The sequence below is a fragment of the Toxotes jaculatrix genome, chromosome 1, assembly GCF_017976425.1.
Source record: "Toxotes jaculatrix isolate fToxJac2 chromosome 1, fToxJac2.pri, whole genome shotgun sequence".
In the NCBI taxonomy this organism is placed as follows: Eukaryota; Metazoa; Chordata; class Actinopteri; family Toxotidae; genus Toxotes; species Toxotes jaculatrix.
The window spans coordinates 4,369,224-4,838,679 of record NC_054394.1 but is presented as its reverse complement, the minus strand read 5'-3'; the positions used below and the strand labels follow the sequence as shown (position 1 = coordinate 4,838,679).

Below are 469,456 nucleotides of genomic sequence, written 5' to 3'. Positions count from 1 at the left end.
CATTTATACCGAAAACTATAGAAAACAAATATATGGAATGGGGCAGGAAATTCAGTAATCCACTATCGGAAAGTGAAATTGTGAACAGCTGATTAGAGGTATGTGCTTTGCATTACTGGCTCTAATATTGGAAGTGGGGATAAATGCCTGTCTCATTACTTGTTGTTTTAGACGTTCCACCACTGAATTAAACCCTTCATGTAATCAACACCAAACACACGCCTTCTGAAAGTATTCAAAACACTGCTGGTAAGCAATGTAGCTGTCCAAACCACGGGCAGATACGCTCATTCAGTGGATTTTTACTTAAAAGTAAATAAGACAAAAGAACTTAGTCCTGATTTAGTTCAGATTTCCTGGTTCCCCAAAGAAGAGCTCATCCTTTCCCTCCTGTAGCATCAAATGACCTACATCTTTCTCTTTTTTCTGTCTCTTCTGTGTTTTTTCTTTGTCTTTCAAGCATTTTGCCTTTTCTGTTTATTAATCTCTTTCCCATTTCCCTCTGCGATTCCCTGTGTTTTTGTTTTCTACCAGTTTTCTCTGTCTGTCTCCACAGTCCTTATTTTGTTTCTCTTTTTTCCATTCCTCTCTTCTATACTCTTTGATCAGATGCCTTGTTGCTATGCTGTATCCAGACAGTATGATGTATCTGGGCCAAGCAGCAGACAACACTGCTCCACTATGTGCGTGAGACTATGAAGAGATTTAGTGCTGTTGGTACCTTTTTTTACTTTGAGAAATTTGATGTAAAAATGCTCCTATCTGCTCTCAGGGAGTTCATTTAGAGGAGTTTTGGTGATCTGGTTGAGTAGATGGTTCAGTTTGCATTTTTACTCCTTATGAATTGCAACACAGTGTCTGGAAAGATGACAGAAACATACTCTTTCAGGAGTCTTGGGTCCTTATCACTTAATTTTAAAATGTATTATTTTCATCAAAACAGACAAAATGAAGCAGCAAATGCTTTTGAATATACTGACACTAAGCAAAACACACTGTCAGGATACAATGAGACATGCACATACAGAAGAAGTATGGATGTCACTGATGGAATGAATGTGGCGTTTTCACAGGACCAGTTAAAAAATGATCACCTGTGAAGAAGAGAAGACAACAGTGGAGGATGCAAACATGTTGTCAAGCACAGATTTTACGGTTTGGGTGATTCATTTTCACACTGTTTCATGAAAACCTAATGTAACAAACTCTCCCATTGTTTCTGGCACTGCACAAATAGAAAGGCACAAACATACAGAAGAACCTTTTCAGGGCAGACGATTTGACTCATAACAGAAAAAGCACAGGTATAACTAATAACATCAATAATAGCTCATTCCATGTAGGTACTACTTCAGTGAGACAATATGCACAATACAAGGCACAGAGCTGGCAAAACTATATGGACAGTTGTTATTTATGACTTTAATTGCACTGGTGCATTTTCCCACTATGACAGGTCAAAGTGTGTGCATTAAACAGGCCTGTGAAGATGTGCTTTCTGTGGGCTGTAAACACTGTGTCTGAGGTGAAATTAGTGTTTTATGTTTTATAAATTAATACAGTGATGTAGTGTATGTCCAATATGTGATAAAAAGCAAAAGGTCTGCATCACACTTTATTGTAGATCTGGACGTACAATAACAGTAAATCATAAAACCTTCCTTTTTGTCTTTGGCACAGAATAAATTCTAAACACATGCACGTCTGCTTTATTTCTTATTGTGAAATTAATACAAATGTATGCACTTCATTGGTTATTCAACAAACTGAATAGGTTAATATTATAAGAATATGGCATTATTACCAAGTACAGGGAGGTCTGTGCTCTGTGTGTGTGTGCATATTCGTGTGATCGATATAAAAAGAGTGGCAGTGGTCGTGTGTATGTATAGCAGATATGTGGGTGGGGGAGCAGGTTGCCTGACAAATCCTACCCTAATAACCTCCCCTGGGATGGTGCAAGTATCTATGTATCTATAACAGTGTGTGTGTGTGTGTGTGTGTGTGTGTGTGTGTACTGCATGTGCAGTATTCTGAATGTATGAATATTGTGTAAACATGTGCTACTAGGACTGTGCATAGTTGGTGCTTGACTGTGTGTATGTGTCCCTTTGTTGGTGTTTAAGTGTCTTATGAATGTGAGAGCATATGCTGTATCAGAGATGCAATGCAACATGCCTCTTCAATAATTTACCATAAATGAAAGTGAAAAATTAATGAGAGCAGATCCTCTCCTCTGTTTGTCCTCCTCCGCTCCCCCTCTCCTGTCCTGATGTAAACGTCTCCTCTTCCTCCCCTCTCCTGCTCAGTTAGCTCCGACATCAGCTTCGCCATCAACATGAACATTTGAGTTTGATGTATGGGTAATGATTATATCAAGGTTTCAGCTGATACATTTTGCAGAGGTGTTTTCTGATTTCCGTTACACCTTTGTAAAAGTTTTGACTTGCTTTCAGGTTGCAATGAAATATTTTCAACCCTCAGACAATGTTTCAGATCAGGTCTCTGTGTTGTGTTGTTGATGTTGTCCCCCTCGGGTTCTCTGCCTTCTCCTAACATCTTAGCTCTACATCATCAGTCAGTAAATAAAAACCTCACCGCTGGAACTATATTCATCATTATAGTATTCATCATTATATTATACTATAATCAAGACAAAAAAGTATCAGTTCAGTTGGACCAAGAATAACAGGACCACGATGTCATGGAAAATTCTCAATAAAACTCAATAAATAAATAAATGTGAAATGATTTTGGTGATATTTTTCTTATTAGACAAAAATTATTATATAATCATAGTTATTTTTACAAAATAAACACTGGTCACATTTTGTACTACATGTTATGAAAATGTGTGTTTTTAAGGATGTACGGTTTACAAGCTGGAGGTAACGTGTGTGAGACCATGTTGACAGGATGTAATGAAACAAAAACACAGACCATCTCATGGGGCCTGTAGAAAGTAGCCCATATGGGCATCATGATGAGTCACTTCACAATGATTTCTCTAGAGGAATGCCAACACAGAGGACCTTTACTTACAGCTCACAGTGTTTTTTTTTTGTCATATAACCACAGATGATCTGCTTTTTAAATTTAGAGGACCGATACTGCACAGTGAGCTTGGATTGTGTTGGATTTCAGAAAGGAAGACCAGAGGCATGTTTGACAAATTAAGATAAATTTCATGAATTTGTCCAAGCTTTTTTTGTTTGTTTGTTTGTTTGTTTGTTTGTTTGTTTGTTTGTTTGTTTGTTTGTTTGTTTGTTTGTTTGTTTGTTTGTTTGTTCTCCTTTGAATAATTAAGGTACTGCACCAAAATGTTTTCTGCCCTCAGGATGATGTCTTATGTCCTTTTAGCACAACCAATCCTACATGTGCCTGAAGGAAATGTGTCTCAAGTGGCACAATAAAATGCATTTACAGTGTACTGTCCTGTCTTTTACTGTGAAGGGAAAGGTCAGAAGTTTAAAGAAGACCACATGAAGCCTTTGCCCTTGTCCCACGACTGACCTGGAAGTAGTGCTGAGTTCATTTCCTGGTTTGTGAATTAATAAAGAGCTCTGCAACCCCGTGAGAAACAAGCCTCAGTCGTTGATGTTGCCTTTAATGTCACGAATTTCTGCACAGCTGGTCCTTGTGTCTATGAGGCATTTTCATAAGGAGAATCAGACCAGCACAATAACTGAACCCGCACACTCCTTTTATTTGCCTGGAGCCTCAATGGAAATAAGTACACAAAACAATATACAGTACACTGTGGCAAAAGTCAATCAAATTAAACTGTGAGATATTTTCTTTTCCTCCTCCCGTCATCAGTTGTGGCACTGTCAGCTAGGACGGAGTGCAACCACAACACTGCAATCCTGAAAACTTACGTCCATCAACAATAAGTCAACATCACTGATTACAAACTCTCATCCATGACACTTTTTGTGCTTGCTTCACAAGTGTGTCCAATAAGCCAACCACTAGACAGTTGTTGTGAGGCTGCTACAGCCTCACCAGCAAACATTAAAAAACAATGACGTGCTGGTTATATGAGGAGGTGTAACAACAGACCCTTACAGTTTGCACATATAATCAGAAATCCAACATGTCCAACCCATAAATGTTCTTCTAAGTCAAAGCCCTGTCAGTGGGCCACAGTAAGAATGCCAGCAGAAGAAGTAAACCATGTTGTGAGGTGTGGAATAAGCAGAATCAGTTCTGTAGTGGTGGTCTGACATGTGAAAACCTGTGGTGGGAAGGTGGGAAACTTGAGCACCTTGAAGAGGTCATATGCCTATAGAAACAAAGACCACCTCATTAGGTCTGTGTAGGCCAAGAGTGGGGTTACTCCTGCTTGTAGCAGAGCCAAAATGAGACCCAAAGCTTCTTTCTCTACAGTTACTGTGGTAACTGTTGAACTTGTTTAGAAAAGATGACTGTTCTCACCACTCACTGGTCATCCCTGCTCTGACATCGCTGGTATCTATCTGGAGCTCGAACGCCTTATTGGGACATGGAGAGGAGCAGAGATTGTACATAGAGAAAAGATTGCTGACATTCAGAAGACCAAACAAAATTTTCCTTGGCCTTCAGCAGCTCAGTTAAAGGGAAGTCACCAATGGAAAATTTATGCAGAAACTCTTGCAGAAACAAAATAAACCCGAAAGTGCTGGGTTTTCCTTTTTTTTTTGTTGTAATCTGTAGATACTCAGCAACTGTTGAAATGCCTGCCTTGATGGGAGCCACATGGAGGTTGCGCAGCATACAGCCAAGGTATGCCACCGTTGCCAGGCTCGTATTTGGCTAAGCTGGTGGTGAACTGAACTTTAACCAAGCACTCAAACAGTGTTGGGTGTAACTGTAAATGGTCAAGATGCATAAACAGAGCAGCCATTTCAGCCTGGCACAACCCTGTCATGTTAATTACTGTAAACCTACACAACAGCTGTGCACGTAATGCCAATGTATACTATTTTGTTCACTCACATTTGTATATGACAAAAAAAAAGGTCAAACACAAGAGAGAAGTTGCACTCACACAAAGGTTAAACTAGTCTCTAAAAATCAGACTTCAGTCAGTCAGCCAGTGTGCATAGCCTCCTCTGATAGAAGTAGTAACAGAGCATTTATTTTTTGATGCTAATTTTGGATTTCAGTATAGTTTTTCCCATATGGCAACCGCAAACATTTTTGGAAGAGTCAAATCTAAAGATACTTACTTTAAAAGCACATGTATGTTGGCTGTCACGGCTGTAATCTATTTATATCCAAGTCAGATTTAAAGAATTCTCCACATTCTGTGAACTCACTTTCAACAGTTACAATCATTGAGTTTCAAAAGTTCAAACAGCTGGCAAGAACATGCAGATGTGCCACTGAGCCTGACCACACTAGTGTGTGCACATGTGTATGTCTGCATCAGAGATACTATATGCACACTAATGGCATTACTTTAATTGATAGACTGGTGACCTGTCCAGGGTGTACCCCTCCTTTTGCCCATTGTTAGCTGGGATTAGCTCTAGCCCCCCTTCTCAAACGATATCCCCATTAGATATGGCTGATGGATGGAAAATATCAAAGTTGTTCCTCCAAATCCTCTCGCTGTTAAAGTGTGAAAACATGATCATCTTCAAATGTTCATATACATGTGTACAAGCATGATGCAGATCATGCCTCTCTATGCCAGCATGCGTGTGTTCTGAGGCTGTTGTGTTTGTGTGTGTTTCTGTTAGCATATTGTGTGTCTGTTTCTATGTGCATCTGTGTGTGTGATTCTGCCTGTTGTGACGTATGTGTGTGTGTGTTTAGTCTGTGAGATGCGTCAGTAACTGGGGCAGAACTGATTGTTGCTGATGGCTGTAGGCAAGCGCAGACCTACATTCTGCTCTGCCATACAGAGGAAGAGGAGGAGGAGGAGGAGGAGGAGAAGGAGGGGCACAGGGTGCAGGAGGGTAATAAAAATTGGGGTTTCTCCTGTACTCCTCTCCCTGCTTCATCCCCCCTTTTCTCTGGCACCCCCCCTCCCAAACACACACACATACTCCTTTTCCTGATCTGTCCAGTCTTTGTTCCCTACTCTCTCTTCCCTCCCTACATTTCTTTATTTCATCTGCTGTGACACTTGACAGGCACAGAGACTTACTCAGCACAGAGAGGAAGTGACTCTGGAAACGAAAGAGAGAAAATCGTGACTAAATAAGAAAAGAAGAGAGCAGAGAGCTTAAAAGATGAGTAGAGAGCATATAAATGTAGAGGTAAAGAAACAACACATCACACTAGTCTCAGTGAAGACTATAGATTGTTTTCCAATATCTCAGGATTATAGAACAGACGTGTAGCGTTTCTCCAAGTTCAGATTCATAAACATGACATGCACAGAGACAGGTGCACACTGACGTAAAGTAAATCATAATACTGTACATTATTTTGACAGCTTTCAGTATTTTTCTACTGGCACTGAGTAGACTGCATATGACTTTATTTGTTGGTGTGTGTGGGTGAAGACTGATGTATTTCCTCCAACCCTGTTGTCAGACAAGATCACTGGTTTTGGACAAAAACCTTCAATGTCCAATGCCAGTATTTTTTATTTTGTTTTAGATTCTGGATGCATACAGTACCTGCACATGGTGAGTATGGTATGGTTAAGGTAAGTAAACAGAATCATCTGCTTCTTCTCACTTGCCAGAAGGAAGAGTTGAATCAACATCTCTCTCAAACAATGATCAAGAACAGCACAGATTCTGAGACTGCACTGCAGTCTTGTTACTGTGTCTACCTTTTATCTCCCATCTCACATTATTTGCTTTTACCATTTGTGAAACTAAAGTTGAAACTATTCAGTAATTAGTCAAAGACGCACAAAATATCAAATCTACAACTATGGGGGATTAAATGTGGTTTTCACAGTCTTATCTTCTGTGCCCATATCTAAAATCTGCTTCCTGTAATTATGTATTGCTGACAAATGCTGCAGTATCAAGGGTCGCTGTGGCTTTTAGTTCCTTTTTGGCCAAAACAAAACAGAAAGTTCTTCTTCACTCTCGTTGAAAGAAATTCCAGCAAATCATGAGTCACTTTCTTAAAAGAACAACTCACCAGATGACACGAACCTATGTTCACGTGTTGCAGGACACGGTGTGGTGTGTTGCACTGCTCACATCTGCTTTCAGTAGGCAACATTAGTTGCTCAAGTTCTGATGCTTCCTCTCAGAAGAAATGCCTTGTCATCTCATTTTATGGTCAGCTGACATCTGATCCCTGACCCCACCCAGGGACCCTGGTCTGAGCAGATTCTGTGTTGCATACATATGTATGTGTGTGTGTGTTTGTGTGTTTGTGCACCAGCAGAGTCCACCACAACACAGAGCTGGAACAAGCCAAAGGAGACTGTTCAGTTACTGATTTTTGTAATGCTCTGATGGTTCCCTTGCATCAGTAATGTTTGTAATAACTGAAAACATGCTAAATGCAGTATGCATCAGTTATGTACTGTGTGTGAAATTACACTCCCAAAAACAGCAGTGGTTAATAATTTAGTGCAAAAAAGTAAGAGTTTCACAACTAGCTGCCTGAAAATTTTAAACATACATTCATGTCTTAATATATATTAATCTAATATAAGAAAATATAAGACAAATGAGTTTGATTTGGGGACTGAGGCCTTTGAAGCAACTTTTTAAAATTTCCACACTTTTCTAAATTATGTGAGGCAGCTGCAGTCGATGATTCAAAATGGCAGCAGGAGGTAGGCTGAAGATTTCTCTGTGCTGGATGTGACTCAGCCTCCTTTATTAGACATTCATCTCTTGACACAGAAACATGTTCATTTTAAACATCACTGCCTCATACAGGCTCAGCCGTGTCATACTGTATGTGATTCACTGCAGCATGTGAATCATCTTATTACGCTAACTCTTTTTAGGACATGTAAAAATATGATTTTAAGACCCTCTGACTAATCCTCTGAGAAATGTTACCACAAGCATTTCAACCACAATAAATACTAAGAAATAAATTTTCCTCATTTTAGTGTTTACACATCACTGTTGTGCCTGTGGTTCGGTCATCCAGTGTGATTATCAGCAGGTGCATTTAGGTTCCAGCTTCTTTGCTTAGTTAAAAAAAGGTGAAGACAGCAGCAGATGATGTTTTGATGCCAAATGATGAAAACATAGAACAGAGACGATTGTACTGTATGAACTGACAACAGATGTGAGGGTGCAGTTGAAGCTGCATGATGGAGAATCAATAACTCAGTGAAGGAGGTGGGATCATTTCGATTCATGAATCATTTTCTGACTCACTCATTGTACAATGGTATAGATTAAATTGGTGGTTTTTGTTGGATGTGATGAGCCTTTGACAGCCTTTGACTCAGGGGTCAGCAAAAAAATAACTGATTTGGTGAGTGAGATGAGTGTTGTGAAATATAATCACATACATTATCAGGGATCCTATGGATTCTTAAAGGAATGAATGAGCATTCATATCTAGGATGGAAGTAATACAGTTCAGTTGTTATGTAACTTGTTTCAGATGTGCGACTACAAACATGACATTTTGGTGGACACCACTGCATGTGGCCACTTGCTTTAAATACTGTTGGATATGTTATTATGATAACTTGATCAACTGATTTGTGCAGGTGGCTCATGTCTCAGCTTCAGCTATCAACAGGTTTGCATCACATTATAAAAAGTAAGTTTACAGTTCTGCAGCTGCCCTTGTGTGTTAGCAAGTTACATAACTTACTAACACACAATATGTACATTGTGTTTATTGTGCCTGGAGAAATTAAAAGTCCTCTGTAAAAAATAATATGAATGCTTTGAGATGTACACACATTCTGTCTATACAAACCTTGAACTGGTACAACAAATATATCTTTTAACTTCTTTACTGTCTGCAGATGTGATGGTATCAATAAACATCTTACCTAAGGGATGTGTGTGACTGAGGGTTATCTGTAAAGTCGTCTGTTTTATTTTGAAGTGTTCCTCTGTGTTATGACAGTGATAGTACATATTGGTTAAAAACTGTTAATACCTTCTGTTGTGCCATCAAGTCAAATCCTTTCAGATGTGCTGTTCAGTCTAAAGCTCCTTTTAAGACAGTGGGATCAGTTCCAGGTGGTGGTATCCATGCGTGGACATCAGCTTGTTCTGTTGCACAAACTAATGTCCATGCATTTGATCTCATATCCAAAATGCCAAACACCTATTTAACTGTTTGTAGTTCAAGTATTTTGTTGTCTGTTCTGAGAAAAGTATAATTAATGGACACATACACTCTATAAGTGTATGTAGATTGAAACCATGTTTGAATGTAATGTAAACAGCACGATTTTAATGCTATCATTACAAATATGAAAGCGTGGGCTTCTGTGCTCTTGTGTAGCTAACAGTAGGAATTGGATCTGCTAATGTTACTTTTTTTAATGCCAATATTAGTGAGGGGGACTTCAGTGCTTTTAATCTGTGCTCCCCTGTCAGTGACCCATTCACAGTTTTTTTTTACTAAAGCAGCAGCAGATTAGGTGTAGTCTGGATTTGCAGGACTTCTCACTGAATTCCACCTGTCATTTTAGCTCGCTGGAGCTGATGTTTTATCACTGTGTGCTGTGTGGTAGAAACGTTTTCTGTCGTCAGAAAATTGGGTTATTTCTACGCAGTGAAAATATGCACATGCATATCCTATCAGAACAGTCTGGCAATTAGTTTTCTGACCTCCTGCTGTTTGTGAAATGGTCAGATAGTGGATTCCCGTGGAAAGGCGTGATTATCGACTCCTAATTTTTGCAGATCCAAGACCCCGTTCCCATGTCCCACTTTCAAAAAGAAATTAAAATTTGTACAGTAGATGCATAAATTGTGCTGAAGAGGACATTCCTATTATGAATGGTGCACACTGGTCACAGATGTCTGAACATAAATTGTACTGTGACAGTTTGGACACTTACCTATGACAAAACAAAATGGACAGTTAGTGGTAGTTTTTAGGTCCAATACCAAGTGAACAGGTGAGAAATCTTAATCAGGGTTTTCATTTGTATGAGGGCAAAAAAGAAAAACAAAACACAAGACTGTCTGGCTCTCTGGTAGCTGTGTTGAGAAAACCCTTAAATAGAAACCAGCTCCACGGTTAGGAATGCAGTAAAACCTTGTCAAATTGATTTAACCTGGCTGGAATCTGTCACTTTACCATACACAGCTGTTAATACACCTACACTGTTTTCATGACTCTTTGAAGTATGTTTACTTTCTACACTGATCTGATCATTTTCAGGAAAGGCCTCGTGGGAGATAATGAGAACCAAAGGAGGATTTTGTTGCGCTTGAACATGTGCTCCTCACTTTTCACTGCCACGTCCAAGTGAACCGGCAGACTTTACTGGGCAGGCAGAGGGAGTGTGAAAGAACACACAACAACATTTAGGTAAGGACGAGAAATGCACTGGATATGTGATATATATTACATACATTCCTTTGGTCAAGGTCACCATCAAGGACCATTGTAGCCACATAAATGCACAAACATGTATACATACAGAGCACACATATGGCATTCATAAGGACACACACCGGGGACACTCACATTGGTATGGTATGGTATGACATCTCTCTCAGGATGCTGAAAATGTGGTATGAGCTTAGAGCTAAGTGTGTGCGTGTACATGAGCTTGTCCCTATATACACAACACAGTATGTCACATGCTCATTGTCACGTGCTCTCTGAAGTCCTACACATTTCTTCTAGACCAAGGTTCATTCTGAGGGACCTCGGATAAAAAGGTTTAAAAAAAATAAAAATTCTGTGGCTTTTTGTCAAACCTTGTACTGTGTCATTAAAACATTTTTTTAGTAATATAAAAAAAATCTGTTATTTAAGTTGGAATTGTGGTTATGACTTCTGTGGTTCTTGAAGCTCTGCATAAAGGTAGTTCCAATAAAAATGTAATATCAAGCCACCACGATCTGAAATCATCATGAGGTTATCATGTGACAATAACATCTCAGCGCCTGAAAGCGATACAAGAAAAAAAAAATCCATCTACCACTCTCTGTTGCTGTCTATTTTCCAAGCACTTCTCTCTTACACGATCCATCTGTGGTCACAAGAATATCCTGGGCACTGTGACCTTTGACCTTCTAAACATCATTCTCGTTGCTTATCATATCAAGTTACCTGAATACTCTTTAACTACAGTACATTTTGAATACAGGCACTTGCTCTTTTTACTCCAGGTTTATGAAATATACACTGTGTATTTCCAATTCTTCACTGTTATCTTAGTTTTATATTAGAATACAACAAAATTTTGAATATTGTTTCATATAAACTTTAATGTTTAACTCTTTAACACTGAGACAGATCCACATTAGTCAACAAACCCTGACTGAAAGGATTTCTGTCCATGCAGGAACTGTCTCACAAAACATTGTTGTAGTTAGTCGTGGTTGTACACACAAAATCAAATAATAGTCTGCGTTACACATATTGTGATATTAACAGTAGTTTTTGTGAAGCCTATGACCATCTTAATAAATTTACTCAGGGTCACTCACTAGATGACTCATCTTCGTTGAAACTATTTTGACACTGATGCATTACTGTGTGTGTGTGTGTGTTTAGTTGAAACTTAATGCTCTCCAGCACTAGTCAGCGTTTCTGGTATTGCAACACCTGTTAGGCTGTAAACAAAAGTCACATCTAATACAATAAACAATGAACATATAGTCAACTGCACTAAAAGAAAGAGACAGATATGATTGTCATGCAACACATTTATAAAACATGCACCACATACTTTAAAATATGTACTTGCCATGAAATGCAAGGCGTTCACATTCTACTTGTTTTTAAGTCTGGTACATCACAAGTTTAGTAACAGAGCAGTTTAACATCAGACTGTTGTAGATGAGGCAGTAGGACTGTGAAAAGAAGGTCACATACTGTGACAAACTGCAGATCACTGTGTCACACCAACATGTATATGTGCATCAAAAATAAAACTTAAATACTCTGAAGACACTATTTGCCCATATTTAATAGACATGAACTGATCTCAGAGAAATATGTCCTCCTGTGGCTGAGGATAGACTGGGCCAGTTAACACACATGTAAGTTAGGAGCTTTTCATTTTCAGGAGTTAATTAATAAAACCAGCTCCGTATAGAATTAGCTCTGTGATGTTCTGCAGAGATAAATTTCTCCTCAGTTGCATCCCAGCTTACATATAGATCATACAGATGAATCTTCCCGGACTCATTGTCCATATAGATGTGTCTCATATGAAATCAATACCGTGATATTTTTAAGAAGGATCAATAGCACATCAAATAACAGTGCTTACAGGTCACTGAAGGGTTATGAAAGTAATATTTTTAAATAAGTGATTAATCAGGATCATCAGGACACATTCCTTCGCTCTTGCATTCACGCCTCTGGTAGCTAAATCTATTTGACATTTACCCCCTGCTGATTTTCGTCTGGTGGTCTACGGTGTGCGCGTGTGTCTCCGCGTGCGTGTGGCCATGTGACAAGCCGTCCAGAAATGTCCAGCCTCCTTTTTTTTCCACTCCCTTGCAGTTGCATGGATCGTATTACTGGCTGCTCTCCTCGCACCGCTGAGCCCACCGCCTCTGCACCAATCACAGCCTGCCTTTACCTACGCGCACATGCATGCACGAACGCACAGACCCTGACATACACACACACGCGCGCATACACGCACACACTGTGATCCATCGCTCCGATTCTCCGCAGCTTTCACATGCGTCCCCACCGACTCCGCGTAGCGCTTGCTGCGCCAAGGTGAGCATGGTCGTTCCGATACCTTCTGAACGTCTCACCGCCTGACTGACCCAGAGTCAGGGAGAGAGAGAGAGAAAGCAAGAGAGAGAGAGAGGGAGAGAGACCATCTTTCCCCTCTCACAACCCATCTTCCCTTCGCTTGGAAGAGACCGCAGCGCAAGCCGTTTGTTTCGGCATCATTCTTTTTTCTCACCCCCTCCTCCTCCTCCTGTTCTCCCTGCATCCCCCCGTTGCTGCCTGGTCTCCCGGTTTGAAGGAGAAACCGGAGAGCCCGGTCGTGATTTTGTGGAAATACATTTTTGCATTTTTTTCCCTGCTGGGTGTTGGTAGCGCGCAGTTGGTGCGCGCTTCTGCAAATTCCGGTGAATGGTGGATTTGGCAAACATGGAGACCGTGGAGAAGGAATGCGGGGCCCTCGGGGGTCTATTCCAGGCGATTGTCAACGACATGAAGGTAAATACAAGTCCTCTTTTTTTAATGTTTCAGCCAGTTCCGTGATCATGGTTAATAAACACATGTGCCCCCTCCCGGAGAACAATCATACAGACTAATCATAACGGAGCTGGTGTCTAGGTCTCAAGCACACGTTTAATAAAATGTGTGGGCACAGAATAAGCTGATGCTGATTGTGGTTGTATTTAACATTAAGATGGAGTGATGGCACCGTTTTACTGACAGTGATGCAGCGGCACGATGGGTTGTTGGTGCGAACCCCCACCTCCTTCATCCTCAGAATATTGGCTGCGCATGTAAACGTACATGCACCAAAACAGGACCAGCTCACTCACAAAACACTCAGGTTGCTGTTTTCTCTTAGGTTTATCAACGCAACTGATACATTTTGCGATGTTGCGTACATAATTTGGGTTGTGTGGGAGACGTAATAGCCTGTATTAGAGCGCTAGGGCACATATTAAAGCCCGGTGTAAGTGGTTGGTGCCTAAATAAGCCAGGAACTCCATTCATCTCGATGTTTCTATGGGGCCAACTAAGATTTTAGAGAGGCCTCTAAAGATCGAATCAGATTAGTGGACCCATCCGTCGGTTAGGCGATAGTAACGTTGGCACATTCCGGTACATAGCCTATACGTGTGGACCTGGGTGGATAATAGCTCGAGATGCTTCATCATCATCTCCATCGTCTTAGTTTGTTCCCAAGCTGAAGTCTGCCGCTGTGTGAGAGGAGACAAGCCTGCAGACACGACTGCTGCACATTCAGCTTCGCTGTATGCTTCTCGCCTTTTTCCGTGGTTACTGTGCGTCTCCATGAGAGTGCAGCGTCATTGATTTTCTGTCAGGCTGATCTGGCAGGAAAACATGAAGGCGTGAGAACCCGCGCAGCCGTCAGAAACCCAACCTCCCCGCATCTTTGCCTTTCTGCCTGCCTGTCTGTCTGTTCCCCCTACCCGCCTGTCTGTCTGCCTGCCCGTATGATCGGTCTGTCTGTCTGTGATTCTGCAGCTTGGCTCCAGCATGGCACTAACAGCGGCTACTGCCAGGCTGCATAGTGGTTCAGTACCCACCCATGCTAAATGCACCGTAGGCACCCCCGCTGCTGTAAGATGCTTTGGATGAAAGCGTCCATCAAATGGTTGATGATACAATCTCTGCCTGTATGTCTGCCTGTCAGACGCCCATGGAGCCCTGACTGCTTGTCTATCATCCCATGTCACCCCTCTTTCTTTGTCTCCCCAGTTTCAAATACTGTTGTTTGTGCATCCCCATATCATTAATGTGGATACTGCTGCAACACGAGAAGCAATATCTGAATGTCTGTAAAAAAAAAGGATTAAAAAAAAAAAATCATTTAATTTATTATTTTTTTCTTTTGCCATTTGTGTGACCCCAACAGTAGAGGTCTCAGTCAGTGCCACACTCCTATTGTGTAATAAGCAGAAATGATTGGCTGTTTGATTCTGATTCTGTTGTTACATGTGGGACCATGTGGGAGCGGGAGAAAGGGACACGGGGTGTCCAGTATGATCCTGGATACTAATTCAGCACATGATGATAAACAGAACAAAGACTATTTCCAATAGTGAATATAATGGAGAATATAGAAATATATTATAAATTGACTGATTTAATAGAGTATAATACAGCATTTCACATTACAAAAAATACCTAAAAGGGAATTAACACTGACTGGAGCATTGTGGGCCATTTAAAGGAACAGTCCAGGGATTTACTGTGCTGCCTTCATAATGTTGAGGGACTCATTATGGCAGATTGTTTTAAAAGAATGGTAAAGGTTGAAGCAGCAGATGCAGAAACATCTTAGTGTGGGTAAAGCTCTAAAACCACTAGATCCTACATTTCCCATAATTCATGAGAGCCCACGGTCCATTCATTTGCATTTGGTAAACATGGAGGAGATTCCTCAGAGAGCTGTATAATGGGATGCACCCACCATGCAGATCATAAATCAAGGCAGTTTCAAGGGTTTAGTGCTAATGGAAAATCACTATTCTGCCAAACACAACCATTTTGAGATGATAACAGACTTGTTGAAAATGCTCATCCCTCTGAAAACCATTCGGGCTGGTTGCATAGCAACATCAGCACCTATGACACAGCATCTGAACTGCTCCTCAGCAGAGTTCAGGATGTGGTGATAAAGTACACAGAGGTGATGCAGTACTGCGAGGTGTCAGGATCAAATCAGCTAGTTTTTCTAAATGCGTTACAGTGTTTTTTTTTCTTTGGGTACAGTTGATTACATCTGAGTTGCTTCTTGTCAAATGACCCCATAACCTGCATCAGTGGTCTGTTCTTAGCAGTAGCAGGGTTTTTGACAGGTACAATTAGACACAGTTGTATTGGCCCCCTGGGCTACAGAGTAACATGGTGTCCAATTGTAGTTTAAAGGAGCTGTGGTTTCAGCTCACTCTTTGACTTTCCCACAGCTGGCTGTAAGCACTGCCTTGGCTAGGCCTCCTCGAAAGAGTTCTGTTGATTTTAATACACTTCACAAGCAAAAACATCAGGAACAATATGAGCGAAGCCTCCAGAGTGAGGTCACACTTTGTTATAAACATTTGTAGTCTTTATCTCTGTCATACTTCTCCTGTCCTCTTGGTTACCGATGGTCACACACAAACTCACACAGTACAGAATAAAACTGAGTAATCAGTGATCAGAGAATACCACTTTAAAGACTTCTCCCTGCCTGCCCCTCTCTTACACCGTCTCTCTTTTCATCTATTATTCATTCGGCTTCTAATGGTTCTCCTGTTTATGTTATCCAGCTCACTCTGAAATATATGGGTCACTACAACCTGGCCCAAAAAACACCATTGCTACAGTCTCGAATGGATGAATTCCCGAATCCCCAAGGAGGTGATGAATGAATGTCAGTGAGTGGATGAGAATCATTGAGTCATCAGCCCTGAAACTCACTTCGACTCAACAGGAAATAATGTGGCTTTAATCAGTGTTTATAGCTCACCAAAGAAGAAGCCATTTGCCAGAAGAAACAAATGGATTAATAGTTTTTCTCTGCTGGCTCTTAGAAGCGGGCTGGTTATGAAAGCTTGGTTAATAAGTGGATGCAAGAATTTTACTTGCACTTCCGGTTGGTCACAGTTAGTTTGAAACTAAAACAAGTCCACTCATCTCGTGAATGGAAAGTTAAGAACATTGTTGTGGAACCCCCTCGAAACACAACATGGTACATCTGAAGAAGCTTAACAGTTATCTTTATCTTAGCTACTAATGTCATAGTGCCACTCTAAAGTGCCATTACAACTGTTTTTTTTTTTTTTTTTTTACAAAATCTGAAAACCTAAACTTTCAGACACCTTCTTCTAGACAGTTGTCTTTACAAGTTTCAGTAGGAATTATCAATACACTCTAAAATCAAGACTGCTTTTACCCTGTACATGGGATGCAGGATCAGCTAGTGCAAAAAGCATTTGTAAGTAAACGATTGTAGAAGTTTTGGCTTTAGTTCCCTTAGTTTGTGGGCAGCTTCTGTAATCATAATGTCATCTGGCCATCCTATATTTTCCTCTATTATACACATTCAGCTTTGCTGGTAGCTGCTTGGTGCTATAAGGTGTCATAGATGCTCATGAGTTCACAACAATAGCCAAGTTAAATGCTGTTGTGTGCCAACGGCAGCTGATCGGCTCCACACTGTTTAGAAAGCACTTTTTCTTCCTCTTTCCCTATCACCTTCCTCTTCCTCATCCTGCTCCTCCTTAGGTCCTCCCTTCCTCTTTCTTTCCTCAGCAGATCCTCTGCCCAAGGCAACCAGTCACTCCTTGTGTGTCTGCTCTGTGTGTCATCAGTGTGTGGATGATATATGCAAGCTGGCAATGGTCTCTTTTGTGTTGCCTAGGCCTGATAATCTTAAATTAATAATAGTGCACAGCAGGGGCTGCAAAGAAGCTGATGATAACAAAAAATCAGTCACAGAGAAATTGGTCTTGCGGTTTGGTGCTCATCTCCACTGTTTCACACTGTGTTTGAAAGTGAGGAAGTTTGGCATCTGAAATATAATTATAAAAGTGTTACACGTGTTCATATGGTACATTGTGTTTGTGTGCGTCTGTGTGTGTGTGTGTGTGTGTGGCATTATGTAGTTGTCTGCCAATGTGCAGCCCTGGAGGCAATGTCTCGCAACTCCCTAGTGAAGTGCGCACACACACCAGCACACACACATACAGGTCACAGAGGGGTAATATGATGAGACGCAGAGGTCATGTTCACGGTCAGCTGGCTACGGACCAGTGGATACTGGTAATATTTTGTTGACAGCAGCAGGAGGATGGAATAAAGAAGAATATGGTTCCCTGCTTCCTTAAGGAATAGGAGAGAAATCATTTGAAAGGCCTTTGCTGTAGGTAGACCATTTACATTTGATTTATGCTTAGACCTAATTCACTGTGTGAAATATCAATAGGTGCTTTGAAAAAACCTGTGGTTAGTACATGTCGTCAAAGCAGGAAATAGATTCACATAAAATATACAATGTCTCAAGTGTTAAAATATAAACTCCAGCATCACTGTTATCTTTCATGTTTTCATTTCCCTTTAATACATTTTTGCAACAAAACACAAATAGAAGTGGATTAGAAAAGAACTGGTGCATTTGTTTGACACGGAGCTCATGAGCACTTTCTTTTTTAAGAATGATTTATTTACATTTGCTTTTTGGACCCTCTCTGATGTGAGAATTTGCTGCATTTGCTCATAGATGTCACAGTAAGTTAGAATACTAATAAAATATACATGTATGCACATTTATACATGGCAAGATAGCGATTTACCGTTTATAATTGTATTTAAATGCAAAGACATAAGACATCAACCAGGCCAAAATATCAGCTGACATTAGCTGATTGCAGATGTATTTGGATCAGTGTATTTGTGGTACAGAAATGTGTGAACAGTGTCACCATTACATAGTTTGTCCAGCAAAGAACAACAATGCCCTGCTCAAAACACATGTGTTATATTACACATATTGATCTATATATTTATATGTATTAGTAGTTACACTGAGCTGAGCTGCCACTGCATTAAACAGTTTTTAGAAAACACGTATACAAGCTTGTGCACAATGCCTCTACCATAGAAAATGTGCCTATGCTTCCATATATACAGCATATATTTTCCTGCATACATTTGCTGTATTTTATTGTATTATTGGGGAAACTTGTGTGCATTTGATATTTTATACACTGATTGATTAATCAGTGAATAATTGACTGACTAGTTAACCATGAAAATAACCATCATTAGCTGCTATCGTTATTTCAGACATTTTCAGAACACTGTCTGCGTTTTCAGAAAAGCTCTTGGCTTTCAGGAAACAGACAGAGAGGGTTCCACACTTTTATGTTGTTATGAATGCTTTTCACTGATTGATTCATAGCAGGCCATAAAACTATGGAATATAAGCATTTTAATAATCCCATGAGCAAACATTAGACATAAATTGAGGCCTTGTTTTTCTTTGAAGTAGTAGTTTTTTCTTCAGTCATGCAGAGATGCCTCCTCAGAGAGAGATCTAGTACTGGCCAGCTTGAATTCTCTGGCCATGAACATGTTCCACACCACAGTGTGTGGGACCTACCAAATAATACACAACCTCACATATACATGTGAGCTGGTGTTCCCATATATTTCCACTGTGACTGTGATAAAAGAGAAGATGTCTATTGAAAAAAAAACAAAAACAAAAAAAAAACCACACACACACACACACACACACACACACACACACACACACACACACACACACACACACACACACACACACACACACCACAAACCCATGGACATGGATGTGTACGTGGTTCTGTATATATGACAGAACCCCTGTATCTTTAAAGCCAAATATTGTATTTTGACACATGTACAGTCAGCATTTTGGTGCAAAGTGCAAATAGTTCTGCAGACACAGAAAGTATAATCTACAGTTCAGGTGCTGCCTCTGTCAGAGCACACCTGTGATTGAGCAGATTTACCTGCTCTCCCTTGTAGATCCTCTCAAACCCTGTCAGCCAGGATAGCAGTGTCATTGCATTAGTGCTACAACTAATATTATTTTTATTATAATTATAATTGAAATTTCATTATTATTTTTGACTTGATTAACTTAGTTAACTTAATTTGGCCATAACTAACCATTTCTCCTCTGCATGGTAATGCCATTTCAGGATCTCTCTTGTTTTCCTTGTTGCTGCAAAACACCTCCACCATGTTATCACCATGCAGAATCACCAGATGCTGAGTAGCACCTGTTTTACTACAGTCCCTGGTATTCAGGCCATAAAGGTCACATTTGGTTTCATTTGAGAAAATGTTTTGCCTCATCCTCTCAGATTCCTGACAAACTCCAGGTTTGGTTGTCATTGGTTGACTCTGGAGTTTGCATTTGTTGTTTGACTGTTGGAAAGATGAACTCATTTACAATGATGTTTAATTTACAAAACAACATGAGACTCAATACACACTGTATAATACAGTGAAAGCCTTTTATTTATGAACTGATTTCAATAATGTTGAATTGCTGAACAGGGAGTTGAGGTAGTTCAGTGGACACTGGTCTGAGGCTTGTCTGCCACCTCATTAAAATAGTAAACTGGAAAAACAACAAAATGAGCAAACCAGGAGAACTGGAAGTAAACTGGTTAGTATCCTCACAGAGACTGTCCTTTGTTGTCCATCCCTTTAAAAGCCTGTGACAATGTCCTATGACTCTGGGCCATGCTGCAGAACTGAAGATGCTCTGTAGAAGCGTATCATTAGTCCAATCTGTGGTGTGTTTGTGTCTGTGTGGTCCAGAGGACTTCCCACCGCAGCGCTGTTGTTAAAAACAGAGGCCAGGATGCGTGTCAGTAGCAACAGGGAGGAAAAAGACAGGGACAGCTCTCTGAGTGCTGTATGTCCATGAAGGCTTGATTCCATCTAACAAAATGACTGATGGCAGAAACTTGGCGATGAAGTGACTTCTTAAATGGCAAGTTCGCAAGATTCTGTGGCTGGTCAGCTAACCAATAACTTGATATCTACCCAATAAAATACAACAACTAGCCACTCTGGCAAAGTGGGGTTATATAAACAGGGTGGTGCATTACAGCTTATATGATAGCTTTCTCTATGATAGTGTTTTAAACCAAAATGGAATACTGCAAAAACTCGGCATGAATTTACTTCACCCTCCCTTTGCGAATACAGTTATTGCGGCAACATAATTTGAACTAAATTATTTTCAGTCAGTGTCATTTTCAGTACTAATTTCACTCATTTCACTACTAATAATGCTGGGCTTATATTCCTTAAAACATCCTTATCTTGAATTTCTTTGGCATATTAACGTCACAGAGGAAGAAATGAGTTAAGGGCAGGTTGTGATGATGATTTTGACCTTGAAACTTTTTCGTTCCAAAAACAGCCATATAAAAACATTACCTTCAGTTCATCAGATAAAGGTGCTAACGTGCCAACAGAATCAGAGGACACGTAAAGGAGCATCTCCCTCGTTAGAGCTTGTTAGCTCTGAGGTCGTTAGGGCCCTGGGGCTTGTTAGGGCCAGTAGAGATGAATGGAGGGGACTGGTCGTGGAGGCTGCTGGGAGCCCGCCAAGACAGCCTCTCTCACTGAACCCTTTGTCAGGCCTGTCAAAGCCTTCTCATCACACTCAGCTGTTCACTGTAAAACACACTGATCATTATGAACAGGCCAGAGACAGAGAATAACAATGAATGTGGCAAATCAATATTCTCTTGTTCATTTCAAAAAGAAACTACTGAAAGAAAAGTAAGTTCTCTTCATGCTCTAAATAGCACATGTTCATTTTAGAAAGATGTGTTTGTGTTGGATTTAACTCTGTATGTGATTGTGTGTGTGGGCTTGCACGATTGTGGTGTCAGACTTTATATTGAGCCCAAGCTCATTTATTAGTTTATGAAAATTACTGCTCGTTTCCTCATTCATAATAGAAGCTGCAGGATTTAGTAGACTGGTACAGCTGCAGAGAAATTTAGAGTAGAAAAATTTCAATGCAGCGTCTGCCCTCAACCACAAAGAAACTTCCTCCTGTCTGTCAGTCCGACAGCCTCTGCATCCAACTGCATGCTGCAGTGCTGTGGAGGCCCGCTTTCCTTCTTGTCATGTGTTTAAATAGCTTTACATTAGAACATGTTGTAATGCATTGCACGGTGGCCAAGGACAGAAAATGATCACATTATGGTGTTGTTATGCAACACTAAGTTCATCTTACACCATGTTCTACAGTTGTTACTCATTCAGGAGACATGAAGCAACAGTAGCATTCATTCAAAGTTGCGGACATGTTCGTATAATATACATAAGCCAAATATTCACACTCCTTTTAGCTCCGTTTTGATCTCCACCTAGCAGCTAAATGTTGATTAGGGGAGGTGAGACAACCAAAACACAAGTTGCAGACTGTGAAACCAAAACAATGAGCTGAAAGGTGCTAAAATGCTGCATAGAAGTGAGGGGAACAACTGAGTAAGTTTGAGTCACATTGCACACAGTCATTTGATCCATTAGTAATATATTAAAAAGTGCAGGTTTAAGGTCAACAGCAACCTTAATAAAGCCACAGCTAGTATTAAATTAGGCTCAGATAATGCTGCAGTTAACATTTGTTAATAACTAAGTATTTATCTTAAACCACATCTGCTCGCAGTCTTGGGTTTTTAGGACACATCTCATTAGTCTAATCTGTTTGGGTTTCATCAGGATCAGCCTCTGCACAGATATCTCTCTAAGTGCTGAGGGTCATAGTAACAGTTGCTGTCACTTACACTAAGTGGTCTGACGGTCACACCTCCAGCGGGCATTTCATACGATTGGAGCAGTGCAGATAGTAATAACTTTCAGCCCAGCAAATGAGAGGAGGAGAGGAAAGAAGCTAAATGGCATCTTCATAGCTATAAGAGCCTGGATGATTGATGGCTGCTTGTGAATATACCATCCAATGAAAGATAATGTAGATGGCCCCACCTTGGTCTTGTCTTTTATCAGTGTGCTGTCTTTCCTGTGTGTAAATCTCTCTATGCATTTTGTGGTTCATGCCTGATTGTTTATGTTATGTGTGTAACACTGATTTGGCCTGAAAGCTATGCAGAACTGAAAGGGGAACACATCAGAATCAGTTCACTTGTTATGGTTAGCACTACTCTGAGAAAATAAACCTAAGGATGCCATCATGGTCATCTCAGGTTGGACATGGACAGGTTAGACCTCAACATTTTAATAGAAAGTCTGTGTTACAAACAGGAGACATGAAGACATTACGGGAAATGCACAATCCAGTGTTTTTGGAGTTTGCTACATACGAGGGAGCAAAATGAGATTATCACAGCCTCTGTTGCTTTGACTTTGACCACTACTTTTTTCAAGTCCCAAATTTGGAAGTGGAAGTGCAATGTTAAATTGCTGGAGTATTCTTTCACAGATTAGTTTGGATAGGTCAGACTCCAGGAACTTTAGCACATTGTGTTGTTGTTACATGACTTTCAAATGACTGTTTGTCATTATTTTATGTTGACTGTGTTAGTGGAGAGAAAATCATCCTGCCATTTAGACAGTTATGGATCCTTACAGCTGTTTGAAACTAATTCTAGTGTCTGTCTTTCCTCCTCATCTCTCCTCTTTCATTCCTGCTGAGAGCAGAATGTGATGCCGCAGCTGACTGTGTGTACATTCATGGCTGCCCCAGTTTGGCACATTACATGAGATTCAAGAGCATTTTTTAACTTTTTTTTTTGGGCAGTACAGATAGATGGGAAGGAGAGCAGGGGAATGACATGCAGCAAATAGTCCAGATGGCCAACAGTCGCACCACCCTAACCATTCAGCTATCAGGTCACCCCCCCTTAGGAGTATTGTCTTAACCAATACATGATTCAGACACCCGACTGTGCAGATGTTTCACTGATAGGGTGTCTATGATATGAATCTCTGGCCTTGCAGTGCCGAGACACAACAACACACAGATGGTTTCCTCTTTCCCCTCATCACAGTGTTTAGATTGGAATTAGCTGCTGCACTTCATCAATTATGCAGCAAGGCAGCCTCTGTCTTCTCATCTGCATGCTAATCCCTCATCCTTTGAAACAAAGTGCCAGCCTATGTGCCGGGAGAGGAGATTTACTCAGCATGGCGGAGGAAATCATGACTCCACTTATCTTCCTACTGCCTGATGCTTTTTTAAACAAGAGAAATACAGGTGTACTCAACAGTTTTAAAGCTGATATCAAATAAGTTTAAGGTACAATTTCTCCCTTGTTAGTCCACCTGCTGTTTGGCAAGTCCTTAAGTGAAACCATGAAATGTAATGACAATTACAAAAATGATAAATATGAGCTTTAAAAAAAAATACCGCCGCTATTGCTTCAGTTTAGGAGAGTAACAGTACTTTTGCAAGGTTAGGGAAAGACTGTGGTCATAGTCAGAAAAACTAGGTTTGACTGTTTCCCCACAGACCATCTTTGTTAAAAACATAACAAATTAATAAACATTTATGAAAAAACAAAACAAAGGACAAAACAACTTAACAGGGAAAAAAACAGAGATGTTTTTCAAACAGAAAATGCCAAATATTAAAGAGTGGCTATGGCCAGCTTTATGAGCTACAGTATAGTGGTCATGAGAGAAGGTGCTTCAATCTTGTTGTTTCACCAAAACAATTTCTCACAAAGTCACATGCTTTCTATGCCCACCATCCAACCAAACCTCCTCCAGAAGAGGTTTTATTAAAGCTATAATTTTATGCTACTTGTGCACTCTCCTCTAAATAATCACTGCGACACACAGTGATGTCAGACAGGCATGTCCTGAGCTGAATCGGACAAATCCTGACTCATCTCATTTTGTTATGAATGTAGTTACTAGATGACAGTTTTACCAATCACCTCACTCAGTAAGCCTTTGCTGTGTGATGCAGGGTCACTGCTCATTTTACCTTATTAATATTATATTTCATAAAAGTTGAATAAGTTCCTCTGATATGAGCAGAGGCTCTCCTTATTTGAGCTATGGCAGGACGCCTCCTGCAGAAATCCTCAGGAAACCCTGACATGTCAGAAAAAATGTAATGATATTGTAAAGAAAATATGATAAAGACTTTTCAAATGAATTAAATTAAAAGACCAGCTAATGCTCTCATAGCAAGTCTCTTTCAACAGAGTATCATAACAAACATCTGAATGCATTTTGATGAGTTTTGTCAACAGAAAGGCTGAAGGCTGAGGAATGACTGAGGGCATTTTGCTCATGATCCAGATGATAAAACTGTGAGACTAAAACAGCCATTTTATTCTAGATTATAAGGAGATATTTGCAGAGTCAAGAAGTAAATTTGATTTTAAAGTGACAGGAATGATGCTTTATGCATGACAGCAAATTAGCATGGTCCGATTGCCCTCTGTGTAGTAATTATTTAGACAAGACTAAACTGGAAAAGATCAGATTTAGGGTTATCAGGATGTTCTTTACAGGCCCAGCTGAACTTATCCATCTCCGAACACATGTCCACATTCAATCCTTTTCAGTACTTTAAAGCAGGACATTAATGTCTACCTTTGTAAGTGAATGTGAATCACTGCAACAGTCCAGCTGACTGCAGAGCAGACAAAAGAAACCCACCATTCTTTCTGGGACAAGAGAAGACAGATGTTATGTAGCATTTTCCTCTATAGGTTATACATCCATCCTCAACATTGATAAAAATGAGTTTTATCGTCTTTTTGAAAACTCCCATCCAGTCGATTATGCATATGAAGCACTGTGAAATTAGCCTCTTTTGTTTGGTTCTTGCATTGCTCTTTTAATGTGTGAATTGGCTCGATTATACAACAAAAAATCAGGATAATCCTTACATCCCTCTATGCCTGCCTCCACCCGTTCTCTCTCTCCCTCTGTCGCTCTTGCTGGATTTCCTCTGTTTTTCTGTCTTGCTGTGGGGGAAACAAAGGGAACAAAAGAGCGAGAGGAGACAGTAAGCTTCTCATCCACTGTAGTGAGTGGTGGAGTGGAGCTCTCAATAGAGTGCTGGGCAGACTGGGTGGACTGGTGGTGCTGTGAGAACTAGGCCAGAGGACTGTTGACTGAACCCCAGAGTCCAGAGTCAGGACCAGATGAAATGGAGGATTACTGGGAGAACGAATGTAAAGGGAAAAGGGGAAAGAAAATAGTCAATATATTGCAGGGCATTCCAGGGATGAGGGATTATTATCAGAGAACAGAGGAATATACAAGGGTCCCTGTACAATGTTGGATTTAAAATTGGGATCAAGTGGAGGGTAAAACCCAGTTTACCTACTTTCTATTTTTATACACACATAAAAAGAATCAATCTGAACCTGACTGATGCAACGTGCATCAGAAACTGCACCTGGATTACTCAGTCACAACTCTGTCAGATCAGAAAACACAAGAGTCATACATGTAATGATTGTAGATAAGTCTCCACCAATGTCATAATCATCATGTTTACATGTTTTCCTCTTATTAACAGTAAAGCAGGTGATCGTTGTCAATACATCCCTGGTGACAGTGCAAACAGAAACTGCTGTCTGTCACATTTTTCACTAAGTAGCTAGGTTTCTGTCTACGACAATTCATTCTTAATCCTTGCTGCTAAGCTCTGATTGGTCCACTGTCTCTCCAGCTGACTCGGCTAACTCAATCACCACCACTAACCAAACCTTTTTTTGGTTTAACACCATTAATTCATTATTAAGTCTTGGAATGTCCCACTGAGGATGGTACCTGTAGTATATCCAGGGAACAATGACACTAAAACTATCCATTCATTTGCACATGTAAGCAAAATATGGTTCTCTTTACCATCAGTTTTCCAATGAAGGTAACACACCAAAGAAAAGAAACAAAAAGAAAGTTACAATATGCGGCACTCCCTGCTGAGAGATGTAGTCATTATGCCATGAGTCTGTTAACAATGGAAGTGAAAACCAAGGCTAAACAGTTAATCAGCTCATAAACCTTTTCATTTAATACTACTAAGGGTGGAGAGGAGCAGGGAGAAAGAAAAGGAGTATAAGGAGGGTAAAAGAAGAGTCAATCAAAAAAGCCCTTCACAGACTGTAACTGGAAGGGGGGAGAATTGAGGAGAGAGGAGGAGTATTTAACAGTTTCTGGGGTTAGGACTAAAGTTACAGCCAGCCCAAAAGTGACAATGCTGCCAGCGCCTCCAGCATCTTGTGGGTGGATCCATCATCCTGTCAGCCCAAAAGCAGTTTGCTGACGTCCCCTATGGTGGCTGAAGTGTTAGAGTCACGAGTAAAATAGAAGCCATATGTAGCAGTTTGACTTTATTTATTTTAGAAACAGTCCAGATCTCAGGTGTGGTTGGTTATCAGTCTGTGGTTTTCAGACCAATTTTGGTCTAATTTGATTTGCCTGTTATGCCACTTAAAAGCAATTTGCCATTCTACATAGAAATTGAAATGGAGGTGGCAGCTCTACAGTTTTCTACACTCAGTGTGGCTTTATCCTGACGGAGGCAGCTATAAAGGAAAGAGGAAGGAAGGGAGGGTATGAAGGAGGAAGGAAAGGAGAAGTATCAAGGTATAAAATATAAAGCTGAAAATCCCCCTCATTTTAACCCACAAACAATTCAAAAACACTGTGATGGAATAATTGAGCCTTGCCACGACAGAATCTGATGTGTTTATAGCCTGAGATCAACCATAGTCTTTAAAATCATTTGGAAAAGCATGGAGGGAAGGAAGCTAAGATATATTTTTAGTTTTGATATGTTTACACTGGGATGAACTGAGTAGCATCCGTGTGTGAATATCTGTTCATGTATGTGAGCGTGCATGTGTGTGTGCGTGTGTGTATGTGTATAGGAGGTAATCATGCATGCTCTGCTGAGTTTTTCTGTGACACAGGAAGTGGTGATGTAATAGTATACAATCCAAAAGCTTTTTCACACAGTCACTGTCTCCTGCTCTGTGTGTCTCACACGCTGATGTATTTGCCCCTCGGCCATCGTGATGTTTTCAAGTCCTGCAATCATATGAGAGCAGTGGTTATGGTCGTGGTCTTTGAGATCTCTGGTTGAGACAAACACACTCGCAGACATGTTTGTGGAGCATGGAGCTCGCAGACTGAGACTGATTTCAGAAGAATTCAAACAGCAGATCTTTGACTTTGGATAAACATCCTCTCTTTTTCTAAAATAATTCAGTTTCCTCCATTTCCACCACAGATGTCTTTAAAGGATCATCTCATCAAGGCGATTTTTTAGAACTACAGCTACCAGCCACAAGTTTTACAGCAGTTTGTGTAACATGTCACCGTAACTGTTACTTCCCTATCACTGATATCCACACATACTCTCTTCTAATATTCTCCCCCTATCAGTCTAGCTGTAATCTCTCCAAGGGAACATGTCGGCAGTCCACCTCTCCCTGTGCGGTCTGTTAACTTGCCACTTGACTGGCCAATGAAGGACGACAGTGCGTGATAACCATGGTAATCTAGCTCCCTGGCAAAAAAAGTCTGAGTGTTGAAAAACATTCAAAAATATCACAAAGAAATTTCAAATTGAATACATGAATTTTAAATAGTATAACTGAACACAAAAAAATGAATACAATAACCCTGTTTAACGTGAACTGAGGCAAAGATGCCTCTATGCAACTTAAAAATGTGCGGAGGCTTCATGAAAAGTGAGAAACTGGAGGAAATGTCGGACAGAAGAAGAAGAGTCTCTGTCAAATCTGACTAGAACTCAAAAACAGACAAAGGCACACTCCCACACATGGTCGGTGTGTACATTGCTAGCTAGCATCCACCTCTGTCTGTATACAGCGGGTACATTCATTGGCTGTTTGGGTTGAATAAACAGACTGCACAAATGGTGACAAACCAAGGTGAAAATTTCCTTCACTTTCTGCACAAACACACACATTTAGGCCTGTGGGAAATGGTCTTTGCTAATGACTGCTAAAAATAGAAATATTAAATAAACATTGCTTTGACTTTTTCCATTGCCCTTATCTGTCATGACAAAAGGACTGAGCCAACATAGTGTAGAGCAAGGTTATGTTGTACTGCTGTTTTTATTTTTGTTTGCTTTTTTTTTTTTCTTTTTTAGTATGCATTGTTTCTGGTTTTGTTTTTCTGGAACAGAAACAGAAACTTCTGTTTTCACTTCAGCTCTCTATAGTGCACAGCTGATGTGGCCAGACAATATTTTACTAACATTTGACCTCTAAGTTAAAAAAAAAGTGTCAGGTAGTCGTCTGTGTCACAGCTAAATACGGTGCCCCATAGCAAAATACTAACACGGTGTGTTTAGGGGAAGACCTGCATGTTGAGAACAGGAAGAAATCACACACACACACACACTCAATCATCACTTGGTCACTTGCCACCAGGGTTTTTTACTGGATTGAAATGCCTGAAATATGCTAATGAGGTGGCGCACTGCTCATGTGTGTATGTTTGAGTGTGTGTGTGCAAGGAGGAGGGCGTCACTTCACGTTATCTCCCATCCACACTACTTAAGCTCCACGGGGCACTTCAAACAGCCTGGAAGGGGAGGGCTCAGGGTGTGTGTGTGTGTGTGTGTGTGTGTGTGTGTGTGTGTAGGATGGAGGATGGTGGAGGGGTTAGCTTTTGGTACCAAAGGGAAATAGAACTGTGATTTCAGACCAAATTAAGCCACATCAAACAGGCCAGATCAAAGCGTATACAGTCCTTACTGTCTGTGCCAGTCTGACATCACGACAGGATGCCCCACCCCCCAGCACACACACACACACACACACACACACACACACACAGTCCACACACTTCCTACTGTCCTCCTTCACCTTCATTTTTTTCACTATTTCCTGTTTTTCTTTCAGAATTCTTTTTTTTTTTCAGATTTTCTCTGCATCTCTATTCTTGGGAGAATATATGTAGACCCCCAAACACACACACACACACACACACACACACACACACACACACACACACACACACACACACACACACACACACACACAATTTTCAAGCATTTAACAGGGTTATAGGTTAACCTGGATCAAGTATAATGTAATATGTGCTGAGGCTGGGGATGTGTGATAGAGCAGTCATCCAGTCTAAGGGAGGTGTGGGAGGATGGGGGAGCAGCATCCATTAGAGACACAGCTTTAGCTTTGAATTGTGTTAGCGATCCTGGCTGTTCTTTGATGCTGTCTGATGCCAGTAGCTGTCAAGTGTTCTGTATATGAATGTGTATGTGTTTGGTAGATGGATTAGATGGCTGCATAGGGAGGAGAGGAGGGGAGGCTGCTGCTTTTGGTGGAGAGACCGGGACAGGGGTGTGTGTGTGTGTGTGTGTGTGTGTGTGTGTGTGTTTGTGTGTCTGCTTTTGTGAAAAGACACCAGGGAATCTTGTTGATGAGAAACGTTGAAAAGGGTAGACAGATAAATTATATACCTCCAGAGGTACAGGAGCAGAACAAAGTGTTTTGCAAACAATGAGGGGGTTTTGTTATCTAAATTACTAATTATTATTATTATTGAGAAATTAATTCATCTTCTATACCGCTTGATCCGTCAGGGTCGTGGGGAGCAGGAGCCTATCCCAGCTGACTACTGGTGAGAGGCGGGGTACACCCTGGACTGGTCGCCAGTCAATCTCAGGGCCAACACACAAAGACAGACAACCACTCACGCACACACTCACAGAAATTTAAACATTTTGACTTAAAAAATTACTTAAAAGTTTAATGGATTTCCAAAATAGTTAAAAATACTAATTCAGAAACACAGCAGTGCCCACATGACCCATATTTTAGCTTGGTGATGGAGGGAAAGTTAAAGAATGAGGCAAAGTAATGTGAGCTTGAAAACTTGTGAACAGCCGACGTACAGGCATTAAAGTTGTGTAACATGAATCTGCTTAAAGCAGCTACCTCAGAACTTTGACAAAATGGGATTCAAAGCAGTGCCATTCAGCTGGCTGACAAATAACATTATCGGTCCCTCTCCTTACAGCCACTGTACAGTGCGGAGCGAGGCTTGGACGTACTAGAAACGTTGTTTATTAATGTATAATAAATGTCGATATTAACATGTCTTGTTGTCTGTGTGTTGCCAGTGCTCCTATCCTGTGTGGGAGGACTTCAGCGCCAAGGCCACCAAGCTGCATTCCCAGCTCCGGTAAGTTCCTTTGAGAGCAATATTAAGCTTAACAATAAATACATAAATAGTCTGTGTCAAAATGTCAAATGTCAAAATTCTGGGATATATGCCTTCTTTAGATTTTTTTTAAAATTTATTTATAACAAGCTACAACTAAATTTGAAAAATTGAATTTCTAATTAAATATTAAAGGTAAATTCTGCGCTTATTGTGATTTTTCCTGTAGCTGTGGGTGGGGTGTAATCTCCTATGATAACGGTAACCTCCTCCTGATATGGGTGTTATCCAGAGATGGATAACACCCATATCAGCTGGATGTAGCAACATACTAACACATCATAGCTGCTTCTTTCTAATTCACTGACCAAATCAACAGTGAAATCAACAATACCAGTGCTACATTACCAGTGCAACTAACCACAGGCTGAAGCAGATGCTCATTAAATAAAGCTTAATCACAATACCATTTTATCTAAAGTAATTAGCATTTTTTTTTCTTCTAGAACCACCGTTCTGGCTGCTGTGGCCTTCCTGGATGCCTTTCAGAAGGTGGCTGACATGGCTACCAACACCAGAGGTAGGATAACAGCTGTGTGTGTGTGTGCGTGTGTGTGTGTGTGTGGATCGGTGAGCGTGTTAAATAAAGTTTGCAGCTCACAAAACTATTAGCTGTTTGCACTGATACATGTCCCCTTTGCCAACACTGTGTTGTGTTTTGCTCTTCTGAAGCTCCCTGCACATGGGGCCACTATTAGGAATCTTATTACGTTGTTGAGATATTATCAACCAGCCTGCTAAATTCTCCTCTGACTGATGAAAGTGCTTCCAGCAGTGCAAAAGTACATTTTGTCCCAAACTTCAAAGCAGTTGCACTGCACTGTTTATACAGACAGAAAAAAATGACAGAAGTATTGCGGAAAGGTTGATAAAAGCTATTTCTGTAGCAGGATATATTTTCACCTTGTGGGTCTGTGTCTCCACAAATTTTGTGTAATGTTAGTATTGTTAGCATGATTCTCACTGTAATTTAAGCATACGTGGTAAAACAGTGCTGAGACAGTGCAAAGACAACTATCACGAACAAACATACCTTAAACAGTATTTTGACTGGTTTCCAGTGAATTGTTCAGTTTCAAAATACTGAAAATGTCCATAGTTATGCTTTCCTTTCAGCCACTTGCTGCACACACATCCTGGGTTGTTTCTGAATGGGAAAGCCATCTTTTGCAAAGCCAGTTGAGACTGTTTTGATATTTTGAATGCAAAACTCAGCATGGTGTTTTTCCTGAGCTGCATTTGTCCAAAAGAACTCACTGAACTTTATTAAATTATGTTCAATGGATTGTATTCATATATATATTTTTTGTATTTTTTGGCCTGACACTCTTGACACACTTGATATTCTGTGTGTAGGCTTAAAGCTTGGCTCTAGTTTTGATAGAGCGTGGGCCGAGAGCTGGGAAGGTCAGACAAACACTCGCCGCCCACTGAAGGCCATCTGAATACTATGGTACCGCTGAGGGAAACTAGGAAGACGACTGAGGGTGTTGCAACTTATTAGGTGCAGCTGCCAGACACAGTATGTGATGGTAATGCGTGTGTGGCCCCAGGTGGGCTCCTATGGAGGAGGATGGAGGAAGAGACTCATGTTGCTTTTACAAGCCAAACAGGAAATCACCAAGCTCTGTCAGCTCTCATGCCGCCACCACTGCCACACACACACAGACAGGCAGAAATATAACACACACTGTTGGCACGAAGATGCAGACTTTGCATCAGAGGCTCTTTGTACTTTCTATACTGATGAGTCATTCCTGTTGGAGTCCATTTGTCAGATTGCTGTACAATTGCTGCTCTTTCACAGTGTGTGATGTTCTCTAATAGATTTGTTAAATGGATGGAGGCAGGAGACGACACCAATAATGATGTTCTCTGTCTTCCTTCCATTCGCTATATCAATGTGACACTTATTACAGTGTGTGTGTGTATGTGTGTGAATCAAACCCAAAGGGTACTGATGAGCCTGTGCTCTGCTCTTGTACCAACATTCCCATCTATGAGCCTTTATAGGCTGTGTTTCTATTCTGCCGTCCAAATTTTATGTGAACTCAAACACTGCAAAATACGTGTTGGAAATGAAAACACTGGCTCCCTGATCACTGTACAGTATATGGAATATATATAAGGCACTGTATAAACACTAATGATAATGATATTGAATCAGCTTGAATACAGTATGTCAAATCTATGTGTTGTTACATATTTCACAAACTAATTCCCACTCAAATATATGGCATGATTGATTTTTTTTTTGTTTTGTTTTTTGTTTGTAAAGAAAGGAAGTTACCCCTCAGGTTCTTTAGCCATGGTAGTGGCAGTGATGTTCCCCTCAGGAGAAACTGTAATGACTTTAATGATCTTAACTGTTAATCTACCACCATCATCAGGTCCAATTTTATTTGTTCAGTACTTCTCATGCTGTCATTGAGAGCCTGTTAGGTTTGTGCTCAGTATTTATCTCATTGTTTTAACATTTTTCCCAGGGGTCAGATGAGGATATGGACCAGAAGAATGAAATAATACATAAGATGTATAATAAGAGGAGTTAGGAGACACAGTGATAATGTCTTATGTTACAATAATTCCTTAATTCTTTTCTGTAGGATTATGTAAATTTTCATATTTCTGTTTGCTAACATGGTAACACACACATATTGAATGAAGCTGTTTACTGCATCATACACTGTGTGAGGTGACCAATGGGAAATAGTCCCATAAAAGAGGGACCAGTGGTTTTCTGTTGCTTGAATCTTGGCCAGGCCTTTTTTTTTCTGCGGGGTCCCTAATGTTTAAATATTTTCTTTTCAAACTGAGAAAATTATAGAAGGTATCTCAGAGGGTGAGAGAAACAGTTTTTCTTGTGTTTGCGATGGTGTGTGTGCATGTGTGTGAGTGAGAGGGAGACAGAAAGAAAGACAGAGAGACAGAGAGGGAGACAGAGAGGAAGAGATTTAGCAAGTAGGTGAAATCCAGCAGGAGGAAATGTGCAAGTGTTTGTGAATTCCCTGGTGAGGGGTGAATTTGAGTGCACTTTCAGACATGCTTTCCACTCCCCTCTCATAGCCCAAACTTTCAATTTCCCTAGGGCGAACTGACTGTGTATGCGTGTGTGTGTGTGTGTGTGAGAGAGAGAGAGAGAGAGAGAGAGAGAGAGAGAGAGAGAGAGAGAATACCACAGTGAAATGAAAGCACATAAACAAACACGCAACATGCCTGCTTCCCTGAAACGTGTGTGTGTGTGTGTGTTGCCCATGTTTAATAACCATTTGGCACTGTTTAGCAAATCCTCTTCATCCTTGCTTCATTATTGGTGAGGAGACACACACAGGCACACACAACATGCCCATATTCACACACTCATGCATACAGGATTATTTGAGGAGATGGGTTCTTCCAGCCTTTCAAAATATAGTTGTACAAATATTCTAAGCTTCATTTTAGGCTCTTTAAACTGAAATGTTTCTTGTCATGTTTGTTTTGGCTGGAAACTGATTTTAAAAAAATCAGCTAGAAAGCTGGAAACTGCATGAAAGAAAATGGATCCAAATTCAGCTGCTGTTACATCAGTAGTTTTAAGCAGCTGTGGTTTATTGGCCTCTACTGGCTATTCTGATGGAGAGTTAGACCACAGACTCTGTTTAGTCTCTCTGTTCAGATGATCTTATTTATATCAATTTGAAACAGGCCCGTTCACAACGAAAACAGAGACATTTTAGTTTTGGGTTACGTTTATTTGACCATTGGAGAACACAGCAGTCAGAGTGAGATCCTTTAGTTTTGGTGCCTTTTATTAATTTGCTAATCAACCCTAGCATTTTGTGTGATGGACAACATGATCCACCTGTGATGCAACCAGAGTCCAGGAACCACAGACTACTGCACACTGGTTGAAAACACCTTTAGACATTTTTTTAGATCAGGCCTGCATATCTCAAAGATACTGAAAAAAAAAATCAGTTTTTATTTTGAAGGAAAAATTTATAAAATGCTTAATTTGTGCCCCACTAGCCATCCATTGTAGATTAAATCTGCCTCTCTCTGTGTCACCACCCTCTTCCTTCTCAGTCATGTAACAGTGCCTTTGCCCAGATCACAATGATATCCAGCATATCTTTCCCAGTGGGGGCCACATGTCATTTGCTCAAGTGGTGAAAGTATTAATTTGTGAAAACAGATTTGAAAACAGTTGTAATCACTATAATAATCTTTTGGGTTATTTTGTGTATTATGCCTCTGGTTTGAACAGTCAGCAAGAAATATAACAAGCTGCTACCCAGAAAAATAAGCTACTTAATCAAAAAATAAGCTACGGATTTCAGCTTTAAATAGATAAAGTGAAAATCCTCTTCAGCTTCACAGACACCTGTTTGTAAAATTAAAATTAAGAAAATGTGATTAGAAAAATGTGCTTCATGACTCTTTCTGTTTTTACTGTTTTGCTCTTCAACTCCTGTGTCTCTGTTCCTACACTGAAGATGATGATGATGATGATGATAATGAAGATGATGATGATGATGTCTTTATCTAGTCACTCCCTCTCCCTCTCTCATTTCATCTCTGCACGCTCTCTGCAGTAGCAGCAGTGAAACCTGGGTCAATCCCAGGACTCTCACTATGCACACTTGGCACAGGGCTCGGCAATAAAGGGCCACTGTGCATGTGTTTATGTGTGTGTGTGTGTGTGTGTGTGGGCAATGATGATCTGATGGTACAGAATGTGGGGTAGTTTTATTGCCAGACTGCCAGCCTCATAATGAATATCATAAATCCTATTAACACACACACACACATAAGCATGCATGCACACAGGCATATAGACACAGCTGAATCCCCCCTCCATTCTTTAGACTTGTAAAGTAATAAAATGATAAAATTAAGATGTGTCCATGTTAATTCTTTGTGGATATGATAGATTTATCCAGTTTTCATTTCATGAAAACATCATTTTTGGGATGTAAAGCATGATTTTTGTTTGTAGAGACTACTCCATCACTTTACAGTTTTCTGGCTGATGATTCCATGTCTGTTTTTGTGCTTGTTTTCGTACTAAACAAGAAGAAACGGGGCTAAGGTTTATCTTAACTACACATGGTGAAAAGAAGCTGGAAAACCCATTCCCAACATGTTTATCTTCTTCTGTGAAGCCAAAGGAAAGGAGCTAGGGGGCAGGAAGCAATGAATGTTTATGGGAAATGTGGTCTTGATTTTGAGAAGCACTACCACTAATAATACCACTGGTGTGACATATAGGCTGCCAACGATCCTGACCGTGGTCTCATGAGTTTACAGTCATTTTACCAAGGTAGGAATTTTAATTTGACAACAGTTCGTCAGTGTTTAAAACTGCTGCACACAGCACATTTTAAAAATTGACAAAAAGAAGAAGAGCACATTGATTTGCTGTAAATAGAGAAACTCAGATCTGAAGCACAGTGGCGCTGTGTGGAGAAACGATAGTTAATGGTAGTGAAATATACGGACCCACAGTTGAGGACTGTTCCAGACCTCTGAGGAATGGAGTGATGACTGTCTGAAAAGACAGAGAGGTCCATGCTTGAGAGAACACTGAGTGTAGCAAGCAACAAAGACAGAGAATGGACAGAGGACTGTTGTGAGGAATTGTGAGGAAGTCGTCAAAGACAGGCCTGTGCTGTCGCTGTGGATACGAGCATCAGCTAAGTCAGTAAACTTACTGACAAAACATACCCCCACAGGCCTCTCAGATTAACTCAAGAATCCCTTCATTGTTTTTCAGCTAGATGTTTTTAAACTGTTAACGATATAAAGTGAATATTGTTACAATACATTTTTCATACTATTGAAATGTCATTGTTTGGGTCACGTTTGCATTGTGTTCCTCATTGTGAAATACTCTAGATGTTTCAGCTACGTATCCCCTGAGGTGTGGCACAAGATTCCTGACTGTGTATGTGTTTGTGTTGTTGTGTGTGTTCACTCGGTGTAATAAAAACGTATTCAACACTCCCTCATTAAGTAACTGGCTGCCCGGCCGGCCACTCCATGCTGGTTGCACTGATGACTCCCTAGGTGGGAGGAAGAGAGGTAACACTTAGATGTGAGGCCACTTAAGCTAATACAACTACACACACTCAAACACATACATATTACACACACACGCAACTCAGCAAGAGTGGTTTCCCTTATTCAGCTAGCAGCATGGCACCCCCCTGCAAAGACCACCTGTTAGTTAATAGCACTGCTCACACAAACAGACCACTCCCCCCAACACACACACAAACTTACCCCTACCCCTACACATGCAATTCTGACATGCATGCATATTAGCTCACAGGCATGTGTGTGTAAACATGTAGGCACTGTATAGAGCGTGCCAAGTAATTGTTACCACACTCACGCACATACACACATGCATGGTCCAGCCTGTTGAACTGACACGCAATAGAAACAATGGGCAGTGGGACTCAATCGAACGATATCTCTAAGTTTATAGTTGTGTGTGCGTGTGATACATGCGTGCCTTCCCCTCTTCTCGCTCTGATTCTCGCTTCAGCCAATCACAGACGAGTGGGATCACATTTACGAGCGTGGTTGCCAGGCAACAGGCAGAGAGAGTGAGTGTGTGAGAAAGAGAGGGAAGTGGTGGCAGAGAAAAAATAGCCATGTTGTTGCCAAGAGGAGAGGAGAAATCTGAGCAAGATGGCTTAATTGCATTTCACAGATAGCATGCCATTCACGGTCAGCTGAAGATACGTTTGATCTGATTCAGTTCATCATGCAAACAAAGCTGCTGACCTGGGGTTTTGTACCATGCATAACTGGGTTAGGATTAGTCAGCTACTGACCTTACCTGTACCCTACTGTGGTAACTTAATACATATGCATGACTTATAATCAAAATGTATTATTTTTTCTTTGTCTTTTTCCAATGGGTCAGTCATACAGTCAGATGGGTTGTAAACAAGCCAGTGAGTCACATTTCTTCAGTAATGGTTAATGTAGCTGTGTCCTCAGACAGTCCATTTTGTGCATTAGTGGTTCTTATTGGAAAATAATAAATATTTTAAATCTGGTTTGACTTTATAAAATGTGGTGTGTTGATGTCATTGCATTTAGCTCAGTAATGAGTCAAGTCATTAGAGAATTTATGAATGTTTGAGTTTGGTGCAGAACTGTTTACAACTCCATTTTTTCTTTCCTTCTTTCTTTCTTTCCCAACCTCTCTTTTCCCTCTGTAAGTAGGCCATGGCTGAGAGGCCTGTTGTTGTGGAGAGCTACAAAAACAACATTATTGTCTTTAATTAAGCCTCAAATGCAGTGTGCATCCATTTCCCTCCCTCTAGCGCCCAATCCCCTTTCTCTTCCTCTCTTCCTCCTCCATGGAGCTTTTCTTTCACTCATCCAGCTCTTCAGTGCTTCCTCTACCCTCATCACTCAGCCCAAATGTCATTCCCTGCTCTCTTTTTCCACTCTGCTCCCTCTTACTTCCCAACACGTTTCTCCCATCAAATCCTGCCTCCCATCATTCCCATTCTTCCTCTGCCCTCCTCCTTCCCTCCATCTTTCTCTCTGTCTCTGGCAGCTCTCTAAGGACATTTCCTGATGCCACAGTGCAGCATTGTCCCAGAGGTCAACAACACAAGACATGCTCTGTCACACACACACGCACACACACACTCCCATATACACACACACACACAGTCTACTCACTCACTGAGCATGGGAAGCGGAGCTCAGTGAGTCTAGCTGCTCCAAGGCCAAGTCTTGTTTAATGAGACGAGAGGCTGAAGTGAGGAGTGGTATGCATGCAAGAGGGAGTGTGTGTGTGTGTGTGTGTGTGTGTGTGTGTGTGTGTGTGTGAGTGTGTGTGTGTGTGCATGTTTTGGAGGGTAGTCCGTGATATATTTCCTAAATGTTCTCTTCACTGCAGGATAGACTTTTTAAAAATGAAGATTTAGTGTTTTCAGTAAGTTTTCATTAAGTTTCTTTTAGGTTTTAGTAAAATGTAGCAACTCTCCCTGAATTAGTCAAAACACTGAAGCAACATTTCCAGCACTTGGGGAGAACTGGGTACACTGGTGTGTGCGCATGTGTGTGCTTGGAGTTAGTGAGAGTTAGGTGTTAATCCGCAGCATTAACAGCCATCAGCCAGGCGTGATAACTGTTGTGGCTGCTGCTGGCTCAGCTGTACACACACACACACACCCTTGTACTGCTGTCCTGCTGAGGACCCTCCATTGACTACATCTGACTACATTATGCTGTAATGATCAGAACTACATGCCTAATCTCAGCCCTTTCTCTAACCTTAAAGGGATTCTCCACCTTAAATTACTCAGTAAGCTTGAACAGTGGTTGGCTGTATTTGGTTGGGTATTACTTCAGATACTGGTGAAAGGATGGAATATGTTTCAGATATATATACATTTTCATAAAGTTGAGTAACAGATTCATGTTTGAAAGTTTATCACATTTTGTTGCAGCAACAATTTTATCTTTAACTGTGCCAATTTCCAGTTAAACAGTAGAAATACAGTGTTCATACTACAAAGTAATCTATCAGGAATGTAGACTTACTCGTATTAAGCCCCTCACAGGATGACATTGCCTTTTGGCTAAAGTTGGCTGAGGTTCAACTTTAAAAAACATGAAATCCTCACATGAAAATCTGTAAGCAGCCATGAGTCTTTAACTAATGTGTTTGTCGTGACAGTACAACAGTGACTCTGTGCTCCTCAAAGCCCTGAAGCCATGGAAGTAGCATCTTTACCCATATTTAGCCATATTTTGCAACCTATTCCTTCCTGCTTTCATAATCTTTGTTATGTATGCGCCGCTTCCATTCGTCCCTCATGTTGCACATGCTGTGTATTAGCGCACAGGTAGGTGTGTGGATGCTTCATCCTCATCCATTCATTTTTTTTTCTCTACCCTTCATTCCTGTCTCCCTGCTCTGTGGCTCTCCCAATGGGTGCGTTGCCATGGCAACAGTGGCACACACACACACATGCCAGTGTATTATGTTTTTGGGGGTTTCTCTGTCTAACCTTTTAATCCTCCACACACCTTTTTATTTTACATTACACTTGTAAAACTTCTCAACTCAAGGTCATCTTGTGAGATCTGAATGCTCCTAAGGTACACACTATTTGTTGTGGTATGTCAACAGCTCTCTTGAACAGTGTGTGATGGAGGCATTGTTAGAGAGAGACTCACTGAGAGAGAGAGACATTAGCAGTAACAACAGACCAGTGTTTCCCACAGATACCTGACCTCCTGCCAGCCAGTCTGCTCAAAACTAAAGTGTTCTCAGAGACATGCTGTCACCTTCTGACCGTGTGTGCGTGAGTGTATGAGAGAGAGACAGAGAGAGAGAGAAAGAAATGGCTTATTTGAGGTTTCCCTTGCTTTGCTGTATGTGCGTTTGCGTGTAAACACATACACACATAAACACTGTTCTCCTATTCTGCTAATTATTCTCTAGTCTTGTTCTCTATGAAGCTGTATCTGTTGGGGTCAGGAGTGCGCAGAGAGCCTGAGGAGCATACATGATGCCCAGACTACATTACCCACAATGCTATATTTAGACCACTGCAGTGTGTGACTCAGCACAGCCAAGCCTAACTCGGGTCTGACAGCACAGCTTATGTTGCTAAAAGATGCGTCCGGCTAAATGCATATTTTATTCCTATGTTTTTTTCAGAAAGTCTGGGTCATGAAGGCAGCATCATAACAAACATAATTCCTAGAAAACTAAAGGATGTTAAGTCAAATCACACATTTGTGTGACTTCACAATCTGTACAACTCGGTTAGGAGAAATAAACTCAGATATGATAGATTGTATCCCCAGAACACAAAAATGCATTCACTATCACATTAAAGATAACAAAATATTAGTGTATGATGGTTGTTGTAATCATTGATTTCTTTTCAGATTTGCAGGCATGTATTAGTCTGATACTAAAAAGGTATTATAGTTACAATAAGGGTTAATTTCCATTCATAAATGTGTGTGTGTGTAATCCTTTGTATGTGATCCTGACACACCCAGATGCACAAACCACCTCTCTTGCCCTTAAGCAGCTCATATGATGCATCCATGCAGATGGCACACTGCATGTTACAGTGGATACCATCTGTAGAGTACATGCTTACTATTGTGCATCTTAACATGTGAATGCTATCAAGATTGTGTGAGAATACGTGTTCGCATTTTACATGCACGTATGCAGCATATGTGAAGCTATGTTTCAGCAGGCGTGCAGGAGGATTTTCACGTTGCAGTGTGTAATTGGTGATATTCAGGACATGATCATGTATGTTAGTCATGTTTTCAGGCCTTTGTATGTGCTCTACATGCAAACCAATGTGTAAGGAAGCTTTGAAGAGCTGTCACCCCAAGGGTGAATCTTCATCGTTCCCTCGTCGCTGTCAAACAAACACAAATCCATTAATGGTATGGTCTGAAAAGCCTCAGTTTTGGCTATTATCAGCCTTACTACAATTTCCTTGTCTAACACACTGATTCCCCACAACCTTCCTACTGGACTGCCTGACCTCTCATCTCCCTGTGGAAGGGGATTTCTTGTTTTGCTCTGGAAAAATTGCCTGACAAGAACACATGATAGCAGGTCAAAATCATAAACTTGAAAGGTCAAAAATTCTGTGCTGGGGACGGATATTACATCATGTTTGTGATCCACCAAAAGGATGTTTGCATCACTGGGAGCAACTTGTTTTACAGCTCTGGCTGCTGGCTCTAGCTAGGTATTTACCATACAGATGAGGGGTGGTATCAATCTCCTTATATAAGCCTCTGTTCTATGTTTCCCAAAATGCAAAACTATTCCTTTAATGAGAGTTTCTCAAAAAGGGAGTTCATCTACATCAAAATAGTACGAGTTTCCTTCTTTCAAGACCATTTTTGGAAATTTTCTATGGTAAAACTGTTCAGTGAACAAACTGGATTATCTCACCCTACTGGCAAATGTTTTCTGTTATTTTAAGAAGAAAAAAAAAACAACAAAAAACAAGACTCTTGACAAGATTGCATGACTCATGTGGCAGATATTTCGGCAGTGTATGGATAAGAATATTTGACATTTTCCTCCAGTGTGTGTGGAGTCCTCCAGTGTTAACCCTCTGCTCTTTGCACATGAATGTTTGATCGTTATTGAACGGTTGCGAATGCAAAGAGCAAATTGCCCAGCAGCCACAGTATTATCCAGTTAACTATCAACACATGTTACTGTAGAATGCAAACACACCAACACAGTGACAAAAATACGTTACGGAGATAAGCTTTCACTTGAACCTAGTACAGAGTGGCTTTCTAGGTATTTGCCAGAGAAGTGAGAGCTCTTTAAGATCATGTGTCACGGAGCCTCGAGAGGTTAGGAAGTGCAGACGGCTCAGAAAACCAGCCACTCAACAGCCAGCACTGAGAGAAGCATCGTCGCCCACACTGGCATCAAACAACAGCTTTGTTTAAACAGGAGTGTTTACTGTTCAGAATTCTTACCAGATTATGCATTTTAACGTCCAGGTGTAGAATTTCAGACTGTGCTCTGATATTAAAAATGATAAAAGGATGTATTGTGCTCAAACTGAAATTGAAACTTCAACATTTATATTGATGAGAGGAAAGATGGCAGATCAATATCAGGCTGCTAAGGTGCACAAATGTATTTTCCATTGATTTTGCTTTTCATTGATTCTTGTTCACTGTCAGATTTCCGGATTAAAGGGAGTATAAAACAATAATTAATGCATGATGATGCTGTGATATTGTTTTTCCATGATGGAGGACGGGACATTTTTTTTGCATTAGTGAGCTCATCAACCCTGGAGCTAGTAGGGCTTCAGTTTCTGAAACTGTAAAAAACAACCTCACAGGTCGTCTGTGCAGCTTAGTTATATAAATGTAACTGTGGGTCTAGGCATCTTAGACCCACAGGTACGTTTTATTGTCAGGTGACCTCGAGCCACCCTAGAAATTACGACAAGAACAAAGGAGGAAGTTAGGTGGAGGTGACGTAGTCTTAAGAGCGACAAGTTGACATCAGGAGGATGAATCGATCAACAAAACACAGGCTGTTCTCACAGGAGACTTCTTCGTTTCCCTCGTTTTGACCATGACCGTTCCTTAACCACGTTTATTACTGTAACCATGATGGCGAAGGTCCTCTAACCTTAGGGACACACTTATTCAACCTAAACCACAATCTTTTCCTAAACCTAACCAAGTAGTTTTTGTTACTAAACCTATACAGGATATGACCACTACTATGACTATGTAGGCCTGGTACATCTTCTGCTGGTACACTCCTCCTCATGTTCTGTCACTGAAAGGCCAAACTTCCTCAGTCTTTTGTTCACACTGGGATTTGTGCTCATGGTTAGTGGCTATAACAGGTCAGATCAGGTCAGAAATGTTGATGTTGAACTCACACAGCGTATCTAAAAATTTCTTTCAGCTTTTGTCTTATGAAACACATTTCTCTCCTTGCTGGTAAACAGAAACAGGGAGGCAGATTCAGGGGAAGGCCTTTTAAGTCCCTGTGAACTCTACTTCTTTTCATGCATGTTTTTCCTTCTCTTTTTACGTTTATCCCCACTTTTTCTGTGTAATGGCTGTACAAGCTGGCCTGGCTGGTTTCACTTTATGTGTTGGTATTTTTAGCAACAGAAACTGTCCTTTGCCAACAACCCCACCCCCCCCCCCCCCACTATTTTGAGTAAATATGCCCTGTCTGGAGGCCTGTAGTTCAGCCCTGCCTTGGTCTCCGGGGAGAGAGTGTGTGTGTGTCTGTGTTTGAGTTTGTATATTTGTGTGTGTATGTGTTAGTGAGTATGTGTGTTAGAGAGATTTAAAGCCTCTGTAATCAAAGCCAGAGAATGCGCATGCTTTCCCAGGCCCAGCTGACTCCACTCTAAACCATTACACCCTCACACTCACTGTTCTACTGTATCCTGCATTTTAATGGGTCCAAGGCGCTAAGCTTAGGGGTACGTATTTGTCCAGCAGTGGACTTCCTCTATGATGCTCTTTGATGTCAGGGTTGTTTGCCAACTGGTCTCTGTGATCCTGGAGCATTGATCTTGCCTTGCAGGTAGTGCTGTATTTACATTAGATTTTCTAGGATTTGTGATTTCCCCATCAAGGCATCAAGATATCAAGTCATTACAAATAAAAGAAACCTTTCTGTAATCATATAGGCCATTTTGTCAGCCTTTAAAATGTCATTGCAGGGATATCCTCAGGATTTTTATTTGTGGCTGACATTGAGGTGGCCGTTGGTATTTGTGATTTCAAAAAAAAGTGCAGTAGCTCACACAGGATGTACGTTAAGCTGTGTGTGAGAAGCAAGAGAATTACTGTGTAACAGTATAAAGCAAACTCCCATTGTGTGTTGTTTTTTTTATGGCTTCTGCACTTTCAAGTCAGTGCTTTGAGCTGTCAAGTTCTTTGGATGCTTATTCCCATATGATAAGAAAGTAACACATCTCTCCCTTAGACAGGAAGATGTGTGTATTATAGAGAGAAAGAGAGGAAAGGAGGGAGCGAGACAAAGACAGAAAACCTAGACATAGAGCGGGCAGAGTTTAACATGCCCTTATTCGTAGGACAACAACACACATCAGGTGTCTCCAATTACATCTGAGCTGAGGCTTCTGGCTCTGACCTTTGAACTCTCTCCATCCAACAGCAAGTTCCCTCTTCACTGTGGTTACTTATCTTAAATGACCATGTAGGTTGCTTGTCACTGGCTACAACCCATAGGAACGTACGAGAAGCAGGTGTGCTGAACCTGCATTGTCATGGTAACAGTAATAAACATACAGTTACGGTTGTGGAGCCGTAATGGATAAACTGTCACATGGGAAAGGAACAGCGGTTTCCTGTGTGATGGTCTTGTGTTTTTGTCCATCCATCCTCCCCATTGTCCTTTTAACGTGGACTATGTGCACTGTTTTTACAGGAGGACAGTCTGCTTGGGTGCTCTCACAGTCTAAATGTTCAGTACTGGGATGAATTTACCATTTCTGATGATGTGATTGCTAACACTGAACCCTCAGAGACCATCAGGCTCAATCAGGTGCGATTACAGGTCCTTTCCTGCTGGATGCTATAAACTGCTAAAAGCATGTTCCAATGTGTCCTTTATCTCTGGCAGTCTTATCCCGTTATTATCAGTAAGACATGCACCATCACTGGTATCAAGTGTGAAAGGCCATTATCAGCTGATGATGTGAGCAGTGTCAAATATAATACAAGATATCATTTTTCTTCAAATCAAAATCAAAACAGGTAAAAGCTACAGTATTAGAATTTTAAGAAGCACCTAATTACAGATTACATGAAGAAAAAGCCTGAAGTGCTAATTACCATAAAGGGTAATTTGAGTACTCTGGCATTAATAGTACCTAATCAGGGCTGAATAAGCTATAATCACTATACAGTTTACATTAGCTCTGTTTAAGCTGCTGTTCACAGACTGGCTAGACATTTTGGCTCAGCTCATCCAAAACAAATGAACAAATGTATGAAAGCTTTTAGCCAAGGCAGGTTCCTTACTCTCAGATATCCCATTATGCTGTGATATAGTCAAACACATCTTTTACGTTACACAGACATTTTAATATTTAGAGTTTAGTTGCATTTCATTGATGAATGTAACTGGATTTGTTGTAAAAAAAAGAGTAGTGTAAAAGAAGAAGTCAGACACCTTCAGTTCTGGTCTGTGTAGTGGGTTGCATGCTATATACAGAAAAGAGTTATGTGAGAAATGTGAATGTCCAACTCACATGGTCTGTCTCTTCTTCTCCATGACCAAAATCAATTAAATATGTGAAATCAGCAAGAAAATCATGTACATTTTTTACCTGTTTTGCACAACTTGATTATTTCACCCCCACAAATAAAAATAGACTGGACAGATAAAGAGCTTCTTGTCCCTCTTTTTATGGCCACACCACTTGAGAGCAAAGATTTATGAATGCTGTGACTGGGGCACAGAACTGACTGGCCGGGGAAATCGGACTGGACCAGAACATCGATTGTTCAGGTTCATCACGGCAGACACTTATCTGGGTCACACTCTCCAGCGTGATGGGTCGCTGAGGACGGAGGCTGATTGTTTTGTCCCTCTGGGAAAATTAGACAGGGAAGGGGAAATACAGGAACACTTGTAACACCGAGAACAGGAAGAAAGGTGAACGAAATATGTGAATTAAAAAGAAAAAAAAAAAGAAATAGCCATCAACTCCAGGAAAACAGTTAATGTGCTATAAATTTTTTAGCCTTGAGAGCATGTGTCAGTTCAGCTGTCATTGTTGGCCTTATCCTCCTGTCACCATGGCAACAGTGGCTGGGGTGGAGAGATGTGTTTTGACAGGAAGTGACCTCGCCATGGCCTTCTGACTGATGTTATGGGTCCAGGGAGGGGGTCAGAGGTCAAAGCTGGCATGTTGTGGTGTGCGAGTGTGCGTGTGTGTGTGTGTGTGTGAATTTCTGTTGACACAAAGAATTTCTGACTGACAGAACAACTTGTAGCTCCAGCCCTGCTGAAGCTTTAAATATTTTAGCTGGGTCCCGTGTTGTTGAATTGTTCTTGTTAGTTTCTGATCAGCAGAGGTCACTTAGATCCTTTAAATGGTGCATTTAAAATATGCATCGGATTCCAGAGGTCAGCTGCAAACACTTTGCCCTCCGATGTGATCGGACAAACGAGTTTGCGTACCATGGCATTAATACTCGTGAAGACCTTCACTCGTCCTGCCTCTGATCTCAGCAGAAGGCAGACAGGTAAACATTCTCAGCATGAGCTCATTTAAAATTAATACAGTGGCTGTAAAAACACACAAGTCCACAGTTACAGTCTTGTGATGTGAAGCTGTGATATGTTGCAACAGGACCCAGGTTAGGTATGTGAACTGGATATGACTCTAAGATGTTCCTTTTCTGAATTCTGATTGGCTGAGAGACATTCAAAACTGCTTACATTACCTTATATTTCATCTCGTTATTCACTCATTACCAAATATCAACACTCACAATATTACTTACTCACCACATTGTTAAGCTACATTATTGATTAGTAAACCTAATGAGCCTTTACACTGTTACCACTAGTTTTCTCTTCTCCTCAATAAAAATCCTTCCAAACCACGGCCTCTCGTGGCTTATTGCTTAAGTATAATGTATCATGCTATAATGCATTCCTTCAGCATGTGGTATTGGAGGTTTGCTGCACAGGATTTACCCTGGAATACATTTCAGTGTCTGTACTGTAGATGCTGTTGTATCAGAGACTGATGGCTTGTTTTGGTCAGGGTGACTGGCTGCCTGGTTGTCTGGGAAGCTCCTATCCCTGACTTGGTTTTACAGTGAGAGGAGAATCTAGGCCTCATGAATAATTCTGCTTTTTCTGGCACTGCTACGACTGCAGTCTCTCTGCCTCCTCTGCCTGTCTCCCCCTCTTTAATCTGTCTCCTCATCACCTCCTTCTCTGCCCCCTCTTTGTCTCTCCCTGCCCATCTTTCTTTTGGCCTAACTCTCTCTCTCTGTCCACTTATTGTTGCTGTGTCACCGCAGAGATGCTGGTGTCAGGGGAACAGATGGGTGGTTGCTGCAGACGTCTGTAACCTTGGAAACCGCAGCCTCACCTGCTCTGCTGTTAACCCTCCTTCTTTGTTATGCCACCCGAGACATAAAACTCCTGTCATGCCTGACTCCTCCTCTTCCTCCTTATATCACTGGCTACATCTTTTTCCTCTCCTTCCCCTTTCTAATACTTTCTCCCTCGTTCCATTCTGATTTTTCTCTTCATCATCGACAGCACAGATGTGTGACAAATTAAAGGAAAAACCACCATAATGCTATAAAGACTGCAGGACAGCTTCAGTGCTCCGTGTCACAGATGTTGCATTTCTGTGGGAGATCATATATTAAGAACATAATGAGGGAACATGTTCTTCCCAAACATGTTCCCTCATTATGTTCTTCATATATGATCTGAATCTTTTTCATACACATTAAGTTCAGTTCAGTTACCATCTGCTAATGGATGGAGGCTCCTAGTTGGTTTACAACCACCAACCACCAACAACACCTAACTGGATTAAATTTACAAAGGAAAACTGACCTTTCTTTCCCCTTCTGATAACTTCATTTCACATGAATTATTTAATGAAAAGGGCGGCCGTGGCTCAGGAGATAGAGCAGGCTGTCCACTAATTGGAAGGTGGATCCCCGGCTCCTCCAGTCTGCATGTTCGAAGTGTCCTTGGGCAAGATACTGAATCCCATCAGTGCCACCAGGATGTGATTGTATGTGTGAATGGGTGAATATGACATGTAGTGTAATGCACTCTCAGTGCAGTCCATTAACCACTGACCATCAGTTCAAGGAAGACTATAGGTATCTCCCACCAAATACAACCTTTATCTCTAGTTTCATTATTCACAGAGGTTATAGAGTGTATGTGGAAAATCTCTGCATAAAGGAAGATGTGCCATAAATGTTGACTTACTAGCCGAGGACATAATACCATATACCTGTTAATCAGTGAGGTTGCATCTTCCGTGTTTAAACAGTGCAATTACAGTCTTGTGTACAGAACTTACAGCTAACACACCAGATGCTGTCTTAGTTAATGAGAGCAACTGACAGGTGTTTGGTTTAGAAGTGGATTATATCTGTGACCAAAATTTGAAGGAGTCATTAAAAGCAGTGCTGTAGTTTGTTGTCTGGTAGAGTAAAACACAGAATGAGACACTGCTAGAAAAATGACTGTTTCATTTTGGTTTTATTGGTTGACCGAGCAAATTCACTGTTTAATTTGAGAGTTTCCTGGAGCCCACCAGAAGATTGCACCGAAATAGGGAATGCATTCCTAGATTTGCCAAACATACAGGCTTCTAGGAGACAAAGTGAATATTCACAGACTGGTGCAGGTATAAAGCTCCACAACTATTTCTATATATCCAAACTGCAACAGTAAGTAGGATTTGTATGAAATATAATGGTTGGTTGGATTATATTCAGTTCACTACATTTGCTACTGCAGCAGAGTTGCCAGGATGTGGTTGAGGTGGATGTCGAGTGCACAGAAAGCACGACTTCCAGAGACAGGAGTTTTCATCCGGAGTCCTTGTCTGTGGTTAGGTTTAGGCACCAAGGCGATTTGGTAAAGTTTCGGGTGGTTTTGGCTAAAAGTAAATAAACATGTTGTGTCTGAAGTTACTGTGAACTGATCTCTCCTTAACCTTAACCAAGTGCTGTGGTGAATAAGTGGAATAATGCTGAGGTCAGTACAAGTGGATATTTTACTGCAAGATATTTTGGTGGAAAACAAATATGTTGTCTGTGAACATTTTAGTGATACATTTAGTATCAACGTATTTGCAACTTGCCAGATACATAAATTAACAACATATACTCATAATGTTGATAGAAAACACCATCTGGTTGTAATTATGTTTCATACAAAATACATTTGCTGTTGCAGTTTAGTTGTATAGAAACATATTTTTAGGAGACAGAGTTGTGTGACAAAGGACAGCTCCAAACAGTCGACTGTGTTGCTTGTCAAGAAGAATCAAGATGTGTTTGTGTTTTTACACATCAATAGCCCTCTTCTGCTTTCAGGTGAAATTCAGTTTGAGTAATGTACACACATGCATGCGTGTGTGTGTGTGTCTGTTTGTGTCCATCTAACTGTGAGCTATCTTAGCTAACCTAGAAAACATGACAGTCTGCTACTTTTTGACTATTGAGTTTTTACCCATCACCTGATGTGACATAAAAAAAAGTACACATGCTACAAACATACACAAACACTAACAGAAAAACATACATACATATGATTGGTGCATTTAGCCAAGTCATAACAGGTTGTATGTTTGGTTGCATTGCACAGCATATAAGGAGACAAAGGCTGATGAATCCTTCTGCAAGACTATAGATGATAGTTGCCATGGAGATGTACTGGTGGGAAGGCCAAAGATACCCCAGGCAAAGAGAGAGAGAGAGAGAGAGAGAAGAGAGAGAGAGAGAGAGAGAGAGAGAGAGAGAGAGATGCTATCATCAGAGAGCAGACTGTTTAAAAAGACTCAATAATATTCTCTTGGAGAGCAACAGTATGTGAAAGCACATATATGTGTATCTGTTTATAAGTGTAACTGTACTCACAAAGTATCTGTAAACACTGACATCATGTTGTGTGGCTGGTGGTATCTGAGCAGCCCTGCCTCTGTGCTGAAGGGACAGAGTATTTGAAGAAATGCCCCAAAACATTTCAATTTGTTGAACGACTGTGGGACTGTGTGTGTCTCTCTGCATAACAGTGCCACTGTATATGTACTTTGATAAAACAGTGACAGGCTTGATCATTTAGTTATGTAATTGTTTCCAGGAGAGTGTGCCTTTATGTGTGTAGGTGTGTGTGTGTGTGTGTGTGTATGCATTAGTTTATCTGTTTCTGTTCCCACTCTCTCTGCTGTAAGCCCTCTTCCGGTTTTCACAGTGAGGTTTCTGTGTGTGTGTGTGTTAGTGTGGTATTCCCTCTCTGTCAATCAGTCTCTCTCTCTCTCTCTCTCTCTCTCTCTCTCTCTCTCTCTCTCTCTCTCTCTCTCTCTCTCTCTGTCGTGCAGTTCAGTTCAGACATTCGTTTCCGTAGCAGCAGACAATTTGATCTTAGCAACAAACATTCTGATTCTCACCTTAGCAACAGGCCAAGATCTGTGCTGTCATGGAAACCGTAACAAACCTGACAGTTAAGTCAGTTGCTAGGTGATGAGGACTTCGCCATCCACTGGGCAGACTGACGCTTTGCCTGGTCTGAGACTAAACATCAAATTATATAAAATCATAAATTACACTACATCTGTGAAACTACAAGGCTAGAATTGAGGGCCTTGTCTGGGTGGGTCTCTCTCACAAACACACAGTGTCCATACACACATGTATTTTCACAGGGAGCTTTGCAACCTGGAAGCACATCAAAAACAAGAGTGAGACAGAGAGGAAGGAAAAGAAGTGAAGTCATATTCCCAAGAAGGGAGTCCCTCCTTCTTTCTGCAGGGCAGACAGACAGACAGACAGACAGAGAGGGCTGTGGAGGGTAGTGGGCTTATCTCCAAATGTTTGTACACTTTATAAAGTGAATAGAGAAGTTACTTGTTTGGCTGCCTTTGTCTTTGCTTTTTGTGGAAGACTAAAGAAACTACACTGTAAATAAAACACATAACGTCTACGCTGTTGATACTGCTCTTTTACTGGGATATGATCTAGAACTTAAGAAACTGACCGAGAAATATAAAACACCAGCCTCGAATCCTCTTCTCCTCAACTCCTCTATACTCCACTATGTTCACAGCTAATTGCTAACTTTGGCTGTCTGTTGTTGGTGCTGGGCGGTTAGTGTAAAGTGGGTTTATCAGAAGCTGCCTGCTGCGTCTGGAAACTTTACTCAGACTCATGACAGTAAACCAAAAAAGTAAAGTTTCCACCAAAATCAAAGTAATGAGACACAGAAATACCCCCCAGATCAGAGGGAGCCACAGACTTGATGATAATTCTCTGTGGCTTCATCATAATGTGCTGCCAATTGTTGTAATGCTTATGCTTATGTAAAGCAAACCATTTTTTTATGATGATAACACAGCAAATTGTCTTAGTATTATAGTGCATTGGAAATACTTGTCAAATCATTATTGTGACAACAAGGACCTACAGTTCACCACAACTAACCCTCACTCACATAACTACTGAATGAAGATTAAAAATTCAGTTCTACTTGTTTTTATGCATTTAGAAAGAAACACGTCAGACTAAGCGTGGTTCGAACCATTGTTAGGCCTCTCTGAGTTCAAATAATGTGCAAAATCATGTTGATTTGCATTGGAAGCAAAATAACAGTGTTGCGCACACACACACACACACACACACACATATTCACAGTAGCTGTATTCCAGATGTCAGCGGTGTGTGTTCAGTGCCACCCGTAATCTTGTTGATCTCCTATGGAGTCTGAGATGGCTGGTAATAACAGACAAACAGGAAGAGGACCATCATAAATGTAGAGATCAAACACACACAGACACACACACACACAGACACTTGGCTGTAACTCCAGTCCCATGGTCCTGTATCCAGCAGTGAGCTCATTAAAATGTGCAAGGCAACCCCTCATGTCTTCATGCACTCTGATCACTCCTCCATCTCTTCTCCTCTCTCATTTCTAATCCAATCCACCTTCTCCTTCCATACAAAATATCACACACTCGCTCTTCATCACTTATATGATTTTATGTCACTCTCTGCCCACATCAGCTTCAATACCCACTCATTGATTTGGGATTAGATCACACTGTCCACACACACTTTAACACACTAATTCAACAACTGATCGGCATGCATGGTGTATACTTGAAGTATGTGAGCGTGCATGCGTATGTGTGTGTGTGTGTATGAATGTGTGTGTTTGGGGGAGGGTGGCTCTACTTTAATGAATGGTTGCCGGGTAGAACAGGAGGCGTGAGGGAGGAATTTGTTAATTATGAATGGAACACTTCTCTCTGGATGTGAACAGCACACAGTGTAAGTATGTGTGCGTGGTTTGGCCGTTGTGAGTGTATGGGTATGTGGCAGGATATGTGAGCATGTGCCTTATGGTTGTTTTAATCCTTTGACTGCTGGTTTGAATCTGCAGGCAGGCTGGTGAGGAAATTAAATGAGTAATGCTAATTATTGTCGAGGTGCTCACGAGCAAGGCATTCTAGGCTGATCAGAACAGGTCAGCATAGGGCCAGAGAACCAGAACCAGAGGAAATCCCACACTAGAGTTGAGTTTCATGCCATCTAATGTAGGAATCAAAGTCATTTTAACCAATACACTGCACATGAACTCTCTGTAAGTCTAAACTACATAACAATTAAAGTATGGTTCACTTCAGTTACTGTTTTAATGAGAAATAAAAAAGCAAGTCTAGTTCTGTCCTCAGATGACTTAAACATAGAAACATAAACAATTAATTATAAATTCAAAAGCTCTTTTGTTCTTTTAAAAACACGATTTGTAGCCTACATTGTTTATGCACAGTGGGGTCCAAAAATCTACCCAGTGTCCCAAGGAATTGCAGTGCTCAGTGCCTGTGCAGGGAATGTTGTGCCCTATTTGTAACAAGGGGGGGAATAAGGGTGTGAAGGTCAGGGTAGTGGATTGGTCTGTACCATGTCTGACTTCATACAGGAAACTGGAATAGTTGCCTGTTTATAAACTAAAACCTGATCGCTCCCAAACCTTAACCAAACATTTTAGTTGACTAACCATACCCTAACTTTAACCAAAGCTTATTTGTCATAACCACTGTCTTTCCCTAACCTTGACCACACCACAGTTGACAAACACTGAGATAGTAGAAAGTGTTTTAAATAGTTGGCATTAAGCATAAAAAAATGTTGACACAGAACTTAGTCAGGAGTTTTGCAGAGTTGCAATAGGAGAGCATTTACTATGATGCAGAGTTTACCATGAATTTAGGCTATTTCCTGTTATCATGCCAGAATAAAGACCTGTGCCCATTCACACAAAGTTCACTGAAGGTCATTCTCTTCCCTGTGAGGCTGTAAGTCAAGAAGTGCTTTGAGCTAAATTTTACATGCTCACAGTGACAGTCCTAAGATGCTGATTTATAGCAGGAGACATTTACCACGTTCCCCATCTTAGCTTAGCAAGTTTGATGTGATGATAGCTCTAGAAGAAGTGTGGTGAGCGAGAGGTCACACAAACAGTCCTGGTGGGACCAAAAATGTCTGCATCAGACTTTAAGGCAATTCATCTAAAAGTTGTCAAGATATTTTATTCCTAACCAGAAATGTTTATCTTATAGTGGTGCTTGAGGAATAGTTGGGGGAACGCCAGTCAGATATATCCTCTGACCATCGGACATTACCATCACTAGCACGTAGCTAGCATGGATACAAATCTTCTGTGGGCCAGTTTTATGTGGTGAAATTAGAGTTCTATCCCAAAATGGGAAAGTACATGAGACAATTTGGGGAAAAAAAGAATTAATTTACAATTTCAAATCCTGAATATTGTCAGATAAATAAAGTGTGTATAAAGAATGTTGGCCATTTGAAAGTTACATCCTATTTATTCTGAAATTGTGGATTGAATAATTTTGGGAGAGGTTGTCACTCACCCCCCTTTTTATTTTAGTTGTAACAGAATTTTTCATTTATAGATGAAAATATTCATCTGGTGCATAACATTTTGGAATAACGCCCTTCCTCTCTCTATACTCCCTGCATTTTACTGTGTAAGCCCGTGTAAGCCCTTATGATAAATAGTGTCTCTTGAGGAAATCCCATTTGGCTCCTGTTTAATCGGAATTTTCCAGTGTGTACATTTCAGTGGCAGCAGTGATTATGGTATTCTCGGAGCACTGTATATAAGCCTTACATCTGCTGGAAAGTAAGTACATAGTATGAAAATGAAGCTACAGTATAATTTTTTGTGGCGTTCCACCTGTACAGTTGCAGCAGTTCTGAGCACCTTGTTTGGAAGTTAGCGCTGTCTGCCATCACTTAAAGTGACTTTAACTCTGGGGTCAGCTTTTTCCACATGGATCTACTCTGCCTTAAAATAGACTGGTGTTTACAGTTGCAGGTTAGCTGCTCATGAAGCCGGGTTCCTTAGTGGTCGGCTCTCCCACAAACACACCCTCACGAGATACTACTTTATTTGGACGAAGCTGGGAGTGTGTGTAGTATCTTCGAGAGGCAGATCAGTGTCTTGTGTAAATATTGGCTGAATGTGAAAGGATACAAAAGCTCTGTAGCTGTTCATGTGTTGGAAGGATACAATGCTTTTAATAGCATTTACTTTACATAGCACACTAATAGCTGAAGTGTAAACACTGATCACAGCTTTTGTGTGGTTTCTGTGGAACAAAAAGGGCCTTTTGTGGTAAATGTGAATGTGTGTTTCATCATATGAACCTGCCTGTTTTGTGTTTCTAGGGGCAACCAGGGATATTGGTTCAGCTCTGACCAGGATGTGCATGAGGCATCGCAGCATCGAGGCCAAACTTCGCCAGTTCACCAAGTAAGATACTTGTCCTTCATTGCTCTTTCTTCCTTCATTTATTTTCTTCTCATTGTTTGTGTCCTTCATCTGCTTCCTTTCCTTCCTCTGCCCAGTTTACGACATAGCCCATTAGGATTTTTCACGAGTCCTAAAATGGTAGTCCTCATGTGTGCTTCCATCTGAAGCTTGACCTTGTTTTGAGGGTTATGATGGGACAAATGTTTGGTGAGGCTTTCTTGTCAGCTGGAGCATTGCTCTGTCTCTACATGTCTAAATGACTGTAAATGAATACAACCATTGGCACGCAACGCAGACCACTCTGGAAACCTCACCAAGAGTCTGTTTTCAACCATTGTTTGCCTTTTCCCTCATTCTCCATACTCTCTAATGAATTTTCCACTGCAAAAGCCATTACACCGATGGTGATGATAATGATGATCTATGGCCATGGTAATGGCAGGGGTCCCTTTGAAGATGGAGCCAATCTAAAAGCTATCATGTGTCTCTTCCAATGTATGTGTATTTGTATGAATGAAAGCGTGGATAGGGGGGGGGGCAATTTTCCAGATACTAAAATTATAAAGTGGAACAGCACGTGAATGGAATTTATAAAATGATCTTGTTCCTGAAAATATTGTAGCTTCTCACTTTCACTGGGGCTTGGTGGTTGGAATATGGGGTTCGTGACTGTTGGCGCTAAGTCTCTTGTTGAGACATCACACCATGGAAATATAGGCCATGGGACTGATTTCCTATGAAACATTAATTTATGCATCTTCCTCCTAATTCTCTCTCTTCTACAGTGCTTTGATGGAGAGTCTGATCACACCTCTCCAGGACAAGATTGAGGACTGGAAGAAGACAGCCAACCAGCTAGATAAGGATCATGCAAAAGGTACACACACATCAGGGGTCAAGGTTCAGGTGCACTTTGATTAAATGTGAAGGCTCATCAGACCCCTGTGTGGTCAGTATGTTTCCCCACTTTTTATCTGAACTGTCTCCTGGAGTAGGACACAGTCTAATATGAAGTCCAATGCTGATCTGACTCTAATCAGTATGGATCAGTGTTTTTTTCCACCAAGCAGTGTAAAATTTGTATCAGTGAGCTCTTGGTTTCAAAGCTTTTGGAAGCATTTAAATCAATATTGGAGGGATTGGAGGGATTTGCATTCCTTTAACCAAAGCATGTCTGTTCGTCCCATTTCCAGAGTACAAGAGGTCACGCCACGAGATCAAGAAGAAGTCATCTGACACCATGAAGCTACAGAAGAAGGCTCGTAAAGGTAACAGTCAACAGCTTAACAGTTCAGCTCAGGCTCCTCTCTCATTTGACAGAATAGTTAGAAGGTCACACTAAAGGTCAAATTATGTTTTACAAGGTCACTCAGGCTTCTCAGGATCAAATGTGTTTTTGATCCTGAGTTATGAATACCTCTGGATACATTTTTAAGACAGTTATCTTTATGATCTCATCATTGTTGCTAGTAGAGCTAGCGCATGGTAAATTAGCACCAACAAACAAACAAACTTGGCCAACAGTAGATCAAATGCTGATTCATAGTTTGTATCTGATTGATAAAAGCCTTACAAAACAGACTCAGAATACAGCGATTTCAAATGCCAACACACACAGAAAGAAATTTGATTCATTCGCTGAGGTCAAGGACCGCAGACTTTACACAGTCTAGGTAAAAAGAATTGTAGGTTTATATTTCCATCTAGTGGTGCTCGACAGTATTGCAGGTCTTTTCTCATTCGTCATGGAACGCTTCACTCAGTGATGCAGCAACCAATAAATAGCATGGTGCTTTCTTGCTGGAACAGCTTCTACTCAGTTGCCAGGCAGATGAATACATAAATGTAAGATGTCTGTAAATTTCAATATTCTTATCTTCCTAACACACCCTGTCATTTGTTAAATACAACTCTATCACTGTAACTCTGAATACGTTGTTATTGTTTTATCTGAAACCATAGTAATAAATGAAATACATTTACATAAATTTAATGAACTAATTCAACTATAAAACATTATTAATAATAAAATAATGTTCAATAAGACAACATTTGGTAAAACTGACAGTGAAACTATGCAGAGTCCTTTGCTGTTATGCTTGCAAGTGTCTGGTAAGCCCTGTGAGTGCTGATGCTTGGTGGTATTATTATTTCTGGATTTAGTTTTTGGTTGCAGCAGTGTTATTTTGGCTCTAACCTGTGGCACTGTGGCTGTCTTGTGATGGCTTCCTTGTACTAACCTTAACAATGAGTTCTGCTATTTCTGTTCTCTCTCTCCCCCCTTTCTCTCTCTGCCCCCCCTTTTTCTTTCTCTCTTATTTTGCATCCTTTCTGCTGTCTCCCCTTCTCACTGCTACCCTCTCTCTGTCTCTCCCTCCCTGTGGTATTTGTCCCCCTGTAATAGAGATCCAGGGTAAGTATCAGCCTGTTGCCTACAGCTCAACTGCATCACCTCCTTTCTTACTCACATTCCCAACTTTGTCCTGCAGATTACCATAAAGACATGTATGTAGTGGAGGCTAAAACCCATCTGAAGTCACTCTATTCAGATTGGTCATTACTATATTTTTGTTACAATGGTTCCTTATGATCATGGGGACGTTTTCTGTATATTAGAGAATTGTTCATCTGTATGGAGTAGTCTTTAAACTTGACTTCAGGGCAACAGAGAAAGTCTTGTAATCAGGGCTGGATTAACCCACCAGGGCCCCCCACATATGAGCTGAGGGCTCCATATTCTCCCCACATTCTGTCCATGCATTGCAGTATTTAGTAATTAATTATTCAAGTCAAAAATTGAAAATTAACATGGACAAAAAATGACCTTGTGTTAGCACTTTCTTTGATAATGGAGGGTTGGGATGATGAGCTTTGCCTGCAGAACTGTGGGAAACTATGTTCAGTGCACAGACATGTTGCAGTCACCACATGACACAATGATTTTCTGACTAATATGTGTTTGGTAAGTTCAAGTCATTGTGTAATTACAATAGCCTATGCATAGCACAGTACAGAAAGGGAACATAAACCTGAAATAGGTTATGTCAAAAGTCAAATTAAGGGCAAAAAACCCCCAAAAATATAATGTACTTAGTATTAAGTTTACAGACATTGTTATATTGATTTGTAGCTGTGTTACTAAAGCAAGTGGTCCTGCCTGTTATGTTATGTAGAAATGTTCCACAATTATTATAATCTCACATTTGACATTAATATAATTTGCTTTTGTGGTTTGTACAATATTTACAAAATCATTTGCAATTATTTATATTATCACACACTAACTGCCGCATGTGGTTCCTGGGGATTTCAGGCCTCCTGGAGGTCTGGGGCCTAAGGGCACCTGCACACTGTCTACTGGGTAAACCAGCCTTGTTTTCAATAGACTGATCGAGCCACGTGACAGCTCCATTTATTGTACCGAACATTTCTGAAAACATGTTTTTTTTTTTCTTTTGGTCTCATGATCGTGTGATAGGTATAAAATTATTATGGTACTTATATTTTCCTCAATTAGAAGAAAATATAAACCAGCTGCCATGAGTTAAAACAAAAAAAAAAAAAAGAAAAAAAAAGAAAAAGAAAACTACACTTCTTAAAGAAGCTTCACTTCACGTTTTGCCTCCTGGTGACAGATTAGAATTCAGCTTCTATAGTTTTATAGTTTAAGACGTTGGAGTAGTTTGCAGTCTCACCCCTATAGTGCATGAAGCAATTTCTTCTTCCTTGACTCCTGCATGACTCCTGCAGTTACTATTAGTTGTGTAGTCACACTGCAGGCTTTCCCTCTGCTCTCATGCGACCCCTCCTCTCTTGTTCTCTCTTTCATTCTGTCTCTGGTACTGCAGATGTCTCTGCTGACGTTTTTGCATGCTGTAACACTACAAAGAGTTATTTCATGCCTTATTACCATTCCCTGCATTTTGTGTTTTTTTCTGTTCACAGCATATAAGATAAAGATTTTCTACACCATGTATGCACCTATGTCTTAGCTTTTGCCATCAAGCCACTGCTGTGCAATTACAGCAAGTAGCAAAATTTTAAGACAGAAAGACATAATCTGTGTTTTGGCTCTGTAGTCATTAGGTTGGGTGTCAGAGAGGGAAACTGTACACCCTGACACACTGAGGTTGATTTTTTATGCATATATTTAGTCCAAGTATTAGCTGAAAGAAGGAAAGAAAACAGAAAAACAACAGTCTTTAACTCGATTGGGGGTCTCCCGAAAAAGTGGGAACTGTGACAATTGTGACAGCTCGCACAAAGGACACATGCTGCTGTGTATATGCAAGTATCTTCAAGGCTGAACTGTCTTGCAGTTGAATTTGACTGCAAAAAACAAACACACACACACACACACACACACATAGTTTAAATTTAGTCATCACACCACTTCATTATTTAAAGCTGCCATAATCAATAATTTTGCATCAAATGACTGCGTGAAGTGAAAGGGACAAGACCACATACCATTATGACCAATTCTGCAGTTTCCCCACCCTGCAGCTGTTTCAGCTCAACCTAACTGCTTTCACTGATGCCGTTTGGAGTTCCTCGGGAGTCCCTCTGGAGTTGTTGGAGACCAAAACAGAGCTAAAAGGAGAGAAAATATTGGACTTCTATTTGTCAGGTGGACAGGCCTCCAAATGAATGCTACATTGCAAAAATGCCCCATTAAATTTACATGAAAACATTTTAGATAGGAGCTTTCTTTTGCTTGAAACAAGCAAATTTAGCTGCATAGGAGGCTTTACATACCACACAGCCCAGCAATCTTGACACAACCTGGGTTCAGGGAAGCCGAGAATCGAATTGCCAACCCAGCGACCACTGGCCAACCTGCTCTTCAACCTGACCCACAGCCCCCCCAGACTAGATTTCTAGAAGTTTCTACATTTCATGTGAATTGCCTACAAATTGAGAAACATAATCAAAGCTGTTCAGTGTCTGAGGACAAAGGAGAGAAATTGCCAATATTAGATACTGTAGCATATTACTGACAAGTCAGCATCGTACGGTATGTTATCAGGCTGGCTGCTGTCTGCCTAAAATAATTACACCTAATAACATAACATGATACACTTTCAGTATAGATTTCACATAAGAATTAAAACAAGTGCAGAGCCAAAACATCAAACAAGGTACTGCTGCCTACTTGATCTCATTCAGTTTGAGTTTCACAATGTATGCTAGTTGTTTGATGGAGCAGTGCATTATGGGAAGCAGAGGCTGGTAAGGAGATATCCCATCAATCCCATATCATGTTAATCCTTCTGTTTTTTCTACCATGGTAAATACCGAGACACATTATATCTCCCTTCCACTTCTACTATCTTACACTATCTGCACCTCCATCTTTCTTCTCATCCACCTTCTCTGCTGAAAACCCCACTTCTTTCATTCATATCTGTCTACCATCATCTTCTCCCTGATCTGCCTGTCTCACTATCTTCTATCTCATATTTTTTTTTTCCCCTCTCACCACCACTCTACCCTCCCCACCCCAGGGCGAGGGGACTTGCAGCCTCAGCTGGACAGTGCCATGCAGGATGTCACCGACATGTGCCTGTTGATGGAGGAGACAGAGAAGCAGGCAGTACGCCGTGCCCTGGTGGAGGAGAGGGGTCGCTTCTGTACCTTCATTGGCTTCCTTCAGCCAGTCGTGGTGAGGAGATCGATGAGGAGGGCGTGGGGGAGGGGGGGATGTTGATCTTCACTGTAACTCCTCATGTGTAGTTTGTATGTCATACTAGAAACATCAGTCCAGTCCATTGGAGTCACAAATGTTGTTTTTGATCACACACAGTAGTGCCACTGTTCTCCTTTCTGATTCCTCTGACATAACATAAAAAAACACAATAGCATGTCATCCTGTAGCTCTCACAGCACACAAAGAGAAACACACTGTGGATGTACAAAAATATTTAAAGCTCCACAAGGAAAGTACTGTAGTTCAGCAGTCCATATTCACTGTGTGCCATGTTTGAAGTGTGCTTGAAGTGTCTCTTTTTTTTTTTTTTTTAAGAATGGAGAGATTGCCATGCTGGGAGAGATCACCCACCTCCAGGCCATCATTGATGACCTCACTGTGCTGACGACCGATCCTCACAAACTGCCCCCCGCCAGTGAGCAGGTGAAACGCACACATGCCAGCAACACGCAGAACGCACATAAAGAAATAAATAATAACCAAAGTCTTTAACTCGCTCCGTTTATTTCTCTCTCAGGTGATTAAGGATCTGAAGGGGTCAGACTACAGCTGGTCCTATCAGACCCCTCCTTCATCTCCAAGCAGCTCTGGCTCACGCAAGAGCAGCATGTGCAGGTACTCACACACACACAAATACACATGTACACACAGACATAACCAAAATCTCACGCCTGTGCTGCAGGGTTCTTTGCAGTGATGTGTAGACTGAGTATCAGAAAGAGGAGCCTTCCCTGATGTTTGTGTTGCACTGTGACTGTCAGTCCTTCTGTCTGTGTCAGTCCATCATTACTGTTTGTCCAGTCATCTTCAGTTTAGTGGAATCTCCAAAGAAATGAGCCACAGCCTTCAGACAGAGAAACAGCAGCTAAATAAATACTGAACACAAATAAAAATACACACAAGGTATAAATATCAGCTTCAGACGAGTCGTGTTATCCACATGCTCTGCTTCGTGTACCTGTAAATGTAAATAATACATGCATAAAATCTGAATCTTTGAATGTCAAAATGAATGCTTCAAGAGGAAAACTGTAAAGTAAAAATGGTTTCTATGGTTCTCTGTCTGAATAAAGAAAAAAATCACTCGGTGCATGTCAGTATATGCACGTATTATCAGTAGTAGTAGCAGTTTCCATCGAGGAGAAACTCTAAAGCATGCAAGTTCACAGCCAGTGTTCAGTGTGTGTTTGTGTGTGTGAGTGCCCTGGACCCTCATAAGCTTACACACTCTCTGTCTACCCCCAACCCCACACCCCTTCTCCCCCACCTTTCCCTCACCCCAACCACATTCTCTGCACTTGTCTCTCTTTTTTTTTTTTTTTTGTATCTTGTTTGTGTGCACTCGTGATTTGCCCTCTTTCTCTCCTGCGGGGTGTTTGGTTTACCTGCTTTCCTTTCATTTTTGGGGTCTCTGCTTTTAACTGTGACTGCTGTGTCACTAACCTGATCAACCAACAACTTGTGAACTGTTCCCGAACTCCAATCCATCACGTAAACCAATCACAAAACCCTCCGATCATCAATTTATCATAACCAACCTCTCATATATGCTTCAACTTCCTCTTCCTAAATCAAACCATCGCTTTGACACGTTCCTGTAATCATGCTCTCTCTCTCTAAATACTGTCCTTACTCCACGTTGGCAACCATCACCTTCATCTTACCCTCACACTCCTTGCCCCTTCAAAAATCCACCCTTCCCTTGCTCCCTTGCACCCCCACCCCCTTCAGCAGCGTCAACAGCGCCCACAGTAGTGCCTCCCGTTCGTCAGGAGGAGGCGGTAGTGGTGGTATTGGCGGTGGTGGTGGAGGTTCCCAACCACACTCACCCACCTCCTCCTCCTCCTCCTCCTCCTATCGATACCGCAGCAGCCTGCCACACCAGCCTCCGCCACCAGGGGGCATTGCGGCACACCGCCTCAGCAGCGTCTCCTCCCATGATTCGGGCTTCGTGTCCCAGGATGCTAATATCTACTCCAAGCCCCCTTCACCCATGCCCTCGGACATCACTAGCCAGGTACAAATGCCTGAAGTACACACACATACAGTATTTATACACAAGTTCAAAGTAAGTGGGGGATTGGGACTTAAAATCACACACACACACACACACACACACACACACACACAATGCAAACATGAACATATTGATTCTTTATCCATATGGCCAAACAGTAAACACATTTTTTTGCTCCCCACGTTTCTGCTGCAGAAATCATCCAGCTCAGCATCATCAGAGGCCTCAGAAACATGCCAGTCAGTCAGTGAATGCAGCTCCCCTACCACTGTAAGTACACTTATTCATACTGTACAGTATGGAGTCCTCAACTGTTTAACACAAAAGCCAAAAGCCAAATTAGTGTGTGGCCCAAACAGAAGAGAATGGGTACATGATGATTTCATATTGGAGGCTATTATATTATATTTTATTTAAATCAGCAAAGATGGCAGCTGAATCACTTGTGATGAGGCAATCATCTGTGTTGCAGCCACACTTTGTGACCTACTGGTTACTGCCAATTTAGCTGTTTTTTTCCTCCATCCATCAACTTCCATAAGTCTGAACTGTTCTACATTTGCTGTAGTCAGGGGATACTGCCATCTGTTCTACAGCAGGTTTGTTCATCTACCCAAAACTGCTCTCTTAGTGGTTTCAGAAATCAATTAAAACAGCTTAACTTATAAGCATTACAATTTATTACTGAATGTGTTTTTTAAATACAGTTTTTTCTGGTGGCAGAAACAAAAGTTCGTGTGTGGTAAAGGTGAACTTTGTTAAAAAAACTGTGATGATTGTGGGGGCATAAAATCACTACAGAGCAGAATTATACAATGCTGTTCACAGGGATGAGTTAGGTTCACCAAAGCTGAAGAAGTTTAGTTTTAAAAGTCTAATGGAATATTGAAAACAGTAGGATCAAACTTTCAGGAGCACAGATAGTCGTAGCTAGCTGAGGGCTAAATGGGCTTTCCAGCAGAGAATGCATTTTAGTGGCAACATCAAATTAAATACCTTCAACTTATTTTACAGGAGAACAATAAGGAAAAATTCCCCTCAGGCATCACGTGTTGGTTGAATTAATGTATCTCCATGGTTTCCAAATCAAAAATATCAAAGGGTCTATGTTTAGGAGCCTCATGGTGCAAAGTGGTATCATCCTACGCATACAGGGAAAATTTCCCATCACCTGCTCCTGTTTTGTATTTTAGTGGCACTTTACACCGGTAGAAGAGGTGCAAAATCACAGATTACTTTTATTTATGTTGGAGAGCTCTTTGCTTTTCATTACACATTCTTCGACCAGCATGCACATCCATGTGCAGAAAAAAAAGAAAAATCAAAGTAAATATTCATGTCTGATTTTAAGCAGCTTGCATATATGACTACCTTTCCTTTCAGCTGATTAACACTCTTTACAGCCTTCTGACGGCAGTAAGTGCCTGATCCATCTCTAATTTGCGTGACGCTCACTGTCACGATGGATTGTGTGCACCCGCATTCACTGGTTAGCTTGATTAACACTGTTGCCAAACAATCATGCTGATTTACTGATTATATCTGTGTATTTTTACTTAAATTATCAGGAAGTTAGAGACAATAGACACACACTCAGCCACTCTTTTTTACATCTCTAAAACCTCTGTCATCTCTGTGCCCACGTGAAGCAACACCATGCTCACAGTACCACAGCTGCATCTCCCTGTGACAAATGTAGGGCTACCGCTGTAAAGCAAAAAGCACTGAGACGATAAAGTATAATTTCACTTTCTTGTGGCCAGTCCATTTGTTTTGGAATGTGGAATGGGCTCATGGCTGCACCTTGTGGCTGATGGGGAAATAAACACTCACCATAACTGCAGCTCTCGTCGGGTCTGTACTCCAGCCTCAGGGAGCAGTAAAGAGCCCATTACTAGGTTATCAAAAAAAAGCGAGTGTCTGTTGTAGGTGTGTGTGTGTACAGATGTGTTGCTTTTATTCTCTTGTGCTTGGCTTAGTGGTCTCCCACCACAGCTGGCTGCCTCTTTTCTCTCTCTCAGTCCACATCCGTGTCCTTTTCTTTCTCTGATGACATGACTATGTCTCTTGTCCCGCAGTTTGGCTCGTCCTTCGCTACCTTCCGCCCCGCTCTCTCTCACTCTGGCTCCACCAGGCCTCTCTCTGTCATTCTTCCTGTTCCTGCGTCCCCACCCTATACCCGCCCCCCCGGATCCAGCTCCTCCTCTCCCACATCAAAGGTTCCTATCTGGAAGGTTTGTTCTCCATTCGCTTCCATTCCTTCAGTTGCACCTTTTCTTCCGTTCCTGTTTGACACATTTCAGTTACAGTTTATTTTCTCTGCATCTTCATCAGCTGATTAACTCATTCATAACCACATTGCTTTGCCTCCTTAAAATATTCATACCCATCTGCTGTGTGTGCATGCGTTTTTTTTTTTTTTTGGCCTCCCCTGTCTCACTCACTGGTTTGGCAATCTTCCGACTAGAGACTGACTAATACTAAGCAGGATGTGGAGAGCAACTCAACAACTTAAACATATTCAAATACTCAAAAAGGTCCCTGCCCACATACACCCAGACGCACACACTCGTCCTAGCACCCAGACACAATCCACCCAGAAAGGCTCCCTCTCTCTGCACTCAGATGAAGGGCTTCAAACTGCTGGATAGTGGACAAGTCTCGCATGCTAATCCTACCTGCTACTTCCTGTTTATTAATTCCACACACCTCTTCAGGACTGGTCCAAAGCAGGTCAGTATGAGCAGCCGGTGGCTGCAGCAGCAGTCCAGAGGAGAAAGGAACCCCTCGATAGGCTGAGGGAGAGCGAGGCATCGCCGGGCTCCCAGGGGTACGCCGGGCCATCGCACCCCGATGATGGGCAGAGACCCAGGATGACCCCAGCTACTATTGCTGCCAAGGTAATGTTTGATGAAGCACACAAGCAGGTTGAAGACATAAGTACAGTAAAATAAATCAAGGAAATAGCTTATGGACATGGAGGGATATTTACAATATTGTGAGAGCATGTGGACAACAATGCAGAAATATATGTACAGCTTATAATATAATAAGCCATGAAATTATTGCGTTCAATAGACTACAACAGCAATACATCTTCCAGGTGCCGATTAATACCAAGTTAATACTACTAATAAGTGTTGTCTGTGATACTCACTGGTTTCCTTGGAAGGGAAAAGAAGCATCTTTGTATGAGGAAAAAAATAATCCCTCATCCGTGGGTCAGGTATGATGTACAAAATGCAGTTCCAGGCACTCAAGTGGAAAGTAACAGATAAAAAAAGGCTTTTGTAAGCATGTGCTAGTACATTATAAGAACACTCTAACACAGGATGTATTGGCCAAATCATTAAAAGCACTTGTTAACTGATGGAGAGGCTGGTCAAAGCACTGAGTTAATCTTGGACTGAAATGTGTATCAGAAACATTTTTCAGGGGGAAAAATAAGTCATACAAAAGAAGTGTTTGTATGAATTTATAGACAGTCATAAACAAGCACCAGCAGAGGTTTTCAGTCGATATGAAGTCGACTTGTTGGTATTTTATTACTGTGGCTGGTGTAATACTTTGATTTTTTGATTTTCTTTTTTTCTTTTAATATTATTTGGGGCAGTGAATTATTAGCACATTCACGGCTGCTGATACACTCATGCAGCATCTGATGTTATGGGAACATATCCCACATGTAAATAACAAAAGGATGGAAATAATTCTCCCAAGTCTGAATTGAGTTATTGAACAACCTGCTCTACTGTTTGTCCTCAGCATGGAGAGGAGGTTTCACCAGCAGCCAGTGACCTGGCCATGGTGCTGACCAGAGGACTGAGTATGGAGCAGCAGAAAAGCAGCAGAGACTCCCTGCAGTACTCCAGTGGATACAGCACAGAGACCACAACCCCATCCTGCTCTGAGGACACAATCCCGTCACAAGGTGAAACTCTAATCTGCTGTACTTTACAGCAGCTTTCAATCTTGTTCAGCCTAGGGAGCCCACATTTATTAGATCTCTCCTGGCCACATTCATCATCTTATTTTTTGTAAAATCTCTGAAAAGCCAACCAGTGATGGGGTGGTATTAATGGATTTTTTCAAACTGACACATTGATATTTACAAGCTCGGCAGAATTCCTTAGAATCCCTGTCCTCAGAGTGCAGTGTAACCAAAATCAAACAAAGTCAATTATCCTTCTAATCATCCAAGCAGCAGGTATAGTATATGACAGGTCCCATAATCTGATAGTTTCCTCGACAGCAGCTAGGAAATGACAATATGAAGATGAAACTGAAATTAAATGTGTTGCTGCATAAAAGTGCTGGCTGCTGCCGACTTCTTTTAGCCTAGTAGCCTACCTAAATAATGTGGCTATCCCTGTGTTCATCCAACACTGTGATCACAGCACTTTGTTTTTCCTCTTTTCCTTTTATGATGGTAAATCTCTTCTCACTCCCTTATCTAAAAAGTCCATCATCATCTCCTTTTCTACCTTCTCTTTCCCCCCACGCATCAGGCTCAGATTATGACTGCTACTCAGTGAACGGTGATGCTGAAGGTCCAGATGGACAGACAGACTTCGACAAGTCCTCCACCATTCCTCGCCACTCTAACATCGCACAGAACTACCGGCGCATGATCCAAACCAAGAGGCCAGCCAGTACAGCCGGGCTACCCAGTGGTGTTCTTGGTCCCGGGGTTCATGGGATACCAGGACAACCTGGTGGAGCTGGTGGAGGTGGTTCAGGGACTCCGGGCACTGCCACCATCCGGCGAACCCCATCTACCAAACCAGGCGTGAGGCGCACACTGTCCAATGCGGGTCCCATCCCCATCCGACCACCCATTGTGCCTGTAAAGACACCCACTGTTCCTGGAGACTCACATTCACCTGGGGCAGGTGGTGGTGGGTATGCAGGTGGAGGGCATCCAGGTGGTGTGCCTGTGCGTGTAGGCAGTGAGGAGTGCGTGTTCTTCACCGGAATGGAGGACACACAGGGTGCGCTCGATTATGTGAAGGCGTCACCCAAGCGCCTCAGCCTGCCTAACACCGCCTGGGGATCAGGGGCGGCATTAGAGGTCTACGCCCAGCAGCATGGGGGCCTTGCAATGGGAACAGGTTCAGGGGCCGGATCAGAGGAGGATCAGATGATCGCGGCCAATAGGCACAGCCTAGTGGAGAAGATCGGCGAGTTGGTAGCCAGTGCACACGCCCTTGGTGAAGGGCAGTTTCCATTCCCCGCCCTCCCCGATGACCCGGCCCCGCCACCGACTGGGCCCACCGACACTCAGACAGGGACAGAGGACGCAGAAGGGTCGGGTGATATGTTGACCACTATCAGGAGAGGAGTCCGCCTTCGCAAGACCGTCTCCAATGACCGCTCAGCGCCGCGCATCTTGTGATGGGAGGAGAAGCAAGAAGAAGGTGATACTTGTCAGCCAGTAGGGAGTCAGGTGTTGGTGTGGTGCAACCCAACCACCTAGTACATACACAAAAACTTAACCATGTAGGGAAAGCTATAATATAAAAGATGAATGAAAACAAAAACATACACAAAAAATAAGTTTAAAGACACCATTAGAGTAAATGATATACAATATTATGATAATAATAACATTAATAATGTTAATCCATGCTGACAATTAAAAGTTAAATACTGAATATTGACAGGCTCCTAGCAGGCCACTATAACTAGTGTGTGTTGGACGCATGTTTGTCTTCTCTACACCCTCACCCAGGGACGGAAAGACTTGCAGGAAAAACAGATAAGATTTTAAAAAAAGAGGCCAAGAAAGAGCGAAAGACTGGGTTCTGTTCTGTTTGCCAACTTACACTTTTCCCCATCCTCTTCTCCAACTAACCCGACCATCTAATCTGAGATGAAAGACTGATGACTGAAGGAGGGGGCCAGTGAAGGCGAGAGAGTGAAGGGGGTCAGAGTGCCATGTGACCAGTTGGACATGAACCTAGGCTGTCTCAGCAACAACACACTGTACTTATTAGCCCACTGAACTGAAGCTTTGGTATTAGCACGGGGAGCTAACAAGCCAGAGGGCTCCTCTGGTTCATCCTAATGTAAAAGAGTCTTTAAAAAAATACTGTTGGCATTGAACCGTGCTAGTGCCCCCTTCCCCTCTCTCTCTCTCTCTCTCTGTGTAGTGTGTGCGTACGTTCATGTGTATGCGTGTGTGCAAATGTGAAATATGAGCGTGTGTGCACATGTGATTGGCTGCGTGTGTGTGTGTATGCGTGAGGGGGGTGGGTAGAGCTCTGCTGCAGGACAGCTGGTTACCCAATGAGGGCAGGGCTTTTCTCCTGTGTGTTGTGCGTGTACTTTCTTGTTTATATCGTGACGTCATTTACCTTGTTGCCACTGTACGAGAGATGTAAGTTACGACAAGTAATCCAGGCGTATAGATATATTCATATATATTTTCTAGAACCAGAGAGAAAATGTTAAATCAGAAATGGAGCAATAAATGTGTTTTATTTTCTTGTTTCGAAAAAGAGGATTGATGGAGTGTTGTGGATTCTCCTTTGTCACATTCAGGCAATCATCAGGAATGCTAAATTACACGTCGACTGTGAATTCATGCCTAGCCAGCTTTGGCGTTTCTCTCTCTCTGTCCCTGTCTCTTTTGAGGGGAGGAAATCGATTACAAAAATGCTGAAAAAAAGGAAAACTGTAAGCACTTTTAAGCTGGTAGGGTATGTACAATAGCCACTAGGTGTTGCTGTAGTCATGCTGTCTGATAGGGAGAGTGAAAGTGAGAGAGAAGTTGCCAATAAGACTGTGTCCTGAGGAAATTATTTTATTTGTAGAAGAAGACGAAGACAGGAAGGGAACAAGAGGAAGTGATAAAGACTTGTGGAATTGGAGTGATTGGTCAAATGAGAGATGGGATAAGAAAGTAGAGCAAAATACCTACCTAAAAATGGATTTGAGGTTAGGGCTCTTCAGTGTTGTACAAGCCACGGCCTGCTGTGGTCTGCGAATGGTTCTGAAGGTTTTTATGATGTGGTTGCACTGGTATCTGAAGGATTGAACACACAATGCAAAAAATACACTGCTCAGATAGGCCAGACTGCTTTTGGAAGTAGGCTTTAAAGTCCTGGTTCACCCTGTAAACAAACAAATTTTCTCATTAGCCATGCAAACGGTCCAGGTTTTATTTGTCCAGGTTAAGATATCTGTCTCTGACATTTCTGAACCGAGAGACATAACAATGGTGGCAAACATTATTTTGTTTGTGGTACTCACAGCACTGAAAAACAACACTAAACAGTTTCAAGAGCTACTTGTCTCCCTACTCTATATTAGAAAGCAAGTGTATGCGCATGTTAAAGTGTAAATACAACCTGGCTTATCTGCAAATATGGTCTTACCAATAAAAATGGTATGTTTTTGCATTGTGGAAAAGCAAAGTGAAGCCTTGAACATAGCTGAATAACAGTCTTTTGCCCCAGATTGGCTTAGTTAAAACCTTCCCCCTTCACAAAATGAACTACAGCAATCTTATGTCATTTAAAAGGATACTATACAAAACAAAAGGTTGTGCAGAGCACTATAGTTGCAATAATATTGCTATAGGAGGCAAAAAATGATGAAACGCAATGAAGAGAACACAAATACAGTTGGTTGCTAACAGTGCTGAACAGTAACAAATTACTTTGGAAAATGTAGGGATTACAGATTTTAAAATTCAGAAATTTCGTTACAGTTTACTAATCAGCAATTTGGGAATCAGAATGTTTGCTGTCTCGCAGAGAGTTTGATGGAGCATTGACATCAACGTCCTCTCTGACTGCAGCTGGACACGTTAGCTTGGCACAGGGGCAGGAGGTTTGGGGTGGCGGTGAGCCCCTGAGAGAGATAAATGCACCTTCTGGTAACTCCAGAGTTGTCTTAACGTTTTTATATGTTGTGTTTTCTTTGCTGCCAGTTAACAACTGGTAGTTTTGCCTTTGATCAAGCCATCAGTTGAGGATAGGACTTCTCTGGCCAGTCACTGGGGCTAAGCTAACGTTAGCCGCTGAGAGTACAGAATACAGGAAATGTGAGGAGTGGCTGTGGAAGCTTTGAAGCTGTTGAAAGACCTGTGATGAAGTCGGACTTAGTACTGGAAGTAAAGTAACAAGTAACCAACTACTGTTGCTGCCATGTAATGTTTAACACAAAACATTTTTCATGTACTTTGACCAATACTGGTTACTAAAGAGTGAGGTCACCTGAAACGTAAGCACATTTATACCAGCATTATTCAGTCACAGAAAATAAATGTACTTCCAGTAATTAAGTTCCTTTATTGATTGTTGTGTGAGCACATCACTGCTGTCTAAACTACTCCAGTACAGTTCAGCTCAGTTCGGTGCACATAACACAGTTCAGCTCAGGACGCGGCTGCATGAAAGGATTATTCATGGACATTAATAACAGGTGAAGCCTGATAATGTGTTCTGATGACGAAGAAGCTGAGTGGTTTAAATTAGACTTTTCAGGCTGACAGAGAGAGGACCAGATGTGTGGAATGAGCATTTCACTGCCTGTTCATACAGTATGTACTGTATGTGCTGTACTTGTAATCGAGAATCAGGCGCACAGATTTGGTATAAAGGTTTGTTAGAAAATATTACATTCAGTTTTTTGTTTTTTGTTTTTTTTTCCATTCTGAAGTACTGTTTGAATATTTAGTCTGACTTTTAATTAATGTAAAAAGAAGAAAAAACTCCAGTTGTAACACAAACTACTACGCTGTGTAACATGTGGATGCAGGATGTGTGGGCTGAGAGTGAGTGTGTCTTTGTTTGCCTGTTGAACTGTAGGCTAGTGAACTCTTCATCAACACCTCTGTACGCGCTTCTAGCAGTGACCTGAACATAGCCAGTGACATCAGCTCTTACATGCTCTTTTTGTCGACTTGTTTATTTTTTGCTGAATAGAGCACTGTTTTAGACACACTTGTGGCTGTTTAATAAGAAAATTAGGATGATTTAATTTAAAGAGACAGAGAGGAGAATGTTTGCAATTATTAAACATAGTCACCCTCGGCGAGCACTTTTTTTTTTTTTTGTTGAACTCTGAAACTGCTTCAGCAAGGGGATGTTTTTTTTTTTTTGTCTGGGGGAAACTACTGTATGTGTGTTGTCACATGCGGATGCTGTGTGATGTATTAGGTGAATCTGACTGGGTGAGAGGGTGGAAGGGGAGAGCAGCGGGCTTGGACTTCATCCCCCCCCCCCAAAAAAAAATTAAATGTTTTGGGTGGTTCAGTGAGAAAATGTTCATCTGAAGTGTTTGTATAAGACCGCCTGTCGAGGTCACACTGTACATGAATATAAGTACGTATGCTGAATGTACTACAAGCTGGAGGGTGATATCAAACTGTACATGTGTGACTTGTTTGAAATGTTGCAATGTCCGAATTTTGTTCTTGTACAACTGAATGAAGTTTCCTGTCTGAACATCAGGAAAGCAATACAGGGGTAGTGTGCATGTACGTACATTCACAATGATGTTCCTGTGTGGGTATGTTAAAGGAAAATACCACTGTTCTGTCCACTCTAGGATACCTGTGTTCCCCATCTAAAAGCTATTCCATATTGCATAGCTCTAACGGTATGATTTGAGGTTGGAGTTTTGAGACTATACATCCAAGGACACTGCTAGAGTCGATTCCACTAGTCTGAATGTGTATGTGCTGTATGTTTATTAATTCAGCGAACTGAAACTGAACTCACTGCCAGTTATCTACCATAAGTTATTGCTTGAATAAAGGGTTTATAGTGCCCTGCAGGGCAGACACGCTGCTTAATTCCAAATGATGGATAAAAACTCAGGACAAGACAAGGATTCTATAAATATAGGGTTTTTCGAATTGATTGAGAGGTCAAGACAGTCAGATCTAACTGCACACACACTGTCATGCAACGGGACGACTGGCTATAGGATGAGTGTGAGATGAGAGTAAGATACAACACTGCTATTTTCCTTTAAATTGCCCAATTAACAGCACAAATTTTATCTAACTAAACAATAATGTCTTTTTTTTTAACATGCTGAATTAACTGTGTACTGAACTAACTGTCTGAACAAGCTGAAATAACTACTCTGCTACAGATGTGTCAATATGCCCATTTCTATGAGTGTACATGTATGTGGGTAGAAGTAGGCCTACCGGCACATGGGCGAAGCAGGTGATACAATAAAAACAGGACACTCTGGAGGAACATACATTGACACAATGACATGCGTGCAGGCATGCGTGGGTACACATAAACACACACACACACACACACACATACACACACAATAAGATAGACACAGAACACAATCCATTCTTCCCCAACTGAGAAAACTACACAGTCCTAACAGCAGCATGTCTAAACAGAACAAGCTATGTCAACAGGAACATTTTAACTCATTTGAACTTTCAGTGACATTACCACATTTTAATTTCTTTAGCTATTAGCTGTCTTGTTGCACAGCAAGGCCAGTGTGTGAGCTTGACAACATCTAGATAAATACAAACATGGAACATGGTGCAGGTAGTATACGTTTTACATACTTGATTAGAAGTTGAAACAATGACTTCACAAAATACTGTCTCTCTCTTCATATATCTTGTCCCACAGTGCTGTTGAGTATTGAGTTTGTACATATGACTGAAATCAGCTCACACAGACTGTCAAATGTTAAAGGAATTGTTTGACATTTTGGGAGACACTCCGCTTTCTTGCTGAGAATTAGATGAAAAGAATGATACCAGCAGAAGCTACAGCCGGTATGTTAGCTTAGCATGAAAACTGGAAGCACACGCTTACCCAAACATAAATAATCCACCAGTGTCTCTGAAGTTTGCTAATTAGCATTCTATATCTTGTTTGTTTTCTGCACAAAACCTGAGGTGTCAAACCACCAACTTGTGCTTTTACAGTGGGTTGATGTTCTGGACTAGTTCTTGGCCAGGAACAGTGACTTCCTGGACACCCTGTTGTGTGGCATCCTCACCATGATTAGGAAGAAACAAAACAATCCAATATGTTGAAATATTCCTTTAAAGGACCAGTGTCTAGGATTTAGTGGCATCTAGCAGTGAGGTTGAACATTGCAACGAATTGAATACCACTCCCCTCACCCCTCTCTTTCCCAGCCTGTAGGAGAACCTATGGTGGCCTTCAGGTCATGTAAAAAAGCAAAAGGCCGTCTGAAGAGCCAGTGTTGTCCGTTCTGGGCTACTGTAGAAACATGCCGGTGCAAGATGGCAGGCTCCATGGAAGGGGACCTGCTCCTTATGTAGATATGATATAATCCAAAACACACCAGTTCTTAGTTTCAGGTGATAATACACTGATGAATAAATGAATATTATTTTCCATTTCTGCCAGTAGAGCCCCTAAATCCTACACACTGGTCCTTTAACATTTAATGAAAACTGTGATTAGTCTTTTGAGATGTTGGAACCACGGTTGGATTGAGGCATAATAACTCCACAGCAACATTGTCTAAAAAGCCTGAAGGTGTCTGAAAACTGCCAATTAACTAAGTATGGAATTTACACTTCCACGCTCACGTCTTTGACCAACCAGAATGGAAAATGGAGAAAGCAAAAGAGAACTGAATTTACAAATCTCTCTGATCCCAGACTTTTTTCTTTTTTTTTTTTTACATCTGCGTTTTACACCTCTTTATTATCTTCCTCTTTCTTTTCTTACAAGGCCCCTCAACCTCCATCCACTGATCGGTATACCCAGGGATGCTATTTAGCTGACAAGTTAGAAAACAACGCTTGTCAAGATGAGAATCCCAGTGGCTGCACTCTGCCTCTCTGTGCCTCACAGCCCATCAAAGCTAATGAAAAATAATTCTGATGAAGTCTTTATTTTCACCACAGTCTACAGTGAATACAAGCTCAGCTCTGCTCCTCTCTCTCTCTGTCTACCCTCAACTCTCCACCCTCCCCTCTCTCTCCGTGTGTGTGTCTCTATATTGTATGTCAGCATGCATGTATGCAGCGCTTCACATGTGGGTGTGTGTGGTAATGGCTAACGGGTGGTATCATTATGGGTCTAGAGTGTGCTGTTCAAAGAAGGGCTGGAAGCGTTAGCAAGGGCAAACTTCTCCCTTCTGAACCAGTAACACACGCAGGTTTCAAAGCAAACAGCTGGATGTCAGATGCTCCATCTCAGTGCTAGATTACATTTTAATTAATCTTGATCAAGCTCTTTAAGACATCTTTTTGGCTTAATCTCAAAAACGGCTCATATTACTTTGATGGTTTCTTGGTGAGCTTCTGTCAAAGAAACCTACAAGATACAAGTGCGAGCAGTAGTTCGACATACAGTGGGCCATGTTACCCACACGGCCATCACATAAAATCCGCTGGTAAACAGTGTAGCCATTTTCCTGCTTTTGAGGTTGTGCTCTTTGTGCAAAATTTTGGCACCAGTGTTAATCTGTAAATCTGTATCACGCATTTGTGGAATAAAGGTGAATTAGTCTCCGTGCACCAGCCAACTTAAAAGCTCAACATACATACAGGATCTGAAAAGATGAGATCTGGAGCACATTGTAAGAATAAGGGTTTGATAAGGTCCTGCAACTAACATTTGGACAGAGAGCATTTCTTCATCAGAGTCTCTGATGAAGATCACATCCTCCCAGATCCATATCTTCCATAACCTCCTTTGCAAGCCAGTAAAAACTCAGTATCAGTAATCAGCTATTCTCCAACTACTGTTTGAGACATTCTGAGATAAAGGAAGATCTTACTTACAGCGATCGACAGCTTCCCAGATGTGACACCATGGAACTAGAGGTAGGGTAAAACAGAAGCAATCAAAAAAACAATCTGCCTGTTGATGACTGTAAAACATTCAGCCATGGCCAGCTCACTCAGTAATCTTGTTGACTGTCCGCACTTTCGGTTTCCGTGGTTACTCAGATTTATAGGAAAATGGCAGACTTCCACTGTGAGCATTTGCTCACAGCATGAACGCGCCATTAGAAATCTATGTGGAAATTTTGTGGACAACAGCCTTGTTTGTGTTGTGGAATGACTCGTCCCACAAACTCTGGTTCCCTTCAAATATGTATAAACTGGAAATTTACTGTATGTACTATATAGAGAAAAAATAAGCTCACCCATTCGAAATAATGGAAGTAATAAGAAAAGAAGACAGAAACTGTGCTTACCATTGGAGGACAGGTTGTGCTGTATTTATGATCAGTCCAAAACAAGTATTGTGAATTTGCTATATGTGCAACCCACTCCTTTAGCCATCTGCCCAGGTTATATTGAATGTGTACTTCGTGTGTGTCCGTGAGTCTGTGTACGTATGTGTGTGTTGCACAAGGACATGTGGTTAAGACCCCTACTGTTCCTCCCTCCCACCTCCTACACACAATCTGTCAGTCCTTCCTGCTGTCTAATACTGAAGAAATCCACTACACATTCACACACACACAATTACACACACTCATCTGAAGTAAACGTGACTAAGGTAGATTCTCGGAGGCTACATGAGGGTCCACTGAAGTTCTCCGGGGGATCGTGATGAAACACATTGCAACTTCCTGTCATACAGCCATGCAGAACAGAGTGGCCAAAGTGGCCTCCTGGTGCCACTGCCACTGTAACTAAACTGAATGTCTTATTGTCAGTACTCCAGTTCTCGGTGGTGTCTCTCGCTCGCTCGTTCTCTTTCTCTTCTTCTTCCACTACAGCCTCCATCTGCACTCTGCAATGAAATCTCTCCACAACTCACCATTCAGGCATTGCTATAATTTCTATGGGGCTATTTCGTTCAAAGGATAACATTGTGACAGAGTCGACATCTGCTTTATCTTTCTGTACAAACCCATCTTTTTCTGCTCTCTTCCCCCCCCGAGTAGCCCTGCAGGCGCTGTGGTCTTGTCTTTCTCTCTTTTTTCTGTCCCCTCTTCGGCTCTTCTTCTTTAATTTATTGTGAATTAATTTCTAAGGTTGTTTTGCCTCTGTCGCTGATGATAAGGTTTTCTTTTCTGTCTTCCTTTTTGTAAAATTCTCCCTTTTTTTTGTTAACTTTAGTCACTGCTAATGTAACAAAACGCACTGTGATGATTCCAGTATTAATAAAAGTTGTACTTAAACTGTGCGCTGCTGCTGTGTACAGCGTGCCTTATTATGCAAGACAGAAACAAGGTCCTGAAGATCCTGAACTAACCTGCACAGCTCACTAGCTACGGAACACTGAGAGAATATGGGTCAGTGACTTGAGAACTAATAACAATGTGACACTGATACTTTCACTGTGGAGGTTCTGTGTGATAAAATTGGTGAGGAAGAGATTACATATAAGAAGATAGCAGTAATTTCAATTTAAATCAGACACTGTAAATTTAAAAAGACACACTGTTAAAGCAGTACATAAAAATTCAGCTAACTATGACTCAGGGATGATGACGGTTACTAAAATCCCTTTGGGCAATAGTGTAAATGCAAAACAAGGAACATTTAAAAGATAACCAAAAACGTATTCACTGCTTTTTTTTGTTTTTTGTTTTTTTTAAAGAGAGAGAGTGATGGAAAAGCCCTGTTCAGGTATTTTTTGGACGTAACCTACTATACAGAAACTGATCAGGCTGCCAAGAAACTAAACCAGGTCCTGTTCACAGCTTAGTGGACATTAAAGTTTTCCCGAGTGTGTGGTCTCTGCTTCAAGTCATTTGTCTTTTTTTCCATGTCACTGCCCATGACAAAGAGCTGAAGCTGGAAATTAGGGAAGTGAAGAGGAATGGGATGTGTTCTACTGTGTGCTGGTAGGGGGCGCCCAAGACCTTTTAAATTCCCATGAAGATGCCAGTCTGAGGCACGTGGAGCAGTGATGATACATATACAGATAAACCATTTTCATGCTTGCTGATATGTCAGACTCTAGAGCTGTACAGGAAAGAGTCAGGCAGATGAGAGATGTTCAGTTTCCAACAAAAGCTGCTCTTGCAGGCCTTCACCTCCTGAGAATCAGCGAATACTCTACTGGTTAACTGAACCAAGACTCAAGGACAGACTTCTTTTACTTAACACTTACTCCCACGTTACCAGCATGGAACCACACAACGAAATTTTAATTAAAAATAAGTGGGCCACAATTAATCTGAGGGAGGCACGCTTCATTCAAACTTGCAGCAGCCTGAGACTGTAAGCCTGATGTACTGTCTCGTGTGTGTGCGTGTGTGTGTGGCTGAAACAGTAGAGCAGTGAGTGTGTATCTGCTGCTCTGTCCTCCACATGTTGGGACTGTAATTAAAAGTTTTAAATGGTGTTGTTCATTGTTGGCTCCACTAACAGTGAGCTGCTGTTTGACGTATTGAAAAGACTCATTTATTGTTGTGGTTCATTAACAGAAAAGCAACACACACATACACACACACACACACACACACACACACACACACACACACACACACACACACACACACACACACACACACACACACACACACACACACACACACACACACACACACACACACACACACTGGGGGATAGATTAGATTAGATTTAGATTAGATTAGATCAGGTTCAACTTCATTGTCATTGTGCGAAGAACAGGTACAAAGCCAATGAAATACAGCAAAGTAATATGGTTTTTAACAATGCTGAAATGTCAACAGCACATTTTTTACTTTCTGTCTATTTTCAAATATGTATCCAAATAAACTAAAGTGGCCTATGAAGTTCACTAAGGGTCAAACTGAACCTTTCTCAACCTTAAAACCTCAATACTTTCATCAGTACAAGCATGAGAAAGAAACAACTGGCCAATGTGCAAAAAAAGGCCTCCAAGTAAAGACAGATGAACCTGTGATAACAGTTTGGTGATAATGACACATGCAAAGCAGTTTTTCCTTCTTTAGGTCTTTAGTTAGTAGCAGGTATGAGGCCCTAAAAACAGTACTTCACTGTCTGTCTGTAGGATAGCTGTCTGCTAGAAATCAGCTAGCTCAAGGCTGTAGTACAGACCTTGCACATGTAGTACTAGAGAAAGGACAGTCAGAGCCTCTGTTGGAAGAGGTCATAGCCATAACAACCAGCCTGTGTCTCTGTGTCTCATGGTCAGTTAGTTATACAAGGTCTCTCTAAGTGGGATAGGGGTAACTGGGACAACGTGAGTTGGGTAAAATGTGGATTAGTGTTTGAGAATTGGGACCCAGTAAAGAATAACTTTATTTGGACAGGTGGTAATGTAGTTACAGGTTTAACGTGGTCACCAGGGAGGACAGTTTCAGAGCTGGGTGGCATTACACTGTGCAAACTTGTGTTGCTCATCTTTCTTCTCCTCAACACATCAAGCATCAATAAAAGCTTCTGCTTTCAGTCTTCTGAAGTCTCCTGACACCTGTTCCAGCAGCTCATAAGATTTCCATCAAAAACAACCCAACACCAGCAGAGGGAAAAACGTTTACCTAAGGGCTCCAGCAGGGTGAGCGTATAGCCTTTGAGCTGTATTTTAGAACAGCCCACTTTCTTCCCCTGTTATTACAGACAGGATGTGAGGAAAGTGGGGGTTGTAATCCTCAATGCTAAATACTCACAGCATTTTTATTTGACTGTGTTTTTGTAGTGTGAAGAAATGAGTTTTATGATGGCCTGACTGAAGTGGCAAACCTTATCCATACTAGATCATGACATAGGAGCTCATTAGATAATAAAAAGATAAAATAACTCCATCTGATTCCTTTAAAAAAATATGCTAAGACATTTAAGGATTCATGCTTAAAAAAAGTCCTCAAAAAAACACATTCATGCCTTTATCTCCAGAAAGTGAGGCAGCCTCTCAGGTCTTTGCAGAAAGCCTGTTCGACAGCTGCAGCTCCTGAAGAAAACTTCTGCTGGAGTTCTAACAAAGCCCATGAAAGCTGAACACAACCCTCCAGTCGTGCTTTCAGTGTGTCACTGAGCTGTTTTTAAAATAGTGCTGCTCGTTTACCTGCTGGTTTAGGGCACAAATACAACTCGTGGTTTCTTTTACTATGTGAATCCTGTTGGTCATCAGAGGCTGGTCCTGTTACTGCTCAGATGAAACATGGTGAATAAGTGTTTACACACGTTTGTAACAAACTTACATGTGTCATTATCTGACCGATGCTTCTTTTATATCTAGGCTGAAAGGTTTTGTGTTTACAGCTACATTTTCTTAAACATTTAGCTTTTGAGCTCATTATTTATTTGTTCCTTCTTTTCTGCGTTCATACATTTACATTATTTTCTTGTTTTGATTTAGCACTTTGACAGGCAGCTTCTGTGAGATGTGTATGTACTGTAAATAAACTTGCATCGCCTTCTGCCATTTTGTCACACACCTCATTGTTGTGGAGATGGTAAGTACAGTGCAGTAGGACTGTGTGATGTCCATTTTGTCTCCTTGAAGATCAAAGAAGGTTTAAAAGCATCCCTTTATCTGACACAACACACAATGACAGCGAGGATGAAACAAGAGAAAAGGACTCTTTGCCTGGTTATGAATAATGCTAGAGAGGTCTCTGGATTTCAAAATATACATGCAACATGTGAAGCCTGGTAACATCAGGGAACATGATTACTGTCGTACCCATGATTACTGTTCCCCACTTCCTTAGTTCTGGTGAGCAATAAGAGTTGCTGTGTATAAATTCATGCAGTAATGCACAGGGATAAATGTGTCCTGTGTCCATGAGCAAAAAAAAGAAAAAAAAATTACACGTATCAAATATTTGATTTGATTTTGACAAAGATCTGAGGGAAATGTGGCTGGTACAAATTTATGAACAGGGTCAAACTTAAACAATTTTACCTACTATTTACCTAACTGTCTGCTAAGCCAGCAAATTGCTCAAAGTGGACTTGTCTCACTGAGGCAACATGTCCCACCACCACAGTGCCCCTGTACTGTTCTAGCACAGGGACAATTTTGGCTTGGCCATCTTGCTGTTAAAACAAACATAATCAAAACTGGAATGAGAACTTAAAGATGTCCTGCACAAAATGGTAAAAATCTTTCATGTTATAGTGGGTGGACACAATCAAAGGTACATCTGTAATCCACTACAGCATATGTACAATAAATATACTGCTGTTAGGTGGATTTTTTTTCTACTCTAAAATTACACAATTTAGAATGATATATCAAAACCAAAAACTAAGGCTTCAAGAATGAGCTTAATCAACACAGTCCCACTATAAGAATTATCTAATGACTAATAACCAATGGTGGAAGAGATAGTCATGTATTTAAAAGTAAATAAAAGTAGCAGTACTAAACTATATGTAAATGTTGTGCATTCAGAATGTTACATAAGTAAAATGACCAAAGTGTTGTGTATAAAACCCTGCAAAGTATAGGTGGATGCAGTAGAGGGAAAAGCACAGGTACATGTAGAGTAGTATAAAATTAAAATACTCAGATATAGTAATTAAAATTGTATTGAATGCAGTACTTGAATAAAGGCATTTAGTTAACTTCCACCGCTGCTAACTGTGATTACAGTATTAAATAATATCAGGTCAAGTAATTAATTACAGGCTCTACACATTCATGTAGGTGTCTTCAGTTAACCTGCTGATTAGAGCTCCAGGCAGGTGGAAGCTGGGTGGGGCTGTGCTGGAAACATGAGAAGACATTGAATTGAAAAAGATATGTGTGGGTGGACTATGGGTGCACAGGAGCTTTAACAGATTAAGTGAATAAACAACAATTTGGGATAAACATCAGACCATTTTCCTGACTCTTTAAGATTTCTGCTTGTAAAGTTTGTGCTTTTTTACTTTTACTAATGTCTGTCTTTTCACTCTTAATGGTCTTACTCCCTTATTGTAATTGTTTTCTTTTAAGTGCTCTGTAACACTGGTTTTAATATGTGCTGTATTCATTCATTTTGATGAAATACTCTCTGAGCTAGCTTTTTTCAACCAGAATACAAAAGTCCAAGGATAAAATCTAAGTTGTCCCCATTGAAGAAGTCATATCAGCAATCTGTAAAAACAGCTAACTCTTTGACATCAAAGTAATACACAAGTCGTGATAATGGATAAGTGCCCCTTTTTAGAACAACAGCAACAACTCACCCACTATGTTGGACTGAAAAAAAAAACAAAAAACTGAAAGTGTCTTCTGCTGAATGTGAGGTGAGAAGCTGGATTTCATCATGAGGGGTGTTACCACTGCAAAGCAGAAGCAGTCGGTGACATAACAGACATAACAAATCAATAACAAGTTGAGGAAAACAAAATTTAGCATTTACAGGTAGCCATATCTCTTGGAGCATGTTCGATACCGACTTTATGTCACATTTGGCAGGTGAAGGGACGGTCTATCTATCAGTACACATCTGTGCCAGCTGTTTATCAGAACGTGATACAGATTTCAGTCACACTCCTTCTGGTGAGAATGTCAGAGTAAATTTTTTCAGTTTTTCGAACAACTTCACGAAAACCCCTCAAACGTGCAGGCGGTAGAGAAGATAGATAGAGAAGACCATCAAGTTAACGTTAATACGGTGTTACCACAGATTTGGATGGTGTGGTACCGATGGTGGATTTAATGGAGACACAATCAAAAAAATCGTCCTTATCCACCAGCAAATATATGTGGCTGCTCATGGGACATGCAACATATGCAACATACATATAAGAGCTAAAGGATCTTACCAGTCCATAATCTTTACACTCCACACAAACACACTGAACACCAGTTAGTGGCATTTCATTAGCACTGCTCATTGCTTATATCCTGTTTCTACTCATATCAATTTCATATCTGGAGACCCTCCATAACTGACTGTGAGATCATGCAGCTGCATATATCAACTGCACAATCTAGAGATATGGGTATGAATCTGGCTTCTAGAAAGTATGATAAATTTTTTATGGATATCTTCTGTTTATCCAATACCATCTTGGCACTGTCTCTGACACTTTCTTTCTTTCTTTCTTCCTTCTTACTTCCGTCCTTTGTTCTTGCTTCCCTTTCTTTCTTTCTTTCTTTCTGTCTGCCTTGCCGTCTGTCTCATTAAGTAGCTTGCAAATTTATTGTGAGCTACCGTGATGCATATCAACCACCGTCCTCTTAAAACAACAATTCAAGACCTCCTATAAAAAAAAAAAAGGTTTTGACTTCAAAAATGGACACAGCATGAGGACAAACTGATAACAGATGCAGAAAGAAGGAGTGAGGCGGAGGAGGGAAAGATAAAGGAAGAAAAGAGTGATAGTTTTGCTTGTGATGAAATGAAATTCCAATCATGGAGCAACAAGGCCACAGAGTGACATGTTTTGATTATCACACTGATAGGCGGCCTGCTGTGAGACCTCACAATGAATCAGGCAGACCTCATGTTTAAATGTATATATTACTGAAAATAGAGGGAGGGCGTGGGGGAAAGAGAAAGGGAAGAATAAGTGGAGAGAATAACAAAGCAAGGTTGCTGGAGATGAAAAGGATGTCTGGAGTTTGGGTGTCTGAGAGGAAGACAGAAAAATGTCAGTCTTCTCTGCATTTTGTGGCTCTCATCATATCCTAACATGGCTGTCAGGCTTCAGGGAGAATGGTGGCTCCTTCTTCTGAAGCTGCTGAAAGCCAAATCAGAAATCACAGAATACCTCAGCTCACAGCAAAAAAAAAAAAAAAAAGAAAACCATCAAGAGCATCTTGTCTGCATACCGAGTGGCCTCGAGGAGGATTGGGGATGGGAGTGGAGGAAGAAAGAGGAGAAGCTTGATGGAGGAAAGAAAGCCTGTCGCAGTAAATGACGTGCTGTATGCTCTCACAGCATGTCCACAACAGAGTGAATGACAAAGAAAAAACAGTGCAGCGAGAAAGTACATCTGTGAAAAGTGACACTTAGATGAGAGAGATGACAGCAAACACACAAATATACAAAAGTTTTAACAGAAAAATAAACTGTCAAGTGTTCACTGATACACTAGGACTTGAATGTTTGGGGACTTTGACAGAATCTTTCAAAATATGAGTCCCATGTTGAGTGGCCCTGGTAGGACATCTCAGGGTCAGCCTGCCAGCTCCACTTTCATCAGCCTCAGATGCACTTTGTCAGACTTTGTTCAGCTTCCATGAGAAGCGTTCTTGTCTTCTCCAGGTCTGGTTTAATCTCGTAATAAACCAGGGTTTGTTACAACTCAATTACAACTCTGACCGTCTATCTGTTATAATAACAGCCAAAGTCATCGCTGAGGTCTTGGAAGAGTGCAGAGACAGAACAAGAAATAGGTCAGATGGTTCAATAAACCTGAGGAGGCAGAGGATCAGAACAAAATGCCAATTCTTAAGCCACATTTTTAAATCCTCTTTATTTGGAGGAAAAAAAAACAAAGGTGAGAGCAGTCATCAATAATTTCTCATTGCACAGAAACTGTGACTGCAAAGACAGTGTGTGCAATAATTTCACTGTTCATCTTTGTTTTCTCTTCCAGATAAGTTTGACTAGCTTTGGGGGTTAGTTTACAACCTATTTGATCTTCTGACTTGCACCATCAGACGTATTTTTAGCAATGTCATTGTAAGATGACATGTAGGATTCAAACTGCCTTCACATGCACAAATGCAGTGATGTAATCCAGTGTTATTGTTTGTAATTGCATCTCAGTGTTTACTGTTCACTCTCCCACCACAACTGTATTAAATCACTACTCATGCAAAGCCAACATTTTGCTAGTCCACATTAAAAACATTCAGCGGGCGAAACAACCCAAGGCTGGCTTTATTGTGAAGCTGTCACAGGAAACAGAATCTCAGACGTTAGGGCTGGCAGTGACTGTTCATTAAAAATATGTCTTGAAAACAAGACAATAAATTTTGGCATTTTTTGACAGCAGACCAGTTTTAATATTGCAGGGCGTAATGGAGCTAGAAGCAGCAGCCACAGTGAGCTGTTAGATGAAGAGCTGCAGGTGACGCTGCACACCTCTAACTCCCCATGACTGCATGAAAGTCAGAAAGAGTCGTTCATGGCATGATGGGAGAAAAAAAGCTAATTACTGATTGACATCTTTAATAAAAATGAGTTTGTTTGGCTGCACTGTAAACAGATACACCAATTGCTTTTATGTTGTACTTCTGACAAAGCAGCTGCGTAAGGTGTGCTTGCCGTCACGCCTAAGAATTGGAAGGACTCCAATGCATGAATCAGAGACAGTGATAAAAAGTTCACCTTTACTTAGGCTTGGCAGAAAAAAACAGGCAAGGATAAACAAGAGGCGAAGTGTGGAAGCGGGCAGAGGTCGGCAACAGGGAGGCAAGAGGACAGGGCAAAAAAAGGAGCAGGCAAAAAAGTCCAAAAGTCCAAAAACAAGCAGGAGGTCAAAACAGGCAGGAAAGAACAGGTAAATGAGGCTGGAAATCAAAGGCTGAGGTGGCACAATAGACAAGCTGGCAGAGTGTAGGTGGAAATGGACCCGTACACATACTAAGAAGGAAATGGGGATTGAGGAAGATGTGAGCAGGTGGGCAGGGAGGAGTTGGGGTTTGGGGCTGAGGTTGCTGCAGGGCAGGTGTCAGGGTCTGAAATGAAAAGAGAGTGAGTGATTCTTGGCAAAGACAGGAAGAGACCAAATGAATTACTGAAAGAACTGTGACATTAAACTGCACCTGTTACCAGCAGTAACCACAGGTGTCACCTCATCAACCAAGACTGAATTCTTACTCAAACACTTCAATGTTACCACTAATATCACCATGTTAGCATTAGCACTAGCAGTGATGTGACTGACGAGGTATAGCTTAAACTGAACTTTGTATGTGACTAGTTAAAATATCCTAAAATCAAGCCAGACAATAATCCTGGGAAAGAAGGCAACTAATCTGGAGCCAGACGTCTTTAAATTTTCATGACAAATCAGATTGCTATTAACTAATCAACAAACCCGGGCTAAGCGATTCACATTAGATCACTGGTTTGTACATGGGCTCCAGGCAAAATGGAATGAAGCTGGTCATGTTTTATTTGCTATATGTGCTGTATATGACGGGCACTTCAAGGTAATTGGGCAGTCTGAGTATAACAACACACAGAGGGAGGGAGAAATTGTGGTTCAGTGGAGACCCGGTGCTCATTCTTGCCCCGGGGCCACAGACGGATTATACCGGCCATGCCTAAAATCACCATCAAACTCAACGTTTTCCTGAGTGGTAGTTTGTTCTTGTTGTAAAACCCTGGTGTCAGAAGGTGTTGTGTTTAGAATGACTGTAATACCCAACCTTCGTGCAGTTCAAGTGGAAGTCAGGTTGTCTGTCTTGACCCTCACATTTACAACATTTACAGTTTTGGACAAAAACCCAGCAGCAGCAGGACTGTCCCCTGATTTTCCATACCACCCTCAGTCTGGCTGAGATACATTTGGCTTGGCCACCTTTCAGTCCCCATGTTTGTGGCACCTGACATATTTTATCATTACTTTGCACTCATTTATATTTAAAAAACAGTAGATACGTTTGAATGGAATAAAATGTTCTGATTATATAACCCCACATAACCAAAATCAGTTGCAGAGTTGCAGAGTGGTAGATTTAAGCTTAAAGTAAAAAAAAAAATTGTACCATGTAACTGATTTAACTTGATTACTTTCTGGCCGTGTTCTCTCTGCTCATGCCCTCCATCTTGATAAGTAAATGCGTGATGATGCACGTTTGTTCCATGCGTGACGCCTTCGTCACTTTTGTGCATGTCACACAGCTGTTCTGTTTGAATGCATGTAAATATTATTCATTTAAGCCAATCACGACAGAGATGGTTTCCCTGTACAGTTATACTGTATGTGGGCTCATCAGTGTTTTGATTGCATGTGTCTGAGAGTTGGTGGTTTCTGAAATCAAACTGGTCCTCTGGTTAATAGGACAAACTAATGAAGATAAACTGTCCTAGATCAAACCGAGCCAAGGATGTGACAGAATCATGATTTAGTCTATATTGTCATCTACTCAAGTGATTCACTTCTGCCTCCACCCCCTCCTTACTCATTCTAGTTTTCCAGTGATCATATGTTCTCTTTTCCCCCCAAATATTGTGTCCTCCTCCCCCTCCTCCACCTTGGTTCTTTATTAATATGTTTTCGTGATGGCGCTTTCTAGCTCTGTCTGTCCCAGGCTGTTTGGGAATGATGTGTGTCTCTTGTCTGTTGATAAGGGGTCTGGTGTTGGTGGATTCAGTTAGCCAGAAGCCCAAAGCAGCACGCCCGCTAATTAAAGACAGCTAATGAAGGACGGCGTTAGCATATCAATAAAGTCTCCCGCTCTCTCTCTGCCTGACTGCTGAGCTGTCCATTATGCTGTGTCCATGGCCAACCATGCAGAGCCAGGCTGCTCAGAAGAGGAAAAGGACGACACACACCAATGGCAGCCATACAGGTTGTTGTCAGAGTTCACCACACTGATCAAAAGATTAATGTGTTCCATAACTATGTATTAAATACTCTCTACAATCTCTAAAACAGTTGAACAGCTTACTGTGAAATCCTGTTAGTGGGAGGTGACATGGTGTATGACATGACCTGACCTAATCTCTCTCTCTTACATATCGTTGCTTCGTGCCATGAGCAGGATTTAAATATACCCTGAATATCTTGTCTGAGATTATTGCCATTTCTCATGGTTATGGTAATCACAGATTTAGGTCTTGTGTTTGATTTGGATACTTAATCTCTGCTGTATAGTGTCATTATGTGTCATAAAGCTTAGTAAGGTAACTAGAAAACAGGGAAAGAAATTTGCATTTGTCGTCTTGACCCCATTAACACTTAGTATTAACGTGTGATCTTTTTCTGGTGATGTGATCTGGATAGCGACACCTTCGTGATTCAGCCCGCATTTGGATCTAATCTTAAAATACAAATTAGGTAGGTCAGCTGGCAGATCTGTCAACAAATGTGATACCTCTCATCTAAGGTGATGCCGGATATTGTCAGGTGACCACTATGACATGTGAGCTGAAGGTCACGTGACAGAGAGAGATGTTTCTTAGGCTACTTTTCAGTAGCCTCTCGAACAAGCTAACAATCCTGCTACTCTTTTCAACTAGGAGGTATAGAGATTATTTGACAGGTATTTGAGATGCACTTTTCACACACAAGAAAATCACAATATGGACTAGTTTGTTTATCATGACCATAACTCATGGCTATGCTGGCAAAGCTGTTATGCTGAAATTACACTTAAATGTTGCAGTGGATGCCCAAGAGTCCCGTAACACGATCTGCCGAACAGACTTATTTTTCTTTTCCTGAAGGAGCAGTGATGACTAGTTTTTGGACTGGCAGGTTGATGGAGCAGGAAGGATTTGAATTACATGACCTTCCTTCCAACATGTTGAGTGGAAGGAACAAAGAGCACAACAGTATCAACAGGGTATAAATTGACAGCCCTATCTGTGGTTAAGTTTAGGCAACAGAAGCACTTCGGATAGGAAAAGATGGTGGTTTTGGTTAAATGTAAATCAACGCATGGTGTCTGAAGTCACTGGGAACTTTACTTTTGTATTAAACCAGACCACAATAGTACCCTAACCTTGCTGTGTTTTACGTTGTAGTCACTACATGTGGATATTGTGCTGCAAGATCATATTTGCCACTTGCCAAATATGTAAAGTAACAACATATCCTCCCCATGGTCATACAAAATTTAATGATAACGGTAACATTTCCTATAAAATGTGTCTGCTTACAGTTTAGTTGTACATAAATGTTGTTTTGAGGAGAAAGGATTGCATAACTGAGCACTTAAATACAGGCATATAGGGGTCTAGAGTGATTAATTATTAGTATTATCCATAGAGGATAAATTTCAGAAACCAGGAACATGTTATAGTCGGATAACAATAAAGAGGAAGCCTTAGTTTGTCTGTAGTGCTTCCTTGCATTGTTGCTTGAAACAGAATAATGCAAGAGCTTGCATCACAGAGTGAGTATACAGTCAATCTCTGATGCAAGGGTTTTCACAGTGCTATTTCACAAAGCCATGGAGAGCCGTCGACTCACTATGTGATCCACTTCTCTTTCACAGCTGACACTCTGGGGACTGAAACTTTGAACCTGCATTGTACTGAGCTGGTTGAGCCTCGGCCCACTGCGAATTGTGTATCTGATCTGATGTAAGTCTATTCACAGACATCTGTAGTCGCACACAGAGACTTTTTCTCCTTAGGAACGTCTGACTTGTGCTCACTTGAGTTACTGTACAACCACGTGTGTTTCACAGACACATATTAAACAAATCAAGCCTTGTTTAGTCAGATAGCAGAGAGGGTTAGCCTGGTTACAACACTGTAAAGTGACTGCAGTAGGATAAAGTGAGTTGAAGTTATATTCCTCATGAGACCGCTCTGATACTTTGTCCCAAGTCCCCAGCATGCATTGGTGCCCAAGGCAATCTGTTGATAATTCAGTGGAGGTTAAGCACAGAGCTGGACTGCTGTGGATTAGCTCAAAGCCAAAGAAAAGATGAACATACTCATTTTTTTTAGGCTCTTCACACACAGTTGGTGGTGGTATGAAGAACAGAAGGCAATAAAGTAGAAGAGTAAAACATACAGCTCTAAGATTTAACTCAAACAAAATGTAACTTTGTCAAGTTTGAGGGGATTTATGGGTAGAGTCCCTCAAGCCTGATGGATCATAGATGCCAAGTGGTCTGATTGCCCCGGTCAGGACAGATATATTCCGTGAGAGTGGCACTTTTTTTTTTTCCTTTTTCATTGGTCCCCCTTTCTTAAGCCCAAAGAGGCTAATGGCTGCCAGGACAGTGAACTACAAAGGCTGACCTGAAGTCCCGCGGAGAGGACGAATGGTTTATTAATCTTTTAGTTGTATGATTCTTGGCGTAAAGCAAGAAGGGTAAGAAAAAAAAAGGAAGAAAAAAACTTATGATAAAACACTGAATTAATTAGCCACTTTGATTGTGTGTTCTCCAACTCCTATTCTCTGCGGGCATAATTAAGATGTGTTTATTTGGACACAGTTTGCTCTTCAAGGAGGTAACACAGCTAATTGGTATTATGCTCAAGTCATGCGTACATTGCAATTATATCAACTAGCTACTGCTGCAGAAGCCACTGTGTAGAGCTGGCATCTCCAATTACCGATTTAAAAGATAAAAATTAGGACATGTTTAATGGATTTGTAAATGCAATAACATTTAAAGGGGGGAAATTGTGAGGAATGAAAGTTGGAGCACAGTCTCTTGGGGAGAGGGAGGGGGTGGAAAATTCAATTGGCTCATTCACCCACAATGTATTCCCCCAATCAGTTCCACTCATTCTTTCAATGAAGAATCTTGGGTGGGTGGGATTAGAAACTGGTTCACTTTCTACCTGATGATGTTGCATAATTACATCCTTCATTAGCAGATTAAGCCCAAAACACCACAAGCACAGGGTGTTTGTTTTTGTTTTTTTTTTTCTCTCAGACGTTCTGCCCTTCGTAGCCACATTGTGATTATTGATGCCCAGGAGCCCAGGATTATTGATGCCCACAAACTTTGTACATATCACAGTCCCTTTTTAAAACTTCATCTTGCTCTCCTTCATGCCCGTCTGACAGATGCTTGCCTGGCTGGTAGTATCATTGAATTTATTATCTGTTCCATCATCATTGCGGTTGTGTTGCAGGATGCAATTAAACTTTTCTTGCTCTCTCGCTCTTTGAGCTTGAGTACCTGATTTGTACTTTTTCTCCATTTTACTGCCTAGCTAGATAAAAATTTAAAAAAATAACAAAACAACAACAGAAACACGAGTTAACTTTGCAGTTACACTGTAACTTCATCACTCAGTCTTGCGGTATTAAACTGACCAATGGTGTAACTTCATCCCTCAGTCAGTCTGTCAGGGACAGACAGACATCCACTGTTGGGATCCAGCCCCCCTACTGAGCCTGGGCCCTAGGGCCGTCACACCCTCTGCCCCCACAGTCACACCGCTTGTGTTCCTGGGGTTTACTATCCACAAATGAGCATCATCTGTACTGAGTTGACTTTTCCCAGTGACAACAGCCTTGACCATACATTCGCCACACACACACACACACACACACACACACACACACACACACACACACACGCACACGCACACGCACACACAGGTCTTGTCTCCTCCAGCTACAGCTGTAATTGACACATATAATACAGTCACAGATTCAGTACAGCAACAAATGAGCAACTAATTAGAGCACAAACCCCACAGAAATATCTGCTTAAGAAATCATTTGTCACAACGCAAAATACTTCTCGTCATTTGCTGTTTGGCTTGAAAACAATTTTTTTTTTTTTAATCTTTTGTTACTGAAATGTGTTTTGACTGATCCTTTATCGCTGGATGCACCATCTTCATTCTCAGAGCAGTTAAAAATATAATTAGGTGGAGAGAGGGAATATGAAGTAGAGGTTCTCAGGCACAGGGAGATTTTGTTTCAAAACTGATTACCGGCTGTGCGATTTGATTTTTGAAAGCCAGAAAAACCTCAGGACTTGCCTGCGTAATGATTGAGCCTTTGGTATTTCTAAACAATACTTTCAGCAACTCTCCAAAGATTTTATTATGTTTAAAAAAAATAAAAAATACAGTGAATCACAGAGTTAAGACACGCTTTAGTAATGATCTGTTTGATATATCTGTGAGAGGGATGTGAGAGGTATAATTTGCTGAATAGATGTATTTTCACTTGATGTTCATAGACTATGGATAATTTAGTCTTCTGAGACAATATTAAAAGAAGTAACATGCTGATTTATTATGAGAACAGAAAAAACCCCCACTTCTCTAGAGTTTAGCCTGTAATGTATTGACACAAATCACAAGGCTTCTTCTTGAAGAAGGGATTTTCTGTTTGCTTGATCTTTGCTTTCAAAAGAGTCTATGCCTGATTTAAACTCATTTCTCTCCAAGCGATGCTCTGCGATGTGGTTTTCAGAAAGCAAAAAAAAAAAAAGATAGAACGTATGAAATGACTGGTTTCAAATGATTAAAATATATTTCTAAACTAATTGCGAATGCATCAATAAATGTGCTGTAATTAGCCCATAAAGGTCACTTGAATCAACAGTGAAGTCTGAAGATGCATCTCTGTGCTCTGTGTTATACACAAGGTTGGTGGATCGTAGCACAACAGTGAAAGTTGTTCTTTCACTTTAAAAATGGATCCAGTCATCCTCTTGAGACTGTTTTAATATTTAATGCAAATTTAATATCACAGAGTTTTTTTTTTCTTACTTTTATACGGTTTCAAAAAAGTGCAGATTGAAGAACTTGATCACATTTTAAACGAAACAACTCGATATAATAACATCTGGATAGCGACAGCAACTGTTTAAAGCTTGGAATGGCCCAGTTTTAACAACACAGCTCTTCTGTTCTCTTACACATCTTCCGCTTCATCTCTCCACAGCCTTTGTCTCGCCGTATGTCCTCAATTCTTGGGTTGACCCTACTTCCACCCTCCCCACCGACTGCTTTTTTGCAAACGAACAGATATCACTCCCATCGATCTGTCTTCGTGATAACGACCAGACGATACTGCAATGTTTATTACCATGGTAATGAGGAGCCGCACTTAGAGAAGAAGAGAAGATAGGGAAGAATTTCATTAATCGTCACCATGGCAACTTATCTATTAGCTGTTAGAAGAGTTAGAAACAGTTGTAAATAATGTTTTTTTTAGCACATTCATTTCAAAAACATAAAGGAATCGGACGCGGGGAAGGCTCGCATTATGATTTATTCAGTGGATATTTTAAAATGCCTTTCTTTTTTTTCCACTTATTTTTTATTCTTTGAATGACAGTATGAGATTAATTGTACTTAACTGGGATAGCAGAGTGAACTAGTGTGTGTGCAGAGGCAGTAATGTGGTTGAAGTCTGAAGACTTCCAAGTGAAGGACAGTAAAGATCAGCATCAGCTTCTATGCCTGGCCTACTCAGCTCCCTAAGAAAAGAGCTTTGCGGCCCCATTGTATGTATCATTCCTTGCACATAATGCTCTTACTCCTCTTTACAGATCTGCTGTATCTCTTCCTTTGGTCCTGGTTCAACTCTTTCTTGTTCTAACCCCATCCTTTCTCAAACACTTTACTTTGTCTCCTTTCCTCTGATCCCACCTCTCCTCCCACTTTCTGTTAATCTCCTCTCTTCTTTTCTCTACCTTTTTTTTTCATCTGCTGACATTCCCTCTCTTTCTTTTTTCTTTTACCTCACTCTTCCACTCTTTCTCTTCCTCTCCCCATCATTGTGAATCCCTGCCATGCCACATATACACTCCTACTTTTTGCTGATCTTTTTAATCTTCTTAACCCATTTGCATATTCACGCTGTAATTTTCCTCCCAGGTTGCATTTAAATAATACAAATCCAGTCTATATTTGTCAGCTGTGAGACGATCCTATATTTATGATTATAATTGAACATATTCCAGCCGTTAGAAGATAATGCCAAGGGGGGCGTAAGAACAAGGAGTCACATCTGGAGGCCCACTTTTCTCAACCTCATTTATTCTCCTCTGAAACCGGAGCATCACAGTGAGAGCCAGAGTTCGCGCCTCACTGCTCAGACCCCATTCATGTCTGTTCTTTCATTTTGTTGTTTTGTTTTTTTTTTTTTTTTAGGGTTGTTCCTTTGAATAAGTTCACATTTCCATCACCAACAGGAGTATGTCTTCCTTTCTTCCACATTGTGTGTGTGTGTGCATATGTGACACTCTTCACCTGCACAAGGTTCACTAATTTGTTTTCAAGGATGCCTCAGCACAGCAGCAGCCTCTTTCTCCCTGTTTCCCTTCCTTCCCCCTGTAAGTGGGTCAGATTCGCAAACTAATGAACCCCTTTTTAATTCTTCATCTGCAGTTATGAATGGCAATATTCATCACTGTGATTAATCAATCAAATGAGAACCCCTTCTCTGATCACATTAGCGATATCAAAAGCGAGGATGGAAAAATTAAATGTTTTCACACCTCATGCATATATGTGTGTGTACTCTCTCTCTCTCCCTCTTTGTGTATGTGTGTTTGTGAAATCTGAGAGGAGGTGGAGAAAGCATAACCCTCAGAAATTGTGATCTGATATGTATCCTTTGAAGCTGTGTTCTTGTAGTAACTGTGGATAATTGATCCATGCCTTTGATTCCAGCTCCGTGTCTCTCTACGGGTGAAAACGTCATTTCACGAGATGTACGTGAAATCCATGAGCTGAAGTGAGAGGACCTATTAGAAGCTTTGAAGCTGACATCATGATTGCCCTCACAAAGAGCTTTTTGAGATCATGAAGCCTCGGGCATTCTGAGTCATTGGCCTCCTAAAATTTGCGGGCATACGCTCACACGATGTGACACACACAAGCACGCAGACACTTTGAGGGATGAGGGTGAATGACATTAACCCAGGTTTGACAGCAGAACAACAGGAGGTGCCGCTCTGGTGTGTGCGAGATGAAGTGAACCAGGAAGTCCATTTTCAGGGGTTGTAAAACACACAGACACTTCATGATGCGTGATCAACATCCCTAAAATTTGTCACATGGCTAGGTGTTCTTCTCCATTTGTGGGGAAAGCTTTATTCACAAAACTGTTAACAAGACTAAAAAGAAGACTTCCACACGGCAGAGCCTCAAGTCTGCTGTCACACACCAGCAGATTAACACATAACAGGTTCAGCTGTGTCAGCAGTCGCATTAAAGGAAAAAGAATATATCAATAGCAACATGTCATCAGAGGAGAGCTATACTGTGACTGAGATAAAGATGAAATGGCTAAACACGAAGTTAGATGCTGTATATTATGTGTGAATGCATCAAGAAAGCTGATAAGTTGATCCAACAACAAAAAAAAGATAAAGGTCATACAGATGTAAAAGAAACATCCATAAGAACGTCTCTGAATGACCACTGACCCCTGTCCAAACCTGAGGACACTAATCCCAATCCACATGAGACAGGCTCGGCTATTTGGCAAAAAGGATACTGGTGACAGACGGATACAAGATGGCACACCCAGGGTAGGTGTGACTCTGCAGCAAAGGCATTAAAGAGGAATTAAGCTCCTAACAAGTGTACCACAGTCCGACAAACATTTTGGTTTAAGGTGTGTATGCGTGCGTTTGTTTCACAACATCTCGTGGAGGAAAGGGACTATGTCACATACACACACAAAACAGACAAATAAGAAGGCACACACACATTTTCCGTCTCTCCGAGACAAATACTCATACATGTTCACATGCACACACACACACACTAACAAACACTAACACAAATACATTCTGGCTCAATACACACACCTACAATGCACATCGATGCCGTGGGCAGAGTGGAGTAGCCCCTTGACACTGATCTATAGTCAGCGATTCATTACTCCCACTAATGAGTGAGGTGAGATGGCATCTCTCAGAGCAACTACCTGCCACACCACCGCAATGCTGCAGCAAATTACATCCAATACAGCTCTCACAGACACACACACTCCCCTTCTATCACCTTCCACATTGTTTCTTCACTTCATTCCCAGTCTTATGTCCCTTCTTTCTCCCTCCGAGGGTACACGTGCCACCTGTGTTTCAGACCATGCAAGATGTTGCTGCACTAGCTACTGATCAATATCGAGGATGCAGTTATAGGGCAGTTAAGCTGGCAATCGTCTTCAGAGAAGGTGACTGGTGAACTGCCACATCTTCATCTGCTCGTAATCACTCACTGGGGAAATCAACAGATGAAGACACACAGATGGAGAAAAAGAGCACACACTTGTTTATTGTATCTTTAAGGGTTAAGCGGTCACACACACACATATACAGGTTAGGACACTACTTAATAGTCACACTGGCCTCTTTTAGCTCCGCTAAGCGTTACAGCACAGAAAAGGACCAGCCGTAAATCGAACTGCAGAGTCTTCATTAGAGATGAAAGCTAGTGTGTTTGTGCACATGTTCGAAGTAAGGGATTCAAATTCAAATAAGACATTTATAATTAAAAAACTATGTGTGTTTATGTTTGTTGCTGGCTCAGGATCTAAATATGCTAAATTCATTAATTCAGGCTGTCATGCTTCTGATTACATGCTACACCCCCATGTAAGACAATTGGATGATACACACCAACCACTGGCAGTAAATGGAGATTGCACAGCAGGAGCATTGCACGTGTACTAACCGTGCATAGGTAATTATGTGTAAACTAGGATTTGGCAGGAGGAAACTGGCAGCCATGTTAACGACCTGTGGGTTCAGCTTCGAAAAAAAAGAAGCAATGTATGTACCACTGACGCAACATCATCATCATTGTCAAAATGGCGACCACTGAGCTCCTCCTTCATCCTGAGGAAAAGGTTATGGTCTGAGGGGCCAAATAAGGTCAAATCAGGCCAACGACCTCCTTAGGTGTTAAGCCCTTGAGACTGAGATAGCTGATGACTGCAAGTAGACCGATCGTGTCCATTTTCTCAGACCCTGCTGACTGAACTTTCTGCATAATCACTCAAAGGGGTTGAACTGCACATGCGTGTAACGAGAGTTGGGTAACTCATCTCCTTCTACTTGATAAGCTATGAACTTATCAATCACCCCTTGCAACTGACTGCAGAAAGTTACTGTGGAAAGGAAAAAAAAGATACTCAAATGTGAAATATTGATGCGCAGGGCGACTGGGGACATTTTCAAATGGAAAAACTGAACAAAAAGTATGTTTGCATCACTCCACAACATAATCCACAGATGTGTGTGTAAATTGTTGTATTTTCTTCTTTCTTTATCCAGTCTTTACTCTCTCATTACTGTACCAGAGAAAAACAACTTGTTATTGTGTAACTTGTTTGACATACTGTTGCTGGATCTCTTGTCAAACTGCACATTCTCGATAGACATTTCTATTGCAAGAAAGTAACAGCCTGTAACCTTGAAACTTTAGTATATGTTCTCTCAGTTGCTCTTACAATATATCGATGTAAATGAAACCAACTATCGCAAAGGTAATTGGGTTTCAGATCTCTGAATTGCTGCCCATATCTCTGATTCTTTCGGCAGTTCAAATAGATTTGATATTGGACAACTGAGCCAATCACAGATTTGTTGGTGGAATAAAGAATACGATTCACCCTTATTAGTCCCACAATGGGGAAACTGCATCTGTCACAGCAACAAAGAGACAGATTCACCCAGAATACACACAAAAAAAATCCAAAATATAGACTCAAGATAAGATTTACCTGAAAAAAATAAATAGTATACACAAATGACAATATACCCAGTGTGAGCAGTATATATAATACTGAACCACTGTACACAGTATGAGCACAGTATAGAAGGAGCTGCTCAGTGCAGCTCCTTCGTGTGTGGACATCGTTTTCCTGAGCAAGACAGAAATGGCATCGGATGTGCATGAGACTGACACAGCTGCACAGGTTGTTGTAACTCGACATTCAGAAACGATAAACAGAAAATCTTGAATTAAAAAGCTTGTATGTTGACTGAAAATGAGGGGATGGGACGGATACATCAGCCCCTGCTGATTTGTTACAGGAAATGGTTACAGAAAACAGATAATGTGGATATGAAATGGAAATTCTGCCTAATTAGTTGACAAAGAATCAATCTAAAACGCTTGAAGAGATTAAAATACCAAGAACAGCAACAATTAATAAAGATGGTGGCACAACAAAGACCGCCGGCAAAACAGAGAGCGTGTCTGATCAGTTTTATATTTGATAAATTCTTCTATCATTGAAGAGCAAGACAGTCAAGAGCACATTTTCCCTGGTCTGTGTGAGAGCTCAACAGTAGTTTGCGATTCCTCATTTAATGAAGCACCCTCAGGTTTTGTCTTTTAATGACACTACGTCGAGAAGCCTCGTGTTTCTGGGTTCATAGCCTTAGAACAGATGTTCAAATTTACCAAACTGATTGAACTTAGATCACAAGAATAAAGGAGGAGGATCTGGATTTTTGCTTAAAGGTCTTGATGAGCTAAAGGGAGGGTAATTTCTTGAACAGGCATTTTTTTTCTTTCCCATGAGATAAAAAGACAGCTGAGAAAATGGACTGCGTCATTTACTGAAATTAGAGGTGTTTTGAGATTTACTAGGGACTAAAACACACTGTTCTAATTGACTAATTAAATTCTTCAGTGAATCCAAATGCACTTGAATGATCCCATACAGCAGCTCTCCTCTCCACGCTGAGGTGGAACGGCCAGCTACACAACATTTTTCCTTGAATGTCTTTCTTCCTTTAAGCGCACATGAATGAACATGATAAGAACATGAAGTTAACTGTTAACCATCATGCAGGTGGTTTACTCGACACTTATGGTTGGTTTACATGTTAGCATGGAACTGAGGTACACCATTTTGTTCTTAACTGGTTCTCATTCATTAGTGCACAGGGCACTGATGCTATATTTATGTCTGGCCACATGTTCAGTGTGTGACACGAATCTTTACCAATACTTCACTCTTTCACTACTGATTTCATTACATTAGATATACCAAAGCTAATACTTGCTGAACACAGTCATAGAGTAACAGCTGACTGTGGTATAACTATGGGTAATGCAGATTTCTGAGCCAAGTTTGAAAAGAGGACGAACATTACCAGCTAAAAGTAGAGCTTCTTTGAAGATCTGCTATCACACGTCGGAATCATTATGACTGTTCTATTGATTAACCACGGTTCAGATAAATAAAAGTTAAGGTTAACAGCTCAAACTCCTCATTCTTTGTCTCTGATGTATGAAGCTGTGAGTAAGAATGGGTCTGTTTCTTAAGGGAAAGAAGTTTAAAAATAAGTTTATCTTAATAATGTTCCATATTTACCTTTATGTGCAGATGTACCTGCAAAATATCAGTGATATTTCAGTCACCAAGGCTTTAGACTATAGCCTTCAAATCAAAATAAACTTCACAAAGTAATTCATACGCCTGTGATAGGAATTTACAAATTGCTACTTAGTGGAGGGGAAAAAATCCTACAATGAGAAAAACTGGCAAAGGATTTAAAAACTTTTTTTTTATTAGATTCTCTCACCTTTGTTTTGCATCTCTACCTTATCACATCACATGAGGCTGGCTCTAGAAAATGCTGTGTACTCCACTGTGAAGTATGTGTGTGAGGTGTGTATGTTCTCACATCTGTTTTATAAATACCAGTGCGTAGGTGGGAAATAGCATATGCATGATTTCTGTACATAAGTGGTGATTTAGCCTTCTTAGCCTAAGTTGTAGCACATTTAGTGAGTTGAGTTTCTTTTTGGTTTAGTTTTTATTTCATGTACAATTGGAAAATTTTAGTGCTGATGATGATAAGTGAGTGACGGGTGACTAGTTTTTATTAGAACCACCCATCTGATCAGGTTTTTATTCTGATACATAGAGGAGGTGTATGAGTGTGTGTATGATCATGTGTATGATAGTGGGTCTATATACAGATACAGATACAGATGTTGTGATTGAATGAACCAGCATCAGTCAAATGCATATCAGTGAAATGTTAGAAATGAAGTCGACACCTAGCTTGATAAGTTCCAATGAAATCCTGTTGGCAAAATATAGTTTTTGGTAGTCTTACAGAATCGCTTGGACAATAAACTATAAAACAAAGTTCAGGTGATAGGGTGGAAAGGCTGTTTTAATGTAATAATAAAAACCAAAAACAGAGAGAAAAGAAATGTAGACGCATAAGAGGAGATGAGAGACTGACTGTTCCTGTTCCTTAATAAATCATGTCAGAACAAAACAAGAGAAAAGAAATCTAAAAATAAATACTTTAGACACTCCAACTACCACAAAGGTTCAGATACACAATGCGTGACCTTACTCCTGCTCACACACACACCCACAAACACAGAAACTAGACAAACTGAAACACAGACAAAGCTGGCATTTAAATGAAGTCAGGCCCTGTCTGTTAACATTGTGTCTTGTCTTCTGAAATCCAAAAGACAAAAACATTCAGAAATCTTGCAGGTAAATAAATTTATGGTTTAAAGAACTTATGCCCAGCTACTAGTAATGCACAGACTTCAGGATTTGCAGTCACTTCCTTAGACTGAAAAGGTAAGAGTTGTTTTCCGACGTCTCCCATGGTCATGTGCCACCCTCTGCATCACTTGACAGTTCCTGAGTCTGCCCTGAGTTGTCTCAACCTCAGCTGCATCTGCATCTCCCTGATTTCTTCCCAACTGCTGCAGAGTGTTACAGGCAGCGTCTTTGGCCGCCCTCTGTCAGTTTTACAAGATGTCTCATTCGAACCCGTGACTCTGACAGCCTGAAGTTCCGATTTACAGTGCAAGCAAATTTTTCGGACTGACTGCCTCTGTTCTCTTAGCTCAGCCAGGTTCCTGCCTAGTTGGAGCTCCATTTGGACTAGATTCTCTTAGAATTTCTCCTAGAATCGCCTGGATTTCTCTGGGGCGAGTTGGATTATTTTAACATTTGCATGCCCGTCCAGTGATCTCTTTTGGAGCACACATAAACACGCTATTTTTTGCACATTTTTTTGTACTTGAATTCCATGCACACTTCTTGTTTTTCTGCACTTTATCCTTTTTTTTCCCTGTTTTTCTTGTGAGCTGCCTAACAAGTAAATTTCCCCGCTGTGGGATCAATAAAGGGTTACCTTATCTTATCATACATGTGATACCTTCACCTTATTAATACAGTCTAAATGACCTACCTACTGTTTTTCTCAAATGATCTTACCAGTAATGATTTAATAATATTGATGATAGCATAGCAACACATTACATAAATACTAACCATGAAAAATTTCAATAATACTAAAATGAATAAAAATGAATGTCACAAAGTTTTGATTTTGACCACAGCCATGTTAGAGACAACAGTTCTGCCATAAATCATCTATGACAAAAAACTGTGTGACCATGTATGTCCATGCTGTGTTTACAGGCTGTTTCAGCTGCACCCAAGTGGACAAAAAAATAATTTTATGCATGTTTGAATATATTCCCCTTACAACTGTAATACAAAACTCATCTCAAAGTGGTTTCAGTCCACCTTTAGTCACCTGCACTGTTCCTGTGTAGCCTACACCTCTAATATTCACCAGTATTCATCAGTCTCCAGAGAGCACTCTCCGGTTGCCTGCAGTCTTTCCCTGCAATCTGCCTGCTCCTTTAGGTTTGTTCTCTGTCTGCTCTCCCCTGCTGCCTGCCGACCTCCTCTTGTTGAGCTCCAGCCCCTCCACTCCTCTTCATTAAAGCCTCTTTAACCTTACCATCTGTCTCAGTCTCATTGTATCTGTATTTGTGTCCTGTTCCTACATAAAAAAAAACCCCTCTTGCCTGGACTGTATCCACAATTCAGTCATACAGGGAGAGATACAAAAGGCAAAGAGAAATTTCTTCACAGGCAGCAGCCTTAAGAGACCAGCATACATTGCAGAAACAGGGAGGCAACACAAACCTTTGCTCTAAGATAGAACTGAAGGCAACTCCAGGCACGATGGTAAATGTCAAAAATCAATAACCCTTCAACAATCTCCTTCCTTTAACTCAGGGGGGAAGCTGCTTGTTTCTGTCAAAGTTTTCTGTATGATAGTTGATTGTACGTTCCTCATCAAACCTGATGCCAAAATATGTATCATTTATGTATTGTGACAGAATTAATTAAGCATCAATCAAAAAAATAATAATTTTCCACTTGTCAATTAGAAATTATGTTTTTATTACTAATCTGAAACATAATGCTGTATATTTGTTATCAGCATAATAAGGGAACATTTCTTTAAAACCTTAACTGACAATTTGTTGTCCCCATAATATCCGCTATTACTGTAGCAACTAATCACTATCGATGACTTTTTCATGGGTATATTTAGGCACTCAAAGCACTTGGCTAAGGCTTCAGGAAGACTGGTTTTGGAAAACCATTAAACAGGTCAACACTGACTTCAATCACAGGATAGGACTCTTTCCTTCTTTTCCTCTTTCCTTTATAAATATTTAACCAAAACAACAATCCTTTCCTTTTAACCTTTTCTTAACCTTGATCACAGTCTCTTAGAAGCCTACGCATAACTGCACGGCAGGACTCTGGACACTAATCCTAGTCTCTAGTGTCAACGTCCTACACATTGTATGTCTACCATCCATCCACACCATCTCCCTTCCACATCTGTGTTGCCTAACAAATGTGGGAGGTTGTTAGGCAACATCCATGACTGGAAAAAAGAAAAGACTGGCAAAGTATAAAATAGTATCATCTGCATAAAGACTTATTTGACTTTAATGCAGAATTGACACAGGTGAATAATTGGTGAGTTAGTGCAGAAGTGTATTATTTATGTTCTATATAATGGGCAGAGTGTTAATACTAACCAGAAACAAGTCCACTTCTCTCAAACTCTAAGCTGCCTCTGTGTCTGTGCATCTACCTCTTTCGCCAGCTTCATGATATCTATGTGTCAGTTCTACTCAAATTCTTTGTGAGCAGATTTGTGCAGCATGATAATGTTTTGTGGTTCAGACTAATTGGTCCAATTATGGGCCAAACTGACTCCCAGAAGGCCAAAGCCTCAACTACCAATACCATCTGCTTATGGAACACTCTCTCAGTTTGGATTAGCTTGTGAAAAACTGCCTGGGGGGAGACATACATACACATACACATGGACACACAAGGCAGATACGTTCATCTTCAAACATTCGACAGTGTGTTCATTAGTGTACTGAGTTTTAATTTCTTCTATCCTTGAAACAAGTGAGAAAACAAGTAAATCAGTCAGTGGCCTGAGACAACATCCCTTGTGTTGAATACAAATTAACTTGCATGAAGAATTTCACTGACCTGATGCCCTTGTTTGGACAAACTGTGACTCTACTCAAGAAAAATCTCCAGACAAATATAAGAAATCAACCGTCTAGCTCCTGAAAGTCCTGCAACATACTTTCCAATGGCTGATAGCACTTCAACAGGCCTTCTCCTCTAAAGACATTTAACACGTCACAGTTGGAAATCAACAGGTGTAAATACTAAAATTAACAATGGCTGAATTCAGTTTCAAGGCCCTGGTAATGTGCATGCTGGCTCATTGTCACACTGTCATGGCTTACTGGCTTACTTATTCATGGCACTTGAACAGAACAGAAGTGACCGAAATGACTTCTGTGTAGGCAAGTCATAAAGCTGACTGTAGTAGAGTTTCACCTTCACTTAAATAAGAATTTAATAAATTAACAGATAATCTGCTTATATTAAAATTTGCCTTGAACTTTTATGAAGTGTTTAAATGTCGACTTGCTCCAGTGTTATTACAATCAGTCAGTTATTGTCAGTTATCCTTAATCATTTAGCAGAATATTCAGAGTAAACACATGAATCATTACAACAGGCATTTCTACAGTTCGCACACAAATGAAAAATCCACTCCAAGTCTCAGTAGCATGGCCATAGAAATGTTATCTATTATCCTGCACATGCATTTAAACTCTTTGTCACATACACACTGATTTATTCATAACTTCTTAGCATCTTGCTATGTTGTCACAAATGCAGTCTCCTGTTTGTTCATGGATGCCCTTAAATATGAGAGAATACAATACCCAAGACATAGTGCAATAACTGTTTTAATATCTTCTATTGTGTCAAAGCCGCTAGACTTTATGAGCTCTGTTCCCGTATGGCATTTTTTGGACAAGCTCAGTTTAAGAAGCCCACAAACATAAATTATGAAGCCCATTTTAAGGTAAGACCTCTCTGGGATTTTACAGTGGAAGCTGCTTTGAGCTGTGTCCTTGTAAGAGGCAGACATATAATGTGTTGAAGAGTAATAGGTACAGTGGCTTCAGAAAGTATTCAGAATTGTGGAATAGATTTAATTTGAAAAGGATAAAATTGTTAGTTTTACCTATCAATCCACATTCAGTAACACATAATGAAGAGGTAAAAACATGTTTTTAGATTTTTTTATGACTTATTAAAATGAAAAAAACTGAAATATTTCATTTACAAAACTATTCAGACCTTTTGCTGTGGCACTTCGAATTGTGGTTGACTGCATCCTGTTGGCTTAAATTTTCCTTGAGCTGTGTCTAGAACTTCTTTGGGGTCCACCTGTGGCAAACTGAACTTATTGGACATAGTTTAGAGAGGGACACACCTGTGTATATAAGGTCCCATAATTCACACTGTAGGCTCTATTTTCATGCCTGTGCACAGTGCAAAACACACTGGTGTTAAAGACTTAACTGGTATTTTCCTGCAGGTACTGAGGTTGGAGGTTAGACTGTGCCGGTTTGGTATCTTGGTGACTTGCTAAGTGCCCTGGTGGGATGAGAGGTGCACAAAAAGGTGATCACTGCTGCATGTTGGAGCCGAAAATTAGTTTGTGGCAGTCAGCCACAGGTGAACTGCTCTGTGCACTTTGATTCTATAGTATTTTGGTCACTTTTTTTGGTGAAATTACACCCATATAAACCATGTAACACCTATATGCTGCTGTCTCTTTACAGCATTAGGTACTGGTTCAATCTGCAGTCTTTAACAGAAGTGATACTGTCAAGCCACAGGACAGCCAGCACCAGACTGTTGCAAAATAACCATAGAAACCTCAGAGCTTATGTGAACATTAAACTTGTCATTATGTTTAATTATTCTACAGTTTCTACTGCAGATCCACAGACGTGTTGGACACTGGCACACTGAAACCCGTTCAGACAGTCATATCGTACATCACTTCAAACTTCTCTGCTAATAAATCCCTCAGGATTGTCTGTTCCCTCCACCTCCCCCAGTGTCTCCAACCAAAACACCAGGTAACCGGGGCAACGGTTAATCAAAGGCAATCTATCTTTTTAACAGGTCTTGCCAAAGTAACACCCGGAGCTATGCATTTCTACTTACAATACAGATAGACATTGCTGAGATCACCAACATTATGTGACAGAAACTGTGCAGGTGTTACAGAAGTGGCACACCCTGGTGCACAGGGCGGGGCATTTTACTGTGTTCCGCACCAATGGGCTCACAACAGCGCCCTGAATGTCAGGACGAAAACCAAGCCATGACATCCAAGAAACTCTAAGTTAGACCTCAGTGATAAAACTGCGGCAAAGCATAGACCAGAGCAAGAGTATAGTGGCCCCACTAATTGTTAAGCAGAAGTAGTTTGGAACCACCAGTACTCTTCCTAGAGTTGGCCATCCAGCCAAACTGAATTAGGATCAGGGAGGTGACCAAGAACCCAAAAGTCACTCTAACACAGCTTCAGAAAACCTTGGCAGATGGAAGAACCTGCCGGAAGGGCAACCATCTCAGCATCACTCCTTCATTTAGGTCTTTGAGGTAGTGTGGCTAGATAATAGTCATATGACAGCCCACATGGAGTTTGCCAAACAGCATTTAAATAACTCTGAAAGCATGAAGAAAAAGATTCTCTGGTCTGATGAGACAAAAACTGAACTCTTTGGGCAGAACTCCAGACACTATGCCTGAACAACACCAGACACTGCTCATCACCTGGCTGACACCATTCCTATGGTGAAGCATGCTGGTGGCAGCATCCTGTTATGGGGGTGCTTCTCAGCAGCAGGGACTGAGACTGAGAATTGAGGGAAAGAATGAATGGACCCTAACAGAGAGGGGTCCTTGACAACCTTCTCGAGTGTGGACATGACCTGAGACTGAGATGATGGTTCACCTTTCAGCACGACAATGACCCAAAGCATACAGCCAAGACAATGCTGACAGTTGAGTGCCTCAGCCAAAGCCCAGACTTAAACCCCACAGAACATCTGTTGAGAGACCTGGAGATGGCAGTTCACAGATGCTTTCCATCCAATCTGATAGGAAGCATCAGATTGGATTCTTCCTGAGACAATCTGTCAGGAAGAATGGAATAAACTGCCCAAATCCAGGTGTGCCGAGGTAGTAGAGTCTTATCTTCAACACAACACAACACAACACAATAGAGTGGGCAAAAACTGAAAGGGTCTGAATACTATAATAATAGACCCTGTACTTTAGAATTACATCAAGAGTTTTACAAGCACTAGTCTGGGGGTGGGGAAAAAAACAGACATCCTTAATCCTGCATGAACTGACATCTGGACCTCAACCACAAAAACTTCTCCAGTTCAAGTAGTGTTCAAAATCATGTGATCTGATTTTTGCTGCAGAGTTTGTACTGGTGTCAAAATGTGTTTTGTTGTGATTGCAAACATGGCATGTGTTTGTTTCCAGACTGCAACGGGTAAGAACATAATCTACATATTTATAACTCTGTTTGATATCATTAATTTTATCTTTGATATATGCATTGGTGTGTGTGTGTGTGTTTCTGATTGATGTGCATTATGCTTCATCTCAGCATAAACTGCGAGCGAAGATTAAAGGAAAATGGGGATTCAGCAGAACGAGCTTAGAGTTGGTTCACACGTAAGCAAGATAAGTGAAAACAAAAATACACACACACACACACACACACACACACACACACACAGTGACTGAATCTTTTTCACATTTGTTTCATCTGGCTGATCTGTTGATTTGTGTTTATTTAAAAATCAGACACTGCAGATGTCGGATAACCCTTGGCTTCTCTCCCTCTCTGTTTCTCCAATTTAAATGAGCTTCATCAGCATGAAATATTTCAGCATCTGTTTGCAAAACAACATGATGACAATCTTGAAGAATAATAAATCATTGAGCGAAACGCCGTCATAAAATTACAATCAATTAATCAACACGCAATTTATTGTTATTTGTTCCTGTCTCCGGTCAAGAAAAGAAGTTATTTATCTTTCTATTCTTTTTCTTCCTCATTCTCGCTCCCGCTCTGTCAGCTGTCATCTTACTGAAGTCTGCATGCAGCAGTGTCCCTCATATGTGATCATAGAATGAAATCCGGACTCTGGGGTAGCCGTATGAGGCTTATCTAGACAGAAACACAAGCACAAATTGCAATTTTAAATGAGAATCCTAAAACAGGGTGCTCTTTTTGAAGGGGGTATGATGTATTAACACTTTTAGCCAGCAGCCAGCATGTTTAACCCATGCAGCCTTTATCACTCTTTATTGTGAATATGTGGCCTATAATCTCAGTTGTCCTCAGGCCATAACTGATGATGGCTTTGATCAGTGTGCGTTTCATAAGAGATTTCCAGGCATTTGAAAAATGTATTGCTGTAATGTATATTTTATTTTTGCATGGAATTGGCAAAATTTAAACTTTTTTTCAAATATCGACAGAAAACCTGTTGTTCACAGCACTGAAATGCAGTTTCCAGTATTTAAAACAAGAACAGCTTTGGAAATTCACTGTGCTGCTGTCACACATTAGTTCCTGCCAGTCAATATTCCAGCAAAGAAAAGAGCTACAGCTATGGACACAATATCAGCACCAACCCCAGAGCTGACAACAGGTTGTGGAAGGTGTGGTTCATAATATTCATGATAGTGAATTGTCAGATGGTTGGATTCAAATCAAATCAAAGAATGCAGGCTGAACAAAAGCCTTTTTTTTCCTTAGAAATACTAAAATCCAAAAGCTGAGCTTGTCAGTGGTGTTCTGGGGCATGTTCCCTCCCCAAAAACACCACATATTTGTATTTTAAGACAGGTAACAATAGCTTTAAAACCATGTCAGTGGGCAGTAGCATGAATTATCTGTCAAGCAGAAATGCATGAGAATCTGGTCAAATGTTGCAATGAAAGATCCACTCTACAATCTAAAATTCAGATGATGCTAAAATGATCACGAAACATCTGAAAACAATGTTGACAATGTTTAATTAAATTAAATGTTTAATTAATTTAATCTCTCCCTCTGTGTTCACTGCCTGTTCTGTCCTCTGTGACTCCTCACTTGTCTCTCCTACCAAAGTGTATCCTGCTGAAAGAGTCCTCAGTCATCAGGGAATACCGTTTCCATGAAAGGGTGCACATGGTCTGCAACAATGCTTAGGTAGGTGGTACGTGTCAAAGTAACATCCACAGGACCCAAGGTTTCCCAGCAGAACACTGCCCAAAGCGTCACACTGCCTCCGCCAGCTTGCCTTCTTCCCATAGTGCATCCTGGTGCCATGTGTTCCTCAGGTAAGCGACACACACGCACCCGGCCATCCACGTGATGTAAAAGAAAATGTGATTCATCAGACCTGGCCACCTTCTTCCATTGCTCCATGGTCGAATTCTGATGCTCACATGCCCATTGTTGGCACTTGCCAGGGGTCAGCATGGGCACCCTGACGGGTCTGCGGCTATGCAGCCCCATACGCAACCAGCATTAACTTCTTCAGCAATATAAGCAACAGTAGCTCGTCTGTTGGATCGGACCACACAGGCCAGCCTTCGCTACCCATGTGCATCAGTGAGCCTTGGCTGCCCATGACGCCGGTTCACCACTGTTCCTTCCTTGGACCACTTTTGATACATACTGACCACTGCAGCCCGGGAACACCCCACAAGAGCTGCAGTTTTGGAGATGCTCTGTCCCAGTTGTCTAGCCACCACAATTTGGCCCTTGTCTAACTCACCCAAATCCTTACACTTGCCCATTTTTCCTGCTTCTAACATCAACTCTGAGGACAAAATGTTCATCTGCTGCTAAATATATCCCACCCACTACCAGGTGCCATGATGAAGAGATAATCAGTGTTATTCACTTCACCTGTCAGTGGTCATAATGTTATGCCTGATCGGTTCACAATTATGACACTATACTTATGTCTGGTTTGTGTTGTTAAATTGAGTCTATAGGTTCCACTGTAAATACCAAAGTACACATACCTCTGTGGTAATTAGTCCTCCACTGTTTGAATGTGATCAGGTCAGTCAGTTTTTGTTTGTGTTGAACAGCACAGGCACATATTACTAATCATATACTGGGCACAGTGGGCAGTACCTGCTCTTCCTCTCTCATCTGTCTCATCCTGTCCTCTCTCCTCTCTGCCCAAAGCTGAGCTTTGATTGATCATTTTCATCTGTGTGAGTGAAGAATGTAAACACAGGTCAGCTGATATTTATATGCAAATGTTACCTGTTTCCACCAAGATAAAACATATAGAGGTACCCCATTTCATCAGTCTGACACTGGATGGATGAAATTAATGTTAACTAGCTCAAGTGAAACTAACCAGCTGGCATCATGATGGACGGCCGCTGCTTAACACAGAGTGACCACACAGGAGCTGTCAGTCAGATGATGTTTGGGGATTAATGGTACTGAATTACAAGCAGTTTGCTAGTAAAATTCTCGAGTTAGCTGTATCATGCTTCTGCTGTATCATGTTGAGTAAGAACAAGATCATTCACTCCACCAACTCACACACACGCAATGATGCCGGTGACCAGATGAGAGACTGGGCTATCATGGTGTTGTAAAATATCTTTGCAGAACCAAAGTAGTTTTTTTTTCAGGCAATTACTGCTCAATACAGAGGTCCGGACCTCAGTGATCTCAGCGGTGGGTTCGGCAATGCTTGGATGTTTTATGTGCAGAGAAGTGTGCTACTTGTTAAAAAGAAAGCAGGGGTACACCTTGCAGAAGACTCAGATGCTGGAAGGCTCTAATAAAAAAGAAAAAAAAAAAAAAAACCTAAAGCAAGTCTTGCTAAAAAACAGTAACTACTGCAGATGTATAAAAAGGTCTCAGACACACGGCAGTTTTTAAAATGCAGTACAGAGGCATTGCCGTCACAACATCAGTCACTCGGATTTGTGCAGGTATAAATACAGGTTAATTAAGTGCTTTGTGGAATTTCCTTGTAAAGAAACAAATGTTGGAAATGAACGATTTAATCTTTTCTACACTTTTATTTCTTTGTTTGTTCTATTTTTATGAATTTGATATGTATCAAGTCTCCACTGCAATGTGCTGCCTCCAGGAAACATACGCTGAAGTCCAGTACATGTAAAAGCTTTTGACAACACTGACAAAAGCTTTTGTCTTCTCATGCTCTGCTCCACAAGCCGCTGTCAACAGGGAAAAAAAAAAAAAAAAAAAATTAAAAAAAAGACTAACCATTTAATTAACCGGTCACTTAATCAATCAATCAATCAATAAGTCAATCAAACACTTTTGGTGTTTTTGCTCCAAAAATGTCAGTGAGCACTAAGCTCAAAAAAGCAATTTCAAAAAGTCAGTTGAGAAACTCAAATATTAGATAGAGTCATTTCTCCCATTCTGTCAGACATTTGCACAAAACAATCCTCACGATCATTCTTTGCTTGCATCACGTGATGTGGTGCGAATACAGTTTCAGTTCACTGGCCTAATTTTCTCCAAGGAGATGAAAATGTTTTTGTTTTCTATCTTGTGTTATCATCATCTCTTAAGCAAACGTGACGTCTTAATTCACCGGATAGTGCAGCATTATCCCATGCTGTTGTATTCTGGTAACATATGCTTCAAAGATCTCCATCTGTTAATTAATTGTACAGAGCTGAATGTAGACAGGAGCTCTGTCTGCAGGTTCAGTAACTACAGAAGAGGTGAAAACAGAGAATGAAGAGACAGTGGCTACACAGAATTGCCTCATTAGTGGTGCATTGCTTTGCATGCACACTAGGCACCTCTATAGCAAAGCTATAGAGGTACCTAGTGTGCAATGCAAAGCATGCACACTATTGTTCTTGCGGTTCATCTTCTTCTTACTTCTTCTTCCGTATCAATTTTCGGTTCGTAACTCGTCCCACACCGTTGAGCGCACATCGACAAATGATACATCAAAACGTGCGGCTCGATCGGACTCGGTGTGCTTGTATTTTGTTCTCCAGAATATTCACGTTTCGCAAAGTTATTCGCAAAAAACTGCGAAAAATTTCCCATAGAGAATGAATGGGAAATTTTCAAAAAAGTCGCAAATTCTCACCCTTTTTCAAACATCTACTGCTCTGGCATACTTTCACCTAGAAACACCATTCAAACTGTAAAATGTAGACACAAGTCTTGTGTATTCGGGGTGTATTCAACTTTTTCATTAGTTATGTAGTTTTTGAACTGTGAGCCCTAATTGATCAGCAGTGAATTTGGAAAAAATCAGGCTTTACAATGAGTGTGTATTGCGGAATGTTCCAGGCTAGAGTGGGAGGTTAGAGTGGAGAGGCTTTAAAAAAACTCTCTGAAATTTTTTCTTTACACGACGGCTACGGCCACAAATTTTACTCTAGAGCAGTGAAATTCTCCAAAGTTGTAGCCACACTTGTCCTCTCTCTCACAATGTGTTCATTTTTTCTGTAGGATTTACGGTTTTTCTTTGGCGTGCCTTTTAGCGACAAGAGGAGCTCTCAACTGCTCCATTGACTCCAATGTTAATCGAGCAGAGGATTTTTGGAGAAAAGCAGAAAATCCCCTTTTTTGAAACTTGCTGTAAAATCCACATTTTAGACAGTAGGACCATAAAAAATAGATTCAGGTCTTCCTTAAAGTCTTGTCTCTCTGACGGTGCCGTTTGTTTAGCGATACCATGTTTTGTTTTCCCATGGATAGCAGTTGTTCGGCAGGCCCGATTCGGCCGAAAATGAGCTCGTCAGAGCACCTGTGAGCTGCCTCAGCGGCGGGAAAGCTCATCCCCATGGCAACCGTGACTGCAAGAGCTGTGGCTCTCTCTCTCCCTGTAACAACTCTATGTCTCTCTGTCTTTGTAATTAAAACTACAGCAGAACTATAGGGGTCAAAAGGGGGCTGTGCGTAGCACAGCCCCCTTTTGACACAGACACACACATAGACAGACTGATACACACACAATAGTCAATACTGGGTTGTGCGAAGCACAACCCAGTATTGACACAGACCCACTCAGGCACACATAGACAGACTGACACACACAAAGTCAATATTGTGCGGTGCACCAGCACCGCACAATATTGACAGAGGCTCACAAACACACACACAAAAGTCAATACTGGGTTGTGCAAAGCACAACCCAGTATTGACACAGACCCACTCAGGCACACACAGACACAAACAAACACAGACACACACATAGACAGACTGACACACACAAAGTCAATATTGTGCGGTGCGACAGCACCGCACAATATTGACAGAGGCACACAGGACAGAGGCACTCAAACACAGACACACGCACAGACTCATACACACACACACACACACACACACACACACACACACACACACACACACACACACACACACAATAGTCAATACTGGGTTGTGCGAAGCACAACCCAGTATTGACACAGACCCTCTCAGGCACACACAGACACTGACACACAAACACACACACACACACACACACAGACACACACAGGACAGAGGCACAGACCCAGAGAGTATTGACACAGACCCACTCAGGCACACACAGACACAGACACACACACACGCACACACACATTCAGACACACACACACACAATAGTGTCAATACTGGGTTTTGCGAAGCACACAACATTACTAGCAGTGCAATGCACCACTCTCGCGATTTCCCAAAGGGAAATTGTCTAGTTTACATATAAAACCTGTAAAACCTAAACCTGAGTTGAAGCTGTATAGCTGTATTATATTACACTTTTAATATGGAAATGATCATGATATAATGAAATCATATTCTGGGTATCTGGCTATTTTAGAAAGCAGTTTACCATTTACATTTGAAAATGCTGGTGTAGTTTACCAGTTTGCTCTACACAAAATGCCCCCAGTGAACCGCTCTCCTTCACACAGTTGCTCATTTTATTGTTTCCATAAGGAAAAAACCAACCATAAATCCTACGTTATACTTTAAATAATCCCTGGAAGAACATAAAACAATATGAATGAAAAAGTACTATGCCTTGTCAAACTACAATATTTATGTTTTGTCGGCTTAAACATCTCAAGTGGTTCTGATGGACTCCAAAATCTCACGCAGGGGTCAGTCTAGGCACTGTTTAGGAGCCAAGCCCACTTCCCAAAGAAGTCCTGTTCCTATTGGTTTACTATTATTTCACCATTAACAAGTACTGCCATACCCCTCGAGTTGTTAGCACTACTATGCTACCTCGTGCCAATTGATTTGGTTTGATTTGACATAAAACACTGCAAATACATTACACACATTTTGTTTATTTTTTTTATATAAAGTTGATTTGCTGGTGAGATAAGTAACCCATCTAGGGTTTATATTAAAACCTCACCACAAAGTAAAGATTTAAAACATAAAAAAAGGACGGAAAAAACGTAAAACTATAAATTAGAAATCAAGCAAACACATAAAAAGAAACACAAAAACAACATAATATATGCAGCGGAAGGAATGCAGTTATTTAAACGAATCAATAATCCATTAGTCTACCCTATTTCCCATTTGGATGCTTATTAATGCCTCTAATTTTTCTTTGAGAAACACTTAGTGAGGATGAGATGTCTACCAGGTGTAGGTTGGCGTTCCACATTCTTACACCTCTAGATTTAATTGAATACTGACTCCTGTTGGTATGACAGAGAGGAAGATGTGCATGGTTCCATTTTCTCATTGGGTAATAAAGTAAAATGTATAAGTAAAACTACATGTATAAAATAGGTATGCAGGTGGTTCCCTGAATTTTGAATCTATCAACTAGGATGTCATGTTTGTCACATTGTAGTGGTGCAGTAGGAATAAATACCTTCCCCAGCAATCACTGGGTAAGGTAATAATGAAAACACAGTAGCTTATCATTATCAGAGAAATCAGTGTGTGTTAAAGAAGTGTCTTCTCCTAGAAATTTGTCAGTGTCTGACAGAGAGCCACAGCACTGAGGCAGGTATGCCCCTCGTTCTGGGTTTAACTTGGATACAACGGTTCCTGTCTTTTATTCCCTTTCTTGAGCGGCACAGATTAGCATTACTGAAAAGTAGCTGAGAAAGTCTTGGAGAAGGGAGCGGACCAGGACCAAAGAAGATGAAAAACTTCCACCTTTCAAAAGATCTAAACAATCTACTTTGTTTTATTCAGCACAGAAGGCAAAGACAAAGGATGATCCATAAGGTTATCACATGTGCCGCGCACAAGCAAAATTTACACCAATGCTGTTACTCTGAGAGTGAGGCCTCGCTGATGAACGGTTGGAAAGTACCATTCCAAGCGTAACAGCCAGCAGTGTGTATTGTCAGCAAACTTCGACAGTACATCACACTCATTTAAACAACAGCTCCCAAATGGCCTTTCAGCCTGTGAATTAAAGCAGTCATTTTTCTTGTCTTCCTTTCCTTTTCTCTCCTCGCATGTTTTCTTGGAAAGGGAGCTCAGGCAGAATGCACTCTGGATCTGTGATCTCTCTCCTAACACTCTCCTCCCAGACTGAAACTATATCAGCTCACGCTATTGACTGGTTTTCTTGGAGTCAGTTCAGTTCAGTTATTGGTTTAGCTGTGAGCAGTATATTTGACCACTGTGTAAAATACCCCACAACCACAACGTGCCTGGCACAGTGCTTCCAGAACAGACTTATATCATAATCTGCTAACAGATCCAAGCAGCTGTACAACAACAATACATAACTGAACATAACTGAACACTGGGTATAACATTAAACTTAAAAAAAGACCTTTACCAAAAAAAAAAGTAATCTGCCAACTCAACCACAGCAGTCCAAGCTGAGATCTGTTATTTTTTTTTAATTTACTAAATTATTTCTTTTAATGTTTTTCCATAAAATAAAAGAGACTAATAAGATGTTTGCATATAGGTTTGTCTGCAAAGGGAACTGGGTTAGGGTTACATAAATACTGGAGATGATAAAAGCATCTAAATCAAATGCAGAACAATTATTAACGGTAACAGACGCTTAAAGTTGTGTAACTTCCTCTTCATGAGACACTGGCTACAACACTCAGGTGTGGTGATTGCTGCTCTTTCATGTGAAGTCCTTCCAAACAGGAACGTGGCCAGATGTGTATGCCAGCGCGAACAAAAGGTGGAAGGGAGCCATCTGTCACTGAGATATTAGTTTTCCTAGGAGCCACAGTGAAATGTAACATTTGGGCTCTACTTATAACTTAGAAATGTAATTGCTCCATTATTGATAATGCACTCTGCTTGAACCCCGTAGGTTTTAGGTCCAGGACAACTATCCCACTTGTTCCTTCTGACATCAACCCTTAAGGATTATAAAGCAAACTTATTTTCATGCAGCCAGTGGTGGTACGCACTAATGCAAAGTGATGGATGGAAGCATCTGAGGTTAATTGGTAATCTCATTTACTCTTAATGGCTTGTATCTGCTTTGGACGGCCTGGTACCTGTGTACTGCAACTAACTAATATTACATCTGACTTTTTAAAAATGTTCTCACACTCATCTTGTGTTAGTGTGAAGCATCAAATTAAAGTAGCTCAAAACTTAATCATTAACCTGCAGAGCACAAAAGCGAACTGCGTGCAAGCTTTCACCATTGTGACTTGGAACGCTCACGTTTTATCAGTAATAAACACCTTCCTATGTATGTACCTGATAATGAAGTTAATGGCAAGCAGGCAGTACACATCCCTCCCTCAGGCATACAGTACTCGCACCAGAGGCAATTAATTACTGAGCCTTTACCACAACTATTAAGAATTGTCTAATGAAAGTGGGATTCAGATGTATACCTGCTGAGTTGTGTGCGTATGTGTGTGCGAGCCTGTCTTATCTTAATGCAAGTAGACTGCTGGTCTGATGGGAGGATCTGTAAGAACAAAGAGATTAATGAATAATGCAGGAATTGTGCACACAAACACACACAGACACTGAAACACACACATGCAAGCTCGGCAATAAAAAGTACTCTTACAAAAAAAAACAAAAAAAAAAAAAACATCAGGGGTCCCCAGTGTGTGTTTGAGCAAATGCATGACAGTATGTGTGTGTGAGACAGAGAGAGCGAGAGAGTTTATGTGAAGGGTCCATGTCCATGTTTTCTCCAAAGGTGGGCAGAAGGTAGAAGCAGAGAGGAGTCTCTCCGCTGAATATTAATGACAGTCCTACGGTGCAGAGCGATGTGCCTCTGTGTCTGTGAATTTGTCAAATATCAGTGTGAAATCACAACAGCAGACTGGCCTCATCGCGACAGGCTTCAAACTGTGGGACTGTGAAGAACTGGAATTTTCTGTTGTTTGCTTTGGATTTATTTCCTACAGTGTAGGGATCCATTTTTAGGCTTACGCTCCACAATTCTGCATCGTGCCCAAGTCTCAAATGGCATTCATTCTATTTGTCCTATAAATGATGGCTCCTGAGATTCAACAGCGACTCAAACAGGAGGAGGGGAGGGAAGAAACACAGTAACTCCATGGTGCCTTGAGACTTTATTTGTTTGTTTGTTTATATTGTTTTACTGTATTTGCAAATGTGCGCATATAATAATTGTGACATGCAGACAAAAGCACTGAATGAATGTGTCCATTAGAACACACAGGTAACAGAACTAAGATTAAACACATTCCTTTCACTCTTCTCCTGCCTGTAACAGTTTTTTTTAGCACAGAACAATAACACAGATAGTATGAATGAGTAGATATTATTTATTTCCTCCTGATACAATACATCCGACAGGAGCATGTAAGATCGTGACACTGAAACTGTGCACAAACAACATGTCTACAAACAGTGATAAATTAGATGTGATCACAGTTTTAGTGATATGCTGACTGTGAGATGGGGAAGTGTCAGTAAATCTGATGCTCCAAGGCATGGCACTCTGGAGGACCATACAGACAGATGAGAGAAGAGGCACGGAGTATAGAAAGAGGGCACAAAATGAGAGAAAGAAGATTGAAGTGGCACAAAAGAGCAAGAACACACTGAACTTCAAGGCCTGAAGGCTGTACATAGAGTCTGTTATAATATTTAGTGCCAAGCTAATGATCATTGTACGATATATAAAAGAAGCAAGTATAGATAAGAAGAGCAGGAGATAGAGGTGGATTACCTAAAAATGTAAATACTTCCAGCAGTTACTATGCTATAGGTAAGATTTATTTCTTTTAGTATTAAAGTATAAAAAAGTATAGAAAGCTTCATACAAGGTGTCTTAAAATTGAATGCATGAGTCAGCAAGAGTCCGGATGAAAACAGGATAGTTCCTGTGTTTTTAAAAGGGTACATTTCCATAAATTACAGTGCCTTACAAGGACATGGTAGATTGGTATTATTTTGAAGATAACCACTGTTAACAAGAAGTACAAATCTGAAGTACTTTGTATGCACATACTACAAAAAACAGGCAACTTCAGACAGACAATTTCACAGATATGCCACTGACTGAATGTAAATCATAGAGTAGTACCAGACTTTAAACCTATTAAGGTAATCAGTGTACATGTCTGTCACAGTCTTATTCAGTAACAGGATTACTTCGTCTGCATGCCTCATCATCTGGTTCAGGTTTTCTTACTGTGTGTCCCAGGTGACATAACTCACCATCTGCTCAGCCCCACACCTCTTAGTTACTACTGCTGCTTCACCTGTGAAGTCTTCCATTCCCCGCATGGCGCTTAAGCAATTTACACTGTACATGGTGACACGTTAAACAACTGAAATTCTCATTAAAATTAAAATTAAATTTAGACAGCGGGTCCTGATCATTTCAAGTCAGTAACCATTAGTTACTTAGTTCTAAAGAAACAACAAGACTGAACAAGAGATAGTGAACAGCTACAAATGAAGCAATCACGTGGTTTGTGGTGGTTTTGTGTCTCGTTTTGGTCACCTTGCATTTTGTTTTTGGTTGGTTGTTAGGAATGCACATTCACAGGTCATTCACATTTCTACTGGGGTGATGAGCACTCAGCTGAATGTGCTGCTGCTCTCGCCCACTGACTGAACACAGTCAGTCCAGAGAGTCAAAGCCACAGAGGCTCTGGCCCAGGGACCCTCTGACCTCTCAGGCTCCTGCGCCTGTACTCAGCAGGCCTGCTCTGTAATCCATCCATGCATATTACCAATATAGAAAACATCATAGTCAGCCATGTTACACTTGGCTGGCTGAGGATAGTTTTTCAACAAAAGTAAACCAACTTTTAATAGTTCATCATGCAGACTGACATGTTCCTGTAAAACCAGAGTCCACTAGTGCACAGTTAAATGCGCAGGAGCAGCTTGAGTTGCAGTTAACTCAAAGTGAACGTACACACCAGCATGTTTCAAACCAGAAATGCCACCTATTTTCAACTTTACAGAGAAGGCTGACAAAGAAAGTCTTTGGCAGTGCCCAGCTTCACATCTAACAGCTGCTTAGTACAATCATAATCTTCTAACGCTGGCCGCTGAGCAGCTCCACTGGAGCGGTCAGGGGAGTTCAGCAGTTTGCTTACAGAGGTAGTTCTTGTGAAAGTTTAAGTGTGAGTGTTCCTGACTGCTTCCCCTGTCATGCCTGTGAGTTTTGTATAAATCTCTCCAGAGAAATAAAACTGTTGCAATCATTCTGAAATGTTGCAGTAACTGGGCAGGTGTGGCACAAATTATTGACTAAATTCCAAAGTAACTTCTACCTATAAGACCAAGTGGAAGACACACAAAGGCCATACTACATCCCATGACCCTATCAATCACTTCCTTTTCTTGCCCTTGTGTCTGAGCCTGACCGATCCTTCCAGAAATCTGGACATGAATGCTGGCATCATTGTCAGGATGTCTGGACTCAGTGCCGGTCTCCAGTGCCACCATGTTAACATGCCAACACGAGTCCGCTATCATTCAAAGAGCAGCCACATCGCGACGTTGCTCTGAAGAGCCGCTGATACTAAAACACATTTGTCTTCCAGTGAACACATCCATCCACATGAGAATATAATGTCAGCACATAGTGTATTTCTTGGTCAACATTTTAAGTGTTATCTGTCCTACAAAAAACATCTTCCCCTCTGTCTTTCTGATGTACTTGGTCCTCAGAAGAAGGAAGAAAGAAAACCTCATCTTTTATATTCATTACATCACCACTGTTATATAATAAAGCAGAATCACTGAAGGAAAGAACAAAGGAAACAATGAATGAAAGTACAAACATGAATGAAAGTACAAACATGTCCCTCTTAATAATCTCCACAAAAACAATAGATGTCATTTTCTTTGTGTAATTTCTCCCCTCTGCCACTCTGTCTTTCTTCCGCCCTCGTTCTGTCTCTCTCTCTCTGTCTGTCATTAAAAGACAGGTGTCAGCCTCTCAGTTTTTGTCTGTATGTGCAACAGGCTCATGAATATTGGTTTTATTTTCTCTCGATTTGTTTGTTTGGCCCTCATATCTTGGACAGCTGCAGATGCTCTTTGGACCGATTATCAATCTGAGAAATGGGCCTCGCACTGATCCCTTTTCAAATACTCTTGAAATGAGCCTCCTGCTTGGCTTTCCATACATTAGACTGCCTCATTATTTCAACTGATCCTCGCTCTGTATTCTCCACTTGCACATGGACGGCAATAAAAGAGAACGACTGGAGAAAGAAAAAGGCTTGGACTAACACAGAATGCATTGGCAGCAAGTCTTTGATTTTGTTCATCACAAGTATTTTTTTCGAGATCCTTTTTGATTTCAAGTAAACTGATTTCCCCCCCCCCCCCCCCCCCCATTCTTCCATTATTTACCTGTCTATGTCCAGAACAACTCACTATATAATCAAATTGCTGTAGGATAATGAATAATGTGTTTGACTGAGGCATCAAAGTCCAAGAGACACAGAGAAAGACTCAAAGCCGTCAGCATGGCTTTGCATCATTTTATTAGGAAAGGCACCATTTATTTGTTTTCAGTCCAATATCAGTTGGCCTATTTAAACTACTAAAGATCAAACTAGTCTCAGCAACAGCCATTACTAAACATGCCTTCAGTGCCTTAACAATGTTTACGTTAGGCATAACACAAGGGAACATCATGTGACTTGACCAGTCATATATTGTACATGCTAATGCATATTTCTGGTAGATGACTTAAACTTGGATTATGCTTTTTCAAAGGCATATATTGATAAACCTATATAGAAAAGGTCACAGGTCACAGAGATGACACTCCTTAGAGGCAGCAAGTTCCGGGGCATCAAGGGATAGAATGGTTAGAAAACTTTTTGATCACAGGTGAACACAGGTTATCAACAAATGCACAGAAAGTAAGTTCTCTGGCCATGTCTTTGATATATCTGAGTCTTCTAGCCCCGGCCCATGATGCCCTGGAACTTGCTGCCTTTATCCCATTGAGCATTGATTAAGCTAAATTATTTATTTCTCTCTCCCTCCCTCACACACATACACACACAGCAATAAATGTGAAAAATATATTCTTTTAAAGGTATACTGCTACTGCTTAGCACAGATGAGGATTTCTCAGAGGTTCCCTGTAGACCTACAGACAAACCCTTAGTCTTAATGTATTGCTAGGTGCAATGCATTAAGACTTTTAAAGAGCTGTATCATGAATCCTTTTCCAAAAATGGTCTGATAATGAATTTTTCTAAGCCTCTCACAGTGTTACCTTTGGCCCTTTAATACAGAAAAACAGCAGACGAAAAGCCGAGGCAGCCAATGCAATATGAGGATTTTTATTGTAATAGCAAAGGACAAGCTTAAGAAGCACATTTTTCAGTTCTAAGTCTTCATCTGGCACCCTGGTATTATCTCCCATTGAGTTTCTGTGACTTTAGAGCTGACAAAATCTTTCCCTCTGCAGCTGCTTCAAGTTCAAACCAGGACTGGAAACCCGTAGCGCTGAATCCTGACTTTGATGCATTAACCAACAGCACTACATGGGGAGTATGGTACCAGCAGATGTTGTAACACATGATGGAACAATAATGGCAGCGGAAAGGGGATTTAGACTTGAGAGAGAACAGCACTGTCTGAGGAAAGGAGCATGATCTCCTCTTTTATGGCAGTTTGGTGTAACATAACTTTGCACTGTGGGACTAGCAAATGCAGATAAACCAAAGTCTGAGCAAGAGGGGATCTAAAGGTTGATCCTGATTCCAACAGTAAATAGGTAACACTTCATGATTTTTTATAGCCATGAAAAAAATCAGTTTTAACGACTTGGGGATGCACCGATCTGATACGCTGGATTGGTTTCCAGGCGTCGATATGGACTTTATTAAGTGGATTGGGTTATCGGTCATGACACGACTAAGCCTCATTAAATACAGTTGCTTGTCGATGCCAATATAAAGTTCAAGCACTGATTATATTCAGTCAGTCACAGCAGTTTCATAAAAATGATTCCAATGAGTTCCACGCACTGCGGGACCTGTCTGGCTAAATCCAACCACATTCATTCAGGTGTACAGAGAGACCAGCCTCTTCCTCATATGCTATATTCTGGGCATTATTTATTTGTCTAATAATCTAACTGTAAAACCATTTTGCTATAAATGGTGACTTCAAACTTCAAACCCATTTTACATTTGTTTTCTGACTTCATTAGTAAGATATATCAAGAATCAATAACGCAATCAACTTTGCTGGTCTTTGAACCAACAGTGATGAATTTCTGCTGCAGACAGCACTTCCATTAGGCCATTCATATTGTATGTTGTCCAACACATACATACAGGCCATTTTTATCTACAGTGATTTTAGAATTATTTGCTTAACACTTCTGACACCACACAGATTTCACCAAGTCCTCACCTGTAACCTGGTACATAATGTATTTGCATAACCATAAAGTTATCTGTATGTTTCTTAATGTCCCATGTCATATAGTTACCACATTTCTGCAGCCTTTTTGACAGCAACACTAACTCCTGAAACACGAGATGTAAAACTGCAACATCATTTACATGATACAAATACACATCACCAAACAAAAGCCCAAGTGTTTGCAGGTTTGCAGTGTTTTAGGTATTCTACAAAACTCTGCATTGTATTACTATGTACAATATATGTAAATGCTGATCCAGATGCTGTTAAAAACTTAATATTTTCCATTGTTAAAATAACAAATTTAGAGGATTGTGTAACCTTGACAGAATGTGTAGTCACTGAGTAGTTTCAAGATTATTTATTTATCTCATCATAAAAAGAAAAAAGGAAAAACAAAAGAAAACCTAAATTTGTCATACTGTAATTCACTTGTTTATTTCTCACTCTGAGGGTATTAAAATATTTTATGCTCAAAAATACCCTGTAAACTGTCATTTTTTTGAAATAAATAATAGATTAAACATATTCAGTGGAAAAATACCCAAATAATAACCTGTTTTAAAATCATATTCTTCGTCTGTGAAAACTTTCTAATGAAGGTGCTACAGTTTGCCAGGGTTTGAAGGTTGTGCCCTTGGGCCAAAGTGTGACTGAACAGAACTCAGGAGCAGAAACAGAGGGAGCCACAAAGAGATATAGGAGAGGTAAGAGAGAGAAAGAGGCAGAGGCAAAAAAAAACAGACGCAGAAAAAGACTGCAGCCAAAGTAATGAGCATTAGAAAAGCAGAGCAAAGATGAAAAGACTATCTTCCATGTTTAATTCATATAGTTTGTTTTTAGCCTGTCGGCTCACATTAACCGCTGTGCACACACATACACATCAGCATTCATAAGCGAGCTTGCACGAGATATTTATTCTTAATACAAAACAAAAATGGCCAGTTGAATGGCACTTTACAGGACAAAGTGTTCAAATCCTGGTTGGACGTTACTGACAACTGACTGAGGGGAGACTTTCCACATTTCCAGTGTATTTCATTTAAACTCCAGAGTCATTTTATCTTGTCAAAAGGGTAAAACTAAGATACAGAAGAAAAATAATAAACAGCACAGCGGGTCTTGAGTAAGAGCTATGGATGCCTCTTACCCATATGTCAGTACTGTTAACAACTTGCACAAATATCCTTTATGGTCACAAGAATCTTTCAACCACAGAAGAAAATGAAAAAAACAAAACAAAAACAAAACAAAAACAAATACCAGTGATTATCTTATCTTTTCTTATTATGCACGGATTATCTACTCTCTCCTAAAGTTTATTTACTCAAGTAAAACACTGTATCATCACGCAGTTATTACAAGGAATGCATTATTATGTGATGGGACTTTTTCACAACCGATATTTTAACGTGAAAAGCTCCTGTTAATAATAACGATGGATCTGTTTTTTGTTTTGTTTTTTCAAATCTACCCTGTATTGTTTACACTTGTATTTCTCCCCTTGACATCTAAAATGGGATTCTATGGAAAAGCTCTATTATCTTTCAATCCCTGACCAGTCTTGTTCCCCTAAATTAAGATCATAATCCTGTAGTATGACCTCTGTCCAGCTGACATGCAGAAATGTACAATAACAGCTGAAATTTCAAAAACAAACATGTAATCAAAATGTTCATAGCACATTCAAATCTTCCAAATTTGGCTGAAGAGCAGGGGTAGGATGGACTCTCGAGCAGGTTGTGTTCCCATTCACAGTGTTTCTATTCTCAGGTTTTCTCTTTGCTGCTCTACACTTATGCAGAGTGAAAATACACGCCAGGTCACTCCTTAAAAAAAAAACACGAATCCCATTCAGATGCTTTACACAAAACAAAATAAAATTTGGAGGTGTCATGATTATAAAGAGTCATTCAAAAGATGTGGGCCCAAGCACAGGCAGCACAAAGTGGTTTCCCTGAATTATGTACATTCAGTACAGCATGAGAAACCTCTTCAGTTCCTGGTGAATGTGGAAGTAGGACTGACCCATCATGCACTGGGACAACAAAGAAGCACATAGATACACTTCATTTGCTCAACTCAACTAAACTAGAGCAGTGTTTTTGGAGTGAGAGAGAACATCAGCACTTCAAAAAGTTTGCACACCTTGGCAGCATGTGCACACAGGCACAGTTTGCGCCTGTGGCATCGGTGCACCTGTCACACACAATACAGTACCTATGTGCCTGTGAGTGCACGTGTGTGTGTTGGAGCTGGAATCAGGGAGTATGCAGCGGTGTGTTTTCCTCTATAATGTGCATATAACAGCATCGGGGTTTGATAGTACTATTTTTAAAAGATTTGTCTGACACTATATTCCAACAAAAAATATGTTATTATTTGCTACTGCTGGTACAAGTGATGTTTTAAGTTTTAGTCGACAAATTCATCCAGATAACCAAGGACACGTGTTTCTTCACACAGATGTCAGAATAGTAATTCCAATTTTGATTGATTTGTTCATTTCTAGCTCTTTAATCATCCAACCAGCCATTTTCTGTGCAGCTTATCTGACTCAGAGTCATGGGGGACTGTAGGTAGAGTACAGTATGGACAGGTTTTCAGTCTACCACTGAGCTAACACATATACAAACATATAGTATATAGACAGACTGCCATTCACACTCACTTCCAAACTTACAGGTAACGTACACTCAATGCAGTCCAGTTCAGTTTAACCTACATATCAATGAACTGTGGGAGGAAACCCTGAGTACCCCGTGGGCATCCAGGAAAATATCCAATCTGTAGCTTACTGGAACCACAGAAAAATCTCAGTAAACCACAGCAGGACTCAAACATAGGGCCACCACCTCACTTTCTCTGTCACACGTGAAGAAACCAGCAACAGATATGGTCAACAGTCAGTGGTTAGGCCTTTCAGTCATTTAAAAACATATGCTACACTGCCAAAAGCACACTGACACCCAAAAAATTGTACCAATACGTTACTGTTGAATGTTCCATAGCCATATATCTGCTGCCATAACAGCCTCTGCTCTTGTGGGAAGGCTTTTCACCAAATTTTGGAACCTGACTGCAGGGTTTTGCTCTGATTCATCCATAAGAGCACCAGTGAGGTCAGACAGTGATGTTGGGTGATAAGACCTGGTTCAGGGTCAGTGTTCCGGTTCATGCAAAAGGTGCTGGAATGGGACTGAAATAAAAGGCTTTGTGCAGGACGGTCACTTCTTCCAAACCAAACTGGCACCACCATTTCAAACCAACAACTGTCTAAAACATCAGTGTGTGCTGCAGCATTAAATTTCCATTAAAGGAACTGAGAGGTCGAGCCAAAACCCATGTGATGTCCAGGTTTTCATATCCACTGCAGCTCATTCCAACCTGAACCAAGTCACTCAACAAAATGAAGTCATGCACGCAAGCCAACTTTCTCAAACTAAAACTATGATCAATCCTCTATGATCATTATTGGTGCCAAAACTCCATGCACAACTTCTGCCTCCCCATCAGCAGCTCCACTCTGTCTCTCTTCCCACACATCCACAAACTTGGAGTGATCTTTCACTAAAACCTCTCATCACTAAAAAAAAACTTTTTTTTTTTTTCCCACTTGAAAAACCTTGCTGTCCCTCTCCTTTGCTGCAGCTGAGATGCTCATCCTTGCATTCAGACTACTGCAACAGCATTCTACATGGTGCAGTACATCCTCTGAAGACCTTTACATACTCCACTACATCCAGAAATGTGCTGCTTGCTTACTCCTGCTCCTCTGACCACATCACTCCCGTCCTAAAGAACCTCCACTTTACCTCACGACAGAGTCAATTAAAAGTCCTTCTCTTCACTTGCACTGCCTCCATAACCAGCAACTTCCTGGCTCCAGTTTGCTGTGGTCAGATACAGTCCAAGCAGGAGGCAAACTAAGGAAGGCACATTTGCATCAAGCCAGATCTGACCTGAATGAATAATATCACTTTGCTGAACTAATCAAAGATATCTTTCTGTAGTCGATCACTTACTGGCCTAAATGTTGCTCTGCTTTCTTTAAATAATCTTATTGGCACATATTGATGAAAATCCAAAACACATCAGCAAACTTAGAGATAATGACCAGATTAAAGCCTGTTGGACACGTCTAAATAGTTTTGAATTGAATTTTCTAGATTTTCTTTTTTTTTTTTTTTCCTTGTCAAAACTGACAAGCACATGCTCACAGACACTGCTGGTTAATCAGAACATTTTTAGGACCCATTTCATATCCAATTTCTCAGGAAAAGCCTTTTTGCAGTCAACGAGTTCCACAATTGTTATTTCAGTCCCAATCAATATTCTGACAAGCATTCTGACATCCAGGCACACAGCAATGCTTCTCCAAGGATTCTACACACATTCCTCCTTAAATTAGTCAAAACTACGCATCTTTTGAAACATTATGCTTTCTTCTTTTGATTGGGAGCCAACTCTGCAAAATTTGGCAGCTGCTGCGCTTCGTAAACCGAGGCGCAAACTCAATTTGGCAGCTGAAAGTGCGAGCGTCTCTCTGAGTGAAAACATTAGGTCTTCTGGTAGATGGCGTTTGAATGACAAGTGAAGGGAGGGTGGTCGTCTGCTGATAGAGTCTGTTATTATGTCTCCTCCCTTTTTTTTTTTTTTTTTTTACCTTGCCTTTCACATCTTAAGCCTATATGTGTGCCTTGCACACTGCCTCAGGAGAGCACAGCACTCAGTGGGCGTCTGAGGGAGGATGTGTAGATGAGGCATGGGTGTTTGTGTTTTTGTGCGTGTTTCTGTGCTTTTCTGTATATTATTGGGCTTGAGAGGAATGCTGTGAGGATGGGGGAAAATGTGGATGTGTGCATGTTGGTGGTGGTGGTGGAGGGCGGGTAAGGGGGGGGGGTCTAGTTGCCTCAGCAGCCTCTTGCTGAGCATCTTAGCTTGATAAACAGAGAGATTGGAAGAAGGTAGCAAATGCCTCCAGGAGAGAAATGCAGTGGAATCAAAGCTCTCTCTTACTGTTTTTTTTTCTGTCTCACACGCACACATTCACAAATGCAAACGCAAAACATACACACAGAGGGAGATACACACACATACACAAAAACGCAGTCTCACGCACACCCACATGCACACATGGGTTCTTTATCTATGAGTGCCACCTGGCTGGTGAAGGTTTAGTATAACCTGGAAGACGGCCAAACTGGATGATCTGTAGGGCAGAGAGAGACATAGACAGAGAGAAAGGGAATGACATAGAGGCCAGACAGAGATAGAAAGAGAAACGACAGAGACAACAATGTTTTGATATTCTTTAACAAACCCCAGGCAAAGGGAAAAAAAAAAGAAAAAATGATAAGAAAGGCCAAGCAAGGGAAAGAAGAGAGATGAAGGAGTTTAGAGGAAGAGTGCTCAGAAGAGAGCAAGGTGAGAGGCAGAAAGATCAATGACCCAATGAAGAGAAAGGGTCAAAGATGAAAGAGAGATGCGAAGAAAAAAGTGAGACAGAAAGAGAGAGCAGAGTGAGTGTGGCAAGGATGTGAGCGGCAAAGATAAAAAGACTGGCTGCAGGAAGGAAACGACAGAACGATGCTCTCTGGAGATGAGGAGAATACATAGTGAGAGATAAAGTGTGTGTAGTATAGCAGCTGTCGCTTAAGGAATCAAGGGGTCTGACAACATGGGACCTGGGGATTGAATGATTGGGCGATCTGACCGTTTAGGATGAAATACCTGGGGGAATTTCTTTGCATTCTTCACAAAATGATTGCTGCTGTCAGCGCACTGTGTCAGGGACATATTTTATGGAAAACGTAGACATTGTTTTCACCAGAGCCACTGAGACTGGCCTGTAAAAACAGATCGTTTGTGAGGAAAATTTAGCGTTTAATTAGTTGGTGGCTTAATTAAACACTTATTTCACAAAAAGCAATAAAAAAATTAGCTTCATGGTTGTTAATTGTGAGCTTTTTGGCTAATGAAAATGCCAATCCATTAATTTTCTCATTTGCTTCAAGGGGGGAAGCTGGAGCCTATCAGGTGCCATCAAGTGTGTGGTAAAAGGCTGGGAAGAACAGCATCAGTCCCTCACATGACCCCCCCCACACACACACATATGTACATTATGGATGAAATGACTCATTCAGCCCCATTATTACCAAGAGCACTAATACAAGCTGCCAACAGTTGCAGAAAAGCACTACTGCGTGATGAAGAAAGGCTTATTGCTGTTTTTGCAGCTGCAGAGTAGTTTGCTTTCCCCTTGTCTGCTCTATTGGCTGGGTAAACCCCTCCTCCGCTCACAGTGCAATCACTCTCACTGAAACTGCCGCCTTTTCTTTCTTTCCCTTTTTCCATCTCCATCAAACGCAAACCCTCCACATGCCACTTTACCCTGCCTCTCTTCAGCCCTCGCTCTTTCTCACTTCATACCTGTCAGTCTTCCGTTCTCCCTCCTCTGCTCACTCATTCCCTCTCTGTCTCTGTTCATATTTAGCTTTCCCTGTTCGCTCTTTGTCCGTTTTATATTACAATTCAAAGAAGCTGGTATTGGCAAGAGCTAGTTATTGCCAAGGTGGGAAACATCAAATCTAAACAGATTCAGCTGGTAACCATGATAAGGTGACAGAAGTGAATGCGTTTCAGTAATAGCGTATCAATCAGACCACTGAGAAAATAATAGATAAAGTCATACCATTGGTCAGCCACCAGAGTGTCAGAGTCTCCCAACTGGCCATTGCACTTTCAAAATGCACTGCCATGAACAGTTTCTTTTACGTCACTGGAGAGGGGGGTGTTTACGTCTTCATCTTCGTTGAAAGATTTCCTTACTTTTCAGATCCTTTTAGTGACCTTTGATAAAAAAAATTGTAATTTTTTGGACAAACTAGCTTCTTTTCACGGAACAGAGTCAACAGTATTGCCCCACAAGCACAAGGTCAGGCTCTTTATGAGTCATTCAGCTGACCACACGGCAGCTGACAAGGATTTGAATAACCTTCTCTCTGACAGTCATTTTACAAGTAACAGCACAGCTGCTGTCCTTATCTTAGGTGTATGGTGATTTTGTCAGACTACGTACAAATAATCCCAATACCCAACGATGAACACACCAAGGTGTGATCACACAGCGTTAGCGATGTTTGTTTTCCCTCGCAAATGATCTTTGAACAAATTCAGACAGTTTCCTCTCCGGATGGTTACCTGTTGAATTAAATTTAATTAGATACAGCAGATATGATCTGTCCCTGGCTACATTTCTCATTTCAACCCTCAAAAGCAGCTGACAGAGCTGCCTGAAAATGACAAGTCTGCTCCCAGAATGTTTTGTGCATTACTTTGTGTAACAAAAAACAAACAAAAACAAAAAAAGAGCAAAAACAAATAAAAATAAATAAATAGGAGATTTGTTAGCAAATCCAAATATTTTGCCAACTGGGAACTGGATCCAAAATGGAACCAGCTAATGTATTGTATTGCAGCAGCTAATCATCATATGACCGTATGAGAAACAATGGGTATTGTATTTCTGAGAGTGTGATAACCTTTTGTGTTAACCTTTAGAAATATCACAATCCACTTACAAACTGCATGACAAAGAAACTGTGCCATTTACTGAGTCTTTCATGTCAACAGATGTACTTCCACACTATTTAAACAGCAAGTCCTTTATTGACTGTTTTATGTGAAATTTACATTTGGTCACAAATTGTTGTACTGATTGAAATTTCTTCAAACTCACCACATCACGATTTGTTTTAGGGCGAACACATAAATTTCACAGCTCCATTGTGTGTGTGTGTGTGAGAGACTGAAAGGAAGATATGGACCAGTGAAAGGAACATGTTTGCCCATAGCAAGACAGGATGGCTGGGGGGATTAAGGTGGGGATAAACTATTAATTAACCAGCCAGAGAAAGCTCAGTGAAAATTAGGCAGATAGGGGTTGTAATCAGTCTGTGTTTGTGTGTGTGTGTGAGTAAACAGGAGAGAGTAATTACATGACAATATTTCCTTTTGACATGGAGATTTGATATGGGCCCACTGAGAGGAAAAACAATCAACTCCGGACAAACGATGAAATGGTAATGACTGCAATGCACTCCCACACCAGCACACACAAAGGACATAGGTAGAATTTTAGATTTGCACAGAATGTGTCAGCTGATGTGTGGGTTAAATGTGCAAACGACCCCAAAACCTCCTGCCATCTACACCATGCACATCACAAAGACTCAAAACTCTCTGGACACTCTCTGGATTTTTTTTTTCCATAGTTTGAAATTTTCCCAACAACAGTCATGTACATGTGAAATGAAACTCTGCAGACGAGTGAATCTGTAAACACACATATGATTGAACAGTTAGCTCTCTGGGACTCCCTGGACTGGCAGTCAGAGGAGGCCTGGCAGGCAACAGGCAAAGCAAAATGAAAAGGGGTCATAGCTGCATGCCTGGGCGAAGTCTGCAACAGAAGAGGAATCACAGCTGATGTGGGAGAAATTTTCTGAAAAGTCAGTGAATCCATCAATTTGACTTGCAACAACAAAACACTGATGAACTCACAATGTGCACACAATGAAAGACAGGCTGTGGTGGAGGACTAAACCTGTGAACATGAGTACTTCACCAAGGTTTTGTAAAAATGTCTCACAGGCACAAAAAAGGACTAACAACAAACTCCAAATGAACAATGATCAAAGGGACGGAAGTTCACAGTGGAATATAGTGGGTAGCACGCAGTTTTTTCGGTGACATCAGGTCGGGAACCCGAAATGGAATTAGTCAGTGACACCATTATTTCTGTAAACTCAGAGCAAAACATTTGACATGGCTATGTTGTTTTAAATGCAATGAAAAACAAAGTTATTGAGGACACCGGTAGACTTGACCAGGGTCTACCCTGCTTCTCACCCAGTGTCAGCTGGGAATGGATCCAGCCCCCCTGCCACCCTCAATTAGTACAGCTAATAGATGGATGGATGGAGCGCTCCTTGGTGAAATACATATAATACCACAATATATGAAAAGCAAAAAGAAATTAAGTCCTGTCTCTACTATAAGTCAGTCCCAGATGTTCTCTGTAGTTGTGGTATCTAAATCGTGCAAACCATTGTTGCTCATGTCACAAAAAGTCTTGACATAACTTTTACCATATGACATGTCAGCTTTTTTTTTTCTTTTTTAAGCAAATCTTCCATCACAATAAAGATTCTGTCACTGCTATGGGCTTTGGTCACTGAACGGGAACAAGATGGGGAGGAAAGTCAAATTTCCTTTACAAATAACAGCGTGTGAGGGACAGCCCAACAAGACTCAACAGTCTGTGACTTTATAAAACTTCAGAGACGTTCAAAGATATAAAATAAATGCACAAAGGAAACTTCTGAGATCATACAGCTGGAAGAGCTTTCTGTTTTATTTATCTTCATGCTGTGAGTTCTCTCCTTAAGAGAGTTGTTGTTTGTTGGATTGCTGTGGATTGTGGTCACGCAGCAGAAAGAGATGAATCCTCCAGTAACAACGGAGATATCGCAAGCATCACAGGCTTGCTTAAAGAGATGATCTGTTACCATGATTGATGCACTCAAGATTCAACGCGCCTGAGCATATAAAATTAGTAACTGCTCTTTGGATATGCATATTGCAAATGTGCCATTGCTACTACTTGAGAGGAATACAGATGAGATAATTTGATCAAAGAACTATTCTTTTTGGGTGTTTCTACATTCACTACGTGGTGAAACATTCCAAACTTTGATATGTGACTAATTACAAATTAATTCTGTACTCGCCGGAGGAGTTGTTGAGCATCAAATTAGCTTTGTATTTGATAGCAGTCATGTAAATAAAATTACATATAAAATTCCACTCACATGGACAGTGTTTAGAGTGGCGATCATGTCTTGAGGAGGACAATACACATCGCAACACTTTAAACTAAAGTTTTAATTGAAAATAAGGATCTATTACAAGTATTATAAAAATAAAGAGATGTAGAGACCACATGAGTCAGGACTTCTTCAAAAACTAGCCCACAGACCACCTGTTGAGATCAAACCATCGGTGTTGTCAGGTTCTCATGTGTAAGGCTACATGTCTAAGAATGGCTGTATGCTTTATAAATTACCTCAATGAGTAGGAGAAGTACAAGTAAGTTGTAATTTTACTTAATATATCAATATTGCAGTGACTGAGTCACCTTGAGAAATCTCTTCCAATCCTCCTCAGGTGGAAAACATGGATCACCGAGCACAACAGGTTTAACATCTCTGAGCTCAATCAGATTAATTTCACAGTTGGGATTCAACAGATTTATGTAACATTTAATATGTGAGGTTTCAAGTAATTATCTGTCAAATATTCATCAATCTGACAATTTAACCTGTGAGAAAGAACACTTGTACACCTCTGGGTGTTTTGCATTTTTCCTTGGCCTATTCACTGTGCCCCTAAAGGGCCCTTCATTAAACGCTGCACACATAAACAACATGTTAGCAGGGGAAAGTTTGACTGTCAACACTAAAGCTAGTCTTTGTTTTGCCTTCAGGAAACAGAATATCAGAACATACTGGTGCATCCTAGTTGGCCTTACCAAAAATCTGGCACCCATCAAAGTATTTACTGTGGTGTGTAACATTTGATTTGATGGAATGCCTCAGACTCTGACTTTTTAATTCCCACATGTCCTGGAAGAGTTTATTCCTCATTTATTAAGACAACTTGTGCAGCTTAAGTAAACAGTAGTTTAAAAATCCAAATACCTGAGGAAAGAAACATTATCCAACACAACACAGTAGTGCTCTCAAAACAACAGGCACACTGTGAGGCTGGGAATTTAAAATCTGAAAGTAAATGTTTTCAGAATTAATGTGGGATGGCTCTTCTTGGTCCAAAACCCAACTTCAGTTTTTAGTTCATTATGCTCCTTTAATTCAGTGTGACTTGGCAAGATATGCTTTCTTTTAATCTTCTGATTTATGGAGAAAAAAAAATCAGATTGAACATTTGCTCATTTCTTTTTTGATTATTTTCTGATTATATTCTTGTGCTGCCTGTTGTGCCTGTGAACCAGTAACACAGCAGTCATGGGTTACTCAAATACATACTTCCACTGGCCATTAAAAGCAGTGAGCAATTATGCAGATTTTGGTTTCATAAATCAATAGGAGAGGTTCATTTTGCTCTTTGTTCCCTCCATTGCTTCTCCTCGGATTACATATTAATTGGGTCAAAAATGCTGCAAGTCTCCAATGGAGTTATCAGTATCACACACCTTTAATAAATAGCAAACTGAGCAATTATCATTAGTAGAATTCAGTTCATACAGCTGAGCTGGATGTCTCAAGCCAGGCACATAACTGTACCCAACTGAATAAGTAAAGCTAGACCTTCAGTTAGGTCCAGTTTACATAACTAGTGAACTGCCCGTTCAACATGTGCATCTCCATAGGGGCTGATTTCTTGGCATGTGTTAATCCAGCTTGCAGCTTTTTGAGAGCAACATCCAAACAACTTCACAATTGACTGCAGATCCAGAGCAACACACCTGCCATGACGTTGTGTCCCCTAAATCTACCCTGAAATCTTGTGTTTAAATGACTTGGTTTGTGAGTGAAAAGCACAGTAAATACAGAGTTAGACAATGAAAGCCTGGATCTGTATTGTCCACAGCTGACCCTGGGGGGATCTGTGCATTGTCACACAAATAGAGGTAATAGCATAGAAAGAGCTAAAACCCTGGCATGTGCGCGCTGTAAACTGTCTAGGTGCTGCACTGCCCTCGCAGTGTAGTTCCACCATGGTGAAGCACCATTGCCATTATCGATGACACCAATCACGTAGACGCGTCGCCCCAGCTCTAACCGACTGTTTAATGTTTCTCTCTTTATGTTTCTCGAGAACCAGTCATTCAAAACCTTCACAGTCAGCACTGCACTTCCTTGGATCCTCAACAACACACACACAAGCTTTGAAGTTGATCAGATGAGCAGCTGTCGAGAAATTCGAAGGACAAAGATTCCTCCATGTATAGTTAGATAATTAAGTAAAGGATGTGTGGCCCTCTCACACCATTTGTACTCTATTTCCCTTGTCAGACTCTTGGCCCTGCCCTGCTTTAGCACCAAATTTGTCATATCACAAGGATGTTCTGTTGATCCTCCAAATTAAGTAAATGACAGATCACAGCGGGATACAAATCAGTTGTTAGCTCTCCTGCTGTGAGTGGAGGTAGCTCAGCCTAAAGACAAAATTGTGCCATTGTTTGAATTTGTATCAGCACACATTCTCAGAGCATATATAGCTTGCTTGAACACAATTTGAGATGGAAAGAATCCCTTAAACGTACAGTGCATTCAAGTAAGGGTGTGTTATACACCCTTTGAATGTAGTTGCCTCTCCACCATGATGAAATGACAGTTTTCTAGTTTGGAGTACAGTTTTGGAGGATCATTATGTCCTGTCTGAACTTATATGCATATAATTATTTTATTAGACTCAACGGCCCACAACTACACAACTATAGGGCCCTATGATTTCCGCGATCACCGAATCGGCCTACCAAAACGGAATCCACTCTTTAACGTGGAACAATGCGGAACCCGACACAACTTGACAAATTATGTCAATTGGTTGAGAGATGAGCTTCATCAGCATGAAACCTCTCTACATTTGATTGGATGGATGCACCACTGGTCTTTTCTTTTGATTTTGATGCATCTGCTGGAAACAGGGAAAGTGAACAGTGGTACAGACATTAATAGAAATTCTTGATTAAGGCATGAAAAAAAGCCTTGGCTGCTGTTATCTATCATCATTCTATAATTTAAGGTCAGTGGCTGGATAAAATAGCATAAAAATGGTGTTTTGTTAATTGTGCTTGGCTCCAGTCGAATGCCCCAAGCGTAGGAAAACAACAATACGCATGCACAAAGATTCTGGCAATGAAAACAGCACAGAACTGATGCCAAATGGGGCTGACTGCCTGTTGCCCCACTGCAGTTTGACTGGCTGTTTGTCAAGTACTGTTGTCAAAAAAGGCAAAAGAGTGTCCACACATACAAACAGAATGTATGCCATAAAAATATAGAAACTATCGTTTTAGGAAATGTATATGCTGTAACAGTGCGGTATTGGCTAAATGAAAGCAGTGCCCAGAACCTGTCCATCCTGTAAGAGACAGCTAATAAGATGGACATAGGCATTTTAAACTGCCTCTTATTACTCTGATGAACACATGCTTTATATTCTGTGCTTTATTAAAAGCTCTTCTAATTACTTTGCGCTCAACATCTCATCCTTTCAGTTTCAATATTGCTGTTATTTGCTCATAGTTGGCAGAAGTTCAAGACCCTTAGTATCCACCAATCGCAAGACATTATTATAAACCAAACCACCGGTTAGTCTGTCAAAGAAGGAGCTTTTGTTGCTTCCCCTGTGTTATTCAGGGGAGATGGTACCTCGGCAAGTACAGGCTTTTGGGATCTCAACCAACCTTCAGAGAGGAAACATGAAAGCAGCAGTAGCTGTGTAGAATATCCATTCCCAAGGACTGGGTTGTGACCCACAGGTGGGTTGCAAGAAATTTTATTTGCAGATTTTCTTTCATAATTCATATATATATTTTTAAGATTCATATCTTGTGACTTAAGGCAGATATGAAAGGAGTTTGGAGGTCAAGGTCTTTATGACCATATTTATGTTTTGCATGGTAACGCAATATCATGAGAACTGTTTGAGGGATGGCTTTCAAACTTTTCAAACAGGGTCGCTGTGATCGTACATTTAATTTTATGCAGGCGAATGTGATATCTGAAGAATACTTTGAAGGCTGTTCTTTTAAAGTTTACACAAATGTTCACTGTTACTCAAAGATGATGTGAGTAGATTTTGATTTTGAAAAGAAGCAAAAAACTCACAGAGTTGGAAGCCAACCAAACTAAAAAGACATTTGAAACATTTTACTGCGATTTGGCCAATAGCCCAATGGATTCTATTCAAAGCAAAGATGTACAGGAGACTGATTCATCTGCTGAGGTTCTTCATAGTATGTCACATTAAATGACAAAGCCCAGCTAGCCTCCTATATGGTTTCTTACTGTGTGGCCATGGAGAAACAGCTTCACACTCCTGCAGACAAATGAATGCTGCCTTCCTAGACATGGTTAGAACAGTTCTTGATGTAAGGTGAGCAGAAAAATTTAAATACATCACTGAGTTACAACACAGTTTTCTGAAGAATTAATGATCTGTCAAAGAAGCTTAAAGAGCAGCTTATTGCAAGAGTAATGGCAGGAGAAGGTTTCTCAGTCCCACATAGTGAAAGCACAGATGTCTCAGATAAATAAAAATACGTGTGGGGAAAATGAAATACTTATGTGTGCTTGACTATTCTTACTGGAATGACAAGTTAGCAAATTTATTTGTATTGAACACCTACGTAGTTACAAAGTGCAGGCTGAACTGGGGAATTTGTAGAGAAGAAGTGATGGGACCGCGAATATGACAGACAGAAACAGCGCAGTTGTGAAACGAATCATGGAGGCAGCTCTAAAGGATATTGTGTGGAATCAGTTTCATTCATCAACAGGCACCGGCATGCAAAGGAATACCTCTTGATCTAGACAAAGCACTGAAAGAAGTTATCCGCACTGTGAACATTATTAAAGGCAGCGCACTCAACACTCAGGTTTTTGATCAGCTGCGCACTGACATGGGGGCGGAACATACGCACTTACTGTTGCAAACAGAAGCGCACTGGCTCTCCAAAGGCAGAATTCTAACCAGAGTTTATGAACTGAGAAATGAAATTCATGCTTTCCTCGGGAAGAAGTCTCCCACCATTTGTTCGATGATGACTTCTCATATTGTTGTATCTGGCAGATAGCTTTTCATGTCTTAACGAGCTGAATTTGAAATTACAAGGACAGCCCAACAATCTTCCGAAATTGAAAAAAATTTGAAAGCCCAGGGTCATTTGTGGAGCTGAGGCTAACTCCTGCTGAAGAAACAGAGCTGTTACAGCTAAGCAGTGATCACACACTAAAAAGAAGACATGGATGCATGGCATTACCTTCATTCTGGATAAGCATCTCATCTGGATATCCTGTTCTAAGACAGACATTTTGCTACTTTCTCCTCCCTGTTCCTAAGGCCATCCGCCTGTAGACTCCTGCTCCGCCATTCTCCAGGCGGGTTGTTTATCTGAGGTTTCCTCTGTCGTCAGTCACCAGCCACCAGGCCATCCTCCTCAATGAATTCCTCTTCTGTATCTCCCCCAGACCCCTGCCAACAACCCTGCACAGATTGAACTTCTTCAGTTGCTTTGGAGGGACATCTGGGAGCTGTCCCTCATGGGGGAATACTGTTGATACCTGTCACTCTACTGTCTACCACGTCTTCAGACTTTCCTCTTGCTTCCAGATCCACCTGCTCACCTGTTTCCATTCCCAGTCACCAGTACTTCCCTGCCTACCTACACACCTGTTTTCATTTGTCATTTCCCCCTTGTATTTACAGTATACCAGTCCCTTTTCCCCAGTCAGTGGCCAGATCATTTGTTCATGCCTCCGAGTTTCCCTTTATGCTATACATGCTGTGGACCCTTGTTCCTGTTACCTTGTCTTCTACCTGTATTTAGTTACTTGTTGTCTTTTACCTGCCACCTGCCTGCCTTCCTGCAACCCTGGTCTTCATCAGTTATTCTATCAAAGTAACTGTATCAGCCTGCCTCTGTGTCTGCACGTGGGTCCTCCCTGCCTGTGCCATGACACATAGTGTATGGTTATTACACCCAATTATCAAACTATGACCTTCTCCAGAAGATCTTTGGTGGTCATATAACATCATGCTACGGGCACCTTTTCTACTGAGCCAGGGACATTACTCATCTGAAAAGAGACAGTCTTGGCTGTTAACTGTAAAAGTACCTATATTTTTTATTATGTTTTATCTGGTAAGCAACTTCTTGCTGACATTTAATTATGACTGTCCACACCGAAGTAATTATATTGGCATGCAGAGAAGAAAACAAAGAATCCTGTTGACTGATACAGAATTTTGTTGTTGAAATATCTGTTTATGCCAGGTATGTATGGCATGTCAACCAACCAATATAATTCTGACATTAATTACTATATTGCAGTAGGTCTGCCTGATGAGGTGGTAACAGTATTCATCACAAAGCAGAGCCAGTACACAGAAAAAAAACTCTCTTTTTTCAACATTCCACTACAGATTCAATTTGCTGACAAACCATAAACACCTATTGTTATTTTTCTTTTTGAATGACAACCTATTCTCCTCCTGTCAAGATATCGGGCAGTGGTAAGGGACACACACTCCCATACAAATGCACATGTGCACAGGCATAAACACACAAACACAAATGCACACAGTTTCTCAGGTAAAGGTTATGGACTTGAAGAATGTTCTCATTAGTTCTCTGTACAACACTATCAGTATATTGCCTCAATCGTAGAAACTGCAATGTGTGTGTGTGTGTGTGTGTGTGTGTGTGTGTGTGTGTGTACATGCATATGTGGGTATAATGAGCTGATATAGTGCGCTCGAAGTGTGAAGTTGTGTGCTGAAAGCCAAGGTGGTAACTAACACTCTGACAACACTCTCCATCACCTTAAACCCCCTGGTGTTGAGAGCACCAGATAGAGCACAATTATGTTTATTAGCTTCTCTAACTGTCACTCATACCCTCATAATAGCATGTCGTGCCTGACTTAATGCCAAAATACACTCACATAAAGGCTGAGCAAAATTTAATGGCAAAATACAAACCATCCGGTCTGAAATGCACTGAAATAAACATTTGACAAACGAATCATTCTGCATTAATTTTGTGAACAAAATTAAATGAATATATTGAAAGTCTGATGTTATTGTCCCAGCAGTAGAGATCAGGTTGCAAAAATGTTGTGTAGGCGCTTTTCAAGGTACAACTACAACACAAGATGTTTTGACTTAATTATACTTACTTTATGCAGCTTTTAAATAAAATTAGAGATAAGCATTGAAAAGAGTTCAAGATATTTTGGTTCTCCTTTGAATTTAAGTCCTCAGCAGGCATACCCAGGAACATTAAGCTTTAAAAGGTACCTTTTTGTATCCAATTTGACTCTAAATAGTACAATGACTGTTATGAAACTCTGTGCTTGTTTTCCATGATGTGAAATACATGTAGAGAGACTCGCCTACACATAGGAAAATTGCCCTTCTCCTTTTGTTTTGGAAAAAAACTGCAAAGCATGTGAGAGCAAATTCTAGTGGATTTAATACATTCTGCACCTTAGGCCAAGATTACACCAAGCAGCGGTGAAATAGGAAGTGACAAATAGTGCCTGTACTGAAGAGCAGCCTATTGTGTATCAGCTGTATGTTGTGGGGGTGTTTGTGTTGGTTCTTTCTGTATATGTGTATATGATATATGAAATGATGATATGTGTGTGTTGTGCATGTGTTATGCCATATCACTCTGTGTCATCTCTGTGCGTACACATATGCAGAAAAAGAGAAACCGGTGGGAACAAGATAAATACAGCAAGTAAAATAGATAAAGGGAAATAAATGGTTCTGACATTATTTTCATCAAGCCTTCTAATTCTTCTCAGTAGAAGCAGTTTATAAAAATCCTAGGGCACTGCTCACACAGAAAAGCTAGTCAAAGGGAAGATACTGCTGTGGCTTTGTTGCTGAGACTAGGAGATGGAGCAGCAAAGAGACACATCTTGTCATGGAGTAGAAGGGAGGCTGTGCAGCTTTGGTAGCTGGGACGCCACTGCAATCATTCGTCAACTGTTGCAGTTCGCTGATCTGGGCTGTCGTGGCTCAATACACTTCCGGATAGCACATAGCATGAAAAAAAAAACAAAAACAAAAAAACAAAAAACAAAAATCACACCAGCTGTGGTGTTGCATCTGCCAGGCCAACAAGCACAACCAAAGCACATTTCTTGGTGAAGCAGAGGAACGGCAGAGCTGAGGACTGACAGGAGGGCAGTTCCAGGACACTGCTGAAACAGCTGTAAATTGAGTTGTACTATTGAAAACCCTGTAAAAGCCCAGTGGCCTAAACCATCAAGCTCTGCCCTGAGAAAGTACATGTTAATTGTTTTGCTAAAAGCTAAGAATACATGATCAGTAGGGAAGACAGCTGTGATGACCCCACTGTGTTTACAGACTTTCTATCACAATGCATGGCTGTCAGTTTTTGTTGTGTTTTTTTCTTCTGTTGCAGCACTGCTGTGTAAATGGCAGCATTAACCTGTGAAGTGGGAATTTGTACTATCTGCCTCGAAAGACCTCTCCCCCCAAAGCTGTCTCTATGTGTAACTGTGGCCTCTTGGATAAAATGAGGCCCTGGACCATCTAACAGTGGAGAGTAGAGAGCTTAAAATGTTCAGTGGTTCTTCTGAATATTACCTGACATTGATGGATTGTTGCTCTCAGTTAAAACAAAACCAAATTCTGAAATGGCTTAAATAATAGCAAATGCTATACTGTGACAATGGATCTTTACACCTCACACTTTCAATTATACTATCCTTACTTGGCAGACAGTTGAAAATATAAACTAATCAAATGCTATAGTAGAAAAATCCTGAAACTTTGTTTTGGTTGTCCTGACAATCATTGGCCACAGTTAGGTTTAGTTTTTCATCACATCAATATATGAATCTGATGTTGCCCTTTCATTAAAATGTGGATACAGTAGATTCTCCAGTACCTCCTCTGTCACTGCTTTCTGATACAGCCCATCTGATCTGGTGTCCATGTTGTCAGGACAACATTATTTGTGAGTGACATCCAAAATGCTTATGACCCTTTAAAAAGTACTCATTTAAATACTAAAGTTATTATGTATTTCATCATGATACTTCAATATGAAAATACTTGCATAAATCAATAAGCTTACATCATCCAATTATATGGAAATACAACAAATCACAATTACAATTTCTTATATGACGTCTGCACTATTAAAATCTGTAAATGGTTCGTATAGATTATGTGAGTATCTTTAAAAATGTATAGAATGGTTAAGCATGATGCACCATCATTTTAAAAACAGATTTCAGCACCAAGATTATCCCACAAATGACAAAAAGTAACTTGACAAGACTGTTACCTGAGTGTTTTTATTTTTCACCGTTTGTGACTCGGTGTGTCAATGACCTGCAATTTAATTAGGCTGCTCTGCAACACTGGGAAAATAGTGCACACTGGTTTTATCCACCAGACTGAGGCAGCCACACAAGTTGTTAAAGCACTGCAGAAGAACTATTTTGTGGGGTTTTAATTTATTTTCTTTCTTTCTTTTAATTTACACAATGAAACCATGAAATCATCAAGTGTAGAGCACATCTTTATCCATGAACTATCACCATCAACAGGAAAACAGATACTCTGATGCATCTCAACAGTCTTAACCCAAAATGTGTGCTTGTATAGCACCACAACAGGGTTTTTATAGACTTAGCATGCCTGCTACATTAGCATCCACCTCACTGGTGGCATTAACAATAAGTCTGTACCTTATTTGCACATGCTGAGTACACTGCCGCAGAGGGGCTAATACAATAAAAACAAGAACATTCTCATGAATGAAACAACACTACAAATGGTAATCAGGAGGTCTACAAGTACTGTACACTCACACACTGAATTAGATGCTCATTATTTAAACAGTGAACTCAACCCATCCAGAAGTAGAAGGCCCAGTTACTAACTGTCTAACGAGTCCAACACTAGTTTGCAAATCTCACAATCAGGTCCCCATTGTACAACATCCAAACTTACTTGTTAAAAGCAGGCATATAACAGCCTCAAAAGTCCATTATCAGACAAGCCACAACTGCTGGTTTGGGTTGGGTGTGCAGCAAACTGCAAAAGTTCATCGGTCAAAGATCAATGCAGAGCCAGCCTTTAATTTAAAGGGGAGAGAAAACTTGAGGGGTCAGTGTATGGGATGGCCTTTAAACAAACCTGAATATTGAATGTTCTTCTTGCAACTCTGTTACACAATCAACAAGTCAACATATGTACAGTTTTCACAGACCCTGCTTCCTGCATCTGTAAGCGAGGATGAAATTTAAAAGATATGCTGGTTCATGTCAATCTAAACCAGAAACAGTAAATAACCTCTTATTATGGAGTCACTTGTTTCCATGCAGAAAACAAAATATAAAGATGTGGCCGCATGCACAGTGCAAACCAGCCGATTCATGTCTTGATGGAACAAGAGTCCCTGATTAAAGATTTGACATGACATTTGTGCTATGTGGTTGAAATGACTGCATGGTCATTTGGACCCACACAAGGAAAACATGAAGAGTGTGAATTGTTGGATTAGAGAGCAGCAGGGCAGTGCTTTCATTAATAATCAAGACAACACATGGCTACAGCTCCACGTTCAGATTATGTGTCACTACAGTTAAGTAAAATCAATACCATCAAGTGTCCACCTTGAAAGGGCTTGACTTCACACGGAGACTAGAAGCACAGCTCTTACTTTAATGATATGCTGATTGAATGACACCCCCGGCAGCAGCACCTGCACGACCCCAGACAACAGGTTGAAAGCTGAGTTATATCACACGCAGAAAGGATTATGAAATTCACATGAACCCAAAATTAAATATGAGAGTATTAAGCTGATCCACTTTTCTGTGACCACATCAGAATCTGCTTTCTGAGCTCCTGAATCCTGAGCTCCTGAGACCTAATTTACACCTCATATTAACATATAATCTGTACCTAGAAATGTTATCCGAACAAAGACATCTGTTCACAGGCTTCTGCATTTACACCCAGTATTAGTAAGAGCGCTTGTTATCTCAATTCTGTGATCACACCTCAATAAAAGGTTAACAAGCAGCATTTCCAAAGCTCACTGATGAATATATATATATATATATATGAACAACGATACGTCATTTTTGTACTTTTTATATAATTTAAACAAATTGCATGAGATGTTATAGCAAAGAAAATGGCCAAATTATACAAACTGCCTTCACTCCTCACTGGGATGTGATCAAAATTAAAGTCATTCCCAGGAGTTGTGTGTCTCATCAATAGTTATGTGGGAAAGATGTCAAAAAACAACAACCCAACAACAAGCCAGTAACACCCGCAGCCTTTAACATTTCAAAAGAAACATTCCAGCTACCACTTTATGAGTGACCATACTCACTCACAGGTTGTCCGAGTTTGAAGTTTCAGCTGTGTGTATCATTAATCTGAGGGAACGGACATGATTCTTGGTGTTGCAAGACACCAAGAGTCCCATTCATGTAACCATAACCTGAACTGTCTTTTTAGGTTTCAGTTCTGTTTTTGTGGCCGTGTACTGGGTGCACTGCACTGCCAAAATGGCCAAAACACAGATGACCTACACAGCAGTATTGTGGTTGAACACAACCCGTCTGCTGACACGCTGCTTGGACACAGCGTTAGTCACTCTGACCTCAGTCCTAACAAGCTGACCGCTTAGGGACTCCTCAGAGTGCTACGTCTAACCTCCTGATGATGTCAATAATAGAGATCAATCTTTTTTCAGTCTGGGTAATGGCTCATCCTGAGTTGACAGCTTGTTTTAGAAAACCAGAGAAACACCCGACAGTCGCTCTCACATCCGAGCTTTTGTTTCTGCGACGACCAGAGCTGCAGCAGGGCGATTCGTCTCTTCTCAGTCCTTAATGCCAGAGGCCTTCTTCAGCTCCTTCACCCTCCCCGGGATCAATCTCTAGGTTGGTTAACACCTTGAAAAGCACAAGCAAGGAACCACATCAGCCTGAACTAGCAACTTATTCAGCTCACCCTGACGGTAATAACTGACACTTCCTGTTTAATCTTTACCAACAAGTAATATACAGTTTTTTGACATAAGAAACTGTTTAGGCATTCTTGGTGAATGCTATGAAAAAATGTAATTCTTTGGGCTGCCATGTAGTGAAAGTATTTTTTCTAAAAAAACACGGAAAGATAATTTAAGACGATAATTTACTATCAATCCACAATCTGGATATTTAGCTTGACACACTGTCAGTCTAAAATAAATAATGAGAACTGGGTGAAAATGAGAAGGAGACAACCGAGAAAAGCAAATCAGTAAACATACGGAAATGTAGTGTCATAATGTCTTTAAACTGCTATTCAGTATACTGTTTTTTCTGTTTTTTTGTGGAGCCAAAATTGAAAGTTGTACAACAGGAAAAAAATAGTAATAATCAAAAATACACACCCTTCACATGTGAGACCTCCCTACAAGCTCACTGAAGGTTTTCCACCCCACTTCGTATGGCTCCGACTTTCAACACCTTAAATATGCCTTTCCTTCACCTCCTGTCTTGACTTAACATGACAAACAGACTTTGGGAGGGAGTGATAATCTGTTCATCTCTTTGCTGGGGCAAAAAGGAGGGAAAGGCAGACAGACAGATTGATCTCCACAAAGCTGATGAGATGCTCTCTAGTTTTTGACTGAGGCAACAAAACCTGCAGTGTAGGAGCTGAGAATGGATCCAAATGAGGCATTTTAATAAGAGAGACAGAGGCATGGAAGAGTAAGAGAGAGAGGGTGAGGAAAGAAAGGAAAGATAAATGATAGTAAAGGAGACAGAGAGAGATAGATTGAGGGAAGGCAGAATAAATGGGAAGGTAGAATAGATAGAGATGGATGGAGGGGACGAAGGGGTGCAAAGGGTGAGAAAGATAGATTGATAAAGGTAAAGGGAGAGAGAAAATCGATCTTGTGGCAAGACTGTGCCCACCGGAGGTTAAAGCTCCTGAAATACCACCAGTTTTCTGTGCTTACAGGAAGAGGTATTTCTGTGGTCGGAAAAGGGTTGGAGCAATATGGGTTTCTGAAGGTCAGCAGCTTTGTTCTGAATTTTACTGTAGTCACTTAAGATTTAGGGATCTTCATGTAAAAATGAAAATGTCACTAGTTTCGGTTGCTCGTGGTGTCTGTTTAACATATTTTCTGGCGTATTCACATGCAAGTCAGATGGTGACTGTTCTGTAAATCCCCTACAGCTGTGAATGTTAATGAACATCTGTCTTTAATGTCTAACCTTTCTCTCTGTGGTAGACAGGACTAAATAATAAACATCCAATCAATCTAACTTTATCACAGAAAGACTTTAAAACTATTACTGAGAAATTCACCTGTGTATGTTAAAGTATATACAGACCCTAACTCACCTCAGTCATTTCTCCGCCATGTACCACTAAAAGACCCCGCATACCTGTGCTACAAGGCACAGATGGAAATATATTGAGCCCGACCAAACATAAAGATGTGGCTCAGGAATTCACCAGAATAATTGTGCTGCCTGGGTGATGTCTAATCAGCCAAAATAACTGAAAAAAGTAGGAATTATATAGACAACCACTATCTGGGGTCCACAGGTGGGAAGCACCAACTAACTGTGCCTGGAGAGAGATTACAAGGCAAGAAAGGGTGTCTTGTTTGGCTAACATGGGCCCTTGTTTCACTCACTCTCACACTTCATTCCTTCATTTTTCTGAGCTTCTCCCAGCAGAGCTCTGCTTCTCTCTCTCTCTCTCTCTCTCTCTCTCTCTCTCTCTCTCTCTCTCTCTCTCTCTCTAGTAGTACATATATACATATATTAAAATGCGGTGTGGACATCCATGAATATTTACTGTTCAAGTTCAAAAAACATTTCACAATGACTGAGATGCATAAGGCAGAACACTCCTTAAGATAGGTGTTTATAAATTTGTATACTTCTGCCTTTGAGAATACAGTCATTAAGCCTTGAGTACCCACAGAGCGATATGAATCAGGCTACCAGTGGTATCTGGTAGCTGAGGAAGTGACGGGTTTTTAGGGTTTTTAGTATCTGTTATATTTGGAAGTAGTACTGGCCTCCATGAATGAACAGACCAAAAAAAAAAAAAAAAAAAAAAAATCTGTAATAGGAAAAGACAGTTATAATAAATGTAAGTTCATGAAAGCCATGCAAAGAAAATTAGTTTTTTCGACATTAAAAAGGGAAAATAATCATCAGTTTCTTTCAGCAGGAGATGTTTAAAGGAGCTGTATTTCATAACAGCATGTCCTGTAATTAGACTGAATAACCTGATTACACCAGATAGCCGGATGGGGCATCTGTATGCGTTTATCTGTGCATATGTGCCTGATTTGACTTAAAGCGTGTGCGCGTATGTGCATGTGTCTACATTCCTGTGTCTGAGGAGTTGTCACGTTTTAATGTAAAGCAAAGTAAAGTATGCTCTAAACTGGGTTGCAGACTGCAGACGGGGGTTAAAGTGTGTGTTTGTGTGTGTGTCAGATCACGGAGCAGAGACTCGAGGCAGAGCGTAGCGTGACAAGCCTCATTAAGAGGGAATCTCTCCACTGTTCTGGCTGTCGACATCACCACCGCCAGACTTCTCTAATTACGCTCTCTAAGTGCCGTTTCGTGCAAGCAATCAGCCCACTGCTCTTTGCATATGCAAATATGACAGACCTGATCATTAGCTTTTATATCTCACACACTCTAATTGTTATTGTAAAAACTGCCGCATGGAGCCAAGGGCAAACACACTCAGTCCTCTCACTGTCTTTCCCCCTCTCTCCCTCTCTCTCTCTCTCCCTCGATCTATCACAGACTGTCAACTCTCATTCCACTACATGTTTTATGAGGTTTTGTCGCTCTAAACAGAGTCATGCAGTTGAATGTCACGGTAGTATAATTAGCTAACAAATGCCTCTGCCTGACATTGTTTCTTCAGAGAGAAGGGGAGAAAAATAATAGAGGAGCACTTCCTGGCGAGGGCTAATTGGCCAAATGGAGTCACTTAGGCAGAACAACGGTCCCATCACAGCAATGACGATGATGATGATGGTCCCAGAGAAACAACTTGGGAGGCAACTGACCCAAATATAGCTCCCCCAGATTAACGGTAATGCTTTGTGATCTTCAGGGGAAAAGTTGAAATACAGTGAAAAGACAGAAATGCAAGATATTTCAAGGACTTTGCTGTGACTGCCCTTGAGAGAACGTTAAGATTTGCATTTGATAAGCAGAGCATCTTCCTGACGTGCTTAAAAAACCAAACCAGAGGCCCAGATGACCCCAAATTACCATTAGCTATATTTAATGAGAAGCAATTCATCAGTGGTTTGTTATGGATAACTGAACAACTTCTTGCACATTGTAGGAGCACTTTAGAAATTCACTTTTTATATTGATATTCTGATTTTTTCCAGCATGTTTCTAACTGATCTGTCTGTACTTTTCATCATGATGTTACAGGCTCAGGGTGAAGCCCTGAGTTCAGACTGGTGGTGACGTATCTAATCAGGTGTCGACAGTCATTGTTTTACCTCAACATGCATCTGCTGTGAACAGGGCTGTTACACTGCACTAAATAACATATAGTACTATGAAATAACAGTTCAGTGGGTCAAACTTATACCTGAAAGTGAAGTAAAATTAAAGTGCATTGCTCTTACACAGTCACACACTACATCAGTGCTTAAAGCACAATGAATTAATGCATAAACAAAACATTTCACAGTAACTCCTTCTCTATCTGCACTTATCATGTCTCTGTTTCGATCAGTGGGCATGGTGCATACGCCACAGGTCACTGGTGGGTTTTTTCAACATAATAACGAAACACAGGTGGGCTGGGGACACATTCTGAGGTTTTCAAAAGCATCCTGTTGATGCTGCATCTTGTCTTGTCCTCTGGAGGTGGCATCTCACTAACCGCTGTGATTTTTATTGGATCTACTTTAAGTCCTTTGTCTGTAACAACGACTAAACTTGAATTTAAATTAGCACTTATTGAATATTACAGGAACCACCTTCAACTGAAGGGATATAAACAAACCACATTTCTCAGTCTTACAATCACAGTTGTCTTAATAATATAATATCATATTCAGATAAATGAGGATTTATTCATAACTAAATGTCTCTGAACTGATCACTTAGTTTGCTGATAGTGAAAGGAAGCATATGGTTCAAAATTACCAGAGAAGGGTGGAACGCCAATCCACTTCTGTAGGACTTAAAAATAAGAATTCAAAGCACTATCCAGAATCAACTCTTATCATAGACAGCAGATGGGAAGTTTTGCCTACTTCTGCAGCATTGTCTCAGAGCTGCACCCCTTTCAATTGTACCTGAAGTGGTTCAGAGTGGACTTCACCTGCAGCTTTCCCAGCCAAGAAATGTGAGTTACAAACTGACGCTTGTTTCAGCTTAAGATAAAAACAGGTACAGCTTAGCAAAGAGATGCAGGAATACCAGTCGAGAAGAGGTGAAATGAGACTGAAGAAGAGGTCTGTTGAGCACTTAAAAGTGCAGCACCCACCCAGGTAGCTAGTAGTCTCCTAAGGGGCTCAATGATATTGAGGTCAGGAGACTGTGACGGCCACTGCAGAATCTTCACTGTTTTCTGCTGTAACTATTGAAGGGTCGACTTGGATCATTGTCACATTGGGAAATCCAAGTGCATGCCATGCACAGCTTCTGGGCTGATAATGCAAATTGTTCTCCAACATTTTCCAGTGCATGATTCTAACCATCAATTCTGACCACATTCCCTGTGCCGCTGTGGCTCACACATCCCCAAAACATCAGATTCACCTCCATGCTTCACAGTGCACCACAGGATGGAGCACTTTTTGCCACAGGCCTTTCTGACTCCTCTCCAAACATAGCATTTATGGTTTTAACCAGTAATTTTTTATCTAATCACTCCAACTGTATATAGCAAATGCGAAATAAATGATTGGTGCCTCTATTTAGCTAGTTAGTTAGCATGTGTATAGCATGTGCAGCAGTTTATTACTCACAACCTGCCTGGGCTGTCAGGTGGACAAGCTGGGCGAAAGAGGGGGGCTCAATACCAAGCAGCTGGGGCAGCAACAACCAGAGGTGAAGTTGGCTGGATCTTCTGTGCTCCACATAAAAGCTCCAATGAATGTCTCCTGGTCCTATGCTTTAGCAAGGGCACACACAGTTCGTTTTAGCTTTAAATTAGTCTACACCACATGTTAACAAAACACAGCATACTCAGCTACAACATTGCAACAGGTGCTAACATTGCTAGCGGGCTAATTCGCTAACTGCGATTAGCATGTGCACACGTTTTTTGTTTTGTTTTCTTTACCTTCGGAAAGCCTTAGACAGTCAGAGTTTACCCGGTGGTAAACTCTGCATCCACCAAGAGAAGGAGCCTAATTGTCCTGCAGGTTTCATCATGTTCACAGGTGCAACGGCTCAGCATCTGCCATCTCTCCACACTCACTTACATCCCGCCCCAACACCGTTTTGATTGGGCTGACCGCTCAGTAACATCCAATACCAATTAACTAATGTCAAGACACACATCTGACGCTGTTTTGGGTTATGTTAGGTTAGGTTGTAAAGTGAGCACGCGACTTACTGCGTCCAACCAAACTACTTTGGTTAACTACAGTTAACTTTATTTTTTTCTTTATTATTTATTCAGCTACTGTTTTAACCTTATAAATTTACTATGAATTGTATTTAAACACTGTAAATGAACTAACTATTGAGTAGTAGTATTTTTTAACAGCTATTTGTTAACAGCGCTTTGCCGTATTTTTGCTCTACCACTCACTTATTCTTGCCTGTAAATGTAATTTGTAGACACAAGACAATCTTGAAGGACAAAAGAAAAAAAGGGGGGAAAGAAAAGAACAGAAAAAAGGCCAAAAGTAAAAGTTAAGAGTAGAGCAAAAAAAAAAAGGATGAGTTAAAATGCAAAGAGGGCGAAGGAATAAAGAGCAGTCAGCTCTTTTCTTATCAACCTGCAGGTCTAGCCATGTATTGTGGGTGGAGAACCGGCCTTTCACACCCAAATTGCAACTCGCCTCCAATCAGCATCAACTCCTCTGAGAAGGGATTGATTGGGAGCGTTCTTTACTCAAGGGACATGAATTTAATTCAGATTTTTAAGCACAAAAACCACACACTTCAGATCATCCATATGTTCAGTCAGCATGAACTTTTTGTAATGCAAATACAGTTGTATTACATGCAGTGAATGTGCTGTCACTGTCTGAACCTGTTTCAGCTGATTGGATTCGTCTGCTTGCTTTTCCCAGTTTTGCAGATCAGCGTTTCTTCTTGAAGTGGTTGTGCTTCTTGCACTTGTGACATTGTTCAAAAGCTGTGGATTGTTCATGTTTGGCTGGATGGGTGGGTGCCCCCAGAGTTCTTGGAGTTTGAAATCATTGTCCATCGATTTTCTGACTTCATCATGTATTACAGTTTACCCTTGAATTTACTATCTGGGTTGCATATCTCTCTCTCTCTCTCTCTCTCTCTCTCTCTCTTTTTTTTTTATTTTTTTTTATTCAGGCATTCAGGCTCCTCCTCCAATATAACCACAGCTGAATAAGTGAATGATTTCGCTCTCAATAGCCTCAGTGAGATTCAGGAGTATGTCGGCCTTAGTTTTGGCAGGTTTATCGCTGTGTGCGTCAGCAATGAATATTTCATAGTCACATTCAAACTTACGGCAGTTCTCTGCCACATTTCCATCAAAGACAAGAGGGTCTAGGCATTGGAATCCGTCCGCCATTTTTCCTGTACAAGTTTGACAGAGCGGTAACATTTTTTACCGCCCCTGCCGGCTCTGACAAGCTGTCAGAGAAGCCTGCTCATGCCGAGAGATATCTGGCTTCTGACACCATGTTGTTTCATTGACTGGGAGTCATGATGAACATTCGACTTCATGTTTATTCACATGAATGTTAGAAGTCAACCAGGACAAAGTGTTGAGATGATGACAACAACAATGTACTGTATATTCCCAGATCATGTTTTTACAAATGTCTGAAGACTCATGCTGGGTATTGTAACACTCTATGACCAAACAGTACAGCTGGCTACACTAAGTAAACAAGCCTTCTTCTTCTGTTGATTAAATCCCTACAGGACACGTGTGTGTTACATCTGTTGCCTCTAATTTGAAAAGTGCTTTGCCAAATGCCATTTCTCATAATGGTGGTTACTTTGGTGAAATCATGTGCAACCAATGGCAGGCTGCTGCTGATTCTGTACTGGTTGGATGGAACGTTTGGTTAGACCTACATCCCACAGTATACAGTATGCAGTGCAAACCATCAGGTGAGAGATGGTGACATCCTGGGGATGTATTATACATAGATAATCCAGTGAAAAATGTTGAAAAAAGCAGAAATTTACACTCTTCATCTCTGAATGTCCACAGGACGGCTCCTATCTTCATTCACAAATACCAATTTACCATGTGCATCACTGCCTCCCTGACAATGTGTTTGGCAAAAGTCTATTTTCAATTTTAAAGTCATTTTTAATTGCAACATGATCTGATTAAGCAGAGTAGTCGCTGTAATTGGTTTGGTCACTTTTGATGGTGGTGAGTCATAAACAAATTAAGTTTGTGTAAAAAACTAATTCCACAACTAAATGAATAGTTACATAAACAAGACTATTATGAGGATTTATCAGTGAAAGCAATCTTATAAACATCTTAAATAAACTGCTTTTGGTAACACTGGTATTCTATTGATTGAAAAAAAAAAACTAAAATGTAATGAATGCAACACAATCTTTTAGGAGGCAAAAGGTGGTGGTGGGGGGCTCTCTGATGGACTCAAAACTTTTTTGTGTGTTGCACCCTTAAAAAGAACCAAGAACTTCAGACCAAGATCAGTGAAACAAGTCCTGGAGATGTTAAGCTTCAATCTTTACAAACTCCACACTGTTACTTGATTACTAAACAGTGAGTGAAGAATCCAAATCATGGCTGTCCAGTTAAAATGAAAGCTGTTTGCTTTACTGACTTACCACACATAAACTAATAAAAGCAGAGAATCATTTAGAAATGTTCTTCCCCTGTAGCAGTTTTGGGGAAAGATAAAAACTGACTACTGCTGTGTGGTCACCTTAACATTCACCCCTTGCTCAAAAACCACTCCTAAGAGCAATCATGCTTAGCAAACCTATCTCAGGCAAATAAAATGTAAAATAAGATGAACCTGTTAACCAACCCAACTCTACCTTTGCTACATCGAAGACCTGCTCCTCGAAACAAGATTCTTCTTTTCATGCAGAAGGTCAAGCTGCCTGACCACCTCCCAAGCTTGTAGGCTTGAAACAACATCATTCACAACATCATTCACACGGTGCTTCAATTCTGTGTTAGAATGTAGAGCTAGACTTATGTTAGAATCATAGTGAATAGTGATTAATAAGAATCAGTAGTATTTTAACAGTGATTACTTATCATTAGTATAGAGGGTTTTTTTTCTTTTCAATAACTAGTAAAAATTATTTACATCAAATCAGAAAATGTATTGGTGTAATGCTTAGGGGGACAGTCACAGTGAGTATGGAGTGTTACACATACTATGAGAGAGAGTGTCAATTCTGATGCCTCCTTTATCCGGTCTTCTGGAGTATAAATCACTATAATTTAAAGGAGGAGCATCTTATTACGGGGCTGTGGAACTTAAGGAAAGCATTAAGTAAAGTTGATGAGATAAAATTGTTGAACAGTTTCTAATATTAATCAATTTAACCATAATAATATTCTTCCTCTTTACGTGCCAAGTTCAGTTTACTTGTTACAGAGAGAATTATTCATCCTGTCAAAACAGTTGTTTGATGTCTTCTCTGCTTCTGAGGGAAACTTTCTCAAGTCTTAAAAAAAGAGAGAGACAGGGTGTCAGGGTTCCACAGTTCCATCTGTAGTTAGGTTTAGGCAACAAAAACACAGCAGGTACAAGGTAGGGAGAGATTGTGGTTTTGGGTAAATGTTAAATGTGTATGAAGTTACTGTAGACTCCTTCTGTATTAAACCAGACCACAATCTTGACCACAAGTGCCGTGAATGCCTAAACATAACCATAAATCTGTTAAATAATACTGTTGTCACTGCAAGCAGACACTGCACTGCAAGATCAGATATTGTGGCAGAAAATAAATACACTGTCTGAAAACATTTTACTGATACACTCAGTATCAGTATGTTTGTGACTTGCCACAGGTTAATTAACAACATGTCCTCATTCTGTTAATCCAGCCTCAGTTATGTTTCTTTCTGAACATAAACGTTAAGTTGCAACTAGGACACAAGATTAGGCAGGGAGAAAGACAGACACTACATGAGTTGTATTTTGGGAAATGTAGGATCCAGTGTTTCAGGGTCCTGACACATACCTGACTCTCAAAGCCATGATACCACATTGCTACAGGTTGGTTTAACACTCATGGGTTGCTCTGAATGCTCAGAATTTCCCATGACATGTACTAAATGAAAAAAATATTAACATTGTGCACTGCTTTTAATTAACAAGGCATAATACAGACAGGGCAGACAGAAAGGGAAAAAATATTAAATAACATAGATACTGTAGACAGAGACACAACAGGGAGAGGGGTGTGGGGAGACACTTGATCCAGCTGTAATAGGGTTCAATTCACCAGCCTAACTATGCCTCTCCCTAATACCCTCGCTGGCTGATCCTCGTAGTGCAGCTTAAGGAAATTATTCGCCGGCCCAGTACCCTTGATATATGGGTTCCTTTTACCAGGGAATCCATACAATATTACTCCTCTGCCTCACATGGTGTCAGAGAGGCAAGAGTGAGATATTGGGAAACTTACTGGGGAGGTACTCAATGCAGCATAAGCAGCAGCACAGATTCACTAAGGATCAGTGGTAGCCTTGTGCACTTAAATATTGAACAGAGGGAAAATGAATCTATTCACTTTCATGCATTATTAAAAGGAAGTAAAAACAGAATTGTATCCACTGAGTTTCTGTTCTATTCTCTGAAGTGAAAGGACAGTGAGCTTGGAATTATGAGTCTCCATTAGTAGTCTGAGCAGTTTGGAGAGCTCTGAGTTTCCATATCCTGCCCAGTGAAACTGACAGAAGGCACAGTTCATTTTTATAGCTTGTCCAGGCTGATGCTCTAAAGGCCCTCTTAGTTTCCATCAGGTGACTGCTTTGTTTTGTTTCATTCATTTTACATGTCTTTAATATCTAAAAACACAACTGACTCATGAGAGAAATGGCCAGAGGTGTGGGACTCAAGTAACATTAACTCCGGTCAGACTCGAGTTACACATTTGACGACTTGAGACTTGCTTTGATAAAAGACCCAACTTAGTATTCATGACTTGAGACTTGTCTTAGACTTGAGACAGATAACTTGGACTTGACTTTTAATTTTTTTTTTTTTTTTCGGGGGGGGGGGGGGGGGGGGGTTGGGGGTAATATTTTCTTTTTTTTTTTTAAATATTGGGTGATTTCTAATGCAAGGACTACATAAATGAGTATTACAGCAATTTGAAACATGAATTTGAGACAGAAAGAGAGAACAGGAGGGAAGAGAACAACAACAACAATAATAGTAATAATAATAATAATAATAATAATAATAATAATAATGGCCAGTAGGTGGTTTACATTCACAGGTCCAGACTCTGCAGCTCTGGAGGCAGAAATAACTGCGGAGAGTGAAAGGAAGGGGGAGGAGAGAGACGAGAGAGCACAAAAGTACAGGAGAGAGAAGATGCAGATTTAGTAACAAGCATTAATGGGATATGAATAAGTATAAATGGAGAGGGAGAGGAGGAGAGAGGAGCTTGGTCATGGGAAGAGCAAGAAAGCAGAACAGTGAGAGTGGTGAAGCCACTGCTAACTGCTAAACCACTACAAGGAAGACAGAGCTGTGAGTGCTTGAGCAGAACCAGTGTAAGTATAAATGTACAGTGGGTAATTAGCTGCTGTAGCAGAGAATATAGCAAAATTAACTTGGTTGAGATGGAGTAGAAAAACTAAACAAACAAACAAAACACTGCTACTAACACAGAAATGCTGGCCACATCATGGCAACGATATAACACATTGTGGCTATTTGTTTTGCATGCTGCCATCTGACATTGTATATTAACACATTTTGTTTTCATATCTAAAAAATTGTGTGCATTTTAAAACGGCCAGTTCACAGAAATTAAACTTCAATGTGTGAAACTGCAAATTCTATATGGGATTTTCTTACTTAGGCTTCAGACTGTTATGGCGTTCATCTTTTTAACAGACTTCCTGATTGAGTCCTAGCTATACTGTCTTCAGCATTAATATTAATTTAATTTGATACTCATTGGTCTAAACTAGATTTCTAATGATTAACTATGCAATAAAGGTCATAATCTTCAGTTTACTGTGTACAGATTTTGATCTTAACCAGCCTCCAATCTCTCAATTCATTGAATAGAGGACTCTGCCGCTATACAACTGCAACCACCCCCAGAAAAAATCCATTACAAATTCAGTACTGTCAGACCTCATTATAAATTGCAACATGTCATTGTCTATCATTGAACATCAAAGCTTTCATCACTTTTTGTCAATAGTGGACAGCAAATTAAGCTGAAAAATGATGTGTCAGTGACTATAGACACATGGTATGACCACAGGATTAGAAGCCGTCTTGGAGTAACAGCACACTGGATCAACATCAAAGATGACAGTCTGAATAGTCTGAACCACTTCAAAGGTTCCCATACTGGGGATTTTTGGAAGAGTTTGAGCAAATATGGGAAGAGGACCAGATCAAGAGAAACTTTGGCCACGACATCTGTGACAATGCCACAAACATGAAAAAACATGTTGACTACGTGTTTTCCATGACAGGAAGATGAAGATGACCTTGATGATTCTGACATTTGGGACGTCCTGACATGGAAGAACAGGAGGAGGGAGAAGGACTTTGTACAGCGTGGAGTCCCTGCCTGTGCTACCACACACTGTAATTCCACACACTGTAATTCCACACTGAAGCAAGTGAAAGCAGTGCTCACCTGAAACCACCTGAAACTGTCTACAGCTGGTGAAGATGGTGGACACAAAGAGACAGTATTCACAGCTAGAAAGTGGAATCAGATTAAGGAACTGGTTGATGTCCTTTGCAGAGGCCAGAGGCCTAAAAGAAGGAGAAAAACTTAGAAATATATATATAACATAGAAAATCAAAAAGAGAAAGTGCACCGCTTGGGTAGCATGTGGTTGACGATGTTTTGACCACCAAAAACTTCAAGGAAGCTGTGTCTGTGATGATAACAAGCATGTTTTTGGTAGTAATCCAATTCAATTCAATTTGTCAGACCATGGAACAGGCTGTTTAAGATAATAAATGATAACACAGTTTCTTATGACGGCTGTTTTAGGTTGCGTTTATCAGACTCGAGTCTCAAGACTACCCCAACCAATTTTTTAAAAATTTATTTTGTTTTTATTTTTATCCACTTATTTTAATTTTATATTCTATTCAGTTGGATTTGATTTTGATGCAGTACTTTTTAAAAGTAGGAGAGCAATGGCACAGTGTCATATGACAAGCACGTTAAGCAGATGCATTTCTGTGCTAAGGAGAAATGATGTGACCCTCCTGAAGGGGAGCCGGGGCAGAAGACTTAACATGGTGATGCAATTTTTTTTGTGTTGTACTTCTGTTTTCAGAAGAGGCCTTTGGGGTTATAGGGATACATTATAATCCTCTCTCCATTGCTGTTCTTTCAGGAGGCTAGTTATTGATTGCCATAAAATGTCATTAAATCTTATAAGGTGTAAGGAGGCTGCAAAAGTTTTTCTTAACATTGAAAATGTTGCTCAACTTTTCAAGACCACGGCCTTTTAACTGATCTAAATGTGGAAACTGGGGTAGATCATCAGAATTTTTTATGGCTAGACCTGTGACTTGCTTGACCTGAGCAATGACTTGACAGGTCTTCCTTGCAACAGGAACTGGCTTGAGACTTGAAGGCTAAGACTTGAGACTTGCATGTGACTGGCACATGGCTTTGCTATTAACTAGCTATTAATGGTAAAAACATGGCAAGAAGATCAGCTCTCCTAGCTAACACCTGCACCAATCAGATCTCTGTCTCGCTCTCTCTCTCTCTCTCTCTCTCTCTCTCTCTCTATATATATATATATATATATATATATTACTCATAAATTCTTTGCTTTTCTCACAAAATTTCTCTAACATACAGCAGGCTAATGTACAGCAACATATTAGATGCAGCACTTGCAGGCACATCCAACCAACATCTGAAGGCAAACTGGTTCATTGCTGTTCTGAACAGCCACGCTTGAAGGTTGAAGGTGGGGTTGAAAGCCTGCTATCACAGAGAGGGGAGACATACAGTGATCATTTAAATGTGAATACAGGTGCAGACTTGTGGACATTCTTTCCTCAGAGCTTTTCATAGTGATGCACTCAGCTACAGTGACAGAAGCAGTGGTGTGACAAATGAAAAAAAAAAAAAGTTGAAAGAGAAATTCAAATCCTTTCAATCATCCCAGCTCTGTACATCCAGCCGATTACTGCCTATGATTGTCTGATGGCTGATTTCAGAAAGTTAGATAAATTGTGTCTGTAATACTAACAACCACTTCTGTCTGAATAGTGAATTTTCTCTGGGTGAACACACATCCAGCCCAACCTGAGGAAATGACAGGACATATTTAGGTAAAACAGCTGGCTGATGATCAGGGAGAATGATGATTGGAGCCTGTATGTCTCTATGGCACCCTGCTGGCTTTCACTAGTTGAAGGAATTAGTGATTCATACATTGTGGAGTGTGCAGAGCTCTAGGAGGTATCATATGTTTGCACCCTCATTTTTGCCAGGACAGGCAACCAGAGGTCCAGCTCTGATCTTAAAGTCTCCCTGCAGAAACAGTTGTTCTTGTTTTGGGACGCTGTCAAAATCAATCTTGTCCCTAATGAGACAAACTTGACCATCTGCAGTGAGGAATCAGACGGGATAACAGTCACTTTGTTTAACTGATGCCAGGCTCCACAGATGACATCAGGGTATTCAGCTGAAAAGCCAGCACCATGCTCTCTGACATCCTCTGTAGTCTTACCCACAGAAAATCTTAAATACTCTCTCCCAGCTTTACATTTATTGTTGCCATTTTAGGAATTAATGAGGTCAGACATGCTGTAATGATCTGTGCATTAAAACAGCACAGCTTTGAAACATTCTGGTGGCCTGAGATACCTCATAAAATCTACATCCCTCATTTGTCTCCAGCCAGAGTCCTTACTTGCATGCCATTCCCCCCCTCCCTCTTTATGTCTCCTGCCTTTCTCTATTGTGCTGCCTGATTAAATAAATAAATAAATAAATAAAATTACACACCCGTTAAAATAGAAGCTTGATGTGTTGTGTCCTGTTGACACTTGTTGCCTGCTGTAAGGTAAGGTAGTGTATTTGTTATCTGACACCCCATGCATCCGGTGAGACAAGCGGATGTGGCAAGCCAGCCCTTTGGGACCGAACAGGCTGAGGTGGAGTGACATCCAGGGACGTGACCCCTGATTCTCTTCACAACTGGAGCAGTGACACAACCTCTACACTGCTGCTTCCTGTGTTGTGTCAGTTCTGTGAAATGGAGCTGGAGTGTCTTGTTCAGTGTGCAGACGTTAGGCTGATGCAAAAGTACAGTTGTTACTCAGGTGATTTTTTGTTTCCACATCACTGGTAGATGACAAAAAGAAGACTCGAGCCATTAGACTTTTGCATCAGTGACCTACCAAAAGATGCTGGAATGATTCTGAAGGTAATTAATTATTAATTAATTATTAATTAATCAAGTCTGTCCTGTCAAAAGACGTGACCACGAGGAAACAGATCAGATCTTCTTCTTTTTATACAATATCAGCTTGTTACTTCACTTGCATTTAGATTCCTGAATTATGAATTAAAAAATACTAAGTTGTTAACAAAATGGAGTAACATGATAAAGATCTCACATGAAAACCACATGTAACTAAGCCTCGTGTGCACAAATGAGGAGGACTTGAATCTGAAACTGGTATGTGTTTGTTTGGTTAGTAGACTTACAGCTTCAGGCAAATATTCCCGTGTGTCTCTATCCTCTATCTGACACACGCTAATATACACAAGCACACACACTGACATTATACTCAGCCAATTTACAGCCCAGTGGATCTCCAGATTGTGTTTGCAGCAAAGTCCAATTGGCACCTTTCCAAAGCGATGTTGAGCATATTCCCTGTCTCTGTTTTCTTTATCGTCCTATCAAGATATTTCCCCTGATGGCTAGCCTGTTGCAGGTGGGAGCGAGAGAAATTTTATGTCTGGATAATGAACTCACACCTTCCTTCTTTTTCTCTGCCAAGCACCCTATAAACCCCGGCAATGCTCTATGTGTTCTCCTTTTCCTCTGTGTATGTGTGTGTGTGTGTGCATCTTCAACAGGCTCAAAGCTGATGCTTCATTTGTGAAAAAAAAAAAATGATTTGGGGGGGTCAGCAGTGTTCCACAGCTGATAATCCACTGATTGAAATTTGGTTGCACAATGAGAAAGACAGTGTGAGAGGAGGACAAAGACAGATAGAAAGAGAATTAAGACTGGGCAGGTTGTTAAAATGAGTGGGCAGAATAATCAATGGCAGTTAGGGGAGTGTATTGTGTCAATCAACAACAGCTTGTTCTTGTTCTGTGGGGACAAACCCCAGACATGAAAACTGCTTGGTAGAGCCAGAGCCAGATTGACGTTCCACTTTATTGAGATTTAGTGGGTCTGCATGGATTTGAATGATCCTCAGCGCAGTCTGTCAGTTGTCATGATAATGAATGGAAGATGACAGGTTCAGTGCCAACCATTCTCACTTTGCCGCTCACTGTCGTAGCCGGCCAAACTTTCTGACAAGGGCAGCCAAGGGATCTAAATATGACAATATTGGTGGGCCAGCATCAAGATTAGAAGGAAAAAAAGAGTGATGGCTTCTGAGTAAATATGATGTTACAGTGCATCTGGATGTACTATTGAACAACTTAAAATGTTATCTCAAATTTGTTGCTGTGATATGAAGGAACATAATTCAATGAGATTAAACATTATCAGGGTTAGGTTACTAATTACTTGTTATCAATTTAATAAGTAATTACTGCACTTATCACTCATCAACTAAAGTAATTAGTTACATTACTTTCCATTACACAGCCGGGGTTCTGGTCTCCACTGACAATAGTGATTCCTAATGTGCTAATGTTTGAAAGTCGTCTCAGAACACATGCAAATAATGCATGCAGTTGCCCATGTTTTTGCAGAAGGTAACTGCCTCATCCCATTTACAGCCTCTACACCAAGGTGACACATCTTGAACCAAACTCTAAGTACAGCACTGAGTGCCAGCTGTCCCATATACTGTTATGACAGAAAACAAGCTGTCCCCCAAAATGTCAAAATAACAGATCTTTTCTGGGAAACATATGCATTAATAACACAGACAAAATATAACTAGAGATAACTATGAATGAAAATTGACTACATAAAAATGATACTCAAGAAAGTAAGAAATCTAATTTGGTCCAGTCAGTGACTGATATATGATGCAGTCTAACTGATTACAAAAATATCACATGTGATATAATGATTACCTATGATAAATTGAATTTGAACTGAATCTGTCATTGTAATGTATTACCAAAAAGATATAATCATAATTCTGATTATCTTGGGAGTTCTAGCATCACACACTTTGCAAATGACACATATTCATCCTGACAGTTTATTGTAATTAACAAATACTGTCTGTTTATCCAAACACTGTGATCGTCATTGTTCAGAATCTATAATTAATTAACTACTATAAAAAAGCACATCAGTGAGCTACACCATTGCAGTGAGTGATATGCTCCTTCATTACGATGAACAAACTGTATTTATTTTGACTCAGTCCCTCATACACATACACTGACCTGTTGACCAGAAACTCACTAAAGCAACAAGTGTTAATTAATGTGCCACTGAAAGTAGTCCCCAAACAAACTATTTACACCTGTATATAGTAATGTTTGCTAAAAACCACAGTGTCCAGCTGTTTAAAGAAATCACCAAACCTTTTCAAAAGATGAAATTATACATTTGTGACCCATTTTTAAAGTTTCATGAGGTCAGGAGAAATATACTTGGGGCTAAGTGCCAAAGAAAGTCAGAAAGTATTGAGAGACAGACTAACACATTGTTGTCTTTTCAGGGGATTTGTTGACAGTGAGAAAAATATTGAGGAAGACCAGCCTTGTCCTCTGAAAATAGCAGCACATTTGGTAAACCTGTTTATAATCAATAAAACCGAACCTAAATGATTGTGTAGAGCAACAAATAAAATTCTTGGAGATTTCAGGATCGGACAATTTATGAACTTTATGAAGGCTTTCATAAAGTGCTCTTATTTGTGACACATAATTACACCAGGTAGACTAGAGTTAGATAAACTTAAACCCACTGACAGATGTAGACACTGAGACATGATCTTAGTATCATCCAGAGAGCACTGGGAGAGGATGGCCCTCACTCCCACATCTGAAGCATAACCTCAGCCACAAACTGCTGAGAGGAATCATGACGGATCAGGATGGGCTCAGACAAGAAGGGATTTTTTACACTATGAATTACAGTGTTATCATCTGACTCTGACAAGGCGGTGGCAAAATCCACTGTGATGCGTGACCATGGCCAGTGGGATACAGGCAAGGGGTGTAGGAGGCAGTGTGTGGTTGAGGGTGATGCTTCGGATGTCAGAGTGGGGTCCATCCTCTCCAAAAGCTCTCTGGATAGTGGTAAGCTGCACCCCTGTACCTATTTTTTCCACTGTCTCTCACCCCTGCAGAGCAGAATTAATATGTCGGAAGATGTTGATCTTGAAGATGTCACTGGAGGGGTAGCAACATTACTTAAATGGTGCTGAGCCGTCATTTCTCCTTTTATTTTGCATTACTTCAGCTTCTGAGGACCACCTGAAGCATTAAAGGGTCAAAGTAAGATCTGTAAGATCTGCTATGAGCCCTGATGAACCACCTACAAAAATTTGCAGAGCCAAGGAAGCTCTGGAGCCGCTTCCAACGCATGGGCAATTTCTCTCTGCTCGGACTTTTTCAGGATCCATCCAGACTTTACCTTCACCAAGGTTGGTAGCCTGGGAAGGAGACAGAGTGAGCAACGAACTGGCACTTTTCTGTCTTAACAAACAGCCGGTTTTCCAGGAGGCGTTGGAGGACTTGGCTGACATGCTGCTTGTGTTCCTAAGGGGTACTGGAAAAGATGAGAATGCCATCTAATTAGGCAAATATAAAGTGGCTGAGCATGTCACAAAGCACATCATTAATCAGGGCTTGAAGTATGGCAGGGGCGTTGGTGAGTCAAAAAGGCATGACGAGATACTCAAAATGGCCCTGGGGAGTGTTAAAACCAGAACCTAATGGGGAGGATGGTGGCCATATGATACCTGCCACCAGGGATTCACAGATCTTTCTCTTTACGGTCACTCTCAGGTTGGGAGATGTTCTACAGCTGACTGGTGAGGAAGGTCGCACCTGGCTTGAACTCAGTGGCGCAATCATAGGGGGAACAAGGTGGTAAGGATAGGGTACTCTCCCCACTAGACACCTGCCCTAAATCGTGGTGAGCATATGGAACCGCTGATAAACTTGGCTTCTCAGTAAAACTGGGTGTAACTGAGCTAGCTGTTGGAGAAGAGGACTGAGGACAATGTAACAAGCACCGAGAGCTCTACTGGGCAATGGCTCAGTGCAGGAGTCTAACCCAGACACTCTAGGGCACTGGCTTCACTAGCCTCAGTAAGTGGTTCAATCAGTATACATAAGAGGTTGACAAGTGCTCCATCTATAAAGTTCTCATCTGCTCCTGAGCCTATGAGGGCTGTGACTTCAGTACTCTGGGATTGTCATGACAGCTTGGCCACTGAGTGGAGCTTTCTAAGGGAGGACTAGATGTATGGTTCGTCTGTATGCTCCTTGTTAGTGATGCAACTATGACTTGGCTCATATATGCCTTACTTCTGGAGTTAATTGGGTCATACCTATCTGAATAGGGTCCGGTTAGGTTGGTAGGTTGGCACTGGCACCCCAACTACCCCCTGAGAGGTTGCCAACTTCTCTGGGAAGATGTGGTGCAACATGCCACAGAGTAACCTGGCCATATATTTTAATAGCTAACTTGACAGCTTCTTCTACAGACCCTTGCTCCTCTCTGACAGCTGCCTCCTGACCAATCTCTCTGTTAAGCCCATTCTGGGATACTGTGATGTGTTTGTTATCATTCCAGTCAGACTCTACTGCCAAACTCTGAAATCTGCCTACATAGTCACGAACATGAAAAAGTCCAGTTTAATAGCATGTGTGGAGCAGTGTTATTTGTCATTTGATTTCAGTGCTTGTATCTTCAAATGTCCATTGGCTTGCTGACTGGAATATATGACTTTTCCAGAGACGTGATCAACTGAAAAGACGTCTGTAATACTGACAGGCTGCAATATGAATGAGCAAACAGTTATGAGGAGTGCTTTATACATGTTGAGTTTTATTTTAAATCCAACAAAGACGCACACATACACACAAAGAGATGAGAGGAAGAGATGATTCAGTCTGGTGCTCACTGGGCCATTGTCAGTGCCACAGTGGGGAATATTACTCCACAGTCAAGCTTAACAGCTGACCAAATCTATCTCTGTCGCTCTGTTTTTCTCCCTCTGCTTGTTGTGGCTTTGAAAATTTGTTTATGCCAATGAACTTCATATGACAGATATGATATTACATATAAATATCAGCCATTATTTTTGTCCATTAATATATTCTAAGTTTTGAATTTTACAGGGGACAAATTAATGCAATATTTCTTTTTGCAAATGCAAAAGAACAATGAAATAAAATACAACAGAAGAGATAAAGGTACAGAATAAAGCTCTTGCACAAATTTATTATGCAGATAGGATCTTAGAAAGATCCAAGGTACATCAAATCCAGAATCATATTCATGAAGAGTCAATTGCCCCCCATTATAAGGAAATAATGAAATCATTTTTTCCAGTCAGCTGTGGTAAATTAAAGAGCCAATGAGACGCCCAAATCAAACAACCTGATCAACATTATTTCTATTATATATTATCGTCTGTTTTAGTAAAATAATTGTAGTGGAGGAAGAATACTTATTCCACCACTTGCAGTGATGGAATAAGTATTCATCATTTACTTAATTATAAGTACTGTTGTCGGTAGGAGGTGGAGCTAATTTTAACTGCTTTATACACTGTTGAGTGGTTCAATCAATGGTAAAGCTGCATATAAAGTGATTTTATGTTCTGTATGTAAAATATGTACAATGTTGTGGTTAAGAACAATACTTGAGTAAATGTACTTAGTTACGTTCCTCCACTGAAGACTGATAATTTATTCATCAATACACCAAAAAGGCTAGACATAATGTTTTTATTGAGTGCTATATCACAACAAATCCATTAATGTCCAATCTCCCTTGACAGTAAAACAAAACAAGGATTTTTAATTGTTTTCTTAATGGTGTAATTAAATAAGTGAAGTTCAATTCTTACTCATAAAAACTAATATTGTCAAGTATTTTTAAACAAGGCAAAAAAAAAAAAAGAAAAAAAGAAATCTGCCTGTGGACTGAGATAATTGGTAATTAGTAGTGATATGATTTCAACATTGTCAGAAAGAGAATTTGTCTGAACAGGTAACACTGCCTTCAACAAGTAAAATCATTACTGCTCACTGACTCCATGTGTTTCAAGTTCAGCCAAGGCCACAATCTGCATTGTACAACATCTATTCTCATTTTCTGTAAGCTGTTTTATGCAGGCGCATTGGATGGATGAAGTCTTAATATATGGTATAATTATGAAATTTAACTTAAGGTAGAGGCTCAGTCTTCAGTGGTACATGTTCGGATAGCCTATCTGTGATGTCCTAATTAAAATGTACCCCTTGACATCAAATTTGTTTTTATTCACTTCTGAAACACTGCAGAGGGAACTCACCTTCGCAACCTGATTTTAAATGTTATGCTAAACACTGATGGAAATTCACTCCCACGCAAACCGAAATATGACTGAATATATGAATCCAGTTTTGACATAAAGCCTGAAACTTGTGTTATCCAAGGACTGCTGATTTTAAACTTTTTAAACTGCACAGGTTGCAGTGTTTTAGTGAGTAGGAGTTCAAACAGCACAAAAGCACAAAAAGCACACAGAAGATTGGTGCTGTGGATGAGATAATGACCGTGCAGCATGTCTAAGATCCACAAACAGTCTCTGATTTATTAACAGGGATCCACATGGAAAGATTTTGGCTCTTGTTGATTTGGTATTCAATTCTACACATGGAGAGGAGATATGAAACTGAAAGCTGATTTATGAAAGCAAATATCTCTTATATTAAATTCCAGACTGTTCATTTTGCTCGGAATCTGCAACTTTCACAGACCCCTGGAGACCACAAACTCCATAACAAAACATACTGGGTGATGAACACGTTCAAATAGGGCACTTCTCTGTGACATAAAGACAGCTTTGGAGAGTGTCTGAGTCCTTGCCTGGAGCTGTAAGCCTTTATTTTCTCTTTCCACCCCCTGGAGGCGTTTTAAAGTGATCGATTTTTACATTATTTTAATCCAATGGACTGACGTATTATTGGAAAGAGGAGTGATGGATCTGGACGTGCAAGAATGGACATTGATCACTGGGAGAGGGGAGGTCGAGTTGTTTCCCTGAGGACCCGACACACACACACAAACAAGACGCACATATACAGGCTATGCGCGCTGTTGGCTGTGTCTGTGTGGGTGTTTATGCGCGCGCACGAGTTGATTCGAGTCGCTGCTGCTTTGCTGAGAAGTTCATTTCCGATGAGAGAGTCCGTTACCGCTGCATCACTCTGCAGATGCATTGCGCTGGGTGTTTTGGCAATGCGTGCGTAAAAGAAGAGGGGTGGGGGGGTCACTGTGATACCCTCATGATGACCCACCTCTCATCAGTACATCTGAGTTGCAAATATTATTGATTTCCTCATAATAAGAAGCGATCCATCTGAAAGGGTAGCCGGTGTAGGGCTGCACAGTTTGCAGCAACTCATGGATTAAGTGTGAGATCGGAAACAACGCACGCAAAAGAGAGCGAGGAGGGAACGGAGGTAAGCGCGCACTCGAGCTGTAAGAAGCATTTTTTTCCCTGGGACGCGCACAGACAGACAGCGCTGCTGGTGAGACAGCAGATAGAGGAGGGCAGGAGAGGAGGAGGACACGCAATACAAACAACACAGACAAAGTTATCCTGCGTCGAGTTGAAGTATGGTGCCAACAAATGTCTGCGTTCCAATTTAATGGAAGTTTTTGGATCACAAAGGGAAAAGAGGAGAAACATCCCCAAGGAACGAGTGTACCCATGGATATCGGTGTAGCACGAGCGCTTTAGTGCAGAGGAGTCAGTGAGATATCCAGTCATGATTTGGGTCGCGTTTTTACCCTTGTTGGTTTCGTGCGCACTCGGGAACAGGACCATGGAGCAGGTGCCGTTCTTTCACGGGCATGTATTTGAGAACTCGTCTCCGGGTTCCCGGGTCAATGGGCTCAGCGTCCCGATGAAACGGCTCAACTCGCAGAGACTGTGCGGTGCTGAGGGATCCGGCTCAGCGGCAGCGCACTTTAAACTCCTCGGGGACGGGAGCGAGAATTTCCGTGTCTTTGCGCACCACAAACGGGGGCATATTTTACTTAAGACCTCTGGGATACTGGACCGGGAGGAGAGGGCTGAATACGCACTGGGTCTGGGTTTGTGTTGCGGGCAATGCGCCGGACTCTCCCGGGAGGAGGAAGATGAGTCTCCGGTAGTAGCTGAGGTGGCGTCCATCAAAGTGGACGTCCTGGACACCAACGACCACCAGCCCACCTTCCCGGGTGCTGATGTTAAACTGAGCCTGGATGATGCCACTGCGCTCCGCACGGCGATCTACACGGTCACCGCGCGGGACGACGACAGCGGCAAGAACGCGGAGCTCATCTACTTCGCCCTGCCCAAAAACGGGAGTTTCTACGCGGTGCCCAAAACTGGCGACATCCTCCTGGTGGACTCCATCCTCGGTCTGGATGAACCGATTAAGTTTAAAGTGTTTGCACGGGACCGCGGGTGGCCACCTCGCACGAGTCAGAGCATAGCCGTGGAGATCAAACCAAGGCAATGGCCCATGACGCCCTCGCTGAATCCCCCACCGGGGAAACGGAAACCTAAATCGCAAATCAAAGTACCAGCGCGAAGGTCCAGGTCAGTACTGGAATCAGACAGCCCCGTTTTCATCAACGTGTCAGAGGATGCAGGGATCGGTTCAGTGGTGATGAACCTGAACCCGGTGAGGTTTCAGTCGGCCACGTTTGAGCTGGTAGAGCCCGACGTGGAGAGCTCACCGGTCAGCGTGAGCCGGGACGGCGGGGATATAGTCATATCACGGAGACTGGACCGGGAGACCGAGCCTCTGGTGGAGATCACCGTCAAAGTTCAGGATAAAAGAGGTGAGCGAAAGAGCGAGCACGCATGTGTGCGGCTGAGCGACGCGGTGTGTTGGTGTGTGACAGTGTGTGTGAAAGACGGAGAGAGAGAGGGAGCGAGAGCCAGACAGCACTGAACAGGATGGTTTGCGCGCGCATTTCTTGCTCTGTCTTGTTAAATATATAAAAATGATTTGTCGTAAATTTTACGAATGGCACGCTTTCTTCTGTTATCGTGATATATTTGTATGCTATTTGATTGAATGTCTGACATTGTATTGTGTGCGTAAAAATGTCAGGTTTCATGTTGCTGCAGAGCACATTTTCTTACCCAGAACTTTTTTTTTTCCTCTTTTGGCCCCTGGACCCTGGTTCGGAACCTTATGTACTAAAGGGTCGGCTTTGAGGAGTGAGCAAACCCACATGAATAAGTGAAAACCCCAGATTCTCTTGCTGTGCCAACTGCTGTGCTGAGTGCTAACCGCTGAGATACATTTTGCTACCTCAGTTTATAAGATCAGCATTCCCAGGCGCTCTCATTTCCACGCACTAACCAGGTCCAGTCCAGCTTAGACTGACACCAGAAAGAAAAAAAAAATCCAGGCTTGTCCAGGGGAGTCTTGCTGTAAGCAGTGTCAGAGTTTCCAGTGTTTACAAAAGAGGTTAAACTGAGTGACATTCATCAGTGCTGATGATGATTCATGCGTTTGGATGAATTAGGACAACGTGAATGTATCTGTTGCTGCTGCCAGGAACAGCAGATGCTGGGATGTCAGGGGAGAAGTGTGACGCATAACGGCCACTGTACCAACAGGTTAATTATCACCTGCGGATAAAGCAGATAGGGAGCAGAGAAACAGAGGGGGGAGTTAGCATGCGGCCACATTCACATTAACAAAGGCATATGTGAGGGAATGAAACACTGCTAATTTACTGTGACACAGAGCACTGGAGACTAGAATATAGAGTCCAAAAACAATGTGTTCTCTAGAAAAAAAAGTCAAATGTTGAGTTTGCACTTGGATCTATCTATCTATCTATCTATCTATGTTTCTTTCTTTCTTTCTTTCTTACTTTCTTTCTTACTTTCTTTCTTTCTTTCTTTCTTTCTTGGCTGGAAGGAAGCAGTTCTGCAGCTTGTTCCATTAAGACCAGTTAACAGCATTTGACTGGGGGAGTGACCCAATCAATGTGACCTATTGGTCTCAGTAATGTGAACTATCCTGATGCAGAAAAGAAGCTGAGCCCGCTCTTGGCACACAGTGCTAATTTTCACTCCCAGTAACTGCAGGCAGAGTTGGCTTTTTGTCACATTAATTTCCCTTTTCAACACATTAAAATTGATGGAAAAACTATATGTTTTCAGTGCTAAATGTGACACTTTATCTTGCTGTTGCAGTATTGGGGCATCCTCAGAGAGTTCCCTTTCAGAGCATCAGAGGACATAGCTTATGTTCAGCTGCTGTTTTATTTTAAGGAGGCACTCTGTTGGATTTTTTTTTAAATTCAAGCAAGTATAACAATGTAGATGAAATGTGTTAACAGACGTTTTTTCCCTTCAGTCTGTCAAAAGTTAAACTAGCGTCATAATTTCTGACTGACTGTGTTGTTCTATTTTTTTTCATAAATTAACAGGAATCAAACACACAGGAGACTCTAAAATTCTTGTGAAGAATGAATTGTCACTATATCGGCGGAGGAGAAACAAAACAAACAGGGTTTTATTGGCAAATTTAAAAGATGTAATTACTATGTATGAGAGGCAGTGACAGGAGTGTCATTTGCATCTTTATGAAATGAAAGTTTAGTGCATACAAAGTGCATTTTAATGTTTAATCCAAGCTAAATCCAACAAGATACAATGATGAGTTATATATTAAGTGTAAAATGGCTTACTGTGTTTGAAGATTAGAAACACATTGCATATTTTTGCTTATGTGGCCAAATCCCTTTCAGACCAGTGCTGTTTTGGGTGATTGGATCTTCAGTGTGCCTGGGGTGCATCTTTATCTGAATTTAGATGTGTTTTGCTCTAACAGGATGCATGTTAATACAAAGTTGAAAGAGGAGGATCAGCGTAAATGTTTCCTAAATGGATGGGTTTTAAAAAAGCCTAAACTTTTATGTGTTTGGTAGGAGGGGAAGAAGGGGGGCAGTGGGTTGAAATACATTTCCATGACCTAACTGTTTACTGCGTCATGCTGAAAGACGGCAAGTTTTCATTTCCGGGCTTAGTGGCGAACGGTGGGGGGCGAGCCCGGCTCAGCGATATGTCTCAAGCGTGAGGAACGCAGCATCCGCTCAGTTGTCGGTGGCTTGGTTGTCGGTGGCTCAGCTGAAGTCTTTTAATCCATTTGGAGTGGAGAGTCCTGCTGGAGCCTCGACCTCCCTCCATCTGCTCGCATTATCCCTGTAATCCCATCTCATTCTCTCTGTCTGTCCCTCTGTCTCGCTTTTTCTCGCTCTCTCTCTCTCTCTTTTGCTCTTCTTTTTGCTCTCACTCCAGGGATTTAGTTTGAGTGGAGGCACAGTTTAACACAACGAGCGAGAGGGAGCTTCTGACATGATTCTTCGAAGCACCGTAATGTGAGTCTGTGTGTGAGGTTGGAAGCGCTATGTATCAGGATCTAAGATCACTTCTTCTTGTCTGCGTTTGTGGCCCACTCCACAAGTGCTGCTGAGCTTCAGCAGTGATGGAGCTTAGTGTGTGATCCTACTTGCATTATACACATTGTGGAGAAATAGATCAGTTCAGGGCCAGATTGTGGGGACTCGCCAACCACAATGTAAACCATGAAACCATGTTTTTTAGGGAACTGTTTTTTGGGGAAGGTTAGGGTTGAGGAATAGTTAAGATGGAAATATAAATCACCAGGCAGTAAATAAAAGTCAGTGGTATGTCCTCATACAGTCAGTGACAAAGGCAGTCTTGCCTGTGTGCACAAGTAAATCTATCTTTACTGATTTTTCCAGGGTTTCTTTTTAATGCACAGCTGCTCTTCATTTCAAACAGAATAGTTCTACTCCTGGCATTTTTATTTTCCTGAAATAAACCTGTGTGTATTTGTGTACATCTAGCCTCTGTAATCCAAATCCTTCATTTTACAAGTCATTCAATAAAGTGCCAACACCTAAAAGAGCACCAAGTGAGTGTGCCATTAATTTTCTCCAAAAGTTCTCCCTTCCCCTTTAAAACAGCCGGTATGCCACTGTTCTTTGACTGCAGTGACTCCTGTTGGGATAATGATTAATGAAATGATTCGTTTGGTTAATTAGTGAAATGATTAATTTGGTTAGTCACACAAAAGGCCTTTGTCCATCTTCAGAGCTTCTTCCCCTTTTGAAAAAGCCACAACACGTCTTCTCCTTTTTTCTTATTCTCTTCTCCTGTCTCTGTTAAGGTATAACCACCTTATATACTTTACTACTACCATATTCTATACTTCAGCTGTAATTTCGAGCTGGCTGTTGTCATTTTAGCTTTTCTTCTATGGTGAATACAGTCCTCTTGTCACGTGTTCTGGCAGTGAATATGGCATGCTTTATGACAGGAGACTCATTTATTCATAACATTTAACAAATGAGTTTATTTTAAACAAATGAACCATTTCTATCTTGATCTACAATAATATATTTAAAAAATATAAATATTAAGATGAGTGGAGCAGAGAGTGATGCATACTCTATTTGACTCCTGTTACATGTTTGACTAGAGCTGGGTATCAAACCTCAAGGTTGTTATTTATTTATTTATTTATTTGGGTGCTGAGTTAAATGTGACACAAACAAAAAGACAAAACGACATCAAAAACTGTAAAGTTGGATTCAAATGTCTGATAAGATCCTTAGTCTAGTTTACTTCTCAGACGAAGAACATCTTCTTGTATTTAGAATAATAATGATAACATTTGAGGAGTTTGAATTCTTCTGTTAAAAACCAAAAACAGTTTCGAAAGCAAATATTTTTATATTTCATAAAGAAACATATGGAAAGACTCAGGTGTGAATTTAGCACTAGCGTTGAATAATTTCAAACAATACCCAGATGTTTGACTTTCTCATTTACAGTTGTGTGGTAGGTGGAACTTATTGCTTTAACATGTGAGAGTCAGTGCCAGCCAATCACATGGACAGTCAGCCAGGAGCTGGGGTGTTGATTCTCAGTGGGATCAGCAGTATGAGCAAAGCTTCCACATCACAGAGAGTCATGTGTTTCAGTTAATATAAAAAAATGTTGTTTGTGAGCGATTCAACTAATTACACTTGTTTCCAGTGTCATTTCATTGTTTCCATCATTTTAATACATGAAAGCCTGAGAATGTAAACCCAGAAATTTATCAGTTTGTTCCAAATTGCTGCACTGTGTACACACACACACAGCCATTTGACATTTCTCAGCTTCAGTCAAAGTGGTGGTTTATGGATGTGTATCTAAAATTAGAACATAATCATCAGGATTTAGCTGCCTGAGCTTCAACATTATTTGTTTTCTGCAATTTAGCTGTGTGATTTTCTCCATAAAAAATATTACAGAGATGAAAACTGAATACCAGGAAATTTGCCCGAACTTTGTTCAAAAGAATCCAATTTCTAAGAACTGAGAAGTGGCTCTGTTTCTTAAGTTTTTCAGAGGTGTTTTTCTGTGAATTCTGACTGTAGCTGTGTGAATGTGCATGTATGTGCATGTGTGTGTGCAAGAACATGTGTACATGTGAGTTCTGGTGTGTATGGGAGTTTGATTAATGAAGAGAAACTGCAGGCTTTAGTCAAGATACCTGTTTGTTGGGGCAAACTGGTGCCTTACCTGGTTAGGCACGTACCAAGGCTGAGTCCTTATTGCAGGGGCCCCAGGTTCGAATCGGTCCCGTGGAATTTGGAATTCCCTCGTCTCCTGTCTCTCCTCTCCATTCCTGTCTCTCTCCACTGGCTGACAAAAAAAGGCAAAAAGGCAAAAAAAAAAAAAAAAAAGAAGAAAACTAACTATCGATCTTACATCCCACACAGATCTCTGCCACGACAAAACCAACCACACACAAACTTATGAACAAAAAGTCGTAAACACAATGGCCAAAATGCAATTCACATGCAATGCTTTTACAGCCAGTTATTTGACATTTCAAATACACACACACATACTGTAAATTCACCCAAAAGTTCAACTCCATTCCATATCCAGACAGATGGCAGTGAGGGAAGCCTGCTGCATATGTTACTCATCTTTTGTGTATCTAGATGAAATGATGTCTGCATCCATTTGTTCTTTGAAAGAGCATAAATAGCACTTATTTGGTCTTATATGCACACACGTGTGTGCATGCACAATTTGTGCACGCATGGTTAGCTGCATTAACCCACACAAATCCAATTCAAAGACACTTGAATGTTTTTTTTTTTTTTGTTTGTTTTTATCTTATTTTCTGTATGAGAAAATAAATAAATAAATATTCATCATCCAGAGTGACTGTAGTTTCATCAAGGAGTTTCACCCAGGCTACACTGTGACCGTCCTGTAAAAAAACGAGCCCGTAGGTCGTCTGTGGAGTCAGATGACAGTTTTCTGTTTGAAACTGATAGCCATTGTTGTTTCATTTATGCATTACTGTTCAGCCATGTTTATTATTGTTACCATGACAACAAACGTCCGGTACACTCTGCGTTTAGTATTGCAACCACGACGACTAAGGTCTGATACGCCTGTAGCCATAGGGGCAATATTTCATGATGCTCCTATGGGTTGTACGTGATGTTAAAGAAAAAAGCAGGAGGACTTGTTGGCTAAACTGCATTAATTTGTTGCCCACTAATTCTTGTTTTTGTTTCTTCTTTCATTGTTTCTGTCTTTTTATGTAAATGGTTCATTAAAAAACATGGAAATTTAAAACTCTGTGCACTGCCATCGTTGCATTTAGCTTCCAGAGGCATTTCCGATTGCTCTTTTCATTTGCTGCAGAGAAACACACAGTCAATTTGAGTTTCCTTAGCTCGCATTCAGATGGGTGACTCCAAGTCTTTCACCAATGGCTTGCCAACTGCAGTTTGTAGAAATCCCAATTCTCGGCTTCAAATACTGTCAAATGTGTGGTGGAATGGCTGGCTTTTGCTGGCACAGTCCTCTGGTTGAATGGCTGATAGAGAATTACTGTTTGATCTGCTGTGAGCACAGAGAGAAATGAAAAACACTGTTCCTCTTACTTTGGTACTAGTAAATGAGATAAACAACGCCTCAGCGGCTTGGTGGTAGAGCAGTTTGAGTCTGTTAGGATGAAGTGGTAGTTAAAAGTGTTAGAAAACAAAATACATGTTGGATTTTCAGCTTTGAGATGATTTTCTGAAGAAAATGAACGTGAGCAGAATTTGCAGTTGGAGTTGAAGACGAGGGGAAAGAAGTTGAAGTGGCAGTTAAAACAGGTTTATTCAAAGTAACTGAAGTGGTAACTCTTGAAGAAGAGTAGAGTTTTATTTTAAGTGTATGTGCTGAATGACGAAATGTCAGTTTGGGTCAGGGCTCTGAATGAAGTTTCAGCTAACTGCGATTCAGGTGTAATATAATATTTTAAATGCATTTGCTAGTCATACCAAAGTAACTGGTAGCCGTATTACACACCATGACATTGTTTGTGGTATTACTTCTCATACAGAAAGTCATTTACTGTCCTCTCTCTCCCTGTGCCTGGCTTTAAAGATGATAAACACGATGGAAGGGATTTTTTAAAATAGACTTTTCACTCCTTCCACCATCTGTCATTGCCAGAAACTCTGAAAGCTTTAGCATCATTTGTTCTGGAAGAACAGTGCTGTCTTCCTGTTTTGTGACACAGACCAGTTCGGCAGATTTGCGTCCAAATCCAAATGCACTGCGGAGGCCAGGAGAAGCTGCCAACATTCACTGAGTTTGGCCTGTTTGTTAAAGGCAGCTGTAGTCAAGTTAATGTGGTGATGATAATCTGTAATATTTGGCAATGACCACAATAATGAGAACCATAAAAACAAAGATATACATGTAGCATTTCATGATGAGATGATGCAGTTTCAGTGCTGACCTGAACCTTTACAAGCTTTTCATTGTTTAATGTCAGATGTGAGCAACAAGGCAAGTCTGTAGGTATTTCAATTTCTCACCTTTCAGAGATCACCTCTTAAAATTGCTGCTTTTATTTTTAAGGTTTTTCATCTGCACAGGGACAATAGAAACCCTTTAAAAAACAGTCACCTAATAGCCAAAGACTGTGCACTTAACACAATGATAGATTTTTAATGTGTCCAATTGCACTTCTACACTCTACAGCTTTTTAATAATTGTTAGCATATTTCTTTTCTTTAATTGAACGTGTATAAACTCTACTTCTGTAGTGTTAAGATGAACACAGCTATGCCAAGTAAAACTGCTGGCCATTTCTAAATTAGAGTATCTCAGCTGCAAGTAGCACTAAACCTTAGCTAAAGTTTAGGTTGAAGTTTGAGTATTAACATGACGAGCAATGATTAATGCTCTGAAGAACATTTTTGCCAGTCCATTGTGCAAATGTAGAGATGCTTCAATGAATGAAGTGAAAAGTTTGACCTGCTGGTGCAACTGGAGGAAAAGTCAGGGGATCATCTAAGTCAGCAGGATATACAGGATAGTACAGAGAGTAAGCATGTTTATACAGGTTTTGTGGAAATCCACCCAGTGTTCATATATTTCAGTCTGTCCGTCACATTGCTAAGAGCTGGTGGAACATACAACATATTATCGTGAATGTGGAACTGAACCCATGTCATGAGATCTTAATGACAATGTAACATGTCCTCTGAAAGTTCACGGTATTACTTTCCTACACTATGAACGGATACCTCTCACAATTTATGCACAGAACACGTATCCATTTTAAGATATGTTCATTTTGCAGAACAATTTAACAAACCAGTCAATAAAAACATATGAATACAACAGATGAACAGGTTAGTCAGCTGGCTCAACTACAGAGCAATGCCTTAATGATCAAGGACAGCACCTGGCTGGTAAAGGAATACAATGTGATGTCCATAACTGAAGCCCTGGAGGCTGCTGCTTACAGTATTGGCAGCCACAAAATCTGCCTACCAGCACTTCTAAAGATCATTAATTAACACATTATGTCTTGTATCAAACGCAGTGTCACTGTTACATCATAACTTTAATTTTATTACAGTTAGTTTTATTATATTCTTACAATCCATATGAACTTTTGAGCCATTGTCTCGTTCTCCAAGGGATGAGCTGCAGTGCATTAACAAACCAAGAGCTAAACCACCAAAATCTGAGCCTCAGCAGAGATGAGAAAGGTGTGAGAAAGACTCATCACATAACACCAGTGCTCTGTGCTTATCAGACATGAAAGCAGATGACTGTAGGCTCCCAGAACAGTAGCAGACATCCATCAGCAGGTCACAAACACCAAGAGCTGGACCGCAGCAGAGCCTTACAATATTCACACCTGCTGCTTAAAGAAAATAACAGCACTGCAAAAACACCTTTCAGCAGAGCAGATGAATCTATCTATCTATCTATCTATCTATCTATCTATCTATCTATCTGTGTATCTGTCTAGTGACAGACAATTATGTAAATTATTCATATTAAGGGCTTGATTACTAATTAATTCCCATGAGAGGACAGACAAAGCTAGATAGAAATACCCAGTGTTAATGTGTTAGTCCATCTGAATTGTTGCATCTTCCCAAAAAAAAAAAAAAATCATTATGAATAATTCATTGTGGTTGGCAGCATCAATTTGTGCCAAGATCAATTTCAATTTCTGAGCAATAAATTTGATTTTTAGCATGGCATCTTACCTTTCTAATGGCATTTCAACTGTTTTACAATTTTAACTTTGCTCCTTTTATGCCCGCCTTGTGCCTTTGAGTTACGGTCCATCATTTATGCGTTTTAACACCAGTATCATCAGCCGTGTTGCCGTGCAATTATCAGCATATTTCAGCATTAGTGCGTAGTTCAGACCGCAGTATTTGATCCACAGTGACCTTCATCTTATTACGTAATGTCACTGTTATAAATGTAAAGCAGTAAGTCAGATGGCAAGCGTGTTGTGCCTACAGTTGTTAACACCAAATCCATATTATCACATGGCGCCACAAACTTTTTAAGTCTCATTTGTTCTTTTAAATTTTCCTCCTGCTGCTGTCCATCCCATCATTTGTCAAACTAATTTTTGTCTTTGTCTTAGTATCAATTTAAAGTTTGAAGCATTAATTAAAGAACATCTCCAGTTCGTAGTAGCTTAATAGGTGAAGCGGGACTATTTTATGATTACAGTGTTTGCGCTCGTTACATGTTCTACCCACTGAGCCAAAAACACAGAAGTACAGAAAACAGCAGGTTGGTGTAGTGAAATGCAGCTTATAGCTAATAAAAGCAATTGTAAAATGGACATTGGGTAAGAACCAATCTAGGCAGGCTTTATTCCTTTGTTTACAGTCTGAGTGCCTATATAATACTTCAGTGATTTGAGAAACTGGAAGATTATTTTCAATATATCACAACCTGTCAAGGTTTATGGATTAATGAATGCTTATACCTACAGTGGGGAATGAAATTCAGAGGTGACTGGGGGCAGTGCTGCTTGGAAGTGAACTAGTTTTTGTTTTTCACAGGGAATGTCTTCATCAGACTGAACATAAAGCGCCTGGTCAGAGTATCTCAGCTGCTCTGCTCTAAAATGTGATGTGAATCTGCGTAACTTGAAATTAACAATGGAACTTTTTTCTTTCTTTCTTTCTTTCTTTTTTTTTTTTTTAAATAGAAACAAACTTTGATAGTTTGATTTGTATCAGGCTTTCTATTGTTAACTGAAAGATAAAACCTTGGTTTGGGAATTACTGACTCAGAAAACAACAATCAAAAGGAAATTAAACAAGAGAAAATGTCCCCAGTAATTACGGCACATTTTGTTATCAAGGTATCTGGTTGCCATAATTGTGATAACAGATTGTTTTCGTTTTTCCATGTTTTACAAGCATAGGGTTAGCGGTTCAATTCCCTGTGAATAACCAGTATTTGCCAGCACTGCCAATGATGACAAGGAAAGAAAAGAAATCAATGGGGAATGAAAACTAACAAATTCAACAGTTGGAAACACAGACAATAACAGATAAGGCGATCATTATCTTAATCATTTTGATCAAAACTGTAGAAATGTATATGTTGATTAAATAATATTTATTAAAGCCTTGAGCTGAGGGACAAGTGGCACAAGGAAACTATCTTGTACCATTTGGCACCATCTGCCATTGTTTCAAAAATAGTATGAGGACAGTTTTATCCTCAACTGGTTAATGAAACCTTGCCAAAAAAGCGTGCTCTCCAGTTAAGCTTACAAAAAGACTGCTTTCAGTGATCAGATATTTCCTGCAATAAAGTGGAATGATGCAGAACACTTGATAAAACTGTTGAAATAATGTGTTTGGTTGGTGCACAAAGGTTTGGTTGCACTACTCACAGCAAATTCTCAAAAGAACCTGACTTTACTAAGAAACACACAACAACAGTCTTAGTGCATCATTGCTTTTTACTGTCACTTTCTGGATCACATATTCTCATTCCACTGCAAGCAAATGGTTCAGAGGTTGCTTTGCAAACACTTTGAGTCTGACCTCTTTCACAATGAAGTCTTGGTCTGTGTCCTGGATTCTTATTTGTCCAAACAAATTCAGCTAAGGAGAAAATGGCTTGAACCAATTGGGCATGAAAATGCCCCAGGAGACATTGGCAGCTGCATTACCTGGATGGACTTGTTTTTTTTTTTAAACATGAGTAGGGAATTTAAAGACTTCCCAAAGACCATGTGCTAAACAATATTAATCAGAAAGAGTTTGGTAGTATGTCCAAGATCCCATAGCTGTCAGACTTATTAATGCAATGGAAACCAAATCATTAAAAGAAATTTGAAGTTAATATATCGATAACTTCTTTTCCTCCATGCCTCCTATTCCTCAGTGAGGGTCCTGTGCCTTGCTAAAGTCATGTTGCCTCTGTAGCTTCTCCCTAATTGAAGTGTGCATTTCTGTAGTATGGAGAGAGTTGCCTATTTATTTGTGTGTGGGTAGGGGCCACAGGGTAGCTTCCTCATGTCTAGCCTTTCTGCAGGCTTTTGGTGCAGCGGGATCAATTAATGTCGTGTGTGTGGTGTGTGTTTTTCTGTGTGTTGTTGCAAGTGTGTGGGAGGGTCAGTGCACATGTGTTTGGATCAAACGAGTATGTGTGTGTGTAACCAGCACCTCCTCTAATATGCTGAGCACAAAGGAGAGCTCCTTTTTACTCTTCTTCCTCCTTGTTACTTCTCTATATCTGTTTTTTTTCTGTTTATCTCAAACACACACAGTCACTTCCACTTGTTTTTTCTTCGTTTCTTTCCCCTTGATGCGAAACATGATTTAAGTGTTTTCTTTCCATCTTGTATCAGTGTGTGTGTGCACGTGTCATGGCTACATACACACTTCCTATCGTGTACTGCAAGAAAATCAAATAGCAAGCACTCACACTGTCTGATTTGTTTTCCACATCTCATCAACCAAATCTCCTTTCTTTTTCCCCCTCTTTTTCTCCTTATTTTCCCTTTCTTTTCTTCTCTCCCTGTTGTTTCATGCACCCTCTTCCATCCCTTACTGCTATCTCTCCTGTCATGCACGCTGGCTGTTTTTTTTTTTATCACATTCCCATTTTTCTCTTCTTGATCCTTTCTCCTCTTCACTCTTCCCACCCCATTACATTTTTTTTGCACAGTTGTTGATATATGCCTGCTTTATTCACCTTTTTTCTTCACTTATTCTTTCAGCATCACTTTTTTTTTCAGGGGAGACTCATTTCTTTCTCTCTCTCTCCAGCTCATGCTATCAATGTGAGGGATTGTGCAATCCTGCAGCGTGTTAAAGACATGTGGAGACTGTCAAACAGATCAATAGACAGTGTCTGAATGTCTTCCAACCCCCTTCCACACACCATAGCTCAACACACACACAAACACAATAGTACATGTTTAAACTCATGTGTAGATGAGCAAATGCAGACAAGTTTATGTGCATCACATGTAGAAGTTCAAATACACATATTTACACAAAAGCTCAAACAAACATGGAATGTGAAACAACACATTTGTAAAATAGCAATGAATACACAGTGATACATATACATATATATATTTTAATTTAAATGTCAGTATAAAAAATGCACTAACACACACACACACAAACACACACACACACACACACACACACACACTAAAGGCATTTGTATGGATCACCCAGACAGGGGCAGTGATTGGTGTGCTTTACTGTGACTGATTTCCTGTCTCAACCAGAGGAAGTCAGTTCATCTGATTAAAGACTGACAAGCTGAGAATTAAAGATTGGAAGCCACTCTCTCTGTCACTCTTGCTCACTCACTCACTCACACACACACACACACACACACACACACACACACACACACACATACATACATACAGCACAATAAGGTCTTACAAGTGCCTGATCTCTTATCTATCTACTTCAGTAGTGACCACTGCAGAAAGTGGAGCTACCATCATGTACCATGTTGTTTGTCAGATCATCTGTCAGCTTGAAGCAGCGCCAGCACAGAGGGTAGAGTGCAGCAGCAAATCAGTTAAATTGGACCTCTGTAACGGCTGCATCTGCAAGAGCGCTCACAGAGATTTGCATTTTATAAATTTATCTGACATTCTTTTCCAGTGTGGTTTTCAGGGAGCTTCTGCTGCTACAGCAGTAACAGCACAAGCAAGCAATAGAAAAGATGCAAAGGTCAGAGCTGTACAGGTCTCACAGCATTACAGATGACAGTGAGTGTGCACGCAGACACAAAGTGTGAGGAAAGGAAAAAGAAAAGAGGCTCAGGGAGCAAGGGAAGTGTAAGATACTCTTTGTAGTTACAGTGAGCATGCAGATCATTTAATTCACATATAATGATCCACGTGTTTACATTCCTTCCCTACATTGTACCAGCAATGGGATTTTTACAGTAAATCAATATGAAGGGAGAGCAGGTGCACGATGAATAGAAGAAGAGTGGAGAGTTCGGGGTGGAAGTTCTGAATCAACAAACATCCATCTCTTTTCAGGTCCTATACCACTCTGTGCTCTACTTCCAGCATGGCGAGTCTCTGCTCAGATGAAGTGGCTTGTTTGTTTAGTACTCACAGGTTTTATTTTTCTTCTCAGCACCTGTTTTGGTATCTTTGATGACTTGCTGTGAACTCGACTATACCTAGGATGGGAGGATAGTAACAGGAAAGGGTGTATCCTGCAGTTGAGCAGCTCAGTGCAATGTGAAAAGCATTGAAGGACTTGAGCATGTGTCACATACAGGTTCGGTGCAATTTGAAATCAATGAAAATGTACCAGAAAAGCTGCGTGACAGCTGTCTCTCACCTCACTGATCAGAAACCTGGGGCAGGAAACGAAACATTGGCATGAAATAAGGTGGATCATTGGCTTTTCAGTCGTTATTTGGTTCATATATTATTACAAAGCATTTAAAGGACTGGTGCTTGCATCACACTTAGGTTCATTATCTATCTGATGCCATTAAAAATGCCTCAAGTGGTTAGTTTTTGTTGTTTTTTTTTTTTTCATTGTAGTGAAATAAAAATGTCACCGTGGTGTATTTCCCATCCAGAAGAGAAGTGATTGTGAGGATGTCAGCTCTGAAACTCAGCAGCTAATCTGTGCCCGTGTTCCTCTACCAGTCCTGTGTGGCTCTTCGTTTAAAATCACTCAACTGTTTCATAAACTAGACCAAAAGGAAAATCATCCGTGGAGTATTTTCTCCATCACAAAACTGGCACAGTGCCACAGCAAAAAATAAGAAGAAAGAGGTGAAAAGAGAAGTAAATGACACAGCCAGCTATCCATATTAAATACCCAGCTCACCATCCCAGGAATTACAGGAATATTACATACCTCACAATTTACATCTAATGCCAAAGGGAGAAGCGTGTTCTTTATGTAGCCGGGCAGAAAGCAGGGGAGTAGAGGTTGGGGTAGTGGCTGCGTAGCATGATTCACTTTAATGCATTTGTGTCCTTCAACAGATCATTAATTACCTTCACCTTTTAATAAACCATGATACACAGATAATGTAAAGAGTGAGAGTTTTCGCAGGGTGGGCACTCAGTGTAATCTGGGTTTTGCAGAATTGCACTGTTTTGTATGGTTGAAATAATAATTATAACTACCAACAATAACTCGTCATCATTTGTTCTTGACTGTTTATGGCAACATATGATCAAAAAAAAGACAGCATGTCGTATTCTCTATTTACAATTAATCAGACTTAAAGGTCAGTTCACTTATGTTCATTTGTGGGTAAAAAGGCTTGCAATGGGTTTACATGGCAACATGGTCCTTAACCAGGCATACTTTATATAAACAACTCAAAAACACTTGCGGTTCAGTGTCACTTGTACACTCCCACTCTGAGAATTTTTTATATTACAGCTTCAGTTGAGGCGCTGCAGGCTGGTCTACAGCTCAGTGCTATAGCTTTAGGGTCTCATGAAAGGTTATAACAAGGCTTTTATCATTTAGGAGATACTGGGATTTCATGACAGACAATATAACATGTGGCAAATCTGGTTAGTCAGTTGTCTAAAAGTTTACAACAGCTGAAGACGGCTGGTGGCTGCCAGTTGCAACAGGCCCCGGTACAGAGCTTTTTATGGGTCCCCAGTCCACCTGGGATACATGTACTCCGACGCTTTAGACCACAGAAATCTTGCATTTCACAAAGCTAATGTCTTAAGATATGCTAGGAGAACATGAACCAACCACCTGGGTAACTTTTTCAAATGTGCTGTATTTATTTTTTTATTTTCTATTTTGATTTATTTTCAAACTATTCAGAAATGTATTACAGTTGTATAACAGGTCCTAAAAAGAACACATGACTAACACAATATCAAATACTCACCCTCATCAGATTTGAGAGAGGGTTGTGAGATATTTGGATCTTGCTGCTTCTTGGACAAAGGCAACGTTTGTTATCTTGGATTCCTGTAATTACACCTCCATCAGACGTACCTGGTATCTGTACAGTTATCTGTACCAAACATAATTTCAAACCCTTTACCTTTAGAGAAAGAACAGTACAACACAGCAGTGAGACCTCCAGCAGCCATAGGAATCATGATTCTTGTCCGTTGGAAGCAAAAAAGGAAATGGTGTGACACTGTCATAGAGCCAGACCTTGGCCTGGTTTGATGATTCAACAGGTTTTGTAAATCACAGCCACAACTGTTCTTGACCTTAACAAAGCAGTAAGCTTAACAGAAACTACAACATAGTCCTGTAAAATCAGAGAATTTTTCCCCAAACCAAACCAAGGTGTTTATATGCCTAGACCTTTTCAAACCTTAAGCATAGTTGTGTCAGATCAGAAAATATGAAATAGTAAGTGAACAGATCTGTGCTCGTTCACTGTCAGAGTCCACCCAATCCTCCTCCCTCTGCAGACTTTGTGTCCCTGCAACAACCCCACATTATTTCCTTTTTTGCTGCAGATGGAAAATGATCAATGTACTTAACCTCAGCTCAAAAGATTTTGTCAAAATGCAAAGATCTCTAGAATAGATTAAAACCAAACAAGTTCTCAAAAAGGCATATAAGATTATCAGCAACCCCATGCATGTTCTCTGTGACTTTCTTTTAGATAGCCTGCATGTAAAACAAAGGGGAGGATGCTTAGTTTTAATCCAGAGGCCATTAGATATGTGAACAGGCATAGCACATGAAATGGTCAGTTTGCCTCGTGTATAGATTGAAAAATGCACTTTTATTGGTATCCATGAAGCCACAACTATTTCCGCGTCTCAATATTTGATACTGGAAAGATAAATCTGGTGGGAGTAGGCTACTCCTTTAACATGGAGATGAGTCTTTAACATGAAAGAGGGGAAACATGGTGAAAAATGCCAGAGCCCCCTGTGCAGCTGCGCTGCCAGCTCAGGGATACAACTCAGGCATACAACATCACAAACACGGATATATTCAAACAGATTTAAGGAACACTTGTCATCCTACATTGCATAGTCAGGATAATCTAATTGCAGACACAAAATACGCCTGAAGGTGTCGTAGAAGAAGCAGTCCCACTTTAGCACATAAACAGATCATTGTATGTGTATTTACAAGAGCCAGTGGTGTGTTTGTGAATGTGTGTGTGTGCGTGTGTGCATGTGCGCGTAAGAACGATAACAAGAGCCCATGCCGTGAGCAGTAATCTGCTAACACAGTGGATTGAGTTGGCTCTGCAGGATTAGCAGTGGTGTGTAACACAACACACTCTTAATTACTGCTATATAGTCATGTTCAATGTAGAGAAAGAGACAGAGAGACACAGAGAGAGAGAGAGAGAGAGAGAGAAGGGGCATGGTTTTAATTGCTGTAATACATTTATATACAGGCAAAGGAAAATTGAAAAGATGAAAGCGGAATAGAGTGTTTTATTGTCTGTGTGTGGATATTAACTCAGTGTAGGAACAGAATATCACCCATGAAGCTGCCTGGATTTGCACCCAGGACCCTGAGCCGTAACTAACCTCGCACACTTATCCACACACATGCAGTCATGCGTGAAGACACACACAAACATATGTCACCAAACTATCTGCCAGCCGGCCAGTTGCTCTCCACAGCAGCCGCACTGCAATGAGACTGTTCTGTCATTGTCATCACCATTTTGCTATCAGTGTCTCAGTGTGTGTGTCAGAAGCACAGAGAGAGAGAGGCTGCCAGTTGGGGTAGATCGATATCACTGACTGAGAGATCACAGCAATGCTTAGTGCCCATCAATGACTTCTTTTGTGTGTTTGCATTTGTGTGTGTGTGTGTGCGTGTGTGTGAGAAGGAAGAAATGGGTGGAGGATGGATGGTTTAATGAAAGAAGGAAACAGATGAGTTGGTGAATCCTATTTTCTGCTCCAGCTTTCCTCATCTCTCTCTCTCTCTCTCTCTCTCTTTCTCTCTCTCTTCCTTGTTCTCTGTTAGTGTCTGATCCAGCTCATGATGATGCAGTTACAAGATTGGATAACAGAATATGACAGAGACAGAATAGTGACGGAGAGATTTTTCAACTTAATTCAATTATTCATCTTGTCTTTTTCTTGGTCTCTGTTCTCTTCTGTTTTTCTTCCTTTTCCTCCTCATCATTTCTAACTTTTGGTTGTTTTCATAATTTAGTTATCAGCTGTCTTTTCATTTTGGATTTCTGTTCGAGTTGAATGAATTTAACAAAATGTATCAGCTCGCCATTATTTTTTGGATTGAAAATCAGATATCTGTTGTTTTGTTGTTGTTTGGAACATCTAATATGAGACCCATTCTTGACTGAACAAAGTAACTTGACTGACTGTGCAGAAAAAAGTGATATGTTGTATTTCAACAAGAACAAGAGTCTACAGCCCTGCTCACAGTTCTGTTAGGCTGTGCTAAGGCACATACCAGTGGTAGCTGTACTTGACCTACTGTGTCACGATGACAATAAAATGACCTGTAGGAACCTTCATCATCACTGTAACAGTAATGAACACGTAGCTAAGGCTGCTTTAGGAAAAGATTTTGGTTTGGGATAAAATAAGTACTTTCTTAAGGTCAGACGACATTTGCTATAATGGTTTCCATAATAAACATCCAGTTAAGGTTGTGGTTGTGTGGAAGTTATCCTATTCCTTACCAAAAATCCTGTGTTTTGGCGACCCATCTATCTACTCCAAGCAGATCATAAACCAAGGTGCTAGTAGTGTTAGATGAAATATCAGAGGATCATCAGTTTATTCAAATTTCAAGGCAAAATGAACACAACATTTTGTACCAGTGCATCACGGAAATGTAGACTGGATATGTGAAACCTGTTTGTGGTGCTTGCTAAAAGGTCAAATTATAATTGAATTCATCAGGATTCATTCTCTAGAGATGGTGAATGAAAATTTTAAGACAATCCATCCAATGGATAGCCTGCCAACCTCATGGTGGTGCTAGAGGAAAAGTCAGGGAGCCACCAAGGTCATTTGGATACATCCTCTGGGAATCATGAATGTGTGTTTAAAATCTTATGGCATTATATCCACAAGATCCAGATATATTTCCATCTGAACCAAAGTGGTGGACCATTTCAAGCTACACTCACATTGCTAGAGTCATGTTGTTAGCTTGGCTTAAAAAATAAAAATACAATTACCATGGCAAGTCAAAGCCCTGAGGCCGAGTAACCCTGCTTTACACTTTCAGATGTTGTATGTTGTATAACACATCTCGGAGTTGCCATTTCACCTCAACCTTTCTCATCTTTTGCTTAGTCAGTGACACTAAGAGCCAGAGATCAAGTGTTTGTCTTCTCCAGCTCAAGTCAAGAGACTGAAATGCTAACGATTTCAGTCTCATGGTTGCATTACATTCTGGGTTAAAGGCTGCTGTTGGTGAAGAAAGTGCTTTCTCTTGCATTTATACATTAAACTTTTCCGTGCATGCTTGTTGAACACTAGGCTGAACTCTTGTAAATATTACAGCTGATGTGTTGATGCACTTGAAACAAGACACAAACAGTTAAAAACCTTTACAGAGTAAGAAATTAAAGTAGTTGCTTTATATTTATATATTATATATATTTTTTAAGTTGGCTGTACTAGTAATTTCAAATAAATTATATAAGCACTTTCGGCACGAAAATTCTGAGTATTTGTTACTTTTTTGTATTTCCTTAGTAATTCTAACTAAACCCATGTTTAATTTACTTAAATTCATTATGTAATTCAGATATTGTGGTTACATAATTTGTTATTGTGCTTTAAATTAAATTGTTTTATTCTACATTATGTAAAATATGTTAATTCAATTCACAATTTTATTTAAAACAATCAAAATGCATATGTAGATGTGGGGGTGGCCGAGAAACCTGGTATACAACAATGAGTTGTGGCAGTCTGGAGCAATTCCCAATTCTATTTTATTTGAAAATAAAATTGAGTCTTTTTCAAAAACTCCACAGTAAAAAATGCACATTGGGCCAATTAGAAAGATAAAAGTAAGTAAAAAAGAGGGGGAAAAAAATTCTCAAGAGCACTTCTCAAGAAGAATCAAAATAATTAGTTTTATGCTACTGTCACAGAGAGACCCCGTGCACTAAAGTAAGGCACATGTGCTACACATGTGCCTTACATGTGCTCTTTCTCTGGTAGATTTTATCAGAATGTTGATCCTGGTGTGAAGTGCTGGTGGTGATGTGTGTGGTATGAACATTTGGAGGAAGGGGTGAAGGAGAGAAGTCACACTGTGATCGTGTATTTGATTTATTGAATTTAAATTTTGTTGACCTGTCTCCTTTGTTGCACTTCTTCCTCTGTCAGACCAGGAACAGCCAAACCTGAGCTGGAGCGGTCCATTTGGTTAAATAGGGGTATTCACAGGGGAAGAAACCAAGTGTGGTAGAGTGGGAGGGGTGTTTTGTCTTTTGTGGTGAAATTACCTGTATAAGTATCCTGTTTAAAAAGAAATATGTGTTTTTAAAGTAAGTTTAACTGAACTTCTATTTGATAATATGTTATTTAGTATTGGGATTATTGTAAGTGTGCTGGAAGAGATAATTGATATTGATTTCTTGGTGCAGTCCACCAGTATAAAAGTGAGGAGGCTGTGGTGGCCGAAGCCTAAAGGGGAGAAGCACAGCTCCTGAACACAGCTCCAGATTATAGCTCCTGCCATGGGCCCAAACTTTAAGGGTATAACCAGAAAGGCAGTTTAGAGCGAATTCTTTTCTTCTGTATTATTTTGATTCTTCTTGAGAAGTGCTCTTGAGAATTTCCCCCCCCTTTTTACTTACTTTTATCTTTCTAATTGGCCCAATGTGCATTTTTTACTGTGGAGTTTTTGAAAAAGACTCAATTTTATTTTCAAATAAAATAGAATTGGGAATTGCTCCAGACTGCCACAGCTCACTGTTGTATACAGGGTTTCTTGGCCACCCCCACATCTCCATATGCATTTTGGTTGTTTTAAATAAAATTGTGAATTGAATCAAAATATTTTACATATGTAGAATAAAACAATTTAATTTAAAGCATAATAACAAATTAGCTAACCACAATATATGAATTATGAATTTAAGTAAATTAAACATGGGCTTAGTTAGAATTACTAAGGAAATCAGAGTAACAAATACTCAGAATTTTTGTGCTGAAACTACTTACATATTTATTTGAAATTACTCAAAAATATTAAGTACAGCCAACTTAAAAAATATGTCTAGATTTAGATGAATGTATTGTGTGCAACCACTTTCAACATTAAAATTGAGTAAATTCAACGAGACATTTTTTCAGTGTGGCTTCAGTCCAGTAATCATCCACATCAGTCAGACCCTGAGCTTTCTCTCTCTGTTTTACTGTCTGCTCAGTTGAGTCTCTTCCTCATTTCCTTTCTTCCTCGTACCAATTTGCGTCGTCAGACTATATCCTCTCATCATCGATCTACTGTCCATCTCCTTGCCAGTGTTTGGAAGACCTGGGTTGCCTCACTCTCTTGCTCTGTCTCAGTTTTTCCATTTCTCCCCTTGATTTCTCTTTTGCCTTTAGTCCATTTCATCTCAAATTACTCTCAATCAAATCCATCTCAAATCTGAAATGAATGACTGTGAGAGGAACATTGCTAAATCACTGAAATCAAGTGCAATGCTAATAACGTCAATGAATGGCTACTATGTAGCAAAACACTCTTCAAATTTTTCTCCTTCTAGCTTGTCTCTATCTGTCTCTCCCCCAGCCCTGATTAGGTTGTTTCCCATCCTCTGTGCAGAGTGTAGCGCTCTGTGGCTAATTGGCAAGTTCAATCAGAGAGACAAATGAAGAGAGCAGACACTGACCTTTCAGAGGTAGTCACTGCTGTCTTGTCTTTTCACTTCTCTCCTTCTTCCCTTCTTTTCCTCTTATTTTCTGCTACATTTCCCTTCTGTTCTTTTCATCTTTTGGCTTTGCTTCTTTTCTCTTACAACTTCTCTCTCTCTTCTAACTTTCCCTTCATCTCTCACCCCTTTCTTGTCTTCTGCACTCCTTTCTCTTCTCTTCTCTCTGTAGGGAAATGAGTGAAAAGTCATTGAAATTTATTTTGAAGACATATTCTTCAGCTTGTCAGAAGAAAATTAGTGTATGCACTGTACATGCTTTCTCTCTCTCTCACACACACACATACACACACACACACACACACACCCCTGTCGCTGTGTGTGCTCATACAGTATGTGTCTATTTTCACTGCCACCCACAGCTAATAGCCCACCCCTCCCAACACCCAGCTATTCAAGGAGGGAGGAAAGCAATGGTCCAGAGCAGAACAATGGATGTTTCTATGGTGTGGTGGAATCGTTTATCTGTTTGAGGCCTGAGCATGTCCCACTTGCTTTCCGTCCGACCCACCGACCGTGACTGATGGTGCAGCCACGCCACGTTGGGGTCTACATTACAGTGTGACCTCTCTGTGTCAAGTGCACTCGCTAATGGCCGCTGTACTATCATTCATCACCGCAACAACCGAAGAGATGTGAATGAGCTGGCAGAGGCATGAACATATTTATACATGCCTCCAAATGCTCAGGTGCTCCACATGAGAAATATTTATTTATTTAATAAAGACATTGAAAACATTCAGAGGTCTGGAATCAGGCTTCACTCAGAGAGATTGCCACCCTGGCTGCATAAAGAAGCTCCAAATAAAACTTAATCCATGGAAAAGATTGTTGGTGTAAAAATGTTGTACAGGTCATCGATGTTGTTTTAATAATGCAGTTTCATCTTTGTTCATTCTCCAGTGGTGGATATGATCATACTATCACTGTCACTTCTTTGCCTTTCACACAGACAGATAAATCTGTGCTTCTCTCATGCTGCGTCTACCTCTATTGATGCCATTGTAAGCTCTTCGCTTTGACCTTGAGTTGACCCCTGAGGTGCTTAGTGAGTATCTTGTTTGCAAGTAGCATAAAGAGAAGTTTCACTTGTAGCAGCCCCAGTGCAGCTCTTTTTCAGGGTTTAGAAAAAAAAAAAACAGTCCTTGATCCAGCCTTCAAGACACAGCAAGTTCAGATACTTAATGGCCTCGTATGAGGGGATAAATCCGTAGTGCTCTATGTGTGAGTGAGAGAGAGAGAGAGAGTGTGTGTGTGTGTGTAGGTGTGTGTGCGTGTGCGTCTGATGAGTTCAAAGCCTTTTGTCGCAGAGGGATGAAGAGTCAGTGCGGTCAGGCAACATCAAACCGTTTGTCCTGAAGATTGCCTTGTTAAACAGCACTTGTCTACCTGTCAAAATCCCTCCAGACCTTTTATCTGTCTTTTCCAATAAGATCAGCCACTAGTAGAACAGTATTTTAAGAGAACAGTCACCTCAGAACATCAAAGCATCATGCTCTTTTTTCGAAGGGGGTGGTGGTGGTGGTGCGCCACATTGCTTAAGAGTCCCAGAAGTCATCGGTCGCGTTGTATTTTTTTCTTTTCTTTTTTCTTTTTGTGGTGTTTGAAGTGCGTTCAGTTGATCCCACAGCATTTTGCATCTATTGTCTGATTGTACTGAGTCTCTTGCTGCGATTTGACACTGGTCTTTTTCTCACTGTTTGCTTTCCCTTTACTATGAGACATCTTATGTGAAGAGCAATCAGAGGAGACAAACTCAGCTGTGGATCTCACTGAAGCCCAGCTATTCAAAGCACATCACTTTCTCCGGCCCTGTTTTCTTTTTTTGTTCTAATGCATTTTGCTTTTACACTTTCTTCCTCCAACCAGTCACATCGGTTGCATTTACATATCCCCTCATGTGCTGAACAGCTCTCTGAAGTGTAGGTGGAGTGTGTGTATTATGTACGTGAATGTGTGATATCCTATTCCTTTAAATACATTCCTAAAGCAATTGCTGAGCTTCTGTAGAAAAATGAGCTTAACACAATGTGATAATCAAGAGAAAGGAAAGATAAAATGGTAACAAAGCACTCACTTTATTACAGGCATTGACTTGTTGGTCTCTTGCTGCAATATAATCTGTGTGTGTGTGTACTTTACTGTTTAAGTTCTTTTTTCAACACAACCTTGTCATTACCTCCATCTTCCATTTTCTTAATTTGGGGTCATCATTTGTTTCAGCACACTCTTCTTATAATAAGGGGGGTTGTGTTCTATCTGAGAGTACAAGTCTTTGACAGAGACATACAATCTTAAGACATTTAGGCTTTTTTATTTTCATGAGTTAATAAGCATTTTTGCATGTAGAGATTTCATGTTTCTGTCCTTCTAATGATGATGAGTCATTTTCCAGTCCAATCAAACAGAAAAAAGCCACAGAGGGAGAGAAGGTATATTTAGAGGCAGAGAAATATGAATTACTGGATCCCACCCATCTACATGTTGTTGTGAAAATACCTCAGACAGCAAGCGACATCTGAACACTCATTACTCTTCACAATACATGTGCCAACAAGAACAAATTGATTCTCAGCTTCCCTCTACATAGGAAGCACACCAGTTTGCACTTCGTGTGGAGCACAGCATGTTATTCAGCTTCCATTATGGTACAGTACAGAGTGTAAATGGTAAAAATACCCTTATTCTACACGCCAGCTGAAATCAAATTTTTTTTGTGCCAACATCTGTCCATGGCCAAAGCAGCTGCCACCTTTTGATCATTCTGCCAAAATTCTGATTTGCTTTCCTCTGCTATACAGCAATGTGACCATTAACCTTGTCTCTCTGCCATCGGCTGCCAACAACATTACCTCTCTTAATTGCTGAAGGCTCAGGACAAAATTACATTTATACGATGAGTTCCTGAAGCCCTTACAATTTCCCCAATTTACATGTTGTTTGCTCTGTGGGATACAGATCAAACCTATGCAGCTTTTTGCTTCCTTTCTTGTGTTTGTTTACCTGTTGGATTATTAGTTGATTTTCTATGGCTTATTTGTGTCTCTAAACACAGCTGCTGGTGGCTGAGTGTGTATCTGAATAGTTTAAAATGCAAGTGTTTGATGAAAAACTGTGTTTCTGTGTTCGTGGAAATCTTTTAACAAGTACTCTTGATTGCAAATATTGTTTGTAACTGGCCTTGCAGCACATCACAACACATTAAAAACAAAACTCCCACAAATCTGTCTTATGAAGTGACACTTTGGTTAGGTTTAGGCACACGCTGTTTGGCTGCTGTTAGGAAAGGTTCATGGTTTGGGTTAAAAACTATGACACACAGGTCAAGACATAGGCAGACTCAGGTACAGACAAGGACAAACTAACAAGGACACAGGAAAACAAGACTTAAATACATGATGTAATGGGCAACAGGTGACACCAATTAGGCAGACAATCACAAATTGCGGGGAAACTAGACAAAGAGAGGAAGTAGAACAAGACAAGATACACAAGGGCTATGACTTCAAAATAAAACAGGAACTACTAACAAAACTTAACAAACTAAACAAGAGTTCAAAAAGGTGCAAATGTCCACCAAAGAGTTCAAAACAAAACAAAAGGGTTCAGAAAACAGTCCCCTTAGGGGCTATTCATGACAGTTTTGTGTTTCTTTGTTGATCTCCTCTCTGAACCGTCTCTCACCTGAGTCAGCTGAGGACATCTGTAAGCAAGATAATGGATTGGAAAAGATAATGGATTGGAAAATGTAGTTTTGACAGAAAAACATCAAACTTTTTGAAGTAGGACGTAATGCGTCTTTTGTACCATCTTATGAACACTATCTACATTGGAAATTGAAGAAAGCTTGAAATTATCAAAACTATCAATATTAACTAGTTCTAAGAAAAGAAAAAAAAAGTTTTTAAATGATGTGGTGAAAGGAGATTGCATTCCAGCTCAGGGGACAGGCTTATGATTCCAACTTCATCAAGGCTAGCCTTTCACCTCGGGGAGAAAGAACAAGACAAAAAGAATCGAATCCTCATGAGTGGGAAAAATAAAACAACTTCTTTTGGGTCTAGTGAAAGACATTCCCCCTTGGGCTGCTGCTGGTTAAAATAAGGTATTTATCATACAAGGAAAACCTTGATAGGTATGAATAGATTCAGAGGTTCCAAAGATGGTAAACATAAAGATTTAAAAGTTTTCTTGTGACAGAATGAAAACAGTGTTGAAAAGGATTCACACACTGGACCTCAGTTAAATCAGGCCTTTCAGACTGCAGGGTGCTAAAGAGCAGACTAACAAAACAACACAAGAACAAGACGAGACATTGTTGACCTATGCAGTAATGTAAAGTCAATCTTTGAGAGAGAAATTTATCAGTTCCACAATCACTGACATTCATAACACCATAAGTATTACTAAAGTATGTAGTATACTAAATAGTATTTCACATGGTGGAGTACTTAAGACAGGTTGTGATGTCGGGCTGAGATGCACTATGCGCTATAAAGCTGAGAAAAAAATTACTTTCTTTCAACACCTTGCTCAGCATCAGGCAACATCATAAGTGAAGTGAAGGGTGAAAAGAGTAAGGAGTGGTAATATTCCCTTATTAAAACAACATGAACAACAGAAACCCCCTGGGGTGTCAAGGTGCTGCGTGTACTTTATTCACATCACAATTTGCAAGTCATTACCCTGTGCCACTCCTGCGTTTCCTGTCTCTCTGCCATACAGAAAAGGCAACAGATGTCTTGCAAACGCCAAGGATCATAGTTTTATAACATGCTTTGTAACAGCAGCTCTAACACCAGAAAAGAGAGAAAGTTTTTCTCTCCTGATACTGATACATCAACCCAGGGTTGAGACTGCTAGTCTAGACTAGTGGTTTAAAATCAGTGTCTCCCTTTACACAGATGTAAAATCTACAGATCAGACTGCATGAAAAATTGTATTTCTTTTTTTTTTTTTTATGTTTTTTTGTGAGGTACCATGTGGACAAAGACTGCTATGCTGTTAAATACTAAGTCAGGAGCCTGCTGTGACTTAACAAGTGTAAGATAAAGTGAAAACAGTGGATTTTATTTTAACTGTACTTACTTTGTCTGATTCTGTGCATCCCTTAAAAAATGTGTGTACTATACATGATCAGCCAATCCAGATCAGCCCAATCAAATTTAAAATGGCCCTGTGTAAAGGCTGTTCTTACTGCATCCTTTAGCTACCAGTCATCAGCATCTACAGTAGTTGTGTGTTTGTGGTATTGTGGCTATAAAACATAAAACCAAACCAATTAAGTCCTGAATGTACCAGTCACAGTGAAGCATGTAGCAAAAGACAGACAGCAGCATGCTCCCTTTGTCTCAGGGACTGTCCTGAGACAGAGACAGAGACCACCCTACCCTGGTTCCAGTGCAAAAGACCATGGATGGAACTCCAAACTATGATCCTACTGTTCTTTGGTATATTGAGAATTTGTATAAACCACTCACCTTCTCAGCTGATTGGAAAGCAGCAATGCAACCAAATGGACCATATTAGAGGAATTATACTAGTTGGTTTGAACAGCTCATAGCTCCTAAAGTCTAAAGCACCAGTGAGGAGTAACAGAGCAACCCACCACACACAGCAGTCTCCCTCCCTGTGGGAAAGTTCTTGAGAAGACTTCTCCAAACCCGACATGATAAGAGGAGAAACTGATTTCTGCACATGGTATGGAAGTTGTTTTTCTCACATAGTTACTGCAAAGACAGAATTGGTAGGAAGAACAGTGGATAAGCCAATTGTCCCATGGCACTTTAAACAATTGTAGCACCACTCTGCAGGCACATGGGTGTGGTCCTTGTGGACCATAACAGGAGATCATCTTACATTGACCGGCCTGTCTCTCAAGCGGGTAGTCCAGGCTGGATGTTGCATCATGTGGCAATATCTGCAAGTCTGGATTGATATAGGGTGACACAGACCACAGAATGGGCAAGCTGTTCCAAGGATCAAGGATCAGATTCTTTATTAATCCACAGCCCACAAGCTACTGAGGAACGGTTAGCAGGTGATGCTTATGACATCTGCACCAACTACAAAGATGGAATGCCACTGAGGTCCTACACTCTGCATCGAAAGAGGTGGGCGGACAAAACGAGTCATGTACAGCTTTCCCAAGGCCCAATTCTTGCATGCCAACTCAAGTAACCTCCAAAGGCGTCAGCGGCTCAACTTGTTCACCTCTGAGGGTGTGTCATGAAGGTCTAAGGGAGCCTCGTCGACCCAAGCTTAATCGATACCCTTGGACATCATCAGGAGGTCACAATGAGAGGCCAATAGCTGACAAGACTGGACCATGTCCTTTGATCTCACAGATGGGATTCAGTAAAAAGACACGAACCACAAACATGTCACCAAATATTCATAATGTATCAAACCTTTATTATGTTTTACCCAAGGACAGACAGTCCAATGTGATTCATTAAACAAATGACAGCATGTTCACAAACACACACACACACACACAGTCAGTAAAGGAACAAAGCCTGTTTAGTGACGATGATAATGACTTAGCCAGTTCATTATGACACTAATAAAGGTTTTTCTTTTTTAATTACTGCATCATGCTGATGGCTCTATGACATTTAAAAAGCCTCTAATTATTCTGCACAATGGAGGCACCATTAGAGGGGATACACCAAAAGTGATTTGAGCATTTTAACATGGCCTTGTGGTGCCACTCACAGTTTGGCTTGCAGTGACAGATAACAGACAATGATGTCCAAGAGGAAATTTTCCAAAACTCTATCACACAAAAAGCATCTCATCTATAAAGTTATATGATATGTCTCCAAAAGTAAGTTTTAGTTTGAATCAACCAGGTTCAAATTAAGATAAATCTCTCCTCCCCACTGAGGTGACAATAATCCTTTATAAGCCAAGATAATTATGATGACATCTTCAGGGTTATTTTCTCAAACTCGATAAAGCTCCTCTAAAACCACGGGAGACATTACATGCAAGCTGAGTAATACCCCTTATTAGCTTGATGTGTAAAATCAAGTGTTCCTCCTTTAGGAGCATTGAGTGTCTCCTACCAAATAAATGTCTAGTTTAAAATAGTTTCAGAGTATTATGTTCAACCATACAGATGTGGTGTGAGGAATACATGAACAAATTTGAAACTGTCCTCTCAAGAAAAAATGAGAGAATCTATAATCAAGAACAGGTAATGGATTTGCAAACTTAAGTTTTATATAGAAAAGAAAACTTTTTGGTGTAGGATGTAATGTGTCTTTTTTACCCCATAAATATTATCTGCATTAGAAATTGAAGAAAGCTTCAAACTATCAAAATTGTTCAAATTGACTTTGAAAAATGGTTTAAGAAAAAAAAAAGTTTTTAAACGTTATGGTGAAAGGAGATTGCATTCCAGCTCAGGGGATAGGCTTATGATTCCAACCTCATCAAGATCGAGTGAGAGAAAGAACAAGATAGAAAGGATCGAATCTTCTTATGAGAGGGAAAAATTAAACAACTTTTGGGTCTAGTGATAGACATTCCCTTGGGCTGCTGATGGTTAAAATAAGCTATTTATCACACAAGGAAAACCTTGATAGGTATGAATAGCTTCAGAGGTTCCAGAGATGGTAAACTTAAAGATTTAAAAGTTTCCTTGTGACAGAATGAGAACAGTGTTGAAAAGGATTCACACACTGGACCTCAGTTAAATGACTGAAATCTCTATCAGTGACGTCTTAAATAATACTGTATGACACAACAATCCATCTATAAAAATATTTTGTTTCTGAACCATCAAAGCTCATACCTACAGTAACCTGGTATTTCTTTTGAAAATATACTCTATGTTCACACATTGCTGTAATATGAAAGGACAGACCAATGACTGGATATTGCACTTTCACTAAATTGTAGGACTCAAAAGAAACAGATTAAAAAATAAATTAATTAATTAAAAAGATGGACTAATATGTGGTCCAGTTATGAAACTTGAAACAGGGTTGAACTTGGTTGTGACTGGCCTCTGAGCCTGGTCCCAGAACATGCAGCTCTGATGTGAATGATAGCCAGGCAGGCAGTCAGTTTGACAAAAAAAGAAAACACTCATATCAGTTTGTACAAGTCTATAAATGAGTCTTTGTGCAACTTCATGAGGGATAGGAACTCCTGGTGATATTATGTCCCTGTTTTTCTTTGCAGTAGCTGGCAAGCCTGGTAGAGCACTGCAGACTAGTTTTCCTCAGTGATGTGTGTTTGGGGCTTAGGACCAGCGCTCCTCTCAGTACATTATTTGTCTCTGTTTAAAAGTGCTGTTTCATCTCCATTAACAACCTGTCTATAACAGGATGGAAAGAGTGCATTTTCAGGTCATCAATGCTGTCTAAGTGTGGTCTTTCTAGCAGGGCCTCCAAAACAAAACCCTCCAGACATCGAGCTCTTTGGGTCTGTTTTCTCTCACATAGTGAAGTCTTTAGCAGTTCCTTTGTCTCCATCCTCCGGCTTTTATTGGTTCTGGTCAATGACAACTAGCATTGTGTCTACACCTTTATGAGATCTATTAACATCACCTGTATTAGCCCTATTAGGTTTACTATCAATCTTTCAGATTGGATGAATGGCAACCCAGTTTTGAAATCAAGTGGTGCCAATGTAGTTGGCTAGTAAGCATAGCTATTCACAAATGGGAATAGCAAGAAGCTTGCACTCCCCAAGCTGGTTTGAGTGTTTACAGATTATCTAGCCAACTTTTCTGACACCAGCGATGCATTCATACATACAAATGTCATGCCTTTCATCAGGTTCAGTCAGGCACAGCTGTGTGTGAATGAGCATTTCTGAGTTTATGCATGCTAGAGAAGTGAGGGATCGTAGTTCGCATGCTGACAACATGTGTGTCATCTATGTTAATGTGAGTCTGATATGATGGCCAGCTCTAAGTACAAGTGTGCTTTAAATGAAAATTTAGTGAGGACAGTTGCATGAACCCCATTCATGTATGTTCACATACTTGCATAGTGCAGCTGTAATTCCAGCTTGGCTGCATTGATGTGACTACTTAGTAAACTGCATTGTCTGCATAAAATGATGAATGTCCTACGTGCTAGAACTGTCAGTGAAACTGTGAAAAAACCGTCAACCTCTTTAAACAAAATCAGTAACAATTTGTATCCCCATGGACAGAGCCTTGAAAAAAGATGAGATGTCCTACTATAAGCTGAAAGTCATCTTCCCTTGTTGAATTCGTCTTTCATTACATCCTTGAATCATAATTTCTCTTTAATTCCTTTGCTTGCCCCTGTTTGCTGATCTACCTCTCTCTCTCATGGGTAATTATATCTGTTGGTATCTGCCAACAGAGAAATCAGTTAAAAGACTGAGGGTAAGACTCTTGAGAATGACACAAAGGTTTGTAGTTTCTCGGCAGTAAACTGGTGGAGTTGAAAAACAATGTTGCTCCAGGTGCGTTAACACGGGTCTTAATTGAATCTTCTGTTTTGCCCACACTGCCACGTTGGATGTTGATCCTCATGCAGCTGTGTTATTATTACATCTTTTTTTAAATTATACTTTAATTAAGCATTGCACCATACAATACATACAGTATATTATGGGAATATATACATTAAGCAGCTTGCTGAATATTATTATTATTATTATTCATCTGCTATTATAGTCGCAACAGAGAAATACAAAATCAATGTCCGGCAAAAACCAAAAGCTGATTTTACATTTGAAGTCCAATCACATTAGCATTTATAATTGTGAAATTAGCTGTGCCTCACAATCTAATTTTGTACTTATCAACCAAGGTAAAACTGCTCAAGCTGCTGACTTGCACCCCACACAGACCAGTGCAGCGACACAGGTTAAACCCACACTGGGTCTCTATCTGTAAGGGTTGATTCACATCAGTCGACCCTCTTTTATTAACCGCTTCTCGACCAGAGCTGGACATGGGTCAGATGCTGCCCAGCTCTGGTAAACTGGTGCTATTTTTAGTGTTTCCCTCAGATTTCTGCTGGTTATCTCAGGTAAATGTGAATTGTTATTGTATAAATCTCTCAACAAAGTTTTGTTAAAATGTAATGAGGTTTATGATGTTAGAAACTGACGTTGCTTCCAAAGGAACCATTCATTTCTAAATTAGCACTACGTTTTTAGTCTCATACCATTTCACATACTCTGTAAATGCTAACACTGCCAAACTACAGGGTAGTGAAACCGGAAACCCTAGTATGATTGGAAGTGCTATGGAGTAAGAAGTGCTCTGCTTTTACAGCAGCCTCAAAAAGACACAAGTATGCAAAATGCGATTGTACATGAATGTGCACCATGCGTGGTTTCTCTACTAAAAAAGACAAGTCAGTCTGTGAGTTATGGAGCTAGATTATCTGTTTGCTGTGTGTGTGTGTGTGTGTGGATCAGTGGTTGTGTGATGGATCAGTCTCGTTAAACTTTGATTGTACGCCTGCCTGGCGGGGACATGATCAGAGTGCAGATGTCCAACTTGTTATTATTGTGCGTGATGGTGTGCAGGTTTCTGTGTTTGTGCGTCTGTAAGAAATATAACCCTGATGTCAAATGTTGACAGGATAACAGATGTGCGAATAGCACTCACACACATATGCACATGCACTTCAAAGGATCTCTGGAAATGAATGAATCATTCTACGTTTGTGTAGCACTGACTTGGAAAAACACTGCTCGTTTATTAATAGGATAGAATAAATTAATTTAGAAATTTGGATGTTTGAGGAAGTGATGAACACAGAAAGGTAACCAAAGTCATGTGGTCTGCCCTCAGTGTGATGTGACAGAAAAAAAAATATGATGTTCTCCTACCTTTAAGACCTTTTAAGACTTTATTATGATTTCATTCACATCTCCACCTGGAGGTTGATTGCATTCACCACCTGATGTCACTGAGTGAATTATTTTCTTTGTTTTATTTTATTGTCTACTTTGAACTGGATTTTACTATTCTCTCTCTATTTTTAAATATTATTTTTAATATTTAATAACATCAATCATCAAAATGTTTGTGATGAATCATTATTCGTGTGTACCCACTGATGCCTTTGTAAGATTTTGTCTTATTTCTAACTTAAACAAGATACAACACTTTAATGAGTGTGGTCAATCATCCCAAATCAAGTTTTCAAAAAAGAAAAAGTAAATTTGAGAGAAATCATTGAACACTTTACGGTCAGGCACATAAACAAAAAGAAAGGTGGTGAAAGATTCAACTTAATGTAAAGCTCCATCTGCATCAGAGGCTGTTGTTGTGTCATGGTGAACAAGAGGAGACAGCCACACAGCTTAACAAAACTATATGGCTACTGTTATCTTTATGCTGAATCACTATGCAGAGAATCTAAATTTACAGTACAGTACATTATTTCACTCACAGAACACAAATTATTGTTTTATAAAGAATAGATGGAAGCTCTTCATTGTTTGTGAGCCCTGCACGTACAGGCACACAACACCGAGCATTTCACGGTCCCCATGGGGACCCACCATTGACATAATGCATTCCCTAGCCCCAACCCTTACCCTAACTCTAACCTAAACCTGGTTCAGACCCGAGCCCTAAACCCAAGTCTTAACCCTCAAAGTGTATTCTATCTGTGGGGACCTCAATTTTTATCCCTACAGTGACTCGAGTCCACATGGGCTGGTTTGAATTCAGGTTTAAGTCCCCACCAGGCTATATAAACAAGCCAACACACACACACACATTTGTAGTACACTATGAAAGACAGTTCCATCTACAGTTTCTTCCAACTCATTCCAACTTTGTAACAAGCAACCAGTTAGCTTGTCTTCTACTGTGCCACAAATACAATTACGCCAGCCACTGGCAACCACCCCACCTCCACCATCACCACACACACACACACACACACGCACTCACACACACACACACACACACAGATGAATCTGTTGGAAAAGGTGTCCTGGACACAGTGGAAGGAGCTCACCACAAGGTGAATGATTACAGTAAATTTGCACATGTGATTTTGACATTTCTCATATACAAGTGGAAATTTTGGCCCAATGATATGTTCATACAAAAGGTGAGGAGGTGACCAAAAAGCTTAGGGTTCATTCTCTTGGCAGTGTGCATATCCTCATAACACTCTTCTTTTCAAGGATCCTTCTCCTCTTGGTTTCAAGGTGTCGTTAACCCAAGCTCTAAAATTTTTGGCAAAACACAAAGCCCGAAGCACAGCTTGATGCTGGAAAAGTCCTCTGAAAGGCTTATGACATTATAAGAGACACCACACATCATGTACATATGACTACTTTGAGCTAATGCCATCTAGAATTCCTTGTAGATTGTCTGCATTCAAAACAAATAGAAGGAAGTTTAGTTTTGTTCCAGAAGCCTTTACACTTGTGAAGAGAATTGGTCACTTTTCCTTGGTAACCAGCTATCGAGTGGACGCTGATATAGGGCCTTGTGTATTTGAACTCTGTATATTTCAGCTCTTTGTAATGTTTGTATTTTTGGATTGTTCTTATGTGTATATTTGAGTTGTCTATGCGTGCTTTGTTTGAGGACTCACTGTCTTCAATTGCTCTTTGAGGGACAAATAAAGTATCTTAAACTGAATTTTAAATGAAATACAGTCATTTATGTTTTTCAGATAAGTTGTCATGAATCACTGTTTTGGTTAAGGTTTTAATTTCACCAGAAAGGAACGGGATGCTGGGAAGAAGTGTCAGGAGCTTACCGCCATTATTAGGAATCATTCTTTGGAGACTTACTAGTATATCTGAACCACATTTCATTGTAGTTGTCAAGCATTGTATCTTGCAGTGGACCAAGTGTTGGATGGAGATACTAATAAACAGAATAAAGAGACAGAGTGACTACCCAGGGAACCAGAGATTTATTTTAGATTCTACGTTTTGTTCAAGTGTTTGCAGTGGTGTGGATGCAGATAATGATCAGAAAAAAATAATCTGTAATCCTGCTTTTGATATAACAAAAAAAAAAAAAAAAAAAAAACTTGGGGTATAGCAGTAAATAAAGCAGGAATAACAACTCACAATTACTGAGGCAGTTTGGTATATCTGATTAAACCTCTTGAGGAAATTATCATGTTTACCACATGATAATTATCAAGTGGCTGTTTTGATGGTTATGTAAATCAGTTTATTAAAAACTGATTAACAAAACTGATTAAACAAGTAGACCAGAGCTTACATCCTTTAATCATGCCCTTGATGAACTCTGGAGAATCATGTAATAGGAACTCCATTTTGTGTCCGTGTCCAACCCACAGGTTTGGAGGACAGAGATGATGAAACTCACTTCAGTGCACTCATATTATTTTAGTGAGAAAACTGTGGCATTTGAAGAGCCATTTAAAAATCAATTGAAAAACAATTTGCATAAAAAATACTTTTTTTTTTCCACATTAAAACAAGGTGAAGCAGGTTAAAGGCCATATTGAGCCATGGTCCACCCATACAGGTGTTTAGACCTCTTCTCAGGACTGTGTGGGTGTGTGCAGTTGGGGTTCTTCACTCCTCATCAGTCTTATTGGATCATGTAGTTTGGTGACATCACTTTATTTCTTCATAGCTCTGAGGATGGAGGATTGGAAACAAGCCCTGATGCTTTATCTTCATGAATTTAAGTGGAATTTTTTTTGTATTTAGACTTTGTGGGGGGGGGGGGGGGGGGTCAGCAATTTTTGGGATTACAATCCAATTTGTTCTTGTCCACAAGCTGATGGGAAGTCTCTGTAGCAGAGCTAAGAACAATGATTGCTCGAGAGGATAAAATGATATATTGTCTCAAGCTCCTGCTGATAGTGTTCTGGAAACACCCTCTCTGTCTACCATTAAGTCCACTTTCCAGGGATTTAGAGGGAGACAACAGATGATTTCCCCTTTTCAATCTTGTGATAAATGCTATTCAGTCATTTTACTGCATTGTATTAATACTTAAGAGTCATAATAAATAACACAAGACAATATGCGTAGTCTCTGAGCGTTATTCTGTGGGACAGAGAATAACCTAATCTTTGTGTATGTGTGTGTGATTATATGATTGTGTTTTGAAACAACCATATAATGGTTGTTTAATTTTTGTTTCCAGCTGACCTTTCACCCACTGCCTTCATCTTCACCCCACCCTTCTCATTATCACAGTCATCTTTGCCGCTGTCACCATTAATGCAACAAGTGCAATCATTGTTATCATCCTTATTGTCATTACAACAACCAGCTAAATTGCCATCAGCGTCATCATCATCATCATACTTGCTATTGTCATAATAATAATCTTCATCATTATTCTAGTCAACGCTGTGATCACTATCAGCACCAGCAGCGGCATCATCATTCATCATGATTACAGCTGCAGTCATCCTCATCCTCATCATCCTCACTCATCCTGCTTCATCTCTGCCATTTGTTTTGTCACCTCCATCTTCTTCACTTTTTCCCTCCTTCCTCCCATCCTGCTTTCATCCCAAGCTCACAAATCCCTTTATTAAATCAAATCCCTGGACTCCTGGAAGCTGCAATACAACCAAGGAGCGGCTAAACCCCCAAAGATCGCATAAGCTCTGTCCATCCCCGTTCACTGCCTGCCTGATTGTTTGTTTGTAAGCGCGTGTGTGTTAGCTGCACGCAATCCATCTGAATTTCCCATGGCACCTACATACTACTTAGCCAGAGGGACATGTTGTGTGCGTTTATGCTTGTGCGAGGAGAGGTTATAAGTAAGGGCCTATAACAGATTAAGGTTGCACAGTGCAATGGTTAGAGAAATGAGAGATACACAGTCCTGCAACACTAAGATGCCAAATGCCTAGCAGCCATTCTGTGTCGTGTGTGTACGTGAGAGTGTATCCTGACACAAGTGTGTAAACATAATGGTTTTAAGGTGCTCCATTTCACGTTTTGCCCCCATTCCTTTTTTACCCATTCATCCGCACTTTTTTTATGTATGCCTCTTTCCTGTGTGTTTTTAACTCTCTGTCTCTGATTTTTATCCCTTGGCTCTTCTTTCTTCCCCTCCGCCTTCTTTTCTTTTCCTTCCTTCCTTTGCTTTTTGTTTCTATTTCTTCCTTCATTTTCTTTTGATCTTTTATTTTCCCTTCAGCTTTCTGGCCCCGGGGTAGTGGCGAGGGTGTTTTATTACTCTGCCTCAGACACTAGTACGTTCACACGACACACACATGCATACACTGTCCTGAGGCCCGAAGGCTGGTTGTCTTTGATTGAGACTAATGGTGAAATTACACAGGCTGCTGTTCTAAACAATAGTCTTCACTCACACTTATCTGGGTCGATGGTACGAAAATGGGAAGCTGGCTGGGGGTGTTGGGATCAGCGGTCGGCGGTGTCAACAGTTGCTGGAGGATAACGCAAGGGAGGGGGATGGGGATGCTGAACATGGTCCCTCCAAATGTGGAGCATCTCAAAAATTAGGTCCTTTCTTCATCTGACATACAGTTTTATATTGTTATATTCACATTAAAGCATTGCAGGGTTAAAATGTAGCACACACACACACATATAGGTGTGTGTGTATGTGTATCTATCTATCTATCTATCTATCTGTCTATCTATCTATAGATATAGATATAGATATATATCTAATGTCCAAATAATTTTGGAATGGAAAGTCTAAGTAAGTGCATGTACATAAATTAATATTTAAAGCCATTGAAAGCTTGACTTTATCTTTAAGTATTAAATATTTATGACTGAAAGGCAACTATCAAAGTAAAAAAAAAAATGAAAAACTAAAACATGTTTATTATAGTATATTATATTATTATTACAAAGTATACTATTATTATTATGGTATTACCACTTTTTCCATCCATGAGTCCCACCCACTTCAAACCGGTGAGAAGAGCACAGACAAAATCACAGCTACAAACATATCTCATGTGAAATAACCAAAAGTGTTGCAGCTTTATAAGAAAAGATTGTCTCGGGCTACAGGTTTAACCTAAAGCCGTTTCATGGGCTGCCTCATAGATGTGTTATTGAAAAGCTGGACCCCTACCCCAACTAATTTCAGCTCCTCACACAGGGATTTTCTGACTGTTCCCAGTAAGTCCTGGTTCAGTCAGGAACCCCAAGATCTGGCTCTCCCTGCTCCTGGATCTAAAACAACTTGCAGTATAAGTAATATCTTTTAAAAACAAACAAAATCCTGACTGTCTTCACAAAAAATAAAAAAACTATGCCAGAACAGAAACCTATGTGATTTTCTAGTCTGTTTTAAAACAATAATCAGGTACCTATGTTTTTGTGTTCTATAATCTTCCTGTTCACATTGAGATCCTGCTTCCACTGTCAAAAAGATGGTCTACAGTCGTAGTTCTGTGCAAAAATGCTTACTTAAGTTTATGTGAAGCTAGTCTGAGGCTTCTGTCTGAGTGAAATTAAGTGGTATCATCCAAAGTACAAAGCAGCCTCTTGCCTCTTATTATTATTATTATTATTATTATTATTATTATTATTATTATCATCATTATTACTGTAGACAAAGGAGAGAACAAAGATTAAGATGGTGAAAGAGAAATTAGATAATTTGTACCCAGCTCATTGCCTCCATACACCTGTGTGTGTGTGTGTGTGAGTTAGAGTGCAGCAGCAGGGGATGTGATGTGTTCCATAGATGCACTCAGACATTTTTAGTTTCCTGCAAAGGCTCTCTCTCATTCCTTGTTTTGCTGTCATGATTTCACAGTGTTGACTGCCTGTTTACTTGCTGTTTACTTACTGGCGGTGGAAAGACACACACACATAGAAGCATGGTGTTTTGTGTTTTTACTGCGTGCCTTTCTCTGAGAGGGAGAAGTGCAGATATGGAAGTGTGTGTTTGTGCAGTGGGTGGGCAATAGACAGATGAAAAAGAGAGGTGACAGAGAGAGAGAGAGAGGGAGAGAGGGAGAAGTGTCAGGGTAGAGGAAGCCTCATAGAGTGTGAAGAAGGCAAGAACAATGATGTGGTTTGTGGCTATGTTTATCTGCCTTATGTGTATGTGTGTGTGTGTGTGCTGGGGAGGCTGTTTTTTTATTCCCAACTAGAAATGGCAGTAAGTGTTGTTCTGCCCACTTGCCTGACAGTCTGCCTTCTTATTATGACTTTCATTGTCTCCGTTTGTCTCCCGTCTCCCGTTTGACTGCTTGCCTGACATTTTGAAGTCGTCGTCACTTGTGATAAAACAACCCTAAAATTAACAACACATTCTTCTTATTCAGTCCAAACTAGATTCAGCTTTATTGTCACTGCACAGATTTAACACATCACAAAATTGGTTGCTGTTTGAAATGTCTAAATAACTATCTAATACACTTATGTTTGCCTGAACAGAACCATTATGTGGTTTAAACAGGTACCTGTGTGAACACTGGAACAGTTTTTGCCTTTTAGAGATCCCTTCCTAACCTGCTTCCATTGTAAGAAAGACAGTCTACAGTCATAGTTCTTTGCAAAAATGCTTTCTTAAGTTTATTTGAAGCTAGTCTGAGGCTTCTGTCTGAGTGGAATAAAGTGGTATCATCCAAAGTACAAAGCAGCCTCTTGCCTCTTATAATTATCATCATTATTACTGTAGACAGAGGAGAGAACAGAGATTAAGCTGGTGAAAGAGAAAGACAGAAATGAGATCATCTGAAACCATCAGACTTTAACATTTAACCAGAAAGTGCAAACAGCTGCAAAGTGTATAAGATCAAGATTATTATGAAGATCAGTATTAGTGAAGTATTAGTAAATGTGCAAAATTAAAAATAAGAGACTAATGGAGTACTGTGCAGCAAACTTAGCCATGCAGTAAATGCATTGTGGACAGAATGAATAGATAATATGTACATTAGAGTGAATGTATCATGTAAACAATAATGTGTTAACAATATGTGTTATGTATTCATGGAATAAATGCCATTAGATACACTCATGAAAGCCGACATGTACAGTTAAATACAGTTAATTCAACATTAAATATGTACATTTCATATCCAAAATTTTACAGTAGAACAACTGACTCACCAAATTCACATTTTAGAATACGAACATTCACTCTAATGCATTAGCCAAACAAGTTCAATTATCCACCTAAGTTGGTAACACTTTATTTTATAGTTCTACTGTTGCACTATCAGTGTTAAATTGACTGGATGTCCATACTGTCAGGACAATCACTATGTTAATAAAGGTCTCAAATACTATTATGGTAAAATATATGGCACTACATTGTATTACTGTTTAATCTTTAATCAAATAACAGTTTATGCAGGGAACAAAACAACAAAAACAACAAAAGTTTTCTAAAACTACTAATGCTACAGAGAACCACTGAAAAAAGGTTCCTTGTAGGACCAAAAAAGGTACATCTAAACTTAACAAAACTAAAATAATAACAATGACACAATAAGCAGTAAGAAATGTTGTAAAATGAACAAATTTTAAAAAGGTGAATATGTGCTCCATACCAGGAGATTTTATTTTCCACTCTGTGAAATTTTCTTTGGTCGTGAACACTTTTCAGATTTTACCAGGACTAAAACTTTACATTTTACCAGTAACTTGTGTAACTTGTTTCAGTGAAATGGTGTGTCAGATTTATTCTGTCGCTAAATCCTGCCACTGTGGAGGGCTAATATCTCACCGCACGGCATCTCTGTAATGTCTCTGAATTTATCGCACAACATTTTTTTAGACTGCGTTGCCAAGATCCAGTGAAGTGTGTCAGTGGAAAGGGAGTGTGTGTTCTGCCAATTGTGTGCGCACAGGACATTAAACCCAACCCACTGTTCAAACGCTTGTAAGGGGAAGAGATGAAGCAACAGTTCCAGCATTAGCGAGTCCATCTTCCATCAGATAGATGACGGACTATCAGAGAGTCCATCAGCCATCTGACACCAGATATCTGTTTGTACAAACAGAGTGAATCTATAGCATTTCAGTTTGTGCAGATAGGATGCTCTTATGTGTTTCTGGCTGGTGTAGTGATTTCGACTTGTATGATGCTTGTATCATTACATGAAATCTTGCTTTAGTGCAGCTTTACTGTCAGTATGTTTAACCAGGTCTTTATTCTCAGTGTCCAGGGCTGACAGGGCTGCACTATTGGCACAATTGAATTGAAAATATATTAAAGTGCCTCCGGTGTCTCGCACTGCACTGAGCTCAACAGCGATACGCTGCTCATCTCCCTGGGTAGACTGGATAGTGGACTCTGTTGTGTGTTTGCGTGTATGTGCATGCACATCCTTATGTCTTTGTTTAAAGTCTATGTTTGTGTGTGTGTGTGTGTGTGTGTGTCTTCATCCCCAGAGCTTAAAGTGCCTGTAAACCATCTTCCATCTCAGTGGAATTGTAATGGGCTGTCAGTGGCTCAGTATCCCATGAGGTTTTGTTATTCATAGTGTGTGTGTCTCTTTTTTTTCTCTTTTTTTGGTGAGACTGACAGAGAAAGAGAAAGCAAGAGAGGGAGAGGGTGTAATGGCTTTCTGTAGTAAAGTACATTGGCCACTGTGCAGAATGATCTTAATTGACAGTGATGGTCATTTCCTTAGGGACTGAGAGCAAGGGACTCAGTGTACATGTGTGTGAGTGTGTATGTACTATGTGCTGATTTGTATCTGTTTGCACTGTGCACCGCCTGTATCACTGAAAGTTATGATAGTGCATAATGTTTATGTCACACTGAGTATATCCTTAATTTCAGGAGGAGTATTTACGGTTTGTGAGCACTAGTGACATCTACAATCCTTGTATTTTTGTAAAATACTTGGACAATAACTGATAAAAGGTTTGATAGTGTATATACACTCTACATATATAACACGTTTAACCTTGTTAAGTCTTTTTTTTGGGGGGGGGGGGGGGGTTTCTTCCCTCATTCCGTTTGTCCAGCTGAAGTGCCATCAAGCCTAAGGATGACTGATCTACCCACACAAATACATTTTTAGATTCATTTACCAAGTTCATTTATTAAAACTTTGAAGTTATTAAATGATAGTTTATACATAACAAAAATCCAAGTAATCAGTGAAATCTGTGGGCTAACAGCCTTGTACTCAGTAGAATGAATGAACATTTACTTCAAGTATGTTTTACAAAGGTTTTATTGAAGCCAAAGAATGCCTCTGCTCTGTGTAATTTCATAGGGGTTAGAGGTTAAAACCTAGAATGTGAATTCATTGTCATGAGATCATTGTAACCAAGAAATGACTCTTATTTACAATAGCAGTAACAAACTCATAACAGCCCTTTACCCTGTTTCAGGAAAGTGGGGCACAACCAGCCTGAATGAGCACATGAGAGAATTGCTGTAGCATCATGAAAAGAGGTTTACAGCCAGGAATGATTTCTCATTTCACTCCAATGAAGCACGTCTATTGATACATTTAGAACACTGACAGCAACATAAACAGTAGTCTTATTAAGACAGTGGGTAGAATGTTCTGTTGGGAACCAAATTTTTACTGGTCCGGTCCTTAGAAATACACAAGTAAAAAAAGAAAAAAAAAAAAAAACACACACATACACCGACACACAAACACAAACCAAGCAGCTTACCTGCTTTACTGGATTGCAAAGCTGCTGGATTAGTTATCTGCACCCTAAAGCAAGCTGAAGAGAGAAAATGAAAGGTAAGAGAGTGAGAAGGGAGAAAGAAAGAGAGAGAGAACGAGCTGTAGTTAGAGGGAGATGAGTGAGACTAGATTACAAACCACAGGAGGTGAAATGCTGTTTTCACACGAGTTCTTTCTTTCACCATTAATTCGGTGGAGGTGAAATCAATGCTGGTGTTTGCTGTCACTTGTGTAGGACTTAGTCTTCTTCTAGAGTTGATGGCTTACTCGTACGTGTCCCAGGACAAAATGAAAGACAGGGTGCTCTGATAGTTTGATGAAGAGAACCTCAAAAGGCCCCGGGTTTGAAACCCCGGCACTAGGGCTCAATTCATAAATGCATCAGGCTAAGAATATCATGCACATCTTGACCAGTGAAAAGTACAAAGAAATAAATCAATACCTCTGCGTGGGCCAGACCTTTTGGATCCAGACAAGGACAACCACTGGGAGACAAAATAATTTCAAGAAAATCTTTTTTTTTTTAAATGCTTCTCTGTCCCAAACTGACCCTGTATTATCTATCTGTTGGCAGATTTACATCTGCCAATCTCTGTTACCATCCTCCCCTCCTCTCCCTCCTCTCGGTCATGTAAGGGTGTCATCGCCCAGACAGCAATGATGTGCAACATAGCCGTCACAGTGATAACTGCAAAGCTCTTTGATGGAGAGAAGTGTGGGCTATTAGACTTTTTTTTTTTTGCCGATGTCATCGTATATTTCTTTTTTATCCTTATTTGTCAGTGTGGCCTTGAATCTAGTAAACAAGATAAGTTTTTGTCCCCTTTTCTTTCCACTGTTTAGTTTAAATGTTTGGGTTTTTTTCAATTGATTATCTGTTTCTATATATTCTCCTTTTTCAGGTCTGTGTTTCTCTTTGACAGATAATTTCTAGTCACTGATAGAGGTCTGATAGCAGAGTGTAAAGTCTCTGACAGAGTGAAAACACCTGCATGAGTTGTAAATGTTCCTCGTGTTACAGAGGAAAATAAGAACTGTCACTGTGCGATTTGAGGCCAGTTCTTAATTTGCGTTTAAGGGCTTAATGTCTGTGCTTAACATCGGACTCAAAAAAGCCACATTAGTCAATACACACTAAATTTTTTTTTATACCTATTCCCATAAGTAAGGTGTGTCTTATAAAATTTAGCAAGGTAGAAGAACTAAGAATCATCAGCTTCTTTCACAGCATGCACAGTGATATTTAGAGCCTCTTAGAGTCTCTTTACAGGTCTTAAAAGAGTACTCCACCAATTTAGCATTGCACTCATAAAACAATGTTGGCGTCGCAGTGGACAGTTTGGAAAAAAAGGATCTAAATCAATGAAGAACTTTTATGTTCCAGGAATAATTCTTCTTTTCTGGAGCCTGGCCCAGAATGCAACCCGACTGCAGACAGTCCTTTCTGAGATTCAGGCGTGTTATTGTAGTAGCAAACTGCTCGATTCATGCAGAGTGGGCCACAGAGGTCTGAGAAGCTCACTTCTTCCTAACCCCACGCCTCCAGATTATTTTCATTTTCAAACTTGTTTTCTTCAGCCCCAACTAAAGCTCCCACAAAAGGCTTTACCCCTAACTTCTTTTTCCCACACATGCACCAGTGCTCCCCAAGAACTCTTAACAGACTTTGATGTGTAAAATTGGTGGAGTTCCCCTTTAAATGGCGTTTTGGGAGAAGTTTAGAAAACAGTCTTTACCTGATTGAATTGTATTGGGAAAGGTGACCTTGGACTGTTTTTTTGTGGAGTTTGTTTCTTTTCACTAAAATGTTCGAGCTCTGCTCAGCTCAGGAACTGGACATTTTGAACTGATCGTAGTTGTGTGTATGATTGTGTTTTTCTGATTGTATCACTGTTAGGTGATAGACTGAGAACCTGTGCAGGGTGTTACCTTGTCAGTGGATGCTGGGAAAGCCTAGAGCCTGACTATGACCCTGAAAGCACGAGTGTGAACAGAGAACACATTGGACAATGATTAGCATCATTACCATTGAAATACAGTTTCATTATTTGGAATAAAAGATATATAAACTTTGACTGTATATTGAACACTCATCTCCTTTATTCAGTATTATACTAGTGTTATTCAGTATTATACTACTGTATATGGTTTAGAGCTGTATACGTTATTTATAATTTACAAGCCCGTTATCTTGTTTCAGCCTGCGTTATATGTATCAACACAATGCATTTACCATGTAATTTTCACATTCTGATTAAATTAAAACCATCTCATTGAAAAATAAGTCCTGCCATCTATTTTCTGTGCTGACAATACAAGGACAAACCCACACATCAACACACAGCACTGCCGCACTTATGTATGAATTATACATTAACTGTGTCAAGGTAATGCAGGTGAAATTAGTAAAGTCGTTCTGTCTCATACTGTGTACTAAGCTCAGCATTGCTTTCAGTTCATTTAAGATTACACAGAGCCACATATTAAACCAAAACACTTTGTGGGTGAAGGTTGTCATTTATTGTCCATAACAACTTCAGCCAAAGAGTTGCTCAGCAGCATGCCACCCTCATGTTGTATCTGTACTCTCTCCATGGCTTTTGCCTTTTTGCAGGCTCATATTCTTGAAACTTAGCAAAAAAAAAAACCCTCTTCTCTCTTGTGACAAGGACACCGGTAAAACCTTTGTCATAAATGAACATGACTACATTACATTGCAAACAAAGAACTTTGTCCTCTATCTCAGGCTACGAACATAATCAGCCATCAATATCATCATTCATCGAAAATGAAGGACATTTTATGAAAAAGTGTGCTCCTTAAATCATCAGATAAAAAGGAATAAAAATGAGATTGACTTCATCTTCAGTGTCACCTGAATCACATATACTATCCTGTCAGTACGACCTGGCTGATGACACTTTAGTCATTTAATGTTATTTAGACTATGCATAAATAATCCTTGTTTCAAGCACTGGGCCATCCACAGAGACTTAAACTTCAAGGAAACAGATGTCACAATGCTGAATGGACACGTGTTTGGACTGAAAGACATCCTCTGGGGAGTGCCGTGCAAAACACCAATAACCGAATAATGAATGATTGAATGGATGAAACAAACTCAGAAAAAACAACAACACACTAATCAGTACATGAAACAGCCACAAATGGAAACAAAAAGTGTCATGAAATTAATGAACTGGCAAGTGATTGGAGAAAAGCAATTTATAACCCAGGCCAATGTAAATCTTATCGGTTTACACTGATTGATGTCACACACAGGTTACAGGTCTCTGCATTTATTCCTCCTTAAATAGTTAAATAGGCTGGGGTGTTTGGGGGGCTCATCCATGTCAGTGGTGATAGTTCGCACTTGAGCCTTGTCGGGTAAAGCTAAACCCTATTGTTCTTACATACATACACTTGAATGTACACACATTATGTACTCACACAAACAAACATCCCCTGACCTGCAGCACAACACACCCATACACCCACACACACACATACACAAACAACTGGGTTCCTCTGTAATGACAGACACTCTTCGCCCACAGCGGATTGTCGGTCTGACGACTTGCCATTTCACATCACTCTGCGGAGATGAGTGGGACACAAACATGATATCGCTCCAAACCATACAGATGGAGAGGCAGATAGACCCACCGCCCTGGATGTAGATGATATTTATAATAAAAATAATAATAAAAGTCTCATGATTTGAGTGATGCTGATACCATGACACAGCACATCTATTCTAGCGGGAGACTGTGGGAACAGAGACATAGATCCCTCTAGCCTCAGTAAGGATGTCAAAGAGCTGGATCAGATGGGATGAGTAATAAAAAAAAAAAAAAGGACACTATATTTTGAGGGAGCTTTACCAGATCAGCACCAGTCACATTGTAAATTTACAGCCCATTCTCTCTGGGTGGCTTAAGGCTACTCAATAAGCTCCCTTCCTCACTGCCGGTTAGCCTTGGGTTAAGTGGGTTAAATTCTAAAATAGTCTTAGCTCTGCAAGGTGGCTAATCTTGGATCACAGCAGGGTAAGCTAAGCTGAAGCCGACTTGAGTCTCAGTTATCCACTTTCAGATGTGCCAGGTTGACACAATAGTCGAGGGCTTTAATCTCCGTCAGCAGTGGACTAAACATTTTTTGAGAAATGCAGTGCAGTAAGAGGTTCCTCAGTGTTAGATTCCAAGCCAGCTCCACCTTAAATCAATACTGACTGATGAGTATAAACAAAGATTTACCTTCTTGGGCAATGAAGACCAAGGCCTCATTGATGTATTGAATTTTAGCCTCAGCCATGCATATATTATGGGGAGAAGTTGCTTACTGTCTAAAATGCATGACAACATGGTGTGTTCATTTTACTGTAGATACATAAACTGCATATTCTGAAAACATTTTGAAACACAGCTAAGTCTTTCCAATCTGAATTTGGTTTTCGTGTAGTTTTATCTGCTCCTTCTCCAGAGCAGAAATGAGACTCAACCAAAACATGTATATAAATTCATGTCTTGATTATGTAACATTAACATACCATTCAACTGAGACAATAAAAAATGTCTTAAACACTAATTCTGATTTAGGCTTGATTAACTGTGTAGTGAATATTTTGTAAATGTGTTATGTATGAAACATTTAACAAAATGTTTCAAAATGAAAACGAACGACGACTTCACTTCAAAACCATCAGAGTAATATTGTCCTCGGCTGTGTCTATGAATTCAGGTTTGAAAACATGTCTATATGTGTCCCACATTACCGAACTTTGTAAACTTAAAACTAAGAATATGATTAATTTGGTAAATTAGCAAGTAAAGTGAGGTCTGAATGTACATAAATAATTAAAGCCCTTGAAAACTTGCTTTAAAATCTCTAACATTACATATTCATGACTTAAACAAACAAACAAAAAATAAATAAAGTTAAAGCTTAATTAAGTATTACTTTATCAAAAACTCTAGCTAATTGGCTTCCTTAGGACTGTGGGGGTGGTTTGATTAAATTTGAACAGAAGCAACAAACTCAACACATTTTGATTCAGTTTGATTTGCAAAATCCTGATTGGTGCACAGTCTGTGGCATCACCTTACTCCACCTGAGCCCCACCCAATTAAAAAAAGTCAGTGGTCGGGCTGATCATGACATTATTACGCTTGTTTAAGGTGACATTTAGTTTCTCACAGCACTTTGATAAGGGTCAGTGAAAGATACTGCAGAAGTCCACTGTGACCTACACTGAGACTACAAAACCTTGATCTGTCCCTAAACTTAACCCAAGTGCTCTTGTTACCTAAACCTAACCACAGGACTGTGGATTCAAACACTGGTCTTGTGAGTTTTGTCTACCCATCAACCACCCCAACCACCTCAGTTGTTAACAAATGCAGTGCTTTATTCATACAAAATAACTACTTTACCACGATCCTTATAATTCTTAAATTCTAACCAGACAAAAATGAAATTATAGTGAAATTATAATAAACTGTCTTGCACTGATGATTAAAGACCAATTTAAGTATTTCTGTGTTCTCAAGTGATTGGTGTGTTTGTTTGTCTGTAGACCGCAGGTTTATGTGTGGCTGGGTGAGATGTCCTCTCGTGTTTTGAGTTACTCTACAGTTCAGTGAAATGTTGGAGAGCATGCAGTGACCCTGCTAACCTCGTATACTTTGGCTTCCTGGGTGATGTGCTCTCCTCAGACAGATATGGTCAACACAGGTCCCCGAAGCTTCAGAGTGGGAGGTGATTAGGACGACCTACAAACACTGGATGTTGTTGCCGGAACACGCGTGCACACAGACACACGCACTCAGAAAACACATGCTCAGAAAACACATGCTCAGAAACATCAGGGTGCTGATTAGCATCGATGTTGGAGTAATGAGAGCAGAGCTTTGTAAAAATTAAATAAATAAAACGCATGACTCTAATTAGTGACATGGGTATGCTATAAAAAGACTGTGACGCTCAGGGAGGATTGCATTCTCATATACCTTCACCCTGAGCACAGAGAAAGAAACTGTAACTGCATCACTCATTGGTTAGATGCTACAGTATAGAGTCATATTAGTGTTCATATGCTCATAGTCTTGGTTAAAGCTGCTCTGGTCAGGATTTTAGCAGCAGCAGAGATATACATTCCACTCTCGCTCACTGAGACGCCTCTGAGTGACCATTTGTGCTGTTAAAATTCCAGTGCGTGGTTGGTCACTTCTCTGTCGGCTGGAAGCTGATTTGAAACAGATTTGAAACATCTTGTTATGTGTCGTCTTGTTATCTGGTTGTTCTGCCGCAGTTACACACAGACTTCAGGTTTCTGCTGACAGACCAGACGAAGGAATAGAAGCAAATCAATTGAAAGGATGATCAAAAGTGTTTGTTGCTGGATCATTTTTTTGCACTAATTGACTGGATGAGACCCAACGTGCAGACTTTACTGAACACTTTTAAAACCAGATGCATCGACTGTCATGAAGACTTCAGACTAGTTGCAGCACAACAAACACTTTTCCTGTGTGTGTGATCATGACGTCCCTGTCTGACGTCCAAGACTGAAAGGCTCTCACTGGAGGCTTGAAGGATTAGTTTGTCCAAAATTAAAACAAAGGAAATGTGTTTCCTTACTTGTTGCTAGAAAGAAAGCACCTTGCTGTCGTTGTGCTGGATAGTTTTGGTTTTTATTATACATGAAAGGATGGTTTTTTAATTTGAAGAGTCTTACCATCTCACCAAAGTGTTTAAGAGCAATTGAACTAAGAAAGAAGGTGTGCTAAATAAATGCTGAAAATGAAAACACCTGTTATTTCCTTGAGTGCTAGAGTAGTTGAGATGGTTTTTTCTATACAGATCACAAGCATCAAACTCCGATGCCAAGGCGTGGGTTAATAAAAAATACTTTTACAAGTGACTGTTAAGTTATTTCCCCCCCCCTTTTTCATTTGTTCAGAAATAGAAAAAGGAGAAGAAGCAAAGGGAAAAAAGAGAGGGAGAAAATGAGAGAAAGGAGAGGTGGTGTGTTCCAAGTCAATTTCTTCTTCCCCAGACTGACTTCAAAGCAACACGGCTAATCCTCTCACGCCTGCTCGTTAATAATCCAGTTAATAATCCGTTTAGCCGCTTTCATGCTGTGCTGTTTGTTGGCATTATGGTGCTACGGAAAAGTGAGGAGAGGAGTCGCTGCGTTTCAGTCGAAAGGTGCCACCCCCTACCCCTCACCCCCGCCCCACGTTTAACTGACACGGGTGCCCGATTGTGGCGTACATCACTCCAGTTAAGTCATATCGACAAACACTTACCGAGGCCTCGCCAACACCTCACAAACATACAAGACAAGACATTTTTTTTTGTTGCTCGAAAAATAAAGTGCATTGTTCTTTGTACTTTATGTCCTCATAGCTCTGTGTGTGTATGTGTGTGTGTGTGCATAAAAAATGTTTCCCAACCCACCCTAATAAGTTGCTAGTTTAATGGAAGAAGAGAGAAGGCCTAAGGAAAGTCTGCATATTTACAGCTTTACACACACACACACACACACACACACACACACACACACACACACACACACACACACACACACACACACACACACACACACACCATTTGCTCTCTTTCTTATCTTTCTCTCACTCACTCTCTCTCCCAGTTTCTCTTTCATTCTCTGTTTTTCTTTCCTTTGCTCTCTCATTCCGTTTATTTTTTTCACAGATGGAACTAAGCCAGCCTCAAGGTTTTGGACTGGAGTCCATATTTTCATTGAGCACACTTGGAACTGCCATTCCCAGTGAGCCTGAACAAGTGGGTTGCCAGATCCATCATGGTTTTATCTCTCATTATCTCTGAGACTCCTGGCCCCCTCTACTAGCCTTCTGCAACTGCTGGAACAGAGTGCAGATGAGAGATGAAACAATTAACTCCCATTTTCTAAATCAGCAGAGGGAACTTGACAGGAGAACCAAGACTAAGAAACAAGGAAAAAGAGAAAGTGCGGAAATAATATCTCTATAGCACTTGCTATTTATCTTCTCTCTTTAGTCTAAAAGATGAAAAACAAGTAAGAACATAATCAGCTGATTAATCAAGAGTAAAAATAATTAGTAGTTGCAGCCTTAGAAAAAAACAGCAAGTAAAGATGTGTCAAAGGTCTCAGATGTATAAATAAGACAAAAAATAAATAAATCTGATGCTAGTTACAGTCACAGAAGCAGCATTTCACTTATTTTAAAAGTAAGAAAATCCAGGCTGATATAGTTGACAATGAAACTCACAGAGCTGATGCAAGTGACTGGAAACACCATTAATCATTAGCACAGCTTTATTTTAAGGAGAATGTGACATATTCAACTGAAACTATCGAGTAATACATGGATAATTCAAAAATGAATAATTACGTTAATATAGAGCACTCACGTTTTACATTACTAGTGACAGGCACACAGTTACAAGTACAATAAAAGAAAGTTAAGTATGTCTCAGGAACATGCTATGGATAACAACAGAGAGTTAAATAAGTTCTGCATATGTAACAAAGATCAAATATTATTTATTACTGATTTAAGGTGGTGAGCAGGCAAGGTAACACAAATGGAACACACCCTGAGAAAGAGCCAGGTGTAGCAGGTGCATGCAGTTAACAAGTTAAGAAAACTAAAACTGTCTGGAAAAGAGGGGTGTGTAAAAAATGCTGCAGCTGATAAAGCAACAAAGGGAAAAAAAATGCGAACGGGACTGTAGACCAAGAAGTTTTCAAATTCAAGAAACTGGTTTTGTTTTTTGTACTCAGTGTAGAGTCTACAGCCTAAAGTTACTTAGGTATGTAGGTTTGATCTTTGTAGGCTTGTTTTAGTTTTTTATTGATTTATTTATTTAACCAGGTAAGTCAGTCGAGAACCAGTTCTCATTTCCAATGAGTTTAGTTATTGTCATAGTCTGTTGTATTCATATTCAGGCATGTTTATACTGCCAATACTGTCTACCTAAAGAGAAAGATCAGGAATCATGTTTTAATTTGGCAAAATTATGGACAAGTATTTATCTGAAGTTGAATCCATTCGTAAGCTGCTGGTGTGGGTGCCAGCAGATGGACCACTTGACGTACAGGATGTAACAAGAAAAGAGCATTTCAGATCCAGGCTTTGCTGCAGTACATGTCAAGGCCAGGCACATGAGAGATATATATATATAGCTCACGTGGGAAAAATGCCGTCACAAATTAATAAACTGTAGCTCCTCATGGTCATCATGATTCAACAAAAAAATAGGGCAGTCAGACTTTTAGACACTTTGTTTTTCTCCATTGTGCATTTATCTATGAGAAGCATGTGTGTCTTCACCATGACTGAGCTCTGTTTAATGAAATAGTTGATATAGTGACACGAGGGAAGCAGATTTGTGTGGCGTGATGTGGAACAGTGGACATATTTTGTCTTTAATTGAAGTTCTGCTATAGGGCCAGACTCTATTAAAACCTTGTGTGCTCAAAAAGCAGGACTTGAGATATAAATTATATCGCTCAGGGACATGAAAACTCATTTCACCGACTTTATTGTTTGTCTTCAAGGGAAACAATAGATTAAGTTGAGATTCTCCCATGATTCAATCAATCAATAAATGCTCTTTATTTTGGGCAGTGGTGTGCAGTAGCAGTAGTTAAAATACATTAAAAACAAAGAGACATAAACAAAAAAAACAAAAAAAACAAGGCATGCCATTTTTCTTCTTTATCTTATCTATCTATCTGTTAAAAATTCCTTTTTTTATATTATTTTTATTCAGTTTCACGGTGCAAGTTTGGCCTAAAGATTAAATATAGTTAAGGAACTTACAATACAGTTTTGATTATTGTAATTATTATCAGCATTGATCAATTTCATGGCCTATAGAATGTCAGAAAAGACTTGACGTGCCTATCAAAATGTCCCAAAACCCAAGGCGGCATCTTTAAATTCCTTGTTTTGTCCGATCAACAGCCCAGATGCTAAAGATATTCCATAAACTATCACATAAGCAAAAGAAAAGCAATAAACTTTCACAAATATGAAGCAGGAACGAGAGAATATTTGGCCTCCTCCTTGAAAAATGACTGAAACGATTAAATTGTCAGAATAGTTTCAGAATGTTTTTCTGTCTATTGACTGATCAAGTAATCATTTCAGCTCTGTTTGAAAGATGAATAACTCTGCATCACGAATCCTGCGTGCTTTTTTATTATTATTTTGTGGTGCCTTTGCAAATCTATTGTGGTTTGGACAGGAGTTGTACTCTTTTCATCTCAAGTTCACTGTGATTAAGTCCAATTGTGTCCAGAGGCGATATGTTTTTTTTTTTTTTCAAAGCAGCTCTGTTTGCGTGGCTCACTGCCACACCCTGGCACATCACTTGTTGTAACTGCTGGCTGCAGTTTATTTAGCCTGTTTTGTTCTCTCCACAGTCACTCATTCAAAATGCTGTTCATTTTCACAGTTTCATTGCTGGAGTTTTTCTACCAGGAACAAAACAAATACAGAAAAGAAAGGAATCAGGCTTTATGTAGTCAGTACAGACCCATCAAAAACTGAATGATTGATGGACCCAGTCCCTATTTGATTGGTTCGGGGCGTCCATGCACACACATCACACAAAAACACAAGACAACATTCAAATCATTTAAAATAAATCTCATTGGCATAGAATTCTAGAAAGATATAACTTAAATTGTAGGTTTTCTCAGCGTTAGTACCAGTGTTATTTTCTACCTTTAATTCCTTTGTGTTGGAGTAAATTGGATTATTGGAAAAGAAGACACACAGTGTTGGGCTCATACCAGGCGAGGAAACCTTCAACCTTGCAGAAGCTTCTAATGGGAAATAAGTATAACTTTTTTTAACTAGGTGCTGCTGCAGTGCCACGATAAACAAACTCGTTTAGCCTTGTCCCTGAACAATTCAAGGCAAAAGTTTTGTTTGCAGAAATAAGTGTCAGTTTGAGCACATTTTTGCAACTAAAGAAAAAATGTGTTTGAGTCTAGGCAACAAAACATCTGTGCTTAGGAGCTAGATGCACAAGGAAACCAAACTTTGGTTATGTGGGGAAGAAAATCCCTCGTTTGGGGTTAAAGAAAAACCGACTGCTTTGATTCAGGGCTGGGGTTAAGATTTTCCCCTGTCAATTGACATGTTGCTGTTAGCAAAATGACTGGGATAATATGAGGATTGAGCTCACAGTGTTTGAGACCACTGGCAGATGCATCAGCCAGCCTCCCCCCGAGCACTTGGCAGTGTCTGAACAGCTGCTGCTGTTTCAAGTTTTGCTTAAAAATGCTGCACTGAGTTTGATATTAAACTTTGCTAAATGCTGCATGGTCAAGCAAAGTGTAAGAGAGACAGGAGACAGAAGGTTGTAATCCACACTGAATCCCAGCACACCTTAATAGGACTTAGTAAAGCAGGAGATCTTAGAGATTACCTGAGCTGTACTGTAAACTGAACTCATATGCAGGCACACACACACACATATACATTTGATGACCTGAGCCAGACTGTTCCTAGTTAATTAAAGGATTCAGTAATTAGTAGATTGTTAAATTGGGGCCACATTTTCTTCCTATTGTGCTCTGGGCTTTGTGTCACCTGGGGTATCAGGACTAATACCTTCTAACTGGAGCAGCAGAGTGGAGGCTGTAAGCTGTAGCTGGTATCACAGTTGGTAAGACAGTCTTAGACGCAGATGGTAAGTAGAGTAATCTCAGGAAGGGATTTGACCAGTTATTGGCTTTGAAGGGCTTGTACTAGGTCTGTGCAGTTAAACGCAAAATGTATTGAAACAGTCATTTTGAATCTCTGTTTGGTTTCTTTGTTTTTCTGTTTAGTGTTTCCTGTTTTATTTTGAAGTTGCACTCCTTGTGTATCAGTTGTGGTATTACTTCCTGTTCTTGTGTTTTCCCGCCTTTGTGATTGCTGGCCCCGCCCTGATGTGTTTCACCTGTTCCTAATCACCCCTGCCACCTTGTGTATTTAAGTCTTCCCTTCTGGACAGTTTGTCTTGTTTCTGGAAAAGTTCTTTATTTTTCATTGAGTTTATGTTTTTTTGAGGGTTTTTCTTCCTATGTGGATTTCCAGAGTTTTGGTCCTGTCTGCCTGGACTCTAGCTTCTCTATCCTTCAGCCTGTAAGCCAGTTTTTGTTATTAAAAATCTTCACTAATCTTCCTGCTTGAGTGTCTGCACTTGTGTCCTTCCCCTGTATTCCTGGCCTCTACCACAACATTTTGCATGAGCACACTTCAGTAAATGCAAAACAGAACAACACCCCACAGATGTAATGAGACAATGAAAACCATAAATGTTATTCAGATGTTATTTGGTGTTATTCAAACCTATTTATTATACTGGTTATTTTGACAATTGCTCCATTTTAGCAAATGCCTGAAAACGCTCTTAAACTCACATTGACTGATTTCTGTTGTTGTTTATTATATATTATTAATTTTTTTTGGTTGTTTGTTTTTTTGGGCACTTGAGAGCAGCACAACATATCCAGCAGACACAGAGCAACATTAGTATTACTTTGGAGTTGTGTTCTTGATATAGTTGTGTTCTTGTGGATATTAGACTTGAGTCTAATATCCACTTTTCTTTTAGCTTTGTAGTGAGGGAGGTAGTGTTCAGCTGGTTTCTCAGCTTGTTAGTACAGATATCTGGACGAGAGCAGTGAGACTAAACCAAAACAGTAAAATTGTGGGACCATTAGACAAAAGCAGTAACTTGAAAGTTGCTAAAGCAGGAACACAATCAGCTGGTGCTCCTCTGCGGGCCATCACTACGGTGACCCCTTTCAAATTAAAGGTCTGATCCACTGCCAGTATATAAATATTGATGAGAGCAGCTGAAATTTAATTTCATTTATTGTTAGTGATGTAAATGTGACAGTTAATTGTGATATTGATTTCAATTGCCCAGCCTTAGCCAGTCCCATCGCTTTTGAAATAGGCTGTTGCACTTCTGTGAATGTGTTGTTTCTGTAACTGTACATGCCAGGTTGTGTGTGTATTTGTTTGAGCACAATATTGCCAGTGTGAAGATTTTCAATTATGAGTAGCTGTGCTGGAAGAGTAAGTAAGTGAAACTATTGGCTAACCATTTGTATCATTTGTAATTAGTGTAAGAAGTGAAGCTTGATTTCCTCTCTGTCCCTCTCTCTCTCATCCCTTAGTTTAATTGGCATGTCCATGTAAAAATGTGAAAAAGTCACTAAGATGGCGGCAGCTTTCCATTTAAACAGATTATGGATGGAACAGTTACCAGTGAGAGCCACATAGCCCTTTGTAATCCTCACAGAGGACATTTAATTAACTGGCCTTCTTTGCTATTCTCTCTCTCTCTCTCTCTCTCTCTCTCTCCCTTTCTCTCCCTCACTCTCTCTCTCTCTCTATCTGTTGGCCTGCCTTTTCTTTCACTCATTCTTTCACTCATTCATTTCTTCCTCTCTCTCAGCCTCTTTTTTGTCTCACTCCATTTCTCTCTCTCTCTCTTTTTTTTTCAAATATGGGTGTGAGTACTGAGGAAAGAGTGTGCATGTGGACACACACACACACTTGGTGCAGGTGTTGTCAGGTATAATGAAACTCTTTTCTTCAGAGGCTAAAAGACAGGAATAGTTAGTGCTGCATGTTAACACTAAATGAGAGGCAGAGAGAGAGAGATGGGGGTGGTGGTGGTGGTAGTGGGAGCTGTGGGGCAGTGAAATGAGGAGTTCCACATTATGCCTTCAGTACTGTCAGCACAATGTAGAGCAGGAGGGTGAGAGAGATATTGAGAAAATGAGGAAGCAGAGAGCTAGAAAGGTGCTGATTGGGGTCACTGGAGGAGAGCAGAGGAGAATGGGTCTGTGTTTGATTCATCAACTGTTAACTGAGTGTCTTCCTATTTGACATCCTCAAGCTCCATCACAGTGTTGGGTTCACATGCACATGTGCTCTCACGTCTACATACATGTGCAGACACATTGTGTAATGACCTAAATATGTATTTACAAATACTCGTGCAAAGATTTATCAGGAACATCACTGGGCTCCAACAAATGGCTGACCAAGGAACTGTGTTTCCATCTTCATGTGCTCCCTATAATGTTATATAATATATATTGATATAAATACACAGTTCTTCGCACCACCATGTGCTCTCAGACACATATTACATGTAGAGAAGGATGACAAATTAAAGGAAAAACCTACATGAAGTGTCTTAGTAAGGCGCTGGGCCACCACATGCTACCAGAACAGCTTCAGTACTCTTTGGTATTGATTCTACAAGTCTCTGGACTCAGGAGGAGGGATCATTCTTCAAAAGATATTCCCTCAGTCGGTGTATTGATTATGGAGGTGGAGAGCGCTGTCAAACACCTTGGTCCATAATGTCCCATAGGTGTTCAACTGGGTTGAGATCTGTTGACTGTGAAGGCCATAGCTTATGATGCTCATCATTTTCATACATCATCAAACCATTCAGTGAACCCTGTGTTGACGCATCTGTATTCTGCATTTTTCTCCGCTCAGTTATTTAAGTTTTTCCTTTAACTTGTCATGTACACGTACAGTATTTGGCAGTTGCTCTTATCCAAAATGACCCATAGTGCATTAGTCCAGAGAGTCTGGTGTTATGCTTTGCAAATGCAATATGCTGCATTCAAGTCCAACTGATTTCAGACGGGAAAAAAAAAAAAAACTGCATTTTTTTTCTATAGCTGCAGACATTTGCTTATACATGTTCAGTCAAGTGGTAGGTGCTATCAAAGTCTTCTATGTAATTTTATATTGTTATAGCAATCTACAGCATATTGTGTTATAGTACATTTTCTGTAAATGTATTTGTGATGATTTCAGTAAACAGTAACCAGAAAAAACAGGACTAGAACATCTATTTTTGGATAATCCAGGAAATCAATGAATACTCCACAAACAAATCAACATTCTTCATAACACTGATCCCAAAAAACTTTAAATCCAATACTGCCATGAAGCAGTCTCCTAACTGATTTTTAACACTGCTTACAATTAGGGATGGTGTTTGGTAGCATTTTATCAAATCTGAATCTAGTTCTGAATCTGTTTATCCAAATCCTTTCAAACCCCTTACTGAATCTATTCTGCATGCTGGGAATGAAGACATCTACTAGTTAAAGCATTGCTTTTATTTCACCCAGAGCAGTAACAAAACAAATTTCCACTGTTTTGTGCAACAAAAGATCTGATTTGATATTTGAGATTCTAGCTTCTTCAAATCACATTAATAATAACAGGTTTTTTTTATTTGAATAGTGATTTAGGAACGAATTAGCAGATAAATGTGACACTGGCACTAACAGGGCTGTCATTAATCCTCCCAGCCAAAAAAAAAAAAAAAAAAAAAAAGCTCTGAAAAAAAATATTAACTCTACTTTATCATTCAGTGAACCTCAATTAAATTAATTGCTGATATTTTCCATGCACTTTACGTTACTGGAAGGCAAACTTGTTACACAGCTACAGGTCACAAAACATGACGTCTGTGGTGTCCAGGCAGAGTCACATTGCCCAAAAACACAGTCTATTAGACAGTTATTTTCAAAGGCAATTAAATTGTCTTTGAGTCCTTTTACACAGTTACCTGACAGAGCATCCCTCACCACCTTCTGAGTTAGATAGAATTGACTAAAACACAGTTTTAGGTGTAGAATTTTAAGCATTCTCACTCCTTTTCTAAAGGCTTGTATATCATCTTTCCCATACCAGTTGCTGTCTGTTTGCCGAGGCTTGCTGCTGTGGTGTGGCTGGAAACTTGACCACTGAACCACGTAAAACACAAATAAAAAAGAGAGGGTTGGAGTGGATACTGATCCATCAAAAATCTGCATGGATCAGCTCTGGTCCAAGTGCTGTTGTCTCAGGACATCCCTATTTAGGGTACTTGTGTAAGTGCCAGAAAAAGACAGTGTTACTGCTTCACTAGTGTTGATTTAAAACTGGAACAAACTGGCCAAAAAGCAACTGTGCATAACTGTCACATTTCATGTTTATGAAGCATGAAATTCACTTGTGAATTGTATAAAACCCTCTATTTATTCATGACTGACATAGAATTAATATTTAATGATACATTTTCATGTAAATCAGTATCTAATAAACTTCAACAGCCAGAGTTTGTTTTGCTCTTTGGGTTTGGGGGCTTCAGTTATTCCTGTTACTGAACTCCATCTTATAACATTCATTAAATGTCATTAAATATACATACACAGAATCCATGTTATATTCACAAAAATGTGCAAATATAAGCGGGGGGGAGGGAAAGATAGAATTCAGTAATGCATAAACACAAAAGACAAATAGGTTTCTTAAAGATGTGGTGCTTCTGAAATCCTTCCAGTGCACACTGGAACCAGAAAGGAAATGTGATGGAGGAGCAGGAAGGCTACGGACAGAATACTGAACAGTAGCAGGCTCAAATTCATGAACATGGCACAGTGTATGAGAGGTGTGCTATGAAGCTCTCCAGAGATGAGGGTCCAAAGAACTCCACGTTCAATTAAAACAATGAAAACTACTAAAACGAGGAAAGAAATTATTCTCAGATACTCCAAAATAAGCATAATTCCAAGTCTGTGCTTCGTCTCTTATTTTTTCTTGGTAGAATACCACCGTATTTGTAAAATAAGCACCAACACAACAATACTGTGTTTCTAACTGAAGGAGATTCAGTATTCCACAAATCAAAATACCTGAAGAAGCACAACATTTAGGAAATCAGCCCAGGATGTCACTGATGCCAGTGCTAAGAGTTAAAAACAGCCAGAACTGGACAAAAACACTGACACGAACACTGGGTTCCTCACCGTTTCATAAAGATGTCAAGAAAATATGAGAATTCTGCACTATTAGTCCAAAGCAGCACCGAGTCATTAAAACTACTGTGTTACTTTTTAGATTTCACCCTAGTCTACAAATTCTGCCCTTGGATAAAATGAGCAATTTTCTCTCTCTGTTTGTGTAACCCCTCCACACTTTGTCTCTAATTGAGGAAGGTTAGTTATTCCAAAAATACCCCAAAAACAAAAACATATATAATTATAAGTATGTGTATCATTTTAAACCTAGAATGACTGTTTCAGCACATGAGAAAGCATCAGAAGAGTAGAAGGATGAAAAGCTTTCTGTCAGAGTAAAAGGAGTAAAAGGAAAAACAATTAATATGAGGTGAGCCTGGTGCCTGACTTCAAGTCATCTTCTTCATCCTCCCCCTCCTTAACTCTGAGAGAAAGGTTTATGAGATTAAATCACTAATCTCATGATGATAACTCTCTCATTATATGTTGCTCTATACAAACACCAGCAGTCAACAATGGAATAATTAAATACTTCCTTTTCTTTAAAAAAAACAAACTGTATTTGCTCCAGTTCTAGTGTTTCATTTCATACTACACTGGGAACACCAGGATTGGGACCTTTGATCTGTAGTGTAGTGCAGTGTAGTGTAGTGTAGTGTAGTGTAGTGTAGTGTAGTGTAGTGTACATAGTGGCCAGACTTCCACAGCAGTAAAAGAAATTATATCAATCATACTATGTATATATCATGAGGTAAGTGAAGTTATATAAAGTGCTCAGGCTCTGTTTTGAAAGAGAGGACAATGTTGCCTCAGGAATAATGTGGTGCCATCTTTCTAATAATGATGCAAGAAATGATGCTTTGCTTTGTGTGTGAAAACACACTCTCGACTGGTGCTTTATGATCAGCCTGAGTGAAAGTCTAAACGGAGCCTGAGTTGAAAGTTTTGGGCAAGACGCAGCAGGGTGGACAGTTCACGCGCTGTCAGATCAAACAGCCGTAGACTGCAGGGTGTGTCTCTGCTCATAATCACAGTGCTTGAGAAATAGAAGGAGAGGTGTGAATACATGTGATGTTGTCAACTGAATGAGACTTTCAAGATCCAGGTTTTAAGCCCCTCCCTCTTGCCATAGTGTTGATGCATGTTTACAATAATACAACCGAAAACTAGCCTAACACTAGTCACAGCTCCCTTCAGCTTTGATTAGCACTTGTTTTTTCTATATTAGCAACAGGTTTTCCTCACAACAAAGGATGTTTGCAAGCACCTGTATGAGAGAATGAACTCAGGTATGTAGTAGATGTATGTAAAGTTAGGCTCATGTTCTGTTGCAGTCTACCACTCAGGCCTCTGACCTGATGTGAGGTATGGCAAGCAAGAAGGTGCAGTGCAGTTCTAAAGTGATATTTGGTTGGTTGAAGACAAACATTTCAGAATCTATAACAATTGTGGATGTATTTCATTAGTACCTTATCTTCTCAGAGAAATCAGTGAAAGAAACCACCCAACATGTGGGTGAGAGGTGAGTGAAACACAAGTTGCCCAGAGGTGAGACAAACCTTCATTTTACTGACAGGAAAGCAGGGATTTTTGGCAGTGTAGGATGTAGAAATTTATGATCAAACTCGCCATCCAGCAATAAAGTTGAATATCATCAATTTTTCTTTCTAACTTTCTTGTTTCCAACAGGCTTAAGGCGTTAACTAAGAGCGGTAGCATTGACTGGATGCTTTGTTCCAAGCAAAGTTATGTAGCCTTCTGTGGTGATAATCAGAGGTCAGGTCAGAGGTTATCCCATAGACTTCACAGAGTATGACATGTCAATGAGCTAATGAAGAACCAAGTTTAAGGACCACAAGCAGTGAACAAAGAATAGAAGTGTACGTCAACGAAAAGAGTAAGAGCTATTCAACTAGCTGGTTCAATACACAATATTCTTCATTTTGTGACAGATTCAACAGGGTGAACTTTGTAACCTCTTCAACGTTACATAAGAAAGATGGTATTTTCAGTTTTGTGGTTTATCAATGTCTGCACGCTCTCCCATAATTCTTAGAACTGCATTTGTAAGGAGAAGAGTTTTCTTTTTAATTTAGTATAAAATAAGAATTGTAACTAAGAATGGGTAAAGACATGATCAGAATATATAGATCAGACTTGCTTGTTTGCGATTCTGGAAACAGACAGTGCCCCAAGGATGCACAGTCTACATGCAGAAATTATGTTTATTTTCATAAAATTAGATGGAGCATAAAGCAGCCAATCTAAATGTAGTCAGTCTCATCTCTCTGATTTATTGTGTAATCTATAGTAGAGTCAGATACATCTATATGTAACAGTAAATCTGTCCATCTCCAGCACTAATCTTAATACTATTGTATCAAAGCTTGTTTTTCAGGACTAATAGCTCTGACTGTTGTGCTGTCTTTCCTTATCCTTACTTCACCCCACCTAAGGCTGCAGTGCTGTCTCCAGTATGAAAAGTCCTATACTTAGCCTCGAGTAATCAACAAATCATCAATAGTGACACCTTGGATAAGACCAAGGTTCACGTTGCGTGATAGGCTTTTTGAGCTTCCAGCGGTATTGAGTGGGTTGATGTATCTGAAAAGTAAGATCACATATACTATAAATCAAATTATCTCTTGGTCTAAAGAGGCCACTTACGTGAAGTGTTTTCTCTTTGGCTGAAAGGAATAAACAGATCAGATCTTTTTTTTTTTTTTTTAATAGTAATTCACTGTTTCCACTAAAGTTGAACTGGTCGATCAACAGAAAATTAACAGGTAATTATTTTAATAATCAAATAATATAAAAAAGCTGTATGTATAAAGCCACTTGCGGCTTCAGGGAAAGTGACATGAATTGATTCATTGCCTCGAGGGATGACACTCAAGCATCAACTGGAGCTGAAGACTGAATTGAAAATATCTGGGAATGAGCCGGTAATGGAGGTCTGTAAGGTCCCCAGGTGAAGGTTTTTGACAAGGAAGAGGAATGCATGGAATAAAAAAGACGATCTATGTGGTTCTCTTACATCGATTTTGATATTGTCCATCGGGAATCATGCTATAGTGCTGCAATGCTAACTTGGTGGGTGTTACTCTCATAAAGTTTTTGTGGTGAAAGTAACTGCCGTCCCATTTTATGTAGCAGATAACCATTGAAATCTGACCTGGTGGAAAAGAGTGGAGACCTGCAAAAGCTGTCAACTCTCATGACATTGGCCTCTTTTGTTGAAAGTCATCCTAAAATCTTTTAATTAATATGGTTGTGGGTGCCAGTGTTGCATATTTGGTTTTGATGGTATGACAGTAAATACAATGAGTAAATTTGTCGTATAACGTGGCAAATATTACTTTCATATCACTTTTTGTTTTCACCCCTTAAATGCAATGTTGGAAATCAATGGGCAGAAATGTTTTCATGGCAGTATTGGAATTTTCATATGAGAGTCACATCAGTGTGTACTACTGTGCTTTATCTGGTTTTGAATCTACTGGATTAGCCAAAAACAGATCATCAACTGGGCTGGTTTGTTGGCCATTATTAGCTTATTACAGATATACAAATAGATTAGTATGATGTGTAAACAATGGCAATTCATTGTTTTCTGTATATGTTGTTATTGATGCCTGAAACTTTGTTATCAATTGCCTTGGATATTCTTATTGGTATATATCTTTTATGCCTTAGTGCAAGTTGAAAAGACTGCAGACATTTTCATTTGTCAAACTCTGCTAAAACTAACATTATTACTGAAACAGAGTCATTACTATTTTCTTTTTCCATCTGTGTTTTTCTCACACAAGTGAAATTCCTGCTATGAATAGAAACAATTTCAGAGTCATTGTAATGGAGAATTGCAACTTCTATCCATCCTTGACCACAATTAGTGTTCTGATCATGGCAGCAATCAATTACCATGAACAAAAAAGCAGCAAACGCATCCTCCGTTTTTCATTAGTGGTGTTTGTGCATAGGGCTTCAGGACAATACACATACTGTATGTGCTCTGAGAACAAGATAACAAGAAAGTGCTGTGAGAAAATGAACATGTAACAATGCCTGGACTCGCAACCTATTGGACCAAAGGAGGTTGGCAGCAATGAAAAAGCCTTCTGTAACACTATTAGTAATTGCAAGTCCCACTGTTTCTAGAGATTGCGACATATCATTAGATCCAGTGAGATGCATTAGTGTGAGGGATGGCAAGAGCACCAAGCTGTATCTCCCTATTGTCCTTCATTAGCCACTAATCCACTGATGATCGTTATTAGTTAGACAGGAGTGTGTGTGTGTGTGTGTGTGTGTGTGTGTGTGTGTGTGTGTGTGTGTGTGTGTGTGTGTGTGTGTGTGTGTGTGTGTGTGTGTGTCTGTAAGATGCATTTTGGCATAGGGCTCTGTATATTAGCCCAGTGATTTATTATCTGGGTAATCCCGTCCCTTCCTCCCCAAAGCTGCATTGTCCTTTTGCCAATTAATTCTGAATCTGTTACGACCACAGGGAGGGAAGGAGACAGAAAGAGTGAGAGAGAGAGAGAGAGAGAGAGAGAGAGAGAGAGAGATCATCAACAAATACATTGGTTCAACCCCAGAGTTAAGTGCAGTGCTATATTTTTTGTAAGATGTGGCTGGTTAATTCCGCTTTTCTGTCTTTTTTTTGATGTCCGCTTATGTTTTTCCTTGTAACGCTCCCTCGCTCCCTCTCTTCTCTAATGCCATTGATTCATGCAATTGCTTGCTTGTTTTTTCCCCCTTCGCTTCTTAATTTTTCCATCTTCCACTTTTCGTTGTTCTGCTGTTTCTATAACAACCACAGGGTCATTTCTCAGCCTCTGCATTTCACTCCTAATCCTGTTCATGCGACACTCAACTCTTATTTTTCTTGCTGCTTTTTCTTGCTGTGCTCTATATTACTTGATTGCAACCTCTCACTCTGAAAATACTTCTTTTTTCTCCTGTTCTGCTCTTTCTATCATCCCTGCATCCTTTCTTTCCTTTCATTCACTGTACAGACATACATTGAAAAGTATTTTCTCATTTCCCTACTTGGGTTTGTTATTACAGCCACAAAATGTAAAATGTAAAGATGGAGAAAATGGATTGCTGTTCAGGCCATAGTAAATAAGTGTGGGACAGTTACATAGAGATTATTGTTATATAACCATTCCATATAAGAATCTGCCATTTTTTTTCAACAGGTACCAAAACTGGTACCACAGAGAGCAATTCCCTGGCTCCAGTCCTGAAATTATTCCTCTGCTCCCCTGCTGCGACCAGCAAACACTGCTGTGCAGCATCTTCTTCATCTGTGTGTGTGTGTGTGTGTGTGTGTGGGCTGATGAGGTCTGTGTGGAACCTTAGTGTGTTTCACCAATGTTGATATGATTGCTGTTTACTACAGGTGCTGATAGGGCAGCACTGATTGTAATTACTAGTTGGATCATATTTCCGTTGTCTGTTGTCCACATGGCACATTCAGGAAAGAGAGAGGGAGATGACATTTGAACTGAATTCAGAGTAACTGAATATGAGCACTTAAGAGGAATAATACTGGATGCCTTAACATATATGTGTTTCTTATTTATTCTTTTTGGTATTTGTTTTTTGCAAAAAAGAATTGAATCTGAAAAACTGGAAATTCATGCCGGTCATCATTTGCATGTGTCTGATCAATTGCTTTCTATACTTCTACAGGATCCTACAGGAACAAAAGAGTTTACAGTAAATTAACAAATAATAAAGAGCAAAAGATATTTTTATAAATCAGTCAAGTAATTTTCTGTTTAAGATTATGTGTTCATTCAGGTTTTAAAACAGCTTCTAACAAATGGAGGGAAAGTTTATCACCCTAAATAACTGCATGGTCATTATTATAGCTTCATTTTAACAGCACATAGATTCTTCAGTCCTGAATTAAATTCCTGACAGTGTTGATGCTTTGACTCTTACTCCATCATTGTAGCTCAGAATAACATGAGGAGACTCTGTGACGATAATTGGAAATAAAAACTAAACCCTCTGATGTCTTTTATTAGAAATATTCCCCCCGATTATAAATGAACATTTCAGTCAGATTGACCTCATCAGACATTAACTACTTTCTCTTCTCTCCTCTGTGGAGCAGAAACAGTCTGACTTTTTTAAGATTTGAATCACATATTTATGATAGTTTGTTGGCCATCAGACAAAAGAGCATAAATACCCACTCAGTAAGAGACCCAGTATATCCTTAGCCCAGACTTTCTTTTTCTATACTATTCTTCTATCATATTTGTTACATTTCACCCTGTTGAATTTCATTTTTTGATGGAATTGTGACCAGATTTACCTACAGGTATCACCATTTCTTCTCATTTCATATTAAATATTTTATTCTTGGTTCTGACGATGTTGCTTGTAATTCACAACTCTGCCTCTTTCACATGAACAAGCTCAAAGCCGGACAGATAAAGCAGAGTCACCTGAGCCAGTGGATAACCAGCTTCATGATACAGGTTATTCTGGATGACCAGTGTTAGGCTCAGTGGAGCCAGATAACCACAAGACGACCTTGCTTCATAGTACAGGCGTCTGATTATATAGGGCTATAATCACCCAGTGATTATTTTAATTGTCAGTTAATTATTTTCTTGATGAATGAATCAGTGTATTTTTTTAGTGCATAAAATGTTGAAAAACAGTGAGAAAATATCTCAACTTCACAATTTCTAATGCAGTCCATGATGAAGACAGATTGTTTACATGCCAACAGTCAAAAACCCCAAAATATGCAGAAAATCATAGCACCAGTAAATGATCAATTGACTAATTATTTATTGACTGGTCATTTCAGAGTTAAGTTGCAGCTTTAAGTGATGTTTTGCAGTAGCAGAAGCCTGGTGGTCAACAAGGAAGTAATACTATTTTCCACTTACTTGATAAATACTGAAGTAAAAAACACACTGACTGTGGGTTTTAGACCTGTGTAAGCTGCTCTCCTCCTCTTTTTGTTGACAGTTTTGAAGTGGCAGCACTGCTCCTCAGCCAGCCTGTGTGTACCGGCTGCTGGAGAGATGCCACACAACATAGCTGTTTGAAGTGAAGCAGTAGACTCCAGCTAGCTGAATGTCACATGCTTTTCTCTGCTGGAAGAGTTGTTGGACTGACAGAGAAGAACAGAGTGGTGTTCTACACCGAGACAAACAACTTTCAGAGACAGAAAATGAACTAAAGAAGGAAAAAAAACGCAACAGGAACTTATGTAGCGAGTTCAGACTCATTTACCTTTTCTCTATGTCACTAAGCCATTCAGTGTGTCTGTGTGTGTGTCAAGGGTGCTTGAAATATTCTTTAAAGAAAAACTAAAAGAAACAATAAAAAAAAGGGAACAAAACAGCATGTGGCTTTATTTCGTATGTGTAAGCGGCGTTATGAGTTGCCATTTGCTTTGTTACTAAATGTGGCTAATGTGGCTGTTTTACACTCATGAATTTGGCCAGCAGAGCAATGTGAAAACAATCGGTTGTTTCAACCAGCCCTTCCAAACTTCACAAACCTATTGTTTGGTATAATATAACTGTGCATGCAGGAATGCCCTGTGAAGACAAAGTAAGGCTTAATGGCAATGCTAACATGCTGAAATATGTACACTACCTGTCAAAGATTTTAGAACAACCCCAGTTTTAAGAAGCTCAAGTCCAGTGAATAACATTAAACATTATGGTACAAAGGTGAGCAGTAAATGGTCTAAGGTTTAAAAAAAAAAAAAGTTCACTCCCTGTTTTTCTGCAGCAGTGGAAGTAAATGAAGACTTACTTAATGGAAACAGTCCACACAGGTGACCCTACTTTTGCTGATGACTTACAAACTCTCTGTCTGTACAAAGGCAGTGTTGGAATAAATTGTGTTACAACACCCTCTGACACGTTTTTAGGGCAGTGCTGTACAGCAGGAAGTAGTTCTGTATACTGCTGTCAGAAAGGTGAGAAAAAGACAAGTAACAAAGGAGACTGATTGGGTAGATGTTCATCCTATAGCAAGATAATGACCTCACATGCAGCTGAACAGAAGGTGAAAGCAAAGCAGCACATTTGTGGGAACATTTTCATTGTAGAAAGAATGTCACAAGTGCATTTGGCTGCTGGATGAGTCAGAGATTTAGATTAAAATTTAGGATCTATTTTAAATCTTTATTATTTATTTGTTCTATGCTTTAATTCCAGGGTACACTGAGATGTTGCAGTATGTAAATTTCAGTAACAAATGGAAAAATTGAGCTGTTCTAAAACTTTTGACAGGTAGTGTATCTTACAGGTGATTAAGGCCTTTATAGTAAGCAGAAAAATAGCAAAACAGCTTTTACTTGACCACCACTAGGTGTGTTACAATGGTGTGCTCCTCAAGTTCCTAGAAACCCCCAAAAATATTTCTTTACATTTGCTTCAGCAGCCCTATCAAACATGAGCTCTGAATTGAATTTGGAGTGCCAGTCACCATGATAAACCAACTCTCTCTCCTCTTTTTCTTACTTCCCCAGGTCCAGAGTGGTACTTGGTCAGGGTGGAGTTGACTGTGACAGATGTAAATGACAATGTCCCAGAATGGAGCATGGTTCCTGCTCCCTACCTTGCTGTGGTTTCACCTGATGCCCCTGCAGGCTCCCTGGTCTACAAGCTCCATGCCCAGGATGGGGACGAAGGCAACAATGGCGAAGTGGAATACTTCCTGTCTGATGGTAGGATGTTTTTTCTTCTTTTCTCCTGTGTGTCCTATGGTTTAACATTGTATTTTAAAGAAAGGAGGACTTCCTATTCCTCACTCATTACCTTGAAGTGGTTTGGGTAGGTGGGTGAGTGCATTTTTCATGCTGCTTCACTCATACTAGGACACTTAAATGTCAGTATAATCAGTATGTAGAATGCCAGTATGCCGTTCATGCACATGTAGTTATTTTTCAGTGTAATGTAAGTCACTTCTCTGCTATGCAAATAATTGCTTTTCTTATCATCTGCCATGTAATGATTTCTTCTGCCCATATTGGAAACTGTTAAACTACTGCCTATAAAGAGAGAGTCTCACAGTTTTGCCCAGGGGACGGACAGAAAATGAATTGACAATAGAAATTACAAGAAAAAACATAAACATTGATGTTAGTGTCTACACTAAACTTTTCATTGGTTTGAATGGATGTTTCATCCATTAAAGGCTTGAGCACACTCTCACAGTGCTTCTCTGTACCACTTCTGAGCATTTGGTTCAGCTGTTTTGTGGATGCAGGATTGTGAAAAAGAAGGGATCCTACTGCGGTCAGTTCACATCCAAGTCAAAAACGATAACTGCTGTAAATGCGGTATAGTTTGGATTTAAAGTCTTATCTCACCCTGCTACGTTACATACACGTCATCCCAGTTCCAGTCTCTCTGCTGTTTGCATTTCATATTTCAGCAATTTGGGAAACTGACTGTACAGCCATATTTATCACTTTATTGGTGCATGCTCAACATGCATTTACAATATTTTTGACAGGTCACGAAGGCAGCAGGGTTTACACACCCCGTTAGCCTTGTTGTCCTTTGCACTGGTTGACTCTGAGCTGTTACAGACAAAGGCGGTTACATGTCGAGGGCTAGTCCTTTGAAGCTGAACGCCTTCTGAACTTGTAATCACAGAAAGAAGTCTGGAACAAAAGGATCATGATCAGCGCAGATAAATTTGCATCATGACACAATCCTCTGCATCTCTGTTGTTCATCTGCTTATTATTTTAGTAAGAAACACTCATTCTAATGTTCTGCTAAAATCTGTGATTTAATTATATCTAAAGCTATCTGTCACCTCTTACCTTTCTGTGTTCTCATTGTTTCCTTCAAATAACTTCTTAAGCTTTCATTTGCCTTGCCAATCTGTTGGGTTATCTATTATACATAAAAGGTTATTCTGAACCTGCATTTCATTACCTTTTATTCCTTTCATGTTCTGCTGTTTTCTGTGTATTGTTTTTTATTTAGGCATCTTATCTTTGATCTATTGGCCTTCCATATCTCCTCCAACAAATCTAGTTATTTTTCTTGTGTGCACTTTCTGGAGAACGTGTTGGAAATGTGTAATCAAACTCTAATCAGCAAACATATTGCTTTTATCTGCAGGTGGTGATGGTCGTTTTGAAGTAGACAGGAAGAGTGGCCAGGTGCGAACCACAGGCCTTCCCCTGCAGCGGGACAGGGAGTACCTGCTGACGGTGGTGGCTGCTGACCGGCTGGGCAGCCGCAGTGCCCCTGCAGTCGTCTCTGTGGTGGCTGGAGCCCGGCCGCCACAGTTCACAAACGCTTCCTTCACCATTGCCATACCGGAAAACACCCCTGAAGGACAGCCGTGAGTTTACACATACACACAGCAAAAAAAAAAAAAAAAAAAGCCTGGGCCCATCTCTGAAATTGTCTCCAGTGTTGGGCATGTTCCAAAAAAATAAGGATTTTTTTGAGCCACATTTCCTGACTCAACATTCACATGAAGTGGTTTATACACTTCACAGACTCAGACACATCTGTGCACACATGTATTTCTCAGATGTTGCCTTCCTATTTGATCTGCACACACAATATTTCTTTTTTTCTGACTGTGCTCTTCATGTTTTACAGACTGCTACAGTTGATTTTACCATGACACATTTAGCCTTGAGTATATTATATGCAGCATGAGTAAAAGCACTTCCTTCAAAGTATTGATTTACACACACACTTACAGTGTTTTATTGTAAAAGTTGAATTAGGGATGCAGTAACTGATAGAATGCACAGTCTCTACACTCTGTATATGAGATCATTGTGCATATATGCTTGAATATGCATGTCACATGCCTGCATGCCTTCACAATATAATGTGTAGGCCTGCACATCCATACACACACACACACACACACACACACACGTACACACATACACATATACACACACACACGTACAAGCATACACATACACACACACACACTGAGGTCTGAGTAAAGCAGAACAGTTATGACTAGTGTCCTTGAATTGGCCTCATTATCCTTGACTGACACATTTGGCAAACCAGTAAAATGGATATTCCAGTCTGTTTACACAGATTTCATCATGGAAATTGTGTAAGCGTTGGAAAGCATGTCCAATAAATAACAAGCACCAACTCAGCTTAGCATTTTATTGCTGTATACCCCCACCTCTGCTCCATTAGTATACCCCAGTGCTCTGGTGGACATTGTACAGAAATGTACTTGACTTTATTGTATCATCCTCTTCTTTGCTCTTCACTTTGCTCTTAGATAGTTCAGTCCACTCAGTTCTTATCTGGTCTTCTTTCACTTAACTTGACTCTAAGGGGCTCCACTGAGGTCTTTGTGATACTTTAATCATTTAATTAAATTATAGACTTTTTATTAGAATTGTGACAAGACCATATTGAGTCTTTTTTTCTCATTTGAAATTATCTAATATCTGTTATAAATTACAAACAATTTGTAATTAAAAAATAGGTAAAGTAGTTATTGAAGTCTTTCATTTTAGGTGTGCAGAGCATATTCTAATGCACAACAGTGTAACACAGTTAGCTGAGATAAACATCAGGCTGATTATATTAAATATGACTTTGCATACATTTGCCATGGAATGATGCAGTAATTGGATTTGGAAAAACATTTTTAATGTCAGGATATTGATTGTGAGTCCAGCCCTCACTCTTTTCCATTCAAGTCTGCTCAGTCCTTTCTACACTGATGTATAGATATGTAGGTACCTCACTCTGCCCTTCTTTACTCTTCTGTTTCCATGTTGCTCTGTACTCAAAGCTTATCTGATCCACATACTATGTTAAAGTACTCCTCTTATTTCTGTACAGAGGTCTAATATAATTGAGTCTCCTTCATTCCAATCTGCTGGGATCTATTTGACACATAGTGGAGTGTACTTTGCTCTTTATTATTTTGCTCTTCTGTAGTCAGCTCTGTTTGTTCTGTGAGGCTGCTTTTATACTTTTTTCACTACAAGAACTTAACCTTTAAGAAAAATATCCATACTATTGCCACTTAAAATAACACTGTTGGTCCCTGTGCCTTACAGGTTCTCCACTTCAGATATATGGTTAATTTCCCGTAGTGGAAAATGCCTATCTGCTGTACAGAATCCTTCTCTATACCACTCTAACATAAAAGCATGTTTGGAAGACATCAATTGAACTATGTGGGTATATACTTTGCTCTCATCTACCCCATCCTACAGCACATTTAGTCAATGGGGAACTCTCTCTCCATGTCTCTCCAGCTTCCTGGTCACACCTGCTGTGTCCTTCCAGAAGAAACCAATCAGCTACAGCCTCCTCATCAATCCCAGCAGTCTCTTCTCCATCTCGGCAGAGAGCGGTGAAATCAGTCTGACCCGCCCTATTGACTACGAGAGCGACCAGCATCGCTACTTGCTATTGGTGCGAGCCAGCGAAGGCCTGGACAGCATGAGCAGTGCAGCAGAGGTTTGTGTGTGTGATGTGAATTCACATTTCCACTGTCAAACCCAATGACTGAATGGTCTTCAAAACTCAAGGATTTATGACATTACAAGGTTGTCGATATCCCCTTACACAGTCTGCACAACATACTACAAACACTATCTGACAAGTCTTCATCTTAACAAGTCTTCTACCAATGGAGTGAATTCATTTGTTTCTCATGCAGCACAGCTGACAATGATCTGCTGTATTTGCAGCTATTGTCACTTACTCTGGTAACAGAATTGTAGTCCCAGTATGGTGATAGTTGGCTGAAGGAAGCTCTTGAATTGTGGTAAGCAGTGTTAATTATGACAGTAAAATAATCACACAATTCTTTATTTAAGATTGTCAGACAAATTAAGGGTGACCCTCATTTACAATGATGCTGAGATCACACCATGGAAAATACACACATTCAAAATAAACAAACAAAATGAGTAAAATAGTTTCAGGCAGGTAATGGATGGTGAATGGATGGTGGAAATCTTGTGACCTGGTTCCCATGTGATGGAAGAAGTTTCAGGAGACCCAGGAAGTCAGGGTGCCTTGTGACTCTGAGGGGGCACCTGCATCATGAATGTTTAGGTTTTCCAACCAGAGACTGGGTTTATCATATCCATACGAGTGTAAGGTCTTCGCTATGACCTTAGTTGCTATGGCAACTGCCACTGGGGAATGTGCCAGCATCCTATCAGAGTATGTTCACAGCTATCCAAGGGACAGGCAGAACTATTGTTTTTATGGCTTTTTCTTTTTCTTTTCTTTTCTTTTCTTTCTTTTTTTTTTTAACAAAAGTGTGCAGATTTAAAACTGCATTCTGAATGTTTCCATCTCCCATCCACAGACTTGCTTGGTTTATCGTATCTTCATGAGTGCGGGGTCTGTGCTGTGACCTTGGTTGCAATTGCAACTGCCACTGGGGAATGTGCCAGCTGGACCCTGCGAGTATCTTCACAACTATCCTAGAGCCAGACAGTGAACTATTGTTCTCACGGCCTGCCTACCTATAAATCTTAAGAAGGGAGAAATTCCCTCACAAATAGTTAAGATAGCAGATAGATAGTATTTGGTCACATTGTAAGATATTCCATGAGTCTGCCACACTACTATTCAAAGCAGTCCTTCCAAGATAAGTCCTGGCATGAGGTGCCTCCAGAACCAGCCAATGACTGGAGTGAGTTCAAGGTGGACCAGGTGATGTGATATATGATTCTAATACAGAAGCCAATCCTTATTACACCTCTCAGTCAGAATCTTGTAGTAGAGGATACAGTAGTGAGTCTAGTATAGTATATCACCAGCAATAAACCTCAACACTGAGTGGCAAGCAGAATCTAAGGGCCTAAGTGTGGAGGCAGTGTCTGTAAATTACATCCCCATGGTCCAGTACTGGTGATGTGGTATTTAAATACAAATGTATCATCAAGCCAGATGCTAAGATACATGTATTCTGTTAGCCTTTCAATATTTATACCACTGACTGCAGAGATGTGCTGATTTCAGTACTCTGTTTTTGGATCTTGAGAAAACCACAAATTCCATTTGCATTAAGCATCAGCTTAAGATTAATAAGATAGTGTTGCAATGTAGGAGAGTTGTAGTTTCTTGATTAAACAGTCAGCAGTTCAGTACATAGTAGTATCGTCCACATAAAAATGAATTTGGTGACCGTGCAAGGAAGTGATTCATATAAATGGTGAACAGGATTGAGCCCAAAATAGATCCCCATGGCACGCCCATTGTAACTGTCAGGGATCCAGACTGGGCTACCACCATCCTCACACACTGACGTCTGTCTCATAAATTATTCTGAAGCCAGCTGCAAGCATCCCTATCAAAACCAGTAACAAGCAATCTTTCTATAAGTAGAGAATGGTCAGCGACCTTGTGTGGGAATTGGACCCAACATGAAAGACTGTTACTGAGCAGGTCAAAGAGATGGATAAAATCAGATTACTGACAGGCGGTGCCACTAGTGCGACGTAGACTATTATTTTTTTGGTAGTCACTGCAAGTGAAGCTTACAGTGATGTCGAGTATTGTAGATCCTGGAAAACAGTGTGTGACTGCATTAACAAAACAGACATTTCTTACAATGGGATCCCCTTCTATCTCCGGTGCTTCCTGTGCTCCTGTGGGTGGTGTTTACTCTTCACAAGGGCCCAAGGCCCTCAGACAGAGGGAATAGAGCAGACTTGGGTCATGGGTTTGGCCCCAGTGTTGAACCACACCTCCTCTCCCAGAGTCAAGAAACCATGAGGGTCGATTGGTTCATCTCCCAACCATGGGATGGTGTCCTGGACAGAGACTAATAGGTAAGGAGAGCAGGGCTGGCTGGCACAACCTGGCTTTCAGAGAAGGGAGAGATTCTTCACCTTGGCTTCAGCTGCCATGCGCATAAAATTAACTTAGCTTCCACTAGAAAGCAAGTCCTACAGCCAATGGCTGCAACAGACAGGGCAGCTGAGTTAGGTGAATCCTTTGTATTTGGGCTGAGTTATTTTGTGAAATCTGCACTGCTAACATCCTGAGATTTTTAGTATGCCCTTGTACAATAGGTAAGACTTTTCTTCAGCTTATCCCAAGTTGTTAATCCTCAACTCTACTTTACCTCATAACGAGTTGTAGTCGTCTTTAGTCCCCGTTTGTCATCAAATGCAAGACAAGAGTCTGAAGGGTTTAAGAGACATTTTCTGATAAATGCCTCTTGTTTCTTTTCCTGCCAGCTTTGCTTCTCCTGCTGAGCGTTCTCACACTGTAAGTCATGCAGAGAATCTGAGAGAGTCCAGAGGAAAGGTGTGTCCTGTTGTGAATGTTGCAGTTAAAACAATTGTCTGGTTTCCGGGCTTCACAATTGGTCTTTTTGTTGTTGGGTTGTTATGGGATGCCCTCAGCCTGAATTGATTGTAAAAGAACATTGAAATTCTGAGCCTACAGAACAACTGTACATATTCACTTCTGGTCTAAAGGCATGAACATTGTCTTCAATCAAAACCAAATAGACTTGTCTGTCTGGACTGACTGCTCTGGGATTCCCACTGAATTCCTCTTGTTATCAGGAAGTGAGAGAGAACAGCGGCTGACCGCTACAGGCATCGAAGCATCTGGTCTGGTTTCCATCATTACTCTGGCTTCAGGCTAAAACGTGTCCTACTGAACCGATCTGTCCTCAGCTGCTCTGCTCTGGGCCTCTGTGTACTGCAGAGCACCAAGAGCCTGTATGGAGAGAGAGAGAGAGAGAGAGAGAGAGAGAGAGAGAGAGAGAGAGAGAGAGAGAGAGAGAGAAGGAAAAAGAGAAAAGTGCGGGAATGACAGAAGGGTTGCTTGATTCAATGGTGAGCTTTGAAAGACAGATGGAAAGAATTAAAGAAAGGAATTGGTAGGGAATTGATATGTGCCCTTGTGCCCCACTCCTGCCCTGCATAGCCAGCCTCATCCGCCCTGTGCCTGCTCTCTGAAGCTAGGGTAAGCTTTTTGAACTTCCACTTGTTGTCCCATCAGCCCTGAAAAGCCAGCACCTCCTAGACTGCAACCACTGGCCCCGCAGCCACCTCTCCGTCTGTGCAGTTTAACAACACCAGATATAAACTACACTGTGTATTTGTTGAATGCTGGGCATCGCCTTTGCATTTTTATTTTACGACAGTTTTTGGAAGAAGTTTTCTTTCATTACATATTTGTGAATTTGTCTTCAAGAATACTTTTGATATGGTACTTTACTAAAAAAAATGTTTATAATACTCTAAATTCCATCTCAAACATTTTTGTCATTTTGAAAATGATTTAAGTCATCTCAATCAGTAAAAGGATCTAACAGTGGAAAAATGGTGTTGTGTAGGCTAATCTTGTTGACAAAGTAAACCTTTTACAGATGCTCTGTGCTTTAAATTAGCTTTAATGCCCTTGTACTTGCTTTTTGCTTCCTCCTGAGCAGAATTACAGCATCAGTCATTCCATCACATTGGAACAATTGCGAGGATAATGGAGGGCTGAATGGCTACAGCAAAGCTTAAGTGATTTATTGATACAGTGTATGGTTGTGGTAAGGCAGGATACACCCAGATGTAGACTGTCACACTCTGCTCCAGCCATGGACTCAGTATTTTTCCACTGCCCTGCTCACACTCTGCTCCAGCCATGGACTCAGTACTTTTCCACTGCCCTGCTCACACCACACCCACTAATCACACACCTGCTCTCACTCACCAATCAGCTCACCTACCAGTATATATTCTCCAGCCTCACACTCACTCGGTGCCAGATTGTTCTCTGCCATGCAAGACTTTCCAGCGTTTACCTGCCTGTCTTCCCGGTACCGACCCTGCCTGATTACGACCTGCCTGTTTTTCCTGATCCCCGGTAAATTACCTCTGCTTTCTGTTTCGACCACGAGCTCAGCCTGTCTCTCTCTGGACTGTTTGCCTGATTCTGCCTGCCTCCCTGTTACTGAACTTTTGCCTGCCTCGACCAAGCCTTCTGCCCAGCCCGTGAACTGTTTTGTGTGCCAGTTAATAAACCTATTAACTGATCATCAGTTCATTGCCTGTTTTGTACTGCACTTGGGTTCATACTATACCCGTCACAGTACAATCTGGCCAGTCATGGACCCAGCAGAACCACCGTCACCACGGGATCGGTTTGAAAGAATCGAGAGAGTGCTCATGCTTCATGAGCAACGAATGGAGCAGGCTGCTGCCCATGCCAGACAAGCGGCGGAGGCCCAAGCCGGGGCCATCACAACCCTCACAGCTCAACTGCAACAGCTGATCTCCACTTTTTCCTCTCCAGCGGCCACAGTCTCTGCACCAGCACCTCCACCTCCTGCTCCTGCTCCTGCTCCAGCTCCAGCTCCAGCTCCAACTCTGCCAAGGATGATATCAGAACCCCGGCTGGGGGCCCCAGAGCGCTACAATGGGGATCCCAAGCTCTGTCGTCCCTTCCTGACTTCCTGTTCTCTGCTGTTCAGTCTACAGCCACACACATTTGCCACTGAGGGAGCAAAGGTGGCATACGTCATCAGCAACCTGACAGATAGAGCTCTCCTCTGGGGAACTGCAGAGTGGGAGAGGCAGACTCCTGCCTGTGCTTCATTCCAGGCCTTCTCGGAGGAGCTGTGCAAGGTCTTCGGGCTGGGAGCTACGGGTCCAGATGGCACTTCTGAGCTACTCTCCATACGGCAGGGGAATCAGTCTGTGGCAGATTACTCCATCGACTTCCGGACCAAGGCCCGTCAGAGTGACTGGAACCTGGCTGCACTCCGGGATGCCTTTCTGCATGGTTTAGCAGAATATATCAAAGACGAACTGGTTTCTTATCCTCTACCTGCCACACTGGATGAACTCATCGAGCTCAGCACTCGACTGGACCTCCGTGTCAGGGCCCGGAGAAGAGAGAGGAGACAGAATCCTGCACTTTCCACTGCAGCTCACCACCTGAAGTCCCCATCCGCTTCGTCCCCGCCCTCACCTGCAACACCTGTCTCTGCTGACCCAGAACCGATGCAACTGGGTCGCACCAGACTCACACCAGAGGAGCGCCAGCGTCGCCGGATGGGGAACCTTTGTATGTACTGCGGGAAAGCTGGACATTTTATCTCTCTCTGTTCGTTAAAAGGCAGAGCTCCCCAGTGAATGAGGAAGTCCTGGTGAGTCATGCAGGAGTGAAATCTTCCTCTCAGATTAAACGCCCCCTCTTTCAAGTCCAGCTTCTTTTCTCTGAAGACTCCCACACCCTGGCCACCTTCATTGACTCTGGTTCCGATGGCAATATTATGGACGAGGGCTTGGCTATGCAACTCGGGCTAGAGGGGATTCCCCTCAACCCACCGATTCCTGCCAGGGCCCTGGATGGTCATCTTCTGGGAACGGTTACCCACCAGACTGCCCCTGTTCACATGCTGATTTCTGGTAACCATCATGAGACCATCCAGTTTCTTCTCCTGCCCTCATCCAACATTCCTCTGATCCTGGGCTTCCCATGGCTCCGTAAACACAACCCGCATGTCGACTGGACCACAGCCACTATCCTCAGCTGGAGCAGTTTCTGCCACCAGGTCTGCCTTCGGGATGCATCGATGCCTCGCCAGACTACGCTCCCCAGCACCTGCCCGGACCTGGCCAGAGTCCCTACTGAGTACCACGACCTCAGGGAAGTGTTCAGTAAGGCCAAAGCTACCTCGCTGCCCCCCCACCGCCCTTATGACTGTTGTATTGATCTGAAGCCTGGCGCGTCACCTCCTAAGGGGCGTCTCTACTCTCTTTCCGGTCCAGAGCGGGAGGCCATGGAGAACTATATTAATGACTCTCTGGCTGCTGGAATCATACGCCCGTCCTCATCTCCTGCAGGGGCAGGATTCTTTTTTGTGGACAAAAAAGACAAGACCCTGCGCCCTTGCATCGATTACCGGGGTCTCAACGACATCACCATCAAGAACCGGTACCCCCTACCACTTATTTCCTCTGCCCATGAGCTACTCCAAGGGGCCAAGATCTTCACCAAGCTTGACCTTCGTAATGCCTACCACCTCGTACGCATCAGGGAGGGGGACGAGTGGAAGACTGCTTTCAACACCCCCACCGGACATTATGAATATTTGGTGATGCCATTCGGTCTCACCAATGCCCCCGCCGTCTTCCAAGCCTTGGTGAATGATGTCCTCCGGGACATGATCAATAAATATGTGTTTGTCTACTTAGACGACATTCTTATCTTTTCCACCTGCCTTGAGGATCACATTCACCATGTCAGGACTGTGTTGCAGCGCCTCCTGGAGAATTCGCTGTTCGTTAAGGCTGAGAAATGCGAGTTCCACACCCAGTCAGTGGCCTTTCTTGGCTACATTGTGGCCGAGGGACGCTTGGAGATGGATCCTGCTAAGGTGGAGGCGGTAAAGTCCTGGCCAGTTCCTGAGACCCGTAAGCAACTGCAGCGTTTCCTGGGTTTTGCAAACTTTTATCGACGCTTCATCCGGAACTATAGCTCCATTGCTGCTCCCCTCACCATGTTGACCTCCCCCAAGAGTCCCTTCCGCTGGTCCCACGGTGCAGACTCTGCTTTCCGGACTCTGAAGAACCGTTTCAGCTCAGCACCCATCCTCCAGTTCCCGGACATTGAGCGGCAGTTCGTTGTGGAGGTGGATGCTTCTGATGTTGGAGTGGGTGCAGTTCTGTCTCAGCGAGCAGCTGGTGACCAGAAACTCCATCCATGCGCCTTCTTCTCTCGGCGTCTTTCACCTGCTGAGAGAAACTATGACATTGGCAATCGGGAGCTTCTGGCTGTCAAGCTGGCCCTAGAGGAATGGCGACACTGGCTTGAAGGGACTAAGCAGCCCTTTTTAGTTTGGACAGATCACAAAAACCTGGAGTACATCCGAACTGCTAAGAGACTCAACTCCCGACAGGCACGATGGGCCCTCTTCTTCACCAGGTTTGATTTCTCCCTCTCCTACAGACCCGGCTCCCGCAATGTCAAACCAGACGCATTGTCACGCCAGTTTCAGAGAGAAGGGGACGAATCCATCTCTACAGACACTATCCTACCGTCTCCTTGTGTTGTGGCATCCCTGACGTGGGAGATCGAGGAGAGGGTGAGAACTTCTACAGAGGGGGAGGCTGGTCCCAGTGCTTGCCCCCCAGATCACCTGTATGTCCCTGCAGCCCTAAGGTCAGAAGTACTCCAGTGGGCTCATGCCTCTAAGTTTTCCTGTCACCCGGGGATCCAGAGAACCTGTGACGTCCTCCAGCAACGCTTCTGGTGGTCCACGTTAGAGGAGGACACCCGGGAATATGTCAATGCCTGCCCCACCTGCAACCAGAACAAATCTTCCCGTCAGGCTCCGTCTGGTCTTCTACAGCCACTTCCTGTGCCGCATCGTCCCTGGTCACACATCTCTATAGACTTTGTCACTGGTCTGCCACCATCTGAGGGGAAGACGGCCATACTTACGATTGTGGACCGCTTCTCTAAGATGGCCCACTTCGTCCCCTTACCCAAGCTTCCATCAGCTAAAGAGACTGCCCAACTACTTCTTGACCATGTCTTTCGTCTCCATGGGATTCCTGTGGATGTGGTCTCAGACAGGGGACCCCAATTCTCTTCCGTGTTCTGGCAGGAGTTCTGCAGTTTGCTGGGAGCCACACCTAGTCTGTCATCAGGGTTCCATCCTCAATCCAATGGCCAGACCGAAAGAATGAACCAACAGATGGAAACAGCCCTTCGGTGTACTGTGTCCCAGAACCCATCCTCCTGGTCCCAGCAGCTGTTGTGGGTGGAATATGCTCACAACACATTGACAAGCTCTGCCACAGGCCTGTCTCCTTTCCAGTGCGCCTATGGTTATCAGCCACCCCTCTTCCCAGCCCTGGAGAAGGAGGCCTCTTGCCCTTCAGTTCAAGCCTTCCTCCATCGCTGTCATCGGACCTGGGCCAGAGCTAGAGTCTCCCTCCTGAAAGCTGCAGGCCGGTACTCCTCTGCTGCCAACCGTCGTCGCTCCCAAGCTCCAGAATATCAGGTGGGCCAGAAGGTCTGGCTCTCCACCCGTGACCTTCCACTGCGGGTGGAGTCCAACAAGCTGGCTCCCAAGTTCATCGGACCGTACCCCATCGAAAGAGTCATCAATCCTGTGGCAGTCAGGCTCAAGCTTCCCCGGTCCATGAGGGTTCACCCAACTTTCCATGTGTCCAAGGTCAAGCCAGTCCGGGAGAGCCCTCTGGTGCCTGCTGCTCCTCCGCCGCCTCCTCCTCGCTTCATTGATGGGGGACTCACCTATGCTGTGCGTCGCATCATCCGCTCCCGTGTACGTGGCAGAGGCCTTCAGTATCTCGTTGACTGGGAGGGTTATGGCCCAGAGGAAAGATCTTGGGTTCCTGCTCGTCACATTTTGGACCGACAGCTCCTCCGTGACTTTCATCGGCAGCATCCAGACCAGCCCTCTCACAGCATGGTCGGGGGCTTCCCTCGTCGAGGGGTGCGTGCTGTTGGCCCTACTGCTGCTCTAGCTCCTGAGCCAGAGAAGGATTCCCTGTCGCAGACGGGAGATCTGCAGGTGACCTTGTCCTCCTCTCAGGAATTATAGCCCACCTTCCAGTTTTCCCCCTCCTCCCGCCCTGGCTCATGGGACCTTTTGGGGACGTCGGGAGCCGTCCCTTGAGGGGGGGGTTCTGTCACACTCTGCTCCAGCCATGGACTCAGTATTTTTCCACTGCCCTGCTCACACTCTGCTCCAGCCATGGACTCAGTACTTTTCCACTGCCCTGCTCACACCACACCCACTAATCACACACCTGCTCTCACTCACCAATCAGCTCACCTACCAGTATATATTCTCCAGCCTCACACTCACTCGGTGCCAGATTGTTCTCTGCCATGCAAGACTTTCCAGCGTTTACCTGCCTGTCTTCCCGGTACCGACCCTGCCTGATTACGACCTGCCTGTTTTTCCTGATCCCCGGTAAATTACCTCTGCTTTCTGTTTCGACCACGAGCTCAGCCTGTCTCTCTCTGGACTGTTTGCCTGATTCTGCCTGCCTCCCTGTTACTGAACTTTTGCCTGCCTCGACCAAGCCTTCTGCCCAGCCCGTGAACTGTTTTGTGTGCCAGTTAATAAACCTATTAACTGATCATCAGTTCATTGCCTGTTTTGTACTGCACTTGGGTTCATACTATACCCGTCACAGTAGACATTCAGCTTTTAAAATATTCATACTGTTTACATCCCCATTGTTTTACTAAATAAGATAGGATAAGCTTTATTTGTCACATGCACAATTATACATAGTACAATGTACAATGAAATGTTTTTTGTATCTGTACTATTTGTGAGAAAATAAACACAAATCGACGTCTGTCAGCACAAAGGATAAGAATAAAATAAAATATATATCTGGAAATATAGAAAATATAGACAAAGAAAAAATAAAATACAAATATATAATGTGCAGTAAAGTGGTTCTTGTGCATATTGGTCCTGTTTAAGGCTCAGAGTTGAGCAGACAGATGGCTTGAGGGAAGAAACTCTTCATCCTCAGTCCTAGTCCTCAGGCAGCGGATTGGCTGGCCTGATGGCAGTAGTGAGAAGAGAGAATGTCCGGAGTGACTGGGCTGTTTGAGGATCCTCTCAGCCCTTAACCTGCAACGATGTGTGTAAATGTTCTGCAGGTTGGAGAGGGGTGTTCTGATGGTCCACTCAGCTGAATGGACCACCCTTTTAAGGGCCAAGAAGTCCTGCTTTGTGCAGTTTCCCATCCAGGTGGTGATACTCCCACACAAGATGCTCTCAATGGTGCAAATGTAAAAGTTCTTGAGCACCTTGAGAGGGAGCTTAAAGTCTCTCAGTCATCTGAGGAGGTACAGACACTGGCCTTCTTCACAACGCTGCTGATGTGCTGAGACCAAGACAGGTCCTGTGAGATGGTCACTCCAAGATATTTAAAAGTGTCCACCCTTTCCACCTCAGAGCCACTGATGAGAAGTGGATGCAAGTCCACTATCAGTTCCTTGGTTGACGTTCAACAGGAGGTGGTTCTCTCGGCACCAGTCCTCCAGGTGGGAGACCTCCCTCCTGTAGGCAGTCTCAGCATTGTGGGAAATAAGTCCCACAACAGCGGTGCTGTCAGCAAACTTAATGATGGCACTGGAGTCTGGAGTGACCCTGCAGTCATGGGTGTACAGTGAGTACAGCAGAGGGCTGAGCACACAGCCCTGGGTGGATCCAGTGTTGAGGGTGAGGGGGGAGGAGGTGTGATGACCCAACCAAACCACTTGTGTTCTGCTGCTCAGGAAGCTGTAGACCCACCTGCACAGGAAGGAGTCCAGGCCCAGATTATTCAGCTTAAAGACCAGTGTAGAGGGGATAATGGTATTAAATGCTGAGCTGTAATTAACAACACACATAGTTCCCCTTACCAGTGTCCAAGTGGGCGAGGGTGCTGTGGAGGAGGAGGGCTATGACATTGTCGATGGATCTGCCTGGCCGGTATGCAAACTGTAAAGAACAATTATGGCAGGTGGGGATCACACACTGATTTCCAGGGAGAGGCTGAATATCTCTGTAAACAGAGGTGCCAGCTGTTCAGCACAGTTTTTGAGGACATGGCCGCTAATCCCATCTGGTCCAGCCACTTTCCTGGTGGCTGTTGCTCTAGTCTTTGGTCTAGATGAGCCCAGAGTTGTAGGCAGCGGTGCGGGACCACAGAGCATCGTGGACAGATCTATTTACCCAAGTTTGGATGGTCCTTCTAGGCATAGTATCATCCAAAAACTTTTCCAATAAATCCCACAACCACTTCTGTAAACTCCCTGATGTCTCCGCCCACGCTATTGCAAAACATGTCCCAGTTGGCTGAATCCAACGCACGCTGCAGAACGGCCTCTGATTGATCGGTCCACCGCATCACTTCTCTCACTGCAGGATATTCCTGCCTGAGCCTTTGTATATATTTTGGCAGGAGAAGGACTGCGGTGTGATCTGACTTTCCAGGGAGAAAGAGAAGAGAAGAGGCTTGGCTTTGTAACAGTAACAGTGGGGTAACAGTGGTCCAAAATCCTTTGTCCTCTGGTGGGACAGTCAATGTGCTGAGTAAAAATTATTAAAGTCCCCGGCTACTATGAGAGCCGCTTCATGCTGACTAGCCTGAAGGGTGGAAACAGTCTCATGTAGCTCAGATAGTGCAGCATCCTTATCCGCCTGGAGTGGAATATAAACGGCGCTGTTGATAACCCAAGTAAACTCACATGGCAGGTAGTAAGGCCGGCATTTCAATGTAAAGAGCTCCAGGTTAGGCGAGCAGGAGTGTTTAAGAGTGACTACATTCTTACTGTCACACCAGTTGTTATTAATCATAAGACACACACCACATCCCCTAGTTTTCCCAGACTCACTCGTTCTGTTCATGCGATGAACTGTAAAAAACTCTGCTGGCTGAACGGCGCAGTCCGGTACGAGAGCAATCAGCCATGTCTCGGTGGGACAGATGATGTTGCAGTCCCGTATGTCCCTCTGGTACATTATCCTGGCCCTGAGATCATCCAGCCTGTTTTCCAGTGACTGGACATTGGCTAGCAGGATACTAGGCAGTGGCATGTGATGTGCTTTGCGCCTCAGCCTTTCTCTTATGCCACTTCCCTCGGGGCCTTCTGCGTGATCTGGGGCTCCTGCATCCTCCTTTGTTTGCCGGCCCCTCGGCGCAGAAAGTCCTGGGGCAAAGCCAGGTTGGTGAAAAAAGGTATTGAAATACAGTATGAATATTGTTTATGAGCGTGTGTCTGTAGTAAGTGATATGACACAGCACAGTAGCATTGGCACCAGTGCTGTACTGGAATACTTTAAGCAGGATTATGCTGGTTCCATGCTAACATTTCAGCACACGTTATGTGATAGCATTCAGTCTTGGAATATCAAAAATTGTCAAAATGAGATAAATAAAAGTCAGTGATACAATTGGAATAAAAAAAAAATCTGATTATAAATGTATTGTCTTTCACTGGAAACATTTTTGTAGTAATCAGTGTCTTTTTCCAACAGGACACAACTACTTTTGTGCTTGTGAGTACATAAAATCGAGGTAAAACTGATGCATGTTTATTTTTTTTTCCCAGAGAAACTGCGTGGTTATTACTGAAAGTGCTACATTAAATATTGAAATGTACGATAGATGATTATTGATATAAGGATGGAAAATTTTTGAGACAGCAAAGTAGCAGATTAATCCCACACCACAATCCCTTTGATGTATTCTATGAGTTGAGTTTAATAAAGGAAAACTGCATGCTTAGAACTGCAAGGCGAGACTCCCTTCAGTATTAAACAAGAAATTCACGTGGATAAAATAAACTGTTGTGCTGTCAGTCACTTCTAGCGGACCTGGTTGTGATGCCACAGTAATTCCCTCTTGATAGCTAATATGGAAATTCCTCAACGTAAATTTGCAAAAAGCAGGTGTCTTTCAGAGTATTTATTGCAATTTCTACATATGCATATGGGTAACAGTGCCTGCACAGAGGCAAGATGCTCTCTGGTTCTGAAAAAACAGAAAGGCACTTTGACAGAGTTAAGAGTGAAGCACTGAAGAGTTACACAAATCACATGATTTCACTATGGTTTATCATGTTTGTGACCTTTCCCGATACTGATAGTGCAGGGAAGTGCACCACACACTTTCCCACTCACAATGGGAGAACATGGAGAACAAACTTTGATACATAAAAGTAACATAAGAGTAAAATGAAATATATAATGAGATTTCCACTACAGCTGAAAACTGCAGTTCTACTGTGTTCTCAGTTTTCAGTGTGAGGCATGTAGGCCTCACCCAAAATACAGAGGGGCTCCACTAACTTTCCACTGACACTCCACCTGTTCCCTGCTGTGTCAGTGATTCGACTGCGTGGTCGAGCCAGCCCTGCTCAGGTCTGCTCTGGTCCTCTTTTCAATCCAACAAACAATACCTGCTCTCCCATTGGTTTCAGTTCATACAGGTTAACACAGAGGTGCAAACAAAAATACATCAAAATACTTCGGGAATGAGGGAAATCACACCTCCATGTCCATCACAGCCTCAATGAAAATTTCCTCTTTGCATTCATTTGCACCAGCCACTTTGAAGTGTCCACATCTCTATACTCTCTGGTGTCTGTTCTTAGGCAGGGTCATAATTTGTAAAAGCCACCTTGCTGAGAATGATAAATACAACAAATGACAACCTGTGACCATGTCAAAATGTACTTTATCTTATTGTTTTTTGGTTGGATGCATTATGTTTGAGATTGGAGAAACTTGCTGGACATGCTATAATGGTGACTGACAGCTCAGCTGCTTATTTTATCCACAGTAAGGCGTCTGTTTGTCAAAGAATTTGTATCAGAATTGTTTTTTTTCCCTAAAAAAATCTATGTTGATCCAGTAAGACAGCACCTCATGACTGAAGGTGTATTATTTTTCCTCGTCGCTCTCTCTTATTAAAGTTTACCTTAGCATTAATAGTGGGGAAAAATGACTGCATTCTTTTTTTTTCAAAAGAAGACTTTAGAAACAATGACACTGCTTCCAATTTGTGCAATTGTCCTTTTTTGCTTCAGATTTTTATTGTGCTTTTCAGACATCTGTCCATACCTGCCAAAATAAGTGAACAGAGGTGGTGCATTTGTGTGGACTGGTGCTGCCGAGCATGACTTTAATTTGCAGGTAGTTTCCAAGTTTCTCCCTCCAGGAGTGATAGCTCATCGGCACCATTAGTTACCTAACCAGCCTGAGACCTGCCTGCAGCTGCCCCTAGTGTGTGTGTGTGTGTGCGCATGTGTGCGTGTGTTTAAGCTCATCTTGCTTTATTACGGCTGACTTCCCCTCTCTTCTCATTCAATCTTGCTTTTCCTCAATCTTGCACACACACACACATACTGTAAGTTCATATATCTCACACAACTCTCGCCATTTCCTGTCATACTGGCACATAGGCTTACTCACCCTGGCATGCAAACACACACACACATGCACGCACACACACAGGCAAACAAAGATTGACAGCCACTTGCAAACACACACACAAATCACCTCAGGGAGTTGACATGGTCAGATTTTATTTTGTTGTCCGTTGCTTCGAAGCTGATCTTTGCTGAAGGATTAACTGATATTACAGAATTTCATCTTACCTACCAGGACTTAATACCACTGGTATTTACACAACACTCACTCTGTGTGTGTGCGCGTGTGTGTATCAAAGAGTGATCTGTAGCGTTTGTGCGTATACTACTGTATTTTTTTAGAATCGGAGATGTGGGGTTGGGGTCAGATGTGCTTGCCTGCCAGCCCCATGTCAGTATGTATTCCTCCTGAATGCTGCAATCAGGCAGCCAACATCTGGTAGAAGATGCTGTGTTTGCCTTCATGTCCCTAATGAACTAAACAGCATTACAGTGTCTCACGCACACACCCACCTACACACTCACACCATACAAATTCATCTTTGCACACTGATCCACTCTCATTTGTTAGCTCAGGGCTTCTGAAAAACTGCACAACACTGCATTCTCTGCTGACCTACTGAAGGGACCACAGTGCCGACTCTGCAGCAGCTCCCTCACTAAGGAGGGGTAAATAAACCAAAGGGATCAGGGTCAGGGCATGCCTTTGGAGGAGTCTGGGACGAGGCTTCCTTTTGGTAGGGAATAGGGTTCATTTGGGTTATTTTGGGTTATTTTGGAGATGAAAACGACTCCAGACCCAAAGAAAACCAATTCCGGATGGTGCCTGAAGTAGTAATCCCAGATTTAAAAATTTTCATAACACCGACCCAGTGTGGCTTTTAATCTCCAGAATTTCCACTGATAGCCTGGCCAGTTTTAGTACATGTGGATACAGTAACTGCATTACTGAAACATGTACTTGTATGAGATCAGCAATACAGAAACTCTATAGTTGTTATTTTATTCTTTTAGATTTTGTATATAAAGTAAAATGCTCCTATGTTGAATGAATTTCAATTCAGTTTCAAACAGGAATATTGTGTGTGAGTGACAAGCTCAGTTATGGGGGGAATAACCACACCATGTCGACAACCCCCCACCCCGCCCCCCTCACTTCCTCCATGTCTCTGCTCTGTCTTTCAACCTCTCCTCTCCCTTCCTGTGTTCTCTCTCAGGTACGAGTTGTTATTGTCGACGAAAACGACTGCGTTCCAGAGTTCCTCCAGTCCATTTACAGCAAGGATGGTGTACCGGAGACTGTGACGACAGCAACCTCCCTGCTGCAAGGTGAGACATCCACACAAATCTCAAAAGACTCATTTTATGTCCCATCCATAACTCTGCATCATCTGCACATCATTGAGTGCACTTTTTTTATTGTTATCTTCAGACAACATAAAATGACATCTTGCCAAAAAAAAAAACAACAATTTCCCTGTCCCAGTGTTTTTATTTTGTGCATACTTGCAATCTGAATTTGAGATGCACTCTGTTCTCACACTGTTTTGTGTAGCTTTTGTGTTCTCAAACATTAATTAACCAAAGGAAGAATGGAAGCTGCTTTTTTTGTGTTATTTAACTTCACCAATTAAAAATTAAATGTATGCTCTAATTAAGATTGTGTCTTAAAACATACCTGATAAACACAATGCAATATGCATAAATCTTACTGAGGGGAAAATGCGGCAGTGGTGTGTTGTTTTTCTCCACTGTGTTTGAATATCATCAGTTAAAAATCATGATGAGTTATAAGAGGAGTTTTATTTTTTTCTTAATGTCTATATTAGGTGGTTGTAAAATTCAACACTTCCTCAAAAACAATACATAATTTTACCTTGAGTCCCTGAAAGTAAAGCTGAACCAGGTACAGCTCAGTGGGCTAATGTGTGCCTGTGTGGTTCCTGTGATATGTAAATGTTTGAGAAGCCCTGTTGTAATGGCAGAACAAAGTAAGAGTGGCTGAGCTTTTTTTTTAACATTCATGCGTTTTGACTGGTCAGGAAACCGAGTAGGTACTTGTCAGCGTGGCAGCCGTGAAATTACCGGCACTTCCATCAGTGCGGCTGCTCTAGCCTCTTCTTTCCTGTAACGACCCAATTTCCACACAGTGATGCTTAAGTTTCATTAAGCTTCAGAGGAAATGGTAATGGTAACTGTTGTGGCTACGACTTATCACAATTTGATCTGACACAACGTGATTTAATACTGAGAAGAGCGAGTCTTTTTTAGGTTGTGACAGACTGCCAACAAAGCTGACAACAAAGCGCTTCACCCTGCTCTGTCCCTATACACTCTGCAGAGAGACTGCACTGGTGGCCCCATTAAATTACGTTTGATATCTTGAAAAGTGTAATTATTGGTCTTAGTTGCATGACTACTAGAACAATATTTCCACAGTGAAAGCAGCTCAGGATGATCCTGTTTACAGCTCAAAACACAGAGATGCTCAAAGCTTAATAAACAGGTTTACTTCCTGTAGGCTAAAAAAGGAAATGCCAACAACGTTGCAAATGAGTATTGACAAGAACAAAATGCAGGGGAATAAAACACCACATGCAATACGTAAATTATTGATGACTGTGGTTATGACACCTCATTGGAAGTGCTCATTAGCTTAGGCTGCAGGCAGAAGACGTTTGGGTCGGATTCAAATCACAAATCTTTGTTGTTTCTGTGCTGTGTTCTTGCCCATATGTGTTGTCATCATCACTGCAGTCACCCTCACCACTGTCATTATCATCATTAGTCAAATAAGCCATTTCATAATAGGAAAAATGAGTAACACGAGCATACAGTAGTGTGCAAACACTCCGAGTGTTGCAGTAAATAATCAAACAGCTGTAACCTGTAACTTCACCTTGTATCCTGAGAAAAGAGGCACACAATCTTTACAGCTGAATGTTACACATAAAATCATTTTAAGATCATTTAGTTGAGTAAAACTGCAAATTCGGCAAATCAAAAGGATGGCATGTAACTCATTTGTTTGTGTTTCAATCAGTTTTGTTGAAACAGGAAATGTGCTGGCAGTTTGATCTAAATAGTTTTTTTTTTATCTTGCCTCAAACACAGAGGCAGCACCCATCTTTTGACAGATCTCTATGATCAGGAGGGCTCTAATAAACTGACATTATATAAATATCTTGCTATATATTACATGTATATGCTTTATATATTTTGTACTTTGTACCAATGTCTTTGACAAGGGCACATTTCACATCTCATCACACAATAAGAGAAAGAGATATGTTGATATTGATGTTTTTCCTTGAATAGGTTGAATACAAACCCTTCATTTTTATTCAGTTGTTCCTCATGGGAATGCTTTGCCAATATTGTACTTGAGAGGAGAGGAGTGTTTTGTGGTAGACCATGTAAAGTACCACAGTACTCTACAGTACTTTAGTATGCGCGAAAGACATGCCGTGTTTGAATCAAGTACTGAAAAAAATCACTGCCAACTGAAGCAATTAGCAGACAGCACTCACCAGGCTCCACACAAGCCCACAGTGAAAAGCTATGGGGCACAACATGATGAATTCTACATCAAGAGTGGCTGTGTGCAATAAATCCACTCAGGACAAACACAAAAACAATGATTTTCAGCCCAATGTAAGACCCAATATATCAACAGTAGAACTTCACGAGCTCTAAACAGTAACTTGGTTTATCTGATATAATGCAACATTAAATATAAAGATTTTAAAACAGGGATAAAAAATCATGTCACTAATAATTAGAAGATTCTTAGATGTTTCAAACACAATGGACAAGACATTTAAATGTACAGGATGCCTTTACAGTGCAGTAACCTAGTAGCAGACAGTGCCTTTGACTCATTTCTTTTTCACTGGGGCTCACTGGCATAGAGTGCTGTCTCATGAACATGGAGCAGACACAATATGACACGGGTCAGTGGGGACATTGGGTAAACATGTAGGGACTCCACTGAATATGCTGTCACAGTTGAAGATGCACAGGAACAGGAGGATACCTGAAGATTAAAAACATATTGTCTGAGTTCATGCATGCGTGAACCGTGCTGACACACTGATGCAGGTGTCTATGTTTGTTTGTACAGGAAGTGAACACGGCGAGCACTAGCAGACAGCAGCCTGTGATACAAAAAGGCCAAACTAAAGCACAACTGTGGCTCTTCGATCTACTTAGACACTGAGCTCTGAGCAAAATGAACATCAGATGATAACCTCACAATGATAGTGCTGGATTATAGCAAGTGGAACGACTGACAGACCAGACAAAGCCTAGAACTATGCAACTAATCATGCCCTTTATGTCCTTTAGAAGGCCCTTTTTTATTTTTATCTTTATTATTATTTATTTTTGTTAATAATTAAGTATCATTTGACTTCGTGTTTGCTAAATTGTCAGTGGAACACCAAAAATAAATAAAAATTAAAAAAGCAAGTCAGTCCTTGTGAGTGAGTGAATGAGGGAGAAAGTAAATGAGTGAATGAGGGAGTGAGGTGTATGATGTAGGAGGCACAGCAGGCGCTTAGCTTGCTGCCATCAACAGGTGCACCAAGGGAGGCGAGAAGTTTCCCCCTGCTGTTCTGCTGCGTGTGCATGCCCACCCATGTGCATGTACGTGTTTGTTCGTTTGGGTGGGGAGAGGGTTGTCCATACTTTTGTGAACATCTTTGGTGGAAAAAAACAAAACAAAACAGAAATCATATTAAAATCTACACAATGAGCCTCCAACGTTAAAAGTCTTTTAGTATTTCATGTACTGACTGCATCTGTTCTTCATGGTATCTCAAACAGTATATGTCTCTTTAGAAACCTTGCAGGGGTTTCCAATTTTCAGATCTGAACATGGGCAATTAACCTTGAAACTCAGTGAGGGGAAAACCAGTTCAAGCAAAATGCACCTTTACCAAAAACACCTAGTTTTCACGGTTAAATTTCATTAACCCTTAAGAGATGTTTAAAATGCTTCAGTGCATGTGACAATAAATACAATTGATTCAGAACTGATCCAGTTCTGTGTGCATCAATAACAGCCCAGCCTTGAAATAAAGATGTTTTCTTTCTTTTTTTTTTTTCTCCCTGACGCGATTAAACAGGTTAAAAGGAATAGTATTAAATTAAATGAGCTGGGAGAAATAGGCATCCAGCATCGTTTTGCTAAATCATGTGCTAGTAATCCTGTAATCAGTTCCATCATGAGAGTGGACAAATGTCTACTTTGCCAAGTTTAAAAAAAACAAAACTGCAGAGTACCAAGCAAGCCAATTATCTTGCTTTCCATAGAGATCCAAGGCCCCTGCAGTTTTCATCTTCAGTACAAAATCATTATATGCTAGAAAGGCATGGAAGATGCAGCCAGAAATGTGCTGTGCCCCCCATGTAGTGATGCCAGCACAACAACGCTTATTTAAGATTACAGAGAAACCTACTGATAAATAAATGCTCAAACGGTGTTCTGAAGAGTACAAATCCTTACTTAGTAAATAAAATATTGACTCACATGTGACGCGTTTGACGACTGCACGGGACTGGACTCCAGGCAGGCTTTTTTTTTCTGCAGTTCATTTTCCAGCCATCGTCATGGGCTTAGAAGTTGTTTATCACCTCACATAAAGTTTCACTTTTAATAGTTTTTTCAAAGACAAAAGATTATAACATGATTGGTGTTCTGCCCGAACACAGCCTGATATTAATCAATTAGCAAAAAGACACAAAATGTTCACAAGCTGTTCACATGCTAACGTAAGCTGTCTGGATGACCCTGGATCATATTACACCTCCAGGAAAAGAGGCCTTCCACATTCCCCAGCCACCTGAGTCCCAGCAGGTTCAGGGTGATCAAAAGCACAGAGTGAATAAATGATAAACTATTGATTCAAACTCATTTTACTTTCACAAGTCCTGTGGACTGTGGTCCAGGGTAAACACATGTAAATTCACTCTATCCAACTTGCAGGGCTGACAGAAATCTAAATAACAGACCTTACAAACACAATGGTGAATAACATTAAAACAAATTATGATTTGATTCAGTGTTCCTCCAAGTAATACTGGGATGCTCTCCTCTGTTTCAGTTCAGCTTTGTGATTTAAGGCTCTAAGAAGGCAGATTTTATATTTGCATCTTGCTGCTTTATGGGGGTAGAGAAAGATGATTTTTGGAAAATGTAGTTTGTTTTAGTTTAGTTTAACAGTTTAGGCCGATGGCCACAGTCCACAAACATTTTGGATAAAACCACAACACTTCACAGCAGTTCATGAAATAGTCAATGGTAAATTATTGACCTGTGATGACTACGGCATTATTAAACTTTTTATGGTTATGTTTAGACTCTCACAGCACTTGGTTGAAGTAGAAGAAGAAGAAGAAGATTGTGGTCTGGCTTAATACAGAAAAAAAAATTACATTACAAACCACAGTCTTTCACTAACCCTGACTAAAGTGCTTTTAAACCTAACTACAAATCAGACTTTGGTGTGGCGGTTGTGCGGTTTCCACACCTGCCATCCACCTAAACCACCTCCTTGCAGCTTCACTGCCGTTAATGAATACAGCACTGCGTTTATTTAAAAAATATTTTTCCAACTGAAATACATTAGTTTTTTTTTAAAATTGTGTCTATGTACACAAATCAGTTGATAAAATTTCTTCACTGTTTTCATGAACTGCCATGAGAGTGGGTTGCATAGTTAATTTAATGTATTACAAATAAAACTGGATCCTTGCTGAAATAATGAAATAAAAGAAATTGTGTGTATTAACGCTGACAAAGTTTCTAAATCTTCTTTTAATGAGCGTAGATAGTTTTATTTTCCTGAAATTTTGTTAAAAGTATTCATTTGAAGTGTGTTAATGTCCCCAAGGCCTTATGGAAATAAAGAAGTACAGTTTGTTTGCTGAAACCAACAGTGACGTAAATGAGCATTTATGTGTGTAGGTGCAAGTGCATGTATTGATTCAAGTGTATGCATGTGTGTGGTTGTGTGTGTGTGTTTGTTTTTTGTGTGTGTATGGGCACGTGAGCCAAATGCAATGTAAGGTGAATTGGAGAATTGAGAGTTTGATGGTGAAATGTTCTTGTTAGTGGAAAATATGCTTATTCAAATCCCTGGTGGTCTTTTCAGTTTCAGCAAGGCAATCAATTTGTGGCTGTGCGAGTACTGGCTCCATGGATTCCCAATGTGTGATGCAGAAACAGAAATGTTGCAAAATGACAGTCCTTTCAATGCACGCTGTGCAAATAACACTTACTCCTCTCGTAAGTGTAGAGAGCTGAACACTAAAGTCAGTGGGAGCATCACTTTCTTTTCAATCTTCACTTTGGTCACATAGCATGAGCAGAAATAGTTATCCTGTGCTGATTTTGAGTTCCTGTGCTCAAATACTAGAAACAACAAACAGAACTCTACATCGATGAGAGGACAGACTGTACTTTCTGTTTGATTCAACCACTGTTTTCTCCTTCACTGTGATTTTGGTTAGTATGCTATTCTGGCATAAAAAAAAGTAAGATTGTTGCAAGTAATGCCTGTTGTTTTTCTAAAGGAACCCGTCCCCAGTCTGACATAAAAGGAAAAGGTGAAAAATAGAACACAGTGATGGAGCATTGTGTTTTTCTCTGGACAGCTCAGTAAATGCAATTTATTTAGAAACATGTTTAAGAGATCCAGTTACTTGCTATTTGTTAAAAGAATCACTGAAATACTGTTGTAACAACAATTTGCTGTTATCAGCTGCTCCAAAAACAAACGTCAACTTTGGAAAAATACAGAAAGAGAAAGTTGTTTATACTTTAATTTGTCTTGATGAAATTCTTATGCTTAATTGAGAACTTCCACTTTTACAAAATCATTTATTTCTGATCTTTATTAACACATTTTATCGAGTGACACTACAGGAAATAATTCACTGCACATTTGTTGATTGATTAAGTTTGCAAAGTCTGAGAAGTACTAGAATCCTGTGGAGGTTGGATGAAAACGATCTCATTAATGTTTTGTTTTCTTTTTCCCAAAAGTCCATATCCTAACCAATTTTATGCCAATGTTTTCAGAGTGTAAAATACCCATGCTCATGAAGGCTACATTCATCATTTGACCATGATCCATCAAAACATCCGTACTTTCACAGTTGGTGTTACTATTGTTCAGTTTGACTACCACCAGAGTAAAGGTGGTGATGGTAGAGAGTCACATAAATCCATTGTATTAGTCTGTGCTTCATGGGTAAAGGGGAAGGCTGGGATCTATGTGTGGATTTGTATCATATTCGTTTAGTGCCTCTAACTACATTGGTATGTTCTCACCTTTAGTGTCAGCCAATGACTGCGACTCAGAGGAGAATGCAGAGTTGACCTATTACACCCTGAGTCAGGACTTCACCATCTCCCCTCATGGAACCATCTTCCCTGCGGGGCCTCTGGACTACGAGAGGCCAAACCATCTCTACGAGTTTGTTGTGATGGCCATTGACAAGGGGGAGGTCCCTCGGACTGGCACTACTACGGTACGGATTCGAATGGCCAACGTCAACGATGAGGCACCTGAGTTCTCCCAACATATGTAAGTAAGATTTGGGCTTCTAAGCTTCTGTTTCTCACGCTGTTCTTCACTGTTTGAGAGATAAAACAAATTTGAATGTGGTTTTGCTGGACTTGACGGTGGACGGTGATGTACTCTGAGGAGTTGCTGATCTTTTGGGGTTGTTCTGATGATTGAATTGATTAGCTGATGAATCAAGTGGCTGAGCCAAAGAAAGTTTTGATGACTGAAACATTTATACTTCAGAAAGGCAATACATCCGCTAGTTCTATTCTTCTCAAATGAGGATTTGCTATTCTATGTTTTATATGACAGTCACTTGAATATCTTTGGGCTTTGAAGTAACATTTTATAGACCAAATGCTTTTGTGTTTAATTAAAAAAAAAAAAAAATTGACAGATTATTTGATATTGAAAACAATCATTAGATGCAGGCCTAGTTCAATTTTAGCCAATGTCTGCTGAAATTATTTGCCATGTTCAGCTTTGAAAATTATGTTTCCATTATCTGATGTGCTTTTCTCTCCTTTTGAAGAAATTGATGTGTTCCTCCCACCCTTTTGATTTTCTCTAGAGCGTAAATACTCTAAACTTAACAGCATGTTGAAAATAGCTCAGCAGCTGTTTACCTGATTCAGTTGAATAGAAAAAAATCAATATAATTGTGTGGAAAATATCCACTGATCATTCATAAATATGTTTATGTGGCTCTTGTTATAAGAAGTCATCTGAAGCCATCATACATAAAATCAGTCTGTGTCTGTACACAGTCAGTGATCACCAATTTATAAGTGAAGCATGTAAAATACATAGAGCACATGAAATACAGACAACCAGCGCTATGTTACTTAGAACCTAGAGAGAGAGAGAGAGCTTGACTGTCCTGCCTTGTCAGGTCAGCTCCTCACAGCTGCTTCCCAATTCAACATCGCAGCTGCCGTTACCCACAATTCCAGCATTTTTTTCCCCCCAGTGCCGCTGTGGCGCCTGCATCTTTTAATTGGTTGATTTTCTGGCAGAGAGCTGGGCAGATTGGTGAGGCAGGGTCAATCAGCCATGCCCACCAGCACCCTCAGGAGGCTCTGAGCGCACACTCTGCGTGTATGTGTGCTTGTGTCTGTGTATATGTGTGTGTGTGTGTGTGTATGTGTGTGTGTGTGTGTGTATTCAGTAATTGAGAAGGTCCCAGCATAGTTGGGTGTTGGTATGGACAGAGGGATGTAGTTATAAAGTGCATTCATGCATCATGCATTTGATATGCATGTGTTTATGATGTTTATAGCGAGCGGGGATTAGTGTGTGTGTGTGTGTGTGAGTGTGTGTGTGTGTGTGTGTGTGTGTGTGTGTGCGTTTGGTTGTATTGATTTACTGTCAGCGACAGCCGAATAATCAGTCAGTTTTTCTTGTGTAGCCCTCAACCTTCCATTGTAGCTGCCACAAAAAAAACAGAACTGGACAATGTATGATGCATCACTCTGACACACAGACATTCTTACGCACACACAGAGCTTCAGAGTCATCCATGTAGGCACACACACACGTGCATGCTTGTGCAAATGCATTTGTATGCACACATATGAGGGCAGAAATGAGCAAACACATCTGTTATGTCTTTGAGGAAACAAATTCAGCCAGGACAGTTTGGAAGATAAAATTTACAAAGATAAAATTCATCACTTTCTCTGGAGATACATTGTGTTTGCCTGTGTGCGCGGGAGAGAGAGAGTGTGTACATATGTGTGTTGCGTCAATGTATGTGATGGACAGAGAAGAAGGAGAGAGAGATGGAGAGAGAGGTCTTTAAATATATCATTATCCAGGCAGAAAGTCTGGCCTATTTGTATCGATTCTTGGAGTTGGAAGCATGTGATAATGAGTGTCCATGTGTATGAGAGTGTGTGTGTGTGTGTGCATGTGTGTGTGTGTTTTGTCAGTTCACTGTAAATATAGACTGCAGGTCCAAAAATGACACTGAACATTATTATTTTGAAGTTATTCTCGTTGTTTCTTTCTTTTGGAAACTGGCTGTGGTTTTGATATTTATTTATTTATTTATGTATTTATTTTTTTTATCAGTGCAGAAAAGAAGGAAAGAAAGGAGGAGAAAGAAAAAAGAGAACTATTTGTCTTTTTTTTTTTTTTTTTTACATTTCCATAAGTTTTACATTCACTAACTCTCAGATCTACCTCTTCACTGCATGGCTCTCACTTACTGGTGAGCCACAGAATGGCTGCCTTTCATCTACAGTACGTGCTGTCACTTTGCTATCAGGACCCTATTACTGTACCTACCATCAACTGGCTGTTGCCCAGGAAACCACCCACATGGCTTCCTGCACCTTTCTTGCGTGTGTGTCTATATACCTTACATGTATGCATGTGTGTGTTTATGTCTGTATTTTGTGATCTCAAACATCAGTTGCACTGTGATAACTTTTATGCCAATAATAAGCATTTAAATTAATTTAAACTGGTAAATATATAGAGATGTGCACTCAAGCACATACACACAGGCTGATCTAACAGGTAGACGTGATTACAGGTGTGTGTTGGAGACAGAGGAGAGTGAGAGAAGTTACTGTTGCAATGTTTGTTTCCAAACTTAGCACAGCATATATGCAGTTTACATAACTGATGATGGCAGATTTACCACTCTAATCATTTTTAAAAACAGTGAGTCCTTGATTTAATACAAAGGAAGACAAAGACAGGTTTCTCTTTTTTAGTCCTTGATCATCAGAGTTTTGCTCACTTAAATAAAAACTGTCACTGGTAGATCTTATTGGTTTCTAGCAAGCTAATTCAGTTTAGCTCATGAGTTAGTTGGAAATGCTGTCTTCATCTGACCCAAATGAACATCAGAACCCAACAGAAGGGTCTTAGATGTGCATTTGATAGCTACAAACTGATATTATGACACCTAATAATACAAAACAGTTGGAAACTAAAACTGTTGTCCTCACCTGTTGTCCTCTTCCATGTAGAAGACATGGAAATAAGGACTCACCTCTGTTCTTGAATTGCAGGATGTTAAGAAAATAATGTAAAATCCGATTATTACTGTCTAATGTAATGCAGCACTCAGATGTTTAGCCTACTGTCGAAAATCATTATTGTTTGGAAAAGAAAACCAAATGTTAGATTTATGCTTTATTGTTAGTATTACTAACAATGCTTCAGCCCGGCGTCCACACCTTCAGCATTATTTGAAAGACCTTCTGTGCCTAGTTACATTTACAAAGCTATGATCGGGCAGTCACTGTTTGGGGGAGATGTTTTGCTGTCAGTTGTCCAAGTACCTATTCTAATACACATGTTTTTTGGGGGGCTTTTTGCCCCACAGTGACATATGATGTTGTTGAAGACAATATGAATGTCTAAGGGAAGGTCAAGGGGGTGTGTGGTGATAGATGTTTTTCTTTAATATGAAATGACTGATGACTAAAGTCACTGATATAATCCCTGTTTATCTCTTCTTAAAATGTATTTATTTTTTATCTTTGTCATGATATATTGATATCTGTGTCTGGTGCCATCTCTTTATAACAGCCAGCTCAGGCATCACCTTAGTGTTATTGTTCTGGGAGACATTTTCCTCCAAATCAGATTTCTCTTATACAAAACTAAATTTTTCATGGCTTGTTTTTTTTTTCCCTGTATTAGGTTAGTTAATAAGGACAAATGGCACAGTCTCCACAGAGGAACGATAATGGTCCCATGCAGCTAAGGTCATGTTGGCTTCAAAACATGCATTCACAGCAGGCTGCCAGCAAAGTGTTCCCACTCAGTTGATCATGGAGGCACACTGGTTCTATAATTTTTAACGAACCTCAGTTCACATATGAGAAGAACAGAAGAAAACTTTGTGTTTGAATGACGAGGCACAGTTCTTAATAATGACGTATATTTTTTTTTCTGTGAAAGGTGGGAAAGTTTCAAAAAGCTATACAAATTATCTAAAAACAGTAAGACCTTGAGCCAGATCCTGAGCCCCACATTTGCCATTCGCCACATTGATAGACACTTAACAAACAAAATATTTGTAGTTTTGAAAAATGCTCCAGCCCAAGCGTCCTTCAAACAACGTCTATGTGAAGCAATGGAGAATAACAAAGTCGTACAACAGCACTTGGTTGGGTGACCCTGTACAGAACCCTGTTTCCTAGAAGTGGTGCTTCTATACAACTAAACTGGAACAGCAAATACATTTTGTATGAAACATAATGGCTAATCAGCTTATATTCAGAGACAACATATTTTTTGAGTGAATAAACATGTATTACTGGCAGCAGTGTCACCAGGAGGTGGTTAAGGTGGATGACAGAGGTACAAAGCGCACGACTGTTATACCACAACCCTTTTGGGAAGGGTACCCATTTTTCTTGAACGTAATCATATCGAGTTTTTCTAAGTACAATACTAAGGCACCTGGACTCATTTGAGGAACTTCTTAAAGATATTTCACTTCTCATCCTAATGGCATCTTCAGTTCTCACTGAAGACATCTACGTTAAAATGGAATTACCATCACTAAACAGAGGAGGTGGTCTACGGCACCACTTACAGTGCAGTTTTGAGATCCCTCCCCAGGCAGCTTAACATGCCCATACACACCATGTGACCCCAACAATTCACATGATGTGTGGGTCGGCCAGCAACTCACATGTGACCTCAACGATTCTCAAGGTGATAAAGAACCCACATGAGGTTAAATCAGGTACAACACTTAGAAAGATCCAATTTGATTATGATCAAGAACAATGGTTATGAGTCCCTTCAGAGGGTTCTCCCTTATAAAAACATAATAAAGACTCAACAGATAAAGCTGTCAAACTCTACAAGGGTGTACGGACCGGAACCCATCAGACATATCATAGGAATATTGACAGAAGCAAATCTCATGAAATGAGTTCACGTGAAACACTCTGCTCACATATCTAAGTCACCACTTTATTAAGATGGTATATTTAAGCTGTCAGAGCCCTCACCTATCCTGCTACAGCAAACACTGCTGCTTCAGTGCTGATATTTCAGCGTCTGACTCAGTTATTACTGCTGCTCACCGTACCCCACATCCTCCGGTACATCCACCTGAAGGCTGTGAGTGGAGATTGTTTTGTTAATGTTACTGTAATTTCTTCCACTGTATGTTCAAAGGCAGTTACAGAATTCTGGTACCAGCTCTGTCCACCTAGACTATTACATACATGAATGATACACAGTATGAGCAGTAATTCAACCAGTAAATGGAAACATGTCATTGTAATAAGTACTAAGCTGATGGTCTTGAACCCCAACTATTCAACACAGATGCACACCACTGCCCTCTCTCTTTCCTATATGCTCCATCTACATCATATCTGGATGAACTAAATGAACTCAATAATTAAATTCAGTAATTAATTTTCACAACTGACATCAGGCGCTGGCCTAAGGGACACATTTGTTTTTCTCCCTGGATCAACCGAATGAAAACAAACTAAAACAAAAAGTAAAACAAAAAGGTTAAAAAGTAATTAGTGTGTGGCGGTGTATGTCTAAGGCGGTTTTCAATTGATTGCAGCATTGATCTGGCCAAATTAGAGTTGTGGTGGAAATGCGATTGCAAAAGGCATCTCACTGTTGCTTGACTGCTGGGCTTTATGCTTCCTTTCAGTGATCCGTCCTGATCTCTCTCCACTCTCTCTCAGACACTCACATAGGCAGTCCTTCATCCAGTAGACGCCTACGAGCATCTGCTTGAAAGCATTAGAGAGAGGTATTTGTTGAAGTTCGGTTGATTTAAGTGTCAAGCAGGATTAACCTCAGAATGCCTCCTGGAAAATTTGCCATGGCAGTGAACCATTATCTCCTTGATGTCTGCTTATGGAATTTACATTATGCTTGGCTTAATATTTTAAATGTAATGGTCAGTGTATGCAGTGGGCTGCTTTTATTCTGTGCAGGACACAGGAGTTGTGTGTTTGTCTTCTTTACCATGTCACTTTCACGGTCAGCTCCCCATTTTCATTGTGAATAGTGATCTTCACAACATCTTTTTCAGTTTTCTTACTTTTATTTTTTGGGGGGTAATCCTTGTACATACATGCTGCATTAGACACTTGGCTTAGTGGATTTGTTCCTTTTATGTGAAGTCAGCTCTCTTATAGGCAGGTACAGTCTGTACGATTATACAGTTTTGGTGGTACAAGGACTCTTGGGGACAACAGCATGTCATGTGGATCCCCGCGACACGCAGATGTGAAATGAATAATTTTGGTTATGACAGTGTTGGTTTCCCCTCAAAGAAACTAAGCATGTCCAAGCAGGATGGCCGAATTATGATACATCAGAACTGCAACTAACAATTGTTTCTGACATAGTATACAATCTTTCTAAGCAGATACTTTTCACAATTGCCATTGTCTGAGGAAAATAGTGTGATATGATCAAAATGCCGCTATGACCACTGTGCTGAGATGATTTTCTGAACTACCATTTCCAAGGTCAAGAATAAAAATTAAATGTCAAACTCAATAATTTCCATTAGCAATTGATCTTTTTATTTTTTTCTTGTGATTAATTTAGTCTTTAAAATATCAGAACAAATGCTAATCACAGTTTCCCAGACCCCGAAATGTTTTCTTGAAGTCTCCACCCAACAGTCTAAAAGCCAGAAGTACTCAATTTGCCATAATAAAAAAAAGAAAAACAAAATCCTCACATTTGAGAAACTGGATCCAGAAAATTGTTTGATTAATTTTTCTGTTGTCTTAATAACTTTTCATAACCTTTTCATTGTTTCATCAGTGCTGCAGATGGTGGAAGTTTTCAGCATCACAAAGCTGATGTGCTGTGATACAAGCCAACATCAGCTGTTGTTGCCAGTTCAGGCTGCTTGTAATCATAAGCCTAATTGTAAGCTGACTCTATTTGAGTCTATGGTGATTACTCTGTCTGCATCTGTAATGCAAAAGTCGCCTCAGTTTGGGAAAGTCAGGACAAAAGCTGCTTAGCAGTCCATGTGAAAGCGTCAATTACAAGCACATATTTCAAATGCACAGACAGCGTCTGTAATTTTGCAAATTGCAGGCAGAATGCAAAAGGTTTAGTTCTTTCTGGCTTTCAGGTGAGATAAATACAAACAATCGTCTAATGATTTTTCAAATAGCTTCCTTAGACCACAAGTGGAAGCCTTTTAATCAATGTGCCCTATGTCCCCCCAGAGAAACGACATAATAAAGAAACAGAGCGCAGCATCTGCCTTTACCTGACTTGCGTATTGATCTGCAGAGAAGTGCACGGATTGCAGTGTGTGAGCTGAAATTACTCAAATGCTGCAACACTCTACAAACAGAGCAAAAAACAAGTGGCACAACACTGATCTTCCCAGGTAGAACTAGTCCAACAGTTGTTGAGGCAGAAAGACGGCAGTGACAGAACATGATCATAGCGTTCAGCTCCTAATGAGAGCACCTTGTTTTCTGTGAAAAATGAATAGGCTTTGTCGCTCGGGTGGAGTGGCAGATGGATATATGTTTATGTCAGACTGCAAGAGTTACTACACCTGCATTTTAAGGTGCACACACGTGAGTCATTGAAAAACAACACCCGAACGAGTACATATTTTAGTCTTTGTTTTAAGCTAGTATTCAGAAAGGCGCACACTGACAGACAGAGGCAGTAGTGGCTGTTTGAGTGCTCTGTCTGTTTGTCTTTCAGGCTAAAGCTTTGGTCTAGACTGAAAAATGCCCACAATTACTTAAAGGATCAGTTAGCCCAAATGATTGTTCCTACTTATCTTCAGTGGACTGACATCGTGAACAACTTTCCAACAAAGACGGGTCCCCACTGAAAACTGTATGTGGATTTTCTTGAGTAAGCACAACATTAATTGTGAAAGGACAACTTGATGTGAAGTATTGTAGATGTAATTTCTCACTGCAGTGAGCATAGTAAATAAAATTCCCCTCACTAGGTTCTGAGTGTTTTGGTGGCAACAAAAGTCTCAGAAACTAGACTTTTCATGAATACGATGCTGTTTTCTTCATATCATTGAAGTGATATGTCCTATTCCTTCATGTTTCAATATACTGACACCTGATTTCTAGAAAGGTTTTTCTCCAAGGGAAACTGCACTGGGAACAGCTTTATACTTGCTCTTAGGCTGCTAGCTTATTGTTTCATTTCCAATAAATAAAATGCCACATGCAGCATGGATTATTTTGTGAATATTTATGGAACTGTTTTAGTTCTAACTTAACTCGTCTTTGAATATTTGCTCCAGAATTGTTTCTAATGAAATTTTAATTAGAAGGCTTACTCCATTCAAGATTTGCCATAATATCATGTTAGTTAAAATGTCTTTGTCCTAATGCCAAGGCACTTCTTGTTGCTGAACTAATGACCCAGAGTGGCCGGTATGTTGAATTACACTATGATATCAACTAGTCCTGTAAGGACATCTCAAGTGTGTCCCAAGAATGTAGAATGTGAACCTCACGTCAACACAGTAGAAAGGACAGCCTTTCAAAAAAAGTTTTGCTTTCAAGCACATCAGTGGTTCAGAGATGTCTGTGTAAGGCCAAAAGAGAGTTCAAAGCAGAAGTTCAAAGTGCTACACTAAGATACAAAGACAAAACTGAAGGGGAATTTCAGAGCAAGGAGCTGAACTCAGTTTGGTATGCAGGCACTGATAAAAAATGCATGTCAAGTCAAGTGAATCAGTTAGCTTGTATGGGTTATATGTATATACAGTGTAAAATGCTTCTGTAACAGATGATCAAAGACACAGATTTGTTAATTCATCACACTTAAAAACAACTTGTTTACAAGTACCCTACCTTGAATATGCATAATGTTCTTGTGAGGTAGTATTGTTCTAACCAGAAATTCAGTTTGTAGTTTAAAAATGATCTATTGATGCTGTTGTTTCTATTGAACATCGCTCAGAAAAGTGTCACTTAAATATTTAAAAGCTTTAATCAGAATGGTTGGTGGCTCAGGCATCTATTTAGGATGCCCCCTGGACGTCTCCCTGGGGAGGTGTTCCGGGCATGTCCCACCAGGAGGTGGGAACGCCTCAGGCTCAAGTGTCCAGGGAGAGGGAAGTCTGGACGTCCCTGCTTAGACTGCTGCCACGCGACCCGGCCCCGGATAAGCAGATGAAGATGAAGATGACCCTCAAAATTCTGTTACAGGTGTTCAGTCATTCTGAGTGTTTTTCAGGACACTGATGCCGCCCAGTGGACAACACAACCAAGAAAATGAGTTCTGTGTCGAGAACCACTCCTGCGTACTGCATGTTGCTTTACTGTAGGAGAGGGAAGCTTGGGGGGTGGAATTCACAGTTTGGCCTCTTGTACCCTCAGTTTGGTAAAATTAACACAACAGCCATCTTGGTGTTTAACAACAGCATTTTTTTTTTCCTCTAGGTATTTCTGCGTGTTACCACATGAGCATCTCTGTTCTGAGGCATTGAACTAGTGCATGAACTAGTGCATGAATTAGATTAAACTGATTTGAAACGCTGACAAAACACTGTTACATGTGTCTCATTTTCATCTCCATGGCAATGTGTCAGGACACGTCCTCCTGCAGAGAAGCTAAAGCTGGGTGTTGATTGCGTGTTTATATGTGTCTTATCAGATATCGGACGTTCGTCTCAGAGGACGCGGGCCCCAACACGCTTGTTGCCACGGTACTGGCAAAGGACCCTGATGGGGATGGGATCACATATAAGATCACCACTGGAAACGAGGAGGGCAACTTTGTCATTGACAGCCAAAAAGGTTAGACATGTTGGATTTTTCAGTAATCTGTCCTTTTGTCTAGAATTATTTTTTTTTATTTTTTTTATTTTTTTAAGACAAGACAAAGAGAGCATATGACCAAATTGTACATATGTGAGAAAAAAAAAACGGTATTGTATTGTATGTAAGACAACATGTAGGGATGGTTGCATCTGCCTGTCTCTTTGCAGACACTTTTATAAATGTAATGCTTGACAGAAACGACATACTTCAGACTTCTCTATCCCCTATATAATAGTGTTTTATGGATTATTTTTACCTCACAGCTTAAAAATTTAAAGAAAAATCTTAGAACTTCACTTTGCTCAGGGGCCTGTCATTATTGTGTTATTCACCTATGTGGATTTAGCAGAAACTCTGAAATATCCACAAAGATTGTTTTTTGTTTCCACAGTTATTTTCACCCTGCTTTGCTGTCTGCCATCTCGGCTATATTTACATACAGCGTATAAATGTAAAAACACTGCAGTTTGTCAAACGTGCCTCAGAGAGTCTTGAAAATATGCTTCACAGTGTGTATAGTTTTATGTCCTTCACCGTATCCACTGCTCTGTGGATGAGAATGCCTCACCAAGCCTTCCTCTTACTGTGAGAGGCTTTGTCAAGGATATTTAAATCCTGACAGGTCATGTCACAGAGACGTTAGAATAATCAGCCAAAGTGTGAGGAGCGTCTCCACAGTGTCTTTGTAAGAAAATACCATCTGAGGTTCATAGTCACATATCTCAACTTCCTCTGAGGCAAGAACAGCAATGCCAGAAGCAATGAGAAATGGGAAACTGGGTTAATGATGCGCTGTGTGTATGTGTGTCTGTGTCTGCGTGCGGTTAAGCTGGGGGGATGGTGGTTCAACCCTTGTGTATATTGCGAACCCCTCTGAATCTGCATATCGCATTATAGGGTAATACGATGACTTTTACAAATTCAATTACTCAGAACTTCAAGGAACAATTTCCTCTGTTCACCAGCAATGACATTCACTGTCAGCTGATAGTGGTGGTCATTTTATCTAACAGGGAGTAGACCTGTAGCTTATAACTCGATTCCATTGGCTATCAGATGATGAGCGCAGGCTTGCTTTGCCATTTATATTGTTTGGCTCTCATTTGCATTTAGTCACATCGACCAAATATCTGCCTGTCACTGTCATAAAAGGTTAACTTTTTATTTCAAGTTTGCTTTCTCAGATTATCTTTGTTTTAAAGTTCACTTTAGAGACAAAGTTAAATGTCTGTCTAGTTGGTGGGCACTCTCTGTCTTACCTGCCAAATTTGCATCTACCGCAACATGTGCGCACTGTCTGCCTGCAATTTTTTACAATTCTATTTCAATTCAAATTTGATTTAAGACTCACAAGACTGTCCATTGCAATTAAAAGAAAAGACATTTGAGATAAAACCACTACAACTCATCATTCACTTTATAAAAGCATATATAGGCTATCTCTCCAGTGTTTTCTGGATGAGTATCGAGTGCAGCTCTTCCTCGGGCTGGTTAAAGCCTCTGTAATGCTGTTCTATGACTCATCCAAGCGACACATGAAATTGTACATCAGATGTCTTAGAAGTTCCTCACATTTAGGAACACAACAGAACACAAACAATCGACTAGCACTCTGCCATCTGGGAACCTGAAGCAACAACCACATTGCATTACTGTAAGTCACAATGAGCTGCCACGTACTACTTTTCCTGTACATACACCAAAGACAAGCTGTATACATCGGTATATTACATTTGGTATTGACAGAGCGCATACTAAACTCGCAGAGCAACATAATGGCCTGAGCATAGAGTTTACAACATTGTCGATAAATATCTCTGTAACCATTCAAATCATCAGTGAGAAAATTACCCAGGTGTTTTATTTCCCTGCATGTCATGTGAGGAATATCATACAAGTGAAACACAGGGAAAACTCGTTTCCTATCATGACATTACTCATTTCTGCATTAAATTTAATGTCATAATCTTTGCCGTAGTGTGAGCACGCCTTCAGTAATTGCCGCAGCCCAGCGCTATATAGACAAAAAATTATCAGGTCATCAGCATACATAGGATGATTTATAACAGAGTTTCTGACAAGCCCGTATTACACCCATTCAGCTGTTTCGATGAGTCATTCATCTACACGCTGAACAAAACAGGACACTGAATTCCACCTTGGCATACACCTTTAGACATAACACTGTCCCATTTAACCTGCATTGTCTGATGGGCATTATGGAAGACAAGCATTCTAAGCATATAACCTTTGAACACCTCTATCAAACAATTTCACAAATAAATTTGTCATGATTAATTCTGTCAAAGGCCTTGGATGCATTAATAAAACATAAATACAGTTGAATATTGTCCTCCAAATTTAGCAACAGTTTCCTATGGAGCATAAACGCACGTCAGTGCCTTGTTCTCTTTTAAAGAGAAGCTGATTATCAGTAGTAAGACCTCCTGCTCTGGCAAGGGCAATAGGTCTATAATTATCCATGCTATTTAGTTTACCAGCCTTGTCCTTAATGACAGGTACTAACAATGCAGAGGCGATAGGATCTGGAAGGACACCATAAACCATGAAACCTGTAAAACACATGACAAGCAGAGGACAAAGCCTGTGACTGGCTTTGTTTAGATGTTCTGCAGTAATATGACCCATACCACAAGCCTTGTTATCATCTAGCATCATAACGGGATCATAAACACCATCTGACCTGACTGACCTGACCATGTTTTCATAAAGAGAGCTTTTAACACAGTTGAATAAATTACTGTACAATAATGCTCTTACCACACCTCAAGAGGGGTTTGTCTGCAGACTGCAAGAGAGGTGCATAAATTTAAGTGGGCAAAATTGTAAGTTATCAAAATTGCACAGAACCACATCAAAACCAGACATTATTGGCAAGATGGCAGATTATTTGTCAGCTAGTGAATTGGAGACAAGAGGACAAAATTATTGTTTTAAGCCTGTCTCTGTGATTTTATGAATAACTGCCACCACTGCACATAAAATAAGATTATTATATCATTTATATAATTAAATTAAATTAAATTAAATTAATTTAATGTGATCTATCATTTGCCATCCATCCATTTTCTACCACTTACCCAGGTCTGGAGCTGCAGTGGCAGCAGTCTCAGGTTGGTTGGACATGCCCAAAACATCTCACCTAGGAGGGATCCTGCACAGATGCCCGAACCACCTCAAATGTCTCTTTTTGATGTGGAAGAGCAGCAGCATCACGTAACTCTAAGTGGGCATAACTAATTTTGAAGTGGCCGTAACTTGAAGGGGGTATAACTCTAAGCATTGCAGACCCCCAACAGATCCTTTTACACACCTCAGATATTTCGTCTGGGCCACATGTACCCTCAGTGTACCCTCAGTGTTAGATGGTAGGGAAGTTCTACAGTTATTCATAACTCTGACCTCCTTCCATCTTAATGGGTATTATTTTGCAGCTCTCTGGCAAAGGAATAAGCTCTCATAATGTTCTTGTTTCTTTAAATAACATATTTAAATCCTGCATTGGTAATTTTTTTTTAATGTTTTTGTTTTATGTTCAAACAATGACCCCTGTCTAGGCCTTCCTGATTCTGACCAGCATGTTCCTCAGCAACAAAATCCTTCCATCCAGGTTTAATGTTGTGCACAAACGGGCTTAGTAGAGGCATTAAGATCTGTCACAATATTGTCATACATGGCAAATAATTCAATACCACGATGTGGGTATTTATGTTCATATCAGAATATATCAGAGCATCCTGAGGCAGTTCAGTATTAATTAACAAGTTGTCAGTTACGGTGGAATATCTGTTAATCTTCTAAGTCAGATTTGTCCAGTCCACTTTCCCTGTATTAGCATCATTACCGTTAACGGCCAATTCGGATGCCATTGTCATCTGTTCACATTATTGGTATGTGGTACACATTGATCGATTTGCCATTTATCTGTTAATCCACAGAACCACTATAAGTGGTATTTGTCAATGGAATAAATTATCCTCTTATATTGCATTACTGATTAGGGGCAGCTAATGTATTATTTCTTATCAATTATTTTTTGAATTATTAATTATTTATTAACTAAGCCATCAATGGACCGCTGGTGACCTAGTTTAATCCAAAGTCAGTATCCTGTTGTTGTGGCTGTAACAGAGTGGTGACTAAAGATGCAGCACAGATAGGCCGTCCCTCAGAAATAGCCTAAAGATTTATGTATGAATTATTCAGCTTTTTTGCCCAGTCATAAAGTTTCCTCACAGCCTGGTGGTAAGTTTACTGTGGCCTAATACCAGTCCTCTGCCCAGAGGTTGGCAACCATTTCTTTCTGAAAATACTTTGCAATACAGTTTCCCGGAGGCTTCAGTGATGTTTTTAAATTGTTTGTTTGAAAACCAAAGATATTAAATGCACAATGATTGCACAATGAGAGAGGGAAGTAGCAGATCTTTAGATTTTGAGGCAGGTCTTTTACACAGCAGTGTACCCATGCTGACAGTGTGAAAAAGAGTCAGCATGAATGATACCAGGACCCTGAAACCAAAGCATCAATCATTAATTTTATTATTTACATGTGTGATCTTCTTATTATGACATATCAAAATATCTTCAGAGAAAAAAAAATAGGTTTGGAATTTTCACCTGATAAATTACTTAAAAACCTTGAACTCCAACACAGTTGTTTTTGTTAATGGTTAATTAGACCTCTACTCAGGCTGAAGATGGGTGGAGCTGTACTGGGTAACATCAGCGTTTCCTTAGTATGTTCCCAGTGTACCTATAAGAATGATAAAGTTGTTGTTTGTCCTGCCCTATCGGGTATGACAAAATTAACAAGAGATTTGAGGAGACGTCAGTCAAACACCCACCAACACAGTCCCACAGTCCTGAAAAGAATTCAGTAAAAAGAAGAGAAAAAAGTTATTACGGAATGAAAACAGCTGCGTGGGTGTACCATGGGTGTTCAGGGCCTTTAACTTATAAGTCTGGTGATGGTTTTCAAACTGTCAACAGCTCCCATGACAAGAACCAAACCAACAATGAATATATCCAGCTAGCAGTGTATTTACTGTGTATTCATATCCTGATGAACCTTATTCCTGTGTGTCATAGAACTCCATTATTTTCCAAAAACTATTCAGAATACATCAGTGAGCCACACTGTTTCACAGGGGGACATGCACATGCATGTCATTACCATACCATTACCAAGCTGATCTGCCATACACTATGTGGCTGCCGTCAGAGAGTCGTTTTCTGCAGGTGAAAATTGTACCTAACAAAAACACCATTTACTCCTGATTAGAAACACAACAGTTAATGCTCACATGCCAGGATTTACAGCTTGAGGTTGGACAAAACGAGTGATTTGAAGACATAACTTTGGGAACCTTCAGATTTGTCAGTATTTCATGAGACGCTAATAGATCAAAGTCATTTACTGAATTGTTATCATGAAAATATGTTTCTCAAGGACACTTTAACATGTAGACGAGGGGAGGCGGGGGTCAAACTGCCAACCCTGCAATTAGTGGACAACCCACTCTACCCACCGAACCACAGCCGCCCACTGTAACAGTCCTTGTTAAAAACTACAGTGCTCAGACATAAGATGCAAAGAACATGATAGATTTTAATTTGCTCTGCATGTAGATGAATACGGGCTCGAAATAACATGCAGAACACAGAAAAGGCTTGGATCAATGCTCGCTTTATTAATATCTTGTTTCAAAGATGATGATTCTTATAATGGAAGGACAGCACACTGAATTCCGCCCACTCCCTCCAACCCATCTCATTCTCTCTCTGCCACTGATGAAAATTGTTTATTCCCCCCCTCCTCATTATAAATGTCTGACAATCATTCGAGCGATTGTTTTCCTCCCTTCTGGCAGGAGCAGCCCTGCCAGCCTCCCTCTCCATGTTAATTTGACTGTAACTCACCCTAGAATACAGTGTGTTTCCCTGAGATTTAAAGCAGCCATTAGGATCCGAGCAGGCCGGTCAATATGATGATCACACTCTTCCTATTAAAACCCATAAATACCAAAACACTCACTCCGCTGGAGGAGAGGAAGTATTTACTGACAGCTAAGGGGAAATGCGGGTTGCCAATAAACAGGCTTCGATCATTTCCCTTTTTTTTCCCCCCAGATAAGTTTGATGGTATTTTGGAAAAGAGTATTTCCTGAAAAGGGAGGTGGTAGGTGAACTTGTTTTCACTGTGATGGTGTAGCATTCGTCGTCCTGTTGTCTTGTTTTATTTCTATTATTTAGTCTTTCCTGCTGAACTGCTCGCCTTCTATCTATTGTGTTTGGTCTGATGTGCTGACCTGTGTCTGATCCCAGCTTTATGTAACAAACTCACTTTGTTTCGCCCTCATTCTTCTCCCTTGTTCCCTCTGGCGAATATATTGTTATTCTCTCTTTTTCTCCATCACTATTCCACTTCCTACTCTTTTTTTAAAGCTCCTTCTTTCTTTGTCCCCACCCTCACCCACCCTCACATACACACACTTACACTGCTGTGTCCTCTGTCCGCTCTGTTGTCTCTCACCCATCCCTTACTTTGTCTTTCTACTTCCTCCCTCCTGGCTGCCTTCATGTGAAGTGACGGCTGCTCGCTGACCCCCGAGGAAACATCTTCTCTATCTCCAATAAGCGATGATATGTGCTGGCCCTGTTAGCAGCAACTCCCACACACACACACACACGCACTCACAGACACACACACAGTGTCAAACTCACTGCACATTTATTGAATAATAAATATTCTCATACACATACACAAAAATTTGACCTGTTTATGTACTGAAACATGCAGACATGCTGTTATACAAATACACACAGACATAATGCTGTACCTTCTTGCACATGCGAGAGACACACAAGCACACACAGCTGAAAAATACACAAAAGAACAGTCTCTCAAATGGATAGACAACACACAAACTCACCCAACAAGCAGAGGAAGCATACTGACATAGTAACACACAAACATTTGGAGACCTGGAAAAAAAACAAAAGAACATGCACATACTCTGCCCTCCCTCACACACATTCTTACACTGTATACAGGCACGCATGTAAACACACAAACACACAACCACAGGCATGAGCAAACATGTATACACAGAATTGTGCACACAGAATCAATCAGCTATGCATGTATGCATCCACTCGTATACTGGCCAACACATACACCCAGAGACACACATACACACAAGCCCATAACCCATACTACGGGGAAATATCTCATAGATTAGAAGAGACGCTCGCTGTATGCTTTGTTCTTGGAATGTCCTAAAACCTTTTCCATGTCCCATTTTCAACCACTTACCCAGCATGTGTTGCTCTCATCTAAGGCTTTTAGGTCGTATTAGATGTAGGGATCGGACTAAAGGGCGCCGCCGGTGCTCCCTGTATATGTAACATAGCTAGCAGGCCGCAGCCTCTCTCTGTGGCTGCCTGCTGCCTTTACTGAACTGGTCACATTTATCTGGCCTTCTGTCTCAATTCATTAAGCATGAGTGCCCTCCCTGGATCTGCTGGAGCAGCGTGGGTGGAGAGAGAGAGAAGGGCGGACTTGTGTTTGCACTCTTAATGCATCTTTGGTATGGGTATACATTTTTTTTTATTTTATTTTGTTTATTTATTTATTTTTATTCTAATTGATGATTCTCTGGGCCAAGAGTCTAACTTTCTGAGTCAGTGTACATGTCACTACTAGAATGATAGCAGGGGAAATGAAAAAAAAAAAAAAAAACTTGCTTTTTTGTTTTAGCAAAAGAACACAGAAACAAGAAAACAAACAAAAATTCTCCTTTTGAGACCTATATTTTAAAAAATATAACTGCAATAGTTTTTTTTTTTTATATGTCTGGCAACAGATATTTCTTGACAGCAGAAACCAAAACTTTTTTTTTTCATTTTCTGAAAAAGACACAGAAACAAAAATATATTTCCCTCTGTACAATTTACAGTTAGGAAACCAAAATGCAAATTGACGGTCAGATTTTTATGTGTGTGGTAGTAACGCTAATCTTAAACCCCATGTCAAAATTAGAGTTGATCATATTTTACTTCTTTGATGATATCTCTGCAAATACAGCCTTTAAGCATGAAATATGTAATCAAGAGATAATGTGGTTAGGGGTAGGGGGTTGTAGCTGTCTTTTGTTGTTGCTTGTTTGTGGGTCTTTCTGCCTTAAGTTTTGTCTTAAGCAAGTGAAATGCATGCTGGATCGTGTTGAGATCTGGTGATTGACTGGGCCATTGCAGAATATTCCACTTCTTTGCCTTAAAAAAACCCTACGTTGCTTTCACAGTATGTTTTAGGTCATTGTCCATCTGTACTGTGAAGCACTGTCTAATCAACTTTGCTGCATTTGGCTGAATCTGAGCAGAAAGTATATCCCTATACATTTCAGAATTCATCCGGCTGCTTCTGTCTTTTGTCACATCATCAATAAACACTAGTGACCCACTGCCATTGGAAGCCATGCATGCCCATACAGCAAAACTTTCCATTCGTTAGTAAGCAAAAGGAAAAATATCCATAATCAATATCCACAGCAAACAACAGAAATCTGATGGGCCAGCAAAAATGAACAAAAATAAGGGGAGCCACTCAGACCAGTCCTGAAAGGTTGTAGGATCTGGTGTCTCTAATCTAAACCCACATAAAAGCTAAACCTAAGAAAAATAAAAACCACAAGAACAGGACTACAAGACCCATAAAAAAATAGCAACACAACAAAACAGAACGCAAAATCATTCAGTCACAAAACCCCAACTTTTGCTGCAGTGGCTGGGAGGTGGAAGAGAGTGAGCCAAGGTGCCTGCCCCCTCTTTATTGGTTTCCTCTCTTTCAGACTAGACCAAATACACCTGAGGGAAGAGGACATCATGGGTCAAGGAGCATTTACACATCATAAGCAACCTGAGGGGGGTGTAACAGGGAGCTCAGTTACCTCACTCATCATATGAAATGTGTTACTGAAGTTGGAGATAAGCGTGGGTTTTCTCCTGGCACTCTGGCTTGCTCCCACAATCCCCAAAACATGCACATTAGGTTAACTGGCTACTCTCAATTGCCCCTAGGTGTGAGTGTGTGCATGAGTGGTTGTCTGTTGTTGTGTGTCGGCCCTGCGATTGACTGGCGACCAGTCCAGGGTGTACCCCTCCTCTCGCCCATAGTCTGCTGGGATAGGCTTCAGCTCCCCGCGACCCTGACAGATCAAGCAGCATAGAAGATGAATGAATGAAAGTTGGAGATATTATATTCTCTCACTAATTGAACTTCAGTGACAACTGAAGTGACACTGCATGTCTCTGTAGACAGCAACCATGTCATATAATAAAGTTTTTATGGGCCACTCAATTGGAAAACCAAAGGTCATCTCCATGTCCATGTCTGTTGTGGACATTAACATTTAACTTAAAGCGCTGCCGTGCCAAAGAAAACCCTTTCATTTATACAGCACCAATCAAAGTGTTATTATAGTACCTTTGACATGCACTGTATATGCACACACATAACATTTACTGTATATTTAGCACCTAGTGTACCACTTGCTGTTCATAATAATAGCGCAGGAAGGTAAAATTGATGCCAACATTAATTGTAGTATTGAAAGAATCTGCATTTAAATGGTTAGTTAATTTATTTATTTATCCTATGTGACCCATGTTTATCGAACCAAGTTGTTTACTCTTTCTGTTGCAAACAATTGTTCTAATTTTAGTCTCATTGTACCTTTTTTTTTTTTTATCACAGTCTCTTGTAAGCCAGTCTACAATGCAACCTCTGTCAGCCCCAGCCAGATACAATACCCACCATACAATAGCCTATTTAGATGTGGATAATGAGAAATTGGGAGAAAACCATCCAGGCTACTGTGGTTTTAGAGTATGAGCAAATTGCTTTTTTTATCGTAGTAAAGGTGCCCAGGTGGGAGAGAGGGAGATTTGGCCTGAGAGTACATCCAGCTGCTGTAATGGCCAAACTTCAGCTGAAAGTCAGGAACACTAATAGGGAATAAGTGTCCATAATTAAATGCCTGGCCCACAGTCCTGGATATAATTACTGTAACCCCTGAATTTTAAGTACAACATTTAGAATAGCATCAAAAATAAATGCCAATGAACTAATTTTATTTAACCAGAATATATAATAAAATTTACAAAGTTATTGAACAACAACAAAAAAAGCTTGCATGTAGTGAAATAAACAAGACCAGGTCAAAACCTAGTGTAGCTTCACTGCGTATTGGCCAATGTGTGAAGTTGCTGAGGAAGTATCTGAGAACTGTTGTGGAACTGCTGTAAAAACTACTTTCAATGTAAAGTAGCTAAAGCTGCTCAAAAAATCATTAAATGTCACCAGATGATGTAATGCCCTAATTGGCGTATTCATTTCGTCATCGCTTTGTATTTGAATCCTGCTCATTGTCAGGCAGTTTCAGCCCTTTATCACAAACGCTTTATTAATTCAGCCAAATTCCCAATAAAGCTGTTCTTGTTTACATGTTTTTCTGTTTCTATTGTCAGACAACGGAACAAATATGAAATAGTGACTGAAACGTTGCCCATTAAGACAACATGTTAACCAGTAGTCACCTCCTGGCCTTTTCCAAGCTGCTGCTCTGCTAAAATCCTGATTTCATAACCGTGACATCGTCTAATAAAATCACAGCACACATAAGTTGAAAGCAAAAGCTGTGCTGTGATTTCAGCAATATTTACTTGTAAATGACTCAGAGAGAAAGTGACAAACTCATTCACATCTATGTCACCTGCTGTGCAGTGCCTGCAGAGGGAAAGTCCAACCTCGCACTTGCTAAGCGACTCTCTTCTACAGAAAGTAGTTAATTTGTCACTAAGTGCTTTTTTGACAAAAATTAGCTGAAAGGATCTGAAAACTCTTTAAATCTAGTGACAAAGGCAACAAAGTTTGCAACACTGCCTGTAAACTCCCCCCTCATGGCATCACTTTGAAGAAACTGTTCACGCCAGTTCATTTAGAAAGAGCAACTGCCAACAACCAATCCAACACTTGGCCATCGGACCAATGGTGTAGCTTCAGTCAGTCAGCAACGGACATTTGCATTTATAGGGCTGGCCTGGTATCAGCCAGTGCCCCAGAGCTGGGAACATTTCAGTGGTGAGGGCACCAGCTTCAGCGCACTCAAGAAAAACATTCAAACTGCAGACGTGTGTATTCTTTTTTATTGATGAACAACAAGAGAATATCACAGTCGGTACATTATACCGTGAGCCTGACGATGTATTAGCTTGGTTATGGGAATAACAAGCACACAAAAGCAAAGTACGGTGATACTGTGCGTTTTAATAATGTACCACAGACTGAATGTCAACATAATTTAATGTGAAAATTTCTTGTAAGGAATTTATAGATCCCTTCCAGTTTGTTGCTTGTTTTGCGTGTCACTGATTCATGGTTAAAAAGACAGAGACAAAAACAAAGATCACTCTGTGAAACAGAACTATTATGAGTGGTTAAAATAGACTGCACTTAAAGTTAGGTGGAGACTGAAGATTTTTAAAATTGCACCGTTTCAAGATTGCAAGGTTTTGTGGGCTGAGAATTTAGGCACTCCAGCAGACGGCATTTAAGTGTTACATTGTGTGTGTCCTCAATATTGAAAGTGTTTGTGTTTCACAGTGCTAAAGATCAAATTTCCTAGCAGACAAAGCGCGTCAACACTGTGCTGTGTGCAGAATGTTGTGAAAATCGGGTCAAGTTTGCAAGACAAACAGCTAATCAAACTGAAAACTGTGTAAAACTGCATGGATGTGGTTGATTTGCGTTCAGCCACAGAATATGGACTTCCTTAACACGAAAAGACTACATGCTGAAATGTATGAAAAGGAATTTGTGCTCAAAGCAGATTAATTATCTGCATACAAGCTTTTGCAGAGCACCCCTTCAGTTTTCTCTGCAGACTTCAGCCTGTCTGTAGTCTGGCCTGAAAAAGAACTTTATTGGCAGAAACCTCTGCAGAAGCATTTGCTGAATATGAGTGTTTGTGTGCACCCATGTGTATTTTATGACATTTACTGTGGAGGTGTGCGTGAGTATATGCATTTATGTGTCTGACACAATGTATGTGACACGTCTTTCTTCAGGCAAAGATTCTTCCTCCTGCACCTCTACGGTTGCAAATTGGAATCAACCCCCCCTCTGTCTATTTTTATCTGTTTCTTTTACACACAAAAACACACAAACACATACCCTTAACTATGGACAGCAGTGCCAGGGAACCAGCCATTGTGACAAACACCTCGAGGCAGACACCCCCTCTGTGGCATTTTTCCATCGCCTGTGCAAAAACACACACACACACTCTCAAAAGCAAACAGTAGGGACATATTGTACATGTGCAGTTCAGAAATGATGAGCTTGTACAGCATTACCTTGAACACAACAGCAATTCATCTCTTTGCTTCATCCTGTTTCCTTCGTGAAGTCACTTCTAAAGACTCACGTACAAATCACTTAATCTCCCATCTACGTGTGTCATGCTGCTGCAGTTGCTATGAACACAAATTAAAATAAAAAGTAAAAATCATACATCTCCTGGCTGTAATCTGTCTCATCAGTTCCCTTGGCCTGGTAAACAGAGACAGAAGATGAATAGTGCACACACACACACACACACACACACACACACACACACACACACACACACACACACACACACATCTATGATAAGTGTACATATGATTCCAGTTCCAGGGTCTCTTGTGAAACAGCAACCAAATGAACACATGACAGCGATAGCACCTGCCCCTGGTTCTGGAGATAAGGAGGATGTAATACGTGTGTCCGCACGTTTAGCACACACACACACACATGTCCCTCGCACACACACAAAATAAACAGAGCACCAAGAGTGAGATGAATACAGAGTGGAGGAGAGTCATTCAAAGCAGAGAGTGGGATGCAGATGAGACGCCTACACCAGACTGAAAGAGAGAGTCAGTAAGAGAAAGAGAGACAGAGGATGAAATGGAATGCCAGAATGACAGAGCTAAAAGGGAATACCAATCAATTTAACTATTCATATGTTGTGTAGCCATAATTAATGAAATTTCTCTCTCAGCTAAAGACTGAAATGAGAGAGTTTGTGTCCACAGGAAACTTCTCTGTGTTTCACAGCTCGGATTTATTTCTTCTTAATTACACAGAAGCTATTGTAAATTAGCAACAGCAGAAAGAGTGTGGAGGGTAACATGGGTTATTTTCAGCCTGGTTCTCTCTTTACTGTGATATCGTGTTGATTGAGTTGATTATTTCATCAGTTCATTTTATAGATCTGGTACCGTCAAGTTGCAGAGAGTGTGTTTCCTCTACATGCTCATAGAACTAATCAGTGATCTCAGACAGTTGAATCCAAAGTCTTGTGTTTTCCACTTATTTCACCTTTCTAGTTGCCTTAAAGAGTCATTTTCTGATGCTTTTGAAGAACTGTCAGAACAGTATCTTACAGTAATGGCCACTTTAGCAAGCGAGTATGTCTCATGCAGAACATTCCACATGACAATATGATTATCACAACTATTTTTCCCCTGTAAAATAATAAATAGTCTCAATAGTATTACAGCGTCTGAAGCACAGCTTTCCTCGATTATTGTTTTTTGTTTGTTTGTTTCTTATCAAAATACTTTATCATGGAGGTGTAGTTGGTAAAATGGTTTGCTTGGCCTAAGTGGCACATTAGCATGCTGGAGCTAGTTTTCACCGCTTTTACACTGCAAAACATCAATATGCTCTACTTTGAAAGTAGGTAGGTGTCTCACATTAAACTGTGCTACAAGCTTTATGATTAAGTGACTGCATTCATAAAGCTAAATGCTAAAGTTTGTTGGCATGCTGTTTAAAAACTTTCGGAGGATCTGTTAATCAACTACAGGGACTCTGGCAAGAGTTAACTTATTGTTTATTAACTACTTGTAAAATTACTCATAACTCAACTAGTCCTTTCACTGGATACCTACAGAAGTAGTTTGTGATGAATACCTTTCAGTTTTAAAATAAAATGAGAATATTAAGTTTTGATATTAACTATCCACCTTTGCCTCTTTTTAAAGCCAGACACTGTCTGGAATTATCACCTTCATTAGACAGACTACTGACAGGAAACACACCATCACACTACAATAATTTGACAGATGCTTTTTCTTACACACACACACTGAGACCAATTTTGGTTTTAGCTCACTCCTGAAGGACTCTTTGACACGTGGATGGACTATTTTCATCTCAAACATAAAGGTTGAACAGACAGACAGCAAGTATTCACTGTTAAATCAAGAACAGCTGACAGAGTCTTTGTGTTTGGTTGCAGGTTTGATCCGTCTGCGCTCCAGCCCACCCCCTCGCCTCCAGGGTGTGGAATATGTCCTCAACGTTACAGCAACGGATGACAACGCCTCAGGCGGACCTCAGGCATTGTCATCCACGGCCCAGGTGATAGTGGGAGTGGACGATGTGAATAACAACAAGCCTGTCTTTGAAAAGGTAAGACGAGCAATCGCGCACACATCGTTAGACCTAGTTTTGTCTTGCTCGTTATCTGCATGTGTTTGAAAAGCTGCTGGATCAGAATCTGCTCTCCTGGTCTTCTTTCTCTTCTCCTTACTATATCTAAGTGACACTAGTTCTCCTTTTCTGCCTCTGTCTATCCTATGTAACTCTCCTCCATCACTCCTCGGTCTCCCTCTCTTTGTCTTTCTATCTCCTCTATTTATTAGTCTCTATCTCTCCTCTCTGGAGGAGCGATTAGCCGGCCTGACCCTCGTCTCTGCTCTCTCGTCTCTCTCCTACATCATCTCGGGTCTTTTAATTAAAGCTTTGAGGGATGTGGGAGAAATCCCGACCGACCGGCTCTAAAAGTGTTACGTCTCCACCTGCTTTTTTCTAGCCCTGTCTCAATTTTAAATTAGGTGACTTTTCAAGCCCCCCGAGGTATCGTGAGCCAAGATTAGGAGCAGAAGCTTGCTGAGTAAACCTCACTCACTCTCTCCTGGGGGAAAAAGTGAGCGCCAAGTCTTTCCCTTTTGGCATTACAGCATTACCTTGAACACAACAGCAATTCGTCTCTTTGCTTCACCCTGTTTCCTTCGTGAAGTCACTTCTAAAGACTCACGTACAAATCACTTAATGCAGATCTCCCATCTACGTGTGTCATGCTGCTGCAGTTGCTATGAACACAAATTAAAATAAAAAGTAAAAATCATACATCTCCTGGCTGTAATCTGTCTCATCAGTTCCCTTCGCCTGGTAAACAGAGATAGAAGATGAATAGTGCACACACACACACACACACACACATCTATGATAAGTGTACATATGATTCCAGTTCCAGGGTCTCTTGTGAAACAGCAACCAAATGAACACATGACAGCGATAGCACCTGCCCCTGGTTCTGGAGATAAGGAGGATGTAATACGTGTGTCCGCACATTTAGCACACACACACACACATGCCCCTCGCACACACACAAAATAAACAGAGCACCAAGAGTGAGATGAATACAGAGTGGAGGAGAGTCATTCAAAGCAGAGAGTGGGATGCAGATGAGACGCCTACACCAGACTGAAAGAGAGAGTCAGTAAGAGAAAGAGAGACAGGATGAAATGGAATGCCAGAATGACAGAGCTAAAAGGGAATACCAATCAATTTAGCTATTCATATGTTGTGTAGCCATAATTAATGAAATTTCTCTCTCAGCTAAAGACTGAAATGAGAGAGTTTTTGTCCACAGGAAACTTCTCTGGATTTATTTCTTCTTATTTACACATAAGCTATTGTAAATTAGCAACAGCAGAAAGAGTGTGGAGGGTAACATGGTTAGGAGGGTAACAGGTTATTTTCAACCTGGTTCTCTACTGTGGTATCGTGTTGATTGAGTTGATTATTTCATCAGTTCATTTTATAGATCTGCTACCGTCAAGTTGCCGAGAGTGCTTCCACTACACACTTCAGAGGAGCAAGTGTTTCCCTTTTGGCTTCACCTCTTAGCAGAACAAAACAGAGGGACGAGCAACAAGATGAGAGCCAGGAGAGAAGAGAGAAAAAGAGAAGAGAGGGATTCCTGGTCCACAGTGTTTCATGTGCTCTGTATACTCAATTGTCTCTCTCAGGAATCTCCTGCTGGCATCATACTACAAGTCTATGATTCGTTCTTTTCTCTCTGCTGGCGGGATGCTAATTGAAATGGACAGACAGGCCCCAACCCCCCTACTCCCCACGCAGCTTCTCAAGTCAAAGAGAGAAGTTTAAAAAAAACGAAAACAGATAACTGAAGATAGAAAAAGAAATCAAGAAACGAAGCAAATAAAAATGAATGAACTAAGAGAAACATGAAGATGGAATAGAAAACACTGGATGAACACTGCTGTTTGTGTGTCTTTGGTTAAAGATAGGCAGAGAGACAGAGGGGAAAAGCTCAAAAGCAAAGAAAGAAGTCCTGGGACAGAAAAGTAAAAAGAGGCAGAATGTTGTTTTTCTCAGTTAGTGAAGACATCCGAGGTTAGCTGATGTTTCCTCTGTCGCAGGCAGCCAGCAGCAGGACACTGAAGCAGAAAGCCCCTTTTATCTTGTTTTGATGCCCAATCTTATAACATACTGTGGCCTCTCTGGAACTCAGTGCTGGATCAGTGGACCAAGACAGAAGGACCCAGAGACACACACAGAGAGGTAGATTTCCAAAAAGGCAAGATATGTCAGATACAACCAGAGCCTGCAATTCACTGTGTAAACATCAGACTACAGACAAACACTCACAGGAATTCACTACATTTATTTATTAACCTTCTACTACTACTAATACTGCTACTCGTGTGACCCTCTGTCATATAGGGTTTGTTCACATACATTTTTATATTTGTAGTTGCAAAAAATATGCAGGTTGGACATTTATAACATGCTGTGTAGGAAAGATGGGCAGAACAGGACGGTATTTATTCCACTTCATGTTTGACTACACTTTTGAAAACAAAAACAAAATGCATTGGACAACATGAGTTAAAATAACCATCCAACAAACCTGCTATGGAGTGCAAACTGAATTCAGTACTTGTTGCACAGTAACTCTATAACCTGATTCCATCCATCCAGTCACCCGCTCTGTGCTAACTGGGATCATACTGGCAGCAGGCTAAGTGAGGAAGCCAAGATTTCCATCTAAGGAGCCATGTCTTCCAGCTCCTCCTGGGGCATCCCAAAGTGTTTCCAGACCAGACTTGCTCAAGTGTGTTTTCTGTCTGACCAGGGGTTTCTTACCACTTAACACACCTCTACTGGCTCTCTTCAACATGAAGACCTTATTTAACAGGTTGGGAACTGGCCAGATCCACAATAGCTACAGTTTCTTCATCAATGTCTTTACAAAGTTCAGCGTTGTTTTAAGCACCGCATCAGTCTTTGGCCCCACGTCACCTTAGAAGAAAATGATCCAAATGACTTCTATACTGACTTTAAACTGGGGGAAAAATAGAGAATTGATATGGGATTTTCACTCTTTATCAGCTGGTACCTTGACCTGAGGAATGGAATCAGTATCACAGCAGAAAAAAAAAAAGTTGGGTGGCTTTGTCCCTACTCACAATTCCTTCACTCCTTACGCTCTCAAAAGTTGGATTCAGCTACCCTACAAAGAAAATTCACTTTGGCTGCTTGTATATGTAATCTCAGTCTGCCTTTACCCACACCTCATGACCACAGGTGAGGGTTGGAGCTTCCTTCATCTGGTTTATCCTGAGCATTTCATTCCAACTCAGGTCCTTCTCTGGTATGACAGTCTGGGACAATGTCCACATTACTGCTGACTAAGCCACCTATCGACCTCACTTTCTATCTGACCTTCGCTTGTGACCAAGATCCCAAAATATTCAAACTCCAGAGAAGTATGATGGTGTTAGACTGTCATCCTTTTGTGTTTGGACTTACTTTTGTGTTTCTCTGGTATGGAATGTCTTACACACCCTCTGCATAGTTTGTTTCACACTGACTGAGCTTTTGTCACACATAGCTCTCATTTTTAGCTACCTAATTAACTGAATGGATGACTGCCTTTATGCAAACCTGCATATCTTCACCAAGCTCCCTCCACAATCCATTGAAGGCATAAAGCAAATAAAGCACTGGAGGCAAAAGTTAAAAGACCATCTGATGACTGCAGATGGAATGGTTGAAAGGGTGGAGAAAGGTAAAGCGTTGTTGCATGATAGAAGAACAAAAAAGATAGGAAGAATGAGGGGAGGCGGGAAGTGAGGGAACATCAGAAGATTAAAAAAAAGTTTCACCATCATTAATTAGATGTCAAAGGAATGCATCAACCAGCAGTACTGAGGGATTCCTTTCCCTCTGTGTCTATGGTGCATCAGCATCAACGCTCCAGTGAGACAGGGAAAGAAAGAAAGAGTTGATGGAGACAGTAAGAGAGAGAAAGATGAGAGACCAGACAGAGATGAATGCTGGCAGAGAGAGTAGAGGGACTGAGTTAAACACAGACAGAGTTCAGATGAGGATAATAAAGCTCTTTTTGTGTCTGACAAGTTTAGTGATTGACAAAATCTTTGGGAAGCCAAACACAGAGCAGCTACCTCACATTACACCCAGGATTTAAGGCACCAAATGGATCTCTAATAATTCATGCAGTCTTAAATGAAGACCAGGATTAACTGTTCTAGCCTTGAACGTTAAAGTTTAAGCTTTCCAGGAATATACATCACTCAAAATGTATATTTTCTCAGGAAAAACCATCATGTCTCATTGCTCTCATGATGTTCTCATCATTGGCGTTGTCCTTTCATATTCTTTAAATTATGTGGTACATTTGTATTACAGAGCAACATTCCTCTTCAAAGTACACATCCTCTGAGATTTAAAGGATACACTGCTATTGATTCTATTTTCCAGCATATCCTCCATCACCTTTACAATGCTGATTTGAACTTAATAGTGCATACAGCAGTGATGGAAAATCAGCTGCATGCAGTCTTCTTAACATGATGTTTTGGTACATTTTAGGTAAGGAAGCATTGTTCCTGGACCTCTAGCTGTAATGTCTGAGATGCTTCCCACATCATTATGATTTTTAGTTTAGAGATTTTTTATTCCAGTTCGTTCACGTGTTGCATTAATTGAATTAAATATTTTGCTATGCAGCTGACCTGTAAGCTGCTATAATTTATTCTGTGGTAAGAACATTTGTAGGTCAGAGGTCAAAGTCAGTTAATATTTAACTTGGGCAGTTGTATGGTGAAGAGAACATTCACGCACTCCCATTGCTATTTTCCTGTGCAAAAGGAATAGAATTCCTTGTGAATCCCAGCAGTTCAGTTCAAGACAGTTCAGACTTTGACTCCAAAGGAGACACAGCATTAACTTGTATACTGTAGGTGTAAATGTCCATGTGTTGCATTCAGTTTTTTGAATTGCAGAAAGGATATATTCAAAACATAAAAACATCTGTTCGCCACAACCTTGTAGAAATAGTGTCGCCGCCCCCCTTTAAACAGCTGCTGTTATATGCATGTGCAAAATAAACCTATTCTTCAAAGTGTCTCCATTTTATTTTAAAAGGTTTTAAAGGTTTTATTAAGGTGACAGAGATCCCTAGTTCACATTATGTTTTTTGTAACATCTCACTCAAACTTTGCTTTTTTAAATGCAGCTACAACTATTTTTTGTAAACTGCTAAAGGCTCTCTGTGAAGTGTTGGCCCCATTTCCAAAAAAAAAAAGAAAAAAAAAAGTACAGCACTAAACACACCTGGTGCCAAAAGATCAACACATTTCATGTTTACCTAAGTGCAGCAACTACAGTGAACACATCACCCTTGCCCAGTGGGTGGTGGGATAAGCTCCAAGACCTCTGAACCCACTACCACCATCTGCCATAAGCAAATGTACAAAATGAATGGACAGAAACAGTGGACCCCAGGCTTCCCACTTTCTTTCTGTGCTTCTGTGTGTGTCATTATAGTGTGTCCATGCTACACTTTTTGTCCCACCAGTAAATAATCTTTACTCTGTCCTTTCAAAATAAATAACATTCCACCTCCTACGCACTTTGGCTTACTGTTTCGATGGAATGGAGTATTGATCTAAGTTACTCCATACTTACACTGCCATGATCTTCTCCTCCTCCCACCCGTCCTCTGTGCCTGCTGTCTCATTCTCCTCAGTGTCAACAGTACCGAGAGAGCACGTCAGTCCTGGAGAACCAGCCAGCGGGAACGTTTGTTCTGCAGGTCCATGCTGTGGACGCAGATGAGGGCTCCAATGGCAGGGTCACATACGGCTTCATGCACAAAGACTCCACTGTGCCTGCATTCAGTATACATCCTGACACTGGTACTGAAATGCACCCAAACTCGCTTTCACTTGCACAAACATACAAATACAGAAGGGTACACATACTTTTATCCCGGAGGGGGGGTGGGGGGTTGTGTGCAAGCTTAATTCCTTTCTTCATGCTTCCCTTCTTCCCGTCTATCATGCTTGACAGTGCAACAAGGCATGCAGGGTGTCTACGAGTTTACAGTTGAAAGCTAAGATGTTGTAGATCCTTTTTAATACTGGACAAAGTGAAATATGCAGCTAATGTCATCTTGGAGCTAAAATAAAGGATAATAATTTAAAGCCTATTGGCAAGATGCACAGTAAATACTAAGTGACTGGCACCAAAATTTAAAAAAAAAATGTTCATGAGGCAGCTTTCTTTCCTGTGTTTTGAACGTTTACCTGTGGTAAAGTTATTTGATCCTGTCAAAGGCTAAGATATAATGCCAGAAAATGAATACTAATTATTACCAAATAACACAACCTTTCACGTCAGTAGCAACAGTATTTTAGTGGATCTGCAAGTATTGTAAATGTCATCACTAAAATCATTTGTAAAATGAATAATGAAGATAATTCTCTTTGACTTTGATGATAACTACTTTTGAAAAACTCTCATTTCCTTTTCTATTCTGCTCCTCATCTGCTCAACCAACTTTAAAGTTTAGCCTCGAGGCAAACAGAGGAAATCATTTTAGTGTTAAATTGCAAATGCTCTGGGGACATGAGACCAAGCGGTGTTTGGTATGATTTAGCTGTCAGATCAACCTTGTTATCTCTGCGTCTCTAGGAGTAATTGTGACAGCCAGGAAATTTGACCGCGAACGCCAGCGGGAGTATGCGGTGACAGTGACTGCCACTGACCAGGCAGCTGACCCACTGATTGGCATTTGTCAGCTCAACATCCTCATCCTGGACCAGAACGACAACAGTCCCAAGTTTGAGAACATCCGATATGAGTGTAAGTAGGTATTATTATAATTTAAGTCTGAAGACTGAAAGAGCTCAACCTGCTGCAATTTACAGTAAGGGAACACATGCAAATGGACTAAAGTCTCCCAGTTTCATTTGTTTTGGTCCCAAATGCAGATGGAAAGGGCAGATAATGTGGTGAAGATGCTTCAATAAGAATTAGGTTTACAGGTGGACGGGTGGATAAACAGGCAGGTGAGATGGCAGGAACAGACAACTGGATGCAACATGCAGGGCGCAGTTAAGCTAGGAAACACTAGGAACATTGGACCAGACCAGTGGAACAGAAACAGGAACTAAAGCAGATGATCTGACAAAGAAAAAAAGGAAGGGAACCGAAGTTGATTGCTGAATGAGGTGCAGGTGAGGAGGAGAGCTCAAGGGACTGCAGGGGCTGGTGATCAGTGGAAACAGGTGCAAGGAGGGAGGGGTGGGGCAGACAGGTGGATAAGAGATGAGGGGAGGAACATGGCTTGGGAGGAATGATGAGGAGCTGGAGACAGGGTGAGGTAAGGGATTGGAACATAAAGTCAGGCAAAGGAAGAAAACATCTTCACTGTTTCAACCCTGTCTCCTAGAGGTTATCTTTATATAAAGCTAAACTACAACAGCAAATGTGTTTTGGGAAATGTAATTACTGCTTGGATTATGTTCAGATGTTCAGAGGTGTTTTTTGTTTTTTTGTTTTTTGAATGAACGAATGAATGAAGTTCCCATAGAGTCCCATAGGCCTCTGGATGTTTAGTAGTTTAAACAACCAGAGCACCTTGATCAGAGAAAGATTGTGGTTTTGGTTAAATATATTTTTTTCAGTTTTTAACTAGACGACAGTCTGATCTTTTCTTAATCTTAACAAAGTGCTGAGAGTCTAAATATAACCATAAAAAAGTTTAATCATGCTGTAGTCACATTATGTCAATAGAAAGCATAATGCAGTTGCATTCTGTTCTGCTGCAGTGTTGAAACTAAAACTGATGAACATGGAAATGGCTTCTCTCTCTCACCCATCAATTGAGTGTGTTCATCAGGTGTTAGAAAATCTCTTATGTGATGTACCTACGTTTCATTTTTTTCTGCATCATGTGGAGTGTATCTGTGTTTTCTTGTTTTATTCTCTATGTGCAGCTTATGTGTTGTCAAACTGGTGAATGTGCTTCCCTATTATCCTGTGTTTTATTTGTTTGCAGGATTTTCTTTCTCCATGTGACATGTTGTCGGAGTGGTGAAGGTTTTTTCATTTGTTTGTGTTTTCTTAAGCTGCGGCACAATGAGCATACTTAGCCACTGTACTGACAAATGCGGTTTGAAAGACAACAAATAAAGCCCTCACAGGACTGCACAAGCATAAACCACACTCCTTCTTCTCCCATAGACTTCCTTCGTGAGGATACCATGATCGGGACCAGTTTCTTGAGGGTGGCAGCTCATGACGATGACTTTGGCACCAATGCAGCCATCACGTACTCTATGTCCAGTGAACAGCCAGAGTACCTCAGGGTCAACCCCCTGACAGGCTGGGTGTATGTCAACCAGCCCATCTCTCAGGTACACACATACTGTACACAAACAGATAATATCAAACTACATTTAGGACAGTTTCAACTTAATGTTTGCAAAACTTACATCATACAGTTTGCTGTTACTGTAGATGCGTATGGCAACTGTGTGAATAACTGATGCAATTTTATTTTTTTCAAATATTACTTGATGTCCTTGGCAGTAATCATGCTTGTCATTCTAATCATCCCTCCAAATGGCACAAAAACTTCAACAAGGAAATTATGTAATTCCATTTTGTCGCTCAAGAACTCACGAGGCTGGCAATGAACTTAAAACATGGCACAAAACAAGTATCTGTGCATTCAAACACTTTATTGTTAACAGTCAGGGGATAGAAGTACAGCGGCCAATAGCAGACAGTCAGCCTGAATATGTGATAATGTCTACACTGGAGCCTTTTCTCTGGCATCAGGAGAAGTAACATTCCTGATATTTTCCTCACTTCACTGCCTCTAACCCCTTCTTTCACTACAAGCAAGAAAAAAACAATCTTGGTGGGAACATGAACAAGCAATAGCGGAAATTGCCACGTCGTGTGCACAAAACAAGTCTGTGCCTTAGATGAGTGCTACAACGATAAAAACCCAAAAAGCAACAACTCACCATCTTCCAGTGCCAAGAGGAATGAATGTCTGTATCCTCAGCACCTTGCTTCTTACACGAACACCTGGCACCATGCCAGTACTTTTGCCTGAGAGAATGGTTCACCAGAGCATATTCATGTTTGAAGATACAAAACTTTTCTACTAATGAGGACAACTGCATAAAGTATAATTTACATGCAGGCACTGCCTACATGTTTATTTCAGCCTTTGCAAATGTGACAATCTCAGCTGTCTTAATTGCTAAGAGGAAAAACTGAATTTTAAAACTGCATAACTACAAAAAGTCTTGAAAATTAATCTCAGGTCATGTGAAAAAGTGTTGCTATGTAAAGCAGTGTTTCACTCATGAACCTGAAACACCTTTAAAGGGGCAGAATGCGTAAATAACCTTCATCTCATGGTGCAGAAAGCAGAAGGCCAACAAAAAGTGAATGTGTGTCATCATAGTTTATTATTGTTGTGTAATATATACCAATTAACTCACACTGAGGGTGTAAACTCTTGGTTAAATTGTTTTCTTGAGTTACTAAAACAGACAATTTCCTCTGATTACAGTGGCTAAAGCTAATTGCTTTTGTAAGGTTTACAAAACTCTGCTGCTCCACAGGAAGCTGCGCCCTTCAATCAATACAATTATCTTTGAGTATGTTAGTTTTTTTACCAGAATGCAGCTTACAGTCAGTTTCTTCCTGCACAGAAGTGTGGAAAAAAGGATTGTTTGCTGAAATCCGTGTGATCTAGAGACAAATGTTTATCAGCCTTTACGGAAGCTGTAATTATCAGTGTGTCACGCTAATTGGCAACATGAGAACACACCATCAAGTGATCTCCTCTCCTCTCCTTTGCTCTGCTCCTCATCTGTGTGGCCTTTCTGCCTCAGAGGACCTACATCACCAGAGAAATCGTGGCTACAGACGGGGGAAACAGGAGCAGTTCAGTGGAGCTGGCTGTCACCATCACCAATGTGAAGAATCAGCCTCCACAGTGGGAGAAGGACAGCTACAGTGTCGTCATACCGGAAAACACTGTCCGAGACACACCCATCGTGGTACATTGGGGTGGGGCTTTAGTAGTTGGCAGACACAAGAAGCAGATGCACAAACACTTAAGGATGTATTTCTAGCAAATACATAAGAAGAGTATGTGTACATTTTCAAAATGTAAAAATAGGAAAGGCATGTTTATTTATACACCGTTATACTATTTATACACCTCACAAACAAGGTGGTGGTGGACTAGAGGGCAGTGAATCAGGCTTCTGATGGGAAGGTAGTTCGCTCTCACTTATCATGATCACAGAAGTACTCTTGAGCAAGACCCTTAACCCCAACTAGAAAAGAAAGCTTGGCTGTTTGTGAAGAAGCTTTTCTGAATGAATAAAGGTTTTTTGTTTGTTTGTTTGTTTTTTAAAAGGGGGCAATTTAAAGCACTTGTCCTCCACCTTGAACCAAAGCACAAGCAGTAGCCTTCAGCCACTGGCTGCACCCAGCAAGGTCACTGTAGCTCAGCAGGAAATGTGACGCTGGTGCACGACCATTTCAACGTGCCGCTTACATATTATAACGGAGGAAGTATGTGCAAAAGCTGTTTTTGTTGCTCTCTGACCCCTTGTTTCCTGCTCCTCTCTACAGTCAATTATTGACAAAAAGTGTCTTTTCTTAAGACAGGAGCAACAGTCAGTTTTGTGTAAATTAAAAAAAACACCTTTGAATCCATTGATAGAGCTTCATTATTTAGCAGTGCAGATGTATCCTATCAGCTGGATTTGATAATTCATAGGCACTGCCTTTTCATGCCACTAACACATTTTCAACTAATCGACAGTGTTTTCTAAGGATCTCTTCTAAGCAATTACATCCATTAAAGTTGCTGATGAATACTATTAACCAAATGATGGAAATGAAAAGACAGAGGAGAGTACTTTACATGAGAACGTGCGTGCGTGTTTAATTGTGTTTGTGAGATGCTGATAAAGGGAGGGTGAAAGAGAGAGAGACAGTGTGATCCCTCCAGTACAATGTATTAATCGAGATGGCAGTTCAGTGTTGATTTGACGGTTATGCAAAGATGCAACGACTCTCAGTGGGTTGTAATAACTCTACCGTGGAAATTTGAGGTTTTTATGGTCCAAATCAGCTCATACAGTAGTCAGGCATGTTTGCCAGTTCTGCATGCCTAATAGGGTGTCTCATTATTGTAGCTGCCATGCTCTGCAGGTTGAATGGAAACAGCTAGGTCACCCATAGGAAAGCCGCATCACGTCCGAGATGGCATTTTTGATTTTAATTGGGGTGTGTGTGGCATCATCTGTGAGTAGCCTCTCCTTAATTAGTTTAGGGAGAATGCATGATGAAGAGCAAAGCGTGTTTCCCTTTGATCCCATAGGATTTCAGCAGGTTGTTGTCTAGTCTAACAGTTTGAGACTTACTGCCTTTAATATTTTAGTGTTCATTATTATGGGCTATAAAACACTTTTTTTTCATTTGGGCAGATCATTTGTCACTATTTAGAAATCTCGCTTCCATTGAAGCTCAGCAGCAGCTGTCTTCGTTTCTGTCCCTGTCCTGAGGATCACTGCTGGCATTCAGCATTTTTCCGGTTCTCAAAATTGATAATTGGCAACATGCAAAAGTTCTGTCAAATGCAAATTACTGTCAGTTGTCAGGATCAGTTGCATCACACAGTGATCAATGTTGACTACATTTATCCTAAAAGAGAGAGAATGACAACTACATATTGAAACTAACTGCCCATGTTTACATGTGTATGCCAATATGTTGACGTGGACACAAGACAAATGTATCTTTTGGGTAAAAGTATTGTTTTCAATTATTGGGTGAGAGGACAAATAGGACACCTCCTGGGAAGTCAGTGTAGTTTTCATTTGTAGTGTTATTTTACATCATGTAATTACAACATCTGATAGTCAAATAAGTGGGTTGGGGTGACCGTGGGTTTTTACTGAGACCAGAACTGACCGTAGACCATTAACCTTCATTGTGACCCTCTATCCAAATCTGTTTCAAACAGACCATCAAAGCAACCTCCCCACTCGGGGATCCCAGGGTGACGTACAATTTGGAGGACGGAATGGTCCCAGAGACCAACATGCCAGTTCGCTTCTACCTGACCCCCAACCGAGAGGACGGCTCTGCCTCCATCTTAGTGGCAGAGCCCCTGGACTACGAGACCACCAGAAACTTCATGCTGCGGGTCCGAGCTCAGAACGTTGCTGCTGTACCACTGGCAGCCTTCACCACAGTCTATGTCAATGTCACAGGTGGGCATTTTTAGAATTGTTCATTATTTTTATTTTAATTTGTTTTACCAGTCCCCAAATGTATCTGTTTTCTTTGAACTGTGTCTTCATTCCTCCATTACAATTACATTATTTCCTAATACTATTGTTTTCCTGTGTATTAATTCTACATTTATTTAAGTGCAGCTGAGACAAGCAAAAAAATATCATTGCAGGTCCAGTTGTTTCCATTTGCATCCTGCTGTGTAATATGAGAGGTTTTGTGGGTCTTTGTGCAGTAACATTCACTGCAACACACTGACCAGCAGTATGACTATGTAAGGTTAGAGAAACAAAGGACAAATTGGGTGTCTGATTATTCCATTTTTGATGGCTAAGCTATAAGCTAATGGAAGAACAGAATGGATTTCACATGATTAATTTGCAAGACGGCCTTAATGGACTTTTTAGAACATTAATAACAAAACAGGGCAGTCAAGAATAGCATCAAGCACTATGCTTATTCAAAAACTGAAACTGGACTGGCCACAGGACCCAGTGAAGGTGTAGCAGCATATATTACTAAAGTGCAAACCCAGGACATGTTACTGACACATATAGTTTTCAGCATAATCACCTAATGTGCTTTGACTCACGACAGTAAAAATGTTGTTGTCTGTGTTCTAATTGTTTTTAAAATTGTTTTACCCTCATTTAGTATGGACAGTGTCACTGTATTATTATATGTTACATACCAATGGTCCATCAATGTGTTTTAGTACAGTAGTTTTCACAGCTGATACAAACCATACATCAAGGTTGATGTACAGTATACATCAACCTTTCTCACGATCACCTTTTCCAGTAGACCCACTATACTGTGTTTACAATGATCACACAAACTGGACTTTGGGGTCAAGATCTGGGCCTGGGTCCCTGATAATGAAAGACCCCTAAACAGCTTGTACAACACAACAGTTGTTCCACAACTGAAGCCATGGAAAGAGAGAAAGAGTAAAGAGCATTTGGGAAGAACAGAAGGGTCAGTTGGTTTGTAGCGCTCTCTAAGACCGGTTGCGTTCTAATTTTCCATTAGACTCACTTAAATCTTGGATTCCAAAGCTTCACAAGTCCCAATTATTTGCAGAGCTCACCAGCTGTCGTGAGTGTGATTAGACAAAGCGTGCAACATATATGCTTAACCCCACCGCCCCGAGAAATTTCACTCAGAGTCATGCCACTCTCCTGAACTGTTCAATATCTTTAATCTTCAAGAATATCTAGGATATCAGGTTTCACCTCCTCGTCATTCTCTGTCATTTCTATCACTATTTTATGGTGCTTCTAAATATGATTACTTTATCCTGGTATCACTCTTTCAGTTAATGCTCTGCCCCTGGCTTAAGTTGCGATCATCACTGCTTAATATGGTGGTGTTTGCTAGCCCCTGACCTTGCTCCTCAAAATAACTCTGCCTACCCCACATGCCCCACACTCCTCTGCATTTAATCCCCTGGCAACATGCATGCACACACACACACGGCCACCCACGCATGCACGCACACACACATACGTGTCCCATTCCATCAAATTGGTCTTAATCCAGTGAGAAATAATTAATTCGCACACAGACCCTCTCCCTTCTTTTGCCTCTCTGTCCCTCGCTAACTTTCCCTTCTCTTTTCACTCACCCCTCCTCTCCGTTATCCGTCTTAATAAGAAAGCTCTTTGACTCCTCCAGAGGCAATGCGGCTGAGGGAGGGAGGGAGGTCTGTAATGGATTTAAGACCCCATTTTTAATTCATAGATTAAGACATTTGCTCAGAAGAAAGGCAAGGAAAAAATGTCATATGGAGCAGCATTAGATTTAATGTGTTGCTCCATTCAAGTCATTTCTGTAATGCTTTTGGCCTTAAATCAACTATGTTAAAATTTGGCTTCTGCAATTCTGGCAAACTTCAGAGTTCACATTCTGTCTCACTGGTTCTTGGTGCTACCTGCTTTGACCCTTCTCTTGATGCCAACAGGAATTGGAAGATAAAACCACATCAGCGAAAATGACATTAATACGTCAGTTGTCAGAGCTACAGTAAATGTGGGTAATATTATAAATCTAAAGGCTGGCGAGGGAGCCAGAGTTGCATCCCATGGAGCTAATGCTGATCCCTTACGATGTTCTCATTTCCAGGATTATATATCCCACAAATACACAGATAAACAAGTTAAACATTGATGCAGATGAGGATGAACTCATATCATGTCCCTTCCAACAGCCAGATCTTTACATTATATGGGATATAGATTCCCAGCCTTATCCCAATAGCTGCAGGCATGCATCTTGTTGAAGGTCCAAAATCAACCACTATCCCGTGTGCCAGGAGGACTGAAGCTGCTTTGAAGGCCAGTGGTGCACCAACAACAAAAAGCTTAATTGATATGATATTAATTGCCAGTTGTTTTCTTTAAATTTATCCACAACAGCAGAAGAGTTAGGTTACAGAACGTGGGCTTAAGAATATGGGGAAATATGCTCTGTGCTCTTAGTATTGCTCAAAAACCATGCTGGTGCATCCTGGTCCAGATGCTGATGGTGTTTTGCATAATCATTTGGACATATGAACAAAAAGGTGAAATATTCTATTTCCAGGCAGTGTTAATGTAATTTTAGCAACATGTCTAAGTCACAGAAAGTAGAAAACAGTCAGGGACTGAAGCAGAACAGACAGGCTCATTAACAGTGATCAGAGGACATTGGGCAGTAACTCCTAAAACCTCTTTTTTTTTTAAGTATTTTTGATGGTAGAACATTTAGATTAGATGAGGACAGATGGAAGTGAGGCACAATGTCAAGTAATTCATTTAAAGAAATAAGAATAGGGGTAAACTGATTAAACAGAATTGATGAGGGGTCAGCAACAGGTAAACAAGAATTAGGCTGAATAAAGGACTCATGTGTTTTTCTTTCAACAAAGTTGAAAGCTTAAGAACATCTGACATTCAAACCATTTGAAGCGTTGGAGTTAACTACTCTGCCACTGGATTCTAAAAGACATCTTGAATTATACTTTTTAGCAGGAACAACATTTGAAAATGATGAGTTTGATCAACATATTATAATATTGATAAAGCTCCTTCATATAGAGAAAGTAAATGTGTACTGAAGATGATGGTGATGGAATTTTTTTTTAATGATCCATGGTACTGGTTTTGAAAAATGCCAATCCTTGTCCATACTGTTACAGATGAGAACGATTAACATACAGTTAAAGATTTAGAAGAACATACATGAAGTTGGTCTACATGGATACCAAAGTCTCTTAACTATAAAATTGTGTAGTTTGGCAGATAAGATAAATAAATAAATAAAATAAAAAAATAAATTATTTGGTATGGGCAATGATGAACAGCAACAGAGCAGAGATGTTACAACTGACTAGTAACATTAGTGCTTCAAAGGTTAGATGTTTTTCAGTTATGATTAAACTGTGGTCCACTTGTCCTGAAAGGATTAAAATTCTATAGTTTGGAAGATTAAGTTCAGCGACCGGGGCAATGGGAGAAGTTGGAGACACAGGTGTGATAAGCTGGAGATTATGGGTGCAAAATGGATATTTGTAAAACTTTACAGTAATTGTCAGTGCTAGGGTTGTGGGTTGTGTTGAATTGATTCTAATGTGGTGGGTACTGGAAGCTGAGCTGAGTGTTGTCTGTTTTAAAATCCAAGTTTGCTGCCATATGCTGTTTTTAGCCTCTGTTAATCTAAAAAAAGAACAATACATCTATAAATTAAAGTCACTGCTTGTCATCTTACTTGTCACAGCTTATCTTTTTAGTTGATAGCTGTTCTACCACCAACCACTTGCTGGTAATAAACATGTATAGAAAATGGCAAGATGGATGTAACCACATAGAGCTACAGGCAATTCAGGCCCTTCAAAGAGTCCATCAATCATCCATGATGTTTCTATCAAACTCACCAGACATACAATGCAAAAATAATTTGTCAGTATACCCTAAGCACACTCTCTCTTCCTGTCCTCCTCCTCCTCCAGATGTGAATGACAACGTCCCATTTTTCACTTCCTCCATTTACGAGGCCTCGGTCACGGAAGGGGCAGAATCTGGAACTTTGGTTTTCCAGGTTTCAGCCAACGACCTAGACTTGGGTCTCAATGGCAAGGTGAAAACAGACCTATACATGCACACACACACACACACACAAACAGCAATAAAAGTGGTGATGTTGCTCTCTCAGCACGCTCAGTTGAAAGGGGTGTTTAGAACTCAGTTAAATACATGCACTCACTATTTCCAGTTTTTCTCTGTCTTTGAAAATCTGAAATGTGTTTTTCCTTGCTGTGTAAATGAGCAGTAATTATCTCTATTTAAGCACTTGACCCTCTGTGTAATTGTGTCTGCCCCAACCCCCTACCGACCAGATCTCCTACTCCCTGCTGGAGGATCGCAGTGGGGACTACCAGTATTTCCGAATTGACCCAGAGATGGGCTTCATCTACACACAGACTGTGTTTGACCGCGAGACAAAAAGCTCCTACCTACTGGAGGTTCAGTCTGTGGATGGCTGGGAGTCAGCACGGCCCGGCAAACATGGACAACCCAACTCTGGTAAGTCAGATTGATACTAAACAGAACATCCTACCACTGAATCGGTGGTTCAGTTCTGATTGCTGTGGTGTGTTTGCAATTGTCCAGTGAGTGTTGAGAACAGCACTTGTAAAAACTGTCATGATGTTATAGCTGTCAGTGATGCAGTGTAGCTACGGCATATGGAGGTGAAACCAGAGAATGCTACTTAAAAACATGGGAAATGTTAAATATTTCAGTTACCTCATCAACTTTTTACCTGTACTCCAAAAGTATGAGAAAACATCTTACAGAAAGGTGAGTCTTGTCTGTACTGCAGAGGGTTTGTGGACACCTAAACATCACAACCCTGATGCAATAACAGCTTCCACTCTGCTAGAAAGGCTTTTCACCTGATTCGGAACCTGTCTTGAGGGCTTTGCTCCCATTCAGCCACAAGTATGTTGGTGAGGATGGCCCCTGATGTTAGGCGATAAGGCCTGACTCACAATCAGATTTCTAGTTCATCCCAAAGGTGTTGATGGGATTGTGGTTAGGGCTCTTTGAAGGCCCAGGGGGAACCATTTCTTCACGGAGCTGATACACTTGGCTAAATTCAGACACTAAATTTCAAGATCCAGAATTCACATTTGAACATCTGGGATGCTAATAAATGCAATAAACACTGAATGTATGTAGCATTAAGATTTCCCTCAACTGGAACTAAAGGGCTTAGCCCAAACCTTGAAAAACTGCCTCAAGCCATTTCTCCTCAGACAGTTGGAACCAGACTAGATATTCCAGTGCTCTAGAGTCCAGTTGTGGTGTGCTTCACACCAGTCCAGCCAAGGCCTGGCACCACAGATGGTGATCTTAGCCTTATGTGCCGCTGCTCAGCCAGGCTATTCTTGTGCTAATGTTTGATCCGGAGGTAGTTTGGAATGCTTTAGTTGAGTGAGTCCTGTTCTGTGAGCCTCTGCATCTTACCACTTCATTGCTGACCTGTCACTTGAAACTTGATATCCTTTGACAGTGCCACGTTAAAAGTCAGTGAGCTTGTCATTGTAACCCATTCTACTTCAAATGTTTGTAAATTCAGATTTCCAGACTGTATGCTTGATTTCTTTGCACCCATTAGCATTTCTCTCCATACATTCTTAATAACGTAAAATAATTACAGAAGCCCTGAGAGACAAGTGAGGGAAAATTCAGGTGATCCAAAAATAAATGAATAAATAAATAGAGAATATTTTATTTATTTATTTATTTATTTATTTTTTAAAGGAACTGCAGAAAGATTTTTTTTTTCACCTGTTCTGAAATCCTAAACACGGGAGAGAAAAAAAAAATCAGTCTGACTTAGAAAATGGATCCCCAGAATTTTTTTTTTCACTGTCTTCTCAGGGCTTCCGTAACAAAGACCTCATTTACAGTACTGAAGATACAACATTTTTATTCAGCAGTTAAAGTGACTGCATTGAGCACAATGTAGCTGTTACCACAGCAACTGCACCTATGGAAAGAAAATGCATACATTCCAGTCAGAATGCATGTAAACAAAGATTTTTCTTGTGTACACCACCCTGTGGATAAGTTGTCTGTCTTTTACATCACGCATCATATTTTTCTCTGACATGTGATTTTTGCAGTAGCAATTCTTTCCAAGCATGAGTTTATTATACCAGCTATAGAATCATCGGCTTTCATGTTAAAATGCAAACACATTTCATGTTAATTGCAGAAATGATTCAGATTCAGTTGATATTAAAGTTGTAATCCTGTTTATTTATTGAATGCGGTTGCTGTCAGAAGCCTGAAGAAGAAGACAAGAACAAAGGGGGGGAGAGCTGTAGACAGCTGCTCTGTAGACTTCATTCAAGGCTCCAAATGTTTATTGAAGGCAGCGATAATCTCTGTTTTCCTCTTTCTGTCTCTCTCCCACATCTGTTCATCTCTCCCTGCTGAAGGACCAAAGGCCATCTTTCCCTATCAGTCTGCTCTCTCTCTTCCTCCGTCTCCCCATTTCTCTCTCATTTGCTGCCAGATGAAATGCATACATGCTCCAATGGTAGAATAGAGACATGAAGAAATGAACAGCTGTTGAAACAGATGGGTGGATGGAGAGAGGTGTTGAAGAAACAGCAAGGCAGGATAGGATATATTTTTAATAAATATGATCATAGATTATTAACAGATCCTCTCTCTAGGTTTGGCTCACCATGACATTGATGGCAACGTAAACAGAAGTTAAATATTAAGCAGAGCAGAGACTGAGAGACTGCAGTAAAGCTGTGGGAGTTATTTTGTTTTTTTTATTTATTTCTCAGATATGAATATTAAATGAAGTAGCATGAAGAAGAATGGGTGACAGGCAAATTAACAGATACTTAACATGGATGCACACATCAAAACACACACACAGAGGGAGGGAGAATATTTCAGTGTGGCATCAGCAAACTTTACTCAACAATCTGTTAAACCTGTGATGAAACATACCTCACCAGATCTTGAAATATTGATAACCTTGAAACTCCATCTCAAGTTTTGAATAAATTCAGAAAATTTCTGCTCTGAAGCAAAAACAAACAAACAAACAAAAAAATCCAGAAATAAAATTCTGATATCTGAGAGCATGGGTGGCATTTAGAAGGCAGAATCCCAAACTTCTCAATCACTGATAAAATAAAAATATGTTTCCAAATATTATTGAAAATCAATTTTAGAATGATAGAAAACGTATTTATTTATTTATTTATTATTATTTATTCTATTTTTCCAACATTCTTGTGAACATTGCTTGAATTGAGCTGGTACATCCAAATCCCAGCACATCTAGATTTAACCCCCTGGTAAACATTGGTGCTTAACCAAGCTAAACGTATAGATACTTATTAATCTGCATTCACTGCTGGAAACAAGTCCCCCTGAGAACATTATGGACTTACCTTGAGTGACAGGCTTTCTGACTTTAATTAATACTTGGGCCATTAATTAATTACATATTTTGATTTGGTTTTATTGAATTCTGCTTGAAACGGTATTTGTGCATACTTGACAACTTCAGAATACTTTACCTCCTGTGAATGTTGCACAATAATTTCTGTGTAGTTTTATACAGAGGTCACATCAGACAGACTTCACATGGGACTACACTGGCAATACTAGGGTATGTTATCTAAAAGCCCACTGTTTTTCAGTGCACTCTTACCTTTTTTTATTCTTTATTAAGGACTACTTACAACAACGCTTGAGGCACTGTTGCCTCCATTGGTTTATGTGTGAAAGCATACACGTTCACATTTTTCTGACACAAAAGCATGGTGGTCTCGTTCTTTTACTCGATGAGGAAAAAGTATTTGACCGTGTTGAATTTAAATTAGTTTTAAAATTATCTCTGGTTGGATAGAATTTTCTATAATGAACCCCTTACTGCAATATTCACGAAGAGACTGCATCCAGATATTACCACCCACAGCTGTCTAAAACAGGGAGGTCACCACTTTGATTTCTGTGACAGTGCACTGATTTAGTTTGATATATCTTTTCTTATGTGAGGATACTTCACCTGTATGGCTTGAAAAGAATCTTTTTCAAAAACTCATCACTCTTATAACTTTGGTAACTGGCAAGTCGGAGGTTAATTCTGTTTAACTTTGCACATCTGCATATACAGACATGTACATGTGCCAAGCACCAGTTGTGCACTAGAGACAGCAGAATGTTGTCAAGTGGCCACAGAAATAACCTTGATAAACACTGTTTTCACAGGCAGAAAACAGGCTCTCCTGATACTCCAAAGCTAGTGAGTGGGGTGGGGTTGGGGTGTGATTTTCACACATACATGAACAGACAACATTTAGCAGATGAGAGGGAGGATGAGGGGACAACTGCTACATCTGCTTATCCACTTTCTGTGTTGGTCCTTCATCCCTCCTTACCTTTCTCTGTCTCCCTCTGACAGATTCTGAACGTGTGCAAAGCCCTGGCATCTGTGACTTGTTTTGTTATAGCTTCGAGGGCTGCACTGGTTTGCTTTCTGTGCTATGAACTGTATACAATCTCTTCCACCCTGGCTTAAATAATTTATCTCATCTTGAAGCGTGTATTGCAAATTATGCTTGTTTTGATACCATATCAAAGGAAGTGTAGTATGTTGGGTTTGCTCAGCTACTGAGCCTTACGCTGATGCCCCCGGGGTGCTTTGTAATTCACTTCAGCTGGCGGCTAGATGTGGAAGAAAAGAAGAAACAGCTGGATTTAATGTTAAAATTGACAGACATACTGGAGACAGATAACAGAACAGAAAAGTGTTAGACATCAGTGGATGGAAGAAAAAAAAAGATGTTATTTTTGTTTTTGTGTGCATGAAGAAATGTGTGTTTTCCTTTCTTTGTGTGTGTGTGTGTGTGTGTGTGTGTGTGTGTGTGTGTGTGTGTGTGTGTGTGTGCGTGCGTGCGTGCATGCATGCACACTGGTGAAAATACTGGTGACTAAATTGTTGCTATCCAAAGAGAGATAGACAGATTTTCATGTTCACATTGACAGAATAAGAACAATCTCGTGTTAATAATTGTCTTTCTCCCCTCTCTGTCTCTCTCTCTTCCTCTTGCTCTGTCGCGCTGTCTGTCTTCTTTTTTCACTTTCAGACACAGCATATGTTCGCGTCTTTATCAGTGATGTGAACGATAACAAGCCAGCATTTGCACAGACATCCTATGAAGTAGATGTCGATGAAGATGCTGACGTAGGCTTTGCCATTCTCACTGTCAGTGCCAATGATGGGGACGAAGGTAGGTGCCACGGATAAAGGAATATGAGTGTATATATATATATATATATGTATATATATATATATATATATATGTATATGTATATGTATATATATATATATATATATATATATATATATATATATATATATATATATATATATATATGTATATATATATATATATATATATATAGTTATGTCTCTCTGCCATGGTGGTGCTGTAATATAAATCCATGCTGTAGCACATTCACATTTACTCAAGCACATTAGCACATTACTAAAGTTCTTCTCTTTTCCCTCACTCAAGAGAAAAATTTTCACTTTTCACTTCACTGCTTTTGTCTGACCCCCTTTTACTTTGAAGGGGTAAAAAAATAGTTTGCACTACAAAACATGTCATGAAGTCATGAAAAACGAAGCAATATGTGAGTTTGAATCAGCCGGTGTAGAAGAACCCATTTAACATAACCTTTTGATGGAAGGTTAAAAAAAACAGAAGAAGCTCTCAAGGGTTGAAATGTGTACTTTTGCCGTTTTGGACATCTAAACGTTTTTTTTTTTTTAACACTTTAGTCAAACATTTCTTTCAGACAAGATGTTACATCCCCTGGGAACACAGACTGCAGCTGGTACATGTCCTTGGAATCGTCTTAGTCAATAAATATTTTTCAGAATTGTTAAACCCCCTGTATCAGTAACATAGGTCTAACTGGTTGACTTTTCCAGTGCACCTACCTTTGACAGAGCACTAATTAAGAGACCTTGTTAGGATGTGAGAGCTTGCCAAGATCCTGAAAGGTAAAGATTTAGGTCTCTGGTGGAACATGCTGCCACACTCAGCTGCCGTGGCCAGAGGCAAATGTCAACTCATAACAGAAAAGACAAGACCATTATTACTCTGAGGAATGACAGGAGTCCCTCACATCTTTGAGCACTGTGACTTACACTATCAAAGAGCGTTCAGAAACCGGGTCTGATCGAAAAGGTCTGGTGGTTATTGATCGACAACAAACTCAAATCATATACTCTGAATCAAATACTCAATGTAAGTGACTGTAGCTTGGGTAGCAGAGGAGTGACATCAAGATACAGCTGAATGAGAGTCAACATAAAATGTTTCCAGTTCAACAGAGACATTTAAGGTAAGAAACACAAGAACTGGACAACTGTAAAACTGAGAAATTGAACTTAGAAACCAAAACAATTTCTCTTTTCATTGATTTTTGGACACTGGGACACTCAGACATAGCCACCACTTAATAGTATTAAGTGGTTGAACGCAGTTGTTGTGGCTAATGTGTTAGCAAACAGTTGCCTACTTACAGCCCAGTCAACACAGACCAACGTAAGAGTTTATGTCATGTCATTTGTCTTTATCCACATGACAAATGAGTGAATCCAAATATTTAGTCTCTTAGATATTCAGCTTTATTGCTAGCTAATCTCTGACTTTATCTGTCTCCCATTTGGTGCTGGACACATAGCATAGAATAAGTTTAATCAGAGGCTTTTGTCTGGAAATAGCTTCCTATGCAGTTTCATGAGCAGTGGGACTTATAATACAGTAGTCTTAAAGGTGCCCTGTGGAGTTTTCTTTTAAATTAACAAACTTTCTATTTATATTCAGTGCTAATCACAAAACACACTGCGTTCATCCTAACAAACATGCTGGATGTGCTTCTTTCCTCATAAAACCTTTGCAAAGCCAATTATTTTTTGCACTTTTTACATCCATGTTTACTAGTTAGTAGTCTTCCTCTACCCTGTTGATGCAGGCACTTTACAGCAACTGTGGAGCAACAAACTTTATAGAGCAACAAATGTACAAACTTAATAATACCTAGTGTTAGTATTTTAAACTAAAGCAATAGCATTCCATAGTATTCCATTGTTGTATTTCATGTGGTTATCCTGCACACAACATATTTGAGTGGTATAGCTTTCCTGCCCCCATGTCGGTTTACATCCAAATGTAACACAGACAACACAACACAGGTGGTGGTGCTTAATCTCCATTAAACTATTGCAGAAGAATAGTGCGCAACAAGATGATGCAATGAAAAAATTGACAGTCAAACCTCAAACCCTGAAAAAGATGTAGAAAACCTGATGACTATGTGGCATTTCTATTTGTTCCAGGTCTTAGTTTGAGGAACATTCCAATCTCCTCAACGCTCCTCACAGATCTGTCGTTGTCTGCTGCTGTTTCTCTTCTCTTAAGTGGACGTTCAAGTCACATGCATCATGTACATCATGGGAATTTGCTATTTCATACAATACCTTGTACACCTTTGCAATATTTCTAGATTTTTCAACACCTTCTTCCTTTTTTTATGTGCATTTTCAATTTGCGCGGGTGGATGGAAACGCACCTCACCTTGCTGCTTGCTGCTCAGGAAGCCTATAGAGATTGTGATTATTGTAAGATGATCACAAGCAACAGCCCCAGCTCCAGAGTGCAACTATCCAGTTGCTTTTTGTGACTATTAGAGGTGATGCACCTAAAACTGGACTTGCAGATATGACCGTGGTTTATATATTGTTTAAACTTCTTAGTTATGTATTACTTTTTAAGAGGGAGAGAAAGAGTGTTTGTATGGTGTGTGCGAGAAGAAGACAGAGGCTAAAATCAGAGAAGCTCTCATTAGCTAACAGGACTTACAGGCTTTCTTCTTATGCCGTGTGATGACTGGTTTTGTGAGTCATTGTTTCAGCCAAACGCTCCCTTACTCTGTTTTTTTTCTCTTTTTCTTTTTGTTTTAGTAGGACAATTGAATATCAAAGCACAAAGCAGACCCAAATTTCTGTTCAGTTGATGATTCAGCAGCAGACGTTTCTGTGGAAAAAGCCAAAGATATTGCTCTTACAAAAAGCACGACTGCAAGTGCTTCTGATTTGATTTGCATCAGACTTTGTAGCAAAGGAGCAATAGCCTATATACTGCACATGTGTGGGAAAGACCCTTGTATTCAAGGGGTCAAGCTGGAAACACCACTGTTGGGACTGAACTTGTTTCTCTGTGGTGGTGTACAGCTACTTTTTCCACCGTCCAGGTGCTTCAGTTAGCGTGCTACCTTAACTGACTTTAATAACTGCACATTTTGTTCAGACTGAATTGGTATAATTTTTTTTTACCTTACTCTATCAGACACCACTTTGTAACCTTAAGTTGGATCAAATGGCACATATCTGGGGTCCATTATGTGCCTGTTATATTTCACTTCTGAGTACTTCTCCCAAATGTTAAAGTCAGTGTTGAATTGAAAAGGGTACCCAGGCTTTAAGCAGTCGTCATCATGCAAACCAATTTCATTTCACCCAAGGAGAACCTGGGCATGGTATTCATGTATTTACTATTGCTATTTTTTTTTTATTTAGCAAAAACGAGTTATGCTTGTAACTTGTCAATATTCAGACTTACAAAGGTCTCCGAATTTGTCTAAATTACCCTGAGAGAAATCATTTTAAACTTCAGCTCACCAAACTTTACCCCAGATTGGCTTAACTATTGATACATAATGCTAATATCAGCTTATGAAGGTTTTGGGGTTTTTTTTCTTCTTTTTACAAACACATCTCTAAATACAATGTATTTCTGGCCTTGACTACAACTACATGCACACACAGACCCACAGCAAGTGATATATATCCATTGTGAAGTGGATCGATTTTTTTTTGGAACTATAGAAGCAGGAAAGTACTGAAAGTACTGAGAAGAAAGAGACAGAGAAAAGCTTTGTCTGTGTGAAGATGAAGACAAGAGGGGAAAGAGAAGGGGAAGAGGTAAAACCCATATTATCCAGCATTTATCATAGTAGAGTGCAGAAGCCTGCTGTACATCTCACATTTCACTGTGACAAATAACTCAATAACTGCACACACGCACAGAAGATCACAACAAGACACTTATTTGCTTATTTAGGTTTGTGAGAGGCCTGCTTTAACCCGGAATAAGGTTATTACCACCAAATGGGCACAGCTAATATAGCCATCCTGTACAGTAAATCCACAGAAAATCTTTTCTCAAGTAAATAATCAGCTCCTCTAGGCTTGATAGGTGGCTCTGAAAGGATTGTAGGTTGAGTGTTTGCAGAGGACAGCAGCTGTCAGCTTAAGCTCACGGAAATTTCAGTGGATTGAAATGATGACCTAGAGTTTTGTCCAAAAATTGTATCAAAATATTCCTGCCATACAATACCTGAATATTTGATCCTCAAAAGATTTTTAGTGGAGTATTCCTCTAAAGCAAGGAGTCCTAAATATTTTTTTAAACCATGGCACCACTTCATAGTAATTTAATGGGTTTTTAAGGCACCCCTTCATGGCTTGTCTCGAGATGTCGCTTGAGATTACATGGTATCATTGCAGCATCTGATAGCTTTTTTCCTGCTGATGAGGCATTACAGTGTGGAGCAGTCGCTATTCCTGATTGCTGCTCACCTCAAAAACTCTTGTTAGAAAGCATGTTACATTATTTTGACAACCAGCAGCCATGAGCTGTCCACACCAGCCTTGGCTTCAGTACCATAAGTATAAAACATAAACTAAAAATGTTGTTAACATATATTTTTGCCTCATTTGTTAATGTGATGAAATGTTAAAGTAACAGTGTGTAAGATTTAGTCGCATCTAGCAGTGAGGTTGCAGATTGCAACCAACTGAGTACCCCTCCCTTTCCAAGTGTGTGTGGAGAACCTGCAGTGCACTTCAGATAATGTAAAAATGCAAACGGCCCTCTCTAGAGCCAGTATTTGGTTTGTCCTTTCTAGGCTACTATAGAAACATGGTTTTGCAACATGCTGGGCTCCGTGGAAGAGCACCTACTCTCTATGTAGATATGAAGGGCTTATTCTAGTTTATCAAAACACAAGTTCTTAGTTTGAGGTGATTTAACACTAATTAAAATGTAGTTATGAATATTACATTAAATTTGTGTCCTGCACACTGGTCCTTTAAAAATGTGTAGGAAAAACTGGAAGAAATCTCAAGGCACCTCTGGCCTGTCCTTTGGGAACCACTGCTCTAAAGGCCAGTTTAAAATTGACTGCACATTTGTATTATTGTAGCTGTCTAGCATTATAAATCAATAAAAGCAAGTACAACATTGTTTATGTTGACTGTTAGGGGACTACTCCTTGTGCTTTCCTATGCTGCATAATGTAAATGTCGTTACAAAGTAAAACATTAGATCCATGTCAGCAGCACAGCAACAGCGTCTTTTCCTTCTCAGTGATCTATCGGTATCAGATAATCCACATACTTATCTGCAAATTAGTAAGAGCAAGTAAGACACATAACTCACAAAATTTGTAGGTCATTGACACAACATGTTGTAATTAAAGTTATTGGTATTGAATATACATCATCACAGGCTAACATCTATTCTCTTAATAGCGTGAGCAATAGTTATAGAAATTGGAACGAGTACAAAAGATCTCTGTCCAAACTCCATTTATAAAGTGCATGTGTGCAAGTGTTTGATATCTTTGCTATTAGCGACATCTGCCAGCCCTCTGTTTCTGTGTGTGTGTGTGTGTGTGTCTGTGTGTCTGTGTGTGTCTGTGGTGTCTGTGTCTGTGTGTGTCTGTGTGTGTCTTTCCCTCCCTGCTCTCTTGTCTCTACACTCCAGTCTGGGGTAAAGTACAGTACCTAGGGAGATGAAGAGTTCTGAAATTGGTACATTGGGGAAAAAACATTCATTTTCTCTCCATTTGTTTGTTTATTTTAACGATTGTATTACTCCCTGCGCTATTTCTTGTGTCCTTTGGGCCTCAGCAGTTTTCTAAATGCTTAAGTGATTGAGACAACCAGAAAAAAACTGAGAATAAGACTGAGCAAAAAGAGGAGATGCAATTGCATATATCCCTAATGTCTCATTTAAAATGCCAGCAGACAGACGGTACAAAACGATCTGGATTAGGGCATTCTCCTCTCTCCTTCCTTGACTTTCATCTTGCTAATAAGCTGTGAATCTCATCTCGTCTTCAGAGGTTTCTCTTTTCCCTTTCATACTAACATGAGGGGTGGTGGATGCATCTGTGATTGAGATGCAGACCTTGGCTTTACCAGTAATTGCACTGAGAGGGAACATTGTGTTGATCAGCATCTAATAGACTTTATTAAAAATGCTTTGCAGTGCAATACTAAAAATAAATAAATAAATAAATAATTTTAAAAAATGGAAATGAGGGGGGAGGGATTGTTTGGAACAATGGAGTATTAATTATTCAATGAAAGATTACTACATTTCTATTGTGTTTTAATATTGTTGTAATTTGATAGACTACTGGGGGACAGAGTAGAGGCCCTTTACTAATTTAAGTCCTAAAAGTCGTAGGATTGTAAGTTTACTAGTGTATAATACCATATGTTATGTTAAAGAGCTGTTTAAGTTGGTCAAAAAGCATATAAATTGTACTTATGTGAGCCTCTGCATACCTCTGAATCAGTTTAGTCTGGTAGTGCTTGAATACAATAGTGTACAATAACTGTTCCTGCTCGCTCTCTCTTCTGTCGCCTCCCTATTTCTCCTCTTCTCAATCCAAACGGTGGACCCTGAGTCTGGTTCTGGTTTCTTCCTGTTAGAAGGGAGTTTTTCCTCTGTACCATCACCAAGCACATGCTTATGGTGGGAGCTGTTGTTTCTCTCTCTAATATTGTAAGGCCCTACTCAGTAAAGTGCATTGAGATAATGTATGTTTTGATTTGGTGCCATATAAGTAAATTTGAACTGAACTGGAATGAAACATAAATGCCAGTGAACTGAATTCAGATGCATTCCTCTGCTAATGAGTTCACTTTATCTATGACACTTATACCTACAATGAAAGACGATAGAGCGTAATGACTTTTACAGGTTTTATTCTTAGCTGCATAATAGGGGTTTTCTTCAGGACTTTAACGCAATCTGAGAGTAGCATGTTTATCACAGACTGACACTATTCATCTTCCATTCTAAAGAGAGTTCAGTGCTGTTTCCTAGACAAGTGTGGTAATGTAGCTATGTGAGATTAAGCTTATGGACACAATCAATAAAACAGCTATAAATGCTTGGTTCACAGGCTTTAGTACACATGACCTTGCAGGTACTCACTGTGAATGCTTTTGGTGATTTTCTGCAGTTTGAGCCCATCTACATCTGGTATGTGTTATGTGCTTAGTCTTAGCAATCAGATATCTGACAAAGGTGGTTCATACATAACATTGATTACAAATAAAGTTGCAAATGGCAACTTGCAGATTCTAATCATTTTGGAACAAGCTCAATAGCCCACAATTAAATCCACAAGCAGCAACTAGAGGGTTCAGGCTTGACAAAGCCAAGCAAAGTCGCTTCAGCTAGTTTAATTCTGTTTAAAGAGTGAGAACAGTCACACATTTGTTTCAACATCATAATGTATTTAGAAAAAAAATCTAAATTTAACAAAGTGTGCATGTAGTAAATAACATCTTGTCTGCCATATGGTAAATGCATTGGGGAGCTCATCAATGATCTCCTTCAGTGCTGTTTATTAATATTTTCCTTCCTAAAGAATTAGCCAAGTAAATAGAGTTGATGACAGGCTTAATGTTGAGAATGAGAAAATACAAAAAAAAAGACAAGAAAAAAAAAGAAGAAAAAAAAGAAAAGAAAAAACCATCTCTAGGCCCCTGACTACTGCACTGCAAGAGGATTGCTTACTACCCTTGGCTTTATACAGTAAAGACCTCCTACAACCAAACCAAAAGCAACTCAAAATCATTCAAGCATATACATTATTTACATGGAAAACATTTCTGTGCATATCACTTAACATATCCTGATATAGAAACATCTAACTGTAAGCTTATATAGTCATCCAAAACAGCATTTTTATATTAGCCAGAGAAACAAGCCTCTGGATCAGCTTATATATATGGTACATTCCAGGTCCCCCTCTCTACTAAGGCCGTTGGAACTTACCGCTTCCGGTTTCACAGTGGGACCTGGCTACTTTGCAAGAAGGTGATATACAGTTTATGATGATCACAGATAAATGCAAAATGTCCAAACACTGGGTAATCTTAAGAATAATCCACCATCCACTGACCTCATATTTCCTTTAGCTGGTTGTGATCACTGTTCTTTTTGCATAGCACAGTAACCTGAAATTATTAGCTGTTAGCTAGCGCTAGCTTACATTGCTAATGCTAATCGCTATGCTAAAGACTGTCAATGAAACTTGGACACTAGGAAAAGTGGTGCAACAATGGTGTTAGCCTAGCCCAAACAAATGGCAACCATTGTATTCAGCTGGTCAGAGGGAATTATAAATAGAACTACAGTATATTTCCCTTGGCTGTCTGTAATAGCTGAGTGCACCCTACTTCCTTGAAGGAATGGGGTAACCCTGTGACAGTGATTTATTGTCATTTACACAAATGAAGTTATGTATTAAGTGTGGTGGTGTGTATGTTCAGGAGGACACAGTGCTGGATATCCTCTCCAAGTTTAATTAGGATTGTTTTGAGACAGCATGAGCTAGGGTCAATTTCCTGCTAGCTTTTTGATGGATGGCGGCCATATTTCTTGACCAATCTTGCTCATTTATAAGAGAAATGTGTATCTCAACCGTGCAAGATAATACAGAATGTAGTGTTAGTGTTTAGAGGCATTTTTGTAGAAGACACTGACATGAACTGTATTTCTGTGAAAAATTTCAAGTCGTACGGACTTACGATGTGGGGGGGGAACATTTTATCTTTTCATAGCACCACCACCGGGGCACATGGAATCATATTTCTTGGGAAGCATTTGCAAATCATTTCCAGTTATGGTGCCAAGTTTCATGTCCTAGCTTGTTCAAACTCATGGCATATTGAGTAAAGGCATAAAATGGCAGATAATGATGAATAGACCATGCCCACCAATCAATATGGCAAGAATTTGTTTTTAATACTTGATCCTGCACACCAAAATTGGTGATATTCTGTTCACCAGGTTATAAGGTACACACTTTTTTTTTCTTTGTTTTTCGGTCGACAGCAGCCTTGTTTTTGGACCAGTTTTGCCCATTCATAATAGAATTATGTATCCCAGTCCCATGAGGATGTATACCAAAATTGCTGTTGGTAGAGTCAAAATCCAAGTAGATGCCATTTTACTGTTTTTCACATTATTAGCAAAGAATCCATCATGACAGACTTTTGTGGTCCAAGAGACTTTTGTAGCGCACATTTAGCTTGACCAGTGTGTCAAATTGGACTTACAGTGTGAGGGGTGTGGCCTTTCCAAAATTGCTTTTTTGGGCCTCAATTACAGCGCCACCATCTGGTAAACTGGGTTCTTGTTTCTTGGAAAGCACTTGCATGTCAACCCCTTTGCTGTTAAAACCCTAATAATAAAACCGGCACAAACTGAAACTCTTTTAATGAGAATGCTAATTACATGGGTTGACCTTTCCCGCTATCAGAGAGGATATAATTTTGTTTGCAGTATGGGAACCCTGATGAAGTATTTTATCATTTCTTTCTTCTTGTTTTTTTTTTTCCTACTGAAGACCTAGAATAGATGTGAACTTTTGATTCACTCTGCTCAAGTATTCTGGATTTGAATCCACCTTACGCACTAAAAATAATTTAAATGCCATTATTATCTGCTTTTGATGGCAAAAAAGGCAGAAATGCTACAATTTTTAATGGTAATTATTGTTCTGAACCTGTCTTCCCTGCAGCAGGAGATATGACATTTCTCATCAAGTATTTCTCATACATTTAAGCCCACATTACCCATTCTTTTCATTTTTTCTTATCAATTCGTAATGTACTGATCATAATGTACTGATCTTTAGTTTTTGTTATGAAAGAAGTATATTGGTTTTAGACAAAACTCAAATACTTCAGTTTGAATTCTGTATAAAACCTGTGGTTCAGTTATATAGTATGGGTTATTGTTTTCTGAAGACAAACTGATCACTGACAGACAACTGTATCAAATGGAAGTTTATTCCTTCATTTTTGGTTAGTGTATTGAACGTGACCTGTCTTGTCAATAACACCAAAAGAAAAGCAATTTATTTTCATAAAGATTTTTGTAAGCAAATAGTTCCTGTGCATGGCTGTAATATATCTGACTTTTGCTGCTTCATAGATTCCTTGTCATAAAGATGCTATTCTAAAGCAGCAGGTATAGTAATCACCTTTGTAAGTGCAGAGATCACCTATTGTTCAAAGATATAGCAATCAGATGTCACTAAAGACTGCATATCTGGTTCCAGTCTGACAGCTTTTTTTTTTTTTAATGACTGCTCCAACAAGGCTTACTTACTATACTCCACTTTGTCAGCATCTAAGGTTCATTTATACAAACTGTCATTCCTCATTCACTTCTATCTTGTACCGATCTGCAGGTGGAAATGCTAAACTGCGCTACCAGATCACTTCAGGGAACACGGGAGGGGTGTTTGATGTGGAACCAGAAGTGGGCACTATCTTTATCGCCCAGACTCTGGACTATGAACAGAACAAAAGGTAGGAACACACTCCAGGGAAGAATCCTTTCAGTAACAAGGTAAAGGCCTTTTGAAGGATTTTACCTGAAATACACGGTGTCATATTCCACGTTTTTTTTCTTTTTGTTTTGTATTTTTCAGTTGCTTGTTTATGTCTTTGTCTAACAATACATGCTATAGCTTGAAACTCCACTTCTCATACTTTAAATCATACCTCAGTAGTTTAAGTGTTTAAGAAAACAAGTGTTTCTACAAAGCCCATTTGCATGTGAACTGTTGTTCATTTTGTGAAAAACTTTTGCTCAGGTACAAGCTTCATGTCCTAGCTTCAGATGGGAAGTGGGAAGACTACACAACAGTGACAGTAAATGTGGTTAACAAGAATGATGAGGCTCCGGTGTTTACCGTTAACGAGTACTACGGCAGCGTCACAGAGGAGCTGGATGGCTCACCAGTGTTTGTTTTGCAGGTACAGTCCACTCATTCAACTGTATAATAGAACTTGTGAGAGTTTTTTGCAGTCCTCTTTTTACTTTTTTTGAATTATTTGTGTAATCAGTTGCAAATGATCATTCACTGTCTTTCTCATCAAAAATATGGAAGCTAAGCAGCCAAACAGAACACAATATAAGCCCCATCTGCATTTACACTACTTGTAGGACTAATTAGCTCAGCACTGCAATGGTCTACAAGAACAACTGGGTTTCTTTATTTCTAAAGAAATGTCTTCCCCTGTATATGGATCATCAAGTGGTGATGATGTCGACGTACTGCATGAGATAGCTTTAGACTCAGTCTTTAGCATAATATCATCTGAATCATGTATGAATGAAGATTCATAATGAAGACCAATGTCAGGATATAAAGATGGACAATGCATCTTCACTTCCTCCCACTGCACAAAAATGAATAAAAACTATCTTGGATACAGGCGCTGCCATCTTTCACTAGCGATGTGATTAAGAGCAAGAACCTATACATTAGTGACTGGTGGGGGTGTCAGCCATGACGTCACAGCCACTCTTTATAGCATCAAATAACTAACTTAACCTAACTAATAATAACTAAAACCAAAACCAAACTTATCCAAAAAATAAACCCTTAAACATACACCGGCGCACTATAAACCTAAAATGACAGAAATTATCTTTGGGAAAATTTTATGTGATGTGTACTATGTTTTTTTTAGTTTGGCCCATGTCCATTCCGTTAACATGAAAGGGACGGGGTTTATATACTATACTGCAGCCAGTCACCAGGGAGTGCTCGAGATGTTTTGGCTTCACTTTTGAGGAGCTGTCATGTTGTACATCTTCCTATGAAGCCAGTGTTTAAGATCCTCATCTCAGTGATATTACCTGTTTAAATAAAGGATCGAAATTTGAATAGAGACCTTTTTATAGGTTTCTTTTTAAAGTGAATCAGCTTGAAACATTAAAAAGTCAACCAGAGATGGAGTTTTAAAGTAACTCATAGAGCTAATCTCAGCTTAATTAGATGGCTTGCTACAGCTGATAAAAACCCTATTACAAGAATGGAATTTGTTACAGTCTCTGCCTTACTTGTTTGCTTTCGCTAGAAACAGATTAGCAGTTTAAAAAGACTGAATTTTGTTGAAGGTATCTTGATTAGAAAAAGACTTCCAAATGTTAAGTTTTTATTTATGAGTTGTACAATTAATGATTTAAATCTTTTGTCTGTCAACATCTACTTTTATATTTTCAGGCTTCTTTAAAAGGCAGCGGAAATCTAATTGAGATTGAGTGCTCCATTATTTAGTCGTGTCCTTTTTTTCCTGTTTGGATTTCGTTTTTGGAAATTGATTTAGTTTAGTAATTACTGTGTCGCAGTAACCAGAAATGGTCCATTGCAAAATCATTTGGTCTTTAACCCCGAAGCTATGTGTTTTATAAGTTATCATTCTGGTGAATAGAACAGACATTTAAACTGGTATATACTGTCACACTTATATACTTGTATACATCTAGTTTAACACAGTTCTAGCTTAATAACACATGATATTTTCCCACCACCATTAAGCCTTTCTCAATTACATGAGACTAAAGACAGTTTGGTTAGAAAGTTATTCATAGAAAGCCCAGTGCTCTCTTCCCTCTCTACATATGTAAGAGCACATTTCTTACCCTTTTGAAGGAGCACAGTTAATTTTGGCTCTATATCACACAGCAATTACAGTGCTAAATTGAAACATCTTTGGCCTGCCTAGGGTGTAATTGCGGCTGATGTGTTGATGATGAGTGAGAAGGGGCAGACAGAAGAAGAGAGGCAGAAGAGGTGTGGGTTGGGGTTGAGGAGTTTGGATCTTTGCCAGATTTACCTACGGAAGAGTTCATAACTTTATGGAGTAGTCGTGAAGTGTTTCCAGTCAAAATATCATGCCTGGTCAGCAGCATTTCAATAATTAAATAGTGTAACAAAATTTACACTCTCTGTGCCTTTGATGCTGTAGGTAACAGCGTCTGACCCAGATAAGGATGCCGACCAGGAGGCCCTGCGTTACTCTCTCCACGGCCAGGGTGCAGACAGCGAATTCATAATTGATGAGGTCACGGGCAAGATCTACGCCCAGCGGACCCTGGACCGCGAAGAGCGTGCCGTGTGGCGTTTTGTTGTCCTGGCCACAGACGAAGGCGGCGAAGGTCTGACGGGCTTCACTGATGTTATCATCAATGTGTGGGACATCAATGACAACGCGCCTGTTTTCACCTGCGCCCCCAGCTGCCATGGAGACGTGGCGGAGAACTCGATAGTGGGGACCTCTGTGATGGAGATGACAGCCACCGACCTGGACGACTCAGCTGTGGGGCAGAATGCGGTGCTTTCTTACAGGATTGTGGGTAGTTTAGATGCCACTAACATCGAGGTAGGAGGAGTGCCTACTTTCTCCGAAATGTTTACTATCAACCCCACCACAGGGACAATCAGTGTAGCCATGGGTGGTCTGGACAGAGAGCAGGTTGAATCCTACCTCCTGGTCGTGGAGGCCAGAGATGGGGGAGGGATGACAGGTACTGGAACTGCCACCATTCAGATCAAGGATGTGAACGACCACGCTCCAAGGTTCACTGATCACTCCTGCCTGGCAAGGATCTCTGAGAATGCAGAGCCCAATGCAGAGGTGAGTAGGGGCCACACTGCTGATAAAGCACAGCACACAAGCGAGTAACGTCAAAGGATGTAAGAGTCAGCAGTCTGCCCTAAAAGGAAAGCCTCCTGTTTACTCTCAGTCAGACATTTTAAGGTAGCTTATGTGATTTCTTAGATTAATACATTAGTATATTTTTTATTTATTTTTTTAAAGAATGTTAAGAGGAAACACAAAAGCAGCAGCTGACATCAGTTTGAGAAAATGTTTTCCAACAACAAGCTGAACTATTAGAAAGAAAAAAAAAAACACTTTCACAGTTTCAATGTTTTTTTCCATAGTAGAGCATAGACAGGCACATCCAATGCATGTGTTTTCCTGAAATTGCAGCCTATTTGCCCATTCATTTGGTATTTGTTAACCAGTACAGGAAACTCTGCAAATCACATATCAAAAAAAAAAATTCTGCTACATAAAAATAACACATTTACATATCTACATGTTAATGACCACATTTATTTATTTAGGTGAACGGAAACCTATTAATCATTAAACTAAAAGAAACTAAAGGCAACCTGCATTATAAAAATGAAAATATCACTTTTTGATCATAACATGAGAGCCCCACACTGCAGCTCTATGCAGGTTTCATTCCTTTATAAGTGTTTTAGTTAGTATGTAATATATAGACTGTGGTTGCCTCCCCACAGCTCTCCGGTAAACAAAGTTTAAACAAGCCACATGCTCAGCACTTAGAGGCAGAGAGCCCAAGTAAACTAGTAACTGGTCTAGAAATTCAAACATCTGTCAGGCTGCAGTGACCCAGATATTTCTATAGAAGGAAAATGGGCTGGTTTCGCAAAGATAGACTTTGAATATCTCATAAATCAAATTAATAATCAGGCTTCAGACAGACATCTGAATTCATCCGTTGCACAAAGCAAAGTTTAATTGTTGACTATTTTAAGGCTTAGTCTTTATTTTTTAATCTGTCTTCAGAGTAATGAGAGCTAAATTGAGACAGGCCTAACACCACGGACCAGTCTGCAGATATCTTTGTGGAACTGACCCCAGCACTAAGCAGCGGTGAATACGGATGAATACATTCATCATGTAGGCAGGCAGTACTCCAGTGATACACTCATGTTACTCTACGTCTGCTGATTGTGATCCTAAGCCATTGTTTGCTAACATGACATAAAAACATTAGCTGGTACCTCAGGGCTTGCCCCCTAACGGTAAGAAACTTTATAGTGCAGATTTAAATAGACACATCATCTTCCTGTGGAAGTATATTATTAACACAATTCTACTCTTCACCATCTGGACAACAACTTCCTATATTTAGAACTTAATATTTACATTTATTACAGAGTTTTGTTCAAATTGTAGTAGAGTATTGTCAGAATACAAGTTGTTAGCAACCAGAAACCACATTGTCTGAACTGTTTCAAACTCTAATACTCTGCTGCTGACAAAAACATCTGAGAATGATTTCAATTAATGTATCAAAAATGTAAGAAGCCAACATCCCCAATGGGATAGAGCCTCCAACTTTATTCACATGGTGTTCCTGCTTGTTCTAAGGTATTGGAGCTAGCTGCAGAGGACAGAGACACTGGAGAAAATGCCCAGCTCACCTTTAGCGTTGTGTCTGGAGACCAAGAGCAGAAGTTCTACATGGTCAGTCATAAGCAGGAGCAGCGCGGCACCCTGAGGCTTAAGAAACGTCTGGACTATGAGCGACACAGCGAGCAGAGGTTCAACCTCACACTGAAGGTACGTGGAAGCTGTTTCAAAAGCCCACACAGTCTCGCACTGTTGAAGATGACTTTGATTCAGCCTCGGTATCATGTCTCTCTGTCTGTAATTCATGGGGTTTAATTGCATTTTTGTGAGAGAAACCTTTAGTGAAGGCTACGCGGCATGTGTGAAGAGGGTATAGAAAAAAACAGTCTTAGTCCAGAGTGACAGAAGCCACAGGATGAATGATGCTGTGGTGCCTGCTGCTGAATTGTTGAAAATGTGAAATGGATTTTAGGAGGCATCTGAAGTTTGGGTACATTCACATACAGCACGTTGCTGGAAGGTTTTGAGAATTGTTGCAACTGATGGCAAAAAATGGCAAAAGGTTTTGAGAATTTTCGTAAGCAGCGATCTCAAAGTTCCTTATTTTTCTTCAGTACTCATAGATCCCTCAAACCAACCTGTCAGCCTCCCTGTTAAAAGCTAAGACCAAGGATTTTGAGGTGAAGAGAATTCTCTAAAGCCAGTCAAACACAAGGTGTATCAGTTACAGACGGAAACCTTACAGCTCCACAAGGTATCTTTTCATATTGGTGGCAGTGAGACGTCACTGTTGGAAAATAACTTGAAATTCCATAAGGTGATATAAAAATCAGCTATACACATTCCGGCACAACACAAATGTGGCAGGTGTGACATTGTTTCTTAGCCAGAGGTGTAAAAAGAATAAAAATGTTTGATAAGAGGGGTCTGAACACCACTACTGTTTAGGTAAGTTGTATTTGAAATTGATTACAATCACAATTACTGTGGGGTGCCTCGGAAACACTGCAGCCCAGTCTGACCTTATTGTGACTTATATAATCTGGCTGATAAGATCAGTGTCTTTATCTTGTCTATAGTGCACTTGTATGACATTTGAGTCCGAATGCGGTTCACGTTTCAGGTTGAAGACCTCGACTTTTCCAGCCTCCTGCACTGTGTGGTGGAGGTGGAGGATTATAACGACCACGCTCCTGTCTTCATTCCACACTTCCTGTCTCTCGCCCCTCTGCCTGAGGACATCAACGTGGGAACTAGCGTGGCACGTTTGGTGGCCAGTGATTCTGATTCAGGCCAGAACCGTGACATCACCTATAGCCTATCAGAGGACTCGGATCCTGAGGGGCTGTTCACCATTGACCAGTCCGGTGTTCTCTCCGTGGCCCGGCCGCTGGATCGGGAGAGGATACCCCAGCATCACTTGGTTGTCATAGCAACTGATCATGGGGTTCCACCTCTGACAGGCAGTGCCACGGTCCAGCTGCCTCTGTTGGATGTGAATGATAATGGACCAGAGTTTGAGGCAGCGTACTCCCCAATAGTATTTGAGAATGTGGCTGGACCACAGGTAGGACATGTGACATGTAGCATAGTAATACAATGCACTGAGTTATTGTTCATTAGTGGTATTGATCAAAAAACCTGAGCAAGTCATATGCTCTCCCTCCTTGTTTAGGTAGTAAGGTTGAACCAAACATCCACCCTCCTCCGAGCAGTGGACCAGGACTCTCCCGAGAATGGCCCGCCCTTTCACTTCACCATGCCCCTGGAGTATCGCCACAGCAACGATTTCTACCTCCAAGACAACCTAAATGGCACAGCAACTCTAACAGCTCTGAGGACGTTTGACCGTGAGCGCCAGAAAGAATTCCTCATCCCTATTATAATGAGTGACAGCGGCCGCCCAGCCAAAACAGTGACCAGCACCTTGACAGTGACCATCGGTGACCAAAATGATCACGCACATGTGGCGGGAGAGAAGAAAATTTTCATCAATAGTCACCGAGGTGAGAAGGTCATCTTCATATTTAGGATGTAGTGTTCAAAGATACAGAAAAAGATTAATAAAGTGATTAATCTCTTTATAGGTACATGTACCTAAATAATAAATAAAAGACATTTTGAACTTTGCTATCCAAGGCAGTTTTCTGTCTCTGTAGGTGAAACTCACACTGCCAGCCAATTAATTCCTCATCAGTGAGCAGTAATTAACACACACTCAACATTTTTATTGTGTTTTTCACCTCAGCCTCAACCCACTCATTGTCACCACATTATCATTGTCTGCATGATCGGTGTTTTGTCAGAATGACTCCCATGGTGCTATTCTAAGGGTCACAAAGGCAAGCCATAGCTCAATTTGACATGTAATTAATCACAGCTAGAATTTTTGCTCTTCAGCCTACTACATGTTTGGTATAAGGATCCCAGATAAACCACATACTAGAGTATCCAGGCTCAGCAACACTGTGAATCTCAGATTTTGTCTCACAAAAAACCTGCATATAATAGTGTGAGGATTGTATTGGATTCAAAACACAGTGGGTTTTGTTGATCAGTCAGGTATTAGAAGTATTCTGCCAAACCTGGAAAATGAACACGTATTTGCAACCATTCACCCAAAATAATAAGAGGACTTCTTTCTTCTCTGCCGTTTGCAGCTAACTTTGCAACTAATTAACTGAAGAATAGTATAGCATTTTATTTATTTATTTTTTTTTTCCATCAGAAGACTTGAAGGCTAACAGTAACACTTTTTCTGGCCAAGGCAAACAACAGGCTAAATTAATTAATTAATTAATAAAAAAACATGTATGATCAACATGAATACCTTTGGTACCCACATGTTTCAGAGTGTAAGGAGTTCAGTTCAATTCAATTTTATTTATATAGCTCCTTCCACAATCAAAACTGTCTCAAAGCGTTTTACAGAAACCCAGAGCCTGACCCCAGAGCAAGCACTTGAGGTGACAGTGGCAAGAAAAAACTCCCTCCTAACGGGAAGAAATGTCGAGCAGAACCTGGCTAACATGGCTGGGCTGGGCCAAGTTGGAGGGGAGAGGTGGCAACAACAGTTCCTTCTACATGATTATAATCATTGTGCATTCAAACAGCATTTGTGTCATTCATTTCCTTTTCCCTATGCCAACCACCTGCAGCGTCACTTCTTGGTTCTGCTGAAAGCAAATGGTGAACGAAGCCTGAAATATCTACATTCAGTATTAAAACTAAAAACACATTCAAAACACACTTAAACACATCTCTTGAACACCACTACACACCTATTCTCACAGCAAACATTCCCCTGAATAAATGGAAGGCCAGTATAGAGCTATATCTCTGCTCTCAAACCTCTCCAGGGTGTCTCTGCTGTATGCTGCTGTATGAGTCACATACAGACCTAATGGATATTTAAAATGCTAAACTAACAAACTGATGTGTTTTCTGTCATTAGGACGTATGCCAACTACAGTGCTTGGAAAGGTATACTCTCCTGATCCAGATGACTGGGACAACAAGACATATGTTTTTGAAGGACACGTGCCAAGGTAAATAATCTGACTCCTCATGAACCATTCAAGCTGGATACCTCACATTTCAGAGCAAGATCTCTTAACAGTTTCTAATCTCAACTGCGTCATAAACAATTTCAAGGGAACAAGCGAGTGCCTGTGATAGCTGGGAATCTGCTCATTCCATGAGACGTCTAATGTCCTGACACAGTGAAATATTGTGATCTTTGGTTAAAGAACTAGTCCATAAGTTTGTTTGTTATGTCTGAGTTTGAATGTACAGCTATTTCTGTAGAACCAAAAACTATGTTGTATTTTTAATTTAAACAGAAGTAGTTTTCACTCATCTTCCAGACGGAGTCACCCAGCAGAGTAGGTGATGACACACTCAGGAAATACAGTGATAGAAGTATATAAAATACTCCTGTGTTTTATTCATTCATGAAAGCTCATGCCCAAGGTTGTCCAAAAGTCACCATTACCATCTCAGATATCTACTCAGGTTGTGTTGGCCAAACATTTTTTATGGTCTGGAATCTTTGTCACTTAATGGCAGGTGATGTAGCTGAACTACATGATCTGAATCCTATGAAACTAACCTGATTACACATTGTTTTCATGCCATGAGAAATGTTACATTTTCCAGCAAATATCGCTGCATGTTGTGTTTACATCATATGTTTCGTTGTTGTGAATGAATTAGTCATGTAATTAATGCCAAGCAGCGGAGTGAAAGAGGCCAGATAATTGTTGCATTGTGATTATTTCTGTAGACTCAGCTACATGGCTCCTAATGAAGCCCTTCAAATTGTACAGAGTTTAAACTGGCTTTAGATGCTATTAGCTGACTTTTTACAGGCTCATAATGACCTTTATGCATTTGTCACAAATAATTTGAATTTGATGTATGATTATATCACAACTTAATTTATTCTATTTAATATTTTTGGCATGAATTTTGCTCAGTTTGATGATTGTATACCTAATTTCATGTTGGCAATGTGGTCAACAATCAGCTACCAAGCCTCCCCCCTGATGATGTGTAGTGTGTTCTTCAACTCTGTACAATCTTCTTAGAACGCTTTGTCTCCACTACCTCACCACTCAGTTTTCATCCTCAAGCTGATCATTAATTTGCTCACTCCCTCCCCTCCGTTTCTCTTTCTTCCTTCTTTGCCAATATGTCTGTGTTTTCCACCAAGTGGCTGTGGAGGTTCTGCTTTCCTTCAGGGATTTCTCTCATAGAAGTAACTGAGCAGATATATATTTTTTTTCACTTACACACACACACACACACACAAGTCCGAAAAAAACACTTCCGCACTCCACAGCACTTTAGTCTTCATCTTCCAAACCGAGTTGAGCCCAAAATGACAAACTTTTGTCCTGTCTCTCTCAAAGTCAGGGTTCAGCCCCTCAGAGGACAGGGTGTAATATGAGGCATTAACATTTCATGACAGCTCTTATTTCTTGCTGTTTCAAAGCTAAGCTGAGTTCAGTACACAGAGCCTTATCACTGCTACTGGCTTTTCACAAAATGGATCCTATTATTGCTTGTTCTGCTCTGTTTTATATATTTTCAGTTCAGTGCATCAAGTCAGCCACAAAGCTGTTGTTTACTGTATGTGTGTTGTTAGCTATTCAATTTTTGGTGCTTTGGATCAAGACATTGCATTATAGGTGTAACTACTGCATTGAACAGCACAGAGAGAAAACTTACAAAAGTATTTTGACTTCACACATCAGAGCATGTTGTAGAATAGTTTTACTGCAAGTGTCCTCCTTTTACTGGAGAAGAAGTGGCCAATAATGTAGGTAGTTGACATGAATGTCAATAAAAGCATGCTTCAGTAGATTGTGAAGTACCAAATGGGAAAGTATTGGAAGTTTTAATAGTGATGTAAAATTGTCTTTCACTCATATGAAACCTGGATTTAAGTCCTAGACCTAAGACATAATCTACACACCACAGCATGTGCTGTAAAATGAGTTAATGTTGCCCTTGTCTCTACAAGTGGTTTATTATTTGATTTGCCAAGGTTCTGCCTTGGATTTCCTCTCTAATTAAACTTGATTGAGCTCATTTACTGTACAAGGGGAGCATGTAGGCAAGGACCAAGTGAAATTGCTTCCTTGCATGTCTTTGTGCCTATTAGTCTAATTTTTCCCCTTTCCTCCCTCTCCCTAATGTATCGTCTCTGCTCACTTTCTATTATTGTCCCAGAGGGCAACTGGTTTACAGCAAAAGAAAACAAAGCACAACACTAAAGCACAAAATAAAACACACATAGCTGAGGGGATAAAAGAGTATTTGTATTGTTCTGTCTTCATCTGTCTGGCATCTGGACTGAATGCTGTATGTTGAGACATACAGTATATGCTTCTGTCTACTATACACAGCTTTGTTGATAAAATTGTAAAAGAGGTTAATTAAATTATATAAGAAATGCACATTATACCTCAAAAAAGAGAGATACAGTATAAGAAAGTTTTCTGTTGGTCACATGCTGCTGGTTTGTGTACAGAAAGTGTGTGTCTGCCAGCAGCAACTATAAGTTTGGAAGCAGTCAACGATCAGACACTGTATTTAGCAACCCTGTTACCAGACATGAACACTGATGCTGGAAGATTCTGCAAAGTTCCACATTATCCGAAAACTCCTGCAAAATATCAGCATGGCATCTTGACACAGATTGAGCTTATGACAAGTAAACTGCGGTAAATTTATGGTTAGGTTTAGGAAAAAAATGTGGTTAGATTTAATAAAAAGGCAACCAATGACTCTGTAATGTGGCAATCTCCAATCTCGTATACCCCCACACCTTTACATTTAACCTCACTATTATAAGTCCAGAGTACTTCCTTCACTGGCTGTGACCATTTGCATTGGATGTAAATCTTGAGGTATGGAAATATCCAATATGGATGTAAATCTTAGGGAAACTGAGCTGGTATTAAATAATGACTGTATCACAGTTACAGCTCGGTGAACACAGCCAGAGCTATGTGAGTAAAAATATGCTCAGTGTACACTCAGCCAACCTTAGATGAGCCCACCAATGGCCTCACACAGATGGTCCATGCTCTAATTTCTGGATCTTAGGATCATGTGTTGATTCATGAGGGTGAGAGATTAAACTTACTTGTCCTGTTGTCGTCATGTTGTCATCTAAATATACATTATACTGATAATGTGTTTTTTCTTTCCTTTAGTTACTTCATCCTGAACAAGCGAACAGGTTTCTTGATCATCAAGGAGAATGCTCCACCCGGCACCTATCAGTTCCAGGTCCGTGTGTCTGATGGAATTTGGCCGGATGCTGTCTCCTCTGTCACTGTGCATGTGAGGGAGCTGCGAGACGAGGCCATCTACAACTCAGGGTCCCTCCGTCTGGCAGGTAAGACTGACCTACAAACCTACAGACACACACACACACACACACACACACACACCTGTCTCCAGTCTCTGATGTCACATGTGAAAGTCTTCCTTGATCCTTCTCCGGGTGTCCACTGACTCTTGGCTGAGGATGTTTGATCCCTTCCCAGCAGATGCTGTGTCTGGTTTTGGTCTGGTGTTCACAGACAGCTGATGTTGTCTGTTTCCAGTCGCTTTTCCACGATCTTTGCTGTTTTCACAGCTGTCGAGTGTGTTGTCATGCACCGCTCCAGGTGGTGGATGACATTGTTTGCTTGTTATGATGTGACTGATGTTCCATAGGTAGGTGATATAGTTGAGTGAGTTGTCATAATCTGACCTGAGAATCCTCTTCTTTCTCCTCATGCAGGCTGACACTCTGAACACTAAGTCCTGATACTTCCAGGTCCTTAAAAGAAAACTGTCCTTGACTTATAATTTCCAGTTGAGCTTTGGGCAGCTATTTACTGCTCCTTTGTCTCAGCTTTGTTTTAACATTCACACCAACATGTTTTTCCTGCCAAGCACCACTTTACAGCTGTGGCACATCACTTGCATCCTCTCTGTCTGCTGTTCTATTGATTGATGTCCTGTGACATTTATATGTAGGAACATGAACGACCTATAACAATACCAATTTGTGATTAGTTGATAAAAATCAGCTTTGCCTCAAAATTAAAACTGTGCTCAACTTAGTACTGCTGACAAGAGAGAACATGGCCATTATTTCCAGACTTCAGTCTCCAGTCATAGAAAATTAATGAGTGCTGATTGCTGTTTGCTCTAGTTGTTTGCAGTGTTTCAAAGGACTGCCACACTTTCAGTTAAAGATGTTTCCTTAGCAAAAGATTACACCCATTATTAATCTCTTTCCCCTGACTCATGGGTTCTCAATTGTCGTCGGTGCACTTGCAGAAAAGCCTGTTTCCATTACTTATGATGGCAAAATAATTAGTGGAGAGGTTTTGCTCAACCAGCATATTCTCCTCACATGTTGAGCAACATCCATCATTACCTGATGTACAGCGCATCGGCCGTCTCCTCAGAATTAAATTCACTTTAGAGAAATGGGACACGGCTGAAGGATTTTTATGATTTCAGAGATACTGAAATAGAAGCAGAGGGGGGAGGCCAGAAGGTGCACTCCAAAGATGGGTGGGGAGCACAGGGAAAGAAAGAAGGAAAGGAGAGGATGTGAAGGAGAATCAAGCCTCATATGTAGATAAAAGGATTTGCTTGTCATTCTGAAAACAGGGCTGAGGTAAATTAATGTGCACCAAACCCAGAGACGATATGGTGGAGAACAGCTGGCGCTCATAGTCCAATATTTGCGTTAGGGAAATGAATCCATGCACAAAATGCAGACTCGCAAATGTGTGTTTAAAATGAATAATGGAAATCAACACGACAGAACTGCTCAATTAAACAGCTCTCAGTTTTGTGATTTGTTTTTTTGCGACGGAAACTTGTATTTTTCATCTGTTTAATTTGGAATAATAAGGTTAGGTTTGTCAACAACTCGTGCCCGTGGGGTGGTCACTTCATTGAGGATTTTTAAACGGCTCCACTGTCATCAAAGGGCTGTTAGCTGCAGAGTGTATTGATTTAAAAGGCCCCGCTTGTAACAGAGGGACTTAAATTGAGAGCCAGAGAGCACTGGTGTCAGCCACTGCTGTGAATACAGTGTCAAAATTACTCAAATGCTTTTAACCTACAGTTCAGCAATGAACACACTCACGGAAAGTTTGAGGCTTCAAAACAAAATGTAATGTCAAGGATTAATGACTTTGAGATCATCCTGAGGTGTAGGCATGCTACCAAAACAGCAGCGTGTGTGCAAGGAGGATATGTAACAGAAGCCATTTCCAGGATTTTATTTTTCCATGCGGAGCTTTGGAGTAAACAGTCTCATTGATTCTCAGTCTCGGGGATTATGAAAATATTCTACTTATAGCATTACTTACACCCTCCTTGACATTCTAAATCCCATTTCAAGAACAAATGTGGAATGCAATAAGGATGCACAAAGAAAGCACTAGTTAAATCCGCCTTGCTGAGATTAAAGCTCCCTCTCTCACTCTCCCTCTCTCTTTCTCAGTATTGATGGAAAGGTAAAAAAATGTGGTAAACAAAAAGTCCTTGAAATGTCCACATAAAACTAGCTTAGAGTGAAATGCATAGTGCTCAGGGGAAGCACAATCAAAAGCACATGATGAGTATATACAGCAGACTGATGTGGTTTGTGTTGCACTATGAAGGGAGAAGGACTTTTATAAACTGTGCGTGCCAAGAGACTGGCCTCTGACAGAAGATACAGTGCTGAGATCTTACCCAAATAATTCTCTGCCTCTCTCCTTACTTCTCTCTGCCCTCTGAGGCATGTGCATTGCGGGATCAATACACAGAAATTGGAAAAAAAAAGCATCTTAGTTTTCAACTGCAGGGATTATATGTTAGATTCCTGGGACCCCCCCCCCCCGCCCCGACTGATCTGACACTTTAGTCATCACCTCCTGTTTCCCCAGGTAATGCCCTTGTGGATGCCCACAGATGTGCCCCCCTCCCCTCACCCCTTTCACTTTCAGCTCTGGATTATGACTTCATCCAGTGATTATTTTCATTAAGAATCAAAGGGGCGGTCTATTGATTTTATACATCAAAGTCAGCTCACTGGTCATGAGAAGCTCTATGTGAAAACTCCAGAGGGAGATTTCAAAAGTCTGAGAAAATAACCTGATGATGTCAGCGAGTTATCCCTGCTTTGGCCTGAAGAACAGAGAGCCGACATAACGCAGCAGAGGTGTGGCGTTTGAAAGATTTGAGCATTTACTGGGTCGAGAGGGTGCATTATGGGAAATGGATGTTACAGTATTTTTGGAGCATGATGCCTGATGATGATAGGGATAAGTAATCACATTGATTTCGACCCTAGGTCCTAGGTTAAAGTTCTCAAACAAAGTACAGTACTAAATGCCTGATGTACCCCTTTACTTGACCAATCTTTCTTTTTTTCACTCCGTCATTTATTCTGTCAGTTGTCAAATATAAACACCCAATATAATTTCCCAGAACTCGAGGGGAAATCTTTAAGTTGCTGGCTTTGTCTGACCAACAGTCCAAAGATTCTCAATTTACAGTGATGATTTAAAATGAGAAAAGCAGAAAATCATCAGGTTTGAGGAGCAGGAACCAGAGGTGATATTTTTAATTAATAAGATTAAATTTATAATGAAGATTGTTGTTAATTATTTTCCTCTGACAGGTCAGTTGGGCGAGCAGCTTTTTTCACTCTTAGTGGCCAGTTAAAACTCACAAAATCTGTTGGTGTATTGCTTGAAGGACCAAGCCTCAGCTGATTCAGGGCAGGACCACAGACAAGTCAGTCTCCCTCCTGGTCCCTGCTGTGTCTGTAGCTTTAATCACTGAATGGACTCCTGGGAAACAAAGAACCATGGCCCTGCAGCTGAGCCATTTGTCACTTCTCCACAGGCATCACATGAGAAAATAAAGTAAATCATGAACTGTAGAGTTTTTTTCAAGAAAACAGTGTACATTAAATACAGTTCAAGTAGACTAGATTTATGTTCTAGCTGAGAGCTGCACGCAATCATGCTGATGAATAATGTGTTTTTAGTGGTTTCATTAGCTGGTTGCGGCGTCTTCATTGTTATAAAAAGTTAAGAAACCTTACAGAAACCTCCATAAACATATCTCAGAATATCTAAGCAAATACTTTATGTTTTGTCTTTGGATGTTTTATTTAGTTATTCTTATTTTAAAACAGCTATATGTCTTTTTATCTCTACCTTTAAATAATCTACTGGTTTCTTCTCAGGAAGTAGAAGCAAAAATGTGTATTTCTTAGGTGAATTTCATGGAAGGTGACAACAGTTGTCTTTCAGTGAAGGAACAGTAACTTCTCGTCAAAGCCTCTTTTGTGTGTAAGCATGTTGCTGAACATTTGGTTCATCAAAAGACGTTACAGGGTAGTTTCAAGGACTTCATGAGTTCATGAAGCTAAAAAAAAATCAATTCCAATTTCTTTGTCCAAAGAACACTTTTAGAAAAGGATCCACTATGTTTTGGTCGTGCTTAGCCTGAACCAAACCTGGACAACAAACTGCACAAAGACCATGCTATTTGTGCAGTGTTTCTCACTGTTCTGTCTCAGTCTTGTTTACAGTATGCTACTACATGGGTGGGATATTTATCCCTTTTTTTTGTGCCTATTTGTGGGAAATCACACACCTACAGGGAGGAGCGCGTCTGTGCACTACCGCCCTGACACCAGACTCTGATAAAGCCTCTAGGAAGGAGAAAGCAGTAGTGAATAGTGAGGTTGGATCAAAGCCAGGTGCAAAGGCTGCCACTCTGTGTTAGGAGTTACTACCCTCTACCCCCAGCCCCCATCCCTCCTGACTGTCTCTCTGTCTGCCTGTGTCCTTGTTTCTCCCGCTGGACTGACTGATGGGAGCTGACATTAGCCTCGATCCCTCACGCTGTATCCGCTGAGCCCATTCTGAGCCCCCTGTCTTGTCTGTTAATGCCAAGGCTGTCTCCCTCTACACACTCACAAACCTAATCATGCTGCCCGCCCCTTTGTGTATGTGTGTGAGTGAGTTGTTGGACTTCTATCTCTGAGAATCAGTTTGAATCTCAGAGTGTTGATTATGAAGACTGCGATCTGGGAAGTTTCTGATAGTCCTTGGAGTTGGCCCACAAGATACAAGATCTCACATTTTTTCATTTCATTTATCTATTATTATTTTTCAATTTGTTAATTTTATATTTTAAGAACAATGCACATTAATCAACATTTCTCTAAACCCAACTCATTACTTGGCTGTGACAAACCAGGAGTGTGAAAACACTCTTTTGACATTCGCTCTGCGTCTTTGTCTTGTTGTAGTCGAACATATTTGACATTGGATTTTATACTTGCAAGCTATAGTTAAAAATCAGCATCAAACACTCTTGTAGAACACAGTGTATAACAGGGAGGACCGTCGACACACCAAAGTTAAGCAGATCATTACAAAAGGCTGAATAAAGGATGAAAAGCTCCCTCCATTTCTCACTCCTCCCACTCACTTTCTTTTCTCTCGACGTGTTGAAGAGTATCGGCTGCAAATTATGGAGTGGTGTACAAATGTGCCTGTGTGCATGTGTGTGTGTGTGTGTGTGTGTGTGTGTCTATGTGCCTGTGTGTGTGTGATATTAAACCCCACTGCAACCTTTCCTTTTGAGGGAACCATCTTTTATACATACACTCATTTGATGTTGCTGTGCTTCAGAAAAAAAAAAAACAGCATATCTATTAGGGGCAACTGAGGTTGTTTTCTTCATCTTGAATAACACATCAAGCTTATTAAAGCTGTCAGCAGAATGTAATGGCTGTGTACACATAATTTTTACCTGGTTCCCTCCACTCATAATACAGTGGTGGAAAAAAGTTTTCGGACACCCTTAAAATTTTACACAATCTCAAATATTATCATGAAATATTTGCAGGAAAATCTTTTTTGTATTTCACAAGGTGTGGCTGCATCAGACAGACACAAACAAAACAAATGATTTCTTTTGTTTATTGTTATCAAGAAAAAAAATAGCAAAACTAAATTCTTGATGGTGTCAACATGTCAGTTCTCAACATTGTTAAATCAAAGTTAACAAATAGCAAAGAATGTGTTCAAAACTGAACAAAAAATAAATAAATAAACCATCACATAACAAAATTAATATTTAGTACTCCTGCCATTAGCACGCAGTAGAGCTTTAATCCTGGCTGGCATGTTCTACATGAGTCTTTCACACTGTTGAGGGGTAATCTTCTCCCATTCTTCTTGAATTACATTACTTCATACATTACATTAGCACGAGGAGCATTAAGCTGGAAACTGGACTCATCCGACCACAGAACCTTCTTCCAGTTCCTGGCTGTCCAATCCTTGTGTGCTCGGGCCCAGCGGTGCCGAGCTACCTTCTGCCTCTCGTTGATCAGGGGCTTCTTAACAGCCTTGCAGGACCTTAAGCCATGATGTAGGAATCGGCCAGGCACAGTGCGGGTGGAACACTGGACACCAGTTTGGTTTGACCACTGTTGCTGAAGCTCACGTGATGTCATTCGGCAGTTTTCCCTGCACATGAGGACCAGGATGCGGTTATTTCTCTCTGAAGAAACTCTTGGACGCCCAGATCTTGATTTGTCTTCCAAGCTGTTTGTTTATATTTCTGCAGTGTGTATCCAACTGCTGAAGGACTGCATCTGCACTTTCTGGCTATCTGGCGGCAGCTGTACCCTTCCTGGCTGAGAATCTTTATCCTTAGGCGTGTTTCTTGTGTTAAGTTCCTTGTTTTAGCCATTGTTTTAGCCATTTTTGTACCCTTCCTGGCTGAGAATCTTTATCCTTAGGCGTGTTTCTTGTGTTAAGTTCCTTGTTTTAGCCATTTTTGATCTGAAGAACTTTCAAATGTGCTGGCTTTATATAGACACAAAGCACCCTAACAAAACTTGTCTTCAATAAAAAGGATGATCTTCATCAGTGGGTCAGTGGTACCACAATACTCAAAATTTCTTAAGTATTTTTATGGAGCTAATCAATTTTAATGGCTGATTTTAGGGTTGGTTTAGTATTGTGGCTGTAACTGTACAAAAACAAATTGCACTTGGAAACTTAAGAGTGATTGTTAATGCAATATATGACAAATGCATGGGGTGTCCGAAAACTTTTTTCCACCACTGTATTTTAAAAATGCGATGTAGGGATGTTTGGAGGGGAGTGGTCAGTGACAATCACTTTGGTCTAGACTGAAATATTTCAGCTGCTAATGGACAATCATCTCCAGCGGAGGAAACCTGCTGGTTTTGGTATTCTCCTGGATTTTCTTCTAGCCCCCTCATGAGGTTGAGATTCTTACAACACATCCATGGGATAAAGACTACTGATTTTGGTGACCAGATCAAAGTTTTCTTTGTATTTGTTGTCCCATGAAATACCTCTATATGTCCAAGGTGGACTGACACTGACCAAAGATTTCAATCCTGCAACTTTCCCATGAACTTTTGAGTAAAATACTTTGACAACTGTTGGATGGATCGCCGTACAATTTGGTAGAGTTAATCGTGTCCTCTATAGGACGTCAGTGATGACAGAGGAGAAAATGATCAATGAATCACTTTTGTAATGGTCATCTGTGTTTTGAAAGTCATTGACAAATGATTTAGAGGATTTGAGGTGGGGCTGTTATTTGAGCTTAAAAACCTTGACAGATTTTGAAATCAGGTTAAATTGCTCACATGAGAAACTTCGTGTTTATTTTGAGTGCGTTTTAGTTTAATGGTGCTCTTCAATTTGAAACACATTGCAACTACTAGATTAGAAAATAACAATGCATTGTGGACTACTACCTTATTATTAACAATTATCCAGAGGGAGTTCTGCATCACATTTTTTGTTTATACACACAGACTTGTCTCTCAGTCTGTCTTTCCCTCTCATGGATGCACATACACATGCACTTAAGATCTCTCTCTTGTGTGTTATTTCTCTTGCACACACGTTTTGACCAGAGTTCTACCAATTGTTCGCCCTTTATGACACTGCTATGTGTTTGTCGCTGTCTCCTGTGCTATTCGACTCTTGTCAGCCCAGGCCCAGATCTTCACTACCACGAAACCAATAAGAAGATAATCTCAATCTCTTACACACAGTCTGTGTGGATCATAGAGCGAAACATGGACCCAGACCAGAAGCCCAAGTCTCTTTACGGGTAGATTTGGGTAAATTGACCTAAAGTTCTTACATTCTGAGCCAAGCTTTCGACCGATGGTCGTTGGACTGATGATGACTCATGACGCCTGTTCTTAACCTTGACAAAGGCAAATGGTCAGTGGATTAATCTGAAGTTGATCTTATTTGTGCACTGCTTTTTATGGACGTAACTGTCAAATTTAGCCCTTCAACATTCACAACTCTGACATGCTAAACCGCAGGTGCTGGACTGGTGCTGGGAAACAAAATGGGCAAAATATCTTTCTCTCTTTCTTTCTGAAGAGCCTGCTGCAGAGCATGATTAGAATGGAACCACAAATTGTCAAGAATGTAATTACCTTTAACTGGCACAGTTAAGAATTGAAATCCAACTGCAGATCAGCCTCTTCAGTGCAACACACACACACACAAATTCTTGTCTCACTATCTTTATGAGTACACTCGTTGACATAATGCATTTCCTAGCCCCTTACCCTAACCTTAACCATCACTACTAAATACCTAACCTCAGCTCTCACCCAAACTAAACTAAACTAAACTAAACTAAACTAAACTAAACTAAACTAAACTAAACTAAACCCAATTCTAAACTGAACCCATTAACCAAGTCTTAACCCTCAAAGAGCCTTTTAAATTTGTGAGTAGAGGCACAAATGTCCTCACAAGGATGGTTTTGAAACAAAATTTGGAGTGTGGACACACACACGGAGGAAATCAGACAAAAACTATCCTTCCAAACAAAAGATTTTGTCAGCTAAAGTGAACCATTTTCAATAATTTATCATCACAGCTCCAGTCTTGAGAGTTCTGAACGGTTTAGTTTTTTTTTTTTTGCCTAGCACTTGGGCCCAGTTTGACAATAACTGAATGTATCCTTGAGCAGGGTTGGAAATAATGAGGCCACTTCTATACAGTCTACAGTTCCAATTGTGTGTATGTGTGTGTGTTCCTCAGACATCACAGCAAAGGAGTTCATTGAACTGAGAGGGAAGCAGCGGAGCCGCTACGAGCTGCTGGTGGACTTCCTGTCTGAGATGCTCTCTGTTCCGCCTGACGATGTCAACATCTTTAGCCTGATAGACGTGAGGGAGCGAATGCTAGATGTTCGCTTTGCTGTGCACGGTGGCCCGTCCTACCTCCAGCCTGAGAAAATGCACGGATATCTGGCTGCTCATAAACAAAAGGTAGGTCACTGTCTGTGTCCTTTATCCTATCGTCCATATCAACATGTAAGTTAGACACAGCAAATTCCTGTCAGCCTGGTTGTCTAATCTAACCAACTGTGACCAACCAACTAGTGAGTAAATGCACTATAATACTGCTGGATAAGTCAAGCCAAAAAAAAAATTCCACCTGGGTGAGTGTAAACCTTCCAAACAGAGCTGTGGTCTCTCTGTGCTCTTACACTTGTTGGCTGCAGGCAATAGTTTTGCCTCTGGCCAGGTTTTGGCTTAGGCCTGTGTAAATTACGAGCAAATCAAATATGTCAGTCAAAATATGGGACATTGCCTCAGTTTGCTGGATGCAGAACTGACAGTCAAAAACTGTACACACAACACAGTATGCAAACCCAGCTGCTGCTGAGAGTGTAATCTTACTACTGTGAATGCTGCAAACAACAATGTTGTTTCCCATCGTGAGTCATTTCTCCAAAAAAAGCACATTTTAGCTGATTCCTTCCCCCTTTTCTCTTAGTTTAGTAAAGTCCATCCGAACTCATTGGTTGCCAACAGTTTATCCAGAATCATTGGCTTCCTCATCTCTAACGTCTTGAATGCAACTTTATTTCTACCTAACACTGCAGGGCACACTGGCTGTGTTATGTAGGGCTGCATCAGTTGACACCTGTGTCACACCCTGAGCCATAGAGACAGAAGGTAGTCAAGGTATAGTAGCCGTTGATCCAGGGAGCAAATTATATAATTGCTGCTTTTTGGGGCACATAGGTACTGAGAACAGGCACAGTGGCACATCCTCACATGGTGACAGACATCAAGAAATGCTATCTGTGTTAGGATGTGCGTCATATGCGACGGGTATGTGTTACCGCTTAGACCACAACAGTATACTGGAGCTGTTAAACACAGATGCTTAACATACATAGCTCTGTGTGCCTCTTTAACCCACTGTCACATTATTCACATCAACTGGCCAATGATAAATTTATACTGCACATATATGTTTATTTAGTTCAGCATAAAGAAGGAAATGTGTCATCTGCATTTATAAGTGCTTCCTTGTCCAATAGACGTACAACAACAAAAAAACAACCCCAAAACATCAGAAGTATGTATTTTTCAACATACTGATGCTCATTTGTCCTGACAACTTTCTCTATGTATTTTGTGCCACTTTGCTCAGACTTGTAGATGACAGAAAAACAAGATGCCAGAGCCAAGTGAGCATCCAAACTGTGTGAGGAATGGATGGATTTAACTCATTTTTATTTACCTCCTGTCTCATTAAAGTGGAAGCAATGTGAAAGACAAATTCATCAGCTTAATTTCTTTACCATAACTGTTCGGTAAAAAAAAAAAAAAAAAAAAAAATCTTTTATATATTGACTGACTTTTTTTTGCAAGGTTGCAAGCTTACTGCTCATTTCCATGGTAACATCACTATAGTGTAGATTGGCAAGCAAACAAATATGTCAAAAGGCTGATGGTCTTGGTGAAAGCACAGCAGATTTATATACATCTAGTACTGGGGTTTAAATATCATATTTAAATATCGGACAAGGTTCTTTCTGTGTAGAGTTTGCATTTCCTCACATATTCTGAAGCTCTGTACTAATACTTCATATCATTCTTTAGGATCTTAGGGGAAAACAACCTACTGTTTTGTGTAACGGGTATTGAGTGAATTGCAGCACAAATAAGTATAAACAGTCTTTATTCAGCAAGTACACAAAACATGCAGGTGAGTATAACGGGATTCGAACCCGGGTGTCCCGTGTGCTAGGCAAGCACTTAACCATAGGACTAACAGGGCAGACAGGGAAGGTGGGAGACTCGTGAGCAGGAAATCAGTCCAACAGTTCTTAACAGGCTCAACGAGTTCGGGGGAAGAGAAATGGCTCAAACTCACTGCTGGTGAAGCCTTGCTGGAAGGTGGTTAGAATGAGGGCTTGGCGTGGATGCGGACCTTAGACAGAGTCAGAGGAGCTGACGACAGAGGAGGTGAGCCGGAGAGGTGAAGCTGAGTGCCGAGCAGCCACAGGCAGATGGGGAATGGAGAACAGGCAGGCAGTACTCGTAGTCAAGGACATAAGGCTGGTGGATTACCAGGGCAGAGACGTGAAAGCAAGGTCGGAGGCAAGATGGGTGGATACCAGGTAAGCAGTCCGGGAATAAGTGCTAATAAGAGAGGGTCTGGGGGAGGGTTTCCCCCACATCAGACATCTCCCCCATAGAACGGTCCTCAACATCCTGGACAGATGGGGGCAAGATCCGGGTACCACGACGAACCGACACATTGGCTGGCTGGTCGGGGTGTTGCCGATGAAAGTCGGCCATGAGGTTGGGGTCCACAATATGGCGAGCAGCGGATCAGGCGACGCAGGGCATACACAGGACCGCCACCGACCATTTGTGGAGGCGGAGGGGGTGGTACTGCAGGGACCAAGGGACTGTTGTGGACTGGCTTAATCTTGGAGATATGGAAGGTTGGGTGAACTCTCATGGAACGCGGGAGTCATCAATCCACTGGATTGATGACTCTCTGGATGGTGAACGGTCCGATGAACTTTGGTGCCATCTTTTTGGACTCCACCCGGAGAGCCACACTTGCTGTCCCACTTGGTAGGTAGGTGCAGTAGTACGGCGGCGGTTGGCAGTGGCAGCATAGCGACCCACAGAACGAAGGAGAGTGGATCGAGCTTGGACCCATGTTCTGCGACAGCGACGGATGAAGGCTTGGACAGACGGACAGGAAATCTCCTTCTCTTGGGCTGGGAACAGTGGTGATTGATAGTCGTATGCACACTGAAATGGAGAGAGGCCTGTGGCGGAGCAGACAAGGGAGTTGTGAGCATATTCAACCCACAGTAGGTGTGACGACCAGGAAGAGGGGTTCCGGGAGGCCATGAACCGCAGGGCTGTTTCCAGTTCTTGGTTCATGCGCTCAGTCTGTCCATTGGTCTGGGGGTGGAATCCAGAGGACAGACTGGCGGTGGCACCCAACAGACTGCAGAACTCCCTCCAAAACACAGAAGAAAACTGGGGACCACGGTCTGACACCACATCAACAGGGAGGCCATGCAGGCGGAATACATGGAGCAGAACCAACTGAGCAGTCTCTTTAGCAGTGGGTAGCTTGGACAGAGGCACAAAGTGGACCATCTTACTGAAGCGGTCCACGATGGTCAGGATGACAGTGTGGCCATCAGAGGTGGGAAGACCAGTAACAAAGTCCAGGGATATGTGAGACCATGGGCAGTGAGGAGCAGGAAGAGGTTGAAGCAGTCCAGCAAGAGGCCGGTGGGAGGTCTTGTGTTGACTGCAAGTAGGACAGGCTTTGATGAATTCCTGGGTGTCTTCCAGCATGGTGGGCCTCCAGAAACGTTGGAGGAGGGCATGCCTTGTCCGTTGAACACCAGGGTTCAACGGAGTTTTGGAAGAGTGGGCCCATAGTAGCACATCTGACCTCAAGGCTGGAGGGATGAAAAGGCAGTTTGATGGGCAGGAGCTGGGACCCGGCTGTCCTTCTGTGGCTGCTCTAACCCTCTCCTCTATGTCCCATGTCAATGTGACAACAAGGCAGGATGTAGGGAGGATGGGTTCAGGTATGTCCACAGAATCCTCTGTCCTCTGGAACTGCCGGGAAAGGGCATCTGGCTTGGCATTGCGGGATCCCGGACGATAAGAAAGGGTGAAGTTGAACCGGGCAAAGAACAGGGACCAGCGGGCCTGGCGAGAGTTCAGTCTTATAGCTGAGCGTATATACTCCAAATTCTTGTGGTCAGTCCACACAAGAAAAGGCTCCTTAGTGCCCTCCAACCAATGGCGCCACTCTTCCAGGGCCATCTTAACTGCCAATAGTTCCCTGTTATCTATGTCATAGTTTCTTTCAGCAGGGGAGAGGCGTCAAGAGAAGAAGGCACAGGGATGGAGCTTTTGGTCAGTGCCAGAGTGCTGAGACAAGACGGCCCCCACCCCAACATCTGAGGCGTGCACCTCGACCACAAACTGGCGTTCAGAGTCAGGCACCTGGAGGATGGGTGAAGAGGTGAACCGATCTTTGAGGGACTGAAAGGCTGCTGCAGCTGGAGGTGACCACTGGAAAGGCACTTTGGAGGAGGTCAGGGCGGTGAGAGGGGCAGCCACAGAGCTGTAGTTATGGATGAAGCAACGGTAAAAGTTGGCGAACCCCAGGAAACGCTGAAGCTGTTTGCGGTTTTCAGGAACAGGCCAGGAGGTGACAGCTGAGACCTTGGCTGGTCCATCTGGATGCTGCCTTGTGCCACAATGTTCCCCAGAAAAGACACATTTTTCGGCTTTTACATACAGGGAGTTCTCCAAGAGGCGCTGGAGAACAGACTGGACATGGTGAACGTGTTGCTCTTTGGACCGGGAGAAGATGAGTATATCATCCAGATAAACAAAGACATATCGGTTGAGCATGTCTCGGCGCACATCGTTTATCAGAGCCTGGAAGACGGCAGGGGCATTGGTGAGGCCGAATGGCATTACGAGATATTCATAGTGTCCGGTTGGGGTGTTGAATGCCGTCTTCCACTCATCTCCTTCTCTGATGCAGATAAGGTGGTAGGCGTTGCGCAGGTCAAGCTTGGAAAAAATGGTGGCCCCCTGGAGCAGTTCAAAGGCAGTGGAGATGAGTGGCAGTGGGTATTGGTTCTTTATAGTGTATCATTCAGTCCTCGGTAGTCGATACAGGGTCTCAATGTCTTATCCTTCTTTTCAACAAAGAAAAACCCAGCTCCGGCAGGAGATGAAGATGGACGAATGATGCCCGCGGCCAAGGAGTCATTGATGTAAGTTTCCATGACTTTTCTCTCGGACTCAGACAGAGAGTACAGGCGCCCCTTGGGAGGTGACGTACCAGGCAGGAGATCTATGGCGCAGTCATAGGGGCGGTGTGGGGGCAGAGACGTGGCTCTGGCCTTGCTGAAGACCTGGCGGAAATCATGGTACTCAGGAGGCACCCCGGTGAGGTCAGGTGAAAATCTGGATCTGGAGGAATGAAGCGGAACTGAGGCTTGCTGCAGGCACCTCAGATGACAGGAGGAGCTCCACTCCAGAACGGCCCCAGTGGTCCAGTCGATATGAGGGTTGTGAAGGCGGAGCCATGGATACCCCAGGATGAGTGGCAGGCAGGAAGATCTCAGGATGTGGAACTGGATCGTTTCATGATGATTACCAGAAAGCAGCAGGTGAAGAGGAGAGGTCTGATGCCTAACGGTGCCCATGATGTGTCCATCTAATGCTCTAGCAGGAACTGGATGAGGCAAGGGAACCCGCTTGAGCACCAGCTGGAGGACCACCTTCTCATCAATAATACTGGCATCAGCCCCAGAGTCAATGAAGATAGCCAAGGTGTGAGGGCCATTAGGAAGGAGGAGGCAGCCTTGAAACAGGGGTCTCTGGTTTTGGGGAGCGGACAGGGCAGTTGAGCTCACCAGGATCTCCCCAACTACTGGTGAGCTCTGGCTTTTGCTGGACAGTTGGAGATGTAGTGTCCCGCTGCCCCACAGTAGAGGCAGAGATTGAACTTGCGGCCGCGCTCCATTTCCTCCAGGGATAGGGAGGTGCGACCCAACTGCATGGGCTCAGGATCCCCCATTTGCTGACCCAAAGGGGCAGAGTTGACTGCAGCAGCACCCCCACGGGAACGAGGTGGAAGAAGACGTTGGGTTCCACCTTGACGCTTCTCTCGTCGACGAGTCTGGATACGAAGGTCAATGCGGATGGCTAAGTCAATCAACCCGTCCAAGGTGTTGGGGGTGTTATGAGAAACCAGTTCATCTTTAATGTAGTCAGCCAAACCATGAAGGAAGGCATCACAGAGGGCTGAACTGTTCCAAGTGCTTTGGCTGGCTCTGGTGCAGAAATCAATAGAATAGTCTGACACTGTTCGCTCGCCTTGTTTCAGTCCCATCCGTCCCCTTGCAGACTCTGAACCACAATTCTCAAAGCCAAAAACCTTGCGAAGCTCAGCAGCAAACAGGTCAAAGGTGGCACAGGCTGGAGACTGCCTCTCCCACTCCGCTGTTCCCCATAGCCGAGCTCTGCCTGTCAGGTGGTTGATGACAAATGCTACCTTCGCCGTTCAGAGGCGAAGGTGCGGGGCTGCAGGGCGAACAGAAGAGAGCAGTTGGTGAGAAAGGGGCCACAAGTCTCTTGATCACCCTCGTAACGCTCCAGGGTTCCCACCCGGAGCTCAGGAGCATCTCTGGGTGGAGAAGAGGCTGGTACAGGTGCAGGAGCAGAAGCCGATGCTTCAGAAGGAGGGGCAACTCCAGTGGATGAGGAGAGCTGGGAAAGTTGGGCTGCTAGTTGTTGCATCTGTCCGGCTAATGCCGCTAGTGCTCATCCCTGAGCCTCAGCAGCCTGTCTGGCTTCAGCAGCAGACGCAGTCATCATGGCCTCATGTTGCTGCAGGACGCCCTCAATCGTCGCGAGGCAACTAAGTGGTGTAGGATTGTGTGCTGGGTCCATAGCTGGCCAGATTGTACTGTAACGGGTATTGAGTGAACCCAATTGCCGCACAAATTAGTATAAACAGTCTTTATTCAGCAAGTACACAAAACATGCAGGTGAGTACAACGGGATTCGAACCCGGGTGTCCCGTGTGCTAGGCAAGCACTTATCCACAGGACCAACGGGGCAGACAGGGAATGCGGGAGACTCGTGAGCAGGAAATCAGTCCAACAGTTCTTAACAGGCTCAACGAGTTCGGAGGAAGAGAAATGGCTCAAACTCACTGCTGGTGAAGCCTTGCTGGAAGATGGTTAGAATGAGGGCTTGGTGTGGATGCGGACCTTAGACAGAGTCGGAGGAGCTGACGACAGAGGAGGTGAGCCGGAGAGGTAAAGCTGAGTGCCGAGCAGCCACAGGCAGATGGGGAATGGAGAACAGTCAGGCGGTACTCGTAGTCAAGGACAGAAGGCTGGTGGATTACTGGGGCAGAGACGTGAAGCAAGGTCGGAGGCAAGACGGGTGGATACCAGGTAAGCAGTCCAGGAATAAGTGCTGGAGAGTCAGGCAAGAGAGCAAAGACAATCTGGCAATGAGTGAGAGGAGTGAAGCTGCATATATACTGGCTTGATTGGAGATGGTGAGCAGGTGACAGCAGCAGGTGGAAGCAGTTGGGCTGATGAGGGGTGTGGCTGAGCAGCAGGGCAGGAGAGGGTCAGAGCAGAATGTGACAGTTTTGTCTTAGATTTGCAATAAAGGTCATACTGCACATTATCCACTACGCTGGAAAGCCAACTTGTGTATACTTTGTTTGAAAGGCTATAGTTAAAGGTGGAATGAAAAGCTGCAAATGTTAAATCGTAATTTTTCGGACCAACATTGCAGTGAGCCCGAAGACATTTTCTCATGTCACAGCAGGGAAAGCACAGGTGTAAATAACAAAATGAATAATAGCTGAACTCCATTTAGTTGCTTCAGTTTCAGTTTCCTGGCATTGTGTATGCTGGCTCACCGTCACACTGTCATTGCTTAATGGGACACTTGAATAGAACAGAGCCATTGTTAATGTTATTAGTAACACGTGGCTTTTGTCTGCTGTGAAAATGGCCTGTTGATGTGCTTTGCATTCTGATTACTTTTTGTACATTACGCTCCAGGGGCGTCCTTCATAATCATTTTGTACGCACAAAATAGGGCTTGAAAGATGCGTATGCCTCTTCCCATGGAAATGTTGAGAGTGATAAAAAAAAAAAAAACGTGATGGGAGAATGTGTGTGCCAGAACGGAAACTCACACCACCATATTTTACTTTATATTAAATGATTAATCATACACAATATCCACAACGTGATAAACATTAAGGCCAGCTGTGCTAAATTGTGTTCTACCAAGACACTAATTATTCCACAAGAACCTCTTTGTTTTAAGAGATACAGACCAACTCAGATCTTAATCATTTACATCTGTGATTCATTATTAAAATCTCAAACTACTAAGCACCTGTTACTGGCTTATCTCCACATTCTCAAACCCTTGGAGCTCAGACGATAAGCTTGTGGTGTATGATGCTCACACTTCCCAGTCAGCTGTTCAGCACACCACAGCACAGCTGAGATGATGCCAGGATGCCAGGATGCATCAGGTGGCAGAGTCTGGAATGTCTTTCTCCAATGTTAATCCACAATATCCTGATTTATTTCCATCTCAGCCACATTGCTGATGAAACAATCTTCTAATTAAATTGAATTTCTTTACTGAACTGAGAAACAGAGCACAGGTACATTTTTATAATCAGAATCTTCTAATACTGTTAATATTTCACCAACTGCAATTTTCATTATTTTTCAAATAGCTTTTGTGTACAAAATTGCTTTAGTGAACACAGTAGGCACAAGGTGCACTGAGTTCATTGGACACAACACAGGGCTGCAGCACACACACTGCCTTTTACAGCCACGTCACCCAGCACCACCACCGTTTATAATTACAATTTTTTTCACTTTGTTTTGTTTGTAGCACTGCCTTCATTCTCCACAGGAACAAAATGTCAAATCACTATTAATGAGGGATATGTATTGTACCTATGGTTAATTGTGGGGGTGTTTTTGGCAGAACATGACTCAAAGTGTGCACATTTTCACGTTGATTGTGTTGTTAAGATTGGAAAAGTTGTAGTTGTTGTCCTTCAAGGTTAACACTGACCATTTTGGGCTCATTTTCAAACTGGTCAGCAAAAAGTAAACAAAAATACAACAACAAAAATAGGCAAATGGAGCAATTCAGCTTTCAGGGTTAGGGTTAGGGTTAGGGTTTCATTTGTTAGTATAGTTAAACTTAATAACACGTTTTTCAAAACTGGCATTATGTTCACTGATTATAATCTTTGGTTCCCAATGACAAATTTCCAATAAGTCACATTGTACATGCAAACTTGTGACGCTTAATCTTATCAGATGGACATCTCCTCTACTGACAGCTCTACATTGTAGCAGCTCAAGTTAACATTAGCGCCACAGACTAGCAGGAAGAGCAGCTTCACAGCCCCAGCTCCTGGATGATTCAGTGCTTTTATGTTGATACCAGTAAATATTATGCTTAAATATTTTTACTGGGAGACTCTGACTACTGTTGACTATCTGACAGTTGCCACACATTCACATACCTGCTAAATACCTGACTGAGAATGCCATGATGCCATCTGCACTCTGAGTCATTTTTTAGTAGAATCTACACTGGCAGAACTATGCATGTAAAGAATGAGGAAAACAGAGTTTGCAGAGCACTTGAAACCTTTAGCAGATCAAAAGCAGGTGCAAAATGCCCACTACGCTGCTTTTTTCTTTACAAGTGCCAGCACTGAGTTTGAATGATTCCCCCCCTGGGTATGGCAGCACTGTGAGAACAGCTCTCTTCGCCAGGGAGCAGCTGTTTATTCTCCACAAGAATTTTGGTAGAGCCATTCTCACCTGTCCAGGCGAAGCAGATCTGGTGTAAACAGTGTAGAGTTTAATTCAACCACTCTACGCACAGCAGGTGAGAAGTCACCTAAGGGTGTAATCACACCTATAGTGCAGTCAAATCATGTTAAGACACTTACATGCTTTCATTGTTTTGGCTTTTCTCCAGTACACAGGATTTAAAATGAATCAATGACTATGAGGTTAAAGTGCTGACATTCAGCTTTAAGGGAATTTGAAGCTGACCACATCGATTGTGGGTGGACAGTGCAGAACTTGTAGCTCTTTGACCGGTTTTATACATAGTCCTCTGTTTTCAAGACAGTGTAGTGATACAATGATCCCAGACATAAAGATAAGGAAACCAAGTTGCTTTTAGGACCAAATAGCAGAATATGAAATAGGAAAAAAAAAAATAGGACTCCCATGACCTCAGTTCAAATGATCATGTCTTTCACTTCCTGAAGATGAGAATGAAGACAAAAAGCCCCCGTATCAAGCAAGCTCCCCTATTATAATTGAGAGTAATCACTTTAACCTCTGAGTCACTGTTTTATTTTAAAACCAGTGTGGAGCAGAACAGAGTCAATCAACAGAAAATGTGTCACTGACTGAGAGCGGTGAACACAAGTCACATTGCATGCCAGGTCACTGTTTGAATAGACCGTTTCAATTAACCACTCATTCTGCAACACTGGGCAATTTTTTTTTTTTCCCCAACCAAGAATTCATGAGGAAGAAGCTGGAATTAAGCCAGCACCAGTTAAGACTGCAGATCCTCTTCATCATGCAATTGATACCAAAGATGACCTGTGTGTAATTTGGTGGAATTAAATGATTTCAAGGATAGTATCACTGAACTGAACACGTTTGAAAGAATGAGCACTAACATGTAATTTGAAGTGTTGTTGTTGTGGTTATGTTTCCCACTAATAACGTGAGATGATATGGTGTTGAGATCTGTTCCTCTTGGCTCGCTAGTTTCCTTTTCCTTTTCCTTTTCTTTTCCATTTTGTGTTAATGAGGAGAATAGTGATTGTTAATAGTGAAATAGGGCCTGCAATAGATCAGACAGATGTTAGGAATGCTCCCTGATGAAGCTCAAATGAATTTTGTATTTGGATAAATTACTAGAGATAGAATATTTTACAAACAGTGGTTTGGATTTTAAATAAAAAAGTGACAGCACTAATGGTTCATGCAGTTTAGAAATGCACATGTTAAACAGTAATATGCTAAATCAGGGAAGACCTACACTCCTACCAGACTAGGTACAGTGGGGTCCAAAAGTCTGAGACTTGAATGGGAAAGTGGTCTATAGAGGTAGTTTATGAAGAGAGAAAGAATACACAATACAGTGATAGAGAATTTAATTGGTGTAGAATAGTGTTGTATTCCACAGTATTTGGCTAAAAGACTACAATGCTGCCTAGGCCTTACATTTGCGCCTATGTTTCTGATGGACATTCCATTTGTTTGCCAAATTTCTTTCCCCTCCTTTTCCCAAAATACCATCTCATATTGTCAAAGCCAAAGCTTGTATAGTTTGTCTGAAATGGTGTCATATCAGTGTCATATTCTGCTCTTCACACATCATCTTCCATCTAGCATACGCTTGAAAACCATTTCTGTTTAGATCACAGGGAAATTAGCCTTGATTTAGGCTATTGTCCTGGACAGTTATTTCTGGGCCAACCCACGAAAAAAAAAGAAAAAAAAAACCCAAAACGGTTATTTCTACTTTATTCATAGTCCCTGAATGTGGAACATCCTTTTAAATCCAACCCAATTTGACTCTTACAGAAATGCACTGTGTGGATTATGCCTGTAATATTGTCTGTTTCTGTCATGGGAAGAAAAAAAATCCCACCAGAACTCTGCTCTGTCAAATGAGAGGGGTGTGCAAATTACACAGATCTTCTTATATTTAGTCATAAATTGTCTTAATAAATTACATTTCATCCACCAGAGAGAGCAGGCAAAGCAACAATCAAAACATAAAACAGCCTATCATCACTATAGAAGAGAGTTGGCTGAACACAAACATTTCACTTCACCACACTGATGCACACTGGCCGCTGGCTTCAGTCAGACCTCATTTCACGTTTCAAAAGTCTGAATGGAAGTGGGGGACCTGTGTGTGTGTGTGTGTGTGTGTGTGTGAACCATAGAAAGTCAAATTGTATGCATTTCACCAGCAGGGAGGGAAAGAGAGAGCTGACCCAGTGTCCTCAAAGGGAATGATGAGCAAGTCTGCATTTGCATGTGTGTGTCTGTTAGGGTAGAAACAGTACAAGTCCAATCATGGTCATAGTGCTCAGTTCAGGTCGATCACTGCAATCAACCCTTTGCCTCTCTCTTTGCTTCTTTCCCTGGTGCTTGTTCTTTGTTTCACGTGGCAATTGTCAGGGAAGAACGGCAAGAGATCAGAGATGCAAAGAAAAGCATGCAAGTATATAAATACGTTTTTTAAGATGAGCAAAGCGTATCCACAGAAAGAAGCAGGGAGGAAGAGAAAGATGTGTAAGCGGAGAGGTAGACGAGGCTTTCAGGTGTGATTTGTGAGGAGAGTACCGAGCGTTTCATCTGAATTCAGCCAGGTTCTCCCGGAGAAGACATTGATCAGAATGAGATGTGAAGCGTGGCGAGGGAAAGGATGAACGAGAGCTGGAGAGATAGAGGAGGGGGGAGCTGGTGGACGGAAAGAAAAGAGGAAGGAGAGGGGTGGAATGAGGGGGGAGGGGTGCAGAAGATGAAGCAGCGCTTATTATTAATGTTATCAATTCTCCAGTAATGCCTCAGAAGTAGGAGATTTAAAAAAAAATCTTTATTCCCTATGTCTCTCTATTTCTCCCTGCTCTACATCCATAATGGAACTTATCCCTCTGTGTTTTCAATCCAGCACGCTCCACTTGACTTTTAATGATACTACATTGGTTTTTGACTTTTTAAAAATCATTGGTATGGTGCTCGGATACCATGGTTCATCTTGTCATTATATTAATGTGGCCCCGAGGGCAGTGCAGAGGATTGTGGAATCTTCTCAATGCACAGGAACAATAGTCCAAGTAACAAAACATCCCCCTGGTCTTTTGTTGCTTGCTATACACTCTGTTCTGCCTTACAAAGATTCAATGCGTGCCTCTCTGCACATTTCCTCAACACTTGGTAGACTACATACAGAAACATGGGGCATGATGATTTCTTTTCAGCCACTTAGGCTTTGGAGGTTAAGAGAGTCCAATACAAGACTAAGTATTGTCTAAACTATAGAGCAGGGAGAGTTGGCCATTATCCATGGAGAAAAAATAGGGAATAAAGAATGGATGAAAAGCAAACATATACTTCCTCTGTTAAGAAATAAAGATGCTTTATTTGAATTCCAAACTAACAAGAAATAATCACAAGAGTGAGAAAAGCCATCTTTTGAGTGTAATATCTCTGCTGGCCACCAGTTGCTTTATGTTTGCAGTATGTGGCTGACTTCACCGAAGCTGTCCTTGTCCACAGATGTCCGCTTCCTGTCTGTACTACCTGTATCTACTTACCTCCATAATCATGGTCCCCCTTCCCCCTTTCTTCGCCGTACCTCCTCCACTATTTTGCAGGCTTCTCCACACTGCATGAATGTGTCTCATTGACCTTTAATGTCAGCGATTTGATTTGCTTTATCCCATACTAGGAAGAAGACAGCAAGGAGGAAACCCTACTGACACATCCTCATATGTTTGATAATGCATTCAGGTTGTGTATTAAGGCAGCACAGACAAGCTTCTTATTTTGAAATAATACTCTGGCCAGAATTGTTTTGAGTATGAAATTAAAGTGTCTGTCAAAATATTGTACTGCAGTCCATCCTGATCACTTTGATCAGTTACAACTGTTCCCAGTGCTGAGAAAAACAACTAAAGAAACTTCTCCTACAGCTTGATCTGCCTCTTAGTATTCTATTTCTATGTTTCAGTATGCTCTAAACATTTTGTTTGACAAGCCTGGTTAAATACACTGCTTCTGCATTGCACTAGAAGGTGTTTGCAATACACAACTAATCTAAGAAGTTTCTCCAAATTCAACACAAAATGCCACTTTTAATGACTACTGCAGTACCAAAATTATTCAACCCCTTGATGACAAGCATCTTTAGTACTTAGCAGAGCATCCTTTTGCTGTTATGACCTGCTGCAAATGTGATGCATAGCCAGACACCAGCTTCTGGCAGCGTTCCTGAGGAGTCTTAGCCCATTCCTCATGGGCAAAGGCCTCCGGTTCAGTGATATTCTTGGGTTTGTGTGCTTCAACCGCCTTTTTCAAATCCCACCAGAGATTTTCAGTGGTGTTCAAGTCAGGCGACTGTGATGACCACTCTGGTATCTTCCAGGACTTCTTCTGAAACCAAGCCTTGGTGGACTTTGAGGTATGCTTGGGATCATTGTCCTTTTGGAAGGTCCAATGAAGCCCAAGCTTCAGCTTCCAGAGGAAGCTAAGAACAGTTGGCCCTATTCCACCATTCAACTCCCATTCAATCTCCATCCACGTTTAAATGAATTTACTGAAAGCTGTACATATTCTCACCAACGTTAAGGTCAAAAGAAACCTATGAGTAGTGGCATTTGTTTCTGGTTTGACTATCAGGGGGAAGCATTAATGTCACATGTGGGTAAAATAAAAAAAAAACCCTCACTGCTCATATTGGCAAATTTACAGTGTTTAAAGCTCAAATGATATGAGACATCAATCAACAATAACAATGATCCGTACAAGCTATATCAGAGTTTGAACCACTGCAGCCCAGGCCATTTTGGGGAATAAGTGGAGTAGATGTGAACTGTATGGTTAGTGAGCACAATTCAGTCACACTGAATGAGGTCCAATCAGTCCAGAACATTGAGCATGAAGTGACCCTCTTTCAGTTCAACACGGTTCACACTGAGTGGGTCTGTGTGTGTGTGTGTGTGTGTGTGTGAGAGAGACTGTGTGCACGTGTGTGTCTATGCATGCATACGTGCCCTGGTGCATGCCCACTCTACTTGAGTACATGCATGTGTAGGTAAACTCAGTGGAAATCTACTTGACCAGTGTCACTCTTACCAGGCAGGGACAGTACACCAACACACATGTACACACACACACACCACATACAGTACACATTCAATTTCCATTTCATTTTCCCTTCCAGTGCTTTATCAAACTGCTCAACCAAGACAGTCATAGCTTCCTCTTTGCCTCATCACCGTTTAGCCCACTTTTTTGGGAACTAGTGCAGAAAAACAGCTTGATTTCTATGACCCAAAAGTGCCTACTGTACTGTCATACATTGCTAAAGTGAATCTGCGTTTTCCACACCTGAGTTATGCTGTTTGTCTGTGTGTTGGTGTGCATGCACATGTGTTTATTGGTCTGTGTAAACTGCATTAGCCAGACATTAAGCATGGATTTACAGTAAAAAGATCAATTTAAGGGGCAATGAGAGCTAGTGTTAAAGACTTGGACTGCATGACAGTCCCTGGACTAGGTTTTGATTAGTTCCTTTTGCAAATATACTCATACTGACAAGGTAGTAACTGGATAAACTATTAATCTGCTTCAGCATCTGAGGTATTTTGTTAAAAACCTACTAACCCAGGTTTAGTCACCATATGTTTGTCAGTGAACATAGATGAGGACACAGAGATTGTAAAGACTCAGTAATGTATAAATTGAAAAGAAATGACAATGTACACAAGAAGATCAAAAACACTTTGATATTAAAGTTGAATTGGAGTCAGTTAATTTTCTCCAGCCAGTCTGGTTTCCAGCCAGTGACACGGCAAATAAGCTTAAGATCACTCACATGTTCCACACGTTGGATTCTGTCTGCCAGCAGTTTGGACTCACTATCCCTCCTTCCTTGACCACATATAGGCTTACTTTAGACTTTTCTGAGCAATGTGTTGGTGTGCCCTAGATTTTTATTTTTTATTTATTTACTAAAGTGACATGCTGCACCATTAAAGGGGGATATGAAATCTAGAAAGCAATAAATATTCCTTTATATAGAACCAAAGTATGTGTATGTGTGTGTGTCCTTGTTTAGCTGCCTTTGTGAGGGCCAGTTTGAATTTTATACCATGTGAGTCAGAACATTATTGGAAAGTGTTTTTTTTTTTTTTTGTTTGTTTTTTTTTTTTCAGATTAAGGTTAGAATTAGGTTTAGGTTAGGGTTACAATAAATAAGTGTTATAGTTAGGCATTTAGTTGTAATGGCTGGTGTTAGGGAAACGGGGGCAGGGAACATAACCCTCTTCAGTCCTGTTCTTTGTTGGGGATGCTGGGAAAGCTACGGCTAATGAAATTTCAGTTTTTATCTAAAATGTTAGTTTTCAGTGGCTAAGCCTTCACTGCAGCTGCTGTCAGTTCTCAATTTTAAAGCAGGGGAGATAAAACGTGTATATAAAGGGCATGCCTCTGGGATCTAGGGTTCTGACAGGTTGTTTTTTGTAACAGATGTGTCACCTCGAGCCCTGAAGGTCTGATCTGACCGTGAAATAAGTTCCAATAATGAATTTACTACTCTGGCAACACTTACTGTGCAAAGGGAGAAACGCCCTGTTGTACTGCTCATAGTGTCTAGGGTGCAGGTCACTTAAAAAAAAAAAAAAAAAGAGGTACTATATTAGTGCCATCTTGTGTTTCACCTTCTTTTCTGTCTTTCTCCATCCAGCTCCAGTCATTCCTGCAGGTCAGCGTGTTCCAAGTGCGGGTAGACGAGTGTCCCAGTTCAGAGTGTGCCGGGACCGGTGGCTGCACTAGCGCTTTGAATGTGCGAGACACACCCACAGTGGTGGATTGTGGGACTATGAGTCTTGTATCTGTGACAGTGGAATCCACAGCTGTGTGCTCTTGCACAGGTAGAGAGCAGTCCCATCAGCCCTGCGCCTCATATCCCAGAAATCCCTGCTTCAATGGTGGAGTGTGTGTGGACTCTCAGCATGGCTACAGGTGAGTTGAACGCGAACATCATTTCCAAAACGGAGTCTTTAGGACAGCAAGACACCACTTTTTATAATAAGTAATATGACAAATTACTCTTATTTTTTTTTCCATTTATTTTATGATAGTTATAATCACAAAGTGTTGATGCTTTCATGCCCTGAGGTAGCAGAGGAAACAGTAAGATTTATTTTTCTCTCTCTCCTTCACCAAGTGAGAGGTGCCATTAAGTAAAAACAAGCAAAAAAAAAGAATAGTAAAACCTATGTACAATACAGAGTGTGCAGTATGGCAGCAGCATAGTTGGCAGTAGTGCAATTTAGTGAATACCCAAACTAGGACAATCAGTGGTGTTTAGTTTACCAAATCATTTACAGGCGAGAAAACTTAAACCTTAGATATTACTAAAGCAGAAATTGCTAAAATGTTAAAATATTAATAAATAAATACAATGATGCAATGTTTTGAAACTGTTTACATATAAATGTGGTAGCACTGTGCATGTCATTAGTGAAATTATGCTTTTGATTTGATTTTACTAAAAAGCGATCCTGACACTTGCATTCAGACGTGGATATGGACACTATGTATTGAGCTTGATTCACACCTGTGAGTTCCTTTATCAGTCTGATTTTGGCTTCATCAAAGTCTTTTACAGAGAAAAAAAATGACGTGCAATGTTTAATTCCTTCTATTTTTTTTTCCCTCCAAAAAAAAAAAAAACAAACACTGACAAAATGATTCTGGTATTTATTCCGCACTGAATCCCAAAATGTAATTGTGGTTTAGGAGGCCAACAGAGTGAGACAGAGTGAGCTGGGACAATAGGAATAATGGGCTGGAGATGAAAAAATTACACAAAGTGCAAAGGGTAAATTTGGACATGATTGTACAGTGACTATGGCTATGTCTCTGTTTGTGTGTCTGTATGACTTTAGAGATTAAAGTTGAAGCCACATAGGGAACTCATTCAACACTGCAGGCTATTCTTTTTTTTATTTTGTGACTGGAGGCTCTCTCTCTCTCTCTCTCTCTCTCTCTCTCTCTCTCTTTCTCTTTCTTTTTTTCCCCTCTCTGTGGATCTCCCACTCTCTTTGTTCTTTGTTGTTGCCGGGCTAAAGAGATTAAAATTTGAGATAATTATTTTGACCTTTGTGTATCTTGCTCTGCTTGTGTTTGGATAGTGTCCGTCTGAGCTGCTGAGATTAATAAAGCCCTATTTATCCATATTTAGTTAAAGAAAACATTTTGAAAATTATGTAAAGTGTGGCAATGCATTTTTTATATCTTTGATGCACTTACATCATTACATCATGATTTGTGTCCCTCAGTGGATAAATTAGTGTGGTGTGGTTGGCGGTTGGTTCAGTTTCTTGTGTTCTTGGATGGAGCAGTATCGATACTTACATGAACAACTGGAGAAACTGACAAGACAGGATATAACACGGATGATAGAAACTGGTATCATTGTGACTTACAGTTACCTACAAATGTAGCATAAAAAAAAAATTGAAAAGGTCAAATGAACCCATTTTCACATTGACTTTAGTTTCCTGTGGCCCAGCTCACACTGAAAGCATTAAGAGGTACAACAAAATATGATGGACGTCTCTGCCCATCAGCTGCCTGGAAAAGTAACAAGTTAGTTGTTGTGAGGTCTCTGTAGCAGAACTGACCTACATGAAGACAACTTAAAGGTCTCATGACATTTTTTCTGTGTGAAACAGATTGTTGGGTTGATCAGTCTGACTCAACTGGTGTGAACTGCTGAGATAAGCCCCTCTGGCTGAAAGTAGCAGCCTGCTTTGATTTATGTTCTTGTCAGTGTAATTAGCACATTTGTGCAAAAACCTAGCTCTTTGGATTATGTATGAACAGTAACTCTCAAAACCCATAAATGTATGATAACTTTGATGTGGCTTAATTTTTGTTTGTTTGTTTTTGTAATAATGAAAGGACATGGAGCTGATGTGAAACCAGCCTATTTTTCACTATACAATGATTGTCACAGGATTGTATAAACTCTTGACTGCAGCTTTTTGTTTGCTATGGTTATCCTGAAGTTTTGTTTGGTTTATGGTACAATATACAATATATAGTACAACACAAAAATGCAATATCTGTGACCTACAGTGTTTGATTCCACACCAGGATGCATAGTGTGCTCTATATTGGACTATAGTAAGTAGTGATTGTAGTCCACTTGGTGAACCATGAGGTTTTTTTTTGGAAAATCTACATCACAGAGCAATAAGCTATACCAGATTATGTCTACACAGGAAATACTTGATACTGGGATCAGTTTGTTATTGGTTTTGATCTTTTCATGGGATTTGCTTGTCCTTAAAACACAAAGCCAGGAATTAAAAACTCTGCAAATTAGGTGGTTGATTCAGACGGCAGCACACAAATATGTAGATGTATGAAAACTCTTGGGAAGTCTGGGGTTTACTGAGGCCACTTTGCCCTTAAGGGGAAAGCCATCTAAATCTTTCAGTTAATGTACCAGTTGGCATATTAGCTCTGAACACATATACTGTAGTTTCAAGCAATTTCCAGTAATATTAGCACAAAAATTTCAGGACATTAGGAATATGTTTGTACATCTAATACACAGGTGTGGTTGTAAGTCTCTGCGCTGCTTAGCTAATCTTACAGCTTGTGAGCAGGCTCAGCAGACATAACAGATGTAGAGAAACCCCAAGCAGCTCATGTTGTCATTGAGAAAGAAAGCTCTCTTTGAGATAGCGGGCATGTCCTCGGGTTTGAATGCTCTCTCTTGGTGCATCAAGATCAGTAAACATCTTGTGCTAGTTTTATGCCAGCTTCTTGGTTCTGCCAGACATGAAGAATTCCCGATTCAACAGCTTAGCTGGTCTACTCCCTGGCCTCCAGACTTAAGAAGCTGTAGACTGCGGGATGTTCTGGGTGCTGTTTAGTTATGTTATGGCACAGTAAATCAGGCTACAGTTTAGATGATTCTGGTAATATCCCCAAGGCAAAGAGGATTTACATTTTGTATCACAGAAATATCAAAAAGACGACTGAGCATTTAACATATGGAATGTTTTTGAGCCTAAACACAGAGTGAATTAATTTCTTGCTTTCAGTATATGTCTATCCGTGGCTTTTGAAGACTGGTATGAGATTGTGTGAGAAGGAGAGCTGGGGAGAAGATGGAAGAGAATGGAGGAATTAGAAGGAAATTACAGGAGTGAGCAGAACCTCAAAGCATATGCTTTTGAGACTGTGCCGCTGAGATGAAGGCAAAATGCCTGTGGTGTTTGTGTATAGCTGTGTGCGAATGAGTTCATGCTGTGTTTAGTTTAGAGGCAAACTCTTTCTCAAATGATGCTGGTGATTAAAAAATGTGAAGGAAATGAACACATCAAAACAAACGACCTGCCCAGTGGCACTAAAGGAAACTTTTATTTAATACTATGGCAGCAAATGTTCTAATAATCCCATAACCGCTGAGCTCTTAATCTGAACTCCCAGGTCTTTTCACACTGATTTTGCTCATTAACAAGAGAGTATGGTGTTTTTCACTGGTGTGCTGCAACTGTAGATGAGGATGAATTAAAATGAAGCTGCAATTAGTATTTTTATTCATGCTAAAGGGAATTCACAAACCCTGTTACAGCTGTTAACAGCTGCTACAGCTAAACATACATCTTCATCAAGTGGAGGAATTTCAAATTTGAATGGGGAAGTGTTGGCAATGGCAGCTATAGTATGAGGCAGGGAGGGCAGATAGACCAGGCATGTTTAAATCTGTTTAAACCATGATGTTTATTCACCAATTTTTCTTTTAGCACCATCATCAGGTCAGTTCTTTACATTTTCCATTACACTGGTTTATGACTTAACAACTGCAAAACCAATGACATTCTCATCAGCCGCAGATATACTTGGTGTTTAGTGCTATTAAGCAAATGTTAGCATGCTGAAATGCTAAACTCAGATGTCACTGTTAGCATGTTAGCTGACTCTAGCATTTAGCTCAGAGCACCACTTGAGTACAGCCTCAGTGAGCCACTAGCTGTAAACTCTCTGTCTTGTTTTAATCACCATATAATTCAAACATTCATACTACGCATATCTGCAAAATGTGTGCAGCCAACATGTTGGAAAACTCACTCATACGAAAATATTTATGTCATATGCAATACAATAATACAATAAAATGTCAGTGTCTGTGCAAGTTCTCATTCATCCAGGTCATTGTATCCTAAGGATAAAATGTCAGTGATTTGTGTTTGTGGTTTTCTGCTTTGTGACAGCTGAAATCCTAAAATAATTAGCTACATTTGAAGTAAGAGGCCTTTATGGGTCCTAGTAACCAAGACCAGACTCGGGACCGGGGTCTGTCAAACGGTTCAACAATAATACCTTAGTATCATATATCATGTGGTGCATCAGAAGAAAAGCAGATATGGCAAGTGAGAAGAGTGAACTCGATTGTCAGGAAATATACTGCTACTCTTTTTGATTGTGGCTGTTCTTTAATTTGTGGGGCATCATGCTGCTTCCAGTGTTAATGGTCTCTTTGTGTTTAGGTCTCTTCTTATTTCAGATGGGATCTGTTTATACTCAGGTCTTTTTTGAATAGAGTCTGATTGCCCTCAGGCCATTTTTGGTTCGGTCTTGTATGCTTCAGTTTGGGCATGTCAAGTTTAGTTACTTTTTTGATAGGTCCGTTGTAGATCAGGCCCAGATAGTTTTGCAAAGGCCCCTACATTGAATGTTATTTGTGATATACAGAGCTGCACTGAGACAACATGTGCTGTTTGTTTCCTTCTAAGAAAGAAGAGTGGGAGGAGCAGACTAAAAGCAGAAAACAAACTGGACACAGGATATTGCCACAAAACACAAGAGTTCATTGCTTAAAGGAGATGGATGCTGAAAGCAATCTTCAGCTTTTTAAGCTCATATTCAGTTATTTCTACTTTAGATATTTAATTTCAGGCTAAATCATTACATTTCTTCATGTGTTAAATACTGTAAGTGTTAACTCTAATTATGGTCCTCCTGCACTCAGAAATGCATGGACTCATGGTGGACAATGATAAATGTGCATGTGAGTTTGACATTAGAAGGTTATTTTCATATTCATTGCTGACATAGACTGTTTCTCTCTGCTCACCCTAAACAGACATGTATGTACAACATTTTGTGTCATTGCAAGTCAACAGTGGTCCAGTGTTCAAGTTACGCAAGTATAATGTGGAACTTGCATATTTATAGATCTGAATTTATTATTCTGTATTATTATATATTTATTCATTTTTAATATTACCTTAGTAAGTGAAGTTTTTTTGCCAAAAATCATATCATATCAGATACAAATTATTATTCATATTCGGTATTGTTTTATATCTTGAAACATGTCTAGAGGGGATCTTTAAATACAGATGTGTCAAAATTTTCTATTACATTTTCAAACTGTTCCCACACAGAGAATTTGGTGGAAAATGACAGTTTGACAATTTTCTCAACACAAAATACCCTTATTAGCGCCAAAAGATTAAAATGTCCTGAAGCCCAAGTCTGAATGTGTCCTGTCGTCTCCAGCAACAATTCACCAGTTTTAATACTTTATTAATAATGTGTCAAAGCTCAACTATACAGCATCTAGTTTTGCATATGGGGACTCACATGCCCAGGAAAACATTTAAATGAAAATTATGCAGAGCGTGAGTAGCTAGTGGGGTTAGACAGGAAATGATGTGAAAATAGAACAACAGTTTTCTTTGCTGCTTTGACATGTTGACAGAGAAGCTACTGACATCCATACACAGATGATACCATAATGTCAAGCAGGTGTACAAGAGATGAGGTGAAGGGAGTCAGCTTGAAATTCAATCTCTCGGTGAGCCTTACAAACCGTCTGCTGAGAAAAAAAAAGTGTGTGTGTGTAGACACACACATACACATACACATACACATACACATACACATACACACACACACATATATAGATAGATAGATGGATAGATGATAGATGGATAGATAGATTGAGCACTCACTGAGCACTGTATTAGGAACACCACACCACACCAGAGGGTAGAGCCTCCCTTTCCTCTCAAAAGAACATCAGTACTTCAATATTCAGTCATTTATTGTCATATCAGCAGTGATTGATTGGAATTTGTCTTAGTGAGGCCGCTTAAAGACAGAAAAAGAAATAGAATGATTCACTTGTATGTTAAACAAGTATAAAGCAGATAAAATCCAAAATATTCACAAAAGCATGAAACAAATTGGCAAAATAAAACCCAACACATAAGAAGACCACAGATAAAACACTAGCATCAGTAGCGGAATTATCTGCAACGTCAAATGACCCACTAGATAAAAGTGCTTCAACTGTAATGAAAAAAAAATGAAAAAAAGAAAATACCACATCTGCTTTATTACAAAATTATTTAAACCTGCCAAGTGGCCTCTGGTGCTAAGTTTAGAGTGTTAAGGAGGTGGACAGCTTTAGGATATGTGCTATTCTGGAGCCTGGATGTTCTGCTCTTAGTGATTCATCTTTTGTGAAAAGTAAGGAAATTAAAAAGGGGTTCTTTAGAACTTTAAGGTCCTTCTTTTGTAATCTAGCCTTATAGATTTCCTCCAGTGATGGGAGAACGTATCCAATATTTCCGGATGCAGTATGCATCACTTTGTCCTCTGTCAGCAGTTGACAAGCTGCCAAACCACACAGTTTTGCGTATAGGTATAAGGATGCTTTCCACTGCTGCTTGATAAAACTGTCCCACCATGGAGGAGACAGTCACGCCCAGGAATTTGTAGGACATCCCTTGTTGAATTTCAGTGCTGTTCATGACCAAGGATAGGTGATCCCCACAGCTCCTGCAAAAGTCCTCTACTTATTCCTTGGTTTTGGAAACATTTAATTCCAGGTTGTTTGCGTTACTAATGTTTGAGTTGGTTACAGGCGTTCAAAGTTTGTCATGATAATAGATGTCAAAGCAACAGGTTTGTGGTCTTTCAGGCAGCTAGAGTTGGGTTTCTTAGGCACAGGCACAATCACATCTGACTTAAAACATGCTGGGGCCCTCTACTGTGTAAGGGACCAGAATAAAATATCCATTAAAATAGGGGCAACTTTATGTGCTCAATATTTCAGTGTAGCAGATGATCCCAGATCAGGGCCTGCAGCCTTCCTACTGTTTTGTCTGCGCAGCAGGTTTCTTACCTCATGCTCCCTGATTAAAGATGGTGAAGCAGCAGGCTCAGATACACTAACAGAGCAAGATTGTGGATCTGCTTTAGTATCAAACCTGCAACAGAAGTTATTCAACTCATCAGGCAGGTTAGGTTCACTATCTGGGGTGACATGATTTGTTTTATAATTAATTACTAATTGAAATTCCTGCCATAGCCCTCTGCTGTTCTTAGAGTTAAGCTTGTTTTTTAGCCTGTCTTCATGTTCTGTTTTACCTTTCTCTACTGCCTTTTGAAATTCACACTTAGATATCTTCTAAAGATTTTTGTCATCTGATATGAAAGCTGTGTTTCTCTTCCTCCACACTGTTTTAATATCTGTAACAACCATGGCTCATCATTACAGTAAACCATTACAGGCTTGGATGGAACACATATGTCTTCAACAAATGAAATGCAAAAAAACGCCAGAAAAAGAGTCGAGATCATTATGTGCTTCCTTCAATACAATCCAGTCAGTTGTAGTAAGAAACTCAGCACATGCCTTGACGGTGGGTGGGGGTAGTATTGTCTGATAGACCTCCTGCAGGGTGGCTTTCAGTCACTGATGATACTTGGGATTGAGAAAAACAGTGTTGTGGTCTGACTGTCCAAGGGCAGCTCTCATTACAGTCTGTACACAAAAGCACTGACTGAGTATTTTCTGACCCCAGAGAGCTGTAAAACTTCTATTCTCTACACCTCTGCAATGCTCTCCTTAGGTTGACATGGTTGAAATCACCTAACACCAAAATTACCGTGTCTGGATGCCAGTTTTAAGTCTCCAGTCTCAGTAAAGCGGGACTGGACAGGCAATGTCGTTTTTCACTGGACTTCATCAGTTCAAAGACTTTGCATTCCTTCGTCAAATTTTTCATTGTGAAAACTTAACTATATTCCCCAGACTTTTCCTAATATATAAGGACATGCTGCCAGGGGACCATGCTTAGGTTTTGCATCATTCTGGTTGATAACATTTAGTCTATGAGGGCTCAGCAGGTGCAGACACCATTGCTGTATTTCCTTGACAGGGTTTAACTGCCTGGCCTTTCCACTGTTATGGTGTCTGACGTACAGATGAAAAATTAGATTTTCAGAATATTCTTGGCAGAGTCTAACTCAAAATACAGCTCTTGTTTGCTTCTGTTGCGTTATAAATAGAATCAAACCTTTCACAGCCTCGTACTAGATGAAATATCTAGCATGTTAGCTGTCACATACTGCCAGTTCTTGTTTCGAATCCCTGGCAAACAAGTGAACTGAAGGAAAGTGTCCTCATTAGCATATATCACTCTGTAAACAAGGCCAAAAGTGGAGTAAGAGCGTTTCAACAAATCCTTTTAACTGCAAACATGATGACGAAATAAGCTCTTTGGTGCTTCTAGTGGTAGAGGAGACATGATGACCCTGTTTAACTTTGTGTAATTCAGGCTGATGCTCTATGTATCCTCAGGCTCAGATCTTTAATGGTGGAAGTGAAGGGCTCTTTGCAACCAATTAAATGAAACACCAAGCTTTTATCACTGTCTCAACTTTTACTCCATGCAGAATTTGAATGTTATGATGAAATTAAGAGTCAATTCTCACTCTTGCAATCATTCAAGAATAAAGCTGAAATCTTTTTCTGTACATTGCTGCTCTAAGTGGGTGAAGTAGCCAGCAAACCAGACTAATGCCAAACATAATACACACTGAAGGCTAGTGAGGTTAGCTGACAAGGTGAATTCATCTGAAATGCGAGCCACATATTATAATTTTAGCCTTTACATTTGCTTTCCAGAAAGGGAATCGTCGTCTTTAAATCAGTTATCCTGCTTCAGACAAAAAGATATTTTATCCTTTTTGTTTCCATGATCGCAGAATACTGTTCCAGCATCCTTCTACATAGACGGAGGCTTTATTTTGAGATAGCCAATGAAATCTTGCTTAACGTCAGCATTCTGGCAGACTTTCACACTGAGCCACAGAGCAGCCTGCTGTGCAAAACAAGAGCCACAGACCCTGAAGAACAACCCACTTTAGCTTACTTGCTAAAGTCTCCTTGTCTAATTTACTAATGTGACAGCTGTAGCAACATAGGCAGAGAGGACCCAAACACAGACTCAAAGGCTGGCTGGTTGCAATAAAGGAACTTTAATGAAGATAAAATAGGCTAACAGGTAGACAGCCAATAATCATGCAGATAGGCAGTCTAATCCAAACAGCAAAGTAGCACTAGCGAATCCAGTGGGAAACACAAAGGAACAGACACAGACAAACTGGCAATGAACTGATGACAATAGCAGATATATACATACAGACAGAGATGATGAGGCAACCAGGTTCAGCTGTGTGAATGGTCAAGGACGCACAGGTGATTGAGGATTGAAAACAGATGAGCAGATGGAAAGGGGGACATCTTATGGACTGATCGAAATCGTGACAGCTAACATGAACATGCGTCTTGTTCTGCGCCTTAGCTTGCTGAATGAGCGACCGAGCGAATAGTGCACTGGTAACTTCAGTTTGCAGGCTCTACAGCTAATTAGCAGCTCAGCTGCAGCACATTAGACAACATGTTAACTTACCTGGAAATGTCACTTCAGTCTGGTTGGATACTGTTGTGGTCATTACTATTCAAAGTCACTGCTACAACACATTGTCTGCCCATGACTTGGAGATACACTGCAAGTTTGTTTACTTTGTCTCTTGTTCCCTATGGTGAACACCGGCAGTATGGCACCCCGCCAGCTGCTGTCTGTCAAACATAGACACCAACATGCCCCTTCAGTTCACAGATATATATTTCCCCAAAGACCTTTTCCTTTTAATGATACAAAACTATCTACATTTAAAAACACATTGATAGTATTTTACACTTTAATGGATCACAAAAGGGATTTCAATTCATCCTGAGGGGCAAATAAATGTCTGTACTAAATTTCATGAAAACCCATCCAAAAGACATTTCAACCTAAGCCAGAAATGCCAACTGGTGGTGCCAGAGGAAAAAAGGATACATAGTCTTGGAACTGTCTATACAAAGATTTGTGCCTATCCACTCAGTAGATTTTTAGATATTTGACTGGATTATTGAGAACATTTAGCTTATGGTGACACTAGATGAGAAGTCAGAGGAGCATCAGAGGCCTCAGGGTTTATTCTCAGTTTATAATGGCTGTCTGTACCAACTTTCATGGCAGTACATCCAATACTAGCTCAGACATTTCACTAAAAAGTAAAAATCTCAACCTGATAATGGCACAAGAATAAAAGTCAGGGAATCACCTGAAGGTTTGTTTCCATCCACCCATTTTTATGCACTTTTTCAAACTGTGAATTAAAAATCCTGTGGAAATGCCAGGAATTAGAAAAAATCTTGAAATATCACAAGATGTTTTTACATTTGGGTGAGGTAGAAAAGTATCGATAAAAGCATGGAAACAAGCTTAGAGAATAAATTGTGGTGTACAAAAAGAATGTGAAACAGTAGTAGAGGAAAATATCAGACATCACATATGAGACTGTTTCCTTTCCTTAAATTAATACATGAAATAATCATAAATACACAGTTTACATAGTGTTTTCTATGTGGTTTTTACCATTTGAGGTGGATGGAAATTCACATTCACATTTTCTTTTGCCAAATTCCTCAAAATTTGGATAAAATCTGCATTTGGATGGAAACCCACCTGTACTCTGTAGAAGCACCCACCCCCACTGGCAGAAACAGGTCCTCACATCTCCAAAAATGGCAGAGCAAATTTCCAAACAGGTATCATTTAGGTAAACTAACCACATACTCTAAATCTAAATGGCTACTTTCTTGCCTGAAAAAATATCAAAGGATAATGATGTGATATAATACAGACCAAGGATAAAAATTGTTAGTGCTTTGACCCTGGCTAAAAATCTCTGCCACTGGTTGGCGTGCAGTGCATTCAGGGACCCTTAGCTGCCCCACGTCCACGCAAGTCAGCTTCCAAAGTATCCTCGGGCTAGGGCTACACTTTCAGATATTTGATCTGTACATAGCTATATGCAGACTTTGAATTCAGACAGTAGGTTTGATTTCATCAAGCTATGAATGATGAGATTTCACAGGTCCACAAGAACAGAAGTACAGAGAAGAAGGTCCCAACAATGCAATGAAACTAAACATAGCAGTTCAAATTTCTCCAATTTGGGAGCTGATTTTTGTCCTCAAGCATGGGCTTCACTTTACTGTCTAACAACATTCGACCATGCAGATACCATAAAATTATGATCAACTACTACATGACATTTCAGATTTCAGCTTTGAAGTGATAATGGTTAGAGGAACATCTACATTTCCCAGTCACAGGGAGGAAACCAGTGAAGCAAATATACATATACTGTGCATCAAACCTTGACAGAATTTAGACATCACAGCAAAAAATAGCAGCAGCTGCTGCTACAGGTGTTCTGTGCTTAATATATTCAAATACTTCTTAATCCTGAAGCACCAACACAAACAGGTGTGTTTGGCCTCACACACATACATTCTTCCTCTAAACATATGTGAGAGCAGATGAACATAAAGTCTCATAGCACACTCGTCCACTAAGCTTTCTTGCTGTGTCTTGTAGAAGTTAATTTTACCCTTCAGCTTCATTTAATTAAAAGCAGTGAGTGAAAAGGGCAGGATTTGAGTCTGGCTGGCTGGAGCCAGCGTGTAATCTGGCTCACTGCTGGACCAGAGCAGGACAACTGGCTGGATCCATGTTAGACATAATCCTTGGATTACACACACGCACACAAACTCACATTCACACGAAAATACACAATTATTAGAGATGTGGACTTTTTCTTCTGTCATTCTCTCCCTGTTAATCTAATCCACAAACAGTATTGCATTGCTTTGCATATCAAGACGCCTTTATTGCCCACAGTTCATAGTAGTGATGGAGCAGACATCCTGACAGCTTTACACATCCTCCAGACCATTGCATTGAAAACATAATCATAGTTTTCACTTGTTATTATAGTTTTGTTCTTTGTTTTATCCCTTGTTGTATTTTATAAATCTTTGACTTCATGGCTTTTGTCAGAATTGTGCAGGATGTGTTTCATCATCTTCATTTTTCCAGTGAATCTGTATTTTCATAATTGATGTGGCAAGTTGAGTCATGATCACACAGATTTCATAACAGTCTGACATCTTGCATTAATTAAATCCCCCCAAAAAACCTTCAACCTAAACAGCCATATAGGTTGCTCTTTCTCACTCTCAGATGTGGCCCATGGGAGCTTACAAGCGACAGGTGCACTGGGCCTTTGTTGTCATGACAACAATATTATAAACACACAGTTAAGGTTGTGGAACAGTCAATGTTTGGTTAGCTTTAGGCACAAAAACTAGTTGGTTAGGTTTAGGAAAAGATTATAGTTTAAGGTTAGAGGACCTTTGTTGTCATGGTTACAGTAATAAATATGCATGTTAAGATTGTCAAACAGTCTCACATGGAAAACAAGTAACGAGTGCCTTGTGTGAAAACCCTGTGGATTGTGTTGTGGATTTTGTCGCCTTATATTACACGTCACCTAGAACCTCCTCTGTTGCTCTCATCACAGTTACAACAGACTCTACAGGTCACCTAACAGCAAAGTGTAAAAGTATAATCTTCAATCTTCAATTATGTATTTTATAGGCCCATTATATGTTTTTTTGACATGACAGTGTTGATCTGTAAAGTAACTAGTAATTAAAGGTGCCAGACAAATGAAATGGAGTAAACAGTTCAATATTTATAAAGTAGCAACAAATGTAAATACTCAAGTTAAGTACGAGTACCTCCTACTTAAGTATAGTACTTGAGTAAATGTACTTAGCTACTTTCCACCTCTGGCAGCTTCAGTCCTGTAGGCTTTGCAAGGACCTTTGATTACAGTGCTTACACTGTTTTACTTGTCTTGATACCTCCTCCTCTTCCTACCTGGACATCCTACAACATGTTGATAGACAACAGGTAGAGTACAGGGTAAAGTATAAACCACTAATGTGGGAGTGTACGTGCACTCCTGGATGCAGATCTATTTTTATTTCAGGCCCAAAAGCACCTTAACTGTGAGACTTTTAAACTCATAAAAGATGACCTTTACTGGCACTGGGATTTTACATTTTACATTGGTCACATTGTTCTAAGTGCCTGCCCTAACGAGGGGGGGGGGACTTTTGTTGAACAGGTGAAAATGGTGTTTCATTTAGTGCTGCTGTTATACAATACAAAACTGTGAACATGGCTTAAATCTGGGGATAATTGCAGCTTCCGCTGTCTCAATCGAGCTACACGTCTTTTATGAAAAGTGAATGTGGGCCAGAATGGAAGAGCAAAAAATGTTTCTTTGTGAAGTATCAGCCAAAAGATGACAAGGAGAGAACAAGGCAAAGCAGGCAAAGTTGTCAACCCAGAGACACTGATGCTGCATGATTGTCACATTTTCAGTCACACTATAGTACCTGAGCTCTGTAACATCTGCTGTGTGATTCTCCAGGTTCAGGAGAGGAGAGGAGGTGAGACACGGCAAGTCAGGGATGGAGAAAATCTGCATAGAAGGGGGAAGAAGGAAGATAGCAGAGAAATGATGGAAATCAAGAAAAGAACAGGGCAGTGAGAAAAGGTGATGAAAAGTGATGAAAAGGATAAGAGAAAAAGAAAAACAGGAAAGCCGAAGACAAAAAACAGAGGTAAAAGAAAGGAAAAGGAGAACATGGGAAGAGAAGTAGGGAAAAAGGTTCAGTGCAGGGAGAGAAAAGAGGAAATGATGAAAGAAAATGGAAACAGAGAAGAGTAGAAAAGAAGAAAGAGCACAAAAGAAGAGAAGTGAAAGGCGAAGAAATAATATATGTAGACAAGATAAGAGTTAATACAAGACAGAATTGCTGCAGGATAGCGTTCTGTTCCAGAGGCTTTGAGATATGACCCTCACCGCAACCCATACAAACACACACACACAAACAGATTATGGTCCAAGATTGAGGGAAAAACATGTAGATAATCGAGGCACTGGGATTAATAATGAGATTTGGGGAGCGAGGGGGTGAGGGTTGGGGGTGGGATTACAGCTCCCGGTCTGACATTAACAAACACAATTCCCAGCAGACAGCGAATGAGCAAAACAAAGCTGCCTTAAGAGGATTGAGGGGCTGGGCCATTGTGACTAAAACTATGTCTCAGATTGTCTTGTGCTCAGAGAATTAGGATGACACTGCCAAAATGGAAATACACGCATGGATCTATTCCTGATGCTTGTAATCATACACAATCATACACACCCACATAAATTATGGGTCTGTGTGAACAGAGGGAAGGTTTAAAGCCTCTGAAACCTTGGCAAGTACTTTTGTAGAACTCTGAACAGTCACGACTAAATAAGTAGCATTCAAATTTAAAGGTAGGAAAAAAACATCAATAGGTAAGAGTTTAAAAAAAAAAATGTAAAAAAAGCTGATCTGCATCTTCAGGTCTGTGTGGATGTGGTTTGATCAGATTTGACTGACAGTGGCCTGGTGACATAAGCAAACTACCACCAGCTATCATCAGGCGTTGATTCAGATTTGGCTCAGTCCTAACCAGTGCGAGCTGACTGACAAAATCAGTTTTCAGACCCTTTAAAGTCTCATTTTCTGTGGAGAAATTAATAGAGGATTCCTCCTTTTTTATTTATCTATACTGACTAGAAATAAAGAGATGTAACTTTTATTTCCTGTAAGCTGTCAGTCCTGTAATTTGATTGGTCGAGTATCTGTGTGGGTGGGTACACAGGAGGTTAGCCAGATGGAAGGCTGACATTATTAACTGTTTCTTACAGTGACGTTGGTACATTACTCTTTGTTGGGATTCGAAACCACTCAGTGACATATAGACAGTGTTGGGCAAGTTACTATAAAAATGTAACTGCAATGTAATAACTGGATTTCAAATTGTAACCCTTTATGCTACATGTTACAGAGAAAAGTAACCACATTTCTGTAACATGTTACCAAATATTTTGTTACTGATAATTATACAGTACGGTTCAAAGATGTGTTTTAATTGAATGTTTATGAATCTAATAATGAGGAACATAATGTTTTACTTGAAATTACTATATCTGGCGATAGCAACCAGAAGGGGAAAAACTGAACCAACCTAGCAAGCCGAGCAACATCAGATATCAGTTAACGAGATTTGAACCTGGGTGGAATTTCTAAACAATAGGATCATAATAGTTCAGATTTATGTAATTATTTGACTTAAATATTAAAGGGACACTTCACAGACTTCCTCTTGTGCACACACACAATATACTTGCACACATGCCTACACAGCGTACGCATTCAGACACACAAGCACGTAAATGTGTATTTTATCTTTTTATCTTTTTTAATTTCTACTTACTTTCTTTCCTGTCTTTGTTTGTTCCATTAGCATACTTTGTATGTAGCATATTTGTTTGTCAAACAAGCAACATGTATAAGCCATATCATTTCTAAGTGTGTGTGTCTGTGTGTCTATTGGTGGGTCCTCTTTCAGTCATGGATGAGAGTAGAGGCAGGAAAATGAGCAACAGAACCAAGTAACATTTGGATGAGAAATGAACTGTCTGCAGAACACCAATGGGGGGGGGGGGGGGTGCGTGCGTGCACACAATTTTCAAGCACACATCTTTGTGTGGTTTTGCAGGAATCACAGAGCAAAAACTCGGAATACCTTGAGAAGCAGCTGAAGTGTGAATAACAGAAAACAATGAAAAACTCTCTTATTAGGCGCAGAGGAATTGCCCTGGAGAAATACCTTGTTTCTCTGAGCTATGTGTATATTCAGGAGAGAGGCCGTGTGTGCAATTTGTATATTCCATAATTGCTAACAACAGGTGGATTGAGTGAGGGGAATTTTTATTTTGCTCAAAGAATGCAAGGCTTTCTCCTCAGATTCATATGGCGCTACTAAACTGTGAAGGAAAAACAAGGTATGGAAGGAAAAACAAAAAGAAGGGAGAGTGAAAATCAGATGAATAAGAGAAAATGATTTGGGATATGTGTTGAGCCTTTACATTCAAATTTGCCTTTTGCTGTTGCTGTATTTTCTGGGTTTGTTCTGCTTCTTGGTGGCATTTCTTTCATATCACACAGAATTCTGCTTTCTAAAATCACAGTGATGAATTAATAGATTAGGAAAATACTTTTAAATTACTTTTCTATTTTAGGGTACAGTGCATGGATTTGTCTTGGTTATTAGGCTAAGAGTTATTAACTGTCTGTACTAACATCACTCAGAAAAAAAAAAAAAATCTTTGATACTGTATCTGTTGTGTGTGTTACCACTGTGCCTTTTTTGCTCTTTGTGTGTGTCATTTCACGCCGCACCATTTCTCCACTGACTAGCCTCTGACTCTCCCCCTAACCCTAATCAAAACGCCATTAAATAACACGCAAAAAGTTAAAAATGCCCAGAAATTACAAGTGACGTCCCCAAAATTGGCGTGCTATGTAAAGTCCATTCCGTGGGATCACATGACCTTTTCTCCATTCATAATTACTATGGCCTTTGGACGACCTATGGGCTCGTTTTTTTTTCAGGAGGGCAGTCTCTTTTCATTTTTGCTGCTTAAATGCGATGTCTCACAATATTTGCAGTAGTGACAATTGTGTGTATAGATGATTTTCCATAACCTGGACACAACCTGTCTAATTATTAAAGTAAATAACAACAAAACATGTCAGTGGATAGTGGGAATGAAAACAGATTTTTGTCTGTCACAGATATCATGACACCTCCCTGAGTTAAACAGAAATGTACCAATAGATTTGGATGGAGCTCAGGGCTCATCCTTTGCTGTGCAGTGACTACATTTTGAGACAAACTGTTTTTTGTACAGACCTATTGCTAAAAACTTGTGAGGCGGGTTTTCGTACAAAACAAATATGTATATATCCTGTTTATTTTTTTTTCTAAAAAAATGGACAGACTCTGAAGAATTTCAGAAGAATGGGTGAGATAAGTGGACAAAGATTAAAAGAAAGAAGAATAAGAAAATTGATTTTTCATTTAGGAACCCAAGGATGAAAGTTTGTTGAAGAGGGGAGGTAAGAGGTAAAGTTTTGACAGGAAGTGATGGGACAAATGAGTACTCGGATGATGTGTGGAAAAACAGAGAGAGGAGTTTCCTAGTGATGTAGTGACTCTCCCTGTGGTTCTGCCGCTAATGAGAACATCTGCATCAGTGAAACAGACGGAGTGAGAGAGAGATAGCCGAAGGGGATGGCTGTCTGAGAGAAGAAAACAACCAGACTTAGAGAGATGTGCAGAAAAAAAATAGTTGTAAGAATAAAATACAGTAAGTGGTTAAAGGGTGGGGGGGGCAGAATAGGGAAGAGTGTTTTTGACATTGCTCACATTTTTGGAACCAAAAAAAGGAACAACTTTGCCAAAAAAAAAAGAAAAGGCACAAAAAAAAACTCAGTCAACTATTGCATTCTCTAATTCATGTAATTTTGGCTCTTGATCTGCTCTTCTCCTCCAGGTGCCAATGCCCAGCTCAGTTCGAAGGGCCTGAGTGCCAGCAGAACAAGCACAGTTTCCACGGCAACGGCTATGCCTGGTTTCCTCCCATGATGCCTTGTTTCGAGAGTCACATGTCTCTGGAGTTCATCACAGATGTGGCTGATGGACTGCTGCTGTACAGCGGCCCCTTAGCTCAGCTGCAGGCCTGGGACCACGAGGACTTCATGGCCATAGGTAGGAGCTTAATAACATGTCCCAGTGTGTGAGGATATGGACTAGGATATAGGATCTGAGCAAGTTCAGTAGCCTTCGTATAACAGCAACCCACTGATGGTTTGAGAAAACAAATTCAACTTTTAAATGATTAAACATGTTGAATAACATCTGATTTTATTCAGATGTGTTATCTTATTTACTGTGTTTCATCATCCACTTTTATTTAACCTGCTCTGTCAGATGAAAACTGCTCCATAAGGGGCTTGTGAACAGTTACGACACAGGAGCCGATTGTACGCATATGTCTTTTGAATTAACTGTGTGAACTTATTTTCCCATTAGCAACTGAGCAAACTATTTTGCTATCTGTCACATCATCAAGCTCGTTAGGTCAGAGAGCTTTTTCCCTTCTTCAGTAAAACTCCTTAATGAATGAACTTGCAAACTACAGCAGTTCACCAAATACACTCACATCTTGCACAAAGTGTGTAGTCATTATGCTACCAACCTTTAACTAAAAATTTCACAAAGATGTATGGGTGAATTTTGCCTTGCTGCTTCCTGATATAACTGGGTCTTCAGAGAGGGAGGTTGGAAAGAAAAACAACAGGTGACAATTAAAAAAGGACATGCCGACGCAAAGCAAACTGCATAGGATGTCATCTCATCATTAGTCAAGGACAGAAACAGAAAGTATACTGAAGAAATACACTGTACATCACCTCCTGAATCCCCTCTTTCATTTTGCCTGAAGACTGAGGAATGTTACAAGACAAGAACGGAAATCCATTTCAGGTTTAATTCCCTGTGTGCATTAACTTGCCACGACCTGAGGATTAAGCAGTGACAGTCACTCTTACACAACCGCTCGCACGCACTCTTTGATTTTGATCTTATTAAAGCTGACACCCCATACATTTTGATGTGTACTGCTTTGATTCTATTTTAATATAATTGCTTTTACACAAATGCTAATTTAGAAAAGGAGGATGTGCAGGGGACAGTCAGTCATACACACTCCTGTTACTCACTAAGGTGTACACTGAGAATTTTGGTCAGGAACACCTGAAAATGTGTGTAAACCGAGCCTCGGCAGGTTTACATCTGCAGCCCTTGAGGGAGAACGCTGGTCTTTTCTTCAGGTGCTGTGGCAATATTGTTGAACTTCTAACACAATAAAGCTTGTTGAATTGAGGGCGGCAGGCAGGCATTATAGACAGACAGAAACAGAGAACAAAATGTCTTGTACATCTTGGTATATTTAGTGTTTTAATCTGAGAGACTCACGCCTCCTTGTCTCTCTCGCTGCTTCTTCCCTTGCATTGGTCCTCTCTCTTGGGAGAGATGCTGTTGTTCCATCACTGCCAAAGTAATATGTGTGGGAGGTGAGGTCTGCCTGGAGAGCCGGACTTGTTGTGTGTGTACGTGTGCATGCGTGTGTGCGTGCGTGTGTTATGAGCAGGTTTGCAGTGTAAATCCTGAATTATTTCTTTAGCTTTGCTTGGTGTCGGAGGGTCTGAGTGCATCTGAAAGCAACTCAACGTGTGTTATTGGATCCTAAACAGTTAATGAGTTTATTAGTGGAGTAAAGGCTGATTTGTCACCGCACAGATTGTAATTAGAGTCAAGCTGTACATATTTAGAGCTCTAATTAACTTGTTTCAAGGTTCACCTACTGCCTGTAAAAAAGAAAAAAAAATCCATCATCAAGCCTGGACTGTGCTGGAGCTTAATAAAACTGCAGTAAAGTGTGTATGTGTATGTATGCCGGTCTATCAGTGTACCAGACAGTGTTATGATGATTTGTCCAGTGCCTTTTCCAATATTTGAAGATGGAAGCTGCTGATATGTGATTGTTTGTGCCAGTAATCTCTGTGCTGAATTTTGAAAATCTCTGTGCTCAGTAATGACTATTGTTCATCATTAGCATTAACGGATAATTCCAGTTTATTCCAAATTGGGTCTCATTTTCATAGTTTTGCTCATTATTTCTGTCTGTCATCATGACAATGTAAACTCCGAGATCTGAGAACCCTGCAATATCACTGCAACAAAGTCCAGTGGCCGTGGCAGATTTGACCTGCTGGGGGGAGCCCATGATCAAAACTGTTGGACCCCTATTGACCCACTGCATACCACTCTGTGTATTGTTTATGTAGTGTGCACTGTCATTTCCAAGTTTCCATGAAACACAGCAAAGTGCATGGCAGCTTGATTATTTGCTCAGGGGTCAGAGATTACAAAGGCAAAATTCACTATAACTACATATTTGGTCAAAACTGAGTTATAACCTGTATCTGACTCTCTGACACCTGTTTTACTTCAGAGGAAATATGATATACAATACGTCATTTCCATGAAAACAAAACATTTTGTTGGTAAATATCAGAGTTTCTCTCGTCTTCTGTGAAGACTGCATTTCTTGGTATTGTGTGGATTCTATGGCAATCAGCTTAGCAAGACACAAAGTGAAAGCATAACAACCTTTATATCTCTTTCACAGTTTGCCATCCAGCCTGAAATCTTTAAACTTCACTGCAACTTCTATAATTCCTTCACTCTGCTTTTATAAGACAGAGAACTCCACTGCTGTAATAATACAGGCTGTTACCAGGCTTCCTGTGTGTAAATTAGTTTGTGGTAGTTTGACTGAACACACCTTTATGTATTTACAACCTTCCCATTTAGGAATATGCACCATGAGATCACAATATATAAATGCAATAATAAAACTAGATATATAACATCTAACTACAATATACAATGACTACAATAATAAAATACCAAATGTTGAGACAGGCTCCTTCCGTTGAGGGTCTTGGAATCTGTATTTGGAAGTAAAACTCAAAGTGAGTTTACCTGAAATGTTGGTAGTGTGGAACCTGATTGTTGGTCTGTAAATTGTGATGGACGTTTATAACATACACAATTTTACAGCAATACCTTTGGCTTTCCCCTTGATTTTGTCTTTCAAATAACTTTTGGGGATTGTTTGCAACCATTTCCAGATACTCATATTTGAACAGCGAGTTTAATGAAATAATCCTTCATGAAACAAACATTTCCAGAACAATAAACACTCCCCTAACAACGAATGATATATATATATATATATTTTCTGGTTAATGGTTCCTTTAGGCAAGGTGAGGCAGGTTTTCCAGTGCTTTTAGGTAGAACAGTCACACACACAAAGGATTTCTTTACTTGGGCACATAATGCACAAAACCATCTGATTTACAAAAAAAAACATACTCACTGGCCATAGTCAGGAACAAACCTCCATCACATTCAGATGTGACTAACACTGAACAGCCAATCTCTGATTTTTAATAAAAAAGGATAATATTGGCACCATATATTGCAGCAGCCCGTCTATACCACAAACTGTGTATCTCACTAATCATACAAGGTAGAGACAGAATTTTTTAAAGAATATCAGATATAAGAGTAAGGGAGAGAAAGGAGGACGGCACGGAGTATACTGTAGACTGAGTTCAATTGAGACGTATGAAAATAAAAGAAAGTTCTATAAAATTGATCAAATTACCCTTTCAGTCACCCTCACTGTCCTTGTGCACCATAGAGATGATTAAATTGTATCCAGTTGCAGAGCATATAAAGGGCAAAAGTTAACAAAAGGAAAGCAAAACAGACATAATAAGCCCTGCATGCCTTTTAGATTTAAGATAAAGCAGTGAGTCAGTGAGTGAATAACATAAAGAACAAAGTAATAGAAATATGTTGATGATGTGAAGGTGACACACAGTTGATTTCTCTGACCAGAATCTGAACTTGTCTTCTCTAAAACATCAAAAACAACAACTTGTTTTGATTAAATAAGATTAGCAGGGCACCAGGGAACAGGAAACGCTTTCCAACCTCAACCTCAACCTATAAGCACAGCTTCAGGCATCCAATGCTCACACGATGTTCATATTGCATCGGTGCTTAATTACACGAGGAGTCAGACAAACTGGGGTGATTCGATCAAACACACTATGAAGTGAATCCTGAAGGTCTCATCCTGACACGTACAGCTGAACTGGAAATGATAGTGTGAGAGGCAATGCACTGTGTCCGGGGCATGACTCCAAGTTGAAAGCGTAGCTTGACAGAGTATAATAACAGTAGTTTGAAGATACAGATGGAATTGGAGAGAAAGAGACGTGGAATATGGATCTGAAGGAACAGAGGCAGGAGAAGAGGACAAAAGGAAATGGTAGGCAGCTGCAAATGAGACTGATGTACCACCTGAACTGCCTTTTTCATTTATGAATGTCAAGTGGCACATGAGACTAATATACCTCCATCATTCTCATTTTGAACATATCGCTATCCTGTGTGATTGCGCGCATGTGTGTGTGTGATACAGTGTTCACCTTGCTATTAAGCCTTGTTAAGCGATGCTGCCCATTGAGCCTGATCACATTCCCCACTGCTTCACACACACACACACACACACACACACACATACAGATTTCCACACACAGACCTTCAGCTTCTTATTGAGATGCTGGTTTGCTGTTCCAAAGCCGCCCACTCATCCGCCCTTTATCCTGCCGCAGGGCAGCTGTACCAAGCCAGTCCTACTGTGTAGGCCAGAGAAGGTGTAAGACACACACACACACACACACACACACACACACAAAAGCACACACTGGGAACATAGCTGTGTGCTATATCCAATCCTCGGCTGCTGGGGGGGAAGAGATTACATGGTTATAACACAGAGATAGTGTAGTTTGTGTGTGTGCTGGTGCGTGCATGCATGCATGCGTGCGTGTGCATATTGGGCATATAATAATACCCATTCCTAAGCTGACCTGTTGTGTTCTAGGTAAGACCAGAACATTGGATGTGTCCTTAAATCCATTTATCTTCACCATCATGTAAATGTTGTTGATTAATTTGTGAAGCCTTAAATTTCCATAAAGACATTCTGAGCTTAGGGCAGCCAACTTTGTTAACAGTTCAGGGTCAGTTCATTCCTAGCTTAGCTCTCTACATTCTCCATTCTCATGCATGGAGTTCCTCCTCATTCCCAGAACAAAAGAATAATATTTAGTTTCACTGAACAGCACTGTACATATATTTTATTCACGAGCGTAGAGTAACCTTTTAAAATGAGTGGTCATGACGTGCAACTCAAGCCACAAACAAACAGTTGTACCAGCCTTCTGTAACTGAGCTGCTTTCATGTGCAAACACTTAGGATAATTCTCAGGACTTGTTTCAGGAACTGTGTTAGCTTTCTTTTTTTTTTTTTTTTTTAAATCAGTTATTTTGATTGCTATAGATGGAGTCTGCAGTAAAAACAGCATAACAGAATACAAATATGCAGCCAACCCTTACAGCAAACTGTGTTTGCATACTAATTCACCTGGGCATTATGATTAGTTTGACTCAAAACCATTATCAACTATTAGCGCTTAAGAATAGCTAATAGGCATTTACAGTTAGTAACAATCCAGGCACAAGCTTAAAATTTCTGATGAGTATGCAGTTATTTGTTTGTATCCAGAACGAGGCTTACACCAGAGATATCAAATACATGAATGATTGTCGCTCTGTAACCAGAGGTGGTCTATTTTTTTTATTCATTTTTTTTATTTTTGGATGTGTCCATTAAAGCCTGGCTACAGAGTTGGAAGGATTTAAACACAGACCTCTGTTATTAACACAGGGCTACTGTCCATCTTATGTCAAGATAAGACTTAGTTGAGGAAAATTTGATGTGCATCACTTTCTCTAGGTATATTTGTGGCCCAGAAGTTTCCAGTGAATACTTCTTGCTTCCATTTTAACATTACATTTTTGACAAGTATGGCTCTGTCCTAGCTGTCCCACTACCTGTCTGATTGGCATTTACTTTGACACTGTGACTACCACCTGTCACCACCTATGGGGGTGTTTCCCAGTGGTGATCTGATCTGTAATAGAGTAGGTATTTATACCTCTGTTACAATCAGCTGGAATTACTGTGTGGAAGAAGGAGTATGTCAACATCCAGTCATGTCAGATTTATCATACATAACGATTTATTGATTTATAGATAAGACCTGAATGTTTCCTTGTGGTAAGTACTCTGTCCTTTGATTTTGAGGACACACATGCTGAGTGTGGCATCCTAAAGAAAAGAGGAAAATATCACTTAAATTCACAGCAAGACAAATCGGCTCTGCTTAAGAAAAGTGCTGCCTTTGTTCAATTATGGATGATTTTTCAGTGATGTAGGCTTAATGATGTAAATAAATTTGGAAATGGAAGCCTCAGTAAAAACACATGAATGTCTTCAAGCTGAACATTTCTTATACTGTGTGAAATTTCAGACAAAAAACTGTCCAGAAGTTAAAACTGATTTTTTTTTTCTTTGGCAAATCTTGGGTAATTCTGCTGACTGCTTCTGGAGCAGCCTATTAGGCTACCTTAAAGGAATATTTTTGACATTTTGGGAAATGTGTTTATTTGCTGGACAATTTCTTGGCAGGTGCAATGAGTTTCAGGTGTGTTGACATCGCTGTAGGGTTGCCAGGCAACCAGGAGACTGCCAGGACACTCCACGAAATCATGCCCCATGAAACTGTCAAGCACATAACCTTTTGTAAAACTACAATTTGTCATCTTGTAAAAATTCAATTTAAAAATTATATGATGATGTAACATGTTAATCAATGAGTGAGTTTATGCTAAGCTAAGCTAATCAGCTGCAGGCGGCAGTTTCATATTTATGTTACAAACATAAGAGTAGTATCAATCTTGTCACCTGACTCCAACCTCATGTAATAAATCAGCATATTTATCATAACGTCAAATTATTCCTTCAGTCATCTTCATTATTACATATCTACATGTTGCCTGAGTGTTTTTGAAAAAAACAACTAAGCATATATTATTCAGAAAAGGGCATTATATTGGCATTTCTCCAGGTTTTTTGAAGGTCATCAGATAAATATGGTTTTGTCAATACGCCTGGCACCACATACAATATAATTGCCTCACTTAGCATCATGTCTGCCAGGCCTGATCAGCAGTGCCACACTTTGACCTCAGTTGTATTAGTGAGATTGATTGTCACCGTAATGATTTGTGTCCGGTGACATGAACAGTAAATAACAAACATGGCTGAAAGCTTTAGACATGCTCTGAGTCGCTTCAGCAGACACACAGGACTGTTCTCTCACACACATGCATGCAAGGACTACCAGCCAGAGGCCAGTGCTTGTCCAATCGATAGACAAATTAACAAGACAAATTAAATTTGTGTAATCACAACACCCTTGCAGAATGGAAAAAGTTTACTGACATGGGGGTAGATAAAGACTGGCAGGAGCGTGTGTTTTATATTTAACTCTTCCCTTGAACCAAAATGAACCTGTTCTGAACATGTTATATAGCTGGATAATATGTATTTATGAGGTATCACCATCAGAAAGGAGGGCTGAGTGCTGAATAAAGACCATAAATGGAAGAAAGGGGATCTAGAAAGCAACAGCACACATAAACACACACAGATTCACTTTGGCGTTATGTTCACTGCCCCAGCTTAGCTTTGCAATGCCTTTGAAATAGGAAGTGCTGCTCCAATATGTGTTGACTGCGGGGCTGGCTAGCTTGCTGACAGATCGTTTATACAAGAAGCTCCCTGCTCTGCACTTGCTGCATCACCTGCTGATTCGCACACAGGCTGACTTCTGTGGGCATTAGTGTATATGTGACTGCGTCTGTGTGAGTGTGTGTGGGTGAAGGGTGGGTATATGTGTGTAGCAATATGATTTGTAATGCTGTTTATGCAGTCCATATGCTCGCGGTTTGACTCCTGTGTATCCCCAGGCCGTCAGAAGAGGAGGACATTTTTTATATTTAAGAGCCCCAACTCTGTGGGAGTTCAGGCTCTCCTAGCACACAAAGCATACACATTTACTCTCTCTCTGTCTCTTTCTGTCTCTGTCTCTCTTTCTCAGTCCCCTCCTCCCTCTAGTCTGTCTCAGCGCAGGAGGTAATGAATTACGTATGAGTCGCAGAAAAGAAAGGTTGGTCATGTGTATGAGTCCTTTAAGAGCAAAGTCTTGTCCTAACCGTAGTAAACCCAGAGCATTTAAAAGGAATGCTGGCCCCTATGAAGATGCACCCATTTGGTCTGCCAGCCTGTTGCATTCCCAGCAGGCCCTTGAAGCTAGCCTCTCACATTCTTTTCTTTATCCGTTTCTGTTTGTATGCGTCTGTGGAGCTCTTTCATTCTGCTCAGTTCCATTTAACTTTGCCAAGGCATCGAAAGAGAAGTTCAGCAGTTATTATCCAGCCATAGGGACAATAATCTGAATGATTTCATGTGGGTATAAGGCTATAGGATCTCTATACCTTGATTTGTAGTTGTTTCTTTTTTTGTAATTTAAAATTATGAAAAAATGATAAGTCATTTAGAAACTTCTCCATCTGTTTTGGAGCTTTTCCCACATGCACTGGGCAAGAGGGACAAACTGTGAGGGACAAATCCAAGAGAGCTGGACGCTTACTGGGAAAACTGTGGCTTTCGATTTCCCTTGCTTGGTTGCTCTCAATTAATTACCTGTTGTTTGGTATTTGCTATTCATTTCTTGTGCTTCATCATTTGTGAAGAATATAATCTTGTTAAGTGTTTGTTAGTGCTCACTTTACTTTGAATATTTGCAAGGGTTTCCTAGAAAAAAGATCTAATGTTTTATAAAAAGACAAACATATCATTTATTTTACCGAATCAAGCATAATAATGCAAAGGAGGTGTACTTTATTTCTCAATGTTACCAGAAGGCAGAAACTTTCTGTAAATCATAAATATATTCTTGTGTTGGAAAGACACAAATGAAATGAGAGCTGTGTTGTGTTGACTGGGGAGTAACAGCTGTGGCACTGGAATGATTTCACAGCTGCAGATAAGGAGCAGAAAATACAAAAATGTTTTATGTTGACCTGTCATGTTCAGCTCATACCTGACTTCCTTAATAAGGTCAGAATCAGTGCTGATACTGAACTAATAGATAAGTTTGGTGAGTCCCTGTGGCATAAACATAAACTTTCTCCCAGAACTCAGACCTGAAATAAACATCAGATCTCCCCTCTCTGTTTCTTTTTCTCCACCTCGTGCTGATGAGAAAATAAAGATCTGTTTCACAGCGGCTTAGCAGGCTAAATTAGGTTTGGCTAATTTAATTTGGGTAAATTCGTTGTTGGTTTTAGTCTCAGTTACTTTTAAGACACATGCTGATAGGACTACTGTATGTGTCCTCTTCATTTATCCTGGCTGAAGGGCTTTGATATTGATGTTCAATTATAAATGGAGGAATCTCTGTCCATCTGTCTTTCTTTCTGACTGTCCTTCAATTTTCTCGACAACTGCTCATCCGATCGACTTCAAATCTCATGTGCATATTGTTGAGGGCGAAAGTGCAGTGCATGAACTGTACTGGGGGGTTTTCCGTTGAAATTAGATAATGGTTAGATGATTGAATAAAATATTGAACTATTAATGCAATAACAAGCACGTTTTTAATGGGAACTGCACTAGTATAGTTATGAACTGACAGACATGATGTGTCTGGTTTCCAGTACCACATCTCATAGTTTCTGGTTAACACACAGGCAGCGCCGGGTAAAAATCTGTTCCCCTGTTTGATTGCAGATCTTGGGAATTATCCTTGATGAATAATTCAGACTCAGACTCATAACATTTTTTGTTTGAAACAAAAAAAAAAAACATTTGAACTTACACAGCTTTAATTTCTGCAAGCCTGTCCAGCTTATTAACAAAAATACTGTAAAAATGAATGAATGAAATGAAACAAGGACGTGTTAGAATACAGGATCACATCTTGAGCTCAGACTCTTTCTTTCTTTGCTTTCTCCATCTGCTTTCTATTTACCCTCTCTCTGATTCATCCCATCCTCATGTTCTTCTCTACTCATCACCTTCTGATTCTCCCTTTTGTTTTGCAGACATCAATCATTTTTCATTTATTTTCCCCACTGTCCATCATCCCACCTGTCACCAGCCATCTTTGAACTCGGCCTTCTTCCCAGCTTTGTTCTAAATCACACCTGTTTCATTCTGAGACTCCATTCTTTTTCTTTCTCCTTCACTCTTACTTTTTTCCATTTCCTTCTCTCCTCCACATCTTCCTCTTTTTTCTTCTGTTACTTCTGACTCTTACAGCTCCTTGTCGCTCCCCCTCGATTCTTACTCTCTCTCTTCTTGCTGCTTCACTTCTATCCTGTGCGCCTCCTTTGAGAGCACAGAACTCTGTCCTCATCTCCTGAGATAATGTCACGTCAATCTTGACAAAAATGCTCCTTAGCTGTGCCAGACGTGCCATTTGGTCAGTCTACCCTTTAACTGGTTTTTGGTGTGTGTCTGCACATGCTTACACCTCGCATGCACGTGTCCATACGCATTTACACAAGTTCATGTGTACAAGTATGCATATCTGTGAAAAGGTCTGTTTTTGTCAGGCCGATGCAGGCGTCCTTTGTGGCTTTGAGTGCTCTGCCAGCTCCAACATATCTGACTGCCCCAGTGCAGGTGTAAAAGGAGGGCCGGGGGGTGATAGTGTTAGTATTCACTGGGGTTCAAGAAAGAAAGAAATTCCCCTGAGGGTGGGGAGGGGGCAGCCTGAAGATGGAAATTGAAAGACTGAGATGAAAAAGAAAATAAGTTAAAAAAAAAAAAAAAGGTGAAGGGTCCCAGGGGGGACAGTAAACGAGAGAAGTTAATGAATGAGGTAACCAAGATTTGGGGAGAGTGAGGCAGAGCCTAAAGACGACAACGGATAAGTTAAACAAAGGAGGGAGGTTTTGGATTGAACTGATATATCCAATTTACTCTGTTCTCTCTGGTCAATTGTCTGGCCTCTACCAATACATTAACATTAATTGGATCATTCCTGAAGTGTAGCAGCAACTCAGCTTGCAGCTGGAGCAGGCTAAATCAACTTGCAGGTAATTGAAAAAAAAAAAGTTGAGAGGCAAAGAGAGGCTAACAACAAACTTGCAATCACTGTGGCTTAAAAAATGACCCTGCCAGGGTTTTTTTTTCTTTCTTTTTTCACCGATATGAGAGGCAGTATAATGAAGTATGGGGCTCTCATCACAAAGGCACATCTCAGCTTTGACAAGGCAATTAGAGAAGAGCAGCATCTCATGTACTCAACAACACCTAATTTCTTCTTGCTCAAGGTGAAGATGCAGTAAGATCCATCACATGAAATCATCTTAGAAGGTGGTGATAATGTTATTGTGCATCTTGATACATGTCGTAAGTAAGCTTGATAGAAAACAGTGGATTCATAAAGGCACAGTTAAAAAGCAGACTGTCAGTAGAAAGCGTTTGTGAATTATTTGAAAGCAGCACAATGTAAAAACGTCAGTTACGGTGAAAAACTTCATGAAAGAGTGAAGCGAGGCAGGAGGTAAAAGAGACACAGGAGATGAAAGGGCACTGATAGACAGACTGACATTGCAAGGGATGCAGCAAGAGGGATGACGAAAGCTCAGCTGAAGTCAGACACAGCAGACTGAAGAGCAGTGAGAAGGGAATTTGATTTTTGTCAGCTTCTTTTGACTCCCAACTTCTACTGACTCAAACTGAAGCAATAAGCCCCAAGAGGCGGTGGTTTACAGGGATTTTAGGTCAGCAGAGGGCCGCCGTTGGGAACGACGCACAGCTGATTATTAACATTTATCCGGATATCACTGTTAATTGTTCAGTTATATTAGCACTCGTCTTTGCTAGAACAGGAATGTTTGACTGGACAGGTGCTTTTTAATGGCACAATACCAGAAGCAAGGATATTAATCCAGCATTTTCTCTCAATGTAGTTCGAGCGCCAGTGAGATTTCAGGCACAATTCATATTTATGCCCTGTCACTGGCATGATGACTGACGTGCCAGCATCAGGACTTTTTGCGAAGTGGTGCTCTGCAAACGTCACAACAAAATCTTTGAAATAACTTGGTTGGGGCAGTAATACTGATGTAATGTATTACATAGAGCTTGAATATTTTACAACAGCTCTGAACGTGGCCCAGCCCATCATTATCTATTTTATGATCTCCAGTTTTTCAGTGCTAAATTATAATGAGTATGAGTATATACTGTAAACACCTTAGTTTACCAGATTAGGAGTTAACTCTGACAGCACCAAATGGTTGATAGGCTACTCAAAGTGAAACATGAGAACAAATGCTGTAGTGGACACAGGATCCCTAACTCTGGCAGTGGATGTGTGGGAGTGTAGCTTCAGGGTGGCAGTGGAAAAAATTGGGAACAACGAGCTTTTGGACATGAACTGTAATGACCTGTTATTATTTTTAATTGAATACAGCCGACAGAGACGTACTATGGTCTTGACATACTGTAAGCTATGTCAAGTTTCTTGAATTGAATGTAAATACGTCACTCTATTTGGCTCAGACTTTTCCGTAAGTTTACTTTTTGCCCTCACTGCCACAGACTGAGGACTAATGAAAAAGTGGAACAGTCCTTAATGTAATGATCAACTGCATGATAGTCATATTAGGAAAGACTGCAGTGCACTAACTTGATGGACGACATTAGTCAAGGCAGCTTCTGACTGAGGCAGACATTTGTTGCCAATAATAGGTACCGGAAGAAAAAGAAATAACCATGTTATATCCCATATTATCCTTTTAACTTCGTAAAAACAGACCCAGGAAAATACTTGAACACTGTTATATTGTATGTTCTGTTATATTATATACAGAAATTTAAATCTTGAAAGTTGTGTGTCTCAGTTCTGATACAGTCACTAAATAGAGGCTACTGTTGCGTGAAGTAAGAAGCCTCCACAGTGTTAGCAGAAACAATAAGATGCTTAGTGTTCAGTGTTATGTGTCTGCATGAACCTTTAAAGTTCAGCATGCATGATGATGGATTGCCAGCGCAGGTTGGTAGGCAATGCTTTTCCATAATTCCTTACATATGGTGCCGAGCACACAAGCAGTCTTAAACACTTCATTAACTTTTAATTTCCCATTTGAGTAAGTCAGAAAATAGAATGTCTTTTGTTTGTTGACTGCCATGGGATGTGAGGAAAAAACTACATCACGACAGGCTCTGTGCAATAATCCCCATTAACATTAATATACAGAGACGATATTAGCAATTTGGTAAGTTCTGTATACCACTCTGTCAGCGTGTGCTGTACAATATGGAACACTTTATAAGCCACTTAATTCTTTAGCACACATCATTCAGTTACAGTGGTTTCAGTGCTGTCTTAGAGACTTTGAATACCAGCACCAAATATTGGCCGTCAACAAAGCAAGTGCTCAAACCAAACTATTGATAGCAGCTCTCAAAAACTCGATATTTCTTAAAACCTAATGATTTCAAAGAAAGTAATCTCACCCCTCGCCGATCCTCCCTGTCCTTCCCCTTCTCTCCCTCCATCTAGAGCTAATAGATGGGACCCCCACCTTGAAAATCAACCACGGCTCTGGCACAGTGGTGCTACAGTTGCCAGGCAACGTGAACGTGGCAGACAGGCGCTGGCATCGGCTGGATGTCCGCAGCAACAGCAAGGTAGGACGCTTCACCCATTTAACACCAACCACCATTTATTTATCAAATCAGCTTCAAGTATATTCATGCTGAGCTATAGTGGATGGTGGAAAACAGCTTCTTTCCTTTCAGTTTCACATTTTCATCAGCAAGAAATATTTTCCTGTATTAAAATCTTCTTTTGACTTCTTCTGACTTTTAGAAAGATGTAAAATGGATAACAATTTAGGCATGTAAATGAAGCTGTGTATATGTCATTCATACATAATTTCATAATTTGTTCTTTCTGCATACATTTTGTTTAAGATATGTCATTTACTAATGCAAGAAAAGAAATTAAAGTATGTAATTGCTTTGTGTTCTGCTACTGATCATCTATGAGTTGCCACTGAGCAGAGTTCAGGTACATTACTGCTAATTTAAGCTGATTGATGTAAATACCTCTTTGACCTTTGAGTTTGCACATACTGTAGGCACTCTGAAACAAATATCATAAAGTAGAGAATGTTCTTCTGAACCACTGATACAATATGGTTGTAGAGCAGAAGTGCACCTGTGTTGGCTTGATGAAGAGGCGACTATATTCTGACTGAACATCCACCACCATGAATCATGTGCAAGAAGGAAGTTGCTCCTGCTGTTCAGTTTCACATGGTACAGGTGACATGCCTGAAATGATACTTTATATTACTGGGCAGTGCTGATGTCCTGGTATTTATTTCATTTAGACAAGCTCACTCTTGTGCACCTTTTCTGTTTTGCCAATATTTTATGCACAATTGCCGGTTGAATCAGTTCTGAAGACCAGGGAACATGTTTGACCAGCGCACTCTGGACAAGCTAAATAACAGCCAAAAAAAAAAAAAAAAGCCCCAACACTGGAGTATTAATTCTTGGATAGTGGTAAAGATTAAAAACATGTCACATTTTCAAATGAAATATTCTTACAGCAAACAATGAGTGATTCCTGTCATCGTTGTGAATAATTAATATAATCACTTTTTATAATCACAAAATTAAACCATCTCATGAACTCCAGATATCCACGTGACCTGAGTGAAAGCATATTCAATGCAGTTATTTCCCAGGGATTCAAATGAGAGAGATGTTAGTTGGTAATTTAGCATTGCAGAACTGTCTGCACTGTACAGTACAAAGGGAGATAATAGTAGTTAGAGTGAGACAAATGATTGCAGTGGCCCTCCTTTGACATTCTCCAGCCAGAATCATTTGAGGGGAATTAAATTAGAGTGAAATTAAGCTAATCTTCATTTGACTGAGGACTGCCTGGAGCTCTTCACCTCCGAGGACTCACACATAACCACTGCCTTATAGTTCTTGTCTCTCTTAGATATCATGAAGACAGTCGGTGGTCCTATTTTTAGAGCCTTTGATATCATCCAGCCTGAAAGCTTCCAGCCTCACAGTCTCACTCTGAGCTTAGGACACTCTGAAGCAGCTGGACTGGCTGCATCTCAGCCTTGTTTAGGGAGAATCAACACAACATTGACGAGGACCACTTCAGTGAAAGCACAGGACTGAGTCAGCGCTCTGCCAAAATAAAAGCCTTCTCATATTCAGCACCATCAAAATCCTCTTTAAAATTGAATAATTACACTTATGTCACAATTATATTATCTTCATGTAGCGGCTTCCTCAAGGACCCGTAATGTCACCTCCCTTCAAAAAACACTGCTTACACTACCTTAAGTGCAGGCTAACCATTTTAATAAAGGCCATGCCGTCAGGAACCTTGCTTTGTAATTTGTGTCAGATCAGTCCAGTTCCACACTGTCAGTGTGACAATGACAGTATGGAACAAAAACCACTCACCAGTTTTGTTCATCTTTCCTATTTGTTGAATTTATTTTGAATGAACGAAAAAAAAAAAACAACAGCGTCAGGGTAAGCTTCACACTGACACATGCATAAACACAGAGTGTGTTTGCTCAGCATTGAGAACGAGAGCTGCCAAATGAAGACATGAATGCGCCGAGACTTTTGACTAACACAACGGCATTATTCTGAATCTCTTGAATACAAGAACGCATTGAGAATTTTGTTATTACAACAGGGATTATTCTGCATCACAATGGTATTATTCTAAATCACATGTGAATCTATTCATTTGTCCTGAATACTCGGCAGCAGCTTATCTAACCTGTTTGTATGATGGCATGAGATCAAAAGCGGCAAGGACAGAGCTGCTGTCTGGAGATTTACTGTACGATTCAGCAGCCAAGAGTCTCACCATGACCAGTGTTTGCCTAATTTCACACAGAATGTGAAAGTTTAGCCGTGAATCTTTGGGTCTTTGTTCAAGTCACCGTCCAGGGGAACGTTCTCAGTTGCAACCAGCAGCATCAATATCACCTACTATATGATATTCCCTGTAATGTCATGTATAATCATCCTCTGTTCACAGTACGGCTCAGCACGGATGACATGTCATCAAACATGACATGACATGTCATCATGGCAGCTATATTCTCCATGGTTGACTTCAAAAGACTAACTAAAAATAACAAAACTTTACATCAATATGGCTTAGTGGTCGACAAACTGTTTCACTCCTCACTCCCTCATCACACAGCAGTAAATGACTGTCCCAGCTGTCCTCTCTCACCTAATCATAGAAAGAGGAGGATCTGACTCGGAGGAGGAAGAGAGCGAGTCACCCAACATTTAATAATATTAAATGTGTAAAATTTAAGATTACTGGATTTTTACTGGATCTTATATTATACCACTTGTAGCGTACCACATTTTACAAAAATCATTCAGTAACATCAGTCAGCTCCAACAAGGTAGTTGGGCTAAATTCCAAACATCTTAGTGCGATGTGAGCTGTAACGTACTGTACATGTGTAATACTTATGTCTAAAAAAGATCCAACAAGATTCTAGCTGATTGGAAATAGGTTGCTATGGCTTCTGCTCAACCACCTTCTTTACTTGTAAATACACAAATTGCACAACTGTTGGAACATGTTGGTTTAAGATGTGAAGTCTTTTTTATCTTATTTTATTTTACTTTATTTTATTTTATTTATTTATTTTTAAGCGTTAACAGGAGACCTAGCAGGCAGCAGCAAAGTAATATGCACTGATGAAAGAAATGTGAGTCAGAGAGGCAGCTACCACTGTACTAATAATGGTGAAAGAGAAACAGGAGGTACACTCATTATAAGGCAGAGAATTAGGGGACTTTATTAATGCATTTGCTTTCTCTGATGACATTAGCTCTATATCGCATGTTCTTGTTTGTGTGCTCTCTACAGGAAGTGCGTTTCACCCTGGATCGCTGTTCAGGGGCGGCGGTGATGGAAATGGAGGGTCTGGGCAGCTGGCTGACCACCGAGGACCACTCTTCCTGTGAGGTGACGGGTGTTACACCCAACACTGACAGGTACACACAAACACCTAAACGCACACACACACACACTCCTCTGTGATTGACAGATAGGTGTGACCTTTATGTGTGGGGATACATGAGAGAATGAGCGTTGGGGTTATTCAGTGTGTTATTAACTGGGACCACGTATTTACTTATTTACATGTTGCAAGGCGAAAGATGTTCATTGTCCCATTCTTTAAGAAAACTGGTAGTGTGCAGAAATTAGATTAGCTATTCCTACCTTACTCAGTGTTAAATACACGTCTAAAAAAATGCTCATTGTCTTTCTATTTCACTAATGTGAAGAGTGTGAATATTTAGTCGCAACTGTCAAAACAACTCCGTAACAACACTTTTACTCCTGTACCACACGTACCATGGGCTCATGTACACTGAACATTACACCATTGTTAAATGCCTCCTTTGACTGGAATCTGGATTCTTGTTACCTTACCTAAAACTGCCCTTATCAGTATTTTTGTTTTAACAGAGAATCAAATGATTAAGTATAATATGTAAGGGATTACTCATAGTGTCAGACCCACAGAATTATCACTGTCTTTGCAGTCCTCTCACCTTTGCACAGTGTCTGAGCGTCTGTTAGCTCATTGTTCTGTGATTGTCATGTTTGATATTATGTGTTAAATGTTAAAAGCCTGATAACATTAAGCTGGTTATAAGCTACAGCAGTAGCAACAGAAATGTCACTAATGTGGTGAAATCCAAGTTGTTTCTTTGGATTTTCAAGTCACTCTGACAGCTGTTTCCAAATGTCAGGGATATGGCATTGAATGTATAAAGTGCACTATGACTGTCAGTAGTTCCTGTTTCTATATGTGTGTGTTTCCACTCCTTTATGTGTTTCAGACACCTGAACATGAGCCAGGTGCTGCAGCTCGGTGGTGTGAACGAGGACATCCCCTACATCTACCCTCAGCTTCAGCATAAACACTTCACCGGCTGCATCCGCAACCTCATCGTGGACAGCAAGGTGATACACTTGTGCTCGCCACAATGGCACACATACACACTCGTACATAACCACACAACCATTAGCACACCAGTACCCAAGCAAACTCAAACTCACACCTGCACTCTAGCTGATAAATGGATTAATAACAGGTTTCAACATTCACTGTACCCTTGTGCCATGTAAGAGATGTTTTTTATGCTTTTAACTGTAACCTCAAAGCGCTTTCAAGTACTACACACATACGTGCACTCTAAGGGTGAAATGGAATATGAACCTTTACACTCCTGCCCAATCTGACTTCGAGTCAAGACTTTCAAGTGACCCTCTACTGCTCTGCTGGAGGTGAAAAATTAAGGACTCCATACTCAACCATGACAATCCCAGCCCAACCCCAACAAAACCCATATCGCTTCTGTATGAACACAGGCCTGAGGTATGATAGCCTTTTGTGAACCCACTGCCTTCTAAAGCCTGAAATTTGGATTAAAATAGTTTTTCCGCTGCAATTTTAAGTTTGGCATCAAATAAATCTGTAACTAAGTGAGAAATGTTGCCCCTGTCAGTTCAAAACTGTTGAGTTTTGAACTGACATAACTGGTATTTAGACAGAAATGTCAGGGTCTTTTTAGACTATATTCCCTTTGATGAAGACCGGGTAAGACGTGAATTCCCTGAAAATCAAAAATCATTCGGGAGAATGACCACAAACATTAGAAATTAAACGTTTGAAAGATATTTGGCCTAATGCTTTGCTTATGACTCTTTTAGAAGTAATATTTAGCTTGTTAATCGCTGCCAGTGAAAATGTCTCACTCTCATGTTGCTTGTGTCTGCTATAAGCGTGCTGTGTATATTATAACATAGTTTGTTGAGAATCACAACAGCGGCTAAGAAACAGCATGCTATGTATCCTGGCAGTCAGCTTTTTTTAGTGTCTGGGTAATGGTCACGCTCTAACAGTGTGCACATGCAGTGCATGAAAGAAAGAAAGCAGCAGTGACTAAAGGAAAGAAACTGAAGGCTGGCTGGCAGTGAGTTATATGGTGCTTTCCTTGAGGCAGCATCAGCAGCTAGCTCGAGCAGCCAAAAGGAAACCAATTCGGGAAATAGCCGGCTAAACGGTTCTCAATATTCAACAAGTCAGGCAAACTTGAAGTTTCTCTCAGTCCAACAACAGCTCAGAGAAGTCAGCCACACAACCCTGCTACACACCTGGGCCTCTGACTTAATTGATAAGCACTACTAGCCAGCCAAAAGAAAGAAGGAAGTCAATAATGTGAGTAGCAGCCAACCTAATAGTCACTTCTGGCCAATACTTAGTCTGTTTAATGAGATCAGTATTAGCACTTGTTGCATCATTGGAATTAACTGCTTTACTTTATATTGGTCTTTTTGCAATCAACACATGTAATGTAATGTAATGTAATGTAATGTAATGTAATGTAATGTGATGTAATGTAATGTGACCAGTTGTCAGTAAACTGACTTAGTTTTTCAATTTGAACAAAATTATTTTGCAACCTGTTGTTTGCTAAATTACTACACAAGGTCTAAATTCATGACATTTACAACAACAACAGTGCAAGTGCATTTCATACATATAATTGCTCAAATGACAAATCTTCATCAAATATCTTTATTTTCTTACTGTAAATGAGCTGGCCCAGTCATATTGTAGGGATCCATCTTCAACCCATCAGTGAGACAATTTTTGTGTTTATACGTGTGAGCTAATAACAAACCAATGGTTTTGTGGGAAAGAGTTTTGTTCTCAAAATAAAAACAGGCCTTGTCATTAGTTGGTTAATTCAAACCGCTTTTGTTAATTATTCTAGCAAGGAGCCACAGGGCCTCTGGAGGCCGTGGATGTGGCTTTTAGACCTGTAATGTGTAACTTGTTACCTCCATCAACACACTTCATCTGTATCCATTCATTAGACCTTTAAAACTCCATTAAGATGTTGAATCTCAAAAGTGGGGATATAAAAGGATATAAGTTCCTCCTGCTGCAGTGCTAAAGGCTTATAGTTGACGTGGCGTACCTTAACTGGAGACATAGCGGGAGGCTGCACAAATGTTATGTACTAATGAGAGGAATCCACATGATGCGTGTGGGCGGACATGAGGATAATAAATCTCCAAAGAGCAAGCAACAGTAGGCATACTGATGATTAATAATGTTGATGGACATGTATGGGGGTTTTTTTCCTCTTATTTTTTCCTGTGGTGTTGTTGTTTTTATTATCACAGAACGCACTAATGTGTCACATTTGTTGCTATGGCAACATCATCTGTTTCACTTGAGGTGTGAGTGCCTGTGATGTGATAAAGGTAGTTGACACTGATAGATGCACTTGCTGTAAGTGAACATTCTTTATGAGCATTTGTTTCCTTGTGTTTCCTTGTGTTTCATTGTGCGTCTCCAGATTTGTCTCCATATTTTCTTCTGTGTGTGTGTGTGTGTGTATACATTATATTTCTTGATTCTGTGATCAGGTATCTGGCTGTGCCTACTGTGAGTGTTTATATGTTTATATGTATGTATCTGTTTGTTTTTTCTGTGGGTTCTGTATGTTTTTTGACATTTGAATTTTTCTGTTTTGGAGCCAGACAGAGATACAGCAACAGGAACATGTCAGCTGTATTAAATCTGTTCAAGTATATGTATGTAAACAGGATGTAGTGTGTGTGGATGAAGACAAGACTAGACCAGACTGGACTCTGGTGCAGGGATGAACGTGAGGCTCTGTCCAGGAAAAGGGACAGGAGGAGAGTTTTTCAGTTTTATAATTCTGTTTCTTTTCTGGAGTTGGGTCTCTCCCCTCTGGCTATCATTCACCATTGTCAGTTTACAACTCTCTCCATCCTTGTCCAGTCATTATACTGCATGTCCCTTCACCCTTCAGCTATCAGTCTTTATAACATTACTGCTATAAGTTTTCGACTTTGACACAACTGTCACCCCATAGTATAGAGGTGTGCAGTTACTGGGGCTGGACAATTTTTTTGTGTGTGTTTCTCACCAAAAAGTTTGACTCATAAAAGAAGCCACAGAACATTCTGGGCCAATGTTGGAAACACGTGTGCTCATTCTGACAGAATACATGTTGAGCCAAAATCTGCTGACTGCCCTGCAGGTTTCAGGAAATTAGTGATCCAGAAACTACATCTGGGTGACAAACTAATGGAAAGAAAAACACAAAGTATTTTGGACCGATCCAGGTGCAAGAGGAATGGTGGCTTATATGGTTGCAGGGTTGTCCACAAACCTTTGGCTAAATAGGAGTAGCAGAATTATTCTGGCTCATGGTGGTTTAGCACCTTTCTGTAATTGTATGATGGGTTTTCATGTAATTTGTCTTTCATCATCATCATTAGTCTGACATTCACATTTTGCACTCTTTGAGTCTGACATTAAACTTAATGTATGTCGCTCTCCATCACATCACTCCCTCTATGAGGCAGAGCTACGAGGCTTGGCCATTTTCACTGAAACACACTCAGAGTTGTGTAATCTGTGTTTTGGTCTGGAATTTGCTTTTCACTTCCTGTGGGCCGAAACATTTCCACACTCAAAACCTGAAATTAATCTTGGCAAATAGGGCAGTGTGAAGTGTGTCTGTGTGGGGGTGCAACACTCTCCTCAGCTAAAGTCACAATTTGTAATTTAAGCAGGAGCAGGTGTATTTTTGCATTCAGCTCATATATCAGTCCAAGTGTTTTGCTCAGACACACATACACACACCACAGTGACACAGATGCACAGTCAAATCAATGACAGACACTCCAATGTGTCTTTCAGTCATTGATTGCTTATGGCTGTGTTTCGGTCCTTAGCAATCAACGCGATCGGTCCCAACCCAGCAAGCAGGCGAGCCCTAGCTTTTAAAGGTCAGCAACCAATAAGATGCCTCTTCGCTGGAGGTCAAAGCCAATCAGTGGCTCCCTGGTGGTATGACTCACTGTCAGTTTTTACGATCTTTTGCATTCCCACGTCCTCGCCACTGCAACAACAGTACTCGTAAAGTTTGGGTTAGGCAGAGAAGAGATTGAACATATTGATGTCTTTTATGGCATGTTTTTGTGAGGGACACAAATTTAGCCATTCAAGGTTCTCCTGCTCTTTCAGCTTTCTGTGCAGTCGGCCATGCTGTTTGTCTGTTAGAAGACTGGTCCAGTATTCTGGTTTCATCACTGTGGGAAGAGAGAATAGAGAGAGAGATGAGAGTGTAAAAGAAGTGAAGGCCACAGTGTACCCTGAGCTCACGTCCTTCAACGCATTTGAAAGTTTTCTTTTTCAATTCTTTCATTTTCGTTCTGTTTTCTGTCTCTGACTCTCCCTCTGGCTACTTACCCCCTACGTGTCTGTCCTGTGTCTTCCCCAATCCCTTTCTTCTGCTGTTACTTTGTCTTTTGGTTTCTTGTTTGTAAGTTACTTACTTATTGGCAACTTTTTCTCTTTCCTATCTTCTCATCTCACCTTTTTGCACCTCTTTCCCACTTTTTCCTTCCTTTGTTCTTTCATTTTCAACCCTGCCCTTTCTCTCTTCTTTCTTCTGTCCTCTTTGATTTTTTTCTGTCTTCCTTTCTCATTTGCCCTCATTTGCACATCTCTTCTTTCTCCACGTCTTGTCATTCTCCTCCTCATCCTCTCTACACTTTCCACCCCCCCTATCTCCTCAATTCAGCTGTATGATTTGGGCTCCCCGGCTGATTCACAGTCCAGCTCTCCAGGCTGCCTGACCACTGATAGCAGCTGTGTCAACATGGGCTATCCATCCTGTGGCCACCGGGGTCGCTGTCACGGCGAGTGGGGCTCCTTCAGCTGCCAGTGTGTGCCGGGATACACAGGTCACCAGTGTGAAGAGGGTAAGCCAAACTTTGTTTGGACCTGTGCATTAAAGGAAGACATCAAATATGTGAATCATCAACAACAAAATCATCCATGTGTTCTGGAAAGATCATACGCTCATTGGCTAAAAACATAAATGTCTTTATGGAGTAATTGGATTTAAAACTAGAGCATAAATTGTACAAGCTGAGCACAGATATATACAAGTTTGTAGCACTAAAGTAAAATAGTGAGCAGCCTTTAGGTCTGAAAATTTTGCTACTAAATGCACCCAGAGGAAATAGTTTTTAACTCAACCACAATTAAACTCACTGTGCATTCGATGGAAGAGATGGTTTCTCAACTAAAACAGCTTTCAAACATAAACCTGGCTGCTCAGGTTGTTAAATTGTAAAATTGAATGTGAATTTACACATACCGTAATTATCACACTTAAAAAATAGGATAAACACATTACCTTTCAGCTATGTAGCACAGCTGGTCAGTTTCATGTGAGGATCAAAGAGGATAAAATGAGACACACAAACAGGTTACAGGCTGTTTTCTCTCTCAGCCTCGGGGATGTGCAGCAGGTAAACCCTTGTTTTTTTTTATTTGCAGTGTAAAGTTTCAGTCTTCCAGGCTATATTAAATCTAGCTGACATGAATTTAGAATGAACATCCTCATTACCATTAAGGGTGGGAACCTCCCGTTTTATAAACATGCAGCATAAATTATAAAACAAGTAAGCTGTCACTGCTGGATCTTACCAACCAGGGTCAATTACTTGTATTAGCACCCACTGCTGTTTGCATGCCTCTTTAACATTAATGATATACAGTCCATTCTACTTCATGCCATCCATTATGTAGGTGGAATTTACTCCATTTGTAAATTCATCCATTTATAGGTCAAGTAATTGCCTTTCCTTTAGAGGATTGGCCATTACTGCCGTGTAATTCTTGTTCTACTCAGAGAGCAGGCCCCTGGCAGTGTCCATAATAGGGATCCTTATGGCCTGAAGAAAGCAGCTCTTTGTGAGCTTCTCTGTGTTAGCCTTGTGATTGTTGAAGCATTTGCCTGACTGTAGCAATTGGAAGAGACTGAGATGGGATCTTTAATGACCATCATCGCCCTGGTGCTCCACCACCTGTTGTATGTGTCCTCCAGATTGAGGAGTGCACCTCTAGTGATGCTGTTTGCTGATGGCAGCACTCTCTGCCAGACTATACTGTCTCGTTTGATTCCTGCCTTGTAACGCTCACTGACAGGACTCTCAGATGTGTTTAGTATACAGTGTGTGAGGGCATCAGCTCATGAAATCAATATTAGGTCAATAAGGTATAAAAAAAAGTTCTTTTTCATGTTTTTATTTTGAGACAATAGGCAAAAATACATAAATAAAATAAATAATGCTTTGTGTCCACAGTGAATTCTGTCCTCAGTGATTCCTGTTTAGTGTCATCTGTGGACATTTACATGCCTCCTAACAACCAACAGGGGTAGACAGACAAACTTTCAGTGAATAATTAAGTGAGTGAATTAATGAATAAATGAATGAAGGAATGTGAATGAATCACTCTCCATATTCATGAGGTGATTCATATTTTTGAAAAAGCAACAAAGTCTGGAGTCGATGACCAAGTGGGGGCTTGTGGATGATTCTGGCAACCGGTGAGGCGGTCTTTGAACGAAGGAAAAGGAGTGTGTATTCTTTTGATGTTCACATGCAGACTGTGCTTTTGTGATTTTTCTGGATTACATTTTACGAGCCCATGAAAACACAGCCTGGCTGCAATCTGGCAAGAAATAGCAAAAGAAAAAGAAAAACGACCTCCCCTTTACAGCCTGTCCATGTTTGGGGTTCAGATGCAGATCGTGAACCACAATGTCCCAACTTCAAATCTGGCTGGAGACATTTATTGCTTCTCTCTCTCCCTCATTTTCTGTCATCTCTCTACTGTATTTAATAAAGTCATAGATGATCCAAAAAAATGTAAAAAAAGTAAAAAGTAAGTTAAAAAGTACTTTTAAAAAAGAGCCTCTTTACGTCTGTTTTTAACTTGGCCTACATCGAGATTGTGCCTGAAGATACACCTGATTTTAAACTGCATTTCTGACATAAAGGCCTTGTACTGTAGTAATACTGTATTACTCATAGGTACATACAGTTAGTGTATCCCACCTCGGGTAGTTGGCATTCGGACTGGAAACATCCCTGTACTAAAAAATTCAAGTGGTTGAGATGTTGGGGATGTGTTGATTCAGGTAGTGGTGAGAGAATGAAATATGATCCATGGAGTGCAACATGAATCTGAACGCTCATCCAACACCACACACTTCACAGTGGTTTGTAGTATTCTAGGAAAGGATTTTATTGCTCTAATTACATCCCATTCCCAAAGATGCATTTTAATATTGGAAAGAAAAATCATCTACAACAGATCTAAGTATCAGTGTGTGTATTTTTTTTCCTCATGACGAAGTAGCTTTAAAAAGTAAAGCATGGATTTAATACATTTCTGCAAGGTTAGCTCACTGTTTATTCTCTATTGCATCATCTGACCAGCCTGTGCGTGTGTGTCTGTGTGTGTGTGCCAACACCAGAGGTCCCAGAGTATTCCTTTGATGGACACAGTCACGTGCATTACCAGTTGGCGTCCCCATTGCCGGCCCGGAAGACATGGGTGCAAGTCCTGGTTCGAACCCGCAAGCACAGCAGCACCATCCTCAATCTGATCTCGAAGGAGAAGAGTGAATACCTACGACTAGAGGTAAACCTGCTGTGTGTGTGTGTTTGTGGGTAGGCGGTGATGGAAGACTGTGTGAAAACTTGTCTGTTCATTTTCAAAATTGTTCGTAGTCGAATGTGATTTTGTCATATTTTTGTTGAGTGGGGAACAGATCTCCCAGTCTGTTTTTGAATAGTTTTAAATAGTGACTGTATCTCCTCTTCTCTCCATCCTGAACAGTAACAACAGTCATTTTCTGAAGTCGTAAACTGCACTTCAGATATCTAGTGTTGCTGCTGCTGCCTGTCATATACCCTTTACCAGCCACAACAGCTGGTTGCAAACAGGAAAAAAGCGATTGAAAACAATAACACCTGAACAGGTTGCAGATATTTTCCCCAGATGTTCTTGTCACAGATATCAAAGCCAGCATGGTTTATCACAAGGCATATGCACCATCCCAGTAACTCTTTAAAGGAATAGTTCAACATTTAGGGGAAATGCACTCGCTTCATTTATGGGATATGAGAAAAATGTCAATATCAATCTCATGTCTTGAATTGCCCCCCAGGGCACAAATAAAGTTCTTGATTGATTGATTGATTGATTGATTGATTGATTGATTGATTGATTGATTGATTGATTGATTGATTGATTGATTGATTGATGGATGTCTGCTGAAGTCAAACTGAAATTTGAATGTACACTACAGTGATGGTGCGCTACTGACTGAAGAACATACCGTGAAACCATTGATCTTATTGTAATGTTTCCCCTTTTTTTCAACGAGCCCACATAATGTTGGTTATCACCCATTAGAATTCTCAGCTGTCTGTCCCTAAAGGTCTGTCCTCCAAATATGGAAACTAATTAACCTATAGCTTGCTGCTGTAACAGTGATTCCCTCTAGATTTAGGACGACAACTTTTCAGTCATGTTATTTCAGCACCTGTCACCTTCAGCTCCTTTGCACTGTTTTAGTCCCACATTATAGAGAATAGGGCATGTTGAACATCCACTCCTTGATCATTCATAAATAATATTGATATTCTCATGTCACTCCTGGAGACAAAGCAAACTACTGTATTTTGCAAAATATTGAACTATTAATTTAATTGTGTGACCAGTGTTGCACTAGTTCACATTTCCTGCAACAAGTTTGTGATGGGGTGTTGTGATGAGTTCTATTATATTTTTGGTTGGAACGACCACAGTCCAACGCTACATCCCCGACTGTCCATGAGTAAGAAAGTGAGTAAGTGACTGACTGAGTGAGTGTTGAAGTTGAACTATTGGTTGACCTGCCAAGTGCTGGATTTTCCCCATTTCAGCAGCTTGGAAGTGACTGCTGGTTGACATGTCGTCTTAATGGACAATGTTTCAGTCTTCCTACCTCCTACATGTTCCGTTGTCTGTAAACAGATACAGAAAAAATGAATATAATAAATGAAAACAGCTTTACTGAGAGTTCAGCTACTGAGAGTTAAATTACTGTATATGAGAGCACAGAGAGCAGCAGAAAAGCAAACAGATAAAGAGGAATCCAGCCATATATTAGGCTTTGACCTAGTCTTGTTGTTATCCTTTAAGGTTTTACTATACAATAATCTGCTCTAATGTACCGTAGATATGCTCCCAGTTCAAAGTGATCTCAGGAAATGCATTGTCACTGCATGGTCTAAACTCAGAGCCGAAGAAAACAGTGGTTCTTCTATTGTACATTAGCAGTGCAAATGATTTAGACTGACATTGAAAGCCCACTGCCAGGACTGAATACATTAAATGTATTATCTGCTTATTTGTCTTGAAGGCTTCATTTCATTTCTCCTACTCTGTTTTTTTTTCATTGGTAGCTTTTCTCGCACTTGAATTTGTTTATTTGCCAGCCTCGCTCTTTTTTTTTTATCCTTTCCGCCCCCGACTCACTTCATGCAATTCCCTCCCAGTCCTTTCCTCTTGCTCTGTCCCACCCCATACCGCGACTGCAAGTATTGATCAAGCAGCAGTGTCCACAATGATGATGATTATCCATACCACAGCTGCCGGTTATAGTACAACCTCTCCTCTGATCCCCGTCTGTCATCCATCTGTCTCTCCTTCCTGTCCATCCGTTCCTACATTTCCTCTTAAATGTCACACTGCTGCCTCATCTCAGCCACATGGGAAGCGGGTTCACATCATTTATCCACCATAAATTCTGCATTTATTCCCGGGTGCAGATACCATGAAAATGTGTAATCTTATGACCCACCCCCCACCAGTGAAACACTGGAAACCCCCTGCAATGTTTCTTTGATAGAAATAAAACCACATTGCCTTCTAGGATTATGTTTTTCACTGTAATACTTCTGTTTGCTTTTAATCAGAGGAAGGAATTAGTATGCGTTACACTTGGCTGGCTGCAAACTCACAATGTGAAGAGCTCTTTGTTTCTGCTGTTTGTGTGTGCCTTGCATTCCAACAGCGCGGTTAGTTAAAGATACTATATTTCCTTTGTTCTAAGCTACTCTTGGATCACAAGTAATTGGTTTTGTAGTTTACTTTATTTAATTGTCAATTTATTATGCTTACATAGTGAATATTAATCTAAATCAATGTAAATGTGCCGGGATTATCTCAAGAGGGAATCCATATCCACTGAGAGCTAAAGAACAAGTCTACTCCAAACTATTCAAATACTGTTGAAGATTAAAGCATGAAAGCTCAGTCTGAACCACTGGGAATTGTATAAGTGACAAAGTAATAAGGTCAGAGGTTCACATAGTAGCTTTCACAGCTTTCAATCACACCTCACAGTCTTCAACACTGAAAGGAGCTGACTCAGGTGATGTGTGGAAGTCATATATGAAGGTGGATCACAACCCTGTTCCAGATGAAGTGTGGTCCTTAGTGTAGGAGGTGCAGTTGTGTTTACGTGTCCTGGTTCAGCGGTGTGTACTCTAACTCGTGTTGATGACTGTAAAGCTACAGAGGCTGCAACCGAGAAGCACAGCAGAGCATTTTTCATCAATCTCATGACATCAGGTTTTAGTGTCAGTCACTTGGAATAAAGAGCTTTCTTCGATCGGGGAGACGTCCATCATGGAGACTGCAGTCGGTCTCATTTCTTTGCTATCAGTGGACAACACTACAATGCAGTCACAAGACATATCAGCTGCATCACAGTTGTATAACAAAACTTCTGTTCATATTTTCAGTTGTGTGTTCACATTGGAACAATGTTGGGCAAGCTACCTGACAACTGTAATCAGTTACTTATTACACATTACTCACTGATAAAGTAACTGCATAACTACTTACTCATCCAGCAGCTTGCTTAGACATGCTGACGGCATCGGCTTTCTTGACGCCAGAATCATCGTTTCACAACAGGCAGCCAAGAACGCAGAGGATTTTAATAAGAGAACTTTGGGAGGTCTGGTGTTACATTTCTCCTCTTTGGGTTGAGGATACCGCCAACCCTGCAAGCTGACCCCCAGGTGTCAAAGTAATGTATACTTTGTGATTAGTAACTGTAATGCTGTAGTCCCTTATGCTGAAAAAAGTCATCACATTACTGTAATGAGTTACTAAGTCATACAACACTGAACTGGAAAATAGCAAAATGGTTGAAAGCTCCACCGCTTAAACTAAAACTGCTCAAATTCTGAGGACCTTTAATTTGCCTTTGTCATTTCTGTGTTCTTACAACAGGAACAAAGCATGAACAAATGTCAGTCAGTCAGATAGTGCAGCGACTGATTTAGGAGAGCTCTCAGAAGGAGAAAAAACAAAAAAAAGCAGAGGTAACTTTTGTTCACTATTTGTGAGGCAAGGGAATTGTGAAGTCACAGCCTGGTGTCAGTCCAACTTTTCCGTCTGATAAAATAATTAAAAGTACTGTACATAGTACATTAAAACAGTGCACTTTCAACATTATCATATAGTTTCAACTTTATAATATTAGTGTGAGACACGCCCTAGAGTTCTCCGGCCAATTAATGCTAAAAAGCGTGTCTTCTGCAGATCTGCTGCAGCATTGGTAGCTTAGTGATCATTAACTAATCACAAGAGCACCAAAACTCCAGTGTTGGCTGTTCCTCTTCATCTCACTTTCATGCTCTGTGACCTCAGTGCCCATTTCCAGCTGTTATTCCAGCCATTACAGTGTATGTTTCAAGCTCTCATGTTAGACGTGGCCTCTAAAGAGCAGTGCTAACTATCAGGTGAATAAGATACAACCGCTGTTAATCATTTTCATCATTCAACCACAAGCTTGGTGCAGGCCAAGGTTAATAAATATTATTTAAACTACAGCCCTCTGAAATGAAGGGAGACTCTTAAGTGAGAATTTGAAAAGCCAGGCAGGTTGCAGGAACACGGGCTGACAAAAAACTCAGCTAAGCTTTACATGAATGGATACATACAGCTCCTGGAATGCACTGAATATTGCAGACTGTGTCGAAGGTGATTTCCTTGAAGATCAAATCATGATTAAGTTGAAAATGTAAGACTTAGGATTAGCCACTTTTAGAGAAAGGAAGTTAGTGGATGAATGTAGGCAGTGGGAGCTCCTGTCTATTAGAATAATGTTGAAGTTTTACAGTATGTTGTTGCAACCTGAGAGGTTTGACAAGTCTGAGATTTCATTATTGCTTCTCCTCTCCGCTCTTTTTTTAATATTTAAAAAAAGACAGAATGATGAGCCCATCTTTGTGTCTCTGTTTGTTTTGTTTTGTTTGTTTTATCCATCATTGCTTCTTGCCTCAATTCAACATCTTCCATCTCACTTCTGTGCCTCCTACTGTACATCATCTCATCTCAGAGAGTCTGGCATCTGCCTGCCCTCTTTTCATCACCTTTCAGTTTCCTCTGTGTTGTGAGGACACTGCTCTGGCATTGGGGTGGACAAAATGTAATTCTGAGATGACTACCATGGCGTTACCTCAGCATGGATGTGCACTGCAGTCAAGTGATTGAAACAAAAAAAATGTTTAATGGTTAATTGTATGTAAACAAGAAAGCTGTGAACCATAATCCAAACTAATCATGCTGAATAATCACTTGTGCTCTGATATTAACTCAGCTTGGACCACAGACCTCAGCTTAACCAGAAGATTTAAAAAAAATCCCTCCTGAGAAACTTGTGGTTGTGAAGTATAATTCCTGTTTCTTTTGGCAGCTTTTTCTCTGTTTGTGCGTATTACAGGCATGTGATGACAAGTGAATACACAATATACATTATTACTATGATGTATTAAACATTGGTGAATATTATTAGAAAGTACAGAATTATTTGTAGACAATATACAGAGGAGATTATTATTCAACAATTTCATTATTAGATGGTATTTATTATTGCCTTCAGTGGAGATGGTGGTAGAAGTCGGCACCTCTTGCATTGACTTTATTTGTATCTGTTTTCTGTTTCAGATGAAGTTTAAAATGCACTTTACAATTATGACAGTTCAAATATATACAAACAAAATTAGGCTACACCAGTGGAATATGCAAAGGAGAAAGAAATATGAGACATGACAAAATGCAAAGAAAAATGCAAAGAAAAAAACTGTGGTAGAAAAAGCCTGTGCTGGATACTGGATGTAGTATCTTGACTTGTTAATATGCTTTGCAAAGGCAGCACACATGCTTTTCAACCTTTAGCTTTCTTCTGTGTCATTTCCTCACTCTGAGAGTGACCTATATTTTGGCAGCCATGCTCAGCCATTAACCACCAGCCAATAAATATGTAGACACCATAAAAAAAAATAAGTGTGTAGTATTTTGCAGAAATATATTAAAAACAAATTATTTTATGAACAAGAGATTCATAGGGTGAATTGTTAATGCAGGGGCAAAATTCTCACCCACCATTCCAGAGAACCACAGGAGGCCAGTGAGGGCTCATTCCCTCATCGCTGCATGGGCAACTTTAAGTGGTTAAATGGTTTGCCTTAACCTGAATTTGTATTAATGTGTTAGGGGGTTACCCACAGAGTACCCACATTCCTACTGTAGCTATGGCGCAGGCTGTGCCATAGCTGACATGTGCCTTCTCAAAAATGTAACTTCACGTTGGGACCACACATGTGGGCTGCAGGAACTCTGAGTGGTTAGCTTGGGTTTCTTGTGCTGGTAGAGATAATAAGGAGAAAATTAAGGAAGCTGAAGATAGAATTGCTCACTGGAGAGACAGAGACAGACAGTAAGACAGGAATTAACATAATTATCCTCCATTCGGTAAAGAGACAAGGTGAAGCAGAAGTTACCTGGATGTAACTCCAGTTCTAGAGGAACCATAAAACACCTGAATATAACACATATAGTATGACACCACCAGTAGCTGTGACCTCAGTGCAAACAATTGAACACCTCTATAATTAGATTGCACAGGTGTAGCTAATAACGTGACCACAGCCTGATCTCATGTAGTACATTTCCAAATGCCACAGGTGTGTTGAGGGTGAATGAAGCAGCATTTATATATATATATATATATATATATATGTGTGTGTGTGTGTGTGTGTGTGTGTGTGTGTGTGTGTGTGTGTGTGTGTGTGTGTGTGTGTGTGTACATCAGAAACAGCATTAATCAGAAATATGGTGTACAATTGAAAGTTTAATGAAGGTTGGGGTGTAATAAGAACTGTTGAATTAAAGTATGATATAGACAGTACGTACAGGTGGTGGTACAGCAGTGCGTTCAGGTGTTGTACAGTGTTATGGTGAACAGTAGGAGTGATTCCCTGAAACATTCTTTCTAACTGCAGCTGAATGAGACTGTTAGAAAATGAGCTCTCTGCGGTGTGTGTGTGTGTGTGTGTGTGTGTGTGTGTGCGTGTGCGTGTGCGTGTGCGTGTGCGTGTGTGTGTGTGTGTGGAGGGGGGTGGATTGTCCATGATGGAGCACAGTTTGCTCAGTGACCTCCTGCTCCTCCTCACTGACTCCAGCGTCTCTCTGCCCAGTGATGGTCCCTGCCTTGTGAATGACTTTATTGATCCTTCTGGCATCTGTGGCACAGGTGCAGCTCCCCCAGCAGACCACAGCACGGTAGATGGCACTCACTACAACAAAACTGGTAGAAGATCTCCAGCTTGTTGCTGCGTGCACAGAAAGATCTGAGCTTGTAAACAGGAAACAGTGCCGGATTTAAAATACTCTGAAAAACCAGCTTTGCAAATGTTTTGTGAGGAAGGACATTTAGTTTATTACACCTCAACAACAATATACACAGTGCATTTTGGCAAATAACACTGAATGTAAACATAATTTATAGTTTGTTTACAAGAATACTCCACAGGGCCCCTTGGGGTTCACACTGTTTTGCTAGTTTATTTTTACAAGGCAGACTACCTTGACTGTACAGCGACACACATTTTGAAGAATGACATTCAGAACGAAAATAGCCTCTGCACAGCAGGTAAATTGAACACGCAACAAATGTGCAATTTGTTTACAGGCAAGCTTGCAAATCACTGTCAAATAATGAAGTAAATTGAAGAAATGATACATACTCGTTTTGAAACAGATCACATCTAAAGAACACTGTCTTTTTTTTATATAATTGGCATGAAATTGCATAGGACTTTCTAGGAAACTTAGAAACCTAGGAAATTATTTCTAAATTATAGAAAAGTTTCCCTTAACAAACGCACAGTAACTCTTCGACATACCAAGCTGGAGCTCCAGGTGTTTACACAGAGCATTTAACATAAATTACCCTCATCTGCCTTTGGGCTGGTAAGAATTCAAAGTGATGCCATTTGCCCAGCAGCATATTATGCTGATATTTTTGATGATATTTTTTTTATGTCCGAATCAATACCTAGACTCTAAAGCAGCAAACTGCGGACCAGATATCTGGGAAAATATTGGTGGGGAAAGTGAGTAACACTTGTATGAATGTGAAGCTGGGTATAGAGTTTGGTGTAATTTCTCAGTAAGATGAAGAAAAATGCACAAGTCATTCATATATCCTCACAATCTGCATTTGCACAGCATTATTTAATCATGAGAAGAGGGCAGATTAACACATCATCTGCACACGTCTGTGATACCGAGAGGCTGCAGCCATCGAGCGCAGTCTGTCGCCTCGTCTGGGGAAATGAAACCATCCCTGCAGTGGGACTGTTTACTCAAAAATGGAGTCACACACCTTCATACACACCTAGTGTATGGTGCTCCCGTGAAGACTCACACCATCGAACACATTCACTCACACACCACCCAGGGAGCGAAGCAGGAGCCAAATTGCTCCGCTCCGCACAGCTTTAATTGGGGGTAAAATCAGGTGGCTGTGAGTGCGCCTGGTTAAAAAGCACTGCCCCACTGGATTCTAAATATAATTAATACTTCATCACAGAGCCTTGAAATGAGCCATGGTTCTCCAGCTAAACAACCTTTGAGGCATCCAGCACTTTATTCTGCTGCTTCACGGGGAGAAGAAGCGACAGAAAGACATGGATGGAAAATGGAAAGATAGGCGGAAAAGCGGGGCCTGATTTGGCAGAGAATACTGGACCAAACAAAAAAAAAAAAGAGAGGACAGGGAACTCGGTAGAAGCACGGACAAGAGACGGGCACTGATAAGAGATGGTTGGTTTGACTTTTTTTTCTTTTCTTTTTTTTTTTAAATAATGTGAAAAAAAACTTTTGCCTTTATTATGTTGAGCAGGAGCGGGAGAATTAATGGTGGCCACCCACAACTCCTTTACATCTCTCTGTCTCTCTGTCTCTGTTTCTCTGCTCGTCTCATCTCAGTCCTCTGTTTATGTGGCAGTGGTGGCAGAGGAAGATGGAGGGGCGAAAATTATGCTCAGTGGGACACTTGGAGGAAACAGTTTGAAATTGAAATGAGGACGACCCACCCACCACCCCGTCCCTCTCAGAATGGCCTTCTAACTTATTCTCTCTCTCACGCCGTCTCCGCCTCTCTTTCTCACACACTCAGAGAAATACAGGTTGCTGGATTTGTTTTAAATCAATATTACTCTGTGATAGACATGTGATTAGCATCACAGCCAAGTCAAAATGGTACGGTTTTCATCTCAAGATCTGAGGGTGAAGGGAAACATCTTGTGCAAACATGGGAAAAGTGTTTTTGTTTTTCTCTCCCTCATTTTCACTTCTCATCCATAAATTCCATATTTCCTCTGTCTTCTTCCTTTTCCTTGCTGTCACATCACTTCCTCACATAACAGTTTTTCTCAACAAGTTGTCCTTCTGGAGCTGGACTGTGTGTGTGTGTGTGTGTGTGTGTGTGTGTGTGTGTGTGTGTGTGTGTGTGTGTGTGTGTGTGTGTGTGTGTGTGTGTGTGTGTGTGTGTCTTGATGGCACTGACAGCAGGGCATGTTTGAACAAGTCAGCAAATCGCAAGTTAAAATGTCAGCTTTACCAGAAACAGTCCCTTATCTAAAATTTACTTCAGGCCCATAACAACAGCACAAATGACAGCTAGCTTTTCCCTGTGTGGTTTTTGATCATATTATGATAAAACACGTCACCACCACTTAGTTGACAAAACTGTGGGGTGTAGGCGGTGGGTGGTTAGAACATTTATTATGTTTATTTTGTGTGTTCACATTTTTGTTCGTTCTGTTTGAAGGAGGGTTACTCGAGGTTATATACCATCATCAGATGGTAGAAATGTCAGCTTCCAATATGGGATTTTGTCATTTTCCTTGTGTTTGTGAACCTACGGGGAGCCAATCTGGCTCATGGGCCAACTGGCCAAATTGTCCCATTGATCCAGTCTTTTACCGGCCAAGAGGAATCTTTTCTTTCTTTTGATCCCCATTAGCTCTTAAACCTGAGACTTGGACTTCGGTCACTTCAAACATATTTTACCCTTTACCACTAGTGGTATCTTGCCATGTAGGTGGTTTTGATTTGATTCACTGAGGTTTTGGCGAGTCTTCTGCCTCTGTCTCAAAACAAAGAGACAGAATGTAATTTGGTCTATGCCAATCAAAGCGTCAAAAAATACATTTGGAGGCTGAATCTTTCTGCTCAAAGATGGACAGGTGGTGGTTGTAGTTTGAAAGAAAACTGCCCTCAACAAAAACCTTTCACAAGAGGTTTGTGGATTTTCCCAAGAAAGCAGGTTTCTGTAAAGAGACCTTGCTTTTTTCAGATGCAGTTTTTGAGGCTTTATGCACCATTGTATTGGGAAACCTGGTCCATTCTTCTCCAGTACTTGAGAATTTATGGCTCTTACTTCACAATACCCACACGAAACATTGTATGCTGTTCTAGTTATTTGTTTTACTTTAAAATGATCAGTTTTATATGTAAGATTTTATATAAGATTTTTATATAAGATCTGTGAGAAAAGGGTTATTATTGATGGGATGGCCACTGCCCAATTTTCTTCAGTAACCAGTTCCAGTGCACATTTATAGCTCAAGAAGAACTAGTCAAGCTGTCCGACCCTCTTGTTTTAGTATTTTTAGTATTGCTGTATCTCTGTGCAGGGTTATGCACCTATACCATACAACACAATGCCGTAGTTGACTAGGCACAGGTTTATTTTGGTCCACTGACAAACCTAAATTTACTATGGAAATGTAACTGTCGCAGCTTGATGTAAAGACTTTGCAGTTTGCAGAGATCAGATGTGATAAATGCTAAAACCTGTAGTTGTGTATTTGTCAGTAGTGTGCTGTTAGCCGCCTCAGACAGTAAGCCACATGACTGCATCCAATAAAGTTCTCTGAGGCCAGTTTAAAAAAATAAGGTGAAGTATGAGCAGCTGTTGCTTCATTTTATAGCACAAACCCACTGTTTTATGAAAGTTCAGTTATATTATGTTCAGCGACTGACTCAGCTTTGGGGGAAAAAAGTGAAGCTTTAGAATAAGGCAGAACCTCTGCCTTGACATTTTGACAGAGGCCATTGTTATCTTTAAGAGACCTGTTAAAGTTTGCATCTTCACTTGCAGTTTTCTTACAAAGACTTAGAATTTGACTTGAAACCTGCCACAGGTTTTCATACCGTGATTCTTCATGACTGTCAAACAACCACATCATCACTGAAAGTTTATTAGATGGAAAGCACTGAAGATGGTAACATAAACTCTGTTGGCAACAAGGCCTACTGCCATTTTTAGACAACAACAAAGGAAATTAGAGACATTCATCTGACAGTTGGGAAAGGGCTAAGAATAAATCAAAGCAGAAAATGTTTTGTTTTGCTCAGTCTTAATAGTCATAGGCTTTTTAGTCATCTCTGCACTTTATAGTTGAGTCTGCATGATCTGTAGAAACAAACGTTCAAAAAACTAAAAATGTCTTACTCCTTTAATGATACAGCATTAAGGTGAACATTCAGAACACATGGTAAAAATCTATGGGAGAAGCAGGGATGAAAGCCTCCAAACAGAGCTGCCTCAATAAATGTTGAGCCTAAAATACACTGAACACTTGACTGATGAAAGGCTTGCTGCCACCGGTTTGTTAGTGTTTTACTCGTGGTTCATGTTGATGTCAAGCCCCTAAATTATGTGTGGATCCAGTGCCTTTAAAGTAGACTCATTAAGCTAACAACGGTCAGGATTAAGCATTTAATTCAATTGTGTATTGTTTGCAGTGTGTCAAGTTGTTTTGCAAAATACTTTTAATAACCAATAGCAGTGCCTCAGTATGTGGCAATGATGACTGAAATTTGGTTTATAAAGAGAAAATTGTGTATTCCAGACCAAACCTCTGAGGCCAGAGTTTTACTGAACATGTAAACCTCTTACTAATTGTCCCCTTTTTCCCACTGTGCAGATCTTCCAGGGCCTCCTCTGTGTTTTCTATAACCTCGGTGACGGGGACTATAATCTAACCCTGCCCACCTATCGCCTGGACAATGGGGAATGGCATGAGGTCCTCCTAGATCGTCATGACAATGAGATGACACTGCGACTGGATGGAGGTGGAGGGCAGCGGGAGGTCACAGGATCGCGGGGCCGAAGCAGAGAAATCATAATTGACCCCACTGTGGTGATTCTGGGAAATACCTTTCCATCTGTAATCAACAAAAGCTTCCAGGGTAAGTCATAACAGCACATTTCACTTAAAATGAAATCTGCATGTGTTTATCAGAGTCTATCTTTGATTTAAAAAATAAATAAAAAACTGGGAACACGCTATAAAACCTTTTTTGATTTGCAATCATTTTCATTGGTGATCAGTTTTTTTCTGTGCATCAAAGGACTGTTCTCGGAGAAGACAGTCCACAGACCAGGTGTTAGGAGCAGCAGATGTGAAGGTTCTTGTGAACTGGATGTACTGTAGACTGAATCCCAAGCTCCTTGCAGCACTTCCCTGTGTCAGTGTAGTTCACTTTGCGTTCACATTCGGGAGCTGTCAAGAACGTCTGCATGGGAACAGCTGGAGGAACTAGAGGCTGAAGGGCAACTTGTCAAATGGAAAATAAGATTTTTTTTTATGTCTCATAGCACCAAATGGTACCAATGCCTCAGCAATCACTTGGCCAGGTGCTGACATTTCTAACGAAACCTCCCCAATCTGGACTTTCAGGGATTACAGTCTGATTCAGCAGATGTGGACAGCTGCCTGATTAGAGCATTCTCGTTACCTTCAAGTCTCCCTTCTGTTTTCCAGTGGCTGAATATTTACTTGTCTTTTATTTTTCTCACCTCAGTAAAGTTGCTGCTTTTACCTGTTCAGTCGTTTCTTCACTAGTAATATTCACAGTTGATAGTGTTTGCTTTATAAAGTAATCAAAACTGAGTATTTCAACAGCTGTGCAAAAACAAAGAAGGAAACTTTAAAAAGCATTAAAACTTTAGTAAGCCATCACACCTCAGACAATCAAAGTCAAAATAAAAAAGGTGACAAAGCTTTAAATGCCAGTGGTTATCAAGACAGCAAATACAGCAGACCTGGGAAACCTGATTTCTGTCTGGACCTGCATTCAAAAACCTGGAGTCACAGTCAGTTGACATGACTGAACATTTAAAATACACAAGAAAATAATTAGGTTTAAACCATGCTGGTTCACAATACAAATGATTTTATTTGGACCTGAAAACACCTGGTTCTTACTGAGCTGTTTTCTTCTGTAAAGTCCAAGGTTTTTTGCCTAGAAATGATCAAAACAAAAATTGAATGAAAAGTAAAGTTTAACTTTAGAAAAGACTTGAAGACAGTTGTGATATTACATGTCAGTGACCTGTTGTGTTGTTCAGTTTGCCTGTAACTGAAGAAGGATGCAAGGAGCAACTTCACATTTCATTGGCTCAAATAGATGGATAAAATAAATGGATGAATGAATCCCCTTATTTCAGTAGTAAAATAAGGGAAATAAGTTGGTTAAAAACAAGGGAAATAAGACCACTGGGGTATGGCCTAAGTGGGAAAAACATGTCTATCTATCTATCTATCTATCTATCAGATAGATAGACAACAGTAACAACACACACACATCACTATACAAATAAATATATTCTATGCAGACATAGCAAAGGATTTAAAGTTTTCTCTCTATAGTAAATGTAATCACAGTAGATAATTACGAATGAGAAAAGGGTATTACACAAAAAGAGAACTACAGCTCAACATTCAAGGGAGACATCTTTACATGGCTCAGGCAGATAAATACAAGCAAGGCTGACAAGGTAAACACTTTCTGCAGCGAATGGGAGAAAGATTATGATGCACAACAGTGTAAATCTTCCTGTATGTCCGTTTCAGTGGAGAACTAATTGATCGTACAATGGCAAAATAACACAGGAGAATGTTTGCTAGACACAATCTAAACACCATCCACGTTGTATTGTATGTACAATAAGTCCTCCAACTTAAACAGCTATGCAGGTGGTTTGTCACTGTCCACAGATAACAGACAATCCATTGCAGTGTACCAGTGGCAGTCATACAGCACCTTCATCATCATGATGGCAGCAGTACACATACAGTTAAGGTTGTGGAACAGTCATGGTTTGGTTAGGTTTAGGCACAGAAACTGTAAGGGACAGTTTAGGAACCCGTCCTACTAGAGGTCGCTCAAGAAATAAAATGTAAATATAGGTCATAATAAACTCGGGCAAGAAAGAGAATGTGATGTGTCTGATGTTTCACAGGATAAAGTGAAAATGGTGGTGTGTGTCGTCCAGGGCATGTGAGACAGTTTAACAAGTATTCTTCATGAAAAGTGCTACCAGAAATAGGTCCTTTTATCTATTCATACAGTTTCAATGGATAAGTGCGATGTCTTTATGTGTTGATGAATGATTGATATGACAGTTTCATGGCTAATTCACCCAAATGCATCTTCATTGTTGCTGGGATAATGTCCGTCCCCACAGCTGGGTGTGTGAGGGCTTTAGGGACTACAGGGGTGGGAATACTGTGTGTGTGTGTGTGTGTGTGTGTGTGTGTCATGTTTCAGTTGGGGAAGGGTGATATGGTCTCAAAATAACAACTGTCAGATTTATCAAAGTAACAATGGATGAAACATGTTTTATGTACATATGTGTTCAAGTGCTACTCGATATTTTATTTTTGCACTGTACAATAAATAAAATATGCATTATGACTGAATAACATTTATTTAAGATATGAAATAGTTAAGGATTATTTTAGGTGCCTGTTTTTGGCTGTTGCAACTATGTAATATGATAAATAGATGTGAACAGAAATGTGTTCTGATCTGATCCTATCGACAGAGTGACGTAAATTGACAGTCCCTTCTCGATCATTACAAATCACTGTTGGTTAAGTTTAAGGAAACATCATGGCTTAGGTTAAAATGAGCACTTAGTTAAAGAGGCTTCGCTGTCATGGATACAATAATAAACACTTGGTAAAGATTAGGGAACAATTGGACTTGTGCTTAAAGAGTTTTGTTGACCCATCCACCTTTCCATGTGGACTTTGCCAGTCAAATAATACCTTACTAACTCATTTGCTCTCATATTAGCTGTGACGGGGCTTTGTGAATGAAACATATGCTGTTCCAAGGGTTTTGTGTGGCACTCTCAAACTCTTGTGTCCTTCTGAAATGTGTTAACGATTTCGCGAGAACCTCCAGACAGTGGTCTGGAAGCAGAGGCTGGCTCCTTCACTGCTCACTGAGGTTGCAGATAATTTTGTGGGTTAAATACCACTGCAGTACTCAGCTACTGGTAAGGAAAACATAGGAACTGAGCTTGAGGAGCTGCTCTTAAGGAGCTGGTTGCAGATATAAATACTTTCATCTAACTCTCAACAAGAAAGGGAATATGTTTGTTTCCCAAAATGTCAAACTATTTATTTAAAACAACTAGAAAAGCAATACCAACTCCACTTTCTCTATGAATAAACCCATGCAAAAGGCACAAGCACACAACAAAAATTTGGTGGTTTGTTCTGAGGCTTAGGCCACAAATGACAGTTAGTCTGGAATAATTCATTTACCAAAGACACTGACTTGCTGTAATTTAGGTAAGTAAATGAGCCATAATGTAAAGTATTTGGTAAATTTGAGGGACTTCACACATGAACCCAAAGGTTGGCTGGTGCAGTCAAAGGATTCAGACAGAAGAATTTGGGTGAGGAAACACAGAAACAAAATACTGGGCAATAGGCAAAATACTGTGTGATAATAGAGAGAGGAAGAGGTCAGAACTATGGAGAGACACAGATACAAAGTGAGAGCGAGTTCCCCGGAGTTAGACAGTGAGAGGTGTAGACAGCTGTGCCTCAGGCAGTAAAAGACAATGCATGTGTTTATTAAATAGACTTTAAAAGCATTTCCCTTCAAAAGAGGCAGACGTGATAGATGGTGGCAGGGAAAGTGTACGTGCGTGCGTGTCCGTGCATGCATGCGTGTGATCACTAGCCTGTGTGTGTTTGCTCTCACTTTTCTGATCATGTCTTTTCAAATAGCAACGCAGGGGGAACGAGGTGTTAACTGAAAACACCAACTTAGCAATTAAACGATGAGAACATAACCAACAGAAATATGTGTCCTCGGGAGTTTATGGCTCTGTTGCTCCATGGTAACACCTCAGCAGCATTCACTGCTCTGAGTTACACATAATGAGTTATCGCAGACCTTTAAACTTTACCTGCACTGCTCGTAAACAAAACTCCTCAGTTAAAGGACTGACCTGTTTGTATGAAAAACATATCAATATTTTGTGTTGGATTTTACATTAATATATAAATAGGATTTATTGTTAACTTGGGTTAAATGTAAGCTTCGTTTGCAGATCAGTTATCAGTACTTCATATCTGTGCACTGAGGCCAGATAACATTTAACATTAATGTCATTTATTCTAGAGTTGCTTTTAAATTCAGTACAGTTTATTGCAATTTAAGGATAGTTCTGTTGCCACCTCAGTATCTGCCTGTATGCTCTGAGTCTACATTCCACCAGGTGGGAAGTTATCAATCCACTGATTGACTGAAACTTTTAAGGGTACATGCAATACCAATATAATCATACATAATGTAGCCAACAAGAATTTAAAACAAAAACAAACACAATGAGATACAAGAGACAGGTAGATCACAGCAAGGGTAAAAATATCAGTGGAAACACTGAGATAACAAATAAAAACAATAATAGCTGAAAGAGACAATTAAATGATAAGCAGGACAAAGTCATCAATTAAAACAGTCACAGCCAACTGGTCGTAAAAGTGTCAGATATAAAGTCACTCCCCACTCCCTGCTATGCTGAGCTAGGTGCTCCATTGTGTGAAAACACATGGTCAGTGCCAAGAAGCACAATATCAATCCTGTATATATTCTTCATTCACGTAGTCCATCCATTGACTGAATTATGGCAAGTTCAGTAGTTCGAGCAGGAAGTTTGTCTATGTATATGTTGTGATGTTTACAGTTGAAATTTGGGTAGTGAGTAGGGATGGCTCAATATCATTTTTTCACGTCTGATACTGATACCTTAACTTTGAGTATCTGCCAATACCAATACGAACCTGAGATCGTCTTTTTCCCTCTCTTAAATAGCAGAGCTGTTTTATCATACATTTGTCTGGATGCACTTTGCTTAATTTTGCATTCTCAAAACACTATGCTCAAACTGTGAAACAAATATTCTGCTCTACTGCTGCTTTTTTTTTTTAAATAAAACTTTTGCAAACAAAACTTTAAGCAGCATTTTTGATTTGTTGGCACCTTTCAAACATTCAAGCTGAAATTTAAAGTGCACTTTGTGCAAATGTTTAAATCTGAGTATTTAGAGAAACAAATGATAATAATTCCAGTGTAAAGTACTCAACACTCAGTGTAGCCCGTGCCTCAGTGACATAGCAAAAAGTTGCAGTATAGACTTTAACTTAAATAACTATGTATAAAGATTCTTCTAGAGAAAGATTAGCTCTTCAGCCTTCACAGCTGCGATCCTTGCCCTCATTTCATCAGTAATAATGGAGACTGTGTTGAAGAGCTTCTCATTCTCCACGCTTGCTGAAGATGTTATTATTTATTATTTATTTATTATATTTATGTCCAGAGAAATTTAGTTGCTATGACCACCAGAGAGGACAGTCTAGGTTGGTTGACTTTCCAGTAGTCAGTGGATTGTCCAAATGCTGAGTAGTTGGATAACTGCGGTAGGTCTTCACTTCAATGCGTGCACTTGTGGTGGTTGACCCGGGACCAGGTTCTGCTGTGCTTTCCTCTAGGATTTCATCAAAAACACATTCACTTATCCTCCACAACACTTCGTCCATCTTCCTTACCTCTGTCTTTAACGCATCCTTTCCATGTCTTGAGGTTTCTGCATTTGTGAAGTGCCTGGAATGATAAAAATAAACATATGTAACATTTAAAATAATGTCACATACTTCATCCAATAGCATTGTAACCAAGAATAAAGGCTCAGAGTTTTTGAAACGTGGTTCCAGTGGTTTACAGCTAATGTGTCTGGAAGCTGCTTTTTATGAAGTCAAATTTGAGTGTACGTGCTGTGATGTCAGCCTTAGAAATGGGCTTGGACACACGACTGGGCTCCAGATGTCAGTTCTGAAAGTAACCATGGCAGCTTTCTCCAAGCATTTCAGAATTCATAACCACTTTGGAGATGAAATTCCGTTTTTTGAACGAGTGCAGCGATGCTCCAAATGTTCGATTCAACGTCGAAAACCCACATTTTCAACAACAGAAAGGGGTTGGTCATTAATTCTACTTGCCTGTATAAATTTAACATTCTCCTTTCACTGATGCTTCTTCAAGTGTTTCATCAACTTTGTGGCGCAGAAGTTTCACCGATCAAAATACTTGCATTGCATAAACTGCACTTTGCTGTTTTGCTCTTTTCTCCCTTGAGCTGAAAATAATTCCACACAGCTGATGTGATGACACTGCTGCTGACTGATTTTGGTCAGTATCTGACCAATACTGATACTGGTAGTAGGTTTCCTGTTCACCTTGGTTTTCTCCTCCAAAGACCTTTAGCTAACCTGTGAGTTTGTTTAAAATCTGTCTGATCGTCTAACTGCTCATTCTTTTTTTTTTAGCAATGTCACCATGTTCCCAGAGCCCAGTTATTACTTTGGAAGCATTTTGCCTCACTTTGACCTTGTTTCTTTGGTTAAACAATGTGTTTTCTACTAATCATGTGCAGCACTTTGCAAACAGCATTTCAGACATGTTTAAACCCCTTTGGTGTGTCAGATATGTAACCTAGTGAAGCAGAGACAACTGTAAACAGAACAGCTATCGGTGCACCATAGAGAACTTTATGTGAAATCCTCCATATATGCAAATCTTATTTTCCCTTCGATGTTGTAAGATTTCCTAAAACAGTATGACTAGCATTTTAAGATGCTGCGATAAAATCTTTACAACAGGAAGATCATTGTCACACTGTTTCCACAAAAAAAAAATAAATACTTTGCTAACCCTTGGATACCACTGAATGTGACAGAGCGGTCTGGATCTTAAAAACCACACTGGATATAAGCTATAAGTGTTATATAAAATACATCAAGAACACATGGTTGAATTGCTCACCAGGGACATGAGGCTCTGATAATAAAACACTATGTCTGTGTAGGTCAATGTAGATAACATTTTATTTTTCTCTGTTCTGCTGCTTTCCATATTTCTTCCTGCAGGCTGCATGAGGGACCTACGCCTCAACGGTCGCTATATGCCACTGGACAGCCAGCCGCGAGATGGGGTTTCCCAGGTCAGCGTACAAGGTCTCTCCCTTGGGTGCTCATCTGACTCCTGCAAAAGGAACCAGTGTAGCCCCCCATTCACCTGTGTTGACTTGTGGAGAGTGCACGAATGCAGGTACGCACACAAAACAAGACACACCAACCGTAACTACACAGCCAACGCGCACACTCATTATTTTGACACAAAGGCATGAGGACAGATACATTTATACCAACTCACTCTACCTCTGAAGCCATTTTCCAGCTTTTGACCTTGGTATTATTTTTGTTCATAGCCACATAAATGTGTTTTAAGATAACCTGACCCTGACCTGCTCCAGAACTTTGGAAAATTACAGAAGGAAAAGCATCCCTGAGCCGTTATTTGTCATAAAACTGATGAAATGTTGTTCAAATTCCATGGCAACCATGTTATGGCATAAAAGCTTTTGCTCATGTATGCGTAAGGGTGTTAAAAATGCAGGAAAATGTGGCAAGTTCCAATTACCATCCACTTGTGGAGGACAAACAGAGAGAAGTCCAGGCTAGCACTATGGAAACCATTCACCAAGCAACTTGAGTGACAGTGACACAAGGACCTCATTTACAAACATGTGATGTTGAGTCATTTTTAGCTAGAGTCATGGCAGCAATCTCACCTCCATACAATAACAAAGAATTTGACCAGCACACTCGATATATTTTCAGTTTTCTTTGATGTCAGTATGAATAAACAAATATTTAGCAAAACACTTTACATGCAGCATGTGAACAAAAAGGAATTAAACTGGAGTCCCTGCTGAATGTCCTGTCATTCAATGCTTGCGCACTGTTGGATATCATAAAACAGACAGCAGCTCTCTCATGATGCTATGAAATAAACTAGTTGTGACAGCATATGAGTGGGTTCACTGTAAGAAGCAGAGGGCGAGTGTACCATCCTCTCATGATAATGCTCCTTAATTAAAGCGTCATTGGGAAAAGTTCAAATCTACTGATCAAGCCTATGAAAAAAACCCACAGTCTGTATCCCTGCTATCATAACATTTTGAACTCCCCTCTGACAACCACAAAAATGTCAAGTGTGAAAAATCAGTACAGCACAGACCTGGAAATAAAAAAAGAATCTCTGTCTTCCACTCACTGTCTACTCTCTCTTTCCTGTCATGTCTGAATGAAGCTGTAAGTAACATTACAGCTGACAGATAAACCATCACGTTAACAGATAGATGAAGCCAGAAATGTTATGTATTCCAGTTCTGAAAAGCGCTTTAAAAAAAACAAAACACAGATTTTATGTGAGGATCAGTTTACTTGTCATGTCTGCAATAAAAAGACATGGATGTGGGGATTTGAAAGCTGTGGGCTTTACATAGCCAAATATATATAACCAAAAATTTGGTATAACCAAATTTTGAGATGGAGTTGCATTATGGGAAGCGAATGATGCAGCATTTTTAGAGTCCATTCTAGGGAGTAAGTTTGAGTTTGAGGCATTATTTTTTAGTTTGTGTTTGCAAGTCCCTCAACTTTATAGAAGTCCAATAGTAAACTGCTGCAGTACACTGTACCTTTAAACATTTTTGTAGTGATTACTGATTGTGTCAGCAGGAAACTGACTCTGGTGGTTCTCTTTTCCCAAGTTTAAAGATAATCAGTGTAGATAAAGGATTGAGATCCCGAATTGTCTCTAGCTAATGTTAGTGTACATACAAAGCCTTAATTAATTTGTTGTTACTGTGCCTCACTCTTCAGTTTCTTGATTCAAAAACCTCAGGCTGAAATGACAAAAATGTGCAATGACTGGTTGGAGGTCACAAATTATCTGTTCATTTTGTTTTCTTTTGTATTTGTGTTTGTATCTTTGAGAAACAAATGAGCCAAATTTCAAACCAAACTAAATTTAACCTCCCAGTCAGAGTCAGACAGTGCGTCACATGACGTCACACATGAATTTTAACAGGTCACTTGCATACCTGCACATTTGCGGGTGCAGCAGGATTCTGGTGGGATCTGTTCAGATAAACTGCAAAAACACCAAGTGATTTGTTTGCATCACTTAACTACAATGGAAACTATAAACATGAACGTACACCAGGGAGGCTGAGCTGTTACAGGCTGTGCTAGTGTGTGTGTGTGTGTGTGTGTGTGTTGCTACACGTTGTTGGTGACAGGATGAAATGCAGCTGAGGAAGTTCAGTTTTAAGGCTTATCAAACATGATGACAGAAGGATTGTACAACTCTGGCAGGCAGTAACAACAACAATAACTTCTTCTCACCTCGGTGTTTGTGAGGTAAACAAGATTGGCCTATGCAGTGTGTTGCTGGCTGACTCTCGACTACACTGCAGCAAAAGTTGAGCGATCAACTTTTGACACTTTTTTTTCGTTGTTGTCTAAATGTGGCCTCCAAGCGAATTTCAAAAGTTAAAAGCCCGTAAGAGCCAGTGTGTTCAGCAACAGCCATGTCTCATTTTAAAAGGTAAAATGAATAAGACACCTGCTCCGTTATTAAGCACCTAAACACCTGATATGTTGGAGGTGAAAATAAATTATTTTCCCAGCCCTCTGACCCTGATGGGATTCACACTTTTGCTTGATCAACATTTCACATGCATTCCTGACTGACTTTCTGTATGAGAGTTTGTTTGTCAGTGGGAAATGGGAAATGTCGTGCAATGAAAAGCCGCAGCAAACTAACAGGCCTCTCCTGTGGCACAGACTGAATCAAACACCAAGTGCTCTTAGCCACATTCACTAATCTCAGCAGTTTTTCTGCCACTGGAAACATCAGCCTCCATTCAGTCTGTGCGGCCTTCTAGCTTTTAATCTTACCTTTCCCTTTTTTTTTTTTCCACTTTCTGATCCACTCACCCACATCATCTATTCACCAACTATTTTTTTTTTTTTTTCACTTTTACAATGGCTCCCATTCTCGCACTCTGCCCCTCCATTTCTTGGTTTGTATTACTCTCATCTTGTTTACTCCCGCTCAGTTTTTTACCCCCATTTAACACCACTGACACACACCTACCACTCACACATAAAAACACACGCTCATACACACTCACCCCTCCATGCTCACCCCACTTGCTTGTTAGCCTTGTACTCTTTTCAGCACTTGACCTGAACCTTGGAAGATTATTAGAGAGTAATACATGTAGGCAGCAAGTCCTCCAAGTCTAAGTGTTCAATCATACTCAGGAGCTACAGTCAAATAGTTTAATAAAGGGATACATAGTGTGAGTAATTCTTCTACCCAAGGCTCTTCACCAGCTTTGTGAAGCTTTTCACTTCTCCACATGCTGTAGCTGTTTGTATGGGCCCATAGTCAGAGCAACACTATGTCTATAGAGAGTTTGGAGGGTAGTGTCATTTTGTAACTTTTCTATAACCAGACTCACAACCGCAAAAGCGTAAGGAATGGATAGGAGGCCCTTCTTGTCTGGTTACTCAGTTTGGCTGGATGACCAACTCTAGGAGGGTTAAAAACTTCTTCCACTTTCACAATTATGGAGGCCACTGTGCTCCTGGGAAAACACTCAAAGCTTTACAAATGGTTTCATTCCCTTGCCCTGATCTATGCCTCAACACAATTTTGTCGCAGAGGTCTACAGAGACTTCTTTGGGCTTAATGGCCCAGTTTGTGTCCTGACATGCAGTTTGAATTGTGGGACCTTATGTAGACAGCTGTGTGTGCCTTTCTAAACTATGTCCAATCAATTCAATTTGCCACAGTTGGACTCCAATCAAGTCCTAGACACATCTCGAGGATAATTAAAGCAAACACCTGACCACAATTTGGGGTGTCACAGCAAAAGGGTCTGAATACTTTTGTAAATGCAAAATTTCAGAAGAAAGAAAGAAAGAAATTAAAAGATGTCTAAAAACTTTACGGATCATTTAGTGTTGGTTGATGGGTTGTTCTGTGTGAAATTTAAGACACACAAAAATTACAAGGAATTAATTGAAAAAAATAATTAGGCAAAAAAAGAAATGTTGGAGAATAGTTTACAAAGGTCGAGTGTACAGTGTGAAACTTTATTATTAGCTATTATCATTTTTGTTATTGGTGCTTTTCAGCAAAAAACTGGTTTAAATTAAAAGCGATCAGCACTACACCTGTCACTAATTACTGTGAGTGTATGCATGCTCATCTACAGATAACACACTCATAACAGCACTGACTCCAGTTATGGCTAATGACAGGCAGTGATAAGAGAGAGCAGAGAGAAAAAAAGAAGCACTGCTGTCTGGTTGAGTGACAGGTGTCCTGTATTCAACACCTACTCACACTCCAACCAGGCATAATGAATATTGTACGCTGAGCTTTTGTTATGGCAGAATAATTCCACCCACAGTTAATTACCTTTTAAAATGTGCTTCAAACTGCTAAGTCTGTGTTTCTCCTTACATTATCAAGACAGTTGGCATTTACAACTGCAATAAGAAGAGTAATTTATAATTATGAACAGTGATTTTAAAGATGATCCTAACTTTGGCTGTCTCAGACAAGTCATTCCACTTTGTGCTGGTTCTTATGGCAAAAGTAAAAGCACATTAAATCTCAGTTCTAATCTGAAATGGGCAGAAGAAGGCTCTAATGGGAATGAATGTACTGAAATGAGAGGGAAGCAGTTTTAGAGCGTGTTCTTCTCTTCTGGCACACCACTTTCAGTCACACTGCTTTCATCAACCCCATGAAAACAGGTTTGTCACTGAAAACAGCTCCGTTTTCAGTGACAAACCTGTGGTAAACCCACTGCACCAGCACTTAGCATCAGACAGTTAACAACTAGCTGGTGAACATAATGGAGCACCAGCTAGAGAACAAGGTATTTTTCCAGGAGTTGATGGAGTCAAAATCACAGAAACGCAGACTTGGACTTTAAATTGTTGACAGGCCAGAAAAACAACTCCAGATTCTGATGTGTCTGCTGCATGTGTACAGAATATAGGCAACTGTTTGCTGACACATTTGCCATAACAGCTTTATATGATGATAATATGTCCGTGTTGTGTTTACAGTGACTTCTGCTGCCCCCAAGTGGGGGGGAAAAATTGTATTAACTTTAACCATGTCAGTGTTTAAACAAGGTTTAGCCTCTTAACTTCTTAAAATAAAGTCTTAACAATTTGTTTTTTGAAACCTGCATTTTTTACATCAGCTTAGAGTGCTCTTATTCTTATACTGCTCTTTCGATATCACCACGAACTCCACTCCACTGTCAACAAAAATGCGTCACCATTTCATCTTGCATCTCTGTGCACATGCTGTTAAAACATGGGATGTAGGAAGGCAGACACTTATCCAAACGTACTGCAAAACCTGTAGTGATCAAAGGCTCCAGCTACACAGGATACACCAAGGGTGAGGGGAAGAATATGGTCAAGAATTAAAAATAGAGCAAAGCGACCAAAATGAGACAAGACATGTAGGCGGGATGTTAAAAGTCAGAAGCTTACCCACCCATCTAACATCCCAGACCTTTGAAATGTTACCAGTGAAGTGCATCACTAGAAAAGATTAGTCGCATATGAACATAATTCACAGGAGACAGTTTGGCAGAGGATACAGTCATTTAACCCTTTTTGTCTCTTGGAACAGTTATTAGATAAATTACTGTACAATTTTCAATTTATTGTTGCCATTTCATAGTAAAGTTGAGTCAATATTTATAAGCATGAGCAAATCTCCAGAGACCAGAGGCAAGACTCTTCTCTGATGCCATCAAAATGTACGGCCTGGAGCTGCTCTGTAGACATTGAATGGAATACTGAATTAATGGCCTCATAAAATGTTTGTTTGAGCTGTTACACCCAAATGAGCTTTTAATTATAGTGGTGCTTTCTGAAGTGAGGCAGAAAATGTGCCCCTGTCTGCATAAAATCATCCTAGTATCTGCCAGTGCCACAGTCAGCAGTTTCATCTCCTCGGATTCACTCTCTGTTGAGGTGGACATCTGTGTGAGATTACCGATTAAGGGACAGTAATTAACGTTTTTCGCTGTGGGATATGGTTATAAACATTGTTAAATACGACATCGTTTGATCCTGTATGTTCATGTTCATCTTCATTTTATCTTCTCATGCTTTAACTGTCCAGTATGATTTGTTTTATCCCCCTTGTTCCTCTATTTTATTTTATATGTCGTTTTTTTCCTTTGATGCGTCTGTAACTGCTTCAGCAATGACACAGTTCCTCAGAGGGATTATTGCACGTTTATCTAAGCAAATCTGTTGTCATGTACTGTATGCCTGAGTGATCTTAATCTACATGATTTTTTATGACTCTTTTCTTTCCATGTTGTCCCTTTCCACACCTTCTTTGCAGATGTCCCCCTGGCCACATGATTCGTGTGAACGGGTCCAGAAAGTCATGTGTCTACACTCTTTGTGCTACACGCCCATGTCACCGGGGGACCTGTGTGGCCCAGTCACCCTCCAAATTCACCTGCCACTGCCCGGAGGGTTACAGAGGACGCCACTGTGAGACACCACTGGCCATCTACAGGGAGGATGTGGGCCTGAGCTTCAGCTCCCTCTTTGCTATCTGCATCTGCTTCATGGCCTTGTTAGGTAGCTATTCCATTCACAGCATGTTACACATACAATTATGAGGACATAATTGATAAAGGGCAGCACAGCAGAAGGACATTTGTTATGTTTGTGTGTGTGTGCATGTGTATGTGTGTGTGTGCTAAAGAAGCACAATGCACAAGGATCAGAAATGACCTGATCACTGGACTTGTGATCATTTTTTAATTTATTTTATTCAATTTCTTAACCATAGACACTGTACAGCTATGTATAACAACATACTGTAGACTGTGTATTACACTGTTGATGACGACCACCCCACCCCACCAAGACCAGCAACCTCACCATATAACCTCAGCATGAAATACACAATATCTTTGAGATCACTGGGAGAAAAACAAAAAAAAACATGTACGTGTATTTAAACAGGTGCCACATGACAGTGCAGGCAACCCAGTTCTACACATTGCATATTAAAGATGTGTTCTCTAGTACAAAAAGTAAGTAAGCCTCTCTTTTCAAAAGAATAAAAGAAGAAATAAAAACTGCAAAAGTCATTACAAACATTTGTCTTCAACCCAAAGTAAACACAGAAAATACTCCCCTGGAATTCCTGTCACAACCAAATGCAGAGTATGGTGAATTTACTGCTCTGGGTTAGCAGCCCAGAGTAGTAAATGAAAGTGTACAAGAAATGAAAACAGCCCAGATCTGAAATCCCTCTCTCTCACTCTGTCTCTCACTCCCTCTCACACTCACACACACACACTCACACACACACACTCACAATATGAGCATAGTATGCCAGATGTTTCTAATAATGTAATAGACATGTTTTTTCATAATTAGTGGCTTATTTTATCCCCAGAGCCTTGTTGTACTTATTAGTGGGTATAGTTAGACCCCAGGGACAATGTTAGCACACTCCCATTCCACACTACCATCACACACCACTTTGAATTGGATGTCATAATTACTGTATGCGGCTCCTATTTGCTTAGGCTCCTTAACTTTATCTACATCTCCCACCACAGCCATTATCATTTATGTGCTCATTTGTGAAACATAAACAGTGAGCTAAGGTGGAACACAGGCTTCAGTGGATGCTTTAATGCATTTGAAGAGTGTAATCTTGGGCAATCACCAGCGATCAGTTTTCTTCTGAGCTCTGCCCAAAAAGGGAGTCTGAGTCATGAGGTGAGGATACTGCTTTGGGAGGTGAAAGGGACAGGTGTGTGCCAGTGCTCTGAAAACAATGGCAAGTCAGTAATTGTAGTTTGGTCTGTTGAATGGGCCCACTCACCGACATGGTTAGCAGCGACTGCACCACACAGGTCATGGAGGCAGTTTTAACTTTTAACTTTAATTATTTAAAAGTTTAGATCCAGATGTCAGGGTAATTTGTGTGGAAATTTGTATTTCTTCTTGGAATCAGAACTCAGTCAAGTCTGAACACTGTCTGAGCTCATTATCACAGATAATCCACCAGGAAGGGATCAGAAAAAAGACGCTCCTTAGAACTGCAGAAATTGCCTGAGAATTATCACACTTTAAAGTTTTCTAAAGTGTCAAAGTAATCCAGTGATGGTAGCTGTTTGTAAATCCACAGGCACATTGTTGCTAATATCTAATTTAATGTAATATCTAATGGCAGTTTTTTTAATGATGCTAATTTGTAAAAAGATATAGGCCAAAAAATGGGGCTCAAGTTGTAGAACACAGCAAGCTGACTCCGTGGCAACATTATACTCCCTATTTACATCCCCTTATCATAGTAAGGCAAAGAATAAAACATAACAATACTCTGAATCCCTACGCAGTGAAAGGAGTTCATGAATACAAGCGTATATACTGAAGTTATACTGTAAAACAACAACTTTGCCAGTGCTGGCTGTTTTTGGAAGCTTGTGAAAACCTTCCTAAATCAGACTCTTGACTTTAATTTCTCTGTTTAATAATGAACTGTATATGTTATACAGCTAGTCAGTAATGGGCCATATTTCAGCACTTAAATCTTTCTTCACCAAAGGTCAGACAGTCTCAGGAGGAATCGTAGATTGGGACTACAGTTCTGCAGCAGTACTGCACAAGTACTTCCTCTGGCCTGCGAGTGGATGGACTGCAGCACAGTGTGGTGTGTGGTTGAATGTTGAAACCTAAATTTTTCTGTCTGCCTGCCTGTCTGTTTTTGCTTGTTGAATATTCATCTGCCTTTACCTTTAGCTCTGTGTTCTTATTCCTGGAGGATCGTTTGCTGAGAAAGCGCCTCGGGCACAGCCGTACACAGAGAATGAGTTGTCAGTGCGGTGACATGTTCCTCTTGTTTAATTGAGGACAATGCAACAGAACAGTAAAGAGCAGCACGAGACCGAGCACAATACAAAAAAAAAAAAAAAAACAGATCAGGGAAGTACAGAATAAAACAGGACACAGCACAATACCAGAAGAAAACAAGAGGGAGCTGAAAAGATTACAAAGTGGAGAAGGTCCACAAAACAGTAAGAGGAGGGAAAAAGCAGGAGATATGTACTGAGAGGGATGGTGTCAATGTCACACTGCTGTTGTCCTGCTTGTCTTATTGGTGATTCAGAGGGCAGCTCCTTCCCACCCTGAGACGGGACAGACAGAGTTCAAATGATCATTTCTCCCTGTCTTCTTCTCCCTTCTTTTCCACAACATCTCAAACTTGGCGTTGGGCTCATATTAAATACGACATCCGACCTTGATCCTGCTGAGGCTCAGTTCTGTTTTAAGTGTTAATTACTTGATTTGTAGGCGTATAAGGTGCTGTTTACCCAAACCTGCAGAAATTGAGATCAATGCTCCAGGGGCTTTGGTAGTAATTTCAATCGGTAGAGCATTCCTCGCTCGATCGGTCAAGCATTCCTCACTCTGAAATTTAAGTAGCAGCAAGAGAGACTTTTTTTTTTCTTAAGGCCTTCATCCAATATTGCCTGTACAGACTCCAAATGTTTGAATAGCAAGAACAAAAGGATCAGCAACTCTGTGGATGTGCTGCAGAAGAAAAATGGGCTGTTCTTTTGTGAATGTTAATATCAGTGAAGATTAAAGACAAAACGTACTCTGAGACAGACTCACAGCAGATCATTCCTTTTGATCTTATTGTCCAGTGTAGCGTGGTCAACTTTAAAAAGCGAGGATTTACTGTGGTGTTTTATGCAGCAATATTTGGCATCATAGCTATCTGATTGAAGTGAATTTAAATTCTTCATTTGTGGTTGAAGTCTTCTGATCTGCTTTCTTTTCCTCTGGTACAATCATCAGGTCCAAATTTTAATTTCTTTAATACTTTGCTTTATGATCAAATACCTGCAACACTAATGACATTTGCAGCCACCACATCTGTACTGGCTGTTTGATGCTAATTAGCTAATGTTAGCATGGTGACATGGTCAGTCAACATGGTAAACATTTTGTGTTGAATGTCAGCATGTTAACATGGTCACTGTGACCATTTGAGCGTGCTGATGATAACATTTAGCTCAAAGTGCAGCCTCACAGAGCCACTGGCATAATGACTGTAGACTCAAAAAAAAAAAAAAAACATGAATAAGAACATGGGACTAATAATGTTACCTCTTTGTTAATAAAGCTTTTCTGTTTTCAATCATTTCTACAGTTTTTCTTACATATTTTGAAATGGTTTTAATTGGCAAAGCTTTATTAGCAATCATATTAGATGCAGAGACTGTGCCATTTCTTATAAATGTAGTTGAGGCAATGCATCTGGTCTGAACAGTTTTATCCAAACAGGAGTCTTGGAGCTGCTCTGTTACTCATCCATTGATTGGAGTGGGAGCCTGGCAGAGCTGACCCACTGACAGTCCCTGTGCTGCTCCTCTGGAGTTGCGAGTTCACAGCAAAGTTTCAGGTTGAGAAATGTCAGCACAACTTCACTCCATGTCAAAGTCCAATTGGCTATCTCTTTACATTATAAATGATTAATAACCCAGCGCTCTGAATTTATCGTGTGAATATTGATTTGACACCGAGCGATGTGAATTTATTTATTCTATTTGCTTATTTTTGCATCCACATGCTTGGAGCTGTGTGTAAATACCATCCTCTCCTCACCTTCTTCTTGTCTGCTCATCTCTTTCTCTCAACACTGTTGTTCTGTATTCTTTACTCAGTTTATTACTGTTAGTTTGACAGTGAAATATTGTGTATTTCAGGAACCATCAGTTTATTTTTCTTGTTCTTAATCCATTCTTTTCTTTGCAGAAAACACAATGCAGCTTTAATGCAGCTATTTTATAAAAATACTTAGACCTGCTATGGGTAAATGATAGTAATGAGAACGCCTTTTGTTTTATTCCTGTCACTTGGAAGTTCAATACACTGTGAGATGAACTGATCTGTGAGGATGATTTGAGCCAAAATTAAAGTAAAAGAAATAAATTCTTTAACAAAACCAATATATTCATAGTCAGACTGTGATTAAATGTTTAGAGAGGATTTTTTTTTTTCAAAATGAAAGATGGAGATCATGAAATGGCATTTTGAAAATTGGAAATGACTTTGGAAACAGCTCATGCCAGAGCACTTTTCATCACTAGCTCTCTTTTGCTGCTTGCATTCATGTAAAGTTCAAGGCACTAACAGTTGCCTACAAAAGAGCCACTAGCACAGCACCAGCCTATTCAGGTGTACGTGTCTTCTTGTTCGCTACAATCTGCAACTCAACGCAGACTGTTCCTCCTGTCACTGTGAGGCAGGAAATCTCAATCCAGACACTTAAAAACTGAGATATCAAAGCTGATTCTATCAGCAGAATCCTTCTCTGTCTTCAAGGACTGCTCGAAGACCTCTGCTGAGAGTACGTACTCACCTAATATGTCCTTTCTCTCTCTATCTCACCATCTCTCGATCTCCAAAGAAAAAATAATGTCATTGGCCAGGCAGGTATATGTTACTTCATGCACCTTGTGGCACTAGTTTCAGGGAGATGTGGAGCTGAGTATTGAGGTACTTTTTTTTCTTAAAGGCTTTTCCTTGGTCTACTTTGGCTTGGATTGTACCACATTTGAATGTCGCTTTGGACCAAAGTGTTATGAATGAATTTAAATGAGTAAATGTAAATGTGAAAACTTAAAAAATTCTGTTAAGCTCCTCTTAGCTGCAGTTTTGTTGGATTTGTAATGAGGCTTATTCCTTCCTTGCAGTTTGTGATGCTGATTAGAAAACCCAAAACCATCAAAAACTTTTGATTTATCAGTTCATTTTGACAAGAAACAACTCAACACTTGAGGATGAGGATGCACAGAAACAGAGGTGACTTTAAGGACAGGCACCGTCCAAAAAAGGACACACACGGTTGTGTTTACACTTCATGGAATGTCTACATACATAGATCAGTACAAACATATAAACTTTCACGACCATGTTTCTGAGGAAAGATTCATGTAGCCTTATTTTGTTTTGAAGGTTTTAACCTATGACATACAGATTTATACATGCTTTGCTAGCCAATTTCCAAAACCCCTCAACAGTTTAGACTGTTTTCCTAGTTTCTACTAAATCCTCTATGGACTCATTCATTTCAGTATGAAAGTAAGACAGTCAACTTGAATCCATAATCCATCACAGTGGATGTTTATGTATGTATGTATGTATGTATGTATGTATGTATGTATGTATGTATGTATGTATTAATTTGGTCAAAATTTCTTTTTGTCACATAGTAATGTAGTTTCAAGCAGGACCTAACTACTACTACTGACTGGTGAATATAAGAGACAGCTCCAGCATCTGATTATCAGAATCAGGGTCGGAAAATTTCATCTCTGCAGGGAAATTGCTTTGCTACAGTTGTTCAACATGTAGTTAGGAAAGAGGAAGTAAGCAAGTATAAAAGTAAAAAAAAAACCAAACCTATTAAACAGTAATAATAATAATAATAATAATAATAATAATAAATACACAGTAAGTGAATGAAAAAATTAAAAATGCAACAATGCACTGTAGCAATCTCAGCCTAAATAGATGGAGACCATGCACCTTTCTCAATGAATGGTCTCCATTCACTGAGAAAGGAGAGATGACTACATTAATCTCTAGCTTTTCATGCAAGTAGATGAGTAGAGGCAAAGTGAACTAGATGTTCAGTTACTGATGTTAAAACAGCAGAGAATGCATCAAAAACCTTTGGTCTCCAGTAGAAATGCGTGTGGTCGGAGCAGGGAATGCTGGTTTAATGCAACCCTGAGAGTCATCTAGACTTTAAGTGCAGAGATTAAAAAAGGATATCAGATTAGGGACACAGATGTTGGTCAATGAGTCACACACTGAATATATCCTTACAATCTCCTCTGCCAGATGAGCTAAGCAGCCAGTTCAGTGATTGCTGCATTGATTCTATCGCACCGAAGCGCTTCAAGGTGAAAATGTTTCCTAGGTTATCTTTGTGTACTATTGAAAGTTTGGAGTAAGATTAAACAAACAGGGTGGCGGTTAGTACTGCACATGAGAGAAATCCAAACTAAGCTTTGTTTACATAAAACAGGCCTTAAGCTGGCAGTCAGTGGAGAGCCGCAGGAATCCAAAATATCATGCTGTTTCTCAGAGTGGATGGAGCTATGATTTTCTCTCCTTTAAATAGTATGCCATCACATTGTGATTTCATCTGTGAAGAGGGTGGAAGAGCATTTCCTCCTCTCCACTCATCCTGTCTGCACTGTCTGCTTTAGCAGGGTGAGTTGTGGGTCCTCTGCAGTCGCTGTCTTTATCCCAGCAACCTTTCTGTCGCTCACTGGCAGGCTGCTCATGACAGCAACGACCTGTTCATCTATACCTTAACTCAGTCAGTTGTCACAGACCTGCAACAGCTTCCTGGATGGTTTGTCTGCCACAGTGGCATGGCGGTGCTCTCGATGTTGCAGCTGTAGAATCATTCCTTGCAATGGAGCAGCAGTCTATTTTAGTATAGATTCAAAGGGCTTGAAAGGGCTTGTGGTCTGAGCTGTGACCTTCCTGCTGTATATGGAAGAATGGAAATGTTTACAGCTGAACAGCACAGCAAAAAGTTCTTTTTCATCTTGGACATAATTTACACCTGCTGGTGACAGTGATTTTGAGACGTATGCCAATGGTCAGCCCTTGTATGAAAACAGCAAGTCGCTTTTTGACGTGTTGACCTGAAGCCGGCACTTTTTTCTGGGGTTGTAGTAGCAGATTTTATTTAGTGTTTATTTGTTTCCCCCATGAACATGAGCTCCATTTCATGAGCTGTCTGCCTCTGCTGTACATCATGAGTGTGTTTGATGTGGCTGTTCTTAGCAAAGTGATTCAATTCATTACATTTGAAATGTCTTCATCCTTTAGCAGGGCAGATATCTTTGTCACTATGCTGCTGTGAACATCACCCACAGGTCTTGGACTCTGGAGTCACTGCAGCTGCTATGCCTCTCTTTGTCTGTTTTCCCCTTTTTTCTGCCTTGTGTGTCGCTCCTCTGAGATAATGGCACACACTGCCAGTGCTTGTTTGTGAAATGAAGCATGGACTCACTATTGTCTCTAATTGATCTTGTGCAGTTTCATGTGAACATGCAGCGTGTATAGCTTTCTCTACTGTCAAGTCTGAGCCCGGGCTTTATAGTTTTTCTCTCACCTGTGGTCAGTCCTTCGCCATCTTCCTCACTGTAAGCTTAACCGCATTGCTGCACCAGCAGCTTTAGCTACATCCCAAAATACTCAAAAAAAATTCTTCTTTCCCTTTTAATTAAACTTTTTACCTTGCAAAGATGGTATTTGTTTTTGGTGCTGTTCAAAGCTGTTGCATTTTGTTTTAGTTATAGTTATAGTTATTGTTATAGTTTTACTGCAGCACCTTCAGTGAACCATGTAATATTTTGTACTTTCATTGTTCCCCAAAACACACTGTACTTCTGTGTAGCCCCAGTTGGTGTTAAAGGACATATGTATGCAGCACTATAACAACAATGGTAGTTTGTCTGATCAAGAGCAAGCAGATAGTTTTACAAGTTATTGAGGTTGCAGCTATTTTAATGGCTAAACTTGGAGCTTCAAGACAAACAAACAAAAAAAAATCTCAAACCATCAGCTCACAATGCCCAAAAGCAAAACACAGTCAATTTCACTTAAATGATAAGAGTAACGTCAATCTTTGCGGGGTAAGTGCTCTGAACGGCAATGGTCTGACAGTGCAGCTGCAAGCACAGGGGCCAAGCACATTTTAATCTTGACTAAACACAGAATAGACAGCCCCTTATTGAGTCTTCCACTAGATCTTTCTTCATATTCTGCAGAATACCCAAATCTCTGCAGCTGAAAGTACATTAGTACCTACTTGCTGGATGTACTGCTGAGGAAGACGTGAGTACATTATGATCCACCCAAGCAATGTAAGTCAAAGATAATTAGTCTGATAGTGAAGTCTGCCTCTCTGTAGGAAGGTGAAGTAGCTCATGTGTGCATTCACAGTCATAACAGTCTGTAAGGCTTTTATGAAGACGTGCGATCTGACCCTTTGCCTTTTTGCCTCTCCTCACACACACACACATTCAGTATCATTCAAGCTCATGTAAACAAACATTGGAGCTGAAAAATAATCTTTAAATAGCTTTGTATTCTGCCTTGGTGTGTGTGTGTGTGTGTGTGTGTGTGTGTGTGTGTGTGTGTGTGTGTGTGTGTGTGTGTGTGTGTGTGTGTATACACCTGTGTGTTGTCTTTAAGGTACCTGAGGAGCAGTATAATAGTGGCCAGCCTGCCTGGAGCACCTGAGCCCAGTGCTCCTGTAGGATATAAAAGCCCCCACCATTCACAAACATGACTCACACTCTCCCCTGGGTACAAGCCCCCCCCCCCCCCCCCTTTTTTTTTTTTTTTTTTTTTTTTTGGCCTTTGATAAATATTTGTGTTTTGGCTTGGCCTTTAGGTAGAGCATTTCAATATTTAAATATATCACTTTATAATCATATGTCATCTCAGTCAAACTACATGCTGGATACAGATCCCTGTGACGTACGTCACTCTACTGAGATGTAGGTCAGTTTAAAAGCAGACTCTAAATTGCCTCTATGTGTGAATGTGATTGTCATTGCATGTTACAGACCTAGGCTGTACCAGATCCTGGGGGGGTCACAGTGACTAACAGCCAGACAGCAGCATGCTACACCACACAAGAGTCACAGACTTTGAACAAAAAAAAAAAACCCACATTATCTTTCCTGCTAAAAGTCTTATCTAACTCACTAACATGAACTTGCTTGTTGATCGAGCCTCCTAACAAACATTCAGCAGGAGGAAGTACCCTGCTAACATTAGTTTACATTAAACACCAAATTAACTTACCTGCAAATGTCACTTCTGTTCATACACCTGCTGAAAACTTGCCGGCTGCCCATGAGACCATGTGAGTTTGTTTTACTCTCATTCCCCTGCCAGGACTCAGCCTGCCAGCTGCTGTCAATCAGATACCAACACAGCCCTCCAGTTGGCTGAATGAAAAAGATCATATCCCCACATACCTTTTTCATTCTTTTAATAGTAACAAATTAATCACCATACATTTCAGAAACACTTTGACTGTAAAATTGATGACTAAATGTCCGTTGGACATCAAGTTATCAGCTCCAAAGAAAATTAGAAAGTCTCAAAGATCTGTATCACAGCAAGGGGTGTCAGCTGGCTCAGCCAGAGAAAGACTTGAAATATAAACATAGGCCCAAAGAAACAGAAGCCTGAAGCACTTTTTCAGTGTACACACTAAGTGATCAACTCTAAGTGGATTACTTAGGGTGCCATCTTGGAACTATATCCAATTCTTGTACAAGTTTGTACAAGTTTAATCCTTTAAGCTCAACTACGACTAACGACCAGGTTACACTAAATAGCTCATAATAATTAACTTCACATTTAGATAGCCTCCTGGAATTGAAGGCAAATGTCTCCACCCATTCATCAAATCAGTCTCCATCTTGACTTCCTCCCACCATATTTTAAAACTGCACCTCATTCATCCTTCTAATCCTTCCATAGTGAGAAAATGGATTTCCTGAACCTTTCTTGCAGGGAGTTGAGTAATAATTTTTGAATGCACCAGTGGAGTTGGGTGATTGTACATCCAACTGAAGTTTCATCAAGGCATAAATATGCAGAAGGCAAATTAAAATTCATTCCTTATGTGCCCCCTTTGTCCTACTCCCTCCAAACTGACAACTTAAAAACATGAACCAACAGTTAACTAAAGTTGGTTGAGGTCACTCTATCTGAGAATGTTTACTATCACCCATACCCAGTCCTCTATGGCCATAAAAATGAAGGATCTGATTTTTTTTTTTTTTTTTCTGTCTTCATCTTTTCAAACACATACCACTGATGCAGAATTGAGTTAAAGCACTATAGAGGACATACTGGACGGGATAGAAAAGGGGATTACTGATGGTATTTTAGATGATTTCAGGCCTTGGATGCTTGGTCTGTAGCTTTTAAATGGGACATTTTATGTGTTTTTTTTTTTTTTTTTTAATTATTATGCTTTGTGCTGGATAGAAACTCTGCTCAGTCCTCAACTACCAAAGGTCAGTGAGTAGATTCTCCTCTCTACACATTGCATGTTGCACTTTATCCCAGTGTTCACTTGGACTAAATATTAAAGGCCGTTATTGGCCACTTAATTAACATCATTTAATGAGAATTTTCTTTGGCTGGATCATTATTCCACCATGACTGGGAACATGATCTTGTTAAAAAGTTTCTATTTCCAGTGGAGGTTAATCATTGCCATGAACAGAAGATAAACCTGGTCTGTTTGGTGCAGTATGATTGGCTGCTGATATCCATATATTACAGTCTGAGATCTTATCTAAGCTTCTTATAATGGAAGTACCTAGTTATGACACCTAATACATCAACTCTTTACCACATTAAAGAATTGTCAGTGCATTGAAGTGTTTTCACTGCCTGCGTTTTATGTAGCACATCACTGGTGACATTACACCTCCAAAAGTTGATTCTGTATCTTCCTTTAACTTGAGCCTGTGGAAAAATGACTCTGGATTTAAGATCTTTATGGATAGATATTAAATATATCAAACAGTTAATATACTATAATGTCTAATCTTGAATCTGGATTGTAATTGTAACTAAATATGAATCGCCTTCAAAACACTTACTCTTTAAAATAAAATTGATCTCTTAAAACACAGTACTGACATATTAATACCTTGTAAAGTTGATATTGCAATCATGGTAGCCAACAGTTGGCTTTTTACACATCCAGCAGATGCAACATTAGTTGCAGCATTATCATTCATTTGTGGATTGAGGTTCTAGCCACCTGGTAAAGTCCAGTATTCAGTCTCCTTTTAGCTTTGATTTTGGTCTCTACCAGCACCAGAGGACTTCTGATAATTGCTATTGTTGTTTGGTGCTTGGAAGGTAGCATACAGCACGAGAAGCATGAGAACAGTGAGAGTGAACCAGACAGTAAAGTTGGAGGCTGTAAAACCAAAACAATGAGCTGGAAGATGGTAAAACGCTCCAGAATGTAGAGTCTTAAAATGGCAGATATCACACTGTAGATTTCATAGATATTTAATATGAACATGTTTATTACAGCAGCTATAAAACAGATAGAGAACTAACTTTACATGGTGGTGTTATCATATTGTACTGCTTACAATACATTCATTAAAACTTAACCATCCATTGATAGTTCAATGGATAACTTTGCAGTTATTGTATAAGGACTGGACACTCATTGCATTTATATTTTAACAGTAATGTGGCCAAATGCACCTCTGAACACCTCCATAGCTGCTTTGAATGACCTGAAATTACACAGGCCCTAGGAGGTGAATTTACAGTAGCAAAGTTCAGTGATCCAGGACGCATGCTGAGGTGAGGTATATAGGAAAAAAAAAAACACAGAGAGAGAGACAGAGAGAGAAATAAATAAATAAATAAATAAATGTGTCTATTTGGAAACTTCACATTTGCACTGCAAAAGTTCACCATAATTTCCCTGCCTGTTTGTATGCTATCATTCAAAATGTTCCTGGGTTTGTTCATAGTTCATATCTTTTGTAGGAGCGTGATACAGCTAGACTGAAGTTTCACACTATTGACACTATTTTTACAGGAGGAGCAGTGTATTGAAGATAGGACAGCACTAAATAAATAAAGAAACCAATGAAGAGAGAAAAGGTAGAAAAAGACACTAAGAACTGTTACCTCGAGAAAAGGAATGGAGTGAAAGTTAGAGAATCGATGTGGACCAAATTGATACATTAGATAGATATTGACCTTGGATTAAGTATTATATTAAGTTTCCATGGTAGGTTCTGCTGTTGTATGAGCTAATAGAATGAAACGAATGAAAAAAAAAACACATTTGCTTAGTTTTTTTTTGGCTTAAAAGTAGTTACTAGGGGAGGCCTTAGTGGAGTTTGTGTTTCCTAAACAGTGCGAAAACTGGAAAGAAACTCAACACCTGCAGGTATTCACTGAATTCTTATCGTTAAACCCTGTCATTTTCCTGTAGCCATAGTCATTTGAAGCTAGGAGCCACCTATAAAGGTTTAAAGATTGTTAGAAGCAATGTGTTAGAAAAAAAAAGGTCAAATGCTGCCACACAAAAGAGCAACGAGAAGAAAAGAAGATATGGATGAAGCACATAGAGACAGATGGCTGCAGTAAACAGAATTATAGTTTGATGAGACTAAAATCTATACTATATTATTGACCTGTGATGATGTACTCATAGACTCTGATCTCATTGCAGGGCAGCTCGGATATTGACTGTCTGACTGGAAATCCCATTACAAACACACTCATTCAGAGCCATTTGAACTGCGCATGGTACAATGGATTTCCCCACTCATCAAGCAGCAGCATGCCACCTCACTGTGCATCACACTATTGACACTAGTGTGATAGTGAAAGGGACAGTGTGGGAGTTTTAGGATGCCTCTGCAGGACATTCAATTGACATCCGTCTTCTCATTTTGAGGCACGTTCCCTTTAGTAGTCAACAATGGTTGCAAAAGTCAGTAGGAATTGGGACAAATTCCCTCAAAATCAGTTCATTTCAAACTCCTGTCTGGGCTTTTTATGACTGAAGCTATGACATTTTAAAGTGAATTAGTTTGGGTGAGATTTTGAGGAGTATGTGCAATATCAAGAGTGGTGCAGATCACTAAAGGCCAAGGGAATCAGTAAAAACCAATTTTAAAGGAGGGGGAGTGAGGGCGAGTGGAGGAAGAAAATAGTTACAGGTGGTTTGACAGATGGAGGGGAAGTATAAGGCAGGAGTACGAGTTAAGCAGACAGAGCGAGAAAGTTAAACAAAGTGATGGTTAAAGAGACCAGGGGACCTCTGAGGCATTGTAAACAAATAAACACATAATCTCTCTTTTCAGGCTCACTCTTCACTCACACACACACACACACACACACACACAATGTCAGAAATACTGATCAAATTCTCCATTTCTCTGCTTACCCTCCAGAGAGGGCCTTTGAACAGAGCAGATTCATCTTGCACGCCCTGACCTCCAGCTTCCTCGCTCACTTCCCCATGGAGCTCACACTAGCCACTTCTTCATACACACATCACTGCTGAGCAGATGGGAGGAGCAGAAAGCGTGTGTAAACACATTAAGACAAAAAAAAACCTTCACCACCATACACCAAGCAGCAATGCAGTTTCTTTGCATCAGTCTATCCATAGGCTGTGTTTTTCCCCTCATATAGACATAAGCCCTAATGCAGGCAGGAGGATATTGAACATATTGATCCACTCAGTACAGTTCAGCCTTCTTCACAACAGCTCAAGATCAGATTTCTTCTCACCCAAGTGATCAAAAGAAGCTCTTAATGCAGTCCATGTGAAATCTGTTGCCTGTCTGCACATCCACGTAGCCCACAGCATATACAGGTTCCCAGTTTCTAATTTTATAATAGAAGGATTTGGACCCTACTGAGTGTCTATGTATCACGTATTACCAGAGCTTCTCCAAATAGGCAAGTTTGGCTAACTTGGGTCAGTTGTATGATCATTTGACAGCTTGTGTTTCTTGTGTTGTCAGATTTATTTCTCCACCAATAAACTTGAGTAAAATGTAACTGACAGGAATCATGTCCGTGAATATCTTGGAAACTGTTACAGTGAATTAAATTTACAAGGGACGTTAGTCATCTCACCACAAACTGTACAGCTCATTGTCCTGTTTTGTTGTAGACAAACGGTTTGTTCACCAAACCATTTGAAACTATTTTGAAACCTGCATCATCTACATTAATATTTGCTGGTCATCTTCTTTCCTCCTCCTTGCTGGAGAAATGCTGTATGTTTCTCCACAGTGTTCTCACCACCATCTGTCTTTCAGTAAAATAACACAAACACATAATTGTATGTCCTCTTGTGTATGCTGTTTGAGCTTTAAACATTGCACTGCAGGGAGGTCATACAGGATATCTTTAACTTAATGACCATCAGGAGTGGAGTTGTGACTTATGTCTTTAAAAACACAAATTATTTTTCTGTTTATTGAAAGATGAAAGTGGAAAGACTCCATTTTATGCACATTCTGTGCAAGGATCATGTCCAGAGAATTAAATTATAGAAAGTCCTTCTATTATCTTATTCTGTCAGCAGAGAGTTCCTTCACCCTCTTATTTCTATTATTTAATGTGACCCAGTCTTAAAACCCCCAGGCTCATATTCTCACTGGTTTAGGAAATCTCCCAGCTGCTCTCCAGCTGTTCTGTTTGATTTTTTTTTTTTTTTTCTGTCTTGTCGTGGCCACCCCACATTAAATGAGGACCATTGCAGTCAGGGCAGGAGACTGAACCTGTGACATTGTTTTTGTCAATTCTCTGCCTCTCTAACATCAAGGCTACTCTCTGCAGCACTCAGCTACATGTGTCCTCTGCCAAAACAAAAGTCTGCCTCTCACTTTCTTTATCTCCTTTTTTTTCAGGCTTGTTCACTGTCATTAAAAGCCATAATGCCACTCTAAGAATGAAACAATGAATCTCTTGAAACAATTTCATCTTATAAATCTGTCAGACGCTGGAGATGTGGTAAAGGGGGGGACAAGTTGACAGTAAATGAATATTGATTTTTCCTCTCGCACTGTGCAGCTGGTTTCTGGCTGAGTGAATTTACTCTTACAGAGTTGTCAGAGGGTGGGCTGTTTAATGGGCTGTTATCAATTCACAAGGAGTTTGAGTGCCGTCTGTTGGTGTGCTTACATGATGGATTGGCTGCTGGGCTTTAGTTGTGACGGAGGAGAAAGACGTGTGGATTAAAAAGAAAAAGCAGAGGTTGATGGGGAAGGAGAGACAGGAGCAGTGTGTCTTGAAAAGATGTGTTTGAATTGTTTAAGATCGCAGCTCTTTCATGGAGATGTCTCACCTCTGATTAATAGCGTTCGAACAGCTGGGGTATTTATAGTGCTGCCAGAATCATTTGTTGTACGTGATTGCTGCTGTTCTCAAATGTGGTTAAACACAGCTCTCCTATGTACAGTCTTTGCAAAAACAGATTTGAAGATGGCATATGAGTCAGAAAATAATTCTGTTAGGTTCAATTGATGACTTGTGGTTTTAAATTATTAAATATTATCTCAACATTGCTCTCTAGATTCTACAAGTTGCTCCTTTTGCAGTTCTGCAGTGAAATAAGTCCTCTTTAACTGAAACAGTGAGAGTTTGTGTGGGTTTAAAGCAGGTTAATATTATGGAAAGGCTTGTGAATTGGGGAGTGTTAACTAAGGCAAGAGGTGATAGGAATGAGACAAGACACAGAGGATTTGTTAGACACCTGAAAAGGTCACAGCAACATTAGAGTGGGAAATACATGCAGATTGGTGGAGCTGTGTGTCTGTGCTGTCTACTATCTGCTTTTTTACTGACGTTAAATCACCGCAACGTTTTCCTTCTGAAATGAAACAGAAATCAATCAATTTTTCTCCACTTATTTTCTCTTACATGCATTTTTAAATTACACCTCCTGTATTCTTTGAGTATCCACTTTAGAAGTGAATAATTCACATTTCAAGGCTGTTCTATGCTCACAAGTCCTGTCTTGTAATTGCACAGTTATAAATACGCTTAACTACTGAGGTATTGACAGATGTAAAGGACTGAGTCATAATTCTAATCTGCATTTTAAATAGCTGTGAATATTATTAATTAAAAATCTGACGCTGGCCAGTGGAGCCAGTCACGTCCAGCTCTCACATGATATTGGAGAGGAAACGTCAAGTGAAACCTTTAATCAGTGTGATTCTAATTCAACATTTTGAGCCAATCCATCACAAGTATTTGCAAATATATTCTACTGTTATTCTGGAAGTTACTGGAGGGTGACTGTGATCAAAATGATGAAACTGCTTTTTAAGAGAAATTGGGTCTGGAAAAAAAAAAAAATAAAAATCCACTGAAAAAAAAAAATGTATAATGTAAATGAATAAAACTTCCTGTGATGGATACAAATGCTAAGCACAATCCCTCATTCACTGTTTTTTTTTTCACAGCACGGATCCACTAAATTAGTTGTGTGAATTATGCAAAAACAAATAAATTCTATGAATTATAAATTAAATCAAAATAAAAATAAAGAAGGAAAAGAAACACAAAAAAATCTGTCCAAATGGAATAAAACCAACAAAAATAAAAAATAAAAGCAGCTGTCGCTAACAGCCGAGTAGAGTAGCGTTTTAACATCTTTCAGCGAATTGTTTTGCTTTTACAACCCTCAGCTGTTCTGGTTTGCTGTCACCTCCTTTGCTGGCGTTGTTTCTAGACGCAGCAGGCAGATGTGTTCTGTAAAAAAAAAGTTGTGATAAACCAGCAATAATGGTAGACATTACACAAGTGAACAGCTCCAAGGTGAAGATTGTTGCGTTGAAGAGAAGGATATTTCCTAGAGAAACAAAGAGGATTTATCAGCTGTCCTAATTAATGCTAATCATGTTCTGTATAAGCTGGAGTAGTAAATAGGCAACTGCTAACATGTTTGCTATATGTTACTTTACTTTTTCTCTTCTACCCGATAATAGAATAAGGGGGCGTTGCTTCGAAAGTTTTTGACAGTGTTTTGATGGGAAGGATGTGGAACGTACTGCTGAACCCGACAGATTAAGAAATTCTTTTGGAGCTGCTCCTTGAAATCCTTGAATCCTGTCAAATATCAGCAATCAAATAACTCTTGTTAGTCGGAAACCTAAAGCATCATTATCAGATGAACCCTACAACTTATCACATTTCAGCTCACATTTTTTTGGCAAATGATGCTCAAGGCCTACTCCATTTAACAGCAGCTCTCTCTGGGGCCCTGCCTTAATTGGCTGAAGGATCTTAATCATTTAATTTGTAATGCTAATGCCTGCACTGATGAACCTCCACCACTGTCTGTCTTCACTCCAGTGCTGCTGTTGGGCATTTTCCTCTACACTCGCTGGAGGAGCTACAAAGGGCTGAAGGAGGGTGTTTACCACGTCTCAGCCCACCACGATGGGTGGGAGGACATCCGAGAAAACGTCCTCAACTATGACGAGGAGGGAGGCGGGGAGGAGGATCAGGTACGCTGCTCACCACTCATTCTACCTTTTCCCCTGTCCTAAAGCTAAGAAAGGAAGTTCCAAGGATATCTCTTTTACGGCAACACTCACCTTTATACACAAGCACACAAACCGAGTATTAAAAATATTATACAGTACTCTCTGCACTTACATAAAGGTGATTTTTTTTTTTCAGCTGCACAGGTTTTAAGATTGTAACCACCTTTATTTTGCTAATACTTAGCAATGGGTCCAAGGTAGCAGCTTTATAGTGGATTCAGTTAATTCAGTTTGGAATAAAATCCTCCACTGTGTGTGTGTGTGTGTGTGTGTGTGTGTGTGTGTGTGTGTGTGTGTGTGTGTGTGTGTGTGTGTGTGTGTGTGTGTGTGTGTGTGTGTGAATGCACCCTAGCGTTTTAATTAGGCCCACGCAAAATCCTTATCTCCCTTTTCCAACAGCCACTGTAACCCACGAGCACTCAACAGTACTTAAGAGCTTGCATAATATTAAGGCTTTGATCGAAACAAACACACATGGCCGCGACATCACTAACACACACACACACATGCACAGAATTGAAAAAGGACCTGCATCCACAGATTGTTATCGTGCCTTGTTGGTACCCAAAATCCCTTAGGGTCTTGTCCTCTGTACTGTAAATCACCTGCAGTCAAAAACATACAAAAGCACACACACACACACACACACATACAATCCTGATCCCCTATAGCAGAGCAGATGCTGGAGTTAATTCTCGAGAGTCCTGTTTGAAAGCTCTCTTGAGGAATGAAAGCAGCACTTTCCACTCATCACATAATCAGTTTTACAAAGCGACCCACAGCTCCTCTGTGTGTGTCGTTTCTTCCTCCTACATCCCTCTTTTTTTTCCATCCCTGCTGCCGTGGTTACAGTTTTTTGGCAGAATCACATTAGTACTGAAGTGACTGGGTACTGTGGTTACAGTATATGTGAAAATAATAGTGGCTCCTAAACCTTGACGCACCAGTGTATGAGATGGATAGAAAGAGAGACGCCCTTCATCTCCCATCTGAATCACCTCCACTCATGTTTTATCTTCTTGGTCTAACACACACACACACACACACACACACACACACACACACACACAGAGTCTTCTCAAAATTACAGTGACTTCTCTGAGACAGTAAATGGAGATAGATTGGAAACTTAAATAGGTGGAACATTCACAGTAAATGTAATGGGCAGAGCTGATTGTTTTTCTGCTCTCTTCTCATTTCTGCTCTCTCACTGCCGCATTTCATATTTTCTGCCTCATCTCTCTCCTCAAAACACTCAGTCTTTCTCCTGCTCTTCTCCAATATCTTCTTTTTTTTTTTTTAATAATTGTTCTAACGGGAACTTTTCCTTTGCTTTATATGTGTGAATATCCATATGTTTATTTGTGTGTTTATTTGTGCATGTGTGTGCGTGCGTGTGTGTGTGCGTGTGCGTGTGTGTGTGTGTCCAGAATGCCTATGACATGGCAGAGCTGCAGAAGTCCCTTCAGCCGAGCCCGGCCCAGTCGGTCCAGTACTGCCGCTCCAGAGCCCTGCACCACCCTCCTCCTCCCCACCACCACCATCACTTGCTGCACCAGGCGCCCCCTGCCCCGCCCTCCACCCAGCCGCTGGACTCCCTCAGTCGGACAGCCAGCTCCTCCACCTTGCCCCCATCAGCAGCGTCCACCTCCTCCACCGCCACCACCACCACCAGCCTCCGCAGGGATGTCCCCCCCACCAGACTCCCAGCCCAGGGCCAGGCCCGGCCCTCCCAGCTGGCGCGTCGCTCCCTGTCTTTCTCCAGCCAGGACCTGGCCCGCTACCTGTGCGAGATCATCCGCGATGCCGACCAGCATCCAGACACAGGGCCTTTTGACTCCCTGCAAGTCTTTTCCACCGAGGGAGGGGGCTCGCCTGCCGGGTCCCTCAGCTCCTTCAGCTCAGCGGGGCTGGATGGGGGGAGCGGCGGAGATGGGGGAGGGGAGGTGAGGAGGGAGGAGACGCTTGGGGAGTGGGGGCCTCGCTTTGAGAAGCTGCGGGCTCTGTATGAGCGAGCCGAGGCCAGTGACCTCTGAGTTGAGACATCCACAGACCAAACTGATAGGACCCAGGTAACTGGCCCGCCCGAAACAATCAATTAGCGAACACTTAGCGGTGACCAAGGCAGGGAAACAGCGAGAGGCTGAGTGATAGAGAGACTCGCTCCACACCCTGCACTTGCTGACAACTCGCACAGAAGGTGTTGTATTTGCTGGATGATGAGCCCCGTCAATCAACGTGGTGGCCTAACAGACATGATGAAAGCGTCCCTCTGAAAAGAGCATGTCGCTCTGTGCTCCCTCTACCTTGGATGACAGTTCTGGAGGAGCACACGTTATCAAACCTGCCAGTCAGGTTAAAGGCTTCAGAACGTAACTCTTTACCCAGGCTACTCATCATGATGGAGCTTAGCTTCACTGTCGGAAAAATCTGTTCCAGTCACAGCCAGTAAAAACCCAAATTTCCTCTATTTTCTAACACTCATTGTGAACTGCTCTGGATGAGTGTCAGCTGAAAGCCTAAAATGTGAAGTTAAAAAAAATGTTTTGGCCAAGTTTTTTTTTTTTATACCTGAGAAAATCAGTACAACATAAAATGTATTTTTTGCACCTTGTTGCGCCAAAATCTTTGTAAATAAATAAAGGACTCATATTTATTCCACACTGTGCAGTTACATGATAAGACAGTGAAGATGAGTGGGATCATACTGAGTAGCCCATACGATACAGTTTGGATTTTCAGTATATAGTGGACACATCGTGTTCTCGCTGCCTGGCTGTACACAGCTTCTGTCAATGTTTGTATGAGAAAAAAAAAGTGCTTCAACCATCACTGGGTTGCAGGGTGAGATTTTTGTTTTTTCTTTTTTCTGGTAATGTGTCTTTCGCTGGGTTGAGTAATTCCGTATTGGTTGGGTGTTTCAAGTTTCAACGCTCCGTGGGTTGTAAGACATCAAGCTTTCTACTTACTCCTGCACCCTCCTCTTCATTTGATTTCCTATTCTCATTCACGCTCCTCCACTGCTCGTTCCTCCTCACCCGAGGGAGGGTGCACAAAAATTCAAACAGCTTTGTAACAAAGAAATGGGAATGGACGTGCGGACTGAGGGAAGGAGGAAATACTCGCTCTGTTGCTCTGTTCCACGCACGCTCTTCCTCAGGCATACCAAATGTGGCGGCTGCGAGAGACTATTTTAACAGACGATTGCTCGGTAGAATACAAACAATGTCAAATGGCTTTCCAAGGTGACTACTCAATAAAAACAAATGCTAGGAGGAGGAGGATGAAGGAGATTTATAATGATTATACATATGTGGTTCTGAGCTGTAATACCTGTGCCATATGCAGTTCAAACACACATTTATCCATTGTCCCTTGCTAAATTACCACATACTCTTTGGCTGAAACTGTGTTGCAATTGAGATTGTAGGAAAATGGACTGATGGAAAATTGCAGTGAAATAATAATAATGCTGCAGTTATTATCTAAGCTGTGAAGCTTCAGCACTGTGGCAAGCGTTCCTCTTGTTTGGCTTCCTTTGTCAAATCAGGTTGATGGATCTTTTTCCCCTTCTCAACTCCACACACAAAAAAAAGAAAAGAAAAAACAGAAAAGGCTTCCTTCTGTTGTGGAAATGGTGAGAACAATTTGTCTGCAAAAAGAACGAAGAGAGAAAGAACAAAGAGGAGCGCAGAGTCTGAAAAGGATTTGTTCCTTTCACCTTTGATAAGGGAGATGATTACAGGGTAGAGGGTTGAATCAGAGAGCAAATGAGGAAGGGAGGTAGAAAGGAGGAACCATCTTAACAAGTGCCTGGCTCTGTGGTGAAATGTGCCACCAGTGTACCATGGAGCTCAGTGGCTCCGTAGGGAGCTGTAGAGAGGAGAGAGATGTTGGGAGAAATAGTTTTCTGTAGAAACGGTTTGCTGCACAGCAAATGGCATAAATACACAAGTCATGTGTTCTTACACGCCCCCCCTCCCACAACCTGGCTTCTCCTGGCATTTCCAGGTGCTGTATTCTGCTCGAAGTAGCAGCAGCACTCTCATCTCATGCTCTTTTTTTTATTCATCTTCATGTTGGCAGAGCCGAGCCTGTCAGTAGAAGAGCATTTAAAAGGTAGGAATGTGTGAAAACGTGTCAGGCCACTAATCCTAATAGGAGCTGATGGCTTGTTGTCACGCTGGAAAAAACCAAAGGATTGCCGGTACTTTCAAAAAAAAAAAAAAAAATGAAAAGGGGGTCAGCAGAGGAGTCGAATCCCAGACTGCGGCTTTTCCAGAAACCACGCAACAATGTGGTTTTTAAAAATAAGAGACTCGGCAGTCAGGTGAGGGTGCAGTGGTGCACTGTGGGATGACGCCTGATAGCGAGACACACAGGCTTTTTTCTTTTTCTTTTTTTTATTTTCTAGATGGTGGGGATTTCCTAGCTAGGGATGTTTTTTTTTTTATTCTCGTGTAGAGAGAGGCCGAGCCTGAGCCACGCAGAGTGGTGGAGGATGAAGATGCTTCATGCTTCACTTCACTCTCTCTGCAGCTGTAAAGAGCAGCGACTCACTTCCCATCACCGTCCATTTGTACCATAAAACAGCTTCTTAAATGTTGTGTTCTGGGTGCAGACATGTTGTGAACAAAGTTAATGTTTTTTACCTCATTTGTAAATACAGAGATAGATTAATTACAAATATTGCTTTTTTTTTTTGCAAAGAAAAGCACCATAGGTTTAAAATGTGCAGCTTCTAAAAATAAAAAAATGGAACCGAACATATCTTTCTTATCATCATGATGGTGATGAGCTTTGGACAGTTATGTAAGTGTTTTGTATTTGCTTTGATCTTTTTTTTTTCTCAATAAATTCCTTTATTTGCACCAGTGACTGTGCTGAATGTGGACTGCATCTGTATATAAACAAGGACACAACATTGTTGGAAAAAAAAAAAAAACTTTATCGATCATACTGCCATTGAATGTGGATGTGTGTAATAACTAACACTGGTATTGGAAAAGATTTCAGCTCTTACATGATCACTTCCACCAATAACTTGCTTGGCATTGAAACACTTTCAGTTGCAGAGTAAACATTTACTAGTGTGTTTGATTTCTGATATGAAAAATGTCCTGCAGTAGAAAACCCAACTGTACATGAGTTTAGTGGAATCATAGAAGAAGAAATAGCAGAGCAAAATGGTAGAAGTGGCCAAAGGCACTCACATACATTATATAATATTCCTTTTCCATATAAACCCAGAAGTAGATGGTTTCCACTACTGACAGATTTCACTGTTGGTCAAATGAAACTGTCTGTGTAACAGTACCTGTGCTGAAGATGATGGTGTTCAGAATCATAAGCTTCTCCTCAGCAGTTACGTGGCCTTTAAGGTGCATCAGTTCCCTGGCAATCACTTCTGAAGTACCAATGTGTGTACAGTATATAGTGCTTCGCCATCACACGTTATTTAGACTCTTATACTCCATATGGAAATTTCACATTCATAAATATTATCAATGTTTTTACATGGCACTGGCTCAGTGAGAGGCATCTCAGTGTTGATGCTTCCAGAGGATGTCAGAGGGTTTGTCTCAGACTGGCACATTCAGTGGTTCATCACGAATGAAAAGGATCTTACAGTGAAATTAACAATCAAATCTGAGTAAACTTGAGCAAACCCGATCAAAACCACGCATAGGCTGAATAAGAACTTTGATAAATGAGAAATGTATCCATCTAAGTTGTTTCCATCTGTAAACTGTAATCATACATATGCTTCACAGCCAAAAATACACAGAATACACATAGTACTTCCTGTCTTTTTAAATAGTGTTGGTCCCATCCAGCATCTTTGGGAAGAATCATGTGAGAGTCAGCTTATCGACGTGTTTCCATGAAAATATACATTTTTTAAAACATTTTGTTAAGATTGATGGAAACTGCAAAATTCAAAAAAACTTTGTCAATTGTGCAAAAATTTTTTTAAGCTTGCTTAAGGTGGTTTTTGCCTTTTTCAGTCAAATGACTGATCAGCTGTTTCCGCTTCCAGAGAAGAAGAAGAAGAAACAGTGTCAGCGTCTATAGCCAGTACTCACTGACATGAAAGAAAAACTACAACTTGCCCATCTGGCAAAAATAAATAAATAAATAAATTCTGAAGCCCCCTCTCCATTCATAGATGACCTAGGCAACTGGTTTTGTTTTTTCTTCTCCTCTCAGGTTTTTTGGCAGTTGGCATACTTCTTCTTCTCTGCTTATCACAGCCATGTGTAATGTAGCCTATACCGCCACCTTCTGTCCCAAAATCTCTCACAGAAGAGACCTCCGGTTTATCGTATAGGAAATCCCACTCTTTCTTTAAAAACCACTCATTTCCAAAGCAAACATCTGAATTCAAGAGGCTGCATTTGTTTCAGCAACATCTACTCGTTCTTTAAAATGAGGCTAAATGGAGTCTTGAGCTGAATTCTATATGTGCACACACGTAAATGGCTTTGTTCATCTCCTTTTCATTACACAACCCATAAGCAGACAGTGCACATCTGAATGAACTACTAATCCCAATATGTATGGAAATTAACAATGGTGGAAAAAAAAATATTACATTAGTACACTCTTATTAGGCAAACATAATGGAATCACTTCACTCTCAAATAAAGCAATCAGACATCTCCTAAATTAAACATCCAATATGAAGGCAGGAAGGGGGGTGGGGGTGGGGTGGGGAGAACAAGCTGTGCTGTTCCACACTGATCCGATTGGTATGCATTACAATGAGGCCGTGCGGTTAACGAACAACACGTTGTCAAAGGCCCCACAACAACCGTGTGCAGGAGTGTTCATGCATCTACGAGAGCGTGGATTATCAAAGACAGAGGTCCTTATTAACAAGTGTACAAATATAGGCCGACTTACATGAAATGAGGGAGGGAAAGGTGTGTGTGTGAGTGTGTGAGAGTGTGTGTGTCGTACCCACACACAACGGCTCATTGCAGCAGGCAAATCTGACTGGCCAATCCATAATTATCGACACCGCTCCAGCCTTTCAATCACCTCCCTTCGGTTTGAAAGAAGAGAAAAAAAATGAGGAAGAGGTTCAGAACATGGTGAATCTATGTTTTGATGCGCTCTCATCTTTCCTCTTCTGCTGTTTAAACATGAGCCTTTTCTGTTCTCCCCACTCCTCCTCCTCCCCAATTTCTTTTCTAACCACAAAGCTTCAGTTTGATATGCAAGTGTTGGCCCTCTCCCTCTCTCTCCCTCCCTCACACAAACTATTTTGGAGGGTGGCGGGGAATCAGCATCGTTGTTAGCCTGCTGCAATTTTCTCGCCACTTACATTATTTATGTGTGTTTGTGTGTGTGTGTGTGTGTGTGTGTGTGTGTGTGCGCGCAAGAGAGAGAGCGTGAGAGAGAGAGAGCGAGAAGGGAGAGTGGAAAGGTTGAGGCTGCTGCTGATGAGAATCACAGGGCCTACAGAAAGAAAAACATGACAGCAATCACAACAATAACACTCACAAATATCACTTGGTAGCAGCTCTGACCTCAGTTTTACAGTAACTGATAACATCTGTCGTTTCTGAGCCAAATGTGCTCAAGCAATGTGATTTAAAAAAAAAAAAAAAGTTGCACTGATAGGTAGATTCACAAATTCTGAAATTTTGTGCCTTTGACCAATAAAAAGACATCTTGACGACACTGACCTTTGACGGGTGGGGGTGCAGGTTCTGTGCATATTCATTTATATGCCACTTTCTGGTGTGACCAGGCCTCAGTCAGAATATCTCTCAGTTCACTACTGCTTTTATTTAGTAGTTCTAGTTTTATTTTCTAATTTTGGGGTGAGGTCCACCAAATATGAAGGCGATCGGGTGATTATTATTATTAGGGCCCGAGCACGAAATTCGTGCAAAGCCCTATTGTATCTGAAGGAATTATTATTATTAGGGCCCGAGCACCGAGTGGTGCGAAGGCCCTATTGTATTTCTAATGTTTATTATTATTATTTGTCCTCCCAAACAACCGCATTTTTTGACCCCTTCCCATGCTCAAAAACTCCTGAAATTTTGCACACTCTTCAGGTCTGGTGAAAAATTTGATATTTTGTGGTAGTTGTAAATGGGGGGTGCAAAATTGCTCCGCAGCGCCCCCTTGAAAATTTCAAAACCCCCCTTGCATTGGGCTTAGATTGTCGTAGGTGCACAAAAATTGGTACATGTGTTTATCATACCAAGACGCACCAAAAAAGTCTCTTGACACCATGACCTCAACCCAACAGGAAGTCCGACATTGTGGTTGGAAGTTGGCAATTTTGACGAATTACACCATTGGTATGCGGATGAATTCGTGCTAGGAATTTCACCCGATCGCCTTCATATTTGGTGGACCTCACCTCAAGACCATGATGATCAAAAGTTATAACAGGCTTTTCTCTAAGTTAAAGGGCGTGGCCTCTGTGGCTTGCCAAAATTTGGTGGCGTTTCGTGAATTTGCCATGACATTTTGAATGGCTCTCATGTCCATATACTTAATCCAAACATCTTCAGACTTTACGAGCATGATGAGGGCTCTGCCCTGAACGCCTCCATATGTCAAACTCCCGCCTTACTTGTGGCGTCCCCTGCTGGTAACAGGAAATGACCTATTTTTACTCTGACATGTACTGCTCCTTAGTAGTTGACACCATCAGCTTCGTTTCTGCTCTACAACCTTCCCAACTACTTGGTGAAGCTACATTATAAAGGCCGTGAAGCTGTGTGCAATGGCATCTGTGTGGTGGCGCGGCACCTGTCGATCCCTTTTTTTTAATTAATTATGTTTGGATTTTTAATGACCTTAACAACCTCCTATGATCATAAAAATCCATACACACGTTCTTGGGGGCTGGTCCTAGACTCTGGTGGGGTTTTCATAAGTGGGCGGGGCAAAATGGCTCAACGGTGCCCCCTTTAAGATTTAAAATGCTCCTCTCCATATAGGGTTTTTTGGAGTACGAAGATGAAAATCGGTACACATAAAGAACACTTCCGGACACACAAAAAAGTCAAACTTTCCAGTCAGGATGACCTTCAGACTCTGACCTGATTTATATGCTCACTTGATGATACACTGATAACGCCCCCTGCTGGGAGGGGGCCATTGCCAACATACATGAAATGGATATATTTATGTCTGTATCTCAAACATACTTCATCCAATGTGGATGAAACTTTAGAGTCAGGATGATCTTAAGACTCTGAACTGATTTATATACTCATATGATGATACACTCATAGCGCCACCTGTTAGGAGGGGAAAATGTCTTTTCTGTTGCTGTATGATGCTGTGCTTCTCTGTGGAGATTAGCAGGAGAGAGGAGTGGAAATAGGAGGACTCTGATACACAACGTCCGTGGCGCCACCACAAATTTGACCCTTCACCAACACACAGGAAATGGATGTATTTATGGCTGTATCTCCCACATACTTCATCCAATGTGGATCAAACTTTCCAGTCAGGATCACCTTCAGACTCTCAACTGACTTATATGCTCATAGCGCCCCCTGCTGGGAGGGAACAATGTCTTTTTGTTACTGTATGCTGCTGTGCTTCTCTGGGCGGAAGAGCAGGAGAGAGGAGAGGACATAAGAGGACTCTGGTGCACAACGCCCGTGGTGCTTCCACAAATTTGACCCTTCGCCAAAACACAGGAAATGGATGTATTTGAGGCTGTATCTATCACATACTTAATCCAATGTGGATCAAACTTCACAGTCAGGATGACCTTAAGACTCTCAACTGAATTATATGCTAATATGATGATACACTCATAGTGCCCCCTGCTAGAAGGGGGCAATGTCTTTTCTTTTGCGTTATGCTGCTGTGCTTCTCTTCGGAGAATAGCAGGAAAGAGCAGAGGACATAGGAGGATTCTGGTGCACGACGCTCGTGGCGCCGCCACAAGTTTGACTATACTATGACGTTTTTTGGCACATTTTGAGGTCAAAAAAAATTTTGACTTTTTTTGGCCGAAAAAAACGCCTTACTATACTATGACGTTTTTTGGCACATTTTGAGGTCATACTAAAGTATGACTTTTTTTGGCCGAAAAAAACGCCTTACTATACTATGACGTTTTTTATGACATTTTGAGGTCAAAAAAAATTTTGACTTTTTTTGGCCGAAAAAAACGCCTTACTATACTATGACGTTTTTTATGACATTTTGAGGTCAAAAAAATTTTTGACTTTTTTTGGCCGAAAAAAACGCCTTACTATACTATGACGTTTTTTATGACATTTTGAGGTCAAAAAAATTTTTGACTTTTTTTGGCAGAAAAAAACGCCTTTTTTGGCACATTTTGAGGTCATACTAAAGTATGACTTTCTTTGGCCGATTTTGACGCCTTACTATACTATGACGTTTTTTATGACATTTTGAGGTCAAAAAAAATGTTGACTTTTTTTGGCAGAAAAAAACGCCTTACTATACTATGACGTTTTTTGGCACATTTTGAGGTCATACTAAAGTATGAGTTTTTTTGGCCGATTTTGACGCCTTACTATACTATGACGTTTTTTATGACATTTTGAGGTCAAAAAAAATTTTGACTTTTTTTGGCGGAAAAAAAACGCCTTACTATACTATGACGTTTTTTGGCACATTTTGAGGTCAAAAAAATTTTTGACTTTTTTTGGCTGAAAAAAACGCCTTACTATACTATGACGTTTTTTGGCACATTTTGAGGTCAAAAAAATTTTTGACTTTTTTTGGCTGAAAAAAACGCCTTACTATACTATGACGTTTTTATGACATTTTGAGGTCAAAAAAAATTTTGACTTTTTTTGGCCGATTTTGACGCCTTACTATACTATGACGTTTTTTGGCACATTTTGAGGTCAAAAAAATTTTTGACTTTTTTTGGCTGAAAAAAATGCCTTACTATACTATGACGTTTTTTGGCACATTTTGAGGTCATACTAAAGTATGACTTTTTTTGGCCGATTTTGACGCCTTACTATACTATGACGTTTTTTATGACATTTTGAGGTCAAAAAAAATTTTGACTTTTTTTGGCCGATTTTGACGCCTTACTATACTATGACGTTTTTTATGACATTTTGAGGTCAAAAAAAATGTTGACTTATTTTGGCTGAAAAAAACGCCTTACTATACTATGATGTTTTTTGGCACATTTTGAGGTCATACTAAAGTATGAGTTTTTTTGGCCGAAAAAAACGCCTTACTATACTATGACGTTTTTTATGACATTTTGAGGTCAAAAAAATTTTTGACTGTTTTTGGCCGAAAAAAACGCCTTACTATACTATGACGTTTTTTATGACATTTTGAGGTCAAAAAAAATTTTGACTTTTTTTGGCTGAAAAAAACGCCTTACTATACTATGACGTTTTTTGGCACATTTTGACGTCATACTAAAGTATGACTCTTTTTGGCCGATTTTGACGCCTTACTATACTATGACGTTTTTTATGACATTTTGAGGTCAAAAAAAAATTTGACTTTTTTTGGCAGAAAAAAACGCCTTACTATACTATGACGTTTTTTGGCACATTTTGAGGTCATACTAAAGTATGACTTTTTTTGGCCGATTTTGACGCCTTACTATACTATGACGTTTTTTATGACATTTTGAGGTCAAAAAAAGTTTTGACTTTTTTTGGCCGAAAAAAACGCCTTACTATACTATGACGTTTTATATGAATTTTTGAGGTCATACTAAAGTATGACTTTTTTTGGCCGATTTTGACGCCTTACTATACTATGACGTTTTTTATGACATTTTGAGGTCAAAAAAAATGTTGACTTATTTTGGCTGAAAAAAACGCCTTACTATACTATGACGTTTTTTGGCACATTTTGAGGTCATACTAAAGTATGACTTTTTTTGGCCGATTTTGACGCCTTACTATACTATGACGTTTTTTATGACATTTTGAGGTCAAAAAAAATTTTGACTGTTTTTGGCCGAAAAAAAACGCCTTACTATACTATGACGTTTTTTATGACATTTTGAGGTCAAAAAAAATGTTGACTTATTTTGGCTGAAAAAAACGCCTTACTATACTATGACGTTTTTTGGCACATTTTGAGGTCATAAAAAATTTTGACTTTTTTTGGCCGATTTTGACGCCTTACTATACTATGACGTTTTTAATGACATTTTGAGGTAAAAAAAAATGTTGACTTTTTTTGGCCGAAAAAAACGCCTTACTATACTATGACCTTTTTTATGACATTTTGAGGTCTGAAAAAATTTTGACTTTTTTTGGCTGAAAAAAACGCCTTACTATACTATGACGTTTTTTTGGCACATTTTGAGGTCATACTAAATTATGACTTTTTTTGGCCGAAAAAAACGCCTTACTATACTATGACGTTTTTTGGCACATTTTGAGGTCATACTAAAGTATGACTTTTTTTGGCCGAAAAAAACGCCTTACTATACTATGACGTTTTTTATGACATTTTGAGGTCAAAAAAAAATTTGACTTTTTTTGGCAGAAAAAAACGCCTTACTATACTATGACCTTTTTTGGCACATTTTGAGGTCAAAAAAATTTTTGACTTTTTTTGGCTGAAAAAAACGCCTTACTATACTATGACGTTTTTTGGCACATTTTGAGGTCATACTAAAGTATGAGTTTTTTTGGCCGATTTTGATGCCTTACTATACTATGACGTTTTTTATGACATTTTGAGGTCAAAAAAAATTTTGACTTTTTTTGGCGGAAAAAAACGCCTTACTATACTATGACCTTTTTTGGCACATTTTGAGGTCAAAAAATTTTTTGACTTATTTTGGCTGAAAAAAACGCCTTACTATACTATGACGTTTTATATGAATTTTTGAGGTCATACTAAAGTATGACGTTTTTTGGCCGATTTTGACGCCTTACTATACTATGACCTTTTTTATGACATTTTGAGGTCAAAAAAATTTTTGACTCTTTTTGGCCGATTTTGACGCCTTACTATACTATGACGTTTTTTGGCACATTTTGAGGTCATACTAAAGTATGACTTTTTTTGGCCGAAAAAAACGCCTTACTATACTATGACCTTTTTTATGACATTTTGAGGTCAAAAAATTTTTTGACTGTTTTTGGCCGAAAAAAAAAACGCCTTACTATACTATGACGTTTTTTATGACATTTTGAGGTTAAAAAAAATGTTGACTTTTTTTGGCGGAAAAAAACGCCTTACTATACTATGACGTTTTTTATGACATTTTGAGGTCAAAAAAAATTTTTACTTTTTTTGGCCGAAAAAAACGCCTTACTATACTATGACGTTTTTTATGACATTTTGAGGTCAAAAAAAATTTTTACTTTTTTTGGCCGAAAAAAACGCCTTACTATACTATGACGTTTTTTGGCACATTTTGAGGTCATACTAAATTTTGACATTTTTTATGCCGAAAAAAACGCCTTACTATACTATGACGTTTTTTATGACATTTTGAGGTCAAAAAAAATTTTGACTTTTTTTGGCTGAAAAAAACGCCTTACTATACTATGACGTTTTTTGGCACATTTTGAGGTCATACTAAAGTATGACTTTTTTTGGCCGATTTTGACGCCTTACTATACTATGACGTTTTTTATGACATTTTGAGGTCAAAAAAAATTTTTACTTTTTTTGGCCGAAAAAAACGCCTTACTATACTATGACGTTTTTTATGACATTTTGAGGTCAAAAAAAATTTTTGACTGTTTTTGGCCGAAAAAAAAACGCCTTACTATACTATGATGTTTTTTATGACATTTTGAGGTCAAAAAAAATTTGGACTTTTTTTGGCCGAAAAAAACGCCTTACTATACTATGACGTTTTTTATGACATTTTGAGGTCAAAAAAAATGTTGACTTATTTTGGCTGAAAAAAACGCCTTACTATTCTATGACGTTTTTTGGCACATTTTGAGGTCATACTAAATTTTGACATTTTTTATGCCGAAAAAAACGCCTTACTATACTATGACGTTTTTTATGACATTTTGAGGTCAAAAAAAATTTTGACTTTTTTTGGCCGAAAAAAACGCCTTACTATACTATGACGTTTTTTGGCACATTTTGAGGTCATACTAAATTTTGACATTTTTTATGCCGAAAAAAACGCCTTACTATACTATGACGTTTTTTATGACATTTTGAGGTCAAAAAAAATTTTGACTTTTTTTGGCCGAAAAAAACGCCTTACTATACTATGACCTTTTTTATGACATTTTGAGGTCAAAAAAATTTTTAACTTTTTTTGGCCGAAAAAAAACGCCTTACTATACTATGACGTTTTTTGGCACATTTTGAGGTCATACTAAAGTATGACTTTTTTTGGCCGAAAAAAACGCCTTACTATACTATGATGTTTTTTATGACATTTTGAGGTCAAAAAAAATTTTGACTTTTTTTGGCCGAAAAAAACGCCTTACTATACTATGACCTTTTTTGGCACATTTTGAGGTCAAAAAAATTTTTGACTTTTTTTGGCTGAAAAAAACGCCTTACTATACTATGACGTTTTTTGGCACATTTTGAGGTCATACTAAAGTATGACTTTTTTTGGCCGATTTTGACGCCTTACTATACTATGACGTTTTTTATGACATTTTGAGGTCAAAAAAAATTTTGACTTTTTTTGGCCGAAAAAAACGCCTTACTATACTATGACGTTTTTTGGCACATTTTGAGGTCATACTAAATTTTGACATTTTTTATGCCGAAAAAAACGCCTTACTATACTATGACGTTTTTTATGACATTTTGAGGTCAAAAAAAATTTTGACTTTTTTTGGCCGAAAAAAACGCCTTACTATCCTATGACCTTTTTTATGACATTTTGAGGTCAAAAAAATTTTTGACTGTTTTTGGCCGAAAAAAAAAACGCCTTACTATACTATGATGTTTTTTATGACATTTTGAGGTCAAAAAAAATGTTGACTTTTTTTGGCCGAAAAAAACGCCTTACTATACTATGACGTTTTTTATGACATTTTGAGGTCAAAAAAAATGTTGACTTTTTTTGGCCGATTTTGACGCCTTACTATACTATGACGTTTTTTATGACATTTTTAGGTTAAAAAAAATGTTGACTTTTTTTGGCCGATTTTGACGCCTTACTATACTATGACGTTTTTTATGACATTTTGAGGTCAAAAAAAATTTTGACTTTTTTTGGCCGAAAAAAACGCCTTACTATACTATGACGTTTTTTGGCACATTTTGAGGTCATACTAAAGTATGACTTGTTTTGGCCGATTTGACGCCTTACTATACTATGACGTTTTTTATGACATTTTGAGGTCAAAAAAAATTTGGACTTTTTTTGGCCGAAAAAAACGCCTTACTATACTATGACGTTTTTTATGACATTTTGAGGTCAGAAAAAATTTTGACTTTTTTTGGCCGAAAAAAACGCCTTACTATACTATGACGTTTTTTGGCACATTTTGAGGTCATACTAAAGTATGACTTTTTTTGGCCGAAAAAAACACCTTACTATACTATGACGTTTTTTATGACATTTTGAGGTCAAAAAAAATTTTGACTGTTTTTGGCCGAAAAAAAACGCCTTACTATACTATGACGTTTTTTATGACATTTTGAGGTCAAAAAAAATGCTGACTTATTTTGGCTGAAAAAAACGCCTTACTATACTATGACGTTTTTTGGCACATTTTGAGGTCATACTAAAGTATCAGTTTTTTTGGCCGATTTTGACGCCTTACTATACTATGACGTTTTTTATGACATTTTGAGGTCAAAAAAATTTTTGACTCTTTTTGGCCGATTTTGACGCCTTACTATACTATGACGTTTTTTGGCACATTTTGAGGTCATACTAAAGTATGACTTTTTTTGGTCGATTTTGACGCCTTACTATACTATGACGTTTTTTATGACATTTTGAGGTCAAAACAAATTTTGACTTTTTTTGGCCGAAAAAAACACCTTACTATACTATGACGTTTTTTATGACATTTTGAGGTCAAAAAAAATTTTGACTGTTTTTGGCCGAAAAAAAACGCCTTACTATACTATGACGTTTTTTATGACATTTTGAGGTTAAAAAAAATGTTGACTTTTTTTGGCGGAAAAAAACGCCTTACTATACTATGACGTTTTTTATGACATTTTGAGGTCAAAAAAAATTTTTACTTTTTTTGGCCGAAAAAAACACCTTACTATACTATGACGTTTTTTATGACATTTTGAGGTCAAAAAAAATTTTTACTTTTTTTGGCCGAAAAAAACGCCTTACTATACTATGACGTTTTTTGGCACATTTTGAGGTCATACTAAATTTTGACATTTTTTATGCCGAAAAAAACGCCTTACTATACTATGACGTTTTTTATGACATTTTGAGGTCAAAAAAAATTTTGACTTTTTTTGGCCGAAAAAAATGCCTTACTATACTATGACCTTTTTTATGACATTTTGAGGTCAAAAAAATTTTTGACTGTTTTTGGCCGAAAAAAAAAACGCCTTACTATACTATGATGTTTTTTATGACATTTTGAGGTAAAAAAAAATGTTGACTTTTTTTGGCCGAAAAAAACGCCTTACTATACTATGACGTTTTTTATGACATTTTGAGGTCAAAAAAAATGTTGACTTATTTTGGCTGAAAAAAACGCCTTACTATACTATGACGCTTTTTGGCACATTTTGAGGTCATACTAAATTTTGACATTTTTTATGCCGAAAAAAACGCCTTACTATACTATGACGTTTTTTATGACATTTTGAGGTCAAAAAAAATTTTGACTTTTTTTGGCCGAAAAAAACGCCTTACTATACTATGACGTTTTTTATGACATTTTGAGGTCATAAAAAATGTTGACTTTTTTTGGCCGAAAAAAACGCCTTACTATACTATGACTTTTTTTATGACATTTTGAGGTCAAAAAAAAAATTTGACTTTTTTTCGCCGAAAAAAACGCCTTACTATACTATGACGTTTTATATGAATTTTTGAGGTAATACTAAAGTATGACTTTTTTTGGCCGATTTTGACGCCTTACTATACTATGACGTTTTTTATGACATTTTGAGGTCAAAAAAAATGTTGACTATTTTTGGCCGAAAAAAACGCCTTACTATACTATGACGTTTTTTATGACATTTTGAGGTCATAAAAAATTTTTGACTTTTTTTGGCCGATTTTGACGCCTTACTATACTATGACGTTTTTTATTACATTTTGAGGTCAAAAAAAAATTTGACTTTTTTTGGCCGAAAAAAACGCCTTACTATACTATGACCTTTTTTATGACATTTTGAGGTCAAAAAAATTTTTGACTGTTTTTGGCCGAAAAAAATGCCTTATTATACTATGACGTTTTTTATGACATTTTGAGGTAAAAAAAAATGTTGACTTTTTTTGGCCGAAAAAAACGCCTTACTATACTATGACGTTTTTTATGACATTTTGAGGTCAAAAAAAATTTTGACTTTTTTTGGCCGAAAAAAACGCCTTACTATACTATGACGTTTTTTATGACATTTTGAGGTCAGAAAAAAATTTGACTTTTTTTGGCCGAAAAAAACGCCTTACTATACTATGACGTTTTTTGGCACATTTTGAGGTCATACTAAAGTATGACTTTTTTTGGCCGAAAAAAACGCCTTACTATACTATGACGTTTTTAATGACATTTTTAGGTCAAAAAAAATTTTGACTTTTTTTGGCCGAAAAAAAACGCCTTACTATACTATGACGTTTTTTGGCACATTTTGAGGTCATACTAAAGTATGACTTTTTTTGGCAGAAAAAAACGCCTTACTATACTATGACGTTTTTTATGACATTTTGAGGTCATACTAAAGTATGACTTTTTTTGGCCGAAAAAAATGCCTTACTATACTATGACGTTTTTTATGACATTTTGAGGTCATAAAAAATTTTGACTTTTTTTGGCCGATTTTGACGCCTTACTATACTATGACGTTTTTTATTACATTTTGAGGTCAAAAAAAAATTTGACTTTTTTTGGCCGAAAAAAACGCCTTACTATACTATGACCTTTTTTATGACATTTTGAGGTCAAAAAAATTTTTGACTGTTTTTGGCCGAAAAAAACGCCTTACTATACTATGACGTTTTTTATGACATTTTGAGGTCAAAAAAAATGTTGACTTTTTTTGGCCGATTTTGACGCCTTACTATACTATGACGTTTTTTATGACATTTTTAGGTTAAAAAAAATGTTGACTTTTTTTGGCCGAAAAAAACGCCTTACTATACTATGACGTTTTTTATGACATTTTGAGGTCAAAAAAAATTTTGACTTTTTTTGGCCGAAAAAAACGCCTTACTATACTATGACGTTTTTTATGACATTTTGAGGTCAGAAAAAAATTTGACTTTTTTTGGCCGAAAAAAACGCCTTACTATACTATGACGTTTTTTGGCACATTTTGAGGTCATACTAAAGTATGACTTTTTTTGGCCGAAAAAAACGCCTTACTATACTATGACGTTTTTAATGACATTTTTAGGTCAAAAAAAATTTTGACTTTTTTTGGCCGAAAAAAACGCCTTACTATACTATGACGTTTTTTGGCACATTTTGAGGTCATACTAAAGTATGACTTTTTTTGGCCGAAAAAAACGCCTTACTATACTATGACGTTTTTTATGACATTTTGAGGTCATAAAAAATTTTGACTTTTTTTGGCCGATTTTGACGCCTTACTATACTATGACGTTTTTTATTACATTTTGAGGTCAAAAAAAAATTTGACTTTTTTTGGCCGAAAAAAACGCCTTACTATACTATGACCTTTTTTATGACATTTTGAGGTCAAAAAAATTTTTGACTGTTTTTGGCCGAAAAAAATGCCTTACTATACTATGACGTTTTTTATGACATTTTGAGGTCAAAAAAAATGTTGACTTTTTTTGGCCGATTTTGACGCCTTACTATACTATGACGTTTTTTATGACATTTTTAGGTTAAAAAAAATGTTGACTTTTTTTGGCCGAAAAAAACGCCTTACTATACTATGACGTTTTTTATGACATTTTGAGGTCAAAAAAAATGTTGACTTTTTTTGGCCGAAAAAAACGCCTTACTATACTATGACGTTTTTTGGCACATTTTGAGGTCATACTAAATTTTGACTTTTTTTGGCCGAAAAAAACGCCTTACTATACTATGACGTTTTTTGGCACATTTTGAGGTCATACTAAAGTATGACTTTTTTTGGCCGATTTGACGCCTTACTATACTATGACGTTTTTTATGACATTTTGAGGTCAAAAAAAATTTTGACTTTTTTTGGCCGAAAAAAACGCCTTACTATACTATGACGTTTTTTATGACATTTTGAGGTCAGAAAAAAATTTGACTTTTTTTGGCCGAAAAAAACGCATTACTATACTATGACGTTTTTTGGCACATTTTGAGGTCATACTAAAGTATGACTTTTTTTGGCCGAAAAAAACGCCTTACTATACTATGACGTTTTTAATGACATTTTGAGGTCAAAAAAAATTTTGACTTTTTTTGGCCGAAAGAAACGCCTTACTATACTATGACGTTTTTTATGACATTTTGAGGTCAAAAAAAATGTTGACTTATTTTGGCTGAAAAAAACGCCTTACTATACTATGACGTTTTTTGGCACATTTTGAGGTCATAAAAAATTTTGACTTTTTTTTGGCCGATTTTGACGCCTTACTATACTATGACGTTTTTAATGACATTTTGAGGTCAAAAAAAATTTTGACTTTTTTTGGCCGAAAAAAACGCCTTACTATACTATGACGTTTTATATGAATTTTTGAGGTCATACTAAAGTATGACTTTTTTTGGCCGATTTTGACGCCTTACTATACTATGACGTTTTTTATGACATTTTGAGGTCAAAAAAAATTTTGACTTTTTTTGGCAGAAAAAAACGCCTTACTATACTATGACGTTTTTTGGCACATTTTGAGGTCAAAAAAATTTTTGACTTTTTTTGGCTGAAAAAAACGCCTTACTATACTATGACGTTTTTTGGCACATTTTGAGGTCATACTAAAGTATGAGTTTTTTTGGCCGATTTTGATGCCTTACTATACTATGACGTTTTTTATGACATTTTTAGGTCAAAAAAAATTTTGACTTTTTTTGGCCGAAAAAAAACGCCTTACTATACTATGACGTTTTTTGGCACATTTTGAGGTCATACTAAAGTATGACGTTTTTTGGCCGATTTTGACGCCTTACTATACTATGACCTTTTTTATGACATTTTGAGGTCAAAAAAATTTTTGACTCTTTTTGGCCGATTTTGACGCCTTACTATACTATGACGTTTTTTGGCACATTTTGAGGTCATACTAAAGTATGACTTTTTTTGGCCGAAAAAAACGCCTTACTATACTATGACCTTTTTTATGACATTTTGAGGTCAAAAAATTTTTTGACTGTTTTTGGCCGAAAAAAAAAAACGCCTTACTATACTATGACGTTTTTTATGACATTTTGAGGTTAAAAAAAATGTTGACTTTTTTTGGCGGAAAAAAACGCCTTACTATACTATGACGTTTTTTATGACATTTTGAGGTCAAAAAAAATTTTTACTTTTTTTGGCCGAAAAAAAACGCCTTACTATACTATGACGTTTTTTATGACATTTTGAGGTCAAAAAAAATTTTTACTTTTTTTGGCCGAAAAAAACGCCTTACTATACTATGACGTTTTTTGGCACATTTTGAGGTCATACTAAATTTTGACATTTTTTATGCCGAAAAAAACGCCTTACTATACTATGACGTTTTTTATGACATTTTGAGGTCAAAAAAAATTTTGACTTTTTTTGGCTGAAAAAAACGCCTTACTATACTATGACGTTTTTTGGCACATTTTGAGGTCATACTAAAGTATGACTTTTTTTGGCCGATTTTGACGCCTTACTATACTATGACGTTTTTTATGACATTTTGAGGTCAAAAAAAATTTTTACTTTTTTTGGCCGAAAAAAACGCCTTACTATACTATGACGTTTTTTATGACATTTTGAGGTCAAAAAAAATTTTTGACTGTTTTTGGCCGAAAAAAAAACGCCTTACTATACTATGATGTTTTTTATGACATTTTGAGGTAAAAAAAAATGTTGACTTTTTTTGGCCGAAAAAAACGCCTTACTATACTATGACGTTTTTTATGACATTTTGAGGTCAAAAAAAATGTTGACTTATTTTGGCTGAAAAAAACGCCTTACTATTCTATGACGTTTTTTGGCACATTTTGAGGTCATACTAAATTTTGACATTTTTTATGCCGAAAAAAACGCCTTACTATACTATGACGTTTTTTATGACATTTTGAGGTCAAAAAAAATTTTGACTTTTTTTGGCCGAAAAAAACGCCTTACTATACTATGACGTTTTTTGGCACATTTTGAGGTCATACTAAATTTTGACATTTTTTATGCCGAAAAAAACGCCTTACTATACTATGACGTTTTTTATGACATTTTGAGGTCAAAAAAAATTTTGACTTTTTTTGGCCGAAAAAAACGCCTTACTATACTATGACCTTTTTTATGACATTTTGAGGTCAAAAAAATTTTTAACTTTTTTTGGCCGAAAAAAACGCCTTACTATACTATGACGTTTTTTGGCACATTTTGAGGTCATACTAAAGTATGACTTTTTTTGGCCGAAAAAAACGCCTTACTATACTATGATGTTTTTTATGACATTTTGAGGTCAAAAAAAATTTTGACTTTTTTTGGCCGAAAAAAACGCCTTACTATACTATGACCTTTTTTGGCACATTTTGAGGTCAAAAAAATTTTTGACTTTTTTTGGCTGAAAAAAACGCCTTACTATACTATGACGTTTTTTGGCACATTTTGAGGTCATACTAAAGTATGACTTTTTTTGGCCGATTTTGACGCCTTACTATACTATGACGTTTTTTATGACATTTTGAGGTCAAAAAAAATTTTGACTTTTTTTGGCCGAAAAAAACGCCTTACTATACTATGACGTTTTTTGGCACATTTTGAGGTCATACTAAATTTTGACATTTTTTATGCCGAAAAAAACGCCTTACTATACTATGACGTTTTTTATGACATTTTGAGGTCAAAAAAAATTTTGACTTTTTTTGGCCGAAAAAAACGCCTTACTATCCTATGACCTTTTTTATGACATTTTGAGGTCAAAAAAATTTTTGACTGTTTTTGGCCGAAAAAAAAAACGCCTTACTATACTATGATGTTTTTTATGACATTTTGAGGTCAAAAAAAATGTTGACTTTTTTTGGCCGAAAAAAACGCCTTACTATACTATGACGTTTTTTATGACATTTTGAGGTCAAAAAAAATGTTGACTTTTTTTGGCCGATTTTGACGCCTTACTATACTATGACGTTTTTTATGACATTTTTAGGTTAAAAAAAATGTTGACTTTTTTTGGCCGATTTTGACGCCTTACTATACTATGACGTTTTTTATGACATTTTGAGGTCAAAAAAAATTTTGACTTTTTTTGGCCGAAAAAAACGCCTTACTATACTATGACGTTTTTTGGCACATTTTGAGGTCATACTAAAGTATGACTTGTTTTGGCCGATTTGACGCCTTACTATACTATGACGTTTTTTATGACATTTTGAGGTCAAAAAAAATTTGGACTTTTTTTGGCCGAAAAAAACGCCTTACTATACTATGACGTTTTTTATGACATTTTGAGGTCAGAAAAAATTTTGACTTTTTTTGGCCGAAAAAAACGCCTTACTATACTATGACGTTTTTTGGCACATTTTGAGGTCATACTAAAGTATGACTTTTTTTGGCCGAAAAAAACACCTTACTATACTATGACGTTTTTTATGACATTTTGAGGTCAAAAAAAATTTTGACTGTTTTTGGCCGAAAAAAAACGCCTTACTATACTATGACGTTTTTTATGACATTTTGAGGTCAAAAAAAATGCTGACTTATTTTGGCTGAAAAAAACGCCTTACTATACTATGACGTTTTTTGGCACATTTTGAGGTCATACTAAAGTATGAGTTTTTTTGGCCGATTTTGACGCCTTACTATACTATGACGTTTTTTATGACATTTTGAGGTCAAAAAAATTTTTGACTCTTTTTGGCCGATTTTGACGCCTTACTATACTATGACGTTTTTTGGCACATTTTGAGGTCATACTAAAGTATGACTTTTTTTGGTCGATTTTGACGCCTTACTATACTATGACGTTTTTTATGACATTTTGAGGTCAAAACAAATTTTGACTTTTTTTGGCCGAAAAAAACACCTTACTATACTATGACGTTTTTTATGACATTTTGAGGTCAAAAAAAATTTTGACTGTTTTTGGCCGAAAAAAAACGCCTTACTATACTATGACGTTTTTTATGACATTTTGAGGTTAAAAAAAATGTTGACTTTTTTTGGCGGAAAAAAACGCCTTACTATACTATGACGTTTTTTATGACATTTTGAGGTCAAAAAAAATTTTTACTTTTTTTGGCCGAAAAAAACACCTTACTATACTATGACGTTTTTTATGACATTTTGAGGTCAAAAAAAATTTTTACTTTTTTTGGCCGAAAAAAACGCCTTACTATACTATGACGTTTTTTGGCACATTTTGAGGTCATACTAAATTTTGACATTTTTTATGCCGAAAAAAACGCCTTACTATACTATGACGTTTTTTATGACATTTTGAGGTCAAAAAAAATTTTGACTTTTTTTGGCCGAAAAAAATGCCTTACTATACTATGACCTTTTTTATGACATTTTGAGGTCAAAAAAATTTTTGACTGTTTTTGGCCGAAAAAAAAAACGCCTTACTATACTATGATGTTTTTTATGACATTTTGAGGTAAAAAAAAATGTTGACTTTTTTTGGCCGAAAAAAACGCCTTACTATACTATGACGTTTTTTATGACATTTTGAGGTCAAAAAAAATGTTGACTTATTTTGGCTGAAAAAAACGCCTTACTATACTATGACGCTTTTTGGCACATTTTGAGGTCATACTAAATTTTGACATTTTTTATGCCGAAAAAAACGCCTTACTATACTATGACGTTTTTTATGACATTTTGAGGTCAAAAAAAATTTTGACTTTTTTTGGCCGAAAAAAACGCCTTACTATACTATGACGTTTTTTATGACATTTTGAGGTCATAAAAAATGTTGACTTTTTTTGGCCGAAAAAAACGCCTTACTATACTATGACTTTTTTTATGACATTTTGAGGTCAAAAAAAAAATTTGACTTTTTTTCGCCGAAAAAAACGCCTTACTATACTATGACGTTTTATATGAATTTTTGAGGTAATACTAAAGTATGACTTTTTTTGGCCGATTTTGACGCCTTACTATACTATGACGTTTTTTATGACATTTTGAGGTCAAAAAAAATGTTGACTATTTTTGGCCGAAAAAAACGCCTTACTATACTATGACGTTTTTTATGACATTTTGAGGTCATAAAAAATTTTTGACTTTTTTTGGCCGATTTTGACGCCTTACTATACTATGACGTTTTTTATTACATTTTGAGGTCAAAAAAAAATTTGACTTTTTTTGGCCGAAAAAAACGCCTTACTATACTATGACCTTTTTTATGACATTTTGAGGTCAAAAAAATTTTTGACTGTTTTTGGCCGAAAAAAATGCCTTATTATACTATGACGTTTTTTATGACATTTTGAGGTAAAAAAAAATGTTGACTTTTTTTGGCCGAAAAAAACGCCTTACTATACTATGACGTTTTTTATGACATTTTGAGGTCAAAAAAAATTTTGACTTTTTTTGGCCGAAAAAAATGCCTTACTATACTATGACGTTTTTTATGACATTTTGAGGTCAGAAAAAAATTTGACTTTTTTTGGCCGAAAAAAACGCCTTACTATACTATGACGTTTTTTGGCACATTTTGAGGTCATACTAAAGTATGACTTTTTTTGGCCGAAAAAAACGCCTTACTATACTATGACGTTTTTAATGACATTTTTAGGTCAAAAAAAATTTTGACTTTTTTTGGCCGAAAAAAACGCCTTACTATACTATGACGTTTTTTGGCACATTTTGAGGTCATACTAAAGTATGACTTTTTTTGGCCGAAAAAAACGCCTTACTATACTATGACGTTTTTTATGACATTTTGAGGTCATACTAAAGTATGACTTTTTTTGGCCGAAAAAAATGCCTTACTATACTATGACGTTTTTTATGACATTTTGAGGTCATAAAAAATTTTGACTTTTTTTGGCCGATTTTGACGCCTTACTATACTATGACGTTTTTTATTACATTTTGAGGTCAAAAAAAAATTTGACTTTTTTTGGCCGAAAAAAACGCCTTACTATACTATGACCTTTTTTATGACATTTTGAGGTCAAAAAAATTTTTGACTGTTTTTGGCCGAAAAAAATGCCTTACTATACTATGACGTTTTTTATGACATTTTGAGGTCAAAAAAAATGTTGACTTTTTTTGGCCGATTTTGACGCCTTACTATACTATGACGTTTTTTATGACATTTTTAGGTTAAAAAAAATGTTGACTTTTTTTGGCCGAAAAAAACGCCTTACTATACTATGACGTTTTTTATGACATTTTGAGGTCAAAAAAAATTTTGACTTTTTTTGGCCGAAAAAAACGCCTTACTATACTATGACGTTTTTTGGCACATTTTGAGGTCATACTAAAGTATGACTTTTTTTGGCCGAAAAAAACGCCTTACTATACTATGACGTTTTTAATGACATTTTTAGGTCAAAAAAAATTTTGACTTTTTTTGGCCGAAAAAAACGCCTTACTATACTATGACGTTTTTTGGCACATTTTGAGGTCATACTAAAGTATGACTTTTTTTGGCCGAAAAAAACGCCTTACTATACTATGACGTTTTTTATGACATTTTGAGGTCATAAAAAATTTTGACTTTTTTTGGCCGATTTTGACGCCTTACTATACTATGACGTTTTTTATTACATTTTGAGGTCAAAAAAAAATTTGACTTTTTTTGGCCGAAAAAAACGCCTTACTATACTATGACCTTTTTTATGACATTTTGAGGTCAAAAAAATTTTTGACTGTTTTTGGCCGAAAAAAATGCCTTACTATACTATGACGTTTTTTATGACATTTTGAGGTCAAAAAAAATGTTGACTTTTTTTGGCCGATTTTGACGCCTTACTATACTATGACGTTTTTTATGACATTTTTAGGTTAAAAAAAATGTTGACTTTTTTTGGCCGAAAAAAACGCCTTACTATACTATGACGTTTTTTATGACATTTTGAGGTCAAAAAAAATGTTGACTTTTTTTGGCCGAAAAAAACGCCTTACTATACTATGACGTTTTTTGGCACATTTTGAGGTCATACTAAATTTTGACTTTTTTTGGCCGAAAAAAACGCCTTACTATACTATGACGTTTTTTGGCACATTTTGAGGTCATACTAAAGTATGACTTTTTTTGGCCGATTTGACGCCTTACTATACTATGACGTTTTTTATGACATTTTGAGGTCAAAAAAAATTTTGACTTTTTTTGGCCGAAAAAAAACGCCTTACTATACTATGACGTTTTTTATGACATTTTGAGGTCAGAAAAAAATTTGACTTTTTTTGGCCGAAAAAAACGCATTACTATACTATGACGTTTTTTGGCACATTTTGAGGTCATACTAAAGTATGACTTTTTTTGGCCGAAAAAAACGCCTTACTATACTATGACGTTTTTAATGACATTTTGAGGTCAAAAAAAATTTTGACTTTTTTTGGCCGAAAGAAACGCCTTACTATACTATGACGTTTTTTATGACATTTTGAGGTCAAAAAAAATGTTGACTTATTTTGGCTGAAAAAAACGCCTTACTATACTATGACGTTTTTTGGCACATTTTGAGGTCATAAAAAATTTTGACTTTTTTTTGGCCGATTTTGACGCCTTACTATACTATGACGTTTTTAATGACATTTTGAGGTCAAAAAAAATTTTGACTTTTTTTGGCCGAAAAAAACGCCTTACTATACTATGACGTTTTATATGAATTTTTGAGGTCATACTAAAGTATGACTTTTTTTGGCCGATTTTGACGCCTTACTATACTATGACGTTTTTTATGACATTTTGAGGTCAAAAAAAATTTTGACTTTTTTTGGCAGAAAAAAACGCCTTACTATACTATGACGTTTTTTGGCACATTTTGAGGTCAAAAAAATTTTTGACTTTTTTTGGCTGAAAAAAAACGCCTTACTATACTATGACGTTTTTTGGCACATTTTGAGGTCATACTAAAGTATGAGTTTTTTTGGCCGATTTTGATGCCTTACTATACTATGACGTTTTTTATGACATTTTTAGGTCAAAAAAAATTTTGACTTTTTTTGGCCGAAAAAAACGCCTTACTATACTATGACGTTTTTTGGCACATTTTGAGGTCATACTAAAGTATGACTTTTTTTGGCCGATTTTGACGCCTTACTATACTATGACGTTTTTTATGACATTTTGAGGTAAAAAAAAATTTTGACTTTTTTTGGCCGAAAAAAACGCCTTACTATACTATGACGTTTTTTGGCACATTTTGAGGTCATACTAAAGTATGACTTTTTTTGGCCGATTTTGACGCCTTACTATACTATGACGTTTTTTATGACATTTTGAGGTCAAAAAAAATTTGGACTTTTTTTGGCCGAAAAAAACGCCTTACTATACTATGACGTTTTTTATGACATTTTGAGGTCAGAAAAAATTTTGACTTTTTTTGGCCGAAAAAAACGCCTTACTATACTATGACGTTTTTTGGCACATTTTGAGGTCATACTAAAGTATGACTTTTTTTGGCCGAAAAAAACACCTTACTATACTATGACGTTTTTTATGACATTTTGAGGTCAAAAAAAATTTTGACTTTTTTTGGCCGAAAAAAACGCCTTACTATACTATGACGTTTTTTGGCACATTTTGAGGTCATACTAAAGTATGACTTTTTTTGGCCGAAAAAAACGCCTTACTATACTATGACGTTTTTTATGACATTTTGAGGTCATACTAAAGTATGACTTTTTTTGGCCGAAAAAAACGCCTTACTATACTATGACGTTTTTTATGACATTTTGAGGTCAAAAAAAATTTTGACTTTTTTTGGCCGAAAAAAACGCCTTACTATACTATGACGTTTTTTATGACATTTTGAGGTCAAAAAAAATTTTGACTTTTTTTGGCCAAAAAAAACGCCTTACTATACTATGACGTTTTTTATGACATTTTGAGGTCAAAAAAAATTTTGACTTTTTTTGGCTGAAAAAAACGCCTTACTATACTATGACGTTTTTTGGCACATTTTGAGGTCATACTAAAGTATGACTTTTTTTGGCCGATTTTGACGCCTTACTATACTATGACGTTTTTTATGACATTTTGAGGTCAAAAAAAATTTTGACTGTTTTTGGCCGAAAAAAAAACGCCTTACTATACTATGACGTTTTTTATGACATTTTGAGGTCAAAAAAAATGCTGACTTATTTTGGCTGAAAAAAACGCCTTACTATACTATGACGTTTTTTGGCACATTTTGAGGTCATACTAAAGTATGAGTTTTTTTGGCCGATTTTGACGCCTTACTATACTATGACGTTTTTTATGACATTTTGAGGTCAAAAAAATTTTTGACTCTTTTTGGCCGATTTTGACGCCTTACTATACTATGACGTTTTTTGGCACATTTTGAGGTCATACTAAAGTATGACTTTTTTTGGTCGATTTTGACGCCTTACTATACTATGACGTTTTTTATGACATTTTGAGGTCAAAACAAATTTTGACTTTTTTTGGCCGAAAAAAACGCCTTACTATACTATGACCTTTTTTATGACATTTTGAGGTCAAAAAAAATTTTTACTTTTTTTGGCCGAAAAAAAACGCCTTACTATACTATGACGTTTTTTGGCACATTTTGAGGTCATACTAAATTTTGACATTTTTTATGCCAAAAAAAACGCCTTACTATACTATGACGTTTTTTATGACATTTTGAGGTCAAAAAAAATTTTGACTTTTTTTGGCCGAAAAAAACGCCTTACTATACTATGACCTTTTTTATGACATTTTGAGGTCAAAAAAATTTTTGACTGTTTTTGGCCGAAAAAAAAACGCCTTACTATACTATGATGTTTTTTATGACATTTTGAGGTAAAAAAAAATGTTGACTTTTTTTGGCCGAAAAAAAACGCCTTACTATACTATGACGTTTTTTATGACATTTTGAGGTCAAAAAAAATGTTGACTTATTTTGGCTGAAAAAAACGCCTTACTATACTATGACGCTTTTTGGCACATTTTGAGGTCATACTAAATTTT

General features: G+C 40.1%; 2 protein-coding genes across 4 annotated transcripts; both read left to right on the top strand.

Moving 5' to 3' along the window:
* The first annotated feature begins 12,740 nt into the window (after positions 1-12,740).
* mtss1lb (MTSS I-BAR domain containing 2b) lies at positions 12,741-76,469 on the top strand. Of its 3 annotated transcripts, none has more exons than XM_041066164.1 (15): positions 12,741-13,263; positions 30,422-30,483; positions 30,969-31,042; positions 54,538-54,622; positions 55,408-55,499; positions 55,816-55,890; positions 60,130-60,287; positions 60,648-60,755; positions 60,850-60,947; positions 62,202-62,349; positions 62,545-62,619; positions 64,428-64,583; positions 65,067-65,249; positions 66,115-66,280; positions 66,858-76,469. In XM_041066164.1, the coding sequence occupies exons 1-15, from the start codon at positions 13,177-13,179 to the stop codon at positions 67,742-67,744; spliced, it is 2,454 nt and encodes an 817-aa protein (XP_040922098.1). In that variant the 5' UTR covers positions 12,741-13,176; the 3' UTR covers positions 67,745-76,469. The 3 variants fall into 3 exon arrangements, with proteins under 3 accessions (XP_040922098.1, XP_040922014.1, XP_040922176.1); XM_041066080.1 differs by having other exon boundaries at positions 62,064-62,349; XM_041066242.1 differs by lacking the exon at positions 64,428-64,583 and having other exon boundaries at positions 62,064-62,349.
* Positions 76,470-165,241: 88,772 nt separating this feature from the next.
* si:ch211-186j3.6 (neural-cadherin) lies at positions 165,242-442,160 on the top strand. The gene is made up of 37 exons (XM_041034346.1): positions 165,242-166,319; positions 233,183-233,380; positions 234,791-235,016; positions 236,935-237,139; positions 252,790-252,901; positions 259,917-260,166; positions 269,773-269,915; positions 284,309-284,481; positions 290,156-290,324; positions 291,103-291,273; positions 292,657-292,829; positions 294,330-294,497; positions 296,480-296,729; positions 300,740-300,867; positions 301,127-301,313; positions 305,918-306,061; positions 316,410-316,530; positions 316,818-316,980; positions 318,982-319,650; positions 321,205-321,396; positions 322,310-322,753; positions 322,862-323,192; positions 324,641-324,734; positions 327,912-328,096; positions 336,843-337,072; positions 353,201-353,478; positions 371,191-371,405; positions 384,833-384,960; positions 388,220-388,347; positions 389,203-389,326; positions 393,997-394,177; positions 396,748-396,914; positions 408,620-408,884; positions 415,928-416,108; positions 422,307-422,551; positions 439,931-440,085; positions 441,555-442,160. Exons 1-37 carry the CDS (start codon positions 165,257-165,259, stop codon positions 442,158-442,160), a joined length of 8,862 nt encoding a protein of 2,953 aa, XP_040890280.1. The 5' UTR covers positions 165,242-165,256.
* Positions 442,161-469,456: the final 27,296 nt, after the last annotated feature.

What these genes read in the sequence shown, in the direction of transcription:
- mtss1lb (XM_041066080.1), top strand. Translation starts at nt 13,177, where the DNA reads ATGGTGGATTTGGCAAACATGGAGACCGTGGAGAAGGAATGCGGGGCC. An exon ending in CGATTGTCAACGACATGAAG is followed by an intron (nt 13,264 to 30,421) that starts GTAAATACAAGT and finishes GTGTGTTGCCAG; the next exon opens with TGCTCCTATCCTGTGTGGGA. An exon ending in AATGCAGCTCCCCTACCACT is followed by an intron (nt 62,620 to 64,427) that starts GTAAGTACACTT and finishes CTTGTCCCGCAG; the next exon opens with TTTGGCTCGTCCTTCGCTAC.
- si:ch211-186j3.6 (XM_041034346.1), top strand. Translation starts at nt 165,257, where the DNA reads ATGATTTGGGTCGCGTTTTTACCCTTGTTGGTTTCGTGCGCACTCGGG. An exon ending in TGAGAACATCCGATATGAGT is followed by an intron (nt 291,274 to 292,656) that starts GTAAGTAGGTAT and finishes CTTCTCCCATAG; the next exon opens with ACTTCCTTCGTGAGGATACC. An exon ending in CGAGGACTTCATGGCCATAG is followed by an intron (nt 371,406 to 384,832) that starts GTAGGAGCTTAA and finishes CCCTCCATCTAG; the next exon opens with AGCTAATAGATGGGACCCCC.